The sequence below is a fragment of the Alligator mississippiensis genome, chromosome 13 (assembly GCF_030867095.1).
Source record: "Alligator mississippiensis isolate rAllMis1 chromosome 13, rAllMis1, whole genome shotgun sequence".
In the NCBI taxonomy this organism is placed as follows: Eukaryota; Metazoa; Chordata; order Crocodylia; family Alligatoridae; genus Alligator; species Alligator mississippiensis.
Window position 1 is genome coordinate 41,332,874 of NC_081836.1, and position 576,716 is coordinate 41,909,589.

A 576,716-nucleotide genomic window follows, 5' to 3' on the forward strand; every position below is an offset into this window, starting at 1 on the left:
TCATTCTAACACAATATAGAAAATATATCTCTTTAAGAGAAGCAGAGAGCTGCATTGGCAGTAACACTATATGTCAGGGGCAGAATACACTGACAGCATAATGGGAAAGCTTGCAAGCTCCTTCCCAAATTATACATTGTCCTAACTAGCATTATCAGGCACTTAAGTTTTATGATTATTTTGTTTTTTTCCCCATGTAGATATAAATGTAGAAGTATCTTTTTTTGTTGCACATTTTCCTATTCCAGTCTTCAGCGATTGCATTTATCCCTATTTTACTTCTTGTGCAACTACAATTGGTTTGTAGTCAGCAGAACTCTTAATCATGGCCCACGATAATTATTTTGCATTGTAATAATGAATAATATTGCTGTTCACACACACTTAAAGTGGGGTTATTCTTTAGGCATGTGGATGCTGTCTGGCACCAGTTATTTTCCCTTTATTCTAGATTCCTGTACACCTTGCTAGGTATTTATGAAAAATCTTTCTTTATTTTAGGGCATCTATACATGTGCTCTGGGGAGAGGGGGCACCAGAGCACCTCGTGTATTAGTGTCCGTGCATATCAAGATGGCGGTGGGGTGTGCTTTAGGTAAAGCTCATTCGATAAGCTTTAGATATAGCAGTGCCACCACCATTTGGAAGCATGGGGATATTGATACATGAGATGTCAAGGCCAGCTGGAGCGTAGTAATTACCACGCTCCAGCAAACTCGATTAATTACATCAGAGCAGCCTCCATGCTCATCATCCCTTAGGAAGGCTATACACATTCAGAGAGGTTGCTCCAACATGCTGTAATTACAGAGCATTAATCAATTAATTACTCGATTACTCAATTAATCAAGTCTGCTGGAGCATGGTAATTACCGTGCTCCAGCAGACTCCAGTGTCACATGTATCAGTGTCCCTGTGCTGAAAAATAGCGGTGGGAGTGCTTTAAAGCTTGTTCAAGCTTTAGTTAAAGTGCTCCCACTGCCATTTTTCAGCACAGGGATACTGATACATGGGATGCTCTAGATGCTTTAATTAGAGAGGATCTCAGGGCCACTCTAATTAAAGCACCCCTCCCACACCCCACTCCTGGAGCACATGTATAAACACTCTTAGATCCTACCTGGATTTGAAACTAACCCTGATGCTTTACCCAAATATATATATATTTTCCTATGGTGGTGTTCATAGACCAGGGCAATATGTGTTAGCTGGATACAGTCACCCTAATTGAGAGAGGCAGTGTTGGTGAAGAGAACCAGGATGAGTCCATCAGTGGATATCATGTAGGAGCTAAAACATCTTATTTAGAACCCAGCCTTGCAGCTTCTCCAAATACTGAACTCCCACTGAAGTCAATGGGAGTCTTATGTATACAAGAACTCCTGGATCTGATAAAGATATTATGAATCATTCGTAAATGGCTTGTTACAACAGTTTAGGTAGTCTACTTATGTCCTCTTATTTATTTGTTCGTTTGTTTGTTATGGAAGCTGTACAAAAAGGGGGGAAAAACCACACGTTTGGCTCCTGAGGGTCTTTCTAGGGTGAACACAGCTCTATACATTTCACTTAAGCAAGATGCTGCAGGGGTTAGAATATTTTTTCTTTCTGTTCAACTGCAATAAGAAATACAAAAAGAATCCTGAGCTATCTAGACTTTTGTAACAATATACCACTTGCTGTGTAGCAAGGTCTAAGATGGCAGAGGTAGCAAGATGTTGTTTTTGAAGCACCTTACTCTAAGTATATGTTAAATAACTCTTTATAGAAAGACTGGATTGCAGGGGCATTTCTTGAACACTGTAAAGACTTATTTCCCCCCAAAGATTAAACATCTGTAGTTCCAGTCTGAAAATGACTTTATATTTAAGGAAACAACAATAATGGACAGGAGTAGAGCTACTGTGAGTGCACAGCGTGTGTTTATCTATGAAAGTATTGAAGCAACTCTGGGAACTAGATACAAGAAGAATTCTTACAAATTTAGTTACAATACAAAGAAGAGAGAGGTAGACAAGAGGAAAGTTTTATAGCTTTGAAGATCAGCATTGTTAAACTCTGCAAGGCACTGAAATAATTGATTCCAGCAGAAGAAATCATCATGTATTCATACCTTTCAGGTCCAACATTCAAGGCTTCTAATTTTCAGCGATCCTGTGGTTACGGATGCTGCAGAAATTGAGTCAGCCTCTGAAATGTATTCAACTGATATAATGGTTCTTCCCTTTTCTCCTCCTTTCTTACTTGGTCAGATTCTTCCTTCCCCTTATCTATGCTTTTGTTCCTTTAAAGCAGGGGTTGTCATCCAGGGGTATGTGTATCCCTGGGGGTACTTGGACCAGTCCTAGGGGGTACGCATGGGCAGGTGGTGACATAGTGCCACTGCCTCCCAGAAGCAGGGTCAGGGCAGGGCAAGGGCAGCAGCCCCCCTCGGTGGGGTGGGAGAGCTCGCATATCAACTGCTACCGCTGCCACACACCAGCCCAGGGAGATTCCTTGCCACTGCCCTCACCCCAACCCAGTGAGCTTCCCCGTCTCGCCCCGGCCCTGCTCCTGGGAGGCAGCAGCACTCTGTCCCTGCCCACCCGTGTGCCATCTCCGCCTACCTGCTCCATGTCTGGCTATGCGCTACCCGCCTCCCCACACCCCTCTCGGCATCTGGGTGCACGCTACCCCCACTCCCGCCTGTGCTCTGCATCTGGCCGCCAGGGTACTTAGACTAAAAAAAAGTTGAAAACCCCTGCTTTAAAGAAATATGTTAACTAGCATTATTTTATGAAGAGGAGTAAGAAAAGCACTTAGTAATATCAAGAGGTTTTACTATTACCGTGTTTACTTAAATCCAAGATAAGTTTTTTTTTCCCCTCCCATTTAATGTGCCTGGGGGGGAAGCCCCTCTTCTTAGATTTGAGTAATAGTTGGGGGAGAGAGGGAGGGCAGTAGCTGCAGGTGTTGGGTCCAACCTCAAGCCCAGGTCAGAGTTAGAGCCAGAGCCACTGCCCCACCACCACCTTCCACAACCAGCTGTTGTTTCCTGATGCTTCTTACCTTCCCCTTGCATATCTGGCTCCTGCCGAGGCCTTTTTTCAGCCTGGGGCATGGAGGACATGTTGCCTCTGGTTGCAGCCTGGCCATGCAGTGGCAGCTATAGCCCCACCTATGGGGGGGGGGGAGTAGGCAGCAGCAGGGAAGTGGGGCAAAAGGGAGGCAAGAGGAGGACAGGTTGGGGGGTCGGGTGCCAAAGGATGCAGGCATTAGGGGAGAGCCAGGCACCAGGGGAAGCATGCAGGGGGAGCCAAGGGGAAGGTGCTGGTGGGGTAGGCAGGTGGGGGGGCAAATGGCAGTGAGGCAGGCATGAGCCATGCAGGCACAAGGCGGGGGAGGTAGCTGAAGAGGCAAGTGCTGGGGGAACAGGCAGTGGTGAGTAAGTGGAAAGGTACCTGACTCCCTTACCTCCTGCCTCATCACCCCCTGGCCACCTACTGCTGCTTGCCTGCTGAAGTTGTGTAGGGGATGAATTTAAGAGGACCCTCCAAAAATTAGATTCTAGACATGGAAAAGTATAACAAATGTTTACATTTTCCATTGTCCCCCATGTAATTATTGGGGGTTTGTCTTAAATTCAGAGTCGTTTTGGATTTGGGTAAATATGGTGATTTTGGACTATACTATATCAATTATTTGGTAGTCTGGTAGATATGAGCAGGATGAGAGAGCGTGGGAAAGAGAGGTAATAAATGTTAGAAAGAAAAAATGGATACCTAATTTACAGTCTTGAACTATCTTAAAGTGAACTCTTTCTTACGAAGTTAAATGAGTACAATTTTAGATATGACATACCAAGAAAGAAAGTCAGTCTTCCTTTGTGAAATCGCTACTACAAAAGCCAAACTCAGCAGGCAACCTAACTATGCATTGCAAAGTAGTTTGCTGGTTTAAGTAAATCAGCATACTTGAACACTGTTAATTCATTTAAATAATTTTATGTTTTGCAGAAGGCAATAAGATTACACTAGGGTTTCTGATTTAATTTATAAACAGTTTATTTGTTTTATCACATACATCTACCATCTATCATTTTTTATCATATAACTAATTTGAATAAATGTTTTGGTATTTATAAGACAAGTAATAATTTACTCACTTAAGAGATCCATTAATGTAATTTAAGAAACTGTTTTACAAATAGCAACAACCTTGTTAACTAATTTGCAAATATTTTTCTAATATTCAATGAGGTCTAATGTATCTGTATTATATTAATGTTATACAATAACTTTTCTTTGGCATATAAAGAAAGGGATTTTTTTCACGATTTATTGGGAAGAGGGATTCCCATCAGCACAAATAACTGTTTATTTTGTTATATTTTCTTACACAACTGCACCTCAGAAAGCTTTATTGAGAGAGACTGAAGTGTTGTTTTAGAAACTGAAGATAATGATTCTCATACAAATAGCAAGTGCAAGGAAAAACAACAAAACGAGGAGCAGATGGAAAATTAAAGATCAAAAAGCATAAGTAATATTTTGAAATACTTACGGAAAACAGCTACTTACTTCATTTTCATCGGCTGCATGTTCTCAGTCATGCCAGAGGTATGTTAACTGATCCTAAATATTTCATATATAAAAATACAAAGCTAGGGAGAAGAATTCAGCTTAAAGAATCAACAGATTTCTTATAATTCATGTTAGAAAAGGAGTAAAATAGGCAACTGAATATATTCACAGCTACCACCCCTGAGAAGATGGGTAAATGCTAGGGTGATTAATAGGGGTGCACCAATAAAGATTTTTTTGGGCTGACAGTGATGTCCAATTATTAATGAGCAATATCAGCTGATACTGATCTGATTTCTGATATGCAGCCCAGCAGCTTGGAAAGCAATGTCCAGCTGTTAAGTCTGTTGGGGGGAAGGGGTGAGGGGGGAAGGGGCATAGGGGAGGCAGATCAAGGCCCCTGCAGTGAGGCAGGGAGTGGGGCAGGTGCTGTACAGCCAGGGCAGGATGGGGCACAGGACCGAGCTGCAAGCAGATCATACAGAGGGTGCGGGAGGAAGCTCCCACTGCTCGGTGCACCCCCAGGGGAGGCATGGGTGTGTGCCCCCTGGATCCATGTGTGGGTGAGGGCAGGCTGCCGCTATGGGCTGGGACAAGGGGTGGTGGCAGGCTCTTCCCACTGAGGGGGGCTAGACCAGGGCTGTGCTCTGGTCAGTGGTAGTGCTGGGAGGGAGGCAAGTGTGGGGCTGCAGCCTCCCCAAAATTCACTGTAGCCCCTATCCCTCTGTAGCCCTCCCTCCCAGTGCTGTCACCGGCCACCCTGAGTGCATCCCTGGCCCAATCCCCCTGCCAGGAAAAGCCCGATCCCAGCCCACAGCGGCAGCCTGCCATTGCCTCGCTCGCAGATCCAGGAGGCACATGCCCCCCATGCCTCCCGTGGGGGTGTGCTGAATGGCAAGAGCCACCCCCCACACTCACTGGGTGAGCTGCTTGTGGCTCCATCCCATGCCCCACCCTCCCCTGGCTGTACAGCACCTGCCCTTGTCCCTACACCAGCCCCACACCCTCCCTCACCACAGATCTACCCCCCCACTCCTTTCCTCCCCCACCCCTTTTCCACCAACAGACTTACCAGCTGGATGCTGTTCTTCAAGCTGCCAGACTGGCTGCGTGAAAACTGTGGCTGCGCACATGCATGTACCATCTATCGGCAACTTTATTGGCCACATCAGGCAAAAAAAGCCAAATGCTGATGATGTCAATTTTCCTTTTAATCGGCTCTAATACAATATGGACTGATGTATCGGTGCACCTCTAGTGATTAGCCCACTCTGAACTCTGCACTGCCATAGCTAGATGGCTTCCAGTACCTGAGGTACCTAATTTAAACTAGCTCAGATATATCACAGCAACGATTACATTGTAGATCAGGGGTAGGCAATTATTTCGGGCACAGGGCTGCTTACCAAGTTTTGGCAAGCCATTGAGGGCCTCATGGGTAGCCCCACCCCTTGACAGGTGCCCCACCCCCTGGTCACCATCTTGGGACTGGATGTCCTGCCCCCTAACCTCTGACTTTTGCCACCAGAAGTCCCTCCCTTTGCCCCACAAAATTACTCCTGTCAGTAAGGGGTTTTGCCATCTCTGGCCCAGAAAAATATCAAATGATTTTCTAAAGATCAAACATGTACTACAACATTCATTAATTTCATTTCAAACAATATTTTTCTTCTGATTTATGTGTGTTTGTGTAGTGTACATAGAGGTGACAATATAATAGCTTAAAATGAAGTCTTGTGTATGTTATGGGGGGGTGTGGGTGGGAGGGTGGGTATAGGTTTGTGGGTATGCGGGGAGGGGGGGTGTCAGATTTGTGGGGAGTGGGTATGGGTTTTGTGGGGAGAGGGGGGCTGGGGAGGGTTGTGGCTTGGGTAGCGGGGGAGGGTTTGCCCACAGCCTGTCCCCCTCTCCCGTGGCACTGCAAGCCTGGGCTCTGCGGTCCTGTCACTCCTGGCCCCAGGGAACTGGTGTGGGCCCCGTGCTCCCACTCACTGCCACTTCCCCCCCCCCTCCATCTGCCAGTGCTGCCCTTCTCCTGCCACTTCTCTCTCATCCCCCCGCCCCACCCCTCAAAGCACCAGCACCACATCCCAGCTGCTTTTGTGGTCCCAGCACTGCAACTGGGAACTACATGATGCCAGAGCATGGCAGGTGAGTGGGTGGGGGGAGCGGGGAAATGGCTGCAGCAGGCAGGGGGAGGGGGCAGTGAGAAGGTGCGTGGAATGCAGCAACAACTGGGCAGGAGCATTGGGCCTGCACCAGTGCACTGGGGCCAGTGCCAGCAGGGCCCAGAGCCAGGCAGCAGGAGTACGGAGCCTGGGCTACCAGGGGTTCTATGGAGCTAGAATGCTCTGCTCAAGCAGGGAGAGGAGGGAGTCAGCCTGCTGGCATCATGTGGTTCCCAGCTGCAGTGTTGAGATTGCAGGAGCTGGCCCAGCTGACTGTGAGGACTGGGGCAATCACCCGCAGTCCTCCCCTGCCTCCCTTCCCCACTCCTTATCTGTATTTCCCTTGGTGTAGGGAGGCAGGAGAATACCCATGGCAGAAGCCTCTAGAAGTGCCTGCTAGCCAGAGGCTTCCGGCTGAGGCGTGGGGTGGGAGGGCTGGAGGGGGGCAGGGCTGGCCCAGACTTGCTGCGGCAGCTGTTCAGTTCTGCTGCTGGCTCCCCCTGGGTCCTACTGCCCCTGTCTCCATCATCTTTGACAGGCAGCCAGGGACAGATAAATATTAATTTTCTAAAATTTTTAGGGGCCCCGTGGGCCAGATAGAATGTCCTGGTGGGCCAGATGTGGCCCATGGGCTGTATTTTGTCCTCCCTTGTTGTAGATATCCCTTTAAAAACCTTTGCCTTTCTCATTCAAGGAGAGGAAAGTGGAAAAACAGCTTTAAGCCACCTCTGTTCCTCTGACCCTGTGTTGGCTGGTGACAGAAATGCCCCAGGTATAATACAAACCAAGGCTATTTTAATGACAGGGCTTGCAGTCATAACAAAGGGTACTCTGTCCTGGCCCTACTGCCTCCTTTCCCCCTGTCCCTTCCATTAGGGGAAGCTACAGCTCTCTAAGGCAGGGGTGGACAATTATTTGGGTTGGAGGGTCAGTTAGGGAGGTTTGGTGAGCTGTTGTGGGCCAGGTCAGCACCTCACCACTGCTGCACCTGGCCAGGTCAGCCCCCTTCTTCCCCCCAACATGCAACAGCTCACCAAAACTCCCAAAGTGGTCTGGAAGCACTAGAAAGAGCAGGCAAGTACAGTCTCCATGCAGACAGGCCTGGGACCCCCACGGGCTGGATGTGCTCAGACAGCTGCATGGGATTGGGCCCTGGGCTAGTAGGGAGTGGCATCCAGGAGTGGGGTGGGCAGGCACGGCTGGGGCAGGTATTGATATCATGGGGTGGTGACAGCATGGGGCTGGGGCCCTGGACAGAGCTTCAATCTGCTCCCCACATAGCCCCATGCTGTCATTGCCTCACAATCCAGGCCCTGGTCCCACCCACCTGTCCTGCTCCCAGACACCACTCCCTGCCTACCTGGAGCCCTATCTCATATGCCCAGCCAAGCATGCCTTGTCCACAGGGGTTCTGGGCCAATCTCGCCCACCTGCCTACCTGTTCATTGGTGGCCCAGGTGGCGGGTGCAGGGTGGACTGGCTCGGATGCTTTGGCAGTGGAGTCAGGCCCAGTGGCAACACAAACTGACAGTGGCAGCTGGAAGGAGCTGCTGCCACTGGGGCTTTTGGGAAGCAAGTCCAGCTGCTTTGCTGCCCCAGCCCCGTTGTGCACCTGGGGCAAGAGTGGGTGCATACCCCATAGCCCAAGCTTTCCCCTGTGCCTGGGCCAAGTGAGGCTGAGGGACCTGCCACAGGCCAGATAAAACTCCTTGGTGGGCCGGATCCAGTCTGGAGGTTGTATTTTGCCCACCCCAGTCCACCTGCTGCCTAGTTTGTGCTACCAATTCAAAAGAAGTCAAGACTTAAGGGAAGCCCTTTTCTTTTTCTTTTGGTTATAATGCACTCTCTTTTTGTTTCTTTCTTGCTTCAGTTTTCTGGCTTGTCATGAGTCTTACTGTTTGTGTGTGGTTGTTATAGTTTGATCAATTTATACCCACATGCCCTTGTTTCAGTAATTTTAGTATTTTTTGTCTGAAAAATGTCATGTACATATAACCTGAAAAATCATCTACAGATTATAGATGATACAACAGCTGTCAGTAACAAGAAAATTCTCTGTGTAAGAAATGATCCAGCACTTGGTGGTAACTACTAAGAAAGTCTGGGAGTTGTTCCCTGCCTGCTGGAGATGCCTGCTGCCAGGATGTGCTCCACCACTGGAGCCAGGGTGGAGACATTGTCCCTCTGCCCCAGCAGCAGGCAGCTCCCAGTCCCCACTCTGCATTCACAGGGCTGGGAGATCCTTCTCTCCCAGCCCAAGTCCTGCGGTGTGGGGTTCGGATTTCATAGATTTAATAGATTTTTAGGGTTGGAAGGGACCTCAGTAGATCATTGAATCTGACCCCCTGGCCTTGGCAGGAAAGAGCGCTAGAGTCAGATGACCCCAGCCATGTGCTTGTCCAGTCTCCTCTTAAAGACCTTCAGGGTAGGGAAAGAGCACCGCCTCCCTTGGAAGCCCATTCCAGATTCTGGTGACCCTTGCCATGAAAAAGTTCTTCCTGATGTCCAATCTAAATCTGCTCTCTGTCAGTTTGTGGCAATTGTTTCTAGTTACCCCAAGAGGCACCCTGGTTAACAGAGTATCTCCTAATCCTTGCTGTTCCTCCCTCCCTCCCCCCAGCAATGAATTTGTAGACAGCCCCTCTCAGCCTTCTCTTACGGAGGCTGAAGAGATCCAGGTCCCTCAATCTCTCCTCATGGGGCCTTACCTGCAGGCCCCTAACCATATGAGTAGCCCTCCTCTGGACCCTCTCAAGGTTATCTGCATCCTTCTTGAAGTGCGTGCAGCACCCAAAACTGGATGCAGTACTCTAGCTGCAGCCTTTCCAATGCCACCTACAGGGAATATATCACCTCCTTAGACCTGGTTGTGATGTACCTGTTAATGCATGATAGAATGTGGTTAGCTTTACTTATCACTTCATCACATTGTTGATTCATGTTCATCTTGGAGTCTGCTATGACTCTGAGATCCTTTTCTGCCACTGTGCTACTTAGAAGGTCATCTCCCAATCCGTATGTGTGTTGGTGATTCTTTCTCCCTAGATGCAGCACTTTGCACTTATCTTTGTTAATCTGCATCCTATTCTGTTCTGCCTAGTTTTCCAACCCATCCAAATCTGTCTGAATCTATTCCCTGCCCACCTGTGTGTTTACTTTGCCCTATAATTTGGTGTTGTCCACCTATTTGGACATAGTGCTCTCCACGCCCTCATCCAAGTCACTGATGAAGATAATGAACAGCACTGGTCCAAGGACCAAACTTGGGGGACCCCACTGCCCACATCTTTCCAGGTCAATATTAACCGGTCCCCCACCACTCACTGGGTGCATCCCATTAGCCAATTCACCACCCACCTGACCATGTAATCATCAACATCACAGCCACTTAGTTTATTTATAAGAATGGGATGAGACACTGTATCGAAGGTCTTTTTAAAATCTATGTAAATGACATCTACCTTGATTCCTGTATCTAAGCATTTTGTGACCTGGCTGGAAAAAGAAACAAGGTTTGTCACGCAGGATCTACTTACTATGAATCCCTGCTGGTTGCCCTTCAGCATTATTTTTCCTGCTGGACTCCCACAAATGTGTTCCTTTATAATTTTTTCAAAGGGTTTCCCAAGGATAGAGGTGAGACAAACCAGCCTATAGTTTCCTGGATCCTTCTTCCTCCCTTCCTTGAAAATAGGGACCACAGTGGCCCTTTTCCAGATACCTGGGACCTATCCTGAGTGCAATGAGTGCTCAAACAATCTTACCAGTGGTTCAGCTCTGCAGTCACAGACCCTGCAATCACAGATCCCAGAATTTCCCAGTACCAACCTGTAAGAGGCGCCTGCTCTGGGCCGATCTAAACATGGTCTGCACACCTGTTCCTGGGCCAACTGCCTGCCTTCTCACCTGCCATGCCTTGTTGTTAATTGATTAATTGATGTTAACTAGCGGGAGGCTGCTCATTTACTGGCCCGATGCCAGGGGGCATGATCTGCAGCTCCATTTCCTCCCCTACACTGCAGCCCACGCCTCACCGATGGTACCGACATTGTTTGTCTGGGCCTTGTTGTAATTTGGTCCCCTCATCCTCACTGGGCCTTCCGCGGCCCTGTATCACTCTGTGCCTCACTGGGCACTCGGGCTCTCTGCGGCCCTGTCTCTCAACTGCGCCTCCCTCAGTGCTCAGGCTCTCCACAGCCCTGTCTGGCACTGCCCCCACTCTGGGGCTTCCCGATGCTGCCCCCCTCTCTGGGGCTGGGGTTGGTGCACCCTGAATGCTACACCCTCACTGACACTGGGGTCCCCACACTGCTGGGGTCCCATATGAGGCCTCCTCCTCCCCCTAATAGCCTCACCCAAACCACCGGTTACAAACAGCAAACACAAAGCATAAGCCCCTAGGCTATAACATAAATCTCAGCCCTCTGGCTCCAACATTCTTCCTGCCACGCCAGGGATGCTCCATTTCTCACTAGTATTCAGACCTCTTCTCTTTACTCTCTCTAGCAGAGCTCCTTCTCCCTTAGCTGCTAGCAGGGAGCTCCTTCTGGCCTCCGGCCTGGGGTTTATATAGGAGCCAGGGCCTGCCCTTCCAGTCAGCTGACCAGGCAGGTGTGAATCACTAGCTCCCTACATTTACCCTAGCAACCAGCACCTGCGTAGTTACTTTGGCTCTACAAGTAGCAGGCACCTTAGTGCCCTGCTACACAACCCCACAACAATGGAGCTGGCACTGAGAGATGAGGATCTCCCAACACCAGCCCCATGGCTGCAGAGCTGGCACTGGAAGATACAGATCTCCCAGTGTCAGCCCTGCAACCATGAAGCTGGCTTTAGGAGAGAAGGATCTCTCAGTGCCAGCCCCATGACTGCGGAGCTGGCATTTGCAGAGAAGGATCTGTAACTGCAGAGCTGGCACTGGAAGAGAAGTATCTCCCACTCCCAGCCTGGGCATCCCTGACTGTGGGGCTCAGGCTGGGAAAGAAGCCCTGCTGCAGGGGCCCAGTGCAGGGCCACAGAGAGCGGGAGTAGTCTGCTACTAGGAGCAGCAAATCTGTTCCCATGGCCCTGCACATGCAGACACATGCCCGGGAGAATTTACTCTGAAGTAGTATACTCTAGAGTAAACTGCTCCCAGATTATTTGCACATCTAGATGTTCACAGTAATGACTTAATGAACCAAATTACATCAGAACAGGCTTTCCAGGTGTGCTATAAATTTAAGGTAAAAACACTAGGCAGAGATTATCTACATGACAACTGAATTTATGAAGTTTGAGGAAACATCAAAGATATTGTTGGCACTAATTATTGCTTTTAAGTGCTGATAACAAAAGTGTGAGATGTTTCCAGTCTTCCAAGTAATAAGGGACTTAGGCAGACTTCCCAGTGGATTCTCCAAATATGACTTCTTCACCATAATGAAGACCTGACAAATAATGTCTTGTATTGGAAAGATTGTCTAACTTTATTGGGCCAGCAGCATGTTTGGAATAAATTATATCACTCCAAATAAATTATTGCCTTCTTCACCATAGTCACTGAAGAAAAATAAATAAGGTCCTATATCTTAGCAGCAACATTTAAGCTTTCTTCTAGAGTCTCTGTGCCTTTCTGTGGAGGTATACATATTACACAAATTATGCTGCTCATGGTTTGTGATGTTTTTTTTCCTGAGAAACTGAATAACTAATTGAATGAATGTCAGGTTAAAAGAGATTTTTTTTGATGAGTTCTTCAAGCTTTCAATCATTTTACTTGCAAAATAGTAAAATATTATGTTTCAGTACAAGTCAGGCTCAGAATTCCATTCCCTCTCATCAGGAGAGAGTTAAAAACACTTTTTAAGAATCTGACTGCCTGTGGAAGATATTCTTGGCTTCATTTATTTACTCTATGTAATGATCACATTATATGAACCTAAATGAATGACCCTCCACATCACTCCTGCTTGGGGGAGGGAAAGCGCAGTACTGTGGGATGTTAAAATCACTCACATTTACACGTTAAATTTATGGCATAAAATCTTCCTGTTGTTTGAAACAGCAAATTTTTTGTCTTGAATTTGCCATTTTTGTGTCTGTTTGGCCATTTTTTGTTGCAACAGACAACGTAATTTTGTGGCTGGTCCCTGTTTGTTACGTTAAACTTGCATATAAAGCGTGCCAAATGTAACATCTGCCAGAGCCCTCAGTGACTTGCTCTGAGTGCACACTTTATACTCTTTTGATCAATATTGTAAAAACCTTGTGTGTTTAACTAAAAGGATGGCATAAGCAATTGTGCCTCCCAGATAGATCAAACAAATTCGGTGAGCTAAATGATCCAATTGTAAGTACTACCTAATAGATGGATATTGGAACAAGCTCAAGTTTTGTCTTTAAAAATTCTATTAAACTGAGGTACACAAATAGGATGTCAAGGAACAGAAAGCATTAGGACATTGCTTTAATAGTGAAATCAGCAGTAAATTCAGATACTCTCACCTGACAGTTGCCAATAGTCAAGTTAGAAACTAAAAACATGCATGCTACGGACAGTATATAGTGTTGACTCCCTGCACTGCATGTTGTAGCAAGGTAATGCAGGTAGGTTTTTACCATGGGTGTCAAATACTTGGTTCACGAGCCAGATCCAGCCCAGAGGGCACTGGACCAACTCCATGCACAGCATATGGTACACAGGCTGCAGGCAGCATAGGAGGCTGGTGCAGGGCAGGGCATGCAGCCAACACCACAGTGCTACTGTTGCATACAGCTCTGGGTCCAGACTATACATTGCAGGCAGCGTGCACCCTGTGCCAGTCCTAAGGCTTGTGTGTGCTTGCCAACTCCCTGTGCCACATGCAGTGTACACAGCCAGTCCAGCCCCACGTACAACATGTTCTGACTCCTGGGTGTACTGTACAGGCTGCTCCCAGGCCCAGCACAAGGTGCACACTGCCTGCAGTGCACAGGGGTGTATGTGACATGAGGTCCAGGGTGCAGACTACATGTGGCTCCCTGGACCAGCCCCCTGTGTTGCCTACAGTGCTGGATCTAGCCCAACACCGTAAACAGTGCACCATCCCATTCAAGCCCCAGCCTGCAGTGCACAGGCAAGACCCAGCATTACACTGGCTCCTCAGGGAGTCAGTCCTAGTCTGGCCCAAAGACCTGCAGGGCCAGATGTTTTTGATACGGTTTAAAGGTTACGTATGTTCCAAATGCTTTTCTGGGCCTTTACGCTGCCTGTCTTTGCCTATGTCTTGGGCAGTGCTCTTATTCAACAGGGCTAGGAACAGAATTTACGCATAAACTGGTTTAAGTAATCAGAAACTGGTTTAAACCTGTAACAAAACAGAAGCTCAGTGCATATAAACCATTTTCAAAATGGCTGAAACTAGTTTAAGATAAACCTGATTTAATATAGTATCAGACTTGTTTGGGTCAAACTTTGAAACTTCTGTCCTAGACCCCTTTCTGTTTCAAATTTAAATCACAGTTTCCCAGCATTCAAGCATGTTTTGCAGCCGTGGGCCAGGCAGTGCTGTCTACTCCAGAAAGCAGGGCTGACTCCACCTCTCTGCTCCCTAGCTGGTGCAGTGAGGGCTGGCTGACAAAGGAGCGTAGGGGAACAAGCCTGGCTGGGGATGCAGCCCAGCCTGTCGAGGGGAAGTGCCTCCCCCAGGCAAACCCCAGCTGGGGCCTGGGGCCAGGGATGGGGGTTAAACACCCCTTCCTCTGCTCAAACATACTGCTGGCTGCAACTGCAGACTACACACGAGAGACATCTGGAAGCAGGAAGAGAAAGTGATGAGCAACCCTGCAGAGTCCTGTTACTGTGATTTTGGACTACAAATCCCAGACGTCTAGGGGGCAGCAGGAAGAGGAAGCAAACACATAGCCCATACTACAGGGGTGGGCAAAATATGGACCATGGGCCAGATCCAGCCTGCCAGGCCATTCTATCCAGCCCACGGGGCCTCTAAAAATTTAGTAAATTATTATTTATTTGCTATTCGCTGCCTGTCAAAGATGACAGGAGCCAGGGGCAGTAGGACCCAGAGGGAGCTGGCAGCAGGACAGAGCAGCACAGCCCCACCCCACTTCACCCCCAGCCATTTCCCTGCTTTCCTGCTCCCACACTGCTCCAGCACCATGTGGCTCCCGGCTGCATTTGCTAAACCATGGGAGCACGGGACAGCGCCAGTATCCCAAGGCCAGGAATGGGAGGGTGTTTGTGAGTGTGTGTAAAGAGGGGCAGTGTGTGTGTGTGTGTGTGTGTGTGTGTGTGTGTGTGTGCACGCGCATGTATGCAGGGAGGGGTACAGTGTGTGTGTGTTCATAGGGTGAGTCCCACACACACACCCCACCAAATACATGCACCCACACCCCAACTTGCACTGCCATACATGCAGACCCCCATACCCACTGCCCCTTACACATGACACTAGCTACCCTCCCCCCACACATGACACCCCACAAACTCCATACCCACCCACACCCTACATGCTCCCTCACCCCACAGCCACACCCTCACCCCATCCACCCCCACAGACACACCCACACCCTCCCTCATACTCTACATACTCACAGCCCCCCCCAAACCTATACCCCCCATAACATACAAGAGTAAGACTTAATTTTAAGCTATTATATACAATAATCTCTATTACACTACACAAACACTTGAAAGCCAGGACAAAAATATTTTTTTAAATCAAATTAATGACTGTTGTAGATGTTCAATTTTTAAAATATAATTTGGTATTTTTCTGGTTCCAAGATGGCAAAACCCCTTGCTGAAAGCCCTTGACAGCTTGTCAAAACTCGGTAAGTGGCTCTCTGCCCAAAGTAATTGCCCGCCCTTGCCATACTAGCTACATGCCAAAGAGCCATGCTCTAGTGCTCCCCAGATTCTGGCCTGAGCCACTGCAGGTATGTGGCTGCATTTCCTGAATCAAAGGAAATGTCTGTACACTTCTGTTTCAGTTTAATTTCTGTAGCTTAGACTAACCTGCAAAGACTGAATCAATTCAGCCTTGGGCTTTTTGACTGTCTGTACATAGCCCAGGTGTGAGTGTGAATTTTTTTTTATGAGGCTCATCCAAGAGAAGCACCTACTCTCTCTGTTTCTCTTGGTGTATATCATTTTGGAACATATTCATATGTCCCACTACAGAGGTTGTTGTGTTGTCCATTTCAGAGGCTATTTCACATTTGATAAAAATACTGGTTCTCTTCTCACTTGTATATATTAACAGCCTGAGTGTAAGTGAACATATATGTCACTGGGTCTGGGGATTTGTGATATTTGTGAAGGATAAAATTACTGTTGCTGTATTGCAGCATCTCTCATGTAGTTCCCTTATGCAGCCCACAAGTATTACAAGCTATAAAACTTTAGTAGTTATTAACAACAGGACCATTACTTCTGTAATTATTTTCTCTTTCTAATCTTGCCTACATTGTCATTCTGTACCCATCACCCAGATCTCTTTTTTTAATCCATCTTGTTCTCAGGTTTCTGGACACTCAATTTACTGATAGGGCTGCTGCTACTCTGAAACAAACTAGAACCTTAGAAAACTCATCAGAGAAAGAAATGAAATAAATATTACTTCTTTATGTTCTTGTGAAGTAGATAATATGACTTTGTCTGCTTAACTCTCATTGAATCGACTCTCCAGTTATTAATATGGAAAACACCTGTTTAAGAAAACTACCAATACAGGTAACAATAAAGTGGTCTCCTACTTCTCATCTTATTCTTGCTTGTTTCTGCATCTGTGTGTGTGTGTGTGTGTGTGTGTGTGTGTGAGAGAGAGAGAGAGAGAGAGAGAGTGAGAAGCTGAAGACACTTAACTTTCTCCCTTTTTTCAATGATTGCTGAACAGACAAAAATATTTACTTTTTAAGGGCTATTTAATAACATGATATTGTACAGGGAATCATCATCTGGGTATTTAACTCAGGTTTTTCTGAAATTATCACCTATCCTTAAAAGTAATCTTTGGAAAATACACTAGGGTTGCTACCTTACATTAAGCTGATTACATGAAATAGCCTATGTTGCAGTCTTAGTTATACATTTTTTATATAGTCTTATGTATTCTAGTACTTCTGTGTGTAATATTACATGCACGGAGACAAGCTCTGGCAGGGGTGGGCAAAATACATCCAGACCGGCAGGCCATTCTATCCAGCCAGCAGGGCTCCTAAAAAATTTAGAAAAATTATATTGATCTGCCCCTGGCTGCTCATCAAAGATGACAGAGCCAGGGGCAGTAGGGCCAAGGGGGAGCCAGCAGCAGAACTAAACAGCCACTGCAGCAAGTCCCGGCTCAGCCCCACTGCCCTTCAACCCTCCACCCTGAGCTCCAGTCAGAAGCCTCTGTCTAGCAGGGGCTTCTGGAGGTTTCTGGCCTGGGGTTGCTCCTGCCTCCCTGCACTGAGGGAAATACAGATAAGAAGGACGGGGGGGAGGGAGGCAGGGGAGGACCGTGGGCAATTGCCCCAGTTCTCAGGGCTGCCAGTGGGTGGATGGGAGCAGGGAGTGGGGAAGTGACTGTGGCAGGTGGGGGGAAGGGGCACTGAGCAGGTGCGCGGAGCACAGCAACAGCCAGGCAGGAGCACGGGGCCCAAGCCGGTGCACCAGGGCCAGTGCTGGTGGGGCCCAAAGTGGGGTGGCAGGAGCACGGGACCAGGCTGCCAGGGGCTCTATGGAGCCAGGCTGCCTCCCTCCTCTCCCTGCTTGAGCAACACAGCCTGGCTTCCCACATTCCTGCTGCCCAGCTCTGGGCCCTGCCAATGCTGGACCCAGTGCACCAGAGCAGGCCCCATGCTTCTGCCCAGCAGTCCACTCTGCACACCTGCTCGTTTCCCCTTCCCCTGCCTACCACAGCCATTTCCCCACTCCTCCTGCCCACCGAGCTCCAGCATCATGTGGTTCCCAGCAGCAGTGCTGGGACCTCAGGAGCACTGGGATGTGGTGCTGGAGTGGCGGAGGGGGCAAACTGTGGGCAAACCCAACTCCTCCACCAAAGCCAAAACCCTCCCCTGACACACTCACAGCCCCCCACAGAACCCATCCCCATCCCCCACAAATCCCACACACCTACACCCTCCACCACACCTCACATACCTGCAAACTTGTACCTACCCTCCCACCCATCCACAATATACAAGAGTAAGACTTCATTTTAAGCTATTAAACTAATTGCCTCTATGTACACTACACAAACACATGTAAGGTAGGACAAAAATATTTTTTGAAATTAAATTAATGAATGTTATAGTACGTTTGATTTTTAGAATATAATTTGTTATTTTTCTGGGTCAGAGATTGCAAAACCCCTTGCTAATGGGAGTAATTCCAAGGGGCGAAGGGAGGGACTTCTGGTGGCAAAAGTCAGGGATTAGGGGGAGGGACTTCTGGTTCTAAGATAGCGACCAGGGGGCAGGGAACCTGTCAAGAGGTGGGGTACCCATGCGGCCCTCAATGTCTTGCCAAAACTCGGTATGCAGCCCTCCGCCCGAAATATTTGCCCACCCCTGAGCTACGGTCTAGACAAAAGTCTAATAATGTCTTTCTTTTCCTGCTTTTTCATATATGGGTTGGTTATTTTGGGGCTTACATATGTGTATTTTTTGTTCCTGTTATGAAAACTGTTTTTAAAAAGAGCATAATATATTTTATAGTGTTTTACATGGAAAATTATTCCATTATCACTCTGTTACTGATACACAACCATATTGGTAATGGAAAATATGATTACAAGGGTTCTAATGTCAGATTTTTATTTGTGACTGTTCACATCTTTTGTTTTTATTTTTTATGAAAATGCTACACGTGATCCTCTACTTTATGTCTGACAGTGTAGATCACTGGTTCTCAATCTTTTCAGACTCAAGGTACTCTCTGGAACATGCCAGCTCTTAGCCTATACTCATTTCTTGACAATGGAAAAATATTAGAGTAGAGGTGTACTGATACATCAGCCCATATCATCTCAGCACCGATAAAAGGAAAATGACATTATCAGCAATCAGTTTTTTTGGGCTGATGTGGCCGATAATGTTGCTGATTGTACCCGCCTCCATTCGATTAGGAGCTCGCACGCCACCTTAGCCCGGGCTCGGGATCTTGTGCCCCCGAGCTTCGTTGGTACACCCCTGGGTTTACCCTGGCTGGTATTAAGGGGGACCCCAGAACTCGCCTGCCACGACTTTGATGACTCTCTCAGTGGGGGGTCTTCCCTTGGGGTATCCCCTGGTGCCGGCACGCCTCTTCGCAGGTACTCTCGGGGCTCCGTCCTCCCCTACACCCTGGCCATACGCCACCTCAGGTCTTCCTGTCCTGGCCTCTCACCCGTCCTCGTCTCGTCCTCTCTCTCGGCTCGGGCACCCTAGCCCCTACAGGCTGTCTTCAGGCCGGGTATGCCTCACCCAGTTGGAGGGTGCTGCCCTGATCCCTCCTTCCTTGGGAGGCAGCCGTCCTCTCTGCCTCCCCCAATAGTCTCGGCCGCCGTTACCCACTCCGGCGGCTCCGCAATACAGGCTACAGCTGGCCCCGCTCTCAGGGTAGCTGCTACGCCTCACGCTGCCTCGGGTGTTGGGTTCCCCGCTGGCTGCTGCCCCGCCTCTGGGGGTGACTTCTCCCTCTGTCTCTTCCCTTCTGGGTTCTCCGCTGCACTGCTCGCAGCCTGCTCCGCAACACCGGCTACAGCTGGCCCCGCTCTCGGGGTAGCTGCTACGCCTCCCGCTGCCTCGGGTGGTGAGTTCCCCGCCGGCTGCTGTCCCGCCTCTGGGGCTGACTTCTCCCCCTGTCTCTGCCCCTCTGGGCTCTCCGCTGCGCTGCTCGCAGCCTGCTCCGCCTCTATCCGACGGCGTCCCGCACTCCGCGGGTGGCGGCTGATCCCCTGCTCGCTGGAGCTCCGCGCTCCTGCTCTCTCCCTCCAGCCGCCCCGCTGCTTCGGCGGGGCCGCCTTTTGTTCCTCCCGGCCGGCGTGCCCCGCCCCCGCCGCTCAGCTGCAGCCGGATAAACGCCCGGCTGATGGCCTGCGCCGGCAGCGCCGGCGCGTGGAGTTTCTTCGAGTCTTCCGGCCCTGCGGGAGGTAAGCAGACCCCTTGGCCGCCGCGGGAGTCTCCCGGTGCCCCCGCTCCCCTGGGACACAACCCCCCCCTCAAGATGCCTTGGGGCGTTCTTGTTTTACCTTTCCGGGGTACACCAGAGCTGTTGTCTGCCTTGAACGCCTGCGGCTTTGCTGTTTCGTCCGAGTCGCTGCCGTTGCACCTAGACAGGAAATCCGCCACGGTATTTGATTTCCCAGGCCTGAACACTATTTGGAATTTATAAGGTTGTAGGGCCAACGCCCACCGGGTGATCTGGGCATTATCGGTCCGGGCCGTGCTTAGCCATTGGAGCGGGGCGTGGTCCGTTATTAGTTTGAATTCTCGGCCCATTAAATAATATCGGAAATGGTCCACGGCCCACCGAATGGCCAGGCATTCCCTTTCTATCGTGGCGTACCTCTTTTCCGCCGGTGTCAACTTGAGGCTGGCATATGCTATTGGTCTCTCTATTCCTTCTTCCTCCTGCGTGAGGACGGCTCCCAGTGCGGTTTCGGAGGTGTCCGTCTGCAAAACGAAAGTTTTCCCGAAGTTAGGAGTATGCATTATTACCTCCTCACAAAGGGCCTGTTTTAATCTCCGGAAGCATTGCTCCATGTGCTCTGTCCACCTCACCGCCCCATTTTTCCTTGCCTTTAATGCCTCTGTCAAGGGAGCCGTCAATTCTGAGAAGTGGGGCACGAACCTTCGGTAATAGTTGGTTAGCCCCAGGAATGATCGGAGCTGACGGCAATTTTGAGGGGCTGGGAAATTCCGCACCGTTTCAACTTTATCTGCTAAGGGTCTGATAGTGCCTCTACCCACCAGGAATCCCAGGTATTTGGTCTCTCTTTTCGCTAAAGCGCATTTCCGCGGATTTGCTGTCATTCCGGCCTGCCTTAACTCTGACAACACGGCCCGGAGCGCTTGCTTGTGGTGCGTCCAGGTTGGCGAGTATATGATAATGTCGTCGATGTAGGCCGCCGCGTATTCTGCGTGTGGAGCCAGCAGTCGGTCCATTAACTGCTGGAATGTCGCTGCCGCCCCATGTAACCCAAAGGGCATTCTGACAAACTCATATAGGCCCCAGGGCGTGCCGAAGGCCGTCTTTGGTCGGTCGGCTGGTGCCACTGGGATCTGCCAGTAGCCTTTGTCCAAATCCAACGTTGATATATATTGGGCCTCTCCGATCTTTTCTATTAACTCGTCTACCTGGGGCATGGGGAATGCGTCAAAGGTGGCCAATGCGTTTAACCTTCTATAGTCAACGCACAGCCTTAGTGACCCGTCCGGTTTTTGCACGGGGACCAGTGGGCTTCTCCAAGGGCTTCAGGAAGGCCTCACCACCCCCAACTGTAGCATGGAGTCCACCTCTCCCCGCACGGCGTCTCGTAAGTGATGTGGTATAGGCCTCCACTTCTCCCTCACTATAGCCCCGGGAGGCATCTTAATGGTGTGCCTGGCTCCATGGGCCCACCCTGGCTCTATGCAAAACACGTCCCGGAATTCCTGAATGACCTTCCGGGTTTCTTGCTTCTGTAGTTCCGACAGGTCTTCCCCTATTCCGACTAGTTGCTGTATCTCGTCGGAATGCGTCCCCACTCGCTGCTGCCCTTGGGGCCCCAAATCCTCCCCTTCGGTCTCCACGAAAGTTACCCAGCCCGTTGGTTCCTTCCATTCTCGTAGTAAATTTACATGGAAGATTTGCTTCTCTCGGCGATGGCCGGGCCGGTGCACCTCGTAGTCCACAGGCCCAACTCGCCGGAGAATCTCGAAGGGGCCTTGCCATTGCGTCAGGAACTGGCTAGTGGATGTGGGCAACAGCACTAGTACCCGTTGCCCAGGTTCGAAGACCCGTTCTTTGGTGTTGCTGTCGTACCTCTCCTTCTGCCGTGCCTGGGCGTCTCTCAGGTTCTCACGAGCTATATTCTGGGCTGTTCTTATCCTTTGTTGGAAAGCCTGGCGATATCCCGCCGGGTCCTGTAGCCCCCTAGGGTCCTGCTCCCACTCTCCTCAGAGGACTTGCAGCCATCCCCTCGGGCGATGCCCGAGGACCAGCTCGAATGGGGAAAACTTCATGGAGTCCTGAGGGGTATCCCTGAGAGAGAACAAGACCAACGGCAACAACAAGTCCCACTTCCGTGGATCCCCCTGAATGCACCGTCTCAATACCCTCTTCAGGGTGCCATTTAGGCGCTCCACCAGCCCGTTGGTTTGGGGGTGGTATACTGCGGTGCGTATCTGTTTTATTTGCAGAGTCTGGCACACCACCTTCATGACACCGGACATGAAATTTCAGCCCTGGTCAGTCAGGATCTCTTCAGGGACACCCATTCTTGTGACCCATTTTATCAGTTCTTCTGCCACCCGAGGGGCCGTGGCGGTTCGCAACGGAACGGCCTCGGGATACCGTGTTGCATAGTCCACCATGACTAGCACATACTGGTGGCCAGAACTACTGCGGGGTAGGGGCCCCACAATGTCGAGGGCTATCCTCGCAAAGGGGGTATCTATGACCGGCATCGGTTGCAAAGGGGCCCTGGCAGGGCGCTCCGTTCGGGTCTTCTGACATTCCGGACAGGCTGCACACCGACGGGCCACTTCTTCTCCCATCCCAGGCCAAAAGAACCAATGTCCCACCTTGGCCAGGGTTTTATCTCGCCCCAAGTGGCCCCCCACTGGGCTTGCATGGGCGAGTTGCCAGATCACCCGGCGGAACTGCCTCGGGACTACCAACTGTGCCTCTGCGGGGCCCTCCCTCCTGGGCCCTGGTATGTGATACAGTAAGTGGTTCCTTACCTCGTATTGGGGTTGCTCTCCTCTGGGTGATGCGGCTTCGCCTCGGTCCTCCTGGGCTTGCCTCCAGTGGGTTTCGAGTTCCGGGTCATCGCTCTGTGCCTCCCGGAACTGTCGGCTACTGGCAACCTGGTTGAGGTCGATGTTTATGGGGCCCTCCCTGTTGGTCGGCTCCGCTTCTTCCTCTCCTAGCCACCCTTCGCTGGCCCCCATCTTTTTACGGGCTCACTCCACATCCCTCACTCGCTCCAACACGTCGTAGAGGGGTGTCCAATCTCGGCCTAGTAGCATGTCGCATGCTAGCCTCGGCACCACTCCCACGAGTAGCTCCCCTTGGTGCTCCATCACGCACAGCTGTATCCATCGCCGCCTTATGCGTTCGGCCTCCCCATGGAGGCAGGCCACCGTCACAGGAGGGGCCTCCCTTCCTTCTCGGCCCTGGATCACCTCGGCCCTTACCATTGATTGGGCGCACCCTGAGTCCAGAGTGGCCCGTATAGGTCGGCCGTCTACCCAGGCCTTGACAGTTGGGCGGTTCCACGTCGCGTTCCCCTCGCAGTTAGCGTAGCTGCAGTCCATAGGCTCTCCCACTTCCGTGCCACGGTGCCGGTCAGGGAAGCCTCTGGGTTGACTAGCCGGGACCCATCGCGCAGTGGGTTGCGTGGGGCATTCTCGTGAGAGGTGCCCCCTCTGCCCACAGCGGAAACACACCGTATCTTTACCTGTCCCCCGGATAGGGGCCGGCCGATGTCCAGCCTCTCTCAGTGGCAGTGATGCTGGCTTTTGGTTCCTCTGCTCCTTCGGATAACTTGCTTCTGCGGCCGCATAGGCTTCCGCCAGCTTGAATGCCTCCTCGCAATTCCGCGGGGCGTGTTGCCGCACCCAACGCTGAGTTCTTTCATCTAGGTCAATCTGGAATTGTTCCAAAATAACCTGATCTGCCAAATCTTGGCGGTCCGACCCCACTGGGCTCACCCATTTATCAAGGAGGTCCCGCAATAACTGTAGCAGCACCCGGGGGCACCTTTCGTCGGGCCTCTTCTTAGCCCGGAACAGGTGTCGGTAATAATCTGGGCTGAGTTCCAGCCGATAGAGTATGGCTTGCTTGACCCGATCGTAGTCCCGGGCCTCCTCTCTCGGGATGGCCCGGTAGGCCGCTTGTGCCACTCCGACCACTAGGGCTCCCAACTGACTGGCCCAGTGCTCCTGGGGGAGTTTAGTCATTAAGGCGTGACGCTCGAAGGCCTCTATATATGCTTCGGGGTCATCCTCCTGCGTCATTTTCAGCATCCTAAAAGACGCCTGGCCTTGCCTGAACCATTCCTGTTGTTGACCCAGCATCTGCTGCTGAGTGCCCACAATTTGGGTGAGGGCTTGTAGGTTTTGGCCTATAGCCTCGAGTGCAGACACCGGCACGGGTTGGGCACTGGCATAGGCCGCCATGTCCGGGTCCTCCATGTTCCCGGCCAATGCACCACTTTGTACCCGCCTCCGTTCGATTAGGAGCTCACGCGCCACCTTAGCCCGGGCTCGGGATCTTGTGCCCCCGAGCTTCGTTGGTACGCCCCTGGGTTTACCCTGGCTGGTATTAAGGGGGACCCCAGAACTCGCCTGCCACGACTTTGATGACTCTCTCAGTGCGGGGTCTTCCCTTGGTGTATCCCCTGGTGCCGGCACGCCTCTTCGCAGGTACTCTCGGGGCTCCGTCCTCCCCTACACCCCGGCCATATGCCACCTCAGGTCTTCCTGTCCTGGCCTCTCACCCATCCTCGTCTCGTCCTCTCTCTCGGCTCGGGCACCCTAGCCCCTACAGGCTGTCTTCAGGCCGGGTATGCCTCACCCAGTTGGAGGGTGCTGCCCTGATCCCTCCTTCCTTGGGAGGCAGCCATCCTCTCTGCGTCCCCCAATAGTCTCGGCTGCCGTTACCCACTCCGGCGGCTCCGCAATACCGGCTACAGCTGGCCCCGCTCTCAGGGTAGCTGCTACGCCTCATGCTGCCTCAGGTGTTGGGTTCCCCGCTGGCTGCTGCCCCGCTTCTGGGGGTGACTTCTCCCTCTGTCTCTTCCCTTCTGGGTTCTCTGCTACGCTGCTCGCAGCCTGCTCCGCAACACCGGCTACAGCTGGCCCCGCTCTCGGGGTAGCTGCTACACCTCCCGCTGCCTCGGGTGGTGAGTTCCCCGCCGGCTGCTGTCCCGCCTCTGGGGCTGACTTCTCCCCCTGTCTCTGCCCCTCTGGGCTCTCCACTGCGCTGCTCGCAGCCTGCTCCGCCTCTATCCGACGGCATCCCGCACTCCGCGGGTGGCGGCTGATCCCCTGCTCGCTGGAGCTCCGTGCTCCTGCTCTCTCCCTCCAGCCGCCCCGCTGCTTCGGCGGGGCCACCTTTTGTTCCTCCCGGCTGGCGTGCCCCGCCCCCGCCGCTCAGCTGCAGCCGGATAAGCGCCTGGCTGATGGCCCGTGCCGGCAGCGCCGGCGCGTGGACTTTCTTCGGGTCTTCTGGCCGTGCGGGAGGTAAGCAGACCCCTTGGCCGCCGCGGGGGTCTCCCAGTGCCCCCGCTCCCCTGGGACACTGATTATATGCCATGAGTATGCATGTAGTTGCAGCATGCATCCAGCCAGCCCAGCAGCTTGGAGAGCAGTGTCCAACTGGTAAGCCTGTTGGGGGGGGGAAGGGGTATGGGGAGGCAGATTGAGGCCTCTGTGTTGAGGGAGAAAGTGAGGCTTGGAAAGGAGAAAGTGCTTCACAGCTGGGGCAGGGTGCAGGATAGAGCCATGAGCAGCTCATCCATGGGGCACAGGGTGGGGGGGCAGCTCCCACCACTTGGTGCGTCCCCAGATGTGGCATGGGGGATATGTTTCCCCCAGATCTCAATGCTGGGCTCTTCCCATTGTGGGGGTTGTGTCCGAGCTGCACTCAGGGTGGGCAGTGATGGTGCTGGGAGTGGGGGCTATGGGAGGGCTAGCTATGGCAGATTTTGGGGTGGCTGCAGCCCCCAGCCCAGCACCCCTGCCAGGAAGAGCCTGGCACTGCCCCTGGTCCCAACCCATAGCAGCAGATCCAGGGGGCAAACACCCCTCATGCTTATCCTGGGGGTGTGTCAAGCAGTGGAGCCCTCCTCCGTGGCTCCATCCTATGCTCCACCCCACCCCAGCTGTGCAGTGCCTGTCCCTGCCCCCATCCCCACCCCCACCCCAGACCCACTCCCTCCCTCACCATGGAGGCTTCGATCTGTGCCCCCCCCTTTCATCCCCCCCAAAAAACTTACCAGCTAGACGCTGCTCTCCAAGCTGCTGGGCTGCATATTGGGAATTGGATCAGTATCAGCCGATATGGCTTGTTAATAATTGGACATCACTATCAGCTCAAAAAATCTTTATTGGGGCACCCATATAATAGAGCAATTCTTCTGTTGCAAAGAACTCAGAAAGACCACAGTAGGCCAGAGTGTTTTTGACATTATGGATTCACACTATTTGAAATCTCTGAAATCATGGCACCCTGGTTGAAAATCAAACAGTTGTAGATTGTATGTATTAAAATATCAGTATATGAAATAGCACTACCTCAATAAAGTGCATTAACCATAGTACAGCAAAAGGTCTGTTATCCAGCACCCATGGGGAATGGGGGGGTGCCAGATAACCAAATATGCCAGTTACCTTTGCCTGCCTCCTGCTGTATCCAGTGCATCCATGTGCCGGGGGACAGGCACAGCGCCTCCCCTCCCACCCCTCTCCTGTACATCCTAGAGAGAACAGTCCCTTCCAGTCATATTGGATTTCATGTAAACTTTATTAATTTATCAATAAATTCGCCATGGCCTGAAGTGGGACTTCCGATTTCACTTTTGCTGTGTTGACTGGCATGCCGATTAATGAAGGGCTGGATAACACAGCTTTTACTGTACATGAAACTGATCAACAGTGGGCGCATCTGCAAGTGTCCTTATGGTGCCTTTGTTATTGCACCATCATTTAGTATTTTTTTTATCGCGTATAGTTATTTTCAGCTGCTATGTCGATATAGCAATGTGCTAGAATGGATGGCGTCAGAGGTTGTGACTGCTGGTACTGCATCACTATAGTGTGTTGCTATGGTGATATAGCATCACATGTAGATGAACCCAGGGTAGTATAAATAGTAGAAATATTTATTGCTAAGCTAGCAGGCAAATATTAACCAAAATCAATGCTGTAAAGAATAAAGCTGGAATTTTCAAAAGAGCCCAAGTGAGCTACTCAGCAAATCCTACAGAGCTCTGTAACTAAAGCAGAACTAAATCATTGTCATGCCATCTATAGAAAGAATTTTTTATGGAAGAGTGGATTTCGTATCTGAAGTTTATTGATCTTATGGAGAGACCAGTGCCCTATACAATAGCAGCTTTGTCAATGTTTTGAAATATGTTCATTGGTGCTGAGCAAATAACCTTAGACAGAGAAGGGTTCTTCTTTATTCAGTATGAACTGTGGCAATGTAACATAATAACCAGAAGAAAGAGGCAGATGAGCTCCTGGATGTTCTCCCCAGAGATTTATGTTTCTTTTATACACTCCAGTCACTCCTTTCTTGAAATGCACTATCAGAAATGACTAGGAGTCTAAATGAGTGAGCTTGAACGTACATAGTATATAACATCTTCTGCACATCTTTCCTCATGCCATTCTTGTTAGGGTTAAACTGAAAACTATCTGAAAAATACTGATTAGGGAGTCTAATCAAGGTTTTGGCAAATGTGGGGAATAAGTGAAAATTAATTGTTGAAAAGGTTTGGGTCTCAGCTTGTATACAATGAACCTATTGGCAAAGGGCCCATTAATTTCAGTGATGAAGGTTCCTTAGTTTTCAGAGAGTCTTTACAATTATAGCTGAAACTAGCTGTAACGTTTCAGATCTAGTTTCTGTGATTTTGATAGCCATCAGGGTACTGGCAGGTCACCCTGTCAAAATAGGCAGTTACCAGCACTATGAGTATTATCTTGGCTACTTGCAAGTGACTATGAAATAGATTCTGTTATCTTCAAGAGAACTATAAGATGTGCTTGGAGGCAAACAGCAGTTGGTGCTTCTTTACGCTTTGCTCATCTCTCCAGAGGCTAGCCAGAATCTGGCTCAGAATCAATAAGGCTTCTTTTAACTCCCTTAGGAAATGATCCCATATGCCCTGTGTAGCAAGAGATTATGGAAGCTGTAAAGCTATATTGAAAGGGATGGGGAGAATTGAAAGAAGAAACAGAGAAATTCATATAATACACAATACACACAAATGTGTTCGCACTAAAAGCAATCAGTACACTGAACAGGTCTTTTTACACTGAACAGGTCTTTTTATATTTATTTCCAATGAAATAAAGATGGAGAAGGCAAACAACTTCCTTTATCCTTGCACTACACAAATAGTAGCCATTGTCTGGTTCAGGAAATTACTGTTCTAATCTGAAATGGAGCCTTTCACCATTAGTCACCACTTCAAAGCAACTGACCAAGGTAGTGTGGACATGAGTACTGATCTGTTAGCTTTGTGACATGGTAAATATCTTAATTCAGGCCTCCAAAACCATTTTTTAAAATCTCATCATTTTGAAGCCAATCTCAAGATTTAAAAAATTATTCCCCCGATGCCTTGAGATTCTTATGCAGTTATATAAATCCAAGAGATGAATCTTTTACACTGATACCTAACCCTTACTATAATCACAAAAGCTCTGTTTCCCTTATGACTACCTGCTTGAGGCCAAATCAAATCTATTTTCTAGTCTCCTGTCCTAGGCTTGGAAAAGAACAAAATTACAGTCTTTTTATAACATTCGTGTTGGTTATGGAAATAATAAGCAGCAAGTAAAGTGGCCCTTTCACCAAGGAACAATTGCTTTGCGAATTGCATTTTCTGATATTAGTAAAGGTCTCTTTAATAATAATAACCTTTACGATCAAAATGTTAGTGTGAGCCAAAGTACCGGAGAGAAAAACTGACTGGCAGCTAAGGTAAAAAGAAATGCTTTTGCACACCTACTGCTTGAGAGGCTTTGTTTTCTTGATGAAACAATAATCTCAGTGACCATTCAAGAGATATCAGATTATTTCCTGCTTCAGCTCTGGAAACTTAGTTTAACATAGTCTGGATAGCTGTATGGCCTCATATGCTCTCTTGATTGGATGTTATCTGCTGCTGATGCCCTGTTGTGCTCCCAGCCTTATTTACTGCTAAGGATGCACACAACATATTGTGTGCAAATTCACAAAAAGAGCTCTTCCAGTGAAATGTCAGCCCTGTTAACATGAAGTGACGCACTGTTATAATTTAAGTGTGAGTGATGTTGCTAAGCAAAGGAAGCTAGCGGTGACTAAAACAGGTGAGGTACAAAAGGAGCAGGAACTGTGTGTACAATAGGCTGAATATATTGTTAAAGTCATATATTGATGGAGGAACTCTAACCGTACAAGAAAACTTAAACACTGAGCTAAATGGGAACAAAAATTCTCCTTGAGTTGTCCTGTGGAAGAGAAAGAAGGCACAGAAACTGCCTTAGGCATTGCAGGGGTTGAACATGATGCTCTGTCTCAATATATCATTGTCGTAAAATAATAGACAATTTGGGTTGGCAGGGATCTCAGGAGGTCATCTAGTCCAACCCCCTGCTCAAAGCAGGATCATCCCCAACTAGATCATCCCAACCAAAGTTTTGTCTAGCCAGGTCTTAAAAACTTCCAAGGATGGAGCTTCTACCACCTCTCTGGGTGACCTGTTCCAGTGTTTTACTATCCTCCTAGTGAAAACATTCTTCCTAATATCTAACCTAAACTTCCCTTGCTGCAACTTGAGACCATTGCTCCTTATTCTGTCATCTGCCACCACTAAGAACAGTCTAGCTCCATCCTCTTTTGAACCTCCCTTCAGGTAGTTGAAGGCTGCTATTAAAACCTCTCAGTCTCCTCTTCTCTAGGCTAAATAAGCCCAGTTCCCTCAGCCTCTCCTCATAAGTCATGTGCCCCAGTCCCCAAACCATTTTTGTTGCCTTCCTCTGGATTCTCTCCAATTTGTTCACATCCTTTCTGTACTGGGGGAGAGGGGGGTGCAAAACTGAACACAGTAGTCCAGATGTGGCCTCACCACTCTGAATAGAGGGGAATAATCACTTTTCTTGACCTGCCGGCGACCCCCCTACCAATGCAGCCCAGTATGGTGTTAGCCTTCTTGGCAACAAGGGTACACTGCTGGCTCATATTCAGCTTATTGTCCATTGTAACCCTCAGGTCCTTTTCTGCAGAGCTACTATCCAGCCAGCCAGCCCCCAGCCTGTACTGGTGTATGGGCTTGTTCTGTCCTAAGTGCAGGACTTTGCACTTGTCCTTGTTGAATCTCATGAGATTCCTTTTGGCCGAATCTCATTTGTCTAGGTCACTGAATCCTAGCCCTACTTTCCAGCATATCTACTACTCCTCCCAGCTTGGTGTCATCTGCAAACTTGCTGAGGGTGCAGTATATGCCATCTTCCAGGTTGTTGATGAAGACATTGAACAAAAAAATAAAACAGCCCCAGGACCAACCCTTGGGACACTCCACTTGATACTGGCTGCCAGCTAGACATCAAGCTGATGCGCAGGCCAGTTTTCTATCCACCTTACAGTCCATTCATCCAACCCATACTTCCTTAGCTTGCCTGCTAAGGCATGTTGTGGGAGACCGTATCAAAAGCCTTGCTAACATCAAAGTATACCACATCTACTGGTCTCCCCGTGTCCACAGAGCTGGTCATCTCATCATAGAAAGCAATCAGGTAGTTCAGGTATGACTTGCCTTTGGTCTTGACCCCCAGGACTTTGCAGCAGGGCTCCAGGTGGATATGGTTATGCAGCCTGATGGCCAAGTGAGTGCCCCAGTGCCCTGTAAACATGCTGGGATCAATAGCAGGTAGAAAGGATAAAGCAAAGGGGAAAAGACATCATATCTTTATAGAGCAGCAGTAAGGAGTACTTCTGAGTTTATCGTCAGGTTAAGATTTCCCACTGCTGTTCAGTGTGTTCTTGCAGGCTGGCTTCATTACTCTTCTTTAGTTAGTGCTTTCTGTTGAGCCATTTCTTGGAGCTGCACAGATGCAGTTGAATTAACAATAGGGGGTCCTATGCATCTTCTAGCAGCCATTTGGAACTTGGCAGGTTTAGGACCAGCAGAATTTGAGAGAGAGTTCTCTCCTTGAGTATGAATAATGTCTCACAGAGATGCATGTTTGGACGTTTCTTCTACTTGGTAACTCCAGTGCAGTGCTCTGCCTGAGTATTGAATAGTTAAATGTCATCAATGCAAGAATGCAGCACATTTTTCAGTTTAGCTTTTTGTTGAAATGAAAAACAGAGTCAAGAGTCAGCAGTTATGATAATCTGACAGAGATATGAATTCTGTTTACTCTGCTTTTGCCATTTATTATTAGTCAATTTCTTCCAGGTTAAGGTTCACATTTACTAGAATTTGGCTTTAACTAAAACGTTGTTCTTAACTTCTTACCTGTGCTTTATATATAAGGACATATAAGAATATCACAATTTCAAGAGCACCTACCTCCATCCTCAGTCAGACACCAGATCCAAACATCTGCAAGCTGTTGGGGTTGAAGTTCTGGTCTTGATTTATCTTTCAGGCCCATATCCAATTCTCAGCTAATTTCTATCATGACTGTGATACACAAGGAAAAGAAAGTCATTGCAAAGTATGATAAAGCAGCAGTCTTAACATTCCTGGGAAAGTTTGCAGAATGTTTGCAGAATGTTTGGTTTTTTTCTGGACTGGTATTTGGTATGATGGCCCTAGGTTGTTATCAGTTACATAGAACAACTAGAATTTAGCAATTTTTTTTCAGAGAATTGTAAGTTAATTTAACAAAAATGCTGTGTTTGTCATCCCCAAACTATTAGCAAATTGACTGTATAGTTTCAGCCTGAAGAAGATAGGAGGGTGGAGAGGGAATATAGATTTGTCTTTGTAGTGGATAGCTTGAATGTTAGAGTACTCACCCAGGTTCAGGTCTCTCCTTTACCTAAAGATATTTAAACCCACAAGAGTGCCATTAATATGAGGCTATAGAGTATTCTGCACTGGGTGGGGAGCGTGGGTTCAATCCCTTTAGCTGTGACTATTCCACTTTGTATAAATAATTAAACATTCACTTGTTGGAGATGGGAGCCGAGGATCTCACTTTCTAGCTGAGTATCTTAACTACCAGGCTAGAGAATCATTTGCTTTGTCTCAGTGATTATGTACTTTATACAAGGTGTGTCAGCTCCAACAGGAGGAATTGAGAAGGACCTGTGTCATGCTACCATAGAATCAGGTAGCCAGGACATTTATCTGTAATGTAAGAGGCCCAAATTCCAATCTACTTTTTAATCTGATTCAGGGGAGGTACTTGGCCCATACCCCTTCTGGGTGTGAGAGTATCCCCCACATGCACAGTTTAGGAATATCATGAAGCCTGGTACTTAGGACACTCAAGAGGTGAGGGATGTAGGTTCAAATCCATTCAGATAGAGGAAGGAATATTGACATAGGTCATGGGTGACTGCTCTGAGCCCCTAAGCAAATTGACTTTCATTGAAGCCTGCTCAGAGATCACTGTCCATCCACCACGGCAAGATCTGGCCAGTCTCATTTCCCGGTGTTGGCCTTTCAAAGGCACATATGACTGCAGTGAGACAGAAGAGAACACACGGCCCTTGCCAACTATCTTATGGAAAAGGCATCTTTACTGGTGTGTTCTCCATAGACAGAAAGGGAGCTGCTAATAATGGCCTCAGAGCTGAACTTACAATAAAGGATTGTATCTGTTTGTAATCCATGCACTGGCTCAGTCCACAACACCTATTAACGATGACCAAGAGGCAGTGCTTGCTACAACTTTTCTGAAAGTGGGTGTGCTTGTCCCAGGGCAAGCATTATTCCTGGTCCTGTCATGCAGCAGGCATATTGCTTCCACTCACAATTGTCTAAGCAGTATTACCATTCCTTTCAGACTCTGTCTCTGTCCCCCTGTCCTCAGTGCTGTTGATCAATACCTAACTCTTTAGCTTTGTCCAACAATGCCCGGCACCACTCTTTCAGCTACATTCACTCTAATTGGGAAGGAGGCACTGTCTGCTCAAACAATTAAATGAAAAGCAAAGTGTGGTACAGTAGAGGAGTGATAATTAAGGAAACAGGACTGTGCATAGCAAAAGCTAAGAACTCATGGGCTTAACAATCATCAGGATCCTACACTTGAAAGAGAACTTAGACAATGCATTTTTAATGGTCCAGCAGAAAGTAATTCATAGTAACTGGAGCAAATGCTGTATTATATATATCCTGGCTCTGCAATGGGATTTTTCCTTATTTTTGTGTCTCAAAAAGGAAAAAAAGGGAAGGACTTTTTGCCTACCCAGAGAGCCAGCCCTTTTATCATCCTGTCACTAAATAAATCTGAGGTTTACAATCCAAGAGGAAAAATTAAACAAAGGACAGATAATCAATGAACATTTTTTTAACTTTGAAGCTTTTCCCTTTTGCTTTGAACTTCCTGCATGATTGACTTGATGCAATCCTGCTTTGGACTTTAAAATAGGATAGTTTAAAGAACAGTTTTTAAAAAACCTTGGATTTGAAGTCTATTCTTCCAACTGGTTCCTTCCTTATTTCATTTTTAGATTGTGGCTGAGAGGAAAAGTATAGGTGACATTTACAATAAGAAATATGCCTTCCATAAATCTATTAATGTGAAAGAAGATTTTCTTTCTATTTCAGTAATCTAGTTTATAAAGCATATTATACTGGAGAGAGGAGAGAGAGGAAAAGATGGGCTAGCATACAAGTAGCAACAATTCAAAGTTAAACAGATAACACCAGAAATGAAAGGAAGTTCACATTATTTGAATTGCTACTGGACCTATAGGAAGTAATAATTCAGAAGATATCAAGTTATTTATAATATTTCATGATATACATAAGTCCATTATAAATATTATTGCTTATCAAAAAAGGAAACTGCAAGAACAATTTCGTTGATGAAAATCTTTAAAAATTATATTTATCAGTTTTATAAAGGAATACAGCACAGACAAAATCTAAACGAATAAAAGTGGAAAATGCAGGTGAATTTATGCAGTTGTTTCGGGAGCTGGAGGAAGCTGAAGATCACAAACTCTGAGGTGTGGAAGAGGGGAGGACTTACCAGAATTAATCAAGGATTTTGAGGGGAATACAGGAGTGGGAGGTGTAAGATGGAGACCAAGAACAGCTTAGGGACTGGAAGTATAAGACAGCAGTAAAGGTTGGGACAAGGAGAAAAAAATACTAAGATCATCAAGATATGAGAGAAAGAATTTAGGGAACAGATGGATGCAAAATGCAGCAGAGAGGAGTTGCAAAAAAAGGGGTTTACTTTGTTTTTTTAAAGAAAAAGAAGCAGAATATGCAAGTTACTGGGGAGGAGGAGAAGAAGAAAAGACAGAATCTGTTCTGAAACTGATATCTTACTGTTTTGCTGAAAGATATTTATCACCCATAATGCATACCAATATTCATATAGTTCTAGCTCAGAGTTAAGAATGGTCCCTCAAACGCACATTGGCTTGTCTGTCTTAATCTGATAAATGATGTAATACAGAATTGCCAGTGTTTAAAAGGCAAAAATATGATGAGTAGAATTGAAAGTTCATTTTTAACTGCCTTAATGTGTTTAGAGGCATGGCTGCAGTCAGCCCTTATTCTGCCCATGTCAGAATTCATATGCATGGCAATTTTAAGGAAGAAGGTCTATTTAAGTACTTCTTTTTTATGTATGTATTATAGTGCCTTGGAGTTCTGTTCATGTTTCAGGACCCCACTGAGCTGGATACTGTACAAACAGAACTTAAAGACCATTTCTACTCAAAAGAGCTTATAGACAAATGATAAAACAAGAGGAAATGGGTACTTATAGCTGGTGGAGCACAAGGACATGTTAAGATGGTGTGATAGGCAGTAGACTCAATGCAAGACAACTCCTAGATATATATATCTGAGGGCTGGAGAGATGCATTAGTATTTGTGGTTGAGATACCTTTGAGTGTAAGCTCTATTCTGCAGCAAAAGTGTATACACATTCAATAGAGCTAATCAGAGTGATGTCTGTTGAATCTAATGACAAATATAAGTCTCTCTTTTACCACAGGGTGCAGTGTAGATAAACTCTAAGAAATCACAAAAGACTTTTAAAGTCATACACTATGAACAGACATAAAAATACGTCCCCATTCTTACCCCAAAAAAACAGCATTCAGTTTCTGTATACTCAATACATAACCCATTACTTGATGCTGCAGAAAATTACAAGTCACAGAATAAATGCAGGAATATTTCTAGTCTTATGTGGACTTGAGATGATAAGAAAATGACCATGAGGAACAGAGGGGATAGAAGTCAATAGGCAAAGAGGAGGAGAGAGACTCTTGCTTAATGGGTGATAAAAGAATACCTAAGAAAACATCAATAGTAATAGGTCATTCTGAGCCTTGAAGCTGCAAAGTCTTGAACCGGAAAAAGGCAAGAGAAAGCCAATGAAGGGATGCGATGTGGCAAGAGAGAATTGTTTGGTGATAGTAACATGTTTCAGCAGCAGGACAGGAGCATGGACTATAAGGAAGCCAGTGAGGAGAAAGGAATTGTGAGTATGCTACAGTGGATCAGGGTTTTAGCAATGGGAACGGCAAGGAGAGGGTGCAGCTCATTGTAGAGGGAGAGGTGACAAGCTGTGGTAAATAAGATGCAGTGGGTGTTATTGTTAATTGTAGAGGCCCCCAACACACATCAGTTCCCCATGGTATTAGGCATTTTACATTTATTTAATGAGAAAGGGAGTGCACGCAAAGCATTGCAATCTAAACAGATTAAGTTTCTACTGTCATCCCCATTTTGCAGATAGAGAACTGAGGACAAGAGAGGGTAAATGAGTTGCATGAGATAACACAGGAATTCAATGGCAGACAGAAAATAAGCCCTGATCTTCTGAGTCCCAGTCAAATCTTTAAAACACAAGAGAAAGACAGATATGGGTATCATCTGCAATACCTGAAACAGGAGGAGATTAGCTTGTGTGGAGGAGGTAACAGTAGGGAAGAAGAGAGTGATAAGGACCGTGTCCTGTGGAGTAGCATTAGTTAGTAGAAGAGGAAAGTGGAGAAATTACCACGTTCATCTTAGGAGGGATAAATGGAGGGGTGGGGGAAGGCGGGGAGCAATGGAAGTCAGGAGAAGACAAAAAGTCTCCACTAGGGTGGGGAGCTACTGAACATCCAGTCTGGGGAGCATGAGGATATAGAGGAGGTACTTATTGTGTCATGCTCATTCTGCCATTAATGATTTGATGGAATGAGGATGAGTCTAGGGCTCCAGTTCTGAGCAGAGGAATGCCAGTGCAGTAGGTATAGATGATGCAAACAAGAAATCTGGAAGGAAACGAAGAGGAGAATAGTTAAACAACTACAGTGATTCAAGAACACATTTTTAAATTGACAAATGAGAGTAAGGAAGAAGCACAAGGAGGAGATGAGAGACAGAATGCAAAGGTCAAATGGAAACGATTAATCAACACAGCAGAAATTAATACAAGCAGGGTGCATCTACAGGAGATTCTTTACTGCAGAGTTGACTAATTTCCTCCACAGTAAAGTGTCACCGTCTACACATGCACACCTATTAGGCTGGAGTAAACTAACTAACTCTGCCATAGGATAGTACTGCCCAGCACACATACTTACAGCAGAGTTATTTACTTCACTGCAACACACATGTAGACAGTGAGTGGGGCTGGCTGGGGCACAAGGGTGCTACAGTGCGGGTGCTATCTGTTGGTTAGCACCCTTGTGCCCCAGCTAGCTCCTCTGCAGTACATTTTGCTGAGGGGGAGCAGCTCTGGACTGGCAGACTGATTTCCCTTGCCATATCCCCTGCCAGCCAGGGCTGTACCACCCCAGCTTAGTGTGACGCAGTCCCAGGCACAATAAACGAACTGCACTGGAGTTTATTGTGTTGTATTAATATTGTGTATAGATGCGTCTGCAACATATAAACCACTACCAAAGAGTGGGTGAGGGCTAAGGTAGTTTAATACACCTTTGTGGCCTAATTCTGGGCTCCACTGAGGGTTGGACAAGCATCTCTCTTGCACATCTTTGACAGTCCTCAGGCTTATATTAAGGCCTGGCTTACACTTAACATTTTTTCTGGTTTAGTAATAATAGGTTAAGGAGTGATGTTTTCTCCATATGTTTCTATCCCAATAAAAGCCCAATAGCATATGCAGTCTCTTTGCAAAGGGCTTTGGTTGGCACAGCACATTTCATTTAGAAACCCTCCTACTGCATCATCACTATGATGGGTTGCTGGCATAACTATAGCTATGAACTAGACAATAGCCTCCCCAGGCTGCCTCATGGGCCACAGCACTGCCAACAATCTCCAAAGTGTTGTATTGCCTACTCTGACAAACCTCCCTGCCTTCTATGTCAGTGCTCACAAAGCATCATTAGGAAATAGTCTCCTAGTTTTTTTCATTGTCCTTCCCTGGCCAGACACTGAGATTTTCAGGTCCATTTTTGCAGTGTAAGAGGGCCCGAGTGAAACAAGTTTCTCCCACTAACTGAAAGGGTAACTCTTCCCTAAATCACTGATTAGGTGATGCACTGACTTTTCTCTTCAGCATGCCTCAGCTTCTTAGCAACTGTAAGTTATACTGTTAAAGTAACTTGCTTCAGGTTGCATCACAAGTCAATGTCAAAAATAGGAATTGAGCCCATGTCCCCTGATTCCAACTACTTTGCTCTAAACAGCAGATCATACCATTGAATGGCAGGAAAAACTACCTTAGAACCTACCAAAATACTTTTTTTTTGCTTGAGGTACATAGTATCATAGGAAAATAAGGTCTAGAAGGTCATCTAGACCAGCCCCCCTGCTCAAGGCAGAATTGTCCCTAACTAAATCATCCCAGCAAAGTGTTTGTGCAACCTGGAGACTGCACAGTGTCTTCAGGTAGCCTGTTCCAGTGATTGACCAATCTCATAGTCAAAAATTCCTCTTAATCTCCAACCTGCATTTCCTCTTCTGCAGTTTGAGGCCCTTGCTTCTAGTCCTGTCCCCTACAGCCATGGAGAATAGTCTATCTCCATCCACTCTATAATCACCCTTCAGGTATTTTAAGACAATTATGATATCCCCCTCAGTCTTCCCTTCTCCAGAATAAATAGCCCTCATTCTTTCAGCCTCTCCTCATAAGTCTTGCTTTCCAGGCCTCTAATCATTTTTACTGCTTTCAGATTGACTCTTTCCAATCTGTCCACATTCTTCTTGAAGTGTGGGGCCCAAAATTGGACTCAGGATTCCAGGTAAGTTCTCAGCAACACTGAATAGAGTAGAAGAGCTAGCTTTTGTTTTATGAATCTGAATAAGAGATATTCATTCAACTATAATGGTTACAAGGCTAATGGCAGTCTTTTGACTATTTGGACTATTGTTTGCCTAGTTTGTTGTATCTTTTTAAACTTTATATATAATCGGGCAAATTAGTGCACATTTCAATAGTTATAGTAATTTTTGTTTTGATGATAAAGTAAATAATACAGTGCAACCCCGCTTGCATATTGGTAAAGCATCCATCTTCTCTTTAACTGGAGGAAAAAAAATATTGTGTTATATGTGATGATATGCTACACCATCTGTACTCCCCCCCACCCCCTTTCAAAATCCTTGATCTGCCCATGCTCCTGTCAATATAACCCAGCATGCAGTCATTCCCCAATCTGTATTTGTGCATACAATTATTACTTCTTCAGTGCAGGACTTCACACTTATCTTTGTTGAATTTCATTTGTTAGATCAAGGAGCATCTCTCCTGTCTGTCCTAGTCATTTTGGATTCTAGCTCTGCCCTGCAGTGTGTCTGCATTTCCACCCAACTTGGTGTCATCTGCACATTTTCTAAGTGTTCGCTTAATCCTGTTTAGCATAATTATAAATCATAAGGGGCCTATTTGGCAACATTCACTGACTTAATGAGACTCTGTTAAGTCTTTGTGATAGCTGTTGAATAAGGGACTGTTGCATAAGGTTTGGCACTATTGGTAGGAATTTATGAATGAGCCATCAGATTAGATTCACATAGAATCAATTTTATTGCCAGGTAAGAAATTCATATTAATATAGTGAATACGTATGCTTACAAATAAACATTCTTAAAAAACAAACAAACATTTTATTGTAGGAAGTATTATTGGTATCATAAACTCTGTAGTTAACAAGTATTAACACGGGTTTACTTACAGAACATACAGTTACTAAAATATTTCCACATAAAATATGCTCAAGTTACACAAAACCTGTGTGGATTAGAGTGCAGCTGCAATGTGTATCTAAAGCATATGCATTAACAGCAACATTCCATAAAGGGTCAAATTAAGTCAGCCAGTTATGACAGCAATAGAGATCAAAGGAATGGAAGTGAGATATACTGGAGTATCTGAATTGTGTGCAAAGTATTTGTCCCATGGGCTTTGTCTACTTCTGATAGACTTAAAATATATGATCATACAATTTAGCAGCACACTTGTGAAGTGATGCCTATATCCTCAGGATGCAAATCAATCTTGCAATTGTTGGATAAAGGATCTCTCCTGTTAACCTCATTTAAACCTCTCTGCTCTCACATCCTTCAGACAATCGAAAGAGAAATATTGCCCAAGTCTGCTGAGTATAGTAAGAAATCACATATCTAATTTATTTTAAAGCACAGTTCTCACACTCATCTCTTTATACTTTCTTGCAACTAATCTGAAGGAGAGTTGATAGCCAGCCTAAAATCAATTGCATTGGGTTGGTTAGTTTATGATTTAGCCAATTACTTCATTTGGCAGGGGAAAGGCAGGGATTTTAGTGCACAATGAAAGTAAAAGGCTGATTGCACTATCTGGTGCTGGCCTGTTGCCACACAGTCTTCTTACAACCCTGTTTCACCTCACTGTTTTTATCTTGCAGGTTCAGGACTGCCAGGATGTTAACTGCACCAAATTATGAAGTGGTTTTGCTCTTATGAGCAAAGGTATCCCAGTCATCAGAGCTACAGTAAGTCTAGACCATGAGTCTGATGTATTTTGTTTTTTTTATCTTTCTTTTCAGACCTAGCCCACTTGGATATCTGAGGTTAGTGCAGAAGCCCCTCTACCAAATAACCCCCAAGAAAGAACACCACTAACAAAGTCAAACATAAGAAAGATGATATACCATGTAACATTTAGTTGAACTACAAAGGTGAACTACTGTGGCTAAAAGCAAATACAAAATGAGAGACTATGGGGGATTGTAGGTGGGGAAAAATGTTTTACCTTGGAGAGTTGGGGCTAACTAAATATGTATGACCTTGCAACCACTAAACAGAAGTGTAACATGAGTGTTCATTCACAACAAAGGGAGGGCTAGGTAGGGCAGAAACCTTCTAATATCTTCATAAAACAAGAGGAAATAAGCTTAAAGGAACAGGGGTTTTCACTTTGAGAAACAAGACTGTCATTGAACAATAGTAATACAGTAAAGGCACCACCCACACTTATTTATTTTCAGTCTGAAGCAGTTGAAGATAGGCAAAACATTTAGGTGACGAAAATGTCCTGACAGTCTGCAAAGTAAGAGTTGTTACCATCTGCCCAAAAAACAGGAGGACTGAGGGGGAAGGGCTGATTACCCTCTTTTCCTCACAACATTCATGTTGTTATATGATATGTCTCTTCTTATTTTGGAGGTCCCGAGAAACTTTAAACCCAAACCAAAAATAAACAGAAATAAAATCTTCTTGTGTTATTGTCCCACAAAACTCTCTACCAGCCAAAAAGTTCTCATACGCTTTTAATTGTAACAGTCTTCATAGGTTTCATGTGAAAGTGTCTTTTTATCTTTTATTGTATATATTTTTTTTGCTCTTCCTATAGTGATGGCATGAAAGTACAATAATAAACGTTAGGGCTTGTACCAAGGTATTTGCTCTTGGCTTTCACAGGTCTGGTAATTATTAGAATTTATACAAAATTCCTCATCAAAACAATGTATTACTGTGTATTGTTCTCTCTCTTTCTCTCTCTGTCTCAAGGCAGGAACATAGTGTAAATGGTTTAAGCAGACATAAAGTTTCTCTAAATTGTGCTACTTCTCATCATGGATTTCAGTTTCAAGTAAAAAAAAATAGTCACAAGAGTTGATTTTTCCAGTGTGAAATACAAATGGCATTTCTAATTCAACCTTCAGGGTATTGCTGAATGGTATTAACCCACTCTTCAACCTTCAGTTGGCTGCATACCAGGAGTGTCCCCATGGAAGTTCCTTTCCTTCTTGTCTTTTCTTTTCTTTTTTTTTTTTTTGCCTCTTTCTGATGTTTTATATTTTTAAGGAATGAAAGAGCAATCTCAAACAGTCACTTCTGTCTTGCTGTTAGTTATGAAGTACGGCTGTGGGGGCAAATATTGCTGACTCCGAGTTGTCAGTGTGTTACTTAACATAGGTTCTCCTGGGCCATGCTTCCCCTTGTTTGCATATGCTTGCCGTCGGAAGGACTGGTCACTGGGGTCCCAGGTTTTGTAGTTGTATGCCATGGGGTGTGTGTGAATTTTTGTAATTTTGGATTTCTGCCCATTGTGTTTGGTTGTGCCATTGTCAGGTGCATACGTTCTGTCTTCCTCCATACGCACTGGATGGAGTGGCAAGCTCCCTTTGGCAGCCAATTCTGCAAGGTGTCGACGTTTGGAATAGAAGTCATCGTTGACCTTATCAGCTGTTTTGTTGTAAAGTGGTGGGGGGGAGAGGGGAATAAAGACAAAGTAAAATAAGAACAAGAAAATGTTAAAAATAGATGCACTTTATAGACTGTCATATATAAATACATCTAGTTCTGCAGAAAAAGACCCAAACACATTGATTAAGACTTTATATCTCACTCCCACAAGCACAGGTAATTCCCAGTTTCCTTCGCTGTCTTCAGTGCTTACAAAGTATTTTTCCTGATTCCTTTCTGCAACAGCACTGACAAGCAAGTCATTCTTCTTTCAGTATTATTTATTTTCTGGATTACAGCAATGCCTAAAGGACACTAGCCGGTATACAAACCAAGTCTGAAACAGTCCTTGCTCACTAAGACCTTACAATGTAAACTGGCAAAATAGATGAAGGATGAGAAAGGAAACAGAAGCATGACATCAAACTTGTCTAAAGTGACATAGCAGGTACTGGCAGAGCTGGGAACAGAGATCATATGTAGGAGGTACAGAAGTTCCCTTTCATGCAGTATGGCTGGTCTAAGTTGCCTCTTGTATCAGGATGCATCCTTTTTCATAAAAGATGCTAAATGAATGTATTGTCAAACTACTCCACTGTGTAAGTGGCCATGGTTATGTGCCCATGTTAATTTTGTTGCTCTATAGTCATGCTACTAGCACTATGGAAAGGGAGTGTCCATACATTCACAGTATTTGTAGTGCTACAGAGATGGCAGATTCTCCACAAAAAAGTTCGTGTGAGGAAAAAGGAGCATTTTTTGTAGCATTACCCTTGTAGCACTGCATATAAGATGAGAACAGTTGTATGTCTGTATGTACTCCCAGGCTCCCAGAGTGCTCTGCTCTCCTGCCCCCCTTTCAAGGGAGAAGGAGGAAGAGTGGTTGGCTCTCTTGACAGCCCACAGGGAGCAGACTTCCAACTTACTGTGGAACCAAGACTACTTAATCACGTGTTGCCACTGCTGCTTTCAGGCGGCCTGATCATCAGCTGTTCAGTGGTAACAACTGATCAGGAGAGCCTGGCACTGATCCCGTCATGCTCACTTGCCGATTCCTCTGAGGGTGGGGGAGTAAAGGAGCAGTCCCATAGTGTCCCCTCATGGAAGAATACATCTTTGCAGGGATTTTTGATGCAGGGGACTCTGAATGTGTGTACACCCCCACAACATACTTGTTTTATAGCTCTACAAATGAACATGTGCACGTAGCCTCATTGTTTATTGTTAAACTCTCTCAGCTCCCATTGAAGTGGTTTATCAAACCCTCTAAGTAGTTGAGCATTCACTAGTGCTTTATGAAGCTGAAAACATTGTGGGTCATTGAAGGTTAATATTCACATGATGATGTTATGGACAATGGAAGTCTTGAAATGTCTTGTCCAAATGTTCATTCCCTTAGTGTAGTGCTTCTGAAACACATCATACTGCCTCCTGCCACTACATACTGCACTGAAGTGATCAAACTAGGATCTTGCCCTCAGCGGTCTCCTGAACAAGTGTCTTTCAAGATGTTACATGCATTTATGTAAGTTTTGTTTATTTTCTCATTGCTGGAGCATGCGTTGTTTAAAAAGTAGCAATCTCAAATCTGCATGAAAACATCTGCCATTCAGCAGGAATTTATTTAATAATTAGGACCAAGAGGAAATTCTCTTGCCAGGTATAACTTTGTTTTAATTTTTCAGATTGGAAAACGGCTTAACAAGCATTTCTTATGCATCATGCAAGAAGTGTTTGTGTCTTTCTCCAAAGTTCAGACTGTGAGGTAGATTTGCAAGTAATGTAAGACATTGTCCATCTGGTGATATGTATAAATAGGTACTGAGTTTGGGCAGTGGGTCCATCACTTTTTGTAAGCTAGAGCTTTGTCTTTGAATCTCTGCATGCCCTTTGGCTTGCTATGCTTCCTTTCCTTTAAATTACAATACATTGACCTCTCCTCCAGTCCTTCACACACCAAGCTTACTGTCACAACCCAAAGTTGTGATTTTTTGTTTGTGTGTGCTTCGGCACTGCTAAATTATTTTTCCCGCTAAATTGCAGCTTCTTTGCACGGTGGAGTTTTCTGCTGCAGAGGAGAACCCTGGGTGCAAAAGAATTCCCGCCACTAGTAGCTTTCTTTGCAGGGTGCATTTCTTCTTTGCAGCTAAGAAATGCACTTTGCAAGGAGTTCCCACCATTCGTATTCAAATTTGTGCCCCACTATTGGATAGTTCTAAATTATTCACACGTGGCGGCTAGTGATTGGCTTGCTAGCTGTATAAAAAGCTTGAGTGGTTTCCGCCCAAGTTGGAGGACTCCACGAACACCAGGAGGAGGAGACTTCACGCTGTGCGAAGATCTCTAAGTGCTGCGGATCCTTATGGACCCAACGCATTTCTTAAAAGGCAACAGGGGCCTGACCAGCCTCTGGCCTCTCCCCGTCACCGAGCACAATCCCGACGTATCCTTCCTCCCTGCGCACAAAAAGGATCTACGGAGCCTAACTACCTTCGTGTGAGTGAATTACTGTTACGTACTTTCTCCGGTTGGTCCGACGGGCTCACGGTTTAGAGCCTCCAACCAGATGGGCTAGAAGAGTGTTCACGGGAAGGAACTCTAGTCCGCCTCTCTTCTTTTCTATCTGTAACCGCAGCTCAAGCAAGTTTTCCTGCCTGCACCGCGACCATCTTCGGTGTAAGTAAAATAATCTTTAAATCAACCACTACGCATCCGTGACTAATTCTAGCTCGCCCCCGGTCTTCTCCGGCCCCGCGTGCCCGAGCTGCTGGCCACAGCCCGCATGCGCGAAGACGGGCCCAGCTCGCCCCCGGCCCGCACACTTACTATAGAGTCCAATGCCTGTTTGTACTATGTTATATGATTTTCCAGCTTTTATGCCATTTCTGTACCTTTTGCTGCTGGTGGGGATCTTGTGGCTCTGTCTAAGCCTCACTAGTTCTGAATTTAGTCTGGGAACATGGACCTTCAACCTCGATGATAAAAATTATCCATATAATGAGATCTGGACCTTTCAAAAATGTTCAAGATACGGCTTCATTGAGACTTAATGCATGCATGTTACTTGACAGGGCTTCTGCATGGAGTGTATACTTCCTACAGGGACTGCTGCTCATCATTTTATGACATTACCTGGGTAATGACTGTATAACTAGTTTTCTTTTTAGAGTATAAATTTATTTAGTAAAGAGGTGTTTCACCATCAGATTAATTGAAATTGTTTAGACAGGAGCCTATGCTGTAATATTAAGCTTTACATGTTCTACCTGCCTCCATCTGTCTCTTTCTTAATGGGCAACTGAATGCTTTCTCTAACCTACAAGCGTAGTAAAGAATTTGTCTTTCTTTTAATTAAAACTCAGATAATAGCTTGTTCTAATTTTGTTACAAGATATACATTTGCAATTACTGATAAAGCATAATGTACAGCAAAAAGGACATGCCAAGATCTTTTTCTTGATTTTAAAAATCTGAGATGTAGACATTAGGGCTGTGTGAAGCTTCGGTTGCTGATTTCAATTCGGTGGAGATTCAGCCTAATTCAGCAGCCGAATCTCTAAATCCAGATCGAATCAGAGGACACTTTAAACTCTCTGAATTGAATTTGAACCCTCCAAATTGGTTTGGAGAGATTCAGAAAGATTCAGAGATTCAGACATAGAGACAGCTTTAAATGTTTTTTCTACATACCTCAAGGTAGCAGGTGGCTCATGAATGCTGCAATGCCGGGGCAGATGAAGTGTCCCAAAGGAACATGGGGGGCTCCCTAGCATGCTCAGCAGCAGACCCAGACGTGGACCAGAAGCACTTCCGGTCCACGTCTGGGTTCACCAGGGAGTGGGTCTGCCAGCTCAGCAACTGGGGGGGGGGGCACCCAGGGTCCCTTGTGGTTAATTGCCAAGCCGGGGGGGGGGGGGGTGCGGGAGAGCCCCTCTGTGCACTCCCCGGCAGATACAGAAATAGATTGGAAGTACTTCAGTAGTAGTACTTCCAATCTGAAGTGTACTACTTATAGAATGCTTCTGGGTTCACCGCCAAGCATGTGAAGGGCCCCCCCATCACTCCTGTGGGACTCTCTATCTGCCCCAGCATTGCAGTGTTCCACAAGCCATGCTGGTACCTAAGGTATGTTGAAAAAACATTTAAAGTTGTGTCTATGTATGGCCGAATCGCTGATTCTCCAAATCAGCATCGAATCTTCTGATTTGGATTTGGCCAAATCGAATCAGGGACAGTGATCTGAATCAATGAATTGAATCACTGTCCCTGATTCAGGCCAAATCCAAATCCAAATCGAATAGGGCCCGCTTCATACATCGCTAGTAGACATCCAGGAACATGTCTACTTTATTTTTTGAATAACAGACTAAATACGGATTTTTTTTACTCAGTAGGGACATCCAGCTGAATATTTAAAAAAACATTCTCCAATATTTGTCTAAATTGATCTTTTACATCAATGGAATACAGCCCTTTATTAGTTTCTTATCAACATTTGTGCTAGTTAAGCTTCATTCACAAGAATATTTGCAAAAGGGCATTATTTATTTACACCAAATGGATTTTCATAGATTCATAGATGTTAGGGTCAGAAGGGACCTCAATAGATCATTGAGTCCGACCCCCTGCATAGGCAGGAAAGAGTGCTGGGTTCAGATGACCCCAGCTAGATGCCTGTCTAACCTCCTCTTGAAGACCCCCAGGGTAGGGGAGAGCACCACCTCCCTTGGGAGCCCGTTCCAGACTTTGGCCACTCTAACTGTGAAGAAGTTCTTCCTAATGTCTAGTCTAAATCTGCTCTCTGCTAGCTTGTGGCCATTATTTCTTGTAACCCCCGGGGGCGCCTTGGTATGACCATATTGCAATCTGTGAATTTGAAAAGCAGCCAGCTAAAGAGCAGAATTCAATACTGTGTAAGTTATTAGAAAAGATGCAAAAGCTTAAATGATTTAAAATCAGTCTTATTAATTGGGTTCAAATTCTTAAGGAAGACACACGTATATAAGTTTTGGTTTTTGTCTAAATGATTTTAATTTGCTTGGGAAAAGTATCCAAATAAGCTCAACTAATTAAAGTGTGAGCTAAAGTATAGGTTTACATCCATTTAACATGATCTACTTTTTAAAAACTGGGTAAGCTTTTTATATAAAGAAGATATTAGCTTATTAGTCACAACATAAAAAATTGGGAAGTGATCAAAATAATATTCATGGGAGAGGTTCTGAACAACCTAGGGACTGAAAAATGTTTTGCCAGGGTCATCCTCTAAATTTTTAATCAAAGTGATAAACTCTGTATAAAGAACAGAAAAGAGGATCTAAATTCACTGATGTCTGGATGGTAATAAACTTAATCCTAGTGATTACTATATTTACTTCAAGGGTTCTCACACTGAAGTCAGTAGTACACTCTGGCTGTGTCTACACGAGATGCTGACTATGCAGGAGCTCGTTATACAGTGCAGTAGCATTGCAGGGCACAAACTGTGATGTGATGCTACTGTACAGTAGTAATGAGCTACTGTGCAGTAGTAATGAGCTACTGTGCAGTCAGCATCACCAGGAAGCCATGTGGGGATGCTACTGTGCAGTAATGCTGGTTACTGCACACTCATTTAGTACTTGGGTATGCAAATACTAAATGACTGCGCAGTTGTTAGATTTAAATGTTGCTAGACTAGAGTAAGATTATTATAAAATGGCTCTGACTAAATCTGCTTTTTCCAGCTCAAGTTTTAGTTGATTGTGCCAAAGCTAAAAGTAACATCTACCAGTTCTTTCTGTGGCTAAGTAGAAAATACCATAACAAGTCAACTACAATTCCATGTTTTTTGGAGTTTTTTTGTTTGTTTATTTTTCTTTCTGCTGAAGCAGCAATATCTGCACTCAAAACTTTTGCTGGATACCAGACGTATTAAGATTAAAGTCCTTGCATAAGAGTAAACTATGTTACCATTTTAGCCCTTATAGTTTAGTTACTTAATATAAAACAGATTCCCACTTTGAAAAATAGAGGTGAGGAGAATGAAACTTAGTACAATCTGTAGATATGATGTGTCTTTGAATTTCTTTTGCTCTTCTGCATTGGTTATATTTTAGTCTATATTAGTTTTGTAACACGTATTGCTCTTATTGCTAATTAAAATATAAAGAACTAAATTCTACAGATTTTGTTTCATTTTACTTATTTCAGCTAACTAAAACCACGGATCTATGTAATTTGTAGCCCAGGCTAAACAGTAAGGCTTCACTTCACAAAAACTGGATTGAGAAGTAAAGTGGGGTCAGGATTGCCATACGTGTGGAATAGCTGAATTTTTGTATTTAGGGGTGTTGTGCTAGTATGGGAAGACTGGCATTTTGAACTCGTGCAAATCAACTTATCCACTCACAGCTGTTATCTTAGAGCTTCCCATGTGTGCCTAATACTTTAATTTCTTAAGGAAGCCTTACAAAACTGCCCAGATGGTAAGCCTCACTTTTTCCTTGATTTGTTTCCTCATGCCCAAAATGCTTCTGCTGTCTTCTGTGAAATATTCAGACAACTGACAATTACTGTTCATTCAGCTTTTGACAGAAATTTAGAGCTTTCACAACAGTTCTTTATGCTGTGAGTTCTGCAAAGCCACAAGATTCTCCCAGCTAACTTTATAGCTACCCAGGGGCAGATTCGGGGGGTGGGCAGGGTTGGAGTTGCACCTTCCCCATGTTGGATTCCTGTTCCACCCAAATTTTAAAACCAACTGCCTGGCAGTGGCAGCAGCATTTCTATTCAGGCAGCAGCGTTGGAGTCACTTGACTTCATGGCTTAGTATAATCTATCTGATTCTTTCTAAACTTCATTCCACAACAGTCCTCTCTCCTTTTTCATAGTCTTGATGTTCCACTAATCGAACTGTTCCTTCCTCTGCAATTCTGCTGTCTGTTAGCTGCTTCTGGTAATGTAGTTGCTGTTTCACAGCCCTAGCTAAAAACCTTAACTCGAGTGTGGAAAGAACCATTAACTCAGGTGTAGAAATAACTTTCAGTGAATCACTGGTTGCACTGTCAAGATGCTCAAGAAAAGCTAGATTTTTGTTTTTTGAATCTGAAAAAGGGATATACATTTAATTTTAATTACTACAGGACTAATGAAACAGCATCTTTTGATTGTTTTTGCCTAGTTTGTTGGGGGTGGGGACATTATACATAATATATGGTATAGCAAATTATTGCTCATTTCAATAAAGTTATTTTTATTTGTGCTTTGATCTTAAACTGAATAATATAGCCCTAGGCCACTATCATATTAGTTAAACTTCTAGGTTTTTTTTAATTGGAGAAAAATATGCATTGTGTTATATGTGATGATGCACCACACCATCTGCACCCATTTTAAAAATCCTAGAGCTGCCCATTAGGCCTATGACAAGCGACTAGTATTCACTTCAGATTTTGGATCCAGCTGATTTAGACAGATTACAAAAGTGGGCAGATGAGAATAGGATGGGGTTCAATGTAGACAGATGCAGAGTGCTGCACCTTGGGAGAAGGAATCCACAGCATACATACAGGCTGGGGAGTTCCCTTCTTGAAAGCACAGAGGCGGAAAGGGATCTTGGAGTCAATATTGACTCCAAGATAAACATGAGCCGCCAATGCCAGACCACAGCCAGCAAGGCCAGCCATACCTTGTCATGCATCCAAAGATGCATCTCAAGCCGGTCCAGAGAAGTAATACTCCCCCTCTATGCGACTTTGGTCAGGCCACAGTTGGAGTACTGCGTCCAGTACTGGGCCCTGCACTTCAAAAGGGATGAGGCCAGCCTGGAGAGGGTTTGGAGGAGGGCCACCCAGTTGGTGAGAGGGCAGCAGGACAGGCCCTACGAGGAGAGACTGAAGGACCTGAACCTGTTCAGCCTCAGCAAGAGGAGGCTGAGGGGGGACCTGGTGGCTGCCTACAAGCTCATCAGGGGGGATCAACAGGTAATAGGCAGAGCCCTTTTCTCCCCAGCACCACCTGGGGTGACAAGGAACAATGGTAATAAGCTGATGGAGAATAGGTTTAGGTTAGAGATCAGAAGGCAATATTTTACAGTTAGGGTGGCCAAAATCTGCTACCAACTTCCCAGGGAAGTGGTCCTCGCCCCTACCTGGGGTAAATTCAAGAGGAGGTTGGATGATCACCTGTCTGGAGACTTGTGAACCCAGCATTCATTCCTGCCTGTGGCAGGGAGTCAGGCTAAATGATCTGTTCAGGTCCCTCCTGACCCTAGCTACTATGAAATTATGACTTGGGAGACAGTGATTCGATTTGGTGATTCGCATCACTGTCCTGAATTGATTCAGACAAATCTGATTCAGAGATTTGGCTGCTGAATCTCCAAATCACACAGACCCCATCCCCTGCCTGCTCTTAATGGCTGCCTCGCCCGCCCCAGCACCCAGCTCTTTGGAAACAAAAAGCCTGCACCCACTGGCTCCTGCTCAGCAGGGGTCAATCCCTGCTGTCCCCCACTGCCCCATGCCATGTGGGGGGTTCTGCCATGAGCACCCTGATCCCTACCCAGTCTCTCGCCGCCCCCCCACCCATGGCTGCGCCATCTGCCCCAGCTCCCAGCCCTTTGAAAATGAAAAATAAAAAAATCCTGGACTCACTGGCTCCTGCCCAGCAGGGAGGGCAATCTGCACTGCCCTCTCACTGCCCCACACAGTGTGGGGGGCTCTGCCATGAGCCCCCAGAAGCTCCGAGGCTGCTACAGCAGCCGGTGAGTGTGGGGTTATTTTTTAAAGGGCTGGGGCGGGTGAAGCAACCATGAGGGGGCTGCGAGGGTTAGCGGGGGTTGGGGGCTCATGGCAGAGCCCTCCATGCAGTGTAGGGCAGTGTGGGGCAACGGGGATGCACCCCCCCAGCAGCACCCAGTGAGTGCATGCTTTTTTATAAAACAACTGGGAGTTGGGGCTGGGCAGGGCAGCCATGGGTGGGACTGGGAGAATGGGCAAGGGTCAGGGGGTGCTCAGGGGGACTGGGGGAACAGGCATGGGATAGGGCCTGGCAGAAGTCCCCCCCATGGCCCCATCCCCTGCCCCCTACTTACCAACATGAACTCCGGGTCCAGTTTCCTGCTGCAGCTGGTGGGGACTGCCCAAATCACTGAAGCTCTCTGAATCTTTTTTTGATTCAGAGAGCTTCGAATCAATTCAGACCTTTTAATTGGTCCCCTGATTTGATTTGGAGATTTGGCCACCAAAATGGGTCGAATCTCCTCCTAATCTAATCAGCATCCAAAGCTTCACACAGCCCTACTGCCCATGTAGCTATCAGTCTCTTCCTACAGGTCTTGAAAACCTAAGTCCTTAGTCCCATCTCTCAATCCATTCTGTTGTATAGTTAACCCATTTGGAAGCTTTGTAGAATGATTTGAAGGAAGCAATATAGTTTTCATTTTATTCCTCTCTACTGCGTTAAAAAAATACTGATTTTTTTTTTTAAATACAAAATTGTAAAAGTCATTATCATTATTAACGTGATCAGTGTTGATAGCATTTCTTAACTAGGATTGTCTGCATATGTAGGCAAAGTGTGTGGTATTTCCCTCTTCTTTCTACCTTAGCCCTCCTAAATTTCTGAACACCAGCTAAACCACTATTTGGACAAACTTTCCAGAAATAGTCACTTTCAGGCTAAGGCAAAATACAGAAGAAATGATCCCCAAAGGCATTTATCTGAGATAGTTTTGATTAGCTATAAAGGAGAAGTTATAAAGAACAAATGGCCTTTTTTTTTTTGACAAAACAGTTTTGTGTCAGAAAATACTGATTCAACAAAAACTAAATGTATATTGATTATTACTGACATTTTCAAAATAAATTATCAACATGTTTCAGTAAGATTAAAATGTCTAATTTGGAATGAAACATTTCAATAAACACAAGAAGAAAAAAATGTAGAGTAATTTGTTTTACAAAACACTTTCAGAGTTTGAGGTTGTCCTGATTTGAGAGAATGCCACATTTCTAAATTGTAAAATTCCCTAAAATTATAAGTGTTTTAACAAGTTATACTTAGATTTGCAAATTAAATCCAAGGTTCATTAAATTTACCCCACTAGTGCAGGTACTACTGAATCAATTTTACAGAGAGGGAAAGCAGTTATGGAAGGATTATGTGATACATCTACACATTAGGCAAAATCTTGACATGAGCTAAGAAAGTGCATTTTCTTTTAAAGTCTGTCCTATCTATTATATGTTTGCTTTGTAACTATATATAATTCTATAACAGCAGGTAAATTCATTTAACAGCCACAAGTTCCCATGGCTGTTAATTGTACACACTCTAACCTAATATGCGTAATAAGCATCATGTATACGTTTCCAAAGGTATTGAGTTCAAACCCTACAGGAATGATATAAAATTAAAAATCCTTCATGTGCATTTCCACTGTGTCAAGAGAATCACATTTCCATCAATTGTCTTCACTATCTGATAAAGCTATATTGTTTTTAACAAATGTAAAATACGTCAACATTTTAGTAAAATACAAAATATTCTTTCATTAAGTAATGCTTATAGGTCCTTTTAAAGAAAACTCTTGTGATCAAGGGTTTTTTTGCAGCCATCATACACATTATGGTAATAACCATTTATTTGAATCCTCTAGGTAGTTTGAAAAATTCGTGAAAATTATTCCAGTATATGAATGGGCTCATTGGATGATAGATTTTAATTAGAATGCTTAACAGAATTTGGTTGATGTGTGGTCTTTAAGCTTCCATTATCTTTTTTAGTACAATTGCCTATTGCTCTTTCTTTTTAGGCAGAAGAAAAATGTCAAAAGAAATTGTAACCAATGAAGGGAAGGGAAAGGAAAGAGATAAAAGTGCCAGAACAGCATGGTTTTCTACTCTGCCAAGCTTGTGGAAGGCACATCAGGGTATTACTTTGTGAATATGATTTCATTGGGCAGGGATGTCATCTAGGAGATGCACTTTTCCTATTGCTTTTTGTTTGATTCATCTCTTTTATGCTGCAATGGTTTCTTGTGCAATGGTTGGATGTTAATGTGCCACCATAGGTTTATGCAAACTACTCCTGTCCTTGTGGTGGCAGATTGACAATGTTCTTGTCCCCCTGTTTTATCTGTGAGAAAGGAATGGGTGTTTTTTGATGTTTCAGGCATTGTGCCTGGTAGTTGTTTTGATAGAAATGATCCTGCCTAGAGCAACAGGTTGAACCAGAGGACCTCTAGGCTAGGGACAGAAATTATATATAAACCTGTATAAGTGATCAGAAACCAGTTCAAATCTGTAACATAACAGAAGTTCAGAGCACATAAACGGCTTTCAAAATCTCTGTAACCAATTTAAGATAAGCCTGCATGGATGTAGACTTAACAGATTTAGGTTAAATCAGTTTATTGAACTTTTGACCCAGAGCCCCTCCAGATTCAAGTTAACTCAGTCCCCCAACATCCCAGGATGCTTTACACTTCTGCTGCAAACCCTTTCTCTTCCCCCCCCCGCCCCCCTTGCAGAGTGGTCAGGCTAGCCTTGGCTCAAGCTGTCTGCTCCAGCTGAGCAGGGAGGTGTGCTCTAGCACCCCCTGGCTACTAGCCTGAGGCACTGTAGGCATGTAGCTGCATTTCCAGAATCAGAAGTGAATGTCTGTTCACTTGCTTATCAGTTCAGTTGACTCAGCTTAGACTAACCTGCAAAGATTGAATCAATTCAGCCTTGGTCTTTTTGATTATCTGTACTTAGCCCTAAGGTTTTTTCCAACCCAGCTTTCCTATGATTTTATATGTTAGTGAACATCAACTAGTTTGGGATCCACAGGGTTGGAATTTCCTTTCATTTGTATGTTTGGCCTCTATAGGTTTTGGAGACTGTACCATTTGCTTTATACTTTAACACTTCAGTTTCCTTTCCTGAAAGCCTCAAGAGGTTTAACCTGTGCAGTATTATTCACCTGTTAATTTTACTGTGGAAGAGTTGAACACTACTCTGTTTCATATGGTTTAGGATATCAGATGTAGCAGTTTAAATGGTTAACACTTTTCCCCCCACCTATCATTGCCTTTGCACAAATCACAGCAAATTATGGTGGAATTCTTCTTTTCTAAGTTGACTTTTTTGTACATGTAAATCAGCTTAAAAACCACCTACATACAATAGATGCATGAGTGCACCTTGGGGTGAATCTATTATGGATACAGAACCATTATTGCATCCTTCAAAATCCCATTTTCAGATGTTAATGCTGTGTATAACTGTGACATGTCAGCAACATATTTGATTGCTCTGTGGAAGACATTGACATTCAAAGCTAGTTTCGTAAATCCAATTTTCCACCCATTTAATAAAGACTTCTTTAAAAAAATCACAATAAAAACACAAAGAAGCCTGCCTCAGTAAACGGAGAGCAACCCCCACCGCACGCACACACGCACGCACGCACGCACTCACAGTGTTAAATAAACAACCTTTGGAAAGTCTTGATGTAATCAATATTTCTGTGCATTTCCCTCTACCCCAAAATGTGTGATTGCTAGGGAACAAGAGTGAGAATGGGAACTACTTCAATAAAATTGTGACAACAACAGGGTGCTACCCCTAACTGGTGAATAACCTGATGACAATCTACAGCAGAAACATATTCACTGCTCTGAGTTTTTAAACCCTCGCTTTCTTTATGTGTGGTAAGGAGGGGGAGGTTAATTTAATATCAAGTGGCAAAATAAAGCATGAAACCAGTATATGTATGCCTATATCAGTCACCTTGGAAAACTCCTGGTAATGTATACCTTGGTAAATTCATTTTTATTTCTAACCTATCTATATAAGTGTTTTGTGCAACCTTAAGCCTAGAGATCTGAGATTTATTCCTGACTGGCCAGTGACTTGCTGTAGAACCTTGTGTAAGTTACTTAACTGCCCCATGTGTTGGTTTTTCTGGTTAACACAGAGCTATTATGAGGATTAATTGCTATTTGTAGCCTGTCGAGCTGTTGAGTGAAAGATCCTATGGAAGTGCCTTTTGAATTTGTCATCTGTATACAAATCAGTAAAATAGGATTTGAAGGTATCACTGTCACACATGTGGAGGGAGCAAAGCTTTAGAATTTTAAAACAGCCAAATGAATAATACTAAAATATGGACTTCAGTTTGGAAAATAATCCTTTCCTATCCCCTCCTTCAGTACTGACAGTTAAACCAGTTTTCACAGTTTCAATAATATTCTTATAAGGTTGTATTCATTAAGTTAGACTAACACACGCACAAATTTAGCTACAGCATATTATAGCTTTTGGCTTGAAAAAGAAATATGTTGAAATATGGTGAGTTTTCATCCAAAAGCCTCATTTTCCAAACAGAAAAAAAGTGTTTAGGAGCTCAGTGGGTTTTAATTGGAATATTTTAAAACCTTAAGTAGAACCATAGAATCATAGAAAAGCGCAGGGCTGGAACCTTAGCAGGGGGCTGGACTAACTAGCTTCAAGGCAGGATCCTGGATGGCTAACCCAGTCCAGCTAAGAATTTGTCTAATCTGCTTTTTAAAACTTCCAGAGAAGAGGACTATACAACTTTCTTGATTATCTACTCTAGTGTTTAACCACCCCCTTGGTTAAAATATTCTTTTTAATATCAAACTTAAATTTCTCTTGTTGCAGTTTAAGACCATTACTTGTCCTCTGTGGCCAGAGAGAATAGTGTATTACTATTGTCTTTATAAACTCCCTTCATGTACTTGAAGGCTTAACAAAGGCTCTTTCACTCTTTTCTCCCTAGGCTAAATAATCTAACTTTTCCAACCTTTCTTGTATGCCAGATTTCTTAGACCTCTAATCATTTGTGTTCCTTTTTGTCATGCTCTTTCAAATTCTGCACTACTGGGCACATCTACACGAGAAGTTTACTGCAGAGCTATCTATTTAGTTCCACCACAATGCAGGTATAGATACTGATGGGACTGAATGGGGCATGAGGGTCCTTTAGTACAGGGGCTGCCTGCTAGCTACCCTGCACTGAAGCACCCTTGTACAGCACGTTGAGCTGGGTTGGAGCAGGCCCAGTTGACAGAGGGCTCTGGGAGTCAGCCTGCCTGCCTGGGGCTGCTCCAACCCAGCTCAATGTGCTGCAGTCCCAGGCACATGTTCAAACATGGTGCCTAGGAGCAATAAACTCCAGCTGCATTAATTGCATGTGGAGATGTGCCCACTGTAGCTTAGCCAGTCATTCTCCAATTTGTATTTTTACATTTGGGTTTTGTTGTTGTTGTTGGTTTTTTTTTGCTGTCCTAAGGGCATGACTTTGTATTTGTACTTACTGAATTTCATTTGATTAGTTTTGGACCATTGTTCCAGTTTATCAAGGTCATTTTCAATCCTAATTTTATACTCCAAAGTGTCTGTTACGCCACATAGCTTGGTGTCATCTGCAAATGTATTAAGTATGCACTTGATCCTATCCTTCAAGTAATTAACAAAGATATTTCACAGTACCAGATCTAGGTGGGGTCAGTTAGACATCCCAGCTGTACAGTGAGTCATTAATGACTACCCTTTGAGCACAATGATTAAGATACTTCTGTATCCACCTTAGAGTAGAACTGTCACTTTTAGTTATCACTATTACTTTTACAGATAGCTCACCTGTACTCCTTAACAAAAGTATATAGCTAGAATCAGAAAAGGATATAGATGTAAAATTTATCTAGGTTTTGTGCCCTGGAATATAAAATCTAAAACCTTGAGCTATGCACCTAGTCCTCCTACACAGTGCTTATGGAGAGTTCCCAGACAGGGAATGGTGATCTATAACCCCTGTGCACTGTACAGGTGATCAGCATGAAGCATTTCATAAATAATCAATTCCAGGTCCAGAGAACTTGCACTCTACAAGTATGATTAGAGATCTAACAGATGGGGAGAAAATAAGCAAATGGGAGGGATGGGCATCAAGTGATTGGGTTTTGTGTAATTAAAAACAAACATTGTACACTAACTGCTTTTTGCTGAATTATAGCCTGTACAGAATTAGGAAGGTTTTCATAAGAGAGCGCAAATGATGAATGTTTATGATTTCTGGGTTGAAGAAGATACTAAAATCCTCCCCTAAAGATATACTCAAATCCTGCTCTTGGCAGTGTTGATCTAGTCTGAGACATTGTGACTATTACTGTATTTGCTTTTCTCATCCAAAGTCCAAGATAATGGGCTGAGAGGCTTCCAAGCCACTTGAGCCAATTTCATTTAAAGCTTTTTATGAGAGTTCATCTGAAAAACAATTCAGAATTAGTTCTGCAAAGGAATAACTTAAGTTTTCCTGAGGTGGAGGGAGCGATCAAAGAGAACCAAACTAAAGTTTAGTTCAGCTCCCCTGAGTTTAGTGGAGTTCTCAGAGATGAACTTGACCCTTTATGATAATTTTAAAAGAGTATACTGAAATAGGTCTCAGCTATCTTTTCTATCAGATAGATCTAATAATAAAGGAATTAAGGGGCTTCCTAGGCAGTGCAAAGCCAGTATAACAGCTCTGTGTTGGCCCACCTTTGTAATTGCCTGGCACCTAGAAAACAGAATGTAGTCTCATGTCAGATAAGCTCCTTTCATGCATTGTCCATAGAGATGGTATGATACATTTTTACAATCCTGTGCTGCCAGTTGGAAGGGATGTGCCTATGACACCCTTTCACACTAGCCATTCTGATTTCTGGCATGGTTTCTTGCAGGCATCATTGCAACTATTGAGCTGAGCCAACAACAGGGAAAGTACAAAGGTGATCTAAAGCTGGTGTTACCACCTTTCATCTCTGTTCTTATACCACATAGCCCTTGACTAGAAGAGAAAATTAAGCCTATCGATGGCAAATCATTGATTTCTGTCCAAACTATTTACCAGTGACTTCTCTCCAGTTTCTCTACCACTGTTTTATTTCAAAAGGCCTGCAAAGAGAGAGAACTTATTAGGACGTTTATTTTCTTGCACACATTACTAGTGATAGGGAATTTGGTAAGCAAATTAAATACATAATGCTCAGAATTGGACGTAATTGATTCTCATTGGGAAGCCTACTTTTGTGGCTCCGTGTTATTCCTCTTCTAGCACACTTTTCTACTTTATCCATTTACTCATTTCTTCTTCTGATTTGGAGCGAGACCAAGCATGAAAAGATATATTGTATCGTCTTTCTCTTCTACAGACTTTGTTTGAAAGGAGCTTGTCCACCTCCACGACACATGACTACATTCTGTTTTCTAATAAAATACTTTCATGTATTGAAGAAGATACTAAAATCCTACTTTCATGCAAAGAGAATTATGAAACATAAATATGTAAGATGAAGTACTACTTCTGTCCTATTGATTACTTTATGACAGCTTTTGAAATGTTTAAGAGTCCAGAGAATATTTCTGGTCTGGAAATACATTAGGAATGTTTTACAATATGTAATCAAACTTGGTAACCAGCCCCTCCCCTCTCAGTCATGTTCTCTTTATCCCCTGTAGACAGTGAAGTCTGCTGCTTGACTGGGAATTCTCAGACAAAATTTGATTAACTCTTCAGGTTCCAAATGTCAAACATGAAATCTTTCATGGCACCTTGCTTACTTGGTAACATTTCAGAGGCACTTGACACTATCCATACCTCCAGTAACAGAAGTGTTCCCCTTCTGATCATGTGCCAAAGAGCCGGAGCAGGCTGACTATTTCTGTTGTCATTTTGTTTTTTTAATGATTCTTTTGCAATCACTTAATTACTTTGTAAGCAAGAGAATTATTCAATCTTAAGACATTTCAAAATATCTCATAGTTTCATAGTTGGTAGGGTTGGAAGGGACCTAAGCAGATCATCAAGTCCGACCCCCTGCCATGGGCAGGAAAGAATGCTGGGGTTAAATGACCCCAACTAGGTATCTATTTATCTAGCCTCCTTTTGAAGACCCCCAGGGTAGGAGCGAGCACCACTTCCCTTGGAAGTTGGTTCCAGCTCCTAGCCGCCCTGACAGTGAAGTAGTGCCTCGTGATATTTAGCCTGAACCTACTCTCAATCAATTTATGGCTGTTATTCCTTGTTACTCCCGGTAGTGCTTGGGGGAACAGGGACTCTCCCATTGCCTGCTGGTTCCCCTTGGCCAGTTTATAGATGGCCACCAGATCCCCTCTCAGCCTTCTCTTGTGGAGGCTGAACAGGTTCAGGTCCTTCAGCCTCTCCTCGTAGGGCCTGCCCTGCTGCCCCCTAATCATGCGAGTGGCCCTCCTCTGGACTCTCTCCATGTTGTCCACATCCCTCCTGAAGTGTGGCACAAAGAACTAGACACAGTACTCCAACTGCGGCCTGAGCAATGTTGCATAGAGGGGGAGGATCACCTCCTTGGACCTGCTCGTGATGCATCTATGGATGCACAACAAAGTGCGCTTGGCCTTCCTGACCACATCCCCACATTGGCAGCCCATGTTCATCTTGGAATCAATAGTGACTCCAAGATCCTTTTCTGCCTCTGTGCTGACAAGAAGGGAGTTCCCCAGCCTGTAGGTATGCTGCTGGTTCTTCCTCCCCAGGTGCAGTACCTTGCACTTGTCAGTATTGAAACCCATCCTGTTCTCATCCGCTTACCTCTGTAACCTGTCCGGATCCGTCATATACCTGGCTGCATTTATTTATATAATTTTAAATGACAGATTTACACTTTTATTTTACAAAGTATTGGAATAACGGTATCCTTACTATCAGTCAAAATGTACTTGCACATATGGCATATGCTGTTTTGAGACCAATGAATTATAAATGTATGTTAGGCCTAACCAGTGTTAGAAAGCTAATGCATTTAATACAGATGTGTCAAAATCAATAGACACTGGTTGCCTGGTAACAAGTGATGCTGCATTTTGTTGAACTAATAAAAAGTGGCTTTTGTGAGAGGTTCTGAAATGAACTGCATACTGGTGAACAGCAATGCAGCAAGCTGAGCACAGCTCTGTGCCATTTTAATTGTGAAATTCTGAACTTAAGCAGACAGGGTTTGTCACTTGCAGTCACATGATAAGTGATAAATATGAGAAAAGAATAAAAAAGATTTCCAGTTTGTGGTTCTAAGCACACAACAAATTCAAAGGAGCATAAGGCAGTTAAACATACAAATCCCTGAGACTCTTTTTAAAACCCCTGCCAGTAGGTGCACTGTAATCATACATTTGTTTCATCATGATCTTTCCCTCTTTATGAGTTTTAACCCTCCTTTCGCAATAACTTAGCACTTATAGTTTCTAAGTGTTTGCAGTGGAAAAGTACATTATCTACTAAGACATGATAGATGTCACTAAAATTTGCTAAATTTATTAGAACATGTTTATTTAATACAATTTTAACTATTTCCTCAGAGAGTTTTCCAGAAACTCTCCCTGCACATGTGTGCATATAGCAACAAAATTGCTTTGGAAATACAAACTAGTTACCCTGTCCTGCTGCTGTGTACTTAATCAATTCTTGATGACTTCAGTGGATGTGTCCAGATGTGCGTGGACATTCGGTTCCCTGGGGAAAAATAACAGCAGTGCACCTTGCACCACAGCTACTTGTCCTGGGGAACACCTGTGCCACATGCGCTTTGGCATGCAGCAAGTTGCCCCAGGTGGGGTAGGGGAGGCTGGGGCCAGCACTGGGTTAGCCCCAGATGCCTTACCTGGGGTCCTGGGGGCCTCCCAGGGCTGCAGCCATGGCAATTCTGCTGTGCAGAGCCTGGCTGGCAGCCACAGCACAGGTCCGGGTGGCCAGGCTCTGCTTTTCACACACACTGTCCAAGCATGCGCTGCAGTGGTTTTTTTTCTCCACATTTTCTTTTTACCCCTTGATATCCAGGGGCCAGAAAACCCACAGAAATAAGAACCACCCCGGCACATGCTAGGGCAGCATGCCCTTGCAGCAAAGAGAACACCAGATGGTGTGGTATGAGGCATTGCAATTGGACACACCCAATCAGTACCAAACGTATTGTACAATAAGCGTATTATAGGGAATGAGGTTTGGTTTGTAAGAACACTCTCCAACACCAAAAAGGTTAACATATAAGGGATCTCCAAGTGTCTATCAAAAAGTGCTTGCTTGTTCTTTTCCTCCATCAATAGTCTAGATTGGATTACATTTTTATTTGGCAATTTTTTAATCCTTCAGCAGTGCATAAAGAAAAAAAATGACTGTAACAAATGTCGTTAAACATCCTTTAAACAGAAACAAATTTTTCAGGTGAAAACTTTTATTATGAACTCCTGTGGTTTAGATGGGAAGAACTGCACATTGTTTTAGAAATTTCAGTGACTAAATATTTTTGGTTTCCACCAAAATGTGAATGAATAATTAATTAATAACTCTCTGGATTGTAAACGTTCTTTGCTCATGATGACAAATTTTATTCTTTCCTTTATTCTGTCACATATAGTGTACTCACTGTTCATTAACATACAGTTTTCCTAACAACAGTACTAAAATACCCATAAGTGCTAAAATTTCAACTTAAATGTTCACTTATTCACATATCGTTTCAGTGTGTGAGTGTGTTTCAGGATGTCTATTGTATATGCTTGTAAGAAAATGAATTTTCATGCCCTAGTTCACAGGTGGGCAAAATATGGCCCGCAGGCTGGATCTGGCAGCGGTTCCCTTGATCCCGCCTAGCCCAGGCATTGCCCCACTGTGTGGTGCATCCTGGAATGGCTCTTCAGCTGGACTGCCTTTCTAGGCAGCCCAGGTGGTGCTGGCTCCTTCCGGCTCCTGCTGCCACTGGCCCCAGCACCGTGGTACCAGTGGGGATCCCCATGCACAGCCCTGACCGAGCCCGCCCTGCACCTGCTCTGGACTTGTCTCGCCAGGTTGAGCAGCAGCAGCAACAGTGGTGGCCAGGCAGAAACTGTTGCTCAGCACAGGGGAAAAGCAGCCCCTCCCCCTCACTGCTGCTGAGCTCTTCAAGCTGCAGCCGGCTGGAGCCTGTGCCAGACTGCCCCGTGTCTGCTCTGCACTACTACTGTTGCCCTGCTGGGCAGCCCAGAGGCAGTGGTGATGGTGGTTAGGGATGCAGGGCACCCCAGGATGGGTTCCAGGTGCCTGCAGCAGGAAGGGCACAGCAGCAGCGAGGGGGAGGGGCCACTTTTCCTCTGTGCTTAGTAACAGTTCCTGCCTGGCAACTGCTACTGTTCAACATGGGTGAGTCCAGAGCAGGTGCAGGGCAGACCGGGGCAGGCGTGTGCAAGCAGGTCCCCACCAATACCATGGGGCTAGGGCCAGCAGTGGTGGCAGCCAGAAGGAGGTGCCACTACCTGGGTTGCATAGAAAAGAAGTCCAGCCATGGAGCCACCTCAGCCCCAGTGTGAGCCCAGGGGGTGGCAGGAACACCACAGGCAGTTGGTGTGGACAGGCTGCCATCAAGGCTGCACATGTGGGATGAGTCCAGAATGGGTGTGGGGCAGCGCTGGGGCTGCATGCTGTTGGTAGCAGGGAGGCACCACAGGTTATGCAGGCTCTGGACTGTTGCAGGGCAGGGTGGGTGCTGACCAGCTCAGGGGAATACATGGGGGCTCCCATGTAACCCCACAATACCCACAAACCCTCCCCCACAAAACCCACAACCACACCTTCTCCCACACAATCGCACATGCCACATACACTGCACCCACCCACACCCTCCCCCACAAACTCCACACCCCTCCCCATACGTAACCCCTGCACACACCCAGGCACCTCTGGGGGAAGCCCAGCTCACTGCTACATACCCCACCGCATATGCACCTACACCCCCCCATGCACAACCCACACCCCCCATACACACCTGCGCACATTTAGGGGGAGCCACATTCACTGCTATGCACACACACCCCACCCCCATCCTTCACACACACCCCCAGTTACCCACTCCCTCCATACACCCCACAGCCCCCCACAAACCCATACCTACCCACCCACCCACACACACAACCTCACAACCCCCCACAAATACCCTATACCCACCCACATCGCACATACCCCTACACCCTCTCCCACATACAAGCACATACACACCCACAGTCTCCCACAAACCCCATACCCACCCACCCATACCCCCACACACCTCCAGTTATACAAGAGTAAGACTTCATTTTGAGCTATTATGCAATCACCTCTTTATACACAACACAACCACACACACATCAGGACAATTTTTTTTTTAAATAAAATTAAAATATGTTATTATGGAGCTTTGATTTTTAGTATATAAATTTGTTTTTTTTTCCAGTTCCAAGATGGCAAACCTGTTTCCCAAACGGAGTACTTCTGAGGGCAATGGGAGGGGACTTCTGGTGGCAAAGGTCAGAAGTTGGGACTTCCTGTCCCAAGATGGCGACCAGGGGACAGGGTACCTGTGAAAGGGTGGGGCTACCCTTATGGTCCTTGACAGCTCCCCAAAACTTGTTAAGTGGCCCTCCAGCCAAAATAATTGCCCATCCCTGCCCTAGTTAGTTAAAAATGCTTCTCGCTATGAGAAGCTGGAGAAGCTGCACACCACAATTCAGTTCTAGGAGCATATGTTATGTAATTCAGTCATTCCAGATGTACATCACTGCTTCTGAGAAAATAATTTTACTTTCAGACTTTTAGTCTAAATGGTATTGGTTTATATGCTATTTTTGCCTTTGCAAGAATAATTTTCCTTTAATCTGTTTATTAACAGCTATACCAGTGCTCTGAGCTGAAGCCATATCCTTTTTTGAAACCTTAACTGTAGCATAAATTAATTCCATTAGACAGCTGTTGATTTTTTTTTTTTTTTAATGTTAAGGAATAGCAAGGAAAACTATACCACATGCATTCATTTTCTTTCTTTTCTTTTCCCCCCTCCATACATCAGCTGCATTTTTTATTATTTAATTGTAGTTTGGCCAGTTCTGAGTTCCTAAAACTTTTGGCAAAGAAGGGATGCATTTCAAACAAAATTCGGGGAAATTTTATACCGAACCTTGGTTGCTTTGCAGTGCTGGAAGAAAACCAACTTTATGTGATTGTCACTTCTAACTGGGCAAAATTTGGAGTCGTCTTCCAACCCCAGTGGCAAAGCAAAACTCGCCCAAACCTGTGAACTGAATCATTCACTAGTTTTAACACCAAGAGAATTTGTGACTGACAGAAAGGGTAGAAACTGTAAAGGAGCAGCCTGATTAAACAGTTAGGTCCCATGGTTGAAAGTTCTTTTAATCAAAAGCAAGAATTTTTTCACCTAAGCAAGTGTTTCCCTTCATAAGGTCTCAATTCCACTTCTCCTCACTAACTAGCAAGGACTGTAATCAAAACTACTTTGATCATTCTCCTGCCCTACATTATTCATAGAATGAGACAGCCAACAACGTAGGACTGTCTGCAGCTGAAATAAGTGAGATCATCCCAGACTAGTTTGCCTTTCCCAGTATGGTGGCTCTTCTGTGGCTTGTGGGAGCAAACACACTTAACACACTTTTCATGATAGGAGCTTGTATATCCTAAAAAGTCATGTAAACATTTCCTTTATAAAAAGCACAAGTCTTATTCAGTGTAACCATGCTGATGAGAGGCTCTGGTTTATGCTGCTGATATTGTAGTGGAGATTTTAGTTGCTGTAGTAACACAGCCAATATTTCAGCAAATTCAATTTTTCAGCTCTGTTACTTCTTCACTGTCCCTACCCCTCAAAAATGGGGAAAAAATTCCTTGTGTGCAGTGTGAACCATGTTACTGCACTCTTTCACCCCAAGCCTTTTCATTGTTGAAGTATAAATGAGTAGAAGTAAACCAGTAATCTCTATGAAATTTCTTTCATATACATGTTTGTTCTTTTTGGAACATCCTTTGCAGAACCAAAATGGCAGACTGATAACAGCTGCTATTTATATTTACAATATAGGATTCATTCACATCATTTGCCTAATTGTTTCATATTAGTGTTGTTGGAAAAAATCATATGGTTGATGTCAGTCTGCATCAATGCAAAAAAACTGAAGGTTATTAAAGCTTAACTGGATTTGGTTTTAGTTAGAACAAAAGAGCAAAAGAATACAGTACCTTTTGGTGACTTAAGTGTCATCGCAGCAAAGTCACCATCATAACTTCCTAAAAAAAATAATCAAGACACGCTGGTATGCTTGTTCTGTTTCATGTCACAAACATTGCAAACACAGCACACTAAATCAAAATACTTCAAAGGCAGACAGTATTACATTCTTATTAGGAGCAACTTCCCATACACTTAGTCATATTGAACAGTACCTTGATTTTCAAATAGCTTCTCTGAAGTCAATGTGACTACTTGGTGGCACTGATATACTAGGTTTGAGTGTGGGATTTGGAATCAGGCTCTTAGGCCATCCAATTTTCCTTCTTAAACTAGGATTTCTTGTTTCTCATTTTCTGAATTTATACTTGATTTTAGATGCCAATGGGGTCACGGAATACCTCTTTCTGGGCACGTCTGCATGAGGCGCTTAATGCCCATTGGGCTAATTCTACTGCACATTAGCGTGGCTGGCAAAAATCATAAAACTCTTGTACACCATGCATCCATCCTTGCCTATTTTTAAAGCAGAACTGGGTTTGGTAGTGGTCCATTGTTATTTTTTAGTAGATACAAGAACCACTAAGGCTTCACACTGTTCATTTCTTAGTATATAATTTAATGCAAAATTATGTGTAAATAATTAAAATTCCATGAAAATAGACTTGATTGATTCGCTTCCATTTATGTTTACTGTCTGCTTACCCAAGTCCACTGCTGATCTTCTCAGCAGATGGAAATAGATTTGCCCAAGTCCATTTTCTTCTAGCATGAGGAACTGGATGTGGGAGGTATACTTACCAGGATAATATTCTTCACTAGCCCAACTGGACCTATGACATTGCAATTATAGGTCGGCATGTTGCCTGCCCTGAAAATTAGGTATGGAGGAAACTCATTTTATCTCATTTTTAATGTTCTCATATCATATGAATTTGAAAATGTTAGTTTTCAAAGAGACAGAAAGGGTTTCGGTACAAGAGGGATATCTTGAACCATAAAGCATTATATATGCTTCCTTTTAACTGGGAAACTTCATTTTTTTAAAAAATGAAAGACCTGTTGTAAAATAAGGGAAGTGAAAGAAACATGGCTTTTAATAATAGAAAATAAAGTGATCTACAAACTTAAGTTAGTTTTGTAACACTGAGAAAAAGGTTGAGAGTTCCTTAAAATGTCATGAGGTTCAACATCTCCAATGAAAATAGATACTGGGCCCATTTCAAACTAAAAAACACCTGGATTTCCATGTCTGTATTTTGTCTTTGTCAAACTGAGGCATAAATATGTTTCTGTATCTTTTCTATGCTTGACTACTTCAGTGACTGTTTAAAAATCAGCCTTTGTACTAACAGTAGCTATGGTTACTTCCTGCAGAATACTCAAAAACTGGAAATATTATTTAACAAGTAAAGGTGAGATAACACAGATGAAACTGTTTAAGTGTTTCTCATTGTGGTGTTAAGGCTTCCTCTCCTATACCTAGTACTGCTCACGGTTTCTCCTGTAGCCTGAGATGCCTTTTCTACTAAGACCAACTTTATCTCTCAGGAGCTGCCTTTTCATAGCTCTGTTCAACTGCCAAAGAATGGATATTTCTGTGACATGACCAACACCTTTTTTGATGTCTGATTATTTATTGAAAAATTCCCCAGGCTCAGAATGAAAAAAAACCACCAGTCACTCTGCAATAAAATGTAATTCTATTAAGGGATTTAACAAGACATTAGCCAAACAGCTGATAATATATATGTTGGTACCTGGGATACTGAGGCATTAAAAAAACCTTGTTCTTGCAGCATAATTAAAATGCCTCCAACTCTAAGGAGGAAAATGACTCTGTTGCATGCTAGGAGATAGAAAAATTTGGATAAAGATACTGGGGCAGATTTCTTTATGAATTCATTAGGATCTGGGTTGAGTCCTGAAAGTTTGCACAAAGCAGGCAGGAATTCAGATTTTGAGGTCTCCATGAAATAACCCATGTAGGATATCATTTATATGCCTGAGAAAAGGGTGGGCTGTATGGACAGTTGCTAAAATTTGAACCTGTGGTCTCAAGTATTTTGTAATTCAATGTTTTTATTGTATTAATGCCTAAATGCTTAGAATCATGTCTCCTATATCCAGTGGGGGAGCAAGGATTAGCCTTTGTCATACTTCCTTTGAAAATGAACACCCAAAGGCTCTAAATCCAGTCACCCTGGTTTTTAAAAAAAAGTTATCAGGCTTTTATGTCACACTTGGTTGAGATAGATACATGACCCCAGTTTTGAATCAGGCAAATTGCCTAGTTTAGCATTATGTGTGACAGTGAACATACCTCTAGATATATGAAATCATTAACTGAATCACCCTCTGGATATGACAAATGATGCATTAGTCCCTGTCGCTTTCTTGGGTGTTAAATCCAGTAAGCTATTCCTATGTCTGAGTCTCATCATCCATTTTTGGGCAACCACTTGTCGTTGTTGTAGCTGAAGATTTCTTTGCTGTCAGAAATGAAAAAATCTAGACTTTTTGGAGGCTTTCCAAATAAGCTTGGGTATACTTATCAGTTAGCAGTAGGGTGGGTAGTGGTAGGTAGCACACCACAAATAAGACTTTTGTACTTGTACTGTTTCTAAATGTGAAGCCATATGATTGTTGATGGAGTCACATACAGATCTTCTTCCCTGCTATATGCTTCCCTGGTACTGCCTTTTCACCTCTTTCTTCCCGTATTACTCAGTCCTTGCTTCTACGGATGACCTAGAATCCATGCAACATCAGCTCAAGGAAGTATCACAAGGGGGGATCCAACTCCCTGCAGCACTGGGACGGTAAGGAGTTTGTCAAGGAAGTAATATAATTTTTTCATTATTTTTCAGTGTCTTCAGATGGATGGCATCTGTAGCTTTCATTGAGGTCCTGCAAATTACTAGAATGGATCCTTTCCTAATAGTATCAGCTTCTTCAGAGGAGGTTATAGAGCAGGTTTAGGCAAAATGGCAGATCCGTCCAGACTTCTAGGGTGACAAATTGGAATGCAGGACACATGCCCACATTCCCACCCACCCCTCCCATAGCACGGCTGGAGCAGAGCTGAGCAGAACCTGTGGAGGGGCAGAGGTGGATGCAGGCTGCCCACTGTGGGATCAGGGCTCCTCTCCCGCAACCTGCTGTCCTGCCCCTAGGAGCCTCAAGCCAGGCACACCAACATGGTGAGGTTGCCCCTGCCTACCTGACAGTAGAAGGGGGCACAACTCCATGCTGTTGCCACTGGGCAGGCATGGCATACCTTGTGTGCAGGACAGCAGGGCAGGAAGCCTTAAGCCCACATCCTCCCCCACCCCGCACACAAATCTGGGAGGTACATGACCCCCTATCCCCCCAACCCTGGGCAGGGCATACACACAGTAGCAGGGAACTGCCCTCCCCCCAGATGAGCCACCCATGGGTCCATCCCACTCCCCAGCTAGGCCCTGCGGCCACACATTCCTGTTCTGGGCCCCACACTACCCCATTCCCTCCCTCACCAGGGGGGCCTCAATCTGTATCCCCCATGGACTTACCTGCAGGCAGTAGGGAAGCTGCTTTCCATCACTGCCTGGGGCTGTATTTCTGGCCACGTACATGTGTGTGTACACACATGCACGTGGCACTCCCTGCAGCCCCTTGCAGGCTGGAACTCTGCCAGGCTGCAAGGGGAACCCACTGTTTCTCACATGTTTCTGCAGTGAACAGAAAAGCCAGATCCCTTAACAACACTGTGAAACTGGGACAAATGCTATCCCAGAGTCATGCAGCCCAGGACTGAAACTTGATGTTCCCGTTTTGGGACCATCCCACCCAATTAGGGATGAATGGTCATCCTACAGACTCCATTTCCCAGCAGCCCCTGGCCACTCCATGGAGACCCCAGGAGTGGCATGGGCCTTGACAGCTCTGTGTTCCTAGGGTTTCCATGGAGACTGGCCCGAGTGGTGCTGGCAGGGTGTGTGGCTGGGAGGATAGCTGCGTTTGGGGCTAGGGCCAGGATCTCATGGACCTGACAGCAGGGGGCAGAGTCAGGACAGAGCCATGATCTGCCGCCTGCACGTCCCTGCCGGTGGAACCCATGCTTATCACAGGGGAATTTGGACTGTGGCTCTATCCCAGCTCTACCCTGTGCTGTCAACTCTGCAAGAACCCAACTCCGTGCCTGGTCCTGGACACAGGCAGGCCAGACTTTGCTCACCTGTTTTGTAGAGCTGCAAAAATTCTTATATGACATCCCTTGTCTCAAGACAGAATGAAGATGGCTTCTCTGCAGACCCTGCATCTATAAGGGGACATCATCCCATCTTACCAAGCCCTCCTATGACCCCAGCTGACTTCCTGCCCTTTGGGCAGGGGGCTAAACTCGATGATCTTCCGAGGTCCCTTCCAGCCCTAATGTCTATGAAATCTATGAAATCCTACTGGGGATGGTTCAAGGAGGATCTGTTCAGATGAACCTCTAAAACATCTTCTCCCTTTGAACCTCCCACATCTTCTTAGATTTACAGGGTAACCAAAACTAAAGAGACAACTTTGCCATATGCTTTATCTTTGTCAGGGAGATTTCAGGCTTGCAGAACAGTGCCAAAAGTGGCAAAACAAAAGATATTGTGTATTCTTCGAGGGCATCCTATTTACAGATTCCTCACTTTGGGGCTGTGCGGTGTGCAGCTGTGAGCAAGACTGGAACACTATTTACCTTTCTCCTTTGGGAAGAAAGAACTGTGAAACCCAAAGGGATTCCTCAAGCTGTGGACTGTGCTATGTCTGCTTCCAGATACATTCTCCTTCTAGCTTAATTTAATTCAGTCAATTTGATCTGACTTCACCTCACAGGAGATTACAACTCCCAGTGTCACTTGAGGCTTTGTTGTTCTTCCATCATTGCACATTTCTTGGCTAGACTTAAAATTAGCATAGCAACTGTTTATTCTGTTTGTTACACTCATGTCAAGTCAGTGCCTCAAAGGAGAGATGGGGTGTGTGTGAATAGGATGGAAAAAAAAGTAAAAGCATGGTTGTCTGGAGAAATATTCTATAGTCCCAGGTTTCACCTACATATCTCTGTAGTACTTGGTAAGATCAGGGAAGTATTAGATATAGCTTGATGACACTGAATGAAAATAATGAATATTTTGAGATAGGGAAGGCAAATATGAGAGGCAGAGAAAGCTACCTTTCAAACGAGTTGTACCGTGTACACTCTTACATCTTAGGAGGCCATGGCGTTAGAATGCAAGCTGGATTAATGCCTTCTGAATGTCCAGGTGATGTGTATAAAAATCTTGTGACAAAGTGTCTCTGTATTTAATACGTTCTGGCACTCAGATTTCGTTAATATGTTCAAGTACGCTATCTGCAGCCTCTTCAAGAGCTGTGCATGTCAGGAGTGCATAAATGAGCAATGGCTATTTAAACGTGGAACAAAAACCAAGTTGGTGAATGGGAAATATGCAAAAATTATGCAGAAAAACTACTTTCTTCACTATTCCCAATAAATAATGAAATACTGGGAAAGGACCAAAGGAAATCAAGATCATATCTTCACAGTGACTAAATATTTAAAGTGCCCAAACATTGAGAGTTGGATGACACACAACACTTTTCAAACAAATTGCCTTGAGGAAAATTTAATAGAACCTTGCATTAGCAAATTATTTATGTAGTAACCTTTGGGAATGATTCTAGCATTCTGATTGGATAAAACCAAGTTAGATAACCTGGAGTAAGACAAGAATTGTTGCTTTCCAGTCCATATGAGCAGGCAAAAGGGATGTTACAATCAGAAATTGTCGCCCATCCTGGACAGTGACAGGAGTCTAGCATGTGATTCAATGAGAACAGAACACTGACTGCAGCGATCTGCTCTTCTATTTTATCATGTATATTAGTAGTTCATGTGTGTGCTTGTACACTATTACAGGGATGTGCAAGCTGTATCCTCCAGCACCTTGCAAACTTCTAGTAAAGGCAGGAGGTATGTCTTTGGAAAGGAAGAGTAAGTAAAGCTGGTGGAAAAGGGGGAAATAACTGTAGGGATCTGTGGCAGGGCACTGTTGGTGCCAGCCACTTTAAGGGCTGGAGCAGGCAGCAGCCAGGTGCTTGAGTACAGTGGCCATTTTGAGACCCAGGATATATATAGGGTGAAGCAGTAGTTTGCTGCTAACAGCCATGAAAGACACATCAGCTGATGGAGCTGAGGCTCAGGAACAGCTTAGAGGTTTATGGGCTGGGTCTATGGGGATGGAAGAGGCTCCTGGTCCTGGGAGTGACCTAAAACTGCAGGGATGGGTGGCCTGGTGGGGCTTCTGGTAGCACAGGAGCCCCCAGGAAAGGCCAGACCACTTACCACCCTGGTGAAAGGCAGGTTGGGGCACCTTAATAACCCCAGCTCCCACAGTTGGGTGGGTAACCCTGTAGTAGGGCCTGAGAAGGAGGACCCATGTAAAGGAGTGTGGGCTGGTTGCTCAGAAGCCTGACTTGAGGCACCCTCGACTGGTCAATGCTGGGGCCAGGACCAGAAGGTTCAAAAAGGGGCAGGGGCCCACTGTGAGGGATGCCCAGAGCCAAGGGCCTGGGTTTCCGACTGGCCATGGAGGTGAGGCCAGGGCCTGTGTGGCCAAAGGTCCCAGAGGAACCATACCTGAAAGCGGGAAGAGCGCAGGGAGCTAGGCAGCCCATAATGAGGGTGGAGTAGGCCACCTGATGGGAAGGGGTCTAGTTGGGGTCCAGACTAGAGTGTTAAGGAGCCAAGTGTGGGGCCAGAGATGTTAAGAACTGAGGTGCTGTCTGTGAGGCATGGGCTGCGGCGTAGGGGAGGTTTCAGAGCTGCAGACAACGCCCTCTGGCATCAGGGCAGAAAATGGCCAGCCTCCTGCCTTGGTAATATCTTAATCATTTTCCATCAAGGCATGGCAAGTGAGAGAGGTGGGCAGTTAGCCCGGAAACAGGTAGACAGGCTAACTTCTAATCGGCCCTGGGAAGGCTCCATGTTACAATGAGAGAGAGAGAGGCAGGTGGTTAGCCCAGAAACAGGTGAGCTGGCCACCTTCTAACTGGCCTCGGGAAGGCCCCCTGTTACAGGATCAATTCACCATTATCCTAAACTTTAAATAATCATTTACAAATGTGAAATAAGTATAAAATATTCTCACCCTGTAATAGTAGCATTTTACACAGCTGTAAATGACAACACAAAGTGTGGGAGAAGGGTGAATTTAGCCTCTAATTTCTGCAGGGTGCTACAAATACAAAACCTGCACAGCAACTAGGAACAGGAAATGAAGAAAAATGCTTTCCGTCCGCTGAACCTGCAGGAGTTTAGGCAGGAAACATGCATTTGTATATGTTCTTTGAATTTGTTCATGTAAAATCTTTTACTATATAAATAAAATATATAATTTCAATGTTGGCCTTTTCAACCCTGGTTGCTCTCTCTCTCTGCTGAGTCAGGTGCTCCATGGACTTTTAACACATAATTAATTAATAACAGTAATACTGTTCCCCTTTAGCAGGTCTTATGTTCCTAAGACCAACCTTGTCTCCAAACCTTAACACAGCTGCAACATCTTGTGACCTGAATTACTAGGAGCCATGAGATTTAATATGAACAGAACAGAATGGTTGACCCCTAAAAATAAACTTACAAAATCTTTAGTATAAGAGAAAGCAGCTGCCTTACCTCATGAACTTACTTTAACATTGCAGCTGGTACCACATCTTGTGTTCAGTTGTCTCTAAACATCTTAACTCTTAAGACTGTTTGATGATTGGTGATACTTACATATCATAATCCTGGTTACTACTAATCTTGCTTTATTATACTGGTATTAGAGTGATTGTCCTTCTTGGAGGAAATATTAACACTACAAATTAATTTCTATGGAAGAGATCATGTGGCATGAGCCACGCTTAAACAACTGTGGGTCGTTTCTATGTAGCACAGAGAGGAGAACCACACTCATTATTGTGATTCTAATTACCTCTTTTTGCTAGAGGTAATTAGATCAATGCTCAAACCACTTGTCAGCGAACACTAAGGGAAAAATAAAAGTGATAGAACTGGAGTGATTAGAATCTAAGTAACTTTATAATTTAAGTATGGCTGTTTACACCCAGATGAAAGGCAGACTTTGGTGTAAATGTGTGACAGCATCAGAGTCTCTGTATACGCCAGTGGCATCTTTGCTTAAAAGACAGCTTTGGGTAACAACTGATACCCTGAGTTGCACCTGGATTTGAAAACTGTTTAACATGATCTCAGGCTAGCAGATCACATAGCTCTGCATGAAAGGATAGCTTTTTCCAAGTGATTGCCAAAAGCAATGTAACATTGTATAATCCAAGTGGGAGTGAGTATCTACACGTTTGGAAGTTTTGCTTAGATTAAGGTTAAAATCATAGCTGTTGAAAGGAGATGCAATACCAACCTCACAATTGTTCAAATTTGATTTGTCAGTAGTTACAGCTTCACTGTTCGGAAGCTCTTGTACTTTGCCCTGGATTTCTTAATCTAAAGGTTTTAAAATCTCATAATTTAAATATTTTAAGAAATACATTTTCAATCAAATATAGATGAAAAGAGCCCTTTCCCCCATAACACCTAACCATCTAGAACGGGCAAATGACTCCTTTCTACTTTTGACTCTTACGCTGTTGCAGGCAATACAAATTAAAGTGCTCTTATGACAATTTAAAAAAAAATTATGTCATTCTTCATCATATTTAGATACAAGGGACTGTAATTTCTTGCACACAGATATGTGGAAGGCCTACCGATGTTGATGAGAGATTTGATATTTTTACCAAATATTATTCAGTCTATTTTGTATCTGTCAGAATACAATGTATCAGTGATAGAGTAATGTTTTCAATTCTTGTGGGTTGAGGCCAAAAATTCTTTTTTTAGGATTCAGAGTAGTTGGATAGTGAAACTCTCTAGTTCTACTTTAAAAATACTCATCATTATCTCTCTTACTGATGACATAGTCACCTTGATTGTCAAAACAGTGTGAAGCCTCATTGTTACTAAAATTTTAAGTGAAGGCATTAATGCCTATGGAGGTATGTTCCTTAAGTACCTCAAAAATCAGGGCCTGTTTCTTCTACCTGAGATTGCAGCAGACTCATTAACCTCCTACAAGGATCAGCCAGTAAACGGGAATAAAGACTCTCTTTCCTAGTATTGGTTACATTGGGACTTAATCTGTGGAATATCTTCCAGGAATAATATAACCATTCCCAGAACCTTGTGCAATACATTTTTTGTAATAACCTGTCCCTAATAACTGAAGCTAAGCTGATACTTTAAAAAATCAAGACTGGTTCTTGTGCATGTGAGAGTAGAGCTCATTTTTAAATCTTTACCTCCTATTTTATTGCACTTAAATTATGTTTAGCTACAAGGGTTGGCACTTTATAAACAGGCAGTTTAAAGATAGGTTTATGTCAAAGCCATAATGATTCCCTCATGGCAAGGCACCGCTGGTTTGAAGGCAGATGAATTTGTCAAACTACTCTTCCCATTCTAGGTATATTCACCCAGAACTGTGAAGGAAAACAATGTTCCTGATTATGCCTGCTATGCAAGGACCTACTTTCAGATTTTAAAAGTGTTAACTAAAGCAAACTTGTTTAAAAATAAAATGGAAACCTGAGGCATATATACACATACATTTGTCTGCTCTGACGTGAGCTGATGCGCCCAGCACTGTGTCGCATGTATGTGTAAAAAATGGCGAAATGCCACGTCAGTGCTGAGAAAATGGTGGCAGTGCACTTTTGAACTAAAATACCTTTGATGTGTCTTAATTCAAAAGTGCACCGCCACCATTTTCTCGGTGCTGACACATTGTTATGACATTCTTAGGATTTTCCAGGCGTAGAATCTAATTTTGCCGTTTACACAAATGCGTGTGTTGCAGGTCCAGTGCTGCAGCATGACCATGTGTACCAATGCCCCTGCATTTGAGGAGGAACTTCTGAGGGGGCATCTAAACTCCAAGGCCTTGGGGCTTGCACCTAGGATGCATGCCATGGATTTGGGAGTATCTGAAGCCCCAGGCTGAAAAGTCTTGGAGGTAGGATACTTGTCAGTGGTAGCATCACACAGACTTGAACAATTAAGCGCTGCTCAGTCAGTAGAATTCAGAACTGATTTCGGTAATTGGCTTGAGATACAATTTAAGAACAAAAAAAAAAGTTTTGGGCAGGCCATTTTTGCCCATGTAAAAGGAATTCTTCTGGCATGGTGACTGATAGATTCAGGGTAAGAATATTCTCAGGTGTTCCACTGTTAGTTTGAGCTAGCTAGCTAGCTAGCTAGCTAGCTATGTGAAAACAGGATCTATGATGCTGTTCTAAATTTAGGGGGAAATGGTATTATTTTCACTATGTGTATGCTGGACAAGCTTGGTAGAAAGCTAAGACAGAGCTGAACCCCTAGTTTATTATTGTTGTTGTTGTTGTTGTTGTTGTCGTTGTCTAAACAAGGACAGATATTATAAAGTGAGAAAAGCTTCAGCTCCGTAAGTGCTCTGCTATGGGTTTTAAAGTTCTTAAAATGTACTAAGGATTTCACTTCCATAATGGAAGGGTACACTGTAAATTTCACTCCTCATTGTTCCTCCTCCAACAAAACTGCTTTTTCAAGAACTGGTTTTTTTTCATTTTTTAAAGGAAAGAAATATAAAATTAATCAGTCACACTAACAGCAAAAAGCCATGAGGGAGTCTGCATTAGGAATCTGAGAAGTGCACTTCTGAGATGGTTAAAAGCATAAGGCCTCATGATACAACTAGGTCATGCACCAGTAGCGTACTGATGTACACCTCTACAACAAAGGCCATTCTTTTTTGCAGTTGCAAACAGAAAGCACCTAGATTGTAGACTCTAATGTTGCACAGACATACATGTCATTTTTGTACAAAGCATCATTTTTAAAACTATATTTCTGGTTAATTGCACACTACCTGTTCAGAGCGTAATTAATTGATCTGCATGTGCAAATCCAGGGTTTCTGAATGCAGTAAAGGTTTACCAACTGAATATATGATGTGCATATATGTGTCCTTGGAGTATTTAAATCTGCAATTCTTAGATGTAATTTCACAATCCCTAATTGGTAAGTAATATCCATGTTAATTTATAGAATACATTCCCAGTTGAATTCCAATAGAATTTGAGCCATTCTGCTACTGTAACTAAGCAGACCAAAATGCATGGTTTTTCTTTTACTTGGAAGCTGAATGTTACTTGACACTGGAGTATGAAATATCCTAAACAAAATGAAGAACATACAATATTTTTCTTGCTTACCAACTGCCTTTAGGGAAGCATACTTGTTAAGCTCCTTGCCTGGGGGCTGTTGTTCATAAGGATTTGTGATCTGCCCCATGTTGGGATATGAATGCGGATGTGACATCTGAGGGAGGAGAGGAGAAGTTGGTACCACATTATTCATCTGTGATGCATCTGTATTAAGAAAAGAAAAAAGAGAGTTGTTAAAAAAATCAGCTTCCAGGTTTTATTATTGTACATTACAAGCAAAATTGAATGCATCAGGAGACTTCATTAAAAAACTAGTGTCTACCACCACAAATCTTGCAACCTTTAGAATACATCCAACCAAACCTACCCCAATAAACTATAGCTACAAACAGACATTGCTCTTATTGAGGGAGAAAATGTTTTCTCCTGGGACAAAGTGCAGTGTTCAGACAGCCTTCTCACTTGGCATAGGATAAAGCCCCGAAAAGATTCATGGGATAAGAGGTATTAACAGTTTGTCCTGCATTATCACAAAGGACGTCTAAATGGTTATCCCATGATATCATTGTTAGACACCCCTCTTGCATTGCCTCTCCAGCTGTCAACTTGTCAATGCCAAAATGGTTTGCCACGGACCACAGGTAGTCTAGGGTTGCTTCCATATAGTGCTGGCAGTGCATTTCTCCAAGCATAAGGATGCCCACATTGCCACTGCTTCCCACTGTATTTGTGGGGCAAGCTCAGTGCAGATCTTCGTGAAGGTACCCTTTAACATGTGGAAGTTTGCACACTACAGCTCATCATTCCCAGCAGCCATTAGGATCCACTCCCACCAATCACTGCTCATCTCCCTGGCCCATGAACGCTGCATGCCCATGGAGGCTGGGGGCGGGGGAGGCACCGCAAGCTCCTGCACACAGCGGCGGCACTGTTGGCAGCGGGAGCATGGTGGTGGTGAGCAACGAGCTCCCGCAGGCAGCCACGGAGCTGTTGGCGGCAGGGAGGAGGGTGGTGAGGGCTAACCAGTAGTCAGCAACCACCCGCAAATGCTGCCACCAGTGGCGGCCAGTGGCAATCGCAGACCATCTGCTGACACCGCCTGTGATGTTGACGGCAGGGGGTGGGGGGTAGGGGGATAACTGGTGACCGGCAGCACCTTTTCACAGGGGTGCACCACCATGCTCAGGGAGTGCACGTGCACCCATGTGCACCTCCTACGTGTCACCAGTGCCCTGGCCCAGAATCACTGCTCCACAGTTTGCAGCTCCTCCCACACCTGCCTGGCCACAATATGTTGACCTGTAGCTGCAAGGGGATGACCATATCCAGAGCCATAGCAGTTAACAGGGGTGGAAGAACAGATGTAGTAGACATACAGGCGGGTGGTCAGGGGCACCAGCTGCATAGTGAACCACATGAAAATTTGTCCCCAGAAATGTTGCCACACACAGTTTGAACATCCAGTGGGCTGTTTGCTCAGTTAGGGGAACCTTCAGAAATTTGACCAGTGTGAGGCATGCTGGGATGTGTGATGTCTCTGGCCACCTGCTGACAGAAGAGCAGCAGTACCTTTGGCCACTCTTTCAACCCCAGTGGAAGTGTAACTTGTACATATGCCACCCCTGTGACTTCTCCATGCCAGAACAAGTTGTGGCACAACCAGTCCCCCAACAAATGCAACATCTGCTTATAGTCTATGTGATTAAAGTCTGAGGATCTGTTAGAGCAGCATATGATAAGAGAACAGATATTTGGATGAATGTAATAGAACCGGGAGCCTTCTTATCGGGATGGTTTCACCCTGCTTAATTTGGATCAGCGTAGTGAATTTTTTAATTCAGAATAAGCTGCGCAGCTGTTTGCTGGGGCTTTTACTTCCCAGGATACTTCTTCTCCATGCATCTAGAGCCAACCAGAAGTCTTGCGTTGCTGGCTGGAGAAGTGGTACCCTTTGAAATGGTAGTGTAAGAGCAGTGTTGTTGCTGTGATGATCTAGAAAGTATGTGAGAGACAAGGATTTCTTAGGGTGATATCTTTTATTGGACCAATTATGATTCAATAAGCTATAATCCAATTAAAGATATCACCCTAAGAAATCCTTGCCTCTTGTACCCTTTGAAATAAAGCCACATAAAACAGCACGAGGCCCTCAGTGGCCATGTACAGCCCTTTTGCTGTGGCTCTATACCCCAATTATTTCACACACTCTCATCTTCACAGTAAGGTAGGGACTCTAATTCTGAAAAGTATTTAGGTTCTGCTGTACTCTGTTTTGTTTTCCCTTACCCCAAAGCTGTTGTAATATAAAGGCAAAGTTGGCTGCAACACTAACTCTGTGGTTTTATAGTAATTAACATATGGGCCAAAATTTACATCTGGCTCCATCTCCAACTTGAACCTCAACATTCAATAGTATTTGAATCTGGGCCTTTGGTTCACTTCTGTTTTTAACAGATGATAAGGCCTAGGAATGATACACCACATTTGCCCAAATATAAGATGACCCTGATTATAAGATAATACCCCTATAATTAGATTCTATATCTGGAAAGCTTATAAATTTGTTATAATTTTCCATGTATAGAATCTAATTATTGGAGGGTTGCCCTAATTTTGTCCCCTTCCTACCACTACAGCAGGGAAAATAAATCTGGGTGAGTCAGGTGGCCCTGTTGCCATCTGGTCCCCCTCCTCCCCTCTGCTTCTTCCCCCTACAGCCCCTTCAGTTCCTCCTCCCTGCCCCCAACCCTACTGTCAGACCCCATTCTCCCTCAGGACATGGAAGTGAGGGGTAAATTTGAAAACACTGATGGATGAGTTGATACGTTTTATCCCTTTTAAAAAAAAAATGATGCAAGTTTTAGCACATGTACTTCACAAACATACTTCTAAGCAGCACTTTTGTACCTAATTATATAGAGGACAAACTACCTACTTATATAGAGGACAAACTATGCATGATATATTAGTTCAAAGCCATGTAGTTCCTTGGGCTGGGCCCCAGCAGAGTCAACAGTGTTCAAACCATGGTGATGCCGTGGCTCAGCACTGCCCAGTATGTGTGTGCACTCCAGATACCCCCCTCCTCCCAAAGTTTCTACACACTAAATAGTCCCCCCCACACACATTCATGGCTAGAACCAGGTATTCTAGTAATGAGTCTTGGGATCCTCCAAAATGTATAGGCAGATGAGGCACAGGGCAGTGTTTTACATTCATGCTCAGTGTCGGCTGCATTTAAATCAACTTTATAGTTGATTTCCGGTACTAAACACATGTTGCTTTTGGCAGCAGTTTAATAATAGACAGTTCACTGAATGTGATTTTCCTTGTATGCAATTGTAATATGAGGGGCTTTTTCCCCATGCTGACTGGGGAGACCTTATCTTATATTCAGGTAAATATAGTAATTCTAAAAGTAGATATTTCTATAAATGTCAGAAGCCATTTGTATTTTTCCCCTTAAACATACTAGACATTATACTTGCAGAGCAAGTTAACATATAGTGTAGTAGACACCTCTAAAAACAGAAGCTGGTCAGCACTGTCACATATCAAAAATACATTTATATTCCTTGTCTAACTATATGAGGATATACAGCTGGAATTTTTTTCCCCAAAATATACTGTACTTTTATGATTTGACCATACAGTAATCTATTTCATCATCATTGTTGTTTCTAATCAGATGATTCAGAACGATGCGTTTCTTCCAATAAGCAAACACACATTTCTAAGCGCTCAGCATCCCCTTTTGGTAGTCCTCAAGGAGCCTGGATGATGCTCTCCTTGCCACCACATGCAGCTCTTCCCGGAGCCGCATATTATCTACTACTGGGCAGCAGGGTCTGCATGGGTCACAAGTACCCTGAGGACCCCTGCCTACTGCTACTGCTGCCGCTGGCAGTGGGGGCTGTGTGCCATAGGGGGAGTGTGTGGAGGTGTCCCCATGCCCCCCACCTTCTCTTTCACCCATACCCTGCCTGCCTGAGCTGCATGTTCCCACTGTCCCCCTGGGCATGGGCTCCATGCTCCTGCCAGCCCCAACTCCGTACTACCTGCCCCCACCCAGCTGCAGCTCTCCCTGTCTGAACTGCTTCCCTACCTGCTGCCCAGAGCAACTGCTGCAGCAGGGAGGTGAGGAGGAGCCACTTTATCTTTAAAATTCAAGATATTAAAAAGTGTTTTCCCTTCCTGAATTGAATGAAGAAAAAAAGTCTCCATAATTTTCACAAACCCAATTTCCAAAAATTTCAGATCTAGTCAATCAAAATATTTCATTCCAATTTTGATCATTTTATTACTGTAAATTAGCACATGTTGGACACTTCTACACGTGCATATTAATGCACAGCAATAAACTTGGGCACATATTGCACCAGAGTTTATTGCTTCTGGGCACTGTGCTTACACACATGGGGAGGGCTGATTAGGGAGAAGAGCCCCCCCCCCCCCCCCCCAGCATGGACCAGAGCCCCCCTCCCCACCCCACAGGACAACCATCCCAGCATGGCCCTGTTAAGATAAAGGGGGCAGAGAGAAGGGTTATTTCCTCCCTCCATCCCTTCTGGCCTACAGCTGGGGTCTGCCAGCCCCAGGAGCCACTGCTGCAGCCCTCTCCCCTCTGCTCCCTGGCAGACAGGCACCCTGCCTACTTTGCCTTAATGGGGCCATGCCAGCTGGTATCTTGCCATGTCCTGTCCCTGTTGGGTTAGAGAACAGAGGGGTGGGGCCAGCCCTGCTCTGGAGCAGAGAGCACAGCCCAGCCCAGACAGCATGCTGGGATGCTGGAGGACTCTAGTTTAACTTAAACCAGGAAGAGGTCTGGGACAGACATTGCATAAACTGATTTGAGCTCAATCAGGTAAGTTTCATACTGTATTCAACCCAGTTTATCTCAAAGCCCGTTTCAGCCATTTTGAAACTGGTTTATGCGCACTGAATGTCTGTTGTATTACAGGTTTAAACCAGTTTCTGATCACTTTAAACCAGTTTATGTGTAATGTCTGTCCTTAGCCAAGCTGACTCCAAGTGGGTTTAGATGGGAATGATTAAAATGTTGGTAACCAGTCTATCCTAGAATTTCCACAATTGCTATCACAGGTGGACTTGCAATTGGGGATAATTCAAAAAGCTATCTAGATAAGGCAGAAGTTGCTACAGGCCTCTGTCTAGCTTTCACATCCATCAGGCTTGTCACAGTTCTTTGAACATTTTTAAAAGTTTTTAAAGAGGTAAAAACACTGCAAATGTAAAGTAAAAATGCTTTTTTCCATGTGTACCCTGCTATGAAAGTCCCACTTCAGACTCAGTCTATTATTATCAGCATTAATTTTGCTGCTTTGGGGGGGAGGGGCGCTTTTATGTCCATAATATCTCTGACTTCAGTTTTGCTGTTTTTTGTTTACAGCCATGCAGTATTCTAAATGATGAATTTCAAGTCAGTTAATGATAAAAAAACCTCTTTCTTGTCTGTGCTATGAACACAATGAACTACAGTTGTAAAACAAGTCATCACGTGGAAAGCCAGATTCTAGGTTATATATTCAATGAGCCATTAACGCAAAAGTAAATTAAGCAAAAATCCATTACTGAGTCTGCAAAAATCTGCTACTTAAAAACAGTATATTAAAATAGAAGTGTGAGAGAGATTCACATGTATAAAAGCCTCCCCACTAGACTAGATCCCCAGAATGTGTTTTGGAACTATTAATTCAACATATTCACTTGTCCTATCATTTTTTAGTACCATTTCCTAATCTAAAAACCACTATAAGTCATAACCATACCATTTGCATTTTTTATGTTGCTATATTGTATATTGAAATATAATTCAAGCCCAATTCCCTTCTGTATTTTCTTAGCGTTTAGATAAACAGTCCCTACTTTGGAAACAGATTATCTTTCTTTCCCCTGAAATGGATGGATGAATACCTCAGTATTAGTATGATATTGGGGAAAATAGAAAGAAGTAGAATTAAGAATGACATGGTGTGAACTCTCCCGTGGATGTATGTGAGTCTAAATCTGGCGATGGGTAGGAGGTACGCATACATTTAAACAGCTAGCATTTTTAAATATGGTTTGCCCTGTCTGCAGCTGGTGAAAGTCTTGCTTAAAGCTGTGAAAATTAAACACACTTGATAACACATTTTCAACCTTGATAGCACAAAACTTCAACCAAAAATTTGACAAAGTTAGATATGGCAGCAATACCAGGAATACTTGCAGGAACAGAAAACTCTGTTTAATCCTGCAATTGAAGCTGGGTGAGAAATGGTTTTACTGTCCTGCCTTAAAATGTTAAGTTTTGTTTTTTTCCCCATTACAGATTGGAATGAAAAGTCAGCCTTCAATTTTTACAAATAAATAACCAAAAAAATAAAAAAAGAAAGAAAGAAAAACAAATCACATTGGGATTATCGAAGCCTTTTGCTTTATTTTGACCTTTCTCTTTTTTAAACTAAGTAGTAGAATTCAGCAAAACTTCTTAATGAGAAGTCACATTGAATGGAAAATTGAGAATTTTTATTTAAAAAATGAAACGGAACATTCTGTGAATTTCAAGCCTATTACAAAACTTCTTTACATAAGAAGATTGAGACACAGGGTTGGTTTTAAGAATTTAGAAGAATTGTAAATGAAAAATTCCCGACTAGCTCTATTCCTCACCTAAATGGCACATTGAACACTTAACATTCATCAGCCACACGTTTTGTCATTGTCATTTGTTGTCATTTTTGTCATTGGCCACATATGTTGGAAGTAGCTGACTTACCAAATAGGAGCAATTTCATAGTTAAGGCTCTGACTGTGGTGATACATTACTTCTGGCATTGGAACTCTGCTCTAATGCCCAGCATGATATGCCCTCTAACCAGCTGCACGGTGTAGCTGCCAATATTTATTTATTTATTTATTTATATTTGAAAAAGCCAAGAATAATATTATCACAAGAAGTCAAAGAGCAATTGCAACGTAATTTCCAGCATGAATAACCTGACCTAGAACCTTTACAGGGATGGTGATGTTTTAAGTGGGAGATGGTCTTTCCTCATAGGTCTTATTGTCTGCCAGAGTTAGAATGTTTGATGTCATGCTGCCATTTGGTCTGGGCTGACTTCAGGCCCGCAAGGGCATGTACAGATTGTAGTGTCATTGTGCAGCCCTTTCCTTCCCCACTGCCAGCACAAGGGAAGGAGCATGCTGGAGTTTGCCAAAACAGAAGGTAGACACTTGCTTGGCAGAATGTGAAACAAACCAGAAGCATCTGAAAAAGTTTCTTTGGATGTAGAAACCTGCTTTGCCTGGTACCTTTCTTAAGAAATGCTAGACATGGGAGTAGTTGGCAGGAGGATCGGTGGTGCCTACTCCCTGCTGTCTACGTCTGAGGAGCAGATCCAGAGCTGAACAGGAAGGGAGGCAGCATTAGTGCCACCTGATAGCCTAGATGAAATGAGGAGAGAGATGTACAAGTAATTCTGTTTCTCAAACAGTCAGCTTTTAGGGATGACCAGTGAGACATACCAGTGCCCCTAGCTGCATCTTGGGCTACTTCAAGAAAGACTCCCAGGGTGTTTTCACACTTTCTGGGGTGACTCTCAGCCCCAGAACCCTCTCTGCCATCTGCTCCTTGACCACTGAGAACATACCGAGATGGTTCAAAGGTCACCTCCCTAACCTATGGTGCCTCAGCCATACCACACCCAGGCCTTGCCACATCTTAACAGAGGGGATTTTGCCAGCTAGACAAAACATGCTTTTGTCTGGTTATGAGCTCATAAAAGATGGATTGCCCCTTCTGGAGAAGAGGTTTGTCTGTGCAGTCATATGCTCTTAAATCACAGTTGCCACTGACAATAAATAGTTATAAAAGATAACAGAAAGATTTATTATAAAAAACAAGAGCAAACATAAGAAGTCAGTAACCATATGTTGAGACACAGACAGGAATATTGGAATAAACAAACAAAAGGAAGTATTGGAACAATAACCTGTTCTTACCCTGCATCTTAAATCCAAGAATGCAGTTTCTACTCAGCTCAACAGGTTAGAAAGCAGCTTCTATCTCTTTCCTGCTAGGGCCTCTTGCAGTTTCTTCTGGAAGCCTACTTTATTCAGACCACTGGCTGAAGACCTTAATGGGCATATCTACATGTGCATTTACATCACATTAAATTTACTGCGGAGTAAACAGAAATAGGCTGGCATCTTAACATGTCCGTGTTAAAGTGCATTAACACTGTGTGTGGTCTGACTTGGGACTAAAGTTAGTCCCAAGTCAGTCCACACACACACTGTCACTGCACAGTAAGGGATCTACATATGCGTTATTACACACTAACTAATCAGGCATAATTATGCAGGTATCAAATTTACTCCCAAGTCAGCGTAAGTTGCCATAGTTACTGAACTATGGGCATGCTACTGGGCATGCACATGTAGGCGTGTGCCTATTCTGCACAGTAGTTTTAGGTTACTGCACAGTAATTTGGGGTACTGTGCAGTAAATGTGCACATGTAGATGTGCCCAGTGTTTCTATATGCCACAGAAAAACTAAAGACCCAAACTTGCTCTGAAGGCAAAGCTTAAATATGGTTTCTTATCTGGCCACATACATACATCACCCACTGGATTCTTGGGGAGTCCACCGTATTTATAACTTCCTGCCATGTTTACCTGACTAAAAGTCTATATTAATCTAATATTCTACAGATACTGTCTCTCACTCAATTTCCCCACTGCGGGAAATGTCCTTCCACCAAGAGCCTGAGTTGCCAGGTGATATTCTTAGAAGTCTCTTCTTTTAAAATGTAACTTTATCATTTTCTGAAATGGCTGGGGTTATGTGCCTCAGAGCAAGTCCATAACAGTGATGAGTAACGAAACTCAAGTCAAAGGTTTAATTCTCATCTTCTTCCAAATATGAATAGGTGAGGAACACTTAAGTTAGTCACTGCCCCACTAAATAGTCTTGGCTAAAATACAAAGATATAGCAAAATTACATTGATATCAAACACTACAATTTGTAGAGACAATAATGATAACGCTAAATACAGATTGGTAGTACCTATATATAGAGACTACAGATCATATCAGTAAAACAAACTCATGCATGACATCCCATGAACCCCTCAAGCATTTTAGGTTCATGACAACTGAAACAGTAGCCTCTCATCTCAGCCCCAAGTGAAAAGTGTCCTGATTAAATCATCGGGTTAGTATCTGAACAGATCTAGAGCTTTTCTAAGTTTGCCACAAGCACTGAACAACTAATACATAAGGCAGAGTTGCACGTGGAAGTGCTTTTGGAGCTGAGGATATTTTTCCTATCCATACTGCTCCTGTGAATTTTTGGATAGTTATAATGTGCAGCATAGTGACAACAATACCAGAACCCACATGCCTACATGTTTTTATAGTTATGCTATACTCTGCTCAGTTAAGGAGGTCTAATTTCTGCCCTGCACTGTTCTACCTTAATGATGGGTGGCCAAGCAATCATTAAACACAAATTAGAAACCAAATACATGCAGTTCTGACACTGATGATGGCTGATGCAGGCATGACAAAAAAAAAGATGTTAGAGCATAACCACTATTTTTCCTACATCAATATCTATTCAACTCACCCAGTTTGTTTATTGGTATCAAGAAGCTGACATTGCTTTTAGGTGTAGGGGAAGAGATGCTAGCACCCTGCTAGCAATAATAGACTTGCTCAATGTTTAAGAGCAAACAATGAACATATGGCCTACCTTGAACCCTCCTAAAGCTCAGCAATAGGTCATTATAAAAATCTGCCTTCTCTTCAATCCTGGAAGAATGAAACCTATTCTTCAGAGTGGCTTGAGGTTTCACTCCTTTCTGTAAGAGTGAAGTCAATGATTCGGTGCTTGGAGACAGGGAAAATGAAAAAAATACATAGGCATAGAATAGAATCTATTAGTAAATGAGCAGTTGCAGACGCAAGAAAAAGAACAAATGAGACAGTCAGCATAATAAGAAAACAAGAAAAGGAGGGGGGGGAGAAAAACAGAAGAAGAATTTGCTATAAAAGCCACCTGCAGGCACACACAATAAAGAAATGAGGACAAGACACACAAAAGGAGACTGGAAAGTCGGGGGGGAGAGAGAGCAGATTCAGAGCAAAATATAATAATAGCTGAGGCTTTTCAGATACTCAGGAGAGAAAGATAAGCCCCAACCCACCCAAAATGGAAAATAACAGCTATAAAAGCAGGATAAGTCTGAGTGATTAAACGAGTTTACAGATACAAACCCACACCACACAGAAACATCTATCTGTCTCTCCTTGTCCTTTTCTGTGTTACACTGTTTCATTTCCCTTATTTGCAAAACTAGTTCAGCCAGTGTTGTCAAACCTACAGCCACTGGGTCACAGGAGTTTAACCCAACAGAAACTACTTTTATGATATTTGTTGCACTGCCAAGGAATGAGTCTGAGGTTAAATGAAAGCTCTGTGGTTATAACATGAGCCCTCTGTCATTTGTTTCTTTTATTGCAAGCCTGACCGGCACATCTTGCCAGGAACATTCCATCCAGTAATCCCTTCTAGACAGGCACATCCATTCTGCACAGCTTGTTTGTTGCCCTCCACACCTGTGGGACTGGGCTTTCTGCCACTAAACTGGTAGGGTTTTGCTTGTTTGTTGAGATGAAAGACATAACTGATTAAACGTAAGAGTTGTATTATATATTGATTAAAACAGTGTTCCCTCCTACCCGCATCCTAGAGCCTGATGTGTGCCAAGTATCAACTCTGCATGCCATTACTTAGGAAATATGGGCCTTCAGCATTTTGCAGCATTAGGCTTCTAGGATCTGATTAGTCCAAGGGTGCCTATACACAAGTGCAGAGACTGCTCCAATGCACTGTAATTACTGAGTCTACTGGAGCATGGCAATTACGTCTCATGTATCAGCATCCCCTCACTTCAAAATGGTAGCGGGAATGCTTGAACTAAAATTTTAAGCGCCCCTGCCACCATTTTGAAGCACAGGGACACTGGTACACGACACACTGTGGTGCTTTAATTCAACCAGCTCTCAGAGCTGCTCTAATTAAAGCACTGCCCCCCAAACCCACCCCTGGAGCCCATGTTAAAGTGCCCTAGTGTGGAGGAGCCTAGTTTTGTGATATCAAGTTTGTTGTTTTGCTTCCATCCGGGGAGGTGTGGGCGTAGACTATCGTTGGTCCTGTGATTTAATTGGCTTCGGAGCCTTTGTCTTCTGTATCCACATATGTATTCTAGATTCCCTGTGCACTGCGTTATACCACTGGACTTGCCCTCTTGCTTGTTGCCTAAGTTTTGTTGCACATAAATATTCTTATTTTCAACATGTTTTTTCAGGTAATTTCTTCACTGGCTTCTTATTTGACAATATATTGGCCTTTATGAACTGTCTTTCTATATATGAAAACAGAATCTTTGCCATAGGTGGCAAATTAATTATTCTCTTAATTATTCTCCAAATGAAGGCGGTGTTATCCTTTCATAGGATAGATGACATTGTAATTTCTCCCAGGGCAAAGGTTAGAAGATTATAGCCTTTCTGTGGTTGCTAAATAGATTAATTCGTAAAGTATAAAGATGCTGTTTTCATGCCAGTTTCCAGAGTGTGAAATGTAAAAGGGCAAGGAGTGATGATATGCTCTTGCTAGCTCTTGCTACCACCCACATTTGTGCCCATTTATCTTCTTTTTTCCTCAAGTGACAATGGTGAGAAATGAATTTAAACTCTCAGTTATACACTCTTTGAGCACTGCAAATGTCTTTAGGTCTGCAAATTCAGGAAGGATAATTTCAGCAAATTTGACTTACAGGCAGAATTGTTGGTAAGAATGTTCTACATATTTTCAGTGAGGTGTCAGTTCTTCTTTAAATCAAGCAATTCTATGCATTCCTAGAGGTACTAACAGCATCATTGAAATGTGCCAAGTAGTTCGGTACTTCATTATCCTCTCTTATTTTGTCTTTTTCAGCAAAAGTTTTCCTGCCAATAATATAATGCCTTCTGCTGTAGAGTGGTAATATCACTCTTATTACAATCTTTGGCATACTTCTAAGACTTTCTTTGCCTTAGTTTTGAGTTTTGAATTTGACTTGGGAGTAAATTGTTAGTTTTATTTTGCCATAATGACCGTGGGCCACCAATGAGTGGAGAGAAGATTTTTATATAGCTTTAATACATATAGAATTTATTTTTACTTGAGCTGTCATCCCACAGGACATCTTATTTAGGTAGCTAGTCAAGTCAAAATAGTATTTAATGAAATGACATTCTGGACAGAAAAAGAATTATACGCGTAAAAACAATACTTGCTGCATCTTACTTTGGAATGTAAAACGTCTCAATTAATTCACCATCACTTCTGGGCACTGGTCAAATACCTCCCAGTTATGCAGAATTGTAAACTCATCACTACTGTGATCAAGCAATAGTCATTATCATTTTACTGTTAGCAGGCTAAAATGAGTCTTTGGGATATGTCTTACTTAAATGCCTGTTCCAGCTAAGCACATTCCAATTTATCCAAATAAGCTGCAGGGGTCATTTTCTGACCTATTACTTCTAGGTATTGGTAATGGAAATGCATGAATGACATCTCTCCCTGGTATTTCCCAGTTCATTTCAATGGAGTTCCACATGGGATAAAGTTATGTTTTCATTTTAATGTGATACTGCAGTATCCAATTATGGGCATATTCTTCCCTGTTCCGCATGTACAAGTCTTATCAATGTCAATGTCATTTTCTCTTCCCTTGGTACCTGTCACATAAGCAAAAACTCAGAGAGAACATTTCACTCTTAAAACAAGTGGAGAATCACCGCTGCATCTTAAAAGAAATAGCCACATTTTGTTAAGTTTTAGGGCATTGAGGAGCAAGACTACAGATTTCTGAAGGTGTGGGAAGTATCTTACTGGTTGGTTTCAAGCTTTTTGCTATGTCTTCTTAAGGAACTACCATGATTCTCCTACTAGTCAGCTAAAAAAATTAGTTTTTAAGAAAATACCCTTGAAACTGAACTATATTGGAATTTTCTGATTGTTTTTCTCTTGGCTCATCAACCCCAAACTGCACAGAAGCATGTATAGCTTTATGTGAGCCATAGCAGCCTGATGTGGTCCTCTTACATAAGATAATTGTAGAGGATTTAACTGGTTAGTTATGATTTTAACCATACTGCCATTATTTCAAGAGGTGTTTAATTCAACATGTTTCCTATTTAGGTAATGTTTTAACCAAATGCAGGGAAATTTCAGGAAATAAATGGGTGAAGGGGAAATCGAACAGAAAACTTTTTAAAAATGAATGCTAGGCTATGGAAAATACCAGGTAAAATCTTCCCTCTTTCACTACTTTTGGCCTCCTTGTTTAATTAGGCATTTAAAGCAACTCTTGATGTATTTCTTAGGAAGTATAGGTAATGCGGCACCTTATACACAGACATTCTGACTTTAAGTTATAATACATTTACCATGCCTAAACTTCCATTAGAGAGTATAAAAGCTCTGTGGCAGTGAAAGACAGCATGTTTGGCAAACTGATATTTGAGGAAGGGGGGCCTACTGAGAACTTCACTTCCTGGGCCTTCTGGTTGCTGTCTTAATAGTTTTTTATTTTAGATTTTTGTCTATTTCTATGGCTGTGTACCTTGGCAGTAGTCATCATGGGCTAGATGAATTCCTTTTACACGTTTCATCCTTATGTAGAAACATATCTTAGGGGAGCTTATATTCAATTTTGGTTACAGGTACACCTTATTTATCTTCTGTCTGGCCAGTAGGTACAAGAGCTGGTAGAAAAAATGGACAGAACATTTTTCATTAAAAAAATTGGTTTTTTATATTTCACCATTTGAAATGGTCACAATTTGTAAATTGTAAAAAAAAAATAAAAAATCACACACTATGGAGTTAGTTGAAAAAACTCAAAACATTCATAGAAATTTTATTCAAGTATTTGCTCCTTTTTTTGGACAAAATGCAGTTTCAAATGAGAAAACATCTTATTAAGAAGTGCTATTTTATATTAGCATTCTAAAAGACTAACTCTTGTAATGATCCTTATGAAACTATAAATAAGGAGATGCAAATGTGAGGGGAAAAAGAAGACCTTTTCCAATTGGTATCTGGAAAGCCCTGTTTCCAGTGGAATATTTTCTCTTTTGCTAAACCTCTGCTCTGCTTCTGTCGGAAATTTTACCATTTCAATCATGTGCCCATTTTTTTCAGCTTTCAAGTTTTAAAGGCAGTTGTGATCATGGTATCTCAACCCCCATGTTATTTTAAGACCCTTTTATTGTGGAACGTTTCTGTGATCAATAAGGTCCATGCACATACATTGATGTCTAGCATAAAGATGACCCAATTCTATTTTGGTGTGCTGCAAAGGCCTCTTGTGGAGGGACAACTTTGCTGGAAAAGGGCAATGATGAACATATGTTTTGATGAATGAGAGGAAAAAACACCCTTCTTTTTAAGGAGAGAGTTTAAATAGCATTATAGATATCTTTTGTCACTTGAAGTTATTGAGATCAAACATCATTGTGTAAGTTCTTTACCAAAAATGCTAATATTCACTAAAGAGACTAGAGAGAATAACTAAAGCTGACAAAATAACTACAGTAGGTTAATTAAAGCACACCAGGAATGCAAAGTAAAATAACTTGGATATATAGAGCTGGCAGGAAGTGACTATTGAAAAATTCCCATCTATTTGGTGATATAAATGAAAGTGGCCACATATGCAGTCAAGTAGGTATGAGCATGCTGGGTGAGAATGGTTGTGCTATGAACAAGGGATAAGATAAGCTTTACTTGGAATTTTCAAATTTTCAGAAGGTGGTTTAATTCATAAATTCCCTAAGCTATTAGTCATGCCTTCCTTTTGTGGCTCATATTTTGCTTCCTTTTCTATAAGATGCACTGCAGAGCCATGCAGCATGACTCAGAGCAGAAAGGCACACATCTCCTTTCTGCCTGATCCGCAAAAGTATGCTTAATACATACAATAGTTACACATACATTTTATAAACTCTCAAGAAGCCCCTTTTAAAATAAGTACTGGGAAGGCTGAAACTGTTAAGTTTCATTTAGACTCAAAAAACTATTATAATATATTATAATACTTCCTATTAAACTAAGCTATGGGTAACTGGAAAAGAAAGTGAGGTATAGAAATCCTCCTTTTAAACTATTTAGACTTCAGGTATTTAGACTTCAGACATACGCTGCACCTAGGATGAAATTGTGCCTTGGAGATTTGCAAACAACACTCATCTATATCTGGGTAAACCGTTATGTAGGTAGAAAGGTAGAGGCTCTGTTCCCTTCTCTTGCTAGGAGGTTTGGGTTTTGCAAAACCCCTAAAACATTTTTAAAGTTTAGAATTTAGGATTTGTTTTAATCCCATAGAACATCATATCCACATATTAAAGGCCAGACAAAATTGTGATCCATAGATCATGGGAGTGAATGGCTGCTACTAAGATCCTTTTTCAGGAGCACATGGTTTCCACAAAGGGGAAAGCAAGTATGCAAAGCCAGATACTCTCTCACTGGTCAGCTCTCAGTAATTCACAGCTTGAAAGAGGAGTAGTGGCTTGTGAGGCCTGTGGCACAACAAGGAGCTCTGTGAGGCAGACTGTTTGGCTGTGTATCACAGGGATGTCAGACTTGTTTGCCTCTCTGGAATGGGTCCAGACTCATCTCCAGTGGTGGGACAAAAAAGCAGCAGCGTTAAGAACTGTGATTGCTTGAGCTGCTGTAGCTGCTCACAAAGCCATGGAGGTTAATACTGGTGTTAGTCATCCTTTTACTGCCAAAACAAGTCCCCAGCAGGTCTTTGTACCCTGAAATTTGGCAGTGGGTCAAGCGATGGCTATGTTAATGGCCGTGATTCCCTGAGCCACTGTGTCAGCTCAGGAAGCCACAGGGATTAATGCCACTACTGCTTACCCTGCCTCTGGCTTCTCAGCCACTCCAAAGATAACATAGCTCCATAGACTGGGTCTGGTCTATGGGATGTATTTGACATCCATAGTCTAACGCAGTATCTCAGATTTGTCTTTGTGGCTGGTTCAAGTCCCAAGCTAGAAGTGTGCTAGATAAGCACAGCATAACTCATAACACATATTCTTACTATAAAGTAGTTTCATGATTCAAAGGATTGTCAAGAGAGTAAAAAGTAAACAAAGTTAGTTGGTACCCATAAATTTTATTTTGCAAGAGGCAAAGTTTTTCCTTGTATGTGAACAGCCCACACAGGCTGATTCTGGTGTAGGTACTAAAAAGGCCTAAAAGATTTCTGAATCCCTATTGCACAGGTTTATTTTTGACACTACAAGAAATCTTTCTACCTTGTTCATCCCCCTGCAAAATTATATTTTCCTTTATGGTTAGTTTGGGAAAAAAATCTGCATTCCCCCTCCCCCCATGCCCACCCCCCCTTCCCGGCTGTTGCCCTCTGGTGGTAGATGCAGGTACAGAAAGGCTGCCATACCTAAATAAGAGACCTTTCTTCAAACATCAGTTCACAGGGAAGCAGGGCATGGAGGCCTTTTCAGTATTAGTCCCTGTGACTCATGGTAAAGAAAGGTGCCTGTGCATGATATGCAAAATAACTTGGTTAATCTTAGTCAGGATTTGTCCACATCACATAGCCTACCATGACAATTGGGCAAATATTAACAGTTTTTAGCAGTCTCATCTAGAGCCCCAGAAAAGAGAATGAACAACCTCCTAACCTCCAAAGATTGCTTTCCAGAAGAGAGTTTTTATTGGCATGAAAATGTGGAAAAATTACTGCTTTATACATATTGTACTGTGGATAATGGAGGACTTCAGATGCTGTTAATTTGGTGACCTTGTAGGACCTAAGTGAACATTTATACATTGAATAAAGAACATTCACTAGCATTCGCTGTTCTTCTCTAGCATTACCTCTTCCCTGTGTTCACATATGATTGCAAGGCTGTTGAAAGGAATTGGACTGATAGACCTGCAGTGCACAATGGACTGACCATCCTCTGTACAGACTCACAATAAGGGATAGGTAGTGCACTTTCCACCCCTCTTTGACAATATGCCCTCAGCTTGACTTGGAAGTACCATAATTAAATTGAAAGAATAGTTTGGTTCTTTTAACCTCTCTGCTAAGATCAGGGTACTAATTAGTTTTCCCTTTGTAGGTGTTTTATAATGTGGTCCCTAGAAAATGATTGTGAAATGAGCTGGTGATCTCAAAGGTCACCAACCAGCTATCAGTTGCTAATAAATTTCAGACTCTCACATCTACATGTGAGATGTGTTTGAAATGCTGACCAAGATGTGAAAGGCTGTTTATCTCATTACCAGTCCCCTCAGTTCCAGTTCTACCTTCCATTAAGGCACAGGGATATTATTTAAATCTTTTTATATCACATCTCTGCAGAAGTATTACCTTTCCTAACTAATAGCAGGTGTTTCTCCTTTAAAGAAGTAAAAATTAAATGAGAGGTCTGTGTCTTTTAGTTTTTTTCTGTTTGTAGGACATGCTCATCTGCTTCACTAAAACCTTTCAAAATTGTACCTCGCATTTTAGAACATTGTTCCTCAAACAGTGGTTTTCAACCTGTTTTCATTTGTGGACCCCTAAAATAATTTTGAATGGAGGTGTGAACCTGTTTGGAAATGTCAAATAGAGGCACAGACCCCTTTGAATTGTAAGAGTGGGTATTAACATACTTTTGATTGAGCATTGTCATCTTTCACAGACCTCTTAGACCTAGTCTGTGGACTCCCAGGGCTCCACGGACCACAGGTTGAAAACCACTGCCCTAGATCAAATTCCAGGTGCTTCAGGGCTACAAAGCACTGATACAAAATGATGAATAGAGAATTTTGTCACTTTTCTTAGTAACTGATACACTGCATTGGACTACATGTGTCTCTGGAGGCTGGGCCACCTTGCAAGGCCCAGGATAAGTTTTGGGTGCCAGTCCGACGTCATCACTTTAAAGTAAAATAGCAGGGTGGATAGAGAGACAATAGACTTTTATTCATGCCCTATATACTATATACCTTCCTATTCCTCTTCCCAGGTGCCTAGTCTCCCTTTACTGGTTGCTCATTTAACTCAAAATGTATCTGTCTCGAGGCATGCATCAAATTACAACGTGACTTTCTCCCTAGATGTATTTTGAGCACAATAAGGTCATGTTCTTTGTATCTTTGAGCAGCTGTATAAAAAAATTCAGTATTAATTGTTAGTATATTAAAGCAAGAAGACCAGCATTGGTGCTTCATTTGTGTTTATTTCCAGTCATACCTTTTGATCTTGTTATTTTATATAAATTGCTTTGAATAAAATGCAAAGTGTCTCTGACTTTCCTCAAAGTCTTTCCAAGAACAAGGGTTTTTTTTGGAATCCTGGCAGATGTGAACTCATGACTTACATGCTGTCCTTTTCTCTTTTTGCTGGTAAGGAAAGCATTATGACAACAAATCCTATGTTTCTTCTTTTGTTTCCACCCTAATCTAAAACTCATTTAAGCCAACAAGAAATCCAGTCTACCTTAGCGCCATATCTTGTGTAATGCTGAAAATCCTCATCTCCTATTGACTTCTGTTTATGAGACCTAAGGACTTCAGCACCTTGAAGCACTGCAGTGAAATCCTGGGACTGTTAATATTAATAGAAGTTTTACATGTAGTCAGGATTTCACTCCAGGATTCTAGTGGCTATTGATTGCCTAGAATTTGTTGCTCTGCAAATTGGAATTCCTTAAACAGCTGACTAAGTCAGTGGCCCCTTTTAATGTTACATAGACTAATTTATGAAAACCTTAATATCCTGCTGTAACAGAGCGCAGGGGCCTGAGTGGCAGCTAGGCAGCCTGCAGCTGCCTGCAATGCCAATTAGGCAGAGTTGCCTGATTGGGAGCAGGGCCCAGCTGTGCTCTATAAGAGCTGAGTCCTGAACTTCAAGAAGGCAGGAGTTTGCTGCCAGCAGCTGGGGAGGACACTACCTGGCTAGGCTGTCACTCAGAGCAACATCTTGGAGGTAAGGGCTGGGGCTTTGGGGAAGGAGGAGGCCCCATGGTCCTGGGCATGACAGAACAACACTACACCCTGCTGGAGATGGGTGGCCTTGTGGGACTGTCTGTGGTGGGACAGTCCCCTAGAAATGCCAGGCCAGTTACCGCTCTGGTGAAAGGCAAGTATGGGGTACCTCCTAACCCCAGCCCCCCAGCCCTGGTGGGTGACATTGAGGAGAAGGAGCCCAGACTCACTGAAAGTACTGAAGCATGGCCCAGGTCAGTGGAGGGGCCTGTGGCAGCACCCAGACTCTCAGTGGAGGTCTGAGGATGCATATAGGAGCCAGCATGAAGCTTCAGGGGGGTAGGGCCCTGAGCCTTGGGGAGCTATTAAGGAAGCTCCCAGGGCCAGGGATAAGGGGATAGCCCAGGGACAGGTTGTGGAAAGGGGTGGTTGGAGTCATATACATAGGACCTTGTCATCAGGGCAGATAAATGGGCAACCCCCTGCCTGATTAACATTGGATAATTAGTAACATCAAGGCATGGTAGTTGAAGAGGCAGGCAGCTGGCCCTAAGACAAGTGGGTGGGCCTACATTTAGACCATCCCCAGGGCACCCACTTGTTACACCTGCTTTAATATTATTTATTTATTTTTGGTAGCATCCACAGTGTGTGCTGCCAAACATAGAAAAAGGCACATAGAAAATGTGCCCACGAAGACTTTAGACCACTGGAAACTTTGAAATGTGGATGAACAGAAATTAGTTCTATGACCAAAGGCTTTGTCCTTGAATTACTACTGTCTATTTTTTCTCATATATACTGTAACTATGCAAACATAATTGCTGCTTATGATTAGGGATCACCACTGTACTTCCCTACAGAGATGTAATGTACTATAGATGTGTTTCTGTTATATTTCACCTTTAACTTCAATCCACAATACTTATAAAATATATATCACTTCTCTTTATATTACAAACTGGTTCCTTTCCATTATTAAAAATATAAAGGTGGCAATAATTTAATTCAGCAGGATGAGACATGGAATTTTTGGCAGTTCTGTAGCTTCTGTATCTACACTTCTGTATCTCCATAGCACAGCAACATGACTGGGCTCAGCGGTGATTTCTGGGCCAGGTACAGACATTACACATAAAGTGGTATAACTAATTGTAAATTGGTCTAAATCTGTAACAGAACAGAAGTTTAGCACACATAGACTTCTTTAAAAATTGCAGGACCTGGTCTAAGATAGACTTGGATGGATGTAGTATCAGATTTAATTGATTAGGTTAGATCAGTCTATCCCACTTCTGAACTAGATCCCCTCCTGACTCAAGTCAGGTTGCAGTCCGCCAGCATCCCAGGTACCTTTGTGCCCCCTTCCCACACCCACCCTCTCACGGGGGTGCATTGGAACTCGGCTTGCTCGGCTACTCCAAGCTGTCAGTTGCAGGTGAGGGGGGAAGGGGAAAGGAGTGTCTGCAACTCTGTACTTTCTTATTTATATACAGTGTCCCTAGGCAAGGGGGGGTGGGAGGCGCTCTGCAGAAGGAAGGATTGTGCCCCTCGGAGTTCCAGTGAATGGCAAGCAGGGGCAGCAAGGCAGGACAGATAAAATGAGTGAACAGTGGCTGCAGGCTGCAGTTTGCACAGGGCCCAATGGGGGCATGGAGTGAAGGGGCGGGGAGCAGAGCTGCAGCCATGGCCTTCCTATGCTGCTGTCACCAGTACTCAGCAGGACATGGGGCTTTGGTGACAAGGAGAGGTGCTGCTGCAATGTGATCTGCATTACCATGTTCATGTGTGCATGTGTGTGTGTGTCCAGCCTGGCCCCCAGAGATCCTGCCCTGCACCCCTCTCCTCCCTATCCCCAGTCTGCAGTAGATCCAGGCAGGACAGATACCCCCAAGCCTGTTGTGGGCTCCCAGGAGATACCTGTACTCAGCCTACCCCCAGTGGCACTTGGCAGACAGGCTTCCTCACCTGGCCCTCAGGTGTCCCCAGCCCACCTCGGATCCCTTGCTTGTCCCCTGGACTCCCAGCTGCTCATTCCTTTCCTCCCTCTCTTAGCTTCAGGCTGTGGAGCTTCCCCCCGTGATTCCCCAGAGCCCAAAAGCACTGGTAGCTCCTGGACAGCATAGCCCAGGCAAGGCTGAGATGTGCTTCACTGCCCAGCAGCTCCTTTTCACTGCTGACTTCAGCTGTGACACTGCAGATAAGAAATGAGATTACCAGAGTATTGGATCTGCCATTGGAAGTAGATGCTGCCAGACCCAGGCCCCACACACTGGGAGCCCCATCCCCTACTTCTTCCCCTTTCCATTCCCCAAAATCAGAACATGAAGTCAGAGCTTTCTGCTGCTTGTCTGGTTAGCCTACTCCCAGCTGCCTTTTTCTGGGAGTCCCAGGGCTTTGAGCTTGGGCTAAGGGCAGTCTTATGTAGAGTTTAGAGTCTGGATTTCTATGGGATGGTTTGTATAAGGCTAAGCCGGCCTCAAGCAGGGAGTTGGGTTCAATGACCTCTGGAGGTCCCTTCCAGCCCTGCTTCTCTATGATTTTCTGTGATTCCTGTAGCTGACAGAGCTGGGGTGGGGAGGCAGGGGCAGGCAGGGAATAGACTGCTTCCCCCATGCCCAGCAGCAGTGGCCTGCTCCTTCAGCTGTGCTCAGGAGTCTCTGGCAGCCCGGGGAGCCAGTAGGGTATGCTGGGAGGTGTACGAGAGTACCCCCTACCTGCTGGTCTTGGCCAGTGCAGGCAGCCTGCATGTCTCCCGCTGCAAAAGGCAAACGTGTTCTGTTCGCTCCTGAACTAACCCGGGGTGTTAGAGTAAAGCACAAAGCTTAGATTGCTTCTGCCTCAGGGTTTTTGAATGCCTGTGCCTACCCCTGTTTGCAACTGCACCACTGGTGTAATCACAATTGCAATTGAACAGCTGCCAACAGAAGCTTTTTTGTTGTTTTTTGTTTGTGTGTTTTTTTTGGTTTGTTTTTTTTTTAACCTCCCTCCCCAGCCTCAAATCAACCCCTGGGGCAGTTGCCCTGGTTGCTCCTCCCTAGTTAAGCCATGGCTGCATCTAGAGTCTCCTTCTAGTTTCTTCAGATCTTTTCTTTACACTGATGTGTAGTGTTTCTCTTAGCTATTAAACAGCTGTTGTGTTTGCTCCTAGAGCAGGCTGATTCTTAGTGAGAACTGAAATAATACCTTTTTTAATTTGTAAATTATTCTTCTTTCCCTTAAAGGAGAGGAAGAATAAGCTTGCTGTTTAAAACATGGGACCAGAAAATAAAAGATGTGGGTTCAGCTTTTCACTGAGACACAGATCTCTTGTGTAACCTTGAACAAGTCATTTGGAGAGTTTTAATGGGAACTGTGCTGCTAGACCTGTCAAATGGATTTGGAAATCTTGTTTTTTATACCCCTTTGCTCTAGTTCCCTGTCTGTAAGTTTGAGATGATGCTGTTTTGTCATGTATGATTAGATGGTAAGTTAAAAATCAGACTGTCGTAATACATGTTTGCATAGTACCTGGCACAATGTTACATTCATATCAGTTGGAGCCTCTAGGTATCGGTGTTATACAAGGTGATAGTGGGCGTGTCTACATGAGACACTACGACACTGTAGCAATGAGCTACTGCACCATAGCTGTGCTGGAACTGCACACAGTGCCAGAACACCACTGGGCACAAGCCAGGACAGTGACATTACTGTACAGTAGCTTTTGCTACTGGCCAGTAGCGACTAAAAAGAACCATGCAGCAATAGGACTGTACAATAATGCTGGTTATTACACAGTCATTTAGTACTTGGTTAACTACTAAATGACTGCACCATAACAACTGCACCTTCTGCTGGGATGAAGTGAACTAAATGCCATTTTGTTTTATAAAAAGGGGAGAAAGGGACAGAAAAATCAAACTACACAAGACTATAAAAGACGGAACTTGGCAATAATATTTGCAGACCTGTCTGATTTTATTTCATGTCAGTACTGTATATGTAGTATTTATCTTCCATGCATACTGTATAATCCACTCTGAATGCCAGCAGATCAGATATCTATATCAAAGGTTGGCCACTTACTTCAGGGGAAAAACATATTGGTAAAAAACCCACTCATTTGGTAGCAGCACCATGGTGTTTTAGATTAAATTCAGCATGAGAGGACTTGCTTGTATCCAGAAAAGTGCTTCTAATTATTTGTTATGTTCTCTAGTACTTAAGTCACTGCATGCAAAAAGAAACACATTTTACATTTCTGAATGGGTTTGCTTTTTGTTAATAGAAACTGCTCCTGTTATTTAGAGTGAGTCACAGCAAATCAAAAGTAAAGAAAGTATATACACAGAAGAAATGATAGACATTAGAACAGTACTTCTCCAGAAAGAGGATCTTGTTTATGATGGGGTTACTAATTACAATGTCAAATATTGCAGAGAATAATAAAAAAAAAAAAAAAAAATGTGTATGACCCAGCTGAAGGGCTGGCAAAGGCGGGTGTAAATGGGTGCATCTACATGAGAAATGTTAATGCACATTACCCTAATACAGTAAGCATTATGGGCATATCTACATGTGTGTGCCCTTAATACGCATTAAAAATGGCAAAATTAGGCTAATCGTGCAAAAATTTGTATCAAATTTAGGTGTGATTAGTTAAAGTGCATCAGCACATGTGTAGATGTGATCCAGGACTAACTTTAGTGCTGAGTCTGCCCAGTCACTAGGGAAACATGGCAGGGCTTATGCACTTGCCAAGTCCCTGCACATGTAGACACTTGCCAAAAATCACTTAATGCACATTAGCTTAATGTGCATTAAATTTAGTCATGCTTAAATGCACATGTAGATGCGTCCAACGTGTATTATTTGCATTCCTGTAGCTGCATCCATCTGAAACTTGCCTGTTTCCATTCTCAAGAATTTGTGGAAACCAATTTTAATTCAGGTGGATGTATTATTTTGTGAGTTTTACAATGGAATTTAAACTCAGAATCAAACTCATATAAAACATTAGATTTGTTCACAGGAAACTGTAGATCAGTCTAATTTCTCTTCGCATTTAAACCAGGTTCTTTAATTAAACATAATAATCGGTATACTTGGACAGGTTTTCTGGATGGTAATCAAAGCAAGTGAATCTTGTCTAGCTTTAGCTCATGATATAAAAGGCTTGCATAACTCTACCTGAGACATCTTTCTCATGGATAAATACAGCCAGAATACATCCTATTCCCTCCATAACTCTGAAAGTGTTATTGCATCTATTTAAACGGCAACATCTTTCACTCCTAAAATGGAGAAAAGTTCAACATTTACCTGTCCTTCTGGGTCCCTATGAGACTCAGCTAGAGGGAAGTAGATTGACTCTGTAAATGCTTTGTGTTACTTGTTCTCATGGGTGGATGAATGCCCTTTGCTTAGCCATTTATTTTTCTCAGCATAAAGATACAGAAGAAATTTGTAATTTGTTACATATGCATCAGTCAACTTGACTAGTGATTGGTGAAAGGAACTAACATTTATTATGATAAAGGGGACACGCAAGGAATGTACAGTGTTATTGATATAATCTACCTTGTAGATGATATGCTTATCTATTTGCTTTAAAATTATTGACCATAGCTGTTTTTCTAGTACAGAAAAAACAGGATTTTCCCCCCATGGTTTAGGTACCTCCACCTGTGTCAAGAGTGTTTGCAAAGTAGTTGGGGTGAGGGCAGGGCAGAGGAGGATAGCCACAGCAAAGAGATGAGGTTCCTGCAGCTTTTATTTCAATGGATGCCACTTGTCTGATCAGCTGTGCAGGACCACCGATGAGCTACAGCTGCGCAGAGGAGTGGTACCTTTGAAAGTAAAAGCAATCAGTTGAGTGGTTTGTCCTTAGTTCTGAAACACTGTGAATTAAACAGGTTGTAAATCATCCTGATAAAAAAATCAGGGCTCTACTGCATAGTCTTCTTCAGTGATATATTCTCCACAGTAATACAGTTCCTTCCTTCCTTAGAAACTGAACTTCCACAGAAACTTCAACTGTGCATCTAAAATGCATGATTTTGAGGTTTCACCTAATTAAAGAAAGTAGGCTTGGGCCCCTAAAATGGAGAACGAAACAGATATGTGTCACTTTAATTACTTTTGGAAGTAAACTCAAAATGCTAAACTTCATAAATTCCTTAAATACCTTAAATATTACTGACCTGAATTGAAAATGAAGTAAGGAAATAGAAGATGTTCTGTTGTGGTACACACAATAAACTATATTGCTGGTGGCCTGGTCACCAACCTTTTCATTTATTTATGCTAGTTTGCTGGAAGAGTTGTAATACAGAGCAGATGTGCTACCCAAAGAGCACTAAAGAGAAAAAGTTAAATAAATATATAAAACCCTAATACATTTGCTGCCAAATCCTCCACATCCTTTTACTCACACTTTGTGTGAAATTCTGCCACTGTTTAAGTCAGTGGGATCATGATTTCACCTTTCTCCACAGTCCAGCAAAGCAGTTAAGCACAAATTTATTTAACATTAATCGCCATTAGAGTCAATGGGAGTACTGAGGCACTTAATTAGTTTGCTGGATCAAGGATATGCAGCCTTATCCAGAACCTATTGGTGTCGACAAAAGCTTTTCATTATCCATAATAGGACTTGGATTAGGCCCAGAGTCCAAGCAGCATTGCCCCAAGTGTAAGTATTTTTAGGATTGTGCCTTTCATATTTTGACCACGTGGACTGAAACCTAATGGAAAATAGGCAAGATGTATGTGAGCTATTGGAAAAATTTCTCACTATGCAATTATCATATTCTCTCTATTCAGCATTAGTCAAAGTTCCTCATATTCTAGGAAAAGTTAAGGCAATAGTGGAGACAATATCAATAGCACTTGATTAACACTATATGAATGCAAAACCGTAACTAACAGTGCATGTTAATAATTTGAAGGCATTATCCTATCTCTGTTGTTGTGGTTGTTTCCCAAAAAAATATAAAAAGAGAGATGTGCTAAATCTTCTAGAGTTTCTGCAGTTACAGTACATTTAGCAGCAGTTAGATGTGAACCAGACAGCCACCCACTCCTATACTTGTAGCTGTGTAATATAAAAGTAAACCTGCAATTATATTTTGTTTAAAAAAATGTTGAAATTTGCCAGATAGTAAGTATATACATGCTGTGTACTATGGTTCATACAATCTATATTTTGACAAAGAAATGGATTTTTATAGTATGACAATATTTGACTATTATATTAGAATAGATTATTGATCTGGACCTTGGTTTGTTTCTAAAACCAAAGCCTGGGTTATTTAGGCAAAATGAAAGTCCCTGGGAATGTTGTTTGGATAAGAAAAATAAGCTGATTTATAGTAACCTGAAGATTGGGTACAGTCACATTTTCAGTACTGTGGCATAATTTAGGAAGATTACTGTTGAATTATTAGCTGGATGTTATACTGCAAGATTACTTTAAATCTAAGTACTCTGCCAATACCAGTTTAACTGAATTATGTTTGAGTAACTGTTTTTGAATGCCCATTTGCAAATACCCCAAAGATTAATCAGAAATAATACATAATATGCTATAATCAAGAAACATGACAAAGGAATATTTCTCTGTTTTTCCTACTTTATGAAATATTTGGTAAATTCTTCTGTTTAAAATCATTGTATATTCAGTCTGATTCACATTCTCTTGTATAATGATAATGATAATGCCGGGGGGAGAAAATAAGAAGTTACAAAAGTATGTACAATCACTTTTAATTGCTGTTGGCACTAATGACATCCACTATTCATGGGTTTTCTAATATTTGACATGCCATTGTTCATTTGATTCTTTTTTTTTTTTCTTTTCACACTCTGAAAAGGGCAAAATAAGAATTAAAAAAAGAAAATACTGAAAATTCATCTGCAGATATCTTTTTTACTTTTATCCCATGCCTTTTGAAATGATATCTGATAGAAATTGTAAAGGTTACATTTCTCTACTCATTGTATCTTTAAATATTAAAGGTAGAGGGGTCTAATCCTTCACCTGCTGAAATCCACGTCAGCAAGACTGGGCCTTAAGAATGTAATTAACATTTAGGCTAAGTACAGACAGACAAAAAGCCCAAGGCTAAATCAATTCAGTCTTCACAGGTTAGTCTAAGCTGTGTAGATTCATAGATTGTAGAGTCGGAAGGGACCACAATGGATCATCGTGTCCGATCCCCTGCCCCTGGCAGGAAAGAGGACCGAGGTCAGATGACCCCAGCCAGGTGACTATCTAGCCTCCTCTTGAAGACCTCCGAGCTAGGTGATAGCACCACCTCTCTTGGAAGCCCATTCCAGATCCTGGCCACCCTTATTGTGAAAAATTTCTCCCTAATATCTAACCTAAATCCACTCTCAACTAGTTTACACCTGTTATTCCTAGTCACTCCCTGGGGCGCCTTAGTAAACCGTGCTTCCCCTATTCCCTGTTGACCTCCCCTAATAAATGTATAGGCGGCCACAAGATCTCCCCTCAGCCGTCCCTTGTGAAGGCTGAAGAGATTCAGCTCGCTCAACCTCCTCCCGTAGGGTCTATCATGAAGGCCACTAATCATGCGAGTGGCCCTCCTCTGGACCCTCTCGAGATTCTCCACATCCCTCTTGAAGTGCGGCGCCCAAAACTGGACACAGTACTCCACCTGCGGCCTGACCAGTGCCACATAGAGGGGGAGCATCACCTCCTTTGTTCTATTAGTCATGCAGATTGAACTCTGTAGATTGAACTAATAAGCAAGTCAACAGACATACACTTTTGATTCCAGAAAGGTAGCCACATGCCTGCAGGTGGCCCGGCCAGAAGCCATGGGGGCACTAGAGCATACCTCCCTTCTAGGCTGGAACAGACAGTTTGGGCCAAGGCTAGCCCACCCACCACAAGGTGAGAGGGGGCTGCGGGAGAGGTGCAAAGCATACTGGGATGCTGGGGAACTGTGAGGTAACTTGAATAGAATTTCTGGAACAGAAATTCAATAAATCAATTTAACCAAAATCAGTGATGTAGTGATAAGCCTGGATGGATGTTGTATCTTAAACTGGTTCCAGTCAATATGAAAGTGGTTTATATGCACTGAACTTCTGCCATATTACAGATTTGAACTGGTTTCTGATCACTTAGGGAGTCTATGCATGTGCTCTGAGGTGGGGGGAGTGGCATTTTAATTAGAGTGTCTCTGTGTCGGAGCACCTTTGAGGGTGCTTACCACTTGGGGGCTCCCACAGGCTCTGGTGGGAGCCTATTTTGGAGGAGAAGCAGGGGAAACCCCCTAGGTACCATTTAAAGGGGGAAGGTGTGTGGCAGGGCACTGTTGGTGCCTGCCACTTTAAGTCTGAAGCTAAGCAGCCAGCAGGTGCTTGATTAAGATAGCCATTTTAGATCTCTGGCTGCCTATATAAAGAGCTCAGTTCCCTGCTGGCTGGGAAGGCAGTAACATTGCCTGACTGTAAGGCTTTATGTATCATCCTGTAGGTAAGGGAGGAACTGTAGGATGGTTAGGAGGCTCCTGGTCCTGGGTGTGACCTAAAACTGCACCCTGCCGGGAGTGAGTGGACCTAGTGGGGCTCTCAGTGGCATGGGAGCCCCCAGTCAATGCCAGGCCAGCGATCACCCTGGTGAAAGGTGAATAGGGGCACCTTAACCCTAGCCCTCAGCTTCGGGTGGGTTTGCACAATACCGGAAGCAGTTAGCCCCAGGCACAGCTGTGGCCACCCAAGCCCTGTGGGGTGAGAGACCCTGAGGAAGGAGAGTTGGGACCAGCATGGCTACAGCCACCTGAGCCCTGTGGAGTGCAAGACTCCGAGAGACCCCAAGGAGGGAGAGTTGGGGCCAGGCACAGCTATGGCCACCTGAGCCCTGTGGGGGTGCAAGACCCCAAGAGGGAAAGCTGGGGCCAGACATGGCAGCGGCCACCTGAGCCCACTGGGGAGGAAAGCCCCATGGCCCCAAATGAGGGGGTGGTGTGGAGCCCCAGTGAAGGAGGCCGAGATCTGGAGCCCTGGGTGAGGGGGGCAGTGTGGAGCACCGAGTGAAGGGGGAAGAGATGAGTAGCCCTGAGTGGAGGGAGCAGTGTGGAGCCCCAGGTGAGGAGGCAGTAGGGATGGATGTAGGCCCAGGTAGGTCTTCAGATGCGTAAGGCTGAATTTTGGGCCAGAGGTGGAATAAAGGGGGCTCAGTCCAAGAGACAGAAGGGTGAGTCCTGACCCCGGTAAGTACTCCACTGCTGGGAAGCTGAGTGTGAGTCAAAAGTAAGATCTTAAGTACCACCATGACCTGCTGCTCCGGGGGGGGGGGAAGTGAGAGTCCCCATGTGAGACCCTGGAGCACCAGTTGTGGTGTGAGGTACCCCAGCTCCCACATCCAGGAAGGTGGCCCTGGGAGAGAGTGTGGGGCTAGTGAGAGAGGCAGGAGGTTGAGTACCCCCTCGACTGGTCAATGCTGGAGTCAGGACCAGAAAGGTCAAAAGGGCCAGGGACCCACTGCGAGAGACGCCCCAGAGTCGAGGGGGAGATAGCTACAGGGAGCCCAAATGATGGCAGAGTAGGCTGCCTGAGCAGAGGGATCAAAAGGCAGGGTCCTGATAGGAGAATTCTGGAGCCCAGTGTGGGGCTGGTGTGACTAACAGCCATCCGCGAGGCATGGGCTGCGATGTAAAGGAGGTTCGGAGCCACAGATAGCATCCCCTGGCATCGGGGCATAAAATGGGCAGCCTTCCATTTAATTAACATCCTAATTAATAAGAACAAGGCATGGCAGGTGAGTCAGGTGGGAGGCATGCCCAAAGGCAAGTGGGGATCCTAGCACTGTGGCTAGGTGGGGAGCCCCACTTCACCACAGGGTCTCAGAGCCACTGGTGTTCTCATAAGAGCCTCTCTAATTAAAGTGCCCACAGTATCATGTGTATTCAGTGCCCTGCACTTCAAAATGGTGGTGGGGGCACTTTAACTAAAGCTCGTTTGACAAGCTTTAGTTAAAGCCCCCCCCCCTTCCCCCTGCCATTTCAAAATGCAGGGATGCTGAATTCACATGATGCAGAGGCTGTTGGAGCACGCTAATTAGCATGCTTCAACAAGACTTGCAGCAGACTCAGTTAATCGAGTCTAATTAACACTTATCAGAGCATAGGTTCGTCACGTGTATAGCTGCTCTTATACTGGCTTGTGTGTCATGTCTGTCCCTAGCCTTTAGGCTGGGATTTGAAAATGAACCTAAAGGTAGGCATCCAACTCTCACTGAATTCCCAGATGATGTAGTTTTTTTTTTTACTAGAACTGGTCAGAATTTCTCCAGTAGACAGTCTTCTATTGGAGATTGCTGATTTGTTGAAATGAAAATATTCCATAGAGACTGTATGATTTAAAACAAGCTCTGACAGAAAGCAGCAGGTTTCAAAACTTGTTTGGATACCTGTCAGCTCATCTGCCAGGCTCCTCAGCTCTATACCCAGACTCCAAACCCTGAGGCTCCTTTGTAGCTCACTTACCAAGCCATTGTGATCTGGAGCTTCCAGATTCTTGGCTCTTCTGCAGCAATCCTGGTGGGATTTTGGGGATCAGTGAGGCTAGAAGCTGTGGGAGCATTGGCTTCTAAACTTTCAGGCTTAATACTGCTTTGTAGTCAGGACTTCCACCGTGTGCAGCTCTTGAACACTCATCCAGACAGACTGCACCAGAGCTGGCTTGCTGAGAGTTTCTAGGGTGTGCAGGTCCAAGTTAGCCAACCAGACAGATTAGGTCTGAGTTAAGGATTCATCGGCTTTTCCTTCTATGGGGAACCTGAAGCATTTCATCATTAAGTCCAAATCAAGATGAAACCAAATGTAAAACTCTGAAGCCTCCAATAGCTCTAGAAATACAGCAAAGTTTGTCTAATTCATCTTAGGAATGATTTGCCACTATGTTTTAATTTCCTGCTGTTCTGATTCCCTGCAATAGTCTCCTCACTCCAAATTACCAGCTTCTGATAAAAGGTCACTATTCCATTATTTACCATCCCCTTGAAATGGCAAACTAACCAGAGTTTACTGTAATTCCCTTTAGGTACCTTTGAAAATCCAAACCATAACCATTAAAATCAAGTAGGAAGGAAGGAAGGATCAGTGGAGCATTTAGCCATGGGTGCATAAAATACATACACAGACTGGTTAGGACATAGGTATTCCTACCTGTAAATCCAAGACAGAAGAAGGAAGGAGACATTTCTTGAAAAATAAGCCAATTGCCAAAAAGTTCATATGAGCAAACTTTGAAAACCTTTTGAAAAAGTTGTCTCCACTGGCAAAGCCTCTTTGAGCAGCCAGAGCTTAAATAGTAAATAATTTAACATCCCACTGACCTTTATGAGTTTGGCCTTTATATAAGAATAAGCAGTTCTTGAAAAATGTCTCTAATTCAATAATCAGAGACAGAGTTGTGGCTGGTTTGTTTGGGGGATGAGTCAGGGTGTCTTCGTTTTGCTTTGTTTTACAAACAGGGGGCTTGATCCTACATTTTTCTGATATTAATAGGAAAGGATTAGATCAGTATCATATTTCAGGTGAAATTCTCAACCTGTTCCAAGACCAAAGAGACAAGCTTTGCATGGGGCTTGTTTGTAGGACTCGGGGATCAGACTCTTTCCAGATCTCCCCCATCTTCGTACCATCTGTCTGCCATGACTGCAGCCTTTGCTGGCGCTAGAACTGCATACCCATGGAACCCCTACTTTCATCATTTACCCAGTACTGCTTCTTCAGTCCAACCCCCTCTTTATTTCTGCTGTAGAGCAGTTTTGCATGAACAAAGGATCTTTCAGAAAGTATTAGCTCTGTATGGTGAACCCCAAACATCAAGACAGGGGTATGCTTGAAATTCATGAGATTAAAAAAAAATAAAAAATGCATGCACATCCAAATCACAGTATTTAACTGCTCAGTGTTTACGTGCATTTAGGATATATTTTTCAGTCTGTGCTCACCTTACATTTTTCCAGTGCTGAGAAGTTTGGTAGGCAAGAGGTAAAAGGTATGGCACTGTTTTAGTGCTCCCCCTCAATCTTTACTCCTCCCTTGCAAGCTTTTGCATTGTTTGGAGTGGAGAGATGGTTTGGGGTAGCAGGGAAGATTTGATGAATTAGTCAAACTTATTAGCTCATCAGAACACTGATTACCGCAGACCCAAGAAGATGTACATGCGTACTTTGGTGTAAATCAGAACTTTTTTTCCCCCATATCAAATAAAGCTGCTAGTCTTCAGTGTTGATTACTATATCTTTGTTGTCTTTCATACAGAAAGATTTTTGTTGCAGTAAGTGTTCACTAAAAGTGTTTTGTGCTTTTAAATAATAGAAAAAATACCTTTACAGTATTCCTGCAATTCAAAAAATGCATGTAGAAGTTTTTTTTCAACTTTCTGAACTGTTCACATTTAAAGAAAATTTAGTATGGGGTTCAGAGTGAAAGCAATTTTCCAACATATATAGTGCACATCTGCTAGCCATTATTATAGCCTTATAGTATTGTAGTACATATATCAGTGTCAAAGAACTCAAGTATAATTTTTACAAAAGCTACTCAGCAGTAATTGGAATTGTTTAAAACTTAAGACACTTCAAGATAATTCCTCAAAATGAAAGCTCCCTCCTTCACCCTACCATTGGCTCATTCCATTTTCCATCATACACTCAAGCCCATCCTCCCCTCAGGAAAAGAAAAAAAAAAAGAAGACTGAAAACTAGGTTGAACCTGTATATGTGCAGGAAGCAAAAAGACATGGGCCATCTGACATAAGGAGAAGTAACTAGCACAGCCCCAGTTATGGGCTAGGGACAGACATTCAAAAAGCCTGAATTGATTCAATCTTTGCAGGTTAGTCTAACCTGGCTAGGCTAAAGCAATTTTGTAACCAGACAGACATTCCAGAAATGCAGGCACATGGCTCAGGATAGAAGCTGGGGGGTGCTAGAGCAGCCCTCCCTTCCTTCCACAGCATGAGGGGGTGGGATGTGGCCAGGGTCCCACAGGACACTGTGATTAGCCCAGCAGGGAATTGATAACACTGTTTATCACCGAATTAAGACAACAGAGGGACATTACCAGCTACTTGTTGATTCTACCTGTTGATTCAGCACGGACCTTAGCCAGCATGTGGTCTGCTAGCTACTACACAGACATCTCTTGGCAAGGCAGAGGGGAGGGGTGAATTCCTGCTTAGCAGGGAGGGGTGAGGGGGAGGAGGGGGACCTGCAGTCAGGGAGTAGAGGGGAGGGGCCAGCCTTGCTGTGGAGCAGAGAGCCCCCACCCAGCCCGGAGAGCATGCCAGGATGCTGGGGGTATCTGGTTTATCTTAAATCAGCAAGGGGTCTGGGACAGACATTGCATAAACCGGTTTGACCCAAATCAGTTAAGTCTGATTCAACCATGTTTATCTCAAACCAGTTTCAGCCATTCTCAAACTGGTTTATGTGCACTAAACATCTGTTCTGTTGCAGGTTTAAACCAGTTTCTGATCACTTATTCTGTTTTATGTGTAATGTCTGTCCCTAGCCACAGAGTTCTTTTCCAGCCAAACACAGCTCCTGATGCATAGTTAATGAGAAGCACAAACTAGCTTAAACAATAGCAAGAGAAAAGGGAACAAACAGTAGAAAGGAGAGGGGAAATGAGATAAAGCAAATGACCGGCACCCACCACTTTGCAGCCAGCCTGACCTCTCCCAAACTGAGAATGAGAGTCAAGGAGCAGTATGAAAAAAAAAAAAGGCAAATGAAACAAATCAAACCTTAATGCAGTTCAACAGGAGAAAAGGCATTTCAAGTCCCTGCTAGGAAAACCAATAATGAAGATAACTGAGGAGAAAAAAAATAAAATGGAGAATACTGAAAACTGACAACTGACATTGTTTTATCTATCTATTTTGAATACTCATTACCTATTCCCTTCCAAACAAAGATCATGTAGAAAAGAGAGAGGATTGTCCATGCAGTCAGAAAACTGCTGCTATATCTCATTAAATATAAAGAACTTATTGGATCATTAAGCTTCATTACTTTCCTAGAGACTAATGCAGTGCTTTTATTTGTGGCCACACAGTAGTGGTAGCACAGGATGTTTATAGTTAGGCTAACAGATCATTCAGTAAGTTGTTAAGAAATGTGTTATTAAGATGTAGCTAAGTAACTATGACCAAAAAAAGCATTTGAGCAGTTCGATTATCTTCACTTCATATCCAGTTCACCTGAGGGTCAGCTCTCTTCCTTCCTTCTCTTACTTGGCATACTTGATATAATACCAAATATTATGCCTTCATGGGCTAGATTAATCATTGAGAAAAGTTGTGTTCACAAGGCCTTTGTTGCAGTTAAATCCCACTTAAACGATGTATTTTCAGTATGTCTTAAGTGGCATGTAGGCCTAGCATTGGCTCTCCAAATAAGAGTGACTTTCCCTTCACAAGACTCTGGATCTTATTGTCAGTTAAATCGTGAGTCCATGGCTAACAGAGGGCCTCTTTGATTGGACAATACTTGTGTTAGGAATAAGTGCTGGACTGGTTAGCCTCAGGAGCTTATGGTAGGCCAGGGGCAAGGAGTTGAAAGGGAAGGGAAAAGTCAGGGAAGCAGAAGGTAAAGCTGGAAGAACACTGTTGCTTGACTCAAACACAGGAATGAGAAAACTGCACATTAGAGCCTTACTTCCTTAAAGGCTTCTTAAATTAAACTATCGCAGAGATGGCAAGCAAAAAATATCACACCATAAGGGTGATTCAGTTTGCTACAGCAAATCCTTAAGATAATGCAAAGAATATCAGTTAGACACCTGAGTGGAGACTGAATTGGCTGATATCTCCACTCTTTTCCCACGAATGTATCCGAGAACATGATAGAGTTATTTTTGTGGGGTCAGGATACTTGTAATGTCCTAAGTCCCAGTTTATATGAGACTGTTTCTCCTGATTTCTTTCCCTCTCATTTCCCTAAGAATAAAAAAAGGGGAAGTGGTAGAGGAGGAGGAAAAAAAGGAAGGGGTTTTGTCTCAAAGGTCTGCGTATGGAGCATTGTTCTAGAGGAAGCATAGGGAGCCTCCCATCTGAAGCTAGGGATCACAGGCTGCAAAGCCCCTTCGAGTGCCCCATACTCTTTCCCCCACTGCTTTTCTCTCTTACACACAGGTCCAGGGGCTCATGTAAAGGAGTGGAACTGTAGCCTCTGAGGTTTGGGGCAGTGGGAGCCCTCAGGAGCATAGTTAGGGAGCATCTTCTGTACTTCTCCCAGCAGATTCACTGCCCTTTCAGAGTTGTTCATGAGTGAGGAATGAAGGAATTTTTCCTTATTTCCTCCTTTATCCTGCACATTTATGTAATGGCAGAGCACGATCTATCCCTAAATGTCATTTTCCTCTGTTGTCTTTCCTCCATTTTCTTTCTCAGTAAGTCTTGGAGCTATAGTCAGTTCTTCACAATCAAACTTGCGACCATTTAGAATAACTTATTAAAATGACCTTCTTATGCAGATGAATGTAAAGGGTTTATGAGCATACCAGAGTTTCCCTAATTAATGCCCCTGAGAATTTTTTTTTTTTTTTATGTAATGGTTTCTTAATGCTAAAGTGTCTTAATTTTATGGTAAATTATGTTAACTTTCCCACTACTTTGACTTGACTGATGAAAGGGAAAAGTAATCTGTCACCTACAGTAATCATGCCACCTCAATTGGTGTTTTTTTCTGTATTTACATAATGTGCTGATTCTCCTCTTATCCACTAATTGCATTGATAGTTATAACATATTAATTCAGAACTAGTTTATCATCATTTAGCATTCATCCCTGGGACCCACCTTTAAATTCAGATTTTAAAAGCAATTGTAAATATAGGTAATGTTATGCTGGCTTCTAGCAAGCATGTCTTCGATCTCTGAGCAGTCAAACCCACCCCCCCAAACCCTTCTGGCTGGGGTGCAGCCAGAAGTGACAATTTTCACCTGATCTACCCACAGAAAGCAGCCTATAGTCATGACCAAAACTCAAGTGCATGGCTGCAGACAGATTAAAAAATGGCTGATCCGGTGAAAATCTGAACCCTCATTGCATGAGAGTTCATATGAAGGTGTTTCTAAACAGAGGGTCTTCTCTAATTCATGTATGCACTGCCTGCCAGTCTCAAGCTTTTTTCAGAATGGGTGAGCAAAGGGGAGCAGGCGGAGTTCAGTCTGGGGTTTTATCAGCCTCGCTAGAGGGCAGGATGGGTGTATGGCAGCCCCCGCCCCCTTACCCTTCCCCAACAGCCAAAGCAGCACTTTTAGGAAGAAGCTTGCTTCTTCTGGACAGAGACTTGGGCTGGAAGGAGGTTTCAAATTGTCAGCAATGAAACAAACATATTGCTTGTTCCCACTGTAAAACAGGACTTTGGGTATGTTCTTTGGAAGCAAATATAATTTCACCAAGTTCCATCATAAACCTTTGCCTTTGTCCCTGGACAAGTTGTGCCTGTGTTTGTCCTGAAACAGAAATGTCCTGGGATTGGCATGTAAATACATCAGCCTTCTAATCAGGGTTTAGCGAGCAGCTGGATGCAATGCTGCTTTTATGCCATTGATACAGTGATGCAATTGTGCGATTAAAAAAATAGGGTTAGAAGGGAACTCAGGAAGTGATCTAGTCCAACCCCCTGCGCAAAGCACAGCCAGCCCCAACTGTATCATTCCAGCCCAGGCTTTGTCTACCTGGGTCTTAAAAACCTCCAAGGACGAAACAACTACAACCTCCCTGGGTAACCTGTTCCAGTGCTTCACCACTCTCCTAATAAGAAAGTTTTTCCTGCTGTGTAACCTAAACTTCCCCTGCTACAACTTGAGACCATTGCTCCTTGTTCTGCCATCTGCCATTACCGAGAATAGTCCAGCTCCATACTCTTTGTAATCATACTTCAGGTAGTTGAAGGCTGCTATTAAATCCCCTCCCAGTCTTCTCTTCTCTAAACTAAATAAGCCCAATTCCTTCAGCCTCTCCTCAGAAGTCATGTGCTCCAGCCCCCTAATCATTTCCCAGGCCATCTGCTGTTCTCTATTCAATTTGTCCACATCCTTTCTGTAGTGGGGGCTGCAAAACTGGACACAGTGCTCCAGATGTGGCCTCACCAATGCTGAATAGAGGGGAAGAAACACTTCCCTTGATCTGCTCAGAATACTTCTACTAATGCAGCCCAATATGCTGCTAGACTTCTATACAACAAGGGCACACTGTGGGCTCATATTCAACTTAATGTCCACTGTAACCTCCAGGACCTTCTCTGCAGAGCTGCTGCTCAGCCAGTTGGTCCCCAACCTCTACCAGTGCATGGGATTGTTCCACCCAAAGTGCAGGACTTTGCACTTCTCTTTATTGAACGTCATGACATTTCTCTTGGTCCAATCCTCCAATTTGTCTAGGTCACTTTGAATACTAGCCCTACCCTCCAGTATATCTACTACTCCCCCCAGCCTGGTGCAATCTGCAAATTTGCTGTGGGTGCGCTCTATCCCATCTTCTAACCCTCTATTTGATACTGCCTGCCAACTAGACATTGAGCTATTGATTACTACCCTTTGAACCGGACGATCCAGACAGTTTTGTATCCATCTTATAGTCTCTTCATCCAACCCATTCTTCCTTAACTTGCTTGCAAGAATGTTGTAAGAGACCAAATCAAAAGCCTTTATAAAGTCAAGGGGTATAGGTTGTAGCCGTGTTGGTCTAAGGGCATAGGCAGACAAGGAAGTTCCTGCTGAAACTTCCTTAGCCTGATGAAGGGTTTTTGAATCTGAAAGCTTGGTTAAAAATTGTTTTCCAACTATTTAAGCTGGTCTAATAAAAGATATCAGGTTCAGCCAAAGAATCTTGTCCTCCTTTATAAAGTCAAGTTATATTATATCCATTGCTCTCCATGCCTCCATAGAGCCAGTCATCTCATCAATGGATTTATTGAGGACCCACTCCACAATTTTTCCAGGGACTGAGGTGAGGCTAACTGGTCTTTAATTCCCCAGATTCTCCTTCGTCCCTTTCTTTAAGATGGATGCTATATTTGCTCCTTTCCAGTTGTCTGTGACCTCTCCCAATTGCCACAAGCTTTCAAAGATAATGACCAGTAGTTCTGCAATCGTATCAGCCAACTCCCTCAGCACCCACAGGTTCATTGCATCTGGCCTCATGGACTTATACACATCCAACTTTTCTAAATAGCCCCTGTTCTTTTACCACTGTTGGCTGCTCACCTCCTGCCTAAAGCATGCTGCCTGGTGCACTAGTCCGGGAGCTGACCTTACCTCTGAAGACTGAGTTAAAAAATACATTGAGTACTTCAGTCTTTTCCACATCATCTGTCACAAGGTTGCCTCCCCCATTCAGTATGGAACCCACACTTTCCCTGATCCTTCTCTTGCTACCAACATACTTGTAGAAACCCTTCTTGTTACCCTTCACATCCCTTGTTAGCTGCAACTCCAATTGTCCTTTGGCCTTCCTGACTTCATTCCTGCATGTCCAAGCAATGCTCTTATACTCTTCCCTAGTTATTTGTCCAAGTTTTCACTTATAAGCTTCCTTTTTATGATTTAATTTACTGAAGAGTTCCCTGCTAAGCCAAGATGGTCTTCTGCCATGCTTGTTAGTCTTCTTGCACATCAGGATGGTTTGTTCCAGCATTCTCAGTGAGGCTTCTTTAAAGTACAGCAGGCTCTCCTGGACTTTTCTACCCCTCAGTCTGGCTTCCTGGCTTCTGATCCTGCCCATAAGTTCCCTTAGTGAGTCAAAGTATGCTTTTCTGCAGTCCACAGTCCTTACTTTGCTGCTCTTCTTCCTTCATTTCCTCAAGATTCTGAACTCAGTCAGCTTGTGGTCACTACTGCCAAGGTGCCAACTATTTCTACATTCCCCACCAATTCTTCCCTGTTTGTGAGCTGCAGGTCAAGAAGAGCACAATCCCTAGCTGGCCTTGCACCAGGAAATTATCCCCAACACTCTCCAAATACTTTCTGGATGCCTGCGAAGTGCCGTTTTGCCCTCCCAGAAAATGTTGGGGTGATTGAAGTCCCCATGAGAATACCAATAGAGGACAACTGTTCAGATGCACTTTGTGATATCTCAGGATAAACTTTTAGCATTTCTTAACCTGTGAACCTTTTTAGGTTTTCTCCTGCGGACAACGGAAATGGACGTCTGAATGATTGCACTTTTTCCTGGGATAAAATGGTTTACCCTTGGACAAATGTGACATCTGTTTGTAACCTAATTGGAATACCCTGCAGGGCCCGAGTATTGGCCACCTGCCTAGGCTAAAAGAGGTCATCACAATAAGTGATCTGCAAAATTTTGAAATTGATTTAATAAATATTGATATTCTTAAGGCCTCAGGGCATTTATTTTACACACTGTGAATTGTCATGTATATCACTTACAAGAAGAGGGATTTTGGGACCTGAATGACCTGCATTTTGTTCCTCAACACTCCTTTTTAAACTCTCACTCTCTAGATTAAGCCAAATCTTGCCAACTAGCAATTATTTCAAAAGTACTTCAAAGGAGGAAGATCTACAAGCCCTTATGTGATTTCCATTATGCCATGGGTGACTGGTGCCTCCCAAGTCTGGAGGGCACCAGATTGCCAATGGGGGGTGGGGGGGAAGAGCCAGCAGTCGAGCACTGACCGCAGAACCACCAGCAGCAAAACTGGCAAAACCGGAAATGCACTTCCGCTGGCGCTTCCAGTCTCGCAGCTGGCGCTTCCAGGGGGTACACAGCCAATCTCAGGGGGTGCACATGCACCTGCATGCACCCCCTACACATCATTGTGTAGAATTATATGTTGTATTCAGGATATTTTTAGTGGCATATCATTTAAGCAGAGGGCAGCTAAATATGTGAATTTGTGGAACAAGGGGTGGTTCCTTCTTTTGTAGCTATGGTCATGAGAGAGCATTTTCAGAAAACCAGAGTAGACTCTCCAGTTCAGGGGCAGGCAAAATATGGCCTGAAGGCTGGATTCAGCCCACCAGGCCATTGTGTCTGTCCCATGGGGCCCCTAAAAAATTTAGAAAATTAATGTTCATCTGTTCCTGACTATCTGTCAAAGATGACAGGAGCCAGGGGCAGTAAGACCCAGGGAAAGCCAGCGTCAGAACCCTGCAGCCCAGCAGCAAGGTGAACGGGCAATTGCCCCGTCCTCAGGCCCAGGAGGCTCCTGCCGAGTCCTGTGGTCCAGCCATGCAGCCAGGAACCACATGGTGCTGGAATGCTGCGGTGGAAGGAAAGAAAATGGTCAAAGCGGTGGCAGGCGGGGGTCAGTGAGAGTTAGTGGGCATGTGGGAGCACAGCAACAGCCAGACATGAGCATTGGACCCATGCTGGTGTCCCAGGGCCAGGACTGGCAGGGCCCACAGCGAAGCAGCAGGAGAATGGGGCCTGGACCAGCAGGGGCTCTATGGAGCTGGGCTGCACCAGCAGGGAGATAGGGGAACTGTCACTGTGCTCCCATGTGCCCCCTCACTTCCACTCACTCCTGCCTGCCACCATTTTCCTGGCATTGCCATGCCCGCTGAGCACAAGGCCTGCACTTGTGCGTGCGTGCGTGCATGCATGCGTGCGCGCGCGCACAATGAGGGAGAGAGACTGTGTGTTCATAGGGCGAGTCCCACATGCACATCCCACTGTACACATGCGCCCACACCCTCCCTTGCACTGCCATATATCCACACCCCCACAACACAGTCCCTCACACACCCCAGCCACCCTTTCCCACACACAAAATCCCCCACAAACCCCACCCACACCCCACATATCCACACACACACTCACATACTCCCTCACCCCATAACCACCCCCACCCCCCACAGAAACACTCACACCCCACATACCCACTCACCCACAGCACCCCACAAACCTATACCCAGCCCTCATGCCCCCTACCCCCCACAATATACAAGAGTGAGAATTCATTTTAAGCTATTGTGTGGTCACCTCTGTGTACACTACACAAATTCATGTAAATTAGGACAGAAATATTTTTTTAATCAATTTAATAAATGTTGTAGATGTTAAACTTTTAGAATAGAATTTGGTATTTTTCTGGTTCCAAGACGGCAAACCCCCTTGCTGAAAGGAGTACTTCTGGGGGCAAGGGGAGGAACTTCTGGCAGCAAAGGTCAGGGGTTAGGGGGTGGGACTTCTGGTCACAAGATGGCATCCAGGGAGTGGGTTACCTGTCAAAGGATGGGGCTACCTGTGCAGCCCTTGACAGCTTGCCAAAACTCAATAAGCCGCCCTGCAGCCAAACTAATTGCCACCCTTTACCTAGTCCTTTATCTCACCTCTCTGTCAGGGTGCACACACTTGCTACAGTAAGCTTATCACACAGAGAAATGTTGTTTGGACCCCTAGTTAACATGTCAGCAATGCATTTTTATGGTGTATTTGCAAAACAACATTCCCTTAAGTTATCTTTGATGGGACCTTAAAAATAGAACAGGTTTCCTACGAGGCAAGAAATAAACATCTAGTTTGTTAAAAGAGAAAAGGGCCTAAGCTAATTTCTAAATTGCACCATAAGCATTCTCCTGTTTGTATACACTCATGGCTTTGACTTGCCTTTTCTTTCATTTAGTAAATAGCAGGGGTTTACAAGCTGAACTGTAATTAGTAGATGACCAGTGTTTTGCAGAAAAACAGTAGGACACTTGCTTGACAAGGTAGAAGGGCTTATAGACTGCCTGAATCATAAATGCTTAAGATTTTGTGAGCCTCAACTCATTTAATTAAGTGCTAGCAAGATGAAATGAGATGTGGCTCACAAAAGTTTATTCATCTTTGATTTTGTTAGTCTACAAGGTGCATCTCTACCTTGCCTTCTGTCTGACTTCAGACTAACACCGCTGACTACCTCTCTCCTTCCCTGTATGAAACAAGGTGCATGAAAATCTGCAAAGGCAGCTGAAGCCAGGGAGGAGAATGTAGAGTTGTATAGTTCTATAGTAGGTAGGGTCAGAAGGGACCTAAGCAGATCATCAAGTCCAACTCCCTGCCATGGGCAGGAAAGGATGCTGGGGTCAAACGACTCCGGCTAGGCAGTTGTCTAGCCTCCTTTTGAAGACCCCCAGGGTAGGGGTGAGCACCACTTCCCTTGGAAGTTGGTTCCAGCTCCTAGCCATCCTGAAAGTGAAGTAGTGCCTCCTGATGTCTAGCCTGAATCTACTCTCAGTCAAATTATAGCAGTTGTTCCTTGTTATTCCCACTAGTGCTCGGGGGAACAGGGACTGTCCCATTCCCCTCTGGTCCCCCTTGGCAAGTTTACAGGCAGCCACCAGATCCCCTCTCATCCTTCTTTTGTGGAGGCTGAACAGGTTCAGGTCCTGTAGCCTCTCCTTGTAGGGCCTGATCGTGCAAGTGGCCCTCTGGACCCTCTCAATGCTGTCCACATCTCTCCTGAAGTGCAGCGCCCAGAACTGGATGCAGTACTCTAACTGCAGCCTGACCAATGTTGCATAGTAGGGGACGATCACCTCCTTGTACCTGCTTGTGATGCATCTATGGATGCATGACAAGGTGTGGTTAGCCTTCCTGACCACGTCTCCACATTGGTGGCCTATGTTCATCTTGGAATCAATAGCGACTCCAAGATCCTTTTCTGCCTCTGTTGACAAGAAGCGAGTTCCCCAGCCTGTAGGTATGCTGCTGGTTCTTCCTCCCCAGGTGCAACACCTTGCACGTGTCAGTATTGAAACCCATCCTGTTCTCATCTGCCTGCCTCTGTAACCCATCCAGATCTAGTTGTAGCCTGTCCCTCTCTTCTAGTGTGCTCACTTCCTCCCACATGAAAAAATCCAAACAAGTTGTCATACCAGAACAACTAGAGCTGCCAACTATGACCAACAGAGGAACACACAGGACAGAAGAGAATGGGCAGCCATGTGTTGTATGCAGGGGTGACTAGTTGTGGTTAGCTTTTGAGTCATGAGGGCTGTAGAAAAATATGTTCCAGAGGACAGAAGGATCAGACAACAGGGAAGAAATCACAGAGGGAGAAGACTAAGTAATCAAATTTTGTGGAGGAGAGTGGAATGGAAAAGATGGAGTGGGCAAAGAGAGAAACTAAAAAGAAGTAATGACCATGTGAGTAACTTTTTGAGAAAAATTACAGCCATAACCCAATTTAACTCCAAAAGAAAAATGAAAGTTTGGAACAGAGAGAGCCATCAGAAGCTGAGAGGAGCAGCAGGGATAGCATCTCATGGTGGGAAGGAATAATTTAGAAGACTGGTTTGAGCCATATCTAGTGTGGTCTTAGCCTGATAATGCAAACAGACTTTGAGTGATGCCTTCATATGTCAGTTCTATTGACCCACTTGAGACCCCAAGCAGCTTTTACCAATGCTTCCTCTGACTGACTCCTTGATGGCTGGCTGCAATCAGTGCAAGATGGGGGATGGTGAATTCTGAAGGTAAAAGGAAGTGAGAGTACAAAATAAGTGAAATAAATTATAACAAGTCAGAATGGAGGGATAGGGATAGTTACAGGGGCTGAAAACTACCATGGTAGCATTGTGCAGCATGCCTGTGCTCCAACTGCGTGGGGCCCTTCCATTCCAGTGTCATAGCTAAAAACCACTAATCGTGTTACCTACAAGAACGTTCACAGCTTCATTGGAAGGATTTAATGAGCTTCAGAATGGTTTTATTGAAGAACATGAGCATTTTTGTTGTCAGGATGATTTATTAGTAACTGTGTCCATTAACATTTTAAAAATACTCAATAACTCCTTTGATACGCCTTGTAAATTAATCTTAATATATATGCGGCAGGGAACCGCTTACCCCAGTAATTGACATTTAATAGGATACAATAGCTACAATTTCAGAAAATAACTCTTAAAAGTAGTTTAACTCTTAATTAGCCAAATGGAAAGAGTCACTTTCCATTGTACAAACAACGTTATTTACATGTGAAATTAATACAGGAAGAATGAAAACTCTGGAAGCATTTAAAGCTTCAGAATAAGGTAAAGTGTGTGTATATTAATATAGTTAGCAAATAGTAATGCAAACCATTGAAAAATATGGCAAACAGGGAATGACCACTATGTTTTCAACCTAGTTTAATCTGGTTGTTTCTACTACATTTATCACCCGCAGGTGCATGTATTTTGTTTTTGTTATATGGGAAGACTAGGTCAAAGAAATACATTCCAGAAGTAGTGAGACTGTGTTGATTTTAATGTCTTCTGGGAATAAGTCCTGCCACATGGCTACAGTTTTCTAAGAAGCTCTACTTTGCACATGAATCTTGGCTTTCATGTTTCAGTAAAACACAACTGTCAGAGGAGGCTGTGCTCTTGGAGAGTAAGGCACTTCTGTAGGTATCTTGGCCTAATCTCATAGTTGGTTTCAAATATAAAACAAGTTATGATATTGGCGCTCTAATTTTTTTATCTTAAAAAAAATCCATGCATGATCCAGATTAAACTCCCACTAGCTGCAGCGAGCATTTATTCTGAGGACAGCAGGATGTAACTCCGTACTTAAAAGCAAGTTATTTTTGGATAATGCTGAAGAAGTTGTCACTACATAGAAAACAGTAACCCAATATTGTTTATTGTGAACAGCATAGTTGCCAATGACAAAGCATTCTGCCTTATTTAAATTTGTTATAATGGCAATTTTGTGGCAAAGACAATCTACTGCAAAATCTTTATTCTTAGTTACATTTTGTGCTTACTAAGAGGAACACGACTCATACGGTAGCACTGATATTAACAAATAGACCAATCTGCAGCCCAGTCAGCATACTGCTGTGGTCCATGTGACCTCCTGTTTAAAAAAACAAGTAAAGATTGCCACCCATGGTTTGTTACAGCCAGGGAGCTAGGTTTTCTGTTTGCCATGGAAAAACGTGGATTTCATCTTTCAAGGCGATAAACACAAATTTTCCCCTGTCAAGGAGAAAAACATGGAGAAAAATATGGAAAACAGTGGGTTTCCCTTTGCAGGCTAACAGAGTTCAAAGCAGGAGGAGGGCAATCGGAGGCAACGGGCACCACCTGCATGTGCGGCTGCACATGGCAGCCAAGCAACATGGAGAGCAGCTCCTGCAGCTCCCTCCAATATATGTATGGAGGAGGTGGGGGGGACAGACTGGGATCCCCATGGTGAGGGAGGAAGGGAGTAGAGCAGGGCAGGGGAGGGCTGAGGCTGGGGATGCTGCCCAGCTGGAGCAGTGCATGGGGCCCAGGGCTGGGGTGAGAATGTGCAGCCATGAGGCCCAGCTGGGGAGTGGGATAGAGCTACAGGCAGCTCATCTGGGGGACTGTGGGGGAACCAGCGCTCTGCTGCTGCGCACACTCCTGAGGAGGGAGGCATGGGGTGGCATACACCCCCCAAATTTGTGCACAATCGGGGACGGATGTGAGTTACCTTCTGCAGGCTCAGGGCTCCCCACCCTGCTGCTGTCCTCCTGGGGGCCTCTGTGGCAGAGCAGGGTGCGGAGGATCAGTGCTGCTGCTGGGAGCCCCATGATGGCTGCACCGCCATAGCAAGGTGCCCCCTACCCACCTGGCAGCAGCAGGGGGTACAACTCCATGCTGCTGCTGCTGCTTCCAGGTGGACAGGGCATGCTTCATCATGGTGGTGTGACCAGCTTCGGGCTCCCAGTGACAGCACCGAGCCTCCCTGACCACCAACACTGGGTCCGGCCCACTCAGCTGCATAGGCCCTAAGGGGAGGGCAACAGAGCAGGGAGGGCTGAGAACTCAGTGGGCAGCCCGCATCCTCCCCTCCCATGGGCTCCACTCCAGCTGTGCCACCTATGGGGTAGGGGGTGGAAGCCAGACTCCGCACTCCACTCTGGCCACAGCAACTGCCGCCTCCTGCAAGTGGCAGCCAGGACTGGGCACTGCTGTGGGGACAGAGGGCTGTGGGTCCTGCCTCTGGTCTTGTATCCCTGGCATCTGGGGGCCCCCTCATCTGTGGGGTGCAGCCCACGTAACACATTGAGAGCTGCAAGTGTGGCCCACTATGGCAAATGGGTTGAGAACCACTGGATTAGACTTATCACTTTGCCTGTAATGATTACTTTTTACAGACAAGCTCTTTTAAAGGCAATAGCATATAAATAACAACAGCCACTGTGGCTGAAGTGCATCATAACCAAGTTCAGCATTCAGATGCTCTTGCATTCTTCTAGTGATACTATAAAACCAAAGTGGTCCCATGTACTTTATGTATAAAACTGTATTTACTATGCAAACCAATGAGCAATGTAACAGTTTTGTTGAACTGCTTAATTCAATTTTTAGGGACCTACCCAAATTGAGGCGGCAGACAGGCGATTTTGCAGGCTGACTGCAGTGCCAGCTGACATTTTTGCAGGGTTATTGTAGTGAGTCCCCCTACCACCATCACTGATTGGCTGAGGGGCCCCAGTGGTCCTGCTTCTCACTGCAGATTGGCTGAGATGGCTGCCTTTCAATATTTATCCTTATCCTGGATAAATATATTTTTGATTCCATTATGACTTGCAGTAGTCCCAGCAGGCTCTCTGTGCAGATGGCATTTATCTCTTTAACACAATGAGTGCCCTCTCTTCAAGAGAAAAAAAAAATCTCTTTCCCTCTTAGATCAGCTGGAGCTGAACATATTGTAGAAAGGTCCCTCCACTTTTATGATACCTCTTTTCCCTATTGCTGAAGCCTCACTAAAGGAAGCTTTTTTTTGCCAGTTACCGAGTAATTCCAGTGAAAATGGCTAAGAAGTAGTACAGGGAAAGATGTGTTCTGGTGTAGTATTAAGGCCTACTGATTGCATTCCTATCTATAGACCATTTTATCCTGTAATTTTATTAGGAAGTCGTTCCCCTGCTTTTAGTTTTCCTTTGCCTATTGCTGTCTCCACTGCTACTGCTTAAAAAGATACTGGGATAAAGTACTACATCTTTGTAAATTAGATGACAACTTTTTTGTGTTCTACATTTACTCCAAATCTACATAGGATGAAAAGCGCAAATTTTGGCTTAATGTTTTATGGTGTTTACATTTTCTGTTTGAGAGCCCTGAGTTCTGATTCATAGACTCTTTCTACCCAGATCTGCTTGGCATACAGACTGATTGATTTATTACCATGCTGATCCAACTGTCTAATGAATTTTGGGAGGCATAGAGAAAAGTTATCTTTGGGCTTATGCTCACACATTTGTTTTAGATTATATCTCTCTCCTCCCCATGTAACTCAGTACCCATTCCCACATAACAGCTTAAAAATGCCCTATGAAAATCCTTTACCTAGTGTGGCACCAATTCAGAAAGCACCAAAGTATGTACTTAAAACTGGAGTCCTTGTGAGGAAAAAAGAAAATATCTTTTATAGACACTAAAATATAGAACTGGTGCAAAATGGTGAAAAAGGCAAACTAAACAGGGATTTCTTTCCTACTCTGGTGTGTACATAAAGAAAAAGTCTCATGGTTCCCATGCTTACAGTATGCTACTAGCTGAATCCCCAGATTTGCTTATAATTTATTCCTAACTAATCTGAAAATACAATGTTCCTTAAATTTAACTGGGTTAAATTTAAATTCTAGCATCCTTCAGACTAATGCCACAGAACATTGTGGGTTGAGATCTCCCTAGGAGTCTGCAGCCATTCTCTTCCCAGAACGACTGGGAGGTCAGACTTTCAGAGGTATGGTTTTATTTGGTAACTAATGTAATAACAACAGAACACAAACTACAGCTTAAGTTTCTCTTTGATTCCAGTGTCCACATGTTCCTATTCCCCCTGTTCAGATGGTCATTTTCTCCTCTTGCATGGTAACAAACTACACCTGCCAAAGAGAGCAAGCAAATATATTCAGCAGTTTTAGGCAAGACTCAAGGCAGCCTTATTCAGTGTCACAGATCCTGCTACATGCTTAGAGAAGGACTGGAGTCATAACTTGACATGTTGCTGCCCTGGACAGCATAAGGGAAGGGAGAAGCAAGTGCTTGCTTCTTTGCACAGTGGCAGCCACATGTGTGCTAGCAGCACAGGCTGCTGCTGCCTCAGTGCAAGCTCTGACTGCTGCTGCAGCAGCAGGAGTGCTATGGGTTCCCTGGGCACTGTTCTGGTGCTGCCTCTGAATTGGCACTAGCATTGTTGCCCAGTAGGGCTGTGCAAAGCTTGGGTCCCTGATTCGATCTGGCAGAGATTCGGCCCAATTCAGTGGCTGAATCTCTGAATCCGCATTGAATCAGAGAACCCTTTAATCTCTCTGAAACAAATCAGAACCCTCTGAATCAATTCGGAGAGATTCGGCAATTCAGACATAGACACAGCTTTAAATGTTTCTTCTACATACCTCAAGGTAACAGGCAGCTCGTGAATGCTGCGATGCTGGGGTGGTTGGAGCATCCCAGAGGAGCGTGGGGGGCTCCCCAGAGTGCTCGACAGCAGACCCTGAAGTGGACCAGAAGTGCTTCCAGTCCACTTCCAGGTCTGCAAGAGAGCATGTGGGAGGGCCCACGGTGCCCCCCTGGCTTGGCGATTGGCGACTCCTGGATCTGGGGGGGGGGGTACCTGGGGACCCCTGCAGCCGATTGCCAAGCCAGGGGAGGCATGGCAGGGCCCCCCAGTGTGCTCCTGGCAGACCCGGAAGTAGACTGGAAGTATTTCCAATCCACTTTTGGGTTCACTGCTAAGCACATCCCACCCTGCCCCACCACACACACTCCATCTGTGGGACACTCCATCTGCCCCAGCATTGCAGTGTTCATGAGCTGTGCTGGTACCTTGAGCTATGTAGAAAAAACATTTAAAGCTGTGTCTATGTCTGAATCACTGATTCTCCAAATCAGCATCGAATTTTCAGATTCAGCCAAATCAAATCAGGGACAATGATTCGAATCAACTAACTGAATCACTGTCCCCGATTCGGGCTGAATCCAAATCTGAATTGAATAGGGCCCGATTCGCACACCCCTAGTGCCCAGCAGTCCATTTCTAAGTTATGCTACTGAGAAGGGCCATATTTGTTTGGAAAGACCCATCATTTTTTCACTGTTCCCTGAAGCTCTTTAGCTGTTGCTGCTCCAAACAAAATAACATAATGAAGAAGGCATTGTATATGTAAAAATCTATTCTTAATTGTTAATTTGTACTCTGTGGAGCAGGAGAAGAGAAATGATTGTATCATCTACCAGTGCTTCACTTGACTAGAAATGGACTATATTGTACTATGCTTTTCTCCCGGCACACACATGCAACCCTCTGTACATACCTTCTAGATGCTGCAACATACAGCTGGATGGAGCTGCAAACTAGGAAAAGTATAATAAAACGATGATTTCCTCCCCTCTGAATGAAGAACAATACTGAACTAAAGTAGACTTCACATCCACATGTAGATTGACACTACAAAAATAATTCCATGAATGCTGTGATGTATCTAAGTAGCACGGACAGTATCTTAAAGTAGAGATAAATATAAAACACAAAAGACAGTTACTGTCTCAGTTACTGTGGGAAAGATACATTTTGAAAACATTAATCTAATCATTCTCCTCTATTGGGAACACTACCCATTTCTGCTGCTTCTGCTTTTCTGGAAAAGAAGGGAAGTTGTGGAAATCTTGCATCATGCAGATCCCTCACCTACATGGGCAAAACATCAGCTAGCTCTCAGCCAACAGTTAACACAAACTCTGGGTGAATTTTGTCTAGAGTTGTTAGTAACGGGGTGAAAAATACTAAATATCAGTATTTTAATGATAAAAGTAGGAGCCCAGGCTCAATTCAAATGATTGCTTGTGGGAAAAGATGTGTAACTCTGCTGGATTGTTTTTTTTTTTTTCTCATCTCCATCTACCATTGTAGATGATCAACCAGAAATCTTACTAGATAGCATGACCAAAATCAATTTAATATTATGTGTCCAATAAGCACCATTATAGATGAGCATTATTTGAGACTAGCTTCAGAGTGCGCCATACCTGCCTATTGGTTTCCTTTCATTTTACTGGAGAGAACATCCATCTCAGTAAGAAATAAAACACTACCTTTAACCTTTGTCCTCAACTAACTTTAATTAGTCCCACCTAAGGCTTACAAGATCTGTGAACACCACTTAGTTCATGTGATAGTTCTTCCTGAGAACACCACCCAGCTCTAGAAGTGAGAAAAATAGCTAGCTTGCTAAACCTATAGTTACTGTAGTGAGAAATAATAACCAACAATTTTTTTAAAACCTCCTCTGTCACAAGTCTAGTGGCTAATTATACAATTAGAAATGTAGTTACCAAAATTAGAGTGGGAAAATTTCACTTAATAGAATAAAAATCTCCCTGGTGACAGAGGCTGGTGGTATTTAGGCTTATAGTGAAGTGCACTATACTTGGCTCATGTTTCCTTGACAGATTGCCAAGGAAGAACCCATAGGTCAATTCTGGGGTTGCATGAAGATATACCACACTGCAGTAATTCCAGGGCAGGAATTACTTTCTCTTGCATGGAAGTCTTGTAAGGAGTAGTGTGCAGGCACACAAGTAATCTGTAAAATCAATTATACTGTGTTTCATTGATTCATTACCAGAGCAAATTCAAGCAGAAGAGCTTAAATGTCTTTTCTGGGGTAGACCTTTTGTTAAGAATGTGAGCCATACGTTTGTGACATTTTAAAACTGAGATGCATGCATTCAGTGAGTCTTCCCCTTGGTCAGTGTAAACCAACATAGTTCTGCTGACTGCGATGAAGCCACTCTAAGGCAGCTAAAGGCTAGGTCTACTCTTCTGTATGTTTGTTTTATTATTTAAAAGGTGCCTAGTTAACAGACTGAGGGACCAAAGTTCTCTGTTCATAGAACAGAGATACCCTAGCCAAGAGCTATACAGATAACCTTAGGATCATAGTAAAGTAAGGCTGGAGGGGCCCTCACAAAGTCATATAATCCAGTTCCTGCTCAAGGCAGGATCATCTCTGGCTGAACCATCCTAGTCAAGTGTCTGTCCAAATGGCTCTTAAAAATTTCCAAGGATGGAGATTCCACAATTTCTTTAGAGCGTGTACATTAGTTGAGGTTTTTTTGCCATTTAAAGCACTTTATTGCCATGACTTAACAGACTTACATGGCTTTACAGCACTTAAAAATGGGTACGGTACTTTAAATTAACCCTTGTTATATGAGGTATTAAATTTGAAGCACTGTATTTTACAGCACTTTAGCAACCTATAGCACTTTAAATAACTTCTGTACCACTGGCCAAATTTCTGACCAGTGAAAAAAACCCCATGGCTCCTAGCCTGGGAAGTGCAGGGAGGCTCTAAGGCCCCCTCCACCAAACACTGCACTTCTGTCATGTTTAAGAGCACTGTACCTTTATAGTGTTATAAAATGTGCTCTAAATTACAGCACTGTAAAACGTGCATGGAACACTTCTGTACACACCTAGGTAGCCTGTGCCAGTACTTGACCACCCTCCATAGTCAGAAAATTCCTTCTAATCCACAACCCAAATGTCCTCTGCTCCTAGTAGAGGCCATTGTTTCTAGTCCTATCCCCTTCAGCCACAAAGAAAAGCCCATTTCTATCTTCTCTATAGTTGCCCTTCATGTATCAAATCCCCATCTCATCTGATTGATAGTCAACTATTTATTCAGTCTTTCCAATTCATTCTGGATCCTTATAATCAATGTGTCTTAATCACAGAAAAGCCACCCACTGGGCAGGTGTGAGAAAATGTTTATCTCCAAGGGCCCAAGTTATCTTTGATTTTTTTTTTTTTTTGATGAGACAGCCAACAAGGGTGTTTGTGATGTGTATGTTTGTTGAATAAGAGCTGTAGGGAGATGAAGTTACAATATAAGATAGGAACCATCTGCTTTAAAAATGTCATAACATTGATTCAGAATGTGCACAGACTGCTCTCCAAATATTATTCATTCCCAAACAGTGTGTAGTTATCATAAATCACAGTAGCAGACATATAATCAAGATGACATACCAAGTCCCATATTTTCGCATGATACAGAAAAGATTGGCAAATATCCTAGAAGTTAGTCTTGATGGCCAATAGAGGATAATGTTTTTTCTGGTAGACTGCATCCAATTAAATCTGAGGAGATCTAGCCCTGTGCTGAAAAGAGTGTCTTCACTAATTTCCAAATGATGGTGATTTGACTTTATGCTTTTATCAAAGCTATATTGTATAATTTATGCATCTCATCAAAGCGGCTGGTGCCATTTTAGAACCCAGAAGCTATAAACTATGTGATAACTAAAACTAGTCAGCAGAGTTATTCCAAACAATTTTTTTCAGCTTCCCTGTACAGAACTTTTGAAAAAAAATATTTTGGTTCCATATCAGCTCCCGGAAAGGAAGGCTCTTCTCTTATAGTGCATACCTTCTGTAATTGGGAGGAAGCTTGGGGTTTTAATGTCTTTTGGCTTGGTTGGAAATAAAGATGTCCTAGATACATAAATACCTGGGTTAAATTAATTGTTGAAAAAGAAATGGTAATCCTGTTTTGCAGTTCTTTAACTATTTTCACATTCAGGTTCTTGACAGCAGATGTTCCTGTTTATTTACCCTAGACAAGTAAAAGCTGTGTGTTAAGATTAATGGTGTTGCTGCAGCTAATTTGTATGGAAGGTAATTACTAGTTCCCCTCTAGCTGGCTTTTCAAATGCTTTGATTAGGGCATAACTGCAGGTTCTCATCCCTCAATCTCCCCATAGATCTCATCTCAGTAAGATATATAGGACAAAATTCTGTTCTCAGATCATCCTCATCAATATGTTTTCTTTCAGCTTTGTAAGAGGGTGTCATATGGCCATCATATTCTTTTAGTAGAGACAGTGCTGCAGTAATTAGTCCATTAAACTACAAGAGTTGCAAGGAAAACAATTACTGCTAATAAATGTAGAGTCATTTTTTCACATTTTCTGTCAAAGCAGTCAAACCTTAGATGCATGTTCACAATCTAAGTATTCAGATTTTAGACTGACTTCTTTGGCTTCTTTCCATTTTAACAGATGATCGATAAGGTACCTTATTATTTTTCTCTGACCCTGTAACCACCTATTATTATTATTATTATTATTATTATTATTATTATTATTATTATTACTAACAGGGTTCCTGGGCCAGAGAAAGGCAATCCTGAGCCTTATGCACACTCCAGTTTAATGTGGTCAGAGCAATGAAGTTTCTCACAGTAGAACTACCTGGGTCTGTAGGACAAATAAATATGTTGATATTTGTTTTTAATTTTTAAAAATATTTAGCAATCTGTGTCTGACTGCTATACAGTTGATTAAATACATATTTGAATATATGCTTATTTTTTGAAGTGTCCAAAACAACTCTCCTGGATACTACTCTTATTTTAGCCTGGAGGGAACAATGACTATGTTATAATAAACCCATAAGAAATTGGGCTTATAATAGAAATTGTATCTCAACCTTCACTGGTGACGCACCACTACAATACACAATAGATGAGGAAAAATAAGATTATAGATGACATGCTGTCAGTGGGGCCTTCTTTAGGTGCTTGGGGAGACAGAATGTGGTATTCATGCAGTCAGTGGAAGTCCACACTGACAGGATAATCACCCTCTGTCTTTCACTTCTGTTATCTTGTCGTTCTTTTACCATTTTCTATTAGATGCGGATGTTGGGCCTGTTTTCCCATTTCTCTATATATTTAAATCAATGGGAAGTCCATATACAAAGTGTCTGCAGAATTGAGCCTATGATGCTTTCACAGTTTTATTTTGCTATATGTTAACTTTCTTTTCTTTTAAATATTTCTTTCTTGCAAAGGGCTTCAGAGCCTTATTTTAATTTCTCTAAACCTTCTTCTTTAGAAAACCTGTCAAACCTTGATTCACCAGATCATGAGTTTTGATTGTTTCTGGAGAGCTTGGGGGTTAACAGATTGTGCATTTATGTTCTATGACTGATGATGAGCTACAGACTCATTGTCATCCTTGCATTCTGGTAATTTCTTTACATGGTTTAAGAAACAATGTATTATGGATAAATATAATCACATTTTTAAGAGAAAGTTACATTTATGTTCTTGATGAACAGAATCCTGTCCCAGGTTTTTTGGGGGGCTGCTACGTAAATTCAGTAAGTGCACCCAGTGGCTATGATAAACTGTGGCAAGTGTAGGGATGAATGAGCAGATTGTCATTCAAGGCATTCTGCTGCAAAATATTTTTCTAAGCTAACAAGGACTCATCAGTACCCACCCCCCCATTACCTTGCTTGTTGTAATATAAAGTGTCAAATGCACTGCAGCTGAGCAATCCAGAATCATTTACTGCTCTTACTCTTCAGCAGCTACAATGAAGAATCAATCCATTCCATTAGACAGGCAAATGAGGAGGCTGTTAAACTGCATGGAATAGATATTTATATTTCCTTGTTTTCCATGGAGCTGTGCAGTGAAGTTGAACAATGAGCATAGGTAAAATGTCATTATGGCAATAATAAAGCTGAATGGTCACTAAGTGCACTGGAATCATGACACAAATTGAGACAGATGCTTCCCTTTGCACCAAAGCCTTTCTTTGTGCCTTTCTTTATTTTGCATTTTAAATCAGTGACCCAAGTTGTTTTGTTTTGTTTGGGACTGTGAAAATTTGTACTCCCCCATCCACACAGGCTACCTATGCTGATTGAGGAATGCACTCCTCAAAAACACAGAGGCACTGACTAGACAAGACCTGAGGACTGTCACTGCCCGGCTCTGAGAAGGTCCATCCTGGGTGGTTACTCTTGGACTCTCACAGAGCAGAGTGTCAGTGCCGTCTGATCCTTGGTGCCCCAGCAGAGCTCCCAGACTAAGAGGCAGAAGAGTTCCTCCTCCAAATCAGTGCCATTACTGTCTTTGGTATTGTCTGGCACTGTGTTACCAAGCCTGTGATTAACACATGGATTCATGTACAGCTCCCACTTCAGCCCTGGTGCTAAAGGCAACTAAGCACAATCTAGCCAAACCATCTAGCACAATGCCCAAATGCTGGTACTGCTCCTTTCTAGTCAGCATCACCCTCTACCTCACCTCCAGGTCTATTGGCGCTGCCTTTTGGTATGGTATCCTCTTACATCCTGCTCTGGTACTGAGAGTAATCCAGATCTGTTCCCACTATTACAGTTGCATAGGTCTTTGTTGTTGCAGTCCTGGAAATGCATGTACCTACCACTGTAATCTTTATGTATACCTAGTGCCTTTTAGACCTGGCCTTCAAGACTCCATGTGGTTTTGGGCTCTGTACCTGCTGACACAACCAATCCAGTGCTCTCAACAGTGTCACATTCTTCCCTTTCCTCCAAGGGCATGTGATCCCACTTTCCCCATTCACTGGGACTCCCTTTAATCTGAAACCATTCATCCCCATTTGAAGAGATGAGAGTTGCCCACCTCTTCAGACACTGTACCTCTATATGTCCCTTCAACAGTGGACAGTGAACTAGAGACTTCCCAGACCTCATCAGGTGCACAGCATGAGACCTTAACTTCTGAAGAAAAATACACACTTGCTGATGCATATTTTACATCAACAAAGTGATTTGAAAGTGGTACTCCTAAGTAATGAGGCTATCTTACAGGCAGTCTCTATCTTCATGGGCCATGCCTACCTTGCACATGTAATGTCCACAATCACATTATTCACCATTTTCCCAAGCTCACGTAATTCCCAGGCTGAAGTTACCTTCCACATTGTGGAAAGAAAAAGAACACTGGCATACTATTTGACCAAACCCTTTAGAATAGGGGTGCTCAACCTCCAGCCCCCAAGCCAAATGTGACTCTCAGAGCCACTGCATCTGGCCCATGGGGATTCCCATTGGTCAGGAAATTTGGTGGCATGGGAGCAGTATCCATTAATGTGGCCACACTCCCCACTGCCAAATTCCCAAACCCCAAGCCCCATGCAGCCAGGTGGGGCTAGGCCAATCTACACCTCCTCCAACTGGATTCTGGATTGGGGCTGGGACATGCCCCCTTCCCTCCCCATGGGATCAGGTTGGGGACTGGCCATGCCCCTTCCCCCCACACCTGCAGGACTAGGTAACACCCCCACCCCTCTCTACAGGGCCACGTTCCCTTCCCGTGCAGAGCTTGGCCATGCCCCCTTCCCTCCTGTTGGGGCCTGGCCATGCTTCCCTTGCTTCCGTTTCCCCCCTCTCCTTCCCACAGGGCTGGGCCACATACCCTTCCCTCTCCATGGGGCCAGGTCAAGCTCCTTTCCCCTGTGGGGCTGTATTGGAGCCAGCCTGTCCCCTGCCCGCTCCATGTGGCCAGATGCTGTCTGCTGTGCCTGTCTAGGCACCAGATCAGGAACACTGTATGGATCTGGCCTGCAGATAGACTGGGCACTGCCAATCTTGCTCACTGGGCAAAAAGGTGGGGTACCATTGCTTTAGAAAGCCCCTGTACTTGTTTGTAACCATAACTAAGAGATCCAGTAATTGGCTGTTTCTTCTCAAAGATCCTCTAACTGTATTCCCAGTGGTATTAGACTTACAAACTGGCCAAGGTGGATCCTTCTGTGATTTAAGTGCATTCATCATGGCTTAGATTACCTCAGCTGCCTTGGTCCACAGGATGTCCATGTTGGGCATTTCCTGCGAAGAGACTTGGAACTAGGCCCGTGCTTTCACTAAGCACTGTGCAATTGAGTAGGCCTGGAGTAACCCTTTCTTTGGTGATCAAATAGGCCTAGAATAACCCTTCAGTCAGTCTTTGCCTAAGGACACTCTGAGTCCCAATACTTAGATGGATACTGGTTCAGAGTCCCCTATATGGGAGAAGGTGAGTGTGTACAGCCACTTAAAGGCAGTGCCGTAGCAAGGGTGGGGTGCTTGGGGCAACCACCCTGGGCGCCCAAGCAAAGGGGCACCAAAAGGTGCTGCCCAGAAACAAAGGGGCACCAACAGGGGCTGCCCAGCTGGGGTGGGGGTGGGGTACGGGACGGAGCAGTTCGTTTGGGGGGCGGGCAGGGGAAGGGTGGCTCCCACCACTGCATGCACTCCTGGGCCAGCATAGGGGGGTGCCCCCCGGATCTCTGTGTGGGGCAAGGGTGGGCTGCCACTGAGGGCTTTGCCCCAGTTGCCAGACTTCACTGCTACGGCACTGCTTGAAGGAGAAAAAGAAGTTGCTCCATAGTAACTGGAAGTCCTGCCCTCTTCCACCTCTTCCTTGGAATTTGTCTCTTTGAAACTCTGTGTCGAGAGGTAGGAGGAGAAGGGTCTAACAGGAGCACATTGTATAGGTATTTTTGAGGTAAAAAAAATCTACATGTATGGATAATCTATCCAATTACTGATCAGTTCCCTTTCCCCCATCTTGTCTCTCTCAGGCCATAGCCCTTTCCTCGTCCCATTTTTTCACAGTCCTAATGGAGCCTTGCCTGTTGCACACAGCTCACCAAATCCTGTTCTATTCCCACTGTACACTGGTTACACTGCAAGAGGTCCTTATATATCCTGAGAAGAAAAATCAGGATTTACTTTTTGGTGATAATTACATTGGTAGCATAGTTAATTTTAATATTCACGTACAAAAAAGAAAGAAAAAATAAAAAAGAAGGAAAAGGAAATGGATAGAAAGAAAAAAATGAGAAAAAAAGGAAGAGAACAGTAGGCATCAACAATAATTACATGTGCAATGTTCAGAAAAGCTTTAAATGTTCATTGCTACATCATTATTGAACAAACCCATTATAAGCTCTTATGTCAAGGTCAACTTGGACAGTATATTCGTTGTGCATTCATTGCCAGGTGTGGTGATAGGCTGAAAATGTTCTAAACTATATCACAATTGGAAAAGTGACTGTAAACATTTATAGTATTTAGAGTACAGAAAAAAGGAAAAGACTTTTTTCTAACTGTCAGTTCTGCAAACCTAACTTGGGATCTGGGAAGGAAGAAAAAGAAAAAAACTTTACACATAATAAAGATTCTGCAGTCGTTCATCTGACAGTTTTGTGACTGCTGAGTGAGGGAGAAAAGAATCCATTTCACAACTCTGTGATGCTGGCTCTCCTACACACTTGTTTTTTCAGTGTCATAGGTTGATGTGGCTCAGAGGCACACCAGAAGCCAACCTGTTGAGTAAGAAGACAACTATTTTACATACTTATCTATACCAGTTCCTTAGGTCCAGTTCTGCTCTGGCTGAATTCTGTAGCAAAATCTTCTGCTGACTGCAGCGGGAACCCTTTCCTTTCTCCAACTGACAGAGCAGAAATGTCAAATGCAACATCCTGGACTATGTGGTATTCCTCAGAACTGCTGTTTTAATTATTATACAAATTAATTGAACTGCCAGCTGTAGCTGTCGTTGGAGTCCAGCTGTTTAACCATAGTAAATACATTTTACTGAGCAGTGTATATTTAAGTCCAGTGTGGGATACCCTAGCTCTGAATCCCCAGTCTTGTGGAGTCTTCATACCAATCAATACAAAGTGGGTATAAAATGCTACTCTTTTGATCGGATAGCATTTTGTACCCGGTGGGTACATCTATACATGCAAATGCTGTGGGGTGGGTTTATCCTAGTAAAGCTATCCTGGACAGGCATCTACATGTGCAGAGATTCAGGAACAGATTTGCAGTTCCTGGCTGCGGTCTGCTTCTACCACCTCCAGTCCTGCACCTGCCCTCTGCAGCCTCCAGGGGGCGCTCTAGGCTCCCCCTGGGTGCAAGCCCAGGGGCTGGCAGGGAGCGTGGGGCCAGGAGACAGAAGTCTCCTGACAGGGGCTGGGAGATTGCTCTCTGACCCTGGGAGCTATATGCTGCTGGGGTGAGCTCCAATGATAGAACCTGGGTGGGGACAATGTCCCCCTGCCCCGGCAGCAGGGAGCACCTGGCTCTGAGGGGGAAAAGGGGGCTTGGAAGGGGTGCAGGGGAGAGGCAGGTCCCAGCCCCCTGCCCTGATCCTAGCTGAGGGCCCACTGCTAGCTGCCCCTCCAGCAGACCTAGGCAGGGGGCTGGGACCTGCTCTTCCCCTGCAGCTCTTTCCAAGACCCACACATTGATTGCCCAGTTTGGGTAAGGGCCTGGGACCTGCCCCTGCCAGTTCCTGGACAGTCCTGGGCTGCGCAAAGAAGTCTGCACATACAGCCAGAGCTGGCTGGAGACTGCCTGAAACAGGATAGTCCCCAGCCACCTGCAGGCTGCGTGTGCAGGCTTCCCTGTGCAGGTAGCAAATTAACTGAAGAGTAGAGGAAATTACTTCACAGTACGTGTAGATGGTGATGCTTTCTATGCAGTAATTAGCTCTACTGCACAGTAAAGCATATCATGTAGATGCACCTGCTGTCTGTTGTTTCATCAGATGTTGGGATTATTTATTGATTTATGATTAAAGTATCCCCCAGACAACTATTTTAAAATCAATTGACTAAACATTATTTTTTCACTAATATTCATATTTCACAAATAAGAACCAAAAGTTATAAATGGGTTCAGAAGCTTTACTTTATAAAGTGTTTAGAGTATATGTACTGTGACTAATGACATATCAAATGTTGTATGGATTTTTAATAGTTGTTGTTTGTTTACCTAGCTTTAATTTTATCTGCAAAAAAATCTCTTACATTTGTCCCTTTATTTCCTTCAGAGTGGCAATTAGAGTAATATTTTTGTTCATATCATTCCAAACAGCTTCCATTAATGTCAGAGAGCTAGATTTCACTCTTATCAAAATAGTGCAAACCCAAATGAGAACAGCACTCTTTCCAAAGAATTATAAAAATGAAAAAGCTAATCATAAGGATTCTGCTTGATCTCAAATATGGTTTTTATGTAAATTGGAAACAAACCATTTTTTAAAATGTGCTTGAACTCTCCCTAGTAACTATGTAACATTGCACTTTTCTTTCGTCTCACAAAAGACCCAAGGAAACATCAGTGAAAGTCAGACTAGAAAACTGCATTAAAAAAATTAAAGCTGTTATTGCAACACAGGATATTCCCAGGTTTAGATTATGGCTTGCATGGGATGGTATGGATAGGGATGACCCTGCCTCAGACCGAGGGTTGGACTGGATGACCTCTGGAGGTCCTTTCCAGCCCTATTTCCATATGATTCTGTAGGTACAGTTGATATGCACAACTTAAAATTGTCTTTTTCTAAGAGCAAAATTGGAACATATCTACTTGGCTTTAATGTCTTCTGTTGTACATGGTTACTGCTGGGATTTTTATATGCCTGACCTGCAAAAGGGGACATTTATTCATTTTCTTAAATATCCTATTCTGTTATGGTCTTCATATTTATTTTAACTTGCTTTTATGTAAAGTGGACAGCTATTTACATCATGCAAATGGATCTAGCCATTTTCCAGATGCCACTGATATCTCCATTAAAGGCATCACTTCAGCGTAAGTAGTATAAGAGTGCCTGCTAACTTCAGTGTAGAGTGCCTGCTAACTCATGCAGGAACAGCCTGCTCTCAGCTGTTCACACCTCACTGAGACTTATTCCTGACCTTATTGCTCAGAGCACTTCACCTCTAATAGTAGTCTTGAAACTGACAGGACCTAATTCAGGACTGCTAAAAGCAGAGTGGTAACAACAATGCAAATACCTGAGAAGGATTAACTACCCATCCTGCATGTTAGGAAATTTTCTGATTGCCAAGGAATCCCACTGTGGGTAGACAATATACAAAACGTAAGAAGAATAGTGCTTTTTAACTCTGATATTTTACCTCTTGAGGTGCAAAAATAAGCCTGGCTGTTTCTCACTAGTACACACTGAATCATTGGTATTAATTAAAGAGCCTTTTTAAAGCCACTTCAACTTGTTTTAATAACATGCTCAAAATTATCTGCTGTTCTTAAGCTGAAAAGTATGAAAAGCTACATGGTACTATAGCGCTGGATAAGCATATATGTATAGTTTCACTTATGAAGGCACTTATGTGCATTCATGTAACAACCTATCTATATGGACTACTATTTTACTTACTTGATGGCCCATCACATGATTTATATGAGTATAATTCTATTTCTGGAACTCTTCACTTTCAGTGTGTAGGTCCTATATTATATCAGCAAAAGATGCCAATCTGGGAACTCAGAACATGTCTACTCTTTGGCAGCACTGTGGACTGTTCCAGAGCACACCCCACCAACCCACTCCAGCATGCTCCAAACCCAGAACTATGTAGGTAAAAATGCTCTGGGGTGACCCCAGAGTGGCCTCACCAGCATATTTCTGAGCTTGAAATGTGTGCCTAGATTCAGGTGTGCTGGGCATGCTTGCGAATGAACTGGCTGGAACATGCTATTGCTACAATGTAGATATGTCCTTTCTGACCTCCTTTCAGCAAGTTATTTGAAGTCAAGGGCTGCCTATATACATGCTCTGATGCATTCTAACTAGACATGTCAGAGCAGATTCAATTAATCAAGTCTGCTCCATGTTCTAATTAGAACACATTTGCATTGCTGTAGCATCATGTGTATAAGCCTCTGCGGGTTTAAAAATGGCTGCTAGGGCACTTTAACTAAAGCTTGTTGAATGAGTTTTAGTTAAAGCATCCCAAGGCCATTTTTAAATGTGCGGGCTCTGGGCTCTTCATCCATGCAATGCTATGGCTTTTTATTTAGAGCAGCTCTCCAGGAACTGCTCTAATTAAAACACAACTCTGCTGCCCCTGAATACATGTATAGGCACCCAATCAGGTTATTATGCATGTAAAGTTTAGCATGTACTTCAGTACCGTGCTTAACCCTTTTCTACCTTCTGATTCAGTTAACATTGCTGATCTGCTCAGTTGAGACAACTAAAATAGAAGATGTGGAATGTATCTTAGATTATTCTTTCTCAAGATTCAGAAAATAGTGAGAGGCAACTGCTCCTTTTCCACAGAGCATTTGCTTGCAGAGTCCCACAAAGTCTGTTCCGTCCCACATATAAATGAGACCACTTGGAGAGTTACTGAGAAATGACCTGTGCTGTTGACAATTTGCCACTATTACTCAAGAGAATATCTCATTTTCTACATATATAGCTCATGCCATCCAAAGGTGCCAAAATGTGTTAAAGAGATCAGATCTTGATAGAAGCACAATTGGGATTCAAATGATTCTAGTCAGAAAGAGGAAAGAAGAAAATGCTCACTTGCTGACATGCTATGCCTCGTTCTTAATAAAACTGTTCTTAATTGTTGAGGTTCCAGCTGACTTATTATGAAGGCCAGACAGATAATTAGGTAACATCAGTTGTGAAAGATGCTACCTTCCCTTTCCAGATTTTATCACTTTTTCCCAGAAGAGGATTAGACCTCTACAATCCATACATTTAAGACTTTGTAACTGTTTATTTCAACTTGAAGTTATCTGGAAGTGATGACAATGCCACTAAAGATCCATCTCAAGCAGAACATGGAAGTCTCACTTCCCCCAAGATCTGATCTTTCTAGGAGCTCCCAGTTCACTTCCTTTGACAATTCAAGGCTTTGATCTTAATCCTCAAAGTCTTAAGCAGGTCAGGACTCAGGTGCATCAATAATGATGTCATCATGCATGATCTGACCAAGTCAGCAGTGGCTGCTGGGTTATATGTCTGACAAAACCCAGAATGAAGCACATTAGATTCGGAGATGGGGTTTAACACCAGTATGACCATTCAGTCTGATAACTTTTAAGGCACACTGCAAGGCCTAGCTCTGATAATGTTTCCCACTAGAATGAGAGTTTTATATAATACTCTCTAGCATGCTCATATAACTAGGGAAGAAAGTAACTCTCAGTTACTATGGTGATGGGCACCAGTACAAAACTCAAAGGTGGATGGATAGAAGAACAAAAGACTGCAGGAAACCACTCCCCTATGAAACATACTACATGGACCTAATTTACTGGTCTGATGCTTAAGCTGTGTACCAATGGGTTCTACAAAAAAAAATTAAGATATGTACAAATGTAGATAGCAAAATAACAGACAGTACTGGCATGTTAGTGTTCTAATGCTTTTCTATAACAATTCACCTCTGTAATGGTAGAACTGATTGCACAAACTCAGAAAAGCATCAGAGAAAGTCTCACATAACTAGATAGTCATTGGAGAAAAGACATGAATATACTGTCAAGGGCTACAGGAAAATTCCATATTGGCAAAAATATCCACTGGAGCATTGGAGATGCTTAGGAGAGGTCAGCGGGTAAAAGAGTGATCAGGGGCAGCATTAGAGCAAGTCACCTTGGTTAGGGACAGAAGTTGCACATAAACTGGTATTAGTGATCAGAAACCAGTTAAGATTTGTTATACAACAGATGTTCTGTGCACATAAATTGATTTGTCTGAAACCTGCTTTGGATAAATCTGGATGGCTGTAGTATCAGACTTAACAGATTTAGGTAAAATCAGTTTATTGAACTTTTGTCCCGGATCCCTTCCAGATTCAAGTTAACTCACAGTCCCCCGCATCAGAGTATGTTTTGCACCTCCCCTGCAAACCCCCATCACAGGATGGGGGGGCTAGGCTTGGCCCAACCTGTCTGCTCCAGCCAATTAAGGAAGCGTGCTCCAGTACCCCCTAGCTTCTGGCCTGAGCCACTGTAGGCATGTGGCTGTATTTCTGCAATCAGAAGGGAATGTCTGTTCACTTGCTTATCTGTTCAATCTATGCAGCTTCAACTAAACTGCAAAGATTGAATTGAATGAGCCTCAGGCTTTTTGACTGTCTGCACTTAGCCCGGTTGACAAAATAATCAGTGAAGAATGTCGTAAGAGAAACAGTCTGTAAGACCGTAGTAAAGGATAGATGTCTGAGAGAGTATTGATTATTAGTTGGTGACAGAATGTCAGTGACAGTGGTTAAGAAGGTTCAGTTAGAGGAGACACTGGAGAGAGCTTCATATTTATTAAGACTAAACCAAAGATTTCCAAAGTTAGATATAAGTGGACTCATTCTAACCACCATGGTCTGTGCCACTTTTATCCTATAATCATATCCTGTGATTTAATGTAGAAATTCTCCTTCATAAAAGATGCAGTAAAGCTATCTTACTTTCTGCAGCATTTCTAAGATTTTGTTCTTTACAGCAATGTTTCAAGTGACCTATTTTGTTTCACTTTCTCTAGTTCAAATCACTTTGTATTTCCAATAGCGCTACTGCTGTGACAGTGACCATATATGCTGGGCAGCATTATACGCTCGACTGGCTTCCTACCATTCAAGTTCTACAAAATGTGCTCTTCAAACTATGCACAGCAAGATTCATAGCAGCTGTAACAAAGCAAAGGGAGGGTGGGCTTGAGCTCACTGACCATAGTGATAGAGCTTGATACTCTGCTACAGTCACTGGCAGAACTCTGGGAGGTAAATTGCAGCTTTATTGTGCCAACAAGCACAAGAAACACATTAAATGCTGGTTCAAAGAGAACCATTCTTCTTCCAAGGAGACAGAATTTAAAAGTGCATTTGCATGTATTTGCCAAATTTATTCCCAATAAAGCCACTTTGATGACAGTGGAGTTAGTTACACTTGAGATTTAGCCTTCTGTGCTTTATATGGAGGGGAGGAGAAGAAAAGGCTGCTTTTGGAATAAGGTACAAGACTGTTAGAAATCCTATTTTCTGTTCCCAGCTCTGCTGTTAATCTCTTATGTGATATGTATTGGTCAGGGAGGCAGAATCAGAAAAGCTTTGATTACATGAGCATCTGCCCTCACCTGGAGACTCAGACACTAAGACATTTAACCCTTGTATTCAGGGGAACACCAGGGTCATATTTAGCTGACCCTGAATTTGCAGAGGTCAACAAAAAGAAAAGAGCACAGAGAAAATAAGCTCAAGCTTGTACACTAATGCAGGGGGAAGGAACATAAGGCACAGTAGTCAATTTAAATTATTGCTGGTCCTAGCCTTTCCACAACTGGAGGGGCTATTGTGGGGCTATTGCCTTGCCCTCCTGCATTCTTCACCTGTGTTTCAGTTACACTGCCTAGCTCTTCTAGAGATTCTGTGTTGGCTACAGAAGTAAATAATGCTGGCCAAAGAGGCTTAGTGTGGATGAATAACCCCAGCTCCTGCTCCACTGTACTGAGGACAGCTTCATCCCAGTTAGGATTCTGTTCCTGCATTTGCAGTTTTTTCTTTCAGTTTTCATGCCTGCCAGCTTAGCAACACCCTCTGTTTATTGCACTGAATTTCATTAAAAACGAAGATTCCATTAAATAAAACGAACTGCTTGGTTTCTGATTTGTATTCCAGCATATTACAAAATGCGAAGAGGCACAAAAGTAGGTAAATCAGTACCCCCTGAACTGCTGCAGTCCAAGACTTCATCAGTTCATTTACAAGAATGACAAGCCCCTTCACACTTATGTACTATGCCAAAGTTAGAACCGAGAGACCAATGAAGTTTTAAAACCTCTTTCTAAGCATTTTGTAATCTCTAATATAATGGAGCACAGTAATTATTGGAAACCTCAGAGACAACTCTTCAGAAGAAAGGGTTTTTTTGTTTTTTTGTTTTTAATAAAGCCGTTAACTTTGTAACTGAAATGAAGGCCCCTCATGAGTATCCTTAATCCCAATTTACATTTTTTCTTAACAGTCTTGAGACCTAATTTTTTAAAAATCTGCTGAGTCTAGTTGTGAAACAGACAGCAGGAGCAAAACTTAGAGATGTCTTTCTAAATGGACAGCCATATTCAATTCAGTAAGTAGTTTTTTTCCCTTACTCTAAAATTACCTTCTATTAATTACTCCCTTCCTGATGGAGACATCAACAGGTAATAGGCAGCTGCCACAGGAATGCCCACAGCACTTTGAAATAAGTATAAAAGACTGCCAGACTTTCATAATTATTTTGTGGCCTGCCATTCTAAAATGTCTTTAAAAATGAACATAGACTGCTTTTCAGGGAGGATAGTATATCGTACACTGCATTGCAAACAGGAGAATGTTGCTGCATCTCTCTAATGGCTTTTAAATTCTCAAGAATATATTTGGCAAATGACTTCTCTTAGCTAAAATCTTTTTTTCAAGGTGATTGAAACTCTGAAAATCAGAATGATTACTTATTTTTCTTGTAAAATCTATAACAAAATGCAAGTGCCTTACTAGGATATATTCATTAACATTTATACACATAATAGTGAGTACCCATTGAATGTGTTTTTTACTTCTCTTTATTATAGGGCCACGCTCTGTGACTATTATTGTTTCATTCTTCAGTAACTCACTACCTTCTTGTCTGGACCTGGCTGTTTTTTTCATAAACCTTTTGTACAGAAGATGTTATTCATTATTGGCTTTTTTTATAGAAGTTGTCTTTTATTCAGAACTGAAGCCTCCTGAGATATAATAATGTTAGAGCTATACCTGTATTTAAATGACCTACAAAGATGATGGTAAAATTAAATACAGCATAAATGATAATTGTGTTTGACTGGGTTTAGCTTTCCTAGGGTCTTACATTTTATAATGGATTGTTTTCTTGTTGTGTTAAGGGAGAGCCAAATATTTGGTCTTGCTAAAGGAAATTTTTTAACAAATTGGTACTTTTGAGGATTATGAATATAATATTCCCCACACTTTAACTAGAGTGAGTAAATCAGGAGCAACTCCACTGAAGCCCGTGGAATTATGCTGGTAGGAAGCCAAAGTCAGTGAAAGAAGATTCTAGATTACTTTTTTTGTGATATGTTTTTGGAGCAATTTAATAAGATCTGAAGGTGACATTGGTCCAGAAATTATGGGCCAGATGCCTTGATGGTGGAACAAATATAGAGAATTCAGTGGAGCTATGCTGAATAACACCTGTCACGGTTCTGGCTAACACTCTCTTAAACATTGCCAGTTTTTCAGAGTAATATGAACAAAATCCGGGATTGAACCAGGACTAAGAAGCTTTCCCCCTTTCTTTCCTCCTTTAAGAAACAAAACTGGTTAGTTGTGATATTTGTTGTAACCATGAAGTTATGGGCTTTGTCATATTTCATACCAATGACAAGTTGCTTTACATGTCTTCACTTGGAATTAATGCAATAGTTTGATTATGCGCAACATCAGGTTCATTCAGTGGGAACATGCAGAATCCAAACATACGCCAGAATAATGAATGTAGTAGTTGAACACTGCAGCTTAGGTCATGTTCTTGGCATTGATTTCAATGTGCCAGTTCACAACAACCAAATGTCAGAGTTCAGGGACAGCTGTACCTCTGACCCTCTAAAGACATCTCTTTGCATACCTTCCTCTAAATTTTAGGCCTTAAATCTTTTCTTCTATAGGATGAAATCTCTGTCATACTACTAGACCTGATACACAGTAGGGGTGTGCAAAACAGGCCCTATTCGATTCGGATTTGGCCTGAACTGGGGACAGTGATTCAAGTCATTGATTTGGATCACTGTCCCTGATTCGATTTGGCCAAATCCGAATCTGAAGATTCGAAGCTGATTCAGAGAATCAGTGATTCAGTCATAGACACAGCTTTAAATGTTTTTTCTACATACCTCAAGGTACCAGGCATGGCTCATGAACGCTGTGATGCTGGGGTGGATGGAGTGACCCACAGGAGCATGGGGGTGCTCCCTGCATGCTCGGCAGCGAACCTGGAAGTGGATCGGAAGTATTTCTGGTCCACTTCTGAGTCTACCGAGGAGTGTGCTGGGGGCCCCCCCCAATGCCTCCCCAGCCCTGTGATTGACTACAGGGGGACCCCAGGTGCCTCCCAGACCCAGGAGGCACCAGTCACCAAATCTGGGGAGGGGCATGGGGGAGCTCCCCCGCACACTCCCTGGCGGACCTGGAAGTGGACTGGAAGTGCTTCTGGTCTGCTTCCAGGTCTGCTGCTGAGCATACTGGGGAGCCCCCCCTCACTTCTGTGGGATACTCCATGCATCCCATCATTGCAGCATTCACGAGCTGCCTGCTACCTACAGGTATGTAGAAAAAACATTGAAAGCTGTGTCTACATCCGAATCACTGAATCTTTCCGAAACTCTGAATCAATTCGGAGAGTTCCGATTTGATTCGGAAAGATTAAAAGGTCCTCTGATTCAATTCAGATTCAGAGATTTGGTCACCGAATCAGGCTGAATCTCCACTGAATCTAATCAGAGGCTGAAGCTTCACAGAGCCCTAATACACAGGCCGCAGCATGCTCTGTGTCAACCAAGCTTGTTCAGCAGACTCCAACAGAACCTGGCTGCCTGCAAGTTTTCTTCAGGAATGGTGACCTGAACAGTATGAATATAGGGACTGAAAACAACCTTTTGAAAAAAAAGTCCTGTTTAATCTCAATCGCAGGAGTAAAGCAGAAAAACCAAAATGGATTTAACAAGAGCCATCTAAAGAGGGAAAAGTTTAGACGATAAAAGCTTAGCTTAACCTGGAAACTCTGTTCTGGGAACAGGGATTCCATTTTCTCCCTGCAGTCCCCACCTCCCTCTCCCCTTTGCTTAAGGGGCTCATTCTTTTTATCCAAGCCAAAGTTTTGTGTTTGTTTCCCATCTGCTGACACTCCTTCCTGGGATCACCAGTGACTGATATTGAAGATACAACTTCAAAGAAATAACATTTACATTATTCCTTGAGGTACTGGAAAATGGAGGGCTATTGGGAGTGTTTGTCTACTTTTCTGCATATATGCAACCTAACACAAGCAAGAAATGAACCCTAATAATCCTATAGCAAAGAGACATTAAAATCCAGACAAACATAGGGATGTATGATTTTAATAAAAATCCTGGCATCCCCAGCATTCTTTACATGTAACATCTGGTATTAGGAAAGTAGGGCTGGAAAGAACTCGATAAGGAACTCTATCCCCCCCTCCTTCCTAGTTCCATCCCATTCCACCAAAGAGAAAAGCCCAATCTCCATTCTCACTACAATCACCCTTCAGGTACTTGAAAACTGTTATTAAATCCCCCCTCAGTCTTCTCTTACCTAGGCTAAATAACCCAAGTTCTTTCAGGGTATTGCCTTTTCCCAATATATGTAAGTTAGTTTTTAAAACAGACCAGCTCTTTCTTGGGCTATTACCATTTTCTACTACAAGCCAAGTGTGTCAGGTATAGATCTGTGGATATTGCAAAATTACTTCAGAATAAATATTACATCATCACCATAATAACCCAACTGGCATTTAGTGGTTACAGGAGGCCAAAATGAAAATAGAAGTAGTCCAACAAAATGCAGGTATGTTGCATAAGAAAAGTCACTAGAATTTGCATTTAGTGTTTAGGATAATGCTAGAACTCTTACACAGACAGTGATTAAAAGAAGAAAAAAGAAAACCTAAAATAACATACCGTGTATGAAAAGCCTTTGTAAGAAATTTTTCAAGAACAGTTGATCCTTGACCAAAGATAACCTTATAATGTCAGAAAGGTCAGTGTTTGAATATATTAGCAGATGTGTATAGTGAAGGTTCCTCATGACTTTTTACTGAATATGATTGAATTTTTATGGTATGGGATCTTGTGAATTCATGTATTTTTTAAGTATGGCTTCCTATATTCCATTATTACATTCCTGTGTGGCTATTTCTGTTTGCAAATGTTCCCCCATTCCTGTGAGAACCTGCAAGAGTACTTTGGCTATGCTAGTTTATGAAGCTTAGATTTGAAAAGAAAGGACAATGCTGTCTGAGTTACTTGTGAAATCCTGAGGGAACAAACAATTTGAATATAGGACTTTTCATATTAGAAATGAGACTGAGCCAAAACGTCTGAATTTGGTCAAGGAAATAAGCAAAACATCCATGGAACTGTTTTAAGTTCATAGAAATGAAAGCTCAGGGAGAGGGTAAAAATTATTATAAGCTATGAATTGGATACCCTTCCCCCCACCCCCCCCCAAAAAAGAGGACATTGTTAAACCGCATTCCCCATCAACTGTAAATGGCTGTTCTGTTTTATGTATCTGTCTTTACTCACTGGGAGCACAGGGAAAAAATGAACCAACAAACTTGATCTGTTGTAGATCAGGGCCCTGCTTCTGAAAAGCATCTGTACTTAGGACAGACAGTACTTTAACTTGGCCTAAACGGTTGACTTCAGCAAGACTTAAATAGGTGCTCTCCCAGGTATAAGTTTCCCCAACAGCTATACCAGCACCCAGATTTAACAACACCAAATTGTCACACATTCAAATAAGCTTGCTATGCTCGAGTTCACTTGGGAAATTAAATAAGGATTTTGTTACACAATAATTAAATTAAACAAAATCTTAACCCCTGGATTGTCTGCACATTAACACCTTAAAGTGGTTGTAAGCACTCATTATGAGGCTCACAGTTATGCCACTCTAGGGCAGGATTCTCTTTGATCCACGCTACCCAGCTCCTGTTCCGTTAACGTGTGGCCAGTACCCACGGATGTGCCACCCAAGTTGAAGCCCTCCAGTGTCCAGGGATCTCTCATGCCCCTGCCCATAGAGCAGGGATGGGAGCTCACCAGTGCTCTAGTGGCAACTCACAGCTCCAGCTCCTAGTCCTGCCCCTGCTCACAAGACTTCTAGTAGCAAGTCACAGCTGTGCAGGTGGGGGACAGTCGGAGAAGGTTGCTAGACTAAGTGTATGACTGCTCCAAACTCCAAGCCAGCACAAACACTGATCAACATTTGTGCCGCTCATAGCATAAGGTATAACAAGGCCCCAAGTGTAACTGTAACACACATGTGCTGGTCCAGTAAATCTGCTTTAATGCCTTTAGAAACACCTGGAAAGCCATCAGCAGGTAGTAACCACACATATATGTTGCTTGTACACAAAGTTATCTGTGTGAATCAGTAATAAAATACTTAGGATTTGCACTTAGTGGATTTTATAGTTTTACTGTTGCCATTTCAATATTTCCATGCATGTTTGCTATGTTTATTGCAATGTCTTTATTCATTAATGTTTTTGTTTCAGGTACATTGTAATACTGTCTTTGTGTGATGCCACTGAACAAAGACATTTATTTAAAAAATCCTAAAGAGCTAATTAAAAATGCTTTGCATAATTGGTGAACTGCAGCACTTGTCCATAATTTGGTGGAACCCTCATTACACACTCCATGTTTCTCCCCTTAGTACAGCGTTGTTGGTGTAGACTCAAATAATTATTTAATGAACTGAGGATTAGTTTTAGTTCCATTTCAGGATCCATAAAAGAACATTTGTACCTGTCATTTCATACCACTGCTTCCAGTTTTTGTCCCCAATTCAGTGAGGCATAAATCCTATATGTGTACATACTTTGCTTAAGTCCTTTTGATGTGAATGACACTTAAGGATGTTCTTAATTTAAAACATATCCCTAAATTGACTAAACCAAATATGGAATTAGGGCCAGTATGGGCAAGACTGTTTATGCTGTGCTGCTCCCATTTCCACCCTACATGGAGTTGCTGATGGTGAAAATGATAGCTGGCACATACCAAATGATGTCTATTTAGGAAAGCACTTAAATGCAAGCTAAACTTTGAAATCAGTGGGACATCAGCACACCCAAAAAGTTAAAATGTTTTAAAATTCTTTTCTGAAAGGGAACTTATATTTCTGTTTCCTCATTTCTAAAATAGGATAATGATATGATAATTTAGAGCAATTTTGTCAGATATTATTCCTTTTCTTTTTTATGTACAATGTATTGTAAAGTTAATAGGATTAGATTGGACCTTCTGGATTATTAAGAACCAGTCCCTTGCTGTCATAGGCACTGTATCATAAAAAACACTTTTAGAAAACGATCTAACTCCATCTTGGACATACTTAGGGTTTTGGCCCCCAGAATTTTCCCTTTATTCCTACCTCCTAGTATTCTGTTATTATATATTAGTTCATAATTCTGAAAACAGTTTTCCAAGTAATCTTGACTACACAATACTACAGCATTTGGGATGTGTTGGCTGCATTAATTATGTTATATCAAGTAATGGTCCTTAAAGTTGCTTCCTATGTGAATTGATGTACAAACTAGGAAATCAGAAAATAAACTTTCTCTAGAAGACTGCAGTTAAAAAGCTCTTACCTTGAAAAATAAAAAAGTCTTTGTACTTTATTAATAGAGATTAAATTAATATTTTAGCATACTGGTACCAGGAATGCTTTCTTCTTCAAAGAAAGGGCTCTTGGTAGTTAGAATCCTGCAAATTCTTGTCTATGCTTCATTAATTTTATTGCCTCCACATCTTTAAGCATTTAATGCAGTCACTCATTCAGATTTTGATAAATATGGTCTTGAGGCTTCACCAGATTTTGCTTCTTATTTTAAAATGTGTTTATTTACTAAAAGAGAGGCAAGACTGAGATTGCTGATCAACTAAGGATCCTCAGAGGTAATTTGCCAATAGCTATTTGTTCTTGGGTTGGGCAAGCACTAGAATAATCCCACTACCTGGGAAAAATGCCATCCCTTCAGCTTCCCATCAATGCATGGCAACGTTCTGATCTTCTTCCAGGGATCACTCCTTTTTGAATAGGACATATTAAAGATGGCAGCAGACACTATTTTGCAGGTTGCACAAATATACATGACTTGTCAGTTGGCCAGCCACATTCAAAAGTACCCAGAACTATCAGTCTTTTTAGCCAAACTCTACATGCTACTGTAGCATTGTAAAAAAAAGTTCAGTTATAGATTTTGCCTGTGATGCTTTAGTGCATTCAATAGCATATTCAATTCCATAGAAGTACTGTGGATTGAATATAATAGTTAATGAGGTACAGTGTTGTTATGGTGACCAGATTGTAACAAAGAGTGCAAACAGACTTGTGCCATCATAAAAAATGTTATTGTGGCACAAGTTGAAAGCAAACAGACATTCTTGCCCTTTGTCATGTTCCAAGTGCCCCAAATTGATGCCACAAGCAAAGCTAATCAGTTTGTGATGCTTTAAATGGAAAGACATCTGTTTGCTTATTGCATGCCGTAGGAATCCCCTGCATGTGTATTTCGCTTCCATGGGCAGCCATAACTTGCTGCCATGCCCAGTGCTGTACCGGGACTCAGCTGTACTGGGACGCATCCTGACAACGCTGATCCTGCTCCAAAGATGATATCCATTTCTAGCCAAAGGCTCTAATCTACCAGTGGACTGCAATGGTTGATCATGTACCAGATTTTCAAGCATTTGCTCCCTGCTTCTTATTCATTTGTGTGAATTCTCACCAGAGTTATGTTTTGACTGATATAAACCTCAGTTGCTGCACAGTCTGGCAGCATTAAGATCAGCAGCTCTCCAAGCTCCATTGTGATTAAGAGACCAGCCTAATTGAAAGGGAGGCAGGCAGCAGTGAAGCATAGAGATTTGACCTGATCATTAAGGTAGGAAAGAGAGGACGTCACTGTCTGCAAAGGGAAGAAATAAAAAGGCTCATGTGTTTTGGTTACTTGTTAGTCACTTGGAAAGATCAGGTTGCTCTGTCTTACAAGGGCAGCAGATGCTGCAACCATCTTCTTGCTAGTCCTCAATGCTTTGTTCTCACAGTCTGTTGAGGTTTTTTTTACTTTAATATTTCTGATATACAGATAGTGAAGAATGGCTCCTAGAAATATTCTAGGGAATAACTCTGAGGGTTTTTGACAATCCATAAGACCACAGAAGTCACTGAGGGTGTCCTTACCTGATTCACCTCCTTTCATCTATTAACTTGCATAGAGCAGCAGCATACGTTACTAAAGACAGAATCTGTAGTTATTCTGTTTCTCTGCTCTTTGCTATAGAATTCATTTTATAAGAGCTACTCCTAGTACTATGGCCATTGCAGGAACATTGCTATCTAAAGGCACATGCAAATGAGTGTGGACGTGCGGTAATCAACACCACAGACGTGTTTGCGGTGACCCACACCAACATGAGCCCCATATGCAAGCATTCCCCATGCTGCTAATTTGCATTGCTGTGGGGCAGAGGGAAGGTTTGACACCAGGAGATCCCAGCTCGGGTGCTATTATACAGATGTCTGCATCTATATAATAGTTAAATATAGTATAGTGTCTTTAGTAATTATCTTATTTAGTAATAATCTATAAAATAGATCCAGACATCCCAATCAATAGCTTGATGTCTAGTTTGCATATAGTATCAAGTTGAGTGCCCCACGGGTTGGTCCTGGGACCTGTCTGTCCAATATCTTCATCAACAACCTCAAAGATGAGTTGGAGTGCAGCCTCAGCAAGTTTGCAGATGACACCAAGCTGGAGGGAGGAGAAGATATATTGTAGGGTAGAGCTAGGATTCAGAGATACCTAGACAAATTGGAGGATTGGACCAAAAGAAATCTCATGAGGTTCAATGAGAAGTGCAGAGTCCTGCACTTAGGATGGAACAATCCCATGCACTGATACTGGCTGGGGATCAATGGGCCAAGCAGCGGATCTGCAAAAAAGGACTTGGGGGGGGTTTCAGAGGACAATAAGCTGAATATAAACCACTAGTGAGCTCTTATTGTCAAGAAGGTCAACAGCATACTGGGCTACATTGGTAGGAGTGTTCCCAGCAGATTGAGGGAAGTGATTCTTTCCCTCTATTCAGCACTGGTGAAGCCACATCTGGAGTATAGTGTCCAATTTTGGGCCTCCCACTACAGAAAGGATGTGTACAAACTGGAGGGAGTGCAGCAGAGTGCAACAAAAATAGTTAGGAGGCTGGGGCACATGACTTTTGAGGAGAGGCTGGGGGAACTGGGCTTATTTAGTCTGGAGAAGAGAAGACAGCGGGGGAATTTAATAGCAGTGTTCAACAACCTGAAAGGTGGTTACAAAGAAGATCAAACTAGACTGTTCTCAATGGTGGCAGATGACAGCACAAGGACCAATGGTCTCAAGTTGCAGGTTAGATATTAGGAAAAACAATTCTCATTAGGAGGGCAGTGAAGCACTGGACCGAGTTACCTAGAGAGATGGTGGAATCTTCATCCTTGGAGGTCTTTTAAAGCCTGGCTTGACAAAGCTCTGGGATGATCCAGTTGGGGATGGTCCTGCTTTGAACAGGAGGTTAGACCAGATGACCTCCTGAGGTCTCTGCCAACCCTAATTTTCTATGATTTTATGATTTACTATTTTAATCAAAAAATAGCCCCAGTTAGAACTACTCCTGGCTTGATTTCTTCATTTTTCTTGATGCAAACTGTAAGATTTTGGAGACAGAAACCATGGGGTTTTTTTTTCATTTGGTGGGGGGCAAGGAGACAGGATCATTTCTGTGAAGTGCTACACAGATACAGTATTGTATAAAGATTTATGAATGGGACAACCTTCTGTCCGTAAATAACAACAAGAAAGAGAATACACTGCACTTGCATAATAACTGTGAACATATCCCACATGTTCTCCAAAATTATGGCCAGATTTTTCTAAGATAAGCATCTGTTTAAATAGACACCCAATGGCTTCCACTGTCCTTGTTGAGAAATGAAAATCTGGACATTTTGTTTAGGTGTCTTAATGGAGACTGGGCTATTTAGAAAATCTAAATCAATTTGCAGATAACCAACTAAAATTTTTTACTTGTTAGTTAAAAGAAGTTAATGTTGAAACTTATTCAAACAAACAAATTCAAGGTAATATTTCACTGATTGAAATGTCACAAAATTCACAGAATAACAGGCGCTTTCATGTCTTCTAGATTAAAAACAGATATATCCTGTCAGATATGTTGTCAGCAGCTAGCTACTGAAATGCAGTCACAACTTTTGGTGTTTGGAAAATATCCATATATTCCAATTTGAAAACACTCACATTAGAAGCCTTGTACGTGCATTGAAAACCTTAAGTTTTGTGATATGCTTTTTTTTTCTTATGGCTGCATATCCTACGTGTTTCAGATTTCGTCATGAAACATCTTGAGGCCTCTGTCATCTAAGATAATCTATGTATTCATTTGATGAAATTGGTTTTACATTTAACATTATACAATTATCATCCCTGTACAACTACGCAAGACTGCTTTCTGTGTAATGAACCTTCACCTATTTACTTTCATAATGGTTGGCAATAAATAGCAGTGTTTTATTGAAATCACTAGAATGTCTGCCTCATTGGCTTCAGTAGGACTTTGCATAATAGTAATAATAATGCATGGTGTTCTGGGCTTTTTAAGCTGGTGCTAAAAATCCCTTCTATTATAGGAGGGGCAAAAGAGGGAATTGGTAACAACTCTAGACTGAATGAGTGAAAAGAACGCACATATGCATGTCATCTTATCCTTGTCCTCCCAACCCATATGCAAGCCCTCAGCCATGCAGCACTTACTGACATTGAACAGACTAGTGAGCATGGAATAGTTCTAGGACTATAAAATCTCTTGTCCGGTAGGGTGTTCACAGTTGTATTTTTAGCAATGGCTGGATGTACTGACATGAAGGGAGAGACACTTTGTGAGGAGAAGATTTGTGAATTTTAGTAAAGTTCATGTACAAATGTAAAGCCAAAGCTGGTGGTTTTGCACTTCCCAGGAATCCACTTAGTGAGAATACTGTACAGTTATAAGATAAAAGTGCATAATAAGACACTGGATTGAAAGCATAATGGAGTTGCTGGTGCATCTTATGGGATAATAATCTTCTTTCAGCAGTTGGAGCAGATATCCCTGTACATAATATTTCCTATAAATTATCTTACACAGTCCCATTGAAATGAATACTGTGCCTGCACCATAGATTTCAATAACATTTCATGTAGCTGAAAGAACATACAGTGATAGTAGGAAGATGCTTATGTAGTTAGAAAAATAAGTTGCATGACATACATCACTCAGGAAAGTTCAAATTTTGTAACTGAGTCAGACAAACAGCTTGTGTGTTGCTTTGGTTCCCAGTGAAGTCAGGTTCCTAGTTAGGCACTTGCTGTCTTCAGAGTTAAGAATGCCAAATGGGAAAGCAATATCTAATTCTCTTCACTAGCTTTAATGGAAGAAAATAATGAACTTAAATAATTAATTTTACTCAGTTTAAAAAATAATATCTACACTAAAAAAAACTGGACCCCAAATTGAAAACACTGAAGCATTTCTAAATGGAAATGTTGTGTTCAAATTTAAATCAGTATAGCTCCCTCTGAGCCCAACCACTGTGCAGGGCAGAGAGAGTCATTAGGGTTCTTGCTGGATGAAGGTGTTATCTCTATTATCTCTCTTCCCTTCCTACAAAACCTCTCAATTTTGCCTCTCTCTCCTTCCTTCAATGTCTTTCCTTCCATCTCAAAGTTTTCAAGAGCAGGTTAGACAGACACTTGGCTGGCATGGTTTAGTCAGGGATGATCCTGCCTTAAGCAGGGGATGGAATACATGACCTTAGGAGTTTCCCACCAACCCTACGTTCCTATGATCCCACGGTCAGGAAAAGGAAGTTTGTGCACCAATACTCCCCTGTCTTTTTCTGGCGATCTGCTCTTTTCTCTCACAATACCAGTGAAGACCATCCTGCTCTCTAAAGTGATCCCTTTCCAAACTCAGGCTAGCAAACTTTTTGACAGCAGCAATTCTCATAAGGTTTCTTTCCATTTCTGGCTGGGCCATAAATAACATGGATACAGGTTATTCTTCTGGCATTTTAATCTTTTTGCTAAATTTACTCAATCTTATGTCAAGTTCTGTTTAATGTTCACATCAATAATAATCTTTTCTGATCTATTCTGCCTCTACCTAGTTAAAAAGTCTTTTATGCCAGTCAGGCCTGGGCAACCTATGGGCCACATGTGGCCCCCAAACATTAATCTGTGGCCCCAAGGATCCTGGTTCAAGCACTATCCCCCCACCCCATCACTCTCTCCTGATGCTGCCATGGGAGTCTCCAGGCTTCCTGTCACTACTCCAGCTTCTGCTTCTTGCCTCTACCCTGGGAGCGGGACAGGGTGATATAGCCTATGGGCTGAGGGATCCCACAACAGTGAGAAGTGGGGGGACCCAGGGACCCCATGTGGGTACAGGGGTGCTGATGCAGCACAGCCTGCTGTGTGGTGTAGCAGGGGTCTCACGCCGCAAGGCATGGGGGGCTAGTGCAGCGCAGTGGGCAGGTGCTTGCTGCACGACACAATGCAGTGAGGTATACAAAACATGCAGCCTGGGAATGTGTGGTCTACACAGTGTGTGACTGGAGGGCCTGCAGCTCCTGGCCACCCAGAAGTTGGACAGCCTGGATTTTTCTGTTTTTAAATGCAAAAGTAATACATTTGGATATACACTTGGCACTGTCTCTTAATTCTCAAGAGTAATCATTCATGCCTTTTCTAGGTTTTGTAGGTCAGTTTTCAAGGATTACAGCTCCTTCTAATCTTTGCATGTGCGGCGTGACAACCCTTGCAATCATTTTATATCTGATATGTGACTGTGAGAACAAGGCAGAGGAAGCAACCAGCTAGCGGGGGGTAAACTATAATTAAGAACTTGATTTCATGTATTGAGAGATGAAGGGGATGAGCTGGTGATGAGATGGTACATGAGAGGAGAATAACAGTTAGTCCCAAAACATGAGAGGGGAGAATGAAGCCTACATGTGACCTCAGCTCAGAAACAATAGAAGAGGTGTCAAGGAAGACAAAAAGCAAGATCTATAAGCAGAAAAAGAAAGTAAATAGATCAGAGTGATGTAAACACTAGGAGAAGACAAACTTAAATGTTGGAAATTCATTCCCAAGGAGGGCAGACAGACTAGTATCAAGGGACAACATGGCACATCCTTCTGTCTTCTATCCACCAGGAGAAAGGATACTAGACTTAGACCTGAGGTTCAAGAGGATTCTGATGGAATTAGGGAAAAATCCATTAATTGTTCTTCATATGAGAAATGTGATATGGTCAGATACTGGTTGGTACTTAGTCAAGCATGTAGAATAACTATGTTAGGCTGGGAAGATGCTTAAAGGACTGGATGTTGCTACCAATACTTAGAAAACTTGAAGGTTCCTACAAGGAAGTCTTGACCTTCCACTAGGGTCATACTGATTAATAAATTTGGGGTCAGGAAGGAATTGTTCTCCTAGATCAGATTAGCGAGAATGTGGGAGCTTTTGCCTTCTGTGATGTGGAACCACATTCTCTTCTCAGGATCCTCTGAGTGTGTATTAACCAAGTACTTTGCTGTTGTTGCAATGGCAATGTGTTGATGAACTCTCCTTTCCCTCCCATGTAGCATAATCTGTATGGTGTTTTTGCTGTTTCTGGTGTTGTGGCTTGTATTTGTGAGTGTGGGTTTCAAGTGATTTTGGGGACTTCTTGAGTAAACAGTTGCCAGGGACTGAATTAAATGGCCCCTCTACTCCTATATTTCTGTATCACATATTTCTTTACATTCAGTGGCTTTCTTAAAAGCTGCAGTTCCTAAATTTATGCAATTTCATGAAAATATCCACTTTCCTTAAAAACAAATTTGAAAAACAGTATTTTTTAGGCCCCACAATTGTGAAAAAAAAACTTGAAAATTGTATAACAGATGCTGGAAGACAAGGAGAGACAATGCACAATTTATATATTTTTTAAATACATATTTTGAGCCTATTTCATGATTTTTGTGCACTTAGGTTTGGTAGTGCTGCATATGGTATGTTCTGGGCTATACAGTTTATGGTGCTGCAAAAATACAAGGGTGCCATGGAATGCGCTTGGTTTTGGCAACTTGCAGCTTATTGTGCTATGTAAAGTTCGAGAAGAAGGGAATGCATGTAGGGATTTGATTTTCTGGTTTGTTTAATTGTTCTAATGGCACAGAACTCAAAATAGCACAGATCTGATTTGCTTTAAGAATACCACTAAAGGCCCTATTCATAGACATACAAGCCATAAGCATTACAATATTGCAAAAATTAAGAACATAATAACTATAATTACTGAAACAGCAGAGGTCACTGGGTCCAGCATTGTTGTATCCTCATTTTCTATCACTTCCGTCCCTCTGCATGTACAGTACTGCTTTATCCATCCCCTTTTTAAAACAACTCCTTTTTCTATATTTAAGGTAATTTACTGTTCCATTTTCTTAATGGAGTGCTTACCCAGGTTTTCTGACCTCTCCCCCTACCTCATTTTTTCCTTCTAATGCTTTAATTTTTCAATCTTATTTTCTATTTTAATTTTTTATGTTATGATTTGTTGGCGATATAGAGTTGGTTCCTTTAGAACAATATTGTTATTATTAATTTCCTCTAAAATATTACCTGGCTAACTCTGAAGCTCTTTCACAAACATCAGCATTTACATACAGCAAACAAAAAAGGTTGTATTTTCACAACCTCCTTTTACCTCTGAGGTGAGGAAGTTGTTATTTTCCTAGGGCTCAAGGCTAGTTTGAATGTAGATTGTGGGGCTTTCCCTCATCCTTGATGTAGGTTGCCATTTTCAGTTGTGAAAAATCTTTCCTGATGATACATCATTCCTGTGTAGTACAAAGGATGCTGTGGCCAGAAGTAGCGTTTAAAAGGAAAAAGGGAGTTGTTGCACAGAAGTTGGCATTACCTGTAACAATGCAGCTGTTAGGTCTACATGCTCTTGCAGAGTACAAAGGAGCTGAACTTTTGGAACTGTATCCAAATGAAACAAGGTTAGAGTTTCAAGGACCAGCAACATAGGGATTAGCCAGGGGCTTCGAACAGGACCTGGGGTGGTTTCTCATTGCTGCCACAATTGCAATTGCAATCATGAGGCTGATACCAGCTGCCACTGTTTTTTGCACCCCATCCTCCAAATCAGCACCCAGGGAGGTTACCTTTTTGCCCTGCCCCAGTTGTGCCACAGGCAAGCAAAACTGTATTCCCACAGCAGCATTGTAGTGGCTGCAGGGCTCTGGACCACACACCATGCAGCCTGCACATCTCTCAGGCCTTGTGCCATGTGGTATGCATGTTATATTGTACAGTGCCATGTGGGATCCTGCTGCTGCAGTGTGCAGGTGCCCCTGAGTTACGTGGGAGACCTACATCCCCCCCGAGACCGGGGCTCCAGGCTTCTTCAGTCCGGGGTAGAGGCAGGAAGTGAAAGCTGGAGGAGGGAGGGGGAGTCCAGAGACCCTAGTGGTAGCAGCAGGAAAGTGATGAGCAGGGATCCTGGTTTTCTCTGATAAATTGCAAATTCTCTGATAACCCCCAAATCCATGATTAAAATGAAATGCCACTATATATATATATATCTCAACTGAACACAATGTTTTATTGATATATTTACCATTTTTAAGCAATCTGGAAGCCTACCAGTGCCTCAATCACAATAAAATAAATTCTAAATACCTATAATTATTGGCATTTGATTTTGGGTTTTTTAATCATGGAAAATCAGAGCTCCCCCTGCTCCATTAGCCACAGAACACAGGTCCAGGACCCTCACCCCCCACCCATAGCCCCCGGTCAACCCCAGCCCTGCTGAGGGGTGCCCGCAGATGCCAGGGCTACAGGGCCAGGAACCCAGGTCTGCAGCCCCCTGCCCCCCACAGCAGCTCCTGAGCCCCAGCTGCTGCCTGTGGGAGGTGGCCACTACTGTAGTGGAGCAGAGTATGGAGCCTAGCTACCACTCCCACATGGTCAGCACACCCAGAGCGGAGCCTATGGGGTGGTGGGGTGGGTGCAGGCTGACTGCTGTGAGCTCAGGCTGGAAGGTGAGGGAACCTCTTGGCCACTGCATGCACTCCCAGAGGGGCAAGGACACCCATGCCCCCCCAGATCTGCCCACTGTGGGCTCGGGCTCCCCACCCTGCTGCCCTCCCCTGGAGGCTCCACAACCCAGCGGGCAGGACCTGGTAGTGCAGGGCAGAGCGGGACCAGGCAGGGAAGCTCCTTGCCCCTACAAGCTCCACACTGCCCTGGTGAAGCAACCCCTGCCCTCTCCAGAGCAATGAGGGGCACACCCCGGGGCCGCTACCCACCTGCTGCCAGGCAGGCAGGAACTGCATTGCAAGAGTGACACAGGGCTCACAGTGGCAACAAGCTTCTCTGCTCAGCCCTGCCACGCTGGGTCCTGCCCACCAGACTGTGGAGGCCCAGGGGAGGGCAGCAGGATGGGGAACCCAAGCCCGCAGGGGGCAACCCACCCCTGCCCCACACACAGATCTGGGGGACATAAGTCCTCCTGGCACCCCAGAATTGCATGTACCAGTGGGGAGCTGGCTGCACACTGTGACCCTGAGCCCCAAGCCTCATGCACTGCCTGGCTCGGTAGCAGGCCCAGCCATGCCCAACTCCCTCCCTCCCGCCGGGGGCCTCAATCCCCCCTCCCTCCCCAGGCTTACCTGTGCAAGCTGTTCTTCAGGCTGCCGGGTGGCCATGTGCATATACATGTACATGGTGCCCCTGCCTGACCGCCCTCCTCCCGTTCCCCCCATCTCCTTATGTGCTCTTTGCAAAAGTGCCAAAACCTGGATCCCTGGTGTTGAGGGATAAGAGGGATAAGGGGCTTCAGATTAACCTACTGGGGGCTGCATATGGCCTCCAGACCACCAATTGAACCTACAGAATCCATGCAGATATAACAGGTATATTGTAACAGCTTCTACCACTATCACTTGCTATAGATACAGCTGCATATTGATACTGTCACAAATCCATTTTACCAGCAGCTGAGAGCTCTGATTCCTAGACGGTTTAGGATTTTGCTAAATTTGTGGTCTTTCAAAGAAAGACTGCTAAGAGATCAGTTTGAATTTATCCATGGATTTATCTAGCTTTTGCCATCTGTCTTTCCTTTTGCTTGCACATGTTATCATTGTTATTCATGCATTCATTACCTCAAGGCCATTGTGATATGTTTTAAATAGGAAAACCATATGGACCAGCTGTGGTGCACGAGATGGTGATGGCTGCCACAGTGCTGATTGTGGTGGTGCCATCAGCCACTGCTGTAGTAGTGGCTATTTTTGTGCCACCCCCCTTAAAAGGCAGCATTTGGAGCTACTGCCCCAGTTGCCCCCTCCCTCTCCTACACCCAGTTATTCTGATTTGGATAATAAAACCAAACAGTTAAAAACAAAACAACCAAAAAACCCAGCAACTCACTTAATGAGCTAGACATTTCACAGGAAGCATATAAAAAAAAAATTTTTAAATCAATGCTTTGGAATATATACTGGCTACCAATAGGTCTTCCGGTGGAGTTTAAGCTATCAGTGGATGCATCTAATTCAATCAATGTGATTTAATAAACTCCAGAGCTGTTAAATCCAGAGTCAACTGCATGTGAGTGCAGAGTCAGGCTTGGGGGGGGTCAGTGCTGGGCTCCAGATGGCAGCATCAGGTGGTGAAGGGGCTGGCTGGGGCATGAGGGTGCAGAACTTGCAGAGCTGTACAGCTAGGTGGCAGACGGCTCCCATATTTTAGCACCCTCATGCCTCAGCCAGCCCCTGTCATTGTCTACATGTGTGTTTTGTTGCACTTAATTACTCTTAATTACTTAAGTTAATTACTTTACTGTGCCCTAGTACCAGTGCATATACAGACTGTGATGCTTTACTACACAGCTAATTAGTCAACTTGCAGTTAAAGTGCATATGTAGATGCACCCAGTTATAACCTATAAAGCCCAAGATGACATTTTCCAGAGTAAGCTTCTGGCTAAAACTTAACTAAACTTTCCTTTGACAGTCATTGTCTAAACATCCGTTCCTTTGAGTTACTGTCTGTTGGAAAGAGGATTGTGCACAATGAAGACAAAATATTTGTGCTTTACCTGGAGCCATAGCAGACTCCTCACTCTGTTTACAAAATCTGTCATACAAGGGTCAGAAGGCTCTTTTGCTGCTGTGAGCCTCAATGCATCCATTACAATGAGCTTAAAAATCTGACTGTGAAATTCAGGTTTTTGTACTGTGTCCATCACCATAGTATCCAAATACCTAGAATAGTCTGTGTCCTGATATTAAGTCTGAGTTCTCTATGTTTTGTTCAATCGCATGGTGCAAATTGCTGAAATATCATCTCCACACAAGTCACTTTTTACCCTAGTGTAGCCAGTCTTCATTGAGGGTTACACAGGTGAAGTGACATGGAGATAGCCAAATAGGTGCAAAAAAACCCTCTGTAGAAAAGGCATTGAAGACCTGCTGCGAGGAAGCTGCTTGATTCCACTCACAAAGCAAGCAGATTTCCCCTTGAAAGGTTCTTTCTTGTTAATTGGTTCATATGCACCTGATCTGTGTTTTCATCTTACAAGAGTAACTCCTTATGCAAGTTCAAAGAGGTTGTTTAAAATGGTTGAAAAAAATATTTGAAATGCATTTAAACAAATGAGGATGAAACTGAAAACAGTTACAGAATTGATCAAATACACTGCATGCTAGAAATATAATTGAACAACGGTGTATGTTTGAACTGCTAGATGAAGCAACCTACAATAAATAATATGCTAACAAAGACTTTTAACATCTAGGCTTTTAAAGGCCTCAAAGAGAAAGCTGTAGAAGATCTTCAGTTACACAAAGAAACACTAGACAGGCCATGTTAGTGTGAAGTTAGAAGGCAAGGTAGAGGTACACTATAGACTAACTGAATCAGGTGCATGAGCTTTCAAGAGATGCACCTCACTTCATCAGATGCTGAAAATGTTTAGCATCTGATAAAGTGAGCTGTGGCTCACAAAAACTCATGCATTTCTGAGCCAGCTAGCCTATGTGGTGTGCCTCTGCTTTATAGTCAATGAGATGCTAAGAATGCATCACACAATGAGCATTTTACTTGTATTAGCAACCAGTTATAAACACCATGACTTCCAGTAAAGTTTCACCATGAGCACTCGGTTTGTAACCTGACCAGTTGGAGCAACACCTTTCTGCAATATTAGCTTTGACAAAGCAGCTTTGGGGTGAGGATGCAGTGGTTTTTTGTTTATTTTTTTTGTTTGTTTATATACCTTCAGATATTTTTTTTTCTATCCTGGCCACCATCAGGAAAGAGCTGGCAGTGCTGCTTAGAGCTAGTCAAACATCCAGTTTCTTCCTGCAGTAAATTTCACATGACAATTTTACTCAAATTCAAATTATTTTTTTCTGTGGATGTATTGAATTTTCAAGCTTAGTCTATTGGCACAAGCCTGTGCCCTCCAGAGATGCCCTGAAAGAGCTGTGCTTGCCCCTTTCCTCTGAAAACCAGAGGCAGCTGAACCACATTCACATGGTGATTCACTTGATGTGAAAAGCTCTGCTTCTCACCAGAACTAATTAGCCAAAGTGCAGTGCTGCAGGACCCTGGCTCTGCTCCTGGCTCCAGAATAGGTTAGCTCTAGTGCAGAGCAAACTCAGGGTTTCTCTGTTCAGCACTGCAGGCTGCTTCATATACATACCTAAACTGCTTTCTGGACACTGCATTTTTGACAGTCAAAATGACTGTAAACTTTCTTTCCATCAGATCTAATACCTGCTGAAGCATTTCAATTTTAATTATATTTATATTCTACTTTATTTTATTATTTGTATCTCGTGAAATTTCAAAATATTTTCCTGTCCTTCACTGGGATGAAAAGTAAAAAACCTTGAAAACATTTAATGAACTCATAAACTGAACAAAATGTTAGATTGTGTCATTTGAAAAGCATTGTTTAGAAGGTTAAAGAAATATTCTACCTCTATTTTAACCTTTCTTATCATACATAAACTAAACTTTTGAAAAGTTATTTTGAATCATAAAACAAAGGTTGTCATTAAAAGATTGCAACGGGGCATTTTGAGCATTCTGATCCTTTTTTTTAAATTAAGAGATTTGTTGAGACTGGAAAATTCCAGAACAGCTGTAGCTTTACCTGCCTGGACCTGTATGAGTAATTACAAGCCTTACTTAATTTTTATGAAGCATTTTAATATCCTTAGATAGAAATGTGCTTCCATACCTGTAAAATATTTCTTCTGCTTTTTGCAGTAACATAAATTTTTCAGGTTAGTGATTGTGTCAGAGTCAATATTCCTGTGGGCATCTAAACATTCCTTTGTTGTATGTATTTGGGGTTTTTTTAATGTGTTTGAGAGAAGACAAAAATAGGGCAGGGCAGACGGGATATCTGAAACCCAGAAATAGCATTTTTATGTGTCTTAATGAAAATAATAATGTTTTGCAGGCAGTGAGGATAAGAAGGGTGTTCAAACTCAAAATAGCACACTTAAGCTTTTTTATCTTTTCCTAAAGCATCCGAAAGTCTAAGTAAGGAAGAGAAAGGGATGGCAGAGCTGGGGACATGGTTTGAGGGATGAATGGTCATGTTTCAGAAAATAACACTCATATTTTGACCTTTTTGAGCTCAATAGTAGTCTGGTTTTCTTAATTGTTTAACTGATTCAAGTCCTCTAGTACTAACTGAGCTGTCTATTGACTATTCGGATTCAAGGTGATCAGGCAGAGAAACTGAATTTGTCCTTGTGACAGGGGGCCATCTTGAGGCCAGTCCAATCATTGGCTTGCCCACTGGTCTAGGGCAGTCTACTCACCTGACTTGCCTGCCACTCCTTTGATGTAACACAGAAGTAGCTGTTTCTAGGTGGGAGGTTTTCCATTTAATGCCCTGATGCCAAGGGCATAATGCACGGCTCTGTACCACTACTACACCATGTCCCATGCTTCACAAATGGCATCGCTACGTGGCTCCGGCCCCACACTGGGCCTCACTATATTCCAGTATGACATTCACACCCACCCTGGATCCCTCTTACTCAGGCAGTCTACCTCCACCATCATCCAGGGCTGCAACCCCCCCCCCCCCCCGCCCCCAACCCTTTTACATCTCAGCATTGCCCCCCACCCTGCAAACTTTGGCCTCACAAGCCCTGGCTTCGCCTCAGGCCAGTTGGGATTCCAAGTGGCTAGTTCTGGCTATCTCTCACGGTAGTCTCACTTTGATCCTCGTGACCCTGGCCCTAGCATTGACCAGTTGAGGTTTTTGGGTAAGTTCTTGGCAGCTAGCCCTCTCTCTCATACAGGTCCATTTTCTGAGCTTGTGGACCACATAGTTACTCCAGATCCCTCCTGGACCTGCTGTTCCCACCCTCACTGGGCTCACTGGACCCTTACTGGGCCTCTACTCTGGCTGGCCTATGCACAGTCCTTCAGGCCCCTGCTCATCTACACAGCCTCTGGCTCTTACTCCACCCCCTCACTGGGGTTTCTACTCCGACCCCCCACTGGGGCTTCTGGGCCTTACACCCCAGGAGCCTCAGGCCTTACTCTGTGAGCCTTGGCCCTGTGCTTTTCTGTAGCGGTGTGCTCTCCTAGCCTTTCCCCTCCACAAGGTCACCCACAAGGCAGCAGGGGCTGAGGCCTTCTGGAGCCCCATACTTGCCTTTCACTAGGGAGGGACAGGTGCGGCATTTCCTGGAGACTGCCCTGCCACAGGCAGCACCACCACACCATCCAACCCCAGCAAGGTATAGTTTCAGGTCATGCCCCAGGATCAGGAACCTCCTCCATCCCCATAGTTCCTACCTTTGACTTCCAGGTGTTCTGGGAGCAGCAGTACTCCAGCCAGCAGAAGTTCATCCTTCGACTCCCCAGTTGCAACTGCCTGGCTCTGCTCTCAGGACTTCCCTTATATCCTGACTGCTTAGCTGTACACCAATCAGGCAGCCTCCTTAAAATGGCAGGCACAACCTGAGTTCTGCACAGTCCTTTAAGTATATTTTCTCGTTTTCCTCAAACTCTAATTTTACTTCTGCCATCAAACCAAATTATTTGCACTAGTGATCCAGCCAGGGGCCATGAGGAAGATTTGCCAGGAGGCTGACAGCCAGACCTATGCATATAAAATAAATTAGGATTCAGATGCCTTTATCTGTATGTCACAGGTCAGATTCCCAGGGGTGGCTCTGATGCCCCCGATGGCTCCACGACCATGCCAGCTCTGCCTCTAGGGCACCTTCCTATATCTGCTGCCATGCCTTGATGGCAAAATAATGAATAGGGAGGCTGTCCACGGGCCTTTGTTCAGCGCCAGTCCTGCTAAATCTCCATTAGTCCTCAGGCCCTTTGCTGAGCCTCACTCAATAACTGTGCCACATGGAGCACCTCAAGCCTTATGGGTCAATTGCATGGCTCCAAATTCTCCCCTACACCAGACTCCATCCCTCACAGATGTTATAGAAGTGTTGTTCTCTCTGTCAGGGCCTCGGCCTCCTCAGCCTCTGACCCTTTTATCTCACTAGGCCTTTTAGCCTAGACCCACTACAAGGGCTCTAGCTCTTGTTTGTCCCTTCAGTTAATTGGCCCCTAGCCCCTGTCTGCTGGGCCCAGGCCCTTGTGTGGCTACATCCTTCTGGTGCTGGGTCCCTGGCCCCTGTGTGCCTATACCCCTCTGGTGCCAGGCCCCTGGCCACTGTATGTCTACGCCCATCTGGCACCAGGCTCCTGGCCCCAGTATAGTCCAGTGGCCATAATGTAGTCCTGTGCCCACTTAGGGCTCAACAATCTGTCATGACTGTGCCTCTCTTGGGTGCCAAGCTCTTGGCCTCTGTATGGCTCTGCCTCATTCGGGCATCAGACCCCTGGCCCCTGTGTGACTATTCAGCCTTACATGATGCCCTTTCTCAGCTCAACAGAAGCTCAAGCCTTGAACCTACCCTGACCAGACTCAAGGTGACCATGTGCACTTTGGGGCACTAACAGGACCTCCATAACCACCCCTTATAGTACTAGCCCAAAGCAATGGACTAAACATTTACATAGACCATTAGCCCCTGGGCTATAACAAAAAACCCACATGCAGCAGAAGCCGCCCTTTTCCCCTTTACGAGAGCAAGCCTTCCTTATCTTCCAGCAGATATAATATCCAACCTGGGCCTATAGACAAGCCTCTACACTTGGCACCCTTGGCTCTCGGGCCCTCTGGTCCTGGTTCAGCCCTTCCCTGGGCACATTCAGAATCCCTGCTGCCCTGTATCCAGGAGCTCCTCACCTTGTAGCTGCTGGGGGAGAGACTACCTGACCTATATAACTCAAGCCTGAGCCCTCTTCCAGTCAGGTGAGTCCCTCATTAGCTTCCCCCTGACACTTGCAGGCAACCTCTTAGGCTGCATATCCTCTTAAAGAAGCAGGCACATCCCAGTGCCCTGCAACACTGTATATTGGTGATACAATCCATGGAAACTACTGGCCTTAATACACAATATCCCATGGACAAGCATAAGCTTTTTACTTGGATTTTTAGCTGAAGCACTTCCTACAGAGACCTGTAATTTATAGGTCCCATGAAGCTGGATTAATCATGAAGGTTGCAGTGCTACACCTTGGAATTCCATAATGACCATGACCCATACAATAGAAAGATTGATTACTGGTAATGATGTCACAATTATTAAACAATCTTTCAACTTTAAAATCTTTCATTATTTCTCCATCTAGAAAATGTCTGAACATTAGACTAACCATTAAGCATAGGCAATATTGTTGTTATCTTCTTTTTGTCCTATGAAGACAGCTAAATGTTGACCTCAATTTCTTCTGGTGTTACGTGAAGAATTAAGCATACAATTAGGCCAGTTATTCTTACCCAATTGTGCTGACTCATCATATAATCCACCAGTTGATGTTTATTAAACCCTCACAGCAAGGAAAGGGTTAGTTTGAGTGCTAATGAAGCAGAGTCAACCAGATAACCAGTGAAAGATCAGCCTTTTCAGCAAAGAATAAAAATAAAGCCTGCTCAGTCAGAAGGTTGTTCAATGACAGGAATTTTGGGCTAGAAGCTCTAAAGGAGAGAGAGAAAGTAAAGCACTAATGTACGTTGTAGTATGACTACAAGAAGGAGGCAACCCAAAGGAGAGGCCTCTGGTAAGAAGGTCAACAGCTGGGGAGGTAGGAAATAATCCTCTGGCTATTGGATTGAAAAGTACAGAACACAATCTCAGGGCCAAGGACTAAGATTTAGAAAGAGAGAGGTCTTAGGTCCCTCAGCCTCTCACACAATTGGGCAGGGAAGACCATACTATCAGTCAGCAGAGGGGATTATATCACACTCCGCTATGAAGTGGTAAATGAAAAAAGAATAGGAGTTGGATCTAAGACTTTGGATGCCACCAGCTCCTTGAATCATAACACCATTACTGCAGTTGTACCAGGTCTTGTGAGAAAGAGAAGCCAGATGGATTTAGAGAGTAAGAATACCTTACTGGCTACTTGCAACAAATTTCTTTTCTACAGCTGACTAAACAGTTTTGGGTATCTCCAATAACATTCTGCTAAATCATAATTTTCTGTTAGCCATTTACCACTCAAGGCTCTCTTAAATCAGTTTAGATTTTGAGTTTAATCTAAAATGTCTGTGTTGGTTTACTTTTAACTCTTTCTAAGCTTATCTTCTTGCTTGGCTTCATCCATCTGCAGAGTTCCTTATATGTTTATATCTGTCTCTCTCTCAGCTCAGCTACACAAACTGAGCAGTCAGCAGTGCCACCATTAGTCAAAGTCAGAGAAGCCTGCTCGTGCTAGTATTTTTGCACAGCTGTTACTTTGGGTTGCACAGCAATGCTATGACTAAATACCTTTCTTGGAAATGCTTCTTAGAAGTGCCAAGCTTAACACATTTCTCTCTCTCAGAAATAGACTAAGAGCCTGCTGGTGAAAAGGAAAAAATAAGATAGCAAAAAATAAATATCAAACCTGTTTATTTATGTCCTGTATAGTAATACAGACATGTTGGCCATGATCTGCATGCATTAGAAGTTTACCTTTTAGGTCTTTATAATAATATCTCTAATTGTTACTGTTAAAATATAATATCATTGATTTAGATAAAAGTTATAGAATCACATTACTATATTTTCCTAGTCACCTTGCTTCATAGAGCACATAGGCTGAATGCTGCTATTAAATATTTCTTTTTATCCTCTTCATTCAATAAACAGTTTCAGGTTTTATTTACTGCATGAAGTTTGAACTCTGTACTAAGTGCAGTATTAATTTCCTCATTATCTTTAACATTCATTATCATAGTATTTGAGTGGTTCACAAATAAATATTTATTTAACTTGAAAAACACTTCAGTTAATTATTATTATTGTCCTCTCAACTGATTAAGACTGGTATAATCAATTATATACATATTTGGGGTGTCCAAGTTGAGTCTCCAAATAGACCACCAAGTTGGGGTGAGTAATACTGAGGGTCTGCTTTTTCAGGGTAAATAGTTTTTCTATAGTACTTAATGGCTAGGGACAGAAATTATACATAAACTGGTATAAGTGATCAGAAACCAGCTAAACTCTGTAATGTGACAAAAATTCAGTGCACAGAAACTTTTTTCAAAAAGGCCAAGACTGATTTAAGGTAAACCTGGATGGTTTAATATCAGACTTAACTGATTAGGGTTAAATCAGTTTATTGAACTTCTGTCCCAGATCCCCTCCAGATTCACATTAACTCTCAGTCCCCCAGCATGCCAGGATGCTTTGCAGGGTGGGGGGCTAGCCTTGGCCCAAGCTGTCTGTTCCAACCAAGCAGGGAGATGTGCTCTAGCACCCCCTGGCTTCTAGCCTAGGCCACTACAGGCATATGACTGCATTTCCAGATTCAAAAGGGAATGTCTGTTCACTTGCTTATCAGTTCAATCTACACAGATCAGACTAACCTGTGAGGATTGAATCAATTCAGCCTCAGGCTTTTTGACTATGAACTTAATCAAAATGTTCAAAGCACATCTCTCATTGACTCTAGGTACATTTGTGAACACTTGGTAGTTTTGCCAATTAGCCTGCCAGTAATGATACGGAACACAATGACCACTTTGACAAATATGGTTAAGCTATTGTAAGGGAACTAGCTATTGGGAATTGTAAGTAGCTATTGACTACTATTGTAAGGGAACTCTGTGGCAGAGAGAGAATTCAGTTCACTAGGGTAATAGTCAATTGTCTTATCGCGAGAATATCCTTTCTCCTCTGGCAACTCTCTGCCTCTTTCATTACATACCTTCCTATTTCGGGAAAAAAGAAGACAGGATCCAACATACAACATCTCCATTTTCTGTCTAACTTTGATTCACTTCCTATCAACTATCCATCCTGTGCATTGTACACAAGAGAAGTCTCTTAGGAAAAAATCTGTGTGATCATATAATTAAACAATTCATACACACAAGGAAAATGAACTAAGTTTCACAGGCAATCTTAATTATGGTATTTTCTATTTTTTCAGTGCTTGGCTTTTCAACCTTAATATTCTTGTAATAGGTATGGGAGAGAATTAATTAATTTCCTAATTTTTTAATACAACAAACTAAACACTGTTATATGGAGTCATGTTGACTCTCAACTAGGTCATCAGCTCTACAGCCCAGACTTCTACCATTTAGTTAACAGAATCACTGGTAGCAATAATAGGCTGCTAACCTCCAAGTGGAACAATACATGCTTTGCCTTTGGGTTTTGTAACTGTTTGCAGACCACAGAGGAATTTGGGGATTCAATAATCAAGGGTTCTAATTCCAGTCCTGCAGGGTAGCCTGCTGTACTGTTTACACAGGCTCAGGAGAATACTTTCAGATTTCTATGCCTTGTGCAGGACTTGTCTACAATGACTGTACTTGGCACGTGCCCTGCATATACATGCCATGTCTACTCTGCACATGCTTCTCAAGTCAGAAATTACTGTAGTGCCATAGGCCAGCTAATCAGCTCATCTGACAAGTGGAGATGTAAAGAAGAGAGAAGTATAGAGACCTACATGCCCACAGCATGTGCTTCTGGTCTGGAGCACAAGTTATGCTATTCACACAATTCACTTACACTGTTCACACAATCCAAGATACACCTTTGTCTGAGGTGTATTTGAGACCACAAGAGCACCAACATTTGTGTTGGGTACCACATTGTCCCTGGTAGCCAGGAGAAGCAACTGCAGGACAAAGAACTTTTCCACCATATAGGATGCAGCATACTTCATTGTTTTACATGGGTATGGCATATGGGAAATCCAGTCAGTACCAGGAGTTGTTTGGGCCTTAGTGCAGACAGAATATTCAGACAATGCTTACAGTATCTTTAAAAATTGTGCATGTGTGAAATGTGATTTCTAGAAAGTTGTAATTTGTTGATGAATTTTCATGGGGATGGCAAATTTTACATGACTGAAACTAGGGTAATGTCCCTTCCAAGTATCAAGTCTCTACTTCAAAGTATGAATGCACTAGTTGCTCAATAAGACACTTGTAAGATTTGTTTTTAACATAGAGAGGTCTTCTTTCCTCTAACTTCATTCTCATAAGTAGCTGAACATTTTAATAAAACTTTCAAAATAAAACTTTATCTTGAGCCAGAGAACTGGTATGGAGTATTTCAGTCTGAATAGTTAATACTGGAAGATTAATCAACATCCAAAAACAGGATCTTACAATAGAAAGTATTTTATGTATGACTTTTGGAACCATGAATAAGATTACCAAACTTTCCTGTCCTCTCTATAAAAATACTTTTATCTGATGAATTATTTAAAACAAATAAAGGGTTCCTGTGCCCAAAAAGTTTGCAAATAAATATATATATATATATTGCAAATATCTAGTTGGTCTAATAAAAGATATCACCTCTGCCATGTGTTTTGATTCCCTTTGCCTCTAGACCAATACAGCTACCATCTGGATACCTGACACATAGAAGATACTGAATTTTAGCTGTTTTTTTAAATGAAAACTTCATAATTTTACAAGAAGAAAGCAAAATTTACCACCTGAAACCTAAAACCCAGCTCCTGCCTTTGTTTGAGTTAATTTGCATTCTAACAAAGCACAGAGATACCTCTCCACAAAAGAGATTCCTGCCCAGAAGAGCATGCCATCTTTCCACTCTTCTGTAAAATATGAAACATCATAACCAGAAAGAAATGCAATTTTACATCCTGCTTCCCACCAGACAACTTCAAGGCAAAAAGACTTTTCCAACTTTTCTCTGAGCCTAATCTGCACAAAATGAACTGTTCCAAATGGGAGACTTTACCACACTGTCAACTGTCCTGCGAAATATGAATTTTCATTTCTACCTAGGAGCCTTCATGGAGCCTTCATAGATTGTTAGGATCTAGAAGGGACCTTGTAGGTCATCGGGTCCACTCCCCCTGCAATAGGCAGGAAAAGACAACTGGGGTCAAGTGGCCCCAGTGAGGTGACTGCCCAGTCTCCTTTTGAAGATTTCCAGGGTAGGTGACTGCACCACCTCTGGAGGGAGTTTATTCCACAGTCTGATCACCCTGACTGTGAAGGAGTTTTTCCTGGAATTGAGCCTGAAGCAGCCTTCCAGGAGTTTGTATCCGTTGCTCCTGGTCTTCCCCAGGGATGCCCTGGTGAACAGCTGTCCACTGAGTTCTTGATGTACTCCCCTGATGTAGCAGTAAGCTGCTACCAAGTCCCCTCTCAGCCTTCTCTTCTATAGGCTGAAGAGGCCCAAGTCCATCAGCCTCTCCTCGTATGGCTTGTCTTGAAAGTCCCTGACCATATGGGTGGCTCTTCTCTGGACCCTCTCAAGTTTTTCCACATTCTTGTTGAAGTGCAGTGCCCAGAACTGAACGCAGTACTCCAGCTGTGGTCTCAGCAGTGCGGAGTACAGTGGGAGTATTACTTCCTTAATTTTGCATTAGATGCAATGGTTAATGCATGCCGGTATGTTGTTTGCCCTGCCGGCCACATCACACTGCTGACTTATATTCATGCAATGGTCGATCACTACCCCTAGGTCCCTTTCGGCTGTGGTGCATGTCAAATTGTCGCCACTGAGCCTGTAGGTATGTTGGGGTTGTTTGTCCCCAGACGGAGCACCTTACACTTCTAAGTGTTGAACTTTATCTGGTTCCAGCCTGCCCAACTCTGCAGCCTGTAGAGGTCCTCCTATATCCGCAACCTATCTTCTGGCATGGCCACGCTCCCCCATAATTTGGTGTTGTCTGCAAACTTAGCCAGTGAGCTTTTCACCCTCACATCCAAATCACTGATAAAGATATTGAGAAGTGCCAGTCCAGGCACGGACCTCTGAGGAACACCACTGGCCACTTCTTGCTAGGACAATGCAGATATGTTCATGAGAACTCTCTGGGTCCTACCATGCAGCCAGTTTTCCACCCACTGAACTCTTGAGCAGTTAAGCCCACAATCTTCCAATTTTTCCACAAGGATATTGTGGGATACTAGATCAAAAGACTTTTGGAAGTCTGGGTATATAATGTCGACCTTCTCTCCCATGTCCAGGTGGCAAGAGACCTGGTCATAGAAGGAGATGAGATTGGTAAGACAAAATCTACCTGCAATGAAGCCATGCTTGCTGTCATTCAGAATCTTATCCTCAATGAGTGTATCACACATAGATTCTTTAATGAGTTTTTCCAGGATTTTCCCTCAGATGGAGGTTAGGCTGATTGCTCGGGTCCTCCCTCTTCCCCTTCTGGAAGATGGGCACAATGTTGGCCCTCTTCCAATCCTCAGGGATCTTCCCCATGTGCCACAGTTTTGCCAGGGGTTCCGCAATGACCTCAGCCAGCTCCATCAGACTCAGGTGAAGTCCATCTGGTCCTGCTGACTTATAAATGTCTTGCTTTTCTAGTTGGCTTTGCACCAGCTCAGCATCCACAGTGGGAAGGCTATCATTCCCACCATGCCCCCTGTGATCCTTATCACGCTTGTCTTTCCCCTTGGTCCAGTGAAATACCAAAGCAAAGTGGGCATTCAGGAGTTCAGTTTTTTCCTGAGTGTCCATTACCAGCTGTCCCGAGGTGTTAAGCAAGGGCCCCATGCTTCCATTTGTTTTCCTTCTGCTCCCTACATACCTAAAGAAGGACTTCTTATTGTCCTTGACTCCCTTGGCTAACATAAACTCAGTCGCTGCCTTAGCTTTCCTAATCATTTCCCTACAAGTGCAGACCACTGTTGTATAGTCCTCCTTGAGGACTGTCCCTAGCTTCCACTGTATTTACTCCTCTTTTTTCTTTTTCAGGAGGACCCTGATGTCCCTATTGAGCCAGGAGGGCTTGCTAGCCCTTCTGCTACCTTTCCTCTTCATGGGAACAGTTTTCTTTTGTGCTTCAAGAATCTGTCCTTGAGGAATGACCACTCTTCATGCACCTCATTCACCTTCCGTCCCTGGTCCAGCCCATCCCTCACCTCCCCTACTAATGCCCTGAGCCTGTTGCACCAGCATTTTTGAAGTTCAGGACTTCAATCCTGCTAGTTGATTTATTAACGTTGCGGTGCTCTTAGCTGCTGGTGGTGGAGAACTTTTATAATCTTTGCAATCTCCTATGCCTGATGAAGGGTGCCTGTGCCCAAAAGCCTGCTAATAAAGATTTTTTGTTGTTGTTGTTGCAAATATCAAATTGGTCTAATAAAAGATACACGGCTGCCATGAGTTTTGATTCCTAAAACACATTACACATTTTTTAATACATACGTACATAGTATTCATCAATCCCAAGACATTAGGAGTGTTCAAAGCTTCAGTCCATGATTCAATATGGAGAAGATTTGGCCCAATTCAGAGGCTGAATCACCAAATCCAAATCAAATCAGGAACAGAAAAAAGCCCCCGGAAAATCTACTCAGAAAAGATTCAGAGATTTGGAGATTCAGAGATTCAGAAGGCAGTCTTTCAGGGGTACAGAAACTGTGAGAAGAGGGAGGGGGGAGCATGGGGGGAAAGACTGACATCTATAGCTGGCTAGTGACTGTGATCTTTCCCTGAGTGCCCTTCCAATCACAGTGCTCTGGGGGAGGGACGTAGAAACAGCTCATAAGCCTCTGTCTGCAGACTTTCCATGCCTTTTGCGAACTGTTTCTTCCTGAGCAACAGCATCTGAAAGGTACTGGACTGGCCTGGCTTCCTACCTAGTAAGTCTCCTGCTACTTTCTGTTCTTGGAAAGGATTGGATATATATGTTAATACCTAGAATCCCTCTAGTTATCCCTATACAATCCATTTCTTTCAATTTATATTTGTTCTTGGGTTTTTTTCCCCCCACACTTCTTAAAAAGAAAGCTGTGTTTTCCCTGGCAGTGAAAGCCCTGCACCTATCTCCTTGAAACTTCACAGACCTCATGCCCTCAGAAGAGGCTACCATCCCTTCTGTTTTCATCCAAATCTGCCTTAACACACACATGACACAAGTTTAGCTTTCAGCCATTTGTGGTACAGTTTCCCATGAACTTCTAAATCTATCTCCTTGAAACTTGGCACACTTCATGCCCTCAGGAGCACACTTCATGCCATCCCTGCAATTTTGATCTGACTCAGCCAAAAAATGTCAGAGTTATAGGAATTTCAGTGATTCCCCATTATAGTCTATGGCTGAATCTCCGAATCTCTCCGAATCACCGCTGAATTTTCCGAAGCCAATCCACCCGAATCGATTCAGGACAGTGATCTGAATGTCCAAATTGAATCACTGCCCTCCAAATCATCCAAATCCAAATCTGAATTGAATGCTTCCCTATTCACACAGGCCTACAAGACATTACACATTATTTTTTTGGTGTTCCCCTGTCATGGTCATGGAGCTACTACTTGGATGTCAGACAATATTTAGCACCACCAACAGCCAAGTGAAATAATTTTGATGGTAAATAAGAACCTTATATTTACATATAGTACTGTGGGAATAAAGACAAGGAGACCTTACTTGTCTAAGTCTGGTACCCTGGAAAGATCAATGGTGAGTTAACTTTTCTGAATTTAGCAGTGTCCTGGTTAAAGGAAAATTTTGTCCTAATCAGTAACATGATTTTATGACAGTTTTTGATAAACAGGTATATTACCAAGAACATGTAATTCTTCTTTGCATAAGATACATTTTAAATCTTTGTTTTATAAATGGTGGGGGGGGTTTCTTTTCTCACATTTGACACAATATAATCCAATAACACTAAATATGATTAATCCAATCCAATGATTCAGAAGGCCTGGAAGGGCAAAAGAGCCGATACAGACTAACTTGAAAATTTGGAGAGACATCTCTGAGATACTGTTGCACTACAAAGTAAATGCAGTCTGCTTCAAACTGATATGGTTTGTTTATGCATCTGTGCAAAACTATGTATAGGTTGACTGAAAAATATCATAATGATAATACATATACTGAAATTATGTCATAATTTGTACTGATTTCAGTGATAGTAGGCCTGGGCCCTTCCTTATGCTAATCTATAGATCAGGGATCAGCAATGTTTTTGGGCAGTGAGCTGGGCTAGGACTCTAGACTCCGGTGCAGCCACTTTCAGCCTTGCAACTGCCTGCTACAAGAAGCCCAGGCTCTGGGCAGGCCCCTGCTGCCCACCACAGAGCCCAAGCTGTTCATAGCAGGCTTCCATGAGGCTGCAAGCAGCTGCACCATGGCTCAGAACTCCGGCCTGGCCCCTTGCCAGCAACAGCTGCACGTGCATCTTAGGGAACGTAGCAGGGAAGGGGTTGGGGTTGTGCTGCCCCTGGTCCCTTCCCCACCATGCACCCTGATGCACGCATGCAGATGCCTCCACCATGGAGCCCAGGTTGTTCACAGTAGGGAACAGGCAGGCAGCTGCACCAGGGTCCAGAGCCCCAGCCTGGTTCTGTGGCAGTGGCAGCTGCATGTGTACCTTGGGGCACATGGCAGGGAAGGGGTTGGGGTTGCGTTATCCCAGACCCCTTGCCCACCTTGCACTCTGGGGCATGAATGCAGCCACTGCCAGACATGGTGCACCAGTTCCAGCCTTCCAGCTTCCTGCCATATCCAGCCTGGGCTCTGGGCAGCTGCTGCTTGCCACAGACCCCAGGCTGCTCACAGCTGGGCTTGCAGCCTCCACACTGCATGCTGAGAGCAGAGCCTGGGCCAGCTGTAGTGCACTGAGCAAAATGATATCATGTGCCATGCTCTGCCGTATGTGCTGGGGGTTGTTGACCCCTGCTATAGATCAGGAAATACAGATCTTTGAATTTTTTGTAATCAACCAGTGAGAGAACATGGACATTTGCTGCAACAACAAGAAAAATATAGATTTAAGCTCTTGGCAACTTTGCCTCAAAATACCAGCAGAAACTGGCTACATTTTTAGCAATCACTGACGCCCCAGTCACCTTCCCCAGACCAAATCCTGTTAAACTGTTTTTGTATTTCAGCTGAAGCGTTTGTCATATTTGGAAAATGGATTCTCTGGTATGCAGGGAATCACTTAAAGAGCAATAAACTAGCAAGGCTTAGCCTGATTAAAGGGGACCTACCTACCAAATTGAAAAATATTAATGTCCCTCAGACTACAGGTAGGAGAAAAGGTGGGCGGGGGGAAATGATGAGAGAGAATTATCTGGAGAGAAGTGGAATGAAATTAGGTGGCACTTACTAAAATCATATCATCTGTGTACTCCAAAGTCTGTGAGCCAAGCACATGGGAAAATCTAAGTTCCTATGTGGCCACTGGGCCATTTTATGTTGATCATTTCCTCTTTTGTCTAGTCTGAGAATTTTAATATTACAATGTAAATCAACCTTCCCCATTGAAATCTGACTACTGAAGTCAATGGAGCGACAGCATTTCATACTAGTTGTAACTTGTAATTGATATATTGCATAATTCATATCCTAACAAAAAGGCAAGGGGGTTGAATATCAGAACACTTATAATGGAATAAATGGTATCCATTCAAACAATTTAAAATTTAAATACTATATGTATATATTCACATACATGCAAAGTTGTAATATAAAAGGCTGTCTATGATAACACATATTATTTTCTTTCCTCTGTTCTCTCCTTTATTATAGTTTCATAGTTTCATAGTAGCTAGGGTCAGGAGGGACCTGAACAGATCATGTAGCCTGACCCCCTGCAAGGGGGGTGGCAAGCACAGCTATGCAAGGCCTTAAATGCCTGTATACCAATGCTTGGGGTATGGGGAACAAACAGGAGGAACTCACCCTCAGAATAGCCAGTTCAAACCCGGACATAGTGGGGCTTACAGAAACGTGGTGGGATTCGTCCCATGACTGGGCAGTTAGCATTAGGGGCTATAGGCTCTACAGGCGGGATAGAGAAGGAAGGAAGGGAGGGGGTGTGGCGCTCTATGTCAAAGAGCAATACACATCTTCTGCCAGCAAAATGGGGTCAGAGGAGGGGCAAGCTGAAGTGCTCTGGGTCAAGATACAAGGGGGTCGTGGGGAGAGGGATTTAACGGTGGGGGTCTACTACAGACCCCCCAACCAAGGGGAGGAGCTGGACCGAGAATTTTCGGGCCAGCTTGCAGAGGCACTTAAGGCAAAGGATGTAGTTGTCATGGGTGATCTAAATTACCCTGACATCTGCTGGGAGGAGCAGTCAGCCAGGTCGAACCGTTCCTGGCCGAGATACAGGACCTCCACTTAACCCAGGAGGTGCACAGTCCCACCAGAGGAAATGCCCTGTTGGACCTGGTCCTGGCCACAGGCGATGAACTGGTAAGGGGGCTCCACGTCCTTGACCACCTGGGTGATAGCAATCATCACTTGCTGGAATTCATCATCCAGTGCAGGGTGCCAAGGGCCTGCAGCAAGACGGTAGCCCTAGACTTCAAGAGGGTCAACTTCAACGAATTGAGGAGATTGGTGGGAGAGGCGCTGGGGTTCTCGAGGGCAGGGGAACTCAGTGCCCAAGATGAGTGGTAATTCCTTAAGGAGATGACACTCAGGGCCCAAGGGGTGACAATCCCAACAAGAAGCAAGGGGGGCAAGAGTGCCCAAAAGCCTCCCTGGCTCACCAAGGAAGTCCGGGAATGCCTGGTTGCCAAAAAGCCAGTGTACACCCGGTGGAAGGGGGGGCTATCTCCAAAGAAGAGTATACCTCCACTGCGAGGGCCTGTAGGGGGGCTGTTAGGAAAGCTAAGGCGGACATAGAACTAGGACTAGCATCTAAGATCAAAGATAATAAAAAGTCCTTTTTCAAATATATAGGGAGGATGAAGAAGGCACTGGGAAATATGGGGCCCCTGCAAGATGCACTGGGCAATCTGGTGGTTGCGCCAGAGGAGAAGGCAGACATCTTTAACAAATTCTTCACCTCTGTTTTCTTGTGTAGGGACCGGGACTCCCCCACCGTGTTTCAAGATGGACTTGAGGGGAATGCCTCAAGACCTAATGTTGAGGAGGACTGGGTTAGAGTGCTTCTGGAGGGGCTGGACGTGTTCAAGTCAGCAGGTCCAGATGCTCTCCACCCCAGGGTGTTGAGGGAGCTAGCAGGGGTTATTGCTGGGCCCTTGGCATGGCTTTACAAGCGCTCGTGGTGCTCCGGTTAGGTGCCAGATGATTGGAAGATAGCCAATGTGGTCCCCATCTTTAAGAAAGGGAGGACCCGGGCAACTATAGGCCCGTCAGTCTTACCTCAATCCTGGGGAAACTCTTTGAGAAGATCATCAAGGAGCACATCTGTGATGGGCCGGCATCGGGGATGATGCTCAGGGGCAACCAGCACAGTTTCATTAGGGGCAGGTCATGTCAGACCAACCTGATTGCCTTTTACGATCAGGTCACAAAAGCATTGGATGCAGGTGTCACCGTGGATGTAGTCTTTCTGGACTTCAGCAAGGCCTTTGACATTGTCTCTCACCCCATCCTTGTTAAAAAAACTAGGTGACTGTGGCATCGATGCCTACACGGTCAGATGGATTGCTAATTGGCTAAAGGGTCATACTCAGAGGGTGGTGGTGGATGGGTCATATTCGACCTGGGGGGAAGTGGGCAGCAGAGTCTCCCAGGGCTCGGTCCTTGGGCCCGCACTGTTCAATTTCTTTATCAGCGATTTGGACGATGGGGTGAAAAGCAACCTGTTCAAATTTGCTGATGATACCAAAATTTGGGGTGAGGTGGGCATGCTAGTAGGGAGGGAAAGACTGCAGAAAGACCTGGATAGGTTGCAAGGGTGGGCTAACAAAAACAGGATGCGTTTCAATACGGACAAGTGCAGGGTACTGCACTTGGGCAGTAGTAACCGGCAACAAACTTATAAGATGGGAAACTCCCTTCTTGAGAGCACGGAGGCAGAAAGGGATCTTGAAGTCATCGTTGACTCCAAGATGAACATGGGCCGACAATGCTAGGTCATGGTTGGCAGGGCTAACCGGACCCTATTGTGTATCCACAGGTGCATCTCAAGTAGGGCCAAGGAGGTGATCCTCCCCCTCTATGCGACACTGTTCAGGCCGCAGCTGGAGTACTGTGTCCAGTTCTGGGCACCGCACTTCAAGAGGGATGTGGACAACATTGAGAGGGTCCAGAGGAGGGACACCCGCATGATCTGGGGACAGCAGCGCAGACCCTACAATGAGAGGCTACGGGACCTAAACCTGTTCAGCCTTCAGAAGAGAAGGCTGAGGGGGGACCTTGTGACATCTATAAACTCACTAGGGGGGACCAGAAGGGTTTGGGGGAGACCTTGTTTCTCCTAGCGCCCCCCGGGATAACAAGGAATTGGATAACAAGTTGTTGGAGAGTAGGTTTAGATTAGACATCCGTAGGAACTACTTCACAGTAAGGGCGGCTAGGATCTGGAACCAACTTCCAAGGGAAGTGGTGCTGGCTCCTACCCTGGGGGTCTTTAAGAAGTGGCTCAATGCCTACCTGGCTGGGGTCACTTGAGCCCAGTTTCCCTCCTGCCCAGGCAGGGGGTCAGACTTGAAGATCTGCAAGGTCCCTTCTGACCCTACTTCTATGATTCTATGATGATTCTATGACCATTGTTCCTTGTCGCCCCAGGTGGTGCTGGGGAGAAAAGGGTTCTACCTATTTGCTGTTGATCTCCCCTGATGAGTTTGTAGGCAGCCACCAGGTCCCCCCTCAGCCTCCTCTAGCTGAGGCTGAACAGGTTCAGGTCCCTCAGTTTCTCCTCATAGGGCCTGTCCTGCTGCCCTCTTACCAAGCCAGTGGCCCTCCTCTGAACCCTCTCCAGGCTGGCCACGTCCCTTTTGAAATGCAGCGCCCAGTACTGGACACAGTACTCCAACTGCAGCCTGACCAAAGTCCCATAGAGGGGGGGAGTATCGCCTCTCTGGACCGGTTTGAGATGCACCTTTGGATGCATGACAAGCTCAGGATAAATTACTCTGTGAATGTGTCTACACAAGAAGCTTTACTGTGCAGTAGACTGATCTACTGTGCAGTAAAGTGTCACTGTCTACATGTGAGCACCATTTACTGCGCAGTAGATTAGTCTACCGCACAGTTATCTACTACCTGTCAACACAGGTAGAATAACCGCACAGTAGTGCATATGTAGATTGCTGACCAGGAGCAAATTGCTCCCCGTCAGGCCAGACTGCAGGGGGCAGGGAAACTGTTCCTTCCCCCAGGCAGCTGCTTCTCACCCCCATGCCCCAATTCACAGGGCTGGGAAGCAACAGCTGAGGGATGGGACATTTTCCCAGCCCTATGCTTTGATCCACAGATCAGGGCACAGGGCTGGGAGGCAGCTGCCCTGGAGGCAGGACAGCTTCCCCCACCCCTGCCTCAGAGACAAGGGCTTGACTCCAGTGCCCCCTGCCAGCCCAGGGCTGGCACTGGAGCTGGAGCCTGGAGATCCCCCTGGCTGCTGTAGGGAGGCACAGCAGTAGCCCTGCACTGAACTGCTCCCCTCAGAAGCAAATTTGCTCCCATCAAGAGCAAATTTGCTCCTGCCAGGTGCACGTGTAGACACCTTGCCTGGGGAAACTTACTGCACAGTATTTTACTGCACAATAAGCTTACAACACATTAATAGCATATGTAGACATGCCCTGTATGGACCATAATAAGGATCTATGTGATAGATAATTGGCCTGCAATTCTATAATATAAGAAATACGTTATTTCCTTTTTACTTTTTAACTAATAGGGATGGTGTTCTATTTTTGAATGAAGATAGGTATGCCATGACAAGAGGGGCCGTTTTTTATAACACGTGTGTGTGTAAGTTTATAGAACACATTGATAACAGTTATTTGTCTTCTGAATATTGATTTCTGCATCTTCAAAGATTTGATTCTGCAAAATACTGAGTAAAATGAATGCTTATCTACACTACCAATAACACTGTGTCTGGAAAATTGTTTTGGAAGTACTTTGGAACCCTGTTTTTGTGTGAAATGTCAAGTATTTCCTGATTCAGTCTTTGCTGCAAATTCCATAAAAATAGGGGGTTTTGTCTTGTTTTATCACCTCTATGTCTAATTCTAGCCATAACCAAAAAGTATGAAAGTACTCAATAGGTGAGAAAAAATCGGTATTTTCAAACCTTTAAAGGGTTTTGGATCTTATTTTGAGTGAAAGGTCAGATCAGTTCTTTTCTTCTCTGAGAGCTTAGCCATTTCTGTGCTCTGCCATTAACTGATTCCTGTATGTGTCAATATTTCCCTCTTTTTATAGCAGATTTATAATCTTTTTTACTATTCATCTGCTGTTTGGTCTTTGGATTTGCCTGCTTAAGGAAAAATAATTGAAACATGCATCTAATTATTTTCATGTTTCAAGTTATTGAGATGTCAAGCCCCAACCTCCACCCTGTCAGCTTGTTCAATCACCTGTTTAATTTTTCTAACAAGTATCTTCATGCCCTTGCTTATGTATGGGAGGAGCTTCACGTAAATATCCACAAAGCCACCTTATTGTCTTTCTTCACATCTCCCCTTAAAACTCTCTCCTACTATGATGTCTACACAAACCTTACTGGTGGTTAGACTATTGACTTGTTACCTGTTTTTTTCAATCCTCATTTTGTCTGCTGTCTTGTACTTAGACTGTATAGCCACTGTCTTTTTTGTTATGTTTAAGCAGTACTTAATATAGTGTCAGTCCACGATGATCTAGGCACTAGAGTAATATATATAATATTAATTTGGTGCATGCTCTTATCTTCTGATCCTTATCAAAAGTGATTTAAAAAAATGTTTTCTTCTTTAGTAGCCCATTTCTACTTTATGATATAGCTAAGGCAAAATGCTACAGCTGTAGAGTCAGCAGACCACCATGTGTATTCCCTGCTTGCATTAAACAGAAGGAGAAGGTGGATGGGGGAAAAATAAACTACCTGATTCAAAATAAATACATTCATCAGCTACTAGGATCATATCAGCTACTATCACAGTGGGCACATCTACACATTTATAAATGCACACCAGTTACTGAGCATTTAGTTTAGTACTTGCTTAATGAAGTAATAAACTAAATGCACAGTAACTACAGTTATTATGCAGTACCACCGGTGCCTGTTTTTTTGTGATGTTTACTGCACAGTAGCCTTATACCACTGTGCAGTAGTGTATTCGCACAGTTTTTGACCAGCATGCTACTGCGCAGTGTTATTAGGCCACTGCACATTAAGTGTCTTGTGTAAACACACCCAGTTACCATTAAAGAAAATTGTGTTTCCCTGCATTTCCTATCTTCGAGAGTTTGGTGTTTTCTTGTTTTGTTTTTGGTTTGGTTTGTTTCACTTTAATCATGTTACTGTCATTTTACAGATACTAGGAGATAATCAAAGTTCTCTGTGATTTTCAAGTTTTGGATCAGAATTCTACTGTTTGCAAATACTATAAGTATGTTTATTTTCATCTTGAATGGTTTCAAGATCCGTTTTTGTTAGGCTAGGGACCAAAGTTGCACATAAACCTGTTTAAGTGATCAGAACCAGTTTAAACCTGTAACATAACATAAATACAGTGCACATAGGATGCAGACAGAAGTGCAGCTCCCAGCTGTAACTCAGAACAATTTTTGCAAAATGTTCTGAGTTGCAAGGTTCTCTGAGACCAAAAAGACATCCACTGTTGGTTCCAGAGGAAGGGGAATCTAATTGCTGGCTGGGAGCCTGAAGCCAGGTTCCCATAGCAATGGCCAGGGCCCTTTATCATTGTTTGCTGTTTTCAGAATGGGAGGGGAGAAAGGCAGTGGAGGGAACTCATTCTTGGGGCTCCGCAGCTGGTGCTGAAGGGTAGGCTGGGTGAATTAGACCCCACCCCCACCTTGAAGGGGCTCCAATACACCCACCCCGCCCTTTGGGGTCTGTGGGGCTGAAAAACTCCCAGATTGAATTCCTTCTGCTTCCTTTCCCTCCTCCCATTCTGCAAACAGCAACAGGCTGGGAGCTGCACAGACATAAGTTACAAAAGACACTATATTTTGAAACGTCTTTATCTGATACCTCATGCAACAAGGGTCAGATTTTCACCTGATCAGCCATTTTTAAGCTGTTTGCAGCCATGCACTTGTTTTTGGTCACAGCTATAAACTGCTTTCTGTAGCCAGATTGGGCAAAAATTGTCACTTCTGTCTGCACTTTCAAAATGTCTAAAACCAGTTTAAGAAAAACCTGGATGTAGTATCATACTTAACTGATTTGTGTCAAACTGGTTTATGGAACTTCTGTCCCAGATCCCCTCCCAATTCAAGTTAACTCAGGCTGCTGGCATCCCAGGATGCTTTGCATCCCTGTATTGTGCTGTCTGCTCGCATGGAGCATGGCTGGCCCTGCTCCCCTGCTTTCACAGGGCTGAAACGGTAAAGCCTCTGCTCCTTAGCTTCTGCCTCTACCTCTGCCTGCAAGCCTAGTGGGATGAGGGGCATGAGAATGGACCCCTGCCCCACTAGCCCGGGTCTGCACAGCACAAGGGGAGGGAAAGCATTCTCTGTTGGACCCTCCCCCCCCCCCAACCTTGAAGCCAGGCTGGAATTGGCTTAGCCCTGCCCCCATACCATTTGCCCTTCCATCTGAAGGGCTGGTGGACAGGGAACGCCTGCCCCCCAGCCCAGCACTGTCCCCCCAGCTTGGGTCTGCAGAGCACGGGGAAAAGAAAGCCCCCTCTACTGGCCCTTTTACCCCCCCCTCCCCCAACCCAGAGAGCCAACTGGGATCCCTTGGCTCCTTCCCCCTGCTTTCACAGGTCTGAGACAGTAAAGCCTCTGCTTCCTAGTCTCTGCCTGTGCCTGTCAGACCAGTGGGACCATATTGAGGAGTGAGAGAGGGGAATCCCCTCTCTGCACCAGGGGCAGGGCCCAGGGGACCCTCCCAAGGGTGGAGGGGATCCAGCCAGCCCTGGGCTGGAGGGACTATTCCCCCACACCAACCTGTGGGCATGGGGCCAAGCCCTGAGGGACCATACTGAGGGGAAGGAGGAGGAAATTCCTTCTTTGCACCAGGGGCAGGGCTTGGGGGACCTTGCCAGGGATGGGGAACCTCCATTGAGGCGGGGGGAATCCAGCCAGCCCTGGGCTGGAGGGACTGTTTTCCCCTGGAGGGAGATAACAAGGGTTTGGGGGGGAATGTGCTGGGCAGCCAATCAAGGATGAACCCTGCTCAGTTGCCTTTGGGTGCCTTTGACAGTGGCCAGCAGGCTGGGTGGCATGCTCAAGGACCCTCTGACTACTAGTATAGGCCACTGCAGGGGTCTGGCTGCCCCTTTCCAATTTCAAAAGTGAATGTCAGTTCCCTTTATTATTAGCTCAATCTACACAGTTTAGAGAAACCTGCACAGTTTGAATCAAGTCAGCTGAGGCCTTTTTGACTCTCTGTACTTAGCCTTAATGTCAGACGAGAAGTAACGCATGATCCACCTAATGTCACAGTTCCCTTCCTTGTAACTTGAAGCATCTTTATTCTCAGGTGCTGCATCCCTTTCCAACTGCCATTCTATAATACAGGTCTATTGTGAGTAGTTATAGCACCAGCTGCTTTGCCTTTATCCTCTGCAAGTAGATCATCTTCATCTCCCAGACATTGACTCAGTACCTCTTCATTCATCATCAATTTAAATCTACATTACAGAAATATTTAAAGCTAATTTTACAAAATAGAAAAAGAATTGCAAAAAGTATGACATTTCAGGTTTTAAATATACTGTTTATCTTATCTTGAAGGTATAATACAGGCTCTGAGATTTAACTGTCTCTACGCACAGTTAACATCACAGTATTTGGGGGGGTTCCCAAATAGAGAGTCCTCTCTCTATCTATCCTGTGAGGTCCAATAAGGAATGAGACAAAAGACCAGCAAACTCTCCCTATGCCTGAAGAAGGGTGTTTCTGCTGAAAGCTTGCAAAGAACAAATTTTTCAGTTATTGAGTTGGTCTAATAGAAGATACCACATCTACCTAAAGAGCCTTGTCTGCCCGTGTCCTTAGACCAACACAGCTACAACCAGCAAACCTAGTAAGGGATGAGTCAGTTACTCTTGTGTAGCTCTAATTCATGCTATTACTGAAGCTCTGTGCGGGGATGTCTGAATTCCTCATTAATATGTTAGGCATCCTGTTGCTTCTTTGATATCCAAACACCATTGTATTTTTCAGTTTACAAAAACACTTAATGAAGTTTAGCATCTTATATTATACACTCTAATTACTGCTTTGCCTGTTTAAACACTTCAAAGGTCTTTCTTAAACTTCAAAGGATAACTTTTGAAGTCTTCTAAGGTGTAAGCCAGCCAAAGGGATTTACATGCTGCCTTCAGGAGTATTTCAGTAAATATCTCCTATGGAATAAGTTTTTAGTATTTCGATGAGTCTCGCACTCCCATGAGTCACCCTGTATTGAAAACCTGCAGTTCCTTCATAAAGTAAAATGGTGGATTTCAGGTGGACAAATCCATAAAGAACATTTATAAGTATATAACAGATTTTCTGTTCATACTATCTCTTCCTCAAATGCATTAGTCCAGTTGCTAATATTAAAATAAAAATCTGGAAACAGGGAAAAGAATATTTCCATTTCTGTTAGGTTGGTGATTTTCAGTATTCCTGTTTGTTAACAGTACAGGTAGACACCCTGGATGAAATAGTGTTGTCCTCAAAGTCGATTCAAGTTTTGCCAGCCTGAGGATTGTTGTAGGGCACATATAGCTATATGAGCTATAAGGTGCCTTAGTGAGGCCTTCTGTCCCTTAGCCATAGTTGCTGTGGCTTTAAGAAATGAGGAATTATGTTTTGGGATTTCATAATTCTATTTAACAAGTTCACCTTTTCATTTCAAATTTTAATTTTTAAATACTTTTTATTTATCATAAAATGATGTCAAAATAATAATGCAAGCTTTATACTGCATGTCATAATGACATAATGTAATATTTGAAACATTCTGCTTTATTTTCAGTCATTACGGGAAGTGGCTTTTTAGCACTGATTGAAGCATCTTATCATTGAAGAGTCTTGCTGGAAGGGACCTGAGGAGGTCATCTAATATACCTTCCCTGCTCAAGGCAGGTTCATCTCTATCTAAACTATCTCAGTCAAGTGTTTATCTAACCTTTACTTAAAGATTTTCAGTGACTTCCACTTCCAGTTCCAAGCTTCTCTTGGTAACCGTTCCAGTGCCTCTTTTCTATTTCACTGCTATTTCTATTTTGTCTGCTACTTTGTTGTACTCCAGCAGTCTGAAGTTTTGTCTCTGTGACAAGAAAAATAAAATAAAACTCTTTGAAATAGCTAATTTTTCTATTAAATTAAAATCCCAAATTTTGACCAGTTATGCTCTCAGTGACCTTTTCATTCTCCACATTTGTGGAATAGCCATTCATTCATACATCAAGAGAAGCCAATTAGCTTGGCTGAACGTGTTTCAGAAAGTCTATTATTGCCCTTTCTTCTTAAGACCTATATCTTGCCTCAGTCTGCATTGGCTCTTCTCTTTAAATATTAAGTGATTTTTGTCCCGCCTTGTTCCACTTGTATTTCAGTTAGAGTGTTGAAAGAAACTGTGAAGATGTACATTTTGGTTTGCACCTAACTTAAAAATGTCTGAAACCTCATCTGTTTATGCGCTTGAAATGGAATTAAAAATAAAAAATTATTTTCCTGAGACACCTTTAACCTTTCCATTGCAACTTTACAGTCATAAGCAAGGCTATATTACAGTGAGCAAAGAAATAATATCTTCCCAACCTAGTATCAAAGGTCAGCTGCTCTCAGATTGAATATCCAATTACTTTTCAGTTTAGTCATATGGCTCCAGGTGACTAAAAAAGTGGTCCAATTTTGAAAAGTGCCAAGTAGTACCCACATTTCCCATATGCTTTCAGTAGGATCTGCAAGTGCTCAAACTTCTGTTAGGCCATTTATACTGGGCACATCTACACGAGACACTACGTTGACATAGTTTGCTGCTACGGTGATGTAGTGTCAGCTGGCAGAAGCTACGATAGCGATGCTACATCGCCATAGTTCATCGCTACGAAGATGTGGTATCTAAAAGAAACCGTGAGCTGCTAGGACTGCACAGTACTGGTGGGTGTGCATTCATTTAGTACTTGCTAAATGTACACGCCCACAGATGCACCCACTGAGATTTAAATGTGGCTCTAAGAGCTTGGCTTTAGTTACCCAGGTTTACAAATGTTAATGCAAATTTCTCCTGCCAGCTAATCTTTTTTTCTCAGATGTTTCATACTTAGAGCTGATAGTCTCTTGTAAACCAAAGAAACAAAAGTTATGTTCCAAAGCAAAATTGCCCCCTCTTCTCCCCTTCTTCTTCAATGTGCAGTCTCATAAGCAGTAGCTAGATTTGATCTTAGCTGTAAATAATAAATCTCATTTTCAGATAGATGATACTTAATTGACTAAGTTCCTTTTAATTATCCTGTATACACACTGTTTTTCTACCAAGTTATTTAGTGTCTTTTCTATACAAAATGCATTATTCAAAACACAATCTGTGCTCTAGACTTGCAGGTTTCACACACATTTCAGAAGCTCTTTGCTTTTTTACTGTTACTTTTTTGTTTAGTGCCTTTTATTCTAGCACATACTTGTCATAATTTTTGTTCTCTTCAAAAGCCCCATTCTTCCTCTTTGAGCTAGCTAATCTAAAGAACACATCAGGGAAAAGAAAAGACAGCATGAATACACTTTAAGGATGATCAAACTCCCTCTGCTGTCCTTTCCAAGTCATTGAACAATAATAGTATTAGCATGAGCTCACCTCACCTGCCTGGCATCCTTGTGTTCAAGATTTAAAAACCATTAAGGAAGCTGCAGAAGCATAGGCCCCTATGCTATGGTACCCTTCTTTATATGCTATATAGCTAAAAGGAAAGTACTGTTACATCAAAGGAACGAAAAGTTACACTTGAGAAAGAAGAGCTGATCTGATGTAATTTCCTGAATACCAGTGTATCACAACTACTGCACCAAGCAGTTCACAAGATTTGTGTCTGCTATGCATTGGTTAGAAAACAGGCTGTGATTGCAGGTTGAAAGTAGTAAGGATAAAGGCTGCAGGTTGTTCTATATACTCTCTCACACAAATACACAAAAATACTAATGATAAGAGAAGCAAAAGTTACTTCTGCTCTAGTTGGTTAGCAAGCAGCAAGGTTCTGTCAGCAAGCACTATGAAAACACAGATAATCAGTGTCCCCACTTAACTCACTGGACTTATCCCCCATTTTGCACTATTATACACTACTCATCTCCTGTCCAGGGTCATCCTGCTGCGATTTCCTCTAGCTGGTTGAGAGTTCTGTTTGCCAGTTTACCTCCGTAACAGTTATGTCTTTTTTCTCTATCCATGCACGTAGGTCTCTTGCAAGGTGGTTATGCTGGCTGTGTGATGTGTTTCTCTTTAGCTCCGTTGCTTCTTCATTCTACTTATACATGTCTCCTTCTTCATGGTGCTTCTTTCCTGCACACACTGCAGTATGACCTTTCTTTTCACTCTTTTCCTTGACAGTAAGCTGTAGAACAACTTTAACCATTGAGCTCTTTATATATTTCTCCCCTTACCATACATTCACGTGAGTAGCATGGGTAGCATGTGGGTCTAGGAAAAGTTTTCAAAGATCTGCAGTTCACTAATTCAAAAGTCACAGCTCCCTGGCCTTAACCAGGGTTCAGTATAAAACCAGAATTCTGCTGGAATATTTGTTCCAAAGTCTTGGTTAGGCATCTGGAGGGCAAATTTCTCATGACAGAGGAGAGAAAGAGGAGGATTCCTTTCTTCCACCCTTCCTGTTCATTCTTATTTTTTCTGTTGATTTTCTATCTTTGCTAGGCAGCAGCATCTTTTCCTGACTTCCTTTCCATCAGAACCTTAAATGTGTAATTTATATTTTTACAGATACTTAAGATGTTATGTGGTTAAACTGTGCACTATAACTCACCCACAGTTGCAGTCATTTTCTCTCACATACCAAGTCTCATAAATCATTCCTAACAAAGAAAAATAAATCTCTTCGCTCCTGCCATGCACCAGTACCATTATTAAATTTCAGTCCACCCTTTCTTAAAAATTAAAGCGGAATACATTTAGTAGCAAAAAATAAGTAGGACTGTCATCCTTAATTATGGCCTAAAAATTATCTACATGCTTAGAATTTGAGCTAGAGAAATGGAAATTTTCTTTTTAGGAATCCAAATGTTCATTCATTAAGAAAAATGTCACATACATGAAAGGTGGTTATGAAGTGGAGCTCCTAGAAATATCTACAATAGTGCAGAAAAGAGTAAGAGAGATGATGAAGGTTCTTTGACTCTCATGGTACAGTCTACACCTGACAAGCCATCCTGTACCATTGAGAATCAATGATGACAGAAACAGATCAGGGCTAAGTACAGTCAAAAAGCCGAAGGCTGAATCAATTAAATCTTCACAGGTTAGCCTAAACTGTGTAGATTGAATCAATAAGCAAACAGACATTCTCTTTTGATTCCAAAAATGCAGCCACATGCCTGCAGTGGCTCAGGCCAGAAGCTGGGGGGTGCTAGACCATAACTCCCTATATAGATAGGCAGATAGCTTGGGCCAAGGCTAGGGGAGGTGCAAAGCATCCTGGGATGCTGGAGGACTGTGGGTTGACTTGAATCTGGAGGGGATCTGAGATAGAAGTTTGATAAACTGATTTAAACTAAATCAGTTCCATCTGATACTCGTCTATCGAGGTTTATCTTAAACCAGTTCGGGACATTTTGAAAGTGGTTCGTGTGTGCTGAACTTCTGTTGTATTACAGATTTGAACTGGTTTCCAATCACTTATACTGGTTTATGTATAACTTCTGTTCCTAGCCCAGGAGTTTACTTTTGTCTTTCATAGTTTTACTTCCATTTGATTAATCCCACTAGACTCAGTGACTTATCTGAATTCTGCACATCTGTATATCCAGGATCCAGTCATCTTAATGTACTATTTGCCTGATGGGCATTATGACCTTTTGTCAACTTTCTTGTTCAAGGTGAAACTGACTGATTCTTCAAAGAAAGTGGTGAATGTTTTTGTTTTAAGTGCTTTAAATATTTCATTGAGGCTTTTTGGCTTTTTTACTTTTTGTAAAATTAACTTATTCAGTGTAACTGATGCTACACCAGAATTTTGGTGTGAAACAGAAAATTCTTTTTGTTGTTTGTTTGAAGTTGGTTTTTTTTTCCTTTCACAAGAGGGGAATATTTTGCTGATTGGAAGAATAAATAATTTTCTGTTTTCTTTGGCCACACAGTCTATGACGTTTGTTTTCTTCAACCCAATATAGATTCATAATGTGATATAAAAGTGAATTTCAGGAGAAGTAGGCTAGAAATTCCTGGGAGAGAAAAAAATCCACAGTCTGACCTTTTGCACGTAATAAAGAGGCAGGTAGTACCTGCAGAGTTTGGAAGGATTTTAAAAAATTCCCAAGTGCTTGTATTTGGAGTGTCTGGGCCTGGTTATCTCCTGCCTTTTACTTTCTGCAGCACTTCATGCCTGGGAAAAGAGTGCGTAGAATGTTACCAAATTCAAATAACAGCATTTTATACTCGCTTTCCAAGGTATACATCATCACTCAAGAGGTAAGGTAAGAGAGTGACTTAGTACCTCTCTCTATTTAAGGGAGATTCTTAATAACCCTCAAATGTTTTACAGTTATATTTTTGTGAAGCAGCCTGCCCGAGCAAATGCAAGATGTGGCTTTTCTAGGTATGCTAAAGGAATTCTGCCTTTTGTACCAAAGTGCACCAACAGCCATTTTCATTCCTATCAACAGTGAATACACCATGCAATGGAACATCCAATGAGAACACCTTCAACAAGCAGCATCCTCTCATAGATGACAAATTTAACACACTCATCTATGTCTTCACAGGCACTTTTGCTTGATCTCTAGTTAATGATCCAACTTATTTGATGACTAAACCCTCAATCCTGCAAACACTTGCACACATGAGTAACTTTGTGCACACAAACAGTCCCACACATCTCAAAATCCTAGAATTGTACTTGGGGGAGCTGTTCTCATAAATCTACTCATTAGCTGTATTTATGCTAGTTGACTGCTTGGTTGCTTAAGAAGGAGTTTCACTGGTATCATGTATCAAATAAGATATTTAACTGACCACATACATTAAAAATGAACCTATATTTTTCATATGCATTTTAATAATGTCCTGTCTGTTGGGTATTAATTACAGGTGGTATGCTGTTTCTATATTATTTTTCTTCACAATTTAATCACAGAAAAAACAGTATATGTCAGAGTTTCCTTTGCTGAATCTGTATTTTTATGAGTGATTATCAGTATTAATTAGTCAGAATCAGGCTCTTTAAAATTATCATGTACAGGCTGGCTTATGCATTTCTTCTTTCCACTCATAATAGCAGAAATAATCATAGGGGAATGGTTTATTTCAATATTTTTACCATTTAGAAAGCAACAAAAAAGCAAAAATCAGTGATACCTAATTGGTATATTTCAGATAGTGATCCAAACTATGAATTAAATTTGAGACCTCTGTAAATATTGTGGCTATACCTTTGTGAAGTTGAAAATGAAAGAGCTTCTTTATCACAACCTAATTGGATAGAAAACGCTTTCCACTGAAAATTTACAGCATACAATTGCTACTTAAATGTATATTTATTTGTATGATGCAGCTGTCTGTGGTACATGCTGTTATCATCCACTAGACAGATAACATTATGAAAAGACCTGGAAATGTGACAAGAAAAGCTTTTCTTGTACCAGGTTAAGCTTGCCAGAAATCACCATGTTGTGAGTCCTTTCTTTCTTTTCCTGATGAAAAGAAAATCCATGTTGCTGCAGTCGTGCTAAGTGACAGAAATAGCCCAAAGGTAAATAAATACATAGACTAATTTTTTCCTTCTTCTGAGTTTTCACAAATAGAAGCAGTATGGCTCCCTTGCAGGACATTCAAAATCATTCCAGCAATATCATTATTCAATGATTTAAGAAATCATGGTGCCTGATTATTAGATTTGTGGCCTTCACCCTAAGTTTTTACAGGTTCAATCGTTTTTAGTCACTTTTAAGAGAGTAAAGTCCACTTCTGCCTTGTAAAACTAATGCTGTAATTACAGCGTTTATACACATACATGTTTGTGCTCTGATGCGCCGGAGTTCCACGTGCATGGTGACGCGCACTGCTCTGCGTCACTTTCAGTTGTACAAGTGGCGAAATGCATGTCAGCACGCAGAAAATGGCGGCAGCGCGCTTTTGAACTAAAACACCTTTGACGCCACCAGTTCCTCAGCACTGATGTGCATTGCGCCACTTATACAACTGTATGCGCCACAGTGCCAGGCGCTTTTAAAAGTGGCGTTGTGGTACAAACATAAGTGCAGCAATTCATGGGTTTAGCAGTCATGCTTCTTACATTCATTTAAGAAGTTAACAAAATATTTTTGTATTGCTTTTAGAATGCCCTTTAGACCACTTAAATGACTTGCATGAAAGTATGCAAGCATTTGTGAGTGGTCCAAATAGGCACTGATCCTAAATGACTTGTTTCCAAAAAAATGACCCTTTTTCTCACTCTTCCTGTTTTATTTCCTTTTTTGGATCACCTAGCTAGCATATTACCCATGAAATTTAGATTCCAGGACCCAGCAGTGAGACATTTTTACCTTCAAGACTTCTGCTGTAATAAAAGAAAAAGAAGCTGATTCTCATTCTTTCTGCTAATTTTATATTAATGCAAATCCACTTATTTCAGTGGAGTGACTTCTAATGTACCCCAGTGTTAATGAGAACCAAACCAGCCCCACAGTTTCCATTTATTTGGAACCTTTCATCAGGAAGAAGAAATTCTATTAATTTTAATAGATTTTTGGATGAGGGGCACAATACAGTGCCCACATAAATCAATGAGAATCTTTCCATTAACTTCAATACATGTTGGATCAGGCCCTCAGGGAAGGAGATGTTTTCTTAATCAGTTCATACAGATATTCTCTGGGATGCTTCACTTTTTTACCTGTAGTAAGAAAAGCTTGATTTTTAGCATCTCCAGTGCCTCTTGTTCTGATATATAGAATACATTCTCTTGAAAACTACAAGATAAAATAGCTAGTCAGGATTTCTGTATTATGGACCATCACAGCTACAAGACTCCAGTTCTAATACAACATGTTTTGCATTTTGCATTCTTACAAGGGTGCCCATTGTACCTATCAGGCTGAGGTGCATGGGAGACTCTCACAAGCCTTTCTGCCATCTGTTATGTCCCACAAACAGCCTCTGTTCTTCACGTTATTTAATATAGAAAGACAGAATTATTAATTAGTAAGAAAACATGTTTGCCTTGCAAGCAGCTTCAAAAGCAATTGAACAGATCAGGTCCTACATGTTTTATACTAAAATAATGCCTCCTCAGGTAAAAAGGCAGTCATACTGTGGGCTACTGAATTGTATAAATTCTCATATTTGAGCATATTATGTAGCACTGGTGATTCAGTAATTGTGATGTATGGAAAAATTCACAGGATCAATTTTTACAATGGGTCGCACCTTTTATTGTTGATATGACTTGTGAGAGCGCTGGAAGATAGTTAAATGGCTCCAGTTCATCAGTTAAACCACACTCAGTAACAGGGGCAAAAATGTGGGTATGGTTTAATTGCAGGCACATAATTGCACTGATAAAATTAGAGACCCTTGCCCAAAGCCATGCCCACACGGGAAAAGATTCATTCTGTCTCTCTCTCTTTCTCTCTCCCCTCTTCCCTCATCCCTACCAACCTTCTCCTCCTGCTCTTAGTTTGGCTATACTCCACTGCCTTAAGATTTTTTTACCAGTGTGTTCCAGAAGTGTAGGTAAAAAGCATCTCTGTATATGGACACCTGGGAAAGTTAAACCAAATTAATTGAATGTCTGAATTTAAAATGCATAATTTAAAGCCAATTAAACTCCTCTATGGATACTGTCATGCAGAAAAAAAGTGGTGCTAGTTCTCTTTAGCTTAATTCATTTTACTTCAATGAACTAAAGCCACTTTACTTCTGAATGAGAGCTCCAACAGAGGGGGTTAATGTGCTTTAACTAATATACTTTAAATTCACATCCACTGCTAATTTATCTCAGCTTCCTAGGTGTTCTGATGTACACACGCCGTATCATTTGCTATAACAGAGGCTAGGTGATTTGGCCTGTAAAGCACATCTGGATTTTTTAGACCTTGGACTGCTCCATGTCCTCTGAAAACACAGATTATATTGGTCATTTGGAACTGGCATTGATTTTATGAAAAAATATGCTTTTTACCCAGGCTTTAATGGTACTGGATTTCTGAATGTCTTTCTACCTACATGTATGTTAATTGCAAATGACTGGGCTTTGACCCAGGAGTTATCTTCCAATCCTGTATCCAGTGTTCCTATGACATTTTATCATTGTTGTTTTTTGGTTTGTTTCTTGATCTCTTCAGTCACATTTAGCATTTAAGGCTACTAATACACATTAAAAAGAAGACATGATGGGATCTGAAGTGTGATCCCAACAATTGTCCCTCCTGCCATTCCACACATTCATGGCAGGAGACGTGATTGTGGGATTGAGTGTCAGGTCTCATCGCGCTGTATTGTTGGTAGAGCGGGAGCACCAGCAGTCTTTCCTCCTGTGGCTGGGAGCCACAGCTAACAGGGCTCCCAGCCATGGAGGCACACCATGCATTCCTACAGCCGGGAATCCCATCAGTGATCAGAGCTGTCAGCCATGAGGGGCACCCAATGCTTCTCTGGTTGGGAACTCCACTATCGGGGCTCCCAGCTAGCGAAGCTCACTGTGCCCTAAAGGCTGGGACCACGGGCCATATGTTTAATTAAAGACATGATAGGAACTAGCAACAAAGTTACAGAACATATTTTGTGTAATAACTTTGCTGTTTATTCCTGGTTTTATCCCACCATTAATTGAATACACGTGTGGCCAGGTCACTACTTAAGGTGTGATTAACCAGTTGATCTCATTTTAAGAATACTGTGCATCGGGGGCCTAAGAATATGTTAAATTCATCTTAAGGATGTCAAAATAAGACAGAAAGGTCACACAAATGGTCACCTATGAAGATTGTTAGAACTCTAACAGCACTAAGGGAATGAGATAAACCACCAGCTAGGGAACAGGATTGTTTTTTCACTGCTAAATCAAATGTATTGCCCTTGCCAGAGATTAGGGCAGACATATTCTCTCCTTGTTCTTGTAACAGTAGGCAAAGCAGTAAAGCTGAAACCCTCCATTTTATAAGTAGATGTGACTCTATTTAGAGCTATGTTCAGTGTTTAGTACAGAGATGTATTATTTTCTTTTAAAGCTACAGTATTGTACTGTTACTGCAATAACCATCTTACCACTGCAGTATAGCTAAGCAACTGGGAAACACCGACAAAAGGGGAGAAAATAGAATTAGTGAGTAAGAAATGCCTATCAGTTTAGCATCTGTGATCTGTAGCCTTATTTTAGTTTCTAAAACGTAATGTTTTATAAAATACATTTTTAACTTTGTAAGTCTATGCTGTCTTTTATGAAGGGATCTTGAAACATGTTCAAACAAATTATTAGTTAGACCTACAACAATCCAGAAGGCAATTATTTATTATTGTACAGTTGCATAAGCTGAACTCAAGTTGGAGACACAGGGCCTGAAACTAAAGTATATTAAGGCTCCTTTACACTGTTCTCACAGCACAAAAAGGCCATTAAGCGGATGTAAATGATACACACCTGGAATAGTATAAAGGGCCTTAAAACATGTCTGCATAGGGATGTTAATGTTTATGTATGAATTTACATTGTGTAAGCTACTCTGCATTAATTCATTGTGCATAGTGGCTTACTCCACTTTGAAAATGGAGTAAACCACCTCACCACGTCTACATGTGCATTAATGCACTTTAGTTAATATGCATTAAATTTAGTACCTCCATTGTGAGGTACTAAGAAAATGTGCATTCACCTGTCTTAATATATAGTAACTAAAGAGCATGGGGCACTTTTACATGTACACTAGGGGATAGGGAGAGGGGGCCACCCTTTATTTGGAGGAGCTCCAAGAGTCACTCTAATTAAAGTGCTGCAGCATTTCATGTATCGGTGTCCTCATGCTTTAAAATGGCAGCAGGGGTGCTTGAACTAAAGCTCGTTTGAGTAATTACCATGCTCCAGCAGACTCGATTAATCATAGGGTGATTACAACATGTTGGACCAACCAGCATAATTACAGTGTCAGAGCAACCTCCATGCTCATGTACAGGCGCTTATTGTTTTTAAGTGATGCTTAATGCACATTAGCCTATTTTAATGTGAATTAAATAAATAGCACATTTTTTTAGGTAACGCTTTTATGAGCATTACAGTAGGCTAATGTGCATCAAAGCACATGTGTAGATGCATCTGTGCTAAAAGTGTGCATACCTAGTGCTAAATAACTAGCATGCTATAATTTTATACCCTAGCTTACTGGGCACTAACTTCCTTTGTAGACAAGTCCTTGGTGTAAATGAGAATCGGGCCCACTAAGGTTAAATATCAAATTTGAAGTCCATAGGAAAACTAAAGAATGCAAAATTTCTGGTAGAGAATCCATCACTAATCAATGTTTCCTCCCATTAAAAATAGGAACAGAAGGAAACATGCAACAAGAGAAGAGACCCAATATAGTAATGCGATTTGAGGAAATAGAAATTCATATAAATGCATCTAACAATCTAACAATGCATCATTCTCTACTACAGAAAATTGAACACAAAGTGGAAAAGATCCTTAAAGATCCCCGGCACAGAGTTCCTACTGAATCATTTCTGTGGAGGCAGGGGCCATGTCTCTGTACAGGATGAGCCATGGTTGCACCCAGAAATTATAGGGAGCCCCAAGTCTCTGCCCTGAGAACCAAAAACTCATTTCTTTAACTTGGTTTTCCCTTAGTAAAATACATTCACTCTCAGGCTGTTTATCCTGCAGGCTTGAAGAGAATAGAAATGTATTGTTCTTTTATATCTTTGGGTTATATGCAGATGCAACAACATTGAAGGTCATTATGCATAGAATGGTGGAGGGCTCCTTCACCAGTAGTTACTCCACTGTTGCACTAATTGCAGGACACCTTCCTCTGGGAACACCCATGCTATGTCTCTGCTTCATTGCAGTGCAGCTTAATTGAAGCCACACTCTCGGGATCTTCCCCAGTCACAGCTACCCTATTAAAGTGGTTTTTCCCAAATAGAAGAGTTGTGCAAAAGAAGTAATGTAGAATTATCACCTTTTTCTGCCCCACCCCCCTGTAGTGTGGATTCTAATCCTAGAGAGAGTTACAACCACTGTATTAAGAAGGGCATCTTTTTTCTGGCCAGGTAGGAGAGATCCGTACTTAGAAATATTTTTTTTCCATTTAATAGTTCTTTAGGTAACGATGTGAATACATTTCAGTGCAGAAATATGCCTGCCTTAGTCCACATTGATTTGATCTTATAGTTTACTTCCTTCATGGAGGATAATATTTTATAGTGAATGCTGTTTAGAAATTCATGTACTTTTTCCACTTTCCTCTTTGTATCAAGGATGTAAGGAGAGTCAGTTAATCCAGGCTTCCTCCAATGCCTCAGCAGCAGCAGAGTAAAAAAATACAAGCAATGATTATTGCCATTTGGTTTTCTCCCCCAGCAAGAAAGCTATGCATTTAAAATACATATACTTCAAATTTGGAGGACATTTTGCACAAACTTCAAGGTTGATTTGTATTTCAGGCATGAAGTACTTGGCATTGTCCCTTCCATATTGTTCTATTTTAACTTTTTACTAAGCATAACAGTAACAGCAAACATGCATACAAACTGGTATGAAAACTACTTGATCTTGGTCTCCACTGAATTGGTCCTGACAAAATGCCATAGCTATTCAGGTTTGGAGAGCAATAACCTTGTATTGATCCAAGGTATGTAACTAGTGATGCAGCTTTTAAACAAAGCATTTCACATTTTCTCCCAAGATTTGATGCATGAATCTGGATTGTTTACATCTTTAATATGCGCTGTGACACTTCAGGCAAAATCTTCTCTAGAGCAGCACAAGAATTCACATTTGTGTTATCATCACTAGCACGTAACAGTAAAGCTGAACATAGGAACTTAAGAAAAAAGGCTGCAACAAGCTTCCTGAGTCAACAAGTCTAGTTCCTTGTTATTGCAGTCAATCACATCATATATTTTATTAAACTCCATTTTGAAACCGGTTATACTTATTGCCCCCACTACTCCAATTGGAAGGCTGTCTCAAAGCTTCATTATCTAATGATTACAAATCTTCTTTTAATTGTAGTCTAAATGTATTTAAAGCCAATTTATACCCATTTGTTCTTGTGCCAATTTTGTCCATTAGTTTAAATCGCTCTTGTCCCTCTGTGATTTTACCCTCAGTTGTATTTATAGAGAGCAATCATGCCCCATTTCAGCCTTCATTTTGCTAGGCTAACACTGTGCTCTTCTGAAGTAAACATACACTGCATAGACTGCAGCTTATTCAGACATATCCAGGCCAGCTAGTTTAAAGCTACCAGTATAGTTGCAGCATCATGGAGCTCACTCACAGTACACATTAACTAAACAAAAATAGACCCAGCTCCTTAGGCAGGTTTTGTAGCCGGTGCTCAGCTCTGTGCTACTACAGCTGCATTGCTAATAGATCTGAGAAGCTAGTTTAAAGCTAACTTGTGTATATCTGTACAAACTGCAGTGATTGCATTTTGGCCATACTCCTAATCCCCCTTCCAAAAAAGGAAAGTTTTTTCCAGGCTTGTGTAACAGACTGCCAATGTGGGCTCACCAGATTGGCTTGAGATACTTACCTTGGGCTAGAAACAGTGCCGGTGAACTTGGAGCAACCCCAAGGGTGGAGCGGGGAGCCCTGCCCTGTGGAAAAGGAGAAGCCAGTCGAATAAAGGGCTTTTCAAGCCTCTCATTCACATGGAAGGGGGATGGCTGGAGTTGAGGGCCAGCCACCCTGAGCCCTGGTTGGCCGGTTTGCAAGCCAGGGAGGGACTGTCGGAGGGGATAAAAGCAGCAGCCGAACTGGCATGGGAGCTGCTGACAGTGACTCCGGGGAACGATGCAGGAGGCCTAAGAAGAGCTGGGGTGAGCTGACCCAGCAGAGGGAGCAAAGAGACCCCTATGAGGAGCCTCGAAGGCCCTGGGAGAAGAAGGCAGCAGCAGTCGGCCGTGCCTCCAGCCCTGCAGCAGAGAGGGAGCAGCGGCCAAGGCTTGGGGCAGAGAGCTGGTGCCCCAAGGCTCCATCGCAGTGCGCTGGACGTGCCGGGCGTCCCAGAGGCTAGGGGTGGCAGTCAGCCCCCAACTCCACTGTGGAGAAGAAGCAGTGGCCAGGAGCATAGGCAGCGTCCTTATCCAGAGCAGGGAACTGGGCCAGTGAGTTGAGGAAACCCCTTACCTTCCCCGGGGAAGTGGGACAGCATCAGGCAAGGCATGGGGATCCTGAGGAGCAGTAGAGCACCTGGACAAGGGTTTCTGGGAGCTTGGGGCGCAGGCTGGTGCTCGGAGAGGGATTAGCAAGCCACGAGGTGTGTGGGGTGCCTGGCCAGTCATCTGGAGCAGGTGTTTAGAGCAACAACCTCTGGGAGCTGCCTGTGCTGCTGACCCTCTGCCACTGACTTCCCCAGAGGGGACTCAGTCCTGTCCCTTATTTTGCAGCTGATTGTCATCGGATGGAGTCCCTGAGCTTGGTGCTTGGTGCCGATTGCTGCAGGAGCCTACTCTGTTGCTTGTTGCTTGCCTTTTTGGTTGCCACGGAGGGTCACCCTTCAGCCTCTTTTGGGGCTTGGGGTTTGGTACAATTTGATTGCTGCAGACTAAAAGAGCTTAACCTGTCGCAGTCTGTCGCTTATTGGGAAGCCTGTTGGAGCTGCTGGGAGTGACCACCTTGCTTCCTTGCTGTAGCATCTCAGCAGTGGCTGAAAGCTGCCAGTTACCCTACCTGTGGTTCTTGAGTCAAGGGCTAACTAACGCATTCTGGTTTGTTTTGCCATTTAAGTTCACTTGTAAATAACCTTTCCTATTATTCTTGTTTTGTAAATAAAGTGTAAATAGTTAAATCAGTTAAGTGTTAGACCTTCTTGGGACCACGGGCTGCTCTGTGGGGAGCAGGGGCCGGCTGGAAAGTAAATTGGTGCTGGCCGGAAGCCCTGCCCCACTCTCACCACACCATCCCTGATATTGGGCAGGGGTGGCAACTATTGGGCCGCCACCTGGGTTACACTCGTAATTATCCTCCTACCTGTATTCTACACTAGTCTTAGCTTGCACCCGTCTTTCTTGAACATCAAGACTTGTACACAATATCTCAAATCTCACTAGTGCCTCATGTAACAGCATTAACATTTTCTTATATCCTTGATTTCTTATATCCTTGATACACCACTATATCTGTCTTTTTTAACAGCTGCATTGGTGGCTTGCTTACATAGATCTTGTAATGGTTTGACACTTACAATTCTTTCTTTTCCTCTGTTGCTCCCAGCTGATGACCACTCCCCACCCCCACCTCCCAACTTAAAGCAGAATTTTTTGTTACTTGTCCCTAAGTACATTACTTTCCACTTTGTATTATTACATTTCATCCCATTTCTATTATTCCAGCCCTCAAGGTCATTCAGTTCTTCCCCTATGATGCTCCAATCCTCTCCTGATGAGGCCTCCAAACTTGGTCACCTGCAGATTCCATTACCACACTCCTTTTTGTGTGAAGACCATTAATGAAAGTATAAAACAAGATCAGTCCCAAGATTTATCCTTAAGAGATTCCACTCAGATGTCAGGGAGATTTTGAATCCTTGATATGAATTGCAGAACATATGCCACCAATAACAGTAGGTTCATATACCGTGGGATATGTAAGCGTATAGATTTTTTCTGTCAAATGGCCAGTGCACCAGCAAGAAGTAGAACCAGTTTTGGCGAGTAGCAAAGATGTCATAGAAAAAGTCATTGTGAAAAACAATACTGGGTCGAGGAACCATGGGTTGATTCAGTTCAGTTTAAACCGCATAATGAACAGGAATAGGTCTCCAAGGGTTTGGGACGTCAGGAGAGGCTAACTGGATTTGAGAGCTAAAAGATTAGATGTAGAAGCATGGAATTATTTTGAGGCAAAAATATAAGTACTGTCACAAGCTTACAACCCAGCCTGGGTGTACTGATTAATCATAGGATGACCGTGAACCACTTGGCTGATACAGCTGTGAAAAAGGATAGAGGGGAGTCTTGCCCTTTCAGTCAGCATCTAAACAATCATCCTATTTGAGGTCATGAAGGAATTGTCTCTATTGTCTCTCCTGTCTCTAAAAATAAGTTGTCTTATCAAAAAGATACTGGCTTAGTATGGTACATAGACCCAGAAAGTTTTTGCAACAATTTTAGTAAACAGTTTTGTTAGCCAATTACTTTCAACAAAATGGGGTTTTTTTTTGCCAGACTACAGTATAAAATGAAGAAAAACTGTTGTGGTCTGTGCTCTTATGTAGGCTCTTATGCAGTGGCTGTCCCCTGGCTTCCTTTGTACCATGAACTGTGTTTTGACCTCAGGATGTCTGGTCCCCTGGTGGTCCACCCCTCCATTCTCTCTACATACATACACAGCACCAGCCATTTGGTTGACAAATATTTTGTACATCCTGCTGTAGTAGGTACTCCCTGCCATGAACAATGTGCCAGTTCACATCCCCAGCTACCATGGGTTTAAAAGGGCAATGGTGCTAGTGGGCACATCATCACACTACCATCTACTACCTCTCGTCTTTTATGGGGGCTATGACTACATCTGTTGCCTGATTCTCCCAGTCCCAGGCAGTATGAGACACAAAACACTTGAGTCCACCCTGAAATTACTGACTTAATGAAAACATCACCAGCAACAATAATTACTGGGCTCTTTGTCTGATATCGCTACAGTTTAAGATCTTTAACAGTGCATCTAGAATATTATCCCTTTGGGAACCACTTATTTCCTTTCCCAGTGCTAGCTAAGGACTTTGCACTGGAAAAATCTGACTGCTTTCTCTAAGGAATAACAGACACTTTTTGAGTATGTAAAAGGCTGACAGGGTCATAACAAATTCATTGGAATTAGAGCAAAAACACCTTCTTACTTTGCAAATGAATATTTTAGGTTCTTGCACACTAGAATCCTGTAACATTTGGTCTCAATTAGATGTAATAGGATTGAAAAAATATTTCTTTTAAAATAGATAGGTGGGGAATGACTTTCTTTTCACCTAAGCAAGAACAAAAAGTCTAAATATTCCATTACTGCTTCAGATTTTATTAAGATTCCCCACGCACATTTTAGTTTGTATTTAATACTATAGTAACATTGTGTAAAACCCCAGTTGCTTATGAAAAAACTGAGGCTTAACGACTGTCTAATGACCATAGTCATAAGGCTGAAGGTCAGGAGAGTAATAATAAAGGGCCCTGTCCTCAGCTTGGATAATTTGATGCAGCTTCATTGAGGTTAATGAAGCTTTGCTGATTTAGGTAGCTGAGGATCTGGGCCTCAGTTTTTTGTTTTTTAGTAAATAAAGTGTGTCCCTTCATCATTAACATTAGTGCATATTTTCTAAGACCCTTTCATAGAAAATCCCACAGGAAGGGGCCAAATGGCCGGAGATACTTTAGGAGATACATTTCCTGTAGTGTTTATGCATGTTGCTCTAAGAAAAGCACAATGGAAATTTAATAGTGTTAAATGGAAGAGACAAATGTGAGGGCCAGTAGGGATCTGCAGGGAACATCTGTGGGGAAGATACATACAAAAGGCGATGTAACTTTCTTTGGTGTATAGTGGTGCACCCCCGGCTCCCTGGTGACACGCTAGGTAGATGTTGTGCTGCTCGTTTCACTGTTCTTAGACAGTTTACAGTTATGTAATGCACAAAGATAACTGCATATACAGATCGGCACTTCAAATATTTATGTGCAAAAATATTATGGTATATAATTCTAAAGATAACAATACTTAATATCCTAGTCACTGAAAAATATCTGAACTAGTAATAACACACAGTGGTACCATAAATCTACCAAGAAGTAGTGTTTACTTAAGGTCCCTGAATCAAAGAGAATAATGGGAAAACTATTTAGTTGGTCTAATAAAAGATATCAAATCTACCCAAAGAACTTTCCTTGCCTATGGGAAATCTCATGCAGTCATAAATATACATTAGGGATAGTGATTCAAGAAAAGTGTATCAGTGTTCTGTCTTTCTTTATGAGGGGATTTCCTCTTGCCCTTGTGAGCATCATACAAAGCCCCAAAGTGAGCAAGTGTCTCACATTCCTTACTGTCTACTTAAGAATAATCGTCGTTGTCTTTAAACAGAATTCTAAGCAGTCTCCTTGGCTAGGAAATTGGTGTTCATTAACCATGAGGAAAGATGGTCTTTGTGGTTAGGTCACATCTCAGGACATCTGCATCCTGTTTCCATCTCCGCCATAAATCTCCATATGTCATTTTTTCTGATGTATAAGGTATACTTTTTATAAAACACAGCCACCAAGAAAGGATAAAGAAAAAACTGGCAGAAAAAATATTCTTAACATGAATTTAGTTTAATTTTGGTCAACTTTCATTACAACTATTTCAATTTTTTTTTTTTTTTACTTTGTAGCTTTGATGTATAAGATTCACCCTAATTTTAGACCTTTCTGGGGGGAATCATGCCTGGTATATCAAAAAATCATAGCATCATAGGAAAGAAGGGTGTAAAGAGACCACCATATACCATCTAGTTCAACCGCCTGCCTGAGGCAAAATGATCTCTATCCAAACAATCTTATACAAATCCATTGACTAACCTATTAGCAAAACTATACAGTCACCCCTGATACAACCACAAGACATAACACCCTAACACGCCGTAGGTAAAACAGAGGGACCACAGTGGCCAACATCCTGCTGCTGCAAAGGTTGTTAAAATATACTTGAGAGATCCCAGGAAGACGGCTACCTTCCCCAACACTCTGCCCCTCCTTCTCCTCCCAGCCCCCATCGTCCACCACTGCAGAGGAAAGCAAAATGCCAGTCTGACCGTGGTGCCAAATTCCTTCCTGACTCTGAATGTGAGGATCGGTTGAAATATGGTATATAACCTTGGGTATCTCACTCAGTCTTCCTATGCCACATTACCAGTTCAGTTGGGAAACACTAATCCTTACTTTCTTCCTACAAATGTCATCAGGATTATTTAATTTGTGTATTTGTAGTATTCATATGCTATGAAGGTTAGTGTTATAAATAGGCCTATCTGTAAAATAATTTAATGAGAGCTGGGAGCCAAGGATTTTTGTGGGTAATATCGTTTATTGGACAAACTGCATGGTGCATATCTGGAATTGTGTGTGTTAGCTAGAGAGTTGCAGATGGGGAGTCCCCTGGGATTATACATTTCTTGCATAAGTTTACGAAGAAGTCACTGTGTAATCTGGCTTCTTTTTTTTTTTATGTTGTGGATTTTCCATTTTAAATGGAAAATTTCAATATCCTCCATGTTTTTGTAGTGTTGAGTGATGTGGTAGCCATGATGGTCCAGAAAGTGAGAGTTTGCAGTTAAGAACAACAGAATAACTGCATTGTGATACACTTTTAACAGATCTGTTCACATGTTTTACCTGTGTTTGCCCTGCAGTAATAACAGCTATGAGGGAATGAGCTGGATTCTATTTTGGCTTGTGCGTCATCAGTAGAATTGTTAATTAAGGGCCTTGTTACTTGCTACACTGTGAACTGCACACATGTTGATTGGCTTAGTGCTAGCTCGCAGTCATTCCTTCAACCTGAGTGGCACATATGTGGGGAGTGGTCATTCCTTAATGGAACAGGAGCTGGGTTACACAGATCAAGATATAATCCTGCTCTGGAAAGGTGTAACTCTGAGCCACATAATAAGTGCCTTAAACCACTTAGGCTAATTACAGCCAGTCAAAAAGCCTGAGGCTGAATTGATTCAGTCTGTCCAGGTTAGTCTAAACTGCAGAAATTAGCTGAGAAACAACTGGACAGACATTCCCTTTTGATTTAGGAAATGCATCCACATACCTGCAGTGGCTCAGCCCAGAAGCTGGGAGGTGCTAGAGCACAGCTCTCTGGCATGTAGCCAGCATGTGTGTTTAAGGCTGTGTATTTGCTTCCTCTTTCTGCTGCCCTTGAGGTCTCTGGGATTTATAGTTCAGACTCACATCAGCAGGACTCTGCAGGGCTACTCATTACTTCCTCTTCCTGCTTCCAGGTGCTCTGGGATTTGTAGTCCACAGTCACAGGGGCAGTACGGGCAGCTCTGTACTTGGAGGAAGAGAAGTTTAACCCCTCTTTCCACCCCTCTAGCCCCAGACCCCAGCCAGGGTTTGCCTGGATAGGGCAGTCCCTTCCTCCCCACCCCCAACCCTTCTCTGCTGGAGCAGATAGCCCAGCCCAGGGCTGGAAAGATGCTGGGGGATTGTGATTTAACTTGAATCAGGAAGGGGTCTAGGACAGAAGTTTCATAAACCAGGTTGACCCAAATCAGTTAAGGCTGATCCTATATTCAACTAGGTTTATCTTAACCCAGTTTCAGCCATTTTGAAACTGTCTTATGTGCACTGAATTCTGTTTCATTACAAAATTAAAACCAGTTTCTGATCACTTAAACTGGTTTATGTGTAACTTCTGTCCCTAGCCCTGAAGGTTAAGGTAAATCCAGGGGTTAAGAGCTCCAGGAGCTGCCCAAAATTAACACGTAACAAGACCCTAAGTTATGTTTGTAAAATCTTTATTGGTGTTGAAGTTTGAACCAGAAAAAACGAATATAGATTAACTGCTGGATCCCAGGCGGAGTTTGCAACACAGATAGTTAGAAAAAGCAGTCTATAAGCTTAACAAGTTTCAGAGAAAAACAACAGAGAACTAATCCTCAAGTAACACTGTAATGCTATTTTCAGGAATCTATGCTAATTCAGGTGGAGTGGGAAAGAGTGATTCTTTGAGTTACACAGAGGATGCAGAAAGCATTCACTTCTCCAAATCAAGTACCTATATTTACTAAAAAATAATCCAATTTTTATGCAATATCTATGGGATTTTGTTACCTGAAGCATTTTTGTTTGTGTGGTATAGGTAAACTTTATCTCACTGTGATAATAGTGCTCTTCCATGCTCAGTGACATTTATTTAGTCCAAATTTTCAGGATGTCTTTAATGAAAGTTCAGTAATTCCCAAAGTCCCCCACAATGCATGCACTATACATTACTGTCATTCACTGTATTTTTAGAAGTGGGCAGAGGAAAGCTGTGCATGCAATATAGTTTTTGGAAGTTACAGGATAGAAATAAAAGAATAAGTTCTCGCTAAAACAGTTAATATCCTAATGTGCAAAAAGGTATTGTTCAGAATGAGTTCCCACCAGTGTTGAGAGATTTAAATTACACAGTCCTTAACAGGTTTCTATAGAGATTTTTCCTAAAATTAGTTATTTACTTTCTACATATAAATGCACGTTTTATCAGTTTTCTTGGAAAGATATGGGCAAAATTTGTTTGTGAAGGGCAGTCCTAATCTCTTCCTATCTGTGCCACACACTCACCAATCCCTGGGATCCTTCCACTGTACCCAACTATTTCTAATTATCTTGTAAATCATGCCAACCAATATGTATCCCTCCCATGCTTTGGCAAACTGCTTTCAGCCTTTGCAGGCAGAATGGAGAGTGTTAAAGGAACTAAGTGCTACTATGTGGACTTCAGCCTGTAGTACATGGACCTTCACATAAGTTAGGAGGGCACTATTTTTGGAAAATGTTTCTTTTTATGTAAAAAAGTCATGTACACAACTTGAGTACCCATCCAGGAAATTCAGCATTTTGCAGGTTGCACAAACTAAAATGAGAAATTATAGTTATTAATAACATCCAAAGCTTTTCAACTCTCTTATTATAAGGAGGTCAAACAAAGACAGTTATAATCCAAGAATGGAAGAAAAATGTTATTGTAAAACTGTATAGTCTATCATTAAAATTAATCAGGTCATTTTAGTTATGGGACTATTCTGCCAAAAACCAATTATTAGGTGTCAGAGGGTGCATCTATATGTGTGCTTTAATTCAGAGTAGTCTATTTTACTGCGCATTAAAGTGTCACATAAAAAAACATGTGATTGTGCTAATGCACAGTAAAATAGGTTACTGTACATTAAGCATAATTTTAAAACTCTGTGCATTAGTTACGGTGCATTAAGGTAGCCTAACGCACATTTCTTTAGTACCTCACATTGGCGGTACTACATTTAATGTGCATTAGAAAAAGTGCCTTAATGCACATGTAGATGGGCCCAGGATCCACAGTTTTTGGTAGTGGCAGGAAGATGGAAAATACCTGGGAAATGGTTGAAACAGATGGTTCTGCAACAAATAATGTTCTGATTTTCTACTGTGCTAACTTAATAGCTTCTAACTGATGAAATAGCAAGCACTTACACAGACTCACTCTAATACCAAGAATATACTGGATGCAAGAACACTGTGTTGCCTATAACACAGAGTAATGCCTTGCACAAAAAGGATGAAAGCAGAGAAGTTAAATGTCTTATGTAATCATTCCTGTTTCAGATTTGGATTAGCTTTTATGCCAAAATTTATGCTTTGAGTAGTGGCTTTGATAATGCTCAGTAATATGATTGCCCAGTAATATGAATATATGTGATCAGTAACATCAATAATAATTCCATCTTTTGCTAGATATGAAATGGATTCCCAAGTCCTCTGTCCACAATTAGTTTTCAAAATTTAATTTTTCTTACTTTCATTGCTGGGAAGAAATCTGAGAAGCAGCTGATCCCTGTGAAATTCTTATAGGAAACAGAATTATTTTATCACATAGGAAAAATGGTTCAACCCCATAGGAATTTCTGAGTTTCCCTTTTTCCAGAGGCATTAGTTTTTTCTAAGTAATTAAGAAAACCTTTTACATCAAGATTCAAAACTTTTAAGTCTTGTGAATATACACATATTTTAGATGACTTCAGCTTAAATAGACTGCAAACCATAGTGTAAACAAGGCTCAGACCAACCCAGAGTTTTTTATTTTTCTGCCTTATAACCTAGTACTAATCCTTGTCTGTACTATATACTGCCATTCATGGGGCTACTGTGGCTGGTGATATATGAATCTGAACCTAGGTATAAATACAGCCTTAAATTTCTGCATTCTACTTTAGTTTTCATATATTATAGTTAATACTACATTTTATCACATACAACATACATTTTCCCCAAAAACTGGCTAGTGGCAGCTGTAATGAACATTATATGAGAGAAATATGGTACAATTGGTTTCTGCTGCTGGGCAAAAGTGAATGCAAAATTTGCAAATGGTTTACAGGGAACAGAAAAATAAGCAGGCTCAGCTTAAGCTGCTGATAGCTGCTGCTACTCTGTTACTTACTGAAGGTATGTATTTTATTTTGGGGCATATTATATGCAAGAAATTATGGTACTCTGCAGCTGTGCTGTCCATGTTAAACTTAGGCCATTTTTGGTTCAAACCCTGCACCATTTCATCATTTTTCCAATCTTGTTTCTATTAATAAATGTAACAGTAATTTCCACAGGAGGGTTAAAGAGAATGTATAGAGGTCTTGTTTGAAGTTAATCTATCCCACTTTCCTTAGATATGAAATTCTTTGGGACATGTGTCATTGGGTACAATTAACCTTTCCATGCTGGTTTTCATCTCAGGTTTTAACAGTCCAGGTGTTCTTTTTTACTGTTGTGTTTCATGTCTTCAGACTTTGTGAGGATTTTGATGATCTTTGAACATTGAATTGGACTTTGTTTCTGGAAATAATGGCCCCACTCCAGCAAAGTATGAAGTCCCATGCTTAACATTAAGCATATGAAGCCATGGACACAGGCATTACATTTGTAGTAAGAGATACTTCCTTTTAGTACTGCAAAAAGCGAGCGTACAGGTATTCAAGCAGTTTGTCATGGGAAAACATAGTAATTCCATGACAGAATATTTGCTTTTTTCAACAGCAACTTCTCAGCAGTGCAACAATTTTCACACCACAGGCAATGCCTACACAGTCATATATAGTGCAATAGGGCATGCCTCGGCCCTCCAGCATCCCAGGAGGTTCTGCTCCTTGTGCTCCCCCACCTCCATGGCTGCAAGGAGTCTAGATATTACACCAAACTCTCCTGCTGCAGGGAGGTGGAGTTGGGCTCATGGGTTACTGCACAGAGTTACTAGTCAGGCCTCTCTGCCTTTGTTAATAGGATAAAATCCTCCCTGCCCAAAAATCACAGCAGGAATTCACCTCCTGCTGTGCAAAAATATGTGTTCCTGTCATGTCAGCATCTCTGGCATTATTTCCAAGCAAAGGAAGGGCACAGAGCAGGAATTCACGAGTGGTTGAGCTTGTTTTGAGGTACTTTACAAAAAAGGCAGCTCTTGGCTTTAACAAGTGGTAAATGTCATGGCTGGGGTGAAAGGGAGCAGCTCTTCTGAGTCAAAGGCAGTACCAGAGCCCTGCAGGTGGCACTCCGACAGGCAGTGCAGCTGGCAGATGCAGATGTGTCCAGTGTGATGTCTTGCTGCTGTAATTCATAATGGCCGTGGCTGGGGTGAAGGGGAGTCCCTGCAGCTCCTGAAGTGGAGCCTGTATCAGAGCCCTCCCACAGCCAATGACCCCAGTGGGTTGAAAGGATGGATGAATTACTGTCCTCTGGACATCCAAGGATCCCTCAAGCTCTTCCACTGTGGACTTGCCTATGGCACACTGGTGGGCAAACCGGAGACTGCATGGGTGGGGCCTAAGCAGTGTCTGCAGGGCTGTACATGGTGCTAAACAGGATCTCTGAAGACGCAATGGCAGGCCTTGACTCTGCACCAGTAGGAGTACAGCATGCTCTGGACCTTCCTGTGTTGCTTGGATCAGAGCTGCAGGGCATGTGGGCAGCAGGGATCCATTGCAGGCTGGAAGTGAAAGTGCAAGTGGAGGTGGCAGTGTAGACTGAACAAGTGGACTGTGGCTCTGCAATCCCATTGTGAAGGGCAGGGGTAAGTCCCTGGTGTGTGTAGTTCTTCAGATGTCCAGCCAATCACTTGGCTGTCCTCGGGAACTTCCTCAGATGGGGCCTCCTGCAAAGTATGCTGGTATCACTGTACACTGCCCACTTTGATTCAGAGTGCTGGCACTACATGTTGTTGCTTTGCTCTATAGCGCTCTGGATAAACAGGCTGTATAGGCTTGAATGACTGCACTTGCACTTCCTCTTATGTGTTGTGGCACTGCATATTTCCCAGAAATACTTAGCACTTCAGACGAATGCCTATCCATACGCTGGGTCATCCTGTTTAAGGTTAGTTGTGCCAAGCAGATTATTCACATGATTAAAGTTTGTGTCATGTCAGCATCCCTGGCATGATCAATTTCTTTGTGGGATTGGGTCTGGAATACCTTAAATTCTCCTGGTGACTGCACAGTTTTCAAGAATCCATCATCCTTTGCAGTTATTGGCAATGACTTAATATTCTATTTCTCTTTTTCTATATTTAATTTGAATACAAATCCTGCCACTCCACAACCCTCCCTCCACTAAACAAGATTTGGACTTGAAGAGTCGAAGGAAAAAAAACTGTGCCAAGTTTTAAGAACATTTAAATGTTTAGGAACTTTTTGGAAGTTCGTAAGTACATGTACCGTAGAGAACTAACAGTGTTATGCTGGAATTTGGGAAACACATATGTTACTGTATGTAGCAAAGCACACTCACACAGTACATACTTTAAGTACTACAATTAATTAGATATATTAATTAGATGCTGCTTTCATGTCATAAGAAAACCTTTTGTACTGTACTTTAAAATCACTGCCAGAAAATAAAGGAAGCACATTATATGTGCCACAGTTTTTATTAAACTCTTGAAAGGGGGCATTTGTGACGTATCCACTTGCTGGAATGAAGCTTCACATTAGGTAGAACTAGGTCAACTATTAAATCTGAAGTTGAGAGAGGGTAATAGAAAGATCTGAACTTCTGAAAGTAGGAACTGTAATCTACAGGTGTGTATATGTGACTCTGAAATGACTAAGGCTATTACACTTGAGGTCCTCCTTTTGGAAAGAAGTGAGCAAGCAGGAAGTGTTTATGCCTGAAGAGAGAGACAGTGATTTGGAAGGTATTCCCTTAATGAATATCACAGTAAATAGATGAATAAGTTTCTTGTCCTTGGGTAGATGTAATTTATGCACCAAGAGATTTACACTATACTAATTTTAATGAGTAGGTAGAGTTTACTCATTTGTGCAGGAGAAGTCTATTTTCCAGATGACTACTCCCCAATTTTTTGGACTTTTATACTCTCTGGGGGTCTATGGTAGATTAGCGAATTGTACATAACAAAGGAATCTGTGATGAATAGGACTCCAGTAGAATGTATTTCTTCATGCTGTACTCATTGGAAGGTCTCAAGAACTGATGCTTTGAGCCTGAAACAGTTTTTACATGTTCTGTGTATTAATTTGTACACTTTTGTCAGACATGAAATTTTTGGCTAAATTTGGCAATGAGAGAGACAAAAAAAGTTCAAGAGAAAAATGTAGTTTTTATAATTTATAATAATCATATAAACTAATTGCGTTCCTCTGAGAAGTTAAAGTCAATGTCAATAGGACACCTTTAATTTAAATAAAAAGACTATGGTATTATTCCATTATGCAGAGAATATGAGTCTCAAATGTTCTTTAGATACAATTTAGTCTGCTCCATCTCATACCTAGCATTACATTCACCAAAATTATGGAATTCTTCAATTTTCCTGTTGTAGCATAACACTCAGTGGGAATATGCAGTCATTTATGGAAAATGGAAGATAGGGAATTCCCATGTGTTCTTTTAAGGCTTCAACGGCATTATTGCCATTCTGCTGAATTGAAACCATGTTGCCAAGATTGTCCTCCTCTCCTGTGTAGGCTTGTGTGGCCCAGAAAACTGCCAAGATTTTGGAGATGCGCTGGGCCAAAGTGTATATTACATTCTTCCAGTATTTTGATTACTAGCCATTAACAAATAATTACAACAGATGATCTAATGGAGTACATGTCCTGGATACCAAGAGTGTAAGACAGATATGGGTATTTTAAACACAAATCTTCCAAACTAAAATAAAATATGTTATCAAATATGAGATTGAACATGTTTCCTACAACAAAGCGAACAAAAAAAAATCTTTCCTGTAAAAGGAATTCCTTTCTCTAAACTTGAAAATATCAAATTGTTATAATGAGAAGACAGCATGTGCTGCTAGCATATTGTGCTTATGTTCATTTAAGTCTTTTTCCCCTTACTTTCCAGACTATATTGAGAAGTACTAATTCTATTTTTGTCAGCATTGCAGACAGAACAGTCAAAGTGAATTAGTTCTCACTGCTTTTGCCTAGTCATCTGTAAACAAGTTCTATTAAAATAATTAAATGCATTTTTTTAAATTTGTACAATGTTTAACTCCAGGAATAGGGAATGTTATAAGGATAAATATGTTTAGTACCAATTTGTCTCTGAACTCTGTAAGGGCAACACAAACCTGCTTGCCAGGCACTAGCATATTTAAAAATGCTGCTCTGCCATGTGTGCTACCTTCCCAGTCTGACACAGTATAGCCACATTCACATGGGGATGTAGCAAGCTAACTGATAAGCACACCACTACATTGTACAGTATATTTGTAGTATAGATATGCTCTAAGTGTCATGGACACCACTATCTATTGCAGAGGCAATGCATAGCGGGTGCAACGTGCACTCCCTGAGAGTGGCAGTGCACCCCCTGCCAGGCTACGCTCCCTGTTTAGCCAGTGGGTGGGGGGCAGGAGGGAACACCAGTGCCCCCCCGAGAGCACCAGCTGGGCCACTTCCAGAAATGGCCGCCAGAGTTCCAGAAGCGGCACAACCGCTTTTACTCATGGTGAAATCTGTCCTCCCTGGCCAGCGGGATTGGGTGCCAGGGAACCCCTCCCCCAGCCCACGAGTCACTGACTGGTGTCAGGGGGACACATGGCACCAGAGGCACCAGACACCCATGATCTGTTGCCTACTAGATTCTTAATGTATAGTAAATTGTCTGTTTATTGCTGACAAAATTGGTAAAATGCACAATGAGAGAAAAATACTATTGTAAGAAAAATTATAAATAAAATCATTAAGAATTGGGGATGCACATAAGTAATCCCTTGCATAATCCCTCACTGAAGAATCAGGGTTTTAGTATTTCCTTGGGCAAAATTTCTACCGGTTTCCATGTTGTTTTAACTGAACTAAAGCCTGCATATGCACATCTGAACAATCTGGGAGAATTCTCCTAGATTTGTACTCGCAGTAGAAAAATTTATCCAGAGTTACGTTTACAAATTTTGAGTGCTGAGGCCCTGAAAGCTTGCAGTGATAACACTGTGCAGTTGTGCGGAGGGGTGCACAGATCTCAGCATGCTCTGCAATCTTCCTTAGTTTGCCTGGCAACAGATGGCAGCAGTGCATAGGACAGCCCTGATTGCCTGACTCAGATTGCCCGTGGTCAGCTTGTGTTTCCCTGCAGCACAGTGTGGGGATTGTGAAGGGGGAGTGTTCTGCTCCCTGCTGGAGTGGCAGAGTCCAGTGAGTGACACACTGTCTCCCTGGCAGGAAGAGGAGATTCTAGAGAGGGGTCACCGCATGTACAGACATTCACTTTCCCATGAGAAACTCTCCCAGGAGTGATATAACCCCGATTGTTCCCAGATTATTTTTCTCTTGGAGTGGCCATTTTTACTCAGAGAGAAAAAGCCTGAGGCTGCATCCAAATGTGCAGGCACGAGCAGTGTGTGGCGCCACAAACCTCTTTGCAGCACCACAAACTACCTGGAATGTTAAAATGTGCCCCACACTACAAATTTGTAGCACAGGGGAAATTTTGCTAGTGGGAATTCCAGTAGAAAAAAAAAAGCAAAAAAAAGTGGCATGGTGCATGCAAGAGAAGTGATATGGAGGCTTGGTCTTCCTCTAAGAGATGCTCTGGCTCTTCCAGCATGCTGGTAGCCAGGAGGTGCAGGGAAAGGACAGTTTCCCTGAAATGGGGTAATTTGCTCCACACCAAAGTGCATGTTCAGGGTATGCACTGTGACAAAAAGTAGAGGCACAAGTTTGTGCCGCTAGTATTTGTGTTGCTGCAAGTGCATGCCCCTGCATGTGGGGACATACCCTGAATGTCTGTATATTCCTGGTTTCTCTGGAAAGAGCAGCAACTCCCCCAGAAAAAAACTAAATGTCTGTATGAGGCCTAAGTGAGGATTGCAGAAATTAGACCTCTTTTGTCTATTGTGTTTTTTAGTTTAATGTTCTCCTCTCTATGTCCCGTCTCACCCTCCCCCCACCCCCACAGATAAAAGTTTTCTGTCTGAGTTACCAAAGGACATAACACTGATTACCCTAAATGTTCAAATCTTAGTCTTCAAATTCATTGTTTTGCTCTGCTGGTCTCCATGGAGCATTTCAGATGCTTAAAGAATGGACAGAAAAGTTAGCTGCTGCTTTGCCAGCTTTTCACAGCTTGAATGTTGGCCACTATTCTATCCGTCCTCTTAGGAGCTGCAAGGGTTGTTATCTTTTACATCCGCTCCTTTGGTTTTGAACAGTATTCGAGTAGACTGCTAACGTAGCTGCAGAGGTGTAGCTCCATGCCCAGGGTAGCTGCATGGTTCCCTGAGCAGTGCTGGCTCCTGCTGTGATGACTGCAGCAGCATGATCAGCCACTGCTGCAGCAACAGCTGTTTTTGTGTCCCCCAACAAAGGTGACACTTAGAATCACCTCGCCACCCCCATCCTCAACTCACGTGGCTGCATCTTAATTGAGATGCAGTGCCAGCAGCTATGGTCTTTCTTTGTTCTCTTTCCATGTATTATACATACATACATACATACGTGTGTGTGTGTGTGTGTGTGTGTGTGTGTGCGTGGACTGTAGATTCATAGTAATCCCATTACCCTGGTATCTGAGCATTATAACCAAACTAGTTAATGCTCAGAAGAGACTTTAGTGCTTTAAACAGAGGCAATAGGTACTTCTCCCGAAACATACTTCAGGTGTTTCCAAATTGTGTCCTCTAGTCCCTTGATCCATTATTTTTCTTTGTCACAAACAGTGTGCGCGCATTTTTTACAGTGAAGTAAGCTTGATTCTTCTTGTCTCAATTATTCTTCTCCATCTCCTATACTACTGCTGCAGATTGAGCTAGAAAAATTGTGGTGAATGATATGTGCTGCCTGCTAAAGGAATAGAACAAATAGTTTTTCCTATTACCTTCATCCTTGCTGTTATTTGTTTAAAAAAATCTTACATATACAGTGAGGGCATGATTACAAGAGTTGCTGTCCAGAATTAAAGAACTATCTGCGGGATGAGCCAGGTCTTTTCTCTCAGCCCTTGTTTTCAGCCAGACAAAGTAAGAAAAGAGAATAAGGACAAGACCTGCAAGATTAAGGGTGGGGCAGGGGAGAAAATGCAGCAAGTAGCATCTCAGAGGAGCTTTAAAAAGGCAAACTGTGTTTGAAGAGTGGTAGGATGGGATGCTGCATACTAAACATCCCATGGCAGTTGGGTATGTGTGGGAAGCGACGTTTGAAATGCTGGGGCTGGCAGGCCTGTAACATTTGAGGCCTTTTAGGGAGTGACCAGATATAATTTTGAGGCCCAAAGTCCCCGTGGCAGTTTTGTTATTTACAAGCTTTTTCATTATACGCTTGAACCCTAAACAGTCCAAATACCCCTTATTATTACCACAACTTTGGACCCAAACATTGCTAAAATAGAAGAAAGGGTTTCACGAAGAGAGTATATTCACATTGGGTGTGTACAAAAGTGCTCTGTGCTTGCTTTACAATGCTGCAAATTAGAGTACTGTTTATAGCACTATAAAGTTACAGCACTCTTAAACATGACAGAAGTGCAGTGTTTGGTGGAGGGAGTCTTTGGGTCTCCCTGAACTTTCCAGGCTAGGAGGCAAAGGGCACTCCACAGCCTCCTATTTGACCAGAAATTTGACCAGCATAAAGAAATTATTTAAAGCGCTGTATGTTGCTCAAGTGTTGTAAAATACAGCACTTCAAATTTGATACCTCATTTAACAAGGGGTAATTTATAGCACTGTACCCATTTTTATAGTGCTGTAAAGCCACACGTCTGTTTAGTTACAGCAATAAAGCACTTTCAATGGGGGAAAAAGCAACTTCTGTACACACCCTTTTAGCCTATTATATAGCATCTGGAAGAAAATTGGATTTGTATCTAATGATTTAAAATTCTTTGCCAGTATCACCCTATCATAATACATCAGAAAGGGAGTCACAGAGTTGAGTCTCTACCGCTTTAATCTAGTGTATTGTAGGAAGAGGTAGAAATGCTAAATGCTACATTGTTCCCAGCCCAGGCAAAAGTGCTTTGTCTGGGCTTGGTACAATTGAGGGTTACACACGTTGCAAATTATTACTCATATTTTCTTTTGCAAATTGTAGCAGCTTCTCAGCACTGCCCAGAATCTTAACAGCGTTCTGTAGGCCTCTTTGGCACGCGTCTAAGACAGGGTTTGAGAAGCGGTCCTTAGAAAGCAGTCTTACGGGAGTCTCCACAGGGCAACATTAGAGAAATCATCTCTGTCAGAAGTGGGTTTTTATACATGTGCTCTGAGATAGAGTGGGGGGCTTTAATTAGAGCAGCTGTCAGAGCTGCCGTAATTAAAGTGCCCACGCTTCAAAATGGCAGCAGGGGCACTTTATCTAAAGCTTGTCAAATGAGCTTTAGATAAAGCGCTCCTGCTGCAATTTTGAAGCACAGGGACACTGATACACAAGACGCAGGGGGATCCTGTAAGGCAGTAATTCCCATGTTCCAGAAGATTCGATTAATCAAATCTGCTCTGATACACTGTAATTACAGCATGTTGGAGCAGCCTCCATGCTTGATTATGTGTACTCATTTACCACCACATTTGCCGTTTTACCAGGGGAAAGGAAGTTAAGCAAAAGTGAGGGTGTCACCTTCTGAATTGCCTAGTCATGGAAAAATATGGTTATAATTTTTGAGCAAAGCTCCATTTTAGCATTCTGCATAGGATTACAGGAAATAGAAAGTAGCAAAGCTCGAGATGTGGTAATTTCATATTCTAAGGCTGTGCTGATCCCAGACACCAACTGGAGTGGCAAACCGGATCTGCCGCTCCTTACTGTATCCTTGGTATGGTGGCTACCTTTGGTAGATGCCATAATCCTTTTATTTATCTTCCAGGTCATAATTATTGCAAATTAAAGACAGAATCAAGAATATTTCCTGTAGCCTTTGCTAACAGAAGTAGAATTTGACCCTAATTAATAAACAAGTAATAGATTTTGATTCATGAACTCATTACTCTTAAGCAAAGCAACTTAATGTCATGTAGAATAAACGTTGACAGGAGATGATGAGTCTTAGAAAAGAACCGTATTGTTTATAATGTGATATGACTGACATAAAAGCATTGTTCCTCTTAAGTTATTTTTGTAATGATTTAAATTAATGTTGTTAATTGTACCTTGGAAATCATTTAAATCTGATGGCCTTTTAGTTTTTTTACTTGGTAAGTTTTAAATAAATTTATCTTCTTTTTCTCTGATCAACTTGTTCATCTTTTTTTGTTGTTGTTAATTTCTTGTCTCTTACTATATCAAATTCAGGCTCTTCAGTGTTTAGAAAGTCTTCGTGTTAGGATTTATATACCATTCAAAAAATGAAAATCGTAGTTTAGAAAGGGAATGTACACCCAAAGATTTTCTTCTTTATTTTCCTTTAATGGGCATGTGAGATGAGGATAATGGGCAGACAACTTTTGTTTTATGATGATGTAGTTGAATTATGGGTTAAATAGTAGAATATAACTTAAATTCGTGTCAGTGGGGTTGTTCCATTAACAGGTACCCATTACAGTTTAAAAAAAAATACATGTTATTCACCTGGTCCTTGGCTTTTAGTCTGAGTTAGTCTGAGTAGTATGTGAAATGCTGCCTAAAAAACTAAGCAAATGTTTTCTTCAGGGGGGGGCTTTGATTGCCCCATTTGGAATTCATAGTATAGTCTCCATTACAGAAAAATATAGCAACTTGCACAGTTTTTAATTAAGTACCCTACACTGTAAGGTTTTAAAATATAAGATTTGAGGGTGTTGAAAGGCATTATTGTTCAGAACCAAATGAAGCAAAGCCCCGTTAAAGAAAATATTTGCTCACTTTATTAGGCACCATTTCACAAATTAAATTGTAACTTAGACTAAAAGACCAGAACCTAGTGAATAACATGTCTTTTTTTAAATTATAATTGTTTCATGTTGATTTTTATTTTGCTGCCAAAGCAGGCTATTGGGAAATGGACTATTTTTTATAAACAACTCTACCTGATCAGCAGCAGCTGTACCTTGCAGATGTGGGTCAAATAGTCTGGTCTAATGTAGCTCAGCTGCTTACCTTCCGGCATAGACTCTTCTGAGGTATGGACAGAGTTCACTGTGGTGCATGCATAGAAGTCAGAAGATGTTTTCATCCTTACATTTTACATTATCAGACACAGGAAAAGAAATGTAGCTGAATATTTAATATTTTTTAAAAGTGTTAGGATTAGCTGAAATGGTTCAAAAGCTTCATTCTGTCATCATGATGAAGGTGTTTGAGTTGGTTTTGTATATTATTTGATGTAGTGGTAGAGTATGTTTATATTATTTCTCTGATAGGAATATATTCTGTGCTCATACCTTTATAAAAATAAGTAGCTTCACTATACTTGTATGCTATGAATGTCAGTGTGGGTGACATTTAAATTTAGTGCTTTGAAAGTTGTGCAGTATACCTTTGAGTCTCCTCTCCTCATCTATCAAAGTGTAGTATTCCATAGAATCTGCCAGCTGGGAACATTCTCTCAAGGATGATTCTTGACAGGTAATCATGCTAGACATTTCCTGCCTTAGTTGCACTTCCTGAGGACCTGCCTCATTAACTTTAACTGACAACTTTTCCTATTTTAGTTATTCCCTTTTATTAAATTAAAAAAAAAACATTCTCAGCATCACTTGAAAATTATTTTACAACTTATAAATCTTATTGGGTCAAATAACAGCTAGTTGTTGCACACAACTGAAAGCAGTATCTCAAAAAGAGAGAGAGGACAGAAATTTTCTGCCCTAATTATGTTTCTCTTGATGGAGCTAATCCTAACCCACTTGATCTGGTGTTCAGAAGCTCAGCCCATATATAGTGCATTGAACTCACTTTGAGTTCTGCTCATAATACACCTAGGCCTTACCAAATCTTTCACTGTAGAGATCACTATTTCTAATTTTGCAGTTGGACCTATTCTTTCACGTCCATCTTAACCATGGTGTCAGTTTCACTCACACGCCTATTATTTGCTGAAGAGGGCTCATCCCAAATGTACCATATTTACTTGAATAGAAGACAACCCTGATTATAAGACAACCCCCGCCCCCCAATTAGATTCTATATATGGAAAATGTATACATCTGTTATAATTTTCCAAATATAGAATAAAATTATTGGAGGCCAGCCTTGAATTTGTCCCCCTCCCACTACTACACCGGGTGAAAAATATCTGGGAGGTCAGTCCTTTGCACTCTGCTTCCCCCAACTTTTTCCCCTGGCAGCCCCCTCCCCATCTCCTTAGTGTCAGGTACTGCTCACCCTGAGCACATGGAAATGAGAAGCAAATTTGAAAACAATAACTTTAAAATTAAACATAGCTGTAGCAATTTGCATATAGTACCCATGCACTTAACTTATCCAGGACTAATGTGTTACCTTTTTTTGAACTGCTACAAGTTTTAGCATTGGTATTCCATTAATAAACTTTTGAGCAGTAGTTTGCACTTACTGGGCACATCTATATGTGCAATTAATGCAACATTAAATTAATGCAACATTAATTCAGACACATTAAATTGCTCCCATGCACACGTCTACACGTGCACCCAGGTTGGGAGCAAACTGAGCCCAATAGGAGCAGCTTACTCCAGAGCTACTCCTGTCCTGCTCTGTCCCCCTGCAGCAACCAGGGGGAGCTCCAGGGTGCCAAACCCAGGCTTGCAGGGAGCACAAGGCTGGCAAGGTATATGGGAGTCAGCCCCAAGCTCTGGGGGTGGGGGAATAGCTGTCCCCAGATGCAGAGGCAGCTCTGAGTAACAGGGAGCTTAGGCCTGGGTGGGCAGGGCAGGCCAGTGACAGCTGGATCTCCCCGGCTAGCAACAAGGAGCCATGGCCCCTGCTCTGTACCATTGGGAGGCTTGCCGTCATGCTGCCCCACAGCCTGTCAGGAGCCACAATCACCTTCACTAGCTGTACCTCCCCCAGGATCCCCTTGCCTTCCCCACCTCCCCTCTCTCCTCCTCTAGCCGTGGGGCAAGCAGCACCCCCCAGGCAGGGACCCCTTGCCCCTCAGGGGCACACAGCAGACTGAAATAGCTGAGCAAAGGCAAAGGAAGCCCCCTGGCAGCTGCAGCTGCCCAGTTCCTTGGTATCCAGAGAAGAATGCCAGGCAAATGTTTCCCTCTATTGCACTGGCTGCCTGTAACCCACTCCCCCTCTAACAGCACCTTCCTGTGCTGTGATGCTCCAAGGCACCCAGAACAGTGGGAGGGTAAGCCCCCCAGAGGCATGAAACAGGGGACCTGGGACACCAAGCTGTTACTGCCCTGCCTGCCCAGCCCCAAGCTCCCTGCCACTTGGAACTGCTCCCAGAGACAGGTTTTCCCCCACCCCCCAGAGCTCAGGGCTAAGCTGAGCATCAGTTGTGGCCCCCTGCTGCCTGGGCTGACCGGGAGCAATTTGCTCCTAGGTTAGCATCTACACATGCATTTGGGCACATCAACGTAAAGCGCTTGTTAGCTAGTACCTATATCTGTTGGTACTAGCCAACAATGCTTTACCTTAATCAGTGCAGTAACTGCTGCACCCATGGAGATGGTGACTCTTTACTGTGCATTAGATTAGTCTAATATGAAGTAAAGCACACATGTACACACACCCACTTATGTGTAGTACAAACTATGCATGATATTAGTCCAAAGCCAAAAACTTATGATTTAGCATACAGTTCATTGAGCTGGGCCCCACCAGAGTCAACAGCATTTGAAACCACAGTGACTCCACAGCTCACCCATCACTGCTCAGTATATATACACACTCCAGATACCCCGACAAAAAATCCATGTGCTAATTGACAACCACTCACAGCTAGAACTGGATGTTCTTGTTATGAGACCTAGGATGCTCCAAAAATTAATATGCAAATGAGGCATATGACAACCTGGTCCAGCTTCACCTCATGGAGGGGGGCCACACTAATCATATGTACCAGGCTGAGAGACGTTTGGTGGGAGAGGAGGGGAATAGAGGAATTCCGGGTAAACTGCATGCACTGTCATGGCACACCATGACTTGAGAAAGAGTTGTGGTGGTGAGGGGGACTGCACTTATGGGCACTACCATATTTTTTATTCAGATGGGCTACATTAACCTATTCTTGTGTTAAGGTTCTTGGATGATTCAAATGGATTTGGACCTGATCTGGCTAACTTGACCTGGGACACAAAATGTTTTCCTTAAAAAAAAAAAAAATTAAGTTTCCATTAGCACCTGCCTTTTGGCTCAGATCAAGTGTCTAGTCCTCTTGTGGGATGAGATCAAGTAGGGGCATCTGAATCCCAAGACCTCCAGGCTTGGGCCTGCACGTAGGATGCCTGCCAATGGATTTGGGAATATTTGAAGTCCCAAGGTGAGAGCCTAAGCCAGAGGATACTTGCTGGTTGTAGTTCCATACATGGTGTTTAGAATGATTGAGTTCTGCCTGCTCAGTTGATATGTTTTTTGGAGCAATTGAGTTTTGCTCAATTGATATGATTTGGAACTGATTTGGCTAATTTCACCTGGAACACAAACTATATTAATTAAAAAAAAAAAGTTCTCATTAACATGTCTGCCCAGTGTAGCCATGTGTAGTGATGCTCAGTGTTGGCTGTATTTAATTAACATCATAGTTGGTTTCTGTTGCTGAGAACATGCTGTTTTTGACAGCAGTTTAATGACAGACAATGTATTTAGTAAGATTTCCTTTTTGTGACTATAAGACAAGAGGCCTTTTTTCCCATATTAATTGGGGGGAAAAAACTTCATCTCTGCTGCCATTAATAAAGGCAGCAGAGTGGCATCATCATTTGAAGGGGGCCTAGTTTCTGAACTATCTTGTGTCCTATTTTATATTGGCCAGCTTTGCCTACAGGTCTAGCATCTGGAAATATAAAGCAAATGCCCTCTCTTGCAAGCAGTAGTATTCAGAATGCAATCAGGTAACTGAGTTAATGATTTCCCGGTCCACCAATTTCCTTAATGAAAGCACAGGAACTGATCCAGTATCTGTTCACTGAACAAGTCTGGCAAGACTTGTTCCCATTGAAGCATGAGATACTTCTCTTTAGTTCGTGTTATGACTTGCCCCATGCACGGCATATTAGTCTTTTTGAAATTCTTTACCTACCCACATGAGACTCCTAGTGGCCCCAAATGGCAGTGGATGGGAACACACAGGGCACATCTACATATGCACTTTAATACACAGTAGACTATTTTACTGTGCATTAAAGCATCACATAAAAAAACCAAGACGTTACACTAATGTACAGTAAAATAGTCTACTGAGCATTAAGCGTCACTAAAAAAGTGCAAATGTGCTACTGGGATCTTGCAATCATTGCGATCTCAGAGGGGGAGGTAGGAGCTCCCTGTGGCTGAGGCAGAGGGACATAGTCCCCACCTGGGCTCTAGTGGCAGAGCCCACCCTGGGAGTAGGCAGCTCCCAAGGGCAAGGAGCAATCTTCCACCCCCTGGTGGCTGGCTGCCCGGTAGCAGATTTGTTCCCAATCAGGTGTTTAAATGAGTGCTACTGTGCAGTAACTACTTTCGAGTAAATTTGCTACTTGCATTTGCAGTTAGCAGGTTTACTCATGATTAGCATTTACTACACAGTAAGCATATACATATGTAGATGCACATGCTTACTGCGCAGTAAACTACACTAATTCACAGTAAAATGTCTTGTGTAGAAGGGCCCCTTGAGTATACAAACCCACCTGATTTTAAAAAATAATCTCAAAACAGAAATCTTGGCTTAATCTGTTTAAAAATCACAAATTCTCTGATTAAAACCCAAAATCTGTGTTTTTCCACGGTTAAAATGAAACTCCACTATATATACAGGTACCATGTGAACACAATGTTTTATTGCTACATTTACAATTTTTAAGCAATTTGAAAGCTTACAACTGTCTCAATCACTATAAAATGAATTCTAAAATCAATTTGGTTCTTGATTTTGGGGTTTTTTTATCATGGAAAATCATTGCTCCCACTGTTCGCTTGGCTCACTAGGATGAAGGTCCAGATGCAGCTGTCTCTGCACACTATTTTGTGGCACTGAGCAGCCCTGATATGCTGGTGCCCTGTCCATGCCATTGCCCCTCACTCCCAAACCACAGCCCCTCAGCCCTGCTGATGCCCCTCACTCCTGACCCACAGCATTCCGGGCCCTGCCAGTGCCCCTCACTCCCCACCCACAGCCCTCCACCACCCCCCCCCGGTGCTGCTGGAGGGGGCCCCAGCTATCAGGGCTACAGACCCAGGGAGTGAGGTCCACAGGCCCCTCCCCACCAGCAATGCCTTAGCCCTGGCTGCCACACATGGAAGGCAGTGGCTGCTGTGGCTGGAGCAGAATGCTGAGCCCAGCTCCCCCTTAGTAGCAGCAGGGGGCACAATTGCACATTGTCATCCCTACGTCTGCCAGGCACACAGGGGGCACCTCCCCATGGTAGCATGGGGCTCCCGGTGGTAACACCAAGCTTCCCAGCTCTGTTCTGCCCTGCTGTACTGGGTCCCACCTGATGAGCCACAGAGGCCCCCAGGGGAGGAGGGGAGGGTGGGAAGCCCTGAGCGCACAGTGGGCAGCTTACATGTGCCCCCACTCTGTGCACAAATCTGGGGGCAGATGCCCCTCATGCTCCCACAGGAGTGCATGCAGTGGTGGGGAGCCAGGCCTCCTGCTGCCCCCTGGATGAGCCACCTGCAGCTCTGTCCCACTCCCTGCCTGGGCCCTGTGGTCACACATTCCTGCCCTGGCCCTGAGCCCTAAGCCCCAGGCCCCACCCCGGCTGGGCAGCATTCCAAGCCCTGCCCAACTCCCTCCCTTCCTCCCTCGCTATGGGTGCCTCAATCCCCTCCACCTCCCCCCCCCCCGATTTACCTGTAGGGAGCTGCAGGAGCTGCTCTCCATGCTGCCTGGCTGCCACGTGTGCGTGTGCACATGCACGTGGTGCCCCTTGCCGATTGCCCTCCTCCCATCCCCCCAGCCCTTTCCAAGTTGGAACACTGCCACCCTGCAAGGGGAAACCCACCATTTCCTGCATTTTTTTTCTTTAAAGGAGAACATTTGCACTTTTCTCCATAAAATGAGAAAATCCACATTTTACCAAATTTTTCCATGGCAAACAGAAAACCCGGATCCCTGCTCATGACTATGTAGCTATGATGTCACAGTCAAATGCCAAATTAGACAGATGGATACCATTAGTGATTACTGGCTGTGCAAATGAGGACAGCACCATTTTTTCTGCATGAGAATTAGCTTCCATTAGCAATCCCTTCATAAAAGGGAGGCAAAGCACATATAGTTGTTTCTGTAAAATCTATCACAGAGATAGAGTATTGACCGCTCCCAGCTACTACAAGATAAAAATACAGGTGTCAATAGGATATCTCCACTAGGATAATTCTGTAAGAAAAAGAATGACACATTGATCCTAGATAACCTGTGTTAAAAATATGCCTTCTTGGCAGTAAAGATATAGCTCTTAAGTCTTGGTCCCTATTGTTCAGTGTTGAAGTGTAAATAACTCTTTTGAAAACAAGCTAAAATTATTAAAGAATATCCATGTTTTCCATTTGTGCTCCTATTTTTGGAAAAATGTAAGAATGCAGGTGGTCAGGGATATTTTGCAAAAAAAATAGTCTCGGTTACAAATATGAGGGGGGCGGAGTTTCTGTTAAAACATTAAATTGCCTTATTCTTTTTTCCTATGTTTGACATATCTATAGGCTTGTATATCAAATAGCTTAAGCTTCTGAGGACATCATAAATCAGAAGTCATGAACCCCACCAAATCTTGGGGAGATTTTTTTTGGATACAGTTTAGTCAACAGAACTGAGGGATGCATTCTTAAGGAAAGGGTAGTAGGTGAAACTCGGAAGTATCTCTTGCTATTGTGTTCTGGGGTAATTGCCACTCCCAGTCACAGAAAGAAGGTGCCACTGGTAAGATGGCTACTCAATTTACTGTCTGCTGATAAAGGGAAAAATAACCACACAATAGTACAAGCATCTGAAAGAAATGGCCCATTAGCTAGAGGTGCTCTGTGTACCTTGGGGAGGCCAGAAAGTTCTGGAGGATTCTGTGACTCATAAGCAATTAGAACAATGTTGATGGGAGTGGGGTGTGGCTTAGAGGTATTTTAAGTGCTACCTGTGAGGTGGCCAGGGTCTTTGGACTTTCTTAGGTTTAGGAGGAGTCCAGGTCCTCACCAGTCAGGGCTGACAAGATCATCAGAAAGGCCGATCTCTGAAAATACTAGCAAGTCTCCTCTCTCGACATGGTGTTAGATGAGAAGATAAGAAACTTTATGTGTCTTTTTGTTCTGTCTTCAAATTTTATGGTTAGTTTTTCTTGTATAATTCTTTTCTTATATATTATACATCCTTCTGTTATTTTGTCTCCTTACTTGATTGCCTTTTGTAAATAGTGATCTCTGGATGATTGATATTCCAGGACAACCCATGCTATGAAAAGGGACACTGAAAAAAATTTTCACAACCCAAGAGGAAGCTACTTGGAGCTGGAAGAGATTCCCCTGTTGTAGCTGTGAAATCCAGTCAAGGGCAGTAGAGCCGAGGCTTGCAGGTATAAGGAGTTATCACAGGGCAAACCTTGGTCTGTTCCTTGGGACAGGCAGCGAGACAGTGGGGAGAAACTTGAGGTTCTGGGAGTACCCTACAGATGTATTTAAAAACTTGTAATGCAAACTGCATTATTAGAACTAGCAAGAGGTAAATCTCAAGATGTTTGCCTTGGATAAGCACTGCAACATGTGGATGGTTATATGCTCTGGTGTCCAGATCTGTGTTCCTCAATTGATTTTAGTACTTCTTGTTCCTGATTATAGCAAAAATAAGTATCATGTGTTATTTCAGTACTTCCAGCTCCGGTTCCAAAATTTTTTAAATAAAATTGAAAATTGGAAAAACAACTGAAAAGATCAGATTAATCATGAGACTTCTCAAACCTCAATGAAAACTTGGTTCAAGATTTGGTTGAGTGTGGGGTGAACATATGGGTCAATTATTTAATCCAAAGAAATTCACCTTTCTCTAATTAGAACTGGCACTGATGCCAGGAATTAGAACAATGCTGCAGAGACTGTGCATGTGTGGGTTCAGCTCCTGTCAAGGACAATTTTTGGCACTTATAAAGTGTGGTGTCCTAGAAATACTTACGACAGACAGATAGAACAAGTGAGGCTAACATACTAGCTCACAGTTACAATACTGAGTCATATGTATATATTTATTCCACTGCTGATTGCCAAGCGAAATGCAAGAGATTGAAACGAGGTCATTGCATATAAGTGTTAGGCAATATTGCCCTGGTAACTGTATGTCTCCTGCCATAGCCAAAGTATGAGATATAATGTGGGGCAACACTCCATCATGCATCATGAGAGAGAGAATAAAATGGTAGGGCTGAAATCTCTAATTATGTTAAATTAATTCTCTAATGTAATTAACTATTGGACTAGATTACCCTTGAATCATATATAATTTGCCCTTTGTTGGTTCTCCCAATGTATGTCTAATTGTTCTCTTTACATTATGCACCCCTTGGAGCAAGGATCCTCCTATTTAGGTGTTTGAAAAAGTATCTAGTTTTTGTTAATAATGGTAGCAATCATAATAAATAATTGGATGTTGTCAGAAAATCCCAGAAGAAATCCTGCCAGGCATGTAGGAACTGGCCATAAAGTCTCTTTCATAATACAGGTGAGCTAGAGAAGTAGGAAAAGGCTGGTAACATTTGCTAAACTGCATGGTGGCTGGGGAATATGCTGTTTTGACATTTCCCAGTGACCTCTGCTCATGACATTTATTTTTAAATCCTGGCAAGCATTGCATTTTCTCTTTACTTCCCTCTCCCACCCAGTACTTCAACACTATCCACCCATTCAAATTCTCACTGGATTGTAGACATCAAGCATTGATGTGATTTGATTTCTAATTGAGACGAGGTATCAAATGGGTCCCCCAGGCGGGCTGAGCTGGAACCACTACTGTTCAATATGTTTATTAAAAATGTGAAGGATGAGACTGAGTGCACACTTAGCAAATTTGCAAATAACACCAAGATGGGTGGAGCTGCAGATGCTCAGAAGGGTAGAAGGAGGGCAGGGTGGCACCTTAGAGACTAACTAGTTCAGAGAGGCATGAGCTTTCATAGGCAATAGAGGCTATGAGTGGATTTTAGAGAGAAATTTAAATGCAAAGGAAAGCGACATAGGGAGGGGACTCTACTGGGGAAAATAAGGCTGATTGAAAAGGTTAATAGGGATAAACAAGGCAGTTAACACATTGAGGGACATGGCAATAAACAGCTACAGATAATAGCTAATGGAGGTAATGGGGTAAGAATCCATAGTCTGTTCAAAACATGTCTCATAGTTTCATAGTTTTTAGGGGCTGGAAGGGACCTTGCAGATCATTGGGCCCAGCCCCCATTTAATACAGTCCAGTCTGTGGATGACTTCTTGTTCTGCAGTTTTGCATTCAAATTGTTTTTTGAAGTTATTTTGTTTAAGGACATCTACTCTGAGGTCAACGATGGAATGGCCATGAAGGTTAAAGTGTTCCGCAATGGACTTGTCTGTGTTTCTAGAATTGATGTCAAATCTGTGTTTATTAACTCTTTTACATAAGGATTGCCCCATCTGTCCCATGCAGACAGGAGATGGCACATATGACATTGGTAGAAGAGCAGGTGAATGAACCCTTGAAGTTATGTTGTGTGGGGCTTGGTCCAGTGATAATGTGGTCTGTGCTGGTAAAGGGATACATCTGGGTCTGTAGCAAGGCCTGGTGACTTGGAAAGAATTAGAGTTAAGTAGTCTGTTTCTGGAGAAACATCACTGGAGTGTGGGGGGCTGCATGTAAGCCAGGACAGGTTTATCTCCCAAGGCAATCTCAAGAAATTGTCACTTGCCAGGAGGCACTGGAGGGTGTTCAAGCTGGGGCTGTAGCTGACCACTGGAAGGATTCTGTTGTCCTTGTCACAAGGTTGGTATTGTAGCAGGTTGGAGAATGTTCTGTCTGTATTGTACTACTTGGTAATATCTGAGCAGATACAGTTGGAATGTAGAGCTTGGCTGCAAATAATGGGATCTAGTGGTGTACTTAAGATGAAAACTAGTGCCATGGAGGTAGATGTAACAATTGGTAGGTTTCCAATATAAAATAATGGTAATGTGGTCATTGCACACTTCACAGTGGAATCTAAGAAATTAATTTGGTGGAGTATTCAAGAGTCATTTTGGTGAAAGGATGAAAATTTATAAAGTCCTGGTGGAATGTCTCTAGAGATTTCTTCCAAAGATTTCAGCAGTGTAGTTCAGATATACCAGAGAATGAGAGGACTAGCTGCAGAGGAAGCAGATTTTGAGAGATGTCATAAATAAATTGGCATGTTGGGGGGCCATTTGCCCATGGCAATGCCTTTCCTTTGTAAGAATAGTGAGCCTCCAAATCTGAAACAGTTGTGTGTGAGGATAAAGCAGGAGTGTACAATGGAAACAAAAGCAGTGTCATTGTCAGATATAATATTCCTTATAGCTTGTAATCAATCCTTCTGGGGATGTTGGTATACAGAGATGTGACCTCCATGATAGCTGATATCGTGTTTAGAGGAAGCTTGTCAATACCTAACATCTTCAGTAGCAACTTTTGCCTCTCTTAGTAACATCCTGTCCCCCTGTCCCTTGCCCTTGTATTTAAACTCCTCTATTTGAAACCTTTTCTTTTACCAATCCATTCATAGCATCTGACAAAGTAGACTGACACCTTCAAAAACTCATGCCTCTGAACTAGTTAATCTCTAAGGTGCCACACTCTACCTTCTGCCTGACTTCAGATTAATATGGCTAACCACCTCTCTGGAGGGTAGTATTCAGATTCAGAATAGCCTTGCTAAATCAAAAAATAGTCTAAAATTAATTGAATAAACTTCAATAAAGACAAATGCAGTCCTGCACATAGGACAGAACAATCACACGTACAAATATAGACAATATAGAGAGCATCTAGCTAAGCTGCAGTAATGCAGAAAAGGTCCTGGAGGACCAGAAGCTGAGTATAAGCCAATAGTATGATCTTGCTATGAAAGAAAACAGTAGCATACCGCGTTGTATTAATAGGAGCATTTGCTTGCTATCCAAGGATATTCTGCACTAATGAGTAGGCCTGTGTAAAGCAGCTAGTATTCGCTTTGGATTTGGCTGATTCGGGGGACAGTAATTCGATTAGGTGATTCAAATCACTGTCCCAATTCGATTCGGCCGAATCTGATTCAAAGATTCGGCTGCTGCCAAATCTCCAAACCTCTGAATCACCCAGGCCCATCCCCCACCCACTCTCCCAACCCAGCAATGGCTGCCCACCCTAGCTCCCGGCACTTTGGAAAAAAAAAAGCCCCAACTCACAGAGTGTTGCTGGGGGGGGGAGGGGGGCAATCCCCACTGCCCCCCCGCTGTGTGGGGGGCTCCGCACAAGCCCCCTGACTACTCCCCCTGCTGTCCCAGCCTCCCCCCCCCCATGGCTGCCTTGCCCACCCTAGCTCTGGCCCTTTAAGGAAAAAAAAGAAATCGAGAAAAAAACGAGGAAACCCCCCCAGCTCACCAGTTCCTGCCAGCAGGGGGCCATCTCCGCTGCCCCCCACTGCCCCATACCACATGGGAGGCTCTGCATGGGCCCCCCAAAGCCCTGAGGCCACTGCAGGAACTAGAGAGTCCCGGGGTTTTTCTCAGGTTTTTTTTTCTTAAAGGGCCAGAGCTGGGATGAGAGAGGCAGCTATGGGGGGGCTAGAGGAGTGAGAGGGGGTCAGGGGCTCATGGCAGAGCCCACCACACAGTGGGCAGCAGATATCGCCACCCTGCCCCATAGCACCCAGTGAGTGGGGCATTTTTTTAATGGGCTGAGAACTGAGACAGGTGGGGCAGCCATGGGGGGGCTGGGGGAGCGGGTGGGGATCAGGGGTGCTGGGGGAGCAGGTAGGGGACTGGGCCTGGCAGGGGCCCCCCCATGGTCCCCTCTCCTCTCCTCCATCCCCCCATCCCCCGCCCCTACTTACCAGCTCCAAGTCCGGCACCAGCTCCCTGCTGCAGTGGGTGGGGACTGTCCAAATCATCAAAGCTCTCTGAATCTTTCTGAAGATTCAGAGAGCTTCAAATCAATTTGGACCTTTTTATTGGTCCCCTGATTCAATTCACATTTGGAGATTTGGCCACCAAATAGGGCTGAATCTCCTTTAAATCGAATCAGCACCCAAAGCTTCGCACAGCCCTGCTAATGAGGCCTCACTTGCACTTCTTTGTCCAGTCCAAATCTCAATTAAAACAGGAACAAATTTGAAAGTGTCCAGGAGAGAACAACAAAAATTATTAGAGGTCTGGGAAATGTGACTTTGAAGGAAAGGTTGGAAGAAGTATTCTTAGTCTGGAGAAGAGAAGGCTAAGCAGTGGGGCAGGGGGAATTCATATATCTTCAACAGTCCTCAATACATGGCTGATCATAAGGAGGATGGGATAGACTTTTATCTGTGGTTGCAGGGGACAGGACAAGGCGTAATGGTCTTAAATTGCAATGAGGTAAATTTAGGCTGAATATTAGAAAAAAAAAGTCTCATTATGAGGGTAGTTAAGCATTAGAACAGATTATCTGGAGAGGTGGCAGAATCTCTATCCTTAGTGGTTTTTAAGAGCAGGTTAGACAAACACTTGTCTGGGATGGCTTATCCAGGGATGATCCCACCTTGAGCACAGTGTTGGACTAGCTGACTCCTGTGGTTTCTTCCAGCCCTACTTTTCTATGATTCTATAAAAAGCTTGGTTGGTGCAAAGTGTTAATGGTTGGTGCAAGTGATAATGTACGCTCCCCTCAGCAAACTTAGATGAACAAACCATTGCTTTATAGGAAGGAACAGTTAAAACACATGCCACAAGGCAAAATATGTTAGAAACCCACTTTTACTATGCAAAGGATTATCTGTTTTTGTTTGAGATATGGCAGCCAGAGCTTTTGAGCTATCGATTGGTGTTGTTCGAATAAGAACAGAAGCACTATCAGGGCAGCTAACTTAGGACTTTCCCAGAAGGAGTATCTCCAGAGTGTATTAAGTAATACATGTTCAGCAATTGTGGAACTGCTCCACAGAGGTAATACTAGTACAACTCACTGAGTCTATCTACACATGTTATTAACATGAAGCAATAAACTCCAGCACATATTGCACCAGAGCTTATTGCTCTGAAACATTGCATCCAGGACCACAGCATGCATCCAGGACCAGAGCATTGCTCTGAAGCATTGCATCCAGGACCACAGCATGTTGAGCCATGTTAGAACAGCCCAGCTGGCAGGGAGCCTGGGGTGGGACGGGGGCAACCTGGGTCAGCATATTGCAGAGGGACTGGCTGGGGCACCAGGGTGTTCCAGTGTGGGGCTAGCTGGCAGGCAGGCCCTGCACTGCCCAGTCAACCAGGTCAGCATTTATGTGTGCACTGCTGTGCACTAAAGACTCTGTCGCAGGATAGCGCTTGTATTTACAAGTACTAACCTACAGCAAAGTTAATTTCCTGTGGCCTACTGGGGGCACACGTGTCGAGACTTCACTGCAAAGCTAATTAGGCAGCTTTGCAGTAAACATCTCATGTAGATGTGCCCAGGACTGATTGCCATTAAAGATTCTGGTGCAGTGCTGGGACTGAGACCAACAATCAGTTGATTCAAGATCACACCAGAGTCTTTAACCAGCTCTGGTTCAAATTGATTGTCAGTCCCACCCCCCAGCACTGCACCAGAGCCAGTTCAAGAATTTAGTGCAGAACTGTGCATAAGATTGTATTAGAGAACATAGTAAACATTACTATGTGGCTACACAAAACACATTCTAACTTTTAAAACAGTACAGTAATGCTTACTATGAGCTAAATAAAATGCGTATCCTGTGTGACAAGGCCCTTAGAACCACGATAACTTCTGGAGTCCACTGCCATAGGTTCCGTGCAGTACACTGTAGGAAGCAGTGCCTTGCACAAATAGCTTATGGTCTGATATGAGAAGGGATGCAAGACATGAGTGATGAACACAAAGAGGAAAGGGCAGAGAAAGTAGGAAGATAAAAACATTTTATAGTTACTCACATAGGTACTGCATAACTTGAAGATTTTGAAGGTACCAAATAAGATCAGCTCTCCATACCAGATCATCATTGTATGGCTTGCTTCTTGTAAGCAGAGCAAGAGGTAGTTGCTGTGTTAGTGAGAAGTCAGGCAAAAGTAAGGTGACCATATGCAACAATGTGAAATCCGGGACAATATGAAATCCAGGATGCTGCCTTCCCCTTCCCCCACCTCCACCCCAGTTCCTCAAGTCATCAGTGCTGCTGCAACCAGAGGCAGGGGTGAGGCAGCATGGTGCAGCTCTGGTATTACTATTACTGTTGGGGGTTGGACTAGATGACCTCCTGAGGTCTCTTCCAACCCTCATGTTATGATTCTACTGAGGCAGCTAAGGGAGTCAATGGCTCATCAATGACCCATTGTTCTTTAATTCATAGGCCTTAACAATCATCTCCCCTTTTTAATGGTCATTCCACTAATCAAGCTAATCTATTTTAAGGCAGTTTTGCTGTCTGCAAGGACGATTTCACAGCTCATGCTGCTCTGTCTCCCTGTCATGTGCCCCACACCTGGGACAATAATTTTAATTTTCACCGGATGGCCAGGACCAGCCTCCAAAATCGAAGACTGCCCAGCCAAACTGGGACGTATGGTTACCATAGGCAGAAGCCAAGATAGATTTGCGCCTTATAGACAAACTAAATCAAGAGATGCGTAAACTTTCATAAGCAGTCCCTTCATAGCATCTGATGAAATAAGCTGCTGCTTACAAAAACTACTGCATCTGTGATTTATTTAGTCTGGAAAGCAGTTGTTCTCAGTTTTTTTAAACTTACGTTATTTTTCATTTGGCTCAAAGCACCCCTTAGAAAATGCCAGCTCTTCCTTTTCTCTTTTTTTTTGACTACTTGATTTTGAAAAGTAATAGAATAATTCTTCTGTTGCTAAGAACTCAGAAAGATCACAACAGGTCAGAATGTTTCTAACACTACGGATTTGTGTGTGAAATTTCTGGGTTTATCTTGTGAATCACATTTGCACATCTAACAGTGATAATATTGTGTGGCATCCTGTGGCATCCTGGTTGACGATCACAACTATGAGGTGCAAATCTGCTTTGCTTTCTGCCTGACTTCTAGTGAGCATCCTGGAGAAGGTAACAGAGCCTTCCAGATTAATTGAGAGGCCATTTTCTTGCATACAAAAGATGGCAGAAAACATGCTCCAGAATCAGTACATTGTGAGTTTCAAAAGAGGTGCCATGTGCTTTAAGGCAATATAGACTCAAATCTGTTATTGAGATCTGATGCCTCAGATTCACCCCCTCCTAACTGCCATAATTCTGCTTTGCCAGCCATGGACCAGAGAAGTTCCAGACTTTGCCTCATATCTGATGAATACTATATACATGGAAATTTATTTCAGTACAAAACCCAACATTGGTATGAAATTATCACAACACATTTCATTTAATTCTTCATACTTCTGCCTCAAAGCAGCCAGGACTCACTTACCAGAGTGAAATGAATCTACTGAAACATAACTCAGTTTAAAAGAAGAACCCAGCTAATTTTCAATTACAATTCTTGTGTATTACTAATAAAAAATGTACATGATCAGGCATTATATTATTGTGTGCATCACCTGCACACATCTATCACTTAAAACTCTGCCCACAATTCCACTAATCAATTTGACAACGCAACCAATTAAATTCTATCCTACAGTTGTTTCCTAGGTAACCAACACATACTGTATCTATGGAAACTAACTGCAACACATTGGAGGAAACATGAAAAAATGAAACCTGCAGGATTTTTCCATTTTTAAAAATGCGTTAAAATTGTGAAACATTGTAAAAAATAACATTATAGAAGACTACAGCATTTTGCTGAGCAACATATAAAATTAATGGCCCTATAGATAGTAATCTGTACTTACTTGTTCACTTGTCAAGGGAATGGCTATATTCTTTGCTTGTGAGATAGTGGGAATAAAATAGCATATATTTCTGTGTGTATATATATGTTTCAGAATTTCAGTATATGCATTATGTCAGTGTAAATATACTATACACACACATTAATATATGGCATAGTGCATACATCTGAGTTTCAATATTCTATGGGTAGTGGAGGAAAAATGACACATGAGATATGATATTGTATTTCTCATTAAGAGTTGTTTTATTTCTTTTCACCCAGCATGTTTGTTGTTATGTATTAGGCTGTGCGTGCATGCAGACAAAGTCACATACACAAACTATCTTGGTATTTATATTTTTAATAATCGTTTTTATGGACTGTCAGGTCATTAGTATATTCAAAGCATTACAAATGTTTGATTTTAGTTTTTCAATGCCAAACACAATTTTTGTTTTTTTTTTTATTATGGATCCAAGAGGCTCTTTCCTGTTTCAGATTCCTGAGCGAGCACAGCTCTTGCAGAACAGACAGTGAGAGAAGCAAGTAAGAGGAAACAAAGTTTTGCCATACACAGGAAGGGATTTCACAGTCTGGAAATTAAAAAGGATGCTGACTGATAAAAAAGGTGTACCTCAAACTTAAAAGCCCTGTGTCCTCTGAGAAGACAAAGGGCACCTAAATTGATGCATGCTAATTATGAGAGACAGAAGTATCTTTTTTGTTTTGTGTCTGTTATGTACAGCTACATGCACTCTTAGAGCTGGAGCAACCACAAATGTTCCAGTGGCATGTGCAGACAGGCCAGAAGATTGAAATTATAGAGTATTTGAAATCCTCCATAGTAACTAAGGTTCATTACTTTTAAGTTATTTCAGTTTCAAGGACTCCAGACACCTAACATAATTTGAAAAGAGATCAAATAAAGATGAACTGCTGTTTTCCACTAAAGTACAGTGTAAGGCCATGGACAGACATAATGTTTGTAGCACTACATGAGATTTCATAGTACTATAAAAGCTGAAGGGACAGACATGACCATTCCTTGTAGATCTACAATAATAGTGCAAGCGCTACAGAAATGTTCCTGTTGGAAACAGGACTTCTCTGTAGTGCTACATTTTGGAGTGCTACAAGTATTGTGTGTAGTTCTGTGTACTGCTACAGGGTGTATCTTGATTCCCCCAGCATTCCTCAGTGCTCTGTGCTCTCTCCCTGCCTTCAAGGGGGGAGGGAAGTAGAGCCACTGGCTCTTCATCAGCTCACCAGAAGCAGAGCAACACTCAGCCAGGACGAGGGGCTGCACCTCTGCTAATTATGCTAAGTAGGCACAGAGCAGCGGGATCACATCATAGTGATGGCAGCAGGATGGATGCTGTTGCCCTAGTGGGAGCCAGTAGCATAATGGAGGCAGGGTGACTGGGGCAGCAGTTCCAGGTGCTGCCTTTGTAAGGGGGAGGGTGCAAAAGCAGCTCTTGCTCCACAAGTGACTGATCAAGCCACTGCAGCTGATGCATCAGGAGCCAGTGCTGACCCAGGTGTGGAGCTATGCTGCTATGCCTCTGGTAGCAGCAGTAAGAGATGGCTGCCACTGCTGTTGCCCAGTCAGCTGGGATGGCTGGTGCCCTGGTGGCAGCAGTGGCAAAGACTACTTTTGCAGTGCTGCAAAGTGCTGAGGTACTTGTGGCACTTCAAATGAATATCTGTCCATCGCCTATGTCTAAAAGTTCATGGCTGAGGCATCTGATGGTAAATAGTTTCTCTCTTTGTACTGTTCCCTGCTTAGAGCACTGCTTAAGTGGTAATAACCTCGCCTGCTGTCAATGTAGGATTTGTAGCACTTCTGTTCTAAACCCTCCTTTTAACTCATTCACAACAGTTTTTCCCCTTATGTCGTATCTGTTAGAGTTTGAAGAAAGTCTATATAGCCATTTGTTTAGTTTTGTAACCATGAATAAAGCATATGGATTCTCCCTTCTGGAAACCTTGATAAGTCCAAAATGTCTTTGCTGTATCTACAAACTTACCAGGCACGGCAGTGGCTTCCTAACTATGCCACGCTGCTTCGCATGGATGTAGCCAGGTTCAGGTCCAGGGCCAGGGTGACTATGAAGCCCACTGGTGGCCAGACAACGCTTACACAGCTCCAGCTGTAGGGTGCCCCCCCCTTCATATTCTCCTGCCACACCCTGATTAGAAGAGGGGCTGCCTAAGGGGTCCTAGAGTGAGCCTCAGTTCATTTCGATGCCAGCAATTTTTCCAAGGGCACCTGTAGCCTCAAAGGCTAATCACAGCCTCTGACCTCCCCTACAGCCACCCTCATGCCTCACAGGTGTTACCAATTAATGGCTTCAGTGGGCACTTGGCTCCAACCTGGTAGCAGTCCACCACAGGCTTCTATACCCTCATCAGGGTCTCAGCCTTCCTGGCCTCAGCCCCCTTCCTCTTGCTGGTTCCCTTAGCCTCAGCCCACTGTGTCTGACCTGGCATCTGAGTTCCAGTCCTTAAGTACCTAATTTGTCCTGGTCCTTGCCCTGTCCTGGGCAATACATTTGCTGAACCTGCTTCAGCTCCTGGGATACCCTGGCCTTTGTCTCTGCCCTTTTCCTGCACAGGGTCTCCTGGCCCTGGCTCCACCCTTCCTGGGCACTGGGCCTTCTGGCCCTTGCCCAGTTCTTGCCCAAGTAAACTTCAGTCTTTCTCCCTTTTTGTCTCTGGGCTTTAAATACATCCCCAGGCCTAAGCCTCTGACATGGCCTGAATCAAGGCCCCTAACCAGTTGATACTGGAACCAAAGAGTAAGCCTTGTAGCAAATACAAACTAAACCCTCTCTGAGTCCAAACATAAACAATGGCTATCTGCCTTCATGACAAAGGTTTCCCCTTACCCCAGGTACTAGTCTGTGGGGCATCAGCACTCTGTTAGCCTTCCTTAAAGACAGCCTCAGTGCCAGATAGGAGAGCTCCTGCATTCCTTTGCTCTGGAGCTCTTGCCTCAGCAGCCTCCAAGGCCAGACTGCCCCTCCTGGCTCAGGGCCTGTGTCCATATACCTCCCTAGGCCTGCCCCATGAGTGATTGGTGCCTCCTGAGTCTGGGGGGGCACAGCACACCACTACCCCCATACAATCGGACCAGCAGGGATCCGTTCTGTGCCTGGCCACATCCAGAGTGGTACCGAGTTGGGGTGCATCAACAGGCCCCCCAGCACTTTCAGAGGCCAATCTGGGGGGGGGGGGCACATACCCCCTCCCCATATCCTCCCTCCCAGTTGCCTGTGTCCTGCCCCCTACTGATCATGCGCCTCCCTGAGCTGCTGCAGGTATTTCCTGATTCAGCTTGCTGGCTCAGCCTCAGTGGACATTTCTACACATACCTGTGTAGTACTGGAGATCCGCCACTTCAGAGAAAACTTGATTAATCGAACGTACTGACTAATGCTGCTGCCCTGCATGCAAGCTGAAGTGAACTGCATTGTACCACATGCAGTTGTATAAGCAGTGAAATGTGCATCAGCATGCAGAAAATGGCGGTGGTGCACTTTTGAACTAAAACACCTTCTATGTGTTTTAGTTTAAAAGCACACCGTCACCATTTTCTCAGCGCTGATGTGCATTTCACTGCTTATACAACTGCAAGCAATGCAGTACCAGGCACTTTTCAAAGTACCCTTCGCTGCAGCGCTTACATGTATAAAAATGCTCAGGGTGACTTGCTGCTGTTCTCTTCTGTGTTCTTATCTTGTCTCCTATGTAAGGCTCTAGCCCATGGCACTACTATACCACAACTAGTTCTGTGATAAGTGCTTACATCAGGTAACTCCCCCAGTACCTGTTCCCTAGCAGCTCATAAGCAGCTTTCCCCACCTGAGGCGCTCTCTATTGCTCTTTCACCCTTAAAGTAACAGGAGCCTTCAGCTCCTTATTACAATGAGCTATCTCCCAAACTGGCATGGGTTACCTCCCAAAGTAGTGTAGTTGTATTACAACTGTCCTGGACGTAAGCGTACTAACTAATGCTGCTGCTAATGCCTACTTAGAAAGGTAAAAGGCTTTACATGCTACTGCTTGCATAGCTATTGACAAGTATGAAAAGTAGGTGCTCACACTTTGATTTTGTAGCATTTTACATCCACTTTGCATTCACTTTGCAGGACAACAGAGGCTCAGTTCTGGATATTTTTACTCCCTGCAGTGTGATAGAGCAGAAGTTTATTAACATTGCAAACCACTTTCTTTTAGTCAAGAATTTGTTGTTGATCAATGCTAAAAGGTTTTCCTGGTGGTAAGTTGGGACAGTGTAGTATAAGAAAGCTCTCTATGCTGTCCCTGTTGAAAGCAATTCTGTTATGCATGGTGCTTGCTTATGTATAGGAAGCAATGGATGTCCCATTCATAGATGCAGTGAAGATCACTAAAAGAGGTTACTTCAATTGCTGATGATTTCATATTGAACTTGTGTTGAAACAAACATTAACAGAAAACGTGAATAGAAGTTGAAATTGTATTAAAGCAGCCCCAGATAATTTCGGAAGATCTGTGTATTTTGTTAAATCCCCTATTAAACTTTTTTTTACAACTTCATATGCCTCTGCATATTAGATTGTTAGTGTTTCTCATTCTTTGATATAATCTTGTTTTTGGAGGAAGCTCAAACCACTAAATTTTCACATTTAAGATAAGCCATATCTAGGGAGCATGTGCAGAAGTGTTAAATAATTTGTCTAAACCATCCCCATACAACTATAAAAAATACTTGTTTTTAGGCAGCCTTTCAAATCAATTAAAACTTGTATATTCTTGCAAAACTTTAAGTGGTATTATAGGCACATTTATTATATGCTAGGAATGCAGTGAAATCTACTCAGATTTGGTGCCTGATTTCTTTAGGAACCTTTGATCATCCCAGCCACAGTTGTTAAAGATTAATGACTGAATATTTGGACTACTGTTTGCAGGTTGCCTCACATTTAATATTGTCTGTTTGCATTAGTAGTCATAGAAAAAATGGGTATCACTCATGCCAATGAGTACATTTTCTTTACTTTAAAAATCAAATCAGAAAAGGGCAGCAGCTATAGATAGCGGCTTGTTATAAAGAGTCGGACACAAACCTACTTCCCTCCAGCCTATATCATAGAATCATAGGCTGCTTGCAGATGTTAAAAAACAAAAAAAAGTGTTTTACTTTAAACTCAGTGTGTTCCCATGCATGCCCAGAAGAGGCAGCACCTTAGCTGGACCTGGTTAGGAAGAACTTCTTCACAGTTCGAGTGGCCAAGGTCTGGAACGGGCTCCCAAGGAGGTGGTGCTCTCCCCTACCCTGGGGGTCTTCAAGAGGAGGTTAAATAAGCATCTAGCTGGGGTCATCTGAACCCAGCACTCTTCCCTGCCTATGCAGGGGGTCGGACTCGATGATCTATTGAGGTCCCTTCCGACCCTAGCATCTATGAATCTATAGTTTGCCAGAGGTCTGCATAAATTGGGTGTTTTAGCAGGGCTTTTTTTGTGCTTTTATCTAATAGCTGAATCAACTTTAGCTAAAAACACCAAAAAGCTTTGCTGAAGTGCCAGAACCATACAGGTGCTGCAGAACTGGGTCGAAGTAATGCGCTACTTCTTCCAGTAAAGATGGTTTTATTTTATTCTTTTTTGTCTGCAAGAAAATTAGGGTTGGAAGAGACCTCAGGAGGTCATCTAGTCCAGCCCCCTGCTCAAAGCTGGACTGTCCCAAACTATATCATAGCAGTCAAGGCTTTCTCTAGCCAGATCTTAAAAACCTGCAAGAATGGAGATTTCACAGTCTCTCTGCATAACCTGGTCCAATGTATTACTACCCTCCTAGTGAGAAAGTGCTTCCTAATATCTAACCTAAACTTCCCTTGGTACAGCTTGAGACCATTGCTCTTGTTCTGTCATCTGCCACCACTGAGAACAGTCTTGCTCAGTGGTCTCCAACCTTCTTAAGTAGGAGATCACCCTTGGCATTTAAAAGCAACACAAGATCTATTGTGCACCGCCACCACCACTCCCCCACCGCCCACCCACCCAGCAGGTAAGTTTAGGGGGGATAGGGGAGAGCAGATCGAGGCAAAGGGAGAAAAAATTATTTGGGGGTGCATCTCACCAGCAGGTAGTCCCACCCAGATGGGGCCCCACTCAACTCACCCCTGCTCCTGCAGCACTGTCCCTCACTGCAGGGGCCTCAATCTAGTCCCTGCCCCTTCCCTCCCCCACAGACTAACCTGCTGGGCTGGTGCACCCATGTACATGCACATGGGCACTCAGGCTCCCACCCCAGCCTTGGATTGACTCCAAGAGGCTCCAAGTTCTATCGCAAAAGGCTCCAAGATCTACTGATGGATTGAGATCCACTGGTTGGTGACCACACTAGCTCTATCATACTGCTATCCACCAGAACCCCCACTTCTTTGGAAGTATATCAGCAGCTTACTTTTTCTCTGTTTTAAAATATGGGAAAATGCAGAACAAAGAGATTGCAACTTGCTCAGGAAGTCTGTGAACAGGACTCCGATCTTTGACTTGCAATCCTTTGCCATCCTGCCTCTTGATTCCAAACTGCTTTTATAGACCAAGAGAAGCAAGTTTTATTTTGGTGATATTTTTTTAAACTAGCTCCCTGCTATATAAAAGATATCACGGGGGGGGAAGACAACAAAAAATAACACATCTTTGCTTTTGGTATATCTCCTGGACCATGACAGCTACAGTGATACTCCAACCCCTTTATATACCAACGCTAGATGCTAGAATGAACCAAGGCGCTTTGGTAAACTAACAAGACCTAAATTTAAGGATCTCCTAAATACTTTCAGTCCCAAAATTTAAAACTAGGGGGTGTCAGCAAAAATGTCCCTTTTTCAGTATGGATCCCAAACCAATTCCTACTAAAAAGTCAGTGGGAGTCTATCCAGTGATGTTAGTAGGAAATAAATTGATCTCCTAGGGTTTGATCCTATGCTTAAGGTCAGTGAGAGTTTTGTCATCAACTCCAAAGGGAATATAACCATGCCCATGAATTAAATAAACTATAGTAGTGAAAACACACTTTTGCTGGTATAAGTGCTTTTAAGCTAAAGGACTCTGAGCAAATTTTATTTAGACTTTCTGAGGCCATTTCACCCACCATAGCACTATAGTGATTGTCATTTTCCCTCATAGAACTATACTTTAATGATCTGGCCATAAAGATTAAAGAAAATATAAATTGGTTTACAATCTTTTGAAATACATTTAACCTTGTAACATGATGTGCTATGTATTCTTTACTTTATACATCAAAAATTATACATCCCATTAACTAAATGAGAGCGAATATTCCAATTTGTACTGAACAATTAATTCATAACATTCAGATGTCTGTAACTGTTGATTTGAAGTTGACCATTTCTTAAGACCTTTAAAAAAACTCTGACGCACCAGTGTGTAGTAAGAAAACAAACATATTTTCTTCATATGTTAGCAATAATTTATATTATTTATGCAACTAGCCATACTCAGGAATGTAACCAGAGGGCACAGATTTGTAGCTCAGAGAAAAAAGAAGTGTTTTAGTGATAAATTGCTAGGAAAGGGGAATTGGGTTGATAGTTTTACCTTTTTAAAAAGACAGAGTGATGTTTTGGGCTTGGAAATGCAAGTTCTTTGAAAACATGAGAAAACTCATTCTTGAAGTTAATGTTATATAAAGCAAATCCATAAAGGTTTGCTCTGTCAAAATAATGGAACTAGCACAGAATTTACTTTCACTGCATTTTGCTAGACTCTGTAATAACTGCAGGCCCTGTACTCAGACCATGAAGTATTTGTTCTTCAAGTCACAAGGAAACAAGGTGACAAATTAGCTAGACTGCACAGGTTTCACTGTGAAATCAGTGCTGTTTTTAATTGTTTCATTATTCCAACTGTAGCCCGGGTGTACATGGGTTTGTACTCCCCTCTCCAATTGAGGAAATTATTGGCAGGGCAGTGTGCTGCAGAGGGACACAACAGCCCAGCAGCGGCCTCCATCCCTTATAGAGTCAGGCCCAATCTATCAATTATTTAAGTATATACAAATTTATTATTATGACAAGACCATTAAAGGGTAAGGACATAGATTATATATACATGTACAAATTTACAGAACAATAAACCTTATACCATATACCACACACACACACACAATTATTTTTTAAAAATACAGATGAACAACAGAACAACCCAGAACAAAGGTTATTGATCAGGCAACCTTATAACTCTATTAATATACAAACTATTACTTCAACTTATTCACATAAATTATAAGGCACAGTCTACAACTATAACAAGCAATCCTTAAACTACCTGGGTGCCCTCTAGGGCAGGGGCCCCACTCCCAAGGTACCACTACAGCAAAGGAGGTGGAGGGAAAGAAAAGGAGAAGGAGACCTCAAAGACTCCTAAGCCCCACCCCCATCACCCAGGAGCGGCCCACGTGGTGCCCCTTTGCATGTGGGGACCCTCTCTCCAGGGTAACTTACTACTCCACTGTCCTGGAGGGTTGACTCCCATTCTCCAGGTCTAGCTTTGTTCCCCGCTGAGCTTTCCTGCCACCTGATTCTGCTGCCACCAGCCTGGCTTAGGGCCACATGCTCGCTGTGTGTAGTGGGCGCTTTGCTTTGTGCTAGGGGTTGGAGGCCCAGACAGCCTCATGCAGCACCAGGGCTCAGTCTGCTCCCGGACCCTATGGGCTGCGTTGTCTGCATTGAGCTGCTGTCCCGTGCCAGCAGCTATAGACCCAAGCTACCTCAAGTGGGTCCCAGTGTGTCTCACCCCTCCCTGCAGTACCTCCTGCACTGAGCTCCCAGCCTCATATGGAGGTTGGGGACCTGAGCCACCCAAGGGGCTCCAAAGATCCTGCTCCATGCACAGGCCTGTGCACCGTGTCTCTGGCCACATGCCAGAGGTTGCAGACCTAAGCCACCTCATGCAGCTCTCAGCGTCTGGACGCCGTGCACCTTGCTGTGCACCGAGAGCCTAACCGCTGATAGAAGTCTTCAGGGGCTTTTCCTGGACTACTTCTTCACCCTGCTGGGCAGCTCTTCTCAGCTCTTCTAAGCCCTACACTTCTCTGTCCCTGATGCATCTCCCTCATGCTGGGCATGCAGCTCCTTTTATACTCTCCAGGGCTCTGCCCCTGAAGTCTTCTGGACCTGGCAGTGTTGCAATCTTCAATCAGGTCAGGGGGAGCTCTTCTCCTCCTCTCCTCAAGAAAGGGGCGTGACTTTATTTCTCTTGCTGCCTTCTGATTGTTGGATGAGCTCCACCAATCAAAACAGCAGAATCTCAAGCCTGGGAGTCAAGCCAAGCTCTGAAAGGTAAGCCTGCTACACAACAACATTCTCATCCAGTCTTAAACCACAAGACTGTACATCTCTGAAGAGGTCTGCAACCTTTTACTTTTCATTTGATTTCCCTTTGATTGTCTTTTATATCAATTCTAATAGAGCTTTGTAGCATTTTCATATGGTAATAATTTTCATTATATGTACTGTATGCATAACAGTACGTAAAGTGCTTACTTCTCAAATACTTTTAAATGGCCTCAGTACCCAACTCTAATGCATTCAGAAGATGGGCTTGAAGTTTTTCCTTAGGGCCAGTTATATGATCAGGGTGGGTTACATCTCCTAGCAGCTACAATAAATAAGCATAATTAGCTGTAGCACCATCTGCGGCAAATAAACAGCTTTGTCTGGAGCACACCAAAAGCTGAGACAGTGTTGTTGCATGTTCCATGAGGATGATAGAGTTAAAGCCCCAAAAGTCCTGTGAAGAATGGAAATGCCAATCTTGCCCCATGTTCATTTAATTATTTTTTTTTTACTTTCTTTGAGACTGGAACTATGATCATTGCACATAGTTTACCATTGAATTACAAAGCCAAAGCAATGCATTTTTGTGAAAAACTTTTTTTCTTTTTTGCCATGGAAAATCTGAGCAATTTCACACAGTGCTACACCCAAATAATCCAGAAACACTAAATTTAGCTGTGGATACCTTTGATTGCAAAACTACCATGAAAAATGCTTGGCCCCAATCTCTATCTTTTGATTTATCTATTCTGAAGAACAGGACTTCAGGTAATGATAACATCTAAAGTTGGCCTAGAAGCAAGTTGGCAAGTATACTTAGTCTGAGGTTTGAAATACAGGCGATCCTCAGGCTTACAACATAATAGGCTCCTGAAAACCGTGTCTTAAGTTGAAACGTTGTAACTCGGAACTGATTTTCCCACAGGAACAATATTATAAATGGGGGATTGGTTCCTGAACCAAGGCCTGCTACCCTATTTTTCACCAAAAATAATCCCGAATTTTGTACGCAATCAATGGTAGATGAGTAATATAGCTACATTGAGGTATGTATATTGTAATTAGCAATCATATTGATTTGGAAGGACTTCTTTGAGGTGACTTTGTTGGACTTTTTGAAGGGTTCTTGGCTGGAGTCTTCTCAGGAGTCTTGGCTGCAGGTTTTTCTGGTGTCTTGTCTGCTTCTTAAAGAAAGTCTCCAAGGAGATTTGGACAGATGTTCTCCTCTTTTGCTTGTAAATGTCTCTGTAGCAGTTATACATGTTAGATATGCCCCTATTCACTGATGCACTGCATTCAATGTTGGGGTTGTGTTCCTCAGACAGGGACATGGAAGCTTCCAAATATTGAAATGCCTCAGACAACACTTTTGTTGTCAAAACTTTATGAGGAGGAGTCTCTTCAACAGTGGGTGCATCTTCTTCTTTCTCTGTCACTCTTTGCTGTTCCAATTCAATGAGGTCCTCATTAGTTAATTCTTCAGGATGTGATGCCAGCAACTCATCAAAATCTTCTGGTACAATGTGTAAATTGAGTTCTTTGCCCACTTCAGCAACATTTCAGCACCTTTTCACAGTGTCTGCAAAGTCTTGAAAGTCAGACACGAACTCCGGACACAATTTTCTCCAAACACCATTCAGGTCTGATTGTTTGACTTCATTCCATGCGTCATCAATGTTCTTAACTACATGGTAAATGTTGAAGCCCTTCCAGAATTCCTTCAGAGTTGCTCCACCTTCCTTCTCAATTGCCCTGACGGCCTGAGCAAATGTGCAACTAAGATAGCAGGCCTTGAAGGATGCAATTAGCCCCTGGTCCATGCGTTGCAACAATGAAGTGGTATTGGAGGGCAGAAACACCACTTTGATGTCAGGATGCATGTCATTGTAACAGGGAGCTGATGGCCCTGTTATGGAAGAGTGAAGAGAGTAAAGAAAAACTTGCCAGGCATTATTTCTCCAGTGCTGGGAGTGTTCACACAGCTGGTAAAGTGTCAATTAACAGGCCCCTATAAGAGGAGCTAGACTTGATTAGTACCTTCCCCGGAAGGGGAGAATAGCTGGAGCCGAGAGACAGTTGCAGCAACAGAGCCAGTTTCCTGTGCGGAGGCACAGGAGTGACATGGGCAGCATGCCCAAAGGAAAACAGAAGCCAGGCACCCTGTTACGCTGGGAGTGAACCTCACTGGAAACTCTGTGGGACCAGGTACTCCTGCTTAGTTAGAGACTTTGTTGCTAGACATCAGGAATGAACGTTTGTGGGCTGACTACATTACCTGACCAAACTGGAATCAGGATCTCTCCAGGCAGAGAGAAGGAATGAATTAAGAAGCCTGCAGCTGGCCAATTAACAATTTGATTTGCAGTTTGTTTATCTCTGCTTTCTGAGAGAGAGAGAGCAGAGGGGGGAGGAAGTAAACACCGAGTGCTGGGTAAGGACCTCAGCCTTCCCAGAAGCTTGTTTCAATGCATAAGGGTGTTACCCCTGGGGGAGGTAGTTTGCTGTCTTCCCCTGCTGTAGTAGCATTAAGGAAAGAGTAAGTGTAGCTCTGGGTGTTAGTTAAAAATCAGAGGCCACCCACCTGCGAGTACTAACTTTAACTCCCATCAAAGTCATGGCAGACGAGAAAAACGGCGGGGGGGGGGCGGGAAGGCTCTGCCAAAGTCTGCTGTCTTTCTGACTTGATATAGAATGCCCACTCACAGTCATCAAGGATGGTTGGATGACCAGGAGCATTGTTGAGGATTAACAATGCTTTAAATGCAAGGTTGTTTTTGCTGCAATAATCCCTGACACTTGGCACAAAATGATGATTAAACCAATCCTCAAAAATGTTCTTATTGACCCATGCTTTAGGACTGGATTTCCATATCACTGGAAAAAATGCCTTGGAATATCCCTTGAAAACTCTGGGATTTTCTGAATGGTACACAAGTAAAGGTTTAAGTTTAAAGTCACCTGCAGCATTGGTACTGAGCAAAAGAGTGAGCCTTTCTTTAGCAGCTTTGTACCCTGGCATGGATTTCTCCTGTTTGGCAATGTAGGTTCTCAATGGCATTTTTTTCTAATACAGCCCACTTTTCATCAACATTAAAAACTTGCCAAGCACCATACCCACCCTCTTCAATGATTTCAGCCAATGTCTCAGGAAAAGCATGAGCTGCCTCCTCATCAGCACTGGCAGCTTCACCTGAGACCTTGATGTTATACAAATTGGCCCTGGCTTTAAAACACATAAACCACCCCCTACTTGCATTAAAAGGCTCAGCATTAGAACTCTCCCCCTATTGTTTCCTTAGATCATCGTAAAGACACCTACCCTTTTCCTGAACTATACCTAAACTCACAGGAGCACAGCATTGATTTTGATCCTCCAGCCAAATGATTAACAGTTTCTCAACCTGAGCAATAAGTCCAACACACTGCTTAGCTATCACAGTTGATTCCAGAGGCCAAGCCCTTAACATGTTCCTGAATTCTAGCCTTGTCTTTGGATATCCCCATGATAGTCATTTGGGGGATATCCAACGCTCTACTGATTTCAATTGGTATCTCACCTTTTTTGGACCTTTTAATTATTTCCATTTTTGTTTTCATAATAATTGCTCTACATTTCTTAGAAACATCACTTGCATCAGATTTACACTTTTCTGCTATTATTATGGGCAAAGAATCACTAAATTTTAAGAAAAAGTTTGGAAACACAAAGGTTCACCGTGTAAAAATGGCATCAGAACAGCAACTAAGTGTCTTGAGTTAGGGAGATGGGCAGCTCAGCAAACTTGTTTACTGATGTGGTGTGGCATTGGATTGAGCTTTGTAAAGTCGAAACAGGGTGTCAATTTATAAACACCGTAAATGCCATTCATTGTAACTCACATGTTGTAAAATTGAGGACTGCCTGTACACTGAATTTGATAAACCAGTGTGGATCCTATTGCTTATATAACATTTAGAAGAAATATAGTGTACTGATGAGTTGTTGGGCTGATATATACTGGGCACATCTACATGAGATGCTTTACCATGCAGTTGACTAATTGACTGTGTGGTAAATCATCACTGTCTACACATGCAGCAGCTTACTACACAGTCAATTAGTCATGGTAGCAGTTAGCAAATTGACTATGCCATAGTTATTGAGCAGTAGCCAACATGTATTTGGCAAATTTGCTCCCAGTCACCCCAGGCAGCGGGAGGCAGGAGAACAATTCCTTCCCCCTGAAGCTGCCTGCTGCTGGGATGGGCTTCGATTGCAGAGCCCAGGCTGGGACAATATCCCCCTGCCCCAGAAGCAGGCAGATAGCTCCCTGCCTCCCCACACAATTGCAGCCAAGGCTGGGACATCGCTCTCTGCCACCAGGAGCAACCTGCTGCCAGGGCAGGGGGACTTTGTCCCCAGCCAGTGCCCACCCCAGCAGCAGGCAGCTTCTGGGGGCAAGGAGAAATGTCCCAGCCCCCACTCTAATTGGGAGCTGGGGCCAGCAGCTCCCTGCATCAGGAGAGTCCCCCACCCAGCCTGGAGCTGCCTGGAACCTGCCCCAGAACAGGACACTTCCTGGCCAGCCCCAGCAGTACAGCCCAGAGCTGGCTGGAAATTGTCCCATTTTGGGCAGATCCAAGCCAGCTCTGGGTTGCATGGGAAAGCCTCACTAGGTACAGGGCTTTTCCCCATGTGCACGGAGCAGAGAGCTCTGTAGCAGCAGCTGTCTCCCAACCTGTGCACTTCAGAACCTCTTCTAATTTATACAGAGCCAGAAGATACCTGCCACTGTAGCCAGCAGAGCCCTCCTAGCCTTGTGCTCCCTGCCAGCCCCAAAGCTAGCAACCAGGGGGAGCCTGGAGCTCCCCCTGGGGAAGAGCAGGGTGGGAGCAGCCCTGTATCAGGCTGCTCCCATTGGGTGCATCCAGATGAGCATGCATGTGCCTACTGTGGCATATCAGAGTAGTATGAGACACCACAAGAGGCATGCTAAGAATGAGAAAGCATCCCCCAAGTTGCATATTTGCAGTGCAGACTCTAAATTTGATCCTGGGAAATCCCGGTATCAAAAAAAGCAAGGTGAAAAAAACCAGCATAGGGTACACTCCTGGAGCATGCCCTGAAGCAACTGGAAGCTGAGTCCTCCAGAGAGATACTCTGCCATCTGGTCAGGGCATTTCTATGGCTGCCCCAACCCCTGCTGGCCCAACACACTGCCTCAGTGTGCTGGGGCAAATAGGAGCAGGGCAAGCCTGCAGAAGTGACCCAAACCCAGGTGCTATCCCAGGTAAGTAGGGACATGGGGGTGGGGGGGACTGTGTGGTTTCTGGGGAGGTTGTGGGTATGGGGTATGTAGGGAGTGGCAGGGAGTGTGGGAGGGTTTGTGGGTGTGGGGTTTGGAGGGAGGGGGTTGGGTAGCCGCCACATGCTCACCCCCCCCACCCCCTGTGGCGCACAGCCTCCAGCATTAGCAGCAGCCACCACCTGGACCATGAGGGCCATGGCCCACTGCAGGCACGGCCCCTACTAGAATGTACCTTTGGACAGGAGCCACAGGTGTTGGCAGGAGCTGTCCTGACCCTGTCCAAAGATGCACACTTGCAAGGCAGGCTGGGCCAGGTCAGGTTGCCTCCATTCACCATATGCAGTACCGGGGTCAGGTGGGACTACACTGCCACAGGGTTGTGCCTGCAGCAGGCCATGACCCTGATGGCCCAACTGCCTGCTGCTGCCAGTGCCAGAGGCTGTGTGCTGCAGGGGGGGAGGGGAGCAGGTGTGTGGTGGCCCCACCACAAACCCCCACATCTCCCCCATATCCCCCACACATCCATCCACAACCCCCCAGCACCCACACCCCCTCATGAAAACCCCACATCCCCCCCACATCTCACACCCTGCATGCCCAGCTGCCAGACAAGATGGGACCACTGGCAAGAGCTGTGGCTGTAGGGGCAGCTGTCCCCACATCCTGGTTATTGAAGGGATTGGGGGAGCTCTGATTTTCTAAAATGAAAAAACCAAAGGCAAACAGCAGAGCATATAGATATTTAGAATTTGTTTTATTGTCATGATAGAGGCACTGGAAGGCTTCCAAATTGCGTTAAAATTGTAATCTCTCCCTCTCCATATATATATATGGAGACATTTCACTTCAATCATGAAAAAACACAGATTTTGGGATATTTTAAAAAGTGAATTTGGGATTTTTATCAGAGAATTTGCAGTTTTTAAACAGGAAACACCAGGCTTCCTGTTAGTGAGGCAAATGGCAGGACCCAGGCAGAGGAGCCTACCCAGGGCCAACACCGGGAACTCAGCTGGAGAGCAAATGAGGTGGCTGACCTCCTGGCCATTTGGTTTGACAGTTCAAAGCGGGCCACCACAATGAGCACATCTCCAGGCAATAGCTGCCCAGATGGCAGGTCGGGGACACACATGGCCGCAGTGCCACACAAAAGCCAACTGTACAGACAGAACCCCCTGGCAGCTGGCCCAGAGGTGTAGACAACTCTGCTGTAGTGCCCATGCCACAGTCCAGGTGGCCATGCGGTCCCTGTCCAGGTCTGTCAGGCATGCAGACATGGGGCTGCAAGTCCAAGGGGGCAAATGCTGTCACAAGTGGCAACATGTCACAGCTATCCAGCAGCCCCCACTGCCAGACTGCTGCAGTGGATAGAGGGTGCAGGGGCCACTCTAGGTCAGGGCTGCTACTGCACAGGGGGCTAGTGTTGCTGTATGTCAACTGGCCAGGCCTCAGAAACTCCTGAGAGCAAGTAGCCCGGAGCTGCTTGCCAGGGAAGTTTTTTATACTGCTGGGACCAACATCTGTGCTGGCCCCTGCCTTCAGCTCCCCCTAGCTGTAGATCCAGGAGGAGCTGGGCAGGGTAAGTTTGCCCCAAGTGGCACAACTTGCTCTACACCAAAGTGCATGTTCAGGTACATGTGCTAGTCTCTATCACAAATTTGTGCTGCTGCTATTTGAGCTGCTGCAAGCACATGTGCCTGAGTGTGTGGATGCACCCATTGGGAGCAAATCTGCTCCCAAGAGGGAGCATGTGTAGATGTGCTCCCCAATAGGCTTACTGAGCAGTAAGCCTACTTCAAATTAATAGCAAATGTGGACATGCCCACTGTGCACTAGATAAATACTGCAAAGCTTTGTAACTAAGTTAATTGATTTTCTAGTTCTTGGTGGTGCTGTTTCTTCCATGTCTCAGTGGCTCATTGGTAGATAACTATAATTCATGTCTTTAAGTACATTATAAAATCTCACCATGGCAACATCTTTCTGCTCATCTTATTTATTGTAAGAGAAAGACAACGAGAACAAAAAAAAATCTGCACCCCAAAAGCTTCCTGAAAATTAGAGGTGAAGGGATAGCTTAGGTCAGGGTTCTCTCCTCATAAACATCTGTAAGGTGCTTTTCAAACTGTTGGAACTGTATAAATTGTGATGTAAGGAAGAAACACAGTATTTTCTGCTTTTTATTTCAGTTTTACATTAAAATACTAAGTATACGGTAATTTCCTTAGTTACATGCTTTTGTTTGGATCACTCTGGCCAAACCCAACTTGATTTTAATGTAGTATGCTAGGAAAAATATACAGTAGTTTGATATTGTAGCTGATCTTGAGTGTAGCTGAATTGTAATGGCAATGGATCCAGCTGTGTGTGTAGTGCAGAAAAGGCATAGGTCATGCCAGTTTTGCACACCCACCAGTTTGTTAGCACCAGTATGTTCCCTGGCATAAATTAAAGTAACCTCTGAATAAGTCAGGTGGTGGCTAGGAGGGTTAGACCATTTGACAATTACCAGAGCTCATCAGTGCTTTGACGATGCTTCAGTTGTTACTACTGCTACACTGTTGTTACTGTAACAAAGGATTAACACTAGGCCTGTGTGAAGCAGCTAGTATTTGCTTCGGATTCAGACAATTTGGGGGGCAGTGATTTGATAAGGTGATTCGAATCACTGTCCCAAATAAATGTAGCCGAATCTGATTCAGAGATGCAGCTGCTGCCTAATCAGCCAAATCTCCAGATCAGACAGGCTCCATCCCCTGCCCGCTCTCCCAAACACGTCAATGGCTGCCCCACCTGGCCCTAGCTCTTGGCTCTTAAAAAAAATTTTAAAAGCCCCCATTCACTGGCTGCTGCCAGGCAGGGGGGTGATCCCCATTGCCCCCCACTTCCCCATGCTGTATGGGGGGCTCTGCTATGAGGCCCCAACCCCCACCTGCTCTCCCAGCCCCACCCCCCATGGCTGCCCTGCCCAGCCCCAGCTCCTGGCTGTTTAAAAAAAAAAGCCCCACACAAACTGGCTTCTGCCAGGTGGGGAGCAATCCCCACTGCCCCCCGCTGCCCTGCACTGCACAGGGGGCTCTCCCACAAACTCCCAGAAGTCCCAACAGCCGCTGCAGCATCCAGTGAGTGGGGGCTTTTTTTTTTTTTTTTTTAAGAACTAGGAATTGGGGCTGTGCAGGGCAGTCATGGGGTCTGGGGATGGGAGAGCAGGCGGGGGTCAGAAGGCACTTAGCGGGGCTGGGGGAGCAAGCAGGGGATGGAACCTGGCGGGGGTCTCCCCATGGTCCCCTCCTTCCTGCAGCCTCCCCTACCCCCTACTTACCAGTATGGAGTCCAGATCCAGCTCCCTGCGGCAGCAAATGGGGATTGCCCAAATCTGCGAAGCTCTCCAAATCAATTCGGAGAGCTTTGAATTGATTCAGACCTTTTAACTGGTCTCCAGATTCAATTCGGAGTCAGCGATTCAGCTGCTGAATCAGGCCAAATCGCCTCTGAACCGAATCAGAACCCGAAGCTTTGCACACCCCTAATGATCAGCACTGGCCCTAGGGTTTGAATTCATGCACTTTTTCTACCATTTCTCTTTTCTATTTAGACATAAACATATCTATTTTTGGGACAGGCATTTGTTAAGAATGGTGGGGACATATCTGGAGAGAAGACATGTAGAAACCATGGTGATTGGATGCATAGATGTTACAAGATGAGAAGAGAAGTGGCTTGAATTGTGAGGCTGTGTGAAGGGAGAAGTGGAGCAGAGGAAGCCTAGCCTAAGGCACCTGTACTTTTTCAGAATGTCTTCTTCCTCAGACAAACTTTCCACAGACTGATTCTCACAGGGAGAGAACAGGTTCTAGTAATCATGGAAAAAACAGTCTTTGAAGTAATATCTAATGGGTCTGTGCTCTGAAACAATTACATTTAAAGGATTTCCAGCAGTATTGTTGCCTGCAGTGCTAATGCAGGAGGAACCATTCAAGCAACAATGCATGGTCCTACATTGCCACCTCCCAATTCTAACCTTCAAAAACCTATCTATCAACTTTGGGTACTTTACTCCATTATTAAAATGTAAAATAAATATTACAGACTTAAGCTGAAATACAAATCAGAATGTAAATAGATGAGAATTTCCAAGCCTAGGTGGCTGAAATGAGGAATCTAGAGAAATTATCTTGTTTTAATGTCACTTATTACCCACCATTCCTAATTATTTTGGATGGAATTAAGGATGCTTAGAACACTCAAAAGAATTCGGGCCATTTGTTAAGGTTCCAGATTATTGATGTAGGTGCCTGATGTTAAGCACCTACTTCAGAAAATGTACTGCTTATTTCACTCCAGCACATTTCCCATTCATCCAACTTTTTTTAGAAGAAGCTCTCTGTTTATATTCAATATAAATAGGGAAGGAAATGAAGGGGAATTATAAAGAGATACTGAATTAAACCCAAAAAAAACCCAACTATTTTTAATCCCTCATGAATTTTTCATTACTACTTCCCACAAAACACCTCCTGCCTTCTCCAAATGTTCCATAAAAATGCTACCATGATTGGTAGATAAAAGCAGCACAAAAATAATTGTATATAAACAAGAATTGTGCCATTAAAAAAACATAAGAAACTACAGGTATAATGACTTCCCATCCTGTTTTTTTACCTGTGGCATGGTGTAGAGTGTTTTTTTGTTTATGTTTGTATAGAGTAAGGTGCTTTGCCATTGAGTTGCGTGACAGAGATCTGAATGGATGATTTTAAGGACTGTTTTGTTATATGGTTGCCTGTGAACACAAGAAACTGGAGCGAATGGTAGCGGGGGCCCCTTCCAGTCTTATGTTATATCCAATGTCTTCTGCATCAGGGATGAGGTCTTTAATTGTCACAAAAATAAAGGCAGTTACATTGCATACAAATCTGTAGGGAAGTTCAGGAATAGAACAAAATTTATGGGTCTTTCTGCTCACTCATTCATAGGAGTAAAGAAATGTAAGAATCCTCCTTAATCCCTTGCATTTGCACTGTATTGTGGAGAAAAGAGCAGGTAAGGATGGGCCAAAGAATAAATAACAAAAGTTATTAAAATAAAAAAATGCAGTAACCTGCATGGAACTTGGAAGAAAAAGGATTGGATGCAGGGGGTAACTGTTTATATAAGGTACCACAAAATCAATCCGTGGGAGAGTATTTGCAGTTGAAGCATCTCTGTAGATATGTTACTAATAAAGAGCCAATTTAGTTACAGAAACATGGAATCCTTTTCTGTTATTACCCAACACATAAAACATGAAACACTAGCCAACATAGCTCAGCCAATTCACAGGGTGAAATAATCTTTACCAGGCAAAGGATTGGCACATCTTCCCCTATGGAGCAAGGGAAAAGCAGGGATTGAACTGTGATTCTTTGAATTACAATTGATCTCTCTTCTGCTACTGTGGCAGGTTGGTTACATGCTGCTCCTTACTCAGGGAAGAATGTATGTTTACAATCTAGCACTTTATCTCTATTCCATACTCAAAAAACCCAAAAACTCTGAAAAATGACAGAGAGAAACTATTCAAAATATAAAGTGTAATAAAACTGGTTGAGAAACAGAAAAGCAATTTCCAAAGCAGTCTTTGAAATTGCTTCCTTATTTAAGGGTTCAAAATAGGTCAGTTTTCCATTTCTTTCAAAAATATCTAATATTTTTGCTAGCATTTTTACTCAAACCTCCTTTTCCAATAGAAAAGCACATTTTTTGGTAAATAAGCAATTTTGTATATAATGAATATAATAGCATTTTGGTAAGGAATATTATAATAAATTACAAAAGCAAAGAATGTTAGCTTTTTGCACAGAGTTTTGGGGTTAAGCCTATTTTGTATATAATATTTTCATATAAAATTACTGGGTAGCTCTAATAATCATACTTTTCAACCATCTCACTTTTATAGAGATCAAAAATCTCACTAGGTTTCAAAAGAAACATCGTTTCAGGATATATTTCTACTGAGGTTGATGGACTTCAATTAACTGCACTCAAAACTTTCCAAATATTTTTTTTGGTTCTGTGTTTTTATAGAGTTATAGCCCATTATTGTGGCTCTTGGGCATTAGTGCAATACAAAAAAAGAATGATAACAGATACTATGGCTCTGGTTTATCCTCACCCTACAACTGTTACAATCATTTACCCCAACTGCATGATTCTTTTTATTGCTTATATGGTGGTGCTGGTGTCTAGAGGCCTTGGGACCCTAATGTGTTGAACACTTAGAAAAAAGATGATCCCTGTCTCAGGTTAAGTACAGGCAGTCAACAAGCCTGAGGCTGAATTGATTTAGTCTTTGCAGGTTAGTCTAAGCCGCAGAGATTAAATTGAGAAACAACTGGACAGACATTCACTTTTCATTCAGGAAATGCAACCACATACCTGCAGTGGCTCAGGCCAGAAGCCAGGGGGTGCTAGAGCACAGCTCTCTGGCATGTAGCCAGCATGGGCTGTATGTTTGCTTCCTGTTTCTGTTGCCCCTAAGGTCTCTGGGATTTGCAGTCTACAGTTACAGAAGCAGGACTCTTCAAGGTTGCTCATTACTTCCTCTTCCTGCTTCTAGGTGCCTCTGGGATTTATAGTCCATGGTTGCAACCAGCAGTAAGTTTTTAGCAGGACAGGGAAACTCTGTACTTAGGGGAAGGGAATTTTACCCCCTCTCCCAGTTTGCTGCGGGGGGGGGGGGGGGCAGTCCCCAGACAACTTAACCCAGCCCAGGGCCAGAAAGCATGCTGGGATGCTGGGGGACTATGATTTAACTTGAACCAGGAAGGGGTATGGGACAGAAGTTTCATAAACTGATTTTACCCAAATCAGGTAAGTCTGTACTGCATTCAACCAGGTTTATTTTAAATCAGTTTCAGCCATTTTCTTCTGTTCTGTTACAGGTTTAAACCAGTTTCTGCTGACTTAAACCTGTTTATGTGTAACTTCTGTCCCTATCCTCAGAGTTCTAAATATAAATTGCTGCCATTTGTGTACATGACTGAATGAAATGCAAGGCTGCAAGGAATCTGGCCCCACAAGATGGGTTCTAGCTAACTACTGACTGCCTTTGATAGAGCAAGCACATGGGGCAGAATACTGTTCCATCTTGTGGACAACCCAAGTGCAGCTTGCGGCCTACTGAGTTACCCTACTGAAGTGTAAGAGTGATTATGTTTCCCTCTTCTGGATGCATAAGTACCCCTCTGATAGGAATAGAGAGATAACTGCTTATCTCCACAAGGTGACTCTTACACTTCAGTCTGATAACCCCAGGGTTGGTAGCAAGCTACTCCTTGGTAATCTGCTAGGTGAAAGAGAATTCTGCACATAATGTTGGAATTACCCACGATCCTTAGGGAAGGTGAGTGTGGAAAGGTTGGAGTTCTTAATACGTCCTTGGGTGAAGGTCAGACTTTTCATGCTTTGCCACTTTGCAGCAAGAGCTGCAATTCTTAATTATTTGTTTTTAAGCAACCTTCAGAACAACAAGAGTGTAATGGAGTTATAAACTGTCAGGGTTGGTCAATGTAGTCAAACAGCAAAAGACTTTCAAAGAGACAGCTTTGCTCTCAAGTGCTTTTTGTCGTGTGCTTGAGTTAAACAGATTTTAACAATCTAAACAAAACACTCCACAGGGGAGTTTTTTTGTTTTTTGTTTTTTACAAACACAAAGCAATATAGCTGTGGTTACACCAGATACTCCAATCTCTTATAACTTCATCTGGCAGTCTGCTTCATCCAAAGCTGGTAAGCTAGCCAGCTCATTGCTAATGTCAGTTTTCCTGCACTCTAGTGAACCATTTTCTAAGTGCACTCCAATAAAATTCTTGACTGACCTCAGTCAGAACTAGGAACTGTTCCAGTAAAAACAGCAAAAGCCCTTCCCTACGAACTCACAGTTATCCACATGAATAGTTACTGAACATTTTGCTGCCATAAGAGATAGAAGCCTGTGAGATGGTACAACCAGCTGGAGTCTGTATACACTAGGGCCACAGAAGACTTGGGATATGGATTCTGGCCAGGAAATCTGCTGTCTAACATAAGTTATGTGAACGTCACAGTTACAAATCCAAAGATAAGGAAATGTCAGGTATCTTGTTCTTTTTTGCCTGCAGATGTATCATTTGGCTCAATATAAACAATGAAAAATATAGTTTTCATCCTTCTGGGACCAATGGGCCACTGTCAGTCCTCAGTATTGGCAGTTTGCCTTGAAAGTAACACTGTTTAAAAACTGTACCCACAAGGTACAGGCTGCTCCTGAGTCAGGGCGGTATGCATCTAGCCCTTTATCTCTATTCCATTCTTGAAGAAACAACAACTCTGAAAAATGACAAAGTATTCAAAAATTAATTGCTTGTTAAAGAAAACAAAAAAACAAGACAAGCAACTATAAAAATAGAGCCCAATAAAAGGAACATTAAATGCTTGAAGCTATTTTTCACACTAACCATAATCCAGTCTAAAAAAATCTAATTTGGAATCAATGAAATTCTCATTTAAATTTTTTACTCTTATTCAGAAACATGAAAAAATATTAATGATTTCTATATCATTACACTTTCAGGTATCACAGGGAGCTTTGAAATCAGAAAAATTGGGTACCTCATTATTAAGTTATATATAACATACTGAAGTGCACTAAAAGCACTCCCACGATAACTTTATAACAACTGCTCAGGTAGAGTCCTGCTCACTTTAATCAGCAAGTAACTTTAGATCACAGTATTTTATGCTGCATCTATATTCCCTTTAAGTCAGTAATTCTTATAGATTTCATAGTCATTAGGGCTGGAAGGGAAGATCATCAGATCCAGCCCCCTTCCCAAGGGGTAGAAAGCCAGCTGGGGTCAGATCACCCCAACAAGATAAGCATCCAAGCATTTCTTAAAGGTATCCAGAGTATATGCTTGCACCACTTCTGGGGGGAATCTATTCCAGACTCTGGAGACTTGGACGCTAAAGAAGCTTTTCCTTATGTCCAGTCTAAAACAGTCTTCCAGCAGTTTGTGACCGTTAGACCTTGTCTTCCCTTGGGGTGCCCTGGTGAACAGATGTTCTCCCAGTTCCTGATGCACACCCCTTATATACTTATAGGCTGCCACCAAGTCATCCCTGAGCCTTCGCTTCTCCAGGCTGAAGAGTCCCATGCCTCTCAGCCTCTCCTCATAAGGCCTGTTCTCTTGACCTCTAATCATGCACGTGGCCATGGGGTGCCACGCAATGTTAGCACTGTTGGGTGTACTGACATGATCCCACAGGACAGACCCAGTGATTTCTGGGTTCTCTGCAACAGAAGAATTGTTTTATTATTTTTCTCTAATCAAAAAATCAGTGAAAACTAAGAACCAGCATTTTCAGAGGGGTATTGTGACTCTAATGAGGGATGGTGTGAGTCTAAAAAGGTTAAGAACCACTGCTCTAAGTAGAGTGTCCTACACTGAGATGGATTTGAGATTATGTAGGTGGGAGCCAGCATAAACTGGGGAAAGACTTTAGCCTACTATCTGCACTGATACTAAATGGAAATTATTTTTGCACATGTTGATATATGCTTTGGAACCATACTCTTATAAGAATACTCTGAAAAATGTCTGTAATACTTTATTGGCAAAAACAAACTCTAATTCATTATAACATTTTTCAGAAGTGCCCAGTGAATTTGAAGCTGTCAGATGTTTAAATAAATGCCTCCTCCCTTTGCTGAAAACTCTCCCATGTCAAGCAACCCCTTTGGGCCACATAGGACACAGACAGAGGTGACAATATTCGCCTGAGCTGGCCACAGGGAGTGGTCTGTTGCCATGACCAAACACATGGGCACACCTGCAGAGTGCTTCAAAAATGGCTGATTAGGCAAAAATCTGAACCCTCATTGCATGAGGGGTCAGATGAAGACGTTTCAAAACAGAGCGTCTTCTGTAACTTCTGTGTGTGCTGCATCCCAGCCTTGAGCTATTTTCAGAATGGGAGGCGGGGAAAGGGAGTGGAAGGAGTTCAGTCTGGGGGTTTTTCATCCCCTGCTGAAGGGTAGGGTGGGTGTATTGTGTCATGACCCAAAGGGTATGATTTTGTGTGTGCTTTGGCACTGCAGAATTATTTCCCGCCATGAGGAGCTTTCTTTGCACGGTGCAATTCTCAGTTCCATAGAGACAACCCCGGTGCAAAGGAGTTCCTGCCACCCCTATGTAAATTTGTGTCCCACTATTGGCTGTTTCTAAAATTATTCCCACGTGGCGGGTAGCGATTGGCTTGCTAGCCGTATAAGAGGCTTAAGTGGTTTCCACCCAAGTTGGAGGAGGAGAAGGAGGACTTCACATCTCGTGAAGAACTCTAAGCGTGCTGTGGAGCTTAACAAACCCCACGTGTGCCTTAGAGGAGGATACAGGGGCCTGATCAACCTCTAGCCCCTCCCTGTCGCCGCCCGATCCCTCGACGTACCCTTCCCTGCGCACTTTCGTGGAGAGTCACCTTTCGGACTCTCATCGTGGTATCCAGAGCTCTTCTCAGATTATTTCGTCCGGTTGATTCGTCGGGCTCACGGTTCTAGAGCTCTCAGCCGGCCTTGGACCAGAGTTCGTGGTTAGAACTCTTGTCCGCTCTTCTTCTTTTCTATCTGTAACTGCAACGCAAGCAAGTTTTCCTGCCTGCACCGCGACCATCTACGGTGTAAGTAAAATAATCTTTAATCAACCTCTACGCGTCCATGCCTAATTCTAGTCCGCCGTGCCAAATTCCCCGACCCACGTGCCAGGGCTGCTGGCCACAGCCCGCCGTGCACCCCCGAAAGCCTCGGACCGCTCCCAGCCCGCACATATTGGAGCCCAAAGCGGAGGTTTCCAGTACACCCATCCCACCTTCCCACACTGGTTGGGAAGTCCCTAGAACAAGCTCCCTCTCTTCCTTGTCCCCGCTCCCATTCTGAAACAAAGGACAGGCTAGGAGGGAGGAGGGGCCATTGCTAGGGGAACCCAGCTGCAGGCTCCCAGCCAGCAGCTAGATTCCTCTCCCCCCTGAAACCAACAGTGAACTTCTGTTTGTTCCAGGCAGTCATTGTAACTCGGAACACTTCCTGCAAAGCATTCTCAGTTACAGCAGGGAGCTGCACTTCTGTCTGCTCCCCTTGTGTTCAAGACCATTCAAGACTTCTCTAGGGTGAGCCTTGTGGGGCAAGCAGCAGATAAGTGATGAAGAAGTCAGCAAGTCAGAAAGCTTATTGGTAGGTGAGGAGTCATTTGAAGGGAAGTGAATGATCTTTTTTGGATTGCGTGAATGATGGGAAGACAAGGGAAGAGATGTAGAAGAAAAGTGAAAATTAAGGACTGACCAAAAGTGGTTACTATAACTACAAATCACCATATTGATTTTTTTATAGACAGCAGTGAAATGTTATTGAAAAGTGCTATTTACTTGGAATGAATGTTTGAAAAAGAATTATTTTGTCCCACGGGTAGAATTTTGCCCTTATTGCCCAGAAAATACATAGTTATTGGCAGAACTAGGAAGAATTGCAGCTATTCACCAAATATTTTTATAAAAACACATGTTATTTTTCTGAGTGGCTACTTTCAGAATGAAAACTGTTTTGTAAAGCTGTAAAAAAAGAAAACCTTCAGGGCTTCAAGTAATCACTCCTGTTATACAGGGTTCAATCAAATCTACTGATCAATACAAATCATATTTGCATTGACTGTGCCTTCAATAATTTGGAATATTAAATAAATGGAAAATGCTGAAGATAGTTTGCAGCTCTTTGGCCTTCCCATCCCCCATACATTTAAATTCCCTAATCAAACAAATCATTGTATAATTCTGGAAAGTGATATAGGCATAAAAATATCTTCTTACCTAACATTGTGCTGTTTTTTTATTATAACATCTGTGTAGGCTGTAAAATTCTGTCTTTAATGTTGTATGTGAGAGATGTATTTCTGTCTTCTACTGTAGCATACAGAATATGCAGATTCTTTTTGAAACCTCCTATGGCAGGTTCTACTTATAGCTACATTTTACAGAATGTGAAATACTTCACATGTCAACCAACTATTTACTGTACTGGAGATTATTTATGATACGGTATGGTTAAAACTTTGAGACAAGTTCAAAATACCTCTGAAGAGCAACCAAGTTTCTTTCCTTATATGAGAGTGGATCGGCTGAAATGAAATATCTATTCTCTTCCTCTTTTGGGGTGTGTGAATATGTGTTAGTGAATCAGTTTTGGAGGAATGTGGAGGAGGGCATTGTGATTATGATCTGAGACCTTACGCTGAATTTCTACTCTATGAGAATTTTTATAGCTAAGTTAAAGCCTCTGAGACTAAAAAGTATATAAAGGAAACTCTGACAACGTCTTAATGCAGTGGGATGGTGTCATCATAATACAAAAGTGATGAATATATATGTTCCTTGTAAATAGTGTATGTATCATTTTTTTCAATACATTTCTCTCAGTGGATACACAGTAAATACACACTGAGACAAAATAGGCCTGAAGTGTAAATTCAGTATAAAGTGCAAGATATGTGAATGATTTGACAATATATTTCTGTATATAGGAATCTGGAGGCAAAATGTACATCTGCGTATGCTGAATACAATGGTGTGGCAATATATCTATCAAATGAGATTACTGCTTGTACTAACACAAGAAGTAACATTAGCAGTTCAATTAGCTTGTAAAACTTTTCATTTCAACTGTAATAAAGGTATCAATCCCAGCACCATAGCAAAGCAAATAGAAACTGAAATGCTATGACAATGAATGAAGCCTTATGGTGTTGCTACCAACCTGCTGTGTAAAGTGAGTATGAATCAAGCGCACACATAGAACATTATAAAGGTGCGAAGTCAAGCATTAAGAAATTGGGAAATTCTAGAATGAAGGCTACAAGAGAAACTTTAATTAGAGTTCCTTCTGTGTACTCATTAAGATATAGTCTTTAATTACATTATCACCTACTGTTATTTCCAAAGACCTCCTGCCTCATTTAGTGCACAAGGTGAATGATGGTGTTCACTAAATGAACATTTCTTTAGTATTTTGTTTTATTCTCTTTGTCCTGTGTATTGCTTTAGGATTTATTCAAATTCTCCTCTGAAGACAGAACTATTAATTTCCTCCTGGGATTTTTTTGAGGTTTTTATCACTATAATGGTCTAAGCACTTTACAAGGATTAATTTTATCTTCAGAAAAACCTGTTAGATGAGGGGTGACATTTTACAGATGAAGAGTGAGATACAATGAGATTAAGGTCAACTTTATCCATTAGTTTTGGGTGAACAATTTGAAATTCTTTGGCTTGGTTTTTTGGACTATGTATTGTTATATAGCACTTTATATAGTTAATGAGAATTGTGGACCATGATAAATAGTGCTACCTGGTCCTATAATAAGCAATAAAACAAACAAAATCTACCAAGAACCCTAAATACTAACTCAAATAGTAGCATTGATGATACCTGTAATAACACAAAAGCTCTGTATAATAGCCAGCTGATAAAAAATGTACATGCAAGTATTCAAAGACATAAATGCAGACATACGTCATTCACCTTCACTAATTGGAGCAATCAAGATACTGAAAACCAGAACATGCCAGTAAATACTGTCCTAAAATTAATAACGTAGAGTAACATTCTGCCTCTGGAAGTGCACACAAGCCTTACTAATTGCAGTGCTTGTTAATAGCATATATGATATGTAAGCTTGGCAGAATTCAGTTTTTTATTTTTCTATAATTTTGGTGACTAAAATCAATGTTTAAGTATTTATTTCAATGTTTATCTATTTACATTTTCAGGACTGTACAAAATTAGGGGTGGGGGGGCAGACAATGTATTTATGACAGTAAACTTTAAAAGCTTTATAAAATCACATGTCCAAATATAAAAAGTAAATATCCATAAATCAATAAATCATACCTGCTTTAAATCATTCTGTTCATTAGGAAAAAACCAGGCAGGGAGGGACCAAATGGCAATGGCACTCCCAGAACCTTGGGAACACAGGGGAGAGGCAGCAGCCGCCCTTGGCCCCCGTGTTTAGCCAGCCTGGACACAACCCTGTTGCCATGGGGCTAGAGAAAGGCTGGGCAAAATGCAGCCCATGGGCTGGATGCAGCCCGCCAGGCCATTCTATCCAGCCCACAGGGCCCCTAAAAAATTTAGAAAATTTATATTTATTTGCTCCTGGCTGCCTGTCATGCAGCCCTCGATGGCTTGCCAAAACTCAGTAAGCGGCCCTCCACCCAAAATAATTGCCCGCCCCTGGGGTAGAGCCTCAAATACTCTTCCCTCTTCCCCCTTCCCTGCTCTGGGCTTTGAGTAGGGCTTATTTAGCTAGCCTGTTATCTCCTTCCAGCCTGCTTCTCCCCCCACCACAACCTGTGAACGAGCAGCTAATTGCTTAATTGATGAGTCATTAGGCCAGAAAGAGCAATTCATTAATTCATAGATGCTAGGGTTGGAAGGGACCTTGATTCGTATATGCTATATAATTAAATCTGCCCCCCTGCCTGGGCAGGAAAGAGTGCTGGGGTCAGATGACCCCAGCCATGTTCCTAGCCAGCCTTCTCTTAAAGACTTCCAAGGTAGGGGAGAGCACCACCTCCCTTGGAAGCCCACTGCAAATTTTGACCACCCCTACCATGAAGAAGTTTTTCCTGATATCTAACCTAAATCTGCTCTCTGTCACTTTGTGGCCATTGTTTCTTGTTACCCCAAGAGGCGTCCTGATGAACAGAGCATCTCCAATCCCTTGCTGTGTCCCCCTAATTAATTTGTAGGCAGCCACAAGATCACCTCTCAGCTTTCTCTTGCAGAGGCTGAAGAGATCCAGGTCCCTCAGTCTCTTGTCTGTGAGCCCCTAACCATACGAGTAGCCCTCATAATTGCTAAATTGATGAGTCATTAGGCTGCCCATTGTTTTCCTCTTTAACCCCTCTTGTCCACTGACCCTCTGTCTCTCTTTGTCCACTATCCAGTAACAGGGGTAAGGGTCCCCTGTTACAATCCCCTTTCTAAAAATTTTGATCATTACCAATGAAAATATTTTTCCATCGGTTTGTGGGTGTGAAGTGAAATCACTGCTAATTGATGTTTATCAATGGAGCTCGAATCTATGAAGCCTAATGATATGATACCCAGGCCCCTGACAGATGTTAAAGTAAAGGCATGATGGCATCCGATGTGGGATCCCAACACTCTGTCGTGCCCCTGCCATGCCATACACACAAGACAGGAGACACGACTGAGGGATCCCACATCAGATCCCACTGTACCATACTGCCAGTGCAGGAGAAGCCTGATCCTAGGCTTCCCCTGCACCAGCAAGTACCAAACTTGGCTCCCAGTCAAGGGAGTGTACCATGCACTTCCCTCCAGTTGGGAGCCCCCTCAGCTGATAGGACTTCCCAGCCAGAGGAGTGCACTATGTCCTTCCACAGCTAGGAGCCCCATCACCTGATCAGAGTTCCCAGTCAGGTGAGTGCCTGGTGCACACAGTACAATCCCCCAGCTTGGAACTCTAATCAGCTGATAGGGCTCCCAACCAGAAGGAAGCACATGGTGTGTTTCCCGACTGGAAGCACTGATCATCTGACTGGAGCTTTCAACCATGGAAGTATGTGGTGCACTCTCCTGGCCCGGAGTCCCATTAGCTGACTGAGGCTCCCAGCCACAGGAGGATATAGGAGTCCTGCAAAGCTCCCACATGTTTCAGAGGCTGGGCACTAGCAACATGTCCAATTAAAGGCATGATAAAGCCATGACAAAGTTATTACATGTGTTGTGTAACAACTTTGTAGTCTATTTCTTGTTTTAAAATGACATAAATTGATTGAATGTGTGGCCAGGTCACTACTTAAGACATGATTAACCAGTGAATCATGTCTTAGAATGTCAGTGATGCATCCTGGAAATGCCTAGCGTGGGATTTGGTTTTGTAGACACCGGGACCCCTGGAACTACTTACTCTTCTGTTAAGTCTTTGGATCTACTTGCCCAAATAAAGTTATCCACAATATAAAAGTTATAAATTGTGTCATTCAAATATAAGACTAGTCATAAAAATAGCAAATTAAAAGTAATCATTAGATTATTTGTGCCAGAAATCTTATTCTAAGAGTTATTTTAATCAGAGAATATAAACAATGTCATATGACCTCTCTTTCCAATCAACAACCTTGTTAAGCTTCAGTTCCCTATTGGAATATCCCATGTCTGCAGTGTTCTAGTTCTGAGTAGTCAACAGAAAAGGAATTATTTAAAGAAGTTATTCACTAAAAAATCTGAAATAGCACATAATTTCAAGAAAATCAAAATTCATGGTCATTGTGTAGAGAGAAAAAAAGATTAATTATATAAAATATTTTGTTGCCTCTTTTATGTGCATTCCTAAAATGTTATTTAAATATTAAGTGATGCAGTATCAGCAAAGAGGTTTATAGCAAACAGCTGAAGATAATGTGGTCATTTGAAACTTTTTTTTATTTTTTACTAAAGAACAATTTTTGTTTTAAAGCTATTGTCCTTGAAAATGGTTACTACTTATATTAAAGGTCTGTTTTTTGTTTTATGCATAAGAGCCCTTACCTGTTTAGATTCTACTCCCAGTAAAACTAGTGTAAATATAGAGTAAATGCTTTGAAGCCCTTGCCATCATTCTGCATTTATGCTAGTTTAAATAAAAGGGCAGTTTGGCCCAAAGATTTGAACACATAAAGCCAGCTTCACTGAGCAAGAGACATTTGGTCTGGCTGCAGGGAGGAAAGGTTGGGGCAGCTGTCCAGTCTTTCTCCCCAAGAGGTGATGTCAGGCTAGTCAGCCAGCTCTCTTTGGGCATCAGACATCATGAGAAATAGCCAGCCCTTCTCCCTAGTGGGAAATGTTAGGAGAGTCAGCTGGCTTGTCTTGTGGGACACTGGTGAGCAGGCTACCATATGTACATAGTATATATATTTCTGGCTGGTAGCTAGATTCTCACTAACTTGTGTGTGTGTGCCTACTTATATAGTGTTTATTTTATTTCTAATATGATACAATATGATTTCTGAATCTGACGTAATGAAAAAAGAAAGGGAAACCAAAAAGTTATCCTAATTATAAATAAATACTTCAAAATGTAAATATCAAGCTGCTCTCCAGACAAACAATTAGTGGCATTTTCAAAGAGGGGAAAAACACATTTTTAGCACATGTTTCATATATGGGCTATTTTATCTTTACTTAAAAGGACAATGTGCTTTTGCACATGAACAGACCACTCATTTTAAAGGGGCCATCAATCAGAGATTTTGCTATTGATTGCTTGGAGCCACTGTCTCCTTTCTATTTGGAATAACTCAGAATAAATTGCTTTTTGTCCACTCATTAAATTATATTTCATAGACATTAGGGCTGGAAGGGACCTCGGAAGATCATCGAGTCCAGCCCCCTGCCGAAAGGGCAGGAAGTCAGCTGGGGTCATAGGATCCCAGCAAAATAAGCATCCAGTTTGCTTTTGAAGGTGTTCAGTGTAGGCGCTTGAACCACCTCCGGTGGCAGGCTGTTCCAGACCTTGGGGGCTCGGACAGTAAAGAAATACTTCCTTATGTCCAGCCTGAAACGATCTTGTAGTAGTTTATGACCGTTCGACCTAGTCGTCATCCCTTGGGGCGCTCTGGTGAACAAACGTTCCCCCAGATACTGGTGGTCACCCCTGATAAACTTATAGGTGGCCATCAGATCACCCCTGAGCCTGCGCTTTTCCAGGCTAAAGAGCCCCAGGGCTCTCAGCCTGTCATCGTAGGGTCTGCTTCCCTGACCTCTGATCATGCGCGTGGCTCTTCTCTGGACTCTCTCAAGCTTCTCCACATCCTTTTTGAATTGTGGAGCCCAAAACTGGACGCAGTACTCCAGCTGCGGCCTCACCAAGGCCGAGTACAGGGGGAGAATGATGTCCCAGGATTTGCTTGAGAAGCATCTATGGATGCAAGCCAGCGTTTTGGTCACTTTACTAGCCGCAGCATCGCATTGCAGGCTCATGTTCATCTTGTGGTCAATGATGACCGCCAAGTCTCTTTCTTCCATAGTGCTAGCCAACATAGCACTGCCGAGCCTATAAGGATGCTGCGGGTTTTTCTTCCCAAGGTGGAGAACCTTGCATTTATCGGCGTTGAACACCATCAGATTCTTGTCTGCCCACTTGCTGAGCCTGTCCAGGTCAGCCTGGATCACCCGCCTGTCTTCTGGTGTGGATGCTTTGCCCCAAAGTTTGGTGTCATTGGCAAACTTGGCCAGTCCGATTCTGACTCCAGTGTCCACATCATTAATGAAGATGTTGAACAGTATGGGTCCAAGGACAGAGCCTTGGGGGACCTCACTGGTCACAGGACACCATGATGAGTGACTTCCATCAATTACTACCCTCTGGGTCTGACCACGGAGCCAATTTTCCAGCCAGTGGATCGTGGAGGACCCAAGGCGACAGTAGGCCAGTTTCACCAAGAGGTGATCATGGGATACCAGATCAAAGGCTTTTTTGAAGTCAAGATATATGACATCAATCTCTTCTCCCTTGTCCAGGTGATAGGTCACCTGGTCGTAGAAGGAAATGAGATTGGTCAAGCAAGACCTACCCGCAACAAACCCGTGCTGGCTATCCCTTAAGATGTTGGCGTCGGCCAGTCCATTAAGGATTGCCTCTTTAATAAACTTTTCTAAGATCTTCCCCGGGATAGAAGTCAGGCTATGCATGTTTTAAATTCTCATTCCACTGAAGTATGGTACTACCATATTATATATAAAATAATCTTACAAGATTTCTAGCCTCTGCTTGTGCATAAAAAGCAAATAAGACAAAAAGGACCAAGTAAAATAACAATCTTTTTTTAAAATATCTTGAATAAGTTTCATAAACATTTAAAAGCACTATTACTGTATGCTTATTTTTATCTTTATATTCTGCAACATCAGGCTTTACTCAGATCTTTATTTCCCTTGAATGAGCAAACCAAACAGAATCATATGATGACCAACAGAGAAGTTTCTTAACTTCATACCCTTTTTAAGTATTTTCACACTGAAGACCTAAAACATTCTGTTCTAATTTGTTGGGAATCTCAACTACCTATTGATGTATTTCTACTGCCGACATCATTGTTATATTTATTATAACAACCAGAAGCAAGGCTGACTAAAGGAGTATTTAGGATTAGACCTATTAACATTTCTCATGATTGATTAAAAAAAAAAAATCAATTTTAAGCTTCAGTATTTTTCCAAATGGACAGTTGCCAATTTTTTTACTTAACATCATTAGAGAAATACATCTTCAGCCCCCCAGCAAGGATATTATAACATTCACCTAGTGAATGGATGACATCAGGAAAGAGCACTTGAGAGAGAACTTTATAGATGGGGATCTACTCAATTTGTGATTTTGCAACTTTTGCAGAAACCACAAAAAAGCATTTTCCATGGTCACTACAAAAACTGGCATTCACCACAATTTTGCATGGAATCACCAAAAAAAAAATTACTAAAAATAGAATGCTGGTTCTCCAGTGCTACAGCCCAGCCTTGAAGCCCACCAGGGTGGGTGGAGCCACCAACATGAAGGGGAGCAGCCAGGATGGCAGCCATCCCCTCCTCCCTCTGCTGCTGATTGCCTGAGAAGGCTCCCTTTTGTGTGGCCCCACCCCTCTCTGCCAATCAGTTCCAAGGAGCGGGGATGCATGAAAGACAGCCTTCTCAGCCAATCAGAGGTGAGGGGCAGGGCTGCCAGGTCCCTTAAGCCAATCAGTGGCAGAAGGGCTCAAAGCAAAAAGGCCATGAAAATGGCACCAGGCACTGTGAGTGGTCTGTGGTTTTTTACTTCCCATCCATGCGCTTTAAGTAGACCCCTAATTATTAGGGGTGTGTGAGATCGGCCATATCAATTCGGATTTGGATTCAGCCCAAGTTGGGGGACAGCAATTCAATTAATTGATTTGGATTACTGTCCCGATCCGATTCGGCCAAATTTGAATCTGAAGATTCAATGCTGATTCAGAGAATCAGTGATTCAGCCATACACACAGCTTTAAATGTTTTTCTACATACCTCAAGGTACTAGGCACAGCTCATGAATGCTACAATGGTGGGGCAGATGGAGCATACCACAGGAGCATGGGGGGACCCCCTCACATGCTCAGTGGCAAACCCAGAAGTGAACCAGAAGTAGTTCCAGTCCATTTCTGGGTCTGCCGCTGAGTGCACGGGGGACCCCCGCTGCGCCACCCTGGCTTGGCAATTGGCCCCAGGGGGACCCCAAAAACTCTGCAGTGGATCCAGAAGTGGACTGGTAGTACTTCTGAGGGACGTTCCTTCCACCCCAGCTCCTCAGCATTCATGAGCTGCCTGGTACCTTGGGGTATATGGAAAAAATATTTAAAGCTGTGTCTATGTCCACATCATTGAATCTCTCAGAGGGTTCCAATTCAATTTGGAGAGATTAAAGGGTCTCCTGATTCAATTCAGAGATTCAGCCACCAAATCGGGCCAAATCTCCACCAAATTGAATCAGTAACCAAAGTTTTGCATAGCCCTACTAATTATAGATATAGGCTTGATTCTTATTAACCTGACATCCCATCATTGCAGCAAAAAGAAGCATTAAGTGGGATCTCAAAGTGGCAGGAAATGTAATTTAAATCCATTTAAACCTGCTTTGTACTGCATTATGGGCTTAAAGACTACTTGATGCAAATCAGAACTAGACCTGTATTTCACAAATAACTTCTAACTTGCCAGTTTCTAAGTCTACATGAGACATGGTCGTTATAGCTATATCTTTCCGCTGAAGTTCTTCAAACAGCTAGAGGAAGATTCCCGATCACAGGCCCTGGTTCTCATGGGGGACTTCAATCACCCTAAAATCTGCTGGGAGGGCAATACAGCAGTGCACAGGCAATCCAGGAAGTTTTTGGAGAGTGTTGGGGACAACTTCCTGGTGCAAGTGCTAGAGTAGCCAACTAGCGGGTATGCTGTTCTTGACAAAGAAGGATGAATTGATGGGGAATGTAGCAGTTAATGACAAACTTGGGCAGTAGTGACCGTAAGATAAGAGTTCAGAATCCAGAGGAATGAAGGGATAAAGCAGCAGAGTAAGGACCTTGACTTCAGAAAAGCAGACTTTGACTCGCTCAGGGAACTCATGGACAGGATCCTCTGGGAAGCCAGTCTGAGGGGGAGAGGAGTCCAGGAGAACTGGCTGTACTTTAAAGAAGTGTTACTGAGAGTCCAGAAACAAACCATCCCGATGTGCAGGAAAACTAGCAAGTATGGCAGAAGACCAGCTTGGCATAGCAGGGAACTCTTCAGGAGGCTAAATCACAAAAAGGAAGCTTGTAAGAATTTAAAACTTGGACAAATAACTAGGGAAGAATAAGAGCATTGTTTGGGCATGTAGGGATGAGCAGGCAACTGGAGTTGCAGCAAGCAAGGGATGTGAAGAGTAACAAGAAGGGTTTCTACAAGTATGTCAGTAACAAGAGGATCAGGGAAAGTGTGAATCCCTTACTAAATGGAGGAGGCAACCTTGTGACAGAGGATGCAGAAAAGGCTGAAGTGCTCAATGCCTTTTTTGCCTCAGTCTTCACAGGCAAGTTCAGCTCCCAAACTATCGCACCTGGCAGCACAGTTTGGGGAGCAAGTGAGCAGCCCTCAGTGGTGAAAGAACAGGTTAGGGACTATTTAGCAAAGCTGGACATGTACAAGTCCATGACACCAGATGGGATGCACCCGAGGGTGCTAAGAGCGTTGGCTGATGTGATTGCAGAGCTGCTGGCCATCGTCTTTGAAAACTCATGGCAATCAGGAGAGGTTCTGGATGATTGAAAAAGGGCAAACATATTGCCCATATTTAAGAAAAGGAAAAAGGAGGATCCAGGGAACTATGGACCAATCAACCTCACCTCAGTCCCTGGAAAAATCATAGAGCAGGTCCTCAAGGAATCAATTTCTAAGGATTTGGATGAGAAAAAGGTGATTAGGAACAGTCAACATAGATTTACCAAGGGCAAGTCATGCCTGACCAACCTGATTGACTTCTATGATGAGATGACTGTCTCTGTAGATGTGGGGAGACTGGTGGATGTGGTATACCTTGATTTTATCAAGGCTTTTGATATGGTCTTCCACAACATTCTCACAGGCAAGCTACGGAAGTATGGATTGGATGAATGGACTATAAGGTGGATAGAAAACTGGCTGGAGCACCGGGCTCAGAGAGTAGTAATCAATGACTCAATGTCTAGTTGGCAGCTGGTATCAAGTGGAGTGCCTCAGGGGTCGGTTCTGGGGCTGGTTTTGTTCAATGTCTGTAGGAACGACCTGGAAGATAAAGTGCACCCTCAGCAAGTTTGCAGATGATACCAAGCTGGGGGTTAATCGTAGATACACTGGAGGGTAGAGCTAGGATTCAGAGTGACTTAGACAAATTGGAGGATTGGGCCAAAAGAAATCTCATGAAATTCAACCAGGACAAGTGTAAAGTCCTGCACTTAGGATGAAATGATCCCATGCACCAGTACAGTCAGCAGTGTGTCCTTGTTGCCACGAAGGCTAACGGCATACTGGGCTGCATTGGTAGCTGTGTTGCCAGTAGGTGTAGGGAAGTGAGTATAGAGTATGAGTGCATAGAACTCGATACCAGCCAGCTTTAAAATATGTTTATATAGATGTGAAGGAGTATTAAAAATAATTTATTTGAAACACGTGGTTAAATTCTCTGCTTCATTTTACATTTTTAAGCTCTTGTTCTAATTTGATAAGAGCAACATATGGATAAAGAACTTTAATTTAATCTAGAAAACAAAAGTTCCTAAGGCAATGCAGAAGCATATGGATTTCTTGGTTCACCATGCTTTTCTTTAATGTGATTTTTTGCATAATATTTGCCATTCCAGTAGTATTTCATATCGATTGAGGGCTGAGTTTATTTCACAGTAGTTGAAAGGCTAACATATTCGTCCCTGGAGCAATACCTCATGAGTTTGAAAATATATTCTCATTCTTTCTTACGTAGTTTTAATAACTGTGGCCCTTCACCATGCAAGTTTCACCAAGAAATATTTCAAAGCAATTGTTCTGTTTTCAGGCTTTCTTTATACTAAAGAGTAAAAGCTTAATTATGTCTTAAGGGTTGGATTCAAACCCCTCTGCAATTAGCATCATCTCCCATTGATGATGATGAGCTCTGGACCAGTTCCCAAAGGTATAATCTTAAATTGCCAAATGCAGAATCCATATTGCCCCAAAAGCGACTCAGGAACCATTGTCACAAACAAGCATGCTGTTTCCAGATTCTACTGAGGCTTGCATCCACCTGGAAAGGGGGCAGTATGTACTTCATCTGTGCTCAAACAGCTCCTAGTCCCACTTTTCCATGAAAGGTGGTGAGGAGCAGAATAATATGGCAAATGAATGAAGAAGGGCAGAGGCAGGGAGAAAAGGTACAGGGCAGAGCTAGACAAGGATTCCAGTTTACCTGTCCCTTGCTCAAAGAAGCAAGGTAAATAAAGCAGTTCTTTGAGTTCTTCCATTTTTATGCCCCTCTATGGACACCAAGTATGTTCTTGCCCCAAATGTTAAATGTGTACTGCAGCAATGAGAAAACCGGCTTTTGGTCATAACTCACATGACTATTACATTTGTTAATCTTATGTGTATTACTTGTCCTTGTTGATCATTGTACCTTCCCTGAAGCCATCCCTAGTATTTAAAGCTTCTTGTGGGAAAAGGATGCAATAATCGGCTTGTATGCGAAAATGGTGAAGCAACATAATAGCAGAGAGTAAAAGAGATTCTGTTATTTGTTGTCAATGCAATCTGTCCAAAAACAAGTCTACTATTTCATACATAAACCTCCATATATCTTAAGGGCTCCAGGTTGACTCATTATCCTGTTGTGATTAAGATACAATGCAAGAAACAACTATTACCAGAATGAGTTCTTATTACAGTTAGATTAACATGGAAATGTCTCTAATTATTTCAACTGTACAACACCCCTCACTAGACTATAAGTCCCATAGGGCTAACTTCAACATTGTTTCTTGAGAGCCTAAATCAAATATATTTCCTCTCTCTATTTGTTATTTAAGAAACAAGCATAAAGCATTAAAGTACAACAGATCCCTTCAGACATCAGTCTGCAGCTTCCAGAAAAGACTGAAAAATTTCTATAATTAAAAATCTAGAATTAGAAGGATGAGAGGCTGGGCATAGGGATGTTAATCACAAGCTTTCTTAAAAAATGACATTTCCCAAATATTCGCAAACAAAGCTCATAAGGATGCTGGATTTGGATGCTCCTTGAATAATGTCCCAGCACTTCCAAAAGCCTCTTACAACCATCCAAGTGCATGCAAGGTTGTCCTATCTCTATCTTGTGGTTCTCCCTGCCTCCAACCCACCTATATCATTTTTTAAGACATGGCTTTTTTTTCCTTTTGCTACTCCATTTCTCCTGGTCCCTACTCACTCCCAAGATCTTTCATCTATCTGACAAAATGTTAGTTAGCCCTAATTTTTTATTTAATTAACTCTCATCACAGATTTTATAAGGACACCATTTCTTACTTACATCTGAATATTCTGAAAACAATCTAGCAAGTTAATTCATTTTTAAATATTGAAAATGTGTAATTAGTGTGCAGAAAACCTCTGCTTAATGACAACACAGTGGAAAATGTAATGCCCAGAACTTTCTCAAGGCATTCAATCAAGTCTCCCAGAAAACAGACATAAAAGCATTAAGTGAACATATGTTCCAAATTAAAATAACAAAAAAAAAGTTTAAACCAGGTAAATAACATCAATTAGGCACAGTCTGGCATACAATATTGCAAGAATTTAAAACTCTTCCTGTTAATAATCAGGCATTTAAATATTTCAAAAATATTTGTTCTAAGCAAGCCTTTAAAAACCTTGCATATTATTCAGAGTTTCATGGAACCATATTTGAAATCTACTGGATAGACAGTTTCTGTTTGAAATTATAGCAGCAGATATACATAATAACAGAATGCACAGAATTTTATATAGCAAAAGCTGCATTAAAATATTGAAAACTTAAATGAAAGTTTCTATTGTTAGCCAAATACAAGGAACAAAACAGAAATTAAACCAATGATTGATCACATACAGCTTTGAAAATAGTATTCATGAAGAAAGAAAAGGCTAATACATAAAAGTGCAATGGAATTAGTGTCTCTTGCAGTCATGCTATTGATTTCTAACCACCGATCAACATGTTTAAAGCCCACTAGCTAAACACCCGGTTATTATTATAAGTCTCAAATCAGTTCTCAGTGGCCATGTCTACACAAACGGTGGACTATGCAGTTGTTGCATAAACAACTACTTGCATAAGCAAGTACTAAATAACTGCACAGTAACCAGCATTACTGCATAGTACTGTCCCTGAACAGTTTTTTTCTGATGCTACTGTGCAGTAGCAATGAGGTACTGCGCAGATCATTACTACTGAGCAGTACTGTTGCTGCATGGTTACTGGCCAGCAATGCTACTGCGCAATAGCCATAGTTACTGTGCAGTAGCCCATTGCTACTGCATAATAGCATCTTGTGTAGACATACCCAGTAAGTGGAATAACTTGGCTAATACTAGCATAGGTTTCAAAGTCACTTTGAAAACAGTGGTCACATCTACACATACTATTAATGCACCTGAATAAACTCCAGCACAGTTTGTGCCAGAGTTCATTGTTCCCAGGTGCATTTACACGTGCATCTGGGACTGCAACATGTTGAGCTGGGGAGTCAGTCTGCCAGCCCAGAGTTGCTCTGCCCCAGCTCAACATGCTGTGGAGTGGGTGGCTGGGACACAAAGGTGCTACAGTGCAGGGCTAGCAGGCAGACAGCCCCCACAATGTACCACCTTTCTGCCCCAGCCGCCCCAGTCACCATCTACATGTGTACTGCAGTCCACTAAATAACTCCGCCATAGGACAGTACTTGTGCCAGGCAGTACTAGCCTAAAGTAAAGTTAATTAGCTTACTGCAACCAAATAACGCTGTATGTGTAAACGGTGATGATTTGCTGCAGAGCTAATTAGTCTACTCCTCAGTAAAGTACACATGTAGATGCCCCCAGTGGATACCAATGACTGTCATGATTTGCAAATGCCAATCTGAACAACAGTTCAATGCTCTGTTCTTTTCCATCCCCCATACAAGATGCAAGATATTTATAATTGCCAGACTGATGCAGCTCATCTAGTTCACCTAATTCATATTATACATTGTGAAAGAAAATAGAAAAACTGTAAATATGAAAAGTTTTTCAAATGTTAAGTTTCAAAGCAAAAGATGCTCCAAGTATCTAAACCAAAATGATTAAAGGAATTTTCAATAGAAAACAAAAGGTGATTCCATTCATATTCAGTTATATGCTAGTAAAGACTTCCACTTGAAATCAGAATCTTTAGTGAATATATGTGCTTCTTCCAAAAAAAAAAAGTTGTCTTTTGTATGCAGTCGGCCATGGACAACATTCCTTTCTCTGGTTTTGATTAATATGCCATTGCATTCAAATAAAATTAATGGACCATGAAGGATATTTGGATGCTGTCTTCCCATTGCAAAGTAAGAATGTTAAGAATTTAAAGAAACATAACATTTAGACTGTCCATTTTATCAAGGTCTGACTGACTGCTTTTGTCACTTATAAAATCTGATTTTAATTTTCTGGTGGTGGACTGACTGTCAGCTTTTGGAAACATGTAATGTTAGCCTGCAGCTACTATAAGTTATTATTTCAACAAGCAATGAAAATCTGTGCCAGTCCAGGTGATCACATTTGTGTTAACTGCTAAGTGACACAGTATATAATACTCCTGCTCACAGTAAGGCACTTTAGATGTATTTTTTAAAAATGCAAGATTACTGTAATCTGATTTCAGTAAACACTGATATGGAAGTCCAGTAGAAAGCCCTAAAATAAAGAAAATCTTAGGCACTACAGCTTTTCTCAGGTTAAACCAGAGGTGGTCAACCCACAGCATATGTGGCACAAGTGGCATGGGCAGCCTCCATGTGTGATATATGGCAGATGGCGAGGGAGCTGGGAGCACAGGGACAGATAGAGTAGGGGACAGAAAGAAGAGTAAGGGTGTTTGAACACGTGATGGTAGGGCCATGTACATGTGACAAAAAGTGACAAGAGATCATCGTTTGTCTAATATAATAGCATCACCACGTGCACATGCATTTTTTTTCATTTTAAAATTTATTTGAGCGTAGCAACTTAGAACACCTCAGATATATTTTAGTTTAATTGGGGCAAATTGTCCCATTGTGGATAAAAAAAAAAATTGTGCGCGTGTACATGTCTGGTGGCCGGAGAAGGTGTCAGGGACAGCGCACAGGGTGCTGGAAGCCCGGGTAGGCTCATGGAAGCTCAGGCTTGGCAGGCTTCCAGAGCCCCATGCACTGTCGCTGCTGCCTTCTCTGGCCACCAGCACACCCTGCTGCCTTCCCACACTGCCCCAGGGGCAAGCCATCATGTTCCTGGGCAGCTCCAGGTGGCAGGAAGGTGGTGGGCACTGGCAGGAAGGTAACAGGCAGGAAGGTGCACAGGGCACTGAAAGCCCGCAAAGCCCAAGCTTCCCTGAGCGTGCCTGGGCTTCCAACACCCCATGCAGCATTGTATCAGGCCAAGTGCTGCCTGTGAGCTGAGGCAGCACCTGCCCAGCTATCACCCTACCCAAGCAGGACCAGGGGATGCTGCCGATGCAGAAGGAAGTACTCCCCTCCACCTCCCCACCCACCTCTGCTCCCACAGTCCAGGGACTGCATGACTCAGCAGCAGGCTGTGTAAGCAAGCTCTGCCAGTGGGGAGGGAAAAAAAGCAGCAAGCCCAATCTTTTTCTTCTATTTTTTCCTCGCAGAGCCTGCCTGCCTCTCCTGTGCCTAGGAGTTGAGCTGCTGGCAGGCCCTGAGCTGCATGACCTTCCCTCCACAAGGGTAGCCCACTAGCAGGTGGGTGCCGCCACCACAGAGGGAAGGACTGCAGCCCTCTGCAACTCAGGAGCCACTGGCATCTTACCCGCTGGCTATGCAAGAGGGTGGGCAGGCTCTGTGAGGGGGAAAAAAAAGGATCAGGCCCCTTGCTGCTTTTTTTTTTTCTCAGGTGGAGCCTGCTCACCCTGGTGGGGTGGGGTGAGCGGACGGCAGGTCGTCACTGTTCCGTCACAGTGACAGAAGCCCCTAAATTGAAATGGTGGGCCACAATTAAAAACCCACAAATTAAAAACCCACTATTTCAATTTGGGGGAACTAAACCCCCCGCACATGTACAAGTGCCTCAACAGATCAGGCAGGGAGCACAGGGTAGGGAGCAGAAAGCAGAGCAACAGATTGAACAGGGGAAGGGGATCAAAATGTCACTCGAGGAAGGTGCAGGGCTTACTTGATGACACGCTTTCCAAAAAAGATTGCTCCTCACTTGGTTAAACAATAAAGAAAATTCTAATAACAAATAATGCACTGTAAGTCTGCGAGCGTTACAGTGTTTATTTCATTTCTTCTCTGTATTCTACAGTAGTGTAACTAGAGGTGGACAAGCAGGGCACTGGTCCTGGGCACCAAATTAGGAGGGGTGCAAGAATTGCCCTCCTCCCCATCCCTGCAGAGTCCATGCATGCCCTGACAGGAGAAGCAGCCTTGCAGCACTGCACTTGCAGCAGCAGCCAGTGGCCTGGATACCCATCTGTGGCACAGATGGGGCAGGCAGACCACGCAGCAGTGGCTGCAACTATAGCAGCGTGAAGGGACTGTTTATGAGTCCCTGCCATAGGTAAGACTCCTGCCTGCACCTGACTCCCTGCTCTTGGACACTGTGCCCCTCCAGTGCTCTCCCCGCTCCCTTTTCCCCTACACAACTTTCCCACATGGTTTGCCCAGGACACCAACCCGGCTTTCTACATTTCTGGTATTCCAGCTAAAATATCTTTCTCTTTGAAACCATTTCTAGTGCAGTCCCCGTTAATGACAGTCAAAACTACATTGTCAGCCAGAAAGAAGTAAATTTAGGCAGCGAATAACAAGAAAGTCTAGTAATTGTTTCTAACTTTCTTAAGGAACAGAAATGTTGTGCCCCTACAGATTTCAAGTAGTAAATACTAACATGCTATTAATTATAAACAACTGGAAACAATTCTATTTGGAGCACCAATTAACAGTGAAATACAATCATCTGGCTTCTCTCTTCCTCTCAAATTCAGTTTACCACTTTTATCCTATACTAGCTTGCAAAATTATTTTGGTTATAATTGACTGGTTGAATGACTGAGAGGGCTGGTAATGAGATATGAAGCATTTCATTTCCTGGCCAGCAGTATAAAGCTGACCCAGGTAGACAGTGAGCAAAAGCTCTTGCCATCTTATGACTGTTTGCTGGTGTACATGACTTAAATAGACAATTTCACTATAGTTCTTGTCAGAGAAGTGTCATACTGAAGGGGGGAATATCCATATTTGGCATTTAAGGTCACCCTTTTTGGCAGTCTCAGCACAAAGATTACAGACTCAGTGGGCAAGGATACTGAATTGCTCAGGCACTGAGTTGATGTTGATTCTTCTTGGGGGAGACATTTTGGCATTTACCATGGGGAAGTTTACACTATTACTACCCATTGTGACTAAATTAGAGGGCCTGGGTCTAAAGATCTTGTTAATCCAGTACTTTTCAAAAGCATAACAACAAACTTCTGGACAAATTAAGCCATGCCCATTTCTAACTACCAGTCAGTCAGATAACCTCAGCACAGAAAACTGAGGTGCTGAATACTAACAAAGAACCTTCCTTTCTCTTAAGATTTCAAATGACTTAATCCTTCATCTATGTTTTGTGATTACCACAACCAGAAGTGACAAAGCCGATTGCAGCTAGGATATGTGCAAGATCACCAAACAAGGTAACAGTGGCAAAGCGCTTGCTTGCATACTATCAGAAAAAAAAAACTTAGAGAAGATAATCAGCAATATCCAGCTAAGTGTCTCATAAACAGAGTCTTTCAAATATGTGAAATCCTAGAATTTATCCAAGATTATTTTATGCATGTTTAACAATACTGTATTTACCCAAATCAAGACAACTTTGAATTTAAGATGACTCCCCAAATACTTAGATTCTATATGAGAAAAAAAATATTAATTTGTTATAATTTTCCATGTATAGAACCTAATTATCACAGAGTCATCTTAAATTTGCCCCCTCCCCTGCCCTCCCGACTGCTATAGCAGGGCAATTAGTGGCAGGGGGATATGTGGTAACAGGGGAAGCAGGCAGTAGACGGGCAAACGGCCTGCCTGCTCCACCCTACTGCCTGCCTGCCCTGTGGTGCCCACAGCCCCTGCTCCACCACGTGCCTGTTCCCCCTGGTGCCTCCTCCCCTTCAGGTGCCTCAACCCCTGCCATTTACTTCCCTGCATCCTCAGCCCTTCTTGCAGCATCTGCCCCACTAGCCCCTGCTTGTTCCCCACAACCTTTGCCTCCCTACCCCCACACAGCCTCTGCCCCCCTTCTCCCCATTACTGTCGAGCACAGTGCAGCTCCATTCTCACCAGGGCAGGGAGTGCATGGAAGCTTCAGCCCAGCTATCCAGCAGCATGGATGGAGGCACCAGTTCCAATATCCCAGGGCTGGAGCTGCCACCACTGGCTGTTGCATAGCCAGGCTGGGGATGGCACTTTCATGTGCTCTGTGCCTCAGGAGTGAATGGAGCCACAGCTGCACCTGACAGTAATGGGGAGACAGAGGCTGCAGGGAGCAGGCAAAGATGAAGCAGGCAGCTTCTGTGGCTCTGACTCTAGCCCTGACCAAGGTTCAGAACTGGAGTTGGAGCCATAGCAGCTGCCTGCCCCTTACCTTCTACTTGAATCCAAGACGAAGGGCCTTTCCCCCCAGGTTGAATGGAGAAAAAAAAAAAACTCATCTTAGATTTGAGTAAACATGGTAAATGCAGTTTTCAATTTAGTACTCCATATATAATGAAGTTATATAGCAGCCATTTCAACAGATCAAAGAGTTTTAAGAAGCAGTCATCTTATCCGATGGCTGTCATGTATGGCACTTTAAATAATAATGTTACATTTTCTAGGGTATTCTGATAGGATTTAGATTTTTTTTTTGCTCACTTGCTAAAAACTCTGATGCTAAAGTAACATCATAGTCAAATTAAAAATATATGCAAGCTTTGCACAACTTTAGGCAAGTTCTCTGAAACAAGTTTGAGCCTACAGTTTTCCTCAGGCTGATGAAGTCCTTAAGCTAGTTTTCTCTGTCTTCTATAACACATTTATTAAGATAACACATTATGACACATACATAAATAATATGTGCAATACAAGCCCACATGCTGCTGGTAACCTAATGTCTTATGCTGGCTTTAGGTTTGAAAAAATGTTGCCACTCAGAATATTCCCTGAACTCTGATGTGCAGATTCACACATTAGTAACTCCAGGGGCAGAATCCTGCCTCTATTTACACACAATTCCCATTGTGTGACACAATTCCCATTGACATCAGTGGAGCCAGGATTTTATACCAAGAGACAAAGGACCTAGTATTTTCATAGAATTTTCATAGTATTTTCATAGACATTTGGGCTGGAAGGGACCCTGGAGGATCATCGAGTCCGGCCCCTGCCCCAGGGGCAGAAAGTCAGCAGGGATCATAGGATCCCAGCAAGATAAACATCCAAGCGTGTCTTGAAGGCGTTCAAAGTGGGTGCTTGAACCACCTCCGGCGGCAGGCTATTCCAAACCTTGGAGGCTCGGACAGTAAAGAAGTTCTTCCTTATGTCCAGCCTGAATCTGTCACGGAGCAGTTTATGACTGTTTGATCTTGTCATCCCTTGGGGCATTCTGGTGAATAGTCATTTCCCCAGATCTTGATGAGCATCCCTGATAAACTTATAGGTGGCCACCAGATCACCCCTGAGCCTGCGCTTTTCCAGGCTGAAGAGTCCCATGGCTCTCAGTCTCTCATCATAAGGTCTGTTTTCCTGACCTCTGATCATGCGTGTGGCTCTTCTCTGGACTCTCTCAAGCTTCTCCACATCCTTTTTGAATTGTGGAGCCCAAAACTGGATGCAGTACTCCAGCTGCAGCCTCACCAAGGCCCAGTACAACAGGAGAATTACGTCTCGGGATTTGCTTGAGAAGCATCTATGGATGCAAGCCAGCGTTTTGCTTGCTTTACTAGCCACAGCATCACATTGAAGGCTCATGTTCATCTTGTGGTCAATCATGACCCCCAAGCCTCTTTCATCTGTAGTGCTAGCCAGTGTAGCACTGCTGAGCCTATAAACACGCTGCAGGTTTTTCCTCCCAAGGTGGAGAACCTTTCATTTTTCAGTGTTAAACACCATCAGGTTCTCATCCACCTGTTTCATGAGCCTGTCAAGATCTGCCTGGATTACCTCCCTGTCCTCAGGTGTGGATGCTTTCCCCCAAAGTTTGGTGTCATCGGCAAACTTGGCCAGTCCGCTTCTGACACCAATGTCCACATCATTGATGAAGATGTTAAAGTCTGTGGGACCACTCACATAAGGTCTGTACTAAGGAAGAGTGTGAAGATCTTTTCTATTCAGTCCTTTTTTGATAGAATTTTGTTTTCCCTTCAACATCTGTCCACATTGATTACACACTCTCTCCTGTTATCATCCATAAATCTTCAAATATCTTTTGTGATGTCTATGTGATATTGTTATAAATAACTCCAATATTTGTGTATTAAACAGGAGGTGGTTTACAAAGTGTTGTTCAGTCCCACAGCTGTTACTACTGTGTAGCCAGAATAAGTATTTACAAATATATTTTAAGTATAGATATGTCTGTGCTGCACTACTATGTCCACCTGGTTGTTACAGGGACCGAGAAAGTACTGGAAGACAATGAGTAAGTCCCATCCATCTTTGTCTCTAAGAAAATGTAAGGTGATGTTTATACAGAGTATCTTTTTTTTTAATAACTGGCTTCAATTTGCAGGCTTTGATCCTGTGAATGTATTTAATTAATCAATTATTTTTTGGTTCAAAATAGACAGCATTGCCAGAAAGGCCAGATCCAAGCCAAAATAAACCAGAGGCCCAGCACTGCAAAAGAAAAATTTACCCTATCTAGATGATAAGGCCAAAGCCAGATGAGAGCAGCCCAAGGCCAATAAGTGGCCTTGGGCTCCCAAATAAGGCCAGTGGAGTTGGGGAAGGGAAATATGAACTTAAAAAAAGAAGCCGCCTTAATAATAGCTAGTGAAAATTCCACATTTTCTTCCAAGACTGCTGTTTTTCAGGTCTGATCATGTATTGGTACTCAACAATGGAATGCATTGTTAAGAGGCCTCTTTTTGTGCCTCGACCAGGTACATAATTTAGCAGCTAAGTAACTACATAGATAAGGACCTGTTCCCAGAGCTTGTGGATGTTGAAAGGTCTACGGCAAGAAAGTTGCTCTCCTGTGAGCTTCCTAAGTACACAGGAGGAAAACTTCACTACTGCACTCCAACTAAAATGTTCAGGATAGGAGTTCTTTTCCCACAGACCTTGTAAAAGATCCTTGTATCATCTTACTGTTGCTGATCACTAAAAGATAAAGAATTATTGACTAAATAGATTACTGCTCTGAACTGGTAGAGCCATTCCTGTAATATCTCAGCACAATAGACTGCTGTATTACTTCCACAGCATCCAATTGCTTAAAATAAGTTGGAAGTGTCAGACTAGAATTATTCCCACTATCTTTGCTGGGTTTTTGGTTGTAGCCGTGTTGGTCTAAGAACATAAGCAGGCAAGGCTCTTTGGGTAGATGTGATATCTATTATTAGACCAACAGAGTAGTTGGGGAAAAGTTCTTAGCAAGCTTTCAGGCACAGTTACCCTTCTTCAGGCGTAGTCACCCTTTTTCACCCTTCTTTCGGGCGCAGGCACCCTTCTTCGTGGTCACCAACAGAGATCCCCTGTGCCTGAAGAAGGGTGACCGCACCCAAAAGCTTGCTAAGAACTTTTTTCCAACAACTCAGTTGTTTTAATAAAAGATGTCACATCTACTCAAAGAACCTTGCCTCCCGTTATCTTTGCAATTTTATTCCAAATAGATCTTTTCTTAAGTTCCTCGTTGTGAATATCCAAGTAAAATATGTTCTTTCATGTAATAACAATTAAATGTTACAGTGATGGCTGCTCAAAAATAATGATGAGATACAGATAGTACTAGTAGTCATTTGCTGACATTAGAACATATAAACAATTATGTCACAATTCAAAGTCAGATTGATATTAAGTGATATTCAACTTTTGTGTAAGAAAAATGTTGATGCCAATAAAAGCATATAATATGCTTTTAAGCATATAACATTACTGTATGTATGTAGAGAGGATATGACCATGGATTAAATGAAGTTAGACATTAAGTTCACCTCAGCAAGCCAGAGGCTATTTCTATATCATCGTCAGGGATCCTGGGCTTTGCTGTTAAAAAGTCCAAAATTCTGTGATAAAAAAATCCAAAATTCTCCAATTAAAACACCCCAAATCCATGTTTTTCCATGATTAAAATAAAACACCACTAGTGTGTGTGTGTGTGTGTGTGTGTGTGTGTGTGTGTGTGTGTGTCAGTTGAACATAATGTTTTATCGATATATTTACGATTTTAAAGCAATTTGGAAGCCTACCAGTTCCTCAATCATTATAATCAAATAAATTCTAAATACCTATGTATTTTGGCATTTGATCTGGGGGTGTTGTCATGGAAAATTAGAGATCCCCCCACCCCTTTCACTCACCAGGATATGGGTCCAGCTGCAGCTGATCCTTTGATATAAATGCCAAAGATCACTGTTAATGTTTTGTATTAGAGAGTAAAAATGCCATAAAGGTGAGGGTTACATACCTTTCTTAGCACTTTTTGGAGACTTTGGAAGAAAAAGCCTCATGGAGCACTGAAGTGCCTCATCCCCAGCGTCACAGGCAATATTAATGTGTGAAGGAACATACAAGCTCTTCCCTTTATCATCTCATTTCCATGCTATTGGGGCTTGGGGGCAGACTGAGTGCACCCTGCGACCACACACACTGCCAGTCGACACAGCTGTTGTGGGCCCGGGTGCCAGGACAGCGATGGCAGGGAGCTCAGGGCTGGGGCTGGCGCGTGAGGCTCAAAGGAGATCAGATGTGAGCTGTGTGTGTTGGGGGAGGAGTAAACTCCTTGTGTGTCTTTTGGGGTGTTTATGTGTGTGAGGTAGGGAGCCCTAAGGGGGGGTGTGTAGGAGGGAGGGCAGGGGCCATGTCAGAGGTGTGAGATGGGAGATGGGACAGGGTCCTCTGAGAGGGGTGTGTAGGGGGCTCTGAGGAGGTGGGGGGGCAGGGGGCCATGACTGAGGTGTGGAGTGGGGCAGGGGGCCCTAAGAGGGGTGTGGGGGGGGGCAGGGCCCTCTGAGAGGGATATGTAGAGGTGACGGGCTGCTCAGGGGGGCAGTAGCCCTGGAGGGGTTGTATAGGGGGGCCATGAGGGAAATGGGACAGGGAAGGGGAGGAGCCCCGAGGGGCATGGCTAGGCACTGGGCCCCTCCTGCATGGGGTAGGCGCCATGCTCGGGGGCCTGAGGGCCTGAGGGGGTGCCGAGATACTCAACCCCTTGCATGGGATGGGGGTGGGACCTGCCCCTGTGGGCCGCTGTCTGCACCACAGATCCAAATGACCTATGTTGCAGCCTCATGCCAGGCAGTGCTGAGCCAGGCCTTGGGCATTAAGACCCAGCCCCAACCCACAGCACAGGACAGGGTGCACAGGGGCGCAGCGCGGCAGGGCTGGGTTCCAGTGCTGGGGTGCCGCCCATGTTCCACTGTGCCAGCCTGAGACTGCCCGTGGACCCCTCACTGCATCTCCAGCCCTCACCCACACACTCTTGCCCTACCCCCCACCAGCCTGCAGGCTCCCCCTGCAGACCTCCCCCAGCCCTGGCAGTGTCACCCATGCCCTGCCAGCTCTCCCCGCAGCCTCCCCGCCAGCAGTGCAACCTGACCCACAGGGCCTCCCCCAGCTCTGCCAGTGCCACAAGACTGCAGGAGGGAAAGGCTGCAGGATCCAGAAGGCTGCAGGAGGGAAAGTGAGTCTGAGCCAGCCCTGGCTGACTCAGATTTTCAGGCCCTGCTCCCACTCTCTCCCTCTCCCTATCAGGACAGGGCTTAGGGTTTCCCACCCTTTTTGCAAGTAGCTCTTACAGATGTTGGCAAGGGAGCCAGGCCTTCTTGTCACATTTCTAAACTACCAGAGAGCTGTTTGCAAAAGAGGAAACCCACCGTTTCCTGCTTCAAAGGGGAAAACCTGCATTTTTCTCCTTTAAAGGGGAAAATCCCTGTTTTTCTGCAGGAAACAGAAAACCTGGATCCCTGATTATCATTTAGTAGGTTCAGTATTTTGCATTCTCCATTTCTTAAAATAGTTAATTTGTAGAAAGATTTTTTGGTTCAGTCCAAAATAATAAACTTTAATAGAGAGTGCTACACTTATCTGGGCATATGTGATCTTTAAACAGAAAAATGGACAACAATGGTTGCACATGTCAAATTTGAGAAGATCATATTGCATTATAAGTTATGAGGCAAAAACAATTTTATTTTTCTTGATGAGAATTTAAAGTTATGTCAGACTTCAAAGATGCAGTTAATCAGCTCTTCCACAAGGCTTTGATCTCATGGAAAAAGCACCTGAATGTAAACCATCAACTAAGCCCGGAAACTCTGAGAAAACCTTTGGGCTATTATAGGAATAAGTTTGTATTAAAGCAAACAAGAACATGAGCAGCTTTCAATGCAATAGAAAACCTCTTAACATTTTTTTAAATTGTTACTAAAACCTGCTTATCTTGTAAAGCCATTTTAGTCTGAAACAAGAGGACTGACTCATTCTGCGTCAATATATTTGCGTATTTCAAACTTACAGACCTAAGTGTTTATCTGTACTAGTGGGGTTAGCTCATACAATAAGTTCAGTTGCTGCACATTAAAATGTCTGTTAGCTACAGATGGGTAGCAATCTGGATTAGTGAGTGATGGAAATATGCATCCGAACAGTAGCTGAGGAGCTCTCATTTTGGAGAGGTGATGGTGCAGCTGAGGTGAGCTTCATGCAGATCTCAAGAAACGTGCACTTTGTTATCCTGAAATTCTGCAGCCACTGCTGGTCACCCCAGGTCTGCATGTCCCCCACCAGCCAATGCATATTTCACAAACTAAGAAACAGCATGGCAAAGAGCAAAGTTGACTGAAAAATATTTCACCCAGAAGCAACTGGTCTATATCACTGTCCCTCTTTTAATCCTTCCTATTATCCTCCAGGTATAACGGCAGAAGGGCTGCTGACATGGCTGCTCAATGGCACAGTGGCTGGTTTCCAAAGCTGAAGCTATCTGGCTGCAAGTTTTCAAATAACACTTCACAAGCCACTGTGTATTTGCAAGAACAAGCATAGCAATATGAAGCACTGTTTCATCCCTGCTGCCTGGTCACTGTTGCAAAATGGCACCAGAGAGATGGATCATAGGCAGGCTTGGCATGATTCAATTTTTATCGATAAACATGAATAAACATCACTTTTGCCTGTCACTCACAGACTGACAGAAAAATATTGTTGTCAGTAATCACTGAAAGTTATAGAAAGGAGACACACACACACAAAAAATCTGGGATGGGGTAAGGAAATCCAGGGCAAGGGGCACTACACACACACATGCACATACATACATGGCAGCCACTGCAGGCAGGGTGGGGGGAAGCCCTGCCTGTGCACTGCTCTACTGCAGGAGCTGGGGGCCATGCTGGTAGGGATGTACTGGGTGGGGGGTCTGAAGGGGCAGGGCTGTTGGCAGCTGGGACCCCAGTGCTTGTTCTGCCCAGTTCCCAGGTCCCAGCTGGGGATCAGGCACCAAACTTCCAGCAAGCCTGGGCACCCCCTGCGTAATCAGGGCTCAGCAGGAGTTTGGCCTCTGCCCCAATCACACAGAGGCCAGTCTCGGCTCAGTGGAAGTTTGGCCCCCACCCGGATCACTCAAGGGTTGGGCTAGGCAGGAGCTCTGGGAACATGGCGAGAGCCAGTCTGAGGGGCCAAACAAGTTGGACAACTCTAATCTAGATGAAGACACTAGTTCTTATTTTGGTATTGAAGTTTTGGGAGTAATTATTCTTTTAAGATTATATTTTTTTGCAATAAAAAAACAATGTCTTTGGTCTGACAGTATGGTAACTGGGCCTGGATCAAATGCCATTGAACTCAGTAAAAATATTCTTGTCAACTTAAGTGGGCTTTAGACCAGGTCCACAAAACATTTTTTTTCCTAGCAGCTTTTAAATCCTTCAAATCCAGCTTCTAAGGGAAGGAGAAAAAGGTATAGAAAAATCTTCATTGTTATAAATGATTTGTCAATATTACGTCATAGAGATGGAGTGTTGTCCAAGTGGTCCCTGGAAATATCCGAGAGGCAAAGATTTCTTTTACTGAGCCACCTGTGTAGTTGGAGATGTGTTAGACAAACTTTCGGGCTCAGGTATGACAGATAAAGAGATGCAGGCTAAGTTAAACGTGAGAGAAGACTGTGTGCAAATGCACAGTCTGCTTTGAGGGATAGAGGAGGGCAGTGAACTGGAAGTGAAAAAGTGTTAACAGGAGCCTTTATATGACAAAAGAAGTCCAGTAGAATCGGTAATCTAGTTAGTAGCAGAGCAAGACCATTCAAGAAGGGGGAAGTTATTATCTGTGAAGTGCAGAGAGGTTATTGGCAGTATTTGTTAAGTTGTAATGAGCCATAAAGCCAATGTCTAGATTATGCTCCCAGGCCTATCTTCTGGAGTTGTTTTGTAAATTCCCTTTGATTGTGAGGTTGGAGAGGGAATTATTGTTCTCTGAAAAATGCTTCTACAGCTCTTCATGTTTTTCTGTCCTTTATATTTTTTCTGTGAGTGTTCATTCTAGTGTCTGTCTAGTTTCACCCATATAGTTTCCATGAGGGCATCTGGGATGCTGAATAAGAAATACCATGTTTTATGACGTGCATGTATAAGATTCTGAAAGTTTTGTTGTGAGGGATGTTCACTGTTGTGGCACTGGGGATGTGTTGCCAGGTTTTGCATTTGTTGTTGAGGCATGGTTGTGTTCCATCTGAGTCTGTTGATTGATTTATTTATTTATTTAGCAAATGTAAATCCATGAAGCCAAGCAATAGGCTCCTTGTTAACTGAGTTCAAAGTTATTAATCTACCTCTTAGTTTGTAGAAGGGACATTCCTTGGTGATGTGCAGCACTGTTTGCATTTCTACACAAGTGCACAATGGGTTAGCACTGAGGCCCCAGTGGTGAAGGTTGGCTGCGCAGGGGCCTTGGCCTGTCCTGAACCTGCTTAACAGGGACCACTCTCACTGTGATAGGTCAAAGCCAGCAGGTTGAAAAGTGGGGTTTGTCACAAGGAACTTGTTTGTGGCTTTCCATGATCCTCATTCCTTGATCCAGAGGGCTTCTTCTGCAAACAGATCCTGGTCAGGATGGCTGCCCCATAACAGGCATCGCAAAGGAAGGTGGGCCTTGGATAGATTAAACAAGTCATTGTAGAGTGGTAGGTAAGGTGCAGAACGAATGGTTTTGACCAACTTTCAGGTCATCATCAGACAACGGATGTGTGGGGGAGTGATATTTGCAAGGACAGGAAACCAGAGGAGGGAGTTGAGCAGAGGGTTCCAGTTATGATACGCATGGTTGTGTTCAGCTGTGACAACAAGATGTGTATGTAATGATCTTTGCCAGACAGGTGCATAATACTCTGCTGCTATGATAGGGCAAGAGCTGAAGTCCAGAGTGTTGTGGCTGCAGCTCCCCGTGTTGATGCAGCAAGCTTGGCTAGCAAGTTGTTTCAGGATTTGACCTCTGCTGCTGTTTTCTTTAGATGTTCCCAAAAAGTTAGGGTTTTGTCTAAAGGCACTCCCAAGTACGTTGTGTAGGGATCATGCTTTAGTCTTTGACCACCTCTGTTAATCCCCTCTGTTAAGGGGAGGAGATTGCTTCTGATGATTAGTTGGTCCAGGTTGGGGGTGCTTGAAGGCTAGGAGGGTTGGAGTTACAAATATCTCTCTCAGGATCTTTTTTGATTATAGGCTAATTGATGATCCTTCTTACAGGTGGTATGGTATGAGCTGGTATGAAACATCTGGGGCAGTGTGATAGGTATGAGTTTTCTTTTTTATTGTGGTAGGTTACTGCATGGTATTTGTGTGGCTCATTCAAATATGCAAGTTATTGCTCTGCTAGAGTCTCCTTGCTGGGTAAAGGCATTTTTCAGGTTGGTGAAGTAAGTGTTGCAAGTGTTGTCCTCAAAGCAGTGGTACCTGACAGTGTGGCTGGATTATGACAACACTGCCCAATTTTTAGCCCCGAAGGCCAGATGAGTGGTGTAGCATTGGTTTGCAGGCCTGATCTGGTCTATGGATCCAGTCTGGTTGTGGGCCTGACCCAGTGTCTGGGTCCAGTCCAGCACATGGTTCTAGCCCCACATCCCAGATTGAGCCCTGGTCTCACATGCCAATTTAGGCCCCATGCACCAGACTGTGTCCTAGCCCCACATGCCAGATCATATGGGATCAGACCCTACACAACAGATCATGCCTAGCCCTGGCTCCACATGCTGGATCATGCCCTAGCCCCACACAGCATATCACACGCAGCTCCAGCCCAGTGTGCCAAATCAGACTGAGTACCACATCATCCCTGCAGCCCTGGCTCCATGCTCAGGGCAGTGTCACCTGGTCCACAGGGCTTGGAAATTTGGTAGTAGGGGCATAACAGCTGTTTTAATTGTCACTGCTCCTCCATCACCAAATTTCCAGAGCTGTGGAGAGCCCAGCAGGCCATGTGACACTGCTCCATGGTCTGGGGGTGTTGAACACCACTGGATTATATGTCATATGTTTGTTCCATACATACCTAAGAGAGACAGCAGATTACACTGGAGTCCATGTATTGTCTCCTCACTCTAACTTTGTGTGTTTGAATATTGACATGAGCAAATTTGCTCTAGTCCATATTTGTTTGCACAACCTAAATCCCCAATGTCATTTTTGACACTAGAAGATTTGTTGTAATCTGAAAACCATGACAGAGGAAAGGTAGAAACTATGCTTTCCTTTTGACAATTAACTTGATTGTAGAACAAGCAAGATTCATTACAGATCATTATAGCTTTGGAGTTTCTCTCATATCAAGGTCTTTACAAAAGAACCTGAAAATTTGTATCTCTCTGAAATTTGGTAGTAGGGGTCTTGGATCTTATCTTTGGATATGACCTGATTTAATTTTATAAATGGGGTGTGAGCTAAGCCAAAGAATTCTAGCTAAAGTTTAGATCCAGCAAAATGAGTTGTGCAATTGAAGTTATTAAGAGCACTCAGGTACTTTAAGTTAGGCACGTACATATGTACCTGCTAAATTGAGGTCCTAAACAGTTATCCTAATATTCCTAATATCCTAAAGTTTTTTGTTAAATCATTCCAATGCAACTGTCCTTAAATGATCAGAAATTAACTTATATTTATGTTCCAGTGTACACAAGGATCAGAAGAAAATAGGATCTTTTTACATGTTTGCAGTAAAAAGCAGATACTATAACTTTTGAGTTATAGGTCCAGCTGCTATTCAAGTCCTAATTTCTTCAATTCCTCCTCCTCAGTTCTTCAGTACATCAATAACTAATCAGGAATATGTTATTACTGAATAAAATTACAGTAATGTGTATCAGTGAGGGAGTAAGACTGGAATTCTAAAGGGATTCTTAAATCATTTTCAACAATTTTTCCTTCATTTTAAATTTTAAATGAATAGTATTGAATTATGCAAATCCAAAGCCAAATTTTTTCCCATTCAACATGTGGGAAAGCCTCCCATTCTGGATTGGAGTAAAAGGCAGTGAGGAGCAGATGGCTGCCATAGCCCTGGCTCTGGCTCTGGCTCTGGCTCCAACCCAGGCTCAGAGTCCCAGCTGCAGCCACAGCCAGTGTCCCACCCCTTATGCCACCTGTCCATGGTCACCTCTCCTGCCCATGCTGTCCCTGCCCACCATCTCTGCCCCCCCCCCCCCATCTCTGGCCCACACCACCTCTGCCCCTGCCCCCACCCCCCCCACTCTGCATCTGGGGGGGGGGGAGGAGGGTCAGGCCACTGGACTCCACTGCAATCCGTCTCTACTGCCTGCCTCCTTGCCACTGCTTTCCCTACTGCAGTGGTGTGGGGTATGAATTTAAGATGACCTTCCTATAGTTAGAATCTATACATAAAAAATTATAATAAATCTATACATTTTTCATGTGTCGAATCTAATGATTGGAGGGTCATCTTAAATTCCAAGTCATCTTGGATTCAAGTAAATACAGTACTTTTAAATAAATAAATGAAAATAGAAGGGAATGACAGTTAATAGAGTGGATTCAGAAGAAAATCATTTCTCTTCTGTGATACCTTTCTTATCTCTTTCAGTGCTATGTATTTTTTAGGTAGAAGATAAGGAAACGAGAGCATAAAAAACAGAGAGCTCTTCTCTGTACTTGTCTGACATTTAAATAAATGGTGCCTCCCTCTAAAACGGGTGCTCAACCCCCAGCCTGCAGGCCAAAGCCAACCCACAGAGGCATACCACCTGGCCTGCAGAGCTCATCACAGGTCAGGAAATTTGGCAGGAAGGGAGCAGTGGCAATTAATACTGCCACCTCTCCCCACTGTTAAGTTCCCAAGTCCTGAGCATCCAGATTGGCTCCAGGCCACCTCCCCTTCCCCCCATGCAGCTGGGCTGAGACCCTGTCATGCCCCCTCACTCTATGTAGCTGCCCTGGGGTGGGCTGCCACTCACACCCCTCCATGCAGTCAGATTGGGCCCCGCTGCACCTGGCCCACATGCCAGGTTGAGCCCGCTAGCTGGATCCAACCCGCTAACAGACTGGGCACCACCCATCCAACCCCTGGGCAAAAGGTTTGAGCACTGCTACTCTAAAACATGCTTCCTTTCCACTTCCTGTGTGATACCTGAGCACTTCACAAAAATAATATTACAGGGGCTGAAATTCAGCCCTGTGCCATGACATATCACTTAGGGCTAAATCTAGATTGGTAAACTGGGTACCTAAACAGTACTTGGGTCAATTTTTAGATACCTAATTCCCAAAATGTAATCCAAAATACTCCCCCTCTATAGCTACAAAACCAAGCAAGTACCAAGCAAACTTTTAGGTGCCTAACATTTTGGGCTATGGACATATGTAATGCTTAAGCTGGTTTAAATGCAGTTTAAACCTGAAGCAGATAGGCAAACATGCCTGCTAAACCAGTCTAAAACTGCCTGGAAAGTTGTAAATAAACATCTCATTTAAGGCAGGCCTGACTCTCTTGGGGTTCGACTCAGATTAAAACAGTCCCAGAACTGTCATTTATACAAACAGCTTTTGCAACTTCCCTGGCTGCTCCTCTGGAGGGAGAGCACACAGTCTACCAACTTGACCTTTGAATAAGCTTCAGTAACCTCACAAATACTTATGGCCATGCCCCGGGAAAAATAGTGTATTTTATCCCACCTATTCAGACAGACTAGAAATGGGACAATGGAATTGTACATCTACAGGATTCCAGGACAAAATGTTTTCTCCTGGGACAATATGACAACCAAAATGGTTAAAAAATGTACCCAGAAAATCAAGTCGTTTTTGGAAGCAGTTCACTGTGGAATGGGTCAATGTTGTTATGTGTGAACAGCAAATGTGCTGTGACACGGGTCTGGTTGGTCTAACAAGCACCCCATACTGCATTGCTCCTCACCCCCTGCACTGCTGTAACTGCCTGCCTTCATACACAGTCAGAACTCTACTAACCTTTTTTTTCCCTTTTGGTTGGCACCTTTTATCAATGAGCTCCCTTTCACTTCTTCCTCAATAAAAGATATATCTTTCTAATATCTCTCTTCATCCATACTCAGTGATGACCTCTCATCCTGCCCTCCCAGCCCTGGGAACTCAAAAGCATGGGTTCAAGTACTCCCGACACCCCTCCCTCCTCCCTTACCCCCCAAGTCAAGATAAGCTCACTAAGAGTTTTGTCAAGTGCAGACTACTGAATTTTACTGAACTCATGTTTAGGAGAGAAGGAAAAGCAGGAAAGTTAAAATGTCACCAGCCTGGAAGGCTAGGGCACTGTACATGTGGACACCTCTGATCCTTGACAACTGTGAACTAGTTCCCAATTGGTGACATTTGGAACAGGTTCAGCTGTTACATGTGTCTATCCCCTTAGACCTCACAAACCTCTACATGCCTAAGTGCAACAGACCTAAATACTGAAACACACTTGAAAAACATTTCTAAAAGGAATCATTTCAGCCAGAGGCACACATGCAGCCCTTGTCCCAACCCCATCTGGACTGATCCAAAATCATTGCTGCTGCATGCAGCCACTTGCTCTCCAGCCAGGAGGCACTAACGGAGGCTGCATGGACAGGGAAAGGACACAATGCTGACTCAATGGCAGCAGTCATAGAGGTATAGAGGTCCAGTTGAGGGGAAGTGGCAAAGGTTCTCATTAAAATGGTTTTCTGTGTGTTCTGGAACTAGAAAATATATTATAAAGATGGGGGGGGAAAAGGAGTTTAATTTGAGGATGTAACTTGGACCTCTTCAGCTGATTGCTATATACCATATACTCACATATGCTGCTGCTGTCTTCACCATGCAGTAAATAATAATGAAAAACATAAAGCCATAGAATCATAGAAAACTAGGGTTGGAAGGGACTTCAGGAAGTCATCTAGTCCAACCCCCTGCTCAAAGCAGGACCATCCCCAACTTTGTCTACCCAAATCTTAAAATCTTCAAAGTTAAATCACAGTGATGAATCTGGCCCTGTCCTGATCCTGTGAACTGTGGAGCATTGAAACAAACAGGAATCAAAGTTGCTCCACACTTTTGGATGTAAGGCTCTATGCAATTTCTTCCTGCTTTTGAGTACTGACTCAAAAATATTTTCACTTAATGGAATTGCTGCTTTATAAAAACAAAAAACTACAGCTCATAGATTCATAGATCCATAGATGTTAGGGTCGGAAGGGACCTCAATAGATCATCGAGTCCGACCCCCTGCATAAGCAGGAAAGAGTGCTGGGTCTAGATGACCCCAGCTAGATACTCATCTAACCTCCTCTTGAAGACCCCCAGGGTAGGGGAGAGCACCACCTCCCTTGGGAGCCCGTTCCAGACCTTGGCCACTCGAACTGTGAAGAAGTTCTTCCTAATGTCCAGTCTAAATCTGCTCTCTGCTAGCTTGTGGCCATTGTTTCTTGTAACCCCCGGGGGCGCCTTGGTGAATAAATACTCACCAATTCCCTTCTGTGCCCCCGTGATGAACTTATAGGCAGCCACAAGGTCGCCTCTCAACCTTCTCTTGCGGAGGCTGAAAAGGTCCAGTTTCTCTAGATCTGTTGTATTTGGTTTGTTAGGCAGGCAGGTGTTTGCAGCAGTCTGTTTTGTGTTATCGTACTAAGACCTGTCTTGGCCCAATGGTCATAAGCTGGAAATTTATCAGATTCCTTTCTTCTAGTACGGAGCCACAATTTGGAGCTAATACACTTGTAGTTCATGTTTTTGAGTAACGTCTATTGATAAATGAGTATCAAAGTGCTTTTTCTTTGTCAACATTTGGCAATTTAGTGGCAATTATTTTTTAAGACATAACAATCAAAGATTCTTTGTTGGTAATTGCAAGAGTCAAGGTCATGAGAATCTGAAAGAAAAGCAGACAATTGACTTCTGCTCCACTGTCTGATTTCAAGTACATCCACTGCTATGACTGTCTGTTTCGGTTCATAATGTTCTATGTCTTTCTTTGAGAATCTTCTGCTTCTCTATGCCAACGAGATTTTTAAGCCTGATAAGATTCTGACCTGCTCGCAAATCAAATACAGTATTCGAATATCTCTTTTGTCTTCTGCTCTTCTAATTGTGTCATTCAGCTTTCAGCTGATTGGGAAGAATAACATCCCTCTGGTGTCCAGGACAGTTGCCAAATTGGTTAAAAACAAACCTGTATACTTATCCCAAGCATAAGAGAAGGAAGATTATGAAAAATGTGTTTGTTTGAAGACTTGTTTTTTTCCACATATACAATATTTTGACTAGAAATAGGTCTTGCTAGGGCTGAGCAAAATTTCGACAGGTGTTTCATTTCACAGCTGTTTTAACATGTTTCAAGCTCGAAACAGCAAAATCGAAATGAAATGATAGGCTTAGAAACAGCTTCAAAATGAAATGATGGCACTCAAAACATTTCAAAACGTTTCGAGTTTTGAAGCCGGGTTTGCTTGCAGCTAAACAGAAACTAAGGAGAGGGAGGGGGAAGGACTGCTCTCATATTCACTGTGTAGTTGACCAATGACTGTGATCCTTCCCTGAGGTCCCTTCCAATCCCAGTACTCTGGGGGAGGGACAGAAAAACAGCACAAAAATCACTGGCAGGCTTTGTGGCCTCAGCAGGGTCTACCATGCCTGCTGTTTTCACCCCCTGCACCCCCATACTTACAAGTGACACGTTTCACTCTCAACAGTTTGAGGTGCAGTTTCCCGGAAACCCCCGCACCTATCTCCTCAAAACTTGACAGGCTTTGTGGCCTTACCCAGAGCTACCATCCCTGCTGTTTTCATTCAAATCAGGAAAGAAATGGCAAAGTTATAGGCATTTTCATGATTCCCCACTATAGCTTATGGGCGAAACGTCAAAACGGGTTGAAACAACATTGAAACAGTGAAACAGTTTTCACTGAATGAAACGGAACAGTGCTTCAAAACAGCAAAATGAAACGCTGTCCCTTCAAGATGGCGAAACAGAAGTCAAAATGAAATGGTGCTGTTTCACACAGCCCTAGTTCTTGCCATCTTTGGATGATTGAAGTGTCCATATTTTAGGTTAGGAACCAAACATGAGAGAACCAAATTACAATGTCTATGAGTGTCGCCTTTCAGCAGGCCACAAGAATCCTGAAAACAAAATGGCTGCTGGCCCTGTTGATAGACAGAGTTTTAGACATTTTTGGATGTAGCACACAAAGAACAAGATCCTGAGGAAAGTTGTTAAGACCCAAATTCCAGTAAGTTAAACTCAGGGTTGTATGTTATTGAGATATTTTTTAAAATGTTGCTCCATCAGTTATCTAGATACATATTCACATAATACTAAATGCGTTTAAAATGAGTGATACAATTTCGTATCAAGAAGTATACATAGCTTAAGGAAACCGAATAACAATTCTCTAAGGGCCAAATTCATAATGTGGTGCTATCCCAGCTGCTTTTTAGCTGCCTTTGCATTTATTTTGGCAGCAGCCCAATAGGAGGAGGGGTAAGAAATCTCTTCTATCCCTACTCTGGCCCTAGGTCTGGCACACAGATAAATCTGACCCAAGTGCACATAGCCCATGGGTTTTGCACCACTTGCAGTGGTGAGGGGCTGCTTTTCCCCTGCACCTAGCAGTAGCTTCTGCCTGGCAGCTGCCGCTGCTCAGCATGGGCCAGTGATCCAGACCTGGGCTGTGCATGAGGACTCCAGCTGGTCTGCTCCTGCTGGGGCAAGTCTGGAGTGGGTGCGGGTTGGGCTGGGGTTGGGGCTGGGGCTTTGTGCTGTTGGCAGTGCACGGGCTCTGGGCTGCTGCAGGGGAGGAGGGTGCTGACTAGCCTGAGGCTGTTCCCCAGAACTGCCCGTGTGGCCCACAGGCCCAAATAATTGCCTACCCCTGTATAGGTCCTTACAGGAAAAAAAGTAAGTTTTAATTTCTGTTTGAGATTGCAGTGGCTATTGCAAAGTGAAATACACTTCCAACTTCCACTGAGCTAATAGGTGTTCGGCACGCACAGTAATGCAAGGCCCAACCCTGAGAGGAATATATAGTTATTCCTAAACCTTGCTTGCACAGTTGGCAACTGCCCTTCTGTATCAAACCTCACTTTAAATCGTATCTTCTCTACTATATTGACGCATGCCACTATTAAAAATCCTCACAATGATTTCAGAAACTTGAACCTAAATGTTTTGAATATTACTGAGGGAATTTCTGTAGCACATGGGGACTGATCACATTATATTTTGGAACAGATGGTAGCCTCCTTCTCCAGAGGTGTACAGGGATAAGAGGGCACAAGAAGTGCCACCACTCTCACAGAAAACACAATGCAACTTCCATGAATCCCCTGGGAGCACAAGCAGCAGGAATGGTTTAGGTGCTGGATCTCAGTGGTGAAATATGTTACAAGTGTTAAAGGACACAAGCACATGTACTGGCCAACAGGAGGTCTGCAAGAAATTCTGCATCCCAGAAGCAAATCCCTCTTCGCTGCAAGTTTGAGGGCTGAGTCTTTAATAACAGAATTTTAAATACTAAGTACAATAGATAGCAGACAACCTTGGGATCTATCATTTAAATACAGAGTGAATAGTTATTACATAGTCAGTCCAAACTTGTAATACCATTTGTTAAATTAAGCCATTTGCAATTTCTCAACATTTTCTCAGGTTATTTACTTTCTAAGAAATGTGTACAAAACCATGGCACAAACTGGCTATTTTTTCCATTTAATTAATTTAATGACTTCTATTGTCTTTATTTTAGTTATTGCACTAATTATTAGTATGATTATTTAATTAATTATTTTATAGCTACTTATTTATGCTGTAAGGAAAAAGATAAATATTAAAAAGGTTTAACTATGTATGAAATTGAAACATGCAAGTAATTAACTCCCAAGCTTTTATTTTTTAATGTAATTGTCAAATACAAATGCTATCCTAAATGCGTATGTAGCCATTTTTGTCATTAACTTTGTGGACAAATACCCTTGAATTATATGTATGTATTTTGGTCTGAAAAGAAAAAAATAATTGGTCTAAGATTTCATATTATTTATAATTTATACTTGGTATAACTTTCTAATATCATATAAGTATGACTGACTTCTGGGGGGGGGTTTCAAACAGATAAAAAACATTGCATCAAATGAAGCAAATTTCAAAATCTTCAAAGTATGCTGTGATACCTGTAGTCTCTACAGACAGAAAAACTAGAGGTAAGTGTTGTATTTCTTTATTTTGACCAATTAAATGTTGGGGTTTCTTTATTCCAGGCACATGTTCAACATAAATTCAATTTTTAAATCTGCATGAGGGTTAGCTACAATTTGGCCTTCTACCAGTAGATCCAGCTTGTGAAGTAAAAATAGATTATCCTTATCTTGGCTTTGACAAACTACATTTTGCCACTTAACTCATCACCCAAAAGCATGCAGTGATTCTGTGTAATTCCTGATCCATTAGGTGTAGGAGATGGAGCCAATAGACCTTGTATCAGAAATATAATGAGAATACAGAATAGGACCAGTTCTCTAATCTTACATAGTACTGTACATTTTCCACTGGAAAAGGCTGAATTCTGCATATTGAGTACTAATATTATCACAGGTCAAATATAAATAATGTAAAAAGACTATGAACTCCATAATTAAATTTATAGTTAATAATGCAAGAATTGCCATTTACTGGTCAGACCATTGGTCCATCTTGCCCAGTATCCTGTATCGCACAGTAGCAGAGAGTGGATGCTGACAACAAGAGTGAGAATTGCAGATGGCCAGGGTTTTTTCCACTGTTCCTCTCACTCTTGCAGCCTCCAGCATTTAAGGTGTAGGAAGTTCTGACTCAGTCTGTATCCATAACTCCCATGCTCAGTAGCTGCTGATGCCCCTTTCCTCCAATAATCAGTCCAGTCCCTTTTTGAATCTGCCTAAAGGGTAAGCTTCCACATCTAGTGGCAGTGAGTTCCACCCTTTAATTATGCACTGTGTGAACAAGAACTTCTTTTTGTTAGTTTGAACCCTTCTACCTACTAGTTTCATTTTGTGTCCAATAGTTATTGTATTAAGAGAGATAGTGAACAGTGAATCCCTACTTTCTCTTTGCCATTTAGTATTTTTTAAACCCTTATCATGCCCCCACTTGTCTCTTTTCTAAACTGAATAAGCCTAACCTCTTTAATCTCTCCTCATACAGAAGCCCGTCCATGCCACTAATCCTCTATGTTGCATTTCTCTGTACCTTCTCAAGTTCTTCTATAATGTTTTTGGAGTGAGGGGACCAGAACTGAGCACAGTATTCAAAATGTGGACATGCCACGGACTTATAAAGAAGCATAATAATATTTTCAGTTTTGTTTACTATTCTATTCTTAATAATCCCTAACATTTTGTTTGCCTTTTTGATGGCTCCTGAACACTGGGCTGATGCTTTTAGTAAACTATCCACAATAACTCTGAGATCTCTTTCCTGTGTGGTAACAGCCAATGTAGAACCCGTCATCGTCAGAGCTGTCCCTTGGGGGGGCCCCGCAGCATGTGCCAAGAGCGCTACCACTCCGGCTGCTTGCCAGCCCCCGCCCTGCTCCATGATCCAGCCACTCGCCCCCACCTCCCTCCCTCCCGCCCGCACAGGCCCCACACAGGTTGATATGCCCCAGGCCCTGCACATCCCTAGAGGCAGCTCTGATCATAGTATAGGTATTATTTGGGTGATTTTTTTTTTCCCCAAGTGCATCAGTTTGCACTTACTGGCATGGAATTTCATTTGCTATTTATTTGTCCAAACAGTATTACGACAGTGATAATCATTGGCTCTTTTCCATTGTTAGATAAGAGTTGAAGATCTTGTAACCAATGTAGCTATCCCCCAGTAGCATAACTGGTGCAGGGGGGAGAAGGGGGCCAACCAGAACAGTAGCCCTGGGCACCGCCTTTGGGGTAGGGAGTGCAAAAATAGCTGCCACTGCTGCCAGCTGCACAACAGCTGGCACTGCTCCACACATCAAAGCTGCTTAGGGCACAGAGCTGCCCTGTTATGCCTCTCCTATCCTCTTATGCAAATGAACTACAAGACAAAAAATTATGCAAGTGTAACTACAAAAAAGGGTAAACCATTCAAAAAGTTACATAGTGGTTACACGGTAGTTTACCCAATCAAGTCAAGAAGAATCTTGTAGCCAAAGTACCTTACAACTTTTGATGTATTTACCCCAGAATGTTCTAATCAGAAGGGACATTGAGTAAAACTGTGGAGGATTCACTAAATTTATTTTACCAGTGGAATGATTCAATACTTGTGGATTTTACAGTATGTAGAATATATGCACCCTACTTTGGAAATATGCCTCCTCCAATTTTTCCCTCCAAGGAAATTTCTGTCACATAACATTTTATTCAGCACTTAAACTATTGTATAAAGCTATTTTTCACCATAAGACAATCTGTTGAACTTGAATATATTTCTGTCATCCGTAATCTTTCGTAGAACATGGTACAGAACATTTCCATTTCCATTTTTGTTATTAAAACTACTACTCAAACCAGTAGGTTTTATTTGATATGATGGATTCTGTGTTTCTAACAGATACTCAACCCTAGCCCAGAAAATGAATTTCTCTGTTTATCTTCATGTACTATGAAAGAGCAGTAGCAGACACAACACCAAAGCAGTAATGTCCCTAGTGACTTCCTGGTCCCTGCCGAATCTCCTCATTGCAGAGTCTCTCTCAAAAGATTTTTCCCAGCATGCTTTTGTTTGCCTAGGTCTTTAAATATTATAGAGTTAAGAAGATGCTGCCTTAAGGTAGCCATTTACCAAATGCCTATTGCAAGCTGCATCTCTCTATCTTTTTTCTGGTAAATGTATGTAATATTTTATCTTTTGTCTTGACAAGGAGATGACATTTTCTCATTTATACAACATTGGCTAGAGATTGGGTTATTCTATCTGAGATTTATGCCACTGTAATTTCATTTGTTTCATCAGAGTCATTCCACTGTTAAAATGGAGTAACAGTAGGGAACGGCTGTATGCCTTCAACTGGGTTGTAGTTTGACCACATTTTTATCCTTACTTAATCTCTGTGGCTGTACCTATAAGAAAGAGGATGTGTACAGATCCTTTATACAAACAGCAACCAGCCCCCCCCAAAAAAATCTAATAATCTATTTAGACCTCTAACATTTCATAAAAAATTATCAGATGTTGAAAGTAAAAGAGGAAACATAAGCCAGTGAATTTGAGGTAGGGTATTAGATTTGGTCAGCTTTCCTCACCACATAAATTCTGTGGTTAAAGAAAAAAAAAGTCAATGGAAGTATGTAAAATTTACTAGTGGAATGCACCAGATGTTCTGGAAAAGGAAATGTAATAATAAAAATCCTCTAAAATTCTACAAGCTAGAAATAATATATCCATAATGCTGGAAGTACTTACTCTCAAAGAAACCTACCACCACTTTGATCTCCTTACCAATATCCATATGCAAAATTATATAATTAAATTGTCCCCCAGATATACACCAAATTAGGCCTGGGTTCATGCAGGTTCAGAGATGAATTCAGTCTTCAGAATAAGATTTTTAATCATCTAAAACTGCTGCCAGCCAGAAATCAGTGTCACAGCTTTTGTAACACTTTTGCAGATCTGCCATGCTGTTCCATTCACATTAGTGGAGAGACAATGCAAGCTATCACCCCTTTATGAATATTGACAGGAAGCATCAGAGTTTGTTAGCAAAACCTGAAGAACAAGCAAGAAGATGACACTAATTGCTTTTTCTATTTTAAAAAAGTTCAAAATTTAAACGACTGCCTTGTCAAGGAACTTTAGTGTTTGCCTTAGGCTTTATTGTTTGTGATAATAGCAACCATTGTCATCCCATGTGGCTGAGAATTCCACATCAGTATGAGCCAAACCATTGGTCTGAACATACTTAAGCTCCAGAGGAGTTCAAGGTGAAACCTGATCCAGATTCTAGAGGTTGAGCTTACCTCCTAAGAATTAATTTTGGAGTTGATTTACTGTGAAACTTTCTTCATATCATAAATCAGGGGTGGTCAACCTGCTACAGGCAGTCTCTGTGGCAGGGGCGACACATAGGGGGTGCATGCACCCCCTACAAAAAGGTGCTGCTGACACTGTTGGTGGTGCCTGTGGGTGGTTGCTGCTCACCACCCTGCTGCCAGTCCATGATTGCCCCTGGCCACCACCGACACTGCCGGTGCTCACCACCTCCTTCCCACCCCTGCCCCTGCATCACAGCTGGCACAGCCATGCCCCCCCAGCCACCGGGGGCATTTGCTGTTCATGCTCTGTGGCTAAGTACAGACAGTCACAAAGTCCAAGGCTGAATCGATTCAGTCTTCGAAAATTAGTCTAAACTGTGTAGATTGAACCAATAAGCAAGTGAACAGACATACTTTTTTAAATTCTGGAAATGCAGCCACATGCCTGCAGTGGTGCAGGCCAGAAGCTGGGGCTGGGGAGGGGGGGGCACACTAGAGCACATCTCTCTGCTTGGCTGGAGTAGATATCTTAAACCAAGACTAGTCCACCCACCCTATGAAGTGGGCGTTTGCAGGGGAAGTGCAAAGCATCCTGGGATGCTGGAGGACTGTGAGTTAACTTAAATCTGGAGGAGATTTAATATAAATCAGTTAAGTCTGATATTACATACATCCAGGTTTATCTTAAACCAGGCTTGGACATTTTGAAAGCAGTTTGTGTGCACTGAACTTCAGTTGTGTTACAGACTTGAACCGGTTTCCGATGACTTATACCAGTTTATGTATCATTTCTGTCTCTAGCCTGTGTGTGGCCTGTGGCAGATTGGGGAGGGAACAGCCAACACAGTGACAGATAGGGCAGGGAGTAGAAAGCAAAGTAACAGATAGGGAAGGGTGCACAGGGAAGGAAGTAGGAAGCAGAGCAGCAGATCAGACAGAGGACAGGGATCTGAGTGGTACCTGTGGAGGGTGCGGGGCTAATTTGTGGTACATCTGCCAGAAAGGCTGGTCCCAATTGTCTTAAAACATTCATAATAAATGCTGAAATGCAAAGGCATCTAAGACAGAATTTCTGGATATCCAAATATTGTTATTGGTCTGGACTGTCCAACTCAGCTTATGATTACCTTGACCACCGTTTATTCATTATTATTCATTATTGAATACCAATAGGTAACTCCACACAGGAAACAAAGAAAAATCTCTTCCTTAATCAGCTAAAATAGACAGGCCAAATCAGTTTACACAAACATACACGTATAAACATGCTACACAGATTGAAAGGGTGAACACTTAGCTTTCAAGCTGTACGGATTTGTTTTAGAAAGATGATAGGAATAGAGGGTATCTATATACAAGCAGGGAGACTGCTCCAACACACTGTAATTATAGCACATCAAAGCAGACTTTTAATCAAATCTGCTGGAGTGTGGTAGTTACTGTGCTCCAGCCAGCTTCTGTCTCTCATGGATCAGCATCCCCACACTTCAAAATGGTGGTGGGCTGTACTTAAAGTGCCCCGACTGTTGAACAAGCTTAAGTTGTTCGCTGCCATTTTGAAGTGTGAGAACGCTAATACATGATACACTTCGAATGCTTTAATTAGAGCAGTTTTTGGAGCACCACCATACACCCTCCACCCCCACATCTGGAACACTTGTAAAAATGCCCAGAGCTTCCATTTGTTTGACTTCCATTTCAAAATTATTCTTCTGGAACCAAGCATTTAGCACCTTTGGACCTGAGAAATAGATGATGAAAATTATTAAATGAAATCAGGGGACAGCTGATATACAATTAATCAATTATTTTAGTCAGTCCATTATCAAATGTGAATACTCAAGGAGAGGCTTTGAGCTCACATGATTTTTAATAGCAAAGCAAAGTAGCAGAGTTTAAAATTTCAACCATTTGCATCAAATATTTTTATTGCCATATGCTTTTGATAGTCCTTTTTCTTTTATAATTCACATATTTTCCAAATATTACTATAACTGAGAGCTAGCACAAAATTAAAGACAATCCCACTTTAACTTTCTTTAGGAAAAACAACATAATACACTACTGGTCTAAAACTGAAATTAACTTCACCCTGCTTTCAACTGCACTACATACCTTGGGGCCCACAGCAAAGGATTTGGACTATATTCTTTAAATGTCATTTACCTGTGGTCATACTACGTTGTTGTGTGTAGGAAGTGTTTACTCTAGGTTAAGAAGTATCGATTTGGATAATTTACTTTGAAAAGGTTTACAAAGTCTAAACATTAATATAATGTTGAATGATGTTGTAGCCATGATGATCCAGGAAATATGTCTCTCAGACATTAACATATTAATTGATGGCAAGCTTAGTACAATGCAAATACAGTTAATTTAAACCCAGTTTATATTTAATGGCATAGCAATTATCAAAGCTAAGTTACTCCAAGTAAAAACTTCACTTATTAAGTGATGTTTGCTCAATACATTACAGGATGAGACATTAAGACAAATTGTTGCTTAAAATATTTTTTTATTTGTATAACTGAGTTTTTTGTTCACACATGCTCATGGGAACACATCAGATGTTAAGTGTCTTTTTATTAAAGTATATCAATATTATCTGATCATAGAATCATAGGAAGAAGGACCAGAAGGGACCTGTAAGATCATCAAGTCCATCTCGTACAGTAATAACAAGTGCTTCCATTAAAGTAGTTTGTGAAATTAATTATATTTGGAATATGCTTTTTCCTCCCTATTTGTTAAGATGTTGCTACTCTACATAAATTTTAATAGTTTTCCCTACATGCAAAGTGGCTAGCTGAGAAATATATTTTAAATCCATTATGTTTTTATTGTAATTTCCTTTGAGTTAGTTTTCCAGTGAATGTAAGTACGGCTTCACTATCCATTCTAATAAAAATTGATTTCTATTCTAATAAAGATCCATGATTATAGTTTTAATTAATTTTAATGCATGGTGACTTTGAAGAACACCACATCTTAGGAATTGTTTAGCTAATTGTTATGCAAAGCTTTAGAACAGTTTCAGTGGTTCCCACCATAGAGTTTAGTTTTAATTGTAATGGCTTATTTTTTGTGACAGTTCATGAAATCTGTTCTAACCTGTAAATTGCTGTGTGCTCGAAGCTATCAACATGTTATAACTTCTCTAACACCTTATTGAAAGATTGATGGTTTGTTTCTTTACAATTTCTAGAAAATAAAAGTAAAGTTTAACCTTAGCTTAATAATGGTTGTGATAGGAATATCGTACTAATATATAAGAGACCCAACAAACCAGGTCTGGTATAATATGCAGACCTGTAATTTTAGGAGGTCATCAATAAACGTACAGCTCAAGGAAGTATTCTGGTCCATTACTCTGCAACTAAGTATGGTATGAAGGGGTCAGTGTATCTAATAATATTTCCCAGCCCACTGTTTATATACCAGAACTCTCCAACATAAGAAAAGGACCATCCTCTATCAAAAGAACAAAAAAGAAAATCTAACCCTACAGTTCAGGGCCAATAAGTGTCAGTTAAATTTCATTATCTTCCTTGGATGCCTATAATGTTGGGCTTATAATACTAAGAGAGCCTGTTAGCAGAGGCTGATAAATATGGTATCCATTTTCACTTTGAAAGAAAAAAAATATATTGCTGAAGTGATCACTCTATGTAAGGCGCACACAGAATACATACTAGTGTATTTTATTGGTATCCAGGTTGTAATTGTATTGGTCTAGAGGCAAAAACAATCAGAACTCATGGTGGGTGACATCTTTTATTAAACCAACTAGATTTTTGAAAAAAAACCAAACCTTGAAGTGCAAGCATTCAGGCACAAACACCCTTCATCAGGCACAGGAGAAAAGATTGTAAAAGTTCTCCTAGGTAGAAATGAAAGTTCATATTTCATAGGAGAGTTGAAGGTGTGGTAAAATCTCCTGTTTGGAATAGTTCATTTTATATGCAGATTAGGCTCAGAGAAAAGTTGGAATAGTCTGTTGGTGGTAAGCAGGATATAGTCATATTTCCTTCTGGTTATGGTGTTTCACATTTCACAGAGGAGAAAAAGGTGAAATGTTCTTCTGGGCAAGCATTTCTTAAGTGGTGAGGTATCTCTGAGCTCTGTGACAAGCCTCTATGTTGATGCAAATTACCTCAAACAAAGGCAGGAGCAGGGGCTCAGGTTTCAGGTGGTCAAACTTGCTTCCTTGTAAAATTATGAAGATTTCATTTTTAAAAATCGGCTAAAATTCGATATCTTTCATGTGTCAGGTATCCAGGTTGTAGTCATATTGGTCTAGAGGCAAAAGTCATCAGAACTCATGGTAGAGGTGATATATTTTATTAGACCATAAAGATTTTTGCAAAAAAAAAAAAAGTCTTTCATTACAAGCTTTCAGGCACAAACACCCTTCATCACGCAGAGGAAAAATGGCAGCGGTGACAGGAGTGCAGCGGTGGTGGCAGGGGCAATGGGAGCCTGGCGGTGACAAGCGCAGAGCTCCCGAGGAACTCTTTTAAGTGTATTTAAGAAGCAAGTTCGGCATTCATGAATATTTGAAACCGCGAATGCTGAACCTGCAAATAGTGAGAGTTTCCTGTACAACATTTCTAACCTACTGGCCAGATCCAGACATGCAGGCTCGTGCAGTTTGTGGCTCATCAGGGGCAGTACTATCTTTCAGCAGCAAAAATTAGTTTGCTATGTTCTAATAGCATTGCTTGTATAGACTGTAATGCTTTACACCACAGCAAATTAGTCTACTGTGCAGTTAAGCACATATGTAGAAGCACCCACTGACAGGTATCTCCTCTCTCTGTTACACGCAGTAGGTAAAGTTGAGTGGCAACTTAGGGCTTTGTTACACATTATAGTTTAAGCTTCTCAAATATTGATTGGGTTTAGTGTTAACTCAAGTTTGGAGCAACCATGTTCAGGTGAGATGGGGTCTTCAGGACTGAAAAGTAAGACCCACCCTTCCATTCTGTGCTCCCCTGCTCTACCGCCCCTTGGAGCTCCTCCTGTCCCCCTCCTCCATCCCCAGGGTCTCCCTCTGCCTCCGGGGCCTTGTGGCTGACCTGCGTGCCCCACCCCCCATGTCCCATGGCATATTTGTGGCTGCTGAAGCCATCCCCGGGGGAGCAGGCAGGGAAGGGGAACCTTTGTGCCCAGGCACTGCTGAGCTGGGTAACACAGATCAGAGATAAGCCTGCCCTGGCATGGCATAACTTCTGGCTACCTAAAGGGTGCTTAAAATTAGTTTCACATGTTAATGTGGGGTTAAAAGTTCCAGGAGCCTCCTAAAATAAATAGGTAACAAAGCTAAGAGTAGGGTGAAACTTTTTGCTGAGCCTTTAAAGGCCACAGCTCTAAACCCACGGACTGGGAGTGTGTGGGGCTAAGAATTCAGAAGTCACCAATATATATACTAGTTCTAACAGGCACCAGTTTTCATAGGCAACAATCTACTTCATCAGATGCTAGGATGCCAGGCAGAAAGAAAACATTATACAGGAGGAAAAAGGACAGGGAGGGGGGAAAGCTAACAGATGTAATATGTGAATTGATTAGATCAATTAAAATGAACAAGGCAGTTAACACCTGGAGAGAGACTGCAGAAAAGAGCTAGTCCAGCTAATGGGATAAGAATCTATAATCCCTGTTGGGACCTAGTTAATGTAATCATTCAGTCTCTGGTTCATTTCTAATTCTGCAGTTTTGTGTTTAAGTTGTTTTTTGGTGGTTTTTGTTTAAGAAAGTCAATGATAGATTTTTCAGGGATGTTAAAACATCCTGACTTGGATACATGTAGGCATTTGTGCATTTCTGGATTGATGCTGAATCAGTGTTCATGCATTCTTTTGTGTAGGGATTGCCCATATGGCCAATGCAAACAGCAAAGGGGCATGGTAATCAATTGATGGCGTATATGATGTTGGTGGAGGAACAGGTGAATGAATCCAATCCCAATGTTATGATTTGTGCTGTTTGGTCCACTGATGATATCATCCTTGTTGATGAAGGGACACAGCTGGCATCTAGGTTTGTAGAAAAACCTTATAGTTAGGTGGGAATTGGAGTTAATGCTGGAGAAATGCTGTTTGAGGTTTTGGGGACTGTCTATAAATCACGACAGGCTTGTCCCCCAGGGCGAGCTTGAAATAGTTCTTTCTTTCCAGGACGATGGAGATCATTAATGATACCTCTAAAGTGTTCAACCAGAGGGCTGTGGCAAGCAGAGAGATTCTGTTGTCTTTGTCACAGAGCTGGTATTATAGCACAGCGGTGGCCAGCCAGGGGTATGCATTCCATAAGTGGCACAGGTAGCCCCTCTGTGTCAGGCAGCAGATCATGAAAGGAGCAGGGAACACTGCAGCAGACAGAGCAAGGAACAGAAAGCAGAGCAACAGATTGGGCAGGGGATCAAAGTGGCACACAATGGGTGCAGAGCTTACCTTCTGCCATGCCTGACAAAATGGGAGCCGCTTTAAGTGCCCCCATCACTCCCGGTGTATATGTAAAAACACCCAACATTACAACCATATTTGTTCTAATCCCATCTATCAGGATGCGCCAACTGAGATACATATCTCAGAGCTCTGGGTGCAAGGGTGAGGAGGATGGGGCACAGGTGATGTCCTCCTTGATCCTTCCAATCAAGGGGAAGAGCCCTGGCAGGAGTGGACACATCCTGCAGATCAATACATGGCTGTGCAGGTAGAGTCACCAGAAGGAATTCGGCTTCTTCAACCATGGGTTGCTGTTCCAAAAAGAAGGATTTCTAGGAAGAGATGGGATCCATCTGACAAAGAAAAGAAAGAGCTTTGCAGGCAGGCTTGCTAACCTAATGAGGAGGGCTTTGAACTGGGTTCACAGGGGGCTGGAGACCAAAGCCCTGAGGTAAGTGGGGAATCGGCAAACCTGAAGGAATCACAAAGAGGAGGGGGCAACAGGGGAAGCCTCCTCATTCTTCGTGACAAGTAGGGTAAACAGTTAGTTACCTCAGGTGTCTGTACAGAAATGAATGGAGCCTGGCAAACAAGCAGGAAGAATTGGAAGTCCTCACACAGTTGAGGAACGATGACGTGACTGGAATAACAGAGACTTGGTGGGATAGCTCACATGACTGGAACACCATCATGGATGGGTACAAACTGTTCAGGAAGGACAGACAAGAGAGAAGAGGAAGAGGAGTTGTGCTGGATGTAAAAGGGCTGTATGATTGCTCAGAGCTCCAGTATGAAACTAGGTGCCATGCTCCTCTTCACCTGCTGCTTACAAACAGGGAAGAATTGGTGGGGGATGTTGAAGTGGATGGCAGCTTGGGTAGCAGTGACTATGAAATGATTGAGTTCAGGATCCTGACAAAAGGAAGAAAGGAGAGCAGTAGAGTATGGACCTTGGACTTCAGAAAAGCAGACTTTCCCTAAGCGAACTGAAGGGCAGGACCCTCTGGGAGGCCAGTCTGAGGGGGAAAGAAGTTCAAGAGAGCTGGTTATGTTTTAAAGAAACCTTACTGAAGGGTGAAGGGACAAGCCATCCCAATGTGCAGGAAGCACAGCAAATATGGCAGGCAACCAACTAGCAGAGAACTCTTCAGTAATCTTAAATACAAAAAGAAAGCTTACAAAAGGTGGAAGCTTGGGAGAGATGAATAGGGAGGAGTATAAGAATATTGCTCAGGCATGCCAGGTGGAAATCAGGAAGGCCAAAAGGCAACTGGAGTTGCAGCTAGCAAGGAATATGAAGGGCAACAAGGGTTTCTACAAGTATGTTAGCAACAAGAGGAAAGTCAGGGAAAGTGCGGGTCCCTTACTGAATAGGGGAGGCAACCTAGTAACAGAGGATACAGAAAAGGCTGAAGTACTCAATGCGTTTTTCACCCCAGTCTTCACAGGCAAGGTCAGCTCCCAGACTTCTGCACCTGGCAGCACAGTTTGGGGAGGAGGTGAGCAGTAGGGCTGTACAAAGCTTCGGTAGCTGATTCAATTTAGAAGAGATTCAGCCCGATTCAGGGACTGAATCTCTGAATCCAGATCAAATCAGGAGACCAAGTAAAAGCTCTGAATTGATTCAAAGCATCCAAATTGATTCGGAAAAGCTTTGGAAAAAGATTTGCTGATTCGGAGATTCAGCCATAGACTAAACAAGCAGCTGACAGCTGCCTCCACCTGGTTAGTCTGTTGGGGTTGGGAGAGGGGGGAAGGAAGTGCATGGGGCAGGAGCTAAGGCAAGCTGCCCAGCTGGAGTGGGGAGTGCACGTTACTGGGGGGGTGGAGGGGGGTGTAGAAACAGCAGCACTGGGAGCAGGGGCTCTGTCCTGCTGCCACTTGCCTGGGGTGGGGTGGGATGTGTCTCTCTCCAGGCAGAAGGGGGCAAGCAGCATCAAGGTATAGCTCCCACTCCCAGCACTGCTGTGCCTGCATCCCATAGCCCCTGCACTGGCTGGCAAGCCTCAGCCCCGGCAGGGGTAGCTGCAGGGGCTCTGCCCTGCTGCCACTTACCCAGCTTGTGTGGAGGGGGGCATACGATACAGACGTAGCTCACTCTGGGGGGCAGCAGGGCATAGCCCCCACTCCCAGCACTGCTGTGCCCACAACTAGGGCAGCCATGGGGGCTTCTCCCGTGGCTCCCCCTGCCTGGGGTGATGCAGGCACACCTGGAGGAGCCGCGGGAGAATGTGCTGTGCCTGCCTCTCCCCGGCTGATCTGAATCACCAAATCTCTCCGAATCAGCGCCAAATCTTCTGTAGCTGATTCGGCCAAATCGATTCAGGACGGTGATCCAAATCTCCGACTCAAATCACTGTCCTCTGAATTGGCCAAATCCGAATTGAATACTTCCCTATTTGCACAGGCCTAGTGATCAGCCCTCAGTGGTGAAAGAACAGGTTAGTAACTATTTGAGTAAGTTGAACGTGTACAAGTCCACAGGGCCGGATTCAATACAGCCAAGAGTGCTGAGGAAATTGGCTGATTTGATTGCAGAGTTGCTGACCATTATCTTTGAAAACCTGTAGCAATTCAGGGATTATTCGAAAAGGGAATATATAGTGCCCATCTTGAAGAAAGGGAAGAAGGAGGATCCAGGGAACTACGGACCAATCAGCCTCACCTCAGTTGCTGGAAAAATCATGGAACAGGTCCTCACAAAATCCATTTCTAAGCACGTGGAGGAGAAGGTGGTGATTGGAAACAGTCTGCATGAATTCACCCAGAGCAAGTCATGCCCAACCAACCTGATTACCTTCTATGATGAGACGACTGGCTCTGTGTATGTGGGGAGAGCAAAGGACATGATATACTTTGGCTTTAGCAACACCCTTGATACAGCCTCTCACAGCATTTTTGCAACCAAGCTGAGGAAGTATGAGTTGGATGAATGAACTGTTAGGTGGATAGAAAGCTGGCTGGATCATCTGGCTCAATGGGTAGTGATCAATGGCTCAAGTTAGCAGCTCAGATCAAGTGGAGTGCCCCAAGTGTTTTGCTGGTTTTGCTCAATATCTTTATTAACTATCTGGAAGATGCGATGGACTGCACCTTAAGTGAGTTCATGGATGATACCAAGCTGGGGAGTGTAATAGATACACTGAAGGGTAAGGCTAGGATTCAGAGTGACCTAGACAAATTAGAGGACTGGCCAAAAGAAATTTCAGAACATTCAGTAAGGACAGATACAAAGTCCTGCACTTAGGATGGAACAATCCTATGCATTGCTACAGGCCTGGAATCAATTGGCTAAGCAGTTGCGCTGCAGAAAAGGACCTGAGTGTTACAGTGGACAGTAAGCTGAATATGAGTCAACAGCGTGCCCTTGTTGCCAAAAAGGCTAACAGCATACTGGGCTGCGTTAATAGGAGCGCTGCCAGCAGATCAAGGGAAGTAATTATTCCCCTCTATTCTGCACTGGTGAGGCCACCTCTAAAATACTATGTCTATTTTGGGCCTACCACTACAGAAAAGATTTGGACAAGTTGGAGAGTCCAGCAGAAAATGATTAGGGTGCAGGTGCACATGATTTCTGAGGAGAGGCTGAGGGAGCTGGCCTTCTTTAGTCTGCAAAAGAGAAGCCTAAGGGGAGATTTGATAGCAGCCTTTAACTACCTGAAAGGGGTTCCAAAGAGGATGAGAAGAGCTGAACTGTTCTCAGTGGTGACGGATGACAAAACAAGAAGCAATGGTCTCAAGTTTCAGCAAGCGAGATTTAGTTTGGATATTAGGAAAAACCTGCTCACTAAGAAGGTGGTGAAGCACTGAAACAGGTTACCTAGAGAGGTGGTGGAATTTCCATCCTTGGAGGTTTCACGGCCTGGGTGGAATGATCTAGTTGTGGGTGGTCCTGCTTTGAGCAGGGGGTTGGACTACATGACCTCCTGAGGTTCCTTCCAACCCTGATTTTTCTATGATTCTCTGATGTGGCTATTACCAAGTTTTGTAGTGGTGTCAAAGAAATGAATTTTTGGGGTGGAGTATTCAAGGGTCAGTTTGAAGAGGTGGATGTTTTTAAAGTCCTGATGGGCTTTCTCCAGGGATTCCTTCTCATGTGTTCACATGATGATGTCCACATATATCCAAAAAATACCCACACAATTCTAACTATGTATGTCTGCCAGCTTGTAGCCATAAGGGGCATTGTGACAGCCAAGTTTTGCTAAAAATCAGGGTTGATCTACCTATGCACTTGTATTCCTTGAAATGCCACCCCACCACTGGAAGAAGCATGAGGCAGTGAAACTGTGTTGTGTGTTTTGTCACAATATGAATCCTGGAAACTCAGTGGCTGTTTGCAGATGTTAAAAAAAAACAAAAAAACCCCCAAAAAACCAAAAAACAGCGCTATACTTTAAACTCAGTGTACTCCCACAATGAGCCCAGGACATGCCCAGAAGAGGCAGCATCTTAGTTGGACCCAGCTTGCCCAACATCTGCATAGCTGATTGACTCAATTTTAGATAAAAGCACTGAAAAGCCCCGCTGAAGCTCCTGATCCATACAGACACTGCAGAGCCAGGTTCAAGCAACATGCTGCCTCTTTCAGTAAAGCACATTTTTTTGTGGTTTTTTTCTTTTAACATCTGCAAGTGTCCAGTTACTCTGATTTTTTGGACTGTTTGTTTTTCTACAGCATCACAAAGTAAGTGGAAAAGACTTAAGAGTTAGACTACGTATGTCCCAGACAACAAAAATAATAAAAATAATAGAGAGATGTTTAATATTAAATTAATGTACCATGGAAAAAGAAGGCTGCCTAATGGGATTATAGACCAAACATGGCTTGAAACCATGAAGTCAGCTATTAAAGTGTTGTGAATGAAAGTAAAGCTCTCTCACTTTTTCTTTTTGTCTTGTGCAACGTAAGCTTTGGTTAAGCATTTTATATACACATTTGTCAAATGCCAGTTAACAATCACAGTCTGTACACAATGAGTGAAGCTGGCTAAAGTACCCAAACCACTGTACTGAGTATTCTTCACAAATTAGGACAAGGGTGCAAAAAAATTAACAGACTAATTCTGTGAAAGAATACGGTGCTACCATGACTGTCTGGTGCCTCTTGAGTTGGGGTGTGGGGGGCACATGCCCCCCCCCCCCCCGACACCAGTCAGTGACCAGAGGGGCTCACGGGGGGGGGCACTGGTGCTCCCGCCTGCCCCCCAGCCCACCGGCTAAACAGGGAGTGCGGCCTGATGGGTGCACTGGTGCTGTCAGGGGGTGCACATGTACCCCTGTGCACCCCCTACACAACGCCCCTGGGTGCTACAATTAAAATTGTTTAACTGACTGACTGATTGCTTTTTTAGTGAGAAATTTAAGAATGGGGTGAAACTTTGTGCCACATCTTTAAGAGGCACAGCTCTGAACTCGGACTGGGACTGTGCGAGGCTAAGAATTCTGAAGTCATCGACATATAGAAAGAGGAGATTCATAACTGCTTAGCTAAAATATGATTAAAGAAGAAAGAAAAGGGGAAAAAAGCAGAGTTGTGTGTTATTTTTATTTGGAAAACAGCATTATAAAAAAGGTAAATACCTGGTTCCCCCAGAAGATACCATTTCACAGCGTTGCTTTCAAGTCTGTCCTACTGTCTGTACATTGTGAAAGATAAATCCTTCAATAATCTGAAGTATTAGGCTTACATCTGACAAGATCAAAGGAAATCAGGTAGACAGTTCTTTTGTCTGTAAGCTCCACACTAAGTGGACCATCTACCTATTTGCAATATATGTTTCTGAAGTTTCTGAAAAGTAAAGAGTATCTGCCCTAGATAATAAATGCTTAATAATATTTATAAGACTTATATTACTTTGTTGTCACCTCCCCTGCATCCCAGTTGCCTGTAAAAGGAAAATCATTTTACCCTTCATCCACTCTTGGATATCATTTTGTACTGAAGTCTTGATTTTATTGACCAAGGTTTTGATCATTGCAAACTGTTTTCAATTAGACAAACCAAGGTCATTTTACTTTGCATGCCACTGCTGTCCACAGTCCAGCCTTGCAAAACAAAATGGACACAAAATTCTCAAGGGCCTGCCATAGCAAGTAAACCATCTGCTTATATTTTGGGAATATGTTATATGCAAAGACTTCTGATTTGACATCAGAAAACTGAGACAAGCAATATATGCCCCAAGCCTTTATAGTTCCATGGTGTTAGGAAAATATTCTGATTTAAAGGACCAAAATAAAAAGACAGCTACCTATTTAGACCTCTTGTGGTGACAGCAAAAGTATGAATTTCATTGCTATTGTGGCGTGAACCAAACACCCATTACATATAGGCTCAAACTAGTAAAAATATGAAGATAAAAAGAAAGGCTCTGGGACAGATCCAGAGCAGGGGTGCAGTGGTGTGGTTGCAACCCCCTTTTTGGGCAATGCTACAGGAACAGCAGCTGGGGACTCTAAGCCCCCAAAGCAGCCAAGAATTCTGCCCCCTTCCTTACTCTCGGAGCTGAGAGCTCCAGAGCTACTCTTGCCCTACTCTACCTAGGCTGCAAGGACAGCTGGGGACAGTGGCAGTGGCAGGCAGGTCTCTGCCCAGTCTTCCCAGGTGTTCCCTGCTGGCTCAGGAGCAGGCTCTGGGAGGGGGAAACTGCCCACTGCCACTTGTGTTGCCAGTTGAGTCCTGATTCCCGCAGCCCTAGCTGGAGCAGACCAAGAAAAGCGAGAACAGCAGTGACAGGCAGATCTCCCTAGCCTTTTCCTATGGCCAAAGGTGCAAACAGAGGGAAAGGTGGGGATGAGATAAAAGGGGAGGTGCTGCTGAAAATGGGGTGGAAGGGATGACTCCCAAGGGTGGAAAAGGGGAATTCTTACCTGATTTAGAGATTTTAAAAGTGCCTGGCTACTCGGCCTGCCATATGGTCTGTCTGTCCTGGTGGACAGGGGGTGAGGCTGGGAATAGAGGAATGCAGCTATTCCTGCAGTATTGGTTGCCCCTTTTTAAAATCCTGGATCTTTCCATGGTAAGCCTTGGACTAGGGGTAGGCAACCCCCAGCATGATTGCCAGGGCATGGCACATGAAGACATTTTGCTTGGCATATATGCATCAGGGCAAACAGTAGGGAAGGGGCTGGGGTTGTGCTGTCACAAAAAAGGATTGGGCCCCTCACGGCTCCCCACTGTCCGCCCCTGGCAAGCCAACATCTTACGAGTCAAGGTTGCAGGTGTTTTTGGCACTCTGCCCAAAAACATTGCCAACCCCTGGCTTAGACTTCAACCCAAATCAACCTCATAGATGCCTGAACAAGTCTTATGTGAGAAGCAAGCGTATTTTTGGTGAGTTCTTTTATTGGACCAGCTATAGGCTAGGAGAGATGATAGACAAACTTTTGGGCACAAAGTGGCCTTCCTTAATTCTGGGAAAGAAACAGGTACAGTTTAAGCCAGGGATAGGCAATTATTTGGGCAGGATTTTTGGTGATCTGTTGAGGGCCAGGGTGCGGGGTGCTGACATAGCCTCCCCCTCCCCCCATCACAGCTGTTTACACTGCCTGGAGCGGCAGGAGGAGATGCCAATTGAACCTATCTCGCCCCAGGCCCATCCACCATGCACCCACCGTTGGAGGCGCTGAACCAAACAGGTGAGTGGGGTCTCCACTGAGACTGGCCCAGGACCCTTGGGGGTCAGGCATACTCGACCAGGCAGATGGGACAGGACCATAGGCAACAGGAAACGGCATCCAGGAACAGGACAGGCAGGGCTGGGATGGCAAGGTGGTGGCAGCACAGGGCTGTGGGCCAGGACAGAGCCACGAACTTCTCCCTGCATGTCGCTGTGATGGGCATTGGTTCTGTGGGCAGAGGCTGGCTGGCCCCTGCCTGTGGAACCAGTGCCTGTCACAGGCACATGCAGGGAGCAGATCATGGTTCTGCTCCAAGCCCTGGTCCTGCGCTATCACTTCCCCACAGTCCCATGCCCGGTCTCCCATCCTGCTCCCAAATGCTGCTCCCCACCCACCCCATTGCATCTGCCCAGCCGAGCACGCGCTGTCTGCAGGGGTCTCAGGCCAGTCTCCACAGACACCCCAGCCACCTATCTGTTCCATTTGGCATGCCCAGCAGTGAGTGCGGGGTGGATGGGCCAGGGTGCCTGGGCAGCCAGGCCAAGTCCAATGGCAATAGCAGAGATACTGGCAGTGGCAGCTGGAAGTCTGAGGACAGAGTGAGTCACTGCCACAGGGGCTGCCAGGAAGCCAAATCCTGCCACTGTGCCACTCCCACACCACCACTGCTCCACTCAGCAACACATACGATAGCTCCCAGTGTGCCCAAGAGCCATGCATAGGGATAGGGCAGACTGTACTCTATACCAGGCAGCACCTCCATGCACAGGGCTTGTGGGACTGGCCACACCATGGACCAAGCTGCCTTCCCCCACCCCCCAAACCATGCCTGGACTGGATGGAACCGAGGGACTCATCACAGGCCAGACAAATCACTTGGTGGGCTGGATCTAGTCTGCAGGCTGTATTCTGCCTACCCCTAATCTAAGCTAAATATCAGAAAAAGCAATGGCTTGTGTTTAACTCCATATGTAAAAGAAAATGGGCCCTTAAAGGAGTGGAGGAGGGCTGTAAACTAGAAGCAAAGAAAAGTTATTAGAGGTAGCTCCAAAACAAGAGAAGCACAGCTAAATAGATAACCTAATTGTGTAAAAGAATAAGGCAATTCAGAAGAGAAAAGTCATTATTACCTGTGGAGTACAGAATGGTTAGAAGAAGCACCAGTTAAATTCCTGTGTTTTCTTGCATACACTATAAACCGTTTTTCTAGAAACCAGCTGCTGGAAATTGGAGGCCACATTGTATGTAAGAAATACAGTAAAAATAGTTTCTGTTGCTTACTGGGCAAAAGCATAAGTATAGTCTGCCCACAATCCACAGGGAGCAAAACAATGAGCAGGAAAAATCTATTTTTCTTCATTCTGCCTTTCAAAAACAAGGTGCATATATTATTCGGAGGGCTGTTGTATGCGAGAGAATATGGATTTTTGAGATTGTTTGAAAGCCAGTAGCAGAGCAGTTGGGAATATTTGTTTGAAGGAACACATCCTGTTTGTGTGTAGGTTGTAACTGTTTGGTGATCCTTCTTATAGGTCCCAGCGCGGGACATTCAGGGTGTGCTGTCAGTAGAGTTTTTGTATTCTAGAAGGTTACTGTGGGGTTTTGGGTGGTTTGATCAAAGCTGCAGTCTGTTTTTATGCTGGAGTGTCCTTATTGAGTTAAGACAGTTTTTAGGTTGTTAAGATGGGTGCCACAGGTATTCTCAGAGCACATGCATGCCAGTTAACGGCCTTGCAATAGATAAGAGCTTTTTTAGTGTGCCTGGGATGATTGCTGGGTGGAGGTAAGTGGTGGTCTATGGGTTTTGGTATATAGGGTGCAATTTGGCTGTGGATCATTGTATCTAGAAAGCTGATGTTGGTATAGGAATATTCTGGAGAGAATTTGATGGAAGGGTAGTTGTTAAAGCTTTGGCTGAAATGAGTAAGCACATTTAAGTGTTCAGTCCAGATGATGAAGAGGCAGATTATACACAGGACAGATTTGTCCAAGGCATACTTTGCAGGATATGTCTGGGGAAGCTGGACATCCCTACATTTGAGAGAAATAATAAGCTTTAGGCAAGACCTAAGTGTGCAGACCATTTGTGGCATTAAAACATTTTCAAGCTACCTTTTGGTGAGCAGATAATATTTTTGCTTTGACGGGGCTGTTTTAAATCATTGTAATCAGCCATTAGTCATAGGCTCCTCAAAGGGAGTATCTTGCAGATGCCAAATACAGTTGGAAGTGTTGCTTTAATACAGATGGAAACTAGGTAGAACTGTTACCGTGGAACCCAGCCTACAAGTGGTAAAACTTCAGGATTCCACCTACAGCAAGATGAAGGAAAAGATACTAGTCTCCTGGTCAGAAGTGCTTGTGAAGGACTACAAAAAAGTCTGGGGTATGATTTGCCCTGTAACTATGACAGGACTGTGCATTGTAGCCTGATGATTCAGTCCAAAATGGAGTGAACCATACTGGGAGAAGTGCAGGGTAGTGATCTGTCAGTTGGAAAGCAAATCAACCAAGAAACAGGGGAGACAGCAGAGGTACAGGTTGTCCCTGAACCATATAGCAATATGTACTCTATCCTTATGTAAGAAAATAGTTTATGCTGCTAATGAGTCTATGCTAATGAGTTTATGCTGCTAATGAGTTACCATATCTGAAATAAAAGGAATAACAAACTTTATGGGAGCATTATGGAACCTGCTCTATTTTTTCACATGTACAAAATCTATACAAGGAGGAAAGATTGTTATAAGTTTACAAGAAGAGTTAGGAGGAGAGGCATCAATAATTTTCACAACATGAGCAGCATTTCATTTTTCAGCTCAATACAAAGAACTCTTTCATCCTCAGAGTTTCTGTTCTGTAATCCCAGTAGCACAGGAAAAGTCGGGGAGGAACCAGGTCACCAGCCCAAGGCACTAAGTTGAGAGAGGAGCAAATATAGTAGCTACTGCACTGCCAACCCCACTGTCACCACTGGCAGTGAAGTTGCTAACTGGGCGCAGAAGTGGACAGGTACACCTCTGTGTATTCCCCCTCCCCCCGACACTGACCCTTCTTTTTGTTTGACTAATTTTGTACTCAACCGATTTTTGTTATGTGCATGACCACTGTCCCCTGGCTTATATTTATATAGTCTCCTCCTAGTGAACAAATGAAAGTAGTTGTTCCTTTTATGATCATTAGATAAAGCTCTATGGTAATACACTGGCTTATGAATATGTTTATCATGGTCTTAAATACAGTGATGGAACCAGACGTCCTCAGGCACTTCTGTCTTCTCTTCTAACTGCTAGGTTACAATAACATATATACTCAAATGCTATTAGTAATCATCTGAATGTTTTCTTTGGGTCAAGATCAGGATATTGATTTTGCAGTAGCTGGCCAGTGCTATATGGCTGCAGTTCAATTGACTGATGTATTTGTAAGTAAGGAGCAGTGATTTGTTAGGCTGTGAATCTCTGTAAGGAAGTGGTATGATCTGGTTTATCTGTATCTAGACTATACGTGAAAAATTATCTCATTCATTTTCAGAGAAATGGCTGTGTGGTTCTCCATGCTTCACTCTTGTAATTCCCCCAATATTTCATGTTGAAAATACTGCTATGACTCTTATACTTAGAAATGCTAAACTGACAGTGCTATTCTAAATATAAATCACAGGATAATCAAAAATCATAAATACCTGTTCAAAACAGAGCATGTCATATTTATTTGAAACTGTCTAATTTTCTGGGTATATTACAAGTTTCTAGGTAAATAGTTAGCTTTGCACTTGATAGAATTGTCCACACAAATAACTTTGTAAGAAATATTTTGAAATATATATAAAACTCATCACATGCAATTATTCAAATCAAATATATTTTATGGGCCAATATCCTCAATATATATTCTGAATTTCTAGCACTGTAGTCCTTACATTTGTTTACACAGTATATCCAAAGGCCATGGTAGTACAAATGGTAGAATTTTGAGGTTAGGGATATATAAATCAGAGTCCTGATATAAATCAAGACTACCTTCTGGCTGTCCAGATTACTGTCTTGTACATCTTCTTAATGAAGTTGTGTGTACAGGTGTTGGCTTCCACACAATGGATCTTGTATGTGTCCAAAAACAGGTTCAAATTAGAGAAAATAACGGAGAGGCACTATGGACACGCCCAGATGAGCACAGACGTGCAGTATGCACCGCTGCAGACTGCACATGCTGATGTAAAAATAATAAATAAATAAAACCACACCTTGAAGCTGGCTGGTGCATGTGGTAGCAGCATGTGCCACCAGAAACTGGAGGCTGGCCAGCCAGAGCCATGCTCTAGCTGCCGGGCAGGCTTTGTGCTGCTGGATTGCCACAGCTGAAGCCCCCGGAGGTCCTCAGGACCCCAGGTAAGGCTGCTGGGACCAACCCAGATGCTGGCCTGAGCCTCCCCCTACCGCACCCAGGACAATGTAGTATTATTGTCCTGGGCATAACCAGTATTAGTGCCACTGATGTATGTCCCCAGAGAAATGCTTGTTTCCTCTCATGGGAAACATGCCCTATGAGTGTAAAGCCACTGAATATTTAGATTTTAAATCCATTACATGTTGCAGACCTAGCACTTGGTAGCATTTTTAAGACAGTAAGCACAGAAAAATAGTGAATACACATTAATAATTTTTGTCTATGAAACAGAAAGCTAGAAAGATCATACAATGTATATGATCTCAAACAGTCCTTGCACTCAACACTTATATAGAATGAAGCCTATGACATACAATGAGATTGTCTACTATATGCTTTAGCAGTAGAGGATTAAATATCATTCATGATAAGAATCAGAGTAATGACAATTAGCACATTTTCTAGATGAGACAAGGAGGTCATTGCTTGGGGGGAGGGGTGCAAAAAAAAAAGCAAACAGAGGCTAAATGATATAAAGATAATGAAAGATAATGGTTACTTTACACCATTTAGCTGGTGTATGTTTTTGGATTGTTGCCTAACACTGGCTTTGGCTGAAGTCCATTTAAAAAAAATACTTGTAGCAGCACTGCAGGCTGCCAAAGATATTTGATATTGAAGTCAGACAGCAGGAAAAGAGAGAAAAACAAGGCTGAGGAAATGGAGAAATAGGAAATTAAAAATAAATTGCAGCTGTCAATATGTCATCTCATGAATTCCGCATACAACTTTTGTTTCTGAATTTGGTATGAGCTCATCACTGTAATGCCCAATAGAATGATAGATTTTTAATAAGATATTTAGAAAAGTAAATGTGAAATTATTTGTTCTATTTGCACAGTTAGTTACACTGACTAGTGTTTTGGAATAAAAGTAAAACATACAATGTATCTGAAGTCAGGAAACATATTCTTACAATTTAGGTCATACTGACTGTAGCTTTTATACATTTAGGTTCCATTATGGTTGCGTGAAGGAGAGATGGTTTGGTGCTGTCTTTTCCGCAAACCCTCCTAGCATCATGTTTGCGCTGAGAAGCCTACCTCACAAGCCACTGGTTTTTATGCAGAGTTAGCAAACCCCACACAGCTGCAGCAGACTAGAATCAATTCTCTATGCTCTTTTGCTACCACTAGAAGATTTAAACAAGGAGGCATAAGATAGCTGTAGTACTAATGGAAATATTAGTAGCAGTATTGTATAAAACTGTAGAACCCTGAAAAAACTATTTCCTGACACTCCAATGTACCATGGTGGGAATCACTAGGCTAAGCTGAGCAATGAAAAGGTGCCCAGTGAGAATCTGAAGGAAAGTTTCTTATCTTTGTTGGGGACTTTGCATACTACAAGACAAACTATCTTGATCTAGAATTCAGTAACCCTGGCTGACAAGTTTCCTTTCCAGTACTTAAAACTCAAGAGCTGGTGTAACTTTTTTTACAGGTATTTACTTTCATTAACAGAGGATACGTATTAAAGGAAAACTAAAAGAAATAGGTTGCAACTTTGTGACAGATGGTTAAAGGTAAATTGCCTGCAGTTATTGTTCGCTCAACAATACAAAGATAAACTTCATTTCATGTCTTGCAAAAGCAAACAAAACTGGACCTACATTTTCATTCATTCCCAACTCTTCACCTTGTCTTTGTAAATGTTCATGTTACTCCACTCTTTTTATTAACCTATATTTATTTTGACTTCAGAATCATATGCTATGGTTAGCCATTTCATATAGTTTGTTATAAATTAGCCATTTCCTGAACCAAAAAAGGATCACACAAACATGAATTTCTAAAAGTTATTAGGATTATCTGATTACATCTCTCAGTGGAACTGAATTTATCTCACACTTGTATACTAGTAGCTTAAAGCAACATCTCCTTTACTTGATTAATGAGATTTAAATAGATCCTATGATAGATGAGTATCCTAAAGGTACTGAACATTTAAGACTACACTTTCCAATTCTAACAATAGTTCATGCATAGCCAGGTATTTATAGTATTAGTCCATATTTCTCAGAGCTCACCCTATCTGAAGAAGCCAAGTTACAGGTTTTATCTTCAGTGTCTTCCTGTTAACATATCTGTCAGCAAAGCAGGAGCTAGATTTTAGTTTCTTAGGCAGAAAGAACTAGTTAATAGCATTAAGAACATTAGGTATTCATGCAGTTGTTCACAGTATCAAAGACTGTATACCTTTAGTATGTTAGGGCTCTTTAAATAAAGTGTTTCCTTAATATATTATATATAAAGTGCATCATTGTGCTTAGGAAAAATTCCAGACTGACTATTGTCTATTTATGCTGAGCACAGAGCAGCAGTCAAACCTTCTACCTGTGCTGAAAAGGGAACTTTTATAAATTTCAGTGATTTAAAAAAAAAAAAAAAGATGTCTTTATTTTCATGCAAATATGTGGAACAGAAAAGGAAGGAAACTATTGCAGAAACCACAAAGATTAAGCCTGGTTAGTTTCTCTCCAGGGGCTACACCTGCACAGGCCCCCAGTATATTCATCCTTTCTTAATCACTAAACACTCTTCATACACCAGGATAATACCACATAAGTAATATTGGCAGGCCTGGGGATGAGAGAGAGGTTTTATCTTTTGATATCCACCTTGCAGCTTGACAATTAAGGATCCTATAGCTCCAGGTCAAAGAGAAACAGTTTGTTCCCAGGTCAAACCCCAGAGGAAGGAAGTGACAGAAGTTTAGCATGGCCTTCCTCAGAGATGATGCTCCCCACAGGAGGGGAGGACTCGAAGGAGAAGCATATTGTATACAAACCTTATATGCAGGTGTTGTACTTATAATGGTTACTGTCTTGGGATTGATCCCAAGCTCAGTGAAGTTAATGGGAGTCTTTTCCTTGACTTCACTGAACTTTGGGATCATACACCTGGAGAGCAAGTATACTTGTGAACAAGTATAATGCAGAAACACGCATAGTCTGGTACCTGTATAAAGTCAATAGAGAAAACATATAAAATGTATCATTACAATAGTCAGCAGTTTAAAAACCTCATTAATATTAGCAAGAAAAAGTGCTCTACCTGTGGCCTATACATTCTAAAATGCTTAAGAGAATCCCAGCTACTAGAAATGGTGACAGAAAACACTATTTTGGGAAAAAAATTAAGCAACCAAGTGGTGTAATTTAATCAAAGCTATTAGAGCAATAAAGGTGTCATGGAATGCAAATGACAAATCATCGAGTTTAAAACAGTTTACAGTGATATTGGACATTAGAGATCTTGGAGGTGTTGGGTTAGTAAAATGTTTGGAAAAGCAGGAATTGATTAGCTCATTACAATCTATTGCCCACACACAATACATAACACTACAATACTAACAGAAGCAAGCACACTTAAAGGACTGAAAAAAATTAATATGGATGAGAGCATCAATATCAGTCACAAAAAGGTTAATTTATAGACATTGAGAAGAATGATACAGGACTGAAACAAGACATAAAAGAATTTAGATACTGCAGTGGATGATCATGAGTCACCTGGGCTAGGGACACAAATTGCACATAAACCGGCTTAAGTCATCAAAAACTGGTTTAAACCTGTAACAGAACAGAAGTTCAGTGTAAATAAACCCATTTCAAAATAGCTGAAACTGGTTTAAGCTAAACCTGGCTGAATGTCATATCAGACTTAACTGATTTGGGTCAAACTAGTTTATCAAACTCTGTCCCAGATCCCTTTCTGGTTCAAGTTAAATCACAGTCCCCCAGCATCTCCTCATGCTCTGCAGCCCTGGGCTGGGCTGGGCTGGGCTGTCTGTTTCAGCAGAGAAGGGTTAATGGGGATGGGGAGGGGGAGGGAAGGGAGGCAGAGACTGCCCCTTCCCCCAACACACACCACCCTCTGGCAAACCCGGTCTGGGGTCTGGGGCCTGGGGCCTGGGATGGGGGGTTAAAGTACAGAGTTGCCCTGCCCTGCCCTGCCCTGCCCTGCCCTGCTAAAAACTTATTGCTGGCTGCAACTGTAGACTACAAATCCCAGAGGCACCTGGAAGCAGGAAGAGGAAGTAATGAACAACCCTGCAGAGTCCTGCTGCTGTAATTCTAGATTGCAAATCCCAGAGACCTCAGGGGCAGCAGGAAGAGGAAGTGAACACACAGCCCATGCTGGCTACATGCCAAAGAGCCATGCTCTAGTGCACCCTGGCTTCTGGCCGGAGCCATTGCAAGCATGTGGCTGCATTTCCAAAAAAACCCAAATGTCTCTGTCCTGTTGTTTCTCAGTTTAAATCTCTGCAGCTTAGACTAACCACCAAAAACTGAATTGATTCAGCCATGGGCTGTTTGACTGTCTGTACTTAGCCCAGTAGTGGTAGACTGGGTTAGGGAGTTAGCAGATGTTATCTCATGCGACAGATCAATATCTAAAATACAAAGTAGTCTGTAAAGTTATGAGAGTGTGGGAAAAAAAAATCTTTGATAACATTAAGAAATTAGAAATTGGTCTTTTTTGTTGATATGTAAGTTTGAGTTGATTCAAAAATAAATAACATCAAAAAAGGATGAAGACTCACTGTGTACTGTTCTAGCTTGATAAATTTGTAACACTGTGTGTACAAGGTTCAGTCCTCAATGGTAGGGATGTGAGAAGCGGGCCATATTCGATTCAGATTCGGACCAATTCAGGGGACAGGGATTTGATTTGTCAATTCAGATCACTGTCCCAATTTGATTTGGCTAAATCTGAAGATTCAATTCTGATTTGGAGAATCAGAGATTCAGCCATAGACATAGATTTAAATGTTTTTTCTACATACCTCAAGGTACCAGGTGGCTCATGAATGCTGAGATGACGGGGCGGATGGAGTGTCTCACATGAGCATGGGGGGGGGGTCCCCTCATGCTCAGCAGTGCACCCCTGTGGCTCCCCAGCTCAGGAATTGGCCTCAGGGGGACCCCCAGACCCAGGAGGCACCAGTCGCCGAGCCAGGGCACTGCTCTGTGGTGGACCCAGAAATAGACTCGAAGTGCTTCTGGTCCACTTCCGGGTCAGCTGCCAAGTCCACTGCCCCTACCCCACTTCCATGGGACGCTCCATCTGCCCCACCATCTCAGCATTCACGAGCCTCCTGGTACCTTGAGGTACGTAGAAAAAACATATAAAGTTATGTCTATGTCGGAATCGTCAAATCTCTCCAAATCGATTCAGAGGGTTCTGATTCAATTCAGAGAGATTAAAGGGTCTCCTGATTTGATCCATATTCAGAGATTCAGCCACCGAATTGGGCCAAATCTCTGCCAAATCAAATCAGCAACCAACGCTTTGCATAGCCCTACTCAATAGCATTGAATAAACACTGGGCAATACTGAGAGGAAGCAATGAAAGAGTTTGTGCTTCCATGTTCTACGTCACCCCTCTACACCAGCCTCAAGCACAGCATATTTTACAAAAGCCTCTGGCTGTTTTAGGCTGTGGCAACTGACTTGATTTCCAAGCAACTAATATACTATCTGAAGTCTGCTGGAGTACAAGGGTACTACAATCATACTACCTTCTTCCTTGCCAAGTGCTTGCACTCTTCAGAACCTTTACACCAAGAGCCAGGAAAGATGTAGTAAGGACCCAGCCAAGTTAGGGATTTCTTTTTGTTTAACAAGTCTCTGGCTGGCCAATTACATTAACATGTCAGCTCCTTTTCAATAGTAGAAAGATTCAGTGGGGCTGGAGTTGTTCTGACAGTCTGATCAATAGGTCGTATATGAAATGTTATTTAAAAACCCTGCTATACATTGTTTTCACAGCAAAATCAAAATTCAGTGAATTGAAGGAAGTCTGATAATTTCCCTATGTGGTGGTAGTTGTACATCAAAGTTTAAGGGAATATAAAACTGTGTGTGGTTTGGTACAAATGTTTTATCAGCATGTATTTTGGGCATGGATGCTTTATTCATGAGTGCTGAAGCCAAAAGTGAGTCAGAATCCCAAATGAATACAAATAAAACTTTTTTACCACATCACAGTACCTGGTTATTTGTGTGTGCTGTATTTATTTACAGAAAAAAAATTAGGAATGTAAGAGTTTTTAAAATGTTATTAAAAAGATGACTCGCAGCCATTCCCTCATATAAAGCCAGGAGCCTCACGTGTTCTGACTGGGTCTAGTATCTAGCATACTTGACAGCAGTGGCAAAGGGTGGTTTTACTACCTCATTTTCGGAATAGCAGAAGCAGATGGGTGAGACCATGCTCCTTAGTGTCAGAAGCACTGCAGAAGCAGCAGAAGCATACTTTTATTACAACCAATCTTATGCTACAGGAACATCTGAAATACCTCTTCTACACACAAAAATCAGTCTTAACGTGTGATAACTTTGTGGCTTTATTGGACTAGAAGCAAATGCTGCCTGCTGAAGGGCTTAGAACATTTAAATGAGTTTCATTGAAATGGATTAGTTGACAGAAGGCAGGTGAAGTGGTCAATGGCACATCAGTATATTCATGAAATTCATTTATAACATGGATCTCATTCCTATATCCACAAGCATCTTTGCATATGCTTATAAAAATTTGAAAGGATAGGATTCTTGGTTAATTCAGGCCTTGGCCTCTCTGCTAAAACTTCCAAATGTGCAGCTGGGGGAAGAGGGAGAGTGGAATTGTTAATGTAGACATTTGTCCAGTAGGAACTGGATGGAACCTGCCAACTCATTACACATGGGCCATTGAACAGCAAGCAAATGCTATCCTCTCCCTTCTGCACATTTACAGAGTCTGTTTCTCTCAAATTGTTGCTCATCCAACTGGCTTAAGGGGAAGGTTCTAATTAAATTCACATTAAAGCAAAATCTTCATATAAATAATCTTCCCTAATATTCTTTTTCTCCCATCAACTAAGGGTTAACCCAATGCTAAAAAATCCTAAGCAGATTTTACACTGTTCAGTTGCATTAAGAGAGAGCATCAAGACAAGTTCCAAATAAATAACAATTTAAATGAGCATTCATCATCCATAATTTGCCTTTTAAACATAATCTTGGGTATAGAACAAAGGCAGTTTCGTCTTAAAAGCCAGGGACTGAATGCAGGACCTACCATGTAAACAAATAATTTATCAGTTGATTTATTCATTAGATTTATATGCTGCTCCACCCAAGAAGGCTGAGGGCACCTTACAAGAAAGGGCACAACAACCCACAGGATGTGAAACAAACTGACTCTGCAGTGGGCTGGGCTGGGCTGTGCAGAAGGCCTGACAGAGATTTCACTTTTGAATCTATGGAAACTATGTGTAAACTCAATAGTCTTTCCCTGTACGACACAGCATGCAACTCTGTGGGTGGAGGCTAACCAATGTGAACACATAGCTGATGGAGCCATGATTACATATATTAATTTTTTCACAGCATGCATATTATGTACATTAAGTGTATTCGTTTTTCACAGCAAAGGGACTGCTTTTCTCCTGAGCATGTAGTGGCTAGGGATTCTGTATTTTCAACCTGCAGACAGTCTTAGCATGCAGCCAACTTACTCATATGGTCATCTTATCACAGAATTAGGTCCCTGATAACTGCCTGGCCATTTTCAGTTTTAAATTCGGCCATTTGGAAACCCTAGAATGATCCATCATGACAATTTTATAAGTTTGAGAGACTCTTATTTTTATCTCATAGCAGCTGTCTGTGCTTATAAATTAAAAGGCAAGACATCATTTCTGTCAAAAAAAATTCCCATTTCTGTTTTTAGCAAATCTATCTAGTTAAAAGAGCAGCCCGCTTTTGTTTGTATAAGCAAATAACCCTGACATTCCTAGACCTCTGAGGGTATAGGCAAATGGACAAATTACCGTAAGGTAAGATGGGCATGAATTTACAGCATGTCACCTACTCCACGGTAACTAATGACTATCTTTATCAATGTTCTTACCCCACAGTAAATGCTAAGTAGTTTCTGTCTCAGTGCAAGCAGGGTTAACTGCCTAGCATTTACTGTGGGGTAAGAGTGTGTACAAAATCAGAATAGTTCATGCTCTATCTTACCTTGAAGTAACTTGTTCACATGTCCTTCCCCAGAGATTACTAGGTTCTCCCCAGGGTATTTAATACCTTAACCAAAGAACTGGAAGTCTTATGGCAGAGAGGTTAACACCAGTTAAACACTAATAGTTACTTTTTTACTCCCAACCAATAAGGCTGGATTTAAACCTGTTTAAACCTATAAAATCTCTATATTTCATCACAAATATCCTCAGCTATGTAACTCCTTAAGGGTTCTTGTCTAATGGAATTATGTAGGGTTTATTTTACTTCCCTATGTCCAGTCCAATAAAAGGATTTTTAATTTTTTGCCTTATCTCCCCAATGTTATATGCATGCTGAGTTTACAAAATGTCATTGCTAACCTAAGCTATTTCTTCAGTGAATAACATAAAATTGAATTAATTATCCTAGATAGTCATTTTATATGCTTAAATATTTTATTATTCTTGTTCAAACCATTTTAGTCATTAGAAATTCCCAACTTACTTCTTTCCTTCTCCCCCAGAAATGAACGTCTAATTAGTACTAATTTCTTAACAATTTTTAAAGTGTTTATTTTAATAACTGTGTTACCTTGAACTGCAAGGAAATTGGAAACTACTTTCTGTCCAGAGACTAGATTCCTGGCAGGCTGCCAATATGTCTGAGATCTCTACACATCTCTTAAGTTTTTCCTTGGCATTTCCCAGTCTGTAGAATTTTTTATACCGTCATTTGTTTTTCTTAAAAATCACATGAGTTTTTTGAATGCCAGAATACCTGAGATTTGTAATTATGTTAATAAAAGGAATATAAGAGACTGTCAGAGACTTCCTTGGCTTATAAAATGGGAAATGGTCCTCATTTCATAGAACAGACATCTTTGTGAATACTACACATAATATGTGATGTAAACTATTTGACTGCAGCTCAAGCATCCTTATTCAGTACATAGAAAGCCTGATCCAAAAGCCAGTCAATTAGTAGGCTGAGTCCTTTAATGGGCTTCAGATCAGAAACAGTACACTGGTATAACTTTCATAGCAGCAGACTTCCCATGTATTACTTCTGTGGATTCAGTGTTCAAAATCGTTTATCCATTCTAGATGGTAGTATTATGCCCAGTACAATTCAATAGCTATTGCAATTAAAAATTATTTTAAATAATGAGCCTGAATATTGTTCAAATATTACTGGAAAAAAATAGCTCTGAAACCTAAAGATACCTTTCCAAAGCACTGAGAGCTAGCCATATGAATCTTGTGACAATAACCATGAATAATAATTTGAAAATACACCTTTGTGTTGCTATATCTCTGTTGATATATTAATCCAAAAAATCTATTAATTAAAAAGTGTCTTGCCCTCTAAAGATCAACAGGGGCCGGGAAAGCACTATTGACAGCGCACTCACTATCCCAAGGGGCAACGACTTCTGTTGCTCTGCAGTCATCCTTCTGATCCAAAGTTATTTCTGACAGGAACAAAACATCATCAGACCCAATCCCAAACGGATGGGGACCTTGAGGTGGTGACAAGGTTAACTAGGTAAAACTATAACTGTAGTACAAATAATCTTGTCTATTACTCCAATTGTGTAGCATCAACATAAAGTCTTTAGGGAGCCATAATACAAAGTGTTCCCAAAGGTAAGTCATGGGCACACTCTTCTTTCAACTCCAGCTAATAAACAGAAAAAAAACCCATGTATTACCAATTCCTGCATTATTTTTATAAAGTATTATGCTATACTGCCCTCTTGGTAGTGGGCTACATTTTTCAAGTCTCTGCATCCATTTCTGTCTGTTTTCACTCAAATTATTTTTTTTTAAATCACTAATGCATTTGGAAGTTTAAGCATATTCGACTACTGTGTGCACAGCCTAAGAGGAACTTACATTTTAAGGATCACTTTCAACAATTAATAGCAGAGCAAGTTTTATTTCATTTATTTTGGCAGAGCTCTTCTGGAATACTTGCTCTTGTCAATGTCTATAGCATATCTTCATTAAAACTGTCAGATCCAGTACACCAGATTTGCAAATAAAAGGAAGTTTGAGAGAAGAGAGAGAGAGCACACAAGGGAAAGAAGATGATATTATTCGCCCAGTGAATATTGCACTGGATGGAAAGAGATGATTTTGTCTGCCCTATTTGGGCACACACCTCAGGACATCTCAGGACAGAAGATCTTTAACCATCACAGTAAATTGAGGCTCACTTTACATGAAAATGTCACCCACTCTCTTTTTGATGTTATTGGAATCATCTTTGGCTATTTAGGGTCGACAGAGAAAATAGAAGATGAAATATAAATTTTATGAATGAAATGTTTAAAAATGGGTGCAGTCGGCCCATGTGCATTTACTGTGCCTTCAGAAGCATGCTTGCACAAATGGTCAGTTCAGTGAACATATCCATGAGTGTACTACCTGTGCTGCAGACACACTTGGTTATTTTGAAGTTTCAGTCAAGCCAGCCATTCTAGAAGTCTTTCACTTCACTAACATTTGAAAAATTGACCCTATTTGAAAGAGAAACTTTGGAGCTCTTTGAAATTGAATCCATCCCACCTCCCCATATGCTCACTAATAACTCTGTTGCCAAAAAAAATTCTAACTCATTATTGCTGTTATTATTGTTAATTTTTGTCTACAAGGTCTTTTGACAGCTTCTCTTGTTCTATGAGTTTACCATGCTCAGAAAACAAACACCTTAGGGTAAATTCATTTTCTGCCTAGAGTTTCTTTATTTAAAGTACACAGGACACTTTGTGGTTTTTGCCACCCTCACTTCCCTCACTTGTATTGCAGAGACTACTCAGGAAGTAAGCTACTACTCGGTGAAATAAGGATGTATTTCTGAGATATGAATCTCTCCCCTACAGTTTTCAGTAATCTACCTAGCTATACAGCATCATTAGACTATAATTCTAATTTTTGGATAATATTTAGGATCAAATCATTACTCCCACTGTAAATGTTATCAAAGTAAGAAAGAAAGATCAGCAAAGCATAGAATCATATAAAAGAAGGTCTGGAATGAACCTCAGGAGATCATCTAGTCCAACCCCCTGATGAAACCATCCCAGGTAAGTGTTTGTGTAACCTGTTCTAAGGATGGAGATTCCACAACATCTCTGGGTAGCCTGTTCCAACGCTTAACCACCCTCTTAGTGGTTATCCACTGTAATATCCAACCTAAATTTCCCTTGCTGCAATTTAAGATTATTACTCCTTATCCTGTCCTCTGCAGACACCATCATCTCTATAAGCACCCTTCAGGTATTTGAAAACCATTATCAAATTAAATTACCTCTCAATCTTTTCTTCTCTAAACTAAACAATCCTCTTCAGCCTTCCTCATAAGCCATGTTTCCCAGACTACTAATAATTTTTGTTGCTTTTCTCTGAACTCTATTTTGTCTTCAAGTGTAGGGCCCCAAACTGGACACAGTAGTCTAGATGAAGATTCACTGGTGCTAAATAAAGCAAAAGAATCAATGCCCTTGACTTGCAAGTGTTCCCATTAATACAGGCCAGTAGACAATTGGCTTTTTTTTGCAACAAAAGCATGCTGTTCGCTATTATTCACCTAAGTCCAGTATAACTCCTGGGTTCTTTTCTACAGTGTTGCAGCCTAGCTAGATATTCTCATATCAAAGTTCATACTTTGTGCATCTGCACATACCATCCTCAGAAGAAGCAGAGTATATGGGATTCTGACTTCATGGAGTAAACCCTAGACATTTAGTACCATGGAATATGCATTACAGACTTTCCCTTTCATGTTGTTGTTCAGCCTCCCACTAGCAACTGCCACTGGCTTTTTTATGTGCAGAAGTACAATAACTCACTTTCCAAAAATTCTGAAAGCCATGAAAGAGGATGATGGCAGGTTTTGAACAATGTAAACTGTTGAGCAGATTTCCACTTGGAAAGCACCTACCATGTTGTTTGCATTATGCAAACCAGAATAAATAATAATTAGCAATTAATAAATCTGCCAGTGTTCGAGGGAAATATGCTATATTGAGCTGCTGCTCTCCACCATGCTCCCTTTAAACACAGACACATATCCAGCTAACTTGCAGACTACAAACTAAACAGTATTTCCATGGAAAGCTTCACAGTTTGTAAACTGTAGGAAAAAGGAGAATGCCATTAAGTTCCTTTGGTATTCCTTTCCTGTTGTTTTCTGGTACTTCCTTCCTTTTATCCTTGGTGGTTAGGACTTGTGAGAGTAGCTCATTAATGTATATGCATTGTGCTGAGCCACATTCTGCGTTAACTATTTGCTATAGCGCTGACTGTACTCAGCAGCACCACATGGAAAAATCTGTGTAGATTTTCCCTCTTTAGCTCCAGTATTCTCAAAACAGTCAGATTTTGTGATTACAATATCAAAACAAAGCTTGTCTTTTCTTTTTTATAAAATAGTTGAGTGATTTCAACGCCTACAAAAGTTGTATCCACACACAGAACAGACAAAAGATACTCCAGCTTCCCAACATGACTCTAGCAATATATCTCTTTGATTCCATTCCTGGGACTTTCCTAAGTAGAGACTGTCTGTCCATTCTGACACGCACCAATTGTGCGTGTGTGTTGTGTTGTGTATTTACACGTCTCTAGGAATTAGGATAAATCTGCCAAAGATATTTTTATTTCAATCCAGATCTGCAGAGAAGAAGGCCAGCCACACTAACATACTAGACTGCCCATGACCAAACAGTGCCATCACATTTTCAAGTGTCATTTCTTTGTTAGAAAGGGACCTTTCTGAGCATTACTTTCCCATTTTATTTTAATATGAATTGTTCAGTAAATCTTCATAAGCCTAATTCTTTCCTGTCTTGTACAATATATGGTTGTGACAATATATACAGTAGTTATTTATACCTGTTTATAGCAGGTGTGAAATAAAATCTGAATGGCAGTGTTGTGCACTCTTTTTCACATTCACTTTGCACAGATGTAAATGACTACAGAAACTACAAGCCAAAGGAGGATTAGATCTTCTGTCAGTTTTTGCTTATCCCTGGATAGGTATGTAAAAATTCCTAAGAAAAATAACAATTCAGGAAAATGGCCCTCCTAGAATGAAGTCAGGCTGTATTTTTTAAAATATTAAAGAATGGTTATCAAAAATGTTATGAACATTCAGAATATCCTGTGGGAGGCAAGGATTTCTTAGGCTATCTTTTATTGGACCAACTATGTAGCTAAGATAAAGTTAGACAAACTTTTGAATAGAAGACATTCTTCGGCAAGTCTCAGACCATAAGACACCTGGATGGCTTCTTATGAATATCCTGACAATTGTAATGTTGTTAAAAACATTTTTACACAGACTTAGTCCCTGAAGGACTCTATCACACATGCCTCTAGACAATTAAAAGACAGTATACTGGACTCTAAGGGTGTGTGTAGACAAAACGGAGGCCCTAAATTGAAGCGGTGGGTTTTTAAAAAACACCGCTTCGATTTAAAACACCGCTTCAATTTAGGGCTGATTAAACCCCCATGTTGTGCACACACCCACTCGGCTGACTTACCTGCCTCTCCAGTGGGGAGGGCAGGGCGAGCTGCTGACAGGCAGAGTGGTCCCTGGGCTGTGGGGGGCTGGTGCTTCCCTCTGCGGCAGCAGCAGCAGCACTCCCCTCCCCCCAGGCGGCACCTACCCGCAGGCACCTGGCTCGGGCAGCCCCGGGGGCCACTGCAGCCATGGAGGGAAGCACCAGGCCCCCACACGGCTCAGTCAGGCAAGCAGGCTCCAGAGGGGAAAGAAAAAAAAGATCAAAGGCTTGCTGCTTTTCTTAGGTGGAGCTGCTTTCCTGGGGTGTTCTCAGGCTGCCTTCAGGGCTTCCTGCACAGCTGTGGAGCTGCACAGAGCCCAGTGCTTCAGTTCACAGCTGTAGGGGCAGCAAATTAAAACTCCTTGAAAGAGTTAGAGGCATATATGATAGACTCCTTCGAAGGAGTTTTAGTTTGCTGTGCCCCAAGTCATTTAAAGCGCGTTACACCACCAAATTTCCTACAGTGGCTGAAATTAATACACAATACCTCACTGAGGCATGCAAACACCAACACCATTAAAGCTGTGCAAAAGCATTTAGCCCGCTTTAAAGTGTCATGCACACATGCCCCTCATTTTGTCTACACACGGCCTAAGGCTAGGGACAAAAGTTACACATAAACCAGTTTAAGTGATCATAAACTGGATTAAACCTGTAACAGAACAGAAGTTCAGTGCGCATAAACCAGTTTCAAAACGGCTGAAACTGGTTTAAGAAAAACCTGGTTGAATGTAGTATCAGACTTAACTGATTTGGGTCAAACCAGTTTATGAAACTTCTGCCCCAAGCCCCTTCCCTGTTTAATTTAAACTAGAGCAGCATCCCAGCATGCTCCAGCATCCCAGCATGCTCTGCAGCCCTCAGCTGGGGTGTGCTCTCTGCTCCAGACAACAGAGATGGCTCTACCCCTCTTCTCTGTAGCTGGAGCAGGGACAGGGATGGGGCCCTCCTCAGCGGCTGCAGCTCAGTGACAGCAGCCTGGCCCTGCATGCATGGGTGGAGGCTGGCCAGGCAGCAGGAGGAAGGGGGTAGAGTCCCCCTCCCAGGCCCCACAGCAGGGGACAGGAGGAGGGGGAATGAGTCCCCCTCCAGGGCCAGGCAATGCCGCACACAGCTCCCCTCCCCACACTGCAGTGGGGGGTGGAAGTAGGGGAAGAGGGAGAGCGAATAGTTCCCCTCCAGCACCGCACACAGTCACCCTCCCTGCCTCATGGTGGCAGGGGAGAGGGAAAAGGAGGAGGAGGGGGAAGAGTCCCCCTCTGGAGCCAGGCAGTGGATCTGTTTGCCTGGATTGCTCCCAGCTGTCAGGGAGATGCTGCAGCGGGCAGGGCTCTCCCCCTCCTCTTTCTCCCATTCCATGGGGTCTGGCCATGCCCCTGACTGGCCACACTCCCTCTTCCCCCACCTTCTGAGCCCTGGAGGCCAAGTCTGGGGTTTAAACCCCTCTTCAGTCAATACTCAGGCCTGCTAGGGCCTGGCCACACCCTTCCTCCCCCCAGTTCAGCTTCCCTGTGGGAGGGAAGGGAGGGCTGCTCAAGAGCCCCCAGGCTTCTGGCCTGAGCCACTGCAGGCATGTGCTTGCACTTCCAGAATGAAAAGTGGGTGTCTGTCTACTTGCAAATACATTAGACTGACCTGCAAAGATTGAATCAATTCAGGCTTGGGCTTTTTGAATGTCTGTCACTAGCCTAAGAGACTCTAAAGCTTGTTATCTTGAAAGAAGATCTTGCAGACACTAAGTATATAACAGACACCTTCTGCAAATTAAGAACATTTTCATTTTAGATGATCCTCAATAATTATACCTTTAAGGGATCATTGGTATAAGTTTTACTTCTTTATAGAAGCCTCCTGAGAATTTCTAGTCCATTAAATATGTTCTGATTCTTCTGCTTTTCTCTACTCTCTAGAAAACCTTTTTCTGGGGCCAGCTGATTTAGTTCCAAGAGACTCTGTTCCCATTTGCTAAATTCTTTTGTAGAATGCCTTGGAACAGCAAAAAGGAAAACAAGAACTTTAAAAAATAAGTGTTAAAATTATGCCAAAGAAGTAATCAGTTGTGTATTTAAATGATTTTGCTAAAAAATATTTGTAAGAGTTCATTTAAGTGAAGCTTTTAACCGTAATTTAGTTAGAGCATTATGGCTAGAAACTTAAAAGTGCTCTAGTTGAAATGGTTGTCAGGTCTTGTTAATGACAATAGATAAGGAATATTTCTTCATAGCCCCACTTATTGTTTCAAAATTAATTTGAAACTTTAAAAAGAAACTGGACCTTTCCTGCAGAAACTTTCCTGACATTGTAGCTTACAAGGAAAAAAAATCCATGATATAAATGCAGAAATTAGCCTGAAGGCCAAAAACCAGCCATTTGCTGGTGGTGCAGTTGACAGAGTTATTTGGGAAGAAGTTACACTTCCCTGATTTTCTTCTCAGCCTCAGCCAAAGCACTGTGCACTAGAAGGGAATTATTAGAGCATTCTGCAGACTTCTGCCATAACCTCCTTCTGGCTTCCCAGACACACCAGTCCCCACACCCACCTCTGACAGCCCCACTGCCCCAGGCATTGCATAGAGGGAAGCATAGGAACTGTCACCACCAAGTCTCTGCTCCCAAATGGATAAGACTATGACCCCTGATATTTAGAAATATTTAATTGTTAGTTGTAGTCATTAGGCCTGATTTAGTTTCAACCATTTATAAAACAGGTCATATATAAGACAGGTCATATATAAGATATACATCTTAAAACGCATCAAGGAAGACTTTTACATTGGTTCCATTCTGCTGCCTTTACATAACTGCACTTATTGGACTTAAAAAGAGTAGTGACAACAGGAGGACTCAGGTCTTATACTTCCATAGGCGGAAAATGGAGTTCTCTATCTGTAATATTCTCTCTCTCTCTCTCTCTCTTTCCCTGGTACAGATCCTGATGGGTATGGGGATAAGGCTAGGAGAAGAAGCTTCTTTTTCTAATATTTCCCCCACTGATACTCACTTACAGAACAGTACCTACAGTAATACTGCTGGAAGCAGCATAAACTTATACTCCATTGGCCAGATTCTCTAAGCCACCAAGACATACAAAAAAACTAGAACTCTTGGTTCCAAAATGATACCTTTTATTAGACCAACTGGAAAATGGCAAGAAAATTGTCCTTTTCTGCAAGCTTTCGGGATCAAAGTCCCTTCGTCAGGCTCTGGGAAAAGTGTAGATGGTACAAGATGGTAAAAAGTCCTCTTTGATCCCGAAAGCTTGCAGAAAAGGACAATTTTCTTGCCATTTTCCAGTTGGTCTAATAAAAGGTATCATTTTAGAACCAAGAGTTCTAGTTTTTTGTATGTCTTTTTGTCTCAGACCAACACAGCTACCAAGTACACCCCTAAGCCACCAAGTTTATTTATGCCATTTATGGTCTATAATTTGTAGATGTGGCTCTGCCTCACGCCCTGAAATCCTCCATCCTTATTATAAGAAGAGGAACGGCTAATTAGGTGAGCCAGAGCAGAGCAGAGCAAAGTTCACAACAGCCAGAACTCTCAGAGAAAGTAAGTTACCAGAAAAACTTTAGCCCAGTGGTAAAGTTAAAGCTGCCCCTGAAATTTCTGACCCTCAGGGCCAAGTGGCTGAAAACTATTGAACTGTGACAAGCTCATAGTAGCCACCTCAGAGCCTAGAAGTAATGCAGAACCCAGGCCCAGGCTTCACTCACTTCAGAAAGGCATGTTTTCGGGATCAGGTCTTTTTGTATTTTTTGTATTTTGTATTTTTTTTTTGTATTTTGTATTTTTTTTGTATTTTTTTGTAAAGTCATTACTTGATTAATGTCTGTACAAAAGCTGTACTACCAAAGACTGGGCCTGGAGGAGTGGTATGAAACGTCCTATAGGTACCTGAGATCTGGGAACTTGGGAAGCAGTTTGCTTAGCAGACTTCCAAGCCTTTACCTGCTCATTGAAGAGAACTCTAAATCCATTAATGTTTCCTGGCTTCTCTAATAGCCTCTTTGGAATATGACTTAACTCTTCATTTGGAAGTCCTCATTCCTCTTTCGCTAGCTGTTATATATTATTTTGACAACAAAAAATAATTTCTTCCTTTTTCTACAGTGAATTCCTCAGATGAGGCTTTTTTGTGACAAGTGTTCCATGCAGTTCCTAATCCTTCTCTTACTGCATACAGTGACAGAACTCCTATTGGCCTGAATGAGAGGTAGCTCAGCCCCTAAATGAAGTCTATTTTAATACATCCTTTTATAAATAATTAAACTCTATGGGCTTTACTAACAAATTCTTCTTTACCAGAATTTTATTCTGTTGTCTTAATTTACCTTAAATGAAAATCAGCAGCAATATTCTTCAGTGGAAGCAAACCCCAAACACTGTACCTATCACTTTATGGCTTCACATGGAGTTTCTTCAGAGTCAAAGCATAAGTAACTACCATGATGAAATTGGAGGCTTATTCATTATGCATAGAATATACACGTTGGGAGAAAGCACTACAGGGATGCATTGATCAGATTAGAGCTGAAAGAACAGCTGCATAGAAGGAAGAAGCCCTCTCTTGGCTATAGGACAGAGGCGGGCAATTATTTCGGGCAGAGGGCCAGTTACTGAGTTTTGGCAAGCCATTGAGGACCGCATGACAGGCAGCCAGGGGCAGATAAATATTAATTATCTACAGTTTTTAGGGGCCCCACGGGCCAGACAGAATGGCTTGGCGGGCCGCATCCAGCCCACAGGCCACATTTTGCCTACCCCTGCTATAGAGGTATAGGTTGTAGCCATTTTGGTCTCTAAGAACATAGGCAGACAAGATTCTTTGGGTAAATCTGGTATCTGTTATCAGGCCAACTCAAACAGTTGGAAAAATTCTTCTTAGCAAGCTTTCAGGTTTAAATACCCTTTGTCAGTCTGAGAAAGCATCTGCAGTTGTTGTGTGCTTTTTTGGGGTGGCTTCTTTACTATTCATTCCACCCAGGACGAGCACACACCAACTGCAGATGCTTCCTCAGCCTGATGAAGGGTATTTAAACCCGAAAGCTTGCTATGAAGAATTTTTCCAACTATTTGAGTTAGTCTAATAAAAGATATCAGATTTACCCAAAGAACCTTGTCTCTCCTGGCTATGGCTGGAGAAACTAAGAAATGATAGTGCAGGATGACCTGTAAGGGGAGCCTACGTTATCGTCTGTGTTTGAGAGCTTCCTAGACCAGTGGTGTTTAACACAGCTGGCTCAGAGAGCTGGATGAGTGCTGCAGGGCCGACTGGATCCCACAAATGGAGATGGTCCATAGACCTGATCCAGCCTGGGATCTGTGCGCGGGGTTGGTCCGCAGGTGCAATCTGTTGTGCCAGCCTGGTTCTTAATGCTAACCTGGTTCTTAATGCTGCACACTGGATCTGCCCAAGGAGTGGCCCAGTGAACCAGCCCAAACCCACACACTAGATCTGGCAGCATACTGACCCCCTGCACTGGATCCAGTTGCAAACCAACCCTGCAGACCAGTGCAATCCAAAATGTGGAGTCACATCATCCAGCCTGCAGAGCGCCCCATAAATCTAGGAATTTGACATCTGGGGTGTGGTTGCAGCATTTATCGCTGCAGCTGTGAGAACCACAGCAGTTAACACTATCACTGCTCCCTTGCCACTGCAGGTAGAATCCTGCTACCACTCTCCCGTTGCCAAATTTCCAGACCTATGGGAAGCACTACAGGTCAGATGACATGGCTCTGTGGCTTGGATCCAGCCTACAGGCCATAGGTTGAGCACCACTGATCTAGGCCCCTGGCAGACTTTATACTTAAGACACAATTAACCAGTTAATTGTATCTTAAATAGTAACCTAGCTACTTGTTCAGGCAATTTATAGCACAGTTAAGGGCAATATAAGACACAAAATTATTTCACAAAATATGTGTAATATTTTTATGGCTGGTTTCCATCCTTAAGTTGAATGTGTGGCAGGATAGACTGCACAAAGGTCTCAGCTAGCCCTCGTGTGATCCCCACTGGTTGACAATCAGCTGTTTTTCATCTGAATCAGCAATGCATACAGGCCAGCCCTCCCTGATGTGGTCCTGGATCCAGTTGACAGTCTGCTGAGTTGGCCAGGTTAGGACAATCACAGTGGTTGGCTGGGTCAAGATTTCACTGAGGCTCCAGAACCAGCGAACAATCAGCTGATTGTCAGGCACCTGGCTTTCAACTTGCCAGTGCAGGGGGAGTCCCGGATCATGATCAGATCTCAGTCACCCCTTATCTGCCAGTGTAGGGCAAATCATTATTCTGGACTCCCCCTGCACAGGCAAGTAAGGGGCAATTATCTGACCCCCAATCCCAGAATCACCTGTCCTGTCATGCATGTACAGCATGGCATGAGATGCAGTTCTTGAGATTGAGGATCAGATCCCATTGCACCTTTAAATCAATGTCTGTCAGCAGTCTTGACTATTTGGGGCACTATTTCAGTCTTCATAAATATCTAGTAATAATAATGCAACACCTGAGCTTCCACTACGCTACTTTTGTTATCTTTTCACAGTCTTCAACTGAGAAAAATCTGTTCCTAAAACGGAATGGTATTATCTTTGAACACATTTTAGAAATAATTCTCAATGTCAGAATCATCTGTATGATCTTAAGGTTTTTTTTCCCTCTTGTCACCAATGATATAGGGGCAAAGTAAGTACATGTCTTAAGGATATGAGTTGGATGCTTGCAGTTATGAACTACTTTGTTCATAACAATTTACCAATTTTACAAATATAGTAAAATTAGAGCAAATTATAAAAATATAACAAATACAGTAGGTAAAATAAAAGTAAAAACTTTACAGGGTTAATAATATACTGAACAAATTAACATCTATATTGCAATCATCAGTGAATGATTATTAACATAAGTTTGCATCATGGTTCTAGAGATTCGTTTCTACTATGTTTTCTGTTATCCATATCAACAACATAACCATTTCATAAATATTAAACAAACTCAATTCCCTTCTTGGCTTTATTTTATAATAATAAAACTGGAGTCAGCACTGATATGTATGATTCAAGGCAAGTAATGATATAAAGCAGCAAACAAATTAAAAGGAACAGAGCTACTGAAACCATTTGTAGCTGAATTTTGTAGATTGATTTTTTTTTAAATACTGCCTTTAACTGAATAATATTTCTTAATTGCCTAGGAATACTAAGATGTGTATTCATAAGCTTTTTAATGTATGCAGACACCCCCACCACTTTATCCTGCATCCGTGAATTCTAATGTTAGAAAGTATTGATTAAAAGGTGAAGCAATGAAAGAGAAGTGAACATGCAGTATGTAAAAAATGTCTGATAACAATATTTTAAAACCACAAATTCAGCATTAAAGTTTCACACATCCAGAGTAGTAAAATGATGGATGCAGCTGCAAAATGAACCAATTTGCAACAGTTTATATCTGAGCTTAGATGCATTAACTGAAACCAACATATTAATGTGTTCTTTATCATTGCTGTGATGTTTGCAACAACAAACATGGGGATGGTGGGAGGGACTAACAGACTTAGGAAGATGATTAAGCTTTAAATCAACAGTTAAGAATTAATATTACTTTGGCATAAAAATGGCACGCACGGTTTCTGCGTGTATGACAATGTTGGCAAACGAGCAGCAGAAAACAAAGGTACCTTTTGCCTGCTTTTCAACCTTATGACTCATGCCAGAAGAGAAAATGATCTCAGCCTTTATAAAAGCTGTAAATTTTATTTCACAGCGGAGGACAAGCAGAAGTCATCATCAAGCAGACGCATACAGGGGAAACATTCATTCTTGCAAAAGGGTTTCTCTCACAGGGGAGATCTTCTAGGCGTCAACCTGGAAGATCTTTCTCCTGGAGGATCATGTTTCCTCTGGCAGAAATTAGAAGTATTCTGATACCCTCCTATTTTCTACTGTGGGAGAGGTGATTTTCCCAGTATAAATGCAATTCCTATATGTGGCTTGTATATACTGTGATTTGTCCCATTTAAGCCAACAGAACACTTTACAAGGTGTAGAATTAATTTAATGGATAAATCTATGCAAGCTTGAGGCTTTACAGCAGGATTCGGGACAAACTGGTACAAATTTGGGTTTACTCTAGCTGTATTACACCAGTGAAGGATCTGCTCCAGCTCCACAATTGTCAATGAAATGTTATTATGGTATATTGACAATTAATATTTTTTTAAATATCAATATGTGACCTACTTTCTGCTCTTAAAAATCTAAACAACATATTTACTGTAGTAAATGCATAATTAAATATCTTTTCTAATGCCCCATGCCCCCAGATAAAACACACACCTTGTTTTGGAAAGCAGAATGAAGAAAAAAAGTTTTCCTGAATCATGGCTGAAAGCTAACCACATGAAGCCACTGACACACCCTCCACCAGGTCACTGGCTGCTTCAGGCAGAACCTCAAACTTTATCCATTACAACTGTTGCTGAACTGGCAGCACACTTTTTGACTGCTCAGCCAAAAGCTACTGTTAGTTCAGCAGACACTGCAAAAGGGTTATAACTGGACTCCACCCCTGCTGGATTCTGGTTGGAAAGAAGGGAAGAGAAGAGAAGCTGTGGACAGCCATTATTTACAACATCTCCATGCTTCCATTCTGGTGCAGAAATCAGCTTCCCTGCATACACATACACCCCAATTTGGGAGGGCTAATTTTGCTGGGGAGGGTGTGTGTATGTGAGTCTCATTTGTTCTATTTTGTTTTTAATACATTGGTGGCCCCTAATTCTCAGGTTGTAATTACCTTACTTGGAAAATACTTATTGGTCTTTCAGGAAGGTTCATAAGTTCTTATTACAAATCAATATATCTATCTTAAAATCTGAAATGTAAATGAATTACTTACGTTAATCATTAACTGAAAGTTCTTAAATAGACTTTCAGAACTAATTAAGCAACACTGCATTATAAAGACTAAATGAGTTGTATAGGACATCAGTGAAATGTATGTTCACTTAGTGTAATTCTAAATTGGATGATTCTGCTCCCAGCATTGGAGTGTTCATATTCACATCTATAACTATGATTGTATTAACAACAGTCTTCTTAACAACCTGCCAGTGCTCTAATGTTCCATTGTACAGGTATAATTTAAGATTAAAATTAAATTAAAACAACTTAAAAGGTAGTGTCTAGGTACTGCTGAAATGCAATTTGTTGCTTTAACCTCAATCAGAAATTACAAAAAAGAAATTATACAGTGTTTCTTTCTCTATAGCAGATGGTAGTTATGATGTATTCTTATTCTTTATATTGAAGGGTGAATAATATGTAAAGTGATTTCATCTTATTCATTATAGATTATATCAGTATCTATGGCTAACTTAACCATACTTCATCTTTTGCTTAGGAATTTTGATACATCTCTGTCTAGATCAGGGGTCGGCAACATTGTTGGCTAGAGTATTAAAAACACCCCAACCTCAACCCACACCTGACTTAGCATGCCAGACACAGATGGTATGGGAGCTACAAGGAACCCAAGCCTCACAGCTGCTGGCAGGTGCAAGTACGCATCCAGGTGGACAGCGGGGAAGGTGCCAGGGTTGCACAGCTGTGTACCCTTCCCTGCCATGTACCCTGAGGTATGCATGCACTCAGTGCCACCACGGAGCTGATGCCAGGGCTCCGGACCCAGTGCAGCTGTTTGCAGCCTGCCCACCACCTGCTGCAGCTGTCCAGAGCCTGGGCTGGCTGTGGCAGGAAGCTAGGAGGCTACAAACAGCTGTACCAGGCTCTGGAGCTCCAGCTCCATGGCAGCAGTGGCTACATGTGCACCTGAAAAGGGAAGGGGCATGAGGCAGCACAACCCTAGCCTCTCCCCCTCTGTCTGCCTGGAGGCACATGTGCAGCTACCACTGCCACAGAGCCTGGCTACAGTTCTGGAGCCCAGTGCAGCTGTCTGCAGCCTCCTAGCTGCCTGCCACAGTCAGCCCTGGCTCTGGGCAGCTGCTGGAGCCCTGGCTGCTTGCAGCAGTACTTGCACCCCTTGCAGCCCTGGCTGCTTGTAGCAGTACTTGCAGCCTCTCTGCAGCCCAGGCTCTGTGGCCAGCAGCAGCTGCTCAGAGCCTAGGCTGTCTGTGACATGCTGAGCAAAATGGCCTTGCATGCCATGCGCTGGCACATGTGCCAGGTGTTGCCAACCCCTGGTCCAGATTATTCAAAATGTCTGACCTTTAGAAATAGTTTAAATGTATTCCCAAGTAGATACTAGAGACTCAGCACAAACATACATGCTTCCCACAAAGTCAACTGCATTGCTCACATGCTTTTGAGTTAAGCACAAGCATAGGTGGTAAAAGTGTGGAGGCTGTGAAAAGTATTGTTATAGAAACAAATCTAGTTAATTATTCCACTCTTTAAAAAAACAAACAAACAAACTACAGTACCTGCTTTCTGCTTTAAATTTAAATGTTCCAGATAGGTTTATACTGTTGGGGTGCTTGTACACATGATGATTGTCACCATGTACATGTGACAAAAATTTCTTTTTGTGGCTTAATAGCGTCACACAATACATGTGCATGAGGTTTGGGGGCTTCAAATGAGTTTGCAACGTTGCAAACTAAACCATATTCCCATGTAGTTTAGTTTGCAATGTTGCAGATTGCAATGATGCAGCTGTCAACTCACCTCCCGGCTGTCAGAGAGGCAGACAGGCTCCGCTGAAAAAAAAGATCGGGCCTCTCAAGACTTTCCCTATCGCAGCCGCAGGTGCCTGCTGAAGGCAGAAGTGGCAAGGTGGGGCCAATCTTTTTGCAAAGCCTGCCCACCTCTCCCACAGCCAGGGGGTGAGCTACCAGAGGGCTAAGTGGCCCCTGAGCTGCCTGGGGCCCTGGTCCCTCCCCCTGTGGCAGCAGTACCCCCCAGAGCTGCCCAGGTAGGCTGCTAGCAGGCCAGGGGCTGCCCCAGCTTGCAGGCACCTGGCTGGATCCAACTCTTCCCCAAGCCCACTAGAGCTTCAAGCACCCCGTGCACTGTCCCTGCCACCTTTCTGCCACCTAGGACTGCCCAGGAATGGCCTGGCTTGCCCCTGGGGCAGCGCAGGGAGGCAGCAGGAGGGTGGGTGGGTGTGCTGGTGGCTAGCCCATTCCTGGGCAGCCCCAGGTGGCAGGAAGGCAGCAGGGACAGCGTATGGGGTGCTGGAAGATGCAGCAGGCTCAGGGAAGGGTTAGGTCCATCTGGGTGCTGCCTGCAAACTGAGGCAGGCCCCGGCCCACTAGCAGCCCACCCAGGCAGCTCAGGGGGGTGCCGCCACCACAGAGGGAAATATCAGGGCTCCCAGCAACTCAGGAACCACTCGGCTCCTCAGCAGTTCACCTCCATCCACCAGCAGCCATGTGAGAGGCAGGCAGGCTCCGCGGGAAGAAAAAAAGATCAGGCCCCTCACCGTAACATGATGGAAATATTGAAACAGGGGTTTCAATTAAAAACCCACCATTTCAATTTAGGAGGCATAAAATAAAACCCTGAGGATTAAATCCCCCTCACCTGTACTCACACCCTTGGGGCCAAACATTGGTTCTCATAGTGGCTGCTAGAGGAGCTGAAGGGGGAAAAGAAGGTCAGTTATAAAGACCAGAAGGTAAGAATGAAGATGATCAAAAAATTACTTTTTCCTCTGGAAACACAATTTGCATGACAATATCTTTTATTGGAGCTTTACAGTTGGGGGAAGATGTTAGAAGAGCTTTGGGGCACAAAATGCCCTTCCTCAGGCAGGAGTGGATTAAGAATTCTTGGGATGCCAGACCCAAGGAGCATGGAGCCCAAAGATGATTTCCCTGACAACAAAACAAGATAGAAAATTGCCCTCTGTGATCACCAAGATAGAATATTAAGTGCCCTCTGTGATCACCAATTGTAGGAATGAGCTGACATTGCATCACTTTCTGTATAGTAATGATGGCTAGGCCTGTGCAAAAAGATACCATTTCGTTTCAACTTCCGTTTCGATGTTTTGATGGGACAGTGTTTAGTTTCGAGTTTCATTTTGTTTCGAAACCACTGTTCCATTTCATTTCATTTCATTTCGTTGAAACTGTTTCACTGTTTCGAAGTTTTACCCATAGGCTATAACGGGGAACCACAAATCTGCCTGTAACTTCGTCAGTTCTTGCCTGATTCAGATGAAACTTGCACGGACAGTAGCTCCTTCTGAGGCCATGAAGACTGCCAAGGACATTCATGTAGGGGTTTCTGGGAAACTCTACCTCAAATTCTTGAAATCAGAACTCGTGTCACATGTGTGTGTTAAGGCATAGCAGAGTAAAAACTGCAGGCATGCTAGCCCCTGCTGAGGCCATGAAACCTGGCAGGTTTCAAGGAGATAGGTGCCAGGGTTTCTGGGAAACTGCACCTCAGGCTGCTGACAAGCAAAACTCGTGACATGGGTGACAGAAAGCAGGCCAGTTCAAACAATGCTGTTTTTCCATCCCTGCCCCAGATCACTGGGATTGGAAGGGACCTCAGGGAAGGATCACAGTCACTGGCCAGCTACACAGTCAATATGAGAGTACTCCTTCCCCCCTCTTCCCCCTCCCTCTCCTTACTTTAGTTTCTGTTTCTCTGCAGGCTGCCCTCATTTTGTTTCGAGGCTGTTTCAAAGCCCTTCATTTTGTTTTGAACTAGAAATTAGTTGAAACAGCATCAAAATGAAACAGCCAGAGAAATTTCGCCCAGCCCTAATGATGGCACAGGTCCTCCAGCAGCCAATAGGATGCTGTCACCCATGCTTACTGGGACTGAGCTGTGCCTGTAAAAAGGAAAAAAAAAAAAAAAAGAAAAAACTAGCTGCAGTGATAACTTCCAAATTGTTGAGGCCCTTGGTTTCAGGGAGGCTTAGGCCAGGGCCCTGTGGCTTTGTTTGTTAATCTACCGCTCTCCTTCAGTCTAAAGAGCAATTACTTTTTCTCCAGCTCACAGTTACAGCTTGACTATTTACTTGACTGCCTTTTCTGTAGACACGTTTGTGAGCCTGTACTACCATTCCCCCTGATTTAGTTCCAAATATGCAAATTATAGTGATATAGAGCCATTTTTTCCATGTATCTCCTTGATGGAGTTTTTCAGTCTTTCTCCTTTGAATTGGTCAGTTCTCACTTACTTGAGCAATCAGATTGATCTGTCCTTATAATTAAAATAAACATCAGAATAATTTATTATGAGGAGATCTGGGGGGTTTTGTACAGTTTATCAGCAATTGGTGAAACTTTTATTTTGGAGGATTGTTCCTTACTCCACAATCTACCACCTGTTCCCCATATTGACCGCACAGTCCCCTCTCCTATCCAGAGCACTCGTGCTTAGCTACCCGGGCTGGCAGTTTCACCCTGTCATTCTCTCAACTCTGACCCCTTTCTGAACAGTCCTAGCCCCTGCAGTCGTATGATGAAAGTTGTGATATTCTTCATTAGTTGGACACTTCCTGTTATACTTCCTGTTTTCACTTAACAAATGTGGGTGGACTCATGCTAGCAAAACCCAGATTTTCTTAGTCTCTTGAATAATCTACCTAGAACCTGAGCAAACAGTGAAAAATCACATGTACCGTATAACCCAGCTCTTCTGTCCTAGTGCATAACCAGACCCAGAAGAGCATTTTCCTGTAATTATGTAGCTTAGACTCTAACTATAGAACTTGAATAATTAAGTACTTAGTCCTTTGTGTTTTATTTCCCTCCATCTGCACATCGATGTCTGTGGAAGGCCAAGGGCCAAATCAAGAACTACATATTTCTAGAGTAATAACTACAACTTTCTATGACCACAAGTTAATTACTATGCAGTTAAATTATGTACAGTTACCATGTAAATAAATCAGTTATATAGTGTTTCTGCTCCAAGGACCTTCCATTACCAAGGATAGCAACTTTTCATTTCTCTCTAAACTGCAATTTCTTAGTGTCTCTAAATGCTTGCAAGCTCATTTCATATGAGCAACAATAGGATAGAACTTAAGCATGTGTTTAGCTTTCATTTTAACCACTAGCCTCACAAAGGAACTGGGAGCTTCTTCATTTATTTTTTTTACTTGTTTGTTTGTTTGCATCAAAATACTGAAGAACAAAATGGTACTCCCAAGAGGCAAACAAGTGCAGCGAAAATATTTTCATAGTGAATACTATTATCGTACACAGCGAACTGAATTATAGTCCAGTGGTACCCAACCTTTTCACCCCACAGGCCAGATGGGCAGTGCCAGGTTCCTAACAGAGCTGGATCTGGCCGGTGAGCCTTATCTGGCTGTGGGGAGTTGCACAGCCTGACTTGGATCTGTCCACCCAGGCTGGGGGCAGAGCAGCCCCCACCCCCGATCTAGACATGCTGAGGAGGGGCAGAGCAGAGCAGCCCTGATCCAGATGTGCAAACTGGGGGAAGAGAGCAGCCTGGCCCGATGTGGATGGGGAGGCCCAGCCCTGCCCTGATTCCCTTTCATTGCAATTGCTGGATGAGGCTGGAATCTGGTGCACAGGGATCCCACCACTCCCTGCTGCCAAATTTTCCGACCCGTGGGGAAGTCCCATGGGCTGGATGTCATGGCTCATGGGCTGGAGGATGCACCCCTGTTATAGTGGCAGAGTTGGAGCTAGAATAGGCACATTCCCTGACACTTTTCACCATCTTTAGTCACTAGATCTGTGGTTTTCAACCTTTTTAAAGTCAAGGCACACTTTTTCAGACCCAAAGCACCCCTCAAAAATGCCAGCTCTTAGCTTTCACTCATTTTTTGACCAAGGTAAAATAGCAGAGCATTTTTTCAGCCACAAAGAACTCAGAAAGAACACCACAGGTCAGAATGTTTTTAAACTATGGATTCCTATTTGAAATCTCTGGATGTATCCTGTGCATCATGTTTGCACACATTACAATGTTACTATTACATGGCATCCTGCAACACCCTTGAAAGGATTTCAAGACACCCTTGGGTGCTAATACACCCTTGTTGAGAATCACTGCACTAGATCATGTTTCCTCTGCAACTGAGCAAATTCTGATGCAGCTTTTGTGCACAACTGACAAGAGCATTTGAGGCACTGCTAATATTTATCAATAAGGATCTCAGTTGGCTGTTTTTAAAGTGACAGTCTGTCAGTGTTTGTAAATATGGATGACACTTTACCATGTATTGACACTGAAAGCTTAATGTTTTAAAATAACAGTACCTCAAGACCACTCTACAAAATGTATAATACTGGCCTGATTTGAAAAGCGCAAGTGGTCAATTAGGCTGCTGACAGACACGGGGGGGGGGGGGGAACAGCACTTTACTTCCAGCTTGGTGAGCCCCCACACTGAGCGCAGCGCATACCCAAAAGAGGAAGCACATGAGTTTGCCCTGGCTCACCCAGCACCTGTATAATCTGCATGCTTCGGGGAGGCTTTTGGACACTTTTCAATCAAAATCATCTATTAAGATAAAAGTTCTAAAAAGTCCCACTGAAGCTCACGATCTACACAGGTCAAACTGGCACAGTTCCTCTTCTGGTAAAGCACCGTTTTGTTTTGTTTTTTCCATGTCTGTCAGTGGCCTTGATATTCAGTGCTTATTTATGTGTAGTAATATCTGTTAGTATGCAATCTTAGTAATCATATTTCCAAGTGAAATGCACATTTTGGCAGTTTTTGCTCTTTTGAAAATAGGCCCTGAAAATTGTTGCCAATATTGTGTAAACTGCTAACTTACTACTAACGCTGGTCAGAAACTGGGGTATTGTTCCTCAGAAAAGTTTCTCTCTTCATTGCGGGTGGGAAGTGGGGAAGAATCAGTTTTCAGGAAGGTGGCTGACAAAAAGTCAAAATATTCCACAGAAAACAGACACTTCAGTGGATTTTAAATGATTTTTCATTCACAGACTAGTGCTGTCAGAACATTTGCAACTAACCATATCTTCTAAGGCAGGAGTGGTAAAGTACATCCCTCAGGCCAGATCTGGTAGGGGGAGCCAGGTAGTTACCAGGTAACTGCAGCAGCAGGGGCAGCCTTGCTGGGAAGCCGTGTGTTAGCCGGAGCTGTGCCATGTGTAGGGCAGCTGCAGGTGGGACTGCAGTGCAGGCTGCCCTGGGCAGGACCAGGCAAGGCTTGGTCCCATGTGGAGCACCACAGAGGCAACCATGGGCCAGGTGTGGGGAGTGGGAGGGTACAATGCACCTGCACTGCACCACTTGGGCAAGCTCTGCTGCATGCGCCCCCTACCCCCACTTGATCCTCCCTGTCATTCACAGCCGGCTCCAAGGACCTAGCATGCAGGCAGGCCCCATACACATATATGCACACACTCAACCCCCCACCTTCCACATACACACACAATATACAAGAGTAAGACTTTATTTTGAGCTATTATGCATTATCTCTATATACACTACACAAAAAAAACCACAAATCAGGACAAAAATATATTGAATAAAATTAAAATGTTATAGTAGATGTTTGGAGACAAGGTTCTTTGGGTGAATCTGATATCTTTGATTAGACCAACTTAAATAGTTGGAAAACAATTATTAAGCAAGCTTTCGGGTTCAAAAACCCTTCGTCAGGCTAAGGAAGTTTAGTAGATGTTTGACTTTTAGTATACGATTTGTTTTTTATCTATAATTTGTTAAAAGGGTATCTTATGAATGATCTTATGTGCATGGCCCTTGCCAGCTCACCAAAACTTAAGTAGCTCACCAGCCAAAATAATTGCCCATCCCTGTTATACGATCTTAACAGACTGATTTTCCAAATTTCTTTGATTACTGTCTAGTGAACAGCCTCTTCCATCCTCCGCCTTACTATCAAGACCCAGCTCTCCCCGAGCACCAGAAAGTGAGAAGCAACTTTGAAAACACAGACTTGGAAATAAATATACCTGTAGTAACTTGCATATAGTGCCCATAGATTTAGTTCATCAAGAGTTGATGCATATTACTTTTTTTGAACCTGCTGCAAGTGTTAGCACAGGAACTCCCTAAATACACTTTTAAGTAGCACTTTTGTACCTGCAGCTCAGCTGTGGGAGTGAAGAAGTCACCAAAATGTATTCAATGTAATGGCTCACCATGACTTGAAAATGAGTTGGTGCCGAGGGGGACTACACTTAATGGGCGTTACCATATATCTTATTCAGATATGGTTTACTAGCCTATTCTTGTGGTAGCTTCCCATCAGCATGTTTGCCTAATATGAGTTATGGGTTTATAGTCATGCTCAGGTAGCTATATTTTATCAACTTCCTAGTTGGTTTCCACTACTGAGCACATGTGCTTTTGGAAGCAGTTTATGGTCAGGCAGTGTATATAATGAGGTTTCCTTGTATGCAAATGTAAGAGGAGGGAGTTTTCCCAATGCTGATGGGGGGGAAACCTTGGCTTGTATTCAGGTAAATAAAATCATATTCTAACATACAGTAGTTTAAAAAGAATAGTCTTACACTCTTGTCCTATTTCTCAAATCAGAAAAAAATGTACAAACCACACATCACAGGTGCCTTAACAAAGTTGTCTGGAATAGCAGTTAAAACACACCCAGTGCTATTATCAATCACATGCAGCAGCAAACAATTCTTTAATGTTCAATCCAATACAATGAACTTTCTTTATAACCACTACCATAGAGGCTCCAAATTTTTGGCCATGATAACAACTGGCCATGTAATACGGTATAACAGATATATCCTTCACTTGAGCATTGCTAATGAACTTATTCACATCTGTAAACTTTATAATAAATATTTTTAATGGGGAAACAACACATTACTCTTCAGAACTCAATTAAAATTTCAGTAAGTAAATATTTTGACATAAAAATTAATTCCATAATGTAGAAGTAGCCTCACTGTTTAGCTGCCTGCAGCTTTGAGAATCTCTGTAGGTAGCAAAAATGCACTAAGAATGTGATTCTGTACCAGCAGGTACCTTATTGTTGAGGATATAGGCACTAATATTTTGCTGACACTTAAAACAAATGAAGGTTGGTAGCAGTAGCATATGCATTTGCTTTACTATGCTGTCACAGAATGAGATTTAGAAATAAAAGTGGGAAGCATGTTCCAGAAATGAGGGCCATAGTTAGAAAGCCTCCTATCTTGCACTGCACTGAAGATATAATCTGAACAAGTTAAATTGCTGACTCCTAATATAATCATCAATGGGAATGTATTGGCAAAAGAAAAAGAATCTAGAGTTCTGCTTCTGCAGCAGTCCTCTTTAGACTATGTAAGTAATACAACAGATTCTGCAATAAGATTTTGTAAAAACATTATCTAGAATTAATTTGTTTTTAACATTCCCTGTTATAATGGTTGATTTTTATGTTATTTGGTGGATATTTTCTGTTCTTTTCCCATACACCATTCAGTGCTTCTGCAAGTTGATGAAGGAAAATGTAGGGCACTGTAAGATTGCTAAGTAATCCAAAATAAGGCACATTATGAGAAATGAAGTAGAGATAGTAACAAGCATTAATGGTCATAGTAGGCTTAAGCAATTAGGGTTTACGCTGTCTGGATCTAGACATGGGCAAAACAAAGTCTGTCTTTTACCAGATCTGCCAAGTTGGATATTCAAAAAAAGAATGGAAGTATCATTTCTTTGGGCTGCAAAAACCTCCAGAAAACATTTTGCACTTACTGTTATTCCTTAGGAAATTTGCCTATTGATGGACGTCTAATTTTGGCAAGTAACAGTGCTAATCTGAGGCCACATAGGAAATACTTGTTCTTTAGTCATAAAGTCTAGAGACTTAAATATAGTCTTTCAGTTTCGTTGTTATGCAAGGTATTCAATTTTGCTAGAGCTCCTCTTTCTGAGGAATTTTGGCAGCACCCACACAATTGCATTTCAAGTGGTCAGAAGGTGCAACTAAATAATTGTTTAAATTAAAACATGAGTGACACTTTACCTTTAACAGTTTGTCTTTAATGCATTTGAAAAAAGAGTTAATAAAAAAAGAATGCACACAGTGGCAATGAAAGTACCCTTTGCTGTCTTAGGTCTTGGAACAATGCAAAAGGGACAAATTTAATAAACTTAAAATTCCATTTAAATCTCAATTTGAGTTGTTCCTGAAGGTTGTAACTTAAAAAGAACTACAGAAGTCATCATCTGATGCTATAATTTTGTACCATTTCACTTGCTCGGCATGCATAATGGCTGTGATAATTTTCTATAAAAGCCATGTACTAGATTCTAATTTATTTGCTTGTAAAATTATATCACAAAGGTTTCTCATTTCTCTAACACTAGGACTGGACAATGCTGCATTATTAAATTTTTCTGAATGCACCACTCAATTTTCCTACCTTTCATAATTCCACCATAAAAGTTTCAAATAACGAAGATGTTAGATTTAGAAAACTGGCTTCTGCTTATCCATGTAAATATCTTTGATAAGGACTTCCCTCTGAATACTGTAATATAAATGTATACACACTTAGCAGACTGTAACAGCTCAAAAACACCACTTAATTGTGCTGAGTGGTTTAATACTCTTTTTACTAAGGATGTATTTTTCTGACATTATGAAGTCAGTAAAAGCAATGGTGAATGATCCATCAGCCACATAACAACAACATTTTAAATTGTTTACATAACACCGTGATAACCCTGACAGAACTGTCACGTTGATGTCTGGACGTTTTCTAGATTTCTTTTCAGTTTACGTTTATGAAATAGGAAAGAAAAATGTTAAAAAGTGGCCTGTCCTCAGCTGTTGTAAACTGTTAAATGGGCCTCTTGTAATTTATACCCACTGAGGGTCAGCCCAGAATGTCTAAGGCACCAGTAGAGATAACCTAGCCCTTGTATAGATGTGTAATCTCACTCCATTGCACAAGTGGAAATTTTTACAGAAGCAGGCCCTAAAACTGATAAAGCCAAGAAATTCTTGGAGTCTAAAGATACGCTGTGTTCTTTCCATATATTACACTGCATAAGATCCTCAATATTAAATATTCCATTGTGAGGATTTCTGAAATATCTAGAAGTGAGCAATTAAATAGGTATCTGTATAATTCCTGGGTGCTACATTTAACCCAGATTCTAGGGACAGCGTACCTAATTGCTTTCCATTCCTCTTGGGAGTTGGTATCTCATTGAATGGAAGTTCACAGGAGACTTAATGGTGCTGCAAAGCTCTGAATTTTCCCTAAAAGTACAAGATAACAGCACAGGTCCGGATGCAAGCAGCTCCTTGGGAAACAGTGCAATTAGATGAGAATAGGTGGACAGGCTTCACTATACATGGTAACTTTCCCACAAGTTGTAGCTTTCACTGTCTTGCTAATACCATTCACTTACAGACTAGGAAATCACCTAGCTTCTACCTTCAGCACCCAAATGGGTGCATTCATCAGAAATGCATAAATATTCTGAGTTCTCCATCTTCCTTGTAGTACCTTATTACCAAGGAATAGTATGGGATGGGTTCATAACAGTTTCATAGTACAGTTCAAGCAGAATTGTTGTCTTGTCCTAATATAGTAAACCATCAGCTCTCTATAGTTATGCAAAGATGTATAAAAAAGCAAAAGGTCTGAAAAGACTTAAACCATATAACAAGCCTAAACATATAACGAGCCTAACATGTCGGAAAGGTACCTTTTTGTCGCAGAAAGGTACCTTTGTACCATTGCAAATACACAACACTTTTCCCTAGAGGAAACTTCATCTCTTTAGGAAAGAAGAACTCTCTCAAGGGCTGTTCCAATATTGTAAAACTCTTAACAGGATCAAAGAACTACTTGAAACTTCACTACATTTCATATCACATGTAAGGTACTCTCTATTTGGTCTTCAATGACTAGAGTATATAATACAGAAGGTATAAAATCCATACATAATATTGTTACAAAAACCAAATAAAATCCCCCCCCCCCATAATTTTTCACTTGAAAATAGGAGGAAGAAAGAAGTTCTTGTGACAAATTCAAGTCTTATTCCTTAATGTTTTTTCTGAAAAGCATTCTGGGAATGGCACCATAAGAACTTTCATAGCATAAAATAGTTTCTTCTTGGACTTTTAGAGCCTTATTAAATAGCCTCTAATTTTACTGTAGTCTTATGGAGTACAAAAGTAACAATCAAGTACACCAAAACATGGAAGTGATAATCTTATTAACTAAATGAAAATTTCTTTTAAAATGATATGAAGGTGCATAATAAATGTCAGGCAACTACTAATATTAATTCCAAACAAATGCAGAAGTTTAATGTTAAATTCTAAATGCCAATTGCCAATGTTGCACTATTTCAACCTTAAAATCTTTGATGCTAATTCAACTATAACACAAGAATATATAAATTTTACAAAATCCCATGTGCTGTCTCCTTCAGTCATAACCACTTGAATATACCACCATGGCAAAATGCTGGTAAAATATAATGCAACTTACGTATGTTATTTGCAGGTGCTCTTGTCTCCATGTTTTCATAGTGTTGTACATGAACTACAATATTTAGATCTCTTTCCATGTGATCTGTTGCACAAGCACCCTGAGGTCGCATAACATCAGCAAGAGCCCTAAGGAACAAAAATTAAACTCAGTTAGAATAAATCTATTGTAAAATATGTAATGCAACTGCAATGTACCGTGGTCTTTTTAATTCAGCTTATTGTAGTTAACAATGTTTAAACTGAATCAATGGTCCTACCCCACTCTTATTGAGGTCACAGGAGTATTACTGTTGACTTCAGTAGAAGCAGGATTGACTTGCATGCCATATAGCTATCTGCTGTACTACTGTGCCATACGAAATAATTGGCACACCTGCAGAAGCTCTGGCCTTAGGCAAAGGAATATGGCATGTGTTATTAATGTCTTAAGGGCTCAGTGTAAGTCTTTCCTATTCAGGTCAGTGCCTCACTGACCATTATTTGCCACTGTTTTCTACCAGTTCTTAATTTTTAGACCACTTAAGCTAGTTTTCAAGTGAATGCATGCCTATTCTGGGCACTGTGCCCAGTTTAGTTTAATTTACTGTGAAATTATATATAGTGTCCCAGATACTGCATCTGGAAAAGGGTGGCTTATAAATTAATGAATAAAAAAATAAATACATTCACTAATGAAACTCATGGCAAATGCAGCACAGCTCTTCTGAATAACTATGATAGGAGTTATTTTCCTAGTTAATATGTAGTATATTTTGAAATATCATGTTAGCTTCATGTAAGTTACAGACAGACAGAAAAATCTTGTGCTGGGTCTTACTCTTAGAATGCAGGCACGTTACATTGGTGTGCACAAGATACATGACAATATGTTTCCAAATGTTTGTGGATGGCATAACGCCATTAGATTGTTAGGTACAATTCTGATCACACATTACAAAAAATACTCTGCTGATACTGTAAAAGCATTATTTGAGGCATTTGGAAGCAGCACTTCCATCCGAAGCAATACTTAAACAGCAAGTGTAGCAGAGCTGGCCTACATAACTAAGGGGGAAAAAAGCACTAGCTGATATTGAATAGATATTGTATAGATGCACAATATGATCCTGAAAGAAAAGAATTATATATAAAAGGAAAAAAAATACTAAATAGCAACATAAAGACTGAAGCAAGAGAATACTAGTTGTCTAATAAGTTTATGCAGAATTTATGTATACAAAGCAAATTGCCAACATATGTCTTACATTCATTCAAGACATATTTTTGGAAAAGGAAACAATGCCTTACCCCCTTACCTTTATTCTGAAAGTTAAAATTGTATGATAATGCATAATGCATAAAATAATATTCCCAAATTTGTGAGAACAGGTTTTGAGAGATGGCTTCCTCATTGCTATTAATGTAACTATATTATTTGATAAAGACTTTAGGTAATGCTGCCAGATTAACTACTGCCGTTAGTAAGGCTGAGGTTTCAAAGGGGCTTCAGGGCACTGAATGTTCCATTTCTATTGAACTTCATAGGAGCTTGCCACACAATTCCCTTAAATTATATTTTAAATTGCTCTTAGAAGACTCAGTTCATTTAGGTACCTAATATTACTACAAAAAATATTTATCTATCAATTAATGAGTAATTGACCAAGTGTTATTCTTAAGTGTTAAGAATACCAAAAGCCAGGACAAAAAGGAGATTGTACTTCCTAGATAAGGAACCTTTCATGACAGGCTGTTGCTTTTTAATTAGACACTTCCTACATTTACACTGCTGTATACAAATAAAGGCCTAATTTTGAGGAGCTGAGTATCTTTTGCATACTACTTATGTCCCAGTGTTACGAGTAAGAGTTAAGGATGTTCATCACTTCATAGAAATCAAAAACAAAAGAATATGTTTGGAGTCACATTCTGGCCTTTTGAGAATGTGCTTATACAGTTGAAAATACTTGTAGAAATTTGTGCCATGAAGGCCATATGAAGTCCTTACATGGCGTGCATGCTTTGCAAACCCTTCATAAGCAGAACAAGCTCTTATAGATGAAGTTTCTATCCATCCACTCCTTTCTATGTATATATGGAGTTTCTATCTCCATGTATCTATCTCTATGTTTGAGAACGTTTTACTTCTGCTGACATATAGCTCTTTTTTTTTTGCACGCTTTGCTTCTGTATTGCACTTCAGTCCTTTTTTAAAGTTTAAAAGGGTACCATATTACTGATTTTGAAAAATATCAGGTGTTAGCACAAGTCTGACTAGAAAATGATATAAATAAGGATCAGCATTGCCCTATAAATGCACACCTCTAATATATATAATTCATTTAAGAAAATGTGGACCAAAGCATGAGGTAATCTCCTAATCAGACAGATGATGACATCATCTGGTCCCATCTAATGATAAGTAGAGAAGAAAAACTGGTATAAAACAAAGTCAGATCTACATCAGATCATGTCCCAAAGGTGTCCACAGAATGTCATAAATCTTCACGATATCTCTTCCTGTAAGATTTTGCTGTTTGAATATGTGATGGTGTTCTCAGAAGATAGAAAGTATACATAACTAAGCCATTCCCATATGGCTACAAGTTTTAAGAAATTCAAATACATGTTATTTAATGAAAGGTCAGTTGTCTTCTTTTTCCTCCAAAATAAGCTCAGAAAACATCAGAAATAATTGTATATGTAGGATCCAACAGTTGAGCAATTTAGAATATTTTTGCCCCAGGTACACTCCTTTTGAACAAATAAAAAATGAATGAGGAGATCCCCACATTTTGAAGGTAAGGGAAGTCAGTTGGTTAATGAGATATTCACAAAGTTGTTTTCAATCTATTGGTAGCACAGTTTCTAAAAATGGGACCTATACTGTGCAGTTAATATCAAAAATGGTGAGCTTTGAGCCCTCTACTGCTCTACCATGCACATGTCCCATGTGAAATGCCACAGTAAGCAATGCTATTTCTTATTTACAGACAAATCCCGTCCATGGAGAGAAGGGAAAAGCCTATTGGAAATTGAAAAGGTCACTCTTTGGGGTTCTCTTCTTTCTTACACTTCAAGGGACAAATTCCTGTACCTGTTCTGGTGCTATAAGAGTATAGCCTAGAAATGCTGTTGAGTCAAGTGTTGTGTTGAGAACACCTAACTACCGCTAGGGCAACAGCTTAAGGAAACAGACTATTCTTTACTATTATCCAACTTCCATCTCACCTGGCAGCACAGTCCCCTTATAAATGTCACTCCCATTGACTTATCCCATGACCCCTCCCCTCCCTTGCATAATCTATACCCTTTCCTAGGAAACAAGAAAGGCAAAAGGAAGGATGAGGGCTCTTTGTAGGGCTCTTTGTAGACATTATTGCTCAGTTCTTGGACACAGTTTGACACTTTCTTTATCTAAAGACAAAGGAAAGACTTTAATCCTCTTAGCTTTGATGAACAAATTCACCTAAAGAAAAGAAAGAGTGTCATTAAATATCAGGAATAAACAGTGTATTAACATCCTTGGTTTAGGGGGAGGCAAGTCAGACAGAGTTCATTCATGCCTTTCATCTTCTTCTGCTGCCATTACTCCCCACACAAAGAGAGTGTATGAATGAAAATCTAAACAGAAATCATAATGTTAAAATATGATAAGAGTTACACTTGTCTTTATTTGTCTGAACTACAGGAAGTACATAGCATCCCTTCAATGCAAGTAATTAGCTTTGGTGCTTTTCACTGACTAAGTCCACTTTAAAATATTGTGCTGAAAGTAGTTTCCAGTACAATGATTGGTGGAAAAAATAAAATAAAATAGGCTTTCATTAATCATACAGTGATCATTATATCATTAAATTGGCCTTTAAAAAGGCACACCAATATATTGTACATTGTATTTCTGATAAGTAATGTCCCCCTTTCTTTAAGTGAATTTGTCCATAAAAGTTAAGAGGATTCATGTGTTTCATGTATTCATTAGCTAGACACAAGAAAACTCTCTCAAATGAGAGAATAATAGGCAAATCACCCTTTCTGTCCTCCTAGCTGTCAGGAAAAATGGATTAATACATAAAACTTGAAACTATGCAAGCTACTTTCATGCAAAACACACAGATAAAATCTTTGACCAGAATATCTAACATCAAGTATAGCATTTCAGTTTAGCCTACCTAAGTCCCTCAAGATGACATAATGATTTTAATATTCCTTAGGAGGTTTAATTTAGGAAAAGCACATGAAGCCATGCCCACTTGCATAGATAGCTCGGTGGTGTGTTCTATACAGGAAGGTAGATAAATCTGTAGGATAGGTAAAGTTTTATTTGTTACTGCTGTGAACTATTTTATCAAGTATTGAACATTCTTGCCCGAAAACCCTGTGCAGACATTTTTCTTTAGAAAAAGTAGCAGTGTGGAAATGGAAGGATACAGTGTTATAGTTAAACATTTGAGGATAATTTTTTTATCTCATATTTTCCACACAGAAACTAGGATTTTTCAGAGCTGACTAAGGGATTTAGAAAACCCTTTAGAAACTTTTAAAATTAATAGCATTTGGACACGCAGATTGCCAGATGGCTTTGAAATTCTTACCCCAAATATTTATGAGAACTTGAAAACTTTCAAAAAGCTGTAGTATTTTTTTTAGTAGATGAATGTCCATTGTGTGCATTGAGTAGGCAACTGTTTTCCCATGTCATCTGGCCTCTTTTGTGTTCCTATGGCCTCTCACATAATCCTAGTATAAAAATGTCTATGGTTTGGGAAATATTAATTAAGTTAACCGATATCCTTTGTGAACACCCAGTCTTTACCAACATAGGTATGAAGGGGTCTGAGTTCATGTCTCAGCCTCTATAATTCAGAGTCTATGTACTAAGGAGCAGAATAATATTTCAAAATCCTTCATGTCTGTGTCTGATAGAGAGTAAATAGATAGAGGCTTCTTGATCAGCTACTACCAGAAATATGGCTGATTTAGCCAGAATTAAACAGGAATGGATACACTATTTCACCTTCTCTGTCAAGATTTCTGCTACATTAAAATGCCCAAACTTATCTGCCCTTTTACCTGCGCATAGATGCTGCACAAATAGAATGATGCAGGGGAAAGGGAAACAGAATTATTCTAGAGAAGCTTCACCTAACGCTTCAAGGTTAGGAGCTGTTCCCTCCCTCCCCCCCACAAAATATCTGTGTATCCTTTTTCTCAGTTTAGTAGGTCAAGGTTCTTAAAATGTCTAAAGGATTATTTATATCGGCTCAACAAAAACAGTCTTTCCAGAACTGCCACCAACACATAATGTTGAGTTGACTACAATTTCTATGGTCTGCTTTGTTCCTCAGTAGTAAAAAATGAATCCATATCATCCAATTTATAAATAGCAAATAATTGCTAGTGAACTGGTGATGCATTCGCAGCACTATTTTTGGTGGCTTTTTCTGTTCATTTCAGGGGAGGCTGTTAATCACAAAGTGGTGCAGAAACTTGGATAAGAAATAAGGCTCCAGGTGTGGAGTCAATCCCTTGAACTCTCTTTCCAAGGGTGACTCCTGAGCTAAGTGTAGCTCTAACTGTGAATTACTCCATTTCTACCGACCACCAGTCGGGTAGATGGAAAACCTTCTGCCACACTGCATGTCCAATAGAAGGCATCCTTGCAATTGCATTTTAATACCAAAGTTGCCCGAGCTGCTGGAATCGATTTAGACTCTTTAATTGAGCTATCTGCCTTTTTTTTTTTTAATGTCTTTCCCCATCTGTTTTACTTTTCTTGTGCCTAGGATTAGCATAATGAATCAGACTGAAAACTTGACAAATGTCTAACGCCTCAATTTTGAACTGCTGGGACAATCTGGGCTGGGAAAGATGATGCTGAGGCAGCTGGGCTCTGTCCTGGGCTGCCCACCTGCCTCCTCAGCACCAGGCAGCCAGTCCCTGGAGCAGACACTACACAGCGCGCCTCCCTCTACGTGGGGGAGGCTCTCTTGGATCAAACTCAGCCGTGACGTTGTTGAGACGGGGTGTCTCATACACACGCACGAGACACAGCTACACACACACTCACGAGACACAGCTTCACACATGTGTGAAGCTGCGTCTCATGTGTCTCATGCGTGAACCTGTGTCTTGAGAGGCATGAGACAGCTTCACACACGACACACAAACCACACACCACACTCATGACAGCTTCTCAGACACGTGAGATGCAGCTACGCGCACACACGAGATCCACGAAACAGTTTCACACACGCACGATACATACAGCTTCACACACATGCGACACACGAGACAGTTTCACACACACACACACACACACACACACGATACACAGACAGCTGCACACACACGCATGAGACACAGTGACTTTCACACTCCATCTTTGGTGACATGCTGCCTCTCGCTAGCAGGCGGCGGGCGCCAGCACCTCTGCCCCTCGGGCAGTCCGAGTCTCAGCCCCAGCCCCAGTCCCAGTCCCGCATCTCCCGCCGCGGGCGCGGGCGCCTCCACCGCCGCCCGGCAGCGGGCGAGGGAGCGGCGTTGCCCTCCCGCAGTCAGCCCGTTTCCAGCGGGTTCGCACCGCGGGAGGGGGCCCGCGCCCCGCGCCCCGCGCCGCTCCCAAGGCCGCCGGCGGTGCCGGGACGGGGTCTCTGCGGGCCTCGCGGCGCCCCGAGCCGGGGCGGGGGGCTCACCTGGACATGTGCTCCCGCTGGGGTCTGTGCGCCTTCTCCAGCCCCAGCTTGGTGAAGATGCCCACGAGCACCATGACGGCCACGACGCCGCAGATGATGTAGACGATGAGGTTGGTTTTATCCTTGGTGGGGTCGTGCAGGGGGTCGTCGCTGCGGGCGGGCGGCTTCCCCGTGTTCATCCAGGGCGGGCGCTTGTAGTTGGTGCAGGTGTCCTGGTCCAGCCGCGTCTTCTTGAACTTGCAGCAGAAGCGGAAGCCACAAGTGCCGCAGCAGAAGACGAACTCCCCCGAGCTGCAGTTGAACGGCGGGTCCCACTGGCCCATCACGTCGAAGTAGCCCCGGCAGAAGTCCGGCGTCGGAGGCGGCTCGGACGGGTCCCCGGGCTCGGAGCGGTTCCCGCCCGACAGCACCACGATGCTGCCCAGGTGCTGGCCGGCGCGCTCCTGCGCCCGGCACACGAGCGCCAGCAGGTCGGCCGCCAGGCAGCCGAGGAGCAGGCGGAGGCAGCCGTGCATCCTGCCTCGCAGCCCCGGCTCTGCGCCGCCGCCGCCGCCGCTGCCGCTGCCGCCGCCGCTGGCTGCTGCGCTGCGCCAGGCGCGCCACATGCAGGGCTCGGGCAGGGGCGCCGCGCCGCGCCGCGCCGCGCCGCGCTCGGGCTGGCTCGGGAGGATCGCGCCCTGCGCACCACGGGCAGCGCCGGCCCGGCCCCGGCCCCGGCCCCAGTCCCGGGCGCGGGCGCGGGCCGAGCTGCGCGGCCGGCACTTGTGGAATAAGCGAGCGGCGCGTGCGGCGGGGAGGCGGGGAGGAGGAGGCGTGGAGAGGGGTGGAGGTGGCAGCGGGAGTGCGGGGCACTGGGGCGGGGAGCGCCGCAGCGCGGGGGAAGCCACCTCCACCCGCCGGGGAGGGAGCCCGGAGAAGGAAGGGGGCAGCGCCGCAGCCCGGGCGTTACATAAGGGCGGCTCGGGGAGGCGCCCGGCCCAGGTGCGGGCTCCGCCCCCGGCCCGCGCCCTCCTGCGGAGCCGGGACAGCGGGGAGCGCGCGGCCGCCCGAGGGGAGCGCGGGGTCCCGGGGCCCGGCCGAGGCGCGGGGGCGGGAGGGCTCGGCACCCGGCACCCGGGACGCTGCGGGCGCTCGGCTGGAGCCGCCTCCGCCTCCCTGCGAGCGGGCTGCGAGCGCCGCCGTGATCGCACCCTGAGCCCGGAGCACGCGGGGCGGCCCAACCGGCCTGCTTCGGGGTCGGTGTTTACTTCGTCGAGCACCCGTCCCCGGCTCCCCGGACCCTCTCCCTGCTCGGATGTGTTATTTCACGCGTAGGACACAGCGTGTGCTGGAAATGGTGCACAAAATCAAGCAGGGCCCTATTTGTATTCGGGCCCAGGAAGATGTGGTCCCCAATCCGATAAAACACCTCGGTTGTCCTGATGATTTTGCCTTTTAATGAGGTGTTTAAACATTTTGCAACATTAGGGCTATAGGGTTAAGGGCATGGGAACTGAAACAAGCCGGCGCTGAAGGCAGGGCAAAACCAACTCGTTTAAAAATTTATAGGCATTCATTGCTTCCTCAGATCTGTGAATGGACTTGCACAGAGCAGGGGTACTTAATAAGAAAGAAACCAAGGTAAAGATTTCTTTCTTTCTTTCTTTCTTTCTTACTTAGTAAGTACCCCTGGCTCTCTGCAAGCCCATTCATACTATGACAAAATAGGTTGTCGCCCATGAAGGATAGGGAAGGAAAGGAGAGGGGAGAGGAATGCAGAGAGAGGGGAAGGTGGGTTGAAAAGATCAAAGAGAATAAACAAAGAGGTTAACCCACTGAGGGAGGAAAAAGTTATAAAAACTAGTCCAAGTAATGGGATAAGAATCCATAATTTCTGCTGAGACCACACTTACAACCTGGCCTGTGGATGGTTTCTTGTTCCACAATTTTGCATTCAGGCTGGTTCTTAAAGTTTTGTTGTTTAAGAACAGCTGCTCTGAGGCCAGTGGAGGCTAAAATGTTCTGTTGCAAACTTGTCTGTCTGTCTGGAACTGAGGTCAAATCTGTATCCGCTCATTCTTTCACATAGGGAAAGCCCTTTCTGGGCGGCCTGCACAGGAGAGGGGCGCTGTAAGTAGGTGATGGCATGTATGACGTTAGCAGGTGAATGAACACAGAATAATTCAATCCCTGTTATTTGGTTCAGAGATGATGTGCTCTGTGCTGATGAGGGGGCACAACTGGCATCTGGATCTCTTGCAAAGCCTGACAAGCGGGACTCTGTTGTCTTTGTCACAGGGCTGGCAATGTAGCAAGTTGAAGCAAGGTGTGAGCCGGCTCTGTTGATTCTCATGGCTACATTTTGGAATTGTATTGTAAAAGCAGGAATCCAGGCTCCAGATCCCTACATCTGGTTCTGTGCAGTTAGTGTTAATAATGGTAAATTCTCTTGGTTAGTTCCCCTAATAAAGATACAGCATAAAGATTTAAAGTGAGATTTTACTCCATTAATTTCATTGAGGTGAAGGTAGAATCAGACCCTAAGTGATTTGTCTTTGGGTACAGAACTCACTAGTTGAGAACACAGAGCTTGATTAAATGCCCATTGAAATGGAAACATTGCTGTGGACTTGGATGGTCAATAACTCAGGCCTGTAACTCAGAAATTCTAAATCCCGAACTACCCTAGCCACACTCTCTGCCTCTAGCAATAACATTTATATTATATGTATCATTGCACTACCTCATTAGTAGTAGTTAGTACCAACAATTTATTTTTCAGTGGCTGAGATAACAACCTATACCGTATTTCACGGTATATAGGTCGACACAGTGTATAGGTTGACCCTGGCTTTTCAATGCAAAAAGTCAGGATTTTGATAGGCACATTGTATATAAGTCAACCTACAGTTTATTCAGAGTCAAGAACAAATAGTAATCGGCATGATTAGTACAATCAGCACTGGTCGCCATGGGTTACATGCAATTAGCAATCAGTACAGATCAGGAGCGATCAATCGAACAATCGTCATCATGAACCACTAATCAGCGGTGATTAGCACTGGTTGCCATGACTTGCAGTCACAAAACATTTAAAAACCCCTCATTCAATAACAATAATCCCTCATAATACTAACATTTTAAAATCCCTCACCTAATAATAGTAATCCCTCAGAATACTAACAGTTAACAATCCCTCATTTAATTAATTTAGACATTTTAAAAACACTAGAAATTAACAGTGTAACAATTGACAATTAAAAACCTTCATTTGCTGTCATTGTCAGAACTGTCATCCACAAACAGTTCCTCCCAATCTGAATAGTTAGAAATCTGATCGTTTTATGGATCCTCAGCATCAGATGTTTTGGCCTCTTCTTCCTCTGCTTGATCTTCATGCCACAGAATATCATCCTCCTCACCATCCATTAAATTACAGATCCTGCATTTATTGAATGAACGTGAACCAGTTTCAGGTTTAATGTCCCTCCAATCTGTAATAATCCAGTGAATCCAGTTGCTAAGGAGGCTTCTCGCATGTTTCCAGCTTTTGTATACAAATGTTGGCCACTCATCATCCAGGTCTGCCACTCGACAAGAACACAGTCTTTGAATGGTTTGTTTAAGCACACATCCAGTGGCTGAACAATGGGTGTTAGCCCTCTGGGAACGACTGCTACGTCTGTTTTACTTTGCTGCCGCAGATTCTTTTTCACATGGCTGCAGAGGTGGGCTCTACACATGTCCCACACAGGCATCGACTTCGGTTGTACCAACATGCCGGGGCACGTATTGCACACTTGCTGTATCCAAATGTGAACACCTTCCATGTCCATCCCGCCTTTTGGGTGAACATGAACGACAATGCCAGTGGAGAATTTTTCTTTCTTGGGGAATGCTTTCCTTTTGAAGATGATCATTGTTATGTCCTGTCAGTCATGCAGGCAAGCATGACAGTGAAGTTGGTTTTCTCGTGGCCTGTAATCTTCAGCAGTACACTTTTAGTGCCAGTGACATCCACCATTTGGATTGTTGGCATATCAAAACACATGGGTGTTTCACCCATACTCTTAATTTGGCTGAGATTGTAATAATTTTTCTTTTGAGGTTCAATATGTAACTCTGGAACTGGGCTATCTTGTCTTCAAGGTCAGCCGGTAATCTCTGTGATATCTGTGTTCCCTGGCCCCAGATAAAGAGAATTCCTTTTCATAAACTGGAAGCACCAGGCTGGGTTGCCTTTCTCCATAGCCCACATCTTGCCTTGCAGTCAGATGAGGTTTCAGTCTGCCACTGATCATTGACCCATTTGGCAATGTCTCTTTCTAATTCTGGCCACATATATTGCTTTCCGTGGTCTGCACACTTCTCATGTGGCATCTTCTTTATGTTGTCAATGTTTTTCACTAGTCATGAACCAGTTTCTCATTCACACCAAACTGATGGGCTGCAGAACAGTTGTGAGTATCGAGAGCAAAATTGCTGACTCTGGTCTTGAATTTCATATTGTATTTCATTTGTTTCAGCAGCCTCCTGAGTACCAGTAATTAAGTTCGGTTTTCACTAAAATAGTGTTGGTAATTAATGAAACCGTGCCTCTGGTAATTAGTAATGCATTCACTAAACTAATGGTTAGTCTGCAGCGATTTTTTCATGTGGCACAGTGTATAAAGTTGAGTTTGATTTTTTAAACACAAAAATCAGGCTTCCAAACCTGATGTATACACCAGGAAATATGGTAGTTTTTGAACAGGGATGAGAATTCAAATGTGAAATCATGAAGTATTATATTACACAAGAATATTGCAAAAGAAATGAGAAATATTTGTAAAACAATGGACATTTTGTACGATGATAGGTTATTATGTGGCAAAAGAAGTGTAGCTGGCAAAAGAAGCATAGCACATTGAAGTCAGTGAAAAGTTTTTTCATTGATTTAAGAAAGTCTGAAGATTTCACAATTTAAAATATGATATTTCATTTTACAATATTTTTTGTTGATTAGCATTGTTTAAATCACGGGGGGAAAAATTATCTGCAAGCCTTCTTTCTGTTATAATTTGCCATACAAATGTTGATAATCTCCATCTTTTCACAGGAATCCATGCGTCAACCAATCAGTCATTCAACTAGTTCTTTAACAATGTGCAGATCAGACTTTATGCAGGATCAAATCCTATCACTTCTTTCCAGTACACCCTTTGTTTTCAGTGCAATTTACACAGGTGGATCAATGACAGGATGAAGCCCATATTAAAATTAAAGCAATGGATTTCTTGCCCTGACATACTGTGGCATCATAAAGCCAGATCTTACAGACATTTTTCTAAACAGTTTAAACATCATTAGGAGTAGCAGTTACATTACAGTAGCACCTAGAAGCCGTCACTTTTATAGACAGAAATAATAGAGAAATAGATCTAGAAGGCACCTCCTTGGCAGGATTAGCTATACCTAAGTACTTCTAACAGGGGTTGATTTATCTGTTCTTAAAAATCTCCAAAAATGGATATTCCATAATCTCCCTATGTAATCTATTTCAATGCTTAACTATCTTTAAAGTTAGAAAGCTTTTCCTAATGCCCAGCTTAAATTACCCTTGCTAATACCTAAGGCTATTACTTCTTGTCCTATCTCCAGCAGATTTTTGCAAGCACTTTTGATATATTTGAAGACTGTTATTGTTTCTCTCTTCACTCTTCTCTTTTCTAGGCTAAAAAAGCCCAATTCTTTCAATCTTTCCTCAAAGGTCATGTATTCTAGACCTCTGATTATTTTGTTCCGCTCTTATGGACTCTCTTCAATTGTTCCACATTTTTAAGTGCAGTACTCAAAATGACCAAAAAACTCCAGCTGATGCCTTCTCATTTATTGGGGCCCGATTGTACTAAGCACTATACCAGTAAATGTGACAAAAACAGTACTAGTGTGACAGATGCTTATAAAAAAAAAAAGGTTTGAAGTTAATTGGCACAGTTCTGCTGTTAGTAGACGGTTATCATCCAGTCAAGGTCCCCATTAATTTGGCACAAGTCCTTGGGTGATGGATGCTCTATTTATTTCTCTAATTGCATTAATACTATCAGTATTACTGATGGCAACCTCATCAGTCTCAACATTCAGAACAAGAGCAAAATGCTCTTGAAAACTTGACCATTAAATATGTTCACACCATTAAATATGGATTGTCAACATTAAATATGGTCCCTCCAAGGAAAGGTTGAGCCAAGTTGGTATGGCATCCTGGGCAGCTTTGTCCTGTCTCTGCCCACAAGTACTTCCCATTTTGTATTTGTTCTGTAGCTGGATAGAGTTCAGTCCCAAAGCATATCAGACAAGCACCTTTCACTGAAATATGTAAGACAAATTTAGTTTTTAATACTATGTGCTTATGTATATGTATGATATATATGTATAATACTTTATTTAGGAATGTTAGATCTTAAAACTAGTCATATAAATTCCATTTATAGACAACAGGAAGTTTTAAAGAAAAGGTGAATATCAAGTAAGAAGTAATTATTATGAGCTAATTTGAATACTGAGAGTAGTTTGAAGGAGTAACATGTAGGGAATTAATTCTCTTATGATACTGTCAACATACTGATTTCAATCACCATGTTTTAAAAAATCCGTATTTCAATTGTTTATTTTTTTATGATAACAATATTGACCTCCAGACATTTCTTTGGGATTAATGACTGACTAGGATGAATAGACTTGTGCTGAGCCTTGAGCTACCAGTTCCTTCTAGCCAGTCATTAATCCTCAGGAAATGCCATTCACCTCAATCATTATTATTAAATAGATATTCCACAGCCATGAAAATCACTATAACAATAGCAAGACAGGCCTGATGACTAGCTAGAAATGTCATGAGGAAATTGCAATGAAGCAGTCAATGTCCATCTTCTTGACAGTAATATCTCATAATGTAACGGGCTGCTTGGATGTGCAGATAAGAAATTTGCTGCAGTTGCCAAACAAAAGAGATAATGATCCCACTATACAAGTCCTTCATCAGGCTTTATTTGGAGTACTGCGTAAAGTTTTGCTCACTGATCTTTACATTTCCTTTAGAGGAAATAAGAATGTTAGAAAGTTTTGACATTGAAATAAAATGTAGTTTAAGAAATTATAGAAATCTTTTTTGGGGGAAAGTTTTGAGAACTATATGTATTCAGAAAGAATGCTGCAAGCGACTTCTAGTTTACAGGTATGGGGCGGGGGGGGCAGAGTCTTATGATTTACATTTTTTTCCTTGAACCTCATAACAGCTTGTACTGTTTTGTTTCATTTGGAAAGCCTGCATGTCTATTCATGGAGTCGCACCATGCTACCACCTGTCTATGGCCAGTAATTCCATTAGGAAAAGGAAATGTTCAGTCATAGCATAATCTCATTATAGAGGCAGAATTTATGTGGCACTAGTCCTTTATTTCAGGTATGCAGTCATCAGCTCATGAACATTTGCTCTGTTACCTATGTGGAAAGGTTAACTTTGTTTTAAATAAGTGCAATAGCCCCATGCAGCACTGTCTAAATACCTGGTTTGCTGTGAGTTCATACTGAATCTACCTTTTTAATTCTTTAGATACACATCTCAGTCCATTGTTGAAGTAGCTTTGCCCTTTCCATTGGAAAAAAGTGCACACACAGAATGAGATTAAGACAGAATGAGTTTCTTCTTATAGAGTGATAAAGTCACGATGACTTTAACAACTCCAGGATATTACATATGATGATGATGATGATGTAAAGGTTATATTATTATATTACATTATTATATTAAAATTGATCATTCTATAGCCCGCATGTGGCAGTTCATCATGAACAGTGTGCTTACCAACCCAATGGCATGCACTAACACATGAATGCCATGGCTCATGAGCATAAGAAACTTGTTTTCCTGGCTCAGTGATAGGGAGAATAGTTCACTGCAATTCAAAATGGTGAAATTAGGTTTAACATCCAGCATTTTTATTTTCAATCCAGCTGCTAAACTCCTAATTGATTAGGTTTGGGGGGGCTTTTTACTCTTTGAATGGAAGTAATGAAACCCTGATAGTTACATAAGCTAAGGAAGTATGGGCTGGATGAATGGATTGTAGTGTGGATAGAAAACTGGCTAGAGCATTGAGCTCAGATGGTAGTAATCAATGGCTCAATGTCTAGTTGGCAGCTATCAAGTGGAGTGCCCCAGAGGTTGGTCCTGGGGCCGGTTTTGTTCAATATTTTCATCAGTGACCTGGAAGATGGCATAGACTGCACCCTCAGCAAGTGTGCAGATGACACCAAGCTGGGGGGTAGGGCTAGCATTCAGAGTGACCTAGACAAATTGGAGGATTGGGTCAAAAGGAATCTCATGAGGTTCAACAAGGACAAATGCAAAGTCCTGGACTTAAGACAGAACAATCCCATGCATCAGTACAGGACGAGGGCTGACTGGCTGGGCAGCAGCTCTGCAGAAAAGGACCTGAGGATTGCAGTGGACAGTAAGTTGAACATGAGCCAGCAGTGTGCCCTAGTTGCCAAGAAGGATAATGGCATATTGGGCTGCATTGGTATGTGTGTTGCCAGTAGGTCAAGGGAAGTGATTATTCCACTCTATTCAGCATTGGTGAGGCCACGTCTGGAGTACTGTATACAGTTTTGGGCCTCCACTACAAAAAGGATGTGGACAAATTGGAGAGAGTCCAGTGGAGGGTGACAAAAATGGTGAGGGGGATGAGGGACATGACTTATGAGGAGAGACTGAGGGAACTGGGTTTATTTAGTCTAGAGAAGAGGAGACTGAAAGGAGACTTAATAGCAGGCTCCAACTACCTGAGCAGGGTTTGAAAGAGGATGGAGCTAGGCCATTCTTAGTGATGGCAGAACATGGAGCAACAGTCTCAAGTTACAGCAAGGGAAGTTTAGGTTAGAAATTAGGAAGAATTTTCTCACTAGGACAGTAGTAAAACACTGGAACAGGTCACTCAGAGAGGTGGTGGAAGCTCCATCCTTGGGGGGTTTTCAAAACCTAGGTAGACAAAGCTTTTTGGCTGGGATGATCTAGTTGGGGCTAGTCCTGCTTTGAGCAGGGGGTTGGGCTAGATGACTTCCCTGAGGTCTCTTCCAACCCTAACTTTCTATGATGCTATGATTTAGTTTAAGTTTAGCTCAAAGAAAAATTATTTGATTCTGCAAGATCAGCATAATTTAATATGTAAACTGAGTACCTGTAAATATGCAAGAGAGAACCTGTGTATACTGTCTCTGTATGTCTCTATAATTTCTATATAGAGAGACAAGCAGCAACAGATGCCAAAATATCTAAAAAGTTTTAGATAGAACAGATGATTAACAAGGTGTGCCCTCAGGTTTAGCTGTTTTATACCTATTACTCTGTCTTTGAAGCAAAGAAAATTGCTAGTTGGTGTTTTCCTTCTTCAGTATTGATATGCTTTGTTAATTATAATATATTTTGTAAATTCTTTAAAATAACTTATGTTTCTTCTCATAAAAAATTAGTTGACTTTCAAATAGATTATCTTGCCATAGTGTTTGTGGCCTACTGCAGTTAACAAAGGGCCCACTATAGATCATTCCAGGCTTATGATAGTGCCAGTGGTGCTGTTGGCACCAGCTCATGACAGTAGCACATCACACCAGCATGAATTCCATATATGATATTTGTTACAGAAAACATATATGAGAGGATCTTCAAAAATAATAAGACTAATTTTTGTTTCCTTCTACCTGCATCCTTTTATTGTCTTGAGTTTAACCATGCACACAGTTCAGAGGAAGTCACAGGAACCTTTTTAAGCAGCCTTGTTAGAGTACTAACATGTTCAAGCTAAAGACAATGGGATAAATCCTGTGCTACATTTGGACTGTGTTCAAGCACAGAGGAGAAACCTCTGCAGAGAAAACTCTCTGATCTTGTGCTTCCTAACTCTGGCATGCATTAGAGTTGGTAAGGAGATTGAGCAACCATTTCAATTTTGGTTGCCTTAAATTAGACACTTAAGGCATATTGTGTACTGAAACAAAAAAAATTGTCTTTTCATTGATTTAAATGGCCATTGGATTAGACCATTTTAGTTGAAAGAGACATAAATCTTGTGTGCCTACTGAAATCAGTAGAAGTTGTGAGCGTACACACACACACACGCGCGTGTCCCAGAGTAGTGAGCATATCATTAGGTTTTTAGGCAGACATAACAACTGTCCTTTCTTAACCATACTTGACAATCAATCCATAGAGTGGAACTGGAGTTGGCTGCAAAGGGATTTGCTTTGCCACATTCCAGGATGATACTAGCAGGTGAGATGAAATCATCTGCCAGCCAGGTGTACTGAAAGTTAAGCCAAAAAGCACAAGAGATCAAGATGGGAAAAGGAAACATTGTGATCCTGCTACTATGATTTATTGTTTGGTGTTTCTCAACCCAGTATTGGATCTTTTTGTGTAGCTTGAAAAAAGGGCATCCATCCAGTCTCCTCTTTGCATCATGTTAGTAGTACACTGAAGAATAAATGCCTAAAGTAAATAAAGTGCTTTGTAGAAAAACATGCTTGTTATTAATTTTGTGTAGTCTGTTTTTTTTGGTTTTACAAAGTAGGTTTGCTTGAGGTATTTTTTATTTTGAAAGTGCAGTGATCCCACAGCTGATAAATAATGGGACAAATAAAAGGATTCTAACTTTAATGTAAAATGCACATCAGGGAGCTGGGAGAAGTGGTGCAAGAAGATGCTGAGAGCAGTTTCTAGTGGTGTCTTTTGTTGCCACATTTTCTCAAATCAGCAAATTATCTAACATGCTATATACCATCTAATTTTAATAACATATTTAGGATGCCTGCTACCTAGTATATTCTGGAGACTGCTGCAGATTACAGTAAGGCTAAAGAAACTTTTAATACAAAATGCAGGCACCAGGATGTTTTATTTGATCAGCATTTGAAAAGTCTCAGACTAGTAATACTAGTACAGAATGTAAAGGAAATGACCTGGTAATCTTTCAATATAATATAGAAAATATATGTATGAAGGGACAATTAATAGTGATCTTGGGCTGTGCGTGGGAGTTAGTGTGTTATTCATACCCACATACCTGACAGAAAGCTGGCTTCTTCAGAGGCAGTTTTGTGATTTATGTATACCTTGTAAAGTCCTTAAATATGATTTCTCAGTTAAAAAAATTGTGCTTATTAGGGCTCTACTTTGTTTTTTGTTTGTTTGTTTGTTTAAAAATCATGAAATCAACGTACAAGGAAACTGTGTAATTTTTAAGCAAAATGGTACAATAATTGTAAATAAAGTGGGCTGAGATAATAAAAAGACGTGTAAACATTTTTTTTAGCTTGATGAAAAATAGACTTGCTTGCCTACATCAGCAATATAATAATTTTCATATATAAAGTGACCATACATGAAACAGACTAGACCTCTACTTTCCAAATAGTTTTATCTTCATTCATAATACTTACATTAAGTGAAAAATGACTGCATCACCCTAAATGCAAAGATCTGGAATAGAATCCAAAGACAAGAGTTGAATTCGGGTGTCATTCTCAGTTTCCTGATGTCTTTAAGAAGAATTTCTGTAATATTAGAATGATTATTATAATTCAGTAGCTACTGACAGTTATGCATGAAGGGTGAACACCTGAGTCATTGATATCAATAGGATTTTGTCACTGACTACAGTGAAACAAAGATTTCAGCCGAATAGTTGAATAGTATAGTTCCACAGGTTTCAACAGAGCCAGCTTAGTCCAAAAGTAGCTTTCATTGTGGGGAAGAGCATCGTGGGTGACTGGTGCCTCCTGAGTCATGGGGGGGGCACTTGCCCCCCCCCCCTCCCAGCAGCCAGTCAGCAACCAGGGGGGTCCCCCTGCAGCCGATTGTGCCAACTCCACTCCCTGGCCACTTGCCCAGAAGGGCTGGGGTGCCTGGAAGTGCCTGGCACCCCCACTCCCTGGCCAGTACACTTGTGGGGGAGGGACACTAGCACTCCCACCTATGCCTCCTGCCTATTGCCTGAGCGGGGAATGCTGGCTGTCAGGGGATGCACCAGTGCTCTCAAGAGGTGAACGTGCACCTGACCAACAGACAGCTGTCTACCCATAAGCACAAAAGGATACAGTATAAATATTAAAATGTTAAAGGAAAAGACAAAAAATCTATGGACTTTTAAAAAAATGATTTACTAAGCCAGCTAACTCTGTTATTTTATGCAGGATTTACACAAAATGAGATTATCATGCTTCTCCAGGTATGGTTTATCTTTCAGATGTTTAGAGAGACTTCACAGAGTCTGAGAAATAATGGCCACTTCATTAGTTTCCAAAACTGTATTTAGATTAGAATGTGTTTATCTGCCAAGCAAAGTTGTCATAGTTTTGAGTATTAACACTTCACTATTGCTGGATAAATGACATTTTCACAATTTTATTTATTAAAAAAAAATCAGATTCCCCCTACAACCCCCCGCAAATAAGACTGCTACCAAAATGGCATTAATTTGTGTCATTGGTGTCAATAGAGACCAAAGACTGAATAGGTATGGACAAGAAGCTGATATTTCATCCATAGAAGTCATTCCTTCCAGGTCAGAGTCAGGGCACTTTGAGATGCTCCTGCAGAGAAAGGACTTCAGACACCAAAGCTTACAAATTCCTTATTTAATCATGCATCAGCTTTCACTGACACTGGGCCACAGCATGTTGAGCTGAGGCAGTGCAGCCACAGCTGGCAAGGCGTCCGGGTGGTCAACCTGCTGGCCCAGAGCTGCTCCAACCCAACTTAACATGCTGCAGAAGGGCTAGCTGGGGCATAAGGGTGCTACATTGCAGGGTTAGCCAGCAGGCAGCTGCCACAGTATAGCACCTTCATGCCCCAGCCAGCCCTGGTCACTGTCTACACATGCGTTGCATCAAAGTAAATAACTCCACTGTAGGATAGTACTTGTGTCGGGCAGTACTATGCTATGGCAGATTTAATTAGTTTACTCCAGCCTTATAGTGCCACACATGTGGATGGTCATGCTATGCTGCAGAGCTAATGAGTCAACTCCACAGTAAAGCACATGTACAGATGCCCCAACTAAGTCATTGTTTGCACAGGATTTATTTTTTTTGGTAGGTGACTAAGGTATCATAATTGTGCATTTTCTGCAAATTAGTGGTGGCATACTGTAGCTTAGCCATAGTATAGTTTAGCATGCAATGCTAAAAATGGGTTCTCCTTTAAAGAGAAAAATGTGGGAAACTGCCTTTTCCCTTGTAGGCTGGAAGAGTTCCAGCCTGTGAGGGGTTGCTTGGGACCCCCTACACACACACACACCCCTTGCCCCATGGACCCAATTCTTGCCCCGCACACTGTGGGACTAGGGTCTGGGGGCAGGATGCAGCAGGTCGGGAGTGAAGGGCACGGGGTCAGTACTGGCCATTGATGTTTACAGATGGGACGTGGTACAAAAAAGGTTGAGAACCACTGCTATAGTATGTCCTAATGTTTATGCCAGTAGGTCATTTACAAACCAATATCTAATTTCCTCTTTCTTTGGGAAAACTCCAATGTTTGATCTCTTCTAACACCCTAAACACTGCATTCTGACTTTAGACTAGGACAGGACAAAGAGACAGCTCCACTGGGTCTGGATAAGGCTATATCACAGGATCTACTGAGTGCTACTGACATGAATTATGAAGCCTATTTGGCTTAAACAGCACAGCAGTAAGACAGGCTTGCTTAGTCCTTGGGGACATCTGGAAATGAATCATCTTCTTTGTATCTCTTGAGCTTATTTTAACAAAATACTTCCTGTCCTTGCAGTGGCAGGACATTGCCAATGCCCTCATTCCCTTGTTTTAGCTGTGGAAAGTCAAAGGGTGTTTTTGATGTTTTGGGCATAGTGCCTGGTAGTTGTGCATGAAGGTTGTCCCTGGAATTTTTAAGACTAGATTAGCCAAACACTTGTCTAGCGGGGTTTAAATAGAGATGACCTTGACTTGACCTGGGGGTACGACTAGAACAGGGCCAGTCAAAATACAGGATACTGAATCTGGCCCACCAGGCACTTTCATTTGGCCCACAGCGCCCACCAAATAGTTGTACCCCATCCAGCCCTTCTGCCCACAAGGGTGGGAGCGAGGCACCCACGTATATACCTGCCACCAACATACCCTATTGTGCTTCACTTCCACCCTTGTGGGGAGAAGAGCCCAGCCTGGCCAGGGCTGCTGCTGCCACTGCTGCACCTGCCAAGGGATATGCTCAGCTTCCCCAGTGTCCTGCTTGCTCCAGGCAGCAGGTAGGGAAGTGGTGGTGTTGCCCTGTGGGGTCAGGCCAACTCTCAGGATCTCAATATTGTGCTGTTAGACAGGAGGGTGTGACACAATTGCACATATACAAACACACAAATCAATTAGGTGCATACACACACATACACACACTACCAATTCAAGCACATACACATCCAAAATTACCAACCTAGGCACATGCACATCTATCACCAATTCAAGCATATACACACTATACACACCGAAAGTTAGACAAAAATCAATTGTCAATATCCACACACTCAGTACATATACACCAATTACTAATTAATGTATCGTGCACATGATGACATATATATATATTCACCAGTTCACACACATACCACCCACCTACACATACACACAGGTGAGTTCCTAACTTGGATAGTACAGTATGTATGTGTGTTTTTGGGGAACTTGGGATACCTGAGGGAAGATAAAGGTGAGAGCAAAAGTGTAAGGAGTGAAAGTTGCTGGAACCAGGATTAGAACCAGTAGACTAGAGAAAAGCTGGGCTGAGGAACTGAGTCTTGGGGTTACTTAAGGTCAAGTGGCCCCAGGGTTACTCGAGGTCACCAGTGCAAGGGAAAAAGCCCAGTGGCAAGGAGGAGACAGCCAAGAAAGAAACTGAGGCAGAAACCTGGGAGCTTGGGGATGGAAACTGAGGCAGACAGCTGGGAGGGTGGTGGCAAGGAGGAAACAGTCAGAAAACAGAAAACAGGCATCATCCAGCGCAGGGCGTCAAGGGCCTGCAGCAAGGCGGTAGCTCTAGACTTCAAGAGGGCCAACTTCAATGAGTTGAGGAGATTGGTGGGAGAGGCGTTGGGGTTCTCGAGGGCAGGGGAACTCAGTGCCCAAGATGAGCGGTCGTTCCTTAAGGAGACGATACTCAGGGCCCAAGGGGTACGATCCCAACAAGAAGCAAGGGGGGCAAGAGTGCCCGAAAGCCTCCCTGGCTCACCAAGGAAGTCCGGGAATGCCTGGTTGCCAAAAAGGCGGTGTATACCCAGTGGAAGTGGGGGATATCTCCAAAGAAGAGTATACCTCCACTGCTTGGGCCTGTAGGGGGGACGTTAGGAAAGCTAAGGCGGACATAGAGCTAGGACTAGTGTCCAAGATCAACAATAATAAAAAGTCCTTTTTCAAATATATACAGAGGATGAAGAAGGCACTGGGAAATGTGGGGCCCCTGCAAGATGCACTGGGCAATCTGGTGGTTGTGCCAGAGGAGAAGGCAGACATCTTTAACAAATTCTTCACCTCCGTTTTCTTGTGCAGGGACCGGGACTCCCCCACCGTGTTTCATGACAGACTCAAGGGGAAAGCCTCAAGACCCAAGGTTGAGGAGGACCGGGTTAGAGTGCTTCTGGAGGGGCTGGACATGTTCAAGTCAGCAGGTTCAGATGCTCTCCACCCCAGGGTGTTGAGAGAGCTAGCAGGGGTTATTGCTGGGCCCTTGGCACGGCTTTATGAGCGCTCTTGGTGCTCGGGCCAGGTGCCAGATGATTGGAAGATAGCCAATGTGGTCCCCATCTTTAAGAAAGGGAGGAGGGAGGACCCGGGCAACTATAGGCCCGTCAGTCTTACCTCAATCCTGGGGAAACTCTTTGAGAAGATCATCAAGGAGCACATCTGTGATGGGCCGGCATCGGGGATGATGCTCAGGGGCAACCAGCATGATTTCATTAGGGGCAGGTCATGTCAGACCAACCTGATTGCCTTTTACGATCAGGTCACAAAAGCATTGGATGCAGGTGTCGCCGTGGATGTAGTCTTTCTGGACTTCAGCAAGGCCTTTGACACTGTCTCCCACCCCATCCTTATTAAAAAACTAGGTGACTGTGGCATCGATGCCTACACAGTCAGATGGATTGCTAATTGGCTGAAGGGTCATACTCAGAGGGTGGTGGTAGACGGGTCATATTCGACCTGGGGGGAAGTGGGCAGTGGAGTCCCCCAAGGCTCGGTCCTTGGGCCCACACTGTTCAATTTCTTTATCAGCGATTTGGACGACGGGGTGAAAAGCAACCTGCTCAAATTTGCTGATGATACCAAAATTTGGGGTGAGGTGGGCACGTTAGTAGGGAGGGAAAGACTGCAGAAAGACCTGGATAGGTTGCAAGGGTGGGCTAACAGAAACAGGATGCATTTCAATACAGACAAGTGCAGGGTGCTGCACTTGGGCAGTAGTAACCAGCAACACACTTATAAGATGGGAAACTCCCTTCTTGAGAGCACGGAGGCAGAAAGGGATCTTGGAGTCATCATTGACTCCAAGATGAACATGGGCCGACAATGCAAGGTCACGGTCGGCAGGGCTAACCGGACCCTATCGTGCATCCACAGGTGCATCTCAAGTAGGGCCAAGGAGGTGATCCTCCCCCTCTACGCGACACTGGTCAGGCCACAGCTGGAGTACTGTGTCCAGTTCTGGGCACCCCACTTCAAGAGGGATGTGGACAACATTGAGAGGGTCCAGAGGAAGGCCACCCTCATGATCCAGGGACAGCAGGGCAGACCCTACAATGGGAGGCTACGGGACCTGAACCTGTTCAGCCTTCACAAGAGAAAGCTGAACGGGGACCTTGTGACCGTCTATAAGCTCACTAGGGGGGACGAGAAGGGTTTGGGGGAGACTTTGTTTCCCCTAGCGCCCCCCGGGATAACAAGGAATAACAGCCACAAGTTGTTGGAGAGTAGGTTTAGATTAGACATCTAGGAACTAGTTCATAGTTAGGGCTGCTAGGATCTGGAACCAACTTCCAAGGGAAGTGGTGCTGGCTCCTACCCTGGGTGTCTTTAAGAAGCGGCTCGATGCCTACCTGGCTGGGGTCACTTGAGCCCAGTTTCCCTCCTGCCCAGGCAGGGGGTCGGACTTGAAGATCTACAAGGTCCCTTCCAACTCTACTTCTATGATTCTATAATTCAGACAAAAACCCAACTCAGGGTTTCAAAATAACAGGTTTATTAAACAGACAACACACTACACAGCCCCATGAAGTTATTGGTTCCCTCCCCAACACCCCCTCACACACACACGCACACAAGCACTCACAATGGCAGCAGGAGAAAGACTCAGTGGAAGAGTTGGAGTCCAGGTAGGGAAGAGAAACAGAGTCCAAGTCCTTGGTTGAAGAGAGGGTGGAGGTGATAGGAACCTATCCAGACTGGAAAGGGGTCTTTGTCTATCAGGTGTTGTCCAGAGGGGGGGTTGCCAGCAGGGCCTCTGGATGGATAGGTGGTGTGGCATGGTGCTGGTCCAGATGGAGAGCGTGTCCCAAGGAGTCAGTCTTCACTACTTCTTTTTATGGGGTAGACTACCTCTGCTCTCCTACAGGAGGGCCTGTCCAGGCAATGTTAGTCCTGTTCCAGAGAGTTCCAGGTGTTCTTACTGAGCATGTGCAGCCTTGGTACAATGGTGGGTTGCCTCATCTCTTGTTTCTTGAATGCTGAGGGTGGTTCCAAGGGCTGGGTAGTTGGTCCAGGTATTGGGTTTGATGGTTCGGTCATTCAGAGGGAGCTATTTTTAGACTTACTGCCATTGTCTCTCAAGCACCCTCATTTATCCCCATTCATTCAGGAACCAAGTTACATAGGAGGGGTAGGTATGAGTCAGGTTACACAACAGGGCATGGGGACAAGATGGAGACTTGACAAACAAAATGGAAACTTGACATGACTTATGCTAAGTTACATATGTAGGCCTAAATCATATAGTACCAGTAAAACAGTAATATAGAACAGTAAAAATCAATGTAAACATAGCAATTAGACAATATAAAGGAGGAGAAAAAACAAAACAAATACAACTTACTACCAAAATAAAATGCTGAAGCTTATCCTATGTCTTAGCTCACTTACACTTATCTATAGGGAATAGAGAGGGAGAGACAAAGTTGGTAATGGTTGGGGAAGGGGAGGGAATGCTTTTTAAAATTAAAAAAGAAAAAGAAAAAGAAAAACTGGGGGTTTTGCTACAGTGGGGGCGGGGGAGAGCTGCAGCTGGGTGGGAGCACAGAGCATGGGGCTGGGGCTGGTGGCAGTGCAGAGCCCACACCCAGGAGGTTGGTGTCAGTGAGGAGCTCAGGTGGGCAGCATGCAAGTGTGAGGGAGGGTTGAGGGATGTGGGGGACCCCCCACCCATGCTCCCCATGACATGCAGCCCCGGCAGCGGCAGCAGCAGCAGGCAGAGGCACTCAGGGCACTCATGCCCAGTGTAGGCACTGGTGCCCAGCAGTGTGTGGCTCCTGCCAGTGCTACACAACACAGTGATGAGTGCAGCCCGGCTGTGCCACCTCTTACGCCAGCGCCACCCTTGCACACACACAGCCCCTATACTCGTACTCCACTGGAGGGAAGCTCCACATGCTGAGCCAGGCGCTTTCCCTGCCCCCTGCTGCACAGGTCCCAGGACTCTGCCAGAAGTGGAGGGGAGCCCTGGTCCCTGCTTCCCCACTTAGTCCCAGGACCTGTATGTCAGGGAGCAAAGCAGGCAGCCAGCTCCAGCACGTGGAGTGCAGGGCTGCCCGTGCACAGTGAGGAGCACCAGCAATACAGGTGGCCTGGCTGGACTGTGGTCCTGACCCCTATGTGCAGCACTGGCCAGAGCCATGTGCAGCTGGGCACCAGCGCCTGCCCTGGGCATGAGCACTCCTGCCTGTTGCTGCACCATGGGGAGAGTGTGGGGGGATGCCTACAGCCACCGCCCTCCTCAAACCCCATAAATGCCACACACCCATACCCTGCCCCCACAACCCCTCACATATACACCTCCCCAACATACCTTATGCCCCTCAGACACACACAGCCACAGCCCCCACACATGCCCCCCACCCCCCCACCATATACACACCCATACCCTCCACACTCCACCATACACACCCCTACCCCCACTCCCCACCATACACACCCCTACCCCCACTCCCCACCATACATACACATACACACACACCCCCCACATTCCATCCTACACACACACACACCCAACCATGCACACACAAATACACCCCAACCACAGCCCCCACACATAGTATACAAGATTAAGAATTTATTTTTGACTTATTATGCAATCCCGTCTATATACACTATGCAAACACAAATCATGACAAAAATATTTTTTGTAATAAAATTAAAATATATTATAGTAAGTGTTTGACTTTTAGTGTATGATGTGGTTTTTTTTCCTGGTCTAAGATGGTTTTTTTCCTGGTCAACCCCTCTCCCAAAAGGACTATTTCCAGGGAGGCAAGGGGAGGATTTCCGGTGGCAAAGGTTAAGGAGCAGGACTTCCGGTCCCAAGATGGCAGCCAGGGAGCCAGTCTACTGTCAATGGGCAGGGCTACCAATGCAGCCATCAAAAGCTCACCAAACCTCATTAAGCAGCCCTTCACTCAAAATAATTGCCCACCCATAGACTAGATGATCTCCTGAAGTCTCTCCCATCCCTATTTTGCTGGTTACCATATAAGGCCAGGAAAGATTTTTTTCCACGTGCTGTTTGCAGCTATTTTGTTTCTCTTTTTTGCATCTTTGTTTGTTTTCCTCAGAAGCACTAGGTATTAGCTATAGTCAAGGCCAAGGATTATCACTGGGGTGTGCTGATACTCCTGTTGGGACTTAGAACATGCAGATGTTTCTGGCTAGAAGGATTTGCTCCTTTTCTCTGGGTCATACCAATTACCATGTCTGGGATCAGGAAGGAATTTTACCCCAAAGTCAGATTAGCACAGGCTGCGGGGATTTTCACTTTTCTCTGTAGTAGGGGCATGACCATCTTCCTTTTATCTCTTGAGCATATTTTAAACTACAGCAGTAACAAAACAGTGACAGGGCCCTCATCTCCCTGCTTACTTATGGCAAGTTAAAGGATGTTTTTGATGTTTTGGGGGGTTAGGCCTGGTAGCAGTGTGACAAGGCTGTTAAGAACAGGTTAGAAAAACAATTGCATGGGTTGCTGTAGACAGGGATGATCCTGCCTTGAACAGCAGGTTGTACTAGATGACTTTCTGAAGTCTCTTCCAGCTCTACTTTTCTATGCTTCTATCTAGGTACCCACTTCTCTTCCTCATTGGCCCTCAGAAGTTTGTTCTATTTATCTTCAAGCCATTTTTTGTAAACAGCAGGAAGGTCATGTGATACACAAGCTCCAAATATCTAATAAGACTTGGATTTACATCTCATTGCACTAGGTATCATCCAAGTGCCACTGTGCTTCAGAGGGATAGTTATCATATTTTCTTGCATACATATGCCCCAGAATATAATACGTGCCTTGTTTTTGAAGGGCAGAATGAAGAAAAATAACATATTTTTCAGAGTCATGGCTGCAACAGAACAGGCACAGAGCTTAATTTTTAGCCAACTCCATTCTCTTTTCTGTTTGATTAAAGCCAAAACTGGCTATTGTTGAAAGACTGGTCCCCATGGGTGGAATCTATGATTTTGAAAAGGGACCAGGCAGCTAGCAAATGCCCTAAGAAAGGCTAGTGTAATTAGTGGAACATCAAGACCATTAAAAAAAAGAGATAATTGTTAACACTTCTGGAGTAAAGAACAATGACCCATTAAGTCAACTGACTCCCTTAGCTGCCTGAATAATAATGCAACAGCTACTGCGCTATGGAGCTGGAATCAAAGCAAGTTTCTTCTATCCCAGTCAGAAAATCAGCTTCTTCGCAGTTTTGGGGTACTGATTTGATGGGGAAAGTATATGAGAAAATACAGTAATACAAGGAATAGGGGAGAAAATTCTTTTAGGCAGGAGCCAAAAAAGAGAAAAAAGGAAGAATGGAAACTTTGAGGAGCTAGAATTGTACTAAACTTGCTCACGTGTGAACAGAAATGCTCTTCAATCATTCAGGTAGAGTATAGTCTGAGTTCTTTTGGACTCATCTGTGCTCATGCATGCTCAAGACGCAGGACTAGCAAAACAGTTATGATCACGTCACAACCAATCTAGGTGTACGCCATTGGCTGTCAGACTTAAATCTAGCTTTCTTCTTTCTTTGGTAAAATCCAAATACAACTGAATTCATGGGGACATTTTAACTGACAGAAACCAGGGTTAAATTCTAGAAAGTAACAGGGAGATGTGGTTAATAGCCACAGTTTCATACTCAACAGTTAGGGTTAAATCCTTGTTCTGCAGTATAAGCTGTTGAACCTGAACAATGAGCTAACTGAAAAAAACACATTTTTTATTAATGCCATGAGGTGACTATAAAATGATATCTACAGAACTAACCATTTTACTTAGAGCTCCTGTCTTTGCCACAGCCTTAATTAATAACAAAATTATTATGTTGTCTTGATATTAAGGTTAGAAGATAAGCACCATAATGAAAGTCCTGATACAAGATGTCAATGCCCAAATGCCACCTACTTGCACTCTCCTAAGAGTAATAACCCAAGAGAAACGTAAGTTATATGATTTTATTCTCAGCCTGAAATGCTTGAGGAGAGAATGCATTCTTGATCTATGGAAGTAATTCTAGATAAGACCATATACAACATGTACAACATAACTGAGTCATTAGGAATTTTTTGGTGCTATAAATTTTCTTTTTTTAATTTTCTCCTTGGTACAAAGGATATTATAAGTACCTCCCTAAGCATTTCTACAGTGGTAGAAATGCAAGAGCAGCATAGTCAATTAATTCCTTCATTTGAATAATTAAACATTTTAAATATTCCCTCCATACCTTATGTTCAGCTATAGATATATTATTAATTAGTTAGCTTGTACTTTATGTTGCAATAGAGTGTTAGGCAGATAATTCTTAGAAGGTGGAGAGGGGGACATTATGAATTTACCTGCCCACTGACAAAGTTATCTTGTTGTAATTCATGTCTGTAATAATTACACTGTACAAATGCTGTACTTCTCTTTCGTTGAAAATTTTTGCACAAAGTTAATTATTTAAAAATCATTATGGATAATGAATCCATCACACTGTGTTCAACAAAAAATGTTAATTGTGCTGTTCACTATTTTTAGATGTTGTGTCATTATTCATCCTAAGAGTTTACTCTGTAAACTCCTATGCAGTCCATTATGTAGGTGCAAGTGCACAGATTAGTATTCTGGACTTCTGTTTTTGAATGAATTTAATCAATGTATGACAATTGCAGGACTAGCTGCACCTCTACCCTCTCTCTGATCTTTGTGAATGCATCATACAGGTATCATATGCCAGGACCTTGCCTCCCCAGGGTCAGACTAATGTAATCTTCACATATTTTAGGCTTCATCATCTACTGATTGCACCATGCTTACCCAGCAGGTTTTACTAGACTCAGTACCTGAAGTGCTTCCTTCAGGGACCAGTGAAGCTGTCTCAAATGAAAGTATTGTTTGTTCTTTACCGAAAGAACAAAGTATGATATAATTCAATATGTTCAAATAGCAAACATCACAATAGCCAGATTGATACATTATATTAATAAATTACAGGGAACTAAAACTCTCATATAATTGTATATTTCTAATTAATTTTAGAGTGAGGTATCAGAGGAATGTCTTCTAGGGAACAGGTGCCACCTTGTTAGAAAAGCTTTGCCCCATGACTAAAATAATCTATATTATGAGAATTATTATTAACTTCCCAGGAGCATCAGATGAAGAATGTGCTATACACATCTGTAATGCATTTTCTGAGGACTGTTGTTAATATTTATAACTATATGATTATCCCATATCCATGCATACAACTGCCATTGACAATAACAGGAATTCTGCTGTGGATCACAAACATTTTAGGGCCCATGTGTTGTAACCAAAGGGCTGAACTATTGCTAATTTGGAACTGCAAAATACCCCCTTATCTGTAGTGCGGAACATAGATATAGATATGGGCAAAGCTTTTCCGCACTGCAGATATATATCTATGTTCCACACTGTAGATAAGGGGGTGTTTTACAGTTCTAAATTAGCAATGCTTCAGCCCTCTAGTTACAACACATGGGCCTTAAAATGTTTGTGATCCACAGCAGAATTCCTGTTATTGTCAATGGCAGTTGCATGCATGGATATGGGATAATCATATAGCTATAAATATTAACAACAGTCCTCAGAAAATATCTCTATCTATCTCTATATATTTCTATATAGATATATAGAGAGATATATATCATTAGAGATTTTTTGATAGGTCAATAGATATATATATCTACCAACCTATCAAAAAATCTCTAATGATTTTGGCATTTGGAATGGTCCTATTTAATTAATTGGTTAATCAATTTAGCAGAAAGGGATGGGCAAGACAGATTGAATGATTTTGGTCTGGCTTCAAAACTAGAATTATTAAACAGTTAGGAACACTAGCCCACAACTAGAACATAAGAATGACATATTTACATTAGGCCTAGAGGTCTTCTACATCAAAGTCTGAGGTCTTCTCTCACTGGTGCCTGGATTCTCAAATCACTGGTATAACTGGTGCCCTCAATTGCTGGGACTTTGCTGAGCACTCTCTGGTCTGGTTCTGGAGTGGTCTGGCCACTGCCAACCAACCATTCAGAACACAGCAGTAACCGTACTCTGCAGCTCAACACCTCGTCAACTCTTGGGCGAACAAGCACACAGATGGATCCATGGACATGCTGCATGTGGATTCAGACTTCATCCCTCAGGCACACACTGAGACGCTTCTGTGCTCGGTTACACCCCACCTTATCATCCTCCAATCGCGTGCTGACAATGTCTGCCAAACATTCAAATTGTTACGCTCTTTCATTCAACACTCACTTTAACCTCAGGCATGTTGCCTCACTCACTTGTCAATCACTCTTAACCACCAAGACTCAATCGTTAATTGTACATGCTCATTTGAAGGAAAGGACAGAGGTTGAAAGTTCACCTCTTCTAGGCCTTTCTGAACCGTTCACCTCAACTAGGCATGCTTAATAACAGAACAGAGCAAGTATGCAGAAACAAAAACCTGAGGTCTGCATTCCCAGAGATTAAAGCCAGTATGACTGAGTCACAAAGAGGTCCAGTGGCTTCTCTCAGAGACACCCAGTGAGCACATAATTCAGTTTTGAATATAGAGCTTTTCCTCTTCTCAGTCTTTTGCTGTACAGACCACACTGCCTCGCTACACAATGTGCTACATATGTTTGCAACCAATTGACAACGGCGGAAAAGATCTTTTATGGTTCTGAGTCCATCTGGAAAAATTGTACTTGAATTAATTTGTTGATTTGCCTAATATGCAATGAAAATACTTTTAACATGATCATCCACCGGCAATGGTAGGATAATATCAAGAAGAAGACAAGTAATGTTTCTATGGGATAAAATCCCGTTCTCACTCTGTGTTCAGCAACAGGAGTTTTTCAAAGCAAAGCCGATTTTTCTTCATGTGCATTAAAGTCTGTTTTCATCAGAACAGCTTAATTTTATTTGGACATGTACTACAGATTTTAGAAATGTTGTTAGAAGGATATCAGTAATCCTCAGGGTGCTTAAAAAAAGAAAAAGAAAACAAGGACTATTGAATCTGCAATGGTGAGAGAAAGCTTTAAAAAATGTCAGGGTAGATCCAGTCCCTACAACTGCCTTCACTGATTGCATGTAGGATTCTGGTGCTTACCTTGAGGAGGGTAATGCATCAAACCGTAGCTTCCCCTGCGGCTTTCCTGTATTGAGCCCAGAATGGCACCAGCCCAGGTTGTTGGTGCCATTGTGTCTTGTCTAGATGTCTGACCATCTGTTGTATTTTCAAAGCACTCATCACTTTACTGTCTGGACATGACATAACCAGTAGATACCTCTCAACCCAAGGTTACTGTGAACATAAGTAGAAGTATAATTAGAGCAGAAGAGGCATAGTACTTCCACTAACGAATAGGAAAATGTTTTGGACTAGATAATGACCAATGATATGCTGCCAATATTTTAATAAAGGACACTAATGAAAAGTGTTTGTGTTCATTGAGAGTGAGGTAAGAAGCTAATCTAGCAAATTGTTTCTCATTGAATGAAAATTGCTTTCTCATAGCTAAGAGCAAGAAACGAGGGGAAAAAACACATGGGAATCAAGTTTACCTAGAGGACAGTTCGCAGGAAATAAGTATACCTTGTTCTTGAAATATGTTTCAGGGTGGTGCACGCTAGGAACATCTGCAAATCAGATCTACTGAGTATACTGATATTATAGCAGAGTAAATAACTTGTGTGCTTTTAGTGGATGGATGAGACATTAGGATACATTCTTCTTTCCTTCCCAATGGACTTAAAAAAACCCTACTATTTGGTGCAGTCTGGAAAGAGGAATGAAAGACTGACAAAAAAAATCTTTGTAACAAAAAGAAAAACATTCTTTAAAATCTGTTTCCATTGTCATAATATTTTTGTTAAAACTAATATTTAAATCCATGTGCAGTCCTAATGATACTTTTGAAATAAAAAAGTACCATTTCAGAGGATTGCATGTCACAGTTGCTTGTTAAACTTACTTATTAACTATATATTGACGTGTACTATGTTGTAAATATAAGTATTGATTTATTTTATTGGGTAATGTCAAGAGTTATTGTTCCCTGTTTGACTCTTGAATGATGATGATAAGATACTTGTCAATCAATCTTGATATTGTTTTAAAAAGGTCAATATCTAAATCACCTATGAGTGACTATTCAATCTTTTCTATCAGTACAGTGAGAAACACGGGCCATTATTCTGATCTCTTTTACATTTTTGTTAACTCCAGAGACTCCTGATTCATACTTTTATACATCAGAATTCATCCCACTGTGTCTTGTTCCTCCTCCTTGGCATTTTCATCTTTTCTCGGACTGCTCATTATATTTGCAGCACTTTCCTCCTTACATGGTAATCCATCTTATTCTGCTCTTTCAAATTCCTCCTCAAAACACGCTTCTTCCACAAAGCCTTTTAAAATTTCTCTCTGAAATCTTCTTATACCATCCTGTTTTCATACCTACATCTGGTGCCCTGTCTGTGTCTGAACTCTGTTTAATAAGCTCTCACTGTGTACACATGCAATTAGTGCTACGTGGATTTACTTTGCAGTAATTCACTGTGAAGAAAACCCACCGTTGGCAGGCATCTACACATTCAGCCATGTGGGAGTACATTTGCTGTTCATGGCAGTAGCCTGCTCCTGGCCTCCTCTGGCCCTGCAGCAGCCAGGGAGGACTGGAGGCTTCAGCCAGAGCTCCTTGTGGCCAGGGGCCCTCATTAAAAGCTAGGCCTGTGCACTGCTCCCTGGCCACCTGCCTTTCAGGCCCAGAGCAGGCTGCGGCATGCTGCCACAGCCCTCTCCAACTCTGTCACCAGAGCCTGTGCCCACCGCGTGATGGCTGCTCCACCCCCAGGCCCCAGAACCAATGGCCCATGCCCCCGGCTCCTGCTCACCACCCTGCTCACCACATTTTGCCACTGCGATGACCACTGTCCAGCCCAGGTAAGTCTTGGCCCTGCCTGCCCTCATGATACCATGCTGTTGCCACCTGGACCCTGGCAAGGATGCTGACAACATGCATATGGATGCCACCACAGCTGCCATCCATGAGCTCCTGGGGCTCCAGCCCCAACTACCTTTGGGCCTACTGGGCCAGCCAGGACTGGTGGCTGCACATCATCCAGCACATCAGGGATGACAAGCTGTGCCTAAAATCATTTTGCATGACCCGGGCCACCTTCCAGGAGTTCTTTGATCAGCTCCACCTGCACCTGGAGTGGCAGGCCACCACTGTTTCATGTGACCCTGTCTGGGTAATCAAGGAGCAGCTCCCTACTTAATATTTCATAGATTTCATAGACATTTGGGCTGGAAGGGACCCCAGAGGATCATTGAGTCCAGCCCCCTGCCCCAGGGGCAGGAAGTCAGCAGGGCTCACAGGATCCCAGCAAGATAAGCATCCAAATGTGTCTTGTAGGCGTTCAAAGTGGGTACTTGAACTGTCTCTGGCAGCAGTCTATTCCAGACCTTGGGGGCTCGGACAGTGAAGAAGATCTTTCTTATGTCCAGCCTGAATCGGTCGCGGCGGAGTTTGTGACCATTCGATCTTGTTCTCCCTTGGGGTGCTCTGGTAAACAGACGTTCCCCCAGATCTTGATGAGCACCCCGATAAACTTATAGGTGGCCACCAGATCACCCCTGAGCCTGTGCTTTTCCAGGCTGAAGAGTCCCATGGCTCTCAGCCTCTCCTCATAAGGTCTGTTTTCCTGACCTCTGATCATGCGTGTGGCTCTTCTCTGGACTCTCTCAAGCTTCTCCACATCCTTTTTGAATTGTGTAACCCAAAACTGGATGTAGTACTCCAGCTGCGGCCTCACCAAGGCCGAGTACAACAGGAGAATGACATCCCGGGATTTGCTTGAGAAGCATCTATGGATGTAAGCCAGCATTTTGCTCGCTTTACTAGCCGCAGCATCACATTGAAGTCTCATGTTCATCTTGTGATCAGTCATGACCCCCAAGTCCCTTTCATCTGTAGTGCTAACCAGCGTAGCACTGCTGAGCCTATAAACATGCTGCAGGTTTTTCCTCCCAAGGTGGAGAACCTTGCATTTTTCGGCACTGAACATCAGGTTCTCATCCGCCCATTTCATGAGCCTGTCAAGATCTGCCTGGATCACCCTCCTGTCCTCAGGTGTGGATGCTTTACCGCAGAGTTTGGTGTCATCAACAAACTTGGCCAGTCCGCTTCTGACACCAATGTCCACATCATTGATGAAGATGTTAAATAGTATGGGCCCTAGCACAGAGCCTTGAGGGACCCCACTGGTGACCACGCACCAAGACGATTGGCTCTGGTCAACCACCACCCTCTGGGTCCTACTGCAGAGCCAATTCTCCAGCCAGCGGATTGTGGTGAGGTCAATGCCACAGTTAGCTAGTTTAGCCAAGAGGTGATCATGGGATACCAGATCAAAGGCTTTTTTAAAGTCAAGATAAACATCAATCTCTTCCCCCTTGTCCAGGTGATAGGTCAATATAAAGACAATATAAACAATGTATTTATTATAGCAGTTTCTTACAGAGCTGTTACAGGGCCTGCTGTTCTCCCACAGCCTCTAACTCTCCTCCTCTTCCTGTCTCCTCCCCGTCATGTCCTGTTCCTCCTTCAGACCCCTTCTTTCTGCTGCTGCTGGTTTTGCCTCTGAGATCTATACATATTGTTACATCTTTCCTTTCAATAGTTCAAAACAGATGATTAATTTATTCCTCTGGTTGGGCCTGAGGTTGCTAGCACATAGCCCACCATGGAGACCAAGCCTTTACCGCTGGTCTGCTGTGTTCTTTAGGGCTCACAGTCATCCAGGTATGCTGGTTGTTGTACAAGTCTCCCACTCCTTTTTTGGTTGATTTTTCTGGGTGTTACGACTGCTTCTGTTCTGTCCATGTCTTTGTTGTGTGGCTGGACTCTGCTTACGTATCTCTTTCCTTTGTGGAGTCCATGGCGTCTTTCTCCCCTATCTGGAGCTCACTGATGACTGACCAGTTGTCTAAGTTGTCTTGGTCCTGATCCTGGAATCTTTTGCTCACTTGTATTTCCGCTCTGCCAGCACTCTGCAGCTGCTTCCGGTTACATCTCAGTCGCTGTCCAATATCTGTGACAACTTCGTAGGATCTATCTTCCATTGCACCCTCAACGGTGGCCTTTTGCCATTCTTTCACATGTGGACTTACTGGTTGTACCCATTCTTTTCCCCTCTGCACAGTGGTCTCACATCCCTGGCTCCTTTGTTATACTGTGATACTTGGTGAGACTGTTGCTTTTTTAGCTGCTTCCATGTACTGTCGCCCCTTGCCCCCTGGGGTTGTAGCAAACAGTCTCTCATTGGGAGTAATATCTTATTTCTCTCATCTTTGGGCTAGGCTACTGTTCATTCCTTGGGAGGAGGTGTTGCAATGGTCCCATAGAGCCAAGTAGGGATCCCCTGCAGTCTTATTTGCCTTCAGCAAGAGTCTCTTGGCTGTCTTTACTGCTGATTCAGCCTTCCCATTGCTTTGTGGGTACCCAGGGGGATGATGTCTTGTGCTGGCATTCCCATTTAGTGCAAAACTTTGAATTTTCTTGAGGTGTATTGTGGGCCATTGTCTGAGAACAGTGTTAGGTATCCCATGCCACGCAAAATGAGCCTTTAGCTTCCTGATCACTGTCCTTGCCTGAGTGTCTTTGAGATAATCCACCTCCCAAAAATTGGAATAGTAGTCCACAGTGACCATATAGTTTCTGTCATCGACATTGAACAAGTCAGTCTCTACCTTCTCCCAGAGTCGAGAGGGGTTGTCATGAGGGTTCAATGTCTCTTTTTGCTGTTTGTCACAGTATTCCTTGCACACCTCACACCGTTCCATGTATGTTCTCAAATGGGCATTCATGCCTGGCCAGCAGATGCACTCCCGTGCTCTCCTCAGGCATGACTCTATTCCCATACGTGAAGCATGGAGTCTGTTCATGATGTCTCACCACAGAGCTGCTGGGATCACTACCCTGTCTCCCTTGAACAGAATTCCATCCTGTGTACATAGTTCATTCCTCTATTGGTAGTATGCGGCAACTTCTGGTGGTACTTGTGCCTTGTTCTGTGGCCAACCCTCTAGGATGGTTTGTTTAACTGCTTGTAGCACACCATCCTGTTCTGTACTCTGTTGTATTGCTTTGAGACTGCTTTTGGAGATGGGTAAGTCTTGTACCATATCAACGGACTCTATCTCCTGTTCTACAGATCCATCTGTGCTGCACTCTGGAAGGTATGTTCTACTTAGTGTGTCTGCCACTTGCAGGGACTTCCCTGGGTAGTATTTTATACTCACATTATAGGCCTGGAGTCTCAGCAGCATGCGTTGAAGTCTCTTAGGAGCACTCAGCAAGGGTTTTTTCATTTTGATCTCTAATAGTTTGTGATCTGATTGCACATCTACTCTCTGTCCAAAAGTGAACTGATGGAACCATTCCAGTCCAAACAATACCGCTAGTAACTCCTTTTCTATCTGTGCATATCTCCTTTCGGTTTCAGTCATTGCTCTACTAGCAAAAGCTATGGGCCGCTGGTTCTGCATCAGTACTGCTCCCAGACCTCCTTCTGATGCATCACACTGTAGTACTAGTTGCTCAACTGTGTTGTAGTACTTCAGTGCTGGGGCCTCGCTGATGAGTTTTTTAATTGTTTTGAATGCCTCCTCTTGGGTCTGTGCCCATTCCCAGGCTGCATCATTGTGTGTTGGCAACCTGAGGGGCTCACAAGCATTAGATAAGTGTGCACAAAATTTGGACAGATAGTTAACCATCCCAATAAGGTGCTGAACTCCTTTGACATCTTGTGGCCTAGGCATCTCCATAATGGCTCTCACCTTCTCTGGGTCTGGCCGAAGTCCTTCCAAAGTCAGCAGATATCCAATGTAGGGTACTTCCATTTTATCTAAGCTGTATTTTGTCAGCATTCAGTTTAATGTTCCTCTCCTGCCATCTGTTAAGGAGTTGTTGCAGTTTGGCGTCATGGTCACGGATTGCCTCTTCCTTATCATCCCCTTCTCCTATGACAAGAATATCATCAGCCACAATCTTGATACCTGGAAGACCTTCCAGCTCCTGGTTCAGTTTCTGCTGGAAAGCTTCCGGAGCTGGACTGATCCCAATGGGCATTCTTAACCAGCAATACCTGCCAAAGGGTGTACTAAAGGTTGTCAGGTGGCTGGAAGATTCATCTAACTCCACATGCCAAAATCCATTCTTGACATCGTAAACTGGGAACGCTTTCCTCCTATTCCTGTCTTCTCCCCCTTATGTCCTGTTCCTCCTTCAGACTCCTCCTTTCTGCTGCTGCTGGTTTTGCCTCTGAGATCTTTACATATTGTTACAATCACCATGTGACTGCCCCTCCCCATCACCCTGCACAAGCTGGCCATGCCCTCCAACCTGCACTACATCGGTCACCTCTTCAGCATAGTCAGTGTCCTCCAGGATGTGTTGGAGCACACCATGGTTTGGGTGCATAATCCCCTGGAGGTTGTGGCAGGGGTCAACACCCTGGACTTCTCCCAATGCATCAGGGCCCTGGACAGGACCCACATCCCCGACACCTGTCTGCCCCATGGCAACCATCCCTACTACAGCTGGCAGGGCTTTCACTCCATCATGCTGCAGGCTGTCATCGACCACTGTGAGCACTGGCTGGGCAGTAGGTGTCCACAATGCCAACATCTTCTGTAACTCTGACCTGCCAGCCCTGATGGAGAGTGAGCGCTTTGTGCCAGGGGTGCCAGACTTCCAGCTGGGTGAGGTGACGGTCCCACCCCTCCTCATTGGGGACCCTGCCTACTTGCTTCTCCCATGGCTCATGCAGCCCTACACCACCCAGCTGGACCCCCACCAGGCATACTTCAACAGGTGCCTGGGGTGAACCCGCATGCTGGTGAGGTGCGCCTTCAGCCACATGAAGAGATGCTGGTGCACCCTCACCGCCAACCTTGAGGTTGTGGAGGCCAGTATCCCCTGGATCATCATTTCAGCCTGTGTGCTGCATAACATCTGTGGGGCCCAGGAGGAGCTCTTCCATAAGGCCTGGGCAGAGGACACCTGGCACGAGAAGCGCCAGCTGCAGCAACAGTGACAATGATGCCACCCCCCGAGGCCACAGGCAAGCCAGATACCCAGCAGCAGGGGCTAGGGCACCAGGTGTGAAAGGTGCTGGTGGACCACCTCCTCCTGCACTCTTCATTGTAGGGCACCTGGATGGGCAGCCCCAGACTCCAGCCCCACCACACACCCCCAGCACCACACTTACTTCTGACAGTTTGCTGAAAGCACTTTATTCTCCTCCATCCCCACTTCTTCCCCACAATAGAGTCCCTTCCCTCTCCTTCCCCCACAACAGACCCTGTCCCCCCTACCTCTCAAACCACAGAGCCCTTCTTCCCTCTTCTCTGACCTGTAGAACCCCTCTACCAATCCCCCACCCACCACTAGTAAAGCACCCTCTTCCCCATGCAAACTATGTACATTGTGCTCTGTGTGTCCTTGTGGGATGGGGACATCTAGAGGATGGAGCCTGGGGACAAGCACCCAGTACCCCGGCCTCTGGCTGCACCACTGTGGGTGTACATGCTGCGGTGAAGTTGGTAGGCAGGGGGCTTGGCCAGGGGTGAGGATGGCCCCTGCTCTGCCAGCATGGCCAGTTCCCCCTCCTAAAGCTAGTGGTCAGGGCCAGCAGGGCCCACACGGTGCTGGCTTTGTGGGCAGCTCCTGCTCCAGGGCTGCATGGAACCAGGGTGAGCAGTGGGGCTCGGCCAAGGTGGGGTAGGGGTGCTGAATGACAGGAGCCCTGGGGCAGGTGACTGAGCAGGGGAACCTGGCCACTGGATGACATCACTGCTGGCATTGACATGTTTCTCCATGTGTGAGATGACTGTGCCTGCCTAGCTGAGGGGGCCAGGGGCAATTTGGCTGAGCTGGCAGGGGTGGGGAGAGCCCTCCCAACTGCTCAGCTTACTGAGTGAGTGTGGCAGATGGCAATGATATTGGCTCCTGGCGGTGTCCTGGGTTGCAGGGGTGCACCACCTGGCTGCCCAGGAAGAGGCTCCGTCTGAGGAGGAGCTGGAGCTGCTAAGGGCAGGCAGTGCCATAGCCAGGCTTGCCTCCTGGGTGGATCCACTATGCCCCACTCACCCACTGTGCCCGCAAGGCCTTGACCTTTATGTGGCACTGGAGCACTGACCAGTTTTCCCCTTGCTCCCACATGCAGCCTGACAGGCCCTCATAGACATCGGCATTGGAACACCCACCTTGAGCAAACTGACTCAGGACCTTGGCCTCTCCCCACAGTGCTAGGAGGTCCACTGTCTCTTCCTGGGACCAGTTCTGCCCCTGGGAGGTGGTGTGTGCCATCAGGGATGATGTTAGCATGGCTCCCTTGATGGCTTTTGGGAGCTGTGCATGACAGTCCAGGTGCTGCCAGTCCTGGGCACATATGTGCAGTGCCCAGCGTGGGGGCATGGTGTGGGACAGGTAGGCAAGCAGTGGGGCTGTGCTGAGAGACAGTGCTGGTGCTGCTGCTGCACAGTGGCGTACTGACGGGGGTGCTGGGAGCGGGGCCATGGCCCCCAGGTGCTGGGGTGTGAGGGGGCAACGCCAGGTTGCAAAACTGAAAGGGGCAACAGTGGAGCAGGAAGCACTTCCGGTTTCCAGTCCCCCCCCTTCCCACCTCCAATCAGCCGCTGTAGGGGTCATGCAGGTGCAGGTGCCCCCCTGAGATTGGCCACCACCACTGCTGCCAGTGGCATCTGCAGGCAGTCGCCAGGTGCTGCTCGGCACTCGCCACCTCCCGCACAACTGCTGACGCTGCAGGTGGCATCTGTGGGCAGTTGCCATACAGCACTCGCAACACCCCCCCTGCCAGTGATGCCACTGCCAGCATCTGCAAGCAGTGTGATGGGGAGGGGGGACACAAATGTAAGCATTGGCCCCCAGGCGCTTGAGGCCCTCAGTACCTCACTGCTGCTGCGGTTGGCCCAGGGCCACTGCTGTGGGACCTTATGGCCAGAGGCTAGCTGCAGGTGACTCAGGGCCCTAGGGTCATGGCAGCATTTTAAGGGTCAGGCTAGGGAGGCAAAGAGCCACTCCAATCCCATGGCCCTGGGGCTAGCCCAAGGGTGACTCCTTGGTGGTGGGACTGACCAGATGCAAATTTGCTCCCAGTTGGAATCTACACATGCACTACTGTACAGTAACTACAATGTCATTAATTTGCTACCTGCATTTGCAGGTAGCAAATTAACCATGCAGTGGACTAATTAACTGTGCTGCAAGCATCATGTGTAGACACTGATGCTTTAGTGCGCAATCAATTAGTCTACTATGCATTAGTCTCGTGTAGACACACCCTCTGTTGACTAGTAGGCTTACATCAGACCTATGATCCACAAAAAAGGCTATTTTTTTTAGTTTTCTAAACTAAATTTAAGGTTTCAGTCTAAGGTGATATCAGAGGTGGCCCTGAAGCTTTTATGAACAACCCCAACAAAGGAAAATATTTTACTAATCCATGGCTTGTTTCTCCTGCCACTTCCACACCCTATCCATAATCACAGCCAGCCCCTGGAACAAAAAAGGACAGTTCTGCTGTTAGGGATCCAATCTCATTTGTATGGGCTCTCTGGCTCCTGTTCTCTTTGAAAAATAGAAAGATGCCATTAATAAACACCTTACAAAATGTTACAGATGATGGCACCGTGGACTTTTGGATGGATCCTACTACTTTTGATAACAGATTGAGTAGCTTACCATTTTTTATGCACGCACATCAGGATCTTCTAGCAATTCAACTTCAGTTTTCCTACCTAGAAAATTATTATAATAATTCTTTTTTTAATCTTAGACACATTTAAAGGATGGAAAAGAATACCACAAAAGCATGCAAATATTAGCCCTAATATGCTTAAAGAGGCTGCAAAGTATAACAGTCAGGAAATATCTCCTCCATTGCACTGTACAAATTTTGTGTTAATGAACTGATTTTTCTAAATGCTAAGATTTTCAAAAGTTTCCCTCTATATCCAGTTTGCACCTGTACAAATGAATTGTGGGTGTAAAACAGAGTAGTTGCATCTTCAATTGCTTGGTTTATACTGGCAGTTAGACAGGCAAAATTGTTTTGAACTGCAGATGCATACTTAATGGGCACTGACAAGAGCTCTGGAAAGGGAGAAGAGGACTTTGCGTTTCTCTGAGTTGTATATAACTTGTTTTATATACAGTTGTTCTGTGGAGCATCTTGTGTTTAGTATGTCTGTTCTACTTACAGAAATGGGCATGTGCCGGACCCATAGAAAAAGAATCCTTGATGCTCCCATACAAATCAAAATTATGCATATGGCTGCCTGTATGTCTACACATAATCCTGACATGTGTTTGTGCTGCTGTGGATTTGCATACCAAAGTCAGTTATATAAAAATGTGCATATGCTTTAGTACATGTCTGGAAATGCCCCAGCTGTTTCAGTAGGAGAGAGGTAGTGTGACCAAGCCAGCAGGCAGGAATTCATTTGCTGAGGTCCTTGTTAAACCTGCAAGAGAAAGAAGGGGAAATATATTTGCCACTTTTTATCCCAGGTGCTCCCTCCCTTTGCCTTGTTCCAGAATAGGGTTGGGGAAATTGACAGTTGAACAGTTCCTGGGGTAATCTCTAGCATAGTGCACAGGAGTTTCAGATAAGGGAAGTCTAGCACAAATCAGGAAATTCCTCATCTCATGAGGATCGCCTCCCTCCCCTCATATGAAGAAGGTAGTGGAGGATAGTAATAGCTGGTTAGCACATCACATCTTGTAAGTTATGTGATAGTACCATGCCCTCCTACACAAGACTGTTTTTCTTGGTAGGCATTTCCAGTACTGTCTTCCTTTGTCATTAATTCAGTTAATAAAAATTTCAATTTCCAACCAAAATCCATTCCTTGCATGTTGTGCCTTCATTTGTCTGTGTAAGCCTCAGGCTGGGACACTCTGCGTTAAGGGAATCCTTTTTGCTCTCTCTCTTTCCTCCTTTCCCTTTTTTTAAAGCACTTTAAGATCTTTGGATGAAGAAAGGAAGAGAAGTGCAAAATATTATTTATTACTAAGATAATATTATTGAACAATGGAGCTTCAAATTAGTTAAAATTATCCTTAATGGAATGGAAAAGGCCCTTGAAAATCTGAGAACAGAAGCACTAACACAGCTGGAAAAAGAGTCCACTCTGGAATATGGAAATCATTAAGTAATATTTAATTTTGAAACCACATTTTTTTTGCAAATTAAACAAAAAGGTTTCTAATAGCAATAATTATCTATTCTGAGTCCTTCATCAGTCTCTTAACTCATTTTCTTTAGTCATTACCTGAGTGGTAAAGACCTCAAATGGGTCATTTGTGCTTAAATTAATGTGTTTTTCCCAGAATAGTTTCTTTGTTCATTTTCAACTTTAATTACTGAGAAATATTTCTTCTGCAAAGTATCCACCATACATGAAAAGACAGAACATCCACAACAACATAAATGTACATTTCAGTAGGTTGTCATTATGCTCCGTAAGTCTCATATTTGTTAACATATTCATAGACTCATAGAAATCATTGAAAATTAGGGTTGGAAGGCACCTCCAGAGGTCATCTAGTCCAACCTGCTACTCTAAGCAGGGCCAGCCCCAACTAGACCATCCCAGCCAAAGCTTTGTCTAGCCGGGTCTACCATCCTAGTGAGAAAATTCTTCCTAATATCTAACCTAAACTTCCTTGCTGCAACTTGAGACCCTTTTTCCTTGTTCTGTCACCTGTCACCACTGAGAATAGTCTGGCGCCATCCTCTTTTGAACCCCCCTTCAGGTAGTTGAAGGCTGCTATTAAATCCCCTCTCAGTCTCCTCTTCTCTAGACTAAAAAAGCCCAGTTCCCTCAGCCTCTCCTCAGAAGACATGCGCCCTAGCCCTTACTTTTAAACTAAAAGTATATTAGTTTAACATATTAGTTCTGTTCTTTAGCATAGTCTTATAGTGCAGTGTTTCTCAACCTTTTAAGTAGCAAGTACCCCCTAACTTCTGAAAATTTTAATAAGTACCCCAACACTCAATTTTCCAGGGGATTTTATATTTACAGACTAATGTGTGCCGTATGTTGGGAGAAAGGCTGTGTATATAAGGCTGTGATATAACAGACATCTGATCTGGTGTGGGTAGAGTTGCCATCTTTTATACCAGGGGTGCACAACTCAAGTAAGTACCTGGGCTAAAGGCTATGTTGGCCACAGCTAGGAGGCCTGAACTAGCCAAATTATTACTGGGGAATTTAAAGTGCCACACACCAAATTTTTTGCCATAGTTTTGAGAGGAAAAGAGGGCGAGGGAGAGAGAGTGTTGGGGTACCCACATACCCCCTGCCTGTGTCTCACGTACCCCCAAGGGCACATGTACCACAGGTTGAGAAACTATGTTATAGTGTAAGTTCATAATATGTGAAGAGCTGGTACCTATTCAAAAATCCGTGTGCTGCCAGAGTGAGAGTAGCTCTATAAAGATTTGGAAGGATGGAAGCCTTTCCCCGGGACCTCAGAGTAACAGTAAGTCTTTTGCATAGCTGTTTGCATAAACTAAATGTAAGGTTTCAGCCTAAGGGGATACTAGAGGTAGCTCTAAAGCTTTTATGAACAACACCAACAAAGGAAAATATTTTACTAATCCATGGCTTGTTTCTCCTGCCACTTCCACACCTATCTGTAATCACAGCCAGTCCCTGGAGCAAATATGGACAGTTCTGCTGTTAGGCATCCAACTTCATTTGCATGGGCTTTATGGCTCCTGTTCTCTTTGCAAAATAGAAAGATGACTTTCAGCTATCATCCTTTTGCAAAATTAAGGAGACAGGAATTTCTCTTGAGAGTATGTATTTTGTTACTGCAGTTTCTTTATTTGATATAGCCAATGTGAATGGTGATACATATGCTTTTTAAAAATAATTATTTGCTTAAGCAGGGAGCCTTGAAAAGATTGTCCAGAAAGCCATGGAAACTAGATTTAAAGATTTATGATATTTAAATAGTAAAATCAATTGGGAAAAAAACTTATCTTCCTGGAAAGTCTTAGATGATTTTTTCCCCAAAAAATTCTTTGTTGATCCCTTTTAAGTAACCAAATGGTCTATTCAATTTGAGAAGTAATGTTTCTGTTTTGCACAAGTACAATAGTGAGATCTACCAAGACTGTCTGTAATAAATTTAAGTCAAAAGAAAGTTGCATTAAATGTCTAGATCAAAACACCATTTAAGTGCTATGATTGTTGGTTTATTGAATTGTCATAATTGAAAGATCACTGGTGCTCTGCTTTTTAAAAAAGAAATAGCAACTGCACTTAATAAGCCTCTGGGGTTTTTTTTCAATAAACTGTCTTTTCTCCTTCATTGTTTATAAAGTACATGGAGAAGGCCCATGCATACAAAAGCATAACGTAAATTCTCCTTCTTTTGCTAGACTAACTTTGCACATTAATGAAAGGGCTATTTAAAAAAAAAAGGCAGATATTGGCTTCAGATTTAAGATCATGATATGAACTTTCCCAAAATTAAAGGGTACTTGGTTCTATGATTTTTGTCCAGCTCCAGCTGTCCATATTTGTCACCCTTATTTGTGCACCTGAAGATGCATGCGGTGGGATTGTTAAAATGACCCAGGCACTGTTCAGAACCTTTGATCTTGCCTGTGTACACATCAATAATAGTTTATTATTTATTGTGTGGTTATACTTAAAGGCCTCATCAGGTATTGGGTCCTAGTGCCAGATACTGTACACTCCTGTAATGCCAGACACCTTACACTCCTATAATGGAAAGACAGCTCCTGAGCATTCCACTTTTAAATACATCCAGACCTTTCGGGACAGCTGTATTCATCCCACAATTGAACATCCTGATCTTCTAATCAACTGATTTTTTCCCCTGGTCTCTTGTCATTCAATACTTTTTATAGCATCAATTTTACCTGTTTTTGCAGGGAGATCATGGCACAAGCTGCCAGTTTCGTGGGCTAACCACAGCGGGGCCTTTCCTATGCCTCTGATTGGCCAAGGGGACCTGTGGCCCCACTCCTTGCCCCTGATTGGTTGTGAGATCTGTCCGTCATATAGCCCCACCTCTCACCACCAATTGGTGGAGGTGGGTGGGGCCACATGACTGGCAATCCTCCCAGCCAATTCGTGGCAAGGAGCGGGAGCACCAGACATCTTGGGATCCCTTTTATGGCAGCACCTCCCCTCCCCCCCCGGGTCCTGGTGGGTTGTGCAGCTGGGGCACAGCTCCCTTTGGAGAACCAGCATTTTATTTTTAGTGAGGTTTTTTTTTTCCTGCAGATTTTATGGATTGCCTAATTTTGTGGGCAGTGCTGGATTTCACAATTTCCATAAAATCACGATTTTGGTAGGTCCCTAATTATCAGTAGCATCTACCTCTGCGGCTTGGGACATAGCAGGACTGTCTTTATTTGTCAAGAAACAAAAAGCCTGAGAGAGTTATAGGGCTAGAGTTAATAAAGGACTTAGGTACCTGATTTTTATGTGCCTAGACCAATATATAGTCTTATATAGGCTCACTATACATTATCTCAGAAAAGGATCCCAAATATTCAGTGCACTGAGCAAGGAGATAACCTTAGCACCTTGAAGGAGCTGGCAGCGAACCCCAGAGTTGCAGGACTAGTCCAGTGCAATAGCAGGAAATTACTCTTTATTATAATATTATGACCAAACATTTCAAAAGTGGCCTTTGATCGGTGATTCCTCAATTTTTAGAGTGACAAACTTGAGGGAACTGGGCATGTTTTTCAAGGGTGCTAAATCCCCCAAACTCCAAGTCAGTAAGCACTGCAGGCATTCAGTGGGTGCATCTACACGTTCATTAATGTGCTGTAATTGCAGCACATTAAGTTTAGTACCTGTAATGACTAGTACTAAACTTAATGCACCATAATCAGTGCTACTCTGCATTAGTGCAGATGATTTTTTTTTGCAATGTTAATGTGCAGTAGACTAAATCTAGCATTTGTCTACTGCACTCAAAGCACCTTGTGTAGACATACCCAGTGTCCTTGAAAATCAGATTCAAAACATGTCCAATGACAGGCCTCCAAAACTGAGGTACCCTGAACCAGATATAGGGAATTTTTAAAAATATGGCTAAGTGTGATGTCTGTTATAATATAACAAAAATGGACAGGCAATATGTAGATAGAATCTGTATCTGTGTCAAGAGTGAGAATTCAGTGTGCAAAACAAATTGAGTTAAATAATGTGTTTAACTCATTGCATCAACTTTTATCTCTCTCGTATTTACGATTCAAAGAATATATAATAGGTTTCTTGAACAAATGGAGCCTGCCCACACTAAATGAGTCAGATAAAAATCAATTCTATTGTGAATTCTTAATTGTGAAAATAATCAATGTCACTTTTGTCCCCTCCTTAGCAACAGCAAGGATCAGTCCTGGTCAGCTGATTTTCAATTCAGTTTGTGCAAAACGATTTTTCATTCATTTATTTATTTATAATAATAAAGATTAGTAACATGCTTCCGAGTCCCTTTGAGAATGTGAGGCTTCCTACTATCAAAGGATACGAAAAATCTTTATTTTCTGTGCCTTTATTCCTAAAGCAGGTAAGCATCTGTAGAGCAATGACTCATTCATAGCTATATAAAACATCCCAAGCTACGTTCCCCTCCCATTATCAGATGGAAGATTCCTGATAATGTTACCTCAAGAGCCAAAATGCTGCCACTGCCACTGACATTACAGTATACTTTCATCATCTAGAAGTAATTATGAATATTCTGGGCTAAATGTACCATCAGATACACTCAGAAGTCCCCAAAGTCAAAAGAAATTTTCCCAGGGCACAGATTTAGTAATATCTGAGTGAAGACCTTAGGGTTTGTTACATCCCATCTTCCCTTAGGCTCAGATTGATCTATTGACATAGCTTGCTGTAGCCATACTGGAGCCTCCTGGTCCCATCACTGTTCTAGTTTGTTTCCTATGGTATCTCAGCAGATCTCCTTCCCCTGCCCTCCCCCAACCCTCCTGTTTTCCCCCACCAGTCTTGCTGAGGTCCTGAAGGGTATTGGGGTTTTTTCCCATGGTTAGTCTATGTTCCTGATGGCCTCCAAGCAGTTTCAAAGATCATTTTGCCTGTTTTTTGGAGCAAATACCATCCATTTGCAAAATATTGCAGCTGTTAGGGATATAATCCATTCTCTGGTGGAGATGCTGCTAGTTTATAGGATATGAGTTACTTTTTCTTAAATTAAAAACAGCTTTTATCCATCATATTCCTTATTTAACCAGTTCTTTTAAATCCATATTGTCTCTAAACCAAACAGAGGCATAGTCCTTTTTATATCAGGGTTTATTAATTTCCCTTATTTTGTCTAGCTCTTCCCTCAAGGACTTTTGTATATCAGGACACATCAAAAACAGATGTTGATAATCCTATGTGTGTTGTTTACACCTCCAGCATTCACTGGGTTCTCCGAATTCCAGATGGCACACAGTCATTCCATTCCATGGATAAGATTAAAATGGTTTAGCTTCAAATTTGCATCTCTGACTGCACTTTGCAATTTTAATTCTCATGTCTAGACCTATGTCTCCATGTCCTTTTCACCTGAAGCATTCCTCTATAGCAGCAATTTTATATCTTGCTTTCTTACTTGTGAGTGGGCAAATGGCTCTTTCAATAAACCTTTGTACCACTGCTCTTTGAATAAACTGCCCATCAGATAGATGGTGGTAAATTTTAGAATTGCTTGTTGGATTAGCACTTTAGATCGCTTAAATAGTGCATAGCATACTTTACATTGCAGCAATGAATCCTGGAAAGGTTTGTAATAGGATTTTCTATGTTCTCCTAATGGTTAAAATTATGTACTAGGTCTATATGGTCTAGTGGACAGGGTACCTGACCAAGTCTTAAGAGACTTGGATTCTATTTCTATCTCTGTCACTGACAACCGCATGACCTTGAACAAATCACTTCACTTTCCTGTGTTTGTGTCCCTTCCTATCTTTTATTTCTCTTGTCTATTATACAATATTTAGCATTAGGTGGAACCTCTTACTAGTGTAATTCAACCTACGAGTATTAACAATATAACAAGAGAAGTGGAAACTGAGTAGGCAAGTGGCCCAAATTTCTCCTGTCATTTACACTATGTAAAGTCAGAGTAACACTTCTTAAGTGATTGCAGTTATTCCACATTTTCAGATGTGTACATGAGAGCACAATATAGCCTAATTCAGTATTTAGACATGTCCCCCTGGCTGGGGGGCAGGGCAGAGATGTGGCAAGTGGCAGTTGGGGTAAACTTCAGCAGGGAAAGTGGTGGGGGTCGTTGGCAGTGTGGGAAGAGGAATCAGTAGCTGGAGCAGTGTACAAGACTGGCTATGAGAGTGGTAGTGGGGCACAAACCCCACAAATCTGGGACATGCTGACCTAATGTGAATTATTTATACTTGTCCGAATGTTCAAGACACTTTATTTGACAAAACAAACCAGAAAGCAAAATATAAACTGTTTAGTGTTATAATTCCTAGTAAAATACATGGTTAAACTCGCCTAAATCTGAAATAACTCTGAAGCCAATGGAATTAGCCATATTTACACCAGTTGAGCTGTTTAAAATTTGGCCCATGGTCTTGGCTTCTTGGAATTTACAATTCTAAGTTGAGCAGACTGAAGAAAGAGAGAGAATAAAAATCACTCCAGTTCTCACCCCTACACTTGAATGTGTTCTTTATTTTCGCAAATGAAATCAATGCAGCACTCAAGCTGCAAAACGACAAAAAGTATACTTAAATTACACAATGGAAATTTCTCATGTCACCATCATTAAAGCAGACAATGCTCACGCTGAAATATCAAAGGAGTCCACTTGAAGAGAAGCTAATGTAGGTATACTCTGTACATTTATCACACTCACTGCTTGAAAGGACCTGAACATCATGACATTCATTCATGACCCACCCCTGGAAACAGATCAAATATGCTATTGAGGATAAGGGTTACAGGAGAAAGCCTACAGGCTTAGTAATAATGAAACTGGAATCCCAGAGACTAAGGGCCAGATCCAAACATTCTTGAAGGAGGGTCTCAGTCTGGTGCTCTTGAATGGAAAACTTTCCTGTACTTTAACTGGCTCTTATAAGGACTTAATAACCACCTGCAGCATGTGCCTGCCCAATAGCCAAACTGGTGACGGGGCAAGCAGAGCACCTGCCCCAACACTGATTTAGGGGGGTTGCTAATATGCACCCAGGAGTCTTTGCCATGGCAAGCACAGCTCCATATCCAGTAGCACATCTAGGGTAGGAGGGGGGTGGAATGATGCCCCCTGGGAGGCCTTGCCTTGCCATGCCAGGCACAGCCCTGTGCCACCAGTGGGAGAGGGGATGAAAGGAGCACCAGGAGCAGCCCTTGGGGGAGCCTGTGTTGCTGCCTGTCCCTCAACTGCAGCAGCCTGAGCCTGCTGGAGTGAGGAGAGCCAGGGCAGGTAAGACTCCTTGCCCCTGCCCCCAGCTCTCTAGTACTCAGCATAATTCCCCACCCACCACCTCTGCCCCAGAGCTACCTACCCCTACCTGCCTGCTTCTTCTGCTCCCTCCACACACCCTATTCACCAGATCTGAGCCATTCAGAGTCCCAGAAAGGCCATCTGGGCTGACTACCACTAGTAAAAACAATGTCAATCTAAGTATTGATCCACTGCTCCTCTGAGGCCCTACTGCCCAAAAAAGGCTAGGCAGGTCAGAGAAGGGATATCTCCTACCTAGCCTTGCCCAGGTGTCTAACTACTACTGTGGGGCTGTCGCCCCCTCACTGGCCATTCCCTAAAGGGGTCCCTGCTTCAGCCCGTGACTGCCCAGCGATGAGCAGGCCACAATGAACATGGGAAAGGGGCCAGAATCTCTCTGCCTGGGGCTAAGAGGAGTGTGGAGAGGACCAGGTGGCTACAGCCCCAGCCAGCAGGACCTAGGGGCGGGGGCGGAGGGCACTTGTGCTCACCCAGCTGTTTGCCTCCTGCTGCCCATATAGGGTTGCCAGCTCTGCATTGGGTGACTGGTGGCACGTTAGCCAGGAGAGGCACATGCATCCCAAGCAACCAGTCAGCGACCACGGCCAATCTCGCCGACAATGCACCCCCTACACATCGCTACTGTGTGTTTGAATCTAGTCTGGGAGGTTTCATCATAAGATGTAATGACATTAATACTCTATACAGTGTAGACTTTATGTCAGGAAGGCAAATGTACATTACTATTAGATTTTAAAAACCCAGTGGACTACGGTAAAAATTGGATTCAACATTTAATATTATTTTAATGAATGCCCTATCATCCATCTCCCAGGTGACTCTTAGCATCTCCTGGAGATTTATACCTATTTTATATACACACACATACACACACACATAAAATATATAGATTTATAGAAGAAATCTATATTGTATAAATATCCAGGCAGTCCTCGACTTACATTTCGAGTTACGTTTTGCACTTACAACATTTCTAAATTGACACCCTGTTTCAACTTTCTGACATCATTTTTGACTTTACAACACTTGATCGGATGTGATGCCACGCCAGTGAACAAGTCACTGTGTCACCCATGTCCCTGGAGAACATCTGTCCAAACTTCCTTGGACACTTTCTTTAAGAAAGCAGACAACTCCAGAAACACTTGCAGCCAAGACTCCTGAGAAGACTCCAGCCAAGAACCCTTCAAAAAGTCCAGCAAAGTCACCTCAAAGAAGTCCTTCCAAATCAATATGATTACTATTTAAAATATAAATGCATTAATGTAGCTATATTACTCATCTATAATTGATCGAGTACAAAATTCTGGGTTATTTTTGGTGAAAACAGGGTATCGAGCCTTGGTTCAGGAACCAACCCCCCATTTATAACATTGTTTCCTATGGGAAAATCGGTTCCAAGTTACAACGGTTTGGCTTAAGACGCTCATTTCAGGAACCAATTGTGTCGTAAGTCCGAGGACTGCCTGTAGATTTTTAGGAAAAGATATATATATCTAATTCCTGGAGACCCTAGGGCAACCCTGGAGGGTTGGTAACCCCATGCTCAGACATTTCACTGGTCTGCGTCCCTCGACTCCTTCAGGGGGCAGCGGGTGCTGGTCGCCATGCTGTGCCGATGCCCCGGCCCGGTGATTAACCATGCACACCCTGGGAGCGCTGGCGCACCCAACAGGCCACGCTCCTCACTGACGTGACAGACAGGGGGACGGTGGGAGCGCCGGTGCCGGCTGCGGAGCAGGCGCACCCAGACACTTCTGGAAGTCGGTGCGTGAGATCGGCCGTGGCCGGACCCCCCGTTGCTGCCTGGTCGCGGGGGGGGGCACGTGCCCTCCTGACTAAGCTGGCACCAGTCGCCCATGATCGGTATAATGTTCCCAGCGACCTCCTTTCTTAAGCGGTACTTATAGTTTCCGCAGTGGACTGAGGCCCAGGACATCAAGGCCACGAACCACGCGCAGAGCCGGCCGGGACTCAAGGCCGGTCCCAGGGCGGGTGGCGGGGGCGGGGCCGGGGCCGGGGCCGGGGCGGGTCCAGCAGGTGACAAGGGCGGAGCAGCCCGGCCCGGGCCCGCCCCTGAGCGAGGCGGCGCCTCCCCGCTCCGACGGGCCGCCATGGCCGAGGGGCAGGACGCGCTCGCGAGGGCGCGGGGCCGGACCATGCGCGGCTTCCGCCAAGGTGGGCGCCGGGAGCCGGGGGGCGCGGGGGGCGCTGCCGCGGCGGAGGGTTTGTTGTGGCCGGGCCGGGCGTCCCGCGGCCCCTTGTCTCGGTCTCCGCGCTGGGAGCCTCAGTGCGCGCTCGTCCCGCGGGCCTGGGCCTGGGCCAGCGAGCCGCGCTCCCCTCCGCTCCCCTCTTCGCCCGCGCGCTCCGGGGCTGAAGCGGTGTCCGGTGAGAGCGGAAACGTCGCGGCCCCGCTCCGGGTGCGGGTGCGGGTCCGGCCGGAGCCGCGTTTCCGAAGTGCCTCCCGCGAGCTGCAGCTTTGTCCGCCTCCCCCCCCGCGGTCACGGTTCGCCGCCCCGCGGGGGCGGCCCGTGTTTGCCCGCAGGTTACAGGTTTACTTTCTTCCTTTCTTTTTCTGGTAAAGGCTGAAGTTCAGCGTGAGGCGCACTTGAATAACACAGTGTTGGAAGAGGCGACCTTTTAGGCCAAGTGTCTTTACTCTGGCACTGAAGATCAGACGCCTTCCCTTGAGCTTTCCCGTTTCATAGCCGCGGGTCTCCTCCACACCATCCTAGCTGCCATCTTTGACAGAAATGTGGGGCGGAAAAATTTTTCCACCATTTTATTTTTCCATGGGAAATGTTCCACTTCTAAAAATTAATTGTTTCATCAAATTCACTAGTAACAATGAATGGAGGCTAATACAATACGTGGCCAGTGCACCTCTGTGTGCCTGCCACCCTCGGGGCAGTCAGGCAGCCAGCAGGTGCCTCATGGCAGCAGCCATTTTGAGCACCAGGTCTATAAAGGCTGCAGTTTGGCAGAAACACAGCCTGGCTGAGCTGTGTGGGACCTCTCAAGGTAAGAGCAGGAGGCCCTTGGTCCTAGGCATGACCTAAAACTGCACCTGGGCGGGGATGGGTGGCTAGGTGGGGCTCCTAGTGGCATGGAGCCCCCAGGAAATGCTAGGCCACTTACCACCCTGGTGAGAGGCGGGTCCAGGCGCCTTAACCCCAGCTCCCACAGCCGGGTGGGTAACCCCATAGTAGGACCTGAGATGGCGGACTCATGTTGGGAAGTGTGGGCTAGTTGCTCAGAAGCCTGACTTGAGGCACCGTCGACTGGTCAGTGCTGGGGCCAAAAGGGGCAGGGGGCACCGCGAGGGAGGTCCAGGGCCTGGGGTTCCGACTGGCCGTGAAGGTGAGGCCAGGGCCTGTGTGGCCAAAGGTCCTGGGGGGGCCACACCCAAGACAAGGAAGAGTGCAGGGAACCAGGCAGCCCAGAATGAGGCCGCCTGATGGGAAGGGATCTAGTTGGGGTCCAGACTGGAGGGTTATAGGGCCCAGTGTGGGGCCAGAGACTAAGAACTGAGATGTCATCTACAAGGCATGGGCTGTGGTGTAGGGACAGTTCGGAGCTGCAGATAGCACCCCCTGGCATCGGGTGAGGAAATAGGCAGTCTCCTGCATTATACCACCAGTTTATGGGAGCAGCAAAGTCGTGGCAGGCGAGACTGGGTGGACTGCCCCATAGAGATAGGTAGGCAGGCCGGCATGAGACCTGGCCCCGAGCATGCCCCCATTATACAATATTAGGCAAGCTTGGCAGTTTCAAAGTTGTAATTTAATGTTTTTCAGGTGATTATCCCTAGGAAGTGTGTGAGAGAGTACATATGTTTTATTGATTTGTAAACAGGAGGGTAAATACACTCACCTAATAATCCAAACCAAAAATCAAGTTATGAATTCACCTAATAGGCTATGCCAGTCAAATCAAAACCAAAGCACAGCACATCATGCACAGTTCTTTGGGTGTCCTAAAATTAGTGTGTCAACAGCTTTCAGTGCCTTTGTGGTTTTTTCCCTTAAATTTAAACAAACAATGCAAGGGAAGTACATGCTATTGTGTATTGTCTTTACATTTTTACAAATATTCCAATAAAAATAACGTCTTTCCACATAGAGCTTTGAATTTTTTTAATATAACATTTAAACCACATTAAGCGTGCTGTATTTAATTTTTTTCCTAATCAAATATTTCAGTTCAAATACTTGTGACTTTTGGGACATAAAATTAACATGGGGGTACTTTTTTAGTTTTGTTTACTAATAAACATGCTAAATCAGATCAGGCTCTATTTAGGGCATTGGAAAATTTTCCAATTCCAAATTTTCCAAAAAACCCACATATCTGTGCTATGATTGTACTTCTTTTATTGAAACACTACCTGGTGGCCTTTTTTCCCACCTCGTTGTTGTAGATCCACTTCTCCACCTGTTATTCCAGAATAATATTTTTGTGCACCTTGCTTGTATACTGTTTATGGGCAAAATGGATCTCTCTAGACTTTGGAATTGTGTGATCAGTTTTCCTGTCCTGCCTGCCCAGGAGAGCTGGTGTCTCAGAATATCCAATGCCTTGAACAGTTGGACTGGTGCTTTAGGGAAGTTTCCAACCCCTTCTGTGGTTCAGTTAGCAGCTACCTTTGCCAAATAAGGTGCACGTTATTAAAATTCCCCCAGAAAGATGCTGTGTAACTATGTAAGGAAGTTCAAAATATGGTCGTATTTTTGTCGGTGTATTTAGCAAAGGCCCTTGGAAATGACGGGAGAGGGCTTTCAACTATTGTATTTACCTAAATCCTAGGTGACTTCGAATTTAGGATGACTGCCCCTCCCCCCCCCATTAGATTCTATATATGGAAAATTTATAATTTGTTTTAATTTTCCATGTACAGAAACTAATGATCAGAGGACCACCTTAAATTTTTCCCTGCCACTGCTGCTGCAGGGGAGCAGGTGGCCCCCTTGGCCCCCCACCACTTGTCCCCCCTGCTGCCTGCCTAACCTTCCCCCTGCAACTTCAGCTCCATTCCTCTAGGGCATGGAGCAACATGTAGACTCCAGCTCTTGTGTGGCCACATGGCAGCACCCCAGGCCAGAGCTGCCACTGCTGGCACTGACCGCATGGCCAGGATGAGCCAGAGCTTCTACGTGCTCCATTCCTGGAAGAGAATGTGGCCGGAGCCACTCCTGACATTAAGCAGGAGCAGGGAGAAGCGGGTAGAGGCAGAGTTGGGGTCTGGCAGCTGCTGCGGCTCTGACTGGCCCTGACCTAAACTTCTGGCCAAAGTCAGAGCTGCGTAGCTGTCCGTCCACCTGCTACTTTCTACTTGAATCTAAAACATAGGACTTGAGAAAAATAAAGGTGATTGTACAAGTGATGACAGGAGTATGTGGTGCCTATGGTGTAGGGAGATAAGTTCTCAGGAGCTGGTTATTTTTGTTAGTATCTTGCAGCTTAGTATTGCAAGTGACCTAGGTGAAAAGTTCTGCTGGTAATTCCCTTGGGGAGAGAAATCTGATGGTGATTTTAAAACAAGTTCCCAGAAAACTGTGTCAACAGGTGTTTTGAAACTGCAGTAGAGATTACAAAACAGTTTACCTTGGCCATAGAGCAGAAGTTTCTTGGTTTATTCTCTGGAGGTCTCTAAGGAAGAGATGAAATAAAGACTGCATTAAAATGTATCAGCTTTTACAAATAATAATGGCCACATTTTTAAAGTCGTAATTATTGAGAAATTTTAGCATTAGAAAGATATTGTAAATATAAAGAGTTTTCATTAAATCTCTCTTTTTTTTAAAGCAAGCCAGTTTAGGACTAAAAATGTTCTCTTGGAGGTAACTATAAAACAAGTATTTACAAGGTAAACACATTTTTTCCTTTACCACCCTATGGTGTATAAAGATTATCTGGGCTTGAAAATTCCATCTCCTTTCCTGCTTGCTTGCTTCTGTAAAAATGCCATTTCCACTTCTCTCCCTGTATGAAGCAGCCTCTTCTCTATTCTAAGATACAGGGGGAAACTGCAGTTTAAGCAATGTGACATCTGGCTGTAAGGTTAATTTTTTCAAAAACTTTGCTAAGGGAAGGAAAATGCAGACCTGATTTTTTTTATAGTATTCCATATTTGAAAACAGACAGACAGGGAGATTTACATTTTAAATACTTGATTACAAAACGTTGTAAACAGGAAAGTAAGAATACTTTGTTTTGCTTTGTAGTTAATACATACTAACAGACAGCACTTGGGACTGTACTTCAGGAGTTCTTTTTTTGGGGAAGAAGCTGTGTCAGTGTCCTTTGATGGTTTGTCAACAAGCATGGATATGTCTTGGTTCTCTTCTGTTTGCATTATTATACTGTATTCATCATCATGGTATAAAAATGCTTTGATTCTACTTAGGTGGCATAGTAGCTGCGTAGGTACTAGGGGTGCACCGATAGAGATTTTTGGGGCCAATATCAGTAGCTGATTTTTAAGGAGGCATATCGGCCGATACCAATCTGATTTCCAATACCAGCCCAGCAGCTTGAAAAACAGTGTCCGGCTGGTAAGTCTACTATGGGGAAAGGGAAGGGAAAGGGTATGGGGGGTGCAGATCAAGGCCCCTGCGGTGAGGGAGGAGTGGGCCTGGGCCAGGGGCTAGGGCAAGTGCTGCCCAACCGGGGCGGGGTAGGCGCGGGACAGATCTGCAGCTCGTCCAGAGAGGGTGGGGCTTGTCCGGGAGCTGCTCGTCTAGCGGTTTATCTGGCAGTTTCTGCTGCTGCTCCCGTTGTAGGAGCCGCTGCTCCCATTGCAGGAGCTGCTGCTTCTGCCACTCATTCGGGGGAACATGTGCTCCTAGATCTGCATGGGATGGGGCAGGCTGGGGCCGGGACTGTGGCAAGGTCTTCCCAGCTGGATGGCAGGTGGGCCGAGCTGTGCTGGGAGGGGGAGCTGGGGGAGCTATTGTGAATTTTGGGGTGGCTGCAGTCCCCCCCCTCCCCCCCCCCCATAGCCCCCTCCCAATGCCGCAGTCACCCGCTCTGAGCAAAGCCCAGCCCAGTCAAGCCCCTGCTGGGATAGAGCCCACCCCACGCAGATCAGGGGGCACCCCTCCATGCCCTCCCAGGCAAGCAGCAGAAACAGTGGCAGGAGCCTCCAGACGAGTGGCTCCTGGATGAGCAGTGCGCAGCTGTGGGAGGTGCCCCCCGTGCCCCCAAATGAGCTGTGGCTCCATCCTGCACCCACGCCACCCTGGCTGGGCAGCATTTGCCCCTGCCCCACTCCTCCCTTGCTGCAGGGGCCTTGATCTGCGTTCCCTGACCCCACCAAAGCACCTTCCCTCACCCCTCCCTTTCCACCACGCCAGACTTACCAGCAGAATACTGCTGTTCAAGCTGCCGGGCTGTGCTCCTCACTGCCTACATGCTGCACTGCACGTAATTTATCAGCCAAATTATCGGCTATATCAGGCCGATTTTTGATACCGACACTTTTCTTTATATTGGTGCCGATCCAATATCGGACCAATGTATTGGTGCACCTCTAATAGGTACTGCTTTCAAGGAAAAATGAGCTTTATATAGGCAGTCTTTATTTTAAAAATGTGGATTCTGAAAATGCTGTTGATGCTGCACTTGTATCTAATGCTTGTATACAATCGTTTAAGAGAGCATTGCATCCCTCACAAGAAAATGTGTGAGAAATGAAGATGGTTAGAAAATAAGTGGAGAAGTCAGGCCAAGACACCAAAAAGACTTAAAAACTTAGTGTCGCTAAAATGCCTTTTGATGGGCTCGGTCTCTTTTCTAATAAGCTTTTCTCCTACAGTGCATTGCTACTAACTTGTTAGGATTAATTTCAAGAGGCCATTTAAGAAGAAGCAAAAAGTGAGATCAGACACAGAAACTGGCACCCTCTGCCAACTTGTCTTCCTCAGCAGTTAATGTGATGTTGCGTTGATCCTGTGTTTGTGCAGATATCTTGGCATATGTTGGAGCAGAATGAATAAGAATCAAAGATAAGGACTGCCTAGTGATTGACAATGTTTGTGTCATCTTATTAAATGTACAGGCTCATAAGCCCTATTGGTGAACATCTTTTTGAAGGTGCCGTGATGTACCTGTCTTTGGTATGTTTCATGCAAAAAAGGCTCTGTTTGAGGAATAAAGGCCCACATTATCAGTATATATTTCTAATGTTACAGCTGCTATAAAAACCTTGTGTTCTCTTCTGCCTCAATATGTAAGCCTACCCTGACTACTAATCACAGATACATGTTGTATTTGGAGCTATGCATCCATATGTTATATGAATTATCAGCATAGGTCAAAGCCAGTTAAAGTGCTGAAAATTAATGACAAAAATGTATTCTCTGCTTGTGGGATATTGTTGGTTTGCAGTTGTCTTTGAATTAAAAATATTACTTTAGCTTGGAGCAAGTAGGTAATATTCAGAGCAAACTGTAGTCAAATCTTGGTATATTCAGCCAAAAAAACTTTAGGCTATCATTGGCATTTTTAAGTTCTGTGTATGGAGACTTCATACAGTTAGTCTAACAGCTCTGTAAGCAGTGGCATGTCTCATTTGAAAAACAAAGTTTTTAAGTGTGATTGCTTGCTTAGCTGGTAGGTTGTAAATTGAACTGTGTCCTATATTCCGTGTCCCAAAGAGACTGATTTAGGGGTTGCCATGACAGAGCGTCTACTTCTGATGCACAGTTTATACTGGGCGTGATCTACATATTGGTAGCCTGGGATAAAATTATAATTAAAGACATGTCAGGATTAGAACGGCTTGCCCTGGGTTGATAAATGTGCGGGGGGGGGGGGAGGTATTTAAATTACAACACGTCTTTTTTTTTTTAAATCTGAATTTAATACAAAACGTTTTAAAGGCCCAAACTGTCTCTCTAACCTCCTTAAAATTAAAATTAATATACCGAATCTGTAACCCTCTGCTTAAAAAACTTTGAGTTGCAAAATGTGTGCTTTTCTACGTAAAGAATTGAGGGATGATACTTGAGGTCAAGATTTATAAATATGGCACAGTAGGTCATATTAAGGGTTTGATCCTATGGGGGTTCAGAGGCTGGCAAAGTTATAACAGATGTTGGGCCTGGGAGTTGCGATCTATAACTCACCAGGGGCCAAGCTTTTCAGCTGATATGCCACAAATTAAGCCTTAGGCCCTCCAGGATTGCCACTGTGACTCCCTTCCCCTGCCCAATCTGCTGCTCCCTACCCTGTGCTCCTTACCCAATTAACCACTCCACTTTCTGCTTCTTGCCCTATTTGCTTCTGTGCCTGATGTGTGACGTGCCTCACACAGAGGCTGCCCGTGTCACTTTTGGCACATGTTTCAGGTTGGCCACCCCTGCTATAACTCACCAGGATCATCCACTGAGCCAGTTTGGGTTTATACTTTTTATTTAATGCATCTTCTTGAGCCACTTTATGAGCAGAAGATGAATTATTAAGCAATGTATTATTCACCCTTTTCTAACGTAGTAAATATGAAATTTATAAGACTCTGAAAACATTAAGCCATATAATCCCTTAAATGTTTATAATGTCCCCTCTTGGTTCGTAAAAAGATATATGTAATGTAGCATAAAGGCTCTATTTAATTGTAAAGTCTACAACCTTTAATAATTATATTGACCAATGAGAATTCACCTTTCTTTAAAAAGATACTTTTAACTAAAAAAAAAATTGATTAAACCTATTATGTAAATTGAAGCTTTCCACTTGGTGCCTTAAATTAATTGATTTAAATCAGTCCATGCTGGGGCTGGCTCTTGTCAGTTCTAGTTTTTGTATGCTCTTGTGGGGCATGGAATTTTTCCAGATTCATTGGAATTAATTTCTCTAGGGAGAACTGTGGAGCAATTAGTTCAGGCAATCTTTTGTTCTTTGAGGTTCATTTAACTGGATATCAACAGGTTTAAAGACACTTGACCGTTACACGTTTTTAAATGTGTGTCTGACTTCAGAAAGTGAAATAACACCTAAGTAATCTGAAGTTTGCTGCTCTGTGTAGCTCCTTTGTAGTCTATGTGGCAGTGCACTGGGTGTGCCTGCCACTTCAAGGGCCTGGAGCTGGCAGCCTCCAGGTGCCTGATTAGGGCAGCCATTTTAGAGGCAAGGGCTGCCTATATAAGCAGGGCAGTTTGGCTGCTGGAGGCCAGACAACATCGCCTGGCCGAAGGGCTGCTGAGAACGACCCGGAGATAAGGGGGAGCTGTAAGGGGTTGGCAAGGAGGCTCCTGGTCCTGGGCATGACCTGAAACTGCACCCTGCCAGGAGTGGGTGGCCTGGTGGGGCTCTGTGGCATGGGAGCCCCCAGGAAATGCCAGGCCAGTTATCACCCCGGTGAAAGGCGGGTCGGGGCGCCTTAACCCCTAGCTCCCACCACCACCACCACTGGGTGGGTGACCCTGAGTGTTTGTTGGGGGGGCCCAGTGGGCCAGTGTTGTGAGGGGCCCAGAGAGGGAGGACCCCGAGAGTGTGAATGAGCACAGGGCGTGGCGCTGCGGTTGCCCCTAGGAGAAAGGGAGTAGTTGCACGGTGAGGCCCGAGGATGTGAGTGAGTGGCTAGAGACCCGGCCCGAAGGGGAGAGTACCCTTGACTGGCCCAAGCTGGGGCCAGGACTACGGGAGTCAAAAGGGCCAGGGGCCCACCGCAAGGGATGCCCAAGAGCCGGGGGCCTGGAGTCCCAACTGGCCTGGAGGTGGGCCAGGGCAAGTGGCCGAAGGTCCCGGGGGAACCACACCCGAGAGGGGAAAATAGCTTCAGGAGGGCTAGGTAGCCCGGATGACGGTGGAGTGGCCGCCTGATAGGAGAGGATCATAGAGGGGTCCTTTGTGGATGATTCTGGGGCCCAGTGTGGGGCTGGTGATTATGTGAACACCAAGATGCCATCTGCGAGGCTTGGGCTGCGGTATGAGGGGAGGTCGGAGCCGCAGAGTGCCCCCTGGCATCGGGACATTACAATGGGCAGCCTCCCGCTTAATTGACATCAATATATGAATCAATTATCATCAAAGGCATGGCGGGCGAGATAGGCGGGCGGTTGCCCAAGGACAGGTGGGCGGGCCACGAAGAGCTCGGCCCTGAGTAGGCCCCCTGTCACGGTGACAGGCAGGCAGGCCCCGAGGAGGCCCCCTGTCATAGTCTATAAAAAGACAATAATTCAGCCTTATTGATCAACTTAACTCCCGGGCTGAGATTTTTGAAGACCCCTCCCTTCCTCCAAGGGAAAAACTTAAATCTTCTTGGAGGAAAACACTGACACCCCCATTTCCCCAAATGAAATTTTTTTTGGAATTTTAGAGCACAAAAGAAACTTTTGTCAGGAAGATTATGCAACTTCTGGATTGAATTTCTGGAGTGGAAGCTGGGGAGACACTCAGTAGCCAGTGGACCAGCAGTTGATTAGGGCGTTCTCCAGTGGGGTGTGAAAAGCCTAGGTTCAAATTCCTGTTTTGCTTGGTTCAGAGGAAGTCATCACTGGGGATCCTGATTTCTCTGTTTAAAAACCCAAAATTATCTTACTATAAAAAAATCCTCCCAAATTGCGTGTTTTTCCACTATTAGAATGAGATACCACTATATGTATATATAGGTGTCAGTTGAACACAATGTTTTGTTGATATATTTAGTTTTAAAGCCGTCTGGAAGCCTACCGGTGCCTCAGTCATAATAATACAATATATTCTAAATACATGTATATTTTGGTGTTTGATTTTGGGTTTTTTTATCATGGAAGATCAGAGCTCCCCCTGCCTGCTTCACTCACCAGGACATGAGCCTAGCTGTAGCTGTTCCCCCACTGCTTTGTGGCACTGAGCAGCCCTGATATGCCAGTGCTCTGCCCTGCCCATGCCATTGCCCCTCACTCCCAACCCACTGTCCCCCACCCTTCCAGCCCTGTTGGTGCCCCTCACTCCTGACCTGCAGCCCCCTGACCCTGCTGGTGTCCCCTCATTCCCAACCCACAGTCCACCCCCAGCCCTGCTGCTGGTGCCTCCTCACTGCTAACCCGCTGCCCTCACGCCCAAACCCTGCAGTGTGTGGAAAAGGGAGTGTGCATGTGGGGCAGGGGGTGTGTGAGCATAGGCAATGTCATAGACGATGCATCAGGAGGGCATGAGGGGGCATGTGTCCTCCCAGATTTCTATGCCCAAGCAGGGCACAGGGCTGCAGCCTGGCCAGACCGGCACTGGGCAGGAGCTGCCTCCACAGCCCAGCAGGCAGGACCCAACACTGGAGAGAGCACTGCGCCTCCATGGCCGCCAAGGTGATACACCCCCTGCCTGCCCAGGGCAGCAGAGGTGCACAACCCTTCACTGCTGCCAGGAACCCCATGCCAGCTGTGCTGCTATGGCTGCAAAGGTGAGGTGCCATGTTGGCAGTGGAGGGTTGTGCCCTCCCACTGCTGCTGGGTGGGCAGGGTAGCGTGTCACTTCTTCCTGTACCAGGTCCCACCCATTGGGCCACAGAGGCGGCTCCTGCAGGCAGCTGTGAGAGTTGTTCCCCATCACGCTGCCTGGCTGCACTGCTGGGCACATGCATGTGGACCCCTGCCTCTGATAGTCTTCCTCCCACTCCCACCCCCAGCCTTAAGCACCTCTTTGCAGGCTGAAACTGTCAGCCTGCAAGAGGAAACCCATGGCTTCCCAGGTTTTTTTCCTTTAAAGGGGAAAATCCTCATTTTTCTGCAGGAAATGGAAAACTTGGCGCTCAGATCATCATCGTAACCCACATAAATGTGCAGTAGGCAATATTTGTATTTGGAGTTAGTCTATCTCTGACCCAATGAATGTTTTATTTATAAAGAAGGGAACAGCTCCAACAGGAGGAGAGGGGGTGGAAGTGAGAGAGGGAGAGACTTGCTATATTGGTAGTTAGACACTTGCTGAGGGTGTGGGAGAGCTAAGTTCAAGTCCCTGCTCCAAAGCACCTCTTGTTCTTTGGCTTTGGAAAAAGGGCAAACTTTGTGTAGACATGGAATTCTTGTACGGCCATCCCTACTTAATAAAGCAATAAATTGGTGCATGATGAAGAAAGGAAGCAGTTCTGTTTATATAGGAATGTTTAATAGAAACGAACAACCGTTAAATCTCAAATAACGGGAAGTTTTTCACAGAGTTATATGCATATTTTATGGAAACACTAATGCCATAAAAGAGTCATTCAGAGTTATTAAAAAAGGCAGTGTGAGCTATCTTACAGTTTATGGCACTGTTCTTAATCAGCAGCTGAAGAAATTCTAAGGTTTCCCCATTTGTTATGTCTGAGTTTGCTTCTGCTTCAGAAAAAAAAAGTTCCATATTCTCAGTGAGACTCAGGTTTTCATCCCTTGCTTCACCCTTTGCACATTATTGGTGAAACTTTTGGGAACATAGGAGGAAAGGTCTTTCTCTCCAGGCTCATTGTGTCTGGTATCCTGCCACTGCTGAAAACCAGGCATGTAATCTCTCTACCAAAATTATCAAGCTCCATTTTAAAATCAGTTAGATTTCTTTCTCAGTACTGCTGTTGGAAACTGTTCCAGACTTTAGCTCTTCTGGTTAGAAATGTTCTTCTAATTTCCTTATTCATGGCCAGTTTTATACCCATTTGTTCTCTTTCACACTTAGCTTAACTTAACTTCCCTCTTTGTGTTTTATCTACTCGTATATAGTTACAGAGATAAATCCTTTATCTTTTCAGTTTTCATTTTCTGCCCCCCAAAAGTTAATCTTTCTCTTCTCTTCTTTCAGGAGAGGGTCTCCATTCTTCTACTCATCCCTGCTGCTCTTCTCTGTACTTCTCCCACTTTTGAGTTCATCTCTCCAGGTCACGGGTGTTCAGAACTGTTCAGCTGTCTCTCATGACTGCATGTGTTAGCATTAAGAGATGTTGCAGTACAATACCCAGACATTAGCCCTATTTAAGGAGTCTGCAAGAGCCTGAATTTGTTGTTCTTTCATTTAAGAAAAAAGTAATAAAGACTTTGTGAATCTGAAGAGTCAGTTTTTATTTCTCTTGAATGCAAGTTGTTCAATATGCAGCAAAGAGAGGAAAAATATTCCCAAATTGGAGTCTCTAGCCTCGATGCTCTCACCTGGAGTGCACCTTGTCTAATGTAATTTTATAGTCTGTCCAAAGGTCCTGAAAAATGTACCTGACTTTTCTTATGCTGAGGCCTAAAACTATTAGTGAGTGACCTGCGCTATCATTTCTATCAAAACCGTTGCCTGCTGCATCTGAAAGGGAGAAAATGGCCATGCTTAGTATTTAAGTGAAACCTTTTTTACTTATTATTTAAGTGGAAATTCATTGCTTAACATTTATGACTAAGTATTTTTGCACACAGGTATGCCCAGGTTTGTTAAACAGGTATAGACCCCTTTGTAGATGTACTGATTTTGGTTAGAGTTCTTTTGCATGAGCTTAAATCTGTTTTGAAGCTAAATAAATTATTTAAACCAAGTAAGTGTCCACCAGCTCTTTTGCACCAGTTAATTAAATCAGTTTAAAATTACACCAACGTCTTAAAATTAAGAATGAATAAACCACTGTGAGTCTGTATAGATAAACACTCATTAAAGAAAACACAAACAAAACTTCTTGTTTGGACTGGTCAAATATCAGAAAAAGCTGAAGATATTTTTGATCTTCTGTCACTCTCTTTTTTGTCCCTCACTTTCCCCCAATGCTGATAAATTATACCACACAAAACCTGGTCACCAAATTAACAAAGCAAGTGAAATTAATTAAATATATTAAAAACTGCATACACACTACGACTTCATGCATTTCCTTTCTTGGCTTCATTCCATTTCATCATTACTTCCTTTCCCCCACCCTCTTCGATATAGATAATAGTGTTTTTTAACATAATTTTAAATTTCTTTCCATTGTTTATTCCTTCCTTTTAACTCTAATCTTTCCTTTTCCCACATTGTTCTTTACCTCCACCCCTGCATCTTCTGTTTCTCTTTTCTTCTGTCAATTATCCTTCCAGAATCTCTCTGTATTAATGAACTTCTCTTTTTCTAATGTAATCACATCAAACTCTCCCTTTCCACATCGCCATACGTAGCCATTCCACCCACTCATACCAGTGTGTTTATGCATGAACCTTGACAATTTTTATTTGATTCCCGGAGGACTAAATATAATAGCCTCAGACCACTCAGTCTGAAAGAGATACCCACGTTGCTAAGAAGCAACACTCAGATGATAAGCCAACCTTTTACCCCAAGGTACTAGAAAAGTGGTAGGTCCTAGGAGTCCTATCTTTATCTTGCTCAGAGTCTTAAACTTTGGCATAAACATTTGCTTGCTGTACGTCTGATAAATTGAAGCCCCCAGCTTTCTCCGACTTGTAAGAGGTTCTTGCTTTCTCCTGTTCTTCCTTGCTGCTGCACTGCTTGTACTGATGGACCCGCTACACTTGCAGATCAATGGCTTGTAATGCCATTGGACCCCGTACATGTGCAGATAAAGGTGCAATAGGATCTAATGCACAATCCACAATTGTGCCTCCTGCCAAGCCACACATGCATGGTCAGGAGTTGTGATTGTGGGACTGAGCATTAGATCCCATTGCGCCTTATTGCCAGTACAGGGGAAGCCCTGGGGGTTTCACGCACCCTGAGGCTGGAAGACCTTGGCAACTGCATTCTCCCAGCCGCTGGGGTTTCACGCACCCCTGTGGCTGGGAGACCACAGCAGTTGCCATCTTCCAGCCCTAGGGGTTTCATGCACCCCCATGGCTTGGAAATCACAGCCATACTCTGTAGCTGCTGAAACCCAGTGTTTGCAGCTGTGGGACTCTGGGTCTCTGTGCTGTCAGGACACAGAGTCAGCAACTACTGGGGCTGAGAGTTCCCTCAGTTGTGGGACTCTCAGCCCTGGTTGGTCATGGTGCACCCCTGCAGGTGGGAGCCCAGGTAGCTGATGGGGCTCTCACCCACAGGGGAGACCCTGCTACATGTGCAAATTAAAGTTTGATAGCAACCAACTAAGGGTGCGGTGGTCAGCAACAAAGGGACTGTTACTGGCTCCTGCTTCAGCCATGGCAATGCCAAATGCGCAGCAGGGGCCTGAGCGCTGGGGCTGCCCCAGAGATCTTGGGCTGTGTGCAGGGTAAGGTGCTTTGTGAGGGACATTCCACTGTGCCAGGCACCAGGTGCCTTTGCAAAAACAGCTTCTCTCTGGCGGCTGTGGGAGTTTGGCCACTCAGGGCCCACTGGCAGTGAGGCGGCAGCATGCTCTGCGGCTCCAAACACACCTGGTGCCGCTGTCTATGCGAGGGTCCGCCCTGCTCACCCAGGACAGTAGCACGGGCTGCATGGGCAGCGAGGCTGAGAGTAGGAGCTGTGGGCAAGGGGGCGACATGTATGGGAATAAAGGTGGTGACTGCCTTCCTCAAGGGCTGGATCAGGTAAGAGGAATGTGCGTGTGTGTGTTAAATGCAAAACAAATGAACAAAATGTTTATTTCAGTAGTTTAAAATGCCTTGTGCTATTATTAAGTATTGGTTATTGCAGGCGCAGGCAATAATTTCAGGCGGAGGGCCGCTTACCCAGTTTTGGCAGGCTATCGGGCTGCATGGGTAACCCCGCCCCTTGACAGGTGCCCCGCCCCCTGGTCACCATCTTGGGACCAGTGTCCCAGGGCCAGCACCGGTGGGGCCCAAAATGGGGCATAGGCTGGCAGGGGTCTGTGAAGCCAGGCTGGGCTGCACCAGCAGGGAGAGCGGGGAGCTGGCTTAGATCCATAGAGCCCCTGCTGGCTGGGACCCTGTACCCCTGCCGCCCTGCTCTGGGCCCCACCAGCGCTGGTCCTGGGACCCTGGTGCAGGCCCCATGCTCCCGCTGGCTCCCTGCCCACTCATTCCCAGTGCCCCCCAGCCCTACGGTACAAGTGGGGAGCAGCGCACAGCCCCGAACCATTGCTCGGTGGCAGGGAAGAAGCTGGTGCTGAGCATGGGAAAAAGTGGCCTCTTGCCCACCCCATGGCCGGCACTCCCTGCTGCAGGTGCTTGCAGCCCATGCGGGGCTTTCTGGAGCAGGCACAGGCAGCCCCACACAGGCTGCAAGCAGCTACAGCTGCTGTCACCATGTGCAGCCCTGACGGGCAAGCCCGGAGCTGGCGCAGGGCACAGGCTGGCAATTGGGCTAGATTTCAAGGTGGTGCTGAGTGTGGGGTGGGTGGGAAAGCGGTCACTCCCCGTCCCATGGCCGGCGCTGCAGCCACTTGCAGCCTGCGTGGGGCTGCCAGTGCCTGTTCAGGACAGCCCCGCATGGGCTGCGAACAGCTGCAGCAGGGAGTGCTGGCCACGGGGCAGGGGAGGAGCCGCTTTCCTCTTTGCCAGGAAGGAGCCCAGGGAAAAGCTGAGCGCGTGGGGGAAAAGGGGCCCCTTGCCCACCCCATGGCTGGCGCTCCCTGCTGCAGCCACACACGGCCCACGCGGGGCTGTCTGGAGCAGGCACAGGCAGCCCCAGGCGGGCTGTGAGCAGCTGTGGCATGGGAGGTGCTGACCATGGGTGGCGAGCAAGGGGCCACTTTCCCCGCCTCCCCCGCTTTCAGCTTTTCCCCGGGCTCCTTCCCTGCCCAGGGTCCTCCCCTGCCCTCCCCCCTCTTCCCCCTTACCTGCAGTTCCAGTGTGGTACAGCCATGTGGTCCCAGGCCAGAAGCTCCAGCTGGGGATTCTGGCTGGGGGGGCAGGGCCAGGTGGGCCCTGCTGTTGTGGGAGCCCGCCGGGCTTCCCCTGGGTCCTACTTCCCATGGTTCCTGTCATTTTTGACAGGAATCAAGGGCAGATAAATAGTAATTTTTTAAATTTTTTAGGGGCCCCGTGGGCCGGATAGAATGGCCTCGGGGTCTGAATCCGGCCCACGTAGCTGCTCTGTGCTGCAGTGAAAACCAAGTTTGTCTAAGAAGCAATTGCACTTGGTTGTATCATGGGGAAGCTTGAGTAGCAGCAATATCAGAACGCTTCCTACTCCTTCAAACAGAACAGCTGTTTCAAACACTTGTTTTCTTATTTCTTGCTGGCTGGGTCACAAACATTTCTGCAAGTGTAAGAGCCATGCAAAATACAGGCTTCTTTAACTCAGTTTCACATAGTTTTCCATTTTAAAACCAAACAGCATCTTTGATGCAGCATATAAGTTAATGTTATGGCAGTCATATTTCCTGTTTTCCATGAAAGACATTGACAACTAAAACATAAATTACTTTGTCATTCACTCAGTTCTCAGAGGCTTTATTGAAAACTCATGGATGGAAGGTAACTTACTTTCTTGAATCAGATTTATACACATGAAAAAGTTGATGGCTGCTTTTCAGATTTCAAAATTAATGAAAAAATATTTAAATCAATAAAACTTTTCTTTATCTTTGATAATGGGTAATGTGAATTAATACATAAAGTTTTCATTTTTTAAAAGTTAAAAAGCTTTTAAAATAGTTGAAACGTAGAAACCTAAATTCAGCTAAAGGATATGAAACTAGTAGGAACGCTTGAACTTTCATTGGCATTGGGGCAGTCTCTCCATTAATTCACTTTCTACTGCCTTCATAACATTTTCACGATTACAACTTAAAAGTTCTTGTTCTGTAGCACTGCAGTGACAGGATTTGGGTTTTTCCATAACAAATGTAATAGAACATGTAAAATAAAGCACCTTCTGGGACTTCACGGGGCTACAAATGAATGTCCTATATGAACATATGACTGCCATAACATTAACTTATATGCTGCATCAAAGATGCTGTTTGGTTTTAAAATGGAAAACTATGTGAAACTGAGTTAAAGAAGCCTGTATCTTGCATGGCTTTTACACTTGCAGAAATGTTTGTGACCCAGCCAGCAAGAAATAAGGGTGGAATAGGACCCCTACTGAATGGACAGAAGCAATTGGTGACGAACAGGGGGGACAAGGCTGAACTCCTCAATGAGTTCTTTGCCTCAGTGTTCCTAAGCGAGGGGCAAGACAAGTCTCTCACTGGGATTGTAGAGAGGCAGCAGTAGGGCGCCAGACTACCAAGCGTAGACCCTGAGATGGTGCAGAGTCACTTGGAAGAACTGGATGCGTTTAAGTCGGCAGGCCCGGATAAGCTCCATCCGAGGGTACTGAAGGCATTGGCTGACGTCATTGCACAGCCACTGGCGGGAATATTTGAACACTCATGGCGCATGGGCCAGGTCCTGGAGGACTGGAAAAGGGCCAGTGTGGTCTCCATTTTCAAGAAGGGGAGGAAGGAGGACACAGGCAACTATAGGCCAGTCAGTCTCACCTCCATCCTTGGCAAAGTCTTTGAAAAAATTATCAAGGCTCACATTTGTGAGAGTCCAGCAGGAAAAATTATGCTGAGGGGAAACCAGCACGGGTTCGTAGCAGGCAGATCATGCCTGACTAATCTAGTCTCTTTTTGTGACCAGGTTACAAAACGCCTGGACGCAGGAGTAGGGGTTGACGTCATATACTTAGACTTCAGGAAGGCCTTCGATACAGTATCCCACCCCATACTGGTGAACAAATTAAGAGGCTGTGATGTGGATGACTGCACAGTCCGGTGGGTGGCGATTTGGCTAGAGGGCCACACCCAGAGAGTCGTGGTGGATGGGTCGGTATCGACCTGGAAGGGTGTGGGCAGTGGAGTCCCACAGGGCTCGGTCCTTGGACCGATACTCTTCAAAGTCTTCATCAGCGACTTGGATGAGGGAGTGAAATGTACTCTGTCCAAGTTTGCGGATGACACAAAAATGTGGGGAGAAGTAGACACGCCAGGGGGCAGGGAACAACTGCAAGCAGACCTGGACAGGTTGGACAAAAGGGCAGAAAACAACAATGCAATTCAACAAGGAGAAATGCAAAGTGCTGCACCTAGGGAGGAAAAATGTCCAGCATACCTACTGCCTAGGAAATTACCTGCTTGGTGGCACGGAAGCGGAAAGGGATCTTGGAGTCCTAGTGGACTCCAAGATGAACATGAGTCGTCAGTGTGATGAAGCCATCAGAAAAGCTAATGACACTTTATCGTGCATCAGCAGATGCATGATGAACAGATCCAAGGAGGTGATACTTCCCCTCTATCGGGCGCTGGTCAGACCGCAGTTGGAGTACTGCGTTCAATTTTGGGCACCACACTTCAAGAGGGATGTGGATAACCTGGAGAGGATTCAGAGAAGGGCCACTCGTATGGTTAAGGGCTTGCAGGCCAAGCCCTATGAGGAGAGACTAGAGAAACTGGATCTTTTCAGCCTCCGCAAGAGAAGGTTGAGAGGCAACCTTGTGGCTGCCTATAAGTTCATCACGGGGGCACAGAAGGGAATTGGTGAGTATTTATTCACCAAGGCGCCCCCGGGGGTTACAAGAAATAATGGCCACAAGCTAGCAGAGAGCAGATTTAGACTAGACATTAGGAAGAACTTCTTCACAGTTAGAGTGGCCAAAGTCTGGAATGGGCTCCCAAGGGAGGTGGTGCTCTCCCCTACCCTGGGGGTCTTCATAGATTCATAGATTCATAGATGTTAGGGTCGGAAGGGACCTCAATAGATCATCAAGTCCGACCCCCTGCATAAGCAGGAAAGAGTGTTGGGTCTAAATGACCCCAGCTAGATACTCGTCTAACCTCCTCTTGAAGACCCCCAGGGTAGGGGAGAGCACCACCTCCCTTGGGAGCCCGTTCCAGACCTTGGCCACTCGAACTGTGAAGAAGTTCTTCCTAATGTCCAGTCTAAATCTGCTCTCTGCTAGCTTGTGGCCATTGTTTCTTGTAACCCCCGGGGGCGCCTTGGTGAATAAATCCTCACCAATTCCCTTCTGTGCCCCCGTGATGAACTTATAGGCAGCCACTAGGTCGCCTCTCAACCTTCTCTTGCGGAGGCTGAAAAGGTCCAGTTTCACTACTCTCTCCTCGTAGGGCTTGGTCTGCAGGCCCTTGACCATACGAGTTGCCCTTCTCTGTACCCTCTCCAGGTTATCCGCATCCTTCTTGAAGTGCGGCGCCCAGAATTGCACGCAGTACTCCAACTGCGGTCTGACCAGCGCCCGATAGAGGGGAAGTATCACCTCCCTGGACCTATTTGTCATGCATCTGCTGATGCACGATAAAGTGCCATTGGCTTTTCTGATGGCTTCGTCACACTGCCGGCTCATGTTCAACTTGGAGTCCGCTAGGGCTCCAAGATCCCTTTCCACCTCTGTGCCACCCAGCAGGTCATTCCCTAGGCTGTAGGTGTGCTGGACATTTTTCCTCCCTAGGTGCAGCACTTTGCATTTCTCCTTGTTGAACTGCATCCTGTTGTTTTCTGCCCACTTGTCCAGCCTATCCAGGTCTGCCTGCAGCTGTTCCCTGCCCTCCGGCGTGTCCACTTCTCCCCATAGCTTTGTGTCATCTGCAAACTTGGACAGAGTACATTTCACTCCCACGTCCAAGTCGCTGATGAAGACATTAAAGAGTATCGGTCCAAGGACCGAACCCTGCGGGACCCCACTACCCACACCCTTCCAGGTCGAGACCGACCCATCTACCACGACTCTTTGGGTGCGACCCTCTAGCCAATTCGCCACCCACCGAACTGTGCAGTCATCCACATCACAGCCTCTTAACTTGTTCACCAGTATGGGGTGGGATACCGTATCGAAGGCCTTCCTGAAGTCCAGGTATACGACATCCACCCCTCCTCCTGTGTCCAGGCGTTTCGTAACCTGGTCATAAAAAGAGACTAGGTTGGTCAGGCACGATCTGCCCGCCACAAACCCATGCTGGTTTCCCCTCAGCATAATTTGCCCTGCCGGGCTCTCACAAATGTGAGCCTTGATAATTTTTTCAAATACTTTATCAAGGATGGAGGTGAGACTGACCGGCCTATAGTTGCCCGGGTCCTCCTTCCTCCCCTTTTTGAAAATGGGGACCACGTTAGCCCTTTTCCAGTCCTCCGGGACTTGGCCCGTGCGCCACGAGCATTCGAATATTCCCGCCAGTGGCTCTGCAATGACGTCGGCCAGTGCCTTCAGCACCCTCGGATGGAGCCCATCCGGGCCTGCCGACTTAAAGGCATCCAGTTCTTCCAAATGACTCTGCACCACCTCAGGGTCTACGCATGGAAGTCTGGCGCCTTGCTGCTGCCTCTCTACAACCCCAGTGAGAGATTTGTCGCGCCCCTCGCTTAGGAACACTGAGGCAAAGAACTCGTTGAGGAGTTCAGCCTTGTCCCCTCTATCTGTCACCAATTGCTGCTGCCCATTTAGCAGGGGTCCTATTCCTCCCTGGGCCTTCTTTTTACTCCCAATATATCTAAAAAACAATTTCTTGTTGTCCTTTACTTGGGTTGCCATCCTCAGCTCCATGGTAGCTTTGGCCCGCCTAACTGCCTCCCTACAAGCATGAGCAGAGGAGGTATATTCATCTTTAGTGATCTCACCCTTTTTCCACTTTTTATGTGCTCCCCTTTTGGCCCTTAGGCTGCCCTGGATTTCTCTGGTCAGCCATGGAAGCCTCCTGGCCCCTTTCCCTCTTTTGCCTCGCTCGGGGATCGTCTTGCTTTGTGCCCAAAGGATCGTTTCCTTTAGGCACAGCCACCCTTCTTGGGCACCCATCCCATCAAAACTCCTACTCTGCAGTGCTTCCTTGACTAATCGCCTGAGTGCAATGAGATCAGCTTTCCTAAAGTCTAGCACTTTCACCCTACTAGTTACCTTACCCACTCGCCGTCTTATGTTGAATTCTATCATAAGGTGATCACTGTCTCCCAGATAGCTACCGATTTGGAGGTCCCCTATCATGTCATCTCCCGTTGCCAATACCAGATCCAGTATGGCATTCCCCCTAGTGGGACCATACACCTCCTGTGTCAGGTGGAGGTCCTGTACACAAGTTAGAAACCTGCGTGAGCGATGGGACCTTGCTGTCTGCGTCTCCCAGCAGATGTCCGGGTAGTTTAGGTCCCCCATGACTACTGCCTCTTTAGCTTTCAAGAGGAGGTTAGATAGGCATCTAGCTGGGGTCATCTAGACCCAGCACTCTTTCCTGCTTATGCAGGGGGTCGGACTCGATGATCTATTGAGGTCCCTTCCGACCCTAGCATCTATGAATCTAAACATGTTTTAGCACTATCAAGTAAGTTAAAAAGGAACCAGAAATTAATCGCCTGTGCATACACTCCACAAGACCAAGGGCAGGCAATGTTATTGGATGACTAGTCTAGTGTTACACTGTTAACTCAGATCTGTTTTTTTTAAATGTGACTGACATTTTCCTTAGTGCTATTCAAGATTTAATTTTGTTTTGATTTTGAAGTAACTTACTGCATAATCTTATTCCTGACTCAATTTCAGATTGAAGTTGGGGTATAGTTTTATCCTTACTTTAGTATCAATTAACTTATATGTGTAAGACAAAGTGCAAGTCAGAGATACTTGAAAGGAAAGGAGCAAAAGTGAGAAACCCAGGTGGAGTTACCCAAAATCAAGCACTCGAGATGCAGATAAATACTTGTGAATGATTAAGGCAGCACCAATGTACTCTTAAGTTGTTGATTCAATTTAGAACATGAGACTACAGCCCAAATATTAAGACAGCTACATTCCTTTATTGGTAGCCAAATATGGTCTCCATTTTTCATGAATGAGTGATCAGCGTTTATATTCTTTGCCTCTTTGTTATCAATCTCAACTATCTTTGTTCTTTTTGCAATATCTGTTACTGTTATCTGAAACGCAGGAAAACAAAAATAACTGAAAGGCCAGAAGTTTTATGACCTTCCTTCATGTATCCATAGACTTAAAAAGTTTTAAAAAATTGAGCACATCTTAGTTTATTCCAAAGTTAATGCCTTTTTGTTATACACTTCAGTCAGGAGCTGTTATGACCATTCTAAATTAAGTTTTTTATTTGATGCTGGTAATTCTCACTAAATGACTTGGAAGCCTGTTGTGAATTACTGAATTTAGCAAATAGAGGAATTAATGGAATAAGCAGTAACCTAGGGTATTGTCTCATAATGTACCTTTTATTGTTTTTTATGTTTTTAAGTATAGCTGAATTAAAAATATAATACTTAAATTTAATACTCTGTAGCAAAAATGAAGCATGAGGGAGAAGAGAAGCAATGGAGTTACAGTGGTGTGTTATGAAGTGGGGGGAGTACGTTTTGTGAAGGTAAATTGTAAAAGGCATGACAAGTTTGCCAGAGGATTAGTCCAAAGCTCAGATGGGATAACGGGTGAGTCAGTAATGTAGCCCGGAGCTGCTTTGAGTGAGAAAAGGATGCTTGTATTCTTGCTGGCTTGCCATCTTCCTTTCTGTTTAGTGCTTTTATTAGTAGCTAAAACTGACCAATAAGTGAATCTTTCAGCTTCTCTCTAGTAGGATGATACTGAAAGGTATTTAATATAGCAGTAATAAGTATATCTCTCTTGGCACCATAAAATGTAGTGTGCATTTTTAAGTTGTTAATTAAAAATGCAATCATTGAAATTTAACCTTACGTTTCATGCTGTTGAGCTACATTGTGGTTTTAAGTAATATTTGCTTCATAGTTGACACACTTTCCCTAGTCATCAAGCACCAGTATGGTGCCATTCAGTGATTGCAATAAATAAAAATGTTCTACTGTATAAAAGGAAAACTTCATTGTTTTGCTGTACTCTGTTAAATTAGCCTCTAATTTAATGAGTTACTATTCACCTTAGTATCAGTAGAGGGGAAAAAAATCTTTTCTCCAAGATTTTTCCAATATTTCTTTTCTTTTTTTCTTTTTAAGATGAAGAATATCAGTGGAAAGCCCCCTTTTACTTCATTCAAGGAGCAGATCCTCAATTTGGGCTGATGAAAGCCTGGGCAATTGGTGACTGTGACAGTGGAGGTGATGAATGGGAAGAGGAGATCAAATTAACAGAGCAAGCTGTACAGGCCATTAACAAGCTAAATCCCAAACCCAAGTTTTTTGTATTATGTGGTGACCTCATACACGGCATGCCAGGTAAGACTATTAACAGTGATTGTAATCTCACTTTCTCTTTTTATATGCAGAAAAGTCTATCCCAATTTTACAGTATTTAGTTATATGTATTACTGTATTTAATTATATTCATGACACTACCATTGCCAGTGTAAGTACTTTTAAAACAGTGCCAGAGGTAATATTCTGACCTCTCCGCTGGACTTCTTATGTCATTCATGCCAGTTCTTTTTCCTTGTCAAGAACTGTTTTTTTCTGTGGTTCAGAGACATGGTATTTGAATAAAGTCATATCTTAAGTGGACACATTGAAGGTTTTTATTCTTAAATAATTATCTCAAGACACAGTAGAGAGACTCTAGTCAGGAGGTAGAGCAGAGGAAAGGACTGAGGAATGGACTTGAGTACCTAAAAGGAGCTAGGCAGGGGATCCAGCCAGACTTTCTAATGCTTAATAAACCCTCTTCCTTTTAACCTTAAAATCTAATTTTAAATGTCAAAAGTTAGGAAACTCATTGTGGAAGTTGTCTCCATTTTTGCATGATTTTGAGATCTAAGTGTGACCATGTATTGAAACAAGTAAATACAACAGACATCTAGAAAGATGGATTACAGGATTCAGCCCACCCTAGAAAGGCACTCCCAGGGCTTGAAGAACCTCATGTTGCATGTCTCAGGAATTCATAGTACAGGATGACGCCTCTGAAGATCAGGCCTGCCTGGGCTCCCCCATTTAGGATTCCCCAGGTGGGCATGGATACTCAGTGCGGTCGTGGGGCTGGGGCCACCAATCAGCTGATTGGCGGTCCTATCCCAGGGGCAACACAAGAGCCTGGCTTTCTCTGCTTACAGAGACATGCCCAGGGAATATCTGGGACAAGTCTTTGCAAGCGGGAAACATGTAATCTGTTGTCCCTCGAGATTAACAGGTGGGACAATGGGCAATGTGTGTGTCCCAGCAAAGTGGATCAGCTGTTCCAGGACACATTCTGGCACAATTGATCTGCTTCACTTGGAGACATCTGTATACCCTTAAGGAATTCCTCTTCTTAAAAAGTAAGCTTTATAAATGCCAGATCAGGATCTGGCACTAAGTTTGTATTTTCCCTATTGTAGTGCAGTTGTTAATATCTTACTGGCCACATAAAAGCTTGTTTAAGAAAAGAAAAAGAGTAGTTCTTGAATTTTTGTATTTTTCCTTTTCTATGTGCTTTGGGGAATTGAAAGGGGTGATATGTAGGGACCTACTGAATTTGCAATTGTGCAATTTTTTTGCAGAAAACACAACATCGAGCAGCAGGCTCCTTGAAAAATGGCAGGCTCTGCAAAAAATGGTGGGCTCTGCTATTTTGGTGGGCTTGCTGCAAAAAAAAAAAAAAAAGAAAAATTACCGGCAAGCAGATAAAAGGGCAGGAAGCCCTGCACCTACAGCATGGCGTGAAGTCCTGAAGTCTTGGAGCATGGGGGAGAGGGGAGAAAGCAGAGGAGGGGAAGGAGGAAAGAAGAGGTGCAGGGGAAGGCTGAGGAGTGAGGGAAGAAGGCAGGGGGCAGGGCAGGGTGGGGCTGTTTGCAGCAAGATGCAGGGAGACATTAAGCAGCTGTACCAGGCTCTCAGGCCAGCTGTGGCAGACAGCCAGGATACGGCACAGGTGTCTACGGAGCTACAGCATGGCTTGTTGAGTGCGTGCACCCACTGCCAGTGAGTCGGGCCAGGGCTCTGTGACCTAGGGTAGCCAACTGTTTGAACCTATTCCAGGAGGTTTTATCACATGATCTAGTTACATTAATTACATGGTGTAGACTTCATGTCAGGAAGGCAAATGCACATGACTATTACATTTTAAAAACCCACTGGACTGCTGTATAAAACAGATTCAGCATTTAATATTTATATTAATGAATGCCCTATCATTTATCTCCTGGGTGACTCTCAGCAGTCTTCTGGAGATTTTTATGTAATTCCTGAAGACTCCAGGGCAATCTTGGAGGGTTGGCAACCCTACGTGGACCCCAGATGCAGCCTTACCACTTGGGGATGGCTCAAAACCACAGTTTAATTACCCTGATTAAGCCCAGGGAAGCCATTAATCCACATATTATTAAGCATGGATTAATGGCTTTCCCAGCCTTAATCAGGGTAATTAAGCTGCAGTTTCAGGCTGTCTGGCAATCTGCAGGGAGGAGTGGGACTGCTGGAGCCCCTCACCTGATCAGTCTTTGGGGTGCTGCACAGCACTCAGCACACAAAAATGACGGCCAGTTCCAACATCTGCCTGTGATATTGGCTGGCTGCCTGCTTGAGTTCAGTAGACCCCTAGTGATATGATGTGGTTGCCTGTGATAGCACAGTGCTAGACTCCGTGATTTGGAAGGTCCTTCATGTTCTGTATGTATTCCTATACCAACAGGCAGACCTATCCTTTTATATTCAGAGCGTGTCTAGTTGAAGACACTCGGGCAGGACAGAATATTGAGGCTTATTGGTTCTAGCTCCTGTCAGGGTGTTGTGGGGTTTTGTTTTGTTTTTCTTTTTTTCTTCTTCTTTGGTTTGGGGACTGTACAGGGATCTAATTTGTCATAAGATTTTAAATACAAATTTGTCAGAGTTTGACAAATGTTACCAAATATTCCTTTTAGTTACAAAACATAAAATGTTACACTGAACAGATTGTTTCTAATGTCTAATGCATAGCTAACACAGAACATAAGTCATGTTAGCTGTATAGTCTATTGGAAGTCTTAGCAAGCAGTGCAGTGTCTCATTTGATAGTTTTCATTTCTGTCTATATAGACAACTAATAGCTGTAGGTACTACAGGTACTGTATCTTGCTTTGATGATGCATAAAACATTATTAAATAGCAAGTTAATCAACTGAGCAATATACATCTGCTTTATGCTTATAAGATACTACATAGAGTTGTAAAAGAGATGTACTATTAAAAGAGAAACAAACAATCTTCTACTAGAATAGTTGCTGCTCAGATCACTCACATTTGCTTAAGTTTATACAAACAACTCTGACACTTCAGTGAGTTAAGTGTAACAATTTCACAACTAGTCATTTCTCTCTGTAGTCTCAAAACAAAGACATAAGTCGGCCTATATCTGAGACAATTTGTAAAATACCCAAACGGTCATTGAGACTTGCAAGAGTCAAGAAAAAGTGTTGAAAAAATAATTGATACATTAACTACAAAGAAACAGACCTATAATTACCATTCTGGTCCAGATTTTTAGAAGTCTGGTACCATAAATGGATACCGTGGAAGAACTGAAATGTGATTCTGTTTTATTTCTTACCTTTTTCTTTCGCCTATTGTAATTTTTAGAGGCTGAAAAAAAAACAAGTGTTAACAGATTTTTTTTAAAAAAGCTCGATTCTGCCAAAGGAAGTCACAATGAAAATCTCTTGAATAACTTTTTTGTATAGAAACTACTCTATCTGGATATATCTTTAAATATGAGGGATGTCTGAAACTTTGGGGAATACACAGAAAATGAGTTCTTAAGAAGCCAAGACTTTGATTTATTGCAGTCTTCTGACACTAGAATTGACTGCTGTGGAGATCTGATTTTAACCTCTCCAATTTCCTTGCAGTAGCACTTGCTTTTAGGAAAACTTGAAAGTGCAATCACATTCTCTAGTCTTCTATTACATTCCCTTTTACATTTAAAGATTGGAGCGACTTTACTTCCTTCATTTTCACAAAAGTCTTAGTTTTCTTCCGGTGTGTAGAATAGTGTGTAGGACACTGTTGATGACCTCTGTGCTACAGTCAGATGACATTAATTACAATTACAAGAGGTTTTATCCCTAGCACCTGGGCTGGGTCAGTATCCACCGATTTCGGTAGCTACTATTGTTCTTGGGATGATTATTTTTTAAAATTAAAAGCCAAAGTTTGATAAAATGGGGGATGATAAAATGAAAGCAAAGAAAACAAGGATCTGAAGTGAGATGAGCAACTGATTGCACTAAAGAAAATGACCTGATTATGGGACTCATCATTTGGGTTGATCTATAGACATTTTCACTTGGTCATAGCACATTTTTTGAACTTTTAACAGCCCTTCTGAAACATTATTTTATCACTTGAGTTCAATAGCATGAAGGCTAAAAGGGGGCAAAATTCACAGGACAAAAGGAGACAAGTGATTGATTTCAGGCCCATAGAAGTAAATTTGTCCTATCGATTATTTTATATCGATATTTTAAATTTATACTAGTCTCATGAGTTCAGGTATAATTTTAAACTGACACCAAAGGTGAGAAATACAAAATGAGTCAAAAAAACATAGAACAATAATTGTATTAATTGTTAGAGAATGTTGTTAGAGACTCAAGTTTCATTACATTTCAACATCAGTTTTCTTCACATTATCCATATTTTCTTGAATTATATTTATGTTTGTTTACACTTGACCTCTTTCTCTGTCAATGAGAGCCTGCCCTCTTTAAATATGTTTTTTAAATTAAGAGAAATGCATCAAGTATGTAGAGCTGTGACTATGACTGGGTTTCAAAGCACAGCAGATTTTTAGTTGAAATGATGTCAAGGCCTTTGAACAAGGACTCCAAGAAATCTCAGGATTCCAGCAGCTAGGAGTGATGAATAGAATCTTGATCAGCTAGGAAGCAATCAAGCAGAACACTTGGAATCCATTACATGTGCCATTAAAGGAGCTAAGTAATCAGTGCCAGTATCTCAGTTTGTAGATGCTGATTAAAAGTGGTTTGTACTTGGAATATTTCAAAAAGTGTTTTCATGATTTATGTAATCAAAAATAGTGTTACCAAGAATAGCATCCTAATATTATGGCACTTTATAAAGAATTTTAAAAAATACAGTTGCAATACAAGGCATTGCTAAAAATAACTTCTTAGATGTTTATAACTATATATATTGTTATCACATAATACTTGTTTTAGATTAAGGTACCATGATTTAGTATGGCAAAAATATTATTGTGCAATGCACAAAAAAGTCACTGATTGGATAATGTTCTTTACTCACTGCTTTGCTTCATCTTTCTAAGAACTGTCTGTAAATCTTCCTCCTTATGTAACCTTTAGAAAGCAGGTTTTGCCAAAGCAAAGTTCACTTTTGTTTAAATTGTCCAATGTCCTAAAACCTGGCATTATAAAGAGAACAAAATAATTGCAGTCTGCATGGTATATGACCAGAATGTGAGCAATTTGATCCAGTGGTCAGGTGCAAGAAACAGAAGCAGTTTAGAACTGGGGATCAATAGGAAGAGCTGGAATCAGGGATCAGGAACCAAAAGGTTTGAGAATACAGAAGTGCACTGTGCAGGAATAAAGCAGCAAGCACATTGACAGCTTGTTTTGCAACTGCCTGCAAGCTGCTCAACCTTAAATAGGGGTCCTGACTGGCTTCAACCTGCCTGATCTCTTCCCTCAGCATTGAGCCAAGCCAGGTTGAGTGTTAGAGTTCCTGGAAAAATGATAACCTGGAAGATATTGCTGCTTTAGTACTGCCTCTGAACAGACAGATTCTCAACGAGAACTGAAATGTATTTGTAGCTAGCTAAACGGTAGTATGCATTTCATTAAAGTGCAAAGAAAGGGTTTCACAAACCAGAGTAAATGTAGATGGGTGTCATAGTCCACAGGCAAGAGGATGATTCTGAAATAAATTAAGACTGGTTTCTATGAATCCTAATCCACCTCAGTTTCTCACTAGCAGAGGCATCTTTAGCTCTTAGTGTATGCTTCTTATGGGACTCTTCTCAAGCAGATGAAGGCATTGATGGGGAGTTAATGTGATATTCACATGCTTGCAGGAGTGAAAACTAGCATGGACAGAAAGGAAACAAATGAGAAGTGAAGCCTGTATGGTTTAAATCAACGTATTTTATCAGGGAAATCAGAGGGTGTAGCAGCTGTGACTTGGATTTCTTCAGGGAAAAGGGGAAGGGGTCAGAGAGTTGAAATGAAAGTTGAATTACAGGTGCTGTTATGACCATTCTAAATTAAAATTTTGAGTTGAAATCATGTGAAAGTCACCTGGAAGTTGTCTGCCAGCAGCTTTCCTAGTAGAGAACTCTGAAGTACTCGGGAGGACTTCTGAGAATATAGAGCCAGCATAGCCAGCTCCTGTATTTCCCTTTCCTCAGCCCTTCGGGCAGGGGCTGAAACACACAGTTCTTCAGCCTCCTGGGATACCATATGATTCTTCGTTATTTTCAAAGGGCATCTTGAGGTAAGAAGGCATCCTCAAGCAGCTTATGGTAAATAGTCATCTCATTGGAAAAAAAATAGTGCTAAAATGAATAAATAATATAGGACCAGTTTTCAGTTAGCCTTTTTAAATGCATAGATCAGGGCTTTCAACCTTTTTTAAGGAGTGTACCCCTTCTGGTGGCAGCAGCCAGACATGGAGTGGAGGGGGAAGAAGGGTGGCAGGAGCAGCTGGATGCGGAGAGGGGTGGTGGGGGCAGTGGTGGTGCCCATTGACAACCCCTGGCATAGATCAAATTGGTAGCTCTTGATTTTGTAGGCTCAGAAAATCTGGATGAGCTTAGTGTCACAACCCAGCGATTTTGGTGCCTCGGCACGATGGAATTTTCCTGCCACATGAGAGCCTCTTGCACAGCAAAGGTTTTTGTTGCAACAGAAAAACCTCGGTGCAAGAGAGTTCCTGCCATTTGAACGCAAATTTGTGTCCCGCTATTGACCAGTTCTAAATTATTCCTATGTGGTGGCTAGTAATTGGCTTGCTAGCCGTTTAAAATTTTGTGCGACTTCCGCCCAAGTCGGAGAACTTTGAGCACGCTGCAGAGTGCCTCTAAAGAGATCTGACTTGCGGCTGAGCTGGTCGATAGACTGATCACCTATCGATTCTTCTCCCCGTCGCCGAGCGCAATCCTTGACGTACCCTTTCCCCCCCCCGCTGGCTTAATTTGTGGACGGATTAGCTGGCCTGAGCCTTGCCAGCTGGAGCAACTCACGTAGTTGTTCAAGCGACCGGACCACCTGTGTCGCGGCTACAAGCGGCGTAAGTAAAGTTTTTTGCAACCACTAAGCTTTGTCTGCCTCTCCATTCACCAGCCCGCCCAGCGACCGAGTAATTTCTAAATCACCTCGAGTCGGCTCTGGCTGTCCGAGACACTTGGTTTTAGGAAAATGCCCCCCATGCCTTCCCCAGATCGAGGTGATCCAGGAGGAGGGATCAGGAGTAGTCAAGCAGTGAGAAGTTTTGACAGGTGAAATGACTTAGTAACCCAACATAATTCCACTGAAGTAAATATATATGATTTACATTAAATGAGAAACTGGCCACAGATCTTTTAATACAACAGTTTTCTTGAGGAACTTGTTTAAATTCTTAGGACGTTGCTGCCTGACAGTAGATGTAAGCCATACATCTTATGACATAAATTTTATCCTTTTAAATCCACAGTGTGGGGTGCTGCTAGGGCAGGTGTTTAATTATATTTCATGAATTACAATACTTCCATGGCTGATGCAACAAGTATGACAAGAAAACATGCTGTTACCTCCCGTAAAATCCAGTTAGCTCCTGTTGTATTAAAATGTAGCTGTTTAGAGACTAAATAAAATGAGTCTTGTCTAATAATGTGTATAATTGAAAAACCAGTAGAACCTGATTAAGCTGATCCATTAGCAATATGATAATGGATTGGTGACCAAATAATGTTTATGCTTGCATAGTTTTAGATCCGTGTATTTCCATTCATATATTAATTGGCAGAAATCAAAACCAGTAGTAGTGGAAAGTATTACCATACTTTGGATTTATTGTGGATACATGTGCTAAGTCATCTGGTTAAATAAAGAGAGGAATCCTTAATCTTTATGTGATGCTTGAATCCTTTTAGTCAGGCCCAGGCAGTAGGACTTTTCCTTCTTTGTACATACGCTCTTATGTTGTGTATCATATCCCTAGGTCAGGGGTCAAGAACCTATGGCCGATGAAGCAGAACCAACTTGTAGTGTCATTTGATCCAGCTTATTGACATGGGACTTTGGGGATGGGGGCTTCTACCCATGCTGCCTCAGAAAAAGTGTCCTAGTGTCTGTCTGCCTGCCTCTGATCTGAATTGGGTCACTACAGCTGATAGCCCAAAAAAGCTGCCTGTTGGTGACCTAGATTATTGAATCAAAACTTTTTAACTAGTCAGACTAGTTATATCACACTTTTGAAACAAATTTGCCTCTGGCTAGTGTGGATTTGACTGTAAAATAAATGAATGCAAATGATGATCTTGTAATTAATGCCCAGAGTGGTAATAGGATGGTCACAGTTTTGTTCTCAGCCCATGTGCTCTGGGTATTAAAACATGAGAGAGAATTCAGGTTTCCTTTTTTTTCCAGGTCTTGCTATGCTGATGATTTGATGTGTGGTATCAGGTGAAATGTTTAATGCTTCATCACATATAAAAGAAGGATATTAGTTATTTCATCCGGTGGTGTGAAGATGAATTAGTTAATGTTTTTACAATACTTTGACCATGTCAGTTGCTTTAGAGAAGTGGTTCTTAACTGGGGTGCTGTGAGAACCTGCCAGGGATGCTGTGCTGCTGCTGTGGCCACCACTGCAGCCAAATGAACCTTTCCAGCCTACCTCAGTTTCCAGGAGACGGCTGCAGCAGAATAAGGTCTGTATGATGTAATGTGGGCAGAAGCTCCCTGCTTCCTCCTGCTGTAATATCGCTTCTTGGTTTAGTTCTGATGTGCCTCTGGAAACCAAGGCATGCGGGAAAGCTTCATCTGGCCATGGCAGCCTGGAGGTAAATGCTGCTGCTGTAGTACCGCAGCCAAGTGAATCTTTCCTGCATGTTTCCAGGAGACACATCAGAACCAAACCAGGACTGCAGCAGAAGCAGGCCTTTCTGTCTCCACTGGGTTTATCTAATAACCCTACTGCAGGCAAAAGCACCTTCTCCTGCCACCGCCCTTCCTGGTGCAGTCCCATACATGACTCCTGGAAATATTTGAACTTGGCAGCAACATCAGCAGCAGAGGAAATTATCTCCAGGCTGCCAGGCTACCTCATCTGCCAGGTAGAACTATATTACACACCCGTTTCCATGAGGTACATGTGGGGCTGGTCCTTGGAAGGGCTGCAGCATGAGGGCACACATCTGCCTGCTTTAAGCTTATCAGATGACTTTAATGCAGGACACCATGTGCATGCAGGCCAAAGTGAATGAGCTATTTTTACCTACAGGGAGAAGCCTATCCCCAGCTGAGAACCACTGACCTACGCTGAGGCAGCACAACAGTGGTTCTTAACCAGGGTGATGCCAAATTCAAAACAGTTGTAGTGGGGTGCCCTGATTCTTAAAAGGCAGAGAACCACTGCTTTCTAGGTACCCAGGCTGATTATTCTTGGTTTTTAGGCTTCAAAATGTGTATGATAACACTGCCCTTGTTCACAAGGCAGCAATTTGTATTAATTAAATTCTCAGTTAGTTAAGAGTTCTGAGATATTTGAAAGGAAAGTGCCATAGCAATATAAGGTTTATTTGATTACTTAATATGGAACTCCTTGTTCAAGACTTCAGCTGGGGAAGGTACTCATAGTTCCAGTTTCTTCCCAGGAGCTCACATTGCTTGAGGAGTCTCCCACTTCAAAGAAGCTTGCTCTAAGGGAGGTACAGATTTCTTTTTCTATTTCTTTTTTTTTTTTTTTTTTAGTCTATGTACATACACCAATTCAATCCAGCCTCCTATGTAAAGTGAATTTTTTTTCACTAAATTAGAAATGAACTGAATTCTGTTACTGACCCAAGTCTGTAGGCTCCTGATATAACTAATGGGCACATCAGAGTGTTTCTTTTTTTAACAATACTGCCTGTATTTTTTAAGAACACTACCTGTGTTTTAATCTTTGACATTTGCTGCAGAGGGAATGGCTTGCCTTGTCTTTTTTCAATCTGGAATGGCTAACCCACATCAAGATGAATGAGCTTAAGCAAGGAAAAATAAATTACATTCTCAAGCTTTCTTTTCAAAATTAAATAAATTGTCAGTTGTGTGTGAGCAATAGTGAGGAGTGTACTTAAAATATGAATCTCAGACACTTTCAAAATGAACTAATTTTTTCAGAATCATAGTTTATTATCAAGTCATATTATTTCATTTTTATATTTTATATGTCTTTATATACTTCAGGGACATGTGAAAGATAATCCTTGTGCAAAATGCTAGATTGGCAGATGACAGAACAAGGATCAATGGTCTCAAGTTGCAGCAAGGGAAGTTTAGGTTGGATATTAGGAAAAGCTCTCTCAGTAGGTGAGTGGTGAAGCACTGGGGCAGGTTACCTAGAGAGGTAGTGGAATTTCCATCCTTGGAGGTTTTTAAGGCCTGGCTCCAGGCTTGGCTGGAATGATCTAGTTGGGAATGGTCCTGCTTTGAGCAGGGGGTTAGAGTAGATGACTTCCTGAGGTCCCTTCCAACCCTAATTTTCTATGACTCTGTGATTGATAGGCTTAAGTTTCTATTGGTCTACTGCAGTGCAAACATTCTTGTATTTTCTTCTCAACACACTCCTACTGGAGGCCAGCCTTTACCAGTGAGAAAGTAACTCATCCCCCATGGTCCATTCAGGTCTCTACTGAGTCTGCCAAGGCAGACATTTCTATACCAGGAGCTTGAATGCACCCCTTTCACAAAGGTTTAATGGTCATTGGGTGAAGCTGGGATTATGCTGGGATGGGCACAGGAAGGGTTATTTTAAGCTTTAAAACTGTACCAGGGCCAGTGGTCATTTTTGGATTTGTTTGGGGTTTTTTGTTTGTTTTTTTTTAACTTTAACGTAAAATTGGTGAGAGAGAGTGCAATTCATGTGTATATATTCATGTGCACATGTATACACCTTCTATATGTGCATATCTTAAAACTGAAAATAGAAAAGGAAAAAAAACCTGGTATATCTTGAGTTGACAACTTTTTATAAATGACTGTTTGGGGATTTTTTTCCTTATTATAGCTGATAAATGTGTTTATTCATCTCAACCACATTTAAATCAACCTCTTGTTAAATATTTACATAGTTAAATTGTAGTTTCTTTTTTGGATCTTCACTTACTTGTGTTTTACAATTGGAAAAAACTATCCAGAGAGAAGTATCCTTCTGTTTGCCAGGACAAGGCTGTTTTAGCCCTTAGAAGCAGGTCTGGCTACTGAAGGATTTCTGTTGCAAAGGGGTTCCTTGTGTACCATAGAACTGATCCTATACCATTCTCCCTTCTTGCTAATGGTGTGATTTAGTGTGGCCAGGATCACTCTGCAACCCAGCAATGTATGACTTGTCACTGTAGTGGATTTACCAAAGCAATGAGGAAGGGAAAGAAATTGTTTGGATTGAATCAGTCCAAAATGATTTATTTTTCCCTGTCAAAATAAGCATCTGAGTTTAGCAAAATATTCCATTGCAGGTGGTTAGAGAAGGCAACAGAAATTAGGGTACAGAATTGCACAACTGGAGGAGGATGGTTTTTGCCCAGTATTCCAGTGGTTAGGGCTGTTTCCAGGAGTGCCAAGTTTTAGAAACTGCAAGGAGGAGGGTCGGGCAAAGACACTGTGGGTCAAACTACAAGGGGGGCGTTGTGAAAGGGACCCTACTGTGGGTGTCTGCTACAGACCACCCAACCAGGGGGAAGAGCTGGACCGGGACTTCTCTGGTCAACTTATGGAGGCGGTTAAGTCAAGGGATGTTATTGTCATGGGTGACCTATACTACCCAGACATTTGCTGGGAGGAGCAGACAGCCACATCTGACCGCTCACGTAGGTTTCTGGCTGTATTACAGGACCTTTACCTTATCTAAAAGGTGCACAGCCCCATTAGTAGTAATGCCTTGCTGGACCTGTTCCTGGCCACTGGGGATGACCTGATGAGGGGACTGCAGGTCATTGACCACCTGGGCAATAGCGATCATCACCTGCTGGATTTCACTATCCAGCTCAGGGTGTGAAGGGCTTATAGCAAGACTAAAGCCCTTGACTTCAGAAGGGCCAACTTCAGTGAGCTTTGGAGATTAGTGAGGGAGGCACTGAGGGCCCAGAAGGTAGAAGACATGGGAGTCCATGAGGGATGGTCATACCTTAAGGGGACAATCCTCCAGGCCCAAAGGGTAATAGTCCATGAGAGAAACAAAAGGGTGAGAGTGCTCAGAAAGCCCTTTGGGCTCAGCAAGGGCATTCAGAAATGCCCAAGGACTAAAAGGGGGGGTGTACAACCAGTGGAAGGGAGGAGCTATCACCAAGGAGTACTCCTCCTCTGCCCGGGAGTGTAGGAGGGCTATTAGGAAGGCCAAGGCAGAGATGGAACTCAGGCTAGCGTCCAGGATTAAGGACAACAAAAAGTCCTTTTTCAAGTACATTGGGAGCAAGAAGAGGGCACCAAGCAATGTAGGGCCCCTGCAAGGCTGAAATGGTAACCTTGTGGCTACGCCAGATGAGAGAGCTGATATTTTTAACAGTTTCTTTGCCTCTGTTTTCTTGAACAGGGACCAGGACATCCCTCCTACCAGAGGTAGGGACAATCTCGGGGATAGCTCTGTCAGGCCTTCGGTCAGCGCAGATGTAGTTAGGGATCTTCTGGAAGGGCTGGTGTAACAGACATCTGCTCTGGGCCGATCTAAACATGGCCCACGCACCTGTTCCTGGGGCAACTGCCTGCCTTCTCACTTGCCATGCCTTGCTGTTAATTGATGTTAATTAGCGGGAGGCTGCCCTTGTACTGCCCCGATGCCAGGGGGTGCTATCTGCGGCTCCGTTTCCTCCCCTACACCACAGCCCACGCCTCACCGATGGAATAGATGTTGTTATATCCTAGCCTTATTATAATCTGGCCCCTTGTCCTCTCTGGGCCCTACCTCTTTTGATCTGCGCCCTCTCCGGTGCTAGGGCTCTCCCGGCCCTATCTCACTATGTGCCCCCCCCGCTCGGGGCCTTCTCCACAATGCTGCCCTGTCCTCCAGGGCTTCTCACCTGTCCCCTTTTCTGGGGTTGGGGTCAGTGTGCCCCGACTGCTGCGCCCTCACTGGTGCTGGGGTCCCTACACTGCTGCGGGTCCCCTCTGAGGCCTCCTCCAACCCCTAGTAGCCTCACCCAAGCCACCGGTGACAAACAGCAACACAAACATAAGCCCCTTGGCTATAACATAAACAGAAGCCACCCAGCCATAACAACAATCCAGCCTACCAGGGATTCTTCCTCTCGCAGCAGTGTCAGACGCTGCCCCTGCATCAGGCCGCTCCTCTCTTCTAAGACAGAGAGCTCCTTCCTCCTTAGCTGCTGGCAGGGAACTGCTTCTGGCCCCAGCCCCTAGGGTTTACAAGGGAGCCAGGCCCTGCCCCCTTCTGGTCAGCTGACCTCCTCTGGTTGCCCTGGCAACCAACAGCTGGGCTCCTTATTCCCTGCTAGGGCTTCCTCCCTAGCAGTTTCCCCTCTTTAGGAGTGGGGCACCTCAGTGCTCTGCAACAGCTGGACATTTTTAAATCTGCAGGTCCAGATGCCCTCCACCTAAGGGTGTTGAGGGAGCTGGCAGGGGTCATCGCGGAGCCCTTGGCTCAGCTATACGAGCATTCGTGGTCATCTGGCCAGGTGCCGAAGGATTGGAAACTAGCTAATGTCCCAATTTTTAAGAAAGGGAGGAAGGAGGACCCAAGTAACTATACAGCCAAGTAACTAAATCCTTGGATGATGGTGTCGCTGTGGACATAGTCCTTCTAGACTTTAAGAAGGCCTTTGACACTGTCTCTCACCCCATTGTTATCAATAAATTAGGCGACTGCGGCATTGATGCCTACACAGTTGGATGGGTAAAAAATTGGCTGATGGGGCACAGCCAGAGAGTAGTGGTGGACGGGTCATACTCAACCTGGTGAGATGTGAGCAGTGGGGTACCCCAGGGCTCAGTCCTTGGGCCCGCAGTGTTTAACATCTTCATCGGCGACTTGGACGAGGGGGTTGAAAGCACATTGTCCAAGTTTGCTGATGACACTGAGATGTGGGGCGAAGTGAACACACTTGAAGGAAGAGAGAGGCTGCAACTAGATTTAGACAGACTACAAAAGTGGGCAGATGAGAATAGGATGGGGTTCAACATAGACAAATGCAGGGTGCTGCACCTTGGGGGAATCCACAGCATACATACAAGCTGGGGAGTTCCCCTCTTGAAAGCACAGAAGTGGAAAGGGATCTTGGAGTCATTATTGACTCCAAGATGAACATGAGCCTATGCCAGACCGCAGCTTGTAAGGCCAACCATACCTTGTCATGCGTCCAAAGATGCATCTCAAGCCGGTCCAGAGAGGTGATCCTCCCCCTCTGTGTGACATTGATCAGGCCGCAGTTGGAGCACTGCGTCCAGTACTGGGCGCCGCACTTCAAAAGGGATGTGGCCAGCCTGGAGAGGGTTCAGAGGAGGGCCACCCATTTGGTGAGAGGGCAGCAGGACAGGCCCTACGAGGAGAGACTGAGGGACCTGAACCTGTTCAGCCTCAGCAAGAGGAGGCTGAGGGGGGGACCTGGTGGCTGCCTACAAACTCATCAGGGGATATCATCAGCAAATAGGAAGAGCCCTATTCTCCCCAGCACCACCTGGGGGGACAAGGAACAATGGTAATAAGCTGATGGAGAATAGGTTTAGGTTAGAGATCAGAAGGCAATATTTTACAGTTAGGGTGGCCAGAATCTGGAACCAACTTCCTAGGAAGTGGTCCTCACCCCTACCTTGGGCAAATTCAAAAAGAGGTTAGATGATCACCTGTCTGGGGTCTTGTGAACCCAGCATTCATTCCTGCCTGTGGAACGGGGTCAGGCTAGATGATCTGATCAGGTCCCTCCTGACCCGAGCTACTATGAAACTATGAAATGCTTCAAAACAGGACACACCACGTTTGCTAACCACCACAAATCTTCCAGTTGAAGATAAGACCTCATTTTTTCCTCAAGGTGGTTTTATAGGCCATGGCAGTTCCAAAAACACCCAGAAAAAGGTATAGTTTAGGTTTGTCACTTTTTGGTGAGCTGGTGATATACTGCAGATGAGACATTGCACTTTTTCTGCACTTCACCACTTTTTTCCATAAAAGCAAAATCTTCTTCCCTTTTTGACTTGGCTGTTTATTCCACTCATACTTTAGCTTTTTACTAGTTGTGAGTTTTTTTCAGTATTGTCTCCATATAACAAAGAGCACTTCTGCACTTAATCTCTGCACTGGACCTTGATGATTAATGACCAACATCAGCAACAGGCCTGGCTAACACATGGTATGTGCCAGTCTCCAATGTTTGAAATGTGTGCTACAGAGTTTAGTCAGGAAACATTAGCAGAAAGTAAGTCCCCAAGGTCAAGGCTTCATGCAGCAACAGGGAATGTTATGCAAATACAATAGCAAGTCCACCCATTGACTTTCAACAGATAACTATGTGGTCAAACCATAATACAAAATATAACAAAACAAAAATATCAAAGCCTTTGTGGTTATGTTTACCTCTTTTCTTTTCTTTTTTTTTACCATTTTTACTTAAATGTCTTATGCATCATGAAGCATCCATTCAGCACAGAGCAGATAGCAGCTGCCTTTGACCAGCATACTCAGTGCAAGGAGATGGCGCCTCAGAGAACAGTAGGCTAAAACAGGAAGAAAAGGGATGAAGGGGAAGAAGGGAGGGGCTGGGTGCTTGGAATAGGCATTGGGGAGCAGGAGTTGGTGAGGTCAGGAAGGGGTGGAGTGGAACATCTGTACAGGGTGGCCAGAACTGAATAAATGGAGATAGGGGAGCTGGGCAAAGCTCTTATCCCCAAGAGCAGGGTGGGCAAAATATGGCCCACGGGCCAGATCCAGCCCACGAGGCCATTTTGTCCAGCCCACGGGGCCCCTAAAAAAATGTAGAAAATTAATATATCTCTGCCCTTGGTTCCTATCAGAAGTGACAGGAACCAAAGGCAGTAGGACCTAGGGGAAGCCCAGTGGATTCCAACAGCAGCGGGGCCCTCCTGGCCCCGCCCCTCAGCTGGAAGCCCCAGCTTCCCAGGCACGGGAAGCTCAGGTAAGTGGGGCAGGGGGGGACCCTGGGCAGGGAAGGAGCGGGGGGGGGGAGTGGTCCCTCCCTGCCCCATTCCTGCTGCCCCACGCTACAGCTCCCTGCAGCCTGTGTGGGGCTGCCTGTGCCCTCTCCAGACAGCCCCACGCTGTGGCTGCGAGCAGCTGCAGCATGGGTCACCGGGCATGGGGTGGGGGAGGGGCTGCTTCCCCCCAGCGCTCAGCTTTTCCCTGGGTTCCTTCCCTGCGGAGAGGAGCGACCCCTTGCCGGCTCCATGGCCGGCACCCCGCAATGCAGGCACTCATAGCCCACACAGGGCTGTCCGGAGCAGGCACAGGCAGCCCCAGGCAGGCTGCGAGCACCTGCAATGCAGGGCACTGGGCATGGGGCAGGGAGGGGCTGCTTTCCCCACTCCACTGCACTCAGCACCACCTTGTAACCTGGCCCCACTGCCAGGCTGGCAGTGGGACAGGTTACAAGCTGGTGCTGAGCATGGGGAAAAGTGGCCCCTCGCCCGGCCCATGGCCAGCGCGCCGCACTGCAGCCACCTGCAGCCTGCATGGGGCTGCCTGTGCCTGCTCCAGACAACCCTGTGTGGGCTGCGAGCGCCTGCAGTGGGGAGCATCGGCCATGGGGCAGGTGAAGGGCCACTTTTCCCCACGCTCAGCACCAGCTTCTTCCCTGCTGGCGAGCAGGGGGTTGGGGCTGTGCGCTGCTCCCCGCCTGAACCACGGGGCTGGGAGGCAATGGGTGTGAGTGTGTGAGGAGCCAGTGAGAGCACAGGGCCCGCACCAGTGTCCCAGGGCCAGTGCCAGCGGGGCCCAGAGCAGTGTGGCAGGAGCGCAAGGTCCCAGCTGGCAGGGGCTCTATGGATCCGGGCCAGCTCCCCCCTCTCCCTACTGGTGCAGCCCAGCTCGGCTCCACATACTCCTGCCAGCTTGCACCCCTCTCTGGTCCACACTGGTGCTGGCCCTGGGACATTGGTCCCAAGACATTGGGACACTGGTCCCAAGATGGTGACCAGGGGGCGGGGCACCTGTCAAGAGGTGGGGCACTGGTCAAGGGGTGGGGCTACCCATGTGGCCCTTGACAGCCTGCCAAAACTGGGTAAGCGGCCCTCCGCTGAAAATAATTACCCACCCCTGCCCAAGAGGGAGGGGTCATGGCCTCACCATAACAAGGTAGGGTCATTATAACAGGTCACTGCCCTTGCACAACTGGGTGTACATTTGTTGACTGCTATTGGAGTTTAGGAGTGGGACAGGTCATGCCTCTGTGGGGCTCACAGGATGCAGTAGGCTAGGGGATATCTCCCAGATGCATCCTAGAATCACTATATCTGGTAGTTTGGTTTAAGTATCCAGAAGGAAATATGACAGCACCTCAATATTGGGTAACACAAATGTTTCTTAAGGAGTCACACTTAGTGTCTGGGAACAACGTGTGGCTTGTAAGCCACAGTTTGGCCACCCCATTCTATAGAAATTTGTTAAAGCACCAAGGTTTTAGTGGATGAGATAATGTAATAAGAGAAGCTCATTAGGGAAGAACATAGCTTTCCAGAGTAAATAGTGTTGTACTGGGGGGCTTGATATTTCAGACTAAGGGTCTGATTAAGTTTTTGGATCAGTCTAAAAATTAAGATCATATATATATATAATATGACAATTCCATATGTGTATATGGAATATGTATTTTACTTACATTCACTTACCATTGTTTGCTTTCTCAGTGCGTTCTTCCATTTATGTACCTGCCCAGACACCTTTCGAATCCTTAATTTGCTAAGTAAAATGAGCATCATGCAGCCCAGTAAAAGTGACACAAATTGATATTTTTTCAGGCATAAAAGCTAGTTATAGTTTAGAGAACAGAAGGCAGCTGGAGAGAATTAAGTTAAAGCTGTCAAGTTTAAACAAAGCTGCCCAACTCTGGACAGTATAGTAATAGAAAACACAAGAGATTGTTATTAACGATGACATCTTATTAAAATATGTGCAGAGGGATGTTATGCGCTAATCGGATATCAAGTTAGAATTTAAGTCTGAAAGGATGCTTTTCAGCAAAACAAAGCAAAGCTTAATGTTTAAAAATATTTTCTGTATAATTATCAGTGTTGTCACTTTATTTCCTTTGCTTGACCCATCTTCCACGCTTCCCTCCTCCCTCCTTTCCACTTGTTTTACACAGTCCCACAAGAGTTCTTTTTAACACAGTGATTTCAGATGAGGTTTACGCCATGTGAACTAACTTATTATCCCGTTTAAGATAAGGGCATGGGGTTGATCCTGAATACGTTATAATTTTTGATCACATATTTATTCTATACTGGAACTCTCTTTTTTTTTTCCATTAATGCTTTCCAAATTCATCAAGATACTTAACCAAGTATATAACTTATTGCGCAAGAGACTAGTTGCATTGAATAAATGTAGCTGTGCTCATGCTTAAGGTTATTCATGGGATGAAATACTTTGCTGAATTGGCATCTGTATTAAAGTTCTGCCACTCTTTTTGGTATTTAAGGCAGCAAATACTATTTCTCATCACCTTTTGTGTATTGAAGTGGTCACTTTCTGTAGCTCTCTGAGTCTTCAACAAGATAAGGCAATCTCATGATTTGTTACTGAGCCTGTATCACTTTTTCATTTTTCCCAAATACTACCTGTTCTACATATAGCAACATTAATGAGCATTCATTATATAGTATATTTCAGTACCAGTGGCATTGGTCAGTACATACAGTGTTCTGTATTAAGAGAAAAATCCTCCTCCCGTACATTATCTGAAAATGTTTGCATGCAGATCTAAGACATTAGTATAGAAATAATAATATGCTGTTCTCTACTAACTAGTTTATGAAGCTCAATCTGTCTTTAGAAGTTCAACATTGTAAAATCGTGCTCAAACAGTGCAAACAACATGCCAATGTTGGCTGCCACAGCACATTCTCATACTTAATACTTCTATACACTGAGTATTAGTGTATATAAGTACACTACTACTTAGTACTTATAAATATTGGTATTAGTACTTAGTACTTATTCACAGTATGCTGGGGGGGGTTTAAATGATCTTTGTGGGGGAGCAAATGAATTTACATAATACTTTTGTAATGACTTAAGCTGCAATAGGCAACTTCAGTTTAATTCGGCCAGTTTTATTTCCTTGTTTTTTTGTTGTTTTGGGGTTTTTTTTGCTGTTTGTAAGTGTCTACCCTCTTAGATGGGTGCAAGGAATATATTTTTATCATAGTAGGGTCAGGTCAGAAAGTGGGGCTCCTATCTTCCAGTGTAATGTAAATAATTTGAGGTGTGGACATACTAATTTTAGTTGAACATGACAACTGAACTCAACTAGAAGATAGCCGCTGTTATTAAAGTAGGTGAAAGTATCAAAAGCTATAATAAATAGAATATTTTTTAAAATATTTAATATATCCCCGCTCTCTCATCTCAGGCAGAAACCCAAAGCGCTCATAAAACTTCTAGTTGGCTGTGTTTTACTATATTATCACACTGCTATGCCAGGCAGCTTACTGTGTTCAGGCATCTGTTTTTTACCCAGCATAATGCTGTTTCTGTGAAGTCCTCAGCTAAATAAAATGTTGGGTGTCCAAAACATGTGCAGACTTCTTAGCCACATCTGTGCGTTCAGGTTTATGTAGAATCTTCTTAATAAGAACTCCTAAGCTCTTTACACTTCAGGCCACAGTTTCATTGATGGCAGAGGCATGTTTAGCTTGGCATCTTCCAGACTTCTATATCCATTAGTGCATTTCAGCCGTCTCTGCGGATAAGAGGTATCTGTCAAGCGTTAAGTTTTCAGTAATGCTAGGCCACATATTTTTAAAAGGGGCAATGAAGGATAGAAGTCCGTTGGAAATTTACTGGTATTATGCAGTTACCCAAACTGAATCTGTTTGCAGCAACACTTTTTAACAGCAACTGCTACTTACCCGCAACATTTCTGTTGAGAACATTTCCTAGGACACATCCTTCTGCTTCATCGTATCAAGTTGCACAGTATTTGTGTGTGATGGTTTGTGTCATAAAAATGCTGTCGTGAAAGAGACATCATGAGGGAAAAGCCCCTTTTGTCACTGAGGCGCTCTATAAAGTAGTCTAAACTAAGAGAAGAAAACATAGGAAGAAGTATTTTCTGGACTTACAATCAAGGAAAAAGGACTTCAGCTTGCTGCTTCCACTGGATCACACTATTTTAAGGCAAGTGATGGCTGGTGTTCAAAAAAGAGCATAGAAACGGTTGACAAATAAACCAGCAGCTGAGCAATGGTAGAGTGAAAGACTTCCTCACATTCTTAAAAAGCTCCTTCTGGAGAACATTTACGATGCTGAGAACTAGACTCTAGCTGAAAGGGCTCTGATGGAAGAGGTAGAAAAAATGGAAAAGCCAGGAGGTGGAAAAGTTTCAAAGGAAAGGGTAACTGTCTGTTCCATGGCAGATGGCAGTGACAAGCACCTGCTGCTCATGATCAGAAAATCAAAATATCTTAGATGCTTTTCAAAAGATGTTACTAGGCTTCCCTTCAATTATGACAGTTCAGCAAATGCCTGGATGACAGATGACCTGTCATTCCACTGGTTGAAAAAGTGGAATTATCAGTTTGATGCTCAGAGCCAAAAGAAATGCCTCTTTTGGGGGGGATAACTGCTTTGCACACTGCCAAGAAGTGGTTCCTGCTGACATTCAGTGCAAATCCCAACTCACTAACACTACATCTTTGACACAATTTGTGGGTCATAGTGTGATTAAGAACATGAAGGGACATTACCAATCAAAGATTACAAGATAATAGTTCTTCTCAATGTGGATCCTAACACAGATGTTCAGACAATTCTAAAATCTATGAATTTGCTGCACTGTGTTCACCATATTGAGGCATGGCAAGACAGAAAGCCAAAAATAATGTTCCAAGAAAAGTAAATCTGTGCCAGGAGAAAAGAGCAAACGAGCATGGAAGAGGCTGAAGATTCCTTGAATGATGTTCCACTTCCTGGCAACAGGACAAATGAGGACATTGTAACTGCTGTGGCTGCAGGTTAAGTTGTACTCACTTTCAGGCTAGGGACAGACATTCACAAAGCCTGAGCCTGAATTGATTCAGTCTTTGCAGGTTAGTCTAACCTGGCTAGGCTAAACCGGTTTGTAACCGCACAGATATCCCCTCAGCCATTTTCAAACTGGTTTATATGCACTGAACATCTGTTCTGTTACAGATTTAAACCAGTTTCTGATCACTTAAACCAGTTTCTGTGTAATGTCTGTCCCTAGCCTTCAAGAGCCAACTGATGAGAAATTACTTAGCACTGCTACTGCTGCTGCAAGGCCAGAGAAATAAAGTTGCATTAAAAAAAATCAACAAAACTACATAATCAAGAAGGCGGGGATGATTTTGTTGAAGTTGCAACAAAATCAGAAGGGTTTGACAGCTTTGAATGTAGTTCTGTACTTCTCACAGCAAGAAGGGCTCATTGACAGGGTCTGCAGGTCTCTTCAGGGCATTAAATCTATCTCTAAAAGTAAACTGTGACTGAGAAGAAGCAGATTGAATTTACTGAGTTCTTTCATCTGCAATAAGTGAATTTACCCTTTTAAGATTTAATCTACAAGTTGATATCCACTTTCTAAAATGCACTGTGTTTTGGAAACCCAGTCAAAGCACTCTTTTGATATTGTATGTATAAACACCACCTAGAAAGACTTTTTCACTCAGAAAATTTTGTAAAAATGTACCACTGAGTGCACATTTTAAGTGTAAGAAAATAGTATAATAACAGTATAATGATACTGTACTGTTTATAATAATAAACATATGTTACATCATTACAACTAAAGATTGTCTCCATCTGACTGGCATTAAAATGCGTGAAGTAAATAATTGAAAATGTAGCATACACTGTAGCTGTTTATTTTTTTTTAAATGGAACAAAACAGCTATTGGTCGTATTTCCTATAACAGCAACAGCTGCTGAGCAGTAGCATAGCACCAGGGCACAATATGTTACTACTTTTAAAAGTCATTGAAATTTTATAATGCATCTTAGTTTGCTTGTGTCAGTGATATTCTGGCATTTATCTCCTCTCCTTGCACTTCATAAAATGTTGTAGAACAGTGCTTCTCAAACTATCTGATGTGGCAGACCAGCAATTTTATTTCCAGTGGGCCAGGGACCGGTGCCCGGTTCAGCCAGTGGCAGCAACTGTGTGTAACAGCGCTACACAAATGCGCGACCGGCTGTTTCTTTCTCTTTCCTCACCTCGCACGACGTGACATCACCTGGAGTGTTGGAACGTACGAACTGTGGCGCTATGACATATCAGTGTTATGCTTCAGAAAATATATTTCTTTCTTTCCTGGCAACTCGCTGCGGATCAGAGAATATATTTCTTTCTTTCCTGGCAGCTGTCCAGACAGGCAACCCATGGCTCGCGGACTGGCACCAGTCCGCGGACCACCACTTTGAGAAGCACTGTTGTAGAAGGTGCGGCTAATGCTTTACCTTTGGTACAGAACCTAGTCCGTAAAGTTTGAGACAAACCCAAATTGTATAGACTTGCATCTATGTTTGAAAATAAGTGACTGTTTTTAGGCTTCCAAATCCATACTTAGACACCTGCTTAAATGGCCTTATCTTCAGATTAGTGCTACTCCCATTGAGTTTATTGCTCAGCGACATTCAGAGAAAAGAACACAAGATGAGCGAGGCATCATGTTTTTACACACTGCTGCTGCACAGATGCCTTTACAAACTATGACACACATGCTGTTGAGACTGAAGTAATTTCTGTTCAGGGTAGATGGCTTCAAAATTGAAGAACCTCAGAGTTGATAGTTTTGTTGTCCAGGTAGTGCTAAATTTTCATTTCAGTTCCTTATCAGTACAACATTTTAAAAGCATTCTGTCAGAAATACTAAAGGGGTTACTTTTTTGCATTTGCTCTGACTCCTGTCCTTGACATGCAACTGCAGCAGTTAAAAATAGTTCTCTCTCTCTTTCTCTCTCTCGTACTACTTTCTGAACATGAAGTACATAAAAATGACTTTCTTCAGAGGTTTTTCAAAGACAGTAAGTGTTAAAGCCCTATGCTCCTGCATTACATTTATCAGTATCTGCCCTATAGTGGGTGGTTCGTCTACACATTCATTAGTGCACTTTTGCTAATGTGCATTAAATTTAGTACTTCCATAGTGAGGTACTAGAAGAAGGCTCAGTAGCCTATTTTAATGTGCATTAGGAAAGTGAAGCTTTAATGCGCACACTAGTATGTCTTTAAGAAACATTTTATTCAGCCTTTAATGGACAGAGGAAACAGAACACACCCTGGTAAATATTCCCAGTGAAAGTGCAACATTTTAAAATTGTAAAAGGTGTATAACAGTTTCAAATATTTTAAACAGGTTTACTGATGAGACATTTCTGGAGCTGTGAATACTTGATTGCAAGGGAAGCTGAGGCTGCTCAGCAACTCACAGGAGATTCCCAGTGTCTTTCAGATTTTCACCCACTGTTTTCTCAAATTGTGATTGAGGTTTGGAGCCCTTTGTTGCTCTTAGTGAATTTGTGCTGTGAATGTAATGCTGACAATCTGTATTCAGGTGCCGAAGCTGCCATTTTATATGTTTATGAACAGAATATGAACAAAGAAATGTCAGCCCCTTTACAAGGTTTTAACATTACGTACATTGAAACATCAACACACACTACAAAGGAAAGAAAAGCTTAACTTTCTTGAAAAATGCTTAGCCACAGGACTTATTTACTGAGCACTCATTGCTGGTCAAGAGACATGTTTATTTTATGCTGTTAACCTGCCATTAACCTTTCCTTACTTAAAAAAAGTAAAAGGTTGATAGATAAAATTAAACCTATATGGATTGCCTTATGGAGTAGAAACATGCTCTAAAAGGTCATATTTTAAAATGTTTTTACTTTAATTAAAAATACAGTAGTTTGCATTTTATAACAAAGAAAACCCAAATACCCTTCTTCATCCAGAGCTGAGGTTCAAAAATAATTGTACTTCCAAAGATGATACTTGAAATATGGCTATGGCTTCAAAAAGTGACTGTGAACATGTCACCTTGTTATAGCACATATTCCTTCTTTTGTCTTTTCAGAACAGATATGCTTTGTTTACTGTCAAAAGCACATTTGTTTTGTGTTTTTTTTAAACTATCATCTGTATTGCACAGCTGTGGATGCAGCAGCTGTATTTCATTCCACCTCATGCATTCTCAGCAAAATTGTTGGCTGAATTCTGATTTCTGAATCTTTGTTAGTGACTATATGTAATGGTGTGCAAAGCAGAAAGACCTTGGATTGATGCTCAGATACCAGACTGAGACTACAGAGATGATTTGGGTTTGGGTTTTGAGGGAGAATAATTGTGGAATACTAATGTTTACAGTTCATTCGTCAGTACTTGGCAATGCACTTAGTAATGTGAAGATATTGTGGCTGATAGACTGTTGGACTGTGCCTTTATGTTCTGAGTTTGATCTGTTCCCCTGTCAATAGGCACTTTTAACTGTCACAACATTTCTTCTGCTACCGTTTGCACTATTGCTTAATTTGTTGCTAATTAAGAAATAGTTTAAACTAAAGATTTTGACCATCAGCAACATTTTGCTAGTTAAGGTTAATCCAAAGAACTCTTGGTTTTGTCCTCAAAACCATTAATCCATTGCAAATTAGTTCTGTTTAAAGAACTTTCTGGGTGGATAACAGCTGTGAAGAGGAGTAATTCTCTATTTTAAAAAAGTCAGTTTCGCTGCATGTCGTATAAATAAATATTTTTTATAGTAATTATCTGATTCTAGTAAACCTAATGGAGCACTCACAGCCTCCAAACTGCTTAGTGTGAAATTTAATTTGTTCTAATCAGCCCGAGAGCAGAGACGCATGAAATATTCGCTATGCATGATTTACCTGTTCAACAATATATTGTTGGCTAATAAGAGCACAGGAGCTGTAGTACAGTTGGAAGCACATATGTGTTGAGCAACTGTGTTCATTTTATTTGGGTTCTAGGACCCAAGTCTTCCAGGAGATTAACTCTAGAATTTAGGCCCATGAGCAGTCCTGTTAATTTTTAGTCAGCTTCACTCTCATCTGCTGCTTGAGAGTTGCAATAAACTTCAAGTACTTGATCATATGACAAATACTATGATATACTGGACAGTTTTCTCCTGCAGATGTGGAAATGCAAAGAATCTGTTTACCTGGGTAGCATCTCACTAAAATACAAGAATGCCTTTTTCTTTTTTTAAGACTGATTTGATTCATGCCTGAAATCAGGATTAGAAGATGATAGATTTTCTCCATGTTATAGTACAAATTTTCTCCATCACAGTAAGATTAAGGTTTTTCTCTCCACCATCTTTTTTGTATGCAGGGCGGGATCCAGGAGGGTTGCAGTGATGTGGTTGCACCTCTCTGGCTGTGAGCTGCATATGGAGGGAGCTTTCTGAGCTCACCTGTGTGTCAGTGTAACTCTTGCCAGGGACTCTTGTGTCCCTTGTGCTCTGAGCTCACCAGCTGGCTGGTGTGGGGTCTGGCTGGAGCCCCGACTTTCACACAGTTCCAGAGCCCAGGGGCTGAGCACAGCTGCTGTTTGCCCTTCCCCTGCCACCCCCCACCACCCTGAATCGAGCAGCAAGGGAAAAGAGTAAACAAACGGTGGCAGAGCTCAGCCTCTGGACTCCAGAGCTTTGTGAAAGCAAGGTCTGAGAGCTGCTGTTGTTCATCCCCTCTTTTCCCCTGCTGCTGAATTTGTGGGAGTGAGGGGTAGGGGAGAGGTAAGGGAGGGGACAGATAGACATGAGGCCCCTGGCAGACATTAGACCTAAGACATGATTAACCAGTTAATCACATCTTAAGTAGTAGCCCAGCATGATAAAATGAGGAATAAGCCACAGAGTAATTACACAAACTATGTGCATGTCTTAAATTGCACATGGCTTATAGTCAAGGGTTCCAGTGCAACCCTGAGGTTGGGAGTGGCAGTCAGCTGATTCATGCTCCCAGCCTCAGGGGCTCATGAGAGCCCTTAATTCCAATATGCTCCCAAGACTAGGAGCAGGGATCAGCTGTCTGGCTTCCTAATTGCCAGTTCAGGGGGGCCAGGGATTGTGATTCTGGGATCATGATCTTGGGCTCCCCTTGCACCAGCAGTATGGCACAATGGGGATCAGATCCCATAATTGTACCTCCTGCCATGCATGTGTAGCACAGCAGGAAGCACAATTGTTGGGATTGTGTATCAGATCCCACTATGTCTTTAATTGAATGTCTTCCAGGGGCCTCAGTCGCACTCAACTGCTGGATTCCAAGGCCTCCAGCCAGACCGCACACCGAGCAGCTAGCAAGCTGAGAGCTCATGGCACATGCAGAGCTCTGGCAGAAGCCTGAGCAGACATGCTGGTGAGCCCAGAGAGCCAACTGGCATCCAGTATCACAGGCAGGCATGTGCAGTCACACCCCCCTCAGCTGTGTGCCTTGCATGCAGTGTGCTTGCTTCATTGAACATGTACCACACAGCCAAAGCAGGTGTGACTGCACTGCCTTCACCACCATTCTGGTTCAGCTTATGTTTGTGTGGCTAAATTTGAGCCAGAGTAGCTGTATTTGAGCCAGAGGCACCCCTTGTAAAATGGCAGCTCTTCATTTTCACTCAGTTTTTCACTACAGTAAAGCAATAGAGCAGTTCTTCTGTTACAAAGAACGTAGAAAGACCATAACCAGTAAGTATGGTTTTAACACTATGAATTTTTATTTGAAATCTCTGGGTTTACTTTCTGAATCCCGTCTATACACCTACCAGTGCTAACATTACATAGCACCCCACTGCACCCTTAACAGGATCTCAAGGCACCCTGGTTCAGAATCACTGTTCTAGTCTCTTACGTTTTTAGGATACACCCTTGCTACTGTAGTGCAGCCTACAAAAATAAATTACACATGGAAAGCAGCTGTGTTCCAAAGATGAAAAGCTATTTGCCTGGCACATTATACAGCATAGTCATTCTGTTTTATATCCTTTGCTATGTCCTTTGTTCGCTTTAAAGTTGACCTTGCTTTTAGGGAAGGAATTTGTGGATGAAATTGTGTAGCCTGCATTATGGAGGTTATCAGGCTAGATGATCATAAGTAGCCCTTTCTAGTATTAAAATCTAGAAATTTTGAATAGGTACATTCCAAGGATTTTTTTTCCTGCCCATCTGAACTGAGAACCATTTTGGTCCACTTCCTTAGAAGTTGATAGCCCACATTTTATTCAGTGTTAATTAAGTTGGAATAAAATTTTCATGTGCCACTTTCCATGTAGTCAGCAGAAAATAGCATGGTCTAGTGGAGAGGGAATTGATTTAAGACTGCAGTTTCTACTTCAGCTTCTGCCACTGGTCGTGGGCAAATCATTTTGCAAATCTGACTGACCCATGCTTTAATTTTATTATAAGTTTTTTACAGTAGGGCCTTGCAATATTTCTGCTCTCTCTGGGACCTCTGGTTGCTATTGCATTGCAATAAATAATAACAAAACAGCTTAATTATGGCCCATGACTCCTAAGGCTTCATCTCATTTGAGATATTCTAGAATAGCTATGTTGATTAGGAGTGAGAAGATTCACACACCTAATCAATGTAGCAATAGCACAAAGGCAGCTAATGCCAACAAATATTCTTTTGCCAGTAAAATTTATATTGCTCAGAGATCTGGGTTAACTTGAGCTGACATAAGCTGTGTCTTTACTACAGGGCTTTGCCGATAACAGTTCTTCTGGAATATCTGTACTGGCAAACTTCTGTATGTGTAAACATTAACTAAGACGTGACAGTGGGCAAATGGCCCTTTCTATTACTGCAGGTTTTCATTCAAAAACCCTTTTTAGTTGTCTGGTTAAAGATAACTGTCATCAAACTTTTATTAGAACTATATCCATAGTTTGAAAATATTTGTAACAGACATTAGATATGTTAAATTTTCTCAGCATGACATTTCAAAGGCAGTGAACTGTTTGTCAGAAACCAGTAGCCTATTCCCCTATGCAGATGTTACAAAAAGATCTTCTCTCTGTCTCTTTCATAAGTAAAACTTGAACCATGCAGTTTGCATATTCATGGCCTTTTAATTACGTTTATATTTTCTGTGCCTTGGTAACATCAGAACATAAAAAAGCATGAGTAGTGATGGACTGGACTTGATATGCAAACACTAAATTGATAAGATGTCTGAGTGAACTGAAGAGCTGAGTTGTGTTTAAATGAAGCACAGTGATTATTACTGTTTCTCCTTTTTCTGTTAAAGTAAGCTCAAAAAAGAGTAGTTAAGTGGTCCCCTGTATGGCTGGAGTTTGAGAGAGACTCCTTAGTTCATGGCCATCGATATAGCACACTGTGTTGTAATTCCAGCTCCAAGTGTGAAGGTGCTTGCTTGAAAAGTTAAATGGGTGAAGAAGACTGGTCAGAGGTAGAAATTAACATTTTGCTAATGATGCAAAGGTAAGAGGAGGATAGGCAACACATGTTTTGGGGGGATACTTTAGTAGAGCTTAGCTCCAACCCAGCCCAAGCCACTACTGCTGCAGCAGCAGCCGCCACTCCCCCGTACAGTGCTAACACCACTGTTTCTTTCTACTAGGGCTGTGCGAAATTTCACAGCCAGTTTTGTTTCAACGCTGTTTCGACTTATTTTGCAGTCAAAACAGTGAAATCAAAATGAAACAGATATCATCGAAACAGCCTTGAAACCAAATGAGGCAAGTTGAAATGTTTCACTGTTTCTATGTTTCGCCCATAGGCTATAATGGGGAAGGTCGAAACGGCCTATAACTTTGTCGTTTCTGGCCTGATTTGGATGAAACTTGCAGGAATGGTAGCCCCTTCTGAGGGCATGAAGCCTGCCAACTTTCAAGGAGATTTGTGGGGGGTTGGGGAAACTGCACCCCAAAGTCTTGAAAGCAAAACTCATGTCACGTGTATGTGTTCAGCCACAGCGGGGTCAAAACTGCAGGCATGTTAGCCCCTGCTGAGGACACAAAGCCTGCCAAGTTTCAAACCAAAAAAAAACAAGACAGGCTCCGGGAGCGGCGAGAGACGTGTGGGTGAAAGCCTGCTGCGCCTCCACTCCCCCAAATCCCCCCAGTGACCCCCCAGCAGCCACGAAGCACCCCGTCAACCCCCAGCACAGCTGGAGGTAAGCAGGGCCCGTGGTGGGAGGGGGTTAACCCCAATCAATGGGAGAAGGCAGCTGAGTGGACCAAGGAGGGTCTTGCCCCCCTCCTGGCCCCTACTTCGCCAAGCCCCCAGGGAGCCACACAACCGGAGCCGCGCAAACAGGTGTGCTTGTCTGCTCAGTGCATGAGTTACCGCGGAGTTTGCGTAGGAGGCCAAGTGGGAGGGCCTGAGGCCCTGTCTGTGCACCCCCACCCTAGGGAAGCCAGTCCCAGCTGTAGCCAGCCCACCAGCGGCATGACACGGATGGGCACACACCACACCCCGATGGTCCCCTTGGAGTCTGCGGCCCCACCCTCTGGCTCCTCAGAGGCCTCCACCCAGACGGAGCCCATGGTTCTGGGCTCCACACAGACAGAGCCCCTGGCTCTCAGCTGCAGGGGCTGCCTGTCACTTTTTCAGGCTCTGGGGCCTGGGACCATGGCCACCTCCCCTTGTGGGATCTGTTCCTTTTGGGGTCTTTGGTGCGCCAGCTGGAGGAGCTCCAAGCCACAGTCCAAAGACTGCGTGCCATCAGAGACTGCGAGCAGGAGATAGACTCCTACTGCCAGGCCATTCTTCCCCAGGAGATGGAGGGTAGACCACGGTCTCCCTCCAGGACAAGGGAGGACCCGGGGACCTCCCATTCTGTCCAGCCAAGGGGATGGACCAAGGTGGTCAAGGGTCCCAAGGCCCGCCGCACCAAGGCCCCTGCCCTGCTGGAGCTATACAACAGATACAAATCTCTTGCAGCCCCAGCTGAGCCTGCTGAGTTGCCAGCTCCCGCAGGCAACATGGGCACTACTGTAGCTACCGCCTCCACTCTCCCCAAGACAGAACACAAAGTGTTTCTCGTGGGAGACTCCATCCTGAGGGGGACTGAGGGGGCAATCTGCCGCTCTGACCCCTTAGCCCGGGAAGTCTGCTGCCTCCCAGGAGCCCTCATCCAAGACATTACGGAGAAGATCCCTAAACTCCTCCAGACCACTGACCACTATCCCATGCTCCTTATTCATGTGGGCACTGTGCAGGCCGGGTCGGACCCGGGCCCTTTGTCGCACTGCACGCGGGCTGTGGCTGGCAGCCCGGGCACGCCGGGTCGGAGAGGGCGGGCGTCGAGCTAGAATTAGGCACGGACACTTAACGGTTGATTTTAAGATTGTTTACTTACACCGAGATGGTCGCGGTGCAGGCTGAAAAACTTGCTTGAGTTGCGGTTACAAACAGAAAGAACACGAACAATCACGTGGAGTTTGCTAGGCTCCACGCAGACAGAACTCTGGATGTCCAGGACAAGCGCGCCTCAAAACTCGTCGATACGTCTTATAGAAAGTTACCGCTCGAAGACAGGAAGAGGTGGGCGGTGGATCAGGCCGCCAAACTCCTCTGAATAACACACAGGGCTTCTATGACCCTGCCGCGCACCCAGAGTCCCCACAAGATGGATGTAGAGTCCTCTTTGGCTTGGGCGGAAACTGCTCAAGCCTCTTATACGGCTAGCAGGCCAATTGCTAGCCGCCACGTGGGAATAATTTAGCACTAGCCAATAGCGGGACACGAATTTGCATACGAAGAGTGGGAACTCTTTGCACCGTGCATTTCTGTGTTGCAAAGAAAATGCACCCTGCAAAGACAGCTGCAAAGTGGCGGGAACTCTCTCCTTTGCACGCGGGTTCTCTGTGCAGCAAAACTCCACCGTGCAATGAAGCTGTAAACCCACGGGGATAATTCTGGTGCCGAAGCACACACAAAAAATCAGACCTTTGGGTAATGACAGGCACCAATGACATGACTCAGAGCGCTCCCTGCCAGGTCATGAGGTGCTACAGGGATTTGGGAGCGGGGCTAAGGGGTTTGGGGGTGCAGGTGGTGTTTTCTTTGATCCTCCCAGTCTCAGGCTTCAGAGGGAGAGGAGGATCCGGGTAGTCAACCAAAGACTGCAGCGCTGGTGTCTTCGGGAAGGCTTTGGCTTCCATGACCACAGTCCACTCTTTGGTGAGAGAGGCAGTGAGCTGCTGGGAAGGGACAGCCTCCACCTCTCTCTGCTGGGGAGGAGGCTCTTCTCAGCCAGACTGGCTGACCTGTTCCACCGGGCTTTGAACTAAGCCTGCCGGGGGATGGGAGGACTACCGCCACTGCTGGCCTGCTGAGCAACCCTTGCAAAGCCAGCAGGCCAAGGCATTTAAGGGAGCCCACCCCTGCCCCATCCCTGGAAAAACTGGTAGGCAAGGCAAGGGCCCCCAAGGGAACACTTGCCTGCCTGTACACAAATGCCAGGAGTTTGGGGAATAAATAGGAGGAACTTGTCCTCCTGCTTATTGCAAATAATGACAATGTCATAGGGATAAAGGAGACCTGGTAGGACTCCACCCCTGACTGGACCACGGGTATAGACGGCTATACCCTGTACAGGAGAGATCGAGAGGACAAAAGGGGCGGGGGCATAGCTCTCTATGTTAAGGAGAGCTACGCGTCCCTGCAAGCTGATATTGGTGACCAGGGTGGACGGCTGGAGACCCTCTAGGTTAAAATCCGTGGGGAACATGGCACAGGGGACACGATGGTGGGAGTCTACTACAGACCTCCCACCCAAAGTCAAGAGCTTGACCAGGAGTTTGCCAGGGAATTGGCTGAGACCACATGCTCCAGGTCCATGCTTGTCATGGGAGACTTCAACTACCCAGACATCTCATGGGAAGAACGCTCGGTTAAATCTGAGTGGTCGCAAAGCTTTCTTTCATGCATGGATGACCTCTATCTTACATAAGAGGTCTACGGGCCAACGAGAGGTATCGCACTGCTCAACCTGGTACTGGCAGCCGGGGACAACCTAATGATCGACAGGAAGCTGGGTGACAGTGACTACAAGCTGATCACCTTCACCATCCTCCGTAAAGCTGGCAAGTCAGTAAGCAATACAGAAGCTCAGAAGGCTTGTCAGTGAGGCCCTAAGGGACCACGACCCCAAGGGGAGCGGAGTTCAGGAAGAGTGGTTGCTCCTCAAGGGAGTAATCATCGATGCACAAGCTAAGGCTATTCCATCTCAGAGGAAAGGCAGCAAAAGGACACAGCAGCCCCCTTGGCTCTCCAGGGAACTAGCAGACCACCTGCGGCTAAAGAGAAAGGCCTACAAAGGATGGAGGACGGGATCCACCTCCAAGAAGGAATATTCCTCACTGGTTCGGTTCTGCAGGGAGCAAACCAGGAAAGCCAAGACTGCGACAGAACTCCAACTAGCTACAAGTATCAAAGACAATAAAAAGTCCCTTTTTTAGATATGTGGGGAGCTGGAGGAAAAGCAAAGGCAAACTGGAGCCCTGCTAAACCAGAAGGGAGAACTGACAACCGATGCCCAGGAAAAGGCCAACCTGTTAAATGGGTACTTTGCGTTGGTCTTTCATCAGTTCTATGGGACACCCCGCCCCATGATGCAACAGGGAGGCCTGGGTGAGGGAGATTCCCTGCCCTCCATCAATGTTGACCTCATGAAGGAACGCCTTGAGAGGCTGGACACCTTCAAATCAGCAGGCCCTGACAATCTACACCCCAGGGTACTCAAGGAGCTGGCTAGCATCATAGCCCAACCCCTGGCATGGATCTTCGAGAACTCCTGGCGCTCTGGTGAAGTGCCTGAAGATTGGAAGAAGGCCAACATGGTGCCTATCTTCAAGAAAGGGAGGAAAGTGGATCCAGCTAACTACAGGCCCATCAACCTGACATCTATCCCGGAGAAGGTCTTAGAAAAGATTATTAAAGAGACCATTCTTAACAGACTGGCCGATGGCAATATCCTGAGGGATAGCCAGCACGGGTTTGTTGCAGGTAGGTCTTGCTTGACCAATCTTATTTCCTTTTATGACCAGGTGGCCTATCACCTGGACAAGGGAGAGGAGATTGGTGTCATATATCTTGACTTCAAAAAAGCCTTCGATCTGGTATCCCATGAGCACCTCTTGGCAAAACTGGCCAACTGCGGCCTTCGGCTTCACCACGATCCGCTGGCGATCCAGACTGACCTTCACAAGCTCAGAAAATGGGTGGATGAGAACCTGATGGTGTTTAACACCAAAAAACGCAAGGTTCTCCATCTTGGGAAGAAAAACCTTCAGCATCCTTATAGGCTCGGCGGTGCTACGCTGGTTAGCACTACAAATGAAAGGGACTTGGGGGTCATGATTGACCACAAGATGAACATGAGCCTTCAATGCGATGCTGCGGCTAGTAAAGCGAGCAAAATGCTGGCTTGCATCCATAGATGCTTCTCAAGCAAATCCCGGGACGTCTTTCTCCTGTTGTACTTGGCCTTGGTGAAGCTACAGCTGGAGTACTGCATCCAGTTTTGGGCTCCACAATTCAAAAAGGATGTGGAGAAGCTTGAGAGAGTCCAGAGGAGAGCCACACACATGATCAGAGGTCAGGAAAAACAGACCTTATGATGAGAGGCTAAGAGCTATGGGACTCTTCAGCCTGGAAAAGCGCAGGCTCAGGGGTGATCTGGTGGCTACCTATAAGTTTATCAGGGGTCTGGGGGAACGTCTTTTTCACCAGCATGCCCCAAGGAATGACAAGGTCAAATGGTTATAAACTCCTGCAAGGCCGTTTCAGGCTGGACATAAGGAAGAATTTCTTCACTGTCCAAGCCCCCAAGGTCTGGATAGCCTGCCACTGGAGGTGGTTCAAGCACCTACATTGAACGCCTTTAATAGAAATTTGGTTGCTTATCTTGCTGGGATCCAGTGACCCCAGCTGACTTTCTGCCCCTTGCGTAGGGGGCTGGACTCGATGATCCAGGCCAGGGAGGTATGGGGGGGCCCCCCGGCATACTCGTTGATGGACCCAGAAGTGGACCGGAAGTAGATTCATAGATTGTAGAGTTGGAAGGGACCACAATGGATCATCGTGTCCAACCCCCTGCCCCTGGCAGGAAAGAGGACCGAGGTTAGATGACCACAGCCAGGTGACTATCTAGCCTCCTCTTGAAGACCTCCAAGCTAGGTGATAGCGCCACCTCTCTTGGAAGCCCATTCCAGAAGTAATTCCAGTCTTCCTGCCCCTGGGGCAGGGGGCTGAACTTGATAATCTTCCGAGGTCCCTTCCAGCCCTAATGTCTATGAAATCAATGATATAGGTGCAGGGGTTTGGGGGAAACTACCTCAAGCTGTGGACAGGCAAAACTCGTGACATGGGTGACACTGTGTGTGTTCAGGTGCAACAGGGTGAAAGCTGCAGGGATGGTAGCCCCTGCTGAAGCTACAAAGCCTGCCAGCTGTCAAGGAGATAGGTGCAGAGGCTTCTGGGTTCTGGGGCCCTGCACCTCTAGCTGATGACAGGCAAAACTCATGTCATAAGTGCTTGTGGGACTGTGTCTGTCTTGGGGCAGAAGGGGGTGAAAACTGCAGGCCTGCTAGGCCCTGCTGTGGTCACAAAGCCTGCCAGAGTACCTCACAGTTGTTTAATGAATTTATTCTCACAACACTCCTGTGAATTGGAAAGTGTAATTACTCCATTTTACAGGTGATTAGCTGAGGCTCAGAGAGGCTAAGGAACCTGACCAAGCTTGCTCTGGAAGTCTCTGGAAGAACTGTTTCAAAGCCATATCTCCTAAGACTTAGGCTCCAGCCACTCATAGATTCACAGATTGCAAGGCCGGAAGGGACCTTGAAAGATCTTGAAAGATCATCGGGTCCAACCCCCTGCACCAAGTGGGAAAGATAACTGGGGGTCAGGTGACCCCAGCAAGGTGACTGTCTAGTCTCGTCTTGAAGATTTCCAGGGTAGGTGATCGCACCACCTCTGGAGGGAGCTTATTCCACAGTGTGGACACCCTAGTTGTGAAGTAGTTTTTCCTGAAATGAGCCTAAAATGATCTTCCAGGAGTTTGTGACCATTACTCCTAGTTTTCCCCAAGGGTGCCCTGGTGAACAGTTGTTCACTGAGCCCCAGATGTACACTTCTGATGTAGCAGTAATCTGGTACCAAGTCCCCTCTCAGCCTTCTCTTTTTCAGGCTGAAGAGTCCCAGGCCCCTCAGCCTCTCCTCATATGGCTTGCTGTGCTAGTCTCTGATCATATGGGTAGACCTTCTCCAGACTCTCTCAAGCTTTACCATGTCCTTGTTAAAGTGCGGAGCCCCAGGACTGGACGCAGTACTCCAGCTGCAGTCTCACCAATGCCGAGTAAAGCAGGAGAATCACTTCTTTGCAATGGTTTTGCTGGAGATGCATTGATTGATGCATGCCAAGGTGTTGTTGGCCCTGCTGACTACAGCATCACAGTGCCGGCTCATGTTCATACTGTGGTCAGTTATTACCCCCAGGTCTGTGCTGGCAAGTGATGGGGGATCTTCAGTCCTGCTGCCTGATGAGAGGCAGCAGTTGCACAAGCGCACATGTCACGAATTTTGTCTGACAGCAGCTAGGGGTGCAGGGCTCCAGAACCCCCCTGCACCTATTTCCTTACCAGCTGGCAGGTTTCATGGCAAGAACAGGGCCTAGCAAGCCTGCAGTTTTTACCCCACTCTGCCCCAAGACCGACACAGTTGCACAAGCACCCATGACATGAGTTTTGCCTGTCAGCAACTAGATATGCACGGCCCCAGAACCCAGAAGCCCTGCACCTATCTCCTTGACAGCTGGCAGGCTTCGTGGCCTTAGCAGGGGCTAGCAGGTCTGCAGCTTTCACCCTGCTGCGCTTTGACACACACACTGTCAGCCATGTCATGAGTTTTGCTTGTCCGCAGTTTGAAGTACAGTTTCCCCCAAACCACTGCACCTATCTCCTTGAAACTTGACAAGCTTTGTGGCCTCGGCAGGGGCTAGCATGCCTGCAGTTTTGACCTCGCTGTGGCTTAGCACATACATGTGATGTGAGTTTTGCTTTCAAGATTTTGGGTTGCAGTTTCCCCGAACCCCCTCCACCATTTTGCACAGCCCTACTTTCTACCAGGCTCCCTCTACCACTGCTACCACCACCTAAGTGCAGTAGGAGCTCCCATGCTCTGCAGGCTAGAAATCAATGGTTCTACAGACCAAATCCAGCCTGCAGGCCATAAGTTTCCAACCCCTGGTCTACAGAAGGGAATACTGAAGGGAGACATAAGTGCAACGAGAAATGTTATACTGTTCATTAAGGATAGAACAAGAGGTAATGGGCTTCAATTGCAAAAAGAGAGAATTAGATTTGACGCTAGGAAAAACTCACTGTAGGGGTAGTTGTAAAATCTCGGTTATTAGAGATCTCAAAAAAAACAGGATTCTGCTTTGGAGCAAGAAAATGCCTGGATCCAAATACCTGGAGTCTGCTTTGGAGCAAGAAAATGTCCTCTTGAGGTGTCTTTTAGCCTTATCTGTTTTTGTTTGTTTGTCTGTTTTTAATGATTTTCCTATAGTGTTATGAAAACATTTTGGTACAAAGTTACAATAAACCATTTTCCCAAACCCCAGGAGATGGATCTGGGTATATGTTCTTTAAACAAGCAATTGTACTTCATGCATTTTTATAACATTCTTAAATATCCAGGTGCCCTTGGTGGAGCTACCAAAATCAGTTGTAGCTTGGATTATTAGCAAAAGAATTATTAGTTTGGCAGAATAATCTGCCAGTTCTACTCCTGCTCGTTGCAATAAACTTTGGTAAGACATTTGCAAAATATTCTTCTCCCTTGAAATCTGCTTGTTAAGTGGGAGAAGACAGGTTGCTTTGACTCCTGTGAACATTATATGATGGAATATTGGAACTGTTTAGACAAATAACCAGCAACAGAAAGATGCACTGCAACAGACGCATTGACTTTTACTCTTTTATACTCTTGCTCGTGTCACTCATCTTTCAAAAATGGTAGAGCAGAGAGCGCAGAGGGAAATTACAGGCAACTTTACTACTGACAGTTCTGGTTGCTGCATTTTCCATAAGAGCAAAACTATTCTTCATGGGCTGTTACTTTTTAAAGTAATTTATCTTGGAGCAACACAGTATTTACAGAACATAATATGTAATATAATCATATAATGGTGTACCTTGTGACTCAAGGCACTGTGACACTATGGCTCCAGGATAAACTAATAGAAATGAACTAGTTATTACTTTACTTCTGTCTCCTCTGACACTTCCTGAGTGATATTTCTTTGCCATGCTTTTCAGCAGTTTTCCTCCTCCCAGCATCCCACCCATCATTTTTTCTCCCTTTGAGAAAGAGTTGCAGTAGAGTCCAAGATCTGTGATACTGCTTTACTTTTATTTAACTGTCCCCATTGTGTATATTATGCTTAACTACATTGGACAGTTCTATATTATATTGAACTCTATAGTGGAATTTGGGAGTCTAGGATCTGTTCTCTGCTGTGTCAGTGATCTGCTGTAGACCCTGAGCAAATTATTTAACCCATCTGTGTTAGCAGTTTCCTTCCCTCTTTTTTGAAAGCTGTCGAGAGAAGGGAATCTGTATTTGAGCGTTGTATTATGATACTTGCCTTTTTGTGGTTTTAGATGCCATTATAGTGTGCGGGCCGGGAGCAGTCCGAGGTCCTTTTTTCGCGCGGCGTGCTGTGGCCAGCAGCCCGGACACGCCGGGTCGGGGAAGACAGGCGGCACGCTAGAATTAGGCACGGACGCTTAGTGGTTGATTTAAGATTATTTTACTTACACCGAAGATGGTCGCGGTGCAGGCAGGAAAACCTGCTTGAGTTGCGGTTACAAAACAAAACAAAAACCTCGAACCTGCAGAACGTAAGGGTACGTCGCAATGGGGTTTCGGCGACGGGAGATGAACAAAAACCTCAGGAGTACGTCGCAATGGGGTTTCGGAGACGGGAAGAAAAAAAACTGCAGGACTCGAACCCCAGGTAGAGCTCTGGATTCACTCACATGAAGTTTGCTAGGCTCTGTGGAACTTGCGTGCAGGGAAGGGTACGTCGAGGGATCAAACGACGACGAGGAGAGGCGAGAGGTTGATCAGACCCCTATAGCCTTCTTGAGATGCACGCTGGGTCCGATAGGCTCCGCAGCGCTTAGAGATCTTCACAAGACGTGAAGTTCTCCTCCTCCTGATGATCATGGAGTCCTCCAACTTGGGCGGAAACCACTCAAGCCTTTTATACGGCTAGCAAGCCAATCGCTAGCCGCCACGTAGGAATAATTTAGAAATGACCAATAGTGGGGCACGAATCTGAATACAAATGGCGGGAACTCCTTGCAACGTGCATCTCCTTTCTGCAGCTCAGAAATGCACCCTGCAAAGAAAGCTACAAGTGGCGGGAAATAATTCAGCAGTGCCGAAGCACACACAAACAAAAATCACACCCCTGGGTTGTGACATATAGTATAAATATGTGGGCACTGTTGACACTGGATTTATGACCCAGATACTTTGTTCTGGGTGGACCCAAATCCTCAGACTGACCATAACCCTCAGACTGACCACAACCTTGATAATGGGCAAATTTTATTGATGCATAGTGATAGCAAGTAAAAATAATACAAGCAATTTTATATTATATCTACCAGTTCTAGACCTGCCACAGAGGGAAAGTATGTCTGGCCAGTATGCAAGCTTCACCCAGAGGTTCTTTCTTGATTGTCAGATGTCAGCAGTCTGGAGGTCAAGGGCCGAGGCCCACCTTCCCCCCACCCAGGGTGAATGAGAGGGCTGGTGGCCTCTGTCCATGGTGGCCTCGGGTTCCCCTCTCAGGGGCCCTTTGCTGCTCTGAAATCCCTCCTTTTGTATCCTTTTCCTCCTCTGATGACTCTTCATTCCTGGACATCATTAATTAGTTTCCCTGTGGTCATCATACTGTCCACATTCTGTTGTGTCAGCATAGTACTTTGTTTCACAAACCTATCACATGCACACATCTTAATTTGGGTTTTTACCACTGTCCTAATTTGGTCTGCTCGCCAAAGCTGGAAATTTCAAGGGCTTTGCAGTTTGGCACTGTGACATGGTGCCCATGCTGCAGAGTCCTTTATCTCTGTTTCGGTATACTGTTCGTCTTATAGAACAGTGTGGTACATATTTTCCATTTTCCAGCCTGTGTGTCTGCTGGCTTCAGACACAGTGAGCCTTGAAGGAGTCTTTGTCACAAACAGGTTTTTTCAAACCAATTAACCCTTACCATTCCCCTGGACCATTGTTCTAAGGCAATATCTACTTTACCTACAAGCCAGTTCCCAAAAGCAAGCCTTTAAATACCATTTTTGAGCCATCGGGCACATAGCCCTTCTTCTCTGATTCATAGATTCATAGATGTTAGGGTCGGAAGGGACCTCAATAGATCATCGAGTCCGACCCCCTGCATAAGCAGGAAAGAGTGCTGGGTCTAGATGACCCCAGCTAGATGCTCATCTAACCTCCTCTTGAAGACCCCCAGGGTAGGGGAGAGCACCACCTCCCTTGGGAGCCCGTTCCAGACCCTGGCCACTCGAACTGTGAAGAAGTTCTTCCTAATGTCCAATCTAAATCTGCTCTCTGCTAGCCTGTGGCCATTATTTCTTGTAACCCCTGGGGGCGCCTTGGTGAATAAATACTCACCAATTCCCTTCTGTGCCCCCGTGATGAACTTATAGGCAGCCACAAGGTCGCCTCTCAACCTTCTCTTGCGGAGGCTGAAAAGGTCGTTTCTCTAGTCTCTCCTCGTAGGGCTTGGTCTGCAAGCCCTTAACCATACGAGTGGCCCTTCTCTGGACCCTCTCCAGGTTATCCGCATCCCTCTTGAATTGCGGCGCCCAGAATTGCACGCAGTACTCCAACTGCGGTCTGACCAGCGCCCAATAGAGGGGAAGTATCACCTCCTTGGACCTATTCGTCATGCTCTACTGATGCACGATTAAAGTGCCATTGGCTTTTTTGATGGCTTCGTCACACTGCCGACTCACGTTCACCTTGGAGTCCACTAGGACTCCAAGATCCCTTTCCACTTCTGTGCTACTCAGCAGGTCATTCCCTAGGCTGTAGGTGTGCTGGACATTTTTCCTCCCTAGGTGCAGCACTTTGCATTTCTCCTTGTTGAACTGCATTCTGTTGTTTTCTGCCCACTTGTCCAACCTGTCCAGATCTGCTTGCAGCTGTTCCCTGCCCTCATGTTTTAAGAGAAAAAGACGCAAATTATGTGGACCTTCTAATAGAAATGTGAAACACAGAAAGGCCTGAGTTGCAGGCAGTCCTCACCCTGAGGAGATTTAAACCTACATCTTCTACTCCTTAAGAGAGCTCTGTGATCACCAAGCTATGGAACAGGCTGAATAAAGGTCCTCTCCATGCATCCTGTTGAAGTTGGCCCACTAGGCAAACAAGGAAACAACATCCATAGGTCAGAAGGAGAGCAAGCAAGACAATGAGGAGAGCAATAGATTAGAGAGGAAAGCAATTCCTTGAGATGTAGGTGTGCTGCTTCTGATCCCTGTTGCCAAAACTGTTTTCTGTAGTTTACATTAAAGAGTCATTGGTTAAAGAAGACATAACTGTGACAGCAGAGACTGAGGAGGAAAACCAGATCTTCTCCTTCCTAGGCAAATGGCCTAACCTCCAGGATATTGCCCAGCAGTTGGGCTCAACCACTGCTGCCCTAGTCCTGAGAGCTAGACTGTGCACTTGTGATTTTCAGTGTAAAGAAATTCCTGACATGCAGCATGAGTTTGATCCCTCAGCTCCTGAAAGGAGTGGGAGTTCAGACACACTCCTGTGCTTGGTGGCTATCTTTAGGCACCAGGTTTTCTGAATTGCTCCCTGATCTCTGTTTAGTGTACCTAGACATCTAAACCTGAATTGCTCTTTGGTGCTGCTGGAATTTCTCAAATGATTGTACTGAGATCCTAGGTGTCTTGGGCAGCTTACTTGCTGTGTGCCTTAGGAACACAATATATGGGCATACCTATGCCTGAAGAACAGATTTGAATCTACTAAATCACTCTAGTAACTAATTACACCTATTTTGAGAAGGACAGCTATCTCCAGCAGAAGGGTGAATATCTAGACATGCTTATTGTAAGTCAGACATGAGGAGGGGGGACAAATTGGCAAAGTAAGCAGTTGCCCTTCTTTGGAATTAACACCATGTTCATTATTAAAACAGTCTCTTATATAAATGAGTTGCCACAAGACACTAATTACATTTTTGCTGTTTAAGTAGTTCTAGTAATGAGCAAAAATTTAATTCCTTTGCACAGACATAAAGTTTAAACCAGATGTTTACATTTTTTTTTTTACCCTTGTGTAAAACTTGATTTACACTGTCCAGTAATTTTGAATTTTCCTCAGTGGATCATCAGCCTATAGAAAAATGCAGATAAAAAAACAACCCAACAAGCTTCAAATAGATGAAGAGTTGATAAAGCAGTATACTGACTCAACATTCTTACAGCATCCACCATCATGCAGCCGATAGATCCTTGTCAGCAGTTTTGTGCAAAGAAAAGTTTTGAGAATTTTAGAATATTAGGTATGGAAGAAGGCAGGAAGAGAATACATGAAAGGGGAGTCAATTTAGTTAATATTTCTATTTTTTTAAATTCATGTACATAACCGTTCAGTTTTTTCTGCTATATATTTGAATGATCAAAAAGATGGGAGTACTATACATGCTGTTGTATAAACAGATATAGGTAATGGGAGCAGAAGAATAAAGTATAAACATGAACTTCTGATAAATAACTCTGAGCTTTTCATTTTGTAGGAACTCAGTGGCGAAAGGATCAAGAGCAAGATTTGAAGAATGTTCTGAAGAAGGTTGACCAAGATATCCCGTTGGTATTTGTCAGTGGAAATCATGATATTGGCAATGCTCCAACACCAGAAACTATAGATGATTATTGCAAGCATTGGGGCGATGACTACTTCAGTTTTTGGATTGGAGGAGTTTTCTTTCTTGTGCTGAATTCTCAGTTATACTTCAATTCTTCTAAATGCCCTGAGTTAAAGCAGGCCCAAGATGAATGGCTCAATGGGCAGCTGGCTATTGCTGAAAAACAGAAGTGTAAACATGTAATTGTATTTCAGCACATTCCTCTATTTCTAAAAGACCCCGATGAGGACCATGACTACTTTAACTTAGAGAAGTCAGTTCGGCACAACATCATGGAAAAGTTCCAGAAAGCAGGTATGTTTCCCCTTTATCTAATTTTTCTTTTTCAGCACTTTAATACCGTGGTACAAAATAAAGTTAAGTTCAGTGTTCAAGAGGATTTTTCTGGGTAATATCTTTTGTCGGAATGTATAGTTGGGTGAGATCTGAGACCAGCTTTTGGACACAAGGTACCTTCATCATGGCTACAACATGATTCCAACACTACCACGGCATGGAGGATATTTAAATTCAGTGGTATTTCTTGCTTTTTAAAGAAATATACATGTCGTTTAACAGCATGATTGAGTGGCTAATTTTGAATTCTGGGGGCGTTTATATGCGTGCTCTGGCAGGGTGGGGGGGTGCTTTAATTAGAGCAGTTCTGAGAGCCTTTCTAATTAAAACACCCAAAGCATCACATCTATCAGCGTCCCAGCACTGAAAAATAGTGGTGGGGACGCTTTAACCAAAACTCATCAAACAAACTTTAGGTAAAGCACCCCTGCTGCCATCTTTCAGCTCAGGGACGCTCACACACATGATGCTGGAGTATGCTGGAGTGCATTGGAGCAGCCTTGATGCACATGTATAGGTACCCTGGGAACAGAGTCCAGTCAGACGTAGGTCCTGCAAGTCATTTAAACTTTTAAAGGTTTAAAGACCATTATAATCTTTTAGAGTTATGTGACTTTGCTAAAGCCCAAATTCTTCAAAGATGAAAAAACTCCATCTATATTTTAAAAGTTCAGCTGATAGCTTTAGGTACCTGTTTTTATCTGGTGTTTTTTCCAAGTTAGAGTAAAGAATTCAGCCTTTAAGTGTTACATTTGCCTGAAGTATTAAAGCAAGTTTATTGTGACTTCAGAACTTGCTTTCTCCCTACATTTGGCCAGTTTTACAACCAAGGTATGATGCAGGCCAGATTTAGTTCATGTTGGGAAAGATTCTTACCCTGCTTTGGTTGACTCTTGAATTTTTCCTATACTGATAGAAGCCTTGAGAAATCCCATTCTTGGGAAAGAAGACAGATAGGACCTGGGTCTGCCATGGCACTTGAATCCCATGTAAACTATAAATATATTAAGCAGCTACTTTTTCATAGTTGGTCAGGTGATTTTCTGCTACCTGCGTTTGTGCTTCTGGATTTTCAGTCTTCTGACTCAGAGTGATCGTATTTACTGCTTCAACATCATAATGCTGTTTTGAAGAGAGTGAATGATGGGGAGTAGTTGTGCTATTTTCTATTTTATTCCGCACCCAATTGCCAAACCTGGAATTGTTTTCTAGGTGGCAGCCTAATTCCACCTAGAATCCTAGGAAAATAGGGCTGTAAGGGACCTCTAGAGGTCACATAGCAGGCAGGATCATCCCTACTTAAACTATCCCATACCTTGTCTAACATATTCCTAAACCTGCACAATTAACCCTGTCACATAACTACAAGGCATATTGCCCAAAGACACCAGAAACATCCTAATCTGCCACAGGTAAACCAGGGGTTAAAATGCACTCCAGAGATCCAAGGAGAGAATCATGCCCCTCATGGCAGAAGAGGGCAAAATCACCCATGATCCATACCACTCTGTCCACAAGGTAAAATACTTTCCTGATCCCAAATGTAACTATCAGTCTGATCCTGAGTGGAGGGGCAAGACCCTCTAAGCAGGGACCTCCAGGTTTTAGTGCCAGCAGGAACGTTGGCACATGTCAGTCAAAATCCTCAGCCTTGGCTGCAGCCAACACCCAATGCTTTTGAGGTAGGTAGAAACCCTCCCCCCGCCCCCCCGATACTTGTAGCAACTCAAGGAGAAAAAATTCCTTCCTGACCCCATGTGGCAACCAGCAAACCCCAGAAGCATGGGCTTGTCACAAGGGCAAGGGACAGAAATTGCACATAAACTACTGCAAGCGATTGGAAACTGGTTCAAATCTGCAATAAAACAGAAGTTCGCTACTCACAACCGTTTTCAAAATGGCCAAAACCAGTTTCAGATAAACCTGGATAGGTGTAGTATCAGTTAAATCGGTTCATTGAATTTCTGTCACAGAGCCCCTCCAGATTCAAGTTAACTCACAATCCCCCAGTATCCCAGGATGCTTTACACTTCCCCCACAACGCCCCCTTGCAGGTTGGGCTGGCTAGCCTTCCCCCAAGGTGTCTCTTCCAACTAAGCAGGGAAGTGTGTTCTAGCGCCTTCCAGCTTCTGGTCTGGGTCACTGCCGCAGTGTGGCTACATTTCCAGAATCAAAAGTGAATGTCTGTTCATTTGCTTATTGGTTCAATCTACACAGCTTAGACTAATCTGTAAAGATTGAATCAATTCAGCTTTGGGCTTTTTGACAGTCTGTTTTTAGCCATGGGGAACCATAAACCACAACTGTCTAAGACTCTAGTGGCTGTGCACCTTTGCAGACCTAAGGGTTCCTTTTTCCAGTTGGGAAAATGTACTGAGAGCTCTTAAATGAAATATGGGAAATGAAATATAAGAAAACAGCTCCTCTGGACACTGGAGATAGGGACAGAAATTACATATAAACTGGTATAAATGATTGGAAATTGGTTCAAATCTGTAACACAACAGAAGTTCAGTGCACATAAACCCATTATAAAATGGCCGAAACTGGTTTAAAATTAACCTGAATGGATGTAGTATGAGACTTTATTTAGGTTACATTGGTTTATTGATCTTCTATCCAAGACCCCCTCCAGATTCAAGCTGTCTGCTCCACCAGAGCAGAGAGGCATGCTCTTGCACCCTCCGGCTTTTGGCCTGGGCTACTGCAGACATGTGGCTGCATTTCTGGAATCAAAAGTGAATGTCTGTTCACTTGCTTATTGGTTCAATCTATACAGCTTGGACTAACCTGCGAAGATTGAATCGATTCAGCCTTGGGTTTTTTGACTGCCTGTACTTAGCCTGGGTATGGTCTGTGTTAGGAGACTCGCAAAGGAGGAATGTTTTTCCTTTAAAAAAACAACTGGTAAATGTGTACTTGTTGGGAAGTTGGCTGTGTAGTCATAGAAATAAATTAGGTACCAACAGTTAATAGTGAAAAGGAGAAATTTTCTAATTGCTATGATGTGTAGTTTAACATCACTTTTATGATGAGGCTTGTATCCATCATTGTTTTAAATTATGATTTCAGGACAGGGGCTCTTAATTTGTTCGTCTGGTGCTTTACAAAAAGTTGATTAGAATAACACAGATGATAAATAATAGATGCTCATACAGTAGGAAAACTTTTGACAGCAACTTGTTTTGAGTTGTATATGCAAGAAGAGGGGGAGAGAGAGAGACTTACCTATATGAATAGTCAGTACACATTTTGAAACCTTCCAATGACTCTTTTTTTGCTTTAAAATTACCTCCTGAGAAATGGCTATATTACCAGGTAAATGGATTCAGGTTATGTTCAGGGTGATGTGACTGAAAAGCGTGCTTCTAGCAAAGAGTTGCTTTATGCAAATTTAGCTCATCTTTATGATCCATTAACCTCAACAGATCCAGACATCTCTAATCTTATGTATACAGTCCTGCTCCCCCAAAATTCTACATTCAATAAAATATTGCTGCTGAAGTCATTATATATTTTGACTAGATTGCTTTAACTTCATAGTCTATTTGACCAAATAGCAAAACAGAATAGATAACATTGTTCTAAAGTGTCAGCAAAATTATAGTCTCAACATTTTAAACACCTGTTTTTAAATATTGCAGCTTTTAAGTTCTATATCTGTGTTTGTGTGTTTACCCTCCAAACTAATACCATTAATATCAATAATCAATATTTTCTTTCTAAAGGCCAGAAAACTATGACAGCAGCCCAGAAAACATCTTTGAATGCTGGGCAGCCAAGAGAGGAAAATGTGTAGGGCCAGGAGAAGGAGCACAAGACAGATCAGTGACTCTCAACCAAAGTGCCAGGCCTTGAGCGCAGTGGGGAGCTGCACAATGTTAGCGCTGTTAGGTGTGCAAACATGATTCCCAAGATAAACCCAGAGGCTGTGTCCACATGTGCACGGGCGTTTGTTTCCCCAGGAACAAGAAGCAGTGGCACACCTTGTGTTGCTGCTACTTGTCCCCGGGGAACACCTATGCTATGCGTCCTCTGGTGCACAGCAGGTTATCCCAGGTGGGGTAGAGGGGGCTGGAGACAGCAACTGTGCTGGCCCCAGTAGCCTTACCTGGAGGCCTTGGGGAGTATGGCTCTGGCAGCCAGTACTGAGACCATTCAAATGCACAGATTCCTAAAGGCTCATCTTCTCTGAGCCTCCAGTCCCCCAGTGCACCAAACAGGCATCCTGTGCATCTGTTTTAAAACAGGAAAAATTGTGGATTTTTGAATGAATGAGTTCATGATTTAATACTTAGTATCAGCAATCCAGTCAATAAAACATTTGTGTTAATTAAAAAAGTGAAATGAGTACAAAGAGCAGACAGTTTGCAATACAACTGCCCAACTGAGCATCCTGTGAAAAATTCTGTGAATCAAAAACTGTGACTCTGAGTTTCCTTAGTAACAGATGCATCCTGTTTCCATTTTTCATTCTCTTGAAGTACCTTCTTTGTATGTCTACAAAATGTTGATAGAGTACAAATAAACAGTTATCATGGTAGGACAGATACACAGATGTGCAGTGGCACAGTTATTTTCTGTCTTTATGCTTTGCCCAAGAATAATCAATTTCAGCACATCCTTGGTTATGAAATTGGTTTCCCCACTAATTCACCTGATACATACTTGCTGTAAGATACAGACAATAGATAATGAAATCCCAGTCTTCCATGTGCATTTTTTTAAAACCAGTCTGGTTTTTGCTGCTTAAGAAGGTTAACTTCCTACGCTCTTAATATTTATTGCAATTTTCTGAATCTAATCTGAGAAAATTATTTTGGCCATTTAATGAAAGATTTTCTCCTCCTGATGTTCTGCTACTTAGTGGAGTGATTGGAAATCCTACCCAGGACTGTTTATAATTATGAAATATTCTAGTACAACATTCTCTTCTGCAAAGGTTAATAAGATATTTTTCTTTGCAATTGGGAGATCTTTCCTGCCTTTTTTTCTCCCGCAAGATAAAAGGGTATGTTTTTACTACCATCAAAATCAGGGGTCAAGCCCAGAAATATCAACATTTTTACATCTATAGCTCTTTTAGGGAAAGAGTAAAACCATATAAAAGACATAAAATCAGTTTTATTGTAACCAATTACCAGGGAAAGTATTTGTGCTTAGTAGGGTTATTTAGCTTGTTTTGATTTTACTATAAATGAAGAAAAGACCTACAGAGTTAGGAAGCAAGTAGGATGTTACTGCCTAGATTCTTCAGCATAATTTACTTTATTTCACGATATGCAGTAATTCTTTTTTTTACAAATTTAGAGTTCAGATTTGGTGTGGTTATTCTCTTATCACTTACATTTACCATAATGTTTTTAATTTGATTTTAGTATCATCTCATTCCTTACAAACAAGCAAAGATAAAAGACTAACTGCGGCAGCTACATCTGGTACAAAATGCTGAATTACATTTCTCACATTAGAAGTGTCCTTAACAGTTGGGCTAATTAAAGATAAAATCATGTCCTTACAATAAATATTTATAAAATTGAAAATCTGGCACTTGAAAATGTAAAGCAGTAATACACAAAGTCAAACCATACAAAAAACTGTAAATCTAAAAATAAATGACCCACCTTTCCACCTATACTTTTTGAATGTATTGTAAAAAATATTAAAATTAGAAAATGATTTACTTAGGAATGCAACAGCTCAGTTCTGAGCAGTAATTCTCAGCAGGTAGAAAATCATTTGTCAGGCTGTATTGATATTACTTTTGAACTTTTGGGCTTCTGTTTTCAAAGACTGGTCTCTTCTGTGCATGTGTGTGCATGCTAAGTGAAGAAAGCCTTTAAGAACAACATGAAATATAACTGACACATTTGTGTGCATTTGGATTTGCTGAAACAGAGCCAAATTAATGACCAAGGAGATGAGAGAAGAAATATGGTCATGGTTTAGTGGGATTATCATGGCAGAAAGCAATATAAACAGGTGAGAGACTTTGAGAAGGTGATTTTGTGCCCAACAAAAAACTACTTGGAAGTAGAATTAATGAAATCTTGTCTGTCTGTCTGTCTGTCTGTCTGTCTCTTTTAAATTAAAAAAAAGTTTTAGAATTCATCCAAAGAGCCGTTTTTCAGACATGGTAAAATAATAAAGTCTGTGCATATAAAAAATACTCAAACTAACATTTATTTTAAATTGTAGTAATAATAGCTGTACTGTTTGCAATTGTACACTGAAGAACTTGGTACAAACTTTATTTGTTAAGGATCTAAGGAACTTTAAACAAAAAAGTCACTACTGCGTCTGTGACCTCAAGGTTTTAGGATAGGAGACTATGGTTAAGAGGATGAAGATTTTAGAATACTATATTCTTTGCTTACCACATGCACCATTCTTCCAATAATCAGATGCTAGAAATTGGGGTGTGTATGTTAAGTGAGGAATACAGTAGTGGCCTTCTCTGTGTTTGCTGCTGGGCAGGAACTGGAGCCAGGGGCTGTGCTCACTGCCAGGCAAGGGGCTGGAGCTGGGGCTTTTCATGGTGCCCGACGGGCTGTCTCCCCTGGGGCTGCCATTCTGTCACTCCCTCTAAATCAGTGTCTGGAGCTGGTGTCCCTTCTCCCTTTAGTTAAGCTAGTGCTGGGCTACCTAGCAGCTGGTTGTGGACACTAGGGTCAGGGACGGACATTACACATAAACTAGTTTAAGTGATCAGAAACTGGTTTAAACCTGTAACAGAACAGATGTTCAGTGCACATAAACCAGTTTGAAAGTGATTGAAACTGGTTTGAGATAAACCTGGTTGAATGTAGTATCAGACTTAACTGATTTGGGTCAAGCCAGTCTATGCAATGTCTGTTCCAGACCCCTTGCTGGTTTAAGATAAACCAGACTCTCCCAGCATGCTCTCTGGACTGGGCAGGGCTCTCTGCTTCACATCAGGGTTGGCCTTCCCTCTGCTCCCTGGCTGCAGCTGTGGCAAAGACTGCCGGCTGCTTCCCCCCTCCCCCTCAACACTCCCTGCTAAGCAGGAATTCACCCTTCCCCTCTGCCTTGCTGAGGGAGGTGTCTTTGTATTAGCTAGCAGACCACATGCTGGCTACCATTTGTGCTGAGTCAACAGGTAGAATCAACAGGCAAAATCAACAGGTAGCTGGTATTGTCCCTCTGTTGTTTTTTTAATGGGCTGATAAACACTGATATCAATTCCCTGCTGGGCTAATCAGAGTGTCCTGCTGGGGCCTGGCCATGCCCCCCTTCAGCTCAGTGTTGTGGAGGGGATGGGAGGGCTGCTCTAGCACCTCCCAGCTTCTAGCTTGAGCCACTACAGGCATGTGCCTGCATGTCTGGGGTGTCTGGTGTCTGCAGTTACAAAGTGATTTAGCCTAGCCAGGTTAGACTAACCTGCAAAGATTGAATCAGTTCAGGCTCAGGCTTTTTGAATGTCTGTCCCTAGCCTAGGAGCCCTGCATACTCAGTGCACTGCCCCTGTGTACCACGGGCAGGTTTCTTTTCCCTTTCCCTCAGTACAGGCTGAAGCTTCTGATTCAGCAGGAGCTTCTGCCCCAACAGAAGCTTGAGGGTGTCTTGGGGCTCAGCTCTACTGTATTTCCTTGCTGGACAGCAGCATAAACACAGACAACTGCTCCGTTAACCCCCCTGGGGTGAAGGAAAGAAAGTAACCCTGCATATACTAAAGGAACATCCTCTAGCCACTTCTGGAGCAGACCCTGCTACGGAAAATGCTGTTGAGGGAGGAATTGTCCACAGCCAAGCAGTAGTTAGGTGGTTAAAGGAAGAGCCACAAGTTGTTCCTTCCTACTGGAGCTACCTGTGTTTATGCTGCTGACAAGAAAAATGGGGCTTTTCCCCCTTCATTTCTGGTTTCTGAAAAAAGGATTCATGTATTAACTGGGGGCATATGGTATGTGGTATATCTTTATAAAGGAACTTTTGTAAACATTCAAGGCTGAGAGGTGTGTGGGTAGAAGATTAGTGCATTGGGGCCTTTACAGCTAGCTATCAGGGCTGTGTGAAGCTTCAGTCCCTGATTCAGTTCGGCGGAGATTCAGCCCGATTTGGTGGCTGAATCAAACCAGAGGACCCTTTAATCTCTCCGAATCGAATTGGAACCCTCCAAATCAATTTGGAGAGATTCGGCAATAGACGCAGCTTTAAATGTTTTTTTCTACATACCTCAAGGTAACAGGTGGCTCGTGAATGCTGCAATGGTGGCGTGGATGGAGCATCCCACAGGAGCGTGGGGGGGTCCCCTGTATACTTGGCAGCAGACCCAGAAGCTGACCAGAAGCACTTCTGGTCCACTTCCAGGTCTGCCAGGGAATGCGCTGGGAGTGCTTCCTGTCCACTTCCAGGTTTGCCGCCGAGCACGCAGGCCCCTGCCTCCCCCCTCCCCCCCCCGCCACTCCTGTGGGACACTCCACCTGCCCCAGCATCGTAGCATTCACAAGCCATGCCTGTTACCTCAAGGCACATAGAAAAAACATTAAAACTGTGTCTATGGCCAAATCGCTGATTCTCTGAATCAGCATCAGATCTTCAGGTTCGGATTCGCCCAAATCGAATTGGAGACAGTGATCCAAATCAACAAATCAGATCATTGTCCCCAGTTCAGGCTGAATCCGAATCCAGTGCAGCCTGTTTAGCACACCCCAACTAGCGATCTTCTATGATTCCACATAGGATCATTTGTACAGTTGCTAGAACAATGTTGTTGTTCTTTAAAATGCTTTCCCTTGCTATGTAGGATTAAATATTTATAAATATAATCCTATCTGTGTTCTTGTGATTCCTCTAATGTTGACATGGAGGAGATGGGACAGTAGATGGCTTCTGAAAAGAGTACACAGAATGCATGTAGACCGCTGGTGCTCAAGCTTTTGGCTCTGTAGGCTAGATTAGTGGCAGAAGGCCCGTCAAGCCTTGCATACCAAGATTGGGCCTTGGGGCCTGGCAGTACCCCCTCCTGCCCCCACACATTGGAATTGGGCCCCGAGGGCCTGGCATCATCCCCTCCCACCCTCACTTGCCAGGATTGGACCTCAGAGATCTAGTGCCACTCCTTCCTATCTCCCCTACACAGTGATTTGGCCCTAGGGTCCATCAGGACCTCCACCCAGCCCTACACGCTAGGATTAGGCACACAAGTATGGAAATGTGGCAGCAGGGAAGCAATGCCACTGCTCCACCAGCACCAAATTTCTAGACTTGTAGGGGGCCCCACAGGCCAAATGACAAGGTGTCATGGGCCAGATCTGGCCTGTGGACCAAGAATTGAGTACTCCTGATATAAACTAATGGTGCTTTGGATTTTATCAGTTAGGAAATTAAGGATGATGGGAAGACTTTAATTCCTCAACAGCTGTTATCAGTGGGTATATATCCTTCTTTAAAAAGCACAGTGGACAAGAACTAACTGTTTTTTAGAGACTATAATCTGAGGTCAGCGTTTGCAGTATACAGTCCTGTTAATATTATACTGGTGCTGCTTTTGCTTCTCTGCTTAGTGCTACAGCACATCCTTGGCAGATAGGTGAACACTCCAGCTTTTCAAGTTGTAATGAGAGAGAAATCAATTTCATTCCACAAGAGATAGATAAGATGCTGTGGAAGGTTACTAAATACTGTCATTTGCTATGTAGCAGTGGAGTCTTGAAAATGATGTCTAGGATCTGGCTAGAGGGGAAAAAATGGTATTGTGAGGAAGTTCTTGATCTGAGCTGCATCTGTGTTATTGTGCTAGAAGAACATTCTGAAGTGAAAATCATTTTGAGAGCAGATATTTTTCTGAACTGGCCACACAGTCTGTTCAGACTTTATAAAGTGATTTATGCTGAAGGGAGAGGCAAGTCTGTTTGTGTCTAGTGCACTAAAGGAAATGCTCAAGAGCAGAGCCAGTGGCATACTCGGGATTATACAGTTGCATTTGCCAGAAACATTCTATCTTCTTTAAAAATATTCTTAAAAGTCATATCCATCTGTGCCAGGATACTATTAACTTGTTCAAATGCCTATTAAATTCTGCAGCTCATAGCAGTTTACACTATACATCAGTGATCCTCGACCTGTGGCTCGCAGGAAATGTGTTTTCCTATAGTAAGCGTTTCTGTAGGTTGGCAGAGAAACTAGTATGTTACGTGCTAAGTACTGTTTCCTAGGGGCCACAAAGGTCAAGGACCACTGCAGTATATGACTACTTACCATCACAGCACTGCTTCCCAAGTCAAACCCTCCACTATTTTTCCCCCTACTTACAGTTTATCTCTGTTGTTGCTCCTGTCTGGCACTTGGAGCCTTTGGGACATAGGCTGCTTGCAGGCATCTAAAAAAAATTAAAAATTAAAAAAAAATGTAAAAAAAGCAGCACTTGGCGTGCTTAGCTCAGTGCACGTCCAGAAGAGGCAGTGTGTTAGTTGAACCTGGCTCACCCAATGTCTGTATAGAGCGGGTGCTTTAGTGGAGCTTTTCTGGCACTTCTGTCTAATAGCTGATTGAATCTGCTTTAGCTAAAAGCACCAAAAAGCCCCACTGAAGCAGTCAATCTATACAGACGCTGCAGAGCCAGGTCAAAGTAACGCACTGCTTCTTCCAGTAAAGCACAGTTTTGGGGGGTTTTATTTAATGTCTGTGAACACCCATAGTGTCTGTATCATTTTATTTATGGAGACCCTCACCTTGTTTGGTCAGTGTTAGGTTAGGGATACGGCTAAATATCAGGATTTTGTACGACTATAAGTCACAATAAAACAATTTATATTTTAAACTGAAATTAATTTAAAGCACAAAAATATAATAAACCTGTGTTTTGGAGTAGAGAAAGTTGGATCACATATGTATACTGCCCCCCCACTCCCCCCCTAAAAATGTGGTCTTAATCCTCCATTCAAGTTGGAGTTTTCTTATTGATTTGAATAGGACCAGAACCAAGTAATTAAGTTCTTTGCTGAATCAGACCTTGCAGGAACCATCAACCCAAAACATTTTCATTAAATTCTCCAGAGAGTAAGTAGAAAGAGCAAAAAGGACAAGACTGTGCTCATTACACATTTATTATGTCATTCATATTTCCACTGACTTAGACTGTGGCAGATGGAAGAAGGCTCACTTGCTGAGGAAAGCATTTATTTAATAGAAGCCTCACTCTTACTAAAACATGCTGCTTTACATTTCCTATGCTAATTCCAGGCATTCTGTCCCTAATGTTGGAAAATGTATTTATTGTTCTGTAGTTCATTTTCATGGTGGGGGGGTTGGTTTTTTTGTTTGTTTGTGTTTTTGGTTTTGGTTTTCTGTTTGTTTTTCTTTGTATACCGTCACACAGTGGATTTAGATCAGGTCTAAGCTATGAACCATTTCCTTGGTAAGGTAAGTTTTGGATCCTGCAAAGGTCTTGCATGAAAAATTTCCCCATCTTTGAATTAGAACTAGAAAAAACTCCTTATAGATTTAGGTGAATCTCTAAATAAAAACCATAAGTATGAACTTAAATATAGAAATCAGAATCATACACCGCAGTAATATAGAAGAATTGATTGTCTAGAATCCAGTCTAAATTCAAGTCTGTCTGCTTGGAGAAAATTGTTTACTGGGTGCAGATTACCATATGAAATTACTTAATGTTTCAGGATAACATTTCCAAGTTTGTTTTCCATGCCTCTTAACTTACTCGGAGCTCTCTCTGGTTGTCACAATTTAGATTTCCTGTGAGATTAGGATTCAATTTGTGCTGCCTGAATTAACTTATTTTAAATATGCTGTTGGCATTTTGTAGGTATTTCAAGAAATTAGGAAAACAAATATCTTGTCACTTTGGAAATTTCTCCCTCAGTTTGTGGCCCATCCCTGATGTAAGACTCATATTTTTGCCCATTTTGAATCTGATTCCAGTGGAGGAGTGAGTTAATTCAGTACTGGTGTGGTGGTGTTTGGGTTGAGTAGAAGGGGTTCAGGGGAAGGAAAGGCTTTACCTTCCTGTGCTCTCTGCACACTGAAGGTAGCTGCTGCCATTATAGCAGTGTCTGCTCCAGTGGGAGCAGCCCTGTGGCATGGGCTCCCTGGCAGCTGTGCCCCATTGCCGCCCCCCCACCCCATGCCTTTGGGCACGAGGCTGTGCCTGCTATGACAAAGGCTTCTTGAGTTGATGGGAGAAGGAGCACTGTTCCACTTGCCCCCAGCCCCCAGATACAGCCCTGCACCCAGCAATGTATTTCCCACTTCCTGTGGCTGGGCACCCCAGGACTGTCCCTGCCAGGGCAAAGACTCCCCAGGGTGGGGGATTCTGGCAGTCCCTCATAGTCAGTACCCAGGGCTGATACCCCCACCTCCATTATACAGCAGTCTGATCCGTTTGTTTGTATGAAGGTCCAGCGTAGCTCTTCCTTCCTAGGACTTCTAGAACTGTGACCCAGAACCCTGATGATTTTTTGATGGAATTCAAAACTGCTGAATTACATGTTATCACACCTCTAGGCAGAAGCAAGAAGCTTGGGGCACTGTCCTAACAGTGGCCTGTTTAAGTCTTCTGAGAGGACTTCCTGGAAACCTTCCTACTCCCCCTGGAGCCTTTGGGAAGTTTCTTAGTCTGCTGCTGTGCATCTTACTGGTGTTCTAGTACTATGGCAGAAAGGACAGAGTAGTCCTTGTTTGGTTAGAAGGCCAGTGGTAGTGTACTTAACTCCCCTTTTTCCCAATTTCATGGAAGAAATGTCCCATTCACTTCCACACAAATAATCTATTTAGATTCATGACCCCTCCATTTTCCCCAGTAGCTGCCAGATATGTGCAGGGACCAAAGCCCACTTTTTCCTGGGACTGATCCAGACCCATTAAGGCTGTGCGAAATGCCTGCCTTTTGTTTCAGTTTCAGATTTGGTGTTTCAGAGGGACAGTGTTTCATTTTGGTGTTTTATAGGGCTGTCCGAAACGGCTGTGTTTCATTTAGTTTCAGATTCAGCATTTCGGAGGAACAGTGATTCGTTTTGGTGTTTTGAATCACTGTTCTGTTTCGTTTTGGCCGAACCTGTTCTGGAGCTGTTTTGGAATTTTGACAGTGTTTTGGTGTTTTGTCTGTAGGCTATGATAGGGAATCACAAAACTGCCTATACCTTTGTCATTTCTTGCCGGATTTGGATGAAACTTGCAGGGAGGCTTGCCCCTTCTGTGGCCATGAAGCCTGCCAGTTTTCAAGGAGATAGGTGCAGGGGTTTCTTGGAAACTGCACCTCATGGGTGCTGACAAGCAAAATTCATGATGTGTGACACTGTGTGTGTTAAGACATAGCAGGGTGAAAACTGCAGGGATGGTAGCCCCTGTTCTCACCCTCACAACTCCACTGCAACCAGTAAGCTGTAGGCCTTTCAAAGATCTTACAGGTGTGGGCTTTCCCCAGACAGGACTGTGCGGTGGCTGCAGGTTATCAGGTGCCTCCTGCTCCTAGCCAACTTTCACCAGGGAGGTTTGCGGTCCTGGCATTTCCTGAGGCTGCCGCACTACTGGCAGTCCCACAAAGGCCTCCCTACCTTGGCAGGGTGCATTTTTAGGTCATGCCCAGGATGATGTGGGGCCTCCTCCTCCCATATAGCCCCAGGCTTTATACCTTCCAGATCTTCCTGGCACAGGAGCTCAGCAGGGAGATGTCCTTCCCCTGCTGACTGGTGAGAAACTAAACTGCCGCCTCCAGCTATGAGAGCGGGGCATTAAATGGTTGCCCTCATTAGCGCCTGTCCTGCCACGTACATTGCCCCTCGTGCAGTCATAAGGGAGGCCTGCCAGGTTTCAGGCAGAGTGGTGCAGGGGTTTCTGTGAAACTGCATCTCAAACTGCTGATAACAAAACTTGTGTCACTTGTGTGTGTTTAGGGGTGTAGGTTGTAGCCGTGTTGATCTAAGGACGTAGCCTTAGACAGGGATTTTAGGGTCAATGTGATATCTTTTATTAGACCAAGTGAACAGTTGGAGAAATTCTTCTTTACAAGCCTTCACGTTTAAAAACCCTTCATCAGGCTGAGGAAGCATCTAGTTCCCTGATGGAAGAGGTAGGTGATCCCAGGTATGGTGTCTGCCTGCGCTGCCTATGTAAGACCAGCCGAGGCAAGGAGGAAGCATCTAGTTGGTGTGTGTGCGCTGTTCCTGGATAGAAGTAATAGTAAAGAAGCCAGAGGCTGGCATGCAGTGCAGGTAAGAAAGCCAGTCAGTCAAAATGGAAATGGAGGTGTCAGGGGGTGAGAGACAGGCTGGGGTAGGGAGGAAGGGGGATGTAGCAGGTAAAAGTGGAGAGGTACCTAGGGAGTCAGATGTCCGGCAGGATGTAGTGTCATAAATCCAATGTCTATATTGAGTCCACAAGTTTCTGTATCTAGGAGGTTGATGAAGTGAAGTTCATGCAACGTGTATACATCTAAATAAAATAAAATAAATCTACCATTGACTAACTCCAGCATCAGCATTTTCTGTTGTTTGCAAGGGTGCATAGCCACTGCACTATCTCTTAGAATCTGTGTTCAACGTAATGGCCATCCAGCTCTATTGGTCCACATGCTTCTGTTTCTGTCCTGCTCTATAAAGGGTTGGCTGGGGGCATTAACTTCCCCTGGTCCTCATACTTATTCCATTTCTAAGAAAGAGAGAATATTGGCACAATATTAAATGTGCATCAGGGGGTGGCAGTGGGAAGGGGTCTAGGACTTGCAGGAATGTAATTGAACAATAAGGCAAGATTGGGATATAGTTAGTTCAATGTAATCGCTCTCTTGGGGCTTATGATGCATGACACACAGTTAAGTGCCTCTGTTCTGCTACAGTGCAGTTATGTCATAATCATGCTGACCTCTTTTCCCTAGTGCTGAAGAACTGATGTTCTAAAGGGTTTCTCTGTAACAGAGAATATAGTCTGTTGAAAAAAGACGCTTTCAGTTTTAAAATTCTGCAGGATAACTCAGCTCTCTTGCTGACAGATGAGTCTACTTCTTCAGGATGTTCAGCATGTAGTTTCTACTCAAATGAAACCTTTTCTCATCTGTCATCAGATATTTCTTTAGAGTACTGAAGATTTCATTTCTAACTAAAGGGTAGCTACAAAGGATTTTATTCTTTCTAAGTATTCAAAATTCTGGTCTCACATTTACATTCCTTAGAATGTAAACTGAACTTTGCGAGAAGAGATCAAATAGTATCACCAGATCCTGGAAAACAGGGGATTATTCCTGAGGCAAAGGGCTCACATAATTCCTTTGAGAACAGTACATGGCCAGGTACTTTTGCTGCTTTTGGAATTTCTCTAGTAAAACCAACTATTTATATTCACCAAGAATAAATGACTTCCCCACCAGAATTCTTCAGGATACCTAGACATACCACGTTTATTTGTATTATAAAACATAGGAATAAGCTATATATTCAACCATTTTAAAAGCAGAGCTTTTACAAAGTTCCACCATTAAAAAAGGTAGAAACAGATTCAAATCTAGACAAGGTAGCTGCGTTTCACAGTATATCAACTCTAATTGCTACTAGTGGTGATATAAAAACCATGCTGACAAGCACAGGGAACAGAATTAATTCATTATTTTTCAAAATATTAGTAGCGTCAACTTCTAGTTCAGACATTTACCTGAAGTTTTTTTGTTTAATTTTTACATTAAAGGGCTCCAATAGGACAGTGCAGAGATCGCTCAAAGCCTATTGGTATCAGTGGGAGTGGAAGGCACCAAGTATTTGCCAAAACCAAGAGCCTGGCTCTTCATATTCAGGTTTATTTCTGAATCTTCAGTAGAACTCCTCAGTACATGCATTGAAGCAGGATCCCCATACATATCCTTTTTCTGAACAGACTGCGCTATAATGCAGTTAAATCCAGTATCCTTACAGGAAGAGATAATCCAAAACCCTCCCCCTTCTCATTGCCCCCCAGTATCCAGTACAGCACTAGATAACTTTACACATGGGAATTACACCAAAATCATAAAATCAAGGAATAGAAGGGATCTGTAAGATCATCAAGTCCAGTCCCCTGCCATAGGCAGGAGGTAATTGGGCTCAAACAAGCTCCATGAAGTGCCTGTCCAGCCTCCTCTTGAACACTCCCAGGCAGGATGACTGCACCACCTCTCCTGGGAGTATGTTCCAGATTCTAGTTATCTTTACGGAAGAGAAGTTTTTTCTTATGTCTAACCTAATTTTTTCCTCAACTAACTTGTGCCCATTGGATCTCATCCTCCTGAGGGGTGCCTTTCTGAAGAGCTGCTCCCCTAGGTCTTGGTGTTTGCCCTGACATACTTGTAGGTGGTTATCAAGTCACCTCTCAGTCTTCTCTTACTCAGACTGAACAGGCCCAGTTCTTGGAGTCTCTCCTCATAGGGCCTATCACCCAAGCCCCTGAACATGTGGGTGGCCCTTCTCCGTACTCTGTCAAGTTTATCCACATCCTTCTTGAAGTGCAGTGCCCAGAACTGGACATAGTACTCCAGCTGTGGCTTCACCAATGCCGAACAGAGGGGGAAAAGCACCTCTCTGGATCTATTGGCAACATATTGGCTGATGCATGCCAGAGTTCTATTTGCTCTGTTGGCAACTTCATCACACTGATGACTCATATTCATCCTTTGGTCGATTGTCACCCCCCCAGTCCCTTTCAGATGCAGTGCCAGCCAGTGGACCACCACCCATCATATAGTTATGGTGAAAGTTCTTCCTACCCAGATGAAGGACCCAGCACTTATCCCTATTGAACTTCATCTGATTGCGTTTAGCCCATAGGACCAGCCTGTCAAGGTGATCCTGGATACTTGCCCTGTCCTCAGATGTGCCCGCCTTTCCCGACAGCTGGGTGTCATCCACAGACCTGATCATTGTGCTTTCCACTCCCTCATCCAGGACAGTGATAAAGATGTTAAAGAGCACGGGCCCAAGCACTGATCGCTGGGGGCCCATGCACTGATCCCTGGGGGACACATGGCCCTCCAGGATGAGGCCACCCTATCAATTATGACGAGCTGGGAATGGCCGTTGAGCCAGTCGCCAACCCACCTCACCATAGCCTGGTCTAGACCAATACCCTCCAACTTAATTGTGAGAATCTCATGGGAAACAGTATCAAAGGCCTTGCTGAAGTCAAGGTAGATGATGTCCACCTCTTGTCCCGTGTCCAGCTGATTAGTTACCTGTTCATAAAAGGATACCAATGTTTGTTAGGCATGACCTCCCCTTGATAAATCCATGCTGGTTGTTTCTCAGTACCCCGCTGGTTACAAGCTTGTGGTTGATGGCCTCCTTGATGATTTTTTCAAAGATTTTTCTCAGGATCCAAGTCAGACTGACTGGTCTATAGTTTGCAGGGTTGTCCCTCTTTCCTTTCTTAAAGATTGGCACCACGTTAGCCTTCTTCCAGTCATTTGGGACCACTCCTGAGTTATACGACTCTTCAAACAGCCTCACCAGAGGCACCCCTATGAGTCCAGCCAGTTCTTTCAGGACTCTCGGGTGCATTTCATCTGGCCCAGCCGACTTGAAAATGTCCAGGTGTTCTAAGAGTACCTTCATCTGTTTGGGGTTAATTTTATGTGCACTGCTGTCATCGCTGTTATCTCTGGGTCTTTGGACAGGTGATGAGTTCATGCCTGATGAGCGAATACTGAAGTAAGAATTGAAGAGCTCTGCCTTTTGGGGATCAACTGTGGGCTTCCCCTCCATGTTCAGTAGGGGACCCACAGTGGAGCTTGATTTTTTTTCTTGCTCCCTATGTACCTATAGAAGGACTTTTTGTTGTCTTTTGCTTTGGTTGCTAGCCTGATCTCCATGCCTACCTTGGCTTTCCTTGTCTCATACCTGCAGGCCCTAGCCATATGAATGTACTCTTCTCTGGATGCTGAACCATTTTTCCATTGCCCTGTACACTTCTATTTTTTTTCTTTTTGAGAAGTTCCCTGAGGTCCCTGTTGAGCCAGGCAGGTCTCTTGGCCCCTTTCCTTTCTTTTGACCGTGTGGGTATGGCCTCTTTTTGAGCAGTGAGAATTGCCTCCATGAAGAAGCACCACCACTTAATAAGGAAAGCTTCCTAAATTAAGGAAGGCTCTAGCTGGAAGGAAAATGAAAAGGTGCAGCCAAGAGAGTAAAATGCCTACCAGAAGCATCTGCACTGTAAACATGTACCATAAATCAGCAAAGACATGAAGTGGTCCAAGAAAAAAAATCAGAGCCAGTATAGCTTAATAGCAGAATAAATGAAGTTGCTGGAAGCAGTGAAACATCACCCAAAAAATAGTAGTCACATCCACATGAGGAAAATAGGCGCACAAGCTCTGGCAAGTTAAAATGACCTCTTATGTTTTCTTGATGTTCCTTATTATGGCTTTACATTAGAAGCAGGAATACAGCCACAGCTTGGTGGAGCCATTAGAGGGCCACCGTGGTAACATACACTTGGGGGAGATCAGGCCATCACAAAGAAGCTAAACTAGTTCTTTTAATCAGTCTTCACAATTCCACACCAGACTGGTTCTTTTTTTAGAGAATAAATCTGAAGAACTGGCTCAAATGAGATTTTAGAGCAAATTGACAGACTGATTAGTAACAACTCACCAAGATTCAAATAAAGGAACTCAAATATGAAATTGCAGTTTAGTGTTATAACCTACCACTAAAATCAGACAGATCCCCAGAGCTGGAGGATCAGCAGTACAACCAGCAGTCTTTAAAAAGGACTTCAGTGGCAATCAATGAGTCAGATGGCTGTTCCTGACAACATGGTAGAATCTATCATGTAAAAAAATAGCATTGATAGTCTATGATATGCTAGAGAAGAATCACCATGGCTTTTGTAAGGGGAACTGTGTCTCACCAGTCTGCTTGAAATCTTTGACTGTGTCAACAAACATGTAGATAAGTTGGATTCAGTGCAATTTTCAAAATGTTTTCAACAAGGTCTTTCACCAAATGCTTTTACAGAATCTAAGTTATTATGGAAAACTGTGAAGGGAAACTGTCAAGGGTCAGGACTACCCATGTGGCCCTCGACAGCTCACCAAAACTCATTAAGCGGCCCTCCACCCAAAATAATTGCCTGCCTGTAGGCTAGATGGAGTCTTGGTCTGACCCAGCATGGCACTTACGCGTGCAGTTTAGCAGGATCTAGCATAGCAGTTCTTTCAGAGAAGCCCTTGTACTTCATTCTCCTGTTTTTGGTGATACAACAGAGCTAAGAAAAAGGTGTAGCAAACTCTGATAAATATTCTTCTTACAAAAGAAGTGCTGAAACTCAAAAATACAAACCAAAGCGATGTCATTGAAGCTCTCTGTAATCTCTTTGCATTTAGTATGTTGCACGGTAACTTTTGGCTGTGAAAATCAGGTTCTGACACATTAGAATTAATGGACGAGGTAGAAATCTTTAAAAGCTTTGTTTAATTCCCTCTTGAATACATGCGCCATGTAAGAAGGTGTTAAGAATTCTGAGAGAAATTAAAATAAATAAGGTGCCCTTGAAATGCTTTTTATCCAGAAAAATCCTCCAAAATGTGAAAACCCCCTCTTTTTTTCCTTGAAATCTTGACACAACTTGCTTAAAGGAAAATAAATAGCATGAGAGGTAGTATTTCAAATTACAAAAGCAACGAGTTACCTTCTACAGCACTTACTCTTCCATTATCTGAACCATTGTATATGTATGCAGTCTAAAAGTATGAGCCAAAGCAGTGTAATGTAAAGTGTATATTACCTTAGAGTAGAAGAAAGGCTCTTTTAAAACTCACTTCACAGTCGAGATTCTAAAGCATGTGCAATTATCAACATTTTACAACAACTGTTAAGTATCATCTGAAGATAAATTCCATGTTGCTCATTGATTAAATGTGTCATGCAGCATATGCTGTTAATAGGCTGCTCTGTGCTCACAGATTGATACATAGAAACTCATTTAAAGTCCATTACTAGGAGAGCATATTTGGAAAAAAGACAGTCAGTTCTTTGGAACAGCCAATCTTTTTGCCTTGTGTCAGAATCAACTTAGTTGGCTGGAACCATTAAAGAAATAATTTTCCTCATTTTCGTTCTCCTGGCATGAGCTTTATGCTTGTAGCTCTCTATCATCTTTAGTTGAGACTTAATCCACTAAGAAAGATCAGAATCAAGCCCTGTATTTAAGTAGTTTTAATGAAAGATCAGGACTTTTTCAAACATATATTTTCAGGTGGTAGTGGCAGTTATCTCTGGTCTGCAGGAGGGAAGATAAATGTTTTTACGTGTTTGCGCAATCCAAGTATAGTTTCAACAGTAATTAATAGCTGGAGGCATAGTGAAATAACTGATTCTTAGTCTTGAAAGAACTGGTTTCAGTTCCATTTCCATCAAAAGTCAGTGTGGTGATCTTAGTCATTCCCCTTAGTAGACTCTTTAACATCAAAAAATTTCTACATAGCTTGAGATATATCTCTAAGATTGTTAGACTCACTTGGAAAGATATTCTGAGCTTGGATCAGTGGAAGTTATATCTATGTTCCTCTGTGATGATGAACCTTCAGTAGTTCTAGAAAAGGCAGTTTCCTGTAAGGACAGCTGAAGGCAACAATATAAAATGCAGTGCCACCTATTTAATATAGCCTTCTGCAACGATTTGGAGAATCTGTCCATATGTGGCCAATAGGTATGTGTGTTAGACTTCATATTCCATTTCGAATGTGGTTGGTTTCCTTCTCTGGTGTCTTCTGCCTTCATATTAACTAGAGACAGAAGTTAAACGTAAACTGGTTTAAGTGATTGGAAACTGGTTTAAATCTGTAACAGAACAGAAGTTCAGTGCACATAAACTGCTTTCAAAATGGCCCAAACTGATTTAAGGTCAGGTTGGTTGGATGTAATATTAGACTTAACTGATTTAGCTCAAACTGGTTTATGAGACTTCTGTCCCAGATCCCTTCCTGGTTCAAGTTAACTCACAGTCCCCCAGCATCCCAGGGTGCTTTGCAGCCCTAGACTATACTGTCTGCTCCAGTGGAGCAGGGACTACCTCGCCCCTCTGCTCCTTAGCCTACTTCCTGCCTGCATCTGTCACCCCATAGGGACAGGGGTGAGGAAGCAATGGACCAGACTCCTAGACCTCCCTAGCCAGGGTCTACAGAGCATGTGGGGGAGGAAAAGCCCCTGTGGTGGGAGTTTTTGACCCTTGGCCACCCCTCCCCCTTCCCAGATGCTGATTGCTTCAGCAGCTGCTACAGGGCAGAGGGAGGAGTCCTGTGGGCTGGGTGCCTGCCCGTGCAGCCCAGCATGGGGTTGCCAGAGAGCCTGTACCTTGGGGGGTTTCCCCCCGCCCCAGCCCAGGGCAGTCCCAGGGAGCTGAGGGGGAATTCTCCTCCTAAACCCCAGAGCTGCTTGCCGTAGTCCTTGTGAGTCTCAGGGAGTGGAAAGAAATTCTCCTGCTCTTCCACAGCCAGTTTTGCCTCAGCTGCAGTGAACTTGAGGCAAAACCCATTGCAAGGGAGTAGAGGAATTTCCCTGCATTTGCTGAGGCTACCCTGGGCCATCCGTGAGACTCACAGTGGCTAAGGCATTTGTCTCTGGGGCTCAGGAGGGGACAAATTCTCCTCAGTTCCCTGGCACTGGGGGACCCTGGGTTGGAGTGGGGGGAACCCCCTCCAGGCAGGGGCTCCCCAGTGCCCCCATGCTGAGCTGCATGGGCAGGCACCCGGCACAGAGGACTTCTTCCTCCCTCCTGTGGCAGCAATCGGGGTCTGGGGCGGGAGAGGGGGGGGAGTTCCCCTCAGCTCCCCAGGGCTGCCTGGGCTGGGAAACCCAGGCTGGGGGAAATCTCCTGAGGGGGAGGCTCCCCCAAGGTGGGAGTCAGCAGGGGATTGGGGGCATGTACCGAGGAGCCAGCTGGGGACACTTGGATGGGTTGGCAATGGCCAGCAGTCTAGGAGATGTGCTCTGGCCTGGTCCATGCAGGCCTCCCCCTGCCTTTCCCAATTGAAAACTGAATGTCAGTTCAACCTACACAGCTTAAAGAAAGCACCCTAGATTGAGTAGATTCTGCCTCGGGCTCTTTGACTCTCTGTACTTAGCCACTGAGATAAAGTTTTTCTAGGCAACATGAGACATGTTTACACCTGACAAAAAGCTAGTAATGGAGTTTAATTCAACTTTGATTGTCCTTTTAACTCAAGCATCCTTGAACAGATAAATGACTACCACCTAGGATAACCTCCTGACCCCCTTTTTTTCTTAATCTGAATTTTAGGGTAAGGGTTCCCAAAGTTTTTATGCCACGGCCCGGGAAACCACAGCCCAGCGGTGGGGGGGAAACCAAACCCTGTGCTGCCATGGGCCCTGCAGAAGGAGCCACAGCCTCTCCGCCCTACTCTGCGGGCCCTGGTTTGCTGGTCCACAGCCACTTCTGGTCTGGCAGCTGACCATGCACCAGGCCTTGGTACCGGGCTGCAGCCCGGGGATTGAGAACCCCTGCTCTACAGTACAATTCAGGCACTGCTCACAATGGGGAGTGTTTTGATTACCTTACAAGAGGGACTGACATTATAAAAGCCACTTTGCGAGAGAGAGAGCCAGCCAGCCAGCATGAGCTTCTGTGGAAGCAAAGTCAGGGAAGGAAAGAAACTGATCAGCTCCATGGTTTGGAGAAGCAGCTATGTACAAGATAGCAGAAGGAGGTTCCAGGACTAAGCACAAAAATACTCAAGAGTGATAAAAGAGGTAGACAAACTCGTATGGTATTTTTATTGTTTTGTTCCTTTTTGCACCAGCTAAAGATGAGTGATTGTTTCTTACAAAGTCTATCTGCTTCCACTATCTCCTATCTTGAATGCCTTTATAGATTCATAGATGTTAGGGTTGGAAGGGACCTCAATAGATCATCGAGTCCGACCCCCTGCATAAGCAGGAAAGAGTGCTGGGTCTAGATGACCCCAGCTAGATGCTCATCTAACCTCCTCTTGAAGACCCCCAGGGTAGGGGAGAGCACCACCTCCCTTGGGAGCCCGTTCCAGACCCTGGCCACTCGAACTGTGAAGAAGTTCTTTCTAATGTCCAATCTAAATCTGCTCTCTGCTAGCTTGTGGCCATTATTTCTTGTAACCCCCGGGGGCGCCTTGGTGAATAAATACTCACCAATTCCCTTCTGTGCCCCCGTGATGAACTTATAGGCAGCCACAATGTCGCCTCTCAACCTTCTCTTGCGGAGGCTGAAAAGATCCAGTTTCTCTAGTCTCTCCTCGTAGGGCTTGGTCTGCAGGCCTTTAACCATACGAGTGGCCCTTCTCTGGACTCTCTCCAGGTTATCCGCATCCCTCTTGAATTGCGGTGCCCAGAATTGCACGCAGTACTCCAACTGCGGTCTGACCAGCGCCCGATAGAGGGGAAGTATCACCTCCTTGGACCTATTCGTCATGCATCTGCTGATGCACGATAAAGTGCCATTGGCTTTTTTGATGGCTTCGTCACACTGCCGATTCATGTTCATCTTGGAGTCCACTAGGACTCCAAGATCCCTTTCCACTTCTGTGCTACCCAGCAGGTCATTCCCTAGGCTGTAGGTGTGCTGGACATTCTTCCTCCCTAGGTGCAGCACTTTGCATTTCTCCTTGTTGAACTGCATTCTGTTGTTTTCTGCCCACTTGTCCATCTTGTCCAGGTCTGCTTGCAGCTGTTCCCTGCCCTCCGGCATGTCCACATCTCCCCATAGCTTTGTGTCATCTGCAAAGTTGGACAGAGTACATTTCACTCCCTCGTCCAAGTCACTGATGAAGACATTAAAGAGTATCGGTCCAAGGACCGAGCCCTGCGGGACCGCACTGCCCACACCCTTCCAGGTCGAAACCGACCCATCCACCACGACTCTCTGGGTGCAACCCTCCAGCCAATTCGCCACCCACCGGACTGTGTAGTCATCCAAGTCACAGCCTCTTAACTTGTTCACCAGTATGTGGTGGGATACCGTATCGAAGGCCTTCCTGAAGTCTAAGTATACGACATCCACCCCTTCTCCTGTGTCCAGGCGTTTCGTAACCTGGTCATAGAAAGAGACTAGATTGGTCAGGCACGATCTGCCTGCCATGAACCCATGCTGGTTTCCCCTCAGCATAATTTGTCCTGTCGGGCTCTCACAAATGTGAGCCTTGATAATTTTTTCAAAGACTTTGCCAAGGATGGAGGTGAGACTGACAGGTCTATAGTTGCCCAGGTCCTCCTTCCTCCCCTTTTTGAAAATGGGGACCACATTGGCCCTTTTCCAGTCCTCCGGGACTTGGCCCGTGCGCCACGAGCTTTCAAATATTCCCGCCAGTGGCTCTGCAATGATGTCGGCCAGTGCCTTCAGCACCCTTGGATAGAGCTCATCCGGGCCTGCCGACTTAAAGGCATCCAGTTCTTCCAAATGACTCTGCACCATTTCAGGGTCTACACGTAGAAGTCTGGCGCCTTGCTGCTGCCTCTCTACAACCCCAGTGAGAGACTTGTCTTGCCCCTCACTTAGGAACACTGAGGCAAAGAACTCGTTGAGGAGTTCAGCCTTGTCCCCCCTGTCTGTCACCAATTGTTTCTGCCCATTTAGCAGGGGTCCTATTCCTCCCTGGGCCTTCCTTTTACTCCCTATATATCTAAAAAACAATTTCTTGTTGTCTTTTACTTGGGTTGCCATCCTCAGCTCCATGGTAGCTTTGGCCCGTCTAACTGCCTCCCTACAAGCACGAGCAGAGGAGGTATATTCATCTTTGGTGATCTCTCCCTGTTTTCACTTTTTATGTGCTCCCCTTTTGTCCCTTAGGCTGTTCTGGATTTCTCTGGTCAGCCAGGGAAGCCTCCTGGCCCCTTTCCCTCTTTTGCCTCACTCGGGGATTGTCTTGCATTGTGCCCGAAGGATCGTTTCCTTAAGGCACAGCCACCCTTCTTGGGCTTCCATCTCTTCAAATCTCCTACTCTGCAGTGCGTCCTTGACTAATTGCCTGAGTTCATTGAAATCAGCTTTCCTAAAGTCTAGCACTTTCACCCTACTAGTTACCTTACCCCCTCGACGTCTTAAAATCAGACCTTTTGAGAAAGGGTGCACTTAAGCTACCAGTGGGTGCATCTACACATGCAACTAATCCAAAGCAATAAACTCTGGAGTTTATTGCTCCTGGGCACTGTATTTGAATGTGTGCCTGGAACCGCAGCACATTGAGCTGGGTCTCATCATCCCCGGCTGGTAGGTGGCCCTGGGGTTAGCCTGCTAGATCGGGGCTGCTTCTGCACTGCTCAACGTGTTGTGGAGGGGTTGGCTGGAGCATGAGGGTGCTTCAGTACAGAGCTAGCCAGCAGGCAACCCACACACTGAAGCACCCTTGTGCTCTAGCCAGCCGGATTTGTGTCTTGCACATGTGTTACAACGCACTAAAACACTCAGCAGCAGGATAGTAGTTGTATTTACAAGTACTAACCTGCTGCACAGTTTATTAGTTCTGTGTGCCCTAATAGGGTTGCACATGCAGACATGGAAATGTTTACTGTGGAGCTAATTAGGTGGCTCCACAGTAAATGTCTCGTGTAGACATGCCCAGTGTGGGTGGGAAGGGGATCGGTACAGGCCCTTAGGGCTTATGACAACTGGGCCACAAGATCCCATTTCCAAGGCATGACAGATACTTCCTGGATACAGTCTCTATGCAAGGAAGGCTAAAGAAAAAATTAGTGATGCAGCCTACTTGGAGCAAGGGAAGCTTCGAGCACGAACACCCAGCATTGCAGGACTCAGTATAGAGCTTGGTGAACAAGGCTGAACCAGACTGAATAATAACACCGTCCCATTCAGTGTATGCTCCTTACACATGTTCTCGTGCTTCTGATTCTGCTTCTTAGGTTAAGGGGAAAAAAACAGAATGACAAGTAGAAATGTTCTAACAAAAACACAGCTTGGGGAGAGAGCCAGAGGATCATAAAATGGGTTTGCAGATCTGTCACTGCTTATTTACTTTGTGCAAGGTGTTCTGGTATTATACCAAGCAGTACAGTTTTAAAAACTAGATAAACTTGTTTTTTTCAGCTCAGGATTAGTGGGAGTGTCGGCAGGCAAATGTATACAGCATCTAGCTGCAACATTCCTACCTCTAGTCAGTGCATTTAATCCATTATTTTCCTGAGCACTATAGTTACTTGCCTTTTTTATGAATAATCTATTAGGTGCAACTAATGGATTGTGGTAATAGATCCTGTTGTTTGTTAACAGGTACAGTAAGACCTTCTTGATTAACCTTTAAATCTAAATTGCTTTGCATTACAGTAGTCTTGTAAAATATAAACTTGTAAGGGTGCCAATGCTTAGACATTTATTTGTACAGTGGTTAGAGTGTTTTTGTACTCCCTTTGTACAGAGGTTCTACCAACTGCCAGTTCAGAAATCAGTGCCCTGCATGTAATACTAAGGATTAACTACCATCCACTGCTTTAGTTACAATATTTTCTCTCACATAGCCAGCAGCACCATGGTCTTTTACGCAAAGCAAACTCCACAAAATTGCATTAACTTACCCATGCATACCTTGAATCTGGGCATTAAATGGTGCCTTCCTGGACAAAATGCATTGTTCTTTTCCAATAGCATTTAGAAGGTGTTTTAAAATAATAATTTGACAGTACTACTTTAGGCAAACATTCTAAGTGAATACATTAAATTTGAGTGCATTACACATCTTAAGATTCTTTTTATGCTCAAGATCAAAAGCAAGAGCAAAGTAAATTGCCTGCTTGTCATCTTAGTATTATTGCATTGACTGATTCAGATTGGCTTCTAATGCTAACAAAAATAATTGGAGTGGAGTTGAGTGAATACAAAAAAGTGCACTATTGAAGAACAAGGCTGCATCGTTTAGACCTCTAATATATAGCAGTGACCTCTTTCTGTTTCTTTGTTCAAGATGTAATGCACATTAATACAACTATGTAAAAGTTAGTACTCAGAGCTGTCTGGTATTTTCAACAACCATGTGCAATTTTTGGCCAAAGTTTTCAAATGTGGGTGCCTGAAGTAGACATAAAATACCACAAGGGCCTGACATGAAGTGGTGCTGCGCCTGTAGAGAATAGATCCACAGAAAATGTCAAGCACTTACAGTGCCTAATTCTCAAGCACGCAGCCAGTCAGTGGAATTTGCATCTGAGTGACACCTGGTCTGTGGGCCTGTTTTTACAGCTTGTGCTAGGTTGAGCCCCCCAGGCAAGATAGTCAATGGAAAGTTTGGCTTGCAGATGTTTATGTAGTGCTTAGATGGGCTGCATTATCAAGACTGGAGCACTTTTGGTTAAGTCCAGAAATAGAACTCTAAATGACAGTAATTAGTCCCCTGTCAACTTAAACTGCCCCCAAAGCTAGCAAGCAGGCTATTTGTAAATGTAATCCTTTGACCAAATCAACTTTAAATTGGACTCAAGTAGATTTTGGGCTCAATGTTTCAAAAGTAAACTAAATCAGTACTTCTCAGCAGCCACAAAACTGCCTGGCCATTTGGATGTATTAGGTGCCTTCATTTTGGCATGAAAGGATCAGTAGGTTTCTAAAGTTGGGCTACTCTATATGCTCAGAAGCAACCCACATTGACCACCTCAGTGCCTTGCTCCAGTCTAAGCTTTGCTGCAAGCCAGGTCACTAGAGCTGACAACTCAACTCTGCTCAAGTCCTTAATTCCTTGCACTTTGCATGCCTTGCATCTGTTGGAAGCAGAGGACCAGCCACAGTGCACCTTCTGCCCAGTACTTAAAGCACTTGTCCAGGAAATGACATCTAGGTTACAGGCACCCCTTCCCCAGGAAGGACTGATTTTAATTCTCCCATTTCCCAGAGAGACTGCACTAACCACCAAACTGTGGGCTAGCCTGAGTAGCCTGGTGGGGAGGAGAAGGGAAGAGGTGTAGATTCCCTCTACCCTTTCTAGGCTGCTCTATGGGACAAGTGCAAAATTCACAGGGTCAGAGGGTGAAAAAGTAAAGGGGTGTATTTAATTGGAAAGAGAATTAAGCTTAGTAAGCACAGTGACAAGCATGTGTGGGGGAATCCTAGATTGTGATGTGGACTTGCCTGACAGTTTATGTATTTGCATAAAAGCATTGTATTAGACTGACATTGATTAAAAATGGAAAGAGCCTGGCAGCAGGGGCCAGCACTAGGATCAACTGTCCATAACCCACTTTATTTCAGAACAGCAGCAGAAATGTCCAGGATCATTCTGCTTATCCATGCAGTTAATTGCTATTTAGTCAGAACATGCAACATACCAAGACCCTACCCTGAACTCCAGAAGGTAGTTGAAGAAAAGTATGTACTATTATACTACACATGCTAGGCACTACCTACTTCCCTGGATCTTGTGTAGTTAAATAAGCCCCTTTCTCAGACTTTCCCTCAGGCCGGCATTGAAGTTTTAAAAAATAATTCCATTGAAAATGGCCAAAAATATTACAGTGCATTAAAAGCCTGTCATTGGATTTCCCAAATATATTCAGGCAGTGGTGCCCACACCATTTCAGTTCTATACTTAGGGACTTCCTAGATCAGTCGAGGATAAATGTAAATAATTCAGATTAGCATCATCAACATAAATTAAACGTGCTTCATGGCAGAGCAAAGCAAGCCTAAAGTTGTCTGTCAGACTGCAACTTTCTGCACTATTTTCACTGCCTTCATATCTTCTCTTACTTCTCCTTCCAATTAACTGTAACAGAATTCTTTTCTTTTCTTTTTTTCTTTTCTTTTTTTCTTTTTCTGTTGGTTGGTTTAGTCTGGTCATTGCCCTTTTCTTTCTTTCAAAGCACAGGATTATACGGAAGGCAATAAGATGCCATTTTAGGAACACCAGAAATCTTCTGGCTGGAGATGGAGATCATTTCCCTTACTAAGTTAAGAAATAGATATTGATGTAAAGGTTTACATCTCCCTACAGTTTTGATAGCAACTTTTCCATAAAATATTAGGAAAAGAACATCAAAATTTGAAATAATGCTTTTCACTCTGCAGAATTGTGGAGAGGAACTGAGAAAAGTGACAATAACAGGGAGGGCTGCACTGGCATGTAATTCCTAGAGCAGTTCTGCTCCAGCTGAAGAAAAGATTAAAATATTTTTTGTGTAGACTTAATGCTGCCATAATAGAGGAAAACTGTCTCTTCCTATCTCAGTTGACAGCAACTAATCAGGATGTTTTACACCAGGGGTGGCCAACCTGCAGCATGGGTGCCACACGAGGCACGGGGAGCCTGGGTGTATGTGACCCGCAGTAGATTGGGAGGGGATAGGTAGCACAGTGGCAGATAGGGCTAGGAGCAGAAAGTAGAGGATCAGATCAGGCAGGGAGTGCAGGGCAGGAAGGAGAAAGCAAAGCAGTGGTTTGGCCAGGGATCACAGATTAGGAAGCTGAAAGCAGAGCAGCTGATCAGGTAAGGGAAAGGGATTGAGGTGACACTTGGTGAGGATACAAGCCTAATTTGTGGCACATCTGCCAAAAAAAATTCTATATGATCAGTTCTAGCACCAGTCACACATGGCTAAATTTAACATTTAGGCCAATGATTCTCAGTTGTGGGGTGCCTTGAGATCCTTTCAAGGGTGATGTAAGATGGCACAGAATGTTAGGGCTGTTAGCTGTGCAAACATGATTCATGAGACAAACCCAAGGGCCATGTCCAAAAGAGCATGGCCATGCGGTATGTGGCGCTGCAGACACGTGTGCAATGCCACATACCACACATTCAGCCATTCTCCATGCTGCAGGGGAGCAGCCTGGGGTGGGGGGGGAGGTTGACCCCTGGATATCCAGGGGTCAAAAAAAAATGCCCAAAAAAAGTGGAGCGGCACACATGGGACAACAGACGCCACTCAATACCAGAGCCTGGCCAGCTGGAGTCATGCTCCAGCTGCTGGCCAGGCTCTGCATGGCAGGATCACCATTGCTACAGCCCCAGGAGCCACCCAGGACCCCAAGTAAGGCTGCTAGGGCCATCTGTGTGCTAGCCCCAACCTTCCCAACCCCACCCAGGGTAACTTGCTGCACATCAGAGGGCGCATGGTACAGGCATTCTCCAGGGACAAGTAGCAGTGGCACAAGGTGTCCTGCTGCTAACTGTTCCTGGGGAACCAAACGTCCACGCTGGTGCAGACGTGGCCAAGGATTTCAAATAAGCGTCTTCAGTGTTGAAAACATTCTGACCTGTTGTGGTCTTCCTGAGTTTTTTGCAACAGAAGAATCACATGAAGCTAAGAGCTGGCCTTTTTCAAGGGGTGCCTTGAGTGTCGAGGGTGCCACAAGTCCAAAAAAGGTTGAGAACCAGTGATTTAGATGCTGTTAAGCAGCCCCCTAAACATGGAGGCACCTAAAGTCCTTCAGTGCCTTAGGACCAGATTAAATGAAGGATTGAAGCACTTGAAAATTAAACGATGCAAGACTTAACTTTTGGTGCCTGAGTACCAAACTAAATCTTAGAACACCCTGTCTCCTGCACAGGGCCTGGGGATAATTAGATGGATCAACCTGGGATCCAAAACAGCCAGCACACCAGGCTGTGACCCATTTACAGCCAACCATGAAGAAATATTTAGTGCATGGGAGGTGGCTTTTATATCCTGTTCCTTAGGGGCCTTAGTCAGGACTGTAGCAGGCTCCACTATACCCTCAGGATCTGCAACCCTGAACACTCTTATGAATTTCCTACCTATGGGGACTTTTTACCATCTTGTACCATCTATACTTTTCCCAGAGCCTGACGAAGGGGCTTTGATCCCAAAAGCTTGCAGAAAAGGACAATTTTCTTGTGAGTTCCCAGTTGGTCTAATAAAAGGTATCATTTTGGAACCAAGAGTTCTAGTTTTTTGTATGTCCTCATGAAGGTAGGCACTTATGTTCTTTCTTTTAAAGAACCAATCAGGGATCACTTCCCTTTCAAGCACAGAGCAACCTGAAAACAAGCAGAAGTTTCCTCCTTCACACAGTCTGAAATGGAGAGTTAGCTTGAATTTTTTTTCTCTCTCAAGGGGGCTTCAAACCCCCATGTTCCACTTCCACCATCAGGTTCTGGGATATTCTGGGTGCTCCCTCTTCTTGAGCATGTGCCATTGTACAGAAAAAATGTAAGATGCACTGTGTGAGGAGGAAGCATGAATCTTGGCCTTAGTGTTTGGAACTTCCTCCTCCAACTGTTCCAGTCCCTAGTCCCAAAATCATTTTGTTTAATGTAAAATAAATGTTAATAGAATAGCTGATAGCCTGGACTGATTGCACCTCCTTGTGAGGACAGGCGCGGGATTTGAGTCAGCAGCAACCATAAAATATCTGCAGTAGGCTTATTGTAATCATGATACTTAGAAACTATTTTCTACTGCATCTTTGAGGGAGTCAGCATGGGACTTTTATAGGCCACCATTTCCTTTTAAAAAAAATCTGAAAGTATACGGAAGCTCTCCTAAACATTATGATTTGTTAAACTGTTTTTCCAAATCATATCACTGAGTCAGAGAAGCGGTCTTTTGGAGTTTATTACACTGAATTATAGATGCAAATTCTATCCTAGGTAGGTATGAGGGTAGTGTATTGCACTGAGTAAAGAATATTCATATTGAGATCAAAAACTGAAATAGGGCAGGCCTTTCAAAGTGAATAAGGATGGCTTCAGTGCCTTATATTTTGCCAATCATATTGATTATTTCATTCTCCATTTTCTGGAGAATGATTTGCCATTGAAATAAGACTTGGCTTTTAAAATTGGAAAGCCTATACAGGTTTTATTGCACATACAGTAGCAAATTTTCTACAGTGAAGGGGGCTTGTGAGGCTAATTTATGTACTTTGTACCATCTTTCAAAACATTTAAGGCCTACTTTTTCCCTCCTACGAAGAGTATACTAAGCATGACAGGTTCCACCTGCACAAGTTCTGTACTCATTGATCTCTTCAGAGGAACAGGAGTGTGTGAAGGCCACAGAAATTGTTCTGAAATGAGCTGTCTCCCTGGTAAATCCTGGGACAAAGGATGTTGAATCATCCTCTGGCTGCTGTTTTGATTCTCCCATTCTTTTGGCTCTGCTCCTGCCAAGGGAATTTGCTTCCATGGCGTTTTGAGGTCTTTGCAGCAGATGGCATCTCACAATATCCTTTGTTTGTTGGCTAAAAAAGTAATACGATCGAGCCCAGAAGCAGAATTCAGGGTGCCTGTAAAACCAAGGTACCTTAGTGGTTTAGTTAACAGTTGGGGTTTGTGGAGTGGGCCCAAGTGCCTATCTTCAAAAGGAGGAGAACTTGTAAATTAGCAGCAAAGCTTTTCTCCTTCTCATCCTAAGAAGCTGAGCCTCTGCAATCTAGAGCTAGTTACAGTACAACCAACCTAAATCAGGAAATCCAAAACAAAAGGAAAAACAGGTCTGAGATTGGAAGCTTGAGAAGACTTTCCCAAACAATAGTACTTCCTAATTATTAGAAAGAAAATGCTGTATATTAAAAAGTAACGAATAGGATGGTCCAATATATTAACATTGACTTCAGTTGAGTACATTAACCTGTATTTCACTCTTTTTTTAAACATAGAGGGCATGTTCAATGAGCGCGCATATTTAGGGCTGTCCATTTCCCGTGGGGCAAATAGCAGCAGTACATATTTGTGCATGTGCTCCATGCTGCTTTTTTTTAGTGGCATTTTTTATGATACCAGGATCTCCCGGTGTCAAAAAAAAAACTCCCACGCTGCAAATTAGCAGCATGGCAAATGAGTGCATGTGTGGTTTGCACATGTGCACTCGTCAGGATATGCCCAGGGAGTTTTACTCTTTAGATGCCTTATGCTGTGAGTCATGCAAAACTGAGGCTTGTCCTTAATGAGTACTGAAAGGCCTTCAATATCCAGTGGTCACTGCAGAAATCAACACAGTTTTCTGTTCCAGGAATAGGAAACTTCTCTCTGCCCAATTCAGGATTTTTATGGGATGTTCTTGTTTAGTTTACTTTCTTGGTCTGGCTTTCAAGTGCCATAAGCCATGCAGGTCCTGCTTCTACTCACAAGAATGGAAACCAGATCCAGCAGGGAGTCTTGAGTACAATGAAAACACCGTAAATGCTTCTAACTAGCAAGTTGTTCTGATGAGCTTCCTGGGATGCCTATTTGCCTTGGAGCGGATGGGGCCTCTAAGCTTGTTCAGTGGTGCAGAAGATGAACTTGATTCTTGATTCTGGAAGTTTTAATGATAATCAGGACATTTGTAGCTGACAGACGCACCACACATGTTCTATATCTGGTTACTGTTGTACTTCATAGTTGCAATTCCCAAGTTCTAAAACAACTGGGCCAGAAATCTTTGGTTCCCATGGCAACCTGAAGGGAGTAGGAAGTCCTGGGCCATGCATTTGTCCTCACTCCTCTCACTGACCTTTTCCATGATCTAGGAGCATTACTGAACACAGTGTTTCACCCAGAGAAAATACAGGTGACATCGTGAATGGAGAAGTAAAGGAATGTGGCTTGGTGCTTCCAAAAATTGCCAGGTCCTAAAGCTGCTTTTCCACCCCACCAACTTAAAACCATTGCTGAAGTCATCTCTTACTGCCAAATTTTTCCTTGGCCTGAGCACGGAGTAAGCAGGGCCTATGAATGTGAAGTTTCTGTACAACCAGCTCTTTAAGAGGTCCACAATGCTCTAGAGTAGCAGGAGAAAGGACAATACTTTACAGCCAACCCATGAAGCAGGAGTTCTTCTCACGTAGTCTCTGGGCCTGCTATGTAGGGGCCCGCCTCTCAAATGGAGGTTTGCCTGCAGACTTCATTCTGCAAAAATGCCTTCCCTTACCAGAATAAAGAAGGAAGAGATGTTAAAAACTATGTAAAACTCTATTCTTGTCTCTCAAGGCAGGAGATACCTCAAAGAGTGTCCTTATAGGAAGCAGAGAGGACTCCATTCTCTGCAATACCACCCGCTGCACTACATTGTGAAACTAGAGGGGCAGATGGTTACAAGAAACCAAAAGGAGTCTGTGTGTTTGAAAGACAGCAAGCCTGTTAATGGATTATAGAAAAACAGGTACCAAAAAAGGTGCCCCACAGTTTTCTGGAACTCTCTTAGTATGCTCGTTTATTAGTATGCAAGAATCTGAAAACAGCCTGTATGTTACAGTACCTGCCATTGACAAAATCTTCAAACAATCTGGAATGCTTGGGGCCAGGCTTTAGCTGATATGGCAGGTACAGCATACAAAAAGATCTGAATTCACTGTCAACTCACGAAGGAGAAAAGGAAGGCAAGCAGGCCTCCACTGCTTTAAACACAAGGTGAGGGGTCTGCTAGCACACAGTTGTGCTCTAAATAATTCAGAGGCACCCACGTAGGTTAGGGCATATCTGAAGACCCATTCCCAGATGCTCATGCTAATATTCAGCAGCAGCTGTACAGCTTGGTAGTTGCTCCTAAAGCTGTGGTAAAAAAGCTTCAAACATGGCTGTTGATGTGTCTGCATCCTCTGCAGAAAGAATGCTTCCAGCTGCTACCGCTCAAAGTGTATTCACACTTCACTGTGACTCTTGCCTCCTCAATGTAGCCCTGGTTGGTGGTTTTTTAATGACTCTTTCAAAATACAATCCAGCATACAGTCTCCTGCATTGGAGCATGTTAAACAATAGGTATTAAAGACAGTTTTTAGAATGAAATAATTTCTGTAGGTAAAAACGATTTTATTACGTTATTTTTTCAGTTAAGTTATGGTTTAGTTGAAGTGCATAGAAATGGCTTTTTCAATATTCTTCTCTTCAGCTACAGCTTTAACAATATCAAGCTGAATCTGTTCATCAGCGTCATTGGTATCTAGCAGGGAAGCAGTCAACTTAAACCCAGAGCTTCTCCTGCCCCACTCCGGCTGTAGGCTTCAGGGAGCAGCTGTGCAGGAAGCCAGGCTCAACCAGGAACAGGGTGTCTATGTGCAGGTTCACCCTTCTAGCATCTGCCCCCAGCAGGCACTGCAGGCACCTGGGGTAGGAGGTGGCACAAGGAGCAGGGCCTGGTAGGAGGAACCTGTACCCCATAGCTGTTCCTATAGCCACTGGCTGGAGCAGGGAAGGAGTTACTCTACTCCTGCCCCCCAGTTCAGCTGGAGACCGCAGCAGTGGTGTCATAGGAGGGGAAGGGGAGTCCCCTGGGTCTGTCCCCCCATCTTGAACTTCTGCCTGCTTTTAATAAAAGCATTCAATTGTTTGGTTTTTTCTTGTGCTAAAGCTGTTTGCGAAAAGCTGCTATTCATGCTCAGTTCACATTTCTAAATTGTGTATCCGAAGTGATTTGCATTAAATTTGAAAGCAATGCACATTAGCAGTAATTAGCTGTAAAAGTGCATTCATGTTTAAATTACATGCCACATTTATTGGCATTCACAAAAAAGTTAGATATTGCCTGAATTGGCCATCATACCCACCTAAATTGACATTTTCATACTTTCTGCAGATTTAATATTCAAGTTATCATGCTATTTTCTACAGTCCTCTTTGGAACAGTTGTAGCAGATAGAATTGTGAATTGTAAGATAGAAGTGTGTAGCACAGATAGTTCTTGTAAAAACTTTTAACATTCAGAAGACTACTGATGCTATAGTGACTGTGTCAGCTCTTTTCACCTTCTAGCTTGTTTATAAACACAGTTTTCCTATCAGAGTAAAATGTGCACCATTTTAAGACCAACCAGGGAGGTGAACAGTGTAATATGAAAGCTTTTGATTAAACCCTCTTTAGTTGAACGCATTTCTGAATCTGAATTATCCAGAAGATATCCACCAAGCACTAGAGTGGAATGGCTGAGCAGCTAATATATAGAGAACAAATTATGGAGGCAAAATTTTTGCTTTCAGGGGGCTGTTTTTGTTCATGGGTAATTTTATTTGCAGGTAAATGATTAGATTTTGAAGAAAGTCTGCTACTTAGTTGCAGGGCACATCCACCACAGGCAAAAGGAATCCCATGTGAAGGCAAGGAGACCGTTCATTATGATATATGTACCCCACTCCACTACAAGCTGAATTGGATGCCAGAGGTGTAACAAGATAGCTGGGTGGCCAAGGCAGCCGTGGCACACAGAGGTAGCTATAACTTCTGACTGTTGCTGTGCCACTAGTGTAGGTGTGTGGCTGAATAGATAACTGCTGTTTTTTCTGCTTCAGTCACAGAGTACAGCACTTGCAGCTGCTGTCCTGGTCACTCCACCTTAGTTACACTACTGCTGGACACAGTTTAACACAGTCCTCTAAACAGTCCTATACTGATAGTCATGTTAGATTACTACTGGCCTGAAATAAATTTGAACTTACAGGCCAGAGATCAGAATAATAAGTGCTGCAATGCCCCAGCCTACTAACCTAAATAAAGTAACCTGTTTTGCAGAAGCAATATATTCCTGTGACTCAGAATAAGCAATAGCATTCCTGAGAAGCCAGGCCACTTACTTGCTTTTGACAAACTTAGATGCACTCCCAGTTTGACAGATCTGGCCCAGCGCTCTGTAGTGAGAGCTGGGCAATAACCCATTTCTCAGCCCTGCTCTTATGGTTTTACTTCCAATTCTAATGCACGGCAGTTAACAATGTTGTTATATTGTAAAGTTATTAATTTTGCCATGGTATAATGTATTGTGATATTACAGGCTTACCTTTTTACATGGGCTTCATTCTACCTTACCAAATTATGTGCCTAAATCCATTAAATTGCTTATATAAAGCACAGATTAAGACAAATCTATCTGCTAGTTCAGATCTGAGGATCAAGTCAAGAGTAATGCAGCCATTCACAGTTGAATAACACTTCTACCAAGTTTCTACGTTTAAACTCTCCCACCTGCTTTTGTGAATAGAGTGGAACAAAAAGTAGAAGTTATTAGCTTGCAGGTTGGTGTGTCATGGTTTCACTTTCTCTGATCCCAGGAAAACCTCAAAAGGATTTACTAGGTGAAGTAGAAGACAGCCATTGTTTAGCAGAATGTGTGGCAGATGGTAGTAAGTAATCGCAGTTTGTAATGGTGGCTTACCATGTAGTGATAATTTGTAATAATACAAATCAATCCCCATTACTGAGTCACTGAGAAGATTAAACTTATGGCATGAAAGTAAATCAGTCGAGCTGAGAAGACAAAGGCCATTTTATCTTGCCATTCCGTTTAATCTCAGTATTTTGAAATTTGGCTTCTTTGTGTTTGGACCAAAACTTACCTGGCAGCCCAGGAAGGACCCTTAGATTCGATCACAATAATATGCCAATATTGACGGATTTTGGGGATCATGCATAAAGTTCTTCTGATCCCAGTCTCATGACTGTTGACAGGCAGGAAGCCTGGCATGAAGAGTCCAAGGCTGCGCCATTTCCAGTTCCAGTGATCAGGTGCTGACCACCAGCTCCTTGCGCCCTGGCACTTAAAAGCCTTGATTTTAAAACATGCCACACATTCAAAGCACCATATAAACCAGCCTGAAATGTGTTCCACGTTAAACGCAGGACATCTTTGTACCTGGTTTGTCTTTTTATGGCACCATAAATTGGTTAAATCTTTATCACATGATTAATATTGTAATCATGCAATAAGTGTAACTTCTGCCAGAGGCCTTTGATATTTCTTCCTGATTTTACTCCAGATATCACCCACAAGTGCTGTAGCCCAAGATAGATACACTAGAAAAGATTACAGCCTGCCTTCTCATCACATATCTTTTAACTTTGCTTTAAAATCACTATCCCTGGAATAGGCAGGGTCCTCCTATCGTAACTTGTCTAAACATTAATTGGAAAATAGAGCCACAGAGTCTTTTACTTTCAACTCAGATCTAAAAACTCTATCCTCTAGGTAATTACTTGTTGTTGACAGCCTCTGTAACTCTAAATCAACTTCCTCTTAAATGTTTGCTGTTTCTGACCAAAGCAGTACCATGCAAATACCTTGCATCTTCCATGGAATTTTAATGAGGTGGGGCTTCAGTATTCTCAACGAGTATGCATCTGAAGACCATCCTGTTACTAATATTTATTTGCATACTGAGATGCAAGATCAAGTGAATTATTGCCTCTTAGTTTCACAATTTTTGAATCCACTAGATCAGTGCTGCTCAACCTTTTTGGCCAGATGGCCAGTGCCCAATCCCTTTATAGGGCAGGTTTGGCAGGGCCCCATCTGTCTGCACAGAGTGGGGAGGAGGGCAGCTCCACCCCAATCCAGCCACGCACTGGAAAAGGGCTTTGTCTGGTCCCAACCTGGCCCCTCAGAGGAGGAGGGGGCTTGGTCGAGTCCTGATTCAGTCCTGCAGTGGGACAGGGCATGGCCTGGCTCTGCAGGATGAAGGGGTCATGGCCTGGCTCAGACCTGGCTGGGCAGAGGGGGGGTGGCCCAGCCCCAAACCAGCTGTGCAGGGCAAGGGGCCTGGCCTGGCCTTGTAGGAGGAAGGAGGTGTGGCCCAGCCCCAACCTGGCTGGGTGGAGGGAAGGAGGAGTGGCCTGACCCCACAGGGAGGGAGAAGGGGACACAACCTGGCCCCAACCTAGTGTGTGGAGGGGAGGGGTTTGGTCCAGCTCTGACCTGCTCTGTGGGGCTTGGAATTTTGGTAGCAGGGAGGAGTGGCAGTATTAACTGCCACTGGTCCCTCGCCACCACACTTCCCAAACCATGGGGAGCCCCGCAGGCTAGATTCTGAGGCTCTGGGGGCTGCATTCAGCCTCCACAGGGCCAGAGGTTGAGCACCCATGCACTAGCTTAAAAAGAAAAAGTTACGGTAAACAAAAGAAGTTGTAACTATTCTGGCCATGTATAGCTCTCTCTCCAGTTATAGTAGCTGTCTGAGTCTCAGAAATTAACAGGTTCTGTCTTTTGATGTCTATTTTCTGCGCAGGCTGTAACCTTTATGTATTTCTTTAACAGGCATTAAAGCTGTGTTTTCTGGCCACTGCCATAAGAATGCTGGCGGATTCTACAAAGGCCTAGAAATGGTGGTTTCATCAGCAATAGGATGTCAGCTGGGAGAAGATACTCACGGGCTTAGAGTGGTCATTGTCACAGAGGAAGACATTGTTCACAGATACTACAGTTTAAATGAACTGAGTAACCAAGGGATAGGTAAGGATCTACTGGATCTGCTGGTTAAACAAAATTAGCAGTTTTCTTAGAGCTCTTCTTTTTTTTTAATTTGAGTATTTTTATTTCACATTATATAAAAGGTAGAAACTTAAGTTCAGAAAAAACACTACTATAGGCTGAAGATACAGATTTGTGATCATTATACACAGATAGTTCTAGACTTACCATTCAACAAAGCAGAATGGCGTATGGAGATAGTTACACCTTAGAGAATGAAACCAACTGTATGAAAAATAAGGGCATTTGTACATGTGACAAAAATTGGCTGTTTTTGAGTTTTAATTGAGTCACTCTGTACATGTGCAGGGGGTTTTCATGATTTAAATTAGGTTGTTACATTGCAAACTAAACCACATCTGCATGTAGTTTAGTTTGCAACATAGCTATTTGTAACACTGCAGCCTTCTGAAAGTCCGTCCCTCTCCCCCCCCTGCAGGAGAGGCAGGCTAAAGGCAGAAGTGGTGAGGGGCCAATCCTTTTTTTTTTTTTTTTGTGGAGCCTGCCCGCCTCACCCACATCTGGGGGGCTAGCTGCTGGTGGGCCCAGCAGTCCCTGAGCTGCAGGTGGCCCCCATCCTTCCTTCCACAGCGGTGGTGCCCCCTGGAACCGCCCAGGTGGGCTGCTAGTGGGCAGGTACTGCTCCAACTTAGCAGCACCCTCCCACTAGCCGCACACTGGCAGTCCCAGGGGGCACCGCCACAGTGGAGAGAAGAACTGGGCCCCCCAGCAGCTCAGGGCCCATCAGCAGTTTGCCCCAGGGGCTTCGTTGGGGGCGGGGAGGATCGGGCCCCTAGCCGCTTTTTTTCCTCCCCTGCGGAGCCCGCCTGCACAAGCTGCCACCAGGCCAAGGGGCCCCTGAGCTGGTGAGGGGGGAGAGGTCCTTCCCTCCATGGTGGTGACACCCTCTGGGGCTGCCTGGGCAGGGTGCTAGCTGCATTGGTGCTGCACCAACTGAATCTAACTCTTCCCCAGGCCTGCGTGCTGGAAGCCCAAGGGGTGAGCTTCTGGCAGGACCTGAGCTGCAGGGGGCCCTGGTCTTTCCTTCCACCACAGCAGCAGTTTCTGGGGCTGCCCGGGAGGGTGGCTAGTGGGCAGGTGCTGTCCGAGCTGGGGCAGCACCCGCTGCTAGTCACCCACCCACACGGCCCCAGCGGGTGCCACCACCATGGAAGGAAGCTCAGGGGCCACTGGGCCTACTGGCAACTCACCCTCCCCCGCCACAGGAGACATGGGTAGGCTCTGCGGGGGAAAAAGAAAAAAAAGGATTGGGCCCCTCACTATATCAGCGACAGAAGCCCCTAAATTAAAACTGGGGTTTTAATCCTTGTAATTAAAAATCCACCGTTTCAGTTTAGGGGACTAAATCCCTGTCATGTGTACAAGCGCCCTAATAGAACTAATGGCATCACTATTGATTTTTTTAAATTGGGAAGAGCTCTTCTAAGGATAAACTCCTACTCTATTTTTGGATCAGGTTGTTTGATAGCCAAGTAGTCTTGATAGCATCTAAGACTAAAAGCAGTTGTGTCTAGGTGGCAAATTAAACAAGTCAAACTCGAGCCTACCTTTTACTTTAATTGGATGGTTAGTTAACCACACCTGAAAAGCAGAACCTATACTTAATGTTCACTATTAAGCTCTTAGTTATACTCCAAAAAGCAAGCAAGAAAAATGTAACGTGTTCCTACTCTATGTGGGCCAATTCAAAACCCACTGATAGGCTTTCCATTAACTTCAATGAGCTTTGGATCAGAACTTGTTCCTACTTCCTACATATCAGTCTAACTTTCTCGAATTCCAAGCTTTCACTCCTGTTCACTTTGCTTTTCTATTGCTATACTGGCCCTACAAACAGTCTCTTTTACTTAGCATTTTAATTAGATGAAGTTGCTGTAAAAGGCAAGACTAGTCACAGAGGCAGTTCGAAAGTGTTTTCTTTTGTTAAAAAAGAAATAGAAAAAGATTTCATACTCTCTTAAGTACTCTTGCTCAGATGACCATTTTCATAATTTTCAAGGAAGCACTTCAGAATTGACAGCTAATGTTCTTCACCAGTGCTACAAACAGATTTTAAAACAATACTTCAGTGTAAAAGTGTCAACATATCAATTTCAATGCGTCAGGCACCTAACCAGCTTTGTGCCTTTGAAATATCCTACTAGTTGCCTAGATGAATTGTCTGTCACCTAAGTACCTTTTTAAGCTACTTTGTCTTGGGGCAACTTTTTCCTCGCTAATAATTAATGCTTCTAGCAAGTTAAGGGCTTATCCCCTTACTGCTTGTGCTTAAATTTGTAGGTGCATCATTCTAATCTTAATGCTATGGGGGACATTAGTATTACCTAATGCTATGGTAATTTGGCTAGAAGAACTGGGGAGTTGCTGTTGCCTCATTATATTATACATTTGAATATGGAGAAGAAGAGGGGTAAGACATTTTGCAGAAAAACTGATTAAAAGATGCAATTATAAATTGTTTGGGTGGAATTTGGGAGAGCCAAGATTAACTCCACACAGAGAAGTGTTTTCCATAAACATGAGAAAGTTAATGGCTTTTTGATATGGATATATATTGTTTAAAAATATATTTTAGATTTACGTTGATATACAAGTAGAATTATACAGCACAAAAATAGGTTTATGCAAAATTATTTTAATTATGTAAGCACTTCTTAACATTAATTCATGCTGTATAAACATTTCTTCCAAGTTTGCTTTTTACAAGAGATGTGTTTCTCATTGTCTTCTCACTAGTAAATTTCACAACACTGTAAATCTTTTGAATTACAATTGGAAAATAAAAGTTTCCTTCATATTACAGGTTTTGTGTATGTAGTGATTTTTTAGAACATTTTAACTGTTTAAAGCATAAGAATTGCTATTTATGTAGTCAGACCATAGGTCCGTCTCGCCCAGTGTCTAGTGTCACACAGTAGCAGAGAGTGGATGATGAAGGGGAGCGTGTGTGAACTGAGTATGACCAGGGTTTTTTTCCACTGTTCCTCTCTCACTTGAAGCCTCCAACATTTAAAGTCTAGAAAGTTTTAATGGAGAGGCTGTATCCCTAATTCCCATGCTCAATTGCTACTATACCCCTTTCCTCCCAAAATTTGTTCATTCCCTTTTTTAATCTGGCTAAACTGTCAGCTTCCACAACATCTGGTGGCAATGAGTTCGACACTTTAATTACATACTGTGTGAAAAAGAAATTATTTTTGTTAGTTCTGAACTTACTACCTACCAGTTTCATTTTGTGACCCCACCTAATTCTTTTATTCAGAGAGAGTAAATAATAAATCCCTATTTAGTTTCTCTTTACCGTTTAGTGTTTTGCAAACTCTTATCATATCTCCCCTCAACCATCTCTTTTCTAAACTGAATAGGCCTTGCCTGTTTAGTCTCTCCTCATATGGAAGCCCCTCCGTACCATTAGTAATCCTGGTTGCCCTTTCTGAGGTGTGGGGACCAGAACTGGGCACAGTATTCAAGGTGTGGACGCAACATGGATTTATAAAGGGGCATAATACTTTCAGTTTTATTTACAATGCTATTCTTAATAATTCCTAGCGTTGTTTGCCTTTGTGATGGATGCTTAGCACTGAGTTGATTTTAAGCAAACTATCTAAAATGACTCCAGATCTCTTTTTGTGTGGTAAAAGCTAATGGAGAGCCCATCATAGTATAGGTATAGTTTGGGTTATTTTTGCCCAGGTGCATCACTGTATACTAGGGGTGCACTGATAAAGATTTTCTCAGCTGATTATCCTGGGGGAGACGCTTGTGCAGACAGTGGCACCAGGCTTGTTTTGCGCTCCAGAGCATGCTGCTGCCTCAGCACTGGTGTACCCCATGCAGCCAAGCTCCCACAGCTGCCAGGGAGACGCTGCTTTTGCAAAGGTGCCCGGTGGAGTGCAATGTCCCTTGTGCAGTGCCTTACCCCACCCACACGCAGCCCTGGTGCTCAGGGCCCTGCTGCACCACATGTTGTTGCCATGGCATCAGCAGCAGGAACTGGTAAGAGTCGCTTTGCTGCTGAGTAGGGCGCTCTGTGACTGCACCCCCTGCTCACCAGGACCTGTAGTCTGCCATGGGTTCAGGCCAGCAGCAGGGCACAGGGACCAGACTATGCTTGCCAGGGCGCTCCAGACACATAACTGTAATTATCAGCTACAATGACCAAACAAAGTGGATAGCCGATGTCATTTCTCCTTTTATCGGTGTCAGTCTGAAAGACAACCGATATATCAGTGTACCCCTTACTTTATCCTTTACCTGCATTGAATTTCATCTGCCATTTAGTTGCTCAACCAGATAACCCTGATCCCCCTCTTACTGACACTCAAAGAACTCCAATAGGTTGATGAGGCATGATTTCCCTTCGACAAAGCCATATTGATTCCTGCCCAGCAAGTCATGTTCATCCATGTGCTGAACAATTATTTTTTTTATTATGGTTTCTACCAATTTTCCAGAAACCAAAGTTAGGCTCCCTGACTTGTAGTTCCCTGCATTCCCTCTAGAACCTTTTATAAATATTGTCACATTGGCAACTGTCCAGTCCTCTGGTACCGAGATTGTTTTTGTTATAATTTGCACACTACAGTAAACACGCTTGTAAAAAAAAAAACATGTTTATACCTAGTTTTTATAAGATACTGAAGGTTTTCTTTTAGTCACATTTTTAACTGCAGTACTCAGTTTTTAGGATCATGTAGATTTTTCTAATAAATTCAGGATTCCTTGCTAGCCTCTTACTCAAATATTCCATAGTTAAATTTGGATTTTATTTGAATATCACCAATACGTGAGAGGTTTTTTTATTTAGTTTTACTAATACAAAATGTTCACAATTTAGTGAAGTATAAGAAGCTTCAAGAATTTTGACATTATCCAGATGGCCTATGAAAGTCTATACTGTATTAGAGTTGGAAGCCAGGCTTCTAGAGAATCTTTCACATACATTCATAAAACTATACTAGAGTAAAGCAAATACAAGGGCTCCCCGTTTGTGTAGCAAGTTATGCTCAACTTGTTGGTATACCTGTTTCTGCTACCACATGTTTTTTTTTAACCCTCAGGCCATCAGTACAATCTTCCTGGGACTAGAACCCCAGACTACTACCCTGTTCTCCTTCAAATCCCTCTCTAAATACCCAGCTCAATACAAAAAGCAAGCTGTTGGGTTTATATGTATGTTTAAAAATATGGAAATAGCGTGATGTGCTTAGTATATCACCCCAGACACTTTAATGATGATATTAAGGGCTGAATCTTTAATCACTTAAAACTGGGGAATAATCTGACTTGAATAATTTGAATATGAAATTCAAAACCAATTGCAGCCCTTCCAAGCATCTGGCTCAGCTGCAGCACTCCAGTTACAGACACCTGAGAAGAGGCAATTTTTGTTGTTTTCTTTTAAAACTTAAGTTCTCAAGTAAGTGATCAGGTCTGGAAGCTAGCATGGGCAGTAACAGGAGGACTGCCCTGGTCCATTGATCCCTCTACTGCTGCACAAACTGGGGCAGGCTGGCAGATCACACAAAAATACTGCTGGGTTCATACCTAGAGTGTTGCTGGGAAGCTCCTCTGCTTAGCAAAGCCATTTTGGGAATCCTATAGCACACAAAGTCAGTCCTTACTGCTCTATAATTCAAAGACCAATACATTTTTATTTTGGAAATAAAGGAAAGGCAGTCATGCACTTAGGCTGGAATAATCCCATGGTACAGGCTGGGGACTGGTTGGCTAACAGCTCTGCAGAAAAGGGCCCAATAAGGGTTATAGTGAACAGTAAGCTGAATATGACCCAACAATGTGCCTTTGTTGTGAAGTAGGTTAACGGCATTCTGGGCTACATCAATAGTAGCGTTGCCAGAAGATCAAGGGAAATGATTGTCTCCTATTCTGCCCTGGTGATGCCACATCTGGAGGACTGTGTCCAGTTTTGGGCCTCCCACTACAGAAAAGATGTGGACAAATTGGAGAAAATCCAGCAGAGAGCAACACACATGGGGCATGCAACTTATGAGGAGAGACTGAGGGAACTGGGCTTATTTAGTCTGGAGAAGAGAAGACTGAGGGGATTTAACTGTAGCCTTCAACTACCCAAAGGGTGGTTACAAAGGAGCTCAGCTGTTCTCAGTGGTGAATGGCAATTATCTTGCCTACAGAGGCTGGGGCTAGGCTGTTCTCAGTGTTGGCAAATGACAGAACAAGGAGCAATGGGCTCAAGTTGCAGCAAGGGAACTTAGGTTAGATTTTAAGAAAAATTCTCTCACAAGGAGGGTGGTGAAGCACTGGAACAGGTTAGCCAGAGAGGTTGTGGAATCTCCATCCTTGGAGGTTAATACTTAGCTAGACAAAGATTTGCTGGGATGATCTAGTTGGGGATAGTCCTGCTTTGAGCAGGGGGTTGGACTAGATGATGTTCTGAGGTCCCTTCCAACCCTAATTTTCTATTATTCTATGATTCTAAAACTAGTAGTGGTGAAAGTAACCGTCTCCATCAACAGCAGTAATATCACTGACAGACAGAAATTAGTGCTGTGCAATGGCCACTACAGCAAAAGAACTTCTATACATCAAGGTTTTATTGCCATAAAGGCATCACTTTCCCCAATTTAAACATGTTATACTTGATTGTTTGGCACAATACAGCAATATCCCAGCTATCTGTCCCAAAAGTGCAGTCAGCTATCCAAAATAATATACTCAGGTTAAAGCAGATTTAAAGCAAGCCTTCAAATTCATATGAGTAGTTTAAACTGATTGAATGAATAGTAAGTGTGGCGATCAACAAAGAAAGAAATTGATGGACATTTAACTCAGTAAATATAGAATCAAGGATTTCCTAAAGAAATAACAATTTTACAAAAGGATTCCCACCCAGCATACGTGCCCATGGTACAGTGAACAAATAAGGGAAAAGGTACAATAGGGAATCATTTTGATGCTGCAAGGTTGAAAAAAAAAAAAAAGAAACACTTGTTAACATGTTACACAGTGACTGGACAAGTTTGGATTCCCAATGAAATTACATTTATGCCATTGCATTTATTTAATTATAATGCGAATATAATAAACTAACCGTTTGTTCACCAGAGCGCCCCAAGGGATGACAAGGTCGAACGTTTATAAACTACTGCAAGACCATTTCAGGCTGGACATAAGGAAGAATTTCTTTACTGTCCGAGCCCCCAAGGTGTGGAACAGCCTGCCATCGGAGGTGGTTCAAGCACCTACATTGCACACCTTCAAGAGAAAATTGGATGCTTATCTTGCTGGGATGCTATGACCCCAGATGACTTCCTGCCCTTCGGGCTGGGGGCTGGACTTGATGATCTTCCAAGGTCCCTTCCAGCCCTAATGTCTATGAAATCTGTGAAAGGACTTAGTCTGTCTGCATGTCTGTCCGTAATGCTTTTGGCCAACTGTGCATGCACCGCCAAGAGGGTGGGTGGCAATTGGCTGTGCAGACCCGGCCTGCACAGGCCTAAGTTTGAGCCGCTGCCAGAGACGTTTGTGGCAGCAGCAAACACGCCTCGGCCACCTGAGCAGCAGGGCTTCCCCACGCCTCCGTGCCTGAGGGTGAAGGGGGGGGGGGTCATGGTGACGGCGCTCCTCCGCTGCCCATCTCGGCTGTCCCCCAGAACAGCCGGCGGGCAGGGGGGGAGGAGGGAAGTGGAGTGGGGGGAAGTGAAGTGGGGTCACAGTGATGGCTGTTGTTAGGGGCCAGGCAGCGGGGAGGAAGGGAGAGGGCGGGGAGCAGGAAGGGGGCCCTGACAACAGCCAGCAGGGAGTGGGAGGCAGTGGAGAGAGAGGGAGGCTGCACAGGCCTGGGTGGGCATGGGGGGGGGGAGGCAAAGTGGGGGGTCATGATGGTGGCTGTTGTTGGGCCTGGGTGGCAGGAAAGGAAGCGGGGAGGGGAAAAAAAGAGGGGGAAAGGAGGTGTCACAGTGGCAGTGCCAAGGGAGCCCCCATGCTGGAGGCTGCAGGAGGCAGCAGCAGTGGCTGAGGGAGTCTTTACACGGCCAGCCCCAAAGGGTAAGTGGGGGGCACGTGGGAGCTATTTAAACACTCCCTGAAGCCCATTATTCTTGACGGGCAATTAGCTTGTGCGTGTGTGTGTGTAGATAATTTTTTTTTTTTTTAAATAACAGGGCCTAATCTTCAGGTCTTGGAATTGTGTCTCTAGAAGGAATCAAGTGAATGAAAAATTTACCCAGGTAACGACTGCAGACTTGTGTTTGTAATAATTGAATTTACTCTAATCATTTTGAAAAGAATTAACTTAAGTGCTGTTTCATTTGCTCTGGAGCTTCTAAACTCATCTTTCTGGGTTTATAACCACTTGCTGAATGTTTTCCTGATTTATCCTGTTATATTAGAGTGTCAGGGCAGGGCCCTATAGGAGGGCCATGATCTCCTTACAGCCCCCTCACCCTGCCAAGTTGGCCCAAGAGCACCCTCAAATTCTCGCCCACCACGTCTTTGCTGTTAGATAAGGTTGGGAGGCTGCCTTATGACTCCCTGGGCATGGTAAGCTGGGACTTCTGTCCCTGTGTGTTCCTGGACCCCCTGGGGGTCTCCCGGTATGATGGGTGCTCCTCAGGCACCCTAGCCTTATGGGCTACGCGTGGTTCCTACCACCCCTAATACCACGCCCCAAGCCTCGCAGATGTGCTGGACGTTGGTCTGTCACATTACACGCCCCTTGTCCCGGGCCTCCTCTGTAATCTAGCCCACTCCTGGGCCTTCTCTAATACACAGCCCCTCACTGGGACTCTCGTCGAGCCCACTCTGGGCCTTCTCTAGAAGTGTTGTCCTGCTCAGGGACCCTCTAGCAGGTCTCCGGTCCTTTAGGCCAACCGCACGGCTACTCTCTCTGATACCGGCTCACCACACTGCTATCCCCTTTGGTCGGGGACCACTGCAGCACCTCGCCTTTCTCCTGGGGCATTGTACTACTAACCCCTTCCGTCGGGGTCCACCGCAGCACCCTGCCCCTATTTGAGGGCTGTTGCTGCACTAGCCTGTGGCCGTGCTCACTCCACCCGTCTTGGGCTTCTCAATATGGCACTCCCCCTCTTCGGGGCTCGCCATGCCCACCTTGGACTTCCTAGCAGTGCCCCCTTCTGGGGCTTGTCATGCCCGCGCTGGGGCCTCTCAAAGCCGCCCCTCTCCAGGGCTGGGGTTCATAGATGTTAGGGTCGGAAGGGACCTCAATAGATCATCAAGTCCGACCCCCTGCATAAGCAGGAAAGAGTGCTGGGTCTAAATGACCCCAGCTAGATACTCGTCTAACCTCCTCTTGAAGACCCCCAGGGTAGGGGAGAGCACCACCTCCCTTGGGAGCCCGTTCCAGACCTTGGCTACTCGAACTGTGAAGAAGTTCTTCCTAATGTCCAGTCTAAATCTGCTCTCTGCTAGCTTGTGGCCATTGTTTCTTGTAACCCCTGGGGGCGCCTTGGTGAATAAATACTCACCAATTCCCTTCTGTGCCCCCGTGATGAACTTATAGGCAGCCACAAGGTCGCCTCTCAACCTTCTCTTGCGGAGGCTGAAAAGGTCCAGTTTCTCTAGTCTCTCCTCGTAGGGCTTGGTCTGCAGGCCCTTGACCATACGAGTTGCCCTTTGCTGTACCCTCTCCAGGTTATCCGCATCCTTCTTGAAGTGTGGCGCCCAGAATTGCACGCAGTACTCCAACTGCGGTCTGACCAACGCCCTATAGAGGGGAAGTATCACCTCCCTGAACCTATTCGTCATGCATCTGCTGATGCACGATAAAGAGCCATCAGAAAAGCCAATGGCATCGTCACACTGCCGGCTCATGTTCATCTTGGAGTCCACTAGGACTCCAAGATCCCTTTCCACCTCTGTGCCACCCAGCAGGTCATTCCCTAGGCTGTAGGTGTGCTGGACATTTTTCCTCCCTAGGTGCAGCACTTTGCATTTCTCCTTGTTGAACTGCATCCTGTTGTTTTCTGCCCACTTGTCCAGCCTATCCAGGTCTGCCTGCAGCTGTTCCCTGCCCTCCGGCGTGTCCACTTCTCCCCATAGCTTTGTGTCATCTGCAAACTTGGACAGAGTACATTTCACTCCCACGTCCAAGTCGCTGATGAAGACATTAAAGAGTATCGGTCCAAGGACCGAACCCTGCAGGACCCCACTGCCCACACCCTTCCAGGTCGAGACCGACCCATCTACCACGACTCTTCGGGTGCGACCCTCTAGCCAATTCGCCACCCACCGGACTGTGCAGTCATCCACATCACAGCCTCTTAATTTGTTCACCAGTATGGGGTGGGATACTGTATCGAAGGCCTTCCTGAAGTCCAGGTATACGACATCCACCCCTCCTCCTGTGTCCAGGCGTTTCGTAACCTGGTCATAGAAAGAGACTAGGTTGGTCAGGCACGATCTGCCCGCCACAAACCCATGCTGGTTTCCCCTCAGCATAATTTGTCCTGCCGGGCTCTCACAAATGTGAGCCTTGATAATTTTTTCAAATACTTTACCAAGGATGGAGGTGAGCCTGACCGGCCTATAGTTGCCCAGGTCCTCCTTCCTCCCCTTCTTGAAAATGGGGACCACGTTAGCCCTTTTCCAGTCCTCCGGGACTTGGCCTGTGCGCCACGAGCATTCGAATACTCCCGCCAGTGGCTCTGCAATGATGTCGGCCAGTGCCTTCAGCACCCTCGGATGGAGCCCATCTGGGCCTGCCGACTTAAAGGCATCCAGTTCTTCCAAGTGGCTCTGCACCACCTCAGGATCTACGCATGGAAGTCTGGCGCCTTGCTGCTGCCTCTCTACAACCCCAGTGAGAGATTTGTCGTGCCCCTCGCTTAGGAACACTGAGGCAAAGAACTCGTTGAGGAGTTCAGCCTTGTCCCCTCTATCTGTCACCAATTGCTTCTGCCCATTTAGCAGGGGTCCTATTCCTCCCTGGGCCTTCCTTTTACTCCCTATATATCTAAAAAACAAATTTCTTGTTGTCCTTTACTTGGGTTGCCATCCTCAGCTCCATGGTAGCTTTGGCCCGCCTAACTGCCTCCCTACAAGCACGAGCAGAGGAGGTATATTCATCTTTAGTGATCTCACCCTGTTTCCACTTTTTATGTGCTCCCTTTTGGCCCTTAGGCTGCCCTGGATTTCTCTGGTCAGCCATGGAAGCCTCCTGGCCCCTTTCCCTCGCTCGGGGATCGTCTTGCTTTGTGCCCAAAGGATTGTTTCCTTTAGGCACAGCCACCCTTCTTGGGCACCCATCCCAACAAAACTCCTACTCTGCAGTGCTTCCTTGACTAGTCGCCTGAGTGCATTGAGATCAGCTTTCCTAAAGTCTAGCACTTTCACCCTACTAGTTACCTTACCCACTCGCCGTCTTATGTTGAATTCTATCATAAGGTGATCACTGTCTCCCAGATAGCTACCGATTTGGAGGTCCCCTATCATGTCATCTCCCGTTGCCAATACCAGATCCAGTATGGCATTCCCCCTAGTGGGACCATGCACCTCCTGTGTCAGGTGGAGGTCCTGTACACAAGTTAGAAACCTGCGTGAGCGGTGGGACCTTGCTGTCTGCGTCTCCCAGCAGATGTCCGGGTAGTTTAGGTCCCCCATGACTACCGCCTCTTTAGCTTTTATGGTCTCCGAGAGTTGCCTCAGGAGCCCCGCATCCATTTCTTCCCCTTGATGTGGGGGTTTGTAACAGACCCCTACCACCAAATCCCTTTCTCCTTGCCCCCCATGTAGCCTAACCCACAATCCTTCTACTTCCTCAGCCTCGGATTCTGTCTTGATGAGGGTTGATGTATATTGCTCACTGACATAAAGTGCAACCCCCCCCCCCCTTTCTTCCCCAACCTGTCCTTTCTGTACAATCTATAGCCCTCAATATGTACCGCCCAGTCGTGGGATGAATCCCACCAGGTCTGTTAGCCCCACTAAGTCATAGGTGTTTAGTGCAAGCAGGAGCGCTAGTTCATCCTGCTTGTTCCCCATGCTCCTAGCATTAGTATATAGGCACTTGAGCCCTGTGACTGGCGCCTTTGCTGCCCCCCTGCTCCCAGTCCCATGGGGCCCATTGTTTCTTACCTTCTTGTTCCTTACCTGTTCTGTTGTGCTGGCCTCCCCATGGCTTTCAGGTTCCCAATGTTCTCCTTCTTCAGGCTGGGCTGTCCTTGTGGGTGCCACATGGTTTGGTGGTCCACAGCTTCCCCTGCCCTCGTACTCCCCTCGACAAGCCTAGTTTAAAGCCCGCCGGAGGAGATCCGTCAACCTAGAAGAAAACACACGCTTACCTTTGGGGGACAGGTGAAGCCCATCCCAGCTGAGCATGTCCCTCGTCGTGATGTGCGGGTCATGGTCCAGGAAGCCGAAGCCTGCCTCGAGACACCACTGCCGAAGCCGCCAGTTGGTCTCTCTGATGCAGTTCTCCTGCCGTCTTCCTCGTCCGGTCACTGGTAGGATGGAAGAGAAAACCACCTGGGCACCGAACTCCTTCAGCACGCTGCCCAGAGCACAGTAGTCCGCCATCAAGTGATCGGGGGTTCTCCTGGCCATATCATTAGTACCCACATGGACTAGGACCATGGGGTAGTAATCGGTGGGCTTGATCCTGGCCTGGATTACCTCCGTCACATCCCGAATCTTTGCTCCAGGGAGGCAGCATACCTCTCGTGCCGAGGGGTCCTGGCGACAGATGGGTCCTTCCGTACCTCTCAGGATGGAGTCTCCTATGACGAGCACTCGTCGCCTCCTCCTCTGGGTCATTGTGGATCTCTTGATCTGTTTGGGGTGTGAAGAACGTGGTGTTTCTTCTTGCCCAAGGGTGTCCTCCTCCCCTTTCATCTCCTGCAGGGTCGCCAGGGCCTCGTACCTGTTCACCAGTCGGACTGGAGAAGCTGGTACCGGTTCACTGCGTGCCGCTCCGGTCCTGGCTGTGACCATCTGCCACTCTGCTGTGGAGGGTATTCCCCGGGGTGCTTCTTCCTTTGGTGCCTGGGCCTGCAGGGAAAGGAAATATCTGTTAATTTCATCCTCCGCCTCCCTAATCCCCCTCAGCCTGCTAACCTCCTCCCGGAGCTCCCTCACCTGCGCCTCCAGAGCCCTAAGACGGGCACCTGCTGGACAGGTGTGGGGGCCCCCAATCTCTGCTCCCCCCGGCCCTGCTGGGGATACCCCACAGGCCAGGAGGTAGGGGGACACCGGCTCCCCCATGGGCTCGGTCTGGGTGGAGGCCTCAGACCTGCCCCTGGTAGCCTTGTCCCCCTGGGCAGAGGCCCTAGCAGTACTCCTCGTAGACACCATTCTACAAGCTGCTGTTTGTAGACCTGCGCGGTGTCTACGCCCTACCCCTACAGGAGTCCCACTCCTGGCCCTCCTGGCCCGCCCTCCGGCACGAACGCCCGCGCAAACGCCGGTGTGCTCTTACAGAGCGCGCCTGTTTGCGCCGCGCGGCTCGGGAGCGCGGCTCGGGAGCGCGGCTCCCTACCGGCTCAGCTATATGGGACCCGGGGGGCTTCCCCTCCGGATCCGGCTCAGCTGCGCCGGGTCCCTCTGCCCCACTTACCTTCAGGGGATCAGCTGCTGCTGCCCCCGCTGCTGATTCCTCTGTTGTTGCTGCTGCCGCCGCCGCCTCCAGTCAGTTGGTTGGTAAGAAGGGCACACGTGTGTGCGGGACACACGTGTGCTGCCTCCTCTCCTTCCCGCTGCTGGTTCCCGAGTGCTGGGAACTACATCACTCCGTGGCTTTAAAGCCCGTGGTTTGAATTACCCGCCCCGCTCCAACGGCCAATCAGACGCCCCGGTCTACCCGGAAGTGCCTGCCGGCAGTTCTGCCTCTACGCTCCCCCGCTGGGGGGATCCGCTGCCACAGGAGCCTGCTCCCCCAAGGGTTAGCCCCGGGGGTGCCCCCTGGCCTGGGGGGACAGTCCCCTTCCTAGCCCTCCCTGTTTGCGCGCTCTGTTCGCGCCGCGCGGCTCCCTACCGGCTCAGCTATATGGGACCCGGGGGGCTTCCCCTCCGGATCCGGCTCAGCTGCGCCGGGTCCCTCCGCCCCACTTACCTTCGGGGGATCAGCTGCTGCTGCCCCCGCTGCTGATTCCTCTGTTGTTGCTGCTGCTGCCGCCGCCTCTGGTCAGTTGGTTGGTAAGAAGGGCACACGTGCGTGCGGGACACATGTGTGCTGCCTCCTCTCCTTCCCGCTGCTGGGTTGTGTGCGGGGTCTACGTACCCCCCACACAACCCGGGGTCTATGTTCCCCACCCGCAACCCACTGGTTGCGCTCATCACCGCCAGCTGCGCCTTCACTGGTGCCGGGGTTCTCACACTCCGTGAGCCCCCTATGAGAATAGTGCGCCCTCTTGGCGTCAGGGCCCCCACACCTCTGGGGTCCCTATGAGGACACTGCGCCCTCCTCAGGCACTGGGGCCCCCACACTCCCGTGGGGCCCCTTTATGAGGCCTCCTCCAACCCCTACAGCCTCGCCCAAACCACCAGTGTAATATCAAAGCCGAACATAAACTCGAGCCTCCTGGCTATAACTCAAACATAAAGCCTCCTGGCTAAACCATGGTGCTCAAACCTCTCAGCTGCCATCCTTCTCTCAGCTAGAGCAGTTCCTGCATTGCTCACCTCCTAGCTCTAGGAGCTCCTGCCCCTCTGGCTACTGGCAGGGAACTGCCAGCCTGGCCTCAGCCCTGGGCTTTATGAGGGCCAGGCCCTGCCCCCTTCTGGCCAGCTGACTCAGATTAGTTGCCCTGGCAACCCACAGCTGTGGTTATGTTCTGCCAGGGCTCTCTCTCCCTGGTAGTTTCTACTCCCTAGGAGCAGGCACTGAGGTGCCCTGCGACATAGAGACTTACACAACCACCTTCCCTTGGCAAAGTCAGTCAGTGGAATGGGCTGTGCAAGAACATGCTATCAGATACACTAACCAAATTAAATGAAAAATAAAATACCATATTTTTTCACATACAATACATACCTTTTCCTGCAAAATCAGCCCCCCAAAATTGATATTTATATATTAAGCGGGGAAACCTTTTTTTTTGCTGGAAAAAAAAGTATGACTGAAGCCATTGTGTGTGCCATGTGACTACCAACGTCGCTGTCACTTCTCTGGCTTAGCAAGCTGAAGGGGTTGAGGCCTGTGTTAACATGCACAGGTGCAGCTATTGGCAGAGCACTATAGCTTGGGCCTGAAGCAGCAAGTGAGCTGGTCTTGATGAGGCTTATAATGTGGAAACAACATTTTATTTATACTTTATTTAATAAAGTGTCTCTTGGGATGCCATACTTCCTAGACCCTGCATTTCCCAGAGGGCTTAGTCCGTGCATTTCCTGGAAGGCTAACAGACTCTGGAAAACAGCCTTTATTCTATATTATTCCTTCCAAAGACAAGGTGCAAGTCTTATTGGGGGGGGGGGATGTGAGAAAATCCAGTATACATACATACACAGACACACATATAGCTTTGTCTATTTCAAATTAGTCTTGTAACAATAATAGGTAAGAGAAAGTTTGGGCTGAGATGGGATTCCTCTAACATTGATTCAAACCTAATTAGACTAAACTAGCTGTATTGCTAGAATCACAGGACAGATATGTACTACCAAGGAATTGTATTATCCATTATTTTTCTCTCAAATATGAAGGGAAAGCTGGAATATGCAGATATTTAGTCATATCAGTCATAACATCTTTCCTACAATATTAAAGGATAGCCTTCACTCTCACAGTATTAAAATAAAAGGTTATATATATTACAAAAAGGTGCAATATTTTTCATACTTAGAATGCTTAGTGTCCATCTTTTAGGTCTTTAAAAGGAAATTCCCTGATGTCAAAAGTGACTGATCATTGTTCATTATTTTGTAACCTGGTTGATATGCAAAATGAGAACAGTAACCCTTGTGAAATTAAGCCTTCAAACATCTCTTTCAAACCCAGAGGATATGGTGCCACCAAAAGCAAAAGCCCATATTACCATGAAATTATCAGTTTTAATCTTAATGCAGGGGTTTAAATTTGGACCTTTCAGCTTCTGGAAAAAGAATCCATTGTGGGACTAACCCCCCATACCTAGCTAAAGGCACTGCACACCAGGAGCAAACCTGCCTCCAGTCTTGGCCTGAATGGATTTGTATCAGTGACATCAAGAACAGACTAGGATCTCACTTTACAAAGCACCTACTAGTAGTCTCAACCCCACTGGTATTGTCAGGCATTTCTATAAACAGGCAAGTGTTAAAAACTGATTTTCTAGCAGCATAAATGACAAGTTTTGTTGGATTCATTTACTTTACCAGGCATAATTAGCTCATTTAGAATTAATACTGATACCTTAACTAATTAGAAATGGCAGAGGTTTTCATGGTCACAACACCTTGTCTTGTTTATGTAGAGCAAAATACTTCATACTGTGTTAAGTTATGCAACAGTCCACCCATGGAGACACACTAATTATCATTTAAGAAAGCAAGCCTTTGATGTTGAGGAGATCCTTCTGTATCTCCAACAGTGCTACTAATTGTAAGTCCCTGTCAGTGTACTAACTGCTTTTGAGTGAGATGCCACTAGAAGTTCAAACTGCTGATGAAACAAAGAATAATTGAGTTCTCATGCATTTCTATAGGCTCTGGGAGGGAAAAAATGCATAAGCAAATGACCGCAATTCATCATACTTTCCTGAAAGCAGCTAAAAAGTCTAAGGTCACCCCTGAAGACTGTTATTACGTGTGGAAAATTCAAATTAAAACAGTAGAGCAACCTGCAAAAGAATACTAATTCTACATAATTAAACCTGATCCGAAGGGGAGACCTATAAGCAGAGTACTGATAAACATCTCAATGCTTCTGGCAAAGCAAAACTGCTTCTTCAATTGAAATTCAGAACCACCTCCTCCTCCTCTCAGAAAGTTCATTAGCCCTTGAGCACAGCTCTTCAATCACTATCTGAGCAGGGTCTCGTGCCACCCCTGCATTAGATCTCCTGGTCCCAGCACCTGATCTTTACCAAAGGCAAGATAATTGGCAAGAAATGAATCTGAAGGGAGGATGAGAAAGGCAAGACAGCCTGTTTACAGAAAGGCTATGGCATTTAGGGTCTGAATACACTGCAGTTGGGAGGTGAGATTGTAGCATGTGTACACAGACTCTCACTAGCTTTAACCTACTTAGCTCAGGTTTCAACAGCAGTGAAGCTACAAGCAGCACGCATAGAAGCCCCAGATGTACAAGCTGTCCCACGTCCCTGGGTAGTTACTATGCAAGGCAAGTATGGCTCATTCACAGTGCTGCCTGTGCCATGGGGCCTTAACTGCTGTCAAGTCCTGGGGCAGATTAACACTCAAGTAAGACCACCTGTGCCGTAATCAAACCTCCCAGTTGCCATTTAGGGCAAGCCTATGCTGCACAAAGGCAGGCACAGGCAGGGAACCCAAATGCAAGGTGCTTGTCCCCTCAAAAGACCTGGGGTAAAATCAGCACCTTCAGCACAAAAAAGATCAGCTGCTCTGCATGTTTGGTAACCTTGGCTCCACTCCCAGCCTGGCAGAGCTGTCCCGCTTGACAGCATGAGCAAGGTTCTTCTCTTCCTCAGGCATTAAATCAGGTTTTATCCACAAAGAGAGACATGTGCCCCAATGCTGAGTTTTTCCCAGCACTTTTAGGCAATTGATTTCTAGCCCAGCACCCACAGCCACGAGATAAGCACATCTACTACATGGAGAGAGCTCAACATCTTGCAGCTTGCAGAAGATAGCAAGCCAAGTGAGGTGTTGTCTACTATAGCCCATAGGAACCACTGAGGACAGTGATGGCTCTTACCTCCTGCTCCTCTCCACAGACTGGGATGCTGACAGATGTGAAAAAGAAAAAACAGCCCTTTACTGGAAGAGGAAACGTGAATTTTACCCAGTTCCCCAGCATCTGTACAGATTGGGCACTTCAGTGAGGCTTTTTAGTGCTTTTATCTAAAGTTGATTCAATCAGCTATTAGATAAAAATGCCAACAAGCCTTACTGAAACGTCTGATCTATACAGACACTGGGTGAGCCAGGCCAAATTAATGCAATGTCTCTTCTGGGTATGCGCCAGGCTTGGTGCAGGGGTGTGTAGAGGTGAAAGTAAAGCACTGGTTTGTTTTTTTATTTCATGTCTGTAAGCAGCCCTAATTCTGCTACAAGGAGCCACATCTCCCTCCACCTGGTCTCACAGCCCTGAAACCTCTCCAAGCTGGACACTGGGGCTCTTGCTTTCAAAAGCTGAACAGAGCAGCCACAAAGCTGCCAGAGGGGATGGATGGTGCCCTGCCATGCCTTATAAACTAGCTCAGTACTTACAGCACTCATCCAGGATGCAAGGCACCCAGATTCAATTCCTTCCTCTGCTGAGGGACTTCAGTAAAAACATGAGAATATAAGAACTGCAATTTACTGGGTCAAACCATAGGGCATGCTTGCCCCATATCCTGTGTCAAACAGTTTTTCCCACTGTTCCTCTCTCACTTTTGCAAGACCCCTGGCACAGCCCTATGAGCACTCACGGTGCTCTGATGTGGTGCCAGAGGATTGGAAAAGGGCCAAGGTGGTCCCCATTTTCAAAAAAGGGAGGAAGGAGGACCTAGGAAACTATTGTCCAGTTGGTCTTAACTCGGTCCTGGGGAAGCTCTGAGAAAATTATCCAAAAACACATCTGCAAGGGACCAGCAGGGGAGATGATGCTTAGGGGCAACCAACATGGGTTCATTAGAGTCAGGTCCTGTCAGACCAACCTGGTTGCCTTCTATGACCAGGTCACAAAAATCCTTGGACGCGGGTGTCACGGTGGACGTAGTCTTTCTGGACTTGAGGAAGGCCTTCGACACTGTCTCTCACCCCATTCTCATCAAAAAGGTGCTGCCAATGTGAGGGCGCGGTCAGTAAGGCTAACCACACCTTGTCATGCATCCACAGATACATCACGAGCAGGTCCAAGGAGGTGATCCTCGCCCTCTATGCAACATTGGTCAGGCCACAGTTGGAGTACTGCGCCCAGTTCTGGGTGCCGCACTTCAGGAGGGATGTGGACAGCGTCGAGAGGGTCCAGAGGAGGGCCACTCGCATGATCAGGGGGCAACAGGGCAGGCCCTATGAGGAGAGGCTATGGGACCTGAACCTGTTCAGCCTCCACAAGAGAAGGCTGAGAGGGGATCTGGTGGCCATCTACAAACTTACCAAGGGGGAACCACCTGGAACGGGAAAGACTCTGTTCCCCCAAGCACTACCAGGAGTAACTAGGAATAATGGCCATAAGTTGACTGAGAGTAGGTTCAGGCTGGACATCAGGAAGCACAAGTTGACAGTCAAGGTGACTAGGAGCTGGAACCAACTTCCAAGGGAAGTGGTGCTGGCTCCTACCCTGGGGGTCTTCAAAAGGAGGCTAGATAATCATCTAGCTGGGGTCGTTTGACCCCAGGACTCTTTCCTGCCATGGCAGGGGTCGGACTTGATGATCTGCTCAGGTCCCTTCTGACCCTACCAACTATGAAACTATGAAACTTGCAGCCTCCAGCATTTAAGGTGTAAGAAGTTCTAATTTAGAGGCTGTATCCCTAACCACAATGCTCAATAGCTACCAATGCCCCTTTCCACCAAGAATTTGTGCAGTCCCCTTTGAATCTAGCTAAACTGTCAGCTTCCGCAACATCTGGTGGCAATGATTTCCACACTTTAATTACACTTCAAACTTGCATCTCTTCCAAGAGTACCCTAACCACTAGGTTAGACTACTCACTAGTAAAAGTAAGTACTTTCAAGCCCACAGGCTTACATTCTTTTGCTTTGCATGCATGAATTAAACAGTCATTGGGCCAAGGAGAGGTTGAGATGTGAGCAGTCACTCAGGAGGGTTAGGATCCCTTTTCCACCAAGTATTTTACTATTTGCTCCACTGAGTGAGTGCCCCAACTACCAGAGGGCATGAATTTGCTGGGAGGAGTATTCAAAAGTCCATTTGATGGAGAGGGTAAAAATTGTTAAAGTTCTGGTGAGATTTCTCCAGAGAGTCCATCCCATGCATCCATATGATGATGATGTCAACAATGTACCTTAGGTATACCAGCAGGATAAGAGAGACTTTGCAGAGGAAACAGACTTCAAGGTCTGTCATAAATACATTAGCATATTGAGGGGCCATGCATGTGCCTATGGCAGTGCCATTTGTTTGTAGATATAAAGAGACCCCAAATCTGAAGTAGTTGTGTGTGAAGACAAAGCAGGACAGTGCTATGGAAACAGAAGCAGTGTCCTCACCAGGGATAATGTTCTTTATGACTTTTAAACATACATACAGGAAGCTAAGAGCAGAGACAACCTGAACAGGGTGCAGGGCCTGGGGACAAATCAGCCTGTGCAGGGCCCCACCCCTGCCCCGATCCTGTGTGCCCTGGATGCAAAGAAGCTGCTGCAAAGCATGGGGCCTGGGGCAGTTGTCCCGATTAGCTCCTCCCCTTCTGCGCTGTGCGTGCTGGTGCCCTCCTCTTGTCCAGCAGCAAGCATCCTCCATGTAAGGACACCCCTGGCTAAGAGAGAACTTTCCACATGGAGTTTTACAAACGCCTGACCAAGGACCCCCAGCACACTACCATAAGGTATGAGATAAACTCTTAGGAAATCAGTGGTATCTTTCAAGTAGCCAGCAGCTCTCATAGCATATAGAAATAAGATGGAATCAAAGTAGTCAGAAACTCACTCTGTGATGCTGCCAGTGCCAAACACAATGGGATGCCAGGTTTGTAGATGTTGGGTAATAAGTAAAAGTTGCTTGGCTTGAGCTCCCAATGTATGGAAGCATTAATTAATTCTCTCCTGTGTTCTGGTAGTTTCTTTAATAGTTTATCTAGTTTCTTCTCGTGCCATGGGTTCTTCAGTCAGGAGTTTGTAAAGACTTTATGTGGAAAGTTCTCTCTCAGCTTCCTGTATGTACACAGTTTCATCTATCAGCCTTATTAGCCTATTGTATGATGATATAAGGGTTGTTTTTAAGGCTGAGTAATGGGAAAAAATCCTGACAGACTCTCCCTAGTTCCATGGGATTCACTCTTATCAGCCATGAAAATCCCAGTTTGTATTCTGAACCAATCAAGTCACCATAATTTCACATCAGTACTATTCTACCATGATGGGCATCCATGAAGCACAAAACATATTTCTTTCTACCAACTCTGTTCTAAGCCCACATGACACAGCGCTCATCTACATGAAACACTAAGTGTTCAGTAGACTAATTCTACTGCACATTAGCTTTTTAGCACATTAGCTTTTGCCATGACGCGTTAGCATCACTAAAAAGGCATGCACCAGTGCTACTGCATGGTTGTGCCAGTTACTGCACATTGAGTTATTCCAGGTACTAAACTTAATGTGCAGTAACTACAGTGCATTAATGCATATGTAGACACACCCAGTGGGCACTTGTGAGGCTAAGCAAGTTATAAACAAACTGACAACCGTCAATGTTTTAAAAGGGATTTTTTTCCAAGAGCTCTGAGCACAAGCAAAACAGACAGAATGAAAGCTTACAAAGAGGCAATTTTCCATGGCAAATGGAAGCAGAGACTATAAAGTACAACAACCTCATTAGAGCTAAATACTGTTAACTTCAGCCCAAGAGCACAAGGCTCAGAATGTGGATAAACTACTGCAGTTCTGCACCCAGAAGTAGAAGACTTAGAGGCTTCCACCTCTAGAGTTTATCACTTTCCTCCACTGCACTTCATGAAAGAATTCAGACACAGCCGTCTAAGCTCTTTCTGAGCCGGGTAAATGATGAACTGCCAGTTTTATGGCCCAACCAAAAATAGAGGGATTCAGTAAGAAAGGTAGATCTGAAATGGAATCTGCTGCAATATGAAAAAGAGACGCACCATTTTGAAAAAAATCTGAAGTGTCAAAACTAAATGTATTCCACCATTATCAAAATCCCTCCACTCATTTTACTTTATCCATACCTACATCTTTCAGTAAGCTTGTTACATACCGAACAGGTTTGCCTAGTTCTACATGCAGTGCCTCTGCAAGCTATACAGTCACAGCTTCTCTGTATCTTGTTGAAAAGTTCAGAGGGAGGACTCCTTCCTTTCTCTCCCACCTAACACTCCACGTGTTCCCCCCGTACAAAGCCCATCAATTGCTGGTCTAGGAAACACCAGTTGTACTCAGAGACAAAAATCATGAAGAAATAGTCTTATGCAAATGGGATTGAACATATCCCTGCTGTACCTTCTCTTCTAAAATCAATTTTTCTAGGCTTGGGCAAATTTGCCAGCATTGACAGAAAGATGCTAGCAAGGGATGTGCCTTGGAAATAGATTTTAATTTTTGAAAATCTTTTTAAATAAAAGAAATGTTCCTTTGTAACAATACAAAGGGAGGAAATACAAGCAGATGCTTTTTCTTTACAGGAGTTCCATTTTCCAGACACACAGAAGTTTTATTGATAGTTTTTTTCTGAATCAGCCCTAGGTCAGGGAATTCAAAGCTCTTAGATGCTATTACTAGGATACATTTTCATTGAAAGATATTGCTAAAAAACAGAACACCCACTATGAAGAGAAAGCATTGTAACCATCACTGTAGCCATTAAACTTGGCTTCATCTAGACAGGAATCTAACTCCAAAGCAAAAGATTGAAATATATATATATATATATATATATATATATATATATATATTTTTTATCTTGGTTACTTAAAATCTGATACACACACACATATCTATCCAGGTATAGATATACATATAGAGAGTGCTATATAGATATATATGGGTGCGTCTACATGTCGCCCTATGACAATGTTGTTACTGTGCCATGCTTTAGTACTTCCATTTGAACTGCCCATAGTGAGCCGTGCATGCAGCACATGGTTAGTTTTAGCTACTACTTTGCCATAGTGACATGCTAAAACAGGGGAGAGCACCGCTACACAAAGTAGCTGCTGGTCATGTGTAGACTCATGTGATCGCTACGTTGCTATAGCATGTCATACAGCAACATAGCATGTTGCTACAGTGACATTGGGTAACATATAGATGTGCCCTATATATCAGGTTTTAATATAACCAAAGTAAACTGAAAAAAACTCTCTCAACGCTAAAGAAAACGTCCAAATTTCCATCTAAAAATTCAACTAGACATGTCATTATCATATGTTTTCTAAAAGTAGCTTTCTCTGTTAGCATGGTCAAATATACAGGACTTAGAACTTTCCTAAAAATAATTCAATTTTTTACATCTAAAAAAAACCTGTTAAGGACTACTTCCTGTTCAGAAATCAGAGTGTTATTATCTGAATATTGAGTAGCTAGTAACTGACCAATCATCAAGACTCCTCAGTGCAGTAAGTGACTGCACAGTAGCTGAAAAATACTGCACAGTATTGTGTCACAGCACAGTAGAGTGGTAATACGCTACTGCACAGTATTTTAGACTGCTGCACAGTAGCGTCACTTGAAAGATGTTCGCTGGTGCTACTGCACAGTAACTCCGGTTACTGCGCATATTTAGTACTTGCTAATACAAGTACTAAATAAATGCACAGTAACACTTGCACACTGGCGTCTCATGTAGACATACCCAGTTTCAATGCAACCATTTTTATGGAAATTGAGTGACAAGATTCTCTACCCACCTTTAAAGGGTGAGGGGCATTTACCCTTCCTTCAACTGGTAGCTTACATGTTTAGATGGAAAGTTACTGCATAATAGAAGTCAATTACCCATTTGTCTGCATGCAGAAAGGCAACTACCAAATCATCAGCACGCTGCTGGATGAAAGTCTGGGTTAAGAAAACCCTGCAAGCCCATAGCACACAAAAGAGCAGAGCCATAGCGGGGCACTTCTATGTCCAAGGCGGCAGCAGCAGCGCACAGGGCACCAGCTGTGGCAATTATAAAATTCAGTTCAAGTTAGCAAATTATGTCCCCTCTTTAATTAGAGGGAGCAATGAAGTTACAGCCTCGTTAGCACTCATCAGATGGGACTTCCCTCCATGCAAGATGGCTGACAGTTGGAAGGATGATGCCTGCGGGGCCAAAGTTTCAGAACCTTGTTTGCAACTGTTCTGAGGGATCAGGTCACTCTTCTGTTGGAGACTAATTTAAGGTTTGAAGATATTCACAGAAGGCCTCAGTATCAGGAGTTGAAGAATGGTGAAGCTGTTTAGCAGTTTTACTTGTTATACCACTTCTGAAGCTTTGTTTTCTGAATTAACCTTTCTCAGTGCTAATGCTAGCCTCTAGCTAACTGCCCTTGCCAGCAATAAAAGTAGCCACTGCTATCTAACTTTTTTGACAATGCATTAACTTTTCTTATGCCACTACCTTGGACAGGCCAGAACAATATTGATTCAGCTGTGGGGAAATTATAGAAACCACCCCACAAACAAACCTAGACAAGTAGTCTTCTCACTTGAGGTAAACTAAAGCAGCTAATCAGATCTGCAGTGTCAGAGGTAACACAAAGCCATTATGGATGGGAAACACCTAAGGCTAAGTCTTCCAATTTGTTCAAGCCACACATCCCCCTCAAGTGCTTGGGTATAAATGAAAGCTTCAGAGAAAAAAATGAGCTGCTGAAAGATTTGAGCAGCCATGCAGCAGCATGCACAGGTCCAGAGGTCATCAAGAAGGGGAAAGCATGTCCCTTGAGACAGGTATTTCTACAGAAATTCAATTGAAAAGTGTCATCCTGAAACCACAGCATTACCTCAAAATGCATTCTAGGTGTGTTTTATTCTAAAGCACAAGTCACTCTCTTTGTTCAAACCCTCTCCCACTAATAGTGAGTTGATCTCATTGTTAACTCAAAGTTTGAAGCAATGTCAAACTGTCCAAAAACACAAATATATTTCTGGCCATGCAGAGTATGTAAGCTCCTGCTCTACGACTAAGAACTAAGTGCATTTTAAATTGAGACAGTTTCAACCCTGGACCAGTGCACCTGTCAGAAATGTAGAAATATCATAGAATCAAAGCAAATTAGAGTTGGAAGGGACCTCAGGAGGTCACCTAGTCCAACACAGTAGCAAGACCATCCCCAACTAGATCATTCCAGCCAGGGCTTTGTCTAAACAGGTCTTAAATATCTCCACAGAGTCCACAACCTCTCTGTGTAACCTATTCCAGTGCTTTACTACCCTCCTTGTGAGAAAGTTTTTTCCTAGGATCTAACCTAAACTTCTCTGGCTGCAACTTGAGACCCTTGCTCCTTGTTCTGTCATCTGCCACCTCTGAGAACAGTCCAGCTCCATCTTCTCTGGACCCTTCAGGGAGTTGAAGGCTGCTATTAAATCCCCCTCAGTCTTCTCTTCTCTAGACTAACTAAGCCCAGCTCCTGCAGTCCCTATGCATAAATCATGTGCCCCAGCCCACAAACCATTTTCATTGCCCTCCACTGGATTCTTTCCAATTTGTCCACATCGTTTCTGTAGTGGGGGCCCAAAACTGGCCCTCACCGATGATGAATAGAAGGGAATAATCACTTCCATCGATCTGCTGGCACCACTCCTAATAATGAAGCCCAGTATGCCATTAGCCTTCTTCACAAGATACACCATTGGTTCGTATTCATCTTACTGTCCACTGCAACTCCCAGATCCTTTTCTGCGGAGCTGCTGCTTAGCCAGTTGGTCCCATGTCTGTAGTAGTGCATGGGATTCTTCCATCCTAATTGCAGGACTTTGCACTTGTTCTTGTTGAACCTCATGAGATTTCTTTTGGTTCAATCCTCCAGATTGTTGAGGTCTCTCTGAATCCTAGCCTTACTCTCCAGTGTATTAACTACTCCCCCCAGTTTGGTGTCATCCGCAAACTTGCTGAGTGTGCACGCTATCCCATCTTCCAGGTCATTGATGAAAATATTGAACAAAACTGGACCCAGGACTCACCTCTGGGGCGCACCACTTGATACCAGTTGCCAACTAAACATTGAGGCATTAACTACTCCACGCCTGATGATCCAGCTAGTTTTCTATCCATCTTACAGTCTACTCATCCAAACCATACTTCCTCAGCTTGCTTGCAAGAATGTTGTGGGAGACTGTGTCAAAAGTCTTGCTAAAATCAATGTATATCATATCCACTGGTCCCCCTGCATCCACAGAGCCAGTCATCTCATCATAGACAGCAATCGGGTTGGTCAGGTATGACTTGCTCTGGGTGAATGCATGCTGACTGTTCCTAATCACCAGCTTCTCGTTCAAGTGCTTAGACATGGATTCCTCGAGGACCTGCTCCATGATTTTTCCAGCCATGTTCTTTTGCCACTGTTGGCTGCTCACCTCCTCCACAAACTGTGCTGCCAGTTGCAGTAGTTTAGGATCTGACTTTGCCTGTGAAAACTAAAGTGAACTTCATCATCTATCACCCATTTAGGAAAGGACCCACACTTTCCCTTAACCTCCTATTGTTGCTGACATACTTGTAGAAACCCTTCTTGTTACCCTTTGATTAAGCTCCCTCTCTCTGGACACTCACATGTTGGGCCCTCATCAGTGAAACCCTGCAAGTTTTTCAAGTCAGTCATCTGAACAGATCCAGATACTACCTCTGGTTTGGGCCTTTGTGTACAGTTATGGCAGTACTTCCTATAGTCTACTTGTCTAGTCCCTCAAACTTCTCTGGAGTTTCAACAGACCCAGTCCTACCATTTCAACTGTGTGTACATCTTGGAGCTTCAGTAACTCTTTTGGAGAATATGATAGGTATGCAAAGTACCTTTGTGTGAGGTGCTACATGGTTCTCAGATGCCACTCTCTCTACTTAGTAGCATGAAAAATATACATATCTGGATAAAAATAGCAGGTATGCATACCTGCACCCCAACTCTGCAATAAAAGCATGCTCATTTTTTCTCTCTCCTTCCCAAAGCTTCCTATACATCACTAAGAGACTTCCCCCTTAAGAATGCCTTTTCACTCCTCCAATCTCCTCTCAGCTTGAGCTACGTTCCTTAGCATACCAGTTATTTGGTCAAAGTAGCAGTGGAACCTCTGTTGCTCTTACCCTGGTAAGTAAGCATTTGAGGACTTGTCAGTAAGGATGGATGAACAAAAGCATTTCACAATATTACAGGGGTGTAGGTTGTAGCCATGTTGGTCTAAGGACATAGGCAGACAAGGTTCTTTGGGTGAATCTGATATCTTTTATTAGACCAACTTAAATAGTTGGAAAACAAATATTAAGCAAGCTTTCGGGTTCAAAAACCCTTCATCAGGCTAAGGAAGTTTCTGCAGTTAACATTATGAAATGGTTATTCACATTGGAGGTGAACAGATTTCCCTCACTATTCTGATGTCCACTATGCACAATCCAGCGAAGAATGCTATCTTTTAAGCCCAAGGTCATTATCCTTTTTAAATCAAGGGCACGTCTAAATGTTGGAATCCACTGATTTGGAGTTCTCTGTATATTTCTAACTTTAGAGATCAGCTATTAAAATTTACAGTTTAGCCAGATCTCATTATTTGTCAGAAGTGACTCAGAATTTAATACTGAGCAGTAACACAGCACATTAATTTTATAGGTTCTCCTCCCACCCCCTACTACCTCTTTTTTGGATAGCGTGTGTATTCAGTTTGCAGTCACAATATCCACTGCGCAAAATGAATCATTCTGATTGATTCTGTTATACAGCAACCCAATACTGGACAAAGGTTTATTTCCTAAAATGTGTTCCACCAGTACAAGTAGGATTACTGTACCGATCTGTGACAGTGTCGTATCTGCAGACATGTTTTGTTATGACTGAGTGTTTCTGCATCTTCCTTACTGGAACCCTAATAATTCCTCCACAGGCTGAGTTGAGGACAAGGATCTGTCTTCCTTTGAAAATATGCTTTTTTACAAACAGTCTGTTTCATCCCAATAATGATTAGAGTTTCAATCACTCGGGAGAGAGAGGCAGCGAGTGAGAGAGAGAGAACCTTGTCTGTTACCATGACCTAATTTTAAAGGAGAAGAAATAGACTGATTAGCGTTTAGAGAACAGCATCCGCTTTCACTGTGTAGCAATTTAACCCAGGAGATAAATGCATATTCAGAACTAAATTGCTTTAAAAACATAAATGTCTCCACAACCCGTCAAATCAAATGATTCTGCTTCTTCCCTCCATCTTGGAAGTTTGCCACTATAAAGAAATGCATGAGAACGATTTGATAAACTAGAGCGCTATACCCTATTTTTAATAAAATCTTGTTTAATTGAGAGGCATACAAAGGGGATGGTTATATTTTCAATATGGGCATTTAAAATTCATTCGAAATTTTATAGCCCATGTTTATTACCAATATTAGTCTGCAGTAATATTAGACTTCAAGAAACAGTAAGACTTGAGTAAAATAAGAGACATGGAATCTAAATGGATTTAAAGAGGGGAGACACTAGAAGTTTTCACCTATTATAACCCTATATAACCCTATATAAATATATATAACCCTATATAAATGGGCTGCATAGTATTTACAACATAATTTCTTTTGGTGCTTTTATAATTTTTCCTTATTTGGTGCAGCAACTTTAGGATGTTGTTGAAAGTTTGTTCATAATGTTAAACTGTATCTAAAAATTATAATGATCCATGCATTCACCTAATGGCATTTTCCATCTTCCTAAGAAATATAATTGTTAATTTGTTTCCTTATTAGAGATGTGTTGTACTATAGTTTCATAGTTGTTAGGGGGTGGAAGGGACCTTACAGATCAACAGGTCCATCCCCCACTGCACTTGGTCAGGAAAGACTGACCTCAGCAAGATGGGCATCAAGACGCTTTTTTGAAGATGACTATATCACCTCTGGGAGGAGCCTGTTCCAAACTCTTGGCACTCAACTTGTAAAGAAGTTTTTTCCTTATGTCTAACCTAAAGCGGTCCTTAATCAGCTTGTGCCCATTATTTCTTGTCCTCCCCTGGGGTGCCTTGGTGAACAGATGCTCCCCAAGGCCCTTATGTATGCCCTTCATATACTTATAGGCTCCCACCAAATCCCCTCTTTGAGTCTTTTCTTCTCCAGGCTGAACATTCCCAAGTCTTTCAGCTTCTTCTCATATGAATTGGTTTCTAGGCCTCCCCTCCTTTGGACTCTCTTGAGCTTCTCCACATCTTTCCTGAAGTTTAGTGCCCAAAACTGGACACAGAACTCCAGCAGTGGTCTCACCAAGGCCAAGCAGAGAGGGAGGATGACATCCTTAGCCTTGCTTGAGATTCTTCAGTAAATGCATGCCAGTGTTTGATTAGATCTGCCAGATACGGCATTGCATTGGTGGCTCATGTTCATTTTCTTGTCTATCACGACACCCAGGTCTCGTTCAGATGTGGTGCTAGCAAGTGTAAGCACTGCTGAGCCTGTAAGTGTGTTGTGGATTTTTTCTCCCCAGATGGAGCCCATTTCTCCATATTAAATGACATCTAGTTGAGTTACACCCACCTTGCAAGCCTGTCCAGGTCACCTGTATTGCCAGCCTGTCTTCGAGCGTAACCACACTCTCACATAGTTTGGTGTCATCAATGAACTTTGCTAATTCACTTTTAATACCTGAATCCAAATAATTGGTGAATATGTTGAAAGGCACTGGTCCAAGTACTGAACCCTAAGGGATGCCACTGGTCATCCTCCACCATGATGACTCAGTTCATAGATTAATAGATGTTTGGATCAGAAGGGACTTCAGTGGATCATCGAGTCCGACCCCCTGTCCTGGGCAGGAAAGAGCGCTGGGGCCAGATGACCCCAGCCAGGTGCATGTCTAGTAGGCTCTGCAACATTTCACCGAGTGTTTTGTTTCAAAGATGTTTTGATGTGTTTTGAGCTCGAAACAGTGAAATAGAAATGAAACAAAAAGCTTCCAAACAGCTTTGAAACAAAATGAGGGCACTTAAAATGTTTCAAGAGTTTTGAAATGTTTCAAAGCAGCCTGGTGGCAGGAGGCAGGGGAAAGCCAGGGCTGCACTCTGAGAGGCTCCACAGCCCCATGGAGCTCAGCCCAGTGGGGAGCACAGCCCTGGCTCTCCCTGCCTCCTGCCACCATGGGGCGGAGAACCGCCATGGGGCTGGCAGAACCGATCATAGTGCAGCTCTGGCTCTGCCTGCCTCCCACTTCTGGGCTGTGCTCTGAGCAGCTCTGCAGCCCCATGGAGCTCAGCCTGGTGGTGGGAGCTGGGCAGAGCCGGGGCTGGGCTCCACCTCCTGCCACCAGGCTAAACTCCATGAGGCTGTGGAGCCACTCAGAGCGCAGCCCAGCAGCTTGAGGTGGGCAGAGCCAGGGCTGTGCTCTGCCTCCTGCCACCGGGCTGAGCTCCCTGGGTCTGCAGAACCACTCAGAGTACAGCCCAGCAGCAGGAGGTGGGCAGAGCCAGGGCTGCGCCCCACCTCCTGCCACTGGGCTGAGCTCCATAGAGCCTGGCACTGGGCACGGGCTGTGCTCAGCACTGGTCCCAGGCAGCAGTGACAGCCTCCTGTCATCCGGTGCAGATCCAGGGGCCTGCACCCCTTGGAGGAGTCCGGCACAGCACTGCAGCCATCTCAGGGGTGTGAGCCTCTGGATCTGCACCCAGATGACAGGAGGCTACCGCTGTTGCCTGGGGCCACCAGCAGCATCTGTCTTTCCTGGCACTGGGTGTGGGCTGAGCCCAGTGCTGGTCCCAGGTGGCAGGGGCAGCCTTCTGTCATCCAGCACAGATCTGTGGGCCCCAACCCCTGGGAGGAGTCTGGCACAGCACCACAGCCCTCCCAGGGGTGCGGACCCCTGGATCTGTGTGCCAGATGACAGGAGCCTGCCGCTGCTGGCAAGTGTCTCAAGTTTTGCTTTCAAGACTTTGAGCTGAATTTTCCAAGAGATCTCTCTGCCTAGCTCCTTGAAACTTGGAAGGCTTTATGCCCTAATGGCATAAAGGGGCTACCATCCCTGTAATTTGCATCCAATTCAGGCAACAAATGACAATGTTTTAGGCATTTTCATGATTCCTCATTATAGTCTATGGGCGAAACATCAAAACATATCCTCTTTAAGACCCCCAAAGTAGGGGAGAGCACCACCTCCCTTGGAAGCCCATTCCAGATTCTGGCAACCCTTACTGTAAAGCATTTCTTCCTCATTTCTATCCTAAATCTGCTCTCCGTCAGTTTGTGGCCATTTTCCTAGTTATTCCAAGGGGTCCCTGGTACATGGAGTAGCTCCTATTCCTTGCTGCCCCCGCCCCACCCCGCAATGAATTTGTAGGTGGCCACAAGCCCACCTCTCAGCCTTCTCTTGCAGAGGCTGAAGAGATCCAGGGCCTTCAATCTCTCCTCATAGGGCTTTTCCTGCAGGCCCCTAGCCATACGAGTGGTCCTCCACTGAACCCTCTCAACGTTCTCCACATCCCTCTTGAAGTGTGGCACCCAAAACTGGATGCAGTACTCCAAATACAGCCTGACCAGTGCCGCATAGAGGGGAAGTATCACCTCCCTGGACCTGTTTGTCATACATGCATGATAAAGTGTGATTAGCTTTACTGATTACTTCATCACATTGATGACTCATGTTCATCTTGGTGTCAACAATGACTCCGAGATCCCATTCCGCTGCTGTGCTGGTGAGAAGGTCATCCCCCAGCCTGTAGCGTGCTGGTGATTTCTTCTTCCTAGGTGCAGCACCTTGCAATTGTCCTTGTTAAACTACATCCTATTCTGTTCTGCTCACTTTTCCAACCTGTCCAGATCCCTCTAGATTCATTCCCTACCCTCTAGTGTGTTAAATTTACCCCATAACTTGGTATCATCTGCAAATTTGGACAGAGTGCTTTCCACGCCCTCATCCAAGTCACTCATTAACACAGGTTCAAGGACCAAGCCTTATAGGACTCCACTGCCCCCATCTTTCCAGGTCAATACCAACCCATCCACACACTCGCTGGGTATGACTCCTAAGCCAATTTGCCACCTACCTGACTGTGTAATCATCTACGTCACAGCTGCTCAGTTTTTCTGTGGGAATAGGATGAGATACCATATCGAAGGCCTTCTTAAAATCCAAGTAGATGACATCTGCCTCAATTTCTGCATCTAAGCATTTTGTGACCTGGTCATAAAAAGAAACAAGATTAGTCAGGCAGGCTCTACCTGCTGTGAATCCATGCTGGTTGTCCTTCAACATTGTTTTTCCCACTGGACTCCCACAATTGTGATCCTTAATAATTTTTTTAAGTTTTTCCTGAGGACAGAGGTGAGACTAATTGGTCTATAGTTACCCGAATCCTCCTTCCTCTCCTTCTTGAAAATATAGACCACATTAGCCCTTTTCCAGTCCTCTGGGACCTGACCTGAACACCACAAGTGCTCAAACAGCTGTGCCAGTGGCTCTGCTATGGCACTGGCCAATTCCTTCAGTACCCTTGGATGAAGATCATCCAGGCCTGCTGACTTAAATCAGATCATCCAGGCCTGCCAACAGTTCCATCACTATGAATCAAAGGTGTTTTCCTTGGAACCTCTGAAATTAATTGTTCTAAGTCTTTAACACTTAATTATTCCACCTTGTCCTTGAGTTCCTAAAAATCAAAGTTGGAGAGAAATCAAATTTAGAGAGGTCCATCTAATGCCCATCTATGCAGACATGAAGCAGGTCCTCAAGGAATCTATTTCTAAGCACTTGGAGGATAAGAAAGTGATCGGGAATAGTCAGCATGGATACACCAAGGGCAAGTCATACCTGACCAACCTGATTGCCTTCTATGATGAGATGACTGGCTCTGTGGATGTGGGAAAAGCAGTGGACATGATATACCTTGATTTTAGCAAGGCTTTTGATACCATCTCCCACTGCATTCTTGCAAGCAAGCTAAGGAAGTATGGCTTGGTTGGTTGGATAAATGGACTGTAAGGTGGATAGAAAGCTGGCTGGATCATCAGGCTCAATGGGTAGTGATCAATGCCTCTATGTCTAGTTGGCAGTCAGTATCAAGTGGAGTGCCCCAGGGGTTGGTCCTCAGACCTGTCCTGTTTAGTATGTTCATCAACAACCTCAAATATGGGTTGGAGCGCACCCTCAGCAAGTTTGCAGATGACACCAAACTGGGGAGAGTAGTAGATACACTGGAGGGTAAGGCTAGGATTCAGATAGACTTTAACAAACTGGAGGATTGGACCAAAAGAAATCTCGTGAGGTTCAACAAGAACAAGTGCAATTAGGATGGAAGAATCCCATGTACTGCTACAGACTTGGGACCATCTGGCTAAGCAGCAGCCCTGCTGAAAAGGATCTGAGGGTTACAGTGGAGAATAAGCTGAATATGAGTCAGTAGTGTGTCCATGTTGTGAAGAAGGCTAACAGCATATTGGACTGTGTCCTGGGGATAATGAGAAGTGGGACCAGGAAGCCCCACCCATGGGACTTGGCATAGAAAAAAATCACCAAAATGGAGAAAGAAAGGCAAAACATTTATTTACCCGCAGGAGGAGCAACACCGGAACACCAAAAGGAAAAGCCCACGCGGTTTACAAGCCGCGCCTTTATGCAATTAAGGCCGGCGGGTGACATCACAAGGATGCACCAGCCAGCCAGGATAAAAGCGGCCACCAGCAGTAGGGAGGGGAGAGCGAGTGAGGAGGCAGAGGCTCTCCGTGCTGGCAAAGAACAAAGCCAGCACGATCAGGAATCACCTGGACGGCGAGTGGCAGCAGAGGCTGCAAAGGATCTCCCGACCCAGGGTACGAGATCAAGCCCCAAAAGGGGAGGAGCATTTGGGGTGACTCACCCCTAAAACTGCCAGGGACACACAGCAGTGGAGCCGTCGAACCACAGCACGATGGGTGCAGAGGAAGAGGCTGAAGCGGACCCTGAAGGAATGGGAGTCTTCCTGCATGATCGCTCCCAGGTACCAGGTCGGGGAGCCAGGCTGGGGGCAGAAAGGATAAGGGAACCCCAAGGGACCAGCATTGAAGGAGCACTGCCAAACCTGGGCAGGAGGGCTTGGAGAGCCAGGCAGTAGGACGCTGGACTGGAGGGTCCTTTGGGCTTTCTCCTATATATTTTTCTTCTTTTCTTCATTTTATTTTCTGTACCCTTGCCCGACAGGGGCACCCTCACTGGCTCCAGGAATAAAGCCAACCCACTCAAGGGGGTTCCAGATCTAGGTCCTGAGGTGACTGACCATCCTTCCCCAAGGAGCAGGGGGGATATTGCCTAGGTCAATAAGTAGCGATGACACCACAGAGCGCATGTGAGGAACATCCATACTGGAGGGGGGCCATTCTAAGACCAGGCATCCCGCCAGAGGCTGATGTAAGGTTGGGGTGTAGGGGAGGTGGAGCCCCACAAACATCCCGCAAGCAGAGTGGTCATCCCTGAGGGAAACTTCGAGGCTGAACCCCACACTGACTTAACATTCAAAGACATGGCAGGAAAGTTCGGGGAAAGCTAGATGGACAACCAAAGCCCATCGTGGGGAACCCACAAAGCCAGCAAGTGGACACCCTCTACTGCCCATGCCAAGGCGACGCACAAGCAGGCATTCAAGGCCAGGCGGGTGCACATTGCATTATTAGGAGTGGTGCCAGCAGATTGAGGGAAGTGATTATTCCCCTCTACTCAGCACTGGTGAGGCACGTCTGGAGTACTGTGTCCAGTTTTGGGCACCCCTCTGTAGAAAGGATGTGGACAAGTTGGAGAAAAACCAGCAGAGGGCAACAAAAATGGTTTGGGGGCTGGGGTACATGACTTCTGAGGAGAGGCTGAGGGACCTGGACTTATTTTGTATGCAGAAGAGAACCCTGAGGGGGGATTTGATTACAGCTTTTAACAACCCGAAGGGTAGTTCCAAAGAGGATGGAGTTAGATTGTTCTCAGTTGTGGTAGATACACAACAAGGAGCAATGGTCTCAAGCTGCAGCAGGGGAAGTTTAGGTTGGATATTACGAAAAAGTTTTTCACTAGGAGGGTGGTGACGCACTGGAATGGGTTACCTAGGTAAACCCGGGCACCAAAGCATAGGAGCACAAACAAGCACTGCCCAGCCAGGGCGGGGCATGGGATGAAGCCATGAATGGCTTGTTTGGAGGGGGGGGGACACGTGCATGGGGGAAGAGCGGCTCCCGTCACTGTGTGCACTCCCAGGCAAGCATGGGGGTGGACGTGTGCCCCCCAGATCTGTGTGTGGGACAAGGGTGGGCTACCACTGCAGGTTTTGCCTTGGGTGCCAAACTTCCTTGCCATGGTTGTGGACCCCCTAATCCTGTCAACACCTCCTACCCCACAGACCCACTAGCCTCCTTCAATCCCACCCTCCCATCTCCTCCACCCCAAGTTACTTACACCAAGTTCTCAGTGTAGCTTGTGGCACCAGCGAACATCCAAACAATCACTCCCAATCTACAATCAGATGGCTTACTTTACTTTAAAACCAGATGCAGCAAATGTCTGCATGTATCCCTAGAATACATAGCTTAATACAAGCCTATATATTAAAATTTACTGTTCATTGTCTTTTTCTCTTGATTTTGTTTTGCTTTTGTAGTGAGATAATTTGTTCCATCTCTGTGGACCTTAAATAATAGCATTAAATTCACCATTTGGGTCACAGTTAGGAGCCATATAAATATAAGATGGAAAATGTGACAGAGAGACATGCAGACCCCTGCTCTAACTCATGGTGCTTTACATAAAGTGCCATGAGTTACAGCAGCCCACCCAACTCAACAGACATTTGCCTATTTGGTTAAGGCAGAGATTGAGCCTGCCTGCAGGAGCCTGCCTGCAGTAAAAGAGCTGCCCCTCTCCTCCAACCCCACCCCCCTCCTAGTTCCAGTGCTGTTTGCAGGAAGGGAGGTGGGGAGGGGAAACAAACTGCAGACTAGGGTTTGCCTGGCCTGAGCTGGAGGGGGGAAAGCTGAGGGGGACCACAAGGTATTGAGGGCTCCAATCCACCCACTCCCCCTCCAGCTCAAGTGGGGCAAAACCCAGCCTACAACCTGCTCCCCTTTCCCTCTCCCCCTCCCTTCCTGCAGACAGTCCTGGGGGTGGGGCGGGAGTGGGCTGCATCAGCTCAGCCCCAATTGCACAATAGATTAACTCTAAGGGACACAAGTTCCCTAAGGTGCTTCAGAGTGGAATGTCTTCATCTGATCCCTCATTTGATGAGGGTTAATTTGTTGCATGATTAGCTGCTTTAAAATACTTTGAAGATGTGCACGTGTGTCATGGCACAGCTGTAAAGCATTTTCAGGGGGCTGATCATTCAACAAATATAACTTCTGTCTGTGCCCTTGAATTGCTACTGTCCCACTTCCAGGATTGTCCAATCCACCAGTCTCAAACCAAATGTATAGTACTCTGAAGATCATAAGCTGGGGTGCCCTTGAGCTCCCAGTCATAGTCTTCTGTTCAGCAAGGTGTTTTAGCCTTTGCTGATTTGATTAAATTTAAATCCAAGTGCTCAATTTAGGTACTTAAGATTCTTGCTGAATTCAGAGCCCCACAAAATTCCTGCTCCGCAGGATCAAGCCCTGTTTTCACTTCATGCTTTTCAAGTGCAGGACAGATAATTTGATGCATGTCTTACACAAATGTATGCATATACAGTTACCCAGAGGCCTTAGGGTAATCCAAAACTACAGGTAGTTGGAAGCACCAATAATAAGAAACATTGGCATAGCAGGTTTTGAGATGTGTGTTACTGGAGCACAGATTTAAAAGCTTTGCAATATGGGAGCTAGCTAGTTTGGGTACAAAGATTGCTGTCTGTGGCTGAAGGGACCCTCAGGTTGATGAAGATGCACTTTGAGGCCCTAAATGCAGTAGAAAAGTTCTGGCACAGAGCAGGAAATAAACCTTATCACAGAGAAGATATTTTGCATGCCCGGCCAGGCTGTGCCCCATTTTTCAGAGACTCAGCACCTGATCAGTACACTCTAAACAATTGCTGGACCAGAGATTTGTCTGAGAGGTACAGTCTTGAGGCCATAACTATGTTGCAGATGAACAGGAATATATTCAAGGTTGTGCGATATGGTGCCTCCTTTTAGCAAATATTTGGAGCCTTGCCTGGTTGTTTCTGATGAGAAGAGAAATTGATTACAAAGGAGGTATTTCTTTGGTGCAATCCTGTTTTATTTATAATATAAAAGAACTGCTTATTATTTATTATTTATAACCACTGATTTCCAAAGGTAGAAATAGGAAACAGATTTCTGAGCAAATAAATTGCCTTTCCAGCAAGTACTGCGCCCAAAGGGTGCTCTCTCTCTCTCTCTCTCTCTCTACTGTCTCTTAGGACCACGTTCTCACTTCCTCCTCTCTCAACAATGAAACTTCTAAAATCCCTAAATCCCTTGGATTTGTTATCAATCCACAGAAAGCCTTAGGTCCATGTGGCAAAGACTGATTGTTCTCTGAAGTAACTTCCTATTCAACTATTGCCACTAAAAGGAGCTTTAACTCTTACTCCTTTCCATTCACTCAAAAAAAGGTGGAAATGGCATCCATAGACTTAAGCCAAGGCTATGAATAGATCAAAGCAATATGTGAGTGCGACAATCATATCTTCCAGCATAATATTTAAAATGAAGTAACCTAACTTCTAAGAAGAGGCATGTATGTGTACCATAATGTGCATGTCTGAGAGAATACGTGCAGAATGTTATAAAAGAAAATTCTGGGATAAATCATCATCTTCAATGAAAGGAGCGTGCTGCATATTTTAAAGAAAGATGTTGGTAAACATGGATAAGCACTCATTTTAATAATTAAACTATCACATTCCACATGGTCTAGCATAATTTAATAACATATTATGTACCCTTGAAAAGGTACTCCCCATTCTGGCAAGCTTAGGTAAAGCCATTTAAAAAAATCAAGTCTCAGAAATTGTCATTTTTTAAAGGTATTAACAGTTAATTCAGGGTAAGAATTGCTTCTTATCTTTCCATTTACAGCCTGGTGGGCTGATTGAAAAGAATGGAGTTTTTCCTTTAAGCCTCTATACCACAGTTTAACAAGTGCAAAATGAATTGCTGCAATTTACTTTGATTTCACATAACTTTGTTTCTAGAACGTCTCAGTGCACTATTTTATATTTTCTTAGCAGATGTTTATCTGTTTTTCCTCCTTATTTCAAGGTTAATGTCTGGCTGTAAAAATCCTTCCCATTGCAGGAAGTGTCTATATTCACACAAAGGTTGCCTGTAGTTGTGGAAAGCACTATAAAAGTGAAGAACTCAAGGCCTTTTATTTTTCATTGCAAGGAGCAATAAAAAAATGCATTTAACCATAGCCTATTTAATGCCTGTTTAATAGAATCTACTGCATCGCTGTCATTTTGCATTGACTCATCTGTCCATGTGCAAAGCAGCAATGTCATCCTTCAAGGATTGGCTGGTAATTTAGGAGAGTGGGTGACTGGATCACTTCAGACTAGTTTCTAATAGAGTTGTATTGACATCATAATAGGTGCCATTTGGCACCTTTTGTCAGCAGTAGAGGCACCAGTAACTAAGTGGGTAAAGAAACCAAATTAACATACTATAACAAATTGTACTGTGAGATGTAGCTGCCAATACTGTAATACACATCCCTGAATGTTTTGGTAGCATGGTGGTTGTAAGGCAGCGCCAGACAATGCAGAAACTCCAAGCCAAGGGTGCTCAAGAATACTTGTATGCTTAAAATAAGAGCATTTCATGACTGTTGAAAGATAATACATTGCCCAGGTACGTTTGAAAAGCTATAGGCAGATTAGCAATGCAAGCTCCTTTCAGTGTTACGTCATTTCCATAGATTGTCAATCCAACAGCTTTCACCTTCTTAAGCCTGATAAAGTGTTGTTTCATAGCGTCACCTTTCAAATTGCTCAACACTGGTCCTGGCCTTGCAAAACACTTATGGAATAACTTTCAACATGAGACTAGTCACAATGAAGACTTAGGAACAAGTGGCAATTTATCAATATTGCTTTCATGAAAGTAGTACCATATTATTCTGACAAAAATCTTGAGACGCTGGGTAAAATTTTCAAAAGCACATACGTTCTATAGCAAGCTGGTAGAATTTAATCTCCTACATAATTGAAAAACTGTACCTGGCATCTCCTAGGTTAGGACCCAAATTAATATTAGCTATAAGAGGGGGATTTATAAAAACCCAAATATGTTTAACAAGTTATAAATGGAAATGACATTTCAATTATTCCCTTAAACTATGCTGAATTCAAACAGAAAAACATAATGGTTAGTCTGTGAGAAACACAAAACTAAGCTGACTGTATGCAAAAGTCACCGATCATTCTAGTCTCATTGTCCAACACAAATGAAATCTAAGAAAAAGAATAGGTAAAACCAAGGGTAGTTATTAAATTAGTTTCTTATTAATACATTTATAGTATTTCAAATAAGAGAAAGAAGCTGTTTGCTGCTTCATTTCAGACACCATTCTTTTGACTACTCCTAAAGATCTGCTATTTTGATTAACAATAGTGTGGTTAAAGAACGAAGGCCTGATCCAAAGCCTGTTTGAAATCAGTAGATACCAATGACTTTAAATCATGTGATAAATATCTAAGTAGCTTATAATTACTTCCTTTTTCTTAAATGTACTTGAAAGTGGCTGGTGGCAGAAAAGTTCTACAATCAGCCTCATTCTGAAGTCTCTCTCTGAAGACATCTGAGGTGCAGCAGCAAATCTCAGATGTGTTTTTCCCCTACTTCTTCTGTAATAAAGAGCTAAAAGGTAGCAAGTGCATCCTGTAGTATCATTTGTTTCTCAGTAGGGGAAGTCAGAAGACCCTTTCTGTGACTCTTAGACTGATCCTATATTCATTACTTTAATGCTCTCAAAGAACTATCTTGTTCCCACAGTTTCCACTAGAGGAACTTAAAAGCTGTCCCCAACTGTGCATACAATTCCTTACAGTGAGACACAATATGTTAAAAAGATATAGAAGGAGCAGGAGACAATGAGATTCCTATGGGTTCGCATTCTGGAAGTCAGACATATGTCAACTTAAATTAAATAAAATGGATCTAACTTTTTATTAATGACAAGAGCCACTCCATATTTTCAGAATATTTAATAGGGAGGGAAGAAAAGAGGAAAAAAAGACTGTCCTTTTTTTTCTTCTTAAATTGAACTTTCCTTGCTCACTGGCACCATGACTGCAAGTAATGCATTGCTGAGTGTTTAAGTGCATTGCACCTTTTTTAATTGAAATCACCTCAGCACCAAGTATCTAATGTTACAGCGAAGGGTATTGAATAAGATATGTGACTAATGCATTTTAATGCATTTAGAAGTCATGATAAAAATAACCATTAATCAGAAAAAGTCTTTTAATAAAAAAGCCTTACATTAAGAATTTGCATATCCTTACAACATTTGCCAAGTAGAACCAAATTTTGTGAAAATTAAGACTTTAAGAGCCTTCAGAAACACAGAAACATCACTCAAAAACATTTTCATGTGTGGGAATTATTAGCCACTTTACATCAAAGGAGAAAAATCTAAAATCTTAATAATCCTATGAAATATTTCAATTTGATTATTTGTCCTTTGTATCAAAATATTTTGGAAGGCCTGCATTAAAAAAAAAAGATTAGCTTGGCATCAGAATTTCTGCTCCTGGACATTTGAATGTACTAAGACCTGTGCAAAACTCAGAAAGACTGTGCAATTTATTATCTAATTTTTCGCTGCAACTAAAACACATGGCAGTTTGGCTGCTTTACCCTACTTATAAATCAGCTACTAGTATTATTAGTTAGAACTAAAGCAGGTCAAATAATATCTGACAAATATTTTATTCAATGAATTCCATAATATATTTTGAATTGTTGAATAATTTATTTCTACTGTTTTTCATACAGGCTTAGCACTAGACAGATTCAAGCAGATTTAGTATAAGCTTGGTATAGCCTTCAAGCATTTATTTAGCAAATTTAAAGAGATATTTAACAGTTTATTCAAAATATAGTCTTAAATGCTATTCACCATGATCTGGGTGAGAAACTCAAAGCTTCTTTCACAAGATCTAGTGTTTTTGATTTCACAAAATATTACGTTATGGTAGGTTTCCAAGGTTTTTCTTTTTTGCTTTACAAGTACTATCCTGCTGTGGAGTAAATTAGTTTATTCCAACCTAATAAGGGTGCACATCTAGACATATGATGTTTACTGCACAGCTAATTAAGCTACTTTGCAGTAAACATCTCGTAGACATTCTCCATGTGTAAGTGTAACCCTTCTGCTGGGCACCAGTCAGCAGCAACAAGGGCCGGGTTCAATTTTGGGGTCTAAATATATTTTACCTTGCCTTGAGCCCCCATCCAGACCACCTGTGAAACACTAAACAAATTACTAGGGTGCCCCATATAAACAAAACCCCTCCTCACAAGCGGTGTAAACACAAAGGATATTTTATTACAGAAACAAAGGCAAAGAAAACAAAGAAAAGCACTAAATACAATGTAAAACCACCAACTACAAGGCATAGTTCATGGATTGTAGGGGTGTGTGAAGCAGATCCCATTCAATTTGGATTCAGAATCGGCCCAAATCGGGGACAATGATTCAATTCATTGATTCGGAACACTATCCCCGATTCGATTCAGCTGAATCCGAATCTGAAGATTCGATGCTGATTTGGAGAATCAGCAATTTGGCCATAGACACAGCTTTAAATGTTTTTTCTATATATCTCAAGGTACCAGGCATGGCTCGTGAATGCTGCAATGCTCGAGCACATGGAGCATCCCACAGGAGTGGGGGGGGCCCTCACATGCTTGGCAGCAAATCTGGAAGTGGACCGGAAGTACTTCCAGTCCACTTCCAGGTCTACCAGGGAGTGCACAGGGGAGATCCCCCCCCATTCCCTCCTGGCTCAGTGATTGGCCATGGGGGGACCCCAGGTGCGCCCCCCAGACCCAGGAGGCACCAGGTGCTAAGCCAGGGGGCCCCTTGTTGCTCTGTGATGCTGTAGGGCAGAGGTGGGCAAAATGTGGCCCGGGGGCTGGATGTGGCCTGCCAGGCCATTCTATCTGGCCCATGGGGCCCCTAAAAAATTTAGAAAATTAATATTTATCTTCCCTGGGCTGCCTGTCATGTGGCCCTTGATGGCTTGCCAAAACTCAGTAAGCGGCCCTCTGCCCAAAATAATTGCCCACCCCTGCTGTAAGGCGATTCCCACTTCCATGTAGTGGCCTTCAGGGGTTAAGTGTGGTTCCAGACAGCATGCTGCACCCCTGAATTCCTAGTCTCAATCCCAGCTCTGCTGGGCAGAAACTGCAAGAAGAAAACTTCAAAGGAGAAGTCAGGCCTACCTCACTGGGCCTGAACTGGGCAGCAAAAGCTGGCCAGACCTATACTGCACTGAGGTCTGAACATATAGCTGGGGTACAGCCACACAGCTAAGCTGAAACACCATAACTGTAAAAACAGCAGGAAAAAAAAAAGCTCAGGCCTATTACTGCAGCCCAGACACTCGATCTCAGCTGTATCCCATGCTGAGATGATACAATTACAAATCAGAGAGGGCCAGGTCCCTGTAGCCAGTAACTGCCAAGACCCATTCCTGGGCAGTTTGTTTCAGTGATTAACATCCTCATCATGTTAACCCACTTAAGGAAAAAAATGAAAAGAAAGAGGGAGGAAATAGGAGTCTCAAACTCTAAAACAGACTTTCTCCCCTTCTACCTGAGGCTTTCCCTTCAAATAGTGTTGGCTTATAGGCCTGTGTGAGTAGGCAACTATTCGATCTGGCTTCAGATCCAGTTGCTTCGGATGCCAGGGATCCAATCCAGAGCTGTGGATCAGTTTTCTGCTTCAATCTGGCCGAAGCAGATCCAAAGCTTCAGAGCCGCCTCGGAGATCCAAGCATAGGGTATAATGGGGAATCAATGAAATATCTATAATGTTGTTGTTTTTTGCCTGATTTGGATGAAACTTGCAGGAGTGATAGCCTCTGCTGAGAGCATGAAGCCTGCCAAGGTTCAAGAAGATTAGTGCAGCGGTTCGGGGGTAACTGTACCCCAAATTCTTGAAAGCAAAACTCATGTCACATGTATGTGTTACACCACAGTGGGGTCAAAACTCCAGGAATGGTAGCTCGTGCTGAGGCCACAAAGCCTGCCAAGTTTCAAGCTGATAGGTGCAGGGGTTTGGGGAAAACTGCACCTCAAGCTGCTGACAGGAAAAACTTGTGACATAGATGACCCTGTGTGTCTTAAGGCACAGCAGGCTGAAAACTGCAGGGATGGTGGCCCCTGCTGAGGCCACAAAGCCTGCCAGTTGTCAAGGAGATAGGTGCAGGGGAAGTCTGGCTTCTGAGGCCCTGCACCTCTGGCTGCTGACAGGCAAAACTCGTGACATGGGTGACCCTGTGTGTGTTAAAGCGCAGCGGGATGAAAGCTGCAGGCCTGCTAGCCCCTGCTGAGGCCTTAAAGCCTGCCAGCTGTCAAGGAGCGAGGTGCAGGGAGGTTCTAGGGCCCTGCACCCCTAGCTGCTGACAGACAAAACTCGTGACATGGGTGCTTGTACAACTGACTGTGTCTGTCTTGGGAAAGTTGATTGTCTGTATTGATTATTTCCTCTCCTTAGTCTGTGGTATTGTAGGTGTTAATTCATGCTTGTTAACTTGTTATGTAGTAGCTAGGTGCTGTGTATTGAGCTGGTCCCTGAGTGAATCATGATTAATTGGTAACTAGTAACACAGTAGCTTAGCAGCCAGGCCTGCAGTAGTCCCCCTCACTCCCCCATGCTCCAAGACAGACACAGTTGCACAAGCACCCATGTCATGAATTTTGTTTGTCTGCAGCTTGAGATGGTTTCCCCCAAGCCCCTGCACTTATCCCCTTGAAACTTGGCAGGCTTTGTGGCCTCACCAGGGGCTACCACCCCTGCAGTTTTCACCCCCCTGTGGTGTAACACATACACGTAACATGAGTTTTGCTTTTAAGAATTTGAGGTGCAGTGTCCCCCGACCCCTGCACCAATCTTATTGAAACTTAGCAGGCTTCATGCTCTCAGCAGAGGCTATCACTGCAAGTTTCATCCAAATCAGACAAAAAACAACAAAGTTATAGATATTTCATTGATTCCCCATTATATCCTATGGCCGGATCTCTGAGGTGGCTCCGAAGCTTTTCTGAAGCGGTTCAGAAGCTCCGAACCACTTCAGAAAGCCTAACAAAGCCAGCACTTTGATCTGCACATGCTGCTTTGCATGCTGAATTGTCCGAAGCTTCTCCAGATCCGAAGCATAGTCCAAAGCCTCGCACAGCCCTATTGGCTTGTCTCTCCTGCAAAGAGGGAGTGAAGACTAGGGCTGTGTGAAATGGCTATGTTTCATTTCAGTTTCGGATTCGGCACTTTGGAGGGACAGTCATTTGTTTCTGTTACAGATCACTGTCCCATTTCAATTTGGCCGAATCTGTTTCGGAATTTCAGCACTGTTTCAATGTTTCGGCCATAAGCTATAATGGGGAATAACTAAAATGCCTATAAATTTGTCAGTTCTTGCCTGATTCAAGTGAAAATTACAGGGATGGTATCCCCGTCTGAGGGCATGATGTCTTCCAAGTTTCAGAGAGATAGGTGCAGGGGCTTTTATGAAACTGTACCTCAAGCTGTACAAAGCAAAACTAGTATAACTTGCTGGCAGCAGCAGCATTCTGTCATCCTGAACGCAGATCCGGGGGCCTGCGCCCCACAGAAAGAGTCCGACATAGCCCTGCAGCCCTTCTGCAGGGCATGGGCCCCCAGATCTGTGCACGGGATGACAGCAGGCTGCTGCTGCTAGCTGGGGCAAGCACCAGCACTGGGTTCCCAGCCCTTAGCATGGGCTGCCGGGCAGACTCAAGTGCTGGAGCTGGCCCTAGCCGGTAGCGGCAGCATGCTGTCATCCGCATGCTCTGTATCCGGTGAGTGCGGAGCTTTAAAAAAACAAAATCCCTGCACTCACCAGCTGCAGCAGTGGTGACTGGCACCTCAGGGGGCTTGTGACAGAGCCCCCCCCCCATGCAGCACAGGGCAGCGGGGATCACCCCCCCACCTGGAACCCATGTGGCAGCTGCCCTATGGCGCAAGTGTAGCACAGCTCAGCAGGACACTGCATGCTATCTGTGAGCTGAGGTGGCTCCACCTATCAGCCAGAGCTCCCGGTTCAATTCCCCAGTTCTCTGATCACTTCCCCCTGCTCTCTGATCATTTCCCCAGCTGTTCCCAGGGGGTGTGGGCCCCTGGATCTGTGAGTGGGTTTTCAGCAGTTTGCTGCTGCTGCCTGGGCAAATAGCCCAGAGCTGCCACCATCTCTAGCTGGCAGTAGCAGACTGCTGTCATCCTGCACGCAGATCCAGGTGGCCCGTGCCCTCTGGGAACAGCTGGGGGAAATGATCAGAGAACTGGAGGAAAGATTGGGGAGCTGGGGAATGAAACCGGGAACTGGGGGATTGTTCATGGAGCTGGGGGAGTGTCCCAAGCTGGCTGGCTGGCCAGTGGGGTGGGGGGGCTCACATGCAGCAGCCACCACTGCTGCAACCCCATGGTCATCCGCACAGCTCCACAGGCAAGTAGCAGCAGTGGTGGTGGCAGCGTGGGGTGATGGCAGCCTAGGCAGCAGGGGGCACTGGGGGGGTGAGGTGAGCTGGCCGCAGCTCTGGCACTGTTCAGCATCCAGCTCCTCCTAGGAGCCAGGAGCTGAGCAGCGCCAGGATGCGGGAGGTCTCTGTCCCTGGTCCTAGTGCTACTCAGCTCCCAGCTTCCCCCCAGGGAGGTGGGGATTGAACACATTTTGTGGGGATGGAGGTGGGGAATGAACTTTCAGTATCCTGAAAACTACAACTTTGGACAAAATTGGAGAAATATCAATTTGTGTATTTAGCTATTTATTCATACAGCACAACAAATCCTTTTAAAGTAACTGGCACTTTTAATTTGTCTCTAATAATAACTGGACAGAATTTCAAGAGAGAGAGACATGTCAATACCCAGGTGCCCATATTATTTTTGTGGCAGCTGCTATGTATTTAGCTGTTCTTGTAAATCAAGCTATTTCCATTTAGGTACCAAGATGCAAGCAGAGTTCTTCCTGAAAAATCTGAACAAATAGTACCACCACTGCCATTGTAGAACATGGGAAACTAGACCTGCTTATATTAAGTAACCTATTAGTCTCTGAGGCACTTGGAAAGCTGAACATTTTAACTTTTTTTTAAATAATTTTCACAGATAATATCAATGTTTATTTTAAGCATATATTTCAAATTTTATTAATTAAAATTTTCAGGATTGTGCAAAATTAGGGGTCGGGGGGGCAGACAATTTGTTAATTGCAAACAGAACTACCGTAGGACTGCCACCAGCTGAGTGGCAGAACTACCATCAGTTCCAGCTCTGCTTGCCCATACATCCCTTTTCCACTTTGTCATTTCTTCTTCCTTTGTTCCCAGTCCCCTGGGGGTTCTGGGAATTGCAGTCTAAAATACACTCAGCACGGTTCTCCATCATCCATCACTTTTCTTACATCTTTCTATAAATTTTGATTATTAACAATGGAAATATTTTTTCATTGCTCTGTGAGTGTGAGTTGAAATCAATGTTTTTCAACATTTACTGATAAAAATCAAATCCTATTAGTTACTGTAAATCCCATAAAAACAATATTGATGCCAAAGCAGCACCAGAATTACGTACAGTGCTTAGGAATAGCAATGAAATGATTAATCAGCTGGCGATTATTTTATCTGCTGATTATGGACCATCCAGGGCCTACATTTTAATCATTTCAATTTAGGAATTCTTTCCTGGATTTTCACCTGGTAAAAAACTGAATCTACTTTTTATGAAAGTATGGGGGGCAAAGGCTTAAATGTTCAAAAGTTTTCTGAATGGCATGCCACTCAGTTTGGGGGCTTATTTTGAGATATGCTAGTTTTGATTTGTTGCAGTGCTGACCACTTGCATCTTCCATAGCATCAAGTGTTCCTGATGCTGAACACTTCTGAATAGTGGGCAAAGGTGCCCTATTTATGCGTCCAGAAAGATATGCTTTTAACCACTGGCATCTAAATCTCTCTCTCAGTGTGCATGACTATCATAGTGGCCATGGAAACAAGGAGCAGAGCTTAACAGGTGTTAAGGCCTCTTTGAAATGACATTACTTAAAGACTTTCTGTGCTCACATTATGATTAAATACTAAAGCTAGATAAATATTTATGGCATATTCTATTGTTATGACTCTATACATATATATATATAAGTGTTCTATCTTGATATTGTCTGAATGATTTCACATTTGTGCAAATTTTAAAATAAGTATTTTCTTCCCATAATTCCTTTCCTACAAATTCTGTTTGGACTCAGTCAAGCAACTTTTTTCCTTCTTCATCATCAGCAGAAATAGAGATTCGCCTATTCAACCCAAATTGTAATAGGACCACATACCAGCACAGCAATAAGATCATTTTGCTTCTACAGGTCTCCTTGCTGCCCTGGGAACACTTTTTACCTACTATACTTGAATTCAATAAGTGAACAAATAGCCTTTTTGGTTTTTTCTTTTTTAATAAAGTTAACCAAGGTTTTCAGGAATTGGTCTTTGTAAGACACTTACGATACCATCCAAAAATAACTGATTTAATCCTGGTACATTTAAAAAAGAGCACTATGAAAGAATTATAGGCCCATTGATGATTATACTTCGTGAATGCATGATAGAGAGGTAGTAGAATAACCTCAGTGGGCGCATCTACACAAGATGCTTACTGCAAAGTAGCATAGTTTACTGCACAGTAAGTGAGCATGTCTACATGTGCACATGCTTACTGCACAGTAAATTTTGCTACACACAAGTAAATTTGCTACCTGCAAATGCAAGTAGGAGATTTACTCACAAGTAGTAAATGCACAGTAGTGCATATATAGACCCCAACTGGGAGCGAATTTGCTCCTAGTCAGCCCTGCCACTAGGGGCTAGCCTGAGCTCAGCCCCAGGGCCCTATGGCTGGGAGTCACTCCTGCCCCAGGGCTGGGTTGCCTCAGCCACAGGCCCTTTAAAAGCCTGCAAGCAGTGTGAGCCCTAGGGCACAACAGCAGGGAGCCTGGGGGGACTTTTGGCCTCTGCTGCCCTTGCACTATCTGTGCCAGCCTGCCTGCACCCCAGTGCCACTGCCAGGCACTGCAGTGCTGCACAGCTGCCAGGGCCATGCCGTTCAGGTGTGCAGGATGCTACCAGGCCTGCCAGCACCCGGGCCCAACTGCAGCCAGCTCCTGGCCACCAAGGCCAGCTCCAGCTGCCCACAGCCAACCCCCAGCAGCCTACCTCGATCCTACAGGTGCTGTGGAGCATCACCTCACTGTGTGGCTTCTAGTCCCATGCTGTGCCCCTGTGTTCGGCACTGCAGGCAGCAGCCCAAGCCCAGCAGCATTGGGACAGTTGTTCAGAGGCCTGCAGAGCCAGCACAGGAGGCCTGATGGCATCATTGCTGATGTCACTTACCACCACCTGGGACCCATACTGGTCTATGAAGAAGACTGGTGACCTTGGGGCACTGTGGCAGAGGTGCACCAACATTTTGCATGGGGTGGGTGCTCCAACATGCATGTCTGTGAGGGGCTATCAGGCTGGATGCAGTATTGTGGGCATGACCAGTTGGCCTGCCAGTGCTGCATAAAGGTCAAGGTCTTGTGGGCACAGTGGGTTACCATCACTGATCACAATCATTGGTTGGGGAGTACCTGAAAGTCCATGCCCTTTATGCAGCAACTGGACATCGTCCTTGTGTCCCAGGACCTAGGCCACAGCTGTACTGTGTACAGCAGCACAGGCAGCCTGCCTGAGCACCCACTCTGGCCTGGCACCTGCAGTGATATGTTGCTGGGGGATGGCCCCTTGGGGTGCCAGCAGCCCATTCCACTGAGCTCCTCCCCGCAGCCTCTACCAGCAGGTCGGGGAGCCCAGGCCAGAGCTTGTCCCAACAACTGCACGACCTCAGGCCCAACTGCAAGGCATGGCTGGCCATGTCGCCGCTGGCCACCAGCAGTGTCAGCTCCTCCTTGGGGTGTAGGAGGAGAGGGGAGGGCAGGGGCTCTGCCTGGGCACCTGCACACTATGCCCCAGTACCCAACAAGTCTGCCAGGAGCTGCACGCCATCATCACCAGCTGGGACCAACTGGAGTTGCCAGGCATGCCAGCCCCATCCATATGGTCAGCCCTGCACTGAGGTGAGGGCCTTCGCTGCCCTAGCTTCTACCTCTGGCCTTGGTCCCTGCCCCCCCCCACCCCTCCCTGCCCATCCTGGCTGTACTCCCCTGGCCCCTGGGTTCTCCACCTACAGCACAAAGAGAGGCAGGAGACAGTGCAAACTTGTATTGAGTACCCTGCAGCTAGATGGGCACAGGCCTTTCACATGCTGAGGAATGCGTCATTGCCTGCAGCAATGTCCTCCTTGGCTGTGGGGGGCAGAGATGTGTAGCACAGCCACAGGTAGCCCTCCAGACAGCAGCGGAGGTTGTGGGACAGCCTGGGCTTGTCCCCCACACCATCAAAGCTAGGGTCCCATGTCAGGTGCACAGGTGCACCCAGGGCACCATGGCCATCAGCAGCAGCAGGGCGTAGTGGATCAGGCACCCCTCAGTCTATGCAAACAGCTCCTCATGCAGTCTCCAGGACATATGCAGCAGGGGCATGCTTGGGGCACAGCTGGTGCGGGGCATCACTGCCAGGGGCCAGGGCTGGAGGAGCCATGGCACAGGGAGACAGAGGCTGTGAGGAGGGAGCTGCTGCATACAGTCTCCGGCCTCTACACACTGCTCCCAGCCAGAAAAGTGGATGGCCAGGGAGCAGGGCTGCATTGGAAAGATGGCTGCCAGCAGCTGGCAGGTGAGGCTGGAGCCTCGAGCTCCCCCAGGTGGCATCAGGGGCCCATTGCAGGGCCACAGAAAGTGGAAGCAGTTTTCTGCTAGGAGCAGTAAATCTGCTCCCGCGTCTCTGCATGTATAGGTGCCTCCCTGAGAGCATTTACTCGTGAATAGTTTACTTGCAAGTAAACTGGTCCCAGATCAAATGAATCTGTAGACACAGCCAGTGCATTGGAAACTATCCCATATATGTACATTGTCTGAAAAAATATTTAGTGTAGTATTAAATGACATATTCTTCTGCATTTTTATCCTTATTCACAGTAAAGTATCCATTCATTGACATACAAGCTGCAAATACACAAGATCTTTCTGTTACATTTTACTTAGTAGAACTTTGTGTCCAGACCATCAAAATTTGAGATAGCTTGTTATAACTCCTATTAAACTGAGATGAAAAAGAAGGAAAACTGATTTTTTTGGATGAGCAAACCATAAATTAGGAGTACCTTTCTAGCCACCCCAAAGAGGAAGGCAGCAGAACTCACATTTTGGAATAATCTATAAAGTATTGCATATTTTAGAAAACTCTATGATAGAAAATCCAAAAAGGCTAGGGCTTTATTACATCTTACACTGTGAGCCACATAAATGTTGATTGGTATTAGTGTTAGCTCAAGTTTGGAGGAGTCACACATTTAGGTCACTGGGGACCTGTAGGATTGAAAGATAAAAATCCCCCCACTCCCATTTTGGGCTTTCCCACTGCCCCCTGCCTACGCGGAGCTCCCTTCGTTCCCCCCTAGAATGGCTATGCTTAATGTAACACAAACTGAGTAACACAGTTCAGAAATAATCCTAACCTAGAGTGGCATAATTTTGAGCCACATAACAAGTGCTTAAAACTAGTTGCAGGTGTTAGTATGCAGAAAATCCAGGGGTTAAGAGTTACTGGGTGTGTCTACATGTGCCATTAGGGGGCAGCAATAAACAGCAGAGCTTGTAGCTCCACAGTTTATTGTTCACGATTCATACATGCACCTGGACCACAGTGCATTGAGCCAGGTCACAGCAGCCCCAGCAGGCAGAGGACCCAGGGGCTCGGCCTGCCAGCCTGGGGCTGCTCCAGCCAGGTTTAATGTGTTGCAGAGGGGCTGACTGGGGTACAAGGGTGCTTCAGTGTGAGGCTAGCTGGCAGATAGCCACCACACTGAAGCACCCTCATGCCCCAGCCAACCAGCTCAGTGTCTACTTACATGCTGCTGTGCACAAAAAAACTCTGCAGGAAGATAGTACTTGTATTTACAAGTCCTACCCTGCTGCAGAGTTTATTTGTGCACCTTAATAGGTCTGCAAGTGTAGACACTAAGATGTATACTACACAGTTAGTCAACTGCATAGGAAATGTCTTGTGTAGACATACCCACTGAGTAACAAAGCCCTGAGTGCCACAACAATATAAGCATTTAAAAATAAGTTCATGACTCAAATTTATTCAGAGATGTTTGTGCATTTGAAAATTCATAATGTGTAAAGGAATAAATTATATAAATTTAGGGAGGAAATGTATGATGTTCATACACAGAAAATAAATTTAATCCTCATTTTCATAGGTGACACATAGGGAAGGCATGTGCCCCCCTGAGATTGGCCCTCACCAGCCGGAGAGTGGGGGGTGATGGCCAGTGCCCCCCCCCAAATTTTGGGGGTGCTGAAAGAAGCACTGGCGCCATTTCCAGGATTGCCGCCATCATTTCTGCCAGCAGCAGCAATTGGCCACTGCCTCCCCCCCAGGTCAGGGATCAGCTGCTGGTGCCACCCCTCCCCCAGTATCAGGAGACACCAAGTGCCCATGCATCTTTAAGGGCAGATATCAGTATACCCATACCTGATGTGCAAGCCAGTTGGCTTCAGATCCATTTGATCCATCAGTGGGATGTTTCTGCTAAAAGCTTCACCAGGAAGCTACTTCTTTTTGAAACCTAAAAGATAATAATTTAAATGTTGGAGTTAATATCACTGAGATGAATGAGGTAGTTCTATTCCTTCAAAAACCTCTGCAGACTTAGGCAGACAAGACCGTATCAATTACAGCTAAGAATAGATTAAGATTCTGTTACCAAAACTGAAAGCAGGATTTTTGTTGTCTTCCTTTTTAAATTCTGGAGCAACAACTGCAGATATATTTGATAAGGACTTCCATCTCAGCAAGGTTTTAACATGATTGGCTTGACACAAAGCTGAACATAACTTATCCTTGATGTCTGCCCATCTTAGTCAGCATCACACTAGGGCACATTTTAACAGAATTAAATTATGTAGCAAAGGCAAGCCCAGAAAAACGTAATCCCTGCTTTGCAATGGATTGAATCTCAGTCTAACTTTATCTAAGGAGCTATTGACATAACCATTATTACGGCTATAATTTTACACCACCTTTAATCAATAGCCTCAAATTGCCTTATCAATATTAATCAAAACAGTGTTAGAAAATCCCAGTTACCATAGGTGACTGGTAGGGGGTGCACGCGGCCCCCCTGATGGGGTCAGTGCTCCGTCTGACAGCCAACACTGATGCTGTCAGTAGGCCTGGTGCCACCCCTGAGAAGTCCGCCACCATCAGTGGCTTGTGCAAGTGCCCCCCCAGATTCAGGAGGCACCAGTCACTTATGCCAGTTACTATACCAAAGTGAATCCCTATCCTTCTCCAATACATGAAATACCTGCAGCAGCCTATAGGCCAAAGAATGGAATGTATTTATTTATTTATTAGTTATGTATGTCAGCCTTCTCAATAAAATTCAGGGCATCTTACAATTGACTAGGGATGGACTTAACTTTGAGTCTCCAAAACTGGTTGGAGATTTATTGGCAGGGATCAAGGACTAATGCCAATTGACATCAATTTGCCAAAGTCTCTAACTACATTCCTTGTATATACTATTAACAAGCAATATATATATATATATATATATATATATATATATATATATAAACTCACAGCAAAACCCCTGCAAGTCCTCAAAACTTGCATTAGCTTCCACTCAGTGCAACACTCTGGTTTCTTTCTTCTGAGAGTAAAAGCCTTTCAGGCTTGGAGTCTTATTGACTCAGCTGCATTTAATTAGCTTCCACTTGGGACTGCTTTGCTAAATCACCAAGGATGCCATCCTGGAAATTAATCCCTGAAACTCAAGGCTATTAGCTTGGCAGACACTTTTCCCAGGACCTAGGGTGACTGCAAGGCCAGAGATCTGCAGGAAGCTATATCAAAAGATATGGACACCAACTTTAAAAGGTGACATAATCATGAACACACAAAATCTATAATGGAATAAAAAAAAAAAAATGTCACTGAATATAGAAAGCAGATGCTCGCAAAGTTACAAGTCCTGGAGTAAGAACCCCTGATTCAAGCTGTCCTTGAGATGGTTAATCAGCATCTGTATGGTAAATGTAGCACTAGTTCATTTCTACAGTAACTTTCATCCAGACAGACCTCAAACCAAACGACAAATTTATATACCAACTACTCAGGGATTGTTTCATCCCCTGCCTGAAGCAGCCATTTCTATTATAAAATACTGCAATTTTCTAACACAACACAGAACACCAAAACAACAGGAGGGTAAAGGACCTGAATGAGAGATCATCTGTAACTGAAACACCTAATGTTTTCACTTACATGAGAAGTTATATACAAGCCATTGTTTTACCTGTTATTTAGCTTATGTCGTGTCTGCTTCTTTCCCAGACCCAAAGAAGGGTGACTTGAATTGGTTCTGGTGCTGTCCTGGGGCTGAGATTGACAATCAGTTGATTGTCAGTCCTAATCTCAGGACCACACTGAAGTGAGTTGGATACTCAGGTGTGGTCTTGGGGCTGGGACCAACAATCAGCTGATTCATAGATGTTAGGGGCTGGAAGTGACTTCTTGATATTATCAGGTCCAGCTCCCCTGCACTTGGGCAGGAAAGACTGCTGGGGTCAGATGACCCCAGCAAGGTGAGCATCCAGGCATTTTTGCAGATATCTAGAGTAGGTGATTGTACCACCTCTGGGGGGAGTCTATTTAAGACCCTGGACACTCAAGTTGTAATGAACTTTTTCCTTATGTCTAATCTAAAGCAGTCTTCTAGCAATTTGTGACTGTTTATTCTAGTCTTCCCCTGGGGAGTCCTGGTGAACAGAAATTCTCCCAATCCCTGATATGTGTCCTTTATATATTGACAGGTTGCCACCAAGTCTTCTCTTCTCCAGGCTGAACAGACCCATGTTTCTCAGGCTGTCATTGTATGGCCTGCTCTCCATACCTCTAATGATATGCATAGCCCTCCTTTGGACTCTCAAGCTTTGCCACATCCTTCCTGAAGCCGAGAACTAGATGCAGTACTCCAGCTGTGGCCTCACCAAGGCCGAGTAAAGCAGAAGGATAACATCTTTAGTCATGTTAGAGATGCACTGGTAGATGCATGCCAGTGTTTTGTTTGCTTTTCCAGCTGCAGCATTGCATTGGTGGCTCATGTTCATTGTATTGTCTATCAAGAGCCCCAGGTCTCTTTCGGTTATGGTGCTGGTAAGTGTAGCACTGCTGAGCCTGTAAATATGTTGCAGGTTGTTTCTTCCCAGATGGAGCACCTTATACTTTTCAGTGTTGAACATCATCAGGTTTTGATCTGCCCACCTTGCAAGCTTACAGGTCAACCTGTATCCCCAGCCTATCCTCCAGCATGATCGCAGTCCCCCATAATTTGGTGTCATCTGCAAACTTTGCCAGTCCGCTTTTAATACCCAATTCCAAATCATTAATGAACATGTTAAAAAGCACTAGTCCAAGTACTGAATCTTGAGGAATGCCAATGGTCACCAAGTGCCATGTCAACTCAGTTGTATTTATTATTACTCTCTGGGTCCTACCTCAGAGTCAGTTCCCTAGCCACCGGACCATTGGGTTATCAAGGCCACAGTTCTCCATTGTTACCATGAGCATGTCATGGGAGACCAAATCAAAAGCTTTTTTCAAGTCCAAGTATACAACATCAACTTCATCTCCCTCATTATCCAGGCATCATTACATGATCATAGAAGGAAATGAGGTTGGTCAGACATGACCTGCCCACAACGAAGCCATGTTGGCTATCTGTTAGAATGTTGCCTTCCACTAGCCTATTGCTAATGGATTCTTTGATCATTTTTTCCAGGATTTTTCCAGGAATTGAGGTCAAACTGACTGGCCTGTAATTCCCTGGATCCTTCTTCCTTCCCTTCTTGTAGACAGGTACTACATTGGCCCTCTTCCAGTCTTCTGGAACCTTTTCTGACTGCCACGAGTTCTCATATAGTTATGCAATGATGTCGACCAATTCTTTCAGCATCTCGGGTGCAGTTCATCTGGGCCTGCTTACTTGTATGTCCAGCCTCTCTAGATGTTCCCTCACAAGACCTTCATGGTCCCTCTATGGGACAACAAGGAGTAAGGCACTACTGGATTTGGTCCTGGCCAAAGGAGGTAATCTAGTGAGCAACCTGATGATTGAAGGGAAGCTAGGCAACAGTGATCATGAGAAGATCACTTTCTCCATCCATATCAAGGCAGGGAAATCAGTCAGCAGAGCTGAAAACCTTGATTTTAGGAAAGCTGGCTTCCACAAGCTTAGGAGTTTAGGTGGTGAGGCCCTGAGGGACCATGGTCCGATAGGGCAGGGGGGTCCAAGACGAGTGGTCATTCCTCAGGGACACAATCCATGGAACACAAAGGAAGTTTATTCCGGCCACAGGAAAGGTAGCAAAAAGGCTGGAAGACTCCCTTGATGCAATAGGAAAGTCATGGACCTGCTGAAACTGAAAAGAGAAACTTACAAGAGATGGAAGTCGGGAAATACCACCAAAAAAGAATCCACAGCAATAGCCCGCACCTGTAGGGAAAGGATTAGAAAAGCAAAGGTGGAAACCGAATTCAAATTGGCAACGGACACCAAGAACAATAAAAAGTCCTTCTTCAGATACATAGGAAATTAGAGAAAAAATAAGGGAAACATTGGACCCCTGCTGAACAAAATGGGAGAGCTGTCAACCAACACCCAGGAGCAATCTGAACTCCTAAACAATTATTTTGCATTAGTATTCCACTAGTCCAAGTGTGCTACCCTGCTTGGCAGGATAGAAGATGATCCAGGTGGGGGCGCTCACCCACCAACAGTTGGCAAAGATCTCGTGAGGGAACATCTAGAGAGGCTGGACATCTACAGGTCAGCAGATCATTAGTTCCAGTCTCAGGACTGCATTGGGCCATTCCCTGAGTGCTGCAATGCAACCAGCCACACATTCAGTTAAAGGTGAGAGGGAAACCAGATACAAAATTATTACACATATTTTGAAGAATAATTTTGTAGTTTATTTCCCATTTTATCCCATCGTTAATTACCTGAACTAGTTAATTACATTTTAAGTGTAACATCTGCCAGAGGCCTCTACAAGAAGATAAACAGAGGAATATTGAGTAGGCTAGGGAGCCTCTGTATCTGGCTTTGATGTGGCCACTACTAGAATCCTGTGTCCAGTTCTAGCATCTGCAATTCAAGAGGGGTGTTGAATATTTGGGAAGCATTCAAAGAGGATCCAGAAGAATGACTAGCATTTTAGGAAATAAGCCTTCTAGGACACATCTACATGAGATGCTGACTGCACACTAGCCAAATAATATTGTGTAGTAGCGCCTCACAGCGCAGACAGTACTAATACACTACCGCGCAGTATTATTAGGCTACTATGCAGTAGTGTTACTTAAAAAACATTCACCAGTGCTACTGTGCAGTAACTCCAGTTACTGTGCCTTTATTTAGAACTTGCTTATACAAGTACTAAATAAATGTGCAGTAACCACTGTGCCATAGCATCTCATGTAGATACGCCCATAGTGTCTGAAGGGGCAGAATCTATTTAGTTTATCAAAAAAGGGTTAAGGGTTAACTTTATTACAATCTATATAAGATACAGAAATGTGTTCCTCAGTCTCACTGACAATATCCAGTGAATGAAAGTTGAAGCTCGATACATTTGGAGGAGAAATAAGGCACAAAATTTTAATGATGAAGCTTAATTAATCATTAAATTAATTTACCATGCATTGCGGGCAGATTATCTATCACTGCAAATCTGGAAATCAAGATTAGTTCTTTCCTAAAAGATATGTTCTAGTTCAGCCATAGTGATCGGTCCTGATAAAGAATGAATTCAAGGAAGACTTATGGTCTGCATTATGCAGACCAGACAATTACAATGGCCCCTTATGGGCTTAAAAATCTATTAATTTGGTCAGACCCTCCTGCACTCTATGACATGCTGGCAGGACAGAATCAGGACAGAATAGCAAATGTGAGAAAGACAGACAATAAGGTGGCACACAACCCCTAACCTAGTCACTCGGTCTCAGGCTAGCAAAGGACTATAATAAACACAACTTAGAATAAGCTTTATCTAAGCCATTCAGTGTGTTAGGCAACAGTACATAGAATTATACCTTTCAGTAGTCTGGTAGTAATTGGGCACACCTACACGTGCATTAAGGCCACTTTTCCAATGTGCATTAAATTTAGTACTTCCAATGTGAGGTACTAATTTAATGCTCATTAGGCTGCCCTAGGCTGCTTGTACACACCACGGGGGTTTAATATGGTTTAGTTCTCCCTAAATTGAAATGTTGGGTTTTTAAAAACACTGCTTCAATTTAGGGAAAGTTCAAATGAACTAAACCCCTGTGGTGTGTACACAAGGGTGGGGACCTGATTGTTGCCTGCCTCTTCAGTGGTGGGGGGGAGCTGCTAGTGGGCCAAGTGGTCCCTGAGCTGCGCGGGGGCTCCCAGGTGGCACCCAACTCATAGCCCAGGTGGTCCTGCGGGGTGCTACAGCAGCCACAGAGGGAAGCACCATCCCCACTGCAGCTGTGGAGGGAAGCATTGGGCCCCTACACAGCTCAGACAGGCAGGCAGGCTCTGGGGAGACCAAAAAAAAGATCAGGCTTGATGCTTTTCTTTTTCCTTCAGTGGATCCTGCCTGCGCTGGCTGCCATCGGGTCCCACAGCCCCTGAGCTGTGCAGGGCCCACCAAGCCCTGAGCACATCAGCTTCCAGTGCCCCATGCACTGTTGCACTTTGTTAGGTAGGAAACTAAAACACCTTGGAGGTATTTTATCTTGCTACATATCAAAGTCATTTAAAGCGGAATATGCTGCCAAGTGTGTAAACAGCAACGCCATTAAAGCAGAATATGCTGTCCAATGTGCAAACAGAAATGCCATTAAAGTGGTGCAAAAGGGCATTTAAGCTACTTTAAATGCTAAGATTTTGGCATGTACAAAGGCCCCTAATGTGCAGTAGTGTATTGCATGGTTTTTAAGAGACAATACACTGTGGACTATTTCACTGCGCATTAGCATAATGTCACTTTTTATGTGACACTTTAACAAGCATTAAAATAGTCTACTGCACATTAAAGTGCATATGTAGACTCGCCCACTGATAATGAAATGAGTAAGTCAATAACATGCTTTGCAAAGCAAAGCGGCACACTAGACCAGAACAACACTGAACAAGCTGAATCAAGCAATTGAATCAGAGCCACCATAAGCAAACACAATCCTTGAAAATGATTTTCAATGTGGCCTTTACATGCACTCTGCAGAGCTATGTTCACCCCATTGTGTTACATGTAGCAGTATCTTAAAGGGCGATGGGATGTCACTCTAATCTCCCTACTGTTACACTGCCAAGTGCTGGCTTTGTGGCCATTTCCCCATGGTTGTGTGCTTGAAGAGTTGTTTTCTGTTCTCTATTTTTCTTTCCATGCAAGTTTTAAGAGTTGATATATTAAAAGACCACAAAAAATAAAGAGTTTTACAATCTCATCTTGTGTGGGCATCCAGCATGAAATCTTTATTTATGAAATATGCACGAAGAACCTGGTGGCCACCGTTCTACTGAGCCCCATGAGTCATTTTGTGAAAGAGAATACAATGTCATTGGAAGGACTCACAGTGTCACTCTGACTGACTTTGTCATCAGGTTATTTATTTATTTTACCATCAACAAATTGGAACATAAGGTGTGCAATGCAACAGAAGTCCTGCTGTTTGCAATGACCTGAAAAGTCACTCTGATACTTTTGCCATAGCATGATACAAAAACATAACTCCTTATGACACCTGGGACAGTTATTTTGCATGAACATACTGGTTAATGAGAGTTATCTTTAATCTGCATTGTTCAAACTTACAGGGGTGTAGGTTGTAGCCAGGTTGGTCTAAGGACATAGGCAGACAAGGTTCTTTGGGTGAATCTGATATCTTTTATTAGACCAACTTAAAACTTGTCATTCATGTTAGCTGGGGATGGGATATATGCTAGTCTGATCATTTGCTGCCAGATCATTTACAGAGGTGGATCTATTTGTATAGGTTACTTTCATATCTCCCAACCCCTCTCCCCAGTTAAACTTAAAAGTGTACTTACATTCAGATTCTGTGGCATGCCAAGCATTTCTTATGATATGGTAAGCTGTCCTCAGGAGGCGGGGAAGGAACCAGATAGCTAACCAAATTAAAGATATTCTTCTTTAACAGGAGCTTTTATTATCCCATCTATTATCACCAAACGGCATACTGCAACATCATACTACCTTTGTATTGTATCCTAACATTGCTTTCACGAGCTCTGTATAGCATTTTTAAGGTAGAGTAAGAAATGGGAAAGACCACAAAGGGAAAATGAACATTAGACATTTGAAAATACTTACATGGATACTAGTGCTGCTGTATAAGATTATGCATCATATATAGTATTATAGGAAAGTAGGGCTGGAAGGGACCTCCTGAGGTCACCTAGTCCAGCCCCTTCCTCAAGGCAGGATCACCCCTGACTCAACCATCCCAGAAAGCCGTAGTTAGCTGTATTAGTCTGAAGTCAATAAGAAGGCAGGGTATATTTGCACTGTATAGACTAATCAAAGTAGATATATATACATAGTGCTAATTTCATGACCTGTAGTTTACTTCATCAGATGCTGTGAAAGGACACGCACAAAGTAGAATATAAGAAAGAGTGAGGAAATCCCCACTTCCTTGTCTTTTGTAATCTAATTTCTCCCTCCTCCTCATACTCTGCTTTCTGCAAATCTTTTCATAGCATCTGATGAAGTGAGCTACAGCTCACGAAATCTTGTGTTAAAGTATCCCAGCCAAGTGTATATCTAACCTGCTCTTGAACATTTCCAAGGATGGAGATTCCAGTTTTTCTAGGTAGCCTGTTCCAATGCTTAGCCACCTGCAAAGACAGAAATTTCTTGCTCATTTCCAGTTTAAATACCCTCTGCTGTAGTTTGAGGCCATTTCTCCTGGTCCTGTTCCCTAAAGTCACAGAGAAAAATCCCTCTCCCTCCTCTTTACAATAGCCCTTTGGGTATTTCAAGATTTATCAAATCTCTCTTCAATTTTCTCTTCTCCAGGCTACATAATCCTAAATCTTTCATCTTTTCCTGATAAATCATGATTCCCAGGCCTCTAATGTTTTGGCCTCTCTCCACCACAGTCTTTCTAATCATCCACATCTTTCTTAAAGTATGGGGGTCATAGATTCATAGATTGTAGAGTCGGAAGGGACCACAATGGATCATCGTGTCCGACCCCCTGCCCCCCGCAGGAAAGAGGACCGAGGTCAGATGACCCCAGCCAGGTGACTATCTAGCCTCCTTTTGAAGACCTCCAAGCTAGGTGATAGCACCACCTCTCTTGGAAGCCCATTCCAGATCCTGGCCACCCTTACTGTGAAAAATTTCTTCCTAATATCTAAACTAAATCCACTCTCAACTAGTTTACACCCGTTATTCCTAGTCACTCCCTGGGGTGCCTTAGTAAACAGCATTTCCCCTATTCCCCGTTGACCTCCCCTAATAAATTTATAAGCGGCCACATGATCTCCCCTCAGCCGTCTCTTGTGAAGGCTGAAGAGATTGAGCTCTCTCAACCTCCCCCTGTAGGGTCTATCATGGAGGCCACTAATCATGCGAGTGGCCCTCGTCTGGACCCTCTTGAGATTCCCCGCGTCCCTGTTGAAGTGCGGCGCCTAAAACTGGACACAGTACTCCAACTACGGCCTGACCAGTGCTGCATAGAGGGGGAGCATCACCTCCTTTGATCTATTAGTCATGCACCTGCTAATGCACGACAAGGTGCGATTGGCCTTGTTGATGGCCTCATTACACTGCCGGCTCATGTTCATCTTGGAATCAATTATGACTCCAAGATCCCTCTCTGCCTCCGAGCTGCTGAGAAGGACACTCCCCAACCTATAGGTGTGCTGGGGTTTCCTCCTTCCCAGGTGGAGTACCTTACATTTATCTTTATTAAATTGCATCCTATTTCTCTCTGCCCATTGATTCAACCTGTCCAGGTCAGCCTGAATCTGCTCCCTGCCCTCCGGTGTACTAACTTTGCCCCATAACTTGGTATCGTCAGTGAACTTGGAGAGGGTGCTCTCCATGCCCTCGTCCAAATCGCTGATGAAGATATTGAATAATATCGGTCCGAGCACCAAACTATGCGGGACCCCACTGCCCACCTCCCTCCAGGCTGAGAAGGAACCATCCACCACCACTCTCTGGGTGCGGTCCTTAAGCCAGTTGACCGCCCACTTGACCGTGTAGGTGTCCACTCCACAGTCTGCTAGCTTCCCAATGAGGATAGGGTGTGAAACTGTGTCAAAGGCCTTCCTAAAATCCAGGAAGATGACATCAGCCTTGGCTCCCGCACCCAGGCAGTGTGTGACCTGGTCATAGAAGGCTACAAGGTTTGTCAGTCAGGATCTACCTGTGACAAACCCGTGCTGGTTTCCCCTCAGCATCATTTCCCCTTCTGGGCCTACACAAATGTGCTCTTTGATTATTTTCTCTAGCATTTTCCCAGGAATAGAGGTAAGACTGACTGGTCAAAGTTACCCGGCTCATCCCTTCTCCCTTTCTTGAATATGGGCACCACATTGGCCCTTCTCTAGTCCTCAGGGACCTGGCCGGAGCACCATGAGTGCTCGAACAGCTGTGCCAGCGGCTCAGCTATGACACTGGCCAATTCTTTCAGCAGCCATAGATGGAGGTCATCCGGGCCTGCTGACTTGTACCCATCCAGCTCCTCCAGGAGCTCCTTAACTATTTCAGAACTAATGGTAGGCGGACTGGTGCCAAGTGGACATTAGTCAATGATTGAGGTGGAGGAATTGGCTTGGTCGGTACACAGAAATACTGAAGCGACGAACTCATTGAAGAGCTCTGCTTTTTTCCCCACGTCAACCACCAACTGTCCTGATTTGTCCTGCAGGGGCCCTATGTTGCTCTGAGCTTTCCTTTTGCCCGCTATATACCTGAAGAAGGACTTTTTATTGTCCTTGATTGTTGAAGCCAGCCTGAGCTCAAGCCCCGCCTTGGCCTGTCTAACTAATTCCCTGCAATAGCACGCCAGGGCGATATATTCCTCCTTGGTGGCTGCTCCCTGCTTCCATTGCCTATACATCTCTTTCTTTGCCCCCAGACTCTCCTGGAGTTCCCTGTTCAGTCAAGGGGGCTTTTTTGCCCCCTTACCTCCCTTCCTACATAATGGGATAGACTCCTTTTGAGCCCCAAGGTTCACTCCCTTGAGATACCTCCAACCCTCCTGGACCCCCATATGGTCTATGTTCTTGAGTTGCATCCCCTCACTAACTAGCCTTCTAAGCTTGCTAAGCTTGGCCCTTCTGAAATCCAACACCTTAGCCCCACTAGTTACTTTACCCACCCTTCACTGGATAGTGAACTCGACCAAGTGATGGTCACTATCTCCCAGGCTACCATGAACTCGCATGTTCCCCCAGAGATCATCCCCTGTTGTCAAAACTGGATACAAAGGGCACTTTTACACATGCTCCAGGAGTGGGGGTGGGGAGCAATGCTTTAATTAGAGTGGCTTTTTTTCCAACAAGAGCACACTGTGGACTCATATTCAGCTTTTGGTCCACAGTAAGCCTGGTCCTTCTCCATAGTGCTGCAGCCTAGCCAATTAATATTTCCTCCTCACTCAAGTGAAGCTTGTGCTTTAGATACAAATTCAAACCCCACTGATGGCTGCAGTGCCTAGACTTGCACTACAATGATTACTTACATTTTGCTACATATTTATTAAATTACACTTGCCAAAGAAAAGATCAAATTACAATATTTAGAGAAGAAAATACAAAAATACTACCAGTTTGTTGAACTCCTCAGTGTTGGGGACTCTGACTCTCCAGTGGGGCTAGTGATACCTGGTGTTCTTACAGAACTAACAGCTAGAAAGAAATAAGTGGGTAAAAAATACAGCTTCCTAAAAGGTACCTTCTCAGCCTTTATGGTTGCATGAAAGGATCATCTGAATTCATCTTAATAGTTCAGAAATCAAAAGACAGAAAAAGAGTGCAAAAAAATTTAATTTTAAATATTATGATTTAAAGCAAATCATGACTTTTGGAGGCCCAGCCTTTTGGGTTTTTTTCCTGCTTCTTTTGAATAGTGCAGTTAAGAAATACTGAACAGTCCATTTAGGAAAAAAAGAGAGAGGCTACTTCTGATTCGGCAGAAGCAAGGCATATCTCAGACTCAGTTTATTTGGATGTTACACAAAGTAGTTGCATGTGTTTGCCTGTGCCTACTGCTTTTCCTTTTAGTTTCTGAAATACAATCCGCACAGTAGAATACACACATTCGTTCTGTAAAACTATAAACTCAAAAAAGGGTTTTTCAAGAGGCTGACACTGTCAAGTTAGCTGTGGAAAATACAGCAAATGAATGCTGCAGGCCAAGAGCTAATGTGAGGCTGGAACTTTGAAAACAAATTTAGCAGCAGAGGACAAGTGGTTCAAATTATTACTCCACTGAGCCCCCAGCCTGCCACTGCTAGTAAGACTGCTGCTGAAAAGGAGGAAAAATAAGCCCAAGCCAATGAGGTCATACTATAGACCTGAAAAATTGCTCCTTTCCCCATGACTATTCTTACTTATCCAGTTTCTAGTGTTGTAGCGAATCCATACTTTTTCCCAGCAACAGAGTGTTTGTCAGCCAAAGAGCTTGAGTTATTAAGTTAAGGTACAACAAATAAAACAATCTTGTGTTAGTAACAGTTAGGCCTGCTAAAAAAATACAACTAGTCGAAGACAACACAGAAGCTACTGCTCCAACAGCAACATCAACTCAATATATAGAACCCATCTACATTCAGTCCACAGCACAATACGTCTGGCTGCAAGCCTGCAATGACTTCCATGAAAACAGGCTTTACTCCACAGGAGTGAGAAGATGATTACATGATATCATGATATGAAATGCCATAAGCCCAAAGGTGTCTGTTGCCAGTTCATTGTCGCAATAATCTATAGCCATTAGAGATGGTGAGTTTATCTCTTTTAGTAATAAATCTGTATTGTGCTCTTTCCCATTGTTAACCATGTTCCACTCTGTTTCAATAAAAGATTATCCTAAAGTCAATATTGTCTATATTATTCAGATAGACTTCGCTTTGCTGACAGGAATTCAAAAGGTTACAACTAGAAAGCTTAAGAGTAAATCCCTTTATATCCTTCCTCCCTCAGCTCTTCCCCCACTACATTTTACATTACTACAATCAATAAAATAGCTATTGTCAAAAAGTAATATTTTCTAAGTGCTCTGCCAGGTGAAGCTCTTGTTCTATACTGTGATGAAAGCAACATATTAGTAGTAATACTCAGTTTGTTTCCTAGCACATTACTTCCAAGCACAGTTTGCTTCCTAGTTTTCTTTTACATCAGGTCAGATGTCACCTGATGTAAATTTTCATTGCTTTACTGACTTCATTTTATGTCAACTGAAGATCAGATCCATCTCCTACATATTTATACATACATTTGTCTTCTTGAACCTACAAACAGAGCAAATGCTGCATATTTCACATACTCAAAGTGCATATTTTAGGTATATCAGATATCATCTTCAGATAAACATGTGATTTCCCAAGTTTAATCCTACTGCTGGTCACCAGGGGGGAAAATATGAAGATGGAGCTACACTGTTTTATTACTATTTTACTAAACTTAGCAGTTTAACTTTCTCCAATTAAAAGCTTTTTATTATTTATCTTAGTTTTTTATTCTAATGTACAAAGGAGATTTGGGTTCATTCAGTTATTTCTCTGGAACTGTTCAATACCAAAAAAGTACTTTGCTGCCTGGAAACTGCTTACATGTACCAACCCATTAAATCTCTTGTGCCTATATGAACATTTTCCACTGATTTTTTTGGAATGCCTAGAGTACGTCAGAAACCAGGCTTGTGTTCCAGCAGATTTTTATGCTGCAGATACCTGGCATATTTATCTTGCCACTGAAGCTGTTATGGCTTTGTTACATGGTAACTTTAGATGGCTTCTTGAGCTCTTAGCCCCTGGACTGGCTGCATGGTAACACCTTTTAAGTGTCTTAAAACATTACACCACAGGATTATCTCTAATCCACCTAATTTTGCCCCTGTTCTATTAATTTGTGGCCACTCTGCACAGCTTTTCCACCCAGTTTGAAAACCTCCAGCATCTCAGGCAGCAGTGGACCCTCCTGAGTTAGGGCAAGTGGGGACAGAGGGGCACAGCGGGGCTGGGTACATTGCCTCCCCTCCCAGGCATGTCTGGCAGAGCGATCACTGAGGCCTCAGAGTGTTTGGCACTGCAGTGCCTCC

General features: G+C 43.8%; 2 protein-coding genes and 1 long non-coding RNA gene across 5 annotated transcripts; 1 reads left to right on the forward strand and 2 right to left on the reverse strand.

Moving 5' to 3' along the window:
• Positions 1–25,973: 25,973 nt before the first annotated feature.
• On the reverse strand, positions 25,974–36,064 carry LOC132244626 (uncharacterized). Its single transcript, XR_009456296.1, has 2 exons — positions 31,174–36,064; positions 25,974–30,887 (listed from the first exon to the last, which is right to left on the reverse strand). It is a non-coding gene; the product is annotated as an uncharacterized LOC132244626 (long non-coding RNA).
• A 2,703-nt stretch (positions 36,065–38,767) lies between these two features.
• On the reverse strand, positions 38,768–362,140 carry SHISA9 (shisa family member 9). Of its 2 annotated transcripts, XM_059716285.1 has the most exons (5): positions 361,255–362,139; positions 354,579–354,706; positions 75,800–75,955; positions 64,474–64,521; positions 38,768–41,433 (listed from the first exon to the last, which is right to left on the reverse strand). In XM_059716285.1, exons 1-5 carry the CDS (start codon positions 361,857–361,859, stop codon positions 41,069–41,071), a joined length of 1,302 nt encoding a protein of 433 aa, XP_059572268.1. In that variant the 5' UTR covers positions 361,860–362,139; the 3' UTR covers positions 38,768–41,068. The 2 variants fall into 2 exon arrangements, with proteins under 2 accessions (XP_059572268.1, XP_059572269.1); XM_059716286.1 differs by lacking the exon at positions 64,474–64,521 and having other exon boundaries at positions 361,255–362,140.
• A 44,329-nt stretch (positions 362,141–406,469) lies between these two features.
• On the forward strand, positions 406,470–513,921 carry CPPED1 (calcineurin like phosphoesterase domain containing 1). Of its 2 annotated transcripts, none has more exons than XM_059716839.1 (4): positions 406,470–406,491; positions 429,384–429,602; positions 471,535–471,957; positions 510,888–513,921. In XM_059716839.1, the coding sequence occupies exons 1-4, from the start codon at positions 406,485–406,487 to the stop codon at positions 511,118–511,120; spliced, it is 882 nt and encodes a 293-aa protein (XP_059572822.1). In that variant the 5' UTR covers positions 406,470–406,484; the 3' UTR covers positions 511,121–513,921. The 2 variants fall into 2 exon arrangements, with proteins under 2 accessions (XP_059572822.1, XP_014466169.1); XM_014610683.3 differs by lacking the exon at positions 406,470–406,491 and adding an exon at positions 406,695–406,803.
• The last annotated feature ends 62,795 nt before the right edge of the window (positions 513,922–576,716 follow it).

Excerpts from the sequence above, each read along its gene's own strand:
- CPPED1 (XM_014610683.3), top strand. The coding sequence starts at position 406,740 with ATGGCCGAGGGGCAGGACGCGCTCGCGAGGGCGCGGGGCCGGACCATG. Across the intron at positions 406,804-429,383 it reads CATGCGCGGCTTCCGCCAAG|ATGAAGAATATCAGTGGAAA; the intron begins GTGGGCGCCGGG and ends TTTCTTTTTAAG. Across the intron at positions 429,603-471,534 it reads CCTCATACACGGCATGCCAG|GAACTCAGTGGCGAAAGGAT; the intron begins GTAAGACTATTA and ends TTCATTTTGTAG.
- SHISA9 (XM_059716285.1), bottom strand. The coding sequence starts at position 361,859 with ATGTGGCGCGCCTGGCGCAGCGCAGCAGCCAGCGGCGGCGGCAGCGGC. Across the intron at positions 354,707-361,254 it reads CAGCGGGAGCACATGTCCAG|GGCTCTTGCTGATGTTATGC; the intron begins GTGAGCCCCCCG and ends TTTGTTCCTTAG. Across the intron at positions 41,434-64,473 it reads GACACTTAAGTCACCAAAAG|CTGATAAGGTCAACGATGAC; the intron begins GTACTGTATTCT and ends ACAACAAAACAG.